Source organism: Ceratotherium simum, chromosome 26 (genome assembly GCF_057802395.1).
Source record: "Ceratotherium simum simum isolate JZ-2026a chromosome 26, ASM5780239v1, whole genome shotgun sequence".
Taxonomy (NCBI): Eukaryota; Metazoa; Chordata; class Mammalia; order Perissodactyla; family Rhinocerotidae; genus Ceratotherium; species Ceratotherium simum.
In genome coordinates this window covers 27,305,850-27,808,749 of record NC_141925.1, presented here as the reverse complement: position 1 = coordinate 27,808,749, position 502,900 = coordinate 27,305,850, and the positions used below count along the sequence as shown (strand labels likewise).

Below are 502,900 nucleotides of genomic sequence, written 5' to 3'. Positions count from 1 at the left end.
CCTGAGCCCATCGACCCACCTATGCAGCCCCCCTTCTATCCTCTAGACACTTTGTCAAGACCACAGGGTCCCTGATGGCCTTCCTCCACCTCTGATGGCATTTCTCTGGGATTCTGAATGTGGGAGGGGAGAGAGACATGGGCACTCAGTCTGCCTTCTTGAACTGGTAGTTGTGGTAAGGCGTCACTATTCACATTTTTGTGATTAATCATCAAGGTTCCTGTCTATGCAGGTAAAAACATAGATATAATGTTTATGAAAATAAAAACATATTGTACATTCTTTGAACGTGATTTTTACGTTATTTTATCGACATTTTTATGCATCAAATATTCTGCAATATCTTTAAGAGCTGCATTGTAATCCATTGTATAGATACTTCATAATTTATTTAATAAACTCGCTATTCAGACATAGAAACTGCTTCTAAATTTTTTATAGTAGGAATAATACTGTGATGAATATCCTTGTAACAAAAGTGAAATCGTTGGGTTAAAGGGAATATATAAATTTAAGGCCAATTGACAGCAAGCATTCTCTAGATGCACTATACCAATTTATGATCTCTTCAGCAATGCATGAGAGTGTTTCACGTTTCCCAAATCCTTGTCTCTGTAAAATATAGAATTTCTTCACCTCTGAATTTCTAAAATTGATGTGTAACATATATAAGAAAGTGTACAAACTTTTAGGGTACAGCTTGTTGAATTTTTACATACATTTACACCCATTTAACCACCAACCAAATCAAGAGGTAGCATATTTTCAACACCCTAGAGGGCTCTTTTTGCCCTCTCACTACCTGCCTCCCCCTTAGACATAACCACTATCCTGCTTCCATTTGTTCATGAACTTCAAAACAACGGAAGAATATACATGTACTCTTTTGTATATAACTATTTAAACTTATCATTACGTCTGTGAGAGTAACTCATGTAGTATTGTATTTTTTATTGAGGCGTCATTGATATGTAACATTATATTAGTTTCAGGTGTACAACATAAGGATTTGATATTTACATACATTGCAAAAAGGTCACCACCATAAGTCTGGTTAACATCACGTAGTATTAGTTATTTTCTTTCAGCTGCATAGTATTTCATTATACGAATATATTGCTATTTGTTCATTCTCCTGTCAGTGGACATTTGAGGTATTTCCAGTGTTTGACTATTATGAAGAAAGCATCTACGGACAATCTTGTAGTCTTTTGTTGGATGTGTGTACTTATTTATTTCTCTTGGGTATGTATCTAGAAATTGAATTGCTGGGTCAGAGTAGGTTCGTGTTTAGCTTTAACAGAGAGGGCCAAATAGTCTTCTGAAGAGGTCGTACCCATTTCCAGCCCACCAGAAAAGTTTAGCACTTTCTCATTTGCTTACTGGCCATTTGGGTTTTCTCATTTGTAGTGTCTATTTAGGTTTTTTAGCTACTGAATTTTTTGTCTTTTTCTTATTGGTTTGTAGAAGTTTGCCAAAATATATTCTGGTATTATAATTTACAGATATATGTATTGCAAATATATGTTACCAGTCTCTGACCATTTTACTATCTTAATTGTGGCTTTTGATGAGCAGGCATTTAAATTTTGACCAATTCCAATTTATTACTTTTTATTCTTATGGTTAGTACTTTTTGTGTGCCTTACTTAAGGAATTGCTACCTACTCCAAGGTCCTGAAGATATTTTCTCATGTTTTCTTACTGAAGCTTTATTATCTAACCTTCCACAGCTGAGACTATGATTCATTTGAAACTAATTTTTGTGTGTGTGTGTGAGGAAGATCAGCCCTGAGCTAACATCCATGCCAATCCTCCTCTTTTTGCTGAGGAAGACTGGCCCTAGGCTAACATCTATGCCTGTCTTCCTCCACTTTATGTGGGACGCCCCACAGCATGGCCTGACAAGCAGTGCATCGGTGCGCGCCTGGGATCCGAACACCACGGGGCCGCCCCTCAAATTAATATTTTTAATGGTATGAGGTAGGATTTCTTATACTTTTTTTCTTTTTAGTTTTTTAGTGAAATTTGGCAAGCACGCAAAAAGTTTATAAAACATAAATATACAGGTTACCTATTATTATCAAATATTCATTGTATGGTCTCTCACCCAGTTGGAGACAAAGAATATGACCAGCAGCCCAGGCATTGCCCAACCCAAGGTCACAAAGATTTACTTCTATGCTCTCTTCTGAGAATTTTGTAGTTTTAGATCTTATATTTAGGTCTGTGATGTATTTTGAGTTAATTTTTCTGAATGATGTGAAGTAGGGGTACAAATTTATTCTTCTGCATGTGTGCATCCAGTCGTTCCAGCACCACTGTTGGAAAGACTATTCTTTTTCCCAGTGAATTTTATTGGCATCCTTGTTGAAAATAAATTGACTACAAATGTAGAGTTGATTTCTGGACTCTCAATTCTATTCCATTGACATATATGTTCAGCATTTATCCCAGTATCACACTGTATTGTTCCTATAACTTAATAGCAAGTGTTGAAATTTGGATATGTGAATTGTCCAACTTTTTTCTTTTTCAAGATTGTATTGACTCTTTGGGGTCCCTTGTATTTCCATGGAAAATTTTGAGAACACATAGTGTTAGTTCTTCTTTAATATGTGGCAGAATTGACCAGTGAAACCATCTGGTCCTGGACTTTTCTTTATGGGAAGTTTTAAAATTATTAATTCAATCTTTTTACAATTGTATTCTGTATTCTTATCTTCTATTTCATCTGGAGTCTGTTTGGGTACTTTGCGTTTGTCATACAGTTACTCAGAGTATTCCTTTAGAGTCCTTTTTATTCCTGTAGGTCAGTAGTGGTAAGGTCTCTTATCTAAAGTGTAAGGTCTCTTCTTTCATTCCTGATTTTAGGTCTTTTGAGTTTTTTCCTTCCCCCACGCCCTCAATCTAAAGATGTGACCATTTTAGATGATCTTTACAAAGAACCAACTTTCAGTTTTACTGATTTCTCTATTGTTTGTCAATGTTTTTATTGAAATAAAATCCACATAACATAAAATTCACCACTTTAAAGTATATAATTCAGGGAGTTTTAGTATATTCACAATGATGTGCAACCATCACCACCACCTAATTCCAGAACATTTCCATCACCTAAAAAACAAACTCTGTACCTATTAGCAGTCACTCCCAATGCCCCCCTCCTACTATCCCCTGGAAATCACTACTCTGTTTTCTGTTTCTATGGATTTGCCCTTTCCGGATCTTTCATAAAAATAGAACCATACAATATGTGACTTTTTGTCACTTAGTGACGTCTTTCACTTAGAATAATGTTTTCGAAGTTCACCCATGTTGTAGCTTGTATCAGTACATCATTCATTTTTATGGCTAGACAATATTTTATCATATGTATACACCACATTTTGTTTATTCATTGATCAGTTGATAGACATTTATGTCATTTCTATTTCTTTTGGCTTTTATAAATAACACTGCTCTGAATATTATTGTGCAAATTTTTGTTTGAATATATGTTTTCAATTCTCTTGGATATATACCTAGAAGTAGAATTGCTGAGTCATATAATAACCCTATGTTTAATTCTTTGAGGAACTGCCAAACTGTTTTCCACAGCAGCTGTACCATTTTACATTCCAACTAGAATGTATGAGTGTTCCAATTTCTCCATATCCTCATCAATACTTGTCATTCTCCTTTTTTTTTTTTTAATTATAGCCATCCTAGTGTGTGTGAAATGATATTTCATTGTGGTTTTGATATGCATTTCCCTAATGACTAATGATGTTGAGCATCTTTTCATGTGCTTATTGACCATTTATGTATCTTCTTTGGAAAGTTATCTATTTAACTCCTTAGCCTATTTTTCAATTGAGTTATTCATCTTTTTCATGTGAAAGACATATTAGAATAGTAGTAATTCTTTATATATTCTGGATATTAGACCGTTATCAGATATATAATTTGTAAATATTTTCTCCCATTCTGTATATCGTCTTTTCATTTTCTTTATAGTGTTCTTTGATGCACAAAGTTTTTGTGCAATTATGAAGTCCAATTTATTTGTTTTTTCCAGTGTATGCTTGTGCTTTTGGTGTCATATCTAAGACAATGTTGCCTAATCCAAGGTCATAAAGGTTTAAATCTTTTTTTTTTTTGCTGAGGAAGATTTTCCCTGAGCTAACATCTGTGCCAATCTTCCTCTATTTTGTGTGTGGGTCTCCACCACAGCACAGCTGCCAATGAGTGGTGTAGGTAGGTGCCCAGGGAACCGAACCGGGGCCGCCAAAGTGGAGCACACTGAACTTAACCATTAGGCCATGGGGCCAGCCCTAACCTGTTTTTTCTTCTAAAAGTTTTATCCTTTTAGCCTTTACCTTTAGATCTTTTATTCATTTTGAGTAAATTGTTCTATATGATATGAGGGAGGAGACCAACTTCATTCTTTTGCATGTGGATATTCAGTTTTCCCAGCACCATTTATTGAAAAGACTGTTCTTTTCCCCATTGAATGATTGATGCCCTTGTCAAAAATCATTTGACCATAGGTGTGTGGATTTATTTATGGGCTCTCAATTCTGTTCCATTGATCTATATATCTATCTTTATGCCAGTACCACCCCATTTTGATTACTGTAAGTTTGTGGTAAGTTTTGCAAATGGGAAGTATGATTCTCTAACTTTGTTCTTTTTCAAGACTGTTTTGGTTACTCAGGATCCTTTGGATTTCCATGTGAATTTTAGGATCAGTTTGCCAACTTCTGAAAAAAGGCATTGGAATTTTGTTAGGGATTCCACTGAACCTGTACTGGGAAGTAATGTCATCTTAATAATATTAAATTTTCCAATACATGAACATAGGATGTCTTTTCATTTATTTAGATCACTTTAATATTTTTAAACAATGTTTTGTAATTTTTAGAGCACATGTCTTATGCTTCTTTAGTTAAATTTATTTTGAAGTATTTTCTTCTTTTGAGGTTACTGTAAATGGGATTGCTTTCTTAATTTCATATTTGTACTGTTCATTGCCAGTGTATATAAATAGAATTAATTTTTGTATATTAATATAGTATCTTGAAATTTTGCTGAACTTGTTTATTAGTTCTAATACTTTTTTGTGTGTGGGTTATTTAGATTTTCTACATTTAAGATGATTTCATCTGGAAATAGAGATAGGTTTACTTCTTCATTTATAATCTGAGATGCCTTTTATTCCCGTGCCCAATTTCCTTGGCTAAAACCTCCAGTACAACATTAAATAGAAGTGTCAAAGTGGACATCTTTGTTTTGTTCCTGATCTTAGAGGAAAAGCTTTCAGTTTTTCACCATTAAGTACATTATTAGCTGTGGGTTTTGTATAGATGCCTTTTATCAAGTTAAGATAGCTTCCTTTTTTCCCCAATTTTTTGAGTATTTCTTTTATCATGAAAGGGTGTTGGATTTTATCAAATGTTTTTCCTGAGTCTATTGAGATGATCATGAGGGTTTTGTCCTTTATTATATTGATATGGAGTGTTACATTAATTGATTTTTTTAATCATAAACCAGTCTTGTATTCCTAAGATAAATTTCACTTGGTCATGGTGTATGATCCTTTTTACATGCTACTGGATTTGATGCTAGTATTTTGTTGAGGATTTGTATGTCTATATTCAAAAGGGATATTGATCTGTAATTTTTTCCTGTGATATTTTTGTCTGGCTTTGGAATCAGGATAATATTGGTTTCATAAAATGCATTGTGAAGTGTTCTCTCCTTATCTATTTTTTGAAGATATTGAGAAGAATTGTGTTAATTCTTCTTTAAAAGTTTGGTGGAATTTACCAGTGAAACCATCTGGTCCAGTGCTTCTCTCTGTTGGGAGGTTTTTGATTACTTATGCAGTCTTTTTACTTGCCATAGGTATGTTCAAATTCAAAATATCAAATTCAAAAGAGATTTCTTTTTCTTCTTGAGTCAGTTTTGATAGTTTACGTATTTCTAGGAATTTGCTCACTTCATCCAGGTTATCTAAATTGTTAGCATGCAGTTGTTTATAGTATCCTGTTATAATCCTTTCTGTTTCTCAGAGGTAGGTAGCAATGTCCCCTTTTCATTCTTGATTTAGTAAACTGAATCTTCTCTATTTTTTCTTGTGGTAACTCTAGCTAAATGGTTGTCTACTTTATTGATCTTTTCAAAGCACTAACTTTTGGTTTTGTTCTTTATTCTTTTTCTCTTGTCTATTTACTTTATATATCCTCCACCTTTATTTTTCCTTTCTTCCTCTTGCTTTGAGTTTATTTTTCTTTACCTTGTTTCTTAGGGTGGATGGGTTGGTGATTGATTTGAGACCTTTCTCATTTTTTAATGTATGCATTCACAGCTATAAATTCCTCTCTCAACATTGCTTTCCCTGAATCCCATAAATTTTTCTATACTCTAATCTTAATTATTTCCTTCCTTCTTCTAGGTTTGGGTTTAGCTCACTTTCTTTTTTTTTTTTTTTTTTTTTTTTTAGTGCCTCAGTGTGTGAAGTTTGGTTATTGATTTGAGATCTTTCTTCCTTTTTAATGTATACATTTACAGCTATAAATTTCCTTTTTAGCGCTGCTTTTGCAGCATCCCGTAAGTTTTGGAAAGTTGTGTCTTCATTTTAATTTGGCTTAATGCATTTTCTCTCTCTTTTTTTTAATTGAGGTAACATTGATTTATAACATTGTATAAATTTCAGGAACATATCATTATATTTCGATTTGTGTAGACTACATCATGTTCACCACCAAAAGACTAATTACCATCTGTTACCATACACACATGCCTATTTACTCCTTTTGCCATCCCCCCACTTCCCCCCTGGTAACCACCAATCTAGTCTCTATGTCTGTGTGTTTATTTGTTGTTGTTGTTGTTGTTATCTTCCACTTATGTATGAAGTCATACGGTATTTGACTTTCTACATCTGATTTATTTTGCTTAGCATAATACCCTCAAGGTCCATCCATGTTATCACAAATGGCAAGATTTCATCTTTTTTATGGCTGAGTAGTATTACGTTGTATATATATACCACATCTTTACCCATCCATCCACTGATGGTCACTTAGGTTTTTTCCAAGTCTTGGCTATTGTGAATAAGGCTACAATGCACATGGGGGTGCAAATATCTTTTTGAATTACTGTTTTTGTGTTCCTTGGGTAAATACCCAGAAGTGGAATAGATGGATCATACAGAGTTCTATTCTTAATTTTTTGAGGAATCCCCATACTGTTTTCCATAGTGTCTGCACCAGTTTACATTCCCACCAGCAGTGTATGAGGGTTCCCTTTTCTCCACAACCTCTCCAAAACTTATTTCATCTTGTTAATTATAGCCATTCTGACTGGCATGAGGTGATATCTCATTGTAGTTTTGATTAGCATTTCCCTAATAATTAGTGATGTTGAACATCTGTTCATGTGCCTCTTGGCCATCTGTATATCTTCTTTGAAAAACTGTCTGTTCAGATCATTTGCCCATTTTTTAATTGGGTTGTTTGTCTTTTTGTTGTTGAGTTGTATGAGTTCTTTATATATTTTACATATTAACCCCTAATCAGATATACAATTTGCAAATATCTTCTTCCAGTTGGTAGGTTGTCTTTTTGTTTTGTTGATGATTTCATTTGCTGTGCAGAGGCTTTTTAGTTTAATGTATTCCCATTTGTTTACTTTTTCTTTTGTTTCCCTTGCCTGATGAGACATGGTATTCAAAAAGATACTGCTAAGACCGATGTCAAAGAGCATACTACCTATGTTTTTTTCTAGGATTTTTATGGTTTCAGGTCTTACATTCAAGTCTTTAATCCATTTTGATTAATTGTTGTGTATGGTGTAAGAAAATAGTATAATTGTGGCTGTCCAGTTTTCCCAACACCGTTTCTTGAAGAGACTTTCCTTTCTCCAGTGTATGTTCTTGGCTCCCTTGTCAAAACTGAGCTGTCCATAGATGTGTGGGTTTGTTTCTTGGCTCTTGATTCTGTTCCATTGATCCATGTGTCTGTTTTTGTGCCAGTACCATGCTGTTTTGTTTATTCTAGCTTTGTAGTATATTTTGAAATCAGGGAGTGTTACCTCCAGCTTTCTTCTTTTTTTCTCAGAATTTCTTTGGCTTTTGTTATTCCATATAAATTTTAGGATTCTTTGTTCTATTTCCATGAAAAATGTCATTGGGATTGCATTGAATCTGTAGATTGCTTTAGGAAGTATGGACATTTTAACTACGTTAATTCTTCCAATCGATGGGCATGGAATATCTTTCCAATTCTTTGTGTCTTCTTCAATTTCTTTCAACAATGTTTTATAGTTTGTGGTGTACAGGTCTTTTACCTCTTTGGTTAAATTTATTCCTAGGTATTTTATTCTTTTTGTTGCTAGTATAAATGGGATTATATTCTTAATTTTTATTTCTGCTATTTTGTTGTTAGTGTATAGAAATGCAACAGATTTTTGTATGTTGATTTTGTAGCCGGAAACTTTACTATGTTTGTTTATTATTTCTAATAGTTTTTTGGTGGATTCTTTAGGGTTTTCTAAATATAAAATCACGTCTTCTGCAAATAGTGACAGTTTTACTTCTTCCTTTCCAATTTGGATCCCTTTTATTTCTTTTTCATGCCTGATTGCTCTAGCTAGGACTTCCAATACTATGTTAAATAAGAGAGGTGAAAGTGGACACCATTGTCTTGTTCCTGTTCTTAGAGGGTCAGCTTTCAGTTTTTCACTGTTGAATATGATGTTAGCTGTGGGTTTGTCATACATGGCCTTTATTAAGTTGAGGTACTTTCCTTCTATACTCGTTTTATTCAGAGTTTTCGACATGAATGGATGCCGTATCTTGTTGAATGTTTTCTCTGCATCTATTGAGATGATCATGTGATTTTTATTCTTCATTTTGTTAATGTGGTGTGTCACATTGATTGATTTGTGGATGTTGAACCATCCTTGCATTCTTGGAATAAATCCCACTTGATCATGGTGTATGATCCTTTTAATGTATTGTTGTATTCAGTTTGCTGGTATTTTGTTGAAGTTTTTTGCATCTATGTTCATCAGTGATATTGGCCTATAATTTTCTTTGTTGGCCTTGTTCTTGTCTGGTATTGGTATCAGGGTAATGTTGGCCTCATAGAATGAGTTAGGAAGCATCCCCTCCTCTTCAATTTTTTGGAAGAGTTTGAAAAGAAAAAGTATTAAGTCTTCTTTGAATGTTTGGTAGAATTCACTGGGGAAGCTGTCTGGTCTTGAACTTTTGTGTTTTTTTGAGGTTTTTGATTACTGTTTTGATGTCCTTACTAGTGATCAGGCTCTCTTTTTCTTCTTGATTCAGTTTTGGAAGGCTGTATGATTCTAAGAATCTATCCATTTCTTCTAGATTATCTAATTTGTTGGCATATAGTTCTTCATACTATTCTCTTATAATCTTTTGTATTTCTGTGGTGTCCGTTGTAATTTCTCCTCTTTCATTTCTGATTTTATTTGAGCCTTCTCTCTTTTTCTCTTGGAGAGTCCAGCTAAAGGTTTGTCAATTTTGTTTATCTTTTCAAAGAACCAGCTCATAGTTTCATTGATTTCTTTCTATTGTTTTTTTAGTCTCTATTTCATTTATTTCCACTCTGATTTTTATTATGTCCTTCCTTCTACTGATTTGGGGCTTTGCTTGTTCTTTGTTTTCTAGTTCCTTTAGGTATATTGTTAGATTGTTTATTTGAGATTTCTCTTGTTTCCTTAGATAGGCTCGTATTGCTATAAACTTCCCTCTTAGTAGTGCTTTTGTTGTAGCCAATAAATTTTGGTATGTTGTATGTTCACTTTCATTTGTTTCCAGGTATTTTTTGATTTCTCCTTTGATTTCTTCATTGACCCAATAGTTGTTCAGTAGCATTTTGTTTAATCTCCACATATTTGTGGCTTTTCCAGTTTTCTTCTCATAGTTGACTTTTAGTTTCATACCATTATGGTCAGAAAAGATGCTTGGTATAATTTCAGTCTTCTTAAATTTCTTGATTCTTGTTTTGTGGTCTAATATGTGGTCTATCCTGGAGAATATTCCATGTGCATTCAAAAAGAATGTGTATTCTGCAGTTTTTTGGATGGAATGTTCTGTATATATCTACTAAGTCCATCTGGTCTAATGTGTCATTTAAGGCCAATGTTTCCCTATTGATCTTCTGTTTGGATGATCTATCCATTGATGTAAATCGAGTATTAAAGTCCCAAACTATTATTGTGTTACTGTCAATTTCTCCTTTTATATCTGTTAATAATTGCTTTATATATTTAGGTGCTCCTATGTTGGGTGCATAGATATTGAAGTGTTATGTCCTCTTATTGGATTGTTCCCTTTATCATTATGTAGTGCCCTTCTTTGTCTTTTGTTATAGTTTTTGTTTTGAAGTCTATTTTGTCTGATATAAGTATTGCTACCCCAGCTTTCTTTTCATTTCCATTTGCATGGAGTAACTTTTTCCATCCCTTCATTATCAGTGCATCAATGTCTTTAGGTCTGAAGTCTGTCTCTTATATGCAGCATATATATGGATCTAGTTTTTTATCCATTCAGCCACCCTATCTCTTTTGATTGAAGCATTTAGTCCATTGACATTTAAAGTACTTATAGATAAGTATGTACTTATTGCCATTTTGTTACTTTTTTTCTGGATGTTTTTGTAATTCTTCTGTTTCTTTCTTCTTCTCTTGCTGTCTTCCCTTGTGATTTGATGGCTTTCTTTAGTATTATTTTTACGTTCCTTTCTCTTTATATTTGTGCATTTATTATAGATTTTTTCATTTGTGATTACCATGAGGTACATATATAATAACCTATGTAGATAGCAACCTATATGAAGTTTATGGTCTGTTAAGCTTGACCTCTTACTAAAAACTCTACACAATTACTCCCCCACCCTACATTTTGTTTTTGATATCATATTTTACCTCCTTTTTTTGTGTTTGTATTCCTTAACCTCTTATCATGAAAATAGATATTTTTAGTACTTTTGTCTTTTGAGTTTCATAATAGCTTTATAGGTGGTTGATCCACTACCTTTACTGTATATCTGCCTTTACTAGTGATATTTTTTCTTTGACAATTTTCTTATTCCTCTTTGTGGTCTTTCCTTTCCCACATAAATAAGTCCCTTTAACATTTCTTGTAAGCCAGTTTAGTGGTGATAAACTCCTGTAATTTTTGCTTGTCTGGAGAAACTTTTTCTTTCTCCTTCCATTCTGAATGATAACCTTGCCTGGTAGAACATTCTTGGATGTAGGGCGTTTTCCTTTCAGCACTTTGAACATATCGTGCCATGCCCTTCTAGCCTGTAAAGTTCCTGCTGATAAGTCAGCTGATAGCCTTATTGGGTTTCCTTTGTATGTAACTTGTTGCATTTCCCTTGCAGCTTTTAGGATTCTCTCTTTATCTTTAATACTTGACATTTTAATTATAATGTGTCTTGATGTGGGCCTCTTTGGGTTCATCTTGTTTGGTGCTCTCTGTGCTTTCTGTACCTGGATGTCTATTTCCTTCCTCAGGTTAGGGAAGTTTTCAGCTGTTATTTCTTCAAATAGGTTCTCTGCCCCTTTGTCTCTCTCTTCTTCTGGGAAACCTATAATACAGATGTTAGTATGCTTGATGTTGTCGCAGAGGTCCCTTAGACTGTCCTCATTCTTTTTAATTCTTTTTTCTGTTCAGCTTGGGTGATTTCCTCTATTCTTTCATCCAGATAACTGATCCATTCTTCTGTGTCATCTACTCTACTATTGATTCCCTCTGGTGAATTTTTCATTTCCATTACTGTATTCTTCAGTTCTGATTGGTTCTTTTTTATATTTTCCAATTCTTCGTTGAAGTTCTCACTGTGTTCATCTATTCTTCTCCCAAGGTCAGTAAGCATCCTTATTACTATTAGTTTGTACTCTTTATCAGGTAGACTGTTTATCTCTGTTTCATTTAGTTCTTTTTCTGAGGATTTGTCCTATTTCCTTATTTGGAACATATTCTTTTGTCTCTTCATTTTGCCTAATTCTCTGTGCTTATATCTATGTATTAGGTAAGTCAGCTACATCTCTTGATGTTGGAAATGTGGCTTTACATAAGAGATGCGTTATGGGGCTCAGCAATATGCTCTCTTCTTGTCACCCATGCCAAATATCCCAGGAGTGTCCCATGTATGGGCTACACATGCCCTTCTGTTGGGACAGGGTTGCTCTTGCTGAGGGTGCAGGGGTAGGCTAGGCTGGCTTCCAGGTCAGTTGGTTGTAAGGCTCAGCTTTGTGTGGCTGCTATGGTTGCTTTATTGGGCAGGGCAAACCCTAACATGGCTGGCTGCAAGGTCTAATAGCACACGATTACTGCTGTTTTGCTGTTAAGCGAGTCAGGCCCCCAATGTGGCTGGTTGCTAGGCGCAAGGGCTCACAATTGTTGCAGGTCTCTGGTGTAGCTCTCTGCAGCGTGGTTGTCTGGTTTCTCAGGAGTGCAGATAGGTGGGATCAGCCCCAGGCATGGCAGCGCACTATTGTTTCAGGCATTGAAAAGCGGGGCAGATATCCTGTGTGGCTCTTTGAGAGGCCCAGTGGCACAAGTGTGCTGTGGCCAACATACCCCACTGCCCACATGCAGAGCCAACAGAGGCCCATACACATGCCCCACTGAGGCAGCCCCACTCGCCCTACCACAGAGGTCCCACTAACCCTGCCCATGCAGGCCCAGAAGTTCACTGCAGGCTTGCTGGTGGGTGGGGCCAGTTCCTGGGGTAGGCTGCCTGTCCTGGCTGTGCTCGATTGCCTCAGGTGCTCTAGTGGGCAGGGCAAACCTCTGTGCTAACAGGCTAGAAGGAATCCAATGGCAGCTGCCAGCATCTGTGTTAGCACAATTGAACTAGGTCACAATAATGGCTGCCACCAGTGTCTCAGTCCCTGGGGGCGGGGGGCAGCTGCCTCTGGCCTCTCTGAGATGCACTCCAGGCTTAGTAAGTGGTTCTCTTTTACCAATGGACTATGCACTTTTCTTTTTGGTGTTTTTGTGTTGGTTATTTGGAATGGGTGAATCTGTGTGTGCGCCTTTTAAGAGCACTTTTTTTTTTTTTTGCTGAGGAAGATTCTCCCTGAGCTAACATCAGTTACCAATCTTCCTCTTTTTGTATATGAGCTGCCACCACAGCATGACCACTGACGAGTGGTATAGGTTTGCAACTGGGAACTGAACCCAGGTTGCCAAAGCAGAGCATGCCAAACTTAACCACTAGGCCACCAAGGCCAGCCCAAGAGCAGGTTTTTCTTTCTCTGAAGTTTGATAGTTTTTCTCAGCACAAGGCCAGCAAAGCCAGGTATTGTGGGATTTTGTCTTGGTTGTGCTGAATCTAAGGGCTGGGATGCCTATTGTGGCATAGATCCCCCACTCAGATCCCCTGCTTCTCTGGGAAAAGCTCTGTACCTTTGAGATCACTCCTAGTCATGAAGTGCCACAGCTAGGATGTGGTTTTTTCCTCAGCAGAGCTGTATTTCTGCCTCTTGCAGTCCTGTCAGTATCATCCCTTGTTGTAGGGGTTCTTTTTATCCAGTTTCAAGATCTCACTTAGAGAAAATTGCTCCACAGGTAGTTGTAGATTTGTTGTGTCCGTGGGAGGAGGTGAGTTCAGAGTCTTCCTATACCACCATCTTCTAAACTCTCCCTAAACGAATTTTTTAATTTTCCTTGTGATTTCTTCCTTGAAATTGGTTGTTTAGGAGTGTGATGTCTAATTTACAAATAGTTGCGAGTATTCAAGTTTTTCTTCTCTTAGCCCATTGTTATTGGAAGAGATACTTTGTATGATTTCAATTTCTACAAATCTATTAAAGTTCGTTTTGTGTCTAAATATGATTTAACCTGAGTAATGTTCTATGTGCACTTGGGGAGAATGTGCATTCTGCTATGGTTGAGTGCAGTGATCTGTATTTGTCTGTTAGGTCTACTCAGTTTATAGTGTTGTTCAAATCCTCTATTTCCTTGTTGATCTTCTGTCTGATTATTCTATCACTTATTGAAAGTGGAGCACTGAAATCTCCAACTATTATTGTAGAAATGTCTATTTCTCCTTTCAATTCTGTCTTTTTCTTTTGCTTAATATATTTTGGAGCTCTGTTGTTAGCTCTGTATGTGTTTATACTTGTTATACTTTCTTGCAGTATTGAACATTTTATCAATATATAATGACCTTCTTTATCTCTAGTAACCATTTAAAATTTAAAGTCTATTTTTTCTGATATTAGTATAGACACCCAGCTCTCTTTTGGTTATTATTTTCAAAGAATATCTTTTTTCATCATTTTGCTTTCAGCCTTTTTATGTCCTTATCTCTAAAGTGAAACTCTTGTAGATAGCATATAGATGGATCCTGTTTTATTATCCAATCTGCCAATCCCTGCACTTTAATAGGAGGGTTTAATTCATTTACATTTAATGTGATAACCGATAAAGAAGGATTTACTTCTGCTATTTATCTATTTCCTTTATGTATAACTTATATGATTTTGTTTTTCAATTCCTCCATTACTGCCTTTTTCAGTTATTTAGTTCACTTTTTATAGTGTACTATTTTGATTCCCTTCTTTCATTGTCTGTATTTTTTTAGTCATTTTCTTAGTGGGTATTTTGAGGATTATAATTAACATCTTAAACTTTAATATCCTAGTTTGAATAATACCAAATTAGTTTCAATAGTATACAAACATTCTGTTTTTATATGTTTCCTTCCCTCTCCCTTTATGTTGTTATTGTCACAGATTATATCATTATATGTTGCATACCCATCAACATAAATTTATAATTATTATTTTATGCCTATTACTTATTGCCTACTAAATCATATAAAAAATAAAGTTTCAAACCATGCCAAAAGCACAATAATACTGGCTTTTATATTTACCTATGTAGTCACTATTATGTGTTCTTTACTTTTTCTTATGGCTTTAAGTTACTATCTAGTGTCCTTTCAGTTCAGCCTGAAGGACTCTCTTTAGTATTTCTTATATGGCAGGTCCACTGGTAATAAACTCCCTCAGCTTTTTTATTTGTGTGTGTGAGGAAGATTAGTCCTGAGCTAACATCCATTGTCAATCCTCCTCTTTTTGCTGAGGAAGATTGTCTCTGGGCTAACATGCATGCCCATCTTCCTCTACTTTATACGGGATGCTGCCACAGCATGGCTTGACAAGTGGTGTGTTGGTCTGTGCCCAAGATCCAAACCTGTGAACCCTGGGCCGCCAAAGTGGAGCATGTGAACTTAACTGTTATGCCACTGGTCCAGCCCCACCCTCTGCTATTGATTATCTGGAAATGTCTTAATTTCTCTTTCATTCTTGATACATAGTTTTGCTGAATACAGAATTCTTGGTGGACAGATTTTTTCTTCCAGGCCTTTAAATATGTCATTTGACTGGCTTCTGGCTTCCATGGTTTCTGAAGCGAAATTGGCTGTTAATCTTGTTGAGAATTCCTTGGATGTGATGAGTTGCTTCTCTCTTGCTGCTTTCAAAATTCTCTCATTATCTTTGGGTTTTGACAATTTGAGTATAATGTGTCTTGATGTGGATCTCTTTGTTTTTCTTCCTTAGAGTTGGTTTGGCTTCTTGAATGTGTATTTTCATGTTTTTCCTCAGATTTGGGAAGCTTTGGACCATTGTTTTTCTTCAGATATTTTTCCTGCCATCCCTTTAGCTCTCTCTCTTCTCTATCTGGGACTCCTACAATACATATGTTGGTTTGTTTGATGGAGTCCCATAATCTCAGGCTCTGTTTATTTATATTATTTGTTTTCATTATTTTTTCTTTCTGTTTCTTATCATATGTTAGCTTATCTTACCATGAAGATAAGAACATATCAATGTTCTTATCTTCAAGTTCACTGATCCTTTCATCTGCCTGTTCAAATCTGCTGTTGAACTCCTCTAGTGATTTTTTTTTTTTTTAATTTCAGTTATTGTACTTTTAAGTTTCAGAATTTGTTTGGTTCCTCCTTATCATTTCTCTTTATATTTTCAGTTTTTTCATACATTGTTTTCCTGATTTCTTTTAGTTTTTTTTTTTTTTTTTTTTGGTCCATGATATCCTTTAGCTTATTGAACGTGTTTAGGTCAGTTGATTTAACATCTTTGAGTAATATTTCTAATATCTGTGATTCCTCAGGGATTGTTCCCATCAGATTTTTTTTTCCCTGTGAATGGGACAAATTTTCCTGTTTCTTTGTATTTTTTGTAATTTTTTGATGAGAAGTGGACATTTCCAGTATTATATTGTTTTAATTCTGGAGATCTAATTCTCCCATTCCTCGGAAATTGCTGAACCTTGCTCATTGAGGGCTGTAGCCTTCCATTTGTGAGTTTTCCAAACTATTTTTGCCAAGTGTGTATTCCTTATTGTGTGTGGTCACTGGAGTTTCTGTTCCATTATCTCTATGGTCAGCTAGTGACTTGACAAAAATTTCCTTAAATGTCTGGCTCCAAAAGGGGGAAAAGCCCTACAAGTTCGATCTCTTTAAGTTCCCTGGAAACCATTTTAGCCCACGGGGTTTTAAACAATAGCCAGCCTCTGTGCTAGCCCCTCAGCTATCAAAAGCAACTATCAGAATTCAAAGCACACAACTCTGATATTTGGAGGACAATGTTCTTCTTGCCCACATTGGCTCTGGGAAGTCACACTGGGAACGCTGGTTGCTATTCCCACAGCTGCCTGCTGTGGGGCTGAGGGTTGGTAGCCACTATGCAAAAGGCCAAAATTTACTGGAATTTACCAAAACTTACCAGCTTCTTCATCAAGCTCTCTCCTGGACACTGCAAGTGTTCAACCAGACTCCAGAGCTTCAAATTAGTTACTTTGGACAGTTTCTGACAGCTCAATAGGTGTTCAGGTGGAGGAACAGATTCCTGGCTCTCCTTACTTCACCATCTTCTGTGACATTTTGCATGGAATAATTTTTTGAATTCTTTTACTTTCAACATATTTATAACTTTGAATCTAAAGCAATTCTCTTGTAGACAACACATAGTTGGATAATGATTTTATAAAATCCATTCTGCCAATCTCTGTCTTTTAATCAGAGAGCTTAATCCATCTACCTTTAATGTAATTACAAATAAGAAAGGACTTCTTCCATTTTACTACTTATTTCCTATTTGTCTTTTTTGTTCCTCAATCTTCCATTACCACCTTCTTTTTGTTAGTGATTTTCAACTATAGTTATTTTAACTCTCTTGTCATTTGTTTTATTATATTTTTTGTTATATTCTTAGTTGTTTCCCTGGGAATTGCAATTAACATCTTAATTTATTACAAATTAGTTCAGATTAATACCAAATTAATTTCAATAGTATAAAAAACTTTGCTCCTATATATCTCTGTTCCCCCATGCTATTATTCTAACAAATTATACCTTTATACATTGTGTGCCCCCAAACATAGATTTACAATTATTGCTTTATGCTGTTGTATTTTAAACCAGGTAGAAAAAAGCAGTTACAAACCAAAAGTACATTTATATTATCTTTAGTTTTTCTAGATATAAAATTCTTGATTGATAGTTGTTTTCTTTTTCTTTCAGCACTTTGAATATATCATCCTACCAGCTTTGGCCTTTATGGTGTCTGACGAGAATCAACTGTTAAGCCCTAGACTATGTTCCCCAGATGAGTTCAAGGAGAGAACAGTGAAGGATAGAGAGTTCCTGGGTCCCTGAAGTCACAGTCTTGGGGAGTAATGGAGAGACGTGGACCCTTATTATGTCACACAGGTAAGGCATAGCCTGTTCTACTTTTTTTTTTTTTTTTTTGAGGAAGATTTGCCTTGAGCTAACATCTGTTGCCAATCTTCTTCTTTTTTTGCTTGAGGAAGATTAGCCCTGAGCTAACATCTGTGCCAGTCTTCATCTATTTTGTATGTGGGTCACTGCCACAACATGGCTGATGAGTGGTGCAGGCCCGCACCCAGGAACCAAACCCGTGAGCCCGGGCCGCCAAAGCACAGTGCACCAAACTTAACCACTAGGCCATGGGGCTGGCCCCTAGCATGTTCTACTTTAAGCTGGCTACAGACTCCATACCACTTGTAGCTTGGCAGAGTTATTATGGCCTAGATGGTACAATGTGAATTGATCATCCATTACATTTCTTCATTCAGTCTCATTGGTTCTGTGGTTATTAGAATCTTCCCTCTCAACTCTTATCTTTGGTTTCCAGTGTTGTATTTTTCCCTCTACTTTTTACATCTTCGTGACTATTTTAATGGAAACTTGGGAGAGGGAAAATGAAGCATTATCTTTTAACAACGCTATAACTTCCTGAGTGGCTTTTACACTACAGCTAAGCAATGAAGTAAGGAAAAGCACGAAGAAAATTACCAAGATAAGAAAATAGATGATGGCTCCCCACCAATAGCTGTCTCTCTTTGCTTTGTAGAATGGCAGACAGGATGCTTTTCAGGAAGGACTAGGTACTAATCTCTATGGGTATATAAATCTCTGGTAGTTGAGCTAAAATATATTTGGAAACTAAGAAGCATCTACATAAAACCAGAAGTGATTTCAATAATCAAGTTGTGTGGTGAAGGTCTCATATTTCACATCAGTCTTACACTGAAGGTTTTTATCCTGACAAGTGAGGGTAAACTGATTCTCAGGGCCTTCAATGTGGTGACATGTGGTAATATGCTGTTGCAGTGAGGACACTTGGGAAATGCTCAGGACTCAGACACTCTCCTAAAAATTCTGAAGTCTCCAAACTTGCAGAGAGAAGGCAGGGGCAGTGGTCTTGCCAAAATGACTCCACCAAAGAAATTTTGCTTTTTTTTTAACCTCTGGGGAGCGAGTTCAAAGCACATTTTATTCTGAAAGCCAAGCAAAGAAAATTCACTCCAATGATATGGATATTTGATTTTGTACTTCTCAGGCAAGATAAACTATTCTTTGTGTGGGCTGATGCTAAGACTTCTAATTGCCAACATTCTATTTGGGTTTAACAGGATAGATTACCTTGGAGCTTCTTGGAGTCAAAACAAGCAACCAGCAGAGGTTACCAAAGACAGAGCTGCAAGATCTTCCAGAAATCACAGAGAAAACTCACGTTAAAGAGAAAAACCACATGAGTTCAACTTGATTTCAATCTCATATTTCCTGGAAATCATTTATGTGAACCAAGGTTTGGCAAGAAATCTGTTAAATAATTGAGCTAAGGTCAAGGTTAGCAATGTGTGGGGTGGGGGGAGTGGAGTTATGGCTGAGAGTGTGATTGACCGACTGCTTAGGTGTGCACATTGTAAAAGGGTTTAAACAAGTCTGTGCTGGGCCACTCATACAAGCTGAGCAGAGCAAGGCACTTAGGATGGTGTTCTGATCCCATAGCCACAACCTCTGCCTATCTAGACCCTGGGAAATCCCTACAGAGTCTCTCCTCGAATTTTTTGGGAAGTCAGTAGCTACAAAGGAAACAGTGACAAAGTCAGCAATCAGGATTTCTTGCAAGGCAGGCAGTGTAGGCGTCATGCTCAGTCTCCACGACACCAGCCTATTTACCTTCTCAGAGACGGCTTTGATTCTATTTCCACCTTCCAGCCTGCCACTGGCATGAAACTCCCTCATTTGCCCAGTTCTTGCAGAACCAGGCTGATGCTGGGTCTACATGATACCAAAGAACTGGAAGGAAAGTGAGCAGTTTACTTGAACACTGGGTACGTCCCAATGTTTGAACAGTGGCAACCCAAGACAGGATTCAGTTTTGTCTCCTGCTACAAGGTGGAGAAGGAAGGAAGAAATGGATGAGAACGGCGTGAAAACAGGCTTCTCTAGTTGGGTGACTTTTTCTCTAGCTTATAGAGGCACAGACAGACTGACCAACCACTTGTTTTTCGGCAGCAAACGCTATATAATCCTGATCTCTCTATCTGCTACTTGACATCACTTGGATACCCTAAGGGTATCTCAAATTAATCATGACTTAAGTTAAATTCAATGTCTTCCCCACCGCTTCTCAAACTAGAAACCTAAATGTTACCCTTTTGTCATCCCTCTCCATCAAGCCACATACCAAATCTATCACCAGGCTCTCCTTCCTCAATCTCTTTAAGTCCTACCCTCTTTTCTCCACCTTTACTGTCACTTACTGAGTTTAGGCCACCATCGTGTATCTCCTGGATTAATACAAAGTCTTCACAGCTGGTCTCTCAGCCAAGTGTCCCATGCCTCTGGGCCTTTGCACATGCTGATCCCTCTGCCTGGAATGCACTGCCTCCTCTGCCTGGCTAACTTCTTTGTCCTGCCCCTCCAAGAATCTCCCTACAAAAAATACGGATGGCAATGATCAATTTCAGGAAGGTGGTCACATCAGAAGAGGAGAGGAAGGAAGAATGATAGAATTGGGCTGGAGCATTAGCTACATCTCTAAGGTTCTATTTCTTGAGAGAGAGAGAGAGAGAGATCTCAGTCAAAAAGTTCACGTCTGTTAAACGTGGATTATAGATATCCTGTGTCTGTTATTGCATTTTTTGTGAGTTTGAAATATTTCATAGCTAAAAATAAAAAGTGTTTTTAAATGAGTGATGCTCCCTCCTTTGTATTGCTATAATTTTCTGTAGTGAATCCTCCCATAGGGCTTCTGACCCTGGGCTGTAATTGCAGGCTTACTTGTCTGTTATTTCTACTAGACTGTAAACTCCTAGTGTCTTGTTTATGTCTCCACCCACATCCTATCACACTTGGTAGACACTTGCTAGTTACTCAAATGAGTCTCTAAAGCCTCAGCCATCTAGTGAGGGCTAGGGCTATATGGTGGGAATGGCAGTCGGTAGGTGTTGACAGAGACCTGCAGAGTTAAGAGGAGGGAGTTGTGGAGAGCAGTTGGCAGAACTGCAGCCATCCCAGCCCAGGAGGGCACTGTGTTGAGGCTGTGAAGACCCTGAGATCCCAGCTTGGACCAAGCCAAGGGGACTGATGCCATGGCTTTCAGGGAGGGCAATGGGCTTGTCATCCAGCCAGAGGAGAGCCCAGCTCTGTGATACCAGAAGCCAGCTGGTATCACCCTCAAGTAGAAGCTGAATGGGCTGAACCTGGCTTATCAAAGAGGATAAGGAATTCCTGGACAGGCTGGAGGAACTAAAACAAAACAAATCAACATGTAAACACAGATGCACCTGACTTTGACAAAGGCATGGGAACCAGGGGCCCGAGGATGCGAGATGGAGGAATGTGGCAGAGAGAAGGGAGGGCACAGGACCCTGCGCCCTGGGAGAATTTGGATATCTGAGCAATGTGAGGTAATCTGGTTTGCTTGCTTGTTTATTTATTTAGCAAATGTTTATTGAGATTCTACTATGTGCTTGGCACAATGCTAGGTGCTGGTAATATAACAATGAGCAAAATCAGCTGTTGTGTGGCTAATGAAGCTTATTTTAGTCACATGGCTGAGGTCATTGGTCCATCCAGGGTCACACATAAACTGGAGTCTGTGCACATCCTGACCCCGAACCACACAGCGTGACCCCATTTCCTCCCCTACATGGTGTCACTACAGACACCTCCAGTGTCCCCATTCCCATGTTCTCTTTTCTAGACTGGACATGCCATCCTTAGAGGAGAAGGCTGGTGGAGGCTGGTACTGGGGTGACGCTGACCAAAAAGAAACCAGTTCACGTGGTTCCTGGACCACAGAGGCTCAAACTCATGGGGATCAGGCTGGGTCCTCTTCATTTCGAAAGGCTTGGGAGAGCTGAGGCTGAAGGAAGCCCCTAGCAGAGACCCTCACCAGCGGGGCGTGCCCGTGCCTGCTCCAGCAGAGCTTCTGAGATGCAGGACTTTCTGCCTGAGGCAACTAAGGAGCAGGACTCCGCTGGCTGCCCAAGATCACGACCTGAGGCTCCCCTACATACTGGAGATCAGAAACATCCCCAGGCCTCCACCTTCTTTTTCTTTTTCTCTTTCAAGGCTACTTTTGTGCTCATTTTTTATAACAGCTTTATTGAGATGTACTTCACACATCAGACAATTCACTCCTTCTGCGTGCTCAGTTCTACTCTGCTCTCATCCCGATTAATCTTAGGGAAAAGTGGAGGCAGTGTCATTCACTCTGCATACTCACTCCCACCCCTTGGCTTCCTAGGGACAGCCTGTCAGCCATGGCTTTGACATTGGAAAGGCAGGAGGGAAGACTGTTGAGAGCCTCCAGTTTGTAAGCCAGCAGCACATCCCTGGGAGGGAGAGCAGAGGTCTCTGCAGCCCCACACAGGTCTCTGTGGCTGTGCTTAAGGGATATGGGCTACAAGTGCCGGTGACAACCTGGAGATCACCCCCAGGAAATACCTCCTGAGACCTAGGAGCTAGGAGCATTATTGAGGGGCCACCCAAGGAGATGCCTTCTGATCCTGGCCCTGCTGCCTGAGGCTGCTGAGCTGACTCAAGTTCAGACCTCCCTTCTGAACATCCCCCGAGGCTTCCTCGAGTGACCTCCCACCCCAGCAATCCTTTCCCCAAAGCTTCTTATTCTATAGGTCTGAGGTGAGGCCCAGGCATCATTACATATATAAAGCACCCAGTGATTCTGATAATAATCGTAATTATGTTTGATTCTGATGTCCAGCACAATGAAAACCAGTGTTACTAAAACAGAGGTTTTCAAACTTGAGGGCTTGTTGCTGTGCTCCACCTCCAGAATCTCTGATTCCATAGGCTCGGGTGTAGCCTGAGAATTGCCCTTTCTAACAAGTTCCCAGGTTCTAGTTGAGGGACCACACTTTGAGAGCCATTTGATAAGAGGACAGGCCTGCTTCTACAGAAATCACCCAAATCTGAAAGAGTAGAAACTCACTGCCCTAGTTCTTAACCCTGATTACAATCACCTGGTGAGCGAAAAGCCCTGATGCCCTGGCTGCACCCGGAGGAATGGAATCAGAATATCTGGCCAGAGGCCAAGAAGTGGCATTTTCTCAAAGCTCCCCAGGCAATTCCATGTGCATCCAGGGTTGAGAAACTGCCCTGCAAGGTCTTTGAAGCTCAGCTAACTTAACGTTATCTTGAGAGCAGAGAAGAAAGATGAGGACAGAGTGACAGACAAAGGTTACAAGAGCCAGACTGGGGCAATGAGTCCCAAAGGGTCTGAGCCAGCATGTCATCTTAGCACAGCCAGGAAGCTCTTCTGCAAGGAGGTACCTGCATGTTTCTTCCTTGTCCTAGGAAATGCAGAAGCGAGGGCAGGTCTGGGCACTGCTGCAGGACTGATGGCTGAAGACCCCTCAAGCCAAAAGAGCCCTCTTGCCACACACTTGCTTACACTTGGAATTAGAACATGGACCCAGGTGCAACGTCCCAAGACCTGGGGGTGCTCACTGGTAGGCTAGAGCACAACTTCTTCCTCCCTCGGCCCATTGTCCAGTGATTGAAGCTCAGGTGTGCTGGGTTGAAATAAAACCAGGGAGTGTAAGACAGGCCTGGAAACATGGCCTCAGGTTCTCGCGTCAGCCCAGGCATCAATCCTTTGCCCCTCAAGGCCAAGCTACATGCTACAGGTAGACCTTCTAGAATTGGCAGGAGAAGCAATGGGCACAGCTTTCTATTTGTGTACATGGCTGGACCACAGACAAGCATTTACCCAAAAGAAAATCCTTTGAAATTTCCTTATCACCAGAATTATGGAAAAATCCCAACAGGATTCAGAGACAGGTTCACATCTTAAGGGAGAGCTTGGTATATTGGTTTGGGCCAGTGTTGGGCAGTGAGTCTTCAGGCTTCATTATCTCCGTGCTCAGGGTCAGAGACATTGAATTCTGAAGGCAGTCCCCTGGTAGGCCTTTGTCCCTCAGGACACTTCCTGCCAGGGTAAGTACTCCATGAGAATGAATATTCATGACTAAATGCTCCCTTATAATAAAAAAAAATCTTAAAACCTAGATCAGAGAGAATAAAATCCAAGTCATTATCTTACTGGAATTTGCCAGAGGCCCCCTTTAACAGAGAGAAAAACATGTGTTTATGCCTGGAACACTCTATTTTTAGAATTCTTAAACAATAACAAATGCTTAGAGATTTTCTCATAAGTTTCCCCTGAGAAGGTGTATAAAATGCAACACTTAAAATTGGGGACCCTGGGAGATCCTACCTACATGGATACTCTGATCTTTGGTTTAAGTACAAGACATTTGGGAAAATATGTGATAACATTTTTGAAAAGTGAAGAAAATATGAGATGCCCTCATGGTGCTTGGAGACAGGAAGCCAACATCCTTGTCCACATTGGGGCAAGATCTCAGCTGGTGCCCTTAATCAAGTCACTGAACTTTTTGGTGCCCTTTTTTCCCTTATTGATATAAGGGGATGGGTGTCTTTCTCGATGCCCAAGAAGCTCAGATAGCATTACAAATTCCAAAAGCTTAAGTGAAAGCTCTGTAATGCCTGAATGCTAATGTTGGGAAGACTTTGGCAAATGGAATCCCAAAAGGATGACACCATTAGCTTGGGTGTCTGCAGAGTTTCCTTGATTATCACGTCTGCTTCCCAGCCAGAAGATGTTTCATATTTCTCACCATATGCTCCACAGTCATTTCACTTCCCCTCATGTCAATTATTCCCCTCCAAAGCCCCACCCCGTGACCAGATCCCCGGCTGCTTTCTCGCCGGTTGCTTCTTGGGAAGAGGTGATGCTGGCCTGTCATCGAACAGATCTGGTTCCCTTCAGGGTCATAGCAATAAATTTAATGACCCATTGCAATCACACCACAGATAATAAACTCAATCTCTCATCAAAAGAAAAAAAAAGAACTTTTATTTTTTCTATTGCATAAATAATGGTAAATTAGACTCTTTTTTATACAGATTATATATTTACAGACAAGTTTGGTTAGAGAAAACATCTGGTAAATATGGCAGTCAGTTTTCCTTTATACACTAGAATAACATATTAATAATATATACTTCATTGGATCAGTAAGTGGCATGCCAAGTTAATTTATATTAATATTTACATTTTATATAAAGATTTTCTTTTGACTAGTCTGCTGACTCTCTCATCACTTAATAGCAGAAATCATGAACTAATACTAAATGAAAAAACAAAAATGGAATGTGAATGAGGTAAACGGGAAGATTGTGACCCAGGATTTCAGTCTTAGTGGCCCATTCTGGATATGAGAGCTGCTAAGCTCCAGCCATCCTGGTTCTAATAGTCCTCAGCTGTGCTCTGATTTGCATCCAGCCATTTACAACTGTGCTTTGAGAAAAAACGTCTCAAGTCTAATGACCCCTAAGATCACAGTGACCTCCCCCGCCCGCCACCTGCATGCAACAGATGACAGTTTGCCAACTCACTCTCCGACCAGACTTTTGGGTCTGATTTCCCTCCAAGGGTACTGTCTTTGGTTAGTCCTTGGAGACACAGTTTCTTCCTGGATTCAGATTTGGGGAAGAAAATCCACCTCCACTAAGAAGCCATTCAAGGACCCCTGAAACCTGATTTTCAGGTCAGAAAAAAAGAATATTCTTTGATTTTCCTTGGAGAGAGCTGAGAGACACTGACTTGTGTAAATTTCCACCAGGCACAAAGAGGGCCCTTTCCTGGCCAATCTAGGTCTTTCCGGGGAAGAACAGCAGGGCTTGCTATAAAAACAATGACTGGGACCTCAGTTTACTTCAGAAAGAGAGAAAAGGACAGAAACCTAGGATTTCATGTCATGGGGCAGAGGGCTGGAGAGTTTTGTGGATCCTGCAGCCGCTCTCTTCCTGCCTTCTGGCTCTCCGCGTGGTTGGATGGCATCTAGAGCAGGGACTTGTGCTCAGCACCACTCGTCAGCCCTCTAAAGGACCATCGCAGGCAGCTCATCTCCCCAGACTGTTAATCTAATTCCTGACAATCTCCAGAGATCATGACTCTTCCTTCCAGACCACCATCACACATACCGGAACTGCTGTTCCAGTGGCCAGAAAAAAAGGAAAGAAAGAAATGACCGGAAGTTGTGCTCTTTATTCAGTAGCTTCCAGTTAGGCTTTCTCAGATGGAGAAACAAGCGTCATTTCCCGGAATCTGACTTTGTTTCACCCTACTTACGCATGAATTCTGATTCACGTGACCTGTGGTAAGGTGATCAGAGCCCCTTAATTTTTACACTGGCTTAGACAGGACACAAAGCCCATCTTTGAAGCTCCTCTGAATCAGCAAGATCTTAGTGAGTAAACAAAACCTCTTGCCTGCAAGATACGACACATTTGACATAAGCCAATTTGCACTGTTTCATCTACAGACAATGGACACCAAAAGAGATACTTTATTACAACTGACTCTTGGGACTTGTGTAAAAAAAGAAACTGCCAGTCCCTAATGCAATTCATGGGGGATTTAGGGACCCTCTCAACTGTGGGCATTCATTTTGACTTGTTTCAGACAAACAGATTCACCACGAGAGCGCTCTTCCGGGTCATCTGGTTTACCTTTCCTCTTGCTTTAGAGATGAGAAACCGGAGGCTGGGAAGGGAAGTCACTCAAAATTATCTGGCTGGTGGATGGCAGAGGCACTGGGGTCCTGCCTCCTGTGCCCTTCCCAGCCGATAGTGCTGCCCACACTTCTGGTTCTAAGCTCTGCTCTCCTGGCCTCAGTTCAACAGGTCTGAGCCCAGACAGAGAGCCTGGGAGAGGCATTTGGGGCTCGGCAGATGTCAGCATACCCCAAGGAAAGGCAAGCTACCAGCCTCCTCTTGAAGTTCCCAGCGCACCTCCTTGGGATCAGGTTGATGGGCAGCAGGCCCGTGGCACTCAAGCCCCTGTGTGTTCCCAAAGTGGGCCAGATATACAGGGAAAGCGTTCAGAAACCAGCCTCTGCAGCCCTTTCAAAACTTTCCTTTTCTCTCTCAAGTCCAGGGATAGAGAGCAACATCACACTTGAATTTTGCATTCCCTGGAATATTCCTTCCTAATGATCCTGCTCTTCTACCTCACTGGAAAATCCCAGCTTCCACATCTCTTTCACCTGGACAATAACTTCTAACAATGTGAGAAGCACCAGTTTGAAAGCAAACCCATCATGCTCAAGGAAAAGAGGTGAATGAGGGCTATGCCCAGCATGGGAGGTGTGCTCAACTGATAAGCTACCCAAAGTAGGGGCAGGGGCAGGAGGCTGGGCAAGTCTTTTCCAGTTTCAGAGGACTGTATTTGTGGGCCTGGTAAAACCTGATTCTTTGTGGCCATATTTCAAGAAGTGAATCAAATTAATTTTACCTCGAAGACTTTTTCAGCATTGTTATCATGTCTCTTGAGACCATCTAAAGAGGGTCCCAAACCAATGTGAAGTAAAAACCACAGCTGTTAAAATGACCCTGTGCATTAGCAATGGGCATAGGATATCAAGGGAAAGGCTTGGCTGCTTCATGTTCTTGACCTTACTCCTCCAAACCAAGTGTCTATGGCAAGGCCACATAACTGAGGATAGTCCCCTGAGTGCCTTAGTCAAAGGAAGTATGAAGGGAGCTGAACAGTTCTGACATTTAAATTGTCATGGAGACAAGGGTGTAAGAGGCAGCTCAAATCCCTCCTCTATTCTGCTATCGCTTTAAATAATTCAAATTGAAAACCCTTGCTGCTGAATCCTGTTTCTTTTCTATTTCCGATGGATTTTTTTCCTTTCTGGAGGAGTTGAGCAATGAGGTGGTGTGGGAGGAAGGCTATGGCAAGACCTTTAGGTTACGGACTCTTAGCCCTGTGAGGGTCTCTAAAGAGGCCAACGAGAAAGTTCCCATTTGAGTTTATTTCAGACAGATGCTCTCCGGGGAAGGCAGGTCTACAGTCCTCCCGGTAATAGAACAAGGATGTGCCAAAGTCTACAAGCTTAAGCTTCAGTGCATCTGTATCATCACGGCGTTATAGAAAAAGGGGCCCCTCCTTTTTGCAGTGGGGTTCCAGACCTTCTCTGTACCTCAGTGGAACAGGGTGAATAACATTATCCCTATGTGCCTTTGGAGAAATAGTCAGTGCAGTCAAATAACCCAATATGGTTTGAGACCTCCAGCTTGGAGGAGCAGAGCTCAGTAGCTTCCGCAGGGATGGAGAGCAAGGGCAGAGCAGAACAGGCTTTCACGGCATGCAACCACACGGGGCAGGCCAGCCAACCCAAGGAGCTGTTCTTGGCGCTCACACTCTTAACTCTGTGGTCACGCCCTCATATGGTCCCAGGGAGGCTGCTAGCTGTGGGTTAAGAGCAAAACTCTCTTGGATTAATGACCTGAGTCTGGACTTAAGCCTAGAGAAGGCATTTGGAATAAAAGATAAATTTCTCTCTCCCAGTTCTTGATACATCATTTTATGATTCAGTGGATGGGAGGCTGGGAGTGGCATTATTGTCAAAACGGGCTTGCCATCTTTCATTAGGTTCTTTTGGCTAACCACAAGATAGTAGACCATTTGTCATGTGAAATATGAGACAGGAGCAGCTATCAAGAGAAAAGACTCGTAGTGCACATCTTGTTCTCCACAAATAAAACACCTAGAAACTTCTGAAACCACTGGGCTTGCCTAAGACCACATGTAAACCTCAGTTCACTTCAGTTCACATTTCTGGCTTGTGGGAGAGCTTCTCCACAGGCAAACAGATGCTTTTAAAGATTGAGGCTTAAAATATTTTTTGCCTTCCAGACGACATTTCTGCCTTTTTGCCCAGATTAAGAGGTCCTTGCTCTGGACCCTGGGAGGTTGGGGAGGAGGTGGGGTGGGGAGGATACCACCCGGCTCACAGGTAGCTCCTATTCTCCTGAGCAAATGGAAGGACAGGTTCAAACACCAGAGGAAAGGGCAGAGAAACCACCAGATTTTTTGAGGGTAATTTCCTCCACCAGTGGGATATGGATGCAGAGAGTTAGGTTGCAATCAGGCAGAACCCAAATGTTCTTTAAGAAAATGTTCCCTATTTTTGTGTGCCTTGGCAAACTCAGGGTGGAATGCAAGGGTTGCCATGGAAACAGCCTTTTTTTTTTTTTTTAACAGATTTGTCACATGGGACCCAGGCACATTCTGGAAGCCACTGCTAATAGTCTCCATGCTGGGTCCTGTTTTGGGGCCTCTGTCTGCTTCTGGAATGATGGGAGACAGCTTCTTTGGGGACCAAGGGGATCAGGGTTTGCATCCCTTATCTCCCAAGCAAAATGCCTCCCTGATTATCACTTGTGTGGTCTGCGGGCACCCATTCTTGCAGCAAGAATGAGCCAAGTTTGGTTTGTCAGTCACTGCTAAGTCTATTACCAGGAGGATAGAGTGAGAATTGGCTCCCCCCTCTCAGTTCCTGCGGAGGTCACCTCCAGCCAGGGCCACATGGCACGGGGGACCAGGACCTTCTAGAGTCTTCATCCATGAGCATCATAACCCCTGTGGCAAGGGTACTCACTGGCATGGGGCCCTGGAGTAGCATTGGTGTGGACAGCATCTTAAGCCTTACAAAGAGGCCCAACACCTTTGCCAGACCATCCAGACAAAGAAGCCAGGGTGCAAGTCGCAGGGACAAGCTCTCAGCTCCCAGAGTCTCAGGACCACCACTAGCTCTGAGATGTCTCCACACTGCAGGCCCTGGTGCCACGTGTGAGGTTACCATGGTTGGAGGTGCATTTCTAGCCCATCAAAGAGAATTCTGTGCTTCTTTCTTGCCCTCTCTCCCTAGCAACACCCACAGGGGGTGCATTCTCCTAGACTTTCTCCTGGGTAGGAGGGGCTTGCTTCCAGGTCCCCGGGAGAGAGGAAAAGGGTCCTCTTTAGGGAGAGGATGCTGAGGACTTTGTAGGGAACAGGCTGTTGGTGCTTTTCCAGAACTTCTTTTAATCTCCACCCCTGCACAGTGGCTAATTTCTTTCCCAATGAAGTCAACCCTTACATCCTTCAGGGTCCCTGTTCTCCAGTGGGAGGCAGAATTTGCACAAAAGCAGCCTCTGAAGATGTACTCATTTTTTGCCCTGAAGTCCAGCCTCACCTGCAGCACTGCAATCCCTCTCATGGGGTGGGGGTCCTTTAAGAATCATCCCTGGGGTCTCCATTCAGTCAACTTGGGGTCCTGCACCTCCCTCCCCAGAAGAACATGGTCTAGTGGTTCAGGGGGTCCCTCCCACCTCAGTCCAGTTGAGAGAGGGAGGGCAAACTGCTTTGGGCAGAAACTAATGACGAAGTTGTCCCATGTATTAGTATTCTGCATTTGCACCTGTTCTTGTTCAGGACTCCGATCCTGAGGGACTGTGGTGAGTCAGGCAAGGGGAGAGAGGAGAGGCAGATGTGCAGTGTGTACTGTGGCAGGGCAGGCAGGAGGGCCGGGGGGCTGCTGCCTCACTTGGCCTGGATGTGTGGGATCCCAGGCATTGTCACCGAGGGACTCTCGGCCCCCTGGGCTCTCGGGAGCTTACACCTGCTCCCTCCTCTGTCCTATGGCTCAAACCCTAGTTTTGCTTGTGCTCATCATGAATATTTGCAGTCTCCCACAGTGGGGAAGTTTCTACAGCTGCTTCAGGCTGTTGCCCGAAGTGCTTGCAGAGGTGAATTGGAAGAAGACCCTCAACTGAGACCTTGGATGCTCCAAGTCTGAAAAGGCAGTAGGGAGAAAGCTGAGAGGGAGGGGAGACTTGAGGAGGGGCCCAGTAACACACAACGAACCAAAAAACCTACTGGGCTGCAGCGAAAGAGGAAAGGTTCTAGTGCCTCGATACAGGAGGAAAGGGGAAAAGGGAGAAAGGAAAAGCATGTAGCTTTAGGATGCGATTGAAAGAAAGAGGAGCAAGACTATTCCATTACAGAAATAAAGACCTGAGCTTGGAAAAGTACAAAGGGAAACATTACATCAAAAGATTATTGGCTAATCACTCTACGCGAGCTTGAATTCCTAGTGGTGGCGGATATGGCATCTAGGAAAAGTCAGGAAATTACAGACTTGAAATGGTGTTGAAAATGGACCAGTGGATTCCGTTCCCTTCCCCAATAGAAGTATTCTGCAGGCAGGAGTAATTACCTGTCGTGTTGGCTAAGCTTATTAACATTTTTTTTTCTTCCTCGTGAAAATGAGTCAGTTGCAGAATCTGAATGCCAGATGTTACGTAAAATACAGTACATAGTTTGATCTTTCCATCTTTCCACTTTGGATTGTATTTCTCTTTTTCTCTGGGGAAGACTAACTAACACAGCAAACTTAAGATGAGAAAAAGGTAAGATGCACGAGGACCTTAACTTACAAAGGTCTTCCGGCATGGAGATGTGTTGGGGCTCCATTACTCTGGATGACTGGGGTGCGGGCTGTAATGCCTCCATACCACCAGTCTCAGTCCCTCCCTGTCCCCCACACTACCTCGCCTGCCCAAAAGAGGCAGGGACGCATGTCAGAGGACAAGCTTACAGCAGGAGTAAGCAGTTAGGGAAGAATGATGTCACACATGAAGAAGCCAAATATATACGTCTGTCTATGTGTCTATGTTTCAGAGATGCCCACGATTATGCTTCTTTTTTCTCTAATGGCAGCACAGGCGGCAAAGCTGGGAGGAAGGCTCTCTGCAGATTCCAAAATGCTGGTGCGCAATGGGCTCTAGGAACAGAAAGCCAAGTGCCGACGGAAACCGAGAGCTCCCCAACTCTGCCAACAAGAGTCCTGTAGAAAAGGCAGTAAGAACGGAAGCGAAGGGGGTACAACCTGCAAATGGCCAGGCGCTGCACCCCATTCAATGGCTTTCCCCTCACGCCTTGGGGGGGGGGGGGTGTGTGTTCCACTGGGTGGAGGAAGGAAGCCAGGGCGGGATGGAAGGGCCCCTCTTCTGTAACAACCCAAACTCAGCGTCTTGGGACTGAAGGTTGCCCTGGGGCAGGGGGTGTTCCAGTTGAGCCCTGGGTTGAAAGAACGGGGCATGGAGGTGACTGCGTGTTCACACCTCTCTCTTGCTCACTTACACCACCAACCTGGATGGCCACTGGAATTCCGAGATGAAAATGAAGTTTCTTCAGAGTTCCTGCAGGTGGTTGAAGCAATCATTCGGAACTCCTGGCTATTTATTGCATTAGGAAACAAAACCATTAAAGCATTTAAGACAGCCCTTTTGTGTCCCTGCCAAGAAGATGAAGTTGATTTGCAACACCGGTCGCACTGCAACCTTGGGTTCTTCACTGAACTGTGCCATGTTCTGCAACGTTCATATCTGCTTTTGCGGAGGAACAGAGTCTGCCCGCAGGGCATGCGCATGCGCAGTGAGCTGGGAACGCAGCGTGGTGGGGGGAGGCTGCTACTCCATGCCGCTCCGAAGGATCTGGTTGGCAGCGATCAGCATGACGCTTATGATGAAGGCCATGGCAAAGGCGCAGATGAGGCTCTTCCGGACGCAGGTCTGTCTGTTCTGTTTCTGGGAATGCACTGGGGGTGGGGCAGCAGAGGGCAAGGAGACGTGGAGGGAGGTGGGGGAAAGAGAAGAGAGAAATGACACAGTGAGACAGGGTGCACCTCTTCCTCAGCAAGCCCAGAGTGAGTCCTATAAGACAAAGACTGATCCAATCAAGTGGACAAGCATTTCTGGGACCGCTCGTGGAGGAGACTGAGCATCACGTCTTCCAGTAAATGGAATGAAATGGTAAAACTTCTATAACAAAAACGATGACAGATGTAAGGTTCAGAGTAAGGTATAAACTTCCAGATATAATAGAGTTACAATGGCTTTCTGAGTGAAAAACTATATAACATTCGAGTCAGTTTCATGAAAGGCATCACCCAGGTACTGCTGTGTCCATTTCTGCACAACGCCTGGCTCCCACGTCTGAGGCAACTGACACAGAGCGAGGTTCAGACACTACTCTACAGTCCGTGCTGGGCTGGAAGCAACTTACCTTTCCTGAAATTGTTCTTGGGTGGCTGCTGGTCAAAATGAGTCTAAGGGACTTCTGGCATTATTTCAGATATGCACACCAGCGGTTCTGGAATGGGGTCCCTGGGCAAGCAGCATTCGCATCACCAGGAGCTTACTGAAAATGCAGATTCTCAGGCTGGGCCCCACCCCACATCTACTGAATCAGAGACTCTCTCGGAGTGGGGCCAGTGATCTATGTTTAACTAGGTGATCCTGGTGTGTGCTGAAGTCTGAGAAGCGGGGACCACATGTGCTGTGCATAGGACCAGTGTGAAGTGGGGGGCCCAAAACCCTCTCAGACTTCCTGGAGGCAGGGTGCCCCCAGATCCTGCAGCTCCAAGAGTCTGACTTCGGGTCCTGGGGTTGCGTTCTCTTAATCCTTTTGTTGGGCCAGGTCTTGTGCTGCCATTTTTATAAGCCCCAGGAGAAACCATTAGTAGGTCTCAATAAAAAGGCATTAATTAGTGGGTTACTAATATGGGTCAGAAACAGGGAAATGGAAATAGCAAAAAAGAAAAACTTTGATAAAGTATGCTGAGGAAGAACAGGTCTCTTTTCCAGGCATTGCTTCCTAGGCCAGAATTTCTTTTCCTTCTCCTTCTTCTTTTTGTCTACACCACCTCCCCATCTGGCAGTGACTCTGCACACAGTTTACCCACCTAGTTTATGGGAGAAATCTGTGCTCTGGAGGCAGTCAGGAAGCTACCTACACCAGAGCCGCTCACTGGACCAGCAGCACCAGCACCATCTGGGAGTTTGATATAAATGGGAATTCTTGGGCCCCATTGCAGAATTACAGAATCAAAATCTCTCGGGTGGGGGAGAGGCCAGGACTTTGTGTTTTAATAAGCTCTCCAGGTGATTAGGGAATTGCTGGGTCCCAACCCCAGAGTTTTTGATTCAGTAGGTCTGGGTGGGGCCAAAAAATCTGAAAGAGTTTCAGTTGCTGGGAACAGGAGGGGTGTGTATGTGTGTGTGTGTGTGTGTGTGTGTGTGTGTGTGTGTGTTAGGGAGATCGGAGTAGGAGGATAAGGGAAGATGCTTCTTTAGATTTGAATGTTAAGAAACGCAATGCCAGGACAGAAGAACATTTTCCGATTACCTTCCATTTTGGAAACGGGTCCTTCTGCTGGACATTATAGTCTAGCTTTGCAAACAACCACCAGCTGAGGGAAAGTAGTTTTTCTTTAGGCCAGGTTAAGGAGAAAAAGACAAAAGAAAGAAATGCAATTTCCTTTCAAATTACCCTCAGTCTCTCTCTGCAAGAAAGAAGAGTGGCAAAAGAAAAAGGTCGGTAGGGTCCACATGCCTTTAAAGAACCTAAAAAATGTTCAGTTTCAAGTACTTCACCCCTTGACATTCAGCGGCTGCTCTAAATCCTCGGAAATAGCAAGGAGAAAGTAGGAAGCTGGTGATGTTTCCAAAGACAAATGGAGCTTTCCCTGCGAGAAGAGGTCTCAGGGGCTTGTCAAGGGGCCTCTAAAAATTACCTGGACCGGAAAGTCTCTCCGGCAAGCCACACTTTACAGAGATCCAGTGCCCCCTGCTGCAGCCCTTGGCTCCCTCATCAGTTCTTGTTGGTTATTTCTGCTATCATCTCTTAGGTCTTGTCTTGTTATCTTTAATCCTTCTGGATCCACTGGGCTTCTGCTTCCCTTGGGTGAATGAAAGTATTTTTGGTTCAGTTCTCTACTTGCTGATCATGTCTGGGTCTTAGAATCTTATAATTTCTTAGCTGGCAGAAGAAAATTTCCTTGGTGTGTAGATGCACCTCCCCCTGGTGTGGGCAAATGTAAAAAGACGCCAGCCCTCAGGAAGGAAAAAGGAGGTGGCGTCTGAGAAGGAAGGACCGAAGCAGAAAATAAGATGAGGATGTGGAAGTAGCGTATCTAACACTTTCTGAGGACTGGCTAATTTATTCCGGGCAGCTCCTCAAGCGTACAAATGCTTCTGAAGGCAGTCATTTACCTTTCCATCCTGAGGGCTGGCGAAGGCTTAACGAAAAGAAAAATCGTGTGATTGGGCTGAGGGGGAAATTTTTTGTTGAAGCCCTCCTTTATGCAGGAGACTCAGAAAACAAGGTCACAGGCTACAGGATTATCCCCAGGAGAGCGGCTGCACCTTTGATCTAAAAATCCTTCAAAGCAGTAGGAAGGAGAGATAAGGAAGAGGAAAGGCCTGGAGACCTAACAGTATTCTATGTGAGGCCATGCAAATCTGAATCCACACCAAAGTCCTGTGAGCAGAGTGCGGCTTCCAGCTCATGCCTCCGTAGCTCTGAAACTGATCATCGTTTGAGTCTGTAATTCAGACTCTGTGCCTTGATGAGAATCTTTTTACATCTAGTTCTGACTTCATGATAAGTTTGTGTGCAGACTAAAAATGTAATGACTTTGGAGCCAGACCCAAATCTGAATCATGATTATCCCCCATCTTAGCTGTGTGACCTTGGGCATGCTAATTTCCCTGGGCCTCCACTTCCTCATCTATAAAATGGGGGTAATAAGACCTACCTTGTTGTGAAGATTAAGGACATATGAAGGTACTGGAATATGGTTTGTGTCCAACGAATGCTAATTCCTTTTTGTAAACCCTTTTAAAAACTCCCCTTTACTTGTTGAACACCGGCCTCAGTGGGCTAGGTATGCCTAAGTTGCTTTATGTATGTCCTAGCAGAACTGCATGGAGACAGTCCTTTGTGAGCCGGGTGTGTGATCCTCATTTGATAGGTGAGGGACCTGAAGCTCCAGGAAGTGGAGTCCAAGGCCATTTGGCAAATGGTGGAGGCGGGGTTTGAGCCCAGGTCTGATTGTAATATCCCAGTTTCAAACATCTGCACAAACTCTCTCTTCTTGATCTTTTGCCTAGCAATAGAAAGATCCAAAGAAAATGCATTTCAGACACTTGGTGTGATTGACAGAGTATAACCCAGCACTAATTAATGTGTTTGTTGATAATAATGTAGGGGCTGTCTTTGGCTATCGTATATTGGCATTGCACTATATTTTTGCATATTTATTTATTCTCCGTGTCTACGCTTTGTTTCCCCAACAGGATTATAGGTCAGCGGAGGAGGAACTGTGAGTCCAGGATATGGCTTCTTCTCCTAACTGCCATGTAGGAGCAGCCCTGGGCAAGCGACTGAATTTCTCTGAGCCTCTCTTTCTCTCTCTGTAAAAGTAGCTAATGATAACTATTGTGCTAATCTCAAGAATTATTTCAAAGTTCAATGAGCTAATAAAAAAGTGAAAGCTAGGTCCCACCGTGAACTGCTAGAGAAATGCAGTTCCTTCGTGTACCCCCTGAGGGCTGGAGGAAAGGCCTGCTTGGTTTTCTCCTGTTCCCTACAGCCTCTAAGGCGGGGCTGAGCATATGCAGATGCTCCCAAACCTTTGCTTTGGTCCCTTCCTTCATTGATTTATGCCCAACTGCAGCTACACTTGCCTTCTTAAAGCAGTGCTGGGTAGGCATCACCACTCTCTGCAGCTTTCCTGCAAAGACCCCCGTTGCTGGGAGAAGCACAGTCCATCCAGCTCCTAACTCAGCGGGTAGGACCACAAATCACCTCCTATCCTTTCCCCACCTCTGTTCCTGGACCACTGGCCTCCCCTCCCCCAGCAACCTCTGCTTCAGCCAAGCAGTCTTCTCACCGCTCTCTACACAGACTCTGCGGCACTGTTCACACCGTTCCCTCTGCTGACCTTCCCTCTCATTTCTTCTGGGCCTAACCCAAACTCTACCTTCCTATGAGGCTTCTCTTGAACATCTTGCTCTCAAAGGGCATGATCTTTTAATTTTTTTTAATGATCTAGCTCTTAATATTTATTTATTTTTAATTGAGATAGAATTCACATACCACAAAATTCACCCTCTTAGAGGGCACAATTCAGTGGCATTTAGTACATTCACAAGGTTGTGAAACCATCACCACTACCTAATTCCAGAACATTTTCATCACTCTAAAAAGAAACACCATACACATGAGAAGGCGCTTCTCATCCTCTGCCTCCCCAGCCCCTGGCAATCACTAATCTATCTTCTGTCCCTATGGATTTATCTATTCCGGGCATTTCATATAAATGGAATCACACAATATGTAGTCTTTTGTGTCTGGCTTCTTTCACTTTGCATAATCTTTTCCAGGTTCATCCATGCTGTAGCATGGATGTAGCACTTCATTCCTTTTTGTAGTTGAATAATATTCCATTGAATGAATGTACCTCATGTTGTTTATCCATTCACCAGTTGATGGACATTTGGGTTGTTTCTAGTTTTTTGGCTGTTATGAATAATGCTGCTATGAACATTTGTGTACAGGTTTTTCTGTGCACATGTTTTCAGTTCTCTTGGGTACAAATCTAGGAGTCAAACTCTTAACTTTTTGAGGAAGCTGTTCCTTTTTTGGATCTTATAGAATACTGAAAATGGTGAGAACGCGTCATGCTGCTGGTAATCTTTTCTATGTCTACCTTCCCGATCAATCTTAAGCTCTTTCCGGCATAGTACTTGACACAGGAGGTGCCCAGGAAGTACATGGGGATGAAATGTGAGTTGGGGGAGGTTGACACAGGAGGACATAGAAGTGGGTTTCCTGTTGTCTTGAAAGCCTGTTAGCAAGTGGTGCACGGACCAGCCTCCCGGCTGCTGTAGCAGGACCTGGGTTTGTAAGCTCTAGTGACAGACTGCTCCTTCCCCTTATTTTAACAGAGAGTCACACTGCTCCACTTGGAAAATGACAGGCAGCGGCTCTTGGACTGTCTCCTGGAGGCAGGAATCTACATGGACCAGCTGGGGGATCCTGGATGTATTGGGTTCCTAATCCCTCTGGCTTGAGTCTCTTGGAAATGGGGCTGCGTCTCTTTGGAGGCACTGGCTCCCATATGAGGCAAATCAGAATCATAACAGTTCTGATTAATTGCCCCTACATAGACCAATGTAAGTGATATTTCTGGCAGGGAGTTTGGGGCTCAGGAATGTTAAAACAATCACCAGCATAGGTGATTCTCACAATAAGCCAGAGCTCCCAGGTCTGGGAGCTATTATTGCTCTGTGATCCTTCCAGGTCTAACACTTTATGATTCTATGAAACTAGATATTTCCATAGCCAAGCAGAACTAATTAAGAGCTTTTGAAAGATAATTTTCTATACATCAATGATATGAGAAATGCCCAGGCTCCTAAGGAAGACCTGAAGGCAGAGATGGAGGATGTGACCACTGGGGAACAGGAGTGAGGCTGGTATGTGTTATGATGCTTTTGTTAAGAGGAAGAGGGGCCACCTCTCCTTGTGGGGGTGGGAGCTGGTCCCTTCTCCACCACAAAATCATCTTGGGTTTCTAGCTGTCAGACAGCCATGTCTTGCTTTGAGGGTCCTACTATGGACCCTTGGTGTAGTGGCCAGGCATTGTTTTGGCCTTTCCAGGAGTCCTTCCCCTTCTTAGCTTCTGGTGGGGATCTGTACCTCTCCATCTAGAGGAACTCTGAATCCAGGGCTTCACTTTTCCCTCCGTAACAGACTGACCAGGGAGAGTATCCCAAGCTCTTGGCTTGGTCCAGGGGTAGGCACATGGGCCAAGCAGGTTTGATCAGAGCTCCTTCTTGGAATGGGGATGGATCTTGAGAGAGAGAATCCTGTCACCTCAGAGAGAGCCTGCCCGAGAATGAAGCCAACAGAAAGGAAAGAAGGACAGAGAGAGTGAGAATGAGAGAGCAGGCAGGGGCGGGGGGAGAATGTTGCTTGAGCTCTTTGGGTCCAGGTCATCCAGGTCATTCCGGTCATCACCACAGTTCATCCTTTTGACTTCCCCCATTATTTAAGCCAGTGCTTTTTAGTTTAAGGGGGTCTGAGTTGAGTTTCTGTTACCTGTAGCCAAAAGAGTCTTGACCAGTACTCTTGGTAACTCCAGTGTTGGCAATGACTTGACTTGAGGAGTGAATGTGTTAAGAGGAAGGTTCAAACACTGTAAATTTGGTCCCTGGCCTATCCTTCAAAGATGTGGAGTTCCAGTAGTCTGTACTCCACAATGTCTCCAGGAAGAAAATAACAATAAGAAGAGAACTGGGCTAGGGCCTGGCTAGTTCTGTCTTTTTTGTTTATTTGTTTTGAGTGCTTACTAATGTGTTAAGCATTGTACAAAATATTCTCATCTGTTACCTTATTTAATCCTCATAACAACCATATGAGGTAGGTCATTATATGATTCCCATTTCACAGATGAAGAAAATTAGGCTCTTAATATTTATTTCAGTGTCTTACTTAAGTGACCTAGTACATGGTGAGGAAGGATTTTAAGCGAGGCCTGTCTGGAGTGCAGAGCTGGAGTCCTTAACCATCATGTGTATTTATCAATAACAGCTCTGCAGATCTCTATCCTGTGTCTCAGAATTGCATCACTCCTCACTGCTGGCTCCAGAAAACTCTCCTACAGGTTTGCTGTGAAGGGTTCCCAAATAAAAGAAAAATCCTTTTTTGTCCGAAGCCTCAAATCTCTTTGAAGACTGTCTCCTATCTTACCACCTGCTATGGACCTCAGCTACACCTTAACCTCCTACATCCACCCTAAGAGAACAGGTTTATTTCAGGAAAGTCATAGCACCAGGTGAGCCGGGAGCAGATGGTGGAAATGACATATAATGCCCTTTTCATTTGGATGGGCCTGAAATACCCAACGTGCATGGCCAGGTGATAGGGCAAGTCTCCCCATCCGGGGAAGCACTTGACATCCCAACAGGAACATTGTGACATCAGCGGGGATGGCTGAACTGGAGACCTTGGATTTGGCCACAAATTCTTTCTGACCTTCTGCTGAGCCCAGAAATTGTTGAATCTAGATATGACCATTGTTATCCAATTTTTGCATTGGACAATGAAGAAAATAAGGCTCAGGGAGTTTTAAAATCACTTACCCAGGGTCACACAGCTAGTCTACACAGGGCTGGGAACAGAACCCACATGTCTGCATAGTGATGCTTCGGGGGCTACCTGGCCTGTGTCACCTCCCTTGACATTTGTTTCTTTTGTCCATCATACCGAGGTTCTGAATGGTGCAGAGCAGCTCTGCCATGCCTTTCACAGAAACTATTTATTCCTCAGTTGGTGATTTTGCTTTACTTCTCTCTGCCATGCATGTTGTCAGAATGTCTAGAAAAATCTGACAGCTGGTATTCCATTTAGGGACAACACTTGGGGGATGTGTCTTGAAAGGGCTCACACATAGATTTTGCTGCACTTCTACTCAACTTCCAAATATAATATGATTTCATTGGCAGCGAAATGGAAAATGAATAAGGATGATGAAGCACCATTCTGTAAGGAGCCTTTGAAACACCTGTGCCCAGGTATATGACCCAAGGCGACAAACGAAGAGGCCGGGGCAGGACTTTGTCAGGTAGCCCCGGGTTCAAATCTCACTATTTGACTTTGGACAAATTACTCCACCTTGCTGAGCCTCAGTTTCCTCATTTGTAAACATATTGGAAGCAGTAAGCCAAACTTAATATATAGTAAAATTTGTCAGAAGAACACTTAATAAGGATCCAGTGACAGGCAAATAAATGATTCAACCACAAGACTACTCAATTCCATATATGTCAGCCACTGGAACCAAATAATAAAATATGAATCTGTCTTTCAGTGTCACTGAGTTTGTGTTCTCCAAAAACAAAATGTCTGGTGACTACAAGTGGTCGAACTGAAGCAAAACATCTTAAAACTCTCTTATGCAGCATGGACGGTGAATGGGCATTGTGGGTTGTCACGTAGTCTTGTATCTAACCCATTTTGGTGGATGCTGACCTATTTATTTTTCCAAATAATTAGAACACAAATACTGATAACTAACACCTCAATACATTGAGCACAATTTATCTTAATAAGGGAATTCAAAAAGATCTGAGGGGTTGGGAGTGCCTGAAAGTCCTACTTTTAGCAATATTCTCATTGCACTGGGGACGTATAAGCTGTCGGCCAGTGGGTAATGCCCGAGAGTGCCTGGATTCAGTGGGGTTAAGTGACCTCATGCCCAAGCACGCAGCACAGTGAGTGGCATCTGGTCAAGTGCCTGACTCAATGTGAATGATTTCCCATCTGGAAGCCAGGTGTGAATGAAGGAAAGGTCCTCTTCTGAACCCTTGAGTTAGATTCTTCTGGTCTCTTCCCTGTCTTCCTAGGGGTTTCTGTAGATGACTTCTTTTGGTGCTCCAGGAAAATGGGTTCTACACATGACATGAGCCCCCAATTCAGGAAAGCTTTCCTTATATGTAGCTTGGAATTTCATGCTATTTCCTCTCCTTTCCTTGAGAGAAGATGGAAAAAAAGTAAGAAGATGCTTACTTATGATCACAGAGCCCTCCCTACCATAAAGATAAGCCAGATTAGAAGGTGTGAGGAGCTGCGTGTGTGCGTGTGTGTGTGTATTGTTTGTGTTGACTTAAAAATCAAACAAATAAAATTAAGCCAAAACGAAAACTAAAAGGAGGACAAAAAAACGAAACTTCTCCCCTCAAGGGTGCCACACCCCTTGGGCTCCTGGCCTATTTCTCTCTTCTTTATTCTTCCACTCATGTGGAAGGAATAATCGATATTTCCTGACTTAATCGACAGAATCTGAACACCTTTGTAAAAGTCTCAGACCCAAGAGTCATAAAAGTGAGACGCATAATCACTGACATAAATGATGCTGGTGCATTTGGAACTCTGCTTGTGAATTTCTAAGTGGCTCAGTGTCACACAGGTTGGCCGCAGCAACATTTTCAAACCTTTTCCACACTCCAGAGTCTCACTCTTGACCCCGACTTTGCTGAGCTCAAAGCCATCTGAGGTGTGCTTCTTTAAATTCCGACTCTGCCACAGAACATGTTTCATTGACCATCTCCTCCTTCCTTGCTCAGAGACAGATGGGCCCTTTCATCTTTTTAAGGCAAGACCTTCTGCACATTTAGGTTTTTCTTTCTCATTGATTCCTTCCTCTGACATGAACTAGGGCAGGGTTTCCACTCGCCATGGATCACCTGGTGTAAAGGTGAGCTAATCTGCATGGGTACATACTTGCTGCAGCAAAACCCCAATAAGAGGAGGAGGAAAGAGCTTCCCAGGAGGGAGCAGCAAGAGTGGAGGTGGCCTGAGTCTGGGCGACATGTCCTGCCTGGCTCCTTCCCTCTCGTTGGTCAGTTGGGGTTACGAAGAAGATTAGATTTGAAGAGAAAAGTATTCTGTTGCTTGAAAGAAAGAAAGGAAACCACCTTGCCCCTTCAGAGTTAGATGCTGGATTTACTAAGACTTGAGATGGTGGAAGCTGACTGGGTGGGTAGGGGATTCGAGATGTCAGCGAGGGTGTCCCTGAAGTGGCTAGACAGGGCATGCAGCCTGGGCTAAGGCAAGACAGAGAGGAAGGAGTTGACAGCTTGGGGGACAGAGAGGCTCCAAAGGGCTTGGGACTGAGAGGAGAGTGAGGAGATAGAGGAGGTACAGGCAGTGCAACTGTGCACTCAGACGGCGGGAGAAGAAGGGAGAGTTTCAACAAGCCAACAAAGCCTGTTTGTGGGCAGCAGGCATGACAGAAAGATGGAAGAGAGGAGGCCAAGGTTGGCCGCAGGGACTCAGATGGACTCTTTCAGTTCTACAGCACCAAGGGTGAACTCAGTGCCTGTGTGCCCATCTCTTCCTAGACCCCTTTGCCCAAAATACAATCAGGGACGCCCTTTCCCAAACATGGAGAGGGCTGTGGGCATTAACTTTATGCACCAGTGATTTTGATCATTTCAGAGATTGGAAAAATCTTAAACTCAAACACAAACCAATGAGCTTGCACTGGGGGCCAAAGCACTGACATAATATTAAACACAAAACTCTTTGACATGAAAATATGCAAAAGGGATTATGAAATCAAGGCCACAGAGGTCATTCAAGAAAGCAATGTGCTAATTACAAATAATTCTGTTAGTAAATAAGATAATGAATTTTAAAACATTTGGCATAGTGCCTGGCACTTATCAGTTACCCCCTCCCCCCCCGGAAACGGTAGCTGTTGCCAGTGTTATATGTACTGATCATTAAAGCAGGCCCAGTAAGACTTCTATTTGGAAACCCCTTTGTTAGTGACTTATTTTATTAATGTGTGAGCTTTTGAGTAATAAAAGACATTGCTTAGAGTTCGGGTTCACTTCCCAGTGCAGGCTGACCTTTCTCAAATTACTAAGACTTGTGACATTTCTCTGAACAAAACACTGATCCACAAACAAAGGCTCTTGTGGAAAACGAGATGCCTGGAAATACTCTCCCCACCTGTGTCAAGACTGGCCGCTGACAGTGGGGGGCTGGAGCCCCGCGTGCTTCCATTGTGTGAGCACAGAGGCTGTCAGCTAGGAATGAGGAGGAACTGGGAGTCCAGGCCTGCGGTCCTCCCAAGCTTTAGTCCAGTCCCTGCCCTCCTCACCCCTACTCACCCTCTCAATCCTCCCGCCTGTCCGGCTGGAAATGGCATTGGCTGTGATGGTCCGGCCCTGTGTGGTCTGTGTGGTTCCAACTCCAAATACAGTCATTGATGCCACAGCCCGGGTCACAAGAAGGGAGACCGTGGCAGCTTCTGGACTGCAACTGGGTTTTGTTTGCCGTACATAGCACTTTTGAAAATTTTAACTTTGAACACGTTTACAAGGGGCATTGATCCCAAGTTTAGCCCAGTCGCCACTACTCCCTATTTTCCTGGCTTGAGTTAATGTAGTTTGTCACCTCAGAGTGTAAGCCATCTCCCGTTTCCTCTTGTCGTGGCTGTTCATCTTCGCATGCTGATGCAGCAGGGCAGGCCCGGCAGGGCCAGGGAGCCCAGGTCTGAATGAACCTCTGTGGCCGTGTGGACTAGCTCAGCCAGAGCTGCCTCCCTGCTGTGTTCTTGGCCAGCTCTCACGTGGCAGCTCCAAGACCAGGGGACCAAATGCCATGCTGGCGTCTACATGACAGCTTACCAACTGTATACATTGACTTGTTCAAATGTTCAGGAAAAAAAAAAGAGAAAAAAATAGCTTGGCCTCTGTAAGAAATCTCAGCATTGAACAAGTTAAAAATTGTTGGTAGCCTGCTATTCTGTTTTAATGTAATTGAAAAAATTTTCTGTACATCAGTGCTGTGAAAGCAGCTCAGATTCTCAAAGTTGGAAAGAGAGATTAAGTTATTTAGCTTCCCTGGAACTTTCTACTGATTAGGGGATAAGGTAGGCTTTTTTTTTTTTTTTCTTGAGTTTTCTTTCATGAGCCCAAGAAAAATGGCCTCTCGTGGGTCTCTGTTTTTGGTCCCAGGAGAGCCTTCTTTCTTTTGTAACTGCTTGGTTCAGTTCATGCGAGTCCTGTCATGAACATGGCTCTTTTGACCAGCGCATTCACGGAGCATAGCATAGAGGTCATCCATTCCTAAGGATCCTGTGAGATAGGTGTAATTATCCTGATGTTTATAGATGAGGAAACACACTCAGAGAAGATACCCACCTTGACAAGGTCATACGATTAGCCGCTGGACTTGATCCAAGTTTACCGACAGCCTAACCAGGCTCTTTCCACCACCCCACGCAGCCCCCACTAAGTAAAGGCAAACACCACAGAGCCACGTCTAACCACAGACCTGTTGCTGGAGGAAGGACAGGGTTAACAGAGGTCCTGCAAGAATGCAGAGTTTGGGGGGAAAAATGGAAGAAAAGAAGCCTACTGCATTTTTGCAAAAGGGATCTTTTAACCTCAGTCCTGGATTCTTGGCTTCGGTACAAGGCCACTCCAGCCCAGGAGACTGGAAAGACATTTCTCATGCAGGATGTGGAGGCATTGGCCTATCCCAGACCAGGAAGGAAGCAGAAGCAGGGGTACCTACCGCCTTCAAACTCCGTTTGGCAGTTCCCCGAGGTCTCATTCAGGCTCTCTTCCTCATTGATGATGATGTTCTCAATGTCCTTCATTGTTAGGTGGTCCCGGAAGGCATGATAGAGGATGTGCTTCAGCTCTTCCAGAGTGATCCTTTGCATGTCGAACTGTGGAGATAAAGAGGAGTGAGAGGGTCTTGGGCACAAGAGGGTGAGAACTCAGCTTGGGCCACGACTGGCAAGCCCTAACGCCCTAAAGCTGCTCTCCGGAAACTTCTCTCAGCTTTTCAGGACATCACCTGAGCAGCTTTCCATCATGTGCAGCTCCAGGCATACTTGTGAATCTGCGGTGACTTACTGGGAATACAGTGAGTGCAACAGAAATGCCTCCTGCTAGTTTGGTTTCCTACTAACCCAACCATCTGCTGCCACCCTGCATACCGCGCGTGCTTCGGAGTGTGTCACACTTCAGACAATGCGTGCATCTCTAAAAATTTTTTCATCTCCCAAGAAGCCAGCAATTCCTGTCTTGCTTTAAGTATGTATCTTGTTCTAACAAGATAAAAGGCAAGTTCAAAGCCGTATTTATGAGGAAGAGCAGCTGAAGGAGGGGAGTGTAGCATTCCCAGTTACATTCCTCCCATCCTCGTGAGGGGATTAAACTTGCCTGCCCCATTTCTATCAGGTTTGGTCCGGTCAGTTTCTTAGCCAATGAAATGTGAGTAAAAGTCACATATGCCACATCCATTTAAAAGCTTTGAGATTCATCGTGTGGTTCTATCACTTGTTCTTTTCCCTCTGCCGTGAGCACAGCCTGCCCGACAGAGGGGCTGCTCCTCTGTCTGGGTTCCAGAATGAGGATAAAGTAGAGAAGATCTGTAGCTATCCCATAGAGGACAAGTAATATGAGTAAGAAGTGCCCTTTGTTGTTATTAGCCATAGAGATTTTGGGCTTGCTTGCTACCACAGCACAACTTGGTTTAAGTCAACAATACAGATATTAATACACAGAAGTGAGAGGCTACCCTAACAAACACTCTAAAATATGCTTTATTGGTTCCAGGGCTAGGCAGTGGGAAATAATAAAACTCTTATTGGAGGCTGGAAAGGCAATGACCCATGTTATGCAGTAGCAAAGCATTTGGTAAAATCGCTGCCTGTGATAACTTGGAGGACAAATTGAATGAGTTTGCAGCTTTAGGTAAAAACTTTGGGAAATAGCATGCTCTGGCTGCAACTGGTTGCATCTGATGGGGTACTATGAGAAAGAGATGAGCTCAGGAAAGAATTGGTTGGTTTGCAAGCCAGGAACAAAGACAATCAGAAATTCCTGGTCTTGCAGGGTTGAATGAAGCAGTTGTTTCTCATGTCTAACTAGGAAGAGATAAATGTGAGAAATGCTTTACATAATAATATAGGCCTATTAAAACAAATCAAAGTGTCCCTTGTTAAAACCCTTGAATACGTTAAGTGACTCTCCCAGGAAGCTGGTTATTAAGTTTAGAGAGAGGTATGTTTCAAAAACAATTGTGGTTTTGGCTATTAGCATAAACCAATTGGAATTGAATAGATAAAATAATGACTAAGTTTTTGAGAGAGCTGTATGGGCTAAGAGCCAAGAGCCTGGGATTATAAGTCTCTATGACCGTTCAACACTTAAAATGATTTTTGAGGTCCCAATCTTCCATGGGCACAAGCCACTATCAGGATAAGCTATACAAGCCCCAAGAAGGGCATATTTTCCAATACCCTCATCAGATGAGTACAAGGAGTAGAAAAGGCTAGATCTCCCAGAGAGTGAAGCTGGGAATCATGCTTGAAATCTCTGCAGCGAAATCAAGAGCAATATCCAGGAAGCAGAACTGGGGTCTAAACAATGAATATTCCTCACCCCAAGGTCTATCCAACAGGATTTCAGAACTGCTCTGAGCTTTCGATGGCCGTGTGTCTCCCAGGCTTTGCTTTCTGGATGGGGATGCTTTTGGTGGCTAACCTGACCCTATTCCAGCATTCTATGTTGAGTGTGTCTGAGAAGCGTAATTTGTCTTTTTAGTTCATATGTCTCCAGATCAAGAGGAGCCACGCTCAGATTTGATGTATACGATGAGATTCTAGATCTTGAATCTCCTGTTGTAATAGGATGGGACTTTTGAGTGTCTCCGTTGGGGAGGGGATGGGTATGTTTTGTGATTGAAGGGAGGGAAATAAATATTTATGGGCAAGAATGCGGGCTGTAACATGTTATATTTTTTCCAAGTATTTCTTTCCCTCCCTGTGAGAGAATTATATCTCCCTGCCCATTGACATCAGGCTTTGGTGAATTAAATGAGAGTGGAAGTGACATAGGAAAGTGATGAAAGTCCAGGGAAGAGTCTCACAGCCATCATGTACTCTGCCATTTCTCTTTTTCTTCTGCCACAAGAACACTTACACCAAACAGGGGCTGCTCCTTCATCCTGAGTCCTGGAATGAATTGAACTTGGGGTCAACCCATGAAGGGCATGGAATTGGAGTGAGAAATAAACCCTTGTTGTTAACCACTAAGACTTTGGGATTTCTACAGTATAACGTAGCCAAGAATGAAGACAGAAATAAATGTTTTAAGTTAGTCTGAACCAGGATGAAAGAAAGTTTTAGACATATTTCTTTCCCTGCTTTCTTTGTAAAGCAATTCCTTCCTTACTTTAAGTATTAAATTGAGTTACTGAAACTTGCTGGAATTCTAAAGGACTCAAGTTCAAAGACATTTATGTGAGTAAGAGCAACTGAAGGGGGGTGTGTACAGTGGATTTGTTTTCTGCATCACAGTTGCTTGCCTAGAAAAGTGAATTTTGAGATATAGTCAGGGTTGAGCTACCGTATAATCCCCCTTTCGATTTGAGAGGGGAACTTGTAGCAGCCTGGGTGCTGGGAGAAGGCTGACAAGATGCATGGTGAGGGTGGTGGACCTCACAGATGAGAAAATTGGGACCCCCTTCCCTGCCACGGTCAGAGATGAAGTGTGACGAAATCAAAGAGATTCTGAGAAAAGGAGTAACCATTTTCTAGAAGACCGATTGAAGGACTGGAGTGCTTGGAAAAATGAACCAGCTGAGAATTTGCTGAAATTAGGCGAAAAGAATTGGCCAGGGGCTGTGAGAAGGGAAGGAAAGATGCAGATTCCAGAAATCTATAGTGTTCCTTCTATTTGGCTATCTGGGTCATGTTGTAATATTAGGATACCGATATTTAAACAAAATTAGTTGAGTAGAATTCCAGATGTTTTCTATATTGTCAGAATAGATCTCTTTTACAAGTTTGAAAGAAATTACTATAAAACAATATGGACATAATGCCAGCAAGTATTTCTTCCATGCTTATCAATCCATTTAGCTTTTAATTTTCTTGAGTCAACTTTGCAATCTTGTATTTTTTCAGAAAACCAGCCAAAAGGTTTTCATTATTATTAGCATGTAACTATACACAGTAGTCCCACAATTTTAAAGTTCTCTCAATACATTTTATATCCCATTTTGTATTTATAATCCTATTAGTTTTTATTTCTTCTAGGTTTGATTTTTTGTTGTTTTATTCTGTTTCTAATGGATCCTGGTTAAAGAATGCAGCCTGTACAACTCCTATTTTTAGGAACCTAAGGAGTTTTCCAGCATAGTGGAATCTCTGTAGGGTCAATTATACAAATATATTTATCTTTATTCATTATATTATGTAGCCTTATAATTGTAATCTGTATGTTCTATAACCTTATTTTTTTGGACTATTTGATTTGTCAGGGACCTTGAGTAACATTAAAGTCTGTGAAGAGAATTCTATCTCCATAAATTTTTCTTATAGTCCTCATATTTCTTAAATGAGGATATTCTTTAGCGCCAAAAGAATGATTTCCTAAATCAACATATATTTATTGAGGCTGACTCCATGCCAAACACTGAGATGGAGCTACAAAGGTGAGCAAGACATAGATCCTGCTCTCAAAAGACAAGCAAATGGGCAATTTTAATTTGGTGTGATATGTGCTGTGACAAGGGAAGCACAGGACGGCTTAGAAACCCCTGGGAAAGGGGCAGGGGGTCCTAGAAGGCTTCCTGGAGAATAGGCATGTAACCTAACACCTGGGAAAAAGAGTTTTTCAGGTGAGTGGAGTGGGGTGGGAGGAGGGCGAGGAGAAGGGAAGGGAGAAGGGCATGTCGGCCAGAGGGAACACCATACCAAGGCCTAGGGTGGGAAAGCTCCACACCTTCACGGAATGGCCATATGTTGAATTCTTTGGAGGACTAGAGCAGGAGGAAAATGTGGTAGGGATGAGTGAGAGCTGTAAACGGGATGCCAATCAATAAAGGCCTCTATGCCATGGTGAGGAGCTTGGTTGTCTTTGCTTTTTGGTTTTTACTTTTTTTGTTGTGGTAAAATTCACCCCATTTTATCCATTTTTAAGCATACAGTTCAGTGTCATTAAGTACATTCATAGTGTTGTGCAACCATCACCACCATCTATCTCCAGAACTTTTTCATCTTCCCAAACTGAAACTCTGTATCCATTAAGCACTATATTCCCATTCCTTCCTCCCCAAACCCGGGCAACCACCATTCTACTTTCTATAGAAAGTCAAACAACACATAGCTGACATCATACACAACGGTGAAAAACTGAAAGTGATCCCTCTAAGAACAGCAATTCCTTTAAGAACAGGAACAAGAGAAGGATGCTCACTCTCATCACTCTTATTCAACATAGTATTGGAAGTCCTGGCCAGAGCAATTAGGCAAGAAAGAGAAATAAAAGAGATCCAAGTTGGAAAAGAAGTAAAACTGTCCCTATTTGTGGATGACATGATTTTATATATAGAAAGTCCTATAGAATCCACCAAAAAACTATTAGAAATAATTAACAAACACAATAAAGTTGCAGGCTACAAAATCAACATACTAAAATCAGTTGCATTTCTATAATGAACTAGCAGAAAGAGAAATCAAGAATATAATCCCATTTACAACTGCAATAATAAGAATACAATACCTAGAAATAAATTTAACCAAGGAGATGAGAAACACATACCCTGAAAACTATAAAACATTATTGAAAGAAATTGAAGAAGACATAAAGAATTGGAAAGATATTCTGTGCTCATGGATTGGAAGAATTAACATAGTTAAAATGTCCATAATATCTAAAGCAATTTACAGATTCAATGCAATCCCAATCAGAATCTCAATGACATTTTTCATGGAAATAGAACAAAGAATCCTAAAATTTATATGGAACAATAAAAGACCCCAAATAGCCAAAGCAATTCTGAGAAAACAGACAAAGATGGAGGTATCACACTCCCTGATTTCAAAATATACTACAAAGCTATAGTAATCAAAACAGCATGGTACTGGTACAAAAACAGACACACAGATCAATGGAATAGAATTGAGAGCCAAGAAATAAACCCACACATCTATGGACAGCTCATTGTTGACAAGGGAGCCAAGAACATACAATGGAGAAAGGAAAGTCTCTTTAACAATGGTGCTGGGAAAACTGGACAGCCACATGCAAAAGGATGAAAGTAGACCACTACCTTACACCATACACAAAAATTAACTCAAAATGGATTAAAGACTTGAATGTAAGATCTGAAACCATAAAACTCCTAGAAGAAAACATAGGCAGTATGCTCTTTGACATTGGTCTTAGCAGTATCTTTTTGGATATGTCTCCTCAGGCAAGGGAAACAAAAGAAAAAAAAAGAAAAACAAATGGGGCGTCATCAGACTAAAAAGCTTCTGCATAGCAAAAGAAACCACCACCAAGATGAAAGGAAAACTTACCAACTGGGAGAAGATATTTGCAAATCATATATCTGATTAGGGGTTAATATCCAAAATATATAAAGAACTCATATAATTCAACAGCAACAACAAAACAATCCAATCAAAAAATGGGCAGAGGATATGAACAGACATTTTTCCAAAGAAGATATACAGATGGCCAACAGGCATGTGAAAAAGATGTTCAACATCACCAATTACTAGCGAAATGCAAATCAAAACTACAATGAGATATCACCTCACACCTGTCAGAATGGCTATTATTAAAAAGACAAGAAATTAAAAAGTGTTGGAGAGGATGTGGAGAAAAGGGAACCCTCGTATACTGCTGGTGGGAACGTAAACTGGTGCAGACACTATGGAAAACAGTATGTAGATGCCCCCCCAAAATTAAAATAGAAATACCACATGATCCAGCTATTCCACTTCTGGATTTTATCCAAAACACAAGAAAACACTAATTCAAAAAGATATATGCACCCCTATGTTCATTGCAACATTATTCACAATAGCCAAGACTTGGAAGGAAGCTAAGTGCCCATCAATGGATGAATGGATAAAGAAGATGTGGTATATATACACAATGGAATACTACTCAGCCATAGAAAAGATGAAATCTTGTCATTTGCAACAACATGGATGGACTGTGAGGGTATTTTGCTAAGCAAAATGAGTTAGATGGAGAAAGCCAAATATCATATGATTTCACTCATAAGAGGAAGATAAACACATAGATACAGAGAACAAGTTACCAGGGGGGAAGGGAGAGGAGGGAAGGTGAAAGGGGTAAAGGGGCACATGGGTCTGGTGATGGATGGCAACTAGACTTTTGGTGGTGAATGTGATGCAGTCTATACAGATATCAAAATATAATGATGTACACCTGAAATTTATACAATGTTATAAACCCATGTGACCTCAATCAAAAATATTTTTTAAAAACCACAAAAAGATATATCAACCAAGGTTGTTAAAGTACATTAAAGCATTTGTCATGAGTAGATTATGCCATTTTCCCCACTTTTTTTCTATCATCTGTTCTATTAAGAATAAATAAAACTGGAGATTAAAAAAAGAGGGCCAGCCTGGTGGCAAGTGGTTAAGTTTGCACACTCTGCTTCAGCGGCCCAGGGTTCGCAGGTTCAGATCTTGGGCATGGACCTACACACTGCTCATCAAGCCATGCTGTCGCGGCGTCCCACATACAAAATAGAGGAAGATTGGTACAGATGTTAGCTCAGGGACAATCTTCCTCAAGCAAAAAGTGGCAGACTGGCAACAGATGTTAGCTCAGGGCCAGTCTTCCTCACCAAAAAAAATCAAAGGAAGTCAAACATGAATTTGAATACTCCAGGTACCTTTTGTAAGTGGAATCATACAGTATTTTCCCTTTTGTGACTGGCTAATTTCACTTCACATCATGTGTCTAAGGTTCATCCAAGGTATAGCAGGTGTAGCATGCTGTAGAATTTTATTCCTTTTTAAGGCTGAACAATATTCCATTGTATGTATATGCTACATTTGATCTATTTATCCATCCATGGACACTTGCATTGCTTCCACCTGGTGGCTATTGTGAATAATGCTGCTACGAATGTAGGTGTACAAATATCTGGTCATGTTCCTGCTTTTAGTTTTTTTGGTTATATACCCAGAAGTGAAATTGCTGAATCATACGGTAATTCTGTTTAATTTTTTGAGGAATGGAGCTCAGTTTTATCTTCTGCATAAAATGGGGTACCACTAAAGGATTTTCATCAGAGAAATTACCTCATCGTGTTTTAGCTTGAGATAAATTACCCTTTGCTGGTACCAGGGGCAGGACAACCAGACACCGTACTGAAAAAACAGGTTTAGAAACCGTGGTGGGTATGGGTACAGAGAGAATTCAAGAACCTTGTGGGAGAGGTTGACAAGACCTGATGATTCATTGTGTGTGGAGTGTGAAGGAGAATGAGCCAATTATGATGACACCCCGGCTTTATGTTGAGCTGAATGGTAACAGAGGAAGAACAGGCTTAGAGAGCAAGGAGACAGTTACATTTTGGATGTGTGCATTGGAGGTTCTGGAGGGACAGTCCTGTAGAACAGCCCAGGAGGCAGTAGGATGTCTAGATATGGGCTAATGATACAGATTTGGAAGTCATTTGCATAGAGATAATAATAAAAGTCATCAAAGGATGGGAACTTACAAGAAGTTTACTGAGTATGAAAAAGCCCAGGAAAGGCACTGGGAGGAAATTAGGATAAACAAGTGGGCAGCCTCCATTACAGAATTGTGATTTATAATAAATATATATTTTGGTCCTCTGTCCATGGTTCCTGGTGCCTGGATCATAGGTCCCAAACCTTTGGAATTTTCTCAGTGATAAGAGCACTGCGAGCATTTTTTGTTATAATATTTGGTCTCTTGTCCTCAGTTCCTGAAATTGCTTCAGAGCCATAAATGAGTGTCTTGTTATTCATAACAAGCCCCTTTCAACTACAACTGAATTTATGTTAATGAGGTGACTTTTGGAAATCCCCTAAAGATGGGGGGGCTTGGTTACCGGGGGAACAACCATGATTAGAGGGTTGGAACTTTCATTCTCACCCCCTGATTTTCAGGAAGGGGAGAAGGGCTGAAGGTTGAATCAAGCACCAATGGCCAATGATTTAATCAATCATGCCTATTTAATGATGTCTCCATAAAAACCCCAAAGGAGGGGGTTCAGAGAGCTCCTAGGTTAGTGGACCAGAACACTTCCACATGCCACCACGCCAGGCCCCAAACCCCACAAGGACAGAAGCTCCTTTGTTCGGGATCTCGCCCTATGTAGCTCTTCATCTGGCCCTTGATTTGTATCCTTTCATATCCTTTGTAATAAACTGGTAATCTAGTGAGTAAACTGTTTCCTGAGTTCTGTGAGCTGCTCTAGCAAATTAATCGAACCCAAGTAGGGGGTAGTGGGAACCTCTGATTTACAGCCAGTGAGTCGGAAGCACACGTAACACCTGAACTTGCCATTGGCAACTGAAGCGTGGGTGTGTGTGGGTGTGGGTTGCGGGGGTGGTTGGGGCAGTCTTGTGGGACTGAGCTCTTAATCTCTGGAATCTGACGTTATCTCCGAGTGGATATGTCAGAATTGAGTTGAATTGTAAGACATGCAGCTGGTGCTGGAGATTGCTTGATGGTGAGGGGAAAAACCCACACATGGAATTAGATGGAGAACTATAGTGTGCCTTTTATCAGTATACTCAATCAGTCATTAAAAAATATTTAAGTGCCTTCTGTTTGAAAAAATCTATTTGTTACATCAATGTGGCTATGCTTGTTTTCTTTTTGTGTAGATTTTTCTGCTAAATGTCTGTCTCCCCTTTGGTTTTTAAACTTTCTGTGTAATATTAAACACATGGCTCTTTAAAAAGGTATGTCTCTTATAAAGAGAATAGAGTTGGATTTTTAAAAAATTGAACTTGAGATGCTTTGTCTTCCAATGGTGGAGTCTAATTACATTTCCACATATTGTTATAAACATGTTTGGCTGTACTTCTGTTATTTAGTGTCCTGCTTTCTAGTTTTCAGTCTTCTTTATGTTTTCCTTGTCTTTTGTAAAAAAAAAAAAACAAAAAAACCCTATAGTCTTCCTAATTTTGATTATACTGGCGGATATTTTTCTATTTATCAAATGCAATACTTATGCCAGCATTTCTTGTATTATCCAATTCAAGAAATTAAATTGCGCTTTCTCACCTTTCCTTGCATATGATAAGAAAACTTACATATCTTGACTTTCCTCCCTCTTACCTGATACTTACAGTCTCTGTAAATTAAATTATAGATTTATTACGACACATTTTCTACTATTAGCGTCTTTTTCTAGAATAGTATTTGGCTTCTGCATTTAGTTTTGTAACAAAATTTATAACAGCTACTGCTATGTCATTATATTTAATTGATGTCAATGCTCACTTCTGTTTTTCTATGACTGTGATGCCCCTGAGTGTACCTGGTTTTTATCCGAATATCTGCCAGAGAACTTTTAAACATCATTTGATAATGAAGCATTTGTGAACATCACATTCTCTGAGTTTTTATAATCCAATAATATTTTTGTTCCCCCTTCTCCCATGACAGACAACTTAGTTTGGTATAAAATTCTAGAATTGCATAAATTTTCCCCTCAAAGCTCTGTTGAAACGTCTCCAGTTCCTTCTGTGGTTTAATGTGGGGGAGGAGCAATGAGGTTGGATGGTGGCCTGAGTTTCTCCTTTGAAGTTCATTTTTTTTTCTTCCTGGACACTAGTAGAAATATTTCATTATCCATGAAATTTTAAAAATGTTTTCCACGCTGTGTTAAGCTATATGTTTTTGCTTTCATCTTGGCTGGGGTTTCGTGAGGGGGCTTTAAATTTCTACACCACTGTCATTTTCTGCCTCGTGACTGGGCCCTGACAACTACTCTGATTCACGTCTTTCTCCTGTGCCATCCAAGAGGTTCCTTCCTCTAGAACACAAATTAGTCTTAACTAGATTTCTATTCTTTGTTTCCATATTTTTCGTCTTTTCTCTAATCATTTTCGTCTCTTTGTTTTGTATTTCATATTACTCTTTTTTTGTTTTTTGACTGTGTACTCTGCTCCTACTATCTCCAGTGAAGATTTTAATTCGGCAGTTCCATTTGGTTCCTTCCATACTCTTATTATTTTAGTTCATACCCCTTGTGCCTCAGACTGTTATGGTCACTGCTCTTTTTTTTTTTTTCAATAGATCCAAAATCTCTTGCATTGTTTTTAAAGATTAAAGTATTAAAGAAGATCAAACAGGCATCTTCTACAATGCTTACCTGATTCACTCTTCAGAGCTATGCTCCTCCTCTGTGTCCCTTAGCCTTAGGTACACTAAGCTGTAATTCACCCAGTGTTCTAGTTGCTGTTGTTTCTGTTTATATATATGTGAGTGAGAGATGGGCAGCTCAAATGCAGGACTTGCCACGTGAGAGAGTGGATGGGAGGTTCTTGGCCCCTTGTTGCCCGGTTAGCTGTGGGGACTTTTGTTGAGCATCAGGAGCTGTGTGCACCCGTGAGCTCAGTCTGCAGTTCCTGCAGCCACTCCCGAGGTGTCGCTTTGTGGATACAGATTCTCTCTTGCTTGGGAAGCATGGTTCTCTCAAGTTGGGAAGACTGCTATGCAACCTCAGTTAGTCTAGCACAGTGGTTCTCAAAGTGTGTTCCCTGGACCAGCAACACCTGGAAACTGGTTGGAAATGCAATTTCTCCAGCCCCACCTCAGACCTACTGAATCAGACACTCCGGCGGTGGGTCCTAGCAACCTGTATCTAACAAGTGCTCCAGGGGATTCTGATGCTCACCCATGTTTGTACAAAGGCACATGAAGGAAATGCTTCTCCCAGCACATGATGCTCCCTATGTGGCTGTCCACCATGGTGAAAAAACATCCTAGGCCTTCCTGCTCTGTTGTCTGCCTCACTGTATGCTGGGAATTATAGTCTCTAACTAGGTGCACAGACAGAGGAGTTGACGGGACTCAGAGGACGGGCAGCACTTGTGCTGACAGGCAGAGAAGATCATTCGTTCAGGATCCCTCTGTTTTTCTCATCTGGCAGCCACTGTATCTGGGAATTAGGTGTAAACAGTGAAGAATAGTCAAACGATGTGCCCTGCCTTTTTGGGGTCCTCTGTCCTGGTCGGACAGAGGCAGGAGCATGCAGTATTGACTGCACACTGGTCCCTCATTGTCCACCTCCTCCCACCAGTTCAGGGGGCCTTCATGAGGGTGGCATTGGTGCCTCTGGCTTCCCAGAACTCTTTGTCACTGCTCTTCCCATTGGGAGTTATTTTTGTCTGTTTATCGGCCTCTGCCAGGAGATGATGGGCCCTCTGAGGGCATGCACTGCATCTTACACAGTGTTTACCACCAGTCTGTCCCAGAGCCTGGCCCCAGCTGGATGCACAGCAGATGTTTGCTGATTGAGTAAACATGAATCCTCCATTTGCTCCATAGCACAATCTTTCCTATATGCTTTCCCTGCCCACTCAGTGCCCGCCCCATCCGTGAGAAGGCCAGGAAGAGCCCCCTGTGCACAGGACTTCCCATGTTCAGACTCTCTACTGTTTCAAGGTGAAAGAGCATAGTAATTGAATGTGTTTTCCTGCTGCGAGAGGAAGCTCAGGGCTGCTGAGTCTCCAGGCAAGTCCTGAATTCTTGATAAGATGAAATGCGGCTCCTGGAAGGACGGAGCTCTCTGCTCTCGGCCGGGTGCTCTGCTCAGTGAGGCCTTGTCCCTGCCTCATGTGGAGATCTGCGTGGCTGGGGGCCACATCTTCCCTCACCAGATTTTAGGTGAATCCAAACTCATTTCAGCTTTCACAGAAGGTGTGGAATTAATTTGATGACACAGTTCCTTCTCCTCTGCAGAGGAGAATATGCTCCGGAACCTTGTCCTCCTCTGTTCTTCTCTCTCCCCCTCGACCAAAGGCATCATCCTACTGAGAGTGCACTGCCTGGAAGATCAGTGGTCAGAGCTTCTCAACCAGGCAGTGGAATTGGTCACAGTTCCTACAGCCATGGTAGGAAGCCCTGTAGTCCGGGGCATCTGGACAAGATCTTGGGCAGCCAGAGTCGTACCCACATGGCTGAGCACTCTCATCCATTTATAAAATATGGGCATAAAAACATGGTTATTTTCTAAGTGTGCCCCAAGCACCAACATGGCAAGGCCACCCAAGGTCATTAGATCTACAGAATTTCCTGCCTGCACCTTCCCTTTTATGCGTGGCCCCCCTTCAGGGGCAATGCAGCCTCCCTGTCTAATAAGCAGACCCCCAAAGGGTGTGGCCTGCCATCAGCGTGCCAGTGGTGTCCAGATGAGAAGTACAGGAGACACCAGCATAACCAGAGAGACTTCCAGAGTCATTCCTGGCTCCAAGATTTCCTCCCATGAAGAATTACACAGTGAGATTGGAATGTGAGGCATTGTGAGACCCCTCCCCACCATGAGCAAAGAGGCAGACACACCTGGTGTCTTGGACCAGACGAGCAGGTTGGGCAAAGGAATGGGAGGTTGGTATAGGTACTGAAAAACAGCGGGTGCCAGGCTGTGACGGATCCATCTGGACTCGTGCAGGTTTCCCCCACTTGGTGTGGGGGACACGAGGACAGAGAGAGGGGAGCGTACTGTGTTCTTTAACCCTGTGAGGAATCAGTTCGGGTCAGCACAGGGATTGGGTCTTAACACATGGCTCAGCCTCTGCAAACTCCCCCTGGAATGCAGTGGTGACAGAAAAAGATGAAAACTCACAATCACACCAGAACTAAGATTGAGCACCTATTTACTGCCACAGTCTGGCAGAAATTTTCCACTAACTGCAACACCTGTGGAGCGGACACGGGGCTCAGAATCTGTGGCTGACACTGAGAAGCTTTGCCCCTGGGAAAGACCCACCATTCTGAATGCAAGCAAGGAGGCGCTTCGACCTAACCCGGCTAAACCCCGGGCAGGTGCCCCTCCCCAGTCTCTGCTCCTGAAGTAGCTCAGCCCCTGGACCGGGCCCTCCGGGCCAGCGATTCTCCCTCTGCCCCTCTTCAAAGGCGAGCGACAACAGGGCAGGTTGGAGGGGACGCCCGCCAAGCACTCAGTGAGGTGAGGCGGGCATTTGTCATCCATCTTTGCTCTTATGGCCCACGGGCTTCTCCACGTTTGGTGGCTCACCCCGCCGAGGGTGGCAGTGGTGAATACAAGCCACCAACATCAGTGACACTCAGATGAAGAACGGTCTCCACGCCCTGCAGGAAAAGCTGGCCCTGATGCACATACTGATGTGGCGCGGCCAGAGCCCAGGATTACTTTGACTCTACGTGGCTTTTGTCTCATCACAGAACCCAGGCTCCACGGAAGACATGAAGTTTCACTAGTATGGGAAAGAGGGGGTTACACTTCAGATGGCAGTGCCTTTCTAGATGAAGATCTGTAAATACAGAGAGCTCGCCTGGGAGCTGGGCCCAATGATGGGTCCTCTGGCTGCAGATCTGAGAGGGGCTGTCGACCAGGACCGAACTGTTCAGATGCCCAACGCCTAGTTTCCAGCCAGTCTGTCTGGTACCCAGTAGAAGAGGCTAGATGTAGGGGGAGCTTCCTGTGCCAGGCGGGGCCTCATTTGTCTTCCCCGAGTTACCGCACTGAGGAGGTGCAGGCTACTATGCCCATTTTACAGATGAAGATGTTGGAGCTCAGAGAGATTAAATAATGTAGCCAAAGACAAGGAGCAAGGGAGTGAGATAAAGGATTTCGGATTTAGCACAAATCATCTGGGTATATGCTTTCTGCTCCCTCTCTGCCGGGGCCACACGCTCTGCTGCTTTACTCTGAACTTGGATTCTGATGTGCGCCTTGCTCTCCCCAATGCTGCTGTTGAAACCCGCTGGCCACATTATCCTGCGACAAGCAGGGAGCCACAGGTCAACTCCAGACTCTACCTGTGGCTGGGATGTTTATTTTCTCAGTGTGCGTCTCTTTTACTTATTCAACAAACACAGATTGAGAACCTGTGAGTGCTGGGCGCTGTTCTAGGCACTGGGGATACATCAGAGACGGGACAGAGAAAACTCCCTGTCCTCATGGAGCTTACAGTGCCATTGGGAGAGACAGAAAGTATGCAAAGAAACCAGTGGAAGAGAATGTCAGTTCATGGATGAGCTGTGGGGCAAGGGGATGCAGGAAGGAGGCTGGGAGGTCTTGAGGGGACTGCAGTTTTAAATGAGCACGTCAGGGAACATCTCCCCAGGAAGAAGCCATTTGGGCAGAGACAAAGGTGAGGGTGGATGGTGTGGATGGTGGTGGTGGTGGTGGGGCACAACACATTCCAGGCACAGGGAATGCCGAGTGCCAAGGCCATGAGATGGGCAAGCACTTGGGCTTCCAGTTGGAGGGGCTGGAGGGCATTGAGCGAGGGCTGAGCTGGAGGGGAGCAGAGGGCACATTGTTCTACAAGGAGCGTATCTCACTGTAAGAATCAGGAACATGTTCCTCCTTTTAAAAAGGAGAGAATCGCTGCGAAGTGCATTCCCTGGGGGTAAAATTAAAGGTCTGGTTTTGAGTACAGGTCACAGGAGAGGCCCATTAGCAGCTCTCTGCTCCGGATTTCAACTGCCATTGTGATGGGAGCCTGTGACTGAAATAAGAATTCACTTGTGCTCTGCTCTTCCCACTGGATCTGTCCCACCGGAGTGTGAACCTCTGAGAACTCCAGGGAACAGAGTCATCTCTGCCCTCCTGGAAGGGGGTTTTGTGGTAGGCTGAATAATGCCCCAAGGATATCCCCGTCCTAATCCCGGGAACCTATAGACCTGATCCCTTACGTGATAAAAGGGACTTTGTAGATGTGACTAAGGTAAGGACCTTGAGAGGGGAGATCACCCTGGATTATCCGGGTGGGCCCTAAATGATATCATAAAGGTCTTTATAAGAGGGAGGCAGGGCGACATTTGGCTAAAGAGGAGAGGCAACATGGCGAAGGAAGCAGAGATGGGGGTGACGCACTTGAAAATGGAGGAAGGGGCCACAAGCTACGAAGGCAGGCAGTCATCAGAGGCTGGAAATGCTGAGGAAACAGCCCTCCCCTCAGAGCCTCCAGAAAGAACACAGCCCTGCCGACACCTTGATTTTAGCCCCCTGAGACTGATTTCAGACTTCTGATCTCCAGAACTCCAGGAGGCTAAAGTTGTGTATTCTAACCTGCAAAGTTTGTGGCAATTTGTTATAGCAGCAATAAGAATCTAATACAGGCTTAAGTTTGGTTTTTGTTGATAAAGTAAAGGCATTTTTGCCAAGAGCTCACTTAGGTCTGGGAAGAACTTATCTCATCTTTGAGAGTTTGGGCACAGGGTACGCTGTGGATGGCCGGGAGAGGGTGGTACAGCTCCTGGACCACCCAGTTTGGGGGCTGAGGGTATGCTATGAACTCTCCAAAAGAGCTGGTTCCTGTGAGACAGGCAGAGGGGCCCAACAGGGAGCCCACTCTCTTCAACCCCAGGGAGATGTTTGCAGAGTCTGTGGAGTCCGAATGATGAAATGAGAAAATGGGAAAAAAGCAGGAGGACATAGGAAAATATTCATGTCCTACAGAAACCCTGGAGAATAAAAAAACATACAAAATTCCCCTTTGCACATCTAAAAGGATGTGCTGATGGCCCCAAGTGGTTCATGTTGTTAATGTGAAAGAGTGTGTTAAGGCAAGCACATATGACAGATCTGACTGATGGTGAAGGCATAATGAAGAAGCCAGTGAACACAGTGTGTGCGCACGTGTGTGTGTGTGTGTGTGTGTGGTAGAGAATAAGTTCTTAGAAGGAATAAATTGAGAAAAGGTCCATGACCTTGGTTTCTGTTCAGACACTGTCACGTAGTGGCTGTGCGACCCAGTGAAAGTTAGTAAACTTCTCTGTTCCTTAGTTTTCCCCTATGGAATATAGAGATAATGTTATTATATCATCGGGTGGTTCTGTAGACAAAGCTCTGTTTATTCTAAAATGCACGGTCCCTTGTACTTCATACACTTTGCTTCCCTGACCCTTTGTGTCGTTGTGGCACACACATGAAAAATTGAGTGGGACCAAAGTCACTGGGTGAGTTATCACAGAGGGACGACTCAACCGACGCCCTGATTCCAAGTCCCGAGTCCTTTCCCCACACCTTAGCTGGCAACTGCAGCAGTTCCAGAAAATGAGATTAATCAGCTGAGTTCTCTGCACCCCCATGCAAATAAGTGCAGAAAGAGGTTCAGAGTATTTGAGTACGTAGTTGATGGAAACATCCTACGTGCAGGGACTAAGAGACTTATCATCTAGGACACGTTCTGCCACTAACTAGCCTAGTGTCCTTAGAGAGATCACTTAATAGCTCGGAATCTGTTTCCTCATCTATTTAATATATAACAGTAATAATAAAAATAATAGGAAGAACAGTAATAATGAGAATAATAACAATAATAGTAAGAAGAATACCTACCTTATCCACCTCATAGAGATTTTGTGAGTATCAAATAAAATAAGAAATGTTAAATTTTTTTAACGAAAAATGCAAAGTAATAGAAATACAAGACATAACTTTGACAGCCCTATTAATGTGATATCCAATTTCACCTCTGTATGGAGGCTCACAGTATCCATCCCGGCTCCAGGCTGCAGGCTGAAGGTGGCCAACATGTAATTCTGTCTGAGAACAGTGAGATTTAAGCTCTTCGTGGCTAGAGCACACCTGCTTTTTTCTCATTGAAAGAATGTCATTTAGGCTTTTAGGATTCTCTTGACATCTTCCATCTGGCATTCAGCAAAGAATTAGGATGAGATGTCATCGCATTACTTGTCTCATTCCGGAGCATACCTTTTACCACACCTACGACCCCAGACAAGTAATTCTTAGTGACTCTCTTCAGATAGAGAGGAAAGCCATTTCTGACAGATAAGGAAATGAGGATCTGCTCGGGCTGAACAAATGAATGAGGTTTAGATTACCTTGATTCTGTCTGCAAGGACTGTGACCTTTCTAGATATGGGCGCTTGTTCTGAAACAAGGTCCTGGAAGCCGACGTGACGTGCTGGAGACCCTTTAATGACTCCCTTCTCATCAGAGAGTCCAAGTTCTTCAACACAGCTTCCCAAGTGCTTCTATCATCTGGCCCTGCCATTTTGTCCTGCTTCATCCCAACCCCACACAGGCTGTGCATGTGCCGACCAGCATGAGCTTCTCAGAGGCTGCCATGGGTATCAGGTTTTCTTTCATCTCCGGGCTTTTGCCTATTCCCTCTGTCTGGACCACCATTCTCTGACCCATGTTCTCCTCCAGAACAATTCCTCCTTCAGGCTCAACTTCTCTGACATTCCTCTGGCAAGCTTTCTTGAGTTCCCTGAGGTTGAACGTGCTTCTCTTCACACGTGATCCATGTTATTTCATACCTAACTTTATCACAGCACTTACAACAGGGTATGAAAACTGCCTGCTGACGTTCCTGTTTTGTCCATTGGATCATAAGATCCTGGACAATAGAGACGTGTCCTGTTGACAGTTTGATCTCCACAGTACCTAGCAAAAGTTGGCCCTAGGTCAATACTTGTTGAATGAAAGAATGAGTGCATATTGTCTTGAGAAATGGGTAAACAACCAATGCACTGAGGAAAATTCCTATGCACAAAGAGAAATATGGCAAATGAAAGTACTCAAGCAAATGGGCCAGGAACACATATCAACGTGAAGCAAGAAGAGGAACTGAATAAAATCTAGTGACAATTATGAGACTTAAAGAATGGAAAATATGGGGTGTAAAATGAATGAAGAAAAGAAAAGATGACCAAAGAGAGGATAAAGAATCAGAAGCCCAAAATCAAACGGGTCTAGGCTGAATGGAGAGTAGAAAAGAAATGAATTTATAGAAGTGATAGGAAAGAATGGCAATGTAGGACTATGTGTCCCTTCCATGCTATAAAATAATAGCATCAATTGCTAAAAATTAAGAAAACAAAGATACTTTGTTCTGAGACTGAGAAGTGAAACTAAGGTGGTTATTTTCTTCTTAGAACCCAAAATGAGTTAGAATGTCCTTGACCTAGTTTTGGTTCCCAGAGGACACCCCATGCAGTTCAGAGACCTCCTTCTTCCAGCAAACAATCAGACAGGAGTCCAAGGTTAAGCTCATGGCCCTCTGTTCAAGAACTAGATCACAGGGCCGGCCCCGTGGCTTAGCGGTTAAGTGCGTGCGCTCCGCTGCCGGCGGCCCGGGTTCGGATCCCGGGTGCGCACCGAGGCACCACTCCTCCAGCCATGCTGAGGCCGCGTCCCACATACAGCAACTAGAAGGATGTGCAGCTATGACAGACAACTATGTACTGGGGCTTTGGGGGAAAAATAAATAAATAAAATCTTAAAAAAAAAAAAAAAAAAAGAACTAGATCACAAATGCAGACTGTGTTAAGCCATATGCCCTTTGTTTTAGTAATCTGAACCCAACTATGGTGTGTGGGAATGCGGTACAGCACTCTGTTTTAGTTCTCTTTTGGTAACCAGATCCCAAACGTGGCACTTGGTGAAGCCCCTGCCTTATGCTTTAGTAACAGATCACAAATACAACATATGGTTGAGCTGTATGGTCCCCTGTTTAGTAACTAGATCACTAGTATGGCGCTTGGCTAAGCCGTGCTTTCTCCGGTTTGCCTCACCCAATCACAAGTCAGGCACGTGGTCAGGAATTACAACTCTCTGTTTTAGTAACCAGATCACAAACATTGCACATGGGTAAGCGGTAGAACTTTCCAATTTAGGAACCAGATGACAAATTCAGACTGTGGTTAAGCCGTAGCCTCTCGTTTTTAATAAACAGATCACACAAATGGTAGGTGGCATTGCCTCTCAGATCACAAACTGAGCACATGGCTAAGCTATGCAATGCTGCCTTTATTGGATTCAATTATGTATCCCGGCCTCATCTTTTTAAATTTTATTTGTTGCCTATGAAATTTTAATTAGCTCAAGACAAACAAACATTTTATAGACACAAGACAACTGAGGCCATAAAATCACCAGCTCCATATAAACACTTAAAAAGGCAGTTTGAGATCATGTTGAGTAGCTTAGGGAATCCAAGTGAAGTATTCTAGAAGAAACACACCAACCCCACCAGATTTGGCAATGTGAGGGTATCAGAATAGGAATGGGATAGACCAAGGACATTCCATTAGAAGCTCTTTGCCACTGTGGATCATCACATTGGAGAAGAGCTGGGTATTATAATTTGAATTATTGCAAAGCAAGTATTTACTTCCCACCCTTCTACTGTGATTGGAGTATATTCCTGCCTCATTGGTGTTGGACTCGGCCATGTGACTTGCTTTGGGCAATGAGATGTTAGAGGATGTGGCATGAGCAGAGGCAGTTGGGCATGTCCTCTTGTACCAACGACAGCTCAATGAGAAAATGTTTCCCTGAGTTTCTGCTGCCTGGGCCCATAATGAACATGTGTAGAGTAGACCTGAACCCAACTTGCACTACAAGCAGAGGCTCCCAGCTGAGCCTCAGCTGACTTGCAGACCCACGAACATCAGTCTAAGTGCTTCTTGTTATATGTCATTGGGTTTTGGGGCAACGTGTTGTGCAGAATCATTGTGCAACATTAATTGATACACTTGGAATTTCCAAGGGTAAGAGTAAGCGCAAGATGGGAGCAGGAAGCAGCACAAAGAAAAAGTCCACACAGCTGGATGTGGCTCTGGAGTGGAGGTCAGGTCCAACTGAAAACAAAAGCTGACCCGGTTTCACTGGCTTCACCCCTCATGGAGAAGCGGCCCTGCAGAGACTAACTTCCCCTAATGGACTTGCCCACGCTCCTAGCTCTCTCCACGCTCAAGAGATGTTGCCGGCTCACTGAGACTCATACTAGTTTATGGCAAATTCTATTCCATTATTTATCTTTCTTTATGCAAAGGACATGGATACTGGAGGAAATGAACACGCAAAGTTTGCAATCTGTAAAAGGGATTCAAGATACAAAAATTGCAGGAGAATCAAGAACTTTGGAGACTGAAGAAAACATACTTTTGAAAAATACAGGAAACAAAAGTAAACTTTACACAGCAATTGCTTTGTCCTCCCCATAGTATTCACATATACTTATATTTGTTGATTAGATGAAAACTAGTTAATATATAACAAGTAATGTTTTAAAAATCTAATAATGCCATAGCAGAAATGACAACAGAAGCAGTAAAGAGCAAGGTTTATAGGAGAGAAAAGGGACTCAGTGATTCAGATAGAAAAATAAATATCATTAGCTCTGACAGGCAGAAAGAAGAATTCAGGGATGAAAAGCATGTGAGAAGAGATGATAAATAGGAAGGATATAGAATAGAGATAGACAGAAAATCATTATTTTAAAGAAGAGCCGAGAAGAAAAAGAACAGAAGCAATAACCAAAAAATATAATTAAAAAAACACTCCTAGAAAAGGGCACCCTCATACACTGCTGGTGGGAGTGCAAGCTGGTGCAGCCACTATGGAAAACAGTATGGACATTTCTCAAAAAATTAAAAATAGAAATACCATATGATCCAGCTATCCCACTACTGGATATTTATGCAAAGAACATGAAATCAATAATTTGAACAGATATACACACCCCTAGGTTCATCTCAGCTCTATTCATAATAGTCAAGATGTGGAAGCAACCCAAGCACCCATCAATGGACAATTAGATAAAGAAGATGTGCTATATGTAATGGAATACTACTCAGTCATGAAAAAGACAAAATCGTGCCATTTTCAACAACATGGATGGACCTTGAGGGTATTATGCTAATCGAAATAAGTCAGACAGAGAAACACAAATATCGTACGATTTCACTCATATGTGGAAGATATACAAATAAACACATGGATAAGCATAACAGATTAGTGGTTACCAGAGGGAAAGGGGATGGGGGGAGGGTGAAAGGGGTAAAGGGGCACATATGTATGGTGATGGATAAAAACTAGACTATTAGTGGTGAACATGATGCAGTGTATACAGAAACTGAAATATAATAATGTACACCTGAAATTTACACAATGTTATAAGCTGATATGACCTCAATAAAATAATTTAAAAAAAAGCACTCCTAAAAATTTAGTTCTCCAGCTCTTTAGGGCTTATTGTTAACTGGGTAACATAATTTGAAAGATGTCAACACTTAGACCTATCTTGATGATGTGTTTGAAAGGCAAGAATAAAGAAAAAATTCTGCAAACATGTTGTTATCAAAAGTAGGTTAACTAACAGGGCAAGAAAACCAGGCCTTCTTGGCCATGTCCTGTGCAACTGAGAACTCCAGGGGACAGTGGAGAGATACCACTGGGTTTTTAGGGGACAGGGCTTTTACTTAAGAATGGGACACTCGGCGAAGTTATGATTCATCTACAAAGGCAACAGAACATAAATCAGCTATGCAAGAGCTCAGAAAGGATAAAATTCATCACCCTTCTTAAATAAATTATTTAAAATGCACATCAGCCCACTGATGAATCAAAATAAGGAGTTCAAGAATGGGGGAAAACACGGTATAAAGGAACTATTTCTGAGAACTGAAAGCATCCAAATCTAAAATTTAATTCAAAATAAATCTTAACATGACTATAGAACAAAATTCAAATAAGGAGGCTATTTTTCTTTTCTTTTTTTTTTTTTTTTTTAGATTTGTTGGAGGAGAAGCTCTCTCTCTCTTTTTTTTTATTGCGGTAACATTGGTTTATAATATTGTATAAATTTCAAGTGTATGTCATTATACTTCTGTTTCTGCATAGATTACATCATGTTCTCATGCTCATCATCCAAATACTAATTACAATCCATCACCACGCACATGTGCCTAATTACTTCTTAAAAGGGAAGGCATAACATGAAAAACCAATAATTTAACCATAATAAATTGGATCTGTATCCCATATTGCATAAAAACAAAGATCAAAAAGTAGGAACAGGAGGAATAAGAAGGGGGGAAAAGTACTAATTTCTTTATTAAAATGGGGACAGAGTTCTTCTTTAGTTGTACTGGTTCGTAGATTAATGTTAAATGATAGTTGTGGTAACAGGCATAGTTATCATGTTTCTGATTTTAATGGAAAGGCCTTCAGAGGCCGTATATAATTGTGTTGTCTTTTCCAAATTTTGTTCCGTAGAAAATAGTTCCAGGAAGTGAAGTGCTCTTCAAACAAACAAACAAAAAAAACCAAAAAACTTTCATGGTAAATATGTTTGAGAAACATGGCATATGATTTCTCCTACTGGAAATGAAAAATATAATCAGTATAAATGTTTCTGAGCAGTCTTGTAGTTAAGAGATCAGTTTAATTTTTTTTTTTTTTTAGTCTAGTGTTTGCCAATAATTAAAGCAGGGAAATCTTTTCTCAGGTCATATTATCATAGACATAGAGGTTGTCTCCTAACATCTATCCTGTCCCAGCTGGGCATGTGACCCACTTTTGACCAAAGAGACAAGCTATGATGCCTGCTGAGGGTCCTGGGGAAGTATTTTGTCCCTGAGAGAGAGAGCCACAGAAAGAGATGGCCCCTTTTTAAGCTCTGGGTATTGTCATGTCTAGATGCGATGTCTGAAACAGCTACAGTCATCTTGTTACCAGGATGAGAATGACATTGTTCTGGTTATCACAGTTTGTCTACACTCTGCAATATCTGGGGCCTCATCTAGAAAGACTCAAATGCTGGGGGTGAGTTGACAGTTGGGGTTGCATCATCTGAAGACTCCTTCACTCACAAGTCTGGCGCCAGGGCTAGGAGGATTCCGAGACTAGGATTGCCAGCACAAGAGCCTACCCTTGGCCTCCTTATGTGGCTTAGCTTCCTCATGGCATAGTGGCCTCAGGGTGGCTGGGCTTCTTACAGGGCAACTCAGGGCTCCAAGTGCGAGTATTCCAGCACACAAAGCAGATGCTGCCTGGCCTCTTCTGAGCTAGCACTGGAGGGCACACAGCATCACTTCCGCTGCATTCTACTGGTCAAAATAAGGCACAAGCCAACCCAGATTCAAGGCATGGGTAGGTGGACCCACCTGTCTATGGGAAGACTGCCAAGGTCACATTGCTGAAGAACAGTAGTATTGTGGCCATATCTGGGAATACAATCTGTGTAAATGTCAACACTAAGGAGGAAGAACAGAGTCAAAGCTACTGACTCAACCAACCCTGAAGCTCCCCCAACTCTGGACTTCTGTTTGCTGAGATATTTCCTCACCCTTTTAGCCAGTTCAAATTGGTGTTTTTGCTACTTGCAGCAAAAGCATTCTAACAGAAATGAACAGCTATTAATATCCTGCAGAGCCAAGTGTGTGGAGAAAATTGTCCAGACAGTACTTGTGTCCTGGTAAAGAATGCAGACATTCAGGTAAGAGACACCTGTGATTTGACCACTGGGTCTTCTTGGGCATTTACAGAGCCTCTCAGAGCCAAGCCTCAGTGTCCTTATCTGTAAAATGGGAATACTACTACTACTAGGGTTGCTGTGAGGATGAAATGAACCAGCATTTGTGAAATGTTTATTGTTGTGTCTGGCACAGAGGAAACAATAAACGATAACTTTCCCTAGCACTGTTTTACCATTAAATATATAGTACCATTTTGGGGAAAAACAACCACATTTAGGATGTATCCTTTCTATATTTTACTAGGGTGTGTGTGAGTTTTAGGTCTTTACTCAAGTAGTCTTCCTTCCTTTTCTGAAAGAATGGCCTTTTACAAGTAAAAAATCATAGAAGCATCTGTCACAAATTGATAGCCGAGGGATCTTCAATGTCTTAGTGGAGAAATTTTGCAAAAAACAGAAATCCATTCAATCTGAGTTAAGCAACAACAGGGGCTGTTTTGGAAGGATGCAAGGCAGGAGGTGGGGGGGGACGGACACAGAACCGTAGGAGAGAAAGTGAAGGATAGGACAGTAATTCTCAGGACACAAGGGACACAAGGGCAGCTGTGCTCCATAGGACAACTGAAAGCAGAACATGGGACCCTCCAGGAAGGTGGCTGCTGCTCCCCCCTTAGAGTCCCTTTGCGACTCTAAGACCCTCAACTCTTTCTGCTCCTCTGTGCACGTGGTGGGAAGAGGCCCTGCATGACCATTCAGTTCATGCCAACAAAGAATGAATGGAATCACCAAAGGCCAATGCCAACAAGACCAACACGTCTCCCAGCCCATCCTGGTCAAAGGTCCACCCCAGACCCTGCGTTCTGGCTGTGGCAGACGGAGAGAGGCATGGCTCCTACCTCACTTAGAGAGACTGGGGTAGGCTGGGTACTTCAAGTCACGTATCTGCTTTGGAAGAACAGGATTCACCGGGTGTAACATTTGGAGAATCACAGCTTCAACATGGGAACCCGGATGACTCAAGAAAGAAGTGCCACACTGCTTGTGGCGCCCCCGAGGGAGTACACAAGTGGGGGCTCTGCGCTGTCCTACCAGCCGACTCTGATGCACTGGGTGTCGCTTCCAAATGTCTCCTCTGATGTTGACAGCTGCCATTTGTGTGAGTTCCCAGAGACCCAGAATCCATCTTCTGGGGACTCAACACTTGTTTCAGAAAATCGGGGGATGAGTCAGTCTTGGTATTTTGCCCCCGTGGCTTCGCTCATTTCTTCCCAGGATGCTGGCAGCATGGTTGGTGGCACAAGAGCAAGTCGTCCAAGTTTACAGTCAATTCTAAATTAAGAAAACCTCAGTGCAGCCTGGAGTCCAGCCAGAGACAGGCAGTGGTACATTAGCTTCTCTGCTTCCGTCTGCAGCCTTTACGGATGCCTGCAAGTTGTGCTTGTTATGGAGGGCTCTGCTAACACGCTAAGACACCTAGCGAGGGAAAAATCAATAATAGGGCCTCTTGGAGCTTTCCTGGCTTTGAACCCTATAACTATGAGTACTTCTGCAAGTAATTATCCCAAAGAGCCCACAGGTCCTTCCCTGCATCCCCAGCATTGTCTAACTGCGGAGTTACAGCTCCTTGGAATTACATTAAGATTGTAACATAACTACATTAGAATGTAACACTGCATTTTATAATCTAAATACTTTATCTGCTTTAGAACGTTTCTTTGAAAATCAGTGATGGAAAATCCTAAACAACCAGAATTCTAGGGTAATGAGAAGTTGTTTAATTTGTTCTCTGCTAGGCATTAATAATAAAGATAGAGATGTGAGGATGGGCCCTGGACATCCTCAAAGTAAGAAATGGGGGTAAAAAATATAATTTATAGTAATCTGATCCACCATAATTTCCACATCTTATTCTTCCTTATTCTCCCACACCCTTGATGAACAAGGAGAAACTCACCTTCCCCTCTCTAAACATTTCTTTTCCATGGTTGCTGAAGATCTCTTAGAAGATGGGGCAACTTATAGATACAGTAGACCATCATCCTGACTCACAAATACAGAAAATGGCTGCCATCCACACCAAGGCACCAATCACGAGTAAGAGTGAAAAATTAAAAAGAAAAAATTTAGTCATTTCTCCATTTAAAAATGAATGTTTTAGAAATACAGATTGCTCCATTTTGGTCTTTCATAGTTTGAACTGCAATGGGCTTTCCGAGTCCTAGAATGTTGGTCCAAGCCAGTAAGGATGCTGAAGCAGCCCATTGTTTCCAGAGCTCTCCTAACGGGCAGCAGAGACTTAGAAGTACTCTAAGTACACCCCCAGATGCTGGAGGTGATGACAACCTAGTTCTGGGCCAATAGGAATTTATAGCAGAGATTGCTTGTTGACTTACCAATATTTACTCTCCCCTTTGCTCTATATCGTTGGGGTGGCTAGCTGCCCAGTCTCCCTTACAAACATATGCAAAAGTAGTGGGTAGAGTTTGGGGGAAATCTCTTGAACAGGCAGTTACTAGTTTAGCAGGCACCCTTTTTCCTCCCTCCTTCCTACCTAGCCCTGATGGCTGGAACTGCAGCAGCCATCTTGAAACAATGAAGAAAAGAGCAAGTGAATTGCAGAGACCTCAACCCTGATACTCTCTCTCTCTCTCTTTTTTTTTTTTTTGTGAGGAAGATTGGCCCTGAGCTAACATCTGCCAATCCTCCTCTTTTTGCTGAGGAAGACTGGCCCTGGGCTAACATCCATGCCCATCTTCCTCTACTTTATATGGGACGCCGCCACAGCATGGCTTGACAAGCAGTGCGTCCATGTGCGCCCGGGATCCGCACCGGTGAATCCCGGACCGCCGCAGCGGAGCAAGTGCACTTAATCACTTGCGCCACTGGGCCGGCCCCCAACCCTGATACTCTTGAACTGCTGAACCAACAGCAAAAACTGCCCCCTCTGATCATCTCCTTCGGTGATAAAAATAGATTCTTATATGTTTATGTCATTGTAGTTAGTCCTCTTTACAGGCAGTCAAATGCAATTTCCATCTGACACACAATCTGTCTTCTTCCATAAGAGGCCAAAAAATAGGGTTGGATGAGTCCAGCCCCGGTTGTCATTTACTTAAGCAGGATGGAGTGGGCTTTCTGGTCTCACAGCCATGGTCTGGGAGTAAAACATCACCCTGTCAACCTCTATCTCTGTGTTTTTTTGCTGTTGTTGTCAGTGAGTGATGTTGACAGCTCTAGCTCCAGAAAAACTTGCGGGGGGAAGAAAAGAAAAATCTCAAACTGATTCTGATAAGGCTTTTCCAGAAGAGCCAAGAATTATCTCACTGTTGGAATCATTAGGGAATTGGCATCCCTAAATCCAAAGAGTCCTTATTAACTGACTTGTGTAAAGATTCAGAGAGAACTGGGGAGGGTGATAATCGCCGTTAACTCACATCTGATGAGAGGTTTGTTAACGGGGGTGCCAAGCCATCCTACCCATCTATATAAAGCCCACTTCTTGAGTGGCCAGGCCTTCCTGAATTTTCACTTTTCCTAGCTCTTAATTATTTGATGCAGCAGTAAGACATAAATGAGATATAGTTCTGGCTCCGTTACTTACTACTTCGTGAACATTCGTTCCAGTTAACAGTACAGTTTTGTAACTAGAAACACTACGGTATTGTTAAGCGGTTAAGAGTGCACTCTTGAGCCAGAATTCCTGGATTCAAATCTTAGCTTCTCTCTCACTAGCCCTGTGACTTAGGGCAAGTTACTCAAACTCCCTGCTCCTCAGTGTTCTCAGCTGTAAAGTGGGGATAATAATAATAATGCTGTAAGGTTGTTGTGAGGATTAAGTAAACAGTGCCTGACACAAACATGTAATACGCAATATAAGTACTGTATTATTTTTATTTATAATAGCAAGCTAAGCTAAGTTCCTCCCGGTGAAGCTAGGCCCCAGTTTCCTCTTTTGTAAAATGGGTTTTCAATGGAGCTAATCAATTACACCTCCTTCCTGGGCTGCTGTGGCAGGAGCTACAGTAAATGCCTGGCATGCTGCCTTGCACCAACGGGCCCTCCATGGATGTTCATTTCTCCCCTCTGCTTCCCCTTTCTTCTTGTGCAGCGACTGAAGCCTGCACAACAGATGGCCTGAGTGGTTTGCAACAGTGTGCTTTATTTTCTGGATTCATATTTAAGGGAGAGGAAATAGGGTAAGGAAGCAGATAAGATGCTAAAATGCAGGTTACTCAAGAATTGATCTCAGCTGCTTCGTAGATAACGGGATGCACGGGGCCTTCTGGCATTTGTAACGATGGACCCTGAAGGTGGGAGAGTCCATGTTTGCACGAGGAGCACATTGTGATGTGTCTTGTCTTTCTTTGTTGGGTGGGCTACAAAAAGAGGAGGGCTGATCTTCCTGGGGTGAAAAGCTGTATTTCTGAAGCCTCACATTGGGGTGGATTCCTTTCACGATGGGATCTACATCCTTCCCTGTCCATTGTCACTACCATCGCTACGGCTGAGACTTGCTCTTTCCCAGGGAAATGGTTTCAAGCAAGGCCCAGTTTCTTTTGATTTAGCCTTACCTGCCTCCTTTATACATGACACAACTCAGGTTCTAAGTTTATGGTGCACTCACCCTGGAAAAAGCCGGCTTATGGATAGCCAGCTTCTCGAGTGTAAATTTGGGATCAAGCATTAGAATATCCATAAGCAGATAAATTACAAATGGGGAAATAATTTAGTCATTTAAATTGGAACAAATTCCCAAAATATCTTCTTGTTATCACTTTGATGAATCAGACTTCAGGGTTCTTAGGGAATATATCAAAATAGCTAATTAAAGTTTTTAAGATGATGGAAAGAGATTAATATTAAATGGGCTGGAGCAACAGAGGAAACACAACACTTGACTGGAAAGGCAGGATAAAAAAGGAGGAAACCTGGGTAAACTAAGACATGTTTGTGAAATGGACTCATTGCCCGTTAGTGTGTCTGAAGCAGGGAGGAAATAGCATCGTATAGCAAACTCTGCCTTAACCTATGGATCTATGACTTATTGAAAGCATTACACGTTATAAACAGGAGACAACCCAATCCCATCTGAGCTCTGTAATGTGTCTTTTAGTTCAGCTTCACATAGCTCCTGTTTCCTGATAAAACAGGCTAAGTCCGAAAATTGACGTCAGTTCAGCATTTTATATCAGATACCTATATTGACAGAATCCATTGCTCTTTCCAATTTGGCACACACTCTAACTGCCAGAAAGAAGAGCCTGAGGAGGAGGCCTGGGCGGAGTTTCCTTCACATTTGTGTTTTTGTTTGGGTGTGGCCCGGCCCTGTGTGGTCCACCCCATCTACACTTTTAGAGGCTGGCATCCAATGAAAACAAGCTCTCGGCATCACGGCATTGTCCATGCCCACGTCCTGGTCCCTCTTCAACCTTGCCCTCTGCTGCTTGACTTTCGTACAAGGCTCCTGACTTCTGGCTTTATGATCTGATTCTAGCCCTTTCCCCCAGCTCTGCATCCTAATGCAGAGGTCCATCAACATCACTGGGGAACTTACTAGAAATGGGGAAACTCTGGCAGTGGGGGCCCAGCACGCAGAATCTGGGTGATTCAGACACATCACTTCTGGTGCTGCCCTAGGATTTCCTGCTGGGTTAAGATTGGCAAGCTCCTCCTGGATCCCACTGCTTCTGACCACTGTGAATAACAATACTGCACAGGAGGAGAGCTGGATCTCCAGCACCGACTGGGGCATGTAGGATATACCAACAAAGAACTGCCCTATGAGGCTAGATACACTTCTCATTGGGTATATATTTATGTCAAGGGCTAGGGAAGTTGAAATCCCTCAAATGGTGTAACTTTTGCAATTCTGATTCTCTTACTTCACAGAGATTAGATGACCCTTGGGAGATGCCAGGCTGAGGTTATGGCCAGAGCAAGGCGCTGTCCATGGTGATGAAACTAATGACACTGACCCTTCAGGAGGAAAGAAGGGCTTTCAGCTGTTTGCTGAGCAGGAAAGGGACCAAGCACTGCTCCTTGGCCAGTTGTATTAGTGAGGGTTCTCCAGAAAACAGAACCAATAGGAGACAGATAGATGGATGGATGGATGGATGGATGGATGGATGGATGGATGAATAGCTTTATTATAAGGAATCAGCTTTTGCAATTATGGAGGCTGACAAGACCCAAGATCTGCAGGATGATTCGGGAGCTGGAGACCCAGGAGAGCCAATGGTGTAAATTCCAGTCTGAGTCTGAGCACCTGAGAACCAGCAGAACTGATGGTGTAGTTCTAGCGCAAAGACTGACAGGCTCAAGACCCAGGAAGAGCCAATGTTTCAGTTCCCACATGAAGGCAGGAGAAAACGGATGTCCCAGTTAGAAGACAGTCAGGCAGGAGGAATTCTCTCTTACTCAGCCCTTTTGGTCTATTCAGGCCTTCAACTGATTAGATGAGGCCCACCCATATTAGGGAGGGCAATCTGCTTTACTCAGTCTATAAAGCAAAGATTCAATTGTCAATTTCATGCAAAAGCACTCTCAGAGACACACCCAGAATAATGTTAGACCCAATACCTGGGCATCCCATGGCCCAGTCAAGTTGACACGTGAACTTAAACATCACAGAAGTGAAGTCAGTTCCAAGTATGACAGTAAGAGTAAGCACCCTGGAAAGGGGTACTTTAAGAATTCCAGTTTCTCTACATTGTTTTAGTTAAGAAAGGACTTCAGACAGTGTCAGATTATCCAGAAATGAACCATACGCCCATAATCAGAAGAAAGAGTGACAGATTAGCCTCCTCAGAACTGCACCAAATTTATGCTACTAATCAAATTTGGTGCCAGCAGCCATATTTAAAGTGAATGGCTCCTTCAGTTTAAGAACTAATTCTGGGATTCTATTGATACCCACAAGGCCAAAGAGGAAGAGGAAGAAGACTCCATCCACTCTGTGCCCTGGAATCACTAAAGTAGGATAGATCTTTCCTCTTTGAAGGATAAACAGAAAAAAAAAAAAAAACAGAGAACATTGCAAAGAAATTTTTTGCATAATTATAGGAGAGGTACTCTTAGAAGTAGAGAAAGGTGTAGCACTCAAAAGGGTTTATTACAGAAAAATAGCTTACAAAGCATTTGTTTTGTGTCCTCAATGAAATACGTGCGCACACACACACACACGAAATATTATCTATGAAACAAGAACTATGATAATTGAAGACCGGGATAAGATTTTTTTTTGAAAGTTAAGAACAAAAGAGAATTCACCAAGAGAAGAAAAAAATTTAAGGATACTAAAAACATAATAGAAAAAGACAGCATTAGAGGTAATAAAGAGTGGGACCAACGATGCTGAAGCTCTAACTCCGGTTATAGCAAACAAACTTGTAAAACTCACCAGAAATGCCAAGGTAAAGAACACAGAGGAAAATCAAGAGGCACATAATCTCGCCGTGGATTATTTGTCAATAAATAGCCCTGCTGAAGAAGAAACCAGATGAGAAGCCATAATCAGAAGCATAAGAAAACACCTGTCAGCAGGTGACAGAGCTTACTATTGTTCATAGAAATTTTAATGAATAAGAAAGTGGTCTAAGATGGCCAGATACAGTGTCAACACATGAAGATCAATACTTTTCCTATCATCAATGATAGCTCATTAGTAAATGTAGTAGAGAAACAGATGCCATTTATTATAGAAAAAATTTCAAGGTACCTAGAAATAAACCTCAGAAGCAACTATTAAAATAGTTATGAAGATCACAAAAGTTTTTAATAAAGAGAAACAGTGTATTCATGGATGGAAAGACTTTAAATTTTAAATATATCCATTACAAAATTAATGAACAATTCAATCCCAATCAAAATCCTATCAGGATTTGTCACAGAAATATTAAATTGATCCTAAAATGTATATGACAAAGAAAATAAGCAGGAAGAGCCAAGATAAAAAAAAAAAAGAAGAATGGAGACTTGTGCTACCAGATATCAGGCTAAACTCGAAGTCTATGTGACACTGCACATAAATAGGATAGAGTCTAGATCAGTGGAATGAACTAGAAAGTTCAGAAGTACACCAACTGCGTATGGGAATTTAGCACAAAGGGGGCATTTCAAATCACTTGGGTTAAGGATTCAATAGAGTTGGGGCAACGGCCTACCTACTGGGGATGTAAAAAAGTTACATGCTTTCAATGTTAATAAAAATAAGTCAGAAGTAGATTAAACATATATAAAAACTCGAAAACACAAGCAAATATAATAGAATATATTTGTACCGTTGAGATAAACAACTTAAAGAAGACAACAATAGCCAGAAGGAAAAGATAAAGAGCTTTGACTAAATGAAAATTTAAAACCTCTGCATGATGAAAGCCACCATAAAAAATTAAAAGACAAGCTACTAACCAGAATAAAATGTTCGTAACATTCATAACAAACAGGAGATTAGCATCCAGAATATATAAATAGAGTATAAGTTAAAAAAGAAAAGGATGGACCACCCGAGAGTAAACTGAATAACTGACTGATGAAGAAATATGAGGGGCCAATAAATACATGAAAGATGTGTAATCTTATTAGTAATCAAAGAAGTGCAAATTAAAAATATAAGATGCTATTTTTAATCTATCAAGTTGGCAAAATTTTCACATTTGATGGTATTGAAGGTTGGAGAGAATGTGGTGAGAAAAAGTCTTCTATTTTGGTAGAGCAACTTTTAAAGGCAATTTAACAAAATCCATTAAAGCTGAAAATGTACATGGCCTACAACTTAGCAATTCTACTTCCTTGTATCTCCCCTAGAGAAACCCTCACGCGTATGTACATGGAGGCCAGAACAGGCACATTTCCTGCAGGATTTTTACAAAAGGAAAAACACTGGAACCCAGTGTCCATCAACAGAAAAATGGCTAAATATGTTATATCCTTAAGATGGAACCAATGCCATAGTTTAAGAGATATGATCGCTCAGTGTACTGACAAATGGTTGAGTGAAAGTAAAAGCAGGAATGCTAAATGAGTATGGCATTATTTATGGCAAAAGAAAAAAACACTCAACAAATAGTACTTTTTTTTTCTGGGATTATGCACAGAGAAGATTCTAGAAGGATCCATAACACTGGTTAGCTAGCTCTGGAGAGTCCCAGTGTTGGCAGGCAGGTAGTGGTAGCAAGGTGGATGGGCACACAACAGCACGGTAAATTCTTAAAAGCATAGATTAAAGGAACAGAATGAAATACATTTTGTCAATTTTGTCTACTGCTGTATTCCTGTGCCTAGAATAGTGCCTGGCATATAGTGGGTGCTCAATAAATATTTGATAAATGAATGAAAAAACCTAATACCATTTATGGCCATTAAAAGAACATGCACTCAAAACAGAAGTACAGACTTTGCCCTAACAGATGCACAATAAAATGGGATGGCGGTGGAAAAGCGGTGGGGAATTGGGGGGAAGGGAATAAATAAATTAAGTAAGGGGGGGCTTTGTATGGATCTAAGATGATGTTATGCTGTACACTAAGGAGTATAATTAACTCAACTCTCTGCACCTGATGCACAAAAACAAAGTCATCTCTGAACAGGCAGGAAAAAAAGGATTCTTCAGAGGGAGAATTCTAAGTGCAAGCAGGAATCCAGAGAATTAAGGAGAGCTCTGGGCTGGCTTTCCTCCTGGGAGGGTCTTCCCAAGCCTTATGACTGTAAGCCATGGTGTGGATGACCTTGCAGAGTGCCAAGGACAGAAGACAAAGCCTGCGGACCACACGAGATGGGGGTCTCCAAGAGGTTCTGCATAAAGGTGGAATCCTAAGGGGCAGACACAATGGTTGTGAGAGTCATCCATGCTGACGGTACAAGATCAGTTCATTCCATTTTATCACTGAATGGTATTTCATTGCATACATTTGCCACAGTTTTGTTTATCTCTTCTCTTGTTGATGGACATTTGGTGTGTTTCTAGTTTGCAGCTATGATGATCAAGGGTGTTATGAACAATCTTGTACATGTCATTTCATGGACTTACATTTTCCCTTCTTTTAGGAAAATACTTGGGAGAGGAATGCTTGGCTCATAGGGTAAGTGTATATTTAACTTTATAAGAAACCACCAAACAGCTTTCTAAAGTGGCTGTACCACTTCGCATCGCTACCAGCGATGCATGAGAATCCCATCTACTCCAGATCCTTGCCAACATTTGGTACTGTTAGTCTTTTAAACTATAGCCTTTATTGTGGGCAAGGATTGGGTAACTCATGGCTGTATTAATTTGCAATTTCTCTGAGACAAATGATGTAATGACATTTTTACATTTATTGGGCTTATTGGCCATTTATATATTTTCTTTTGTGAAGTGGATAAATATTGTACACATTCTTTATGGGGTTGTCTTTTTATTATTGAGTCGTAAGAGTTCATATATATACACACATATTCTGCATATGTCATTTCTCAGATACATATATTGAACACATTTTTTTCCTAACCTGTGACTTGCCTTTTCATATCCTTAGTGGTTCCTGTTAAAGAGTAGAAGTTTTACATTTTGATGAAGTTCAATGTATCAGCATTTTTCATAGTTAGTGATTTTTATGTTCTGTCCAGAAAACCTTTGCCTATCTCCAGGTTGTAAAGATAATCTCTTATTTTCTTCTAGACTCTTTATGGTTCTGGCCTTTTGGGTCTATGAATCACCCTAAACTGATTTTTTGTGTGTGTAGGTATGAGATAGGGGCCAAGCAGATGGTATAATTTTAAATTAAATTTGGATCCTTGATTTTTGTTTAAAAAAGATCTCCACAAAACATAGGCTAGAAGAACATCTCAAATTCATGGCAGGGGTTTCCCCTGAAAAGGCATAGAGGGGAAAGTGATTGAAAGGGCCTGTAAAAGGGATATCAATTATATTAGTAGTGTGTTGTTTATTTTAAGAAGAAGGAAAAGATCAGGAGCAATTATAGGAAGTTGGTGATGTTTGTTAATTTTCCATAGTGCCTACACGGTGTTTGTTGCAAAGGCTCTGCTCTTTTTCCTATTTAAAAAAATTCTCATAATAAAAAAGAGTACACTATGATATAGCAATAAAAAAGTTACTTTGAACAATGAAGGCTGGCAATTTCACGCTAGACAATACAATCTAATGCAGTAGAAATTGCCAAATCTCATAGATCACAGAAATCTTCAAACTTGGAGAAGCTAGGTGGCCTTTTCGTTCATTGTAAATGTTTATCGCTCAGGGAGTAATATGTGTCATAAGCTTCAGGCTCATTTTTCAAGAGAAACTATTTAATGTGAAGCTGAACATGATTCAGTTAAGCAAAGAAAAGAAACTATGGCTTCTCCTAAATATGAATAGCACAAAACCTCAGAATTCTTTGATACATCTCAACAGTATACTGTAATTGAAAACAATGCTAAAGCTGTCAGGACGAGAGCTATATACTGTAAAAAAGAACTGCTGACAGCCAAAAGTAGTTTAGAACATTCTTCATACCAAATGTGAAGACAGTTTAAACTCCAACTTTGTGCTAGTAAAGAAAGTGATATATAATTGCATGCACCAATGCCATGGTGTGTTAAAAACAAATATGTGCTCAGGTGTGGTGTTCAGAGTGTGGTCTGTGGCACAGCAGCAGCGGCATTACCAGAGCACTCACTACGAATGCAGATTCGCAGGTCTCACACCAGACCTGCTCAGTCTCAGGAGGAACAGCCCAGAAATCTATGCTTTATGAAGCTCTCCAGGGGATTCTTTTGCTAATGTTAGAGAATTACTGCTCTAGTGGGAATTTGACAATTTCTTTTTAGACACACAGTACCTATGATGGGTCATTTTATGTGTCATCTTGACTTGGCTAAGGGATGCCCAGATAGCTGGTACAACCTTATTTCTGGGTGTGTCTGTAAGGGTGTTTCTGGAAGAGATTAGCATTTGACTTGGTAGCTTGAGTAAAGAAGATCACCCTCACCAATGCAGGCAGGCATCATTGAATCTGCTAAGCAACTGAATAGAACAACAAGGCGGAGGAAGGGCAAATTGGTCCATGCTTGAGTTGGGACATCCATCTTCTGTCCCCAGACATCAGTGCTCCTGGTTCTTGGGCCTTTTGACTCAGACTGAATTATACCGCTAGCTTTCCTGGGTCTCCAGCTTGCAAATGGCAGATTGTGGGACTTCTTAGCCTCCATAATCACATCAGCCAATTCCTACAATAAATCTCTTAAATATGTGTATATATGTGCGTGTGTGTGTATATATATACATATATATACACATATATAAGAAATTTATTATATTATAGGAATATATATATCTTCTATTGGTTCTGTTTCTCTGGAGAACATTGACTAATACAACACCTAAACTTCCTTCCTGTGTTTGGAGAATTCTCTACCTTATGAGCATTGGGAAGTATTGCCCACCTTACCTGAGAAGCCCCAAAGACTGTAAATATCACACAACTAGAATTGGTCATGTGACCCAGGCTTAGCCAATTAGATGTACTATGCCAGACCTTCAATCTGGAGCCAGGGTTACAAAGGTCCCATCTGACTTTGGGCAGCAATGTCGTGGCGCTGAGCGGCACTCTGAGTCCAGGGGTGCCAGCAGAGGCCTCACTGGAGCAGTTGTGGGGTGCAGTTTGGACTCTGGTGCTGGCTACATTATCTCACTTATTTCCTATGCTTTCCCCAAGCCTGGCCCACCAGCCTTCCTATCAATTCTATGAGCTACTCAGCATCTTTATGATAAATTTCTCTGATTTAAATTAGCTTAAATCAGCCAGAGTTGATGTCTGTGGTTGGCATCAAGCATCCTGACTACACATGCATTTCATGGAGTGCTTATTGATTTCTTTTATTTTGTTTTTTTCTCCAAAGGCTCTTTTCACATTGATGAAATATTTCAGAGCCAAAGGCATTTTAGAATAAAAACAATAGTTATATATATGAACATACATACATCTATATGTGGAGGTAAAAAAAAATCTGGAAAAAATAGACTAGACTATTTACTCTGTTTTATTTTCTACTTTTCTGTATGTTTATGTTTGTTTTACCAAGAATATACATTAATGTCCAAATAAAAAATTATTTTTCTTTTCTTTTCTTTTTTTTATTCTTACCTTTGGACAGGATCATGGTACGTGTGTGACTGTGTGGTATGAACTCTAAACTTGTCAAGGCTTAAGTGTAGAAATGATGTTATTCAAATGGAACAGCCTTCTTTAAAAAAAGAACCAGAAATTCAAAGATTTATGTCAAAGATATCTGCTATAGTTTTTTAATTAGCACAAAGGAAATGAGTTAAATAATCTCACAAATAGGCAATAGCTAAATAAATTTTGGTATATCCATACTCTAGAATCTTATACGGCTATGAAATATTCGAATTTTGAAGAAATGTTTGTTACGCATCTTCACACTTCTGACACATCAAAGCAAAGGCCGTACTGCTCCGAGTTAAGAATTCCATATAAAGAACCCATAAGAAATGAGTTTTGTGAAATGAAAATTCAGTGTGTGAATCAAAGAGAGTTAAATTGAGGGGGCCGAAAGTGCTGACTGGTACTGCTGCTCATTCATTCTGGCTTAGAGCTGCTGCCTGGGGCATTTCAAAGGACTGGTCCCCTTGAAAATCATCAGGGCAGGTTTGCACCCATCCATTCCTTCATTCTCTCGCCAGCCAACTGGCTGTCTCACCAACTCCCTTCCCCTCCCCCGTCCTGCTCTCTCGCCAGCCGCCAGCCAGCGAGGTTGCCCACGCTCACTTAATCAGGGCAGCAGCTAAGGCTGTAGAGGTGGGGGCAGCTGATCGCTCCAGGCCAGGGCTCTGCTCTCCTTCATTAATTCTAATGTAAAGTAAATTGTTTAATTTACTCCTTCCACTGGAGAAGGGCCCAAGGACCAAGGTTTCTTTAACCAAGATGTTTGATGAAAATATAAAACAATAATTAGAAAAGGAAAGGGCAGAATGAGTAATAGCCGAGTTCCTCTTGGTTCAGAGGCTCCGAAGAGCACACAGTGTGAGTGGGAACATTGTTCTTTCTGTATTTCTATTACCAAGGAAGCAGGCCAAAGAGTTGCAGTGCCCTGGCATAAAAAATCAGGCAATGATGAAAATGTTACAGAAGATTTAAACTGAACAAGCTTCCCTGAGCTCAGAGTGGCAGGGTTCCTCTCCTTGGGAACATATTTTCCTTTGTCTATTTACCTTATGATGCCCAATCAGCCTCAGCCCACTCTCTGTGTGGCTACGTCTCTATCACTTGATGTGTCTTTGGAAGGAAGGTTGTGGGTTGTTCCAGTCAGAGGCTCCCACGAATTTTGATTTCTGCTTCAACCTCTGACTCTCAACTTACATCATGACTCTTGGCTATATGAATTTGAGACTAAGCATTGACTCCTGTATCTGGGTGTACCCCAGATTCATCTGATCTGGTTCCTTCTCTCATTCCAAGCTTGAAAGTTTCCACATCAGTGAGGAATATCAAGATAGAAACCAAATAAAAAATTGCCCTTCCTGGCCACCTGGCACTGCTCTATCCATACATTTGAATGAGCATAAGATGGAATAACCATTGGTGCTAGTTCACCCTAATTAAGCCCTTGGTGACACAGACCTGTAGTTAGGACATAATCCACAAAAAATGGCATGACATTGATCAGCAGGTCAACATTATGCTGCAAGCTTTTAAGGCCACTGACCACTGCCAGGAGAGGCAGCCAAAAGTGAAAGATGGGGAAAGCAGGGAGGAAGTCTTCAGAGCAATGGGTGTGCACAAAAGAAAACTTCCAGGGAGTCCTCCGTCAAGGGCACTTAATGCCTGAGCCATCTGCAGTGCTCTGATCATTGAAGCCACAGGGAGCATTTGCTGAGGTGACATTTACAGGCAGAGAAAGATTCCATGGAGAACTCCACGTGACCAGTATATCAATGGTGACAAAGGAAAATGTCTAGTTCAAGGTGGCCCACATTATTAGATTAACACATGATCCTGTGTGGGTCAGATACACAGAGACAGAACAAGGCGAGAAGAGCAGTCAGACAGAACAGACACTCCCTACCCATATCTCCAAAAGGGCTTCTCTAATTCCTAATGCATGGAGACACATGGTTAACATTGGACCTGGAACGCCACTTTGCATGTATGAAGCAAATTGGTGTGTGTGTGTGTGTGTGTGTGTGTGTGGTGTGTGTATGTGATGCTTATGCAAGTACAAATCAGTCAATATACATCTATGGTGTTTCTGCTTTCAGTGGGCACCAAACTGAGATTGCAAAAAAGAGAGACACCTTCTCTGCCTCCAAGGTGCCCGTGATTGCTCTGCCCATGATTTGGAATCAGCTCTTTTCATTTCATTTTCTTGTCCTTATAAAACCTCTTTTTGAATCTCTTCAGGTATTATTTACCAGTGTCAGACGAAAGTCAGATTTGGGCCCCACTCTCAGAGGGATTCTCTAGGCTTTCAAATCTGTGTTCAAGAGCAATGTCCAGAAATGGTGATGGGGTTTTGGGTCTTAGGGATTTCACTTTAACTTGATATGGACCTTTTCAGGTCCCTGATGGCACCTAGGGCAGTTTCCTTAGAGGCTCCCAGGGCTGCTGGTCTATTAGGTAGAAATCTTTGACCATCCAAGAGATCCTAACAAGCAGAAGCAGAGAATTGAGGGAGCCTCCCCTTGAAGCTGCTGGCATGTGAGATGTGCCTGGTTCCTCAAAGGATAGCACCAACTTTCTCTAAGACATGGTTATCTGTTTATATCCTCACCTTTTTGGGCTGGACAGAGATCCTGAGCCTAATTCTCAGGAGCAACCAGCCACTCATAATCAGCAAAGGAACCTGCTGTGAGTAGTTTAGGATCCAAGGCTTATTCCCCTTTGAACAATTGAGGGTGGGGCTGGAATGAGATTAGCACATGCTGGAGACTATTTTATGCTGTTAATGCCCAAGCATCTTGAGCTAGAATAGACACACAAATTTATTCCAGATTCTAGATCTGTAATTGCCAGAAAGACTCAGGGATCTTGACAAGCTCACATCTTTGCATACATTATCTTGACCAGGATCCAAATTCCGAGATTTTGCTCAGTGTTTCTTCTAAGTAAGGCACTGTGGTTACTTATGATTCCATTGGTTAAGCCTATCAGAGAACCTGACCATTCCAAGCACATCAGAGCTGCCCAAGATAAGAACCTACTAAAGAGCAGCAATTCAGGTAGGAGGTATGGTACCCTCCAGTTTGATCAAATAGACAGAATAACAAGCCCCATCCAATGACAAGAATTCAATGTGGATAGAACTTGCCTCAATAGAGGATCTATAAAGAAAAAAAAAGAGAACTAACTTGATGCCATAGAAAATATACTGCAAAACAATGGGGTCACTTCTGGGAAGACTCCAGGCAGGAGTCTGTGCAACTGATTACAGACTAAGAATTATAATTTAAGAAATCATGGCATCTAGCAATCCATTGGCCTATCTAGATCTCCCCCTAGCATTTTCATCTAGGTTAGATGACATTCCATCCCAGATGATGACTTTTCAATCTACATTTCCAGCTCTGATCTCTCCCTTGGGCTCCATGTATGCATATCTAACTGTGAACTCTCTGTTGGATGCCTAAATAGAAGAGGAATCTAAAATTTAGCATGTCCCAAGTTGAGCTTTACATTTCCACCTCCATGCTCTTCTTGATCTCAGAAAAAGTTACTATTCTCCTCCTAATTACTGAAGCCACACTTCTATTCCCTTCTCCACATAGCACCCAGTTAGCTTTGTTCTTTATAAATCGCCTATTGATGTTAGTTGTATCTAACGTTTAAATCAGATCTCTCACCCCATGATTATGATCATTCAAATAGTTTCTTATTGCAAACAGAAAAAAAACCTTTTCTTTCCACTTACCATAGGAGGTAGAATTCTAACATAATCCTCAATGATCCATACCCTTCTATAATTCCCTCTCCTTTAGTGAGGGATATCACCGGTGTGATTAGTTATCTAATCAGTTGGCTGTGAGTTAATCAAAGTCAATTACACTGAGAGGGCCTGACCTAATCAGAGGATCTTTTAAGAGAAGGTAAATTCAGAGAGATATGCTCCTGCTGGCCTGGGAGAAGGCAAACCTCCACACTGTGAAATGATTTTGTGGTCCACATGGCAAGGAACTGTGGAAAGCCTCTAGGAGCTGACAGCTGTGCCTGGCCCACAGCTAGTAACAAAATAGGGACATCAGTCCTGGAACCACAAGGAACTGAATTTTGACAACAAACTGGAATGAACCTGGATGAGCCTTAACTCCCAATGAGCACCACGTGCAGCTGACACCTTGTGAAGCCCTGAGCAGAGGATCCAGCTGAGCTGAGCCCAGACTCCTGACTAGCGGGAACTGGGAGATAATAAGTTTGTATTGTTTTAAGCCACTTAGTTTGTGGCAATCTGTTATGCAGCAATAGAAAACTAATACACTGTGGTTGTTCAAGTCCTGCCTTATCTGATTCTCCCCTGCCTCTCTGGCTTTATCTGCTATTACTCTTTCTCTTCACTCAACGTGCAGCCATTGAAACATAATTTTGTCACATGGTTAACCTGAGAGGGGGTGAGTGATTGGGAGGGGCACTTGGAGGGCTTCTGAAGCGTTGGTGATATTCCATTTCTTGATCTGGGTGCAGTTTGGTCAGGCATGCTTAGTTTATGAAAATTCTTTGAGCTATACATTAGGATTTGTGACTTCTATTTATGTATGTTAGATCCAATATAAAGCTTACTTAAAATTACTTTTGTAAAATAATATTAAATGACATGACAAAATATTTTAATATTTAAGAGAATAAGTCCAATGCAAAATTACCAATTTTGCAAAGAATAGCAAATAAAACTTAAAAGTATATTAATAGCAGCTTTCTGAGGAATGCAAAATATATTCAATATTAGGCAAATTTTAATTATTTATGACATATATATGTATTATTCAATACACATATTACATATGTATATATGTAATACATGTAATAACATATAGACATTTCTCCCTTTGGTTATTTATTTTAACTTATGTTTATTAACATAAACATGCTATAAGTTTAAAAAAATGCAGATAATTGATAGATGCTCGAAAGATTTGATATAATGCAATATTCAGTTCTGAGTTTTAAACTTTTTAGCAAAGCAATAATGAAATGAATAGAATCCTTAACACGATTGGTAATATCTTACCTGAAACCACTAGTCAACATCCTACTGGATGCTGAAGCCTAGATGATACAGTCAAAATCAGGGACAATACAAGATGCCTTTCAACTTTGAAATTTCAAACCAATATAGTGTAGTCATAAAGTAGGAAAAAAATAGATTTGTCATTTGAAGAAAAGATAAAAAACTACATTATTTGCAGATAATCTGTCTATTAGAAAATCTGAGAGCACTTACAGTAACAGTACTTGAACTAACAGAGTATGAACTGAAACAAAAACAAACATGCAAAATCAGTAGCTATCTTACACACCAGAAAGAGTCTATTAGAAAATATGAGGAAAAAAGATCCCATTTACAATAACACTAAAACTACAAAATACATCAAAATAGCCTTAGAAACATAAATGGCACTTAAGCCCACTAGAATTAGACCATATGTGGATTTGAATCTATTTGATGGTGGGTTATGGGAAAGATGGGAAACACTTTGTCTAGCCCTCCTTTTTTTCTTTTTGGCGCTCCTTTAAGCCATCAAATATCTACAGTCTTTGCGAACAGCCATGTCAGGGCTGTAAGAACAAACATAGCCATGCCAAAGGCAGGCTTACAGGTTTACAGGTAGCTGAACTATTCTCTGACTCAGCTCTTATTGATTTATGAGAACTATTTACACATTAAAAACCATATACTTCTGTTTTAACACATATAATAGACATTTCCCCTTTTTGCCATTTATCTTAGTTTATGGCATTTTTATGTATAAAAATTTTATTTTTGTTTTCAGATCTATTACCAATTTTTTTTTTTTATTTAGGCTTTCAAAAGATTTATGCTGGGAGGTTTCTAGGAAGTTGGTGAGTAGGAAGCACTGAGAATCTGTCTCCCTACCTAGACAACAATTGCATTCACAGAATCTCTCTGATGTAATATATTGGAACTCTGAAGTCTGTTGAAGGCTTGCAGCTTCTAGGGGAAGACTTGGATGGTAAATTGTGGTTAATTACAGTCAATTTCAGCTTTTAGCACAATAGCAGCTACCCATCCCTCATCCCCATCCCCATGGTAGGCAACTGTGCATGTATTTCTGGAGCAGCTTGCACACAGTTTGCCAGAGACAGGATGGGCAAAAAGGACCCTGTCCTCCAAATATTGGTGAATCTGTGCTCTGATCACTGATTGTTCTTCTGATCACAGAGGTGCAAAGAAAGAGTTAGGCAGCCATTGTTGTGGCACTTCCCCTCACTGCTGTAAGTCCCTCCCCCTCTGGCTGAAGTAACTTCCAGGGGATTTAAAGGGCTGGCACCCTTCTTTTCTCCCCTTCATTTTTCTCTTTTTTCCTTTGGGAACCAGACACTAATGACCAGAACATTTAAAAATAATTGCACACACAGAGAAAATTAGAATGTCACTGCACATGCCCAGGGAAAGGTACAGGCTCAGAAAAGACCTGAGAAGACCTTAAGTGTACATCTCAGGCTGACTTTGGCACAGAGACAGCCTATAATAATCAAAAAACAAAAAGAATAATAAAAAATCACACACCCTGGGGAAAGAAGAGAAACTGACTTCCAGAGTTTCTAATAACCTAATAATCTATATAATTAGACTTCCAGATAATCTAATAATTAGACTTCCAGAGTCTAATAATACGACATTATTAGATTCAAATGTCCAGTTTTGCAAAAAAAAAAAAAAAAAAAAAATCACAAGTCATACAAAGAAACAGCAAAGTATGGGCCAGGTGAAGGAAAAAAATAAATCAACAGAAACTATCCCTGAAAAAGATATAATGGCAGATATATTAGACAAAGACTTTAAAACAACTACCTTAAAGATGCACAAAGAACTAAAGGAAAAAGTGGAGAAAGTCAAGACAATGTATGAGCAAAATAAAAATATCAATAAAGAGACAGAACATCTAAAAACAAACCAAAAAGACATTCTGGAGCTAAAAAGTACAATAACTGCAATGAAAAATTTGCCAGAGGAATTCAAATGCAGATTTGAGCAGGCAGAAGGAAGAATCAATGAACTTGAAGAAAGGACAATGTAAACTATTGAGTCTGAGAATCAGAAAGAAAAAAGGTAGAAGAGAAATGAACAGAGCCTCGAGAACCTGTAAGACACCATCAAACAGACCAACACAAGCATTGTAGGAGTCCCAGAAAGAGAAGAGAAAGGGGCAGAAAGAAAATTTGAAGAAATAAAGCCTGAAAACTTCCCAAATTTGATGAAATATATGAATATAAATATCCAAGAAGCTCAACAAATTCCAAGTAAGATGAACTTAAAGAGACCCACACCAAGACACATTATAATCAACTTTTGAAAGCCAAAGACAAAGAGACTATCTTGAAAGCAGCAAGAGAGAAGCAAATCATCACATATAAGGGATCCTCAAGAAGATTACCAGCAGATTTCTCATCAGAAACTTTGGAGGCCAGAAGGCAGTGGGCAATGTATTTAAAGTGCTCAAAGAAGAAGACTGTCAACCAAGAATCATATATCTGGCAAAACTGTCCTTCAAAAGTAAGTGAGAAATTAAGACATTTCCATATACAGAAAAGTTGAAGGGGTTTGTTACCACTAGTCCTTGCAAGAAATGCTCAAGGGAGTCCTGCAAGGTGAAATGAAAGGTAACTAGACAGTGCCTCAAAGTCATATGGAGAAATAAAGATCTCAATAAAGGTAAATACATGGGCAATTGTAAAAGCTACGTTATTGTAACAAAGGTTTGTAACTGTACTTTTTGTTTTCCACATGATTTAAGAGACTAATACATTTAAAGAAAAAACAACTATGAGTCTAAAAGCTTGTATTATTGTAACTTTGGTTTGTAACTCCAAATCTTATTTTCTACATAATTTAAGAAACTAATGAATTTGAAAGGACTATTAGTTTACGTTTTTAGGTATTCGATGTATAAAGATGTGATTTTGTGACATCAACAACCAAAACGGATGGGGACAGAGCTGTAAAGGAGCAGAGTTTTTGTATGTTACTGAAGTTAAGCTGCTATAAATTCAAATTAGAATGTTACAACTTTAGGATGGTAAATATAATCTCCATGGTAACCACAAAGAAAATAGCTATAGAATATACACAAAAGAAAATGAGAAAGGAATTTAACCATTTCACTACAAAAAATCAACTAAACACAAAAGAAGACAGTAATGCAGCAAATGAGGAACAAAAAGCTATAAGGCATATAGAAAACAAATAACAAAATGACAAAAGTAAGTCCCTCCTAATCAGTAATTACTTTAAATGTAAATGGATTAAACTCTCTAATCAAAAGACAGAGATTGGCAGAATGGATAAAAAGCACATGATCCAATTATGTGCTGTCTATAAGAGACTCACTTTAGATCCAAAGACACAAATACATTCAAAGTGAAAGGATGGGAAAAAATATTCCATGGAAATAGTAACCAAAAGAGAACAGAGGTGCCATACTAATATCAGACAAAATAGACTTTAAATCAAAAAAGGTTACAAAGACAGAGAAGGACATTATATTATTATTATTACTTTTTTTAATACAACCATTTTTTTTTTTTTGCTGGGAAAGATTCACCCTGAGCTAATATCTGTTGCCAATCTTCCTCCTGTTTTTTTCCCTCCCCAAAGCACCAGTACACAGTTGTATATTCTAGTTGTAAATACTTCTAGTTCTTCTATGTGAGCTGCCACAATAGCATGGCTACTGACACATGAGTGGTGTGGTTCTGCACCTGGGAACTGAACCTGGACTGCAGAAGTGAAGCGCACTGAATTTTAACCACTAGGCTCAGGACATTATATATATTAATAAAAAGTTCAATACAGCAAGAAGATATAACAATTATAAACATTTACTCATTTAATGATAGGCCATCAAAATATATGAAGCAAAAACTGACAGTTTTGACAGCTATTATTCTACAATCATAGCTGAAGACTTCAATATCCCATCTGCAATAACGGATAGAACAAACAGACAGAAGATAAGTAAGAAAATAGAGGACATCACACAATAAACCAACTAGATCTAACAGATGTACACAGAACACTCCACCCAACAACAACTGCATACACATTCTTCTCAAGTGTACATGGGACATTTTCCAGGACAGACCATACTTTAGCCCACAAATTAAGTTTCAGTAGATTTAAAAAGATAGATAACATACAAAGTGTCTTCTCTGAGCACAATGGGATGAAGTTAGATATCAATAAGAAAAGGAAAACTGGAAAATTCACAAAATTGTGGAAATTAAACAACATACTTTTTTATTTATTTGTTTATTTTGCTGAGGAATATTGGCCCTGAGCTAACATCTGTGCCCATCTTCCTCTATTTTGTATGTGGGATGCTGCCACAGCATGGCTTGATGAGCGGTGCGTCGGTCTGCGCCCGGGATTTGAACATGCGAACCCTGGGCTGCCGAAGCAGAGTGTGTGAACTTAACCACTACGCCACTAGGCTGGCCCCTAAACAACATACTTTTAAACAACCAATGGATAAAAGGAGAAATCACAAGGGAAATAAGAATATACTTAGAGATGAATGAAAATGAAAACACAACATACCAAAACTTACGGGACACAGTGAAGGTGGTGCTGGGGGATATTTATAGCTATAAACACACATTAAAAAATAAGAAAGATTTCAAATAAACAATCTAACTTTACAAATAAAGGAACTAGAAAAAGAAGAATATAATAAACCCAAAGCTAGCAGAAGGAAGTAAACAGTAATGATTAGAGCAGAGATGAATGAAATAGAGAACAGAAAAACAATAAAGAAAAAGCAATAAAGCCAAAAGTTAGTTCTTTGAAAAGATCAACGAAATTGACAAACCTTGAGCCAGATGAGCTAAGAAAAAAAGAGAAAAGACTCAAATTACTTAAAGCAGAAATGAAAGTGGGACATTACTACCAATTCTACAGAAATAAAAAAGAATTATAAGAGAGTACTACGAACAACTGTATGCCAATAAATTGGCTAACCTACAGGAAGTGGTCAAATTCCTAGAAACACAAAACCTACCAAGACTAAATCATGAAGAAATACAAAATCTGAATAGATCTATAACTAGTAAGGAGATGGAATCAGTACTCGAAAATCTCCTGACAAAGAAAAGCCCTGGACCCAATGGCTTCACTGATAAATCTTACAAAACATTTAAAGAAGAACTAATCCTTCTAAAACTTTTCCAAAAAACTGAAGGGAAAAGAACACTTCTTAACTCATTCTAGGAGTCCAGCCTTGCCCTGATACCAAAGCCAGACAAAAACAATACAAGAAAAGAAAACTACAAACCAGTACCCTTTGTGAACATTGATGGAAAAATCCATCCAAAAAAGAATATATTAGCAAACTGAATTCATCAGCATATTGAAAGGATTATATACTATGATCAAGCGGGATTTATTCCTGGAATGCAAGGAAAATTGATCAATGTAATACACCACATTAACAGAATGCAGGAAAAAACCCACATAATCATCTCAATTAATGCAGAAAAAGTATTTGACAAAATTCAACACCCTTTCATGATAAAAACACTAAAAAAAACTAGGAATAAAAGGAAATTATCTCAACATAATAAAAACCATATATGAAAAACTCACAGGAAACATCATACTCAACGGTGAAAGACTCAAAGCTTTTCCTCTAAGATCAGGAAGAAGGCAAGGATGCCTGCTCTCACCATTTCTATTCAACATAGTACTGGAAGGTCTAGCCAGAGGAATTAGGCAAGAAAAAGAAATAAAAGGCATACAAATTAGAAAGGAATATATAAAATTACCTCTGCAGATGATATGATCTTATACAAAAAACACCCTAAAGATTCCACAAAAACACTGTCAGGGGGCTGGCCTGGTGGCATAGTGGTTAAGTCCACATACTCTGCTTTGGCAACCCAGGGCTCACAGGTTCGGATCCCGGGCATGGATCTACGCACCGCTTATCAAACCATGCTGTGGCAGGTGTCCCACATACAAAGTAGAGGAAGATGGGCACGGATGTTGGCCCAGGACCAACTGTCCTTGGCAAAAAGAGGAGGATTGGCAACAGATGTTAGCTCAAGGCTAATCTTCCTCATCAAAGAAAAAAAAACCTGTTAGAACTAATAAATGAATTCAGCAAAGTAGTAGGATACAAAGTCAACACACAAAAATCAGTTGCGTTTCTATACACAAACAATGAACAATCTAAAAAGGAAATAACTAAAACAATTCCATTTACAATAGCACCAAAAAGAATAAAATACTTAGGAATTAACTTAACCAAGGAGGTGAAAGACTTGTACAATGAAAACTACAAAACATTGTTAAAAGAAATTAAAGCAGACATAAATATATGGAAACACAACCTATGGAAGACAACACACTGGAAGACTTTCACTACTATTAAAATGTCAGTACTACCCAAAGCAATCTACAGATTCAGTGTAATCCCTACCAAAATCCCAAAGATATTTTTTGCAGAAATAGAAAAATCCATCCTAAAATTTATATGAAATCTCAAGGGACCCTTAGTACCAAAACAAACTTGAAAAACAACAAAACTCGAGGACTCACACTTCCTGATTTCAAAACTTATTACAAAGCTACAGTAACCAAAACAGTGTGGTACTGGCATAAAGACAGACATATAGACCAATGGAATAGAACAGAGATCCCAGAAATAAACCCTCACATATATGGTCAAATTATTTTTGACAAAGGTACCAAGAACATTCAATGAGGAAAGGACAGTTTTTCAACAAATGGTGCTGGGAAAACCAGATATCTACGTGCAAAAGAATAAAGTTGGAACTTTACCTAAAACCATATACAAAAATTAAGTCAAAAGGGATCAAAAACCTAAATGTAAGACCTAAAACAATAAAACTCTTAAAAGAAAACATAGGACAAAAGCTTCACAATGTTGGATTTGGAAATAATTTCTCGGATATGACACAAACGCACAGGTAACAAAAGGAAAAATAGACAAATTGGACTTTATAAAAATTTTAAAATTCTGTGCATCAAAAGACACTATAAACAAAGTAAAAAGACAACCCACAGGATGGGAGAAAATATTTGCAAATCTTATATCTGATGTATGATTAATATCCAGAATATACAGAGAACTCCTAAAACTCAACAACAAAAAAACAACCTGATTCAAAAATGGGCAAAGGACTTGAATGGACATTTCCTTAAAGAATATATACAAATAGCTAACAAGCACAAGAAAAGATGCTTGATATCACTAATCATTAGGGAAATGCAAATCAAAACTACAATGAGCTATCATGTCATACCCATTAGGATGGCTACTGTCAAAAACAAAACAAAACAAAACAAAAACCCAAAACCCAGAAAACAACAACAGCTGTCAATGATGTGGAGAAATTGGAACTTGTGCACTGTTGATGGGAATGTAACATGGTACAGCTGCTGTGGAAACCAGTATGGCAGTGTCTCACAAAATTAAAAATAGAATTACCATATGACTCAGCAATTCCATTTCCTGTTATATACATAAAAGAATTGAAAACAGAGTCTTCAAGAGATATTTGCATACCTATGTTCATAGCAGCATTATTCACAATAGCTAAAACGTGGAAGTAACCCAAGTGTCCACTGACAGATGAATGAATAAGCAAAATGTGATATATACATACAATGGAATGTTATTCAGCCTTAAAAAGGAAGGAAATTCTGATATATGCTACAACATGGAAGAACTTTGAGGACATTATGCTAAGTGAAATAAATCAGTCACAAAAAAGACAAATATTGTATGATTCTACTTATATGAGGTACCTAGAGCAGTCAAATTGTGGAGACAAGTAGAATGGTAGTTGCCAGAGGCTAAGGGGAGCGGGAATGGAGAGTTAGTGTTTAATGGCTATACAGTTCAGTTTTATAAGATAAAAAGAGTTATGGAGATGGATGGTAGTGATGGTTGCACAACATAATATATGTATTTAACACCACTGAACCGTACACTTAAAAATGGCTAAGATGACAAATTTTATGTTATGTACATTTTATCACAATAAAAAAAATTTTTTTAAAAGATAAAAAATATTTGTGTTTACCAAGTCTGCCCCATCCCAGAATCAAGTAATTGGCAGGAGGGAGAGGGAATCGTTTGCCCTATTAATATTAAAAGAAGACATAAAGTGATAATATTTCCATCAGTCTGTTTATGGCCTGAGAACAAATGCACCTATTGAAATATAAGCTTACTATAGAATGTAAGTGGCCAAAAATACAAATAGATAATTAATTAAAGAGGATATGCCCATAGCTTTTAAGCACCAGGAAAACAATTCCAGCTAATAATGAAATAAAAATGAGATACTTTTTCTTAAAACCTAGCCACTAGAATTGGCAGTTTCATTGTTTTAATATGAGAGTACCTAAGGCATACGTACAGAAACGCGTAGAAACAAATCTTTAAATTAGTTGAGTAAAACTGGAATTTTTTTCCTGGAGATTCCCCGCCCCCGCTTTGTGTGTTTTCATCACTGAGCCCCTTCCTCTTGCTTGGCCAGTGGGGAGGGGATGGTGGAGGCGCAATCTCCTTTCTCCTTTTGGAGGGATTGCAGCCCCACTCACAGAGCCAGCTAGTGCTTAGCTAGATTAGAAGAGGGTGTTGACTGTGCCAGGGTCAGGGTTTGGTTGGGAAAAGGTATGGCTGCCAGAGCTCACTCCTCAGAGGTTCTCATTTTGGGGAGTGGGACCCCAGGCTAGGCTTCCAATTCTGCCATTAGCCTGTCCCTTTTGGTCTTGATCATACTGTGTCACACATGAGACTGGCAGCGTCACAGCTCCTGTGGTCACCCTCAACTTCTCTTTCTCCCTTCCACCACGTCCCATAGATTCTTTGTCTTAAGTCATCAACATTCTTCCTTCTGCTCTGCCACACCTAGTCCCAAACATCCCTCTACCACTGATGCACAAGTTTTGTGCATCCAGACAATTGTTTGTTCATTTATTCATTAATTCACTTATTTAGTGTGTTTTTATCTAAAAGTGTCCCTCTGTGCCATTTTGCCAAGTTTCCAACAGCAGCCATTACCCAAGTTCAGTTAGTCTTCCTCTCTCTCCCTGTCTCCCTCTCTCCATTCCTTCTCTTCCTCCCTCCCTCACCCTCTCTTTCCCTCTCTCCCTCTTTCCCTCCCTCTTTCTCTTCTTTCCTTTTTCCATTCTTTCTTTTTTCAGTTGTATTGGAGTCCATCTTTTCTTTTAAACAGCTTTACCAAGGAATAATCAACATATACTAAGCAGCATATATTTAAAGTGTGCAATTTGTTAAGTGTTAACATGTGTATATACTCATGAAACCATGACCATATTCAATATAATGAACATATCAATCACCCCCAAAGCCTCCCTGTGTCCCTTGGTAACCCCTCCATACCCCCCCTTCCCTGCGTCTTCTCTCTCCCCAGGCAGTCCCTGATCTTCTTTCTATCAATATAAATTAGTTTGCATTTTCTAGAACCGTATATAAATAGAATCACATATTATGTTTAGCTTCTTATGTCTGGCTTCTTTCACTGAGCATAATTATTTTGAGATTCATCCATGTGTTGCATGTATCAATGGCTCTTTTTTCAAATGCTGTGTAGTATTCCACTGTATGGATATGCCACACTTTGCTTATCCATACACCTATTGATGGACATGTGAGTTGTTTCCAGTTTTTGGCTATTACCCATAAAGCTGCAATGAACATTCATATACAAGTCTTTGTACGGACATATGCTTTCATTTCTTTTGGGAAAATAACTAGGAGCAGAAGGGCTGGATCATATGATATGTATATAGTTCACATTCTTAAGAAACTGCCAAACTATTTTCCAAAACGGTCACACCATTTTACATTCCCACCTGCTGTGTATGAGAGTTCCAGGTCCTCCACATCCTCACCCACACTTGTTAATAACATTCTTTGTGATTGTAGCTATTCTAATAGCTGTGTAGTGGTATCTCGTGGTTTTAATTTGCATTTTTCTAAAAACTAATAATGTTGAACATCTTTTCAAGTGCTTATTTACCATCCATATTTCTTTTTTGATGAAATGTCTGTTCAAATCTTTTGCCCATTTTTATTATTTTTTTGTGAGGAGATCAGCCCTGTGCTAACATCTGCCAATCCTCCTCTTTTTTTTTTTTTTGCTGAGGAAGACTGGCCCTGGGCTAACATCCGTGCCCATCTTCCTCCACTTTATATGGGATGCCGCCACAGCATGGCTTGCCAAGCAGTGCATCGGTGCACGCCCAGGATCCCTACCGACGAACCCCAGGCCGCCGCAGCGGAGCGCACGCACTTAACCTCTTGTGCCACCCGGCCGGCCCCTCTTTCACCCATTTTTTAAACTGAATTGTTTGTTTTCTAGCTACTATTTTGAGAGTTCTTTACATATTTTGTATACAAGTCCTTGTTGAATACATGATATGCAAATATTTTCTCCAAGTCTGTAGCTTATCTTTTCATTCTCTTAACAATGTCTTTGGCAGAGCAAAACTTTTTTTTTTAATTGATTTTTTTTTTTGAGTAAGATTGGCCCTGTGCTAACACCTGTTGCCAATCTTCCGCTTTTTCTTTTTTTCTCCCCAAAGCCCCAGTACATAGTTGTGTATCATAGTTGTAGAGTTGTAGCTCTTCTATGCGGGATGCCGCCTCAGCATGGCTTGATGAGCAGTGAGTAGGTCCACGCCCAGGATCTGAACTGGCAAACCCTGGGCCGCTGAAGCGGAACGCAAGAACTTAACTGCTGCACCACCGGGCTGGCCCCAGAGCAAAACTTATTAATTTTAAAGAAATCCAATTCATCAAATTTTCATTTTTCTATTTTGGATCATGCATTTGGTATCATATCTAAGAAATCGTTGCCTAACTCCAGATCACAACAATTTTTTCTAGGAGTTTTATAGTTTTAGGTTTTACATTTAGGTATAATCCATTTTGAGTTGAATTTTTATATGGTACAAGGCGTAGATAAAAAGATCATTTTGGGGGAGGGTGCATATGGATATCTAATTATTCCAGTACCATTTGTTGAAAAGACTAACCTTTCTTCACAGAATTGCCTTTACACCTTTGTTGAAAATCACCTATTTGATGTTGCCATAGTCCAGTCAGACGCAACGTCACCACCCCCTCCCTTCATGCTGGCCATGACCATGGCTAAGAGGGCTGACTGCCATGTGAAGGGCAGATCCCAGTTTGGCAGGAACCATTTTCATGGACCCCGTGATAAACTTCCCAACATTATTAGGTTAGGTTGCCTATAACCCACTACATGACAGACAAAAACCAGCATCTGGCCCCCTCTCTTTCTGCATCTGCAGGGAGCTATGCAGCACTGGCGGGCAAGGAGACTAGGAGAGGCCAGCTCAGCTGACCAAACTCTCAGTCTGAATCCTTTCCTTTCAGCTTTGATAATCTCCTTTTCAAAGACAAGTGGGTGAGGTACCTATTTCCTCTTTTAACAACCTTGCTTGGAGTCAGCCTCGCAATGGAGAGAAGGGGAGAGTGCTTCTCCCTCTCTCCTAGAGAGGGAGAAATGAAACGCTCCCTGAAGGACCTAAACACTCCGTTCCTGGAGAGCTGTATCCCAGAGAGCTCATCAGACTTTTTTGAGACCTTGGAAAAATACTCCTTAAGTACTGGTGTGCGATCCACCTCTGGCCTTTGGTTCTAATACTGTTGTATTCGTCCTTTGGTATTTCATCATATAAAACATAACAGGCACTCAGTAGTTTTTGAATGTGAATTTGAAGTCAAGAGAGTCCAACTCAGACTACTTTACAACCATTTTAACCTGGGCATAATTTCATTCCGGTAATGTATTGCATATTTTTGAATATTGGTATGAGGCAGTCCACTTTGTACCCCAGCCTTTAGATTAAGTTATTTGAAGGAGAAAATGGACTCATAATACAGTTGGAAGATGCCATAGAAAGGTGAGTGAATGAGGCTGATGGCTGCTCCAAGATAGTGTCTTGGGGATGTCAGGGTGGGGGTCACCATCTCCACGGGCTGGGCCTCAGCTTTGCTGACCTGCCCCCTTAGGTTTCTTCACATTGCCAAAACTAGGATGCCAAACCCAGATGGCCATGGATTAGTGCGTTGTAGGCAATAGCCAAGGGCAGTAGTTACCTCTGGGGAGAGGAGGAGCAAGAAATGGACACAGGCTTTACCTGTATCCATATTTTCTCTAAAGCGAATACAGCAAATGTTAACATCTGTTAATCTGGGTTGTTTGTCAATTATTTTTTATACTTGTCTGTATGTTTGAAATGATTCATGATTTAAGATTAATTTTTTAAGAAAAAAAGGCTAAAAAGAAAGACAAAATATAACTAGTGGCTGTTTTTTCCCCCTCCTTCCTAATTTTGTATATTTTCCAAAATTTTATATTGCCTTTGTTACTTTTATAATTAGGAAAAACATTCCATTAAAAAAGTCATATAACAAAGCAACTGAGATAAATAGGAAGGTACTGAGAAGGAAAATGGATCAACGATGATGCCGATAAAGTGGCAAATGAAAAAGGCAAATGACAAGCATAATATGTGGTTAAATCCCATTAATTTGTACTTTACTTATTCTGAATTAATTAGGGGACAATTGGATTGGACCTTGCACAACTGGTGAAGAAAGACTGCGTATTAGTACCACATGGCTTTCTATTCTTAATTCTTATTATTTCCTATAGCCAAGCTACACATTTCCTCCAGGCAGGGGACATGTTTCCTACGTGTTTTATTCCACCTGCCATTCCAGAGATTTCAGAGCCCGTGACTGGCTGACAACCCATACCTGTTGAAGGAATGATTCAGCAAAAAAGGTAAGCAAAATTGCAGGGAGAGTCTCAATCCACTGAAGAGAATGGACTCTTTTAATAGCTGTTAGCTCATTAAGTGTTGAAATGTAAATATTGTAGCTAATTAAATACAGCTTTATTTATTCAGTTTAGCAAGATCCAGCTGAATATCAATTACAGAATAAAATTTTAATGAATAAAAGAGCTTTAGAAGAAACTATGTATTTGCTAACAGTGTCTGAGCTCTTTTTTACAATTAGTGTGAATTATCATCAAGCCTCATTTCCCCGGTAACTGTGACCTGTAGGACTTTCTCAAACAAAAATTGGGCGTATCCAACTCTCCAGCTACTCCAGGATTGCACCCACACAGCTTCAAGTGGCCAGAGAACAGCACCCTCCAGGTTGCCCGGTCTCACTGGAAATTCACCAGCCCCATCCTCAAGAGGGCCCAGGCTGCAGCCCAGCCAGCATAGCACGTTTCCCTGTCCATCCTCTCCTACTCCCCTGGACAAGGGATCCATACCTTGTCTTCTGCCCTCACTCCCTCCCTCCAACCTACTCCTCTATCCTTCCTCTCAACTGATGACTGGAGCTTTCTGTTTTACTGAAAAGCATTAAAGCAGGCAGAAGAGAACTTCCACATGATCCCACTGCCCTGCACCTGAGCCAATACACCCGGCCCTCCCCTCTGTGTCCCTGCAAGTAGGTAAGTGCAGAAGTAAGCAAACTCAGTGCACCACAGCTTGTGTGCCATAGCTCGGCCCCACTCATTTCTCCAGAAGTTTTCTCTCTGTCCTGCATCATCAATTTTCCTGTCTACTGGCTCTTTCCCATCAGCATACAAATGAGCTGTTATTTTTCTTATATTACAAGAACAGAAACTAAAACTAAAACCTGTCTTGACCCCATTTTCCTTCTAGCTACTACCCTATTTCTTGTATCAGCAAAACTCCTCCCAAGAGCTGACCATGTTGACTGTCTCCAAGGCCTCTTCCCCCGTTCTCTCATGAACCCATTCCACCACGCCACCCCAACACTCTTGTCAAGATCATCAATGACCTCCATAGTTGCTAAATCCAATGGTTCATATCTCACTTGAGCTATTAATAGGGTGACAATATATTATAATTTATTGTAATGTGAATGTTGGGAATGAAAAGGGGCACTATTTATAATTATGACAGGAGAACAAAAGCGGACTCTAGAACCACGTCCAGCAAATCAGGAAGGAGGTATGATTATCTGACCTGTCAAGATTTTTGACTCCTTGAAATCCTTTCTTCTTTTGTCTGCCAGGATACCACACTCCTGGTCCTCTCCTTCTCTGCCTCCTTTGCTGGTTCCTCCTTGCTGTTCAGACCTCATCATGTTCAAGTACCCAGGTGGGTGCTTACAACTCTTCTCAACCTACTCTTACTTGCTGGCTGATCTCACCCAGGCTCATGGCCAAGACACAGGTGATTATCAGAGATATATCTCTGGCCTGGACCTTTCCTCTAAACTTCAGGCTCATGTATCCCATTGTCTCCTCCACTTCTCCACTTTGATGTCTAATAGGCATTCCAATCTTAAATCGCCCTACATTGGACTTCTGATTGTTCTCACCAAATCTGCTTGTTTCACAGTCTTGCACATCTCAGTGAATGGCAAGTCAGTCCTGCCAGTTGCTCAGACCTAAATCTTTAACTCCAGTTGGCTCAGCTCTGACTCTTCTCCCTTACATCTTACATCCAGAAAATCCTCTTGTCTATACTTTCAAAATACATCTGACCATTTCTTTCCCAGCCCATTGCTACCATGCTGGTCCAAGTCACCATCATCTCTTATTGAGACTACTGTTAAAATCTCCTAACTGGTCCCTGCTTCAACCCTTGCCTTCTTTCCATCTATGTGCCACACAACAGTAGGATGACTCTCCATCCCTCTCCAAACAAGAAGGACATCCTCACTGTGGCAGGTAAGGTGGTACTCCCCTCCTTACTTCTCTGACTTCATCCCTTCCATTTCCTCACATGGGACTCCCTGTTGTTCCTGGACTATCCTAGACTTGGCTCCTCCTCAGGGCATTTGCACTTTCCGTTCCCTCTCCTAGAATGCTCTTCCTTCTGATTTCCTATGATTTACTCTCCTCTCTTTTATGTCTTGCCTCAAAAGTCACCTTCTTAGAGATATTCTCAGATCTATTGAAATGACAACTCCCCTGTTCTCAGCATGGCCTGTCATCCTGTCCTGCCTTACTTATCACTCTAGTATATTTCATCTTCTACATAGTCTAGATCAGAACTATCCATTAGAACTTTCTGTGATGATGGACATATCGATTCTATGCTGTCCCAGTATGGTAGCCACTAGCTATATGTGGCTATTGAGCACTTGAAAGTGGCTAGTGCAACTGAAAAACAGAAATTTTAATGGTATTTGATTTTAATTAATTTAAATTTAATTTCAGATAGCCATATGTGGCTTGTGGCTACTGTATTGGACATAGTGAGTCTATAATTTACTTATACTTTACTGTAATTTACTTATCATCCTGCTAGTTTGTTTAAAGCTTAGTTGCCTGTAAGTATAATCTTCCTGACAATAAAAGCCATAATTTACTTATCCCCTCCACTAGAATGTAGACTCCATGAGGGCAGATTTCTTCTGTGCCTGACACATAATAGGTGTTCAATAAACTTTTACTGAACAAACGACCTTTACTTCAAGTTTATCATTTTAAATGCCAAAGTTTTTTGTATTTTAAACATTTTTAGAAACTCTTCTAAGCTCTGAACAAGATGTCCTTTTCTTAATTTCGTACCAGAATATATTGTTTCCTTGCAATTTTGATGTCACTTTTCTGTACATAAATTGCTATGTCGCCATAAATTGTGTCCTCAGAGACTGTTAATGTCATCCTTTCATTAGCTGTACCAGATTGCTAGGTTTTTATAGTCTGTCTACTAACTGTTTATCATTAAGTTTTCCTTGCTGCTGTCTCTAATCTATGCCTTATTTATTTTTCAAGAGAAATAACAGGAAAATGCTTGAGAGGGTACTGCTATTCTCCCACAGAGTTAAATACATAAAATTTGTGACTTTTGCTGTGGATACACTCATAGCCCGTTCAGGGAGGTTGGTTGCCTGGAAATACAATCTTCATGAAATAATATCTATAATAGCAAAGAGGGCAGTTATTGCTATTCCCCTTTTATAGATTGGGAAATGAAAAGCAAAGGATTGAAACCTAAGGCCATTGAGCTAGAATTAAAACCCAAGTGTTTTCCTCTGAGTCCAGAGTTCTTCCATTTAATCCAGTTCTCTAAAAAGTGTGGTTCAAAACCATCCACTAAAAATCTCTTGCACGGAGCTCCCCACTAAACCTACTGGATCAGAATCTTGGGTGCTGAGGCCCAGAAATCTATAGATTTGATGCATAGCAGACTTTGAGACTGTGAAAATTAATGAAAGGAAACCTCCTTTAAATTAGAGTCAGGAGGCCAGAAGGGGGAGCCCTCCCGGCTACCACTCAATTATAGGAAATCAATTACAGGAAGGATTGTCAATTACAGACCTCAACAGGAAGAAATGTCCATTGTATCCCAACAGAAATCAACCACCTCAGCAACCCAGCCAATGAGAAACCAACACCACCCTGAACTCTTGCTTTTCTCCAGTGGACTTGCATTCAAAAAAACCCCTCCCAATTTCTTCCTTTTTCCCTACAAAATAACGTTCCTCTCCTCTGATTGTTGGACTTGCCTATGGCTTTCGTAATAGCTTGCTTGTCCCAAATTGCGATTCTTTTACTGTTCCTGAATACCCCCACTCTGCGAGTAAAATAACTGGCTGTTTTATTTTTTAGGTTAACAAGAGCCACTGTGCTAAGTTTACTTTCTGAATAGAAGTATAAGCTATCTTGAGTTTTTATTCTATAGGGGAAAGAACGATGCTATTTTTATTAGCTTGCTACTCAGAAACTTGTAACAACTACTCTGTTGCAAACCAAATAAGGATTTTAAGCACTGGTACATATGTTCAACTAATCTGACTGTACTATACTGTAAATAGGGATGTGATCAATAAGAAATGTGTTTCAGTGACAGATTCCAGGTCAAGAAATATTTCTAGCTTCTTTCAGTGCCTCCTGGGGAACAGAGAGATCCATTCGTCAAGTAAGAAGAGCTAAGAGGATATCATTGCCATCAAGACTAATAACAGGGGACTCTGAAAGGTGATTATTCCTTGAGGTAAACAAGGTCATTTGCCACAAGAGCAAATGCATGTGCACTGCTGCTATGCTCACATTCTCCAGCGTGAGTTCCAGAGCACGCAATGACTTCGTGATGGGAAGCCTCAGCTGATGTGTGGACTGGGACTGCCTTGAGTTCTGGTGCTGTTTCTGCACAGTTGCCAGTCATTGTAGCAACCATGTCTGGAGGAAAAGACAACAACTCTCTTTTTCTGGATTCCCCTGGGCCATTTCTAGCAAGAAGAGATCCTGCAAAGCTTTGGTTTTCGCTGTGATTTCTGAGGCTTTGAGTGGTAAAAGGCAGGTCTAGAGGACACCACGGTTCAGTGGGAAGTCCAAGTAGATAAAGGCTCAGAGTGGGGACACAGGAGCCAAATCAAGCAAGGTGGAGCGCACAGTCAGGAGAGCTGTGTGTTTTGGGGTGAGGTGAGTGGATTGGTAGTCTGGGATCCCTGATGGCTGGCAGTAGCAGCTGTGTTAGCAGATATGCAAGTGCAAGGAGTCTGGAGTTCCATGAGGACTGGGACAAACCATCCCAAAGCATGGGCCACGTCAAAGTCTGCCAGCAGGCCCCAGGGATCAGTTTACAGGGAAGCCTGGATCCCCAGGCAGTTACCACGGTCAACGAAGGCTCTAGGTGCAGAGCAGTAAATTATTTGGTGGTTTGGGGAGACAGAGTAGAAAGCCAACTGAGGGAGTGCTAAACTGTGGTAGAGTGAAGCCAGTTATTGAGGATCTGGGTGAAGGGTACAGTCTTCAATTTCAAGCCAAAGGTGGGAGGTCATGGCAGGAAGCCGAACACTGGGACCTTGATACCAGGAAGAGAAGTGGAATAGCATGCCCCAATCCTCTGCTCAGACACTGAATGAGCAACTGCCATCAGGGGCAGTCAGAGAATGGATCTGGAGGATGGGTCACTATGGAGCCACCCATCTCACCTTCAGAGGTGAGAAAGGGGTGGGCTAAGGGAGCCCAGGGTAGGTTCTCAGCCCACACACTGGACAGGCTCAAATTCTGGGAACCCTTGGGAGAGTCCATGGGGAGAATGTGGTCTGTTGGCACTTTCGTTATTTCCTGCTCAGTCCACTGTGGTGGGGAAAAGGTAGTGCCCATGGCCCATGGTGAGTAGGAAAGGTGTGCCTGACCACGAGCACAGGCTCAAGGCCAGCAGTCAAAAGAAAACTTCCATCCCCACCTGCATGGGAACCTATTTATCAGATGAGAGGTTTGGGGTGTTTGGCCAAGAAACCACACAAGTGACTCCTGCTTCACAGTAGCTTCATTTTTGGCAGTTAAAAAGGAAAAAGAAAAGCCTTTTTATTAAAAAAGATCCATAACTGAGAGTATAGAGCTAACTTTTTGGAAGTCCTTACAATTCATACTATAACAACCCTGTGAAGTAGATACAACGTTCTGTGTTTAGCAAGGGGGAAGAATGTGATTTAGAGAAGTGAAGCAAATAACCAAAATGAAGCCACATAAAATGCTGAGAAAAACACAGTCAAAATTCAATACATACTAGCCATTTTTATTACCCAAAGCTGCCCACTGTGCAACTAAGATCTGGACCCAGATCTGTCTGACATGGAAACTCAGGCTCTGACCCTCTACATGATTACTGTCCCCAGTTATTTTTTATTTGTAGTTTTGTTTAGTTGAGCTGGTCAAAGATTTTCAAAATAGCTCCAAGAGTCATGTGTGCCTGCATTTGTGTTGTAGCTTATCAGACTCACATTGTCTGCTCCCTCCCACCACCTCCTGCACTTAGCTCCAGAGAACTTATCCAAGTAAGCAATCAGAATCCCTGGTTTGAAAAAAAAGTAAAACCAACAAGACAGGAAAATTGATTGAGATAGTAACTTGTGTTTCATTGTTGCTGCGGAAGGACACTCAAAAGAATGAGAACAACACATTAAACAGAAAAAAACCATAAACATATCAATAGATGCCGAAAAGACATTTGATAAAAATCCACAGCCATTCCTAATAAATATCCTAATTAAAATAGGACTAGAAGGAAACCATTTAAATGTATTAAAGACCACAAACACCCAATAGTAAACATTATTCGAAATGTTGCAACAGTAAAGCTGTTTCAAATTAAATCAGGAACTAGACAGATGTAGTTGCTTTTGCTATTATTTTTTCAGCACTGCTTGCAGGTCCTAGTGAAGGCAGCGCAATGAAATAAAGAGTATATACACAGGAAAAAAAAGAAACATGATTATCTTTTTGTTGAAAATGTCACGGCTGAAAATTACACACTACTGGAATTAACTAGAGAATTTAATAAAGTGACTACTTTATGTATGTAAGATAAATATTTAGTTGTCTTCTAGTTTTCTCTCTATGCTAGAAATGAGAATCTAGAAATGGAAATGGGAAAAGTATTTAACCTGTTAAAATCAGAAACAGAGACCAACCTTGAAATTTCCCTGAGCGGACAGAACCAGTTTAGTCATGCAAACAAAGCTAAATGAAGCTTTCTTTGCAATTTATTATTATTTATTTATTATTATTTATTTAGCTTATTTTAACTTGCTTGTGCCTCTGGAAATGGAAATGATAAGCAAAACCTGAACTGTTTCCCAAGGTTAATATGAGGTAATTAGTGAAAATTCTAATAGTGTAAACAATCACTGTGAAAAATACACAATCACTGTTTTCTCACTATATGAGCCACTTTATAACAATATACCATTCAGCCTCATTCCATGTTTTGGTTTGAGTGCTCCCGGTTTGCAAACTGCTTTTTTGGTGTGTGCACAATAAACTTTTACTAATTACTATCTCAATGATTCACTGGTTTTACTTTGGTTATTTCTGAACCTGTGACAAACCCAATATGGCCATGCGCTGCGTAACGACGTTTCGGTCAATGCCAGACTGCATATATGCCGGTGGTCCCATAAGATTAGTACCATATAGCCTAGCTGTGTAGTAGGCTATCCCATCTAGGTTTCTGTCAGTACACTCTATGATGTTCACACAACAACGAAATTGCCTAACAACACATTTCTCAGAATGTATCCCCATTGTTAAGCAATGCATAATTGTATAGTGATCTCAAACTATAATTATTTATGAATAAATTTGACAAGGAAGTCAAGGGACCTTTATAAGAAAAGCAATAAAATCTAATTTATGACAAATGAAAAGACATTTTATATTCTCAAATGTAAACACTTAATGTCACAAAAATGCCAATTATCCCAACATTAATACATAATTTACTGCAATTTCCCACTGGAACCACAAGCTTTTTTTTTAATTGGACGAAATTATCTCAATGTTCGTTTGAAAGAACAAATGCTCAAGAAGAGCCAAGAAAGTCTGAAATAAAAGACTAATTAGGGGGAGTTTGCTTTATGAGACAGCGCAACATATAAACACATCCTAGAACACCATTTTAACACATCTTCAAAAAGCCTGCGTCGGAACTTGTTGGAGGGCTTGTTAAAGCACAGATTGCTGGGCCCTAGCCAGAGTTTCTGATCCAGTAGGTCTGGGGTGGAGCCCAATAATTTGCATTTGTAACCAGTTCCCAGGTTATGCTGCTGGGCTAAGGAATATTCTTTGAGAACCATTACTGTAACAAATCAACATACTACTGGCCAAAATAAATAAATAAATAAATAAATAAACCAGTGGAATAGACTAGAGAAGCCAGAAACTAGCCTCATATATTTGAATATTTAATAAATGAGAAAGGATATCCATGAGGTGTGACTAAGTAAGAAAAGTATGATGCATAAAATTTGTATAATGTCTCAAAGAAAATACAATACTCTGTGTGTGTGTGAAAATATATATATATATATATATATAGTATATATCTGGTTAACATGGGTTAAGGAAATGAAGATGAGAGAGAAGAGGAGGAGTAGGGGAATCTAGCCAAAGGGAAAAGAAAAAAGCAGCACTAAAAAATTACCAATGTATACGATATTATCACATTTATGCTTTTATGTAAAATTATACATGGCCATGATTAATGGTATGTTAAAATGGAGTTTGAGCTGAGATCCAAAGACAATAGAAACTACATTCCAAAGTGAGATGCCAGACACTCCCATTTATCATTCACTCCACAAATAAATATTAAATGGCTACTATGTATGAGGCTCTAGTCTAGACAGCAAACAAAATAAAGCCCTCTCTCTCATGTAGCTCACGTTCTAGGGATCTACATTATGAAGAATTTATCAAAAAGAAAGTAAGGAAAACTTGTTACTGGGCTCTTAATGTTCGCCCACATCACAGGGGTTGGCACCATTAAGGAGAGGATGTTCAGAGAGCGCCACCAGCAGGCTGAGAGCCCTCCTCACTGGAAAGGACGAGTGGGGAACACCTGTCCCTCCTCTCAAGCCTTGAGAAGGGTCTCCAGCGTGATTCCTGCAGCTCAGGCATAGAGTGGACTGTGGTCCACGTGGACTGTGGACTTCTGCCTGGGAAATCTAAAAGGCTTACTAGGTGGCAGAAGATGATAAAGGGCAGGTAAGGTGGTTGTTTTGGATATTCTCTACTCTCAAAGTTTCTGGACATAGGTAGAGTGACCACATAACTTTTTATCCAAAATAGGACACTTTTGAGTATGAAAGCATTATGCTGGGAAAACAGGTATAAACAGGATGGTCCTGGGCAAACTGGATGTTTTGTCGCTGTAGGCACAAGAAGAGTTTCTCATGGACCAGATGGGCCATATGAGACAGAGCTGGTCTGGAGTTGTCCAGAGGGCCACTGTACAATAACAAAAAATATTTAGATTGGTCTCTGCCCCTGGTTCCTGGCCCTGAGCTCCTAAATCCCTTGGAATTTCCTGGGTGTTCAAAGCATCTTTTGTTCTAATGAGGCAACTCTTGGTGGGATCCTGGTTGGGGGCTGGTAACCAGAAAGACCAAGCCATCAAAACCACAATGAGATATCACCTCACATCTGTTAGGATGTCTATTATCAAAAAGACAAGAAATAACAAGTCTCGGAGAGGATGTGGAGAAAAGGGAACCCTTGTGCACTGTTGGTAGGAATGTAAACTGGTACAGCCACTCTGGAAAACAGTATGGAGGTTCCTCAAGAGATTAAAAACAGAACTACCATATGATCCAGCAATCCCACTTCTGGGTACATATCTGAAGGAAAACAAAATTACTATCTCAAAGAAATATCTGTACTCTCACGTTCATTGCTGCATTATTCACAAAAGCCAAGATATAGAAACAACCCAAGCATCAACAGATAATGGATAAGGAAAATGAGGTATATACATATACAATGGAACATTATACAGCTTTTAAAAAGAAGGAAATCTTGTCATTTGCAACACCATGGATGAACCTGGAGGGTATTATGCTAAGTGAATTAAGTCAGAAACAGAAAGACAAATACTGCAATAGTATCACTTATACATGAAATCTAAAAAAAAAGTCAGACTCAGAAACAGAGGGTAGAATGGTGGTTTCCATGGGCTGGAGGGTGGGGGAAATGGAGAGAGGCTGGTAAAAAGGTATATACTTTCAGTTGTGAGATGAATAAGGTCTGAGGATCTAATGTGTATCATGGTGACTGTAGTTGCTAATACTGTATTATATAATTGAAATTTTCTAAGAGAGTAGAACTTAAGTGTTCTCACACATGCACATACCAAAGGTAAATATGTGAGGTGATGGATGTGTTAACACATGGTGAGAATCCTTTCACAATGTATACATATATCAAATCATCATGTTGTACACTTTAAATATATTACAATTTTATTTGTCAAATATAACTCAATAAAGCTGAAAAAAGAGAAAGTGATGGAGAAAATATTATTAATGCAAATTAAAAAAAAAAAGACTAAGCCATGATTAGAAGCTTGGAACTTTCAGCCCTACTCCCCATCCTCCAGGAAGGGAGAGGGGTTGGAAATTGAGTAAGTGATCGATCATGCCTACATGATGAAGCCTGCATAAAAATTCCAAAAGTACAGTGTTTGGGAGAGCTTCCAGGCTGGTGAACACATCCATATTGGAAGGGTGACACACCCCAACTCCATGGGAACAGAAGCGCCTGTGCTTGGGACCCTTCCAAACCTCACCCTATGAATCTCTTCATCTGGCTGTTTATCTGTATCCTGTAAAATATCTTTTGTAATAAATCAGCAATAGTAAGTAAACTGTTTTCCTGGGTTCTGTGAGCCGCTCTAGCAAATTGTAAAACCCGACGGGGGTCATGGGAACCCCAATTTATAGCTGCTCAATCAGATGTACCAGTGACAGACAACCCGAGACTTGCAAGTGGCATCTGAAGTTGGTGGGGGGGGGCAGTTGTGTGAGACGGAACCCTTAACCTGTGGGATCTGATGCTATTCCCAGGCATTTCATGTCAGAATTGCGTGGTGTGGAAAACCTAGACATCTGGTGTCAGAAGTGTGAGTGTGAGAGTAAAAGAGAAACAGAGAGTTTTTCCTAGATAGCCACCTGGAGGGAACAAGGGACCTCAATGCACAGAAGGTAGAGGCCGCACTGAATCTCTAGGGGCTGAGGAAGAGGCAAGTGACAAGCTGGGATGCAGATGGATTTGACTTGACCTGAGAACTGCAGGGCAGAGGTCCTGAGTAATGGAGGGCAGGGGGTGTCCTCAAAAACATGAAAATGCCCATGTGAAACAGAGAAGGCTTTAACCAGCTGCCAAGTCTGGAGAGCTGAGATGCAACACCACAGCAGTGCCAGTCAATAGGAGTGCCCTCTCTCCTTCCCTGCACCCCAGCCCCAGTCCCTGACAGCTCAGAAACCATAGCTATGAAGCCAGAGGAAGAGTGGGAGAACCAGGTGGGAAAGAGACATGTCAACCAAGCCCCTTCCCTAACTGTTGATTTCCCACCCACAACCTGGGGCAGGGCCAGAGGGGCCGGGAGAAACTGACTTTAGATGAAATTTACAGTTTTGGTCAGACACATTAATGACTGAATTGAGACTGTGTTATGTGACTTAAAGTGACCTTAGCACAGAATATTTTTATTGTTTCAGAGTGGCCAGAAAAATCTGCCCATGTTTTCCCCTGATGATGGAAGAAAAAAGTTAAGGGACATTAGGAGACAAAAACAGAGTTGCTTTATTTCAAGAGAGCATTTGTTCAATTTAAGAGTTACATAAAATCATAAAATATTTAAATGAATTGCAATCAAAAATTGAGATGCATTTTTCCTTCCCCATTAGAAGAACGTTGTCTCTGTGCTCTGAGTAGGGGACATCGTATATGGGGGGCCATTAATAGCTGTAGAGTTTCAGCACCAAAAATGGAACGGTCTCGCATCTAGAAGATAACCCCGTCTACATTCCCTTCTGATGATTTTGTGGGAGAGGTGAAGGCCTGTTTAGGGGAGGCGAGAGAAACTCTTATTAGGAATGGAAAGGCAGAAATGGTCTCCTGTGGGTAGAGGCTTCCCTTTCAGAGGCTGAGAAAGGGCAGGACTTGTGGGGGTCTCTGAAAGTTGTAGAGACCTGGCTCCTCTTGTAACTACTTCCCCAGATGGGGTGAAAGCAGGATAGCTGTAGGGCTGTCCAGTCTTTTCTCAGGCTTAGAGAGTAACAGCTGAATGGAAAGGACACTCTGAGGAGCACTTGGGCCCAAGAGATGGCAGAGAGGAAGCTTCTGAGCAACGTCCCACAGCAGAAGCGCAGGAGGGTAACTATGGCGACCTCCACAGAAGGGCTGCAGGGACCACTTGGTTCTCACATGCCTGTAGGGATGAGGAGGCATTTCTGAAACATGACTGAGATGGAACTTGCCACTCCAGTGAGGGAGGCTTAGAGCCAGATTAAATTGGATTGTGAAGTGAATTAATAGCCACTTGGGAACAAAACATATTTGGGCTACATCCATCTATGCTCTGAGCACATATTGTAAGCGAAAGCCACGAAAAGCAGAGGTTAGAGATTTTCACATTTTCCAACAATTGCTCAAGGTTGATTAGTTTGATGCTTAAATTGAGCTCATCAACCTAAGGTGAGGCTGGGAAAGAAATTAACCTGACACAGTGCTAATTCTACATTCTATCGCATTCTCCTAGGGGTGATTCTATTTCCTCTACCAGCTTGTATTCCGGCTCAGGAGGAATGTAATTACTTCATCATTACTGTTGAGTGCACTTTGCCCTGCCTTTCTGTGGCTGCATGGCTCAGGATGGCCTCTAAATTCGGGATGGGTCTCTAAATGGCCCAAGGCTCAATCCACCTCTGTTCGCCTCCTTTCCATCCTTTCTCTTCCCTTCCCTTCTCCTGTCAGGTTCTCTGTGGATGACTCTTGTTATTTATTTCCCTGGGCCAACCTCTCCCCTGATGAGTTGGAAAGACACAATCCTCCGGTGTGTCTCATTTACTCTCACACTACAACCACACTCGCAACACTTCTGACACCGAGTGTGTGGATTTTTTTCCCACACCAAGCAATTCTCTGTGACACCAGCTAGGTGTCCTACAATTCAATTCAATTCTGACACTAACTGGAGTTAGCACAGACCTCACAGCTTCAGGGCTCAGCCCCACAAGACTGCCCCCCACTTCAGATGCCAAGTAGTAGGTCCCCAGGTTACCCATAACTTCTGTCCGACTTGGTTACAAATCATAGGTTCCCATAACCCCCCTCCTTGGATACAATTATTTGCTAGAACAGCTCACAGAACTCAAGGAAACACCTACTTACATTTACCAGGGTATTATATAATAAAGGGAGTGATAAAGGATACAGAAGAACAGCCAAATAAAGAGACACATAGGTCCAGGTCTGTAAGGCTCTTAAGCACAGGAGCTTCTGAACCCATGGAGTTAGGGTACGCCACCCTCCTAGCATGTGGATGCATTAACCAACCCAGAAGCTCTCTGAACCCTGTACTTTTGGGATTTTTATGGAGGCTTCACTGAGCGTTAACTGATCAATGATTATACGGATCATTAACTTAATTTCCAGCCTCTCTCCCCCTCCCAGAGATTGGGGGTATGGCTGAAAGGTTCAAAATTCTAATCAAGGCTTGGTCTTTCTCATGACCAGACCCCATCCAGGAGCCCACCAAAAGTTGCCCCATTAGACCAAAAGCCATTGCTATCAACTGGGAAATTCCAAGGGATTTAGGGGCTCTGTGTCAGGAACCTAGGTCAAAGACCAAACACTAGAACAAAAGATGCTACTAGTGCTCTTATCACTTAGGAAATTGCAAGGGTTTTAGGAGCTCTGTGCCAGGAACCAGGGGCAGATATCAATATATGTATTTTCTATTATATCACATCTGAGTTCTAGACTTGTATGTTAAACTGCTTACTAAACATCTTCATTTGGGCATCTAACGACCATCTCAAACTTAAGTCCAAAAAATAATTCTTAAACCTTCCCATCCTCTAAAAATAGCAAAATAATAATAATAATAATAATAATAATAATAATAACAACCAACCAATACAACCCCTACACTCCTTCCTTCCCAGTCTTCTGTGTTTCGGTACTGGGAATTCTATTCCTCCAGTTGCTCCGGGTTATCCTCCCTACTTCTTTGCCTCGCATTCCTTCAGTCTAGTTCATTGGTAAGTCCCATTGTCTCTACCTTTAAAACATCCCAGATCTGACTCCTTTTCACCACCTCCCACACTACCCCATCACCACTTCTCTCTAACTGGTCTCCACACTTAAACTTCTCCCTCTCTGAGTCTGTCTCCCACCAGGGAGCCTAAATGACTATGTGAACACACAGACTGGTCATGGCTCTCCTTTGCTCAGAACATTCTCATGGTTTTGATTCACACTCAGATTAAAGTTCAATATCCTTTCCTACAAGGATACAAGACTCTACTAGGCTCTACATAATTTGACCCCTGTATTAATTTCTTATTGCTGTTGTAACAAATTACCCACAAACTCAGTGGGCTTAAACAACACAAATTTATTCTCTTACAATTTTGGAGGTTAGAAGTCTAAAATCAAGTGTCAGTAGGGCTATGTTCTTTCTGGAGGCTGTAAGGCAGAATCTGTTTCCTTCAACTTTTCCAGCTTCTCCAGGTGGCTTGCATTCCTTGGCTTGTGGCCCCTTCCTCCATCTTCAAAGCCAGAAGCACAGTATCTTCTGTCCTCTCTGATCTCTGCTTTGTCACATCTCTCCATCTATCTGACCCTCCTGCCTCCCTCTTATAAAGACCCTTGTGATGACACTGGGCTCACCTCGATAATCAAGGATAATCTCCCCATCTCAAGGTCTTAATTTAATAACATCTGCAAAGTGCTTTTACCATGTAAGGTAACGTAGTAACAGGTTCTAGGGATTAGGACATGGACATCTTTGAGGGACCATTAGTCAGCCTACCAGACCTGCTTAACTCCAACTTCATCTCCCAATTCCCACCTCAACACTTTGGCTTCAGTCACACTGGCCATCTTGCTAATCCTGGATAGATTATGCTTGTTCTAGATTGCTGCAAACCGCTTAGAGAGGTCTTCTCTTTCCATCCAATTCAGAATAGCACTCCCTCAATATTTTATTCCCTCATCCTACTCTATATTATAGCACTTATCAATGACCTATTATATATTTATTTAATCATTTTCTTTTTCCTCCACCACACTAAGTTTTATAAGAATAGTGGTACGCACCCACACCCACAATCACATTTTGTTTGTTTGCTCACTGTTGTGCCCCCAGTGTTTAGAAAAGTGTGTGGCACAAAATACATACTCAAAAGGGTTTGATGCTGTATGAATAAATGAACGAACCCCTGTTTATCTAACAATGCGTAATGACAAGGGGAATGAGAAGCTACCTTTAAGAGGCCTCAGAACTCAGGAGCATTTTAAGTCCCTAAGTTGCACATCTCTCTTTTTCCCTTCCTCCTCTTTCTTTCTTTCTTTTTTTTTTTTTGGTGAGGAAAATTAGCCCTGAGCTAACATCCGATGCCAATCCTCCTCTTTTTTGCTGAGGAAGACTGGCCCTGGGCTAACATCCGTGCCCATCTTCCTCTACTTTATATGGGACGCTGCCACAGCACGGCTTGACAGGTGGTGCATTGGTGCGCGCCCGGGATCCGAACCTGCGAACCCCGGGCCACCGAAGTGGAGTGCGCCAACTTAACTGCTATGCCACTGGGCCGGCCCCACCTCCTATTTCTTCTTAGGAAGATGATGAGCAAGAGGTGATGTAACCTAAGGAGCTTCCACACGTCAGGAGGTATGAGCTCCCTGCTTCCCTTCCCTCCATCAGGGCATTGGACAGGGCTGAAGCATTACCCTATCATTCCACAGAATGCCACAAAAATCAGTGGAATGGAAAAGTGGACAAAGGCCACAGAACCTGGGTTGGGGAAAGTGGGCACTGGGGCCATGAAGTCACCATACTGCTAACTTGGGCCAGGTCGGTCCCTTGGTGGTGGCAGTATATGTTGGGGACAGTCAATTTTAAAAAATAATATTTTCTTCCTCTTAGAAAGTGAGTTATCTCAGAGCAGAGTGAGCAAGCTCAGGGAAGTGTCGAGCTTAGCACATAAACTATAAACAAAACAAATAAACAAGAATGAGATGCACTGACCTGGAGCAAAGAGATTTGCCAAATGTTTTTGACTATTACAAACCCCTGGCTCTCTATCCCTATGATTCTATTCTCATCCTTTCCCCTCTTTGGGGAGAAGTTCACAGGAGCATTGCAAATGTTGCTGTACAGCCTGAAAATCAGGAAGGAACCACAGAAGTAACACATTCATTTCCATAGTAACAGGCTTGGAACCATCCCAGCTGCCAGTAGAATGAGTTGATTTGATTCATTCCGGCAAATATATCTACAATTTTAAAATGAGAATTGTACAAAGAAGTCAGTCTGAGGGTCCAGAGAAACAGCTAGCTCAGAGATCAGGGTGGGTTCCAAGGCCTAACGAACAACCCAACACAATTTTAACACAAACCTAAAAGAAAGTAACAAGTTTTCTCTGCTTGAAGGGAGTGATTCATCATCTCACGGTGACCTACAAAGCCCTCACCCCCTGAGGCAAATGTCCCCTTTGAAAATTTCATTATTAAATCCAGCTGGGTCCATATGACAACTCAAAGTCATAGCAGCCAAAGTAGAGTACGCTGGCCTGAAGTGCCCCAGAAGGGATTTGACAGAGCCAGCTCTTTCCTTTCAGTGTCCAACATTTCAACCACTCCTGCTTCCCGTGAGCAAGTCATGTCCCAGGTTGAAAGGAATTAAGATAAAGGTACATCTGTTCATTCATTCATTCGTGCAATTAATCAACAGACAGTTATTGCATGCCTTCTATCTCGTGGGTGTGGTCTTAGGCACTGAGGATCCTGGAGGACTCAGAAGGGGCACTTGTTCTTGCAGAATTCACAATCTGCTGGGGCACAGGGACGCGTGACAAACCACAGAAACGTGGACATGCCAAAATAGGACTAAGTACAAGGTGTTGTGGGAACTTAGGGAGAGAGCGGCTACCTCAATCTGGGGTGACTTTGAGCTGCATTTTAGAAGATGAGTGAGATTCTGCTACGGAGAAATTCTTAACAGAGGAAATTCCAAACAGCATTTCAAATATGTGAAGGTGTAAAAGGATGGCGTGCATGGGGAGCGTCAGGGATTTTGTGAGGTGGGGTGGGTGTGTAGAAAGAGAGCTATGTGAGATTGGCGAAACAGATAAGATTCTGCTCGTGCAGGACCTTGAACCTCTACTCAAGGGTTTGGAATTGATCTGTTATGTGACGTGCACTGGGCACACACTGATGTGATAATGCAAGGCCATGATTATGTCTGCAGTTAAAGAAGAGAGCCCTGGCAGCAAATCTAGAGGGAGGGAGACCAGATAGGGGTCTCTACAAGAGTCAAAGCAAGAAGTAATAAATGTGTGAACTAAGACAGCAGCAGTGCAGTTACGGAAGGGAGATGCAGATAAGACATGCTTGGGAACTTAGAATCATCAGAGCTTGGTGACAGGCTGGGGATGGAGGGTGAGGGAAAAGGTGGAGCACAGGATGACAAGGCTTACCTTGAGTGATAGAGTGAATGATGCTACCGGTAACGTGTGTGCAAAATGTGTTGCGTCCGAGGGAGAGCACCTCTGATGGCAGAACAGGTGAGTGGCTTGAGAGCTAAATGTCCTGCCCCGCACAGGACAGCCCCCACTACAAAGAATTATCTGGCCCAAAATATCCACAATGTGGAGGTTGAGAAACCTCATTTTAACCTGATGAGCACAATCTAGTTAAAATAAGATGTTTCTGGAAAGTCTGAGACTATGCTTGGAATGTCAAAAAGAAAATTCTATGAGATGAATCCTTAGGGTTCCCTCTGAGCCTCTTTCATTCTTCTCATTTTGGGATTTGAGCCTTTGTGGAAATGGAAGGGCAGACTAGAGGAGAGGCTGAAAAATAATATTGGGCCAAAGGTCATCTTTGAGGGATCTGTGAATGTTTCCCATACAAATCAGGTTTTGGTTGCCTCCCATGGAGCTGCCCAGATAGACAGTATGAAGTTGATAAACTCTCCCAAGATTGATAAAGCTTGGAATAATTGGCCTCATATTCCGTCAAGTTCTCCAGGATTGAAATCCCAAAGCTACTGAAAGCAACTCCTGGTACTTGATATCCTAACCAGAATCCTAAGTTCTACTTGTGGAATGTCCCTTACTGACAGATAGCGTCTCCTTAATCATAGCCTACGTTCTTATTTATACAGGGGTTTATTTCTACACTAACATATTGTTTTGCTGATTTCACTAATTTAAATACTATAGCTTTAAAATATGTTTTAATATCCTGTTGAATAAGTCTTATTATCCTTTCCAAGATCACTCAACTAAAAGTTTTTTCTTCTTCATATTCTCAAGTTTTTACTCTTCCGGATGGAATTAGAATACATCTGTTATGTCATTAAAAATTCCATTGGAATTTTGATTCAGATTGCATTAACCTATGCATTAACTTGAAAAAAAAAAACTCCATATCTTTATTTATGTTGCTTCCTGAGAGCATGATATGCATCTTCAGTTAATCAATGCTTATTTTAGTTCTTAGTAGTTTAGTTTAATCTATATCAATTCTGCATATTTCTTATTAAGGGTTTTCCTGTGTGCTTCATATTTTTGTTGTTATTAAGAATGAAATCTTTTTCCATATTCTGACTGGTTTTTGCTATATAAGAAAAAGTGACTTTGTAATACTTACATTGTATTTGGCTACCTTGCTGAATTCTAATTTTAATTCTAGTGATTCTTTTGATAATTTTATCTAATTTTACTTGTTCCTCTTGTTTTTATTTCATTGAATTGCCTAGAACTTTTAGAAGAATGCCAAGTAATTATGATGCTCCTGATTTTACATTCATTCGACTAACAACTTGTTTTGTTTCTGGTTTTGGTGGGAATGCTTCATGTGCATCATCTTTGGCTGGGTCAATTTTCCCCACTCCCTGGTGAAAATCTGATTTTCTCTCATGGGGACCGAATTCTGATGTAAATATTACACTCATGCCATGTGGCCACCAGAACTGTCTCTAACAGTTGTGGTACAATAACAAAATAATATGAAGGGAACAAAATGAGAAGAAGAATTAGATATTCCATAAATGCACCCACTGAGGCCAGGTTCGGTCCAGCCAGCCAATCATTAGAGTTCATGCTTGACTCCAGCTGAGAACAAAGCAATGCATAAATATTTCCACAACATCGTTAACTTAGATTCTAAACTAGTTGGAGGGATGCTACAAATTTCAATTGTTAATATGCTTGGAACCACATTGGCCACAAAAATATCTTAATATGTGTATTTCCTAAAAATAATCATCTCAGCAAGCTATCTAAAATAGGAGTAGGATGCCTATATAACGCCTGCTGTGTCTCAGAAGTCAATTGCATTCTACAAAGGGTACCAATTAATATGAAAATGACATACACAATATCTTTCAATTTCAATAATACATGTTTAACATTTTTTTAAAGAGTCCATTCATTTGGAATCTTCACCCAGATGTGAGAAAGGATGTGACTTGATTGGTAATGTCACATTTCTTTGCAGGACACTGAGCCTCACAGACAACATGAACACTTGAAAATCTGTGACTATATAAACTCGACAGTTGAGGGCTCATTTGTCACAAACTATCAGCTCTCTTAATTAATTCAGCATGTCCCTAGAGAATTTGTTTCTGTCTCACAAGCTCAGCACTTCCTAATGTTTAATAAAAGATTAGGTTTCCAAAAAATAGCTGAGCAGGTTAAAATAGAGTCAGCTTACAAGTCCTGATGCAACAGTTTCCAAATTTTCACTCAAATACTTGTGAAAGAACAAAAAACAATAAACACTGAAATTAGACCAGAATCTTGAAGGAATTCACAACTGAAGGCCTGTGGTGCTGGATTAACAAACATAACAGGAGGCCTTGTGTCGGTGCATTAAGCTTCCTCCTCTGGAATACGAAAGGAAGGAGGAAAAGGCTTTGGAAAACCCTCAGCACGTCCCTCAGGCCCTGAGAGTCACAGACTGAACCACAGAAAAGCTGGGTAGACACCTTTGTTTTGAGGCAGGAGATGGGGGTGTGGGGGGAGAGGGTGGGGGTCGTTAGCTCCTCCCCAACTTCACTCCACCTTTGCCCCTTCCCCTGTCCATGCAGAGCCTATAATTCCCAGACAACAGTCTGCTCCCAAGTGGAGGAGGACTGGTGAGCATCCTGGGAGGAGTGTTCTCACGCAGAGCAGGTGTGCCCAAGAGGAGAACAGAATGTGCTGGGGCAGAGGCTTTTCCCGTACTCTACCTTTTCCATGTTTCAGGGAACCAGGAAATAAGGCCACAAGAAGACCCCATCTCAGTCTAGCAGAACCTTATTGGATGAACATATGCTAAAACAAAACAAAACAAAAACAAAATCCTGGAAATCTGCAAGCAGCTCTGGAATTAAATGCATTCTCTAGACATGGATATATTGGGTGATTCTACCAGCACCCAAAGGGCCAGTGAGCAGAACCAAGGATTTGCCACATGGGCTGTCTGTCGATAAACACTAGTTCTGTATACATTTACTCCTGTTTGAGGACGAAAAAATAGAAAACAAAAATCCCATAGAAACCTATAGAAAATTACTCTAACACAAGGTAAATGGAACATAACTGTGAGTACTCAGAGTAAGTATATATATTTGAAATTTATTTCCTAAAGGAAACAGAAGGAAGTAAATTGAGCATTTACTCAATATCAACAGGATGCAAGAAGGCCTTGCTCTAGGAAAGAAGGAGAGGGGCTGGAGGAAGATAATATCATTCCAGGCCTCAAAATATTTCTATATGTAGTGTTCAAATCCAATGTCCAGCAAACAATCAAAAACAGTGCAGCACATGAAGAGATGACACACCACAAGCCAGAACCAGTAGAAACAACAGGGAACAGAAACAGACCTGGAGGGTCTTCCATATTGAGATTACAGCCTATAAAACAATGAGGCTTACAATGTTCATGGTGAAATAAACCAAGCTTGACAATTTTGGTAATGAATTGGAAACTATCAAAAATAACACAGACATAGCAAATTAAACAAAAAACAAAAAAAAAAAAAGAAAGAAAGAATAAAAGTGGAAAACAAAATAACCAAAAATTAAAAACTCAATGAATGGGTTTAACAACAGATTAGACACAGCTGATGAAAGGATTTGTAAACTGAAACACAGATCAGAAGAAATACTCTAGAATGAAACAGGTAGAATTAGGAGAGCATAATTGACATAAAGAATACAATGAGAAGAGCTGACATAAGGTTAATTCCTGAGTTCAAGAAGGAGAGGAGAGGGAGAATGGGGCAGAGGTGATATGTGCAGATGTGAAGGCTGAGACATGCAATCCATGGTTTAACGAAGCCCAGCAGAGTCCAAGGAAGATACATAAAAAGAAATCTACAACTAGACACGTCATAGTAAAATTGCAAAATGCAAAGACAAAGCAGCCAGAAAAAACCAAGATTATTCTCAAAGAAGCAATAGACTGATAGCTGACAGATTACCCGCAAAGAAATAATATTCAGAGAGTAGTCTTCTCAGCAAAAATAGAAGCAAGAAGATGACAAAATGATATTGTCACATTGAGGATGGGGAAGGAACTATTTGCTTAGAAATTTATTTCAGAAATAAGGGGCATAACTATCAGAAATTAAAAGACCAAATTATAATTATTGAACTCTATATAATCATATATCTATAAAATCTAAGGGACACTGATTCAATAGGATTAATGAAATTCAGTAAAACCCAGCAGCTTCTCTACAGCCAAAACAAAATACAGAGAAAAAAATTCCACTCACAACACACCCACAACTTCCCTCTCTTACTCTCCCTCCCAGAGCCCCTGCACACACACACATTTTATAAAATGTCAAGAAATAATGCTAACAAAAAATGTATGGAACTTTTATGGAAAAGAGTGAAAATCTCTACTGAAATTTATAAAGGAAAAATAAATATTTAGAGAGCCATTCCACACTCCTGAATGGCAAGAGCCTATATCTTAAAGGGTGTCAGTCCTTAATTTAATAAACATCCCAATGATATTTATTTTGGCATTAGGAAAAAAACATTCTAAAGTTCATATGAAAAATAAACAGGGAAGATTAATGTGGGAGGACTGGATCTCCAGACATGAAAGCATATGGTATAGTTCAGAATAACTGACGTGACGTGGTAACGGCGAAATAATCAACATGTGTATCGGAGGCACAGAATATGTCTGGACATATATAAGGTATGTCAGCGTATTTGAATCTCTGGGAAAAAAATCAAGTGAAATCTTCGTCATGTAAATGAAGGTAAATTCTAGAAAGATTGAAGAATTTAATGTTACTAAATCAAGCTGTAGACCTTAAAAATTAGAAGGATAGGTAATTTTTAAATTAATCACTAGATGGGGAAAGACTTTTTAATCATAAAAGCGATGGAGTAAATGACAACATAAAAATTTCTAGACGTGTCAGCTTTCAATTTTTTAAACTTTACCATGTCAAAAACACGAGAAACAAAACTAAAACACAAAGGGAAACTTGCCAAATATTTTCCACGATTGTGGCAGACAAACGATTAACATCCTGAGTATTGGAGTTTTTATAGACCAATAAGTAAAAAACAGTTGCTTTTATAGATCAATAAGTGAAACAGTTAAAGTCACCGTAAAGAAAATACAAACAGCTATGGTTAATCTTAAAAAAACGGCAAATTTAAATGAGAAATTTAAAAAAATTTATCAAATTGTCAAACCTTAAAAAAAAAAATCTAGTGTTTAATGCTGTGAAATGAACACTCTCAACAGCTGCTGGGGGCAGTGTTCTTGGTGCAACCTGTCTGGCATGTTCCGTTAATCATTGATGTAAATACTTCATGCTGTGGAGTTTGGCAGCAGGTAAGCATAACTTTCCATTTTCCAGGCTTTGGAAAGTGCAGTTCAGATGTAGACGATGTATTTCTGGGGCCAGGAGCCAGCAGGCAGTGAGGGGGGCGGCTCAGACACTGATCCAGAGACTTGGAATGTGTGGGGGGCTGTTTATGGGATTCAGAATTCAGGGAGGAATACAGGAGGTCCCTGGAGTTCGAACGCCCAGGCCAGCAGGCACAGGCCAAGGTTAGGTTAAGATCAATGGGCATAAAGTTTCGATTATTCAAGATGGATGAGCTCTAGAGATCCACCGCACAACATTGTACCCAGAGTCAACAATACTGTGTGTGTAAATTTGTTATGAAGGTAGATCTCACATTAAGTGTATTTACCACAATAAAAAAAAAAAAAATCTTGGTCTGGAGCCAGGAAGACAGCACATAATGATGGCAGGTAAGGCCTGCTTGCAGAGCTCATGAATTGACTCAACAAACAATACAGAACAGGAGCTCTAGGCCAGGAACCGTGTAAGTGCTGGGATACTATGGTGACAAGACTGACGTGGTCTACCACCAAGGAGCTGACGGCGTCATGGGGGAGACTGGGAAACAGGATAGAAAACAAACAAATGCGCGAATGCACAAAATAACGCAAGTTTTCACGAGCATGGTAAAGGAAATAAACACGGCATGGAGACAGAGTTAGGGTGTGGGCCCTAATTTGCAGAGTAAAGCAGAAAACAAGGACGTGAGACTGACAGCAGCCCAGGTGAGGGCTGGGTTGCTCAGGGGGTAAACAGGTGCGCGGTGCCTCTGTTTGCAGAAAGAAATGGCTGCACGTGCTTTTCAAGCCCACAGCTCTGCTCTGCGTCTGGCCTTCGCGCGTCCGCATGGGGAGGGGTCCAGCCCGGTTAGGGTGATGGAGGAGGAGGGCCAGCCTGATGCCGCCTCGCCTGTTTGCGGCGCGCTTCTTCCCTGGACCAGGCCCGGCTGACTGGAGGGTGCGAGGTTGGGGACGAGCTATGGGCGTGGTTTGCGTGCGTGCTTCCTCTGTCCTTTTCTGCTTAGGATAATTGAACATTAAAGCGATTGTTCCGCTTCATAAAGTATGGTCCAGAGAGGCACTGTGCAAATTGCTAAATCAATTTATTTTTAAACAGAAGTGAGGTTTAAAAAAAAAAACTTAATGAAGACGATGTGTTTCATTGCAAGGGTCTTCGGAATGCTGCACTTCTCTCCCTGTGAAGCCATTGCTACCCATTCTTATGTGGCAAACCAAAATGACAAATTGGGGGGAATTTGAACGGCAGCATTCTTTTTCTCGATTGCAAAGGTCAGTGATTTTCCATCTATAAACTATGATGAACACCACGCAGGGCTTCAACATCAGCAGAATAATGTGGTAGGTGAGAACCTGGTTTGGAGTCAGAAAAAGACTGGGACTCCAATTTCAGTTCTTCCACTGTGTGATTTTGGGGCCAATTACTAACTTCTGGGCCTCAGTTTCCTCGTGTCTAAAGAATGATTATACTTACTTTGCCAGGTCTTGCTGAGAATTAAATGGCTTCAAAATAACAGTACCAGCTCACCTGTATGAAGTACCTATTATGCGCCAGGCACAAGGCTTAGCACTCTATCTGTGAATTCTCAGATGTAAATATCCCTAGGAGGTGCAAACGAATTCCTGTTTTAGAGCTCGTATATGTAACGGGTAGAGCACACATTGCTGGTTCTTCTAGCAGTCTATAAGAGGACGTGTCATGCTCATATTTTGTATTCAAAAGTGTTGGATCTGATGAACTTCTGTCCCCAGAGAGAAAAGACTAACAAAACATGTGTGTGCGTGCAGACAATGTGAAAATTGCTCTTTTGAATCAGCAATGTTTCCTATAGCAGATTATTGTGGGTTTTAGGTCTATGCTTCGAATTATTGTCCTAATCATTTTTACTTGGTTCAGTGACCCTTCAGACACATGCTTTTTCTCGGCTTCTCGCTTCACATCTGCAGTTAGTTCAGATCAAATCCTGTTTTCTCTGTCTCACTTACTGATGCCCTTTACCCCTAACCTCCACCCAAGTTCTCTGATTTGGGGCCCCAGTCTCCCACAAATTTGAGCTTCAGGTGTTGCAAATCCGGACTTTTCTCCTATACTTATATCATTTAATTTTTTTAATCATGTTATTTTATTTTGCAATTATCTTTCTTCCAATTTAGACCCAAGCACAGAGCAGAGACTTTGGTCAAGAATAGCTACTTTCAATGCCAACCGGAGACAGAACCATAAATCAAAAAGTTAACGTCGAAAGGTTTCTGAGGATCCTGGAGAAAGACCAAACCTAAAGGTGACCTGGGAAGTTTGGCCGGGATTGGAAGACAAAAATTACTTTGTTTAGTTTTCAAAGTTCTCAGATTTAGGAGAAAAGCAGACAGGTTAAAAGGACACTGTGAAGTGAACTGAAAAATAAATATAATGATGCATAACTAGGCTGCTTTTTATGCAAAATCCTCTCTCCTGTGCCTGACCTGATATCTTACCACATCCTCAAGAAGTAGAGAAAGGCAAGCACAGAAATGTCCTCCTCATTCTGCATCCGGAAGGAAACCGAGCTAGGGGCCCCCACAGTGGTCAACCCAGACTGCTTGAGCTGAGGATGCCAAGTCATGAGTGTCTACCCCCCAGGGGGAATTGACTGAGTCTTCAAAGGAAATCAGGGGGTTTTAACTATATTTATATATATACATAACGTATATATAGCAATTGGGAACCCCCCTGATTTACCAATTACTTCATAATTCATTAATTCCATAATTAATAATTAATTAATTCAATTAGTTCATATATATATATCCTTTAAGGGATCCAGCAACTTCCAGTTGTGTACTTTTATGCTTCTTCAGATGTCATTTCTGCATATAATATCTTATGACTTCTATATGATATTTAATTTTGAGTTTCCCATTGCATCAAACTACCTTTACTTGTCAGACATAACTTCCTCAAGATAAAATCATGTACGTAGGGATAGGCATATGTTTCTTATATACACCCACCGCTGATTCCTCCTTTATACAAACACTCACTGGTTTAAAAAAACCAAGCTGGCTGCTAATGAAGGCATTTTGTGTCTGACATCCTAGGCACATTAGCTTTCTACCCAATAATAATTCTCTAAATTTGCACATCTCAGATTGATGACATGAAATCAAGGAGACACTCATCTGAACTGGATTGGGATAAAATGACAGGCTACCCCATCTTTTCATCATACTTAATGGTGCTTCAACTTGCAAGCCAGATTTCTCCCCAAGTTATGTGGTGGGACATTTGACATCACTGGGTGCCCTTTATATAAACACTCTGAAGGGCATTGTGTAAGTGGCTGCATTGGTTAGGAGAGTCTAGGTTATGCTGTTATAACAACCTCAAAGACTGTTGATGATGTGAGTCACCCTCAGAGATCCAGGTGACAGAGGTTCCATTAGCTTATGATGCTGCTGTATCAACATGAGGCCTGAAGGTCTGCCATGGTGGGGGAAAATGTGAAAAGTCACATAGGAGCTCTTAAATGCTTCCATTCCAGAAGAGACCCATGGCACTCTGCTCAAGTTTCATTAGCTAAATCAAGCCTCATGGCTATGTCTAACTTCCAGGGGATAGGAAAGATATTCCTCCTATGTGCTGGAATTTGCGGAGACCAGGAAATATTGGTGAACACTAATAATGTCTACATGCAGGACATTTGTTGGTTTTGGCTGTTCAGCATCCACACCTAATGGGCAGATAAGCCAAGCTGGGCCAACTCAACCTTCTCTCCAGGGTATCCATTCCACTGAACCCTTGTCCATTGTCCACAATCCATTGTCCTTGCTTGAGCTGGACAATCCCAAACAATGTTTATTTAGCCTGCAATACCAACGAACTAGCTGGGCCTGGAGACCAAGGTCTCTCCAAGGACCTCTCTCTTGAGTGGAGTTACAAAGGAACAGAAAAAAGGGCTCATTCATTCTAGCAGCCTCCCCCTGCTAATATTGTTAATTATTTTCTGCCCTCCAGTCCCCCTCCTACCCTGGCTTTCTGCCCTTGTTTTCTCAGCCTGTTTCTTTAACTTGCATATGAATTTTAAGGACTCCCAATACTCTCCGAATATATTCCTTTTCTGCTTAGTAAGAGGCCATTTTTGTTACTTGTACCCAAAATTTCCACAAATGGAAAACAAAAGCTGAAAACCAAATGCCCAGTTGATGTGATTTGCTGGGTTCTTTGAGATATACCGACGGGTCTGGACTTGCAGGGGGAGATGGAGAAAAATACCAGGCTTGAAGCCAGGAAAATCGGGTTCCAGTCTCAGCTGTGTCACTCATCTTGCTGTGTGAACTTGAGCAAACCCAAAAACTCATCTGTAAAATGAGGGTCTGGGACAAGTTGATCTTCAAAGTCCTTTCTGGCTCCCGTGGACCACGACCCTGTCATTTTGGGATTGCTGAGACAAGCACAAACCCTGACTGTTGGTCCCTGATTGAAACCAAAACCGGGCCCCACACTTTGATAAATAACTTGCCAACTCTACACATTTGCTTGGAATCACATTCGCCTAGAAAATCATGATTGCTTATATTTTACATTTCAAATGCACAGAGATCCTGGCATCTATCTGAGGACATGCCATCCACTCTGGGACTTCAGCAGGGAGAGGCAATCAATGCAAGGGATCATGCTTGGTACTCATTTGGTCCTGTTGATCCTCTACTATATCCTTTAGTTTTTTGACATTAGTTGGGGTCCTTCATTTATATGTCAGCTCAGTACCCAAGAGGCAGAAGAACCTGACATTTCCAGAACATTGTGATATATTAATATCAATAAAAGTAAGGATTACAAAAACTCTCAGCTCTCTGTCTCTGATTAGAAGAACCCCAGGAGCTGGGCAGAGAGAAAATCCTAAGTATTTCTCAGCAGGTGGGTACACGGATGAAAAATGAGATGACTTTCCCTGTGAATAAGTTTCACCTCTGATTAAAATTCTGCCTAGGATAAAAGGGTGATGTACTGAGATATGAATGACTCACTAAATCAGAAGGGCCTCTCTGTACACATTATTCTTCCTGCCTTTAGCCAAAGTAGACTCTCTCTCGCTCTTGTATTTATGAAAAAGGGATTGTTAGGATATCCTGCACTCGTGAAGTTAGGATGAAGACCAGGCTCTACAAGGGGAAATGGTGACATTTTGTCTTTCTCACACACGAAGGGGCTTCACCCAATCACAGAAGACCACGGTCAGGGGAACCCTGGGGCCTTTGGTTCCATAAACTGTGGTCAGAGGGCAACCTCTGGTTGCAGACTTTTTTTTTTCCTCTCTGCAAAAGTACCTGCATGGAAAGGGCTCCATCTAAGATCTTGGCCTCTTCACCCCAGGACTGAACACATACAACTTTTTTAAGTCACATTTTAAAGTGAATTTCAGTGCATGTTAGTGCTCTGGGTGAGGTGAGAAAAGAAAGGCTTGAGTAGCTGAGCAGAAGAGAGATCTGGTTGCCCAGAGATTCCAGAAGGTCCTCACAAGCAGGGCCCCTCATGTGAAATCGGAGATTTACTGCTGGGCACAAAGTCCTTATGGAATGCGCCCAGCAAATGCTCCTATTTACAGAACTCAGCTGAGGATAACAGAGGCTGTGCCCTGTCAAACCAAAACGCTGGGCAACTTGAGGGTATGGTTACTCTAGCACCCAGGTTCCCAAGTGTTTCAATAGCACTTTGCCTTTTTAATACAGTTGCAACTCTGATACTTGAAGCAACTTAAAAACCGAGAAGCCGCCCGTGCAAAATAGGTGCATGTTTGTGTTTGACATTGGAAATGTGGCTTGAAAAGTTTCCGTCTTTAATGCAAGGTAGGGAATTTTTAAAATTATTTACTTCTCCCCGGTTTTGGCTATTTCTCAGCTAGGACTCACCCAGCAGATTAACTGAGTTCCTGCTGACCTTGGCAGGAGAGGGAGAACCCAAGAATTTGGCAGAACTGAAGCAATGTCCGTGCAACCTGAGAAGCAAGGTGTCTGACTCAGGGCACAGCGGGTTTGGGGTTGGGAATTATCCTCTGGATCTGAGCAGGTAGTGTCAAATGATTCCGTTATGGCCTTAACTATGGATCTGGCAGCTCTGAGTTGTGTTTTTCAGTATTTGGTTCCAGGACATCACCTTGTAAAAACAATCTGCACATGCAATTCCTCCAGACTCAGCAGTTTCAGCTCAGACTGGCTTGACAGCTGAGCCAATGCTACGATGGAGCCAGAAGTCCTTGGAGTGAAGGCCTGGGGTGCTGAGCTGGGGGAGAGCCAGCCCCTATAAAGTGGCGGCTGGGAGCAGCATCCAGCACAAACACTTGCAGATGAGGAACTAAAGAGTATTTCCCATTAAAGGCTGAAGTTCAGACCAGATGTGCACAATCCCCAGGGCTACCTCACCCCGTGTGCTTGCTGCTGACAGCTTTCTACCAGGAAAGAGCAATGGAGGGCTTGCCAGGACGGGCGTGGAGGCTGGTTCCATCAGCTCCGAATTCCAGCGTTAAGTCACTTGACTGTGCTTTAGGGGAGCTCTCTGGACCTTACTAGGCAAAGCTCTACAGCTACTCCGAGGATTCTGCGTTCTAGCTTCTAAAGCTCCTCCAGTGGGGAATTATTCCAAAGATCGGAGGGTCAGTAACCCCTGGGGACAATGTTTTAGCCGAGGAGATAAACAGTGCCCACTGCATAGGCACTAATGACAGAATTCAGGGGCTGGCTTCTCTTTCTTACAAGAGAGAAGGACGATGGTGGCAGTCGCTTCCATCCCTCTCTACTACCCGAGTTTCAAAAGGTTTCAATGCACACTGTCCATTAGATGCTCATCGCAGGCCTGTGAGGGGGCGAAGCAGGAATCACTCTGGCTGGTTTACTGATGATCGAACTGAAGTGCTGAGGCGAAGTGCCTGGCCCAAGATAACAACTAGCAAGGGGCAGAATTGGAATTCTTTAATTTGCCACACCGTTTCTCCAAAAATAAAGTTTATAAAATGTCTCCAACTCTTCCTGAAGAATATGTACTCTACATACAGAGTGTGGTGGCGACAGGGCACCAGTACACCATCACTTCTGTGTGTTGTTTACGGTAAAATCATAAAGGGATTAGGGTCTCCACTGCCCTCGGTCTCTGTAGGACAACTTTCAAGAAGGCCTAAGTTTTCTTCTCTTCATAACCTTAATTCTCCATTATAGGCCTAAATCTCACCCTCTTACAGGTTCGAACTTCTCACAATGAGAAGCACAATGAGAGACGGAGCAAAGATTAACTCTAAGCAGCACTTGTACTTACTTCCTTAGAAACAAGGAAATAGATGAGGCCATGTCGATGGCACTTTCTTTTGAAGAGAGGGGAACCAATTACGTTTTTGACAGTCCCTATCTCCCTTTCACTTCTTCCTCTCAAAATAACCACATAAAGCTCCGAAACCAAATGTCTAGAAATAGGGACACAGCCTGGTGGATGTCAAGTAGCTACAAAAAAGTACTGGTAAGAAACACCAACCTGACCAAGAGGTGGAGCAGGGCCCGGAGGCCAAGTAGTAACTTTAGGAGACCATGCTTGGGATTCCCAGGGACATAGCCCTTTCCAGACCCCTCCTCCCAACCCCCGGAAGTAGGGGGCACCATTGTCACTGCACACCTGTAGCAACATGTGTCTAGTAGCTAAAAAGATATGACCCAGGTTCCACCAATTCTGGGGATGAATTAAAGTACTAGTGCAATAGCATTTTTCCTCCTCACCCTGTCCCCCTTCACCGCCACCCCCAGCCCAGCAGATCTCAAGACTGTCTCCATAATAAATTTCCCAGGAAATCAACACTAAACAAGGCTAATTTTCTTTTTAATTTTGGTGAGGAAGGCTGGCCCTGAGCTAACATCTGTGCCAATCTTTCTGTACTTTGTATATGGCATGCCACTACAGTATGGCTTGGTGAGGGGTGTGTAGGTCTGCGCCCGGGATCTGAACCCGTGAACCCTGGGGCCGCCAAAGCGGAGCACGTGAACTTAACCATTACGCCACTGGGCCGGCCCCTCTTTTCTTAAAATGAGATGTGACACCTGAGCCAAGATTGGAAGTAGGTTTCAGGAGCACAAAGTGTTGTGCTCATTAAGGCTGCCTAGGACAGCAGTATAAGAGAATCTTGAATCCATACTAGAGGTACAAATGTATCTGGTAGTCAGGTAAGCATTTTCAGGAGAGGAGAGATGACCTGGGAGGTAAAATGTAGATTCCTTCTCCAGAGGAGATGGTAATCACCTGCAGCCAAGCAGACAATAGGGTTGAAGCAAATGGGAATTTTTTTTTTTTTAATTTTTTGTTTATTGCAGTAACATTGGTTTATGACATTGTAAAAATTTCAGGTGTACATCATTGTACTTCTATTTCTGCATAGATTACATCATGTTCACCACCAAAATACTCATTACAACCCATCACCACACACATGTACCGAATTATCCCTTTCACCCTCCTCCCTCCCCCCTTCCCCTCTGGTAACCACCAATCCAATCTCTGTCCCTATGTGTTTGTTTATTGTTGTTATTATCTACTACTTAATGAAGGAAATCATATAGTATTTGACCTTCTCCCTCTGACTTATTTCACTTTGCATTATACCCTCAATGTCCATCCATGTTGTCACAAATGGCTGGATTTCATCGTTTCTTATGGCTGAGTAGTATGCCATTGTGTATATATACCACAGCTTCTTTATCCATTCGTCCCTTGCTGGGCACTTAGGTTGCTTCCAAGTCTTGGGTATTGTGAATAACGCTGCAATGAACACAGGGGTGCATGTACCTTTACAAATTGGTGTTTTCAAGTTCTTTGGATAAATCCCCAACAGTGGAATAGCTGGATCATATGGTAGTTCTATCCTTGATTTTTTGAGGAATCTCCCTACTGTTTTCCATAGTGGCTGCACCAGTTTGCACTCCCACCAGCAGTGTATGAGAGTTCCCTTCTCTCCACATCCTCTCCAACACATGTTGTGTCCTGTCTTGTTAATTATAGCTATTCTGACGGGCGTGAGGTGATATCTCATTGTAGTTTTGATTTGCATTTCCCTGATAGTTAGTGATTTTGAACATCTTTTCATGTGTCTGTTGGCCATCTGTATATCTTCTTTGGAGAAATGTCTGTTCAGGTCTTTTGCCCCAAATGGGAATTTTTTAAACATCAAGAGAGGGGCTAGACACAGAGCAGACAGAGGAGGAAAGCAAGGCTCAGGGGAGCCACTGAGGTTCTTTCCCTGGCAGCCTCTGAAGTGGTACAAACTTGGTGTCCGAGGACAGCTGGGTCCTTCTCTGACTGTGAGGGCCTCACCCAGGGAGGAAGGGACAAAAGTTTCCATTTCCCACCTTATACCCAGCAGAGGTGGCACAAACCAACACATGCACCCTAAACATAATGGACATCACACCTAAGAGAGAGAACTGAGCTTTCTCAGAAGGTCCTTCCCTGAGATTTGAAAACCTTGAGCCCAGAGCAGCAGGAGCAGAGTGCTGCATCTTTCCAGAGGTTTTACTGGAATTGTCTCATGACCCAGTGGTACAGTCGGGACTGGGATGGAGAGCTGGGGAACTTTAAGGATCTGAAAATCCAGACTTAGGAGCAAATGCATTTGGGGTTGATGGCACATGTTGCAAAATGATTCTCTCTGGTTCCTCATTTTGCTCCAGATTCCTCACCTATAAAATGTGGATAATAATCCCTGACTTATCTAGAAGATAGGGATAGTGTAAAGATCAAATTGAATAAAGCATAGACAAGTGCTTTGCAAAGTATGTATACAAACATATGTTCTTACCACCATCCTCACCAATATTAAAACACCAGAGGCACCCATATATGCTGCCCAGGTGAATTATTTTCACGAGGACCTGAGAAAAAAGTATTTTTTGCCATCTTTTTCCAGCTGAAGACGCTCAAAGGTTGTGAGATGGGATACTGAGGAAACTATTCTGTTTGAAATGATATATCTGTATGAATCAGGACTTCTCAAAATTGAGCTGATCCAAGACCGAAATTAAGCAAATATGTTAACATCTCTGAGCCTCAAGTTTCTTCATCTGTAAAATGGGAACAATAACTTGGCCCTTGTAGGGTTTACAATTTCCGAAGATTAAAGGAGGTGGTGTATGTAGGCTGATTTCCTTACCAGGAGAACTGAGGCGTGTCAAGGTTTTTGCTCCTTTGTTTGTTTTTGCATACAAGCTCTCGAATGGGAAAATCTGGAGCAATAGTTGGCCCTAGGCCTGAAATTCTTGAAGAAGGTATGGGGGACAAAGACCCCCCTCACCTTCCCAGGCAGAAAATGCATGTCCCAGAAAGAAGCCTGAACCAGCCTAGACCAAGGACATTGGCTGAGAGTCACCATGAAGGGCTCATTCTTGGGGTCCATGTGATGCTCAATCCAGCCCTCAGCCCCTTGGAATTCCACCCATCTCTTAAGGCCATCCTCCTTCCTTTGCGAGATATACCCAGACCTCCTCATTTAGAATTTCCATGGTTTCTCTAGTTATTCCACTTTTTCCTTGTCCCATATACAGTGGGACAAATTTTTTTTGACCATGAAAAGATTGTTTTATTCCCTGAAAATATTCTCAGCAGAGAACACTATCTTAAACAAATTTACCATTAAGAAGTCAACATGTGCACAAAATGAGTAACAATTACTGAAAAATTAAAGATTTCCTTTGGACAATTCACATGTTCAAAATTTAATAACAATTTAAACTGTGCAAGGACAAATGTCTTTCCCATTGTAATAACCCATATATGTACAGGTTCTATTATTACACATGAAAAAATTTGCATCCCATGGCAAGTTTATATTTATATAAACATATGGTTTGCCATAGTTTATTTTTTGTGTGCATCTTGGATCAATCTTGATCAATCTAAGAGACTTTGGAGAACAAGGAATATGGATTTTCATCTTTGTGTCTTTTACACTGCTCCATAATGATATCTGCTTTTTAAATGAAATACATTTCCAGCTCTTACCTCATCATTCATCAAAGGCCAATCCTATAAATAAGCAATGAGTGCTGTCTCTGCCATCACCATCTAATGCCTGGATGCTGTAACACTTCTTTTTTTTTTTTTTTTTTTTAAAGATTTTATTTATTTATTTTTTCCCCCAAAGCCCCAGTAGATAGTTGTATGTCATAGCTGCACATCCTTCTAGTTGCTGTATGTGGGACTCGGCCTCAGGATGGACGGAGAAGTGGTGCCTCGGTGCGCGCCCGGGATCCGAACCCGGGCCGCCAGCATCGGAGCGCGCGCACTTAACCACCAAGCCACGGGGCCGGCCCTGTAACACTTCTTAACAGACCTCTTGTCTTCAGATTGGCCTCCTCAATTCATCTTCTTTAAATGCCATTTTAAAATACTTTACTCAAATTTCCCACTCAGAATCTTTTAAAGGCTTCACACCATCTACATGATAAGGTAAAAACTTCAAAGCCTTGAAGGTAAGGCTCCAATACAGCTATTTAAACTCATTTAACCCACACATTCCCAAACCAGTGAGGCTGGTTGCCTCATTCATCAATTCATTCATTATTTCATTCATTCATCAAGCATGGGTTGAGTGCCTACTACGTGCCAGTCATTCTGTTAGGTGGTAGAAGTCTATATATAAAAAGACATCACCCCTGATCTCAATGCAGTTGCCATCCAGTGAGTTGGCAGAAAGTAAAGGGCCTATTACAATTCTAAGTGATAAGAAATACTGGGAGGGCAGGAGAGCCAGTGCCCAAGTTGACCTGAGGGAGAGTTGGTAGAAAAGGGACCGAGGCAGAGTGGTTTCCCAAGAAGATTCCATGCAATGGGGTAAAGAGAGGGCATTTGAGACAGAGAGGGCATTGAGACACTCATGCAGAAAAACCACAGAGATCATGAGAACACAGTATAAACTTACAAGTGGGGCAAGAAGACCTAGTTTGAGCTGAACTCAAACTAAAAGGGATCCCTGAGGTGAGTGAAGTGGTATTTATTATCTATGTCAGTATTTCTCAACTGTGTCCCTGAACCCAGTTCTGAGAGGCATCAAGCAGATAGCCATGAGGACAAAAATACTGTTCTGCGGTCAAAAGAGTTTGCCAGGTAAATACACGCTCTCCTGCACCTTGGAAAGTTACCATGTTTGTAAGCATATTAAAGGTTCTGTTTAGTCTTGCAATAGAACAAGCTGTTTAAAGTGTCCCAAATTTATTTATCCCAAGAAAATGACACCACCATGTATTTCCTGCAGAATGGGATCCAAGGATGACCTACAGTTTGGAAACACCGGTCTAAACTCCCACCCGGCTCATTAGGCACACCTGTACTGACCTGCAAATGAAAGCATGGACTTCGGGGACAAACACACTTGGTTCTGAATCTTGTCTCCATCACTTCCTTACTGTTTGCCTTTGGACAAGTTACTTAACATCTTTGAGGGATAGCTTCCTCATCTGTAAATTGGGCATCTCAACCACCAGACCACTATTTTGTCTTCAATTTTTTTTTTTTTTGGTGAGGAAGATTAGCCCTGAACTAACAACTGTGCCCACCTTCCTCTATTTTGTATGTGGGATGCCGTCACAGTATGGCCTGACGAGCAGTGCGTAGGTCCGCACCCGGGATCCGAACTTGCGAACACTGGGCTGCCGAAGTGGAGCATATAAACCTAACCACTATGCCACCGGGCTGGCCCCCAGACCACCATTTTTATATACATACATTTTTATTTATGATTTTTATATATATTTTGTTTGTTTTCTTTTGTTTTTGCCAGCACACCAAACAACTTTTTCCACTTAATTTCCAGGCCTAAGAACTGGGTAATTGTTGAGAGCCCTTTCTTGATTTTTGGCCCAGGCCTGGCTGCTGTTCTCAGAGGGTAACCAGTGGACTTCACACCACACGATGCAGAGAAGATGCTCTCTACGGTATCTGTTCTCTCTGACAGAGAAAGCCCACAGCCAACCTCAGAACAATTACTTCTGTGTTCTGTTGATACTTGGTTTTATTTGGCTCTTTGGTTCTCTCAGGCCTTATAAAAACACAAAGATAATCAATGGCATCAAACTAGAGCTAGCTTGAAGGAAGAATGCATTTTATTTGGGAAACGGTGGCTCCCCCTTGCTCTTGTGATTAGAAGAGAAAGAAAACATGTGCCATTCATCTAATTAACCTCAATGGTGTGTCCAAGCAAGGTCCAGACAGCAGACTCACTCCATTATTCCAAATCCTTCATTAAACCAATCCCATCTGCAGCTCACACTTCCCTCCCTTCCTTGTGATTTTGAGAGGCAGACAGTGTGATTACCTAATTTAAATAAAGAGCTAGCTCATTGTTTTTCCTGGGTGCCAAGAAGATTTAGAGCAATGACCTGGCTCAGGGATAATGTTCTCATATAATTTTCAGATTCTGTAAAAAATTAGAAAGTGCACATAAGGACATTCACATCCCTCCTGGAGAGAGCTAGACAGAGATGCACACATTTTTTTAGAGCTCATAAGAGACACTGCCCGCTCCCCCAGTGGCCATTTGATTTTTAAAAGTCACCAATGTTAGCACTGACTTTGACAAGTCTGTAACCAGAAGCACACAGCCTAAGACTAGGATTTCAGAGTTTTTTTGTAGGAATTGGTAGAACTCACCCCCCACCTCCAGCCACAGAATACATTTTCTTGGTGGGAGGTATGAAATTAAATAATCTTAAAATTTTCAATATATTATTCTTTTGTATAATATTTAATACATACAAAAGAATGTATGTATATTACTTGAGAAGCTATGAAGCATAATATAACAAACACCTGTGAGCCCATTATACATCTTAAGAATCAGAATGCAGCCAATATTCTTGACTTAATCTATGGGGCCTTCCCGGTCCCATCCTCTTGCTAACTCTCTCAGATAAAACAATATTTGAAGTTCATGTTTCTAATCCCTTGCTTTTAAATAGCTCTGCCTTATTTTGTTTTTCTCTGTCTGCCTTCACGATTTCTCTTTACCTTGGATTTTCAGCAGCTTGATTATGATGTATTTACTTTCAAATAATACAATGCTACGTTACACACAGCATAACAACCTGAAAACAGTATTCTCCCAATTCTTCCCTCCCATCTTTTATTCTATTGTTCTCATACATTTAGCTTTACATGTGCTACAAACACAATATCTTACAATTATTTTTGCTTTTAAAAGGTCAATTATTTTTTAGAGTGATTTAAAAATTAAATTTATATTCACGTGCACTTCAACTATTCCTGGAAATCTTCATTTCTTTATGTAGATCCAAATTTCTCTCATTATCTTATTTGTTCCCCTTTAAGAATGCCCTTTGCCATTTCTTATAGTACAGGTCTGCTGGTAATGAATTCTCAAAGTCATTTTTATCTGGAAGAGTCACTATTTTGTCTTTAATTTCAAAAATTTTTTTCACTGGGTTTAGAATTCTGGATTTACAGGGTTGTTTTCTGTGAACATTTTAAAGATATTACTTCATTGTTTTTTGATCTGTAGTTTCTGACAAAAAGCCTTTTGTGATTCTTACCTTTTGAATGATATACCTAGGGGGGTGTGTGTGTGTGCGTGTGTGTGTGTGTGTGTGTGTGTGAGATTTGGTGTTTTTCCTACTGGGGTTTGTGTCAGTTGCCCATTTATTGCCTCTCAGCTCTGAGTGCACCCTCCAATATGTGCTGTGTGATAAAGAATTCCTTTGAGCATTTCTCCTTTAAATTGATTAAAGCACAATGTTAAGCTTTCTGGGTAGACGGTGCTGAAGAGATAATGGAGGAGGAAGAGGCTCCCTGCAGTTTCTGGTGTGGGCCAGGAGGGGTCAGTGTGTTGCTGTGAGGCCATCTGGTAGAAACTGCCCTAGCCTCAGCTCAGAGTGAGGTCCCTCTGTGACCCTGCAGCCTTGGCTATAACCTTTCTGCATCCCTCTCAATGTGGAAGCTAAATCCCCATGTGCCTGCATGCAGCTGCCTGCCTGGACTCCCTTGGTAAGCCCCCGCACAGTTTGCAAATAGCTGCATGTGTCTCGGAGGGTCACACACCAGACACTCATCCTTTTGCAAGTTCTCCCATCCCCCGGGCATGCCCCATGAGCTCTGAGGGCCTTTTGTCCCTGCTGGAACCCAGCCTCCCACTGTATGCCTGTTCCCCAGCCTGCACTCTGGAAGGTTACCTATTGTTTTCCTCATACTCCAGACCAGCCCTGTCCTAGCCAAGGCAATGAACTTCTCTACTACCCAGGGCCTGGACCACACCTTCTCCAATGAGATCTAAACCCCTTCCACATTTGTACTTCTTTGGGTATTCTTTCTCAGCCCTAGGGTACCATATAGAGTTTCATTATCTTATAGTTACTCTTTTACTATAATTAATAATTCTTTATATTAAACTTCCCCTGTTTAACCTACTGTGTGGCTTCCATCTCCTAATTAGACCCATACTATTACAGGGTTCTCTGAGCTTCTTGGTTCTGTACTTCGAGGTCTTACCTTATTTTTAGAAAATGCTTGGCTTTATCTCTTCAAATAGTTCTTCTGTCCCTATCTCTCTTTCTAATCCTTCTTGTATTCTAATTATATACAATTTGGATTGTTTGATATTGGCCTATTGTGCTTCAATGCTCTGTTCTGTTCTTTTAAAATTATTTTTAGTCTTTTTTTTAGTTTGTGTTTCATTTTTGGGTAATTTCTATTGATCTTTCTTCAAGTTCACAAATTCTTTCCTTGGCTGTGTTAAGTCTACTGATAAGCCCATCAAAGTCATTCTTCATCTCTGTTACCATATCTTTTATTTCTAGCATTTTCATTAGACTCTTTCTTATAGCTTCCATCGCTCTGCTGAAATTCCCCATCTGTTCATGCATGTTGTCAATCTTTTCCACTAGAGCCTTTAACATATTAATCATAGTTATTTGTTTATTGAAGTATAATTGACATACAATAGCCTATTAGTTTCAGGTGTACATTATAGTGATTTGATACTTATATACATTATGAAATGATCACCACGATAAGTCTAGTTACCATGTGTCACCGTACAAATTTACTACAATATTATTGACTATATTCCCTATGCTGTACATTACATCCCCGTGACTTACTTATAACTGGAAGTTTGTACTTCTTAATCTCCTTCACCTATTTCACTCACCCCCCAACCCTTCCCTCCTGGTAACCACCAGTTTGTTTCCTGTATTTTTTGTTTGTTTATTTTTTGTTTGTTCATTTGTTTTTTAGATTGCACATATACGTGAAATCACATGGTATTTGTCTTTGTCTGACTTATTTTACTTAGCATCATACCCTCTAGGTCCATCCATGTTGTCGCAAATGGCAAGATTTCATTCTTTTTTATGGCTGAGAAATATTCCATTGTATATATGAAATATATAGCCTCTTAGGACGGGATATTGAGAAAACCTATTCAAGAGTTGAGCTGGGTTTGGTTTTTGTTGTTGCTGTGGTTACCTTCAGTGCACCATTGGTTTCAAATTCCTTTAGTGCTACCTTGTACTTTGGGTGTTGGCTGGGTTGCTGGAAAATTTTTCTAATATTTCTTCTTAAACCTTAGCTTTTGTCTTTCCCTATGTGTCTACGCCTCAAACAAAGTCTCTCTCCATACTGCTATTTCTTCTCACAGTGGTGACTGCTATTGTGACTTGGTGCTTACTAGTCTAACAGGAGGGGAGGGAGGATCTCTGCTTTCCTAGTCCAGCCTGGGTCTTCGGCAGGTCCTATATCTTGAGAATCAGGCTTTTCTGTAATTATGACCATCCTCCCTGTAGCAGCCACATTATACCTGAATCTTTAGCAGTTCTTGTGTGTGGGAGAGTTTCTTGCCCTTCCAGTAGTGGTAGGAGATCTTTAACGGCCTGGGTCCAACACTCAGGGGTGGAGGGGGTTTTTCTTTACCTACCTCTTAGCTGCAATGGTTTTCACCTATGCCCTGGTAGTGACAAGGAGTGCTACCCCCAACTCAGTACCTTAAGATTTTTGCTCCATAAGAACAGTCCTGGTGAGGATTTTCACTTTCCCACAGAGGTGGCCATTCATCTCTTCCAGTCCCTCAACACTGGGGAAGGCTCTTTCTCATCTCCTGCCAGTCCTCAATCTTTCTTGTGAGTGTATGTTGGAGGTTCCTGCAGCAGATCCTGTGAGTGGGTGCAAACCTGTATTCTCATGCTAGACCACATTCGGACTTGAGAAATTTGTTAGGAATTTTTGCTGAATTTTTCTTTACCACTTGTATGGCACTGGACATCTCTTCCTGCATGACCTCCCATAGGTGACTCAGGGTTTGTGTCCCATCTCTCCTTCACGAGGCCCGTCTTTCCATAGATTTGAGGCTACTTGGTTGCCCTGGGACTTGAGCTCTCTGATGAGTTAAAGAAAAATAGTGATTTTTGTAGTTTATCCAGATTTTTCTGGTTATTAAGGTGAGAACAAAGCTCTTTCCTGCTATCCCACTTCCTATGCAGAAGAGGAAGTTCAAAAATAACACAAAATATTTCATTCTCTCCCCTTAATCTGCTTCTAGTCTGTAGGTATATCCTCTAAATCTTTACCAATTTTTGTTTCTTAAACTATTAATAATTTAGATAGGTGTGTTAAAATTACCTACTGTAATTGACCAGTTACTGCTCAAATTTTATCAATATTTTGCTTTATATATTTTTTTATTTTGTGCTTTATTTTTATGTTCAAATTAATGACTTTATGATCTTTTTAACAATACATTACAAAAGTTCAAGCAATACAAAGAAAATAGCCATAACTCAACCAAATTCCCTATACCCAGAAATAACTAGTTTTTACATTCAGTGATCACTTTACACATCTTTCTATGCATATATACACTCGAATCTACTTATAAATTATATCTCAAATATGTCTACTTCTTTGCTTCTCTGTTTTTTATTATAGCTATTCTGATAAGTGTGTAGTTATACCTCATTTGGTTTAAATTTGCATCTCCCTGATGGTTAAGGATGTTGAACCTCTTTTCGCGTGTTTATTTGCTATCTGTATAACCTCTTCAGTGTATATCCTCTTTAGAAATCTCTGTTAATGTATTTTGTCCATTTTCTAACTGGATTTTTAAAAAATTTACCACTGCATTTTGGAATTTATTTATATATTCTAAATGTAAGTCCTTTTTTGATTATGTGGTTTGTAAATATTTTCTCCCAGTCAGTAACTTGTCTTTTCATCCTCTTCAGGTGGTCTTTTACAGAGTAAAAGTTTTAAGATTTATCGATTTAAGTTTTTAATTTTACCAATTTTTTAATGGATCATTCTTTAGGTGTCAAATCTAAGAATTCTTTGCCTAGTCCTAAATCTAGAAGAATTTCTCCTACAATTATTTCTAAAAGTTTTAGAGTTTTGTGTTTACATTTAAATCTGTGATCTATTTTGAGTTAGTTTTGGTGTAAGGGGTGAGGTTTGCTTTATATATTTTGAAGCTATGTTAATAGGTGCGTGAATTTTTTAAAATTCTCTTCTGCAGGTTAATTAAAGATTTTATGATCAAACAATGTCTCTCTTCATCCAAGTAATGCTTTTTTCTCTTAAAATCTAATTTATCTACTTTTTAATAGTATAGTTACCCCAGCTTTCTTTTGGTTAGTCTTCACATCTTATCTTTTTCTACGCTCTTATTTTCAATCTTTCTATATTCTTGTACTTTAGGTGTCATTTAAGTAGCATTTAACAGATCTATTTAAGCAAAAACAATCTGATAGGCTCTTTTGACACAACGATTACTGAAGGTTTTAGCACTAGCTTATTGTAATGTCATTAATATTTCTTTCACTGAGTACATTTCAGAAATTCAGACCCATAGCTCCACACTGAACTGTGTTATTATCTATGACTTCTCTACTTTTGAAATCTCTCATTAAAATAGCTCTCTGACCCTATTTTCTAACATCCTAATTTTCTCATGTGCTACTCTCAGTATATTGTCCTTTTGACCGCATCAAGATCTCTAGTCTCTTGGTTCTGCTATTTTCTCTTAATTTATTAAGCTCCCTCTGGCTTACTCACTCCCAGACAAGATGGCTAGAGTAGTCTCCTTTGTCTTCTCTTAACCTCCAATCTCTCCTCCTCTAACGCATCCTCCATACTGTTGCCAGAGGGATCTAAGATTCATATCTGATCAGGTCACTTCCTTGTCTAAAATCCCTCAATAAATTAAGATGACATTGACGAGCATACAGTGCCATGTGTTGTCTGGACACTACCTTTGTCTCTATTCTGGTGCTCCTCCACTGAACCTATTTTTCTCATCAGAAAACTCTTCCTATAGTTCCAGGAACTCATTCTCTTTTTTGGAACAGCTTCATTGAGATATAATACACATACTATAAAATTCACATATTTAAAGTATCCAATTCAATGATTTTTAGTATATTCACAGTTGTACAACTATTGCAATCAATTCTACAATCAATTTTAGAATATTTTCATTATCACAAAATGAAATGCTCCTCCTTTTAGCCATCACCCCTCAATCCCGCCAGCATCCTCCCTGTCCTAGGCAACCACTAATCTACTTTCTGATTCTATCAATTTGCGTGTTCTTTATGTTTCACATAAATGGCATTATACGATATGTGATCTTTTGTGTCTGGCTTCTTTCACTTAGCATAATGTTTTTGAGGTTCATCCACATTGCAGCATGTATCAGTATTTCATTTCTTTTCATTGCTAAATAATATTCCATTGTATGGATATACCACATTTTGTTTATCCATTCATCAGTTACTGGATATTTGTTTCCCCTTTTTGGTTACTATGAATAATAATGCTATTATGAACATTGTCAGGCATGTTTTTGTGTGAGCATATATTTTTATTCCTCTTGGGTATTACCGAGGAGTGGAATTGCTATATTTTATAGTAAGTCTATGTTTAACTGTTTGAGGAACTGCCAGAGTGTTTTCCAAATTGGCAGCAGAATTTGCATTATTAGCAGCTATATATGAGGATTCCAATTTCTCCATCTCCTTGCTAATACTTGTTATAATCTGTCTTTATTATTATTATTATTACTATTATTATAGCCCACCTAGGGATTGGTATTTCATTGTTGTTTTGATTTGCATTTCCCTAATGACATGATGTTGAACATCTTTACATATGATTACTGACCATTTGTATATCTTCTTTGGAAAACTGTCTTTTCAGATACTTTGCCCATTTTTTCATTGGGTTGTTTGTCTTTTTATTATTGATTTGAAAGAGTTCTTTATATATTCTAGATACAAGTTCTTCATAAGCTATGTGACATGAATATATTATTTTATTGTGTAAGTTGTCTTTTCACTTTCTTGATAATGTCTTTTCTTAGTCATTTTTAATGAAGTTTTTAATTTAATGAAGTCCAATTTATCTATTTTATCTTTTGTCACTTGTGCTTTTGATGTCATATCTAAGTAGGTTTTACCTAACTCAAAATTTAAAAATTCACTCCCATCTTTTCTTCTAAGAGATTTGTCATTTCGGCTTTTAAATTTAGGTCTACAATCCATTTCAAGTTAATTGTTATATTTGGTATAATGAAGAGGTCCAATTTCATTTTTTTGCATGTGTATATCTACTGTCTCAGCTCCATAAACTCTTTTGTGCTTCTCACATGCTGTTTCCTGTGTACCTAAACTCCTTCCCTTCCCTTCTCCATCGTTTAAATTCTTGTTTGCATTTCAGGTTAAGCATAACATAAGCAAAGTCTTCCCTGACTTCCTGGTCTAATTTAGATATTCCTTTTCAGTGCTTCTATAACAGTGTGCATTCTTCTAGATCAGGGGTCTGCAAACTTTTTAGTAAAGGGTCAGAAAGTAAATATTTTAAGCTTTGTGTGCCAAGATACAAAATCAAGGGTAGGTACTTAAATAACAAGAGAGAGAAAAAATTTCCAAAAAATTTTTATTGATGAAATTAAAAATAAAATAATAATGGAGTACTTTTTTTTTTTTTTGGTGAGGAAGATTAGCCCAGAGCTAACATCCATTGCCAATCCTCTTTTTGCGGAGGAAGATTGGCCCTGGGCTAACATCCGTGTCCATCTTCCTCTACTTTATATGTGGGACATCTGCCACAGCATGGCTTGATAAGCAGTGTGCAGGTTTGAGCCCAGGATCCGAACCTGCAAACTCTGGGCCACCAAAGTGGAGTGCACAAACTTAACCACTACGCCACCAGGCCAGCCCCTGGAGTACTTATTTTGTAGTACAGATCTAAGAATGAGAAAAATGGAATTCTTTTTTGAAAGGAGATAACGTTTTGCTTCATTGGGGTTCAAAGTCAGTGTTCTCGATCATGAAATTGATGGCACATGTTCATCTATGAAAATCACTCTTACTTTTGGGCCATACAGACACAGGTGGTGGGCCAGATTCAGCCAATGAGCTATAGTGTCCTGGCTTTGTTCCAGATCAGGAGTTTCAGCCCTGCTTCAGACCTAATATACCCGAGGGATGGAGTAGAATCCCAGCCATTATTGTGGATGGCTAGAAGGGTTCCTCTTTGAGGAGGGTGATGAGAGGAGGTTTACAGTGGCAGGTATTACAGGTCAGCTCTATCAACAGCCATTCCAATGCTCTTCTGGTATGTCTTCCCAGACTGTAGAGCCTGGAGAGCTAAAAACTCATTTCTCAGACTGCCTTGCAGCTGGGTTCTGCTAACCTAATGTACTTGCATGAACTATTAATTTGGAAGTGAGACAGAAGCATGAGGAGAGAAGCAGTGCATCAGGCATGCAACCTGCTGGTGTGGATTATGACACTGCTGGTATAATTCTGTGGTGGGAGCTTCCAGATTCAGCAAATGGCTTCTTGCACGGGCAGCTTCCTTGTCATGCCAGAGGTAGTCGGTTTCTTGGTGGCCCAGGTCTGTAGTGTGATACGAGGAGTGGTTCTTGGAATCTGAGCCTTTCCAACAATCCTGTGAGCTCTCTACGTCCCTTAATAAAACTTATAAAACTACATAAAGTAGAATCTTTTGTCTACAACCTGACCACAATAGGTACATACTAGACTCTAGGGAGGCCTGGAAACTTATTCTTATAAGCTTACCAGCATTTATAATCCCTACTTTTCATATTTCCAGATAGTGTACATATCCCCTTTTAAAGAAATGGTTGGTTTTCTTATGTGTTGTCTCCATTAGATTGCAAGCTTCTGTGGGCAGGTACTATGTCTTATTCAACTCTGAATCACTACTGCCTGGCAGTCAGTAAAAGCTCTATGAAATGTGTTAAATGAATGTACAGGTTGGCTGTATAGGCATTTCTAAGTTTTTATGTTCTCTAATTAATTCCTCTCTACAAACATTAACTTAATTCCCAATTAGAATGAAAGTTCCTTTATGCTGAGAGACTTTTTAAAGTAAAACACTCTAAGTCACAGTGCGAGGCTCACAGCTGTATTGATGATTATTGGCCTTGGAGGAGTCGAGGGGTGTCAACTGCAGGGCCAGGCTGGGATCATCAGTGGGTGAAATGGGGTGGGTGTGGAACAGTTGGGCGGCAGGGATGGAGGAAACTAGAAATGCATGCCTGTCTGAAGGTAGCAGCTATGTTCAGCCTCATCAGGGGTTGCCATGTGGGAATACAGGCTCGCTCTTTCCAGAACAGTTCATCTCCGTTTTTATAAGGAATTGCCCTATTTTAAAATGTTGTCCACCAATTCCAAAAATTTTAACTTGTGTTTGCCAGACACAATAGGGCTGCAGGCTGGATTTGGCTTGTGGGCCAGCAGTTTGCAACCTCTGTCTTAAATAGTTCTCATGACACCCCAAGAGAACTTGAATTATCAAAGGAAGATCACATTCAATGAGAACTGCTCTTTCTTACATCTAATATCTGAAAACCTTCTATTGACTGGACTAGATGGACAACCTGGGGAAGGTTGTTGGTACTTGTGAGATGCGTGAAGCCGAGATCAACAGTGTAGATGCTGTCGCCTCTGGGTCTGAGCTAGACGCAAAGGCTTGTGAGGCCCAAGACGAGGCACTGGTGGGGGACTTTACTGGACAACAACTAGACAGAGGGCCGCTAACATCTGTATCCATCCAGCAAAGGAGTTGTTTCAGCGATTGCTAGACCAGAGAGATTTGGAATGAAGAAAAGAGCTCGGGGGACAGAACAGAAATGATTTACAAGAGTAAAAGAAAGACAAGGTAGTCACAGCCCTCACGAGGAATGGAGAGGCCTCTCTGCTAGGAGCAAGGCTGTCTGGAGAATGAATCAGCAGCTGTCGAGGAATAAATGAAGATACACCACTCCGGTCAGAGCACAAGGGCACTACTTTTCCCTTCTCCCCGCTTTAGCTGTGAATGAAATGAAGATACTCATCTTCCCAGTGGTGATGGAGGTCTGGGGACACTCAGCCACAAAATGCAACCTACAGGTTAAATGTGCCTTCCATAGCTCCTGCTCTCCACAGAACCTGCTCCTACAACCTCATTTGACAATGCAGGTGAGTGGGGAGTGTGGACTTGTCAGTGTAGTAGAGACTCCCAGGTGTGCCGGGTGAAGTCGTACAGAGGATTGGGATGTTCTTAAAATAATACCCTGGAAGTGCTGCTCTACATGACTAGAAACCATGTCAGGCCTCTAATGGCATAGCCTGCTGAGTTAGAAAAAGGCTTCCAGAAACCACAGGTTTAATCTAACAATAAACAGTTTCCCAGGGCCTCTTCAGCATGGCTGCATAAATCTGACTGCTTAAAAATAGACGTGCACAGAGCTCTGCTTCACTCTGCTGGCACTGAACACCGAGCCAGAAGGGCCATTGTTACTCCTTGAACCATATCCTGGGTCTTCTGGGAGCTTTGGTGGGAGGTCAACATGGACTCTGGGCTCTGGGACATGAGACTCTCCACGTCAGATGTGGGACTGTGACAAAGGACACTCAGGTCTTGTCTGCTGAACTGCTTTTGTTTCCAAGGTGTTCTGCCCCTGTCCACTACCTTCCTGAAAGCAAGTCCCAATTTTGTATCCCAATCCCAGACTTCGCTAGGCAGCTCTTCAAATATTTGAAGGCTGTGTCCGTATTTTCTTCCTACCTGCTCTTTAAGAAAAAAAATCCAGGTCCCATCAACCACTAAAGTGAAATAGAGCCCACGCTTCTACCCATCTGGTTTTCCTTTTTCGGCATCACACTCATTTTACCCAGGTCTATATTTATTTATATATTTACAGATTTATGTAGTGGATTTATGTAGAGAGGTCCCTTGTTGGGGGGTCAGGGAAGATTTGATATTTTAGGGAACATCTGAATTGGGGCTTGTAGAATGAGAAAAAGTTCAGTAGACAAAGAATGGGTAATGTTCCCAGGAGATAAAATCGGGGAGCATCATAAGCATGGGTGTTGCATGCTTTCCTGGTGCCATGGGGCCAAACAGACTTCCTCGTTACCCTCCACCAAGAACGCTGGACCTTCATTCTATATCGACAATTTCCAGATGGAGATAAGGAGTTGTCCTTACACTGCCTAGAAGGAGCATGAGAAAGCTGTGGCACAAAGAGGACCAGGGTACTTGTCGCTTGTTCAGTGCTATATCCTCAGTGCCTGGAACACAGAAGGTGCTCAGTAAACATTTGGTAAATGAATGAAGTGAGGTCAAAGATAGACAGGAATGAGGGCAGGGTCATTTATGGGGGCCTGCAAGAGCTTCCCATTAGGGGGTATGTTAGCCCTAAAGTGTGTTTGTCAGGGGGAGGTGGACAGATGGACGAGAACTTGAGGGATGCGAGAGGAGCACTGTAAGGATGGAGCCGGCACACAGATCCACGGAGAACAGAGAGGCGTGCTAGGATCTCAGCAGGGTGGCACAAGGCTTGCAGGAGCAAGAGACAGCCAAATGTTTGCACTTAATCAACGCTTTCAGGATGAATGAATAAATGAATGATTGAATCTAAAGTGGAATGTTGGAAGGAAACAAAATAATACAAAAGAAGAAAAACAGATTTTCAGCAAAGTTCTAATAAAAGCGTAAGAGGACAGAGTAAAGGCAGGTATAAATGTTAAGCTTCTTGCTACACAAATGATAGACAAGGGCAAGTCAGGTCAAGAATGAATAGTATTAGGTACTATCTTCTGTGATACTATTATTTATTCTGTATTTACCATGTGCCAGATGCGGTGCTAGGTGTTAAGAATACAGCAGTGACCACAGTATTAATACACTTAGTGTTTATAGATGGTAGTTATGACAGTTATGATAATTCCCCCTATTTTATAGATATGAAAAATGAGGCAGGAGAAAGAAGTAACTTGCCCAAGTCACATTGCTTGGAAGTGGCAGAGCTGGGACCGGGATTTATACCTAGTCATCTGGCTCCGCTGTCCACAGTCTCACCCAGTGTTCTACATACCTCTAGAAAACAATACGCTGAGATCCACTGGTGGGATTCTGGCTGCTGCTAAGGTGGAAATCCAAAATGAGCTGCTGGCTTCCTTCTTGAACCTATCCTGGAGATTTCCCAGGAGTGAGGATTTAGTGGCTTCATACTTAAGTGCAACACTGGATTTAAATTATTAATTTACACATCCTTTGACCCAGCAAATCCACCTCTACCAATGTGTCCCTTAATTATCCGTGTACATATATAAATTACGAAAGCACAAGGTTAATTGCTTCAAAGAGCTGGTCATAGCAAAATCCTGGAAACCACTTTTATGTCCATCAGTAGAGGAATGGTAATGGGATAAAAGGCTTGTCATCTAGAGAAAAAATATTGAATCCACATCTCGCAGCATATGCTAGCAAAAATTCTAAATGGATACATATTTAAATGTAAAAAATACGTATAAATGTGCTAGAAAAACATGCAGTATGGATGGATTTTTTAACTATGACACAAAATCCAGAAGCCATGAAACAAAAATTTATAAATTTGATTACATAAACATTTCCAATAAAAACTTTTGCTATGTCTTTAAAAAGTCAAACGCGGGGGCCGGCCCCGTGGCTTAGCGGTTAAGCGCGCACTCCGCTGCTGGCAGCCCGGGTTCGGATCCCGGGCGTGCACCGACGCACTGCTTGTCCGGCCATGCTGAGGCCGCGTCCCACATACAGCAACTAGAAGGATGTGCAACTATGACATACAACTATCTACTGGGGCTTTGGGGAGAAAAAGGGGAAAAAAAAAGAGGAGGATTGGCAATAGATGTTAGCTCAGGGCCAGTCTTCCTCAGCAAAGAGGATGATTGGCATGGATGTTAGCTCAGGGCTGATCTTCCTCAAAAAAAAAAAAAAAAAAGTCAAACGCCAACTGACATACCAGGAAAGAAAGTTGCAACTTAATTTACACAAAAAGCACTAATTTACTTATTATATTAAAAGCTCCTACAAAGTCATAAGACCAACAATGAATAGAAAAATATAAACTCACAGTTCACAGAAAAATGAAATAACAACTGTCTTTTAAATATATGGATTCCATATAGTTTAATATGCCATATTTTCATTTTCATTCAGCTCAAAATATTTTTAATTCTATTGTGGCTTCTTTTTGACCCATGGCTTATTGAAAAGTACATTGGAGATTTTTAATTTCTCTTTTAGTTATTGTTTTCTAGCTTAATTCCATTGTGATCAGAGAATATACATTATTATTTCACTTTTGAAATTTACTGAGATTTGCTTTAAATTCCACCATATGGTCTACATTGGTAAATGTTCCATATGCACTTGAAAACAATGTATACTGCAGTTGTTGGGTGAATATTTTTTATATATCAATTGTCATATTTGTTATTCATGAAGCTCAAAGTTCCTATATCCTCACTGATTAATTGCCTGCTGTTTTACCAGTTACTGAAAAGTGTATTAAAGTTTAGAAACATAACTCTGGATTTGTCTGTTTTTCCTTTTAGTTGAGCCAATTTTTATTTTATGAATTTTGAAACTATGCTATTAGGTGCACATAAATTTAGGATTGCTACATCCTCCTGTTGACTTGACCCTTCTAGCTCTAGTAATGCTTCTTGTCTTAAAGACTACTTTGATATTGATATAATTACACCACTTTTCTTTTGGCTCATATTTGCTGGATATATATTTTTGCCTTTATACTTACAATGTTTCTGCATCTTTATATTTAACGTATGTCTCTTGTAAGCTGCATATTGTTGGATTTTGATTATTTTTGTCTGAAAATCTTTATCTTTTATTAGAAATATTTAGACCATTTAAAGCTAAGGTAATTACTGATATATTTAGGCTTAAATATTCCTTCTTAATTGCCTCCTGGAGTTATTACAGACGATCTTGAATTAGTACACTCAGTACTTCTGAGAAAATACAAAGACCTTATAATACTATAACCCAATCTACTTCCTTTTCTTTTTGTACTATTGTTACCATGTTTTAATTATGCATATTTGAAATCCTACAGTACATTATTTTATCATTTGTTTTAAACATTCAATATTCATTAGTTTTACCCACACATCTACCACATTTTTATCCTTTCTAGTTCTCTTCAGTCCTTCCTGAATCATCATATTTCCATCTGGGATCACTTTTCTCCTGCCTGAAGAACTCTCTTTAGTATTTCTTTTAGTTTAAATCTGCTAGCAACAAAATCTCTCAGTTTTTGTGTGTCTGAAAATGTCTTTATTTCACCTTCATTTCTGAAGGATATTTTTTGTGGGTATAGACTTTCACAATGGATTTTTTTTTTTCTTTCAGCACCTTAAAGATTCCATCCATTGTCTTCTTACTTTTATCATTTCTATTGAAAAGTCAGCTGCCAGTCATTGTCACTTCTTTGAAGATAATGTCTTTTTTCTCTGACTGCTTTTAAGATTTTTTTTTGTCTTTACTTTTTATCAGCTTTACTATATGTATGTAGGTGTGATTTTCTTTGTATTGATCATGATTAAGGTTCATACAATTTCACAAATCTGTGGCTTGATATTTTTCATCAATTTTGGAAATTTTTCAGTTAGTAGCTCTTCAGATATTGTTTCTGCCCAATTCTCTCTCAACTTTCCTTTGGATACTCCAATTACACACGTTATAGACTTTTTAATTATGTCTGTCTGTATTTTCCATCATTTTTCTTTTGCTTCAATCCAAATATTTCCTCTCACTTGTCTTCCAGTTCATTTATCCTCTTCTCTGCTGTGTTTGATTTGCTGTTAAACCCATTGAATTATCAGTTTCAGTGACTGTGTTTTTCATTTGTAGAATCTCAATTTGAATCTCTTAAAAAAAGCTTCCAGGCCCCTGGTAAATTTTTTTTTATCTTTTCACCTATTTCCTTGAACATATTAATCATAGTTATTTTAAACCATGTCACATAACTCAGATCTAGTTCACTTTTGGGTCTGTTTCCATTGTCTATATTTTCTATTGATTTTGGTCATTTGGCCCCATTTCTTGCCATGTCTAGTTATTTTTGATTCACAGAGGACTTAATTTTATTCTTTCAGGTAGTTACAGCATGGACTGATGTCTTAATCTGGCCAAGGATGAGTTTCATGCTTATCTCCAGTGTTCCCTCACTTCTAGGGCACATCCCTTAGGGTCTTATCTGGAAGCCTTGCATGTTCTGTCACCAGGGGCTCCTTCCTCTTTGCAGGCCCTGAACTCCTACTTTTGTCTCCCTAACACTGTGAAACTGACAAAATCTCTGATTGATTTTCTATCCTCTTAGACTCTAGAAACAAAGATACCTTGAATTTGTCTATTTTTGGGTTAGAAGTTAGCAAATGCCTTGACGTAAAATTTCACGCAGTCCTTTTTCCCGGGATAGTGGCCCTTCAAGTTCAGGCTGACTTAGCGGCCCCTTATACCCATCCCCGTGGGAATACCACAAGCTCAAAGCCATTGCTTTCTGTTCTACCTTTATACTTATTCTAGAAAGTTCCTTAGAGGTAAAAAGCTGTGGCAAATATCAGGCTTACTTCAATGCACTACGCTTCTCTCTGAGTTTTTGGACCCTCAAGTCTTAGTTGCCTTGGTTACTTTCCAATGCCTTTGAACATCTGATTTTTTGTTCTTTATCCAGCTTTTATAGTTCTTTGTGATAGAAGTTTAGACTTATACAAAATTACTCCATTATATCCAGAAGGCGATGTCCAGAGGAATTATTTTTAAAACAAGACTCCAAAGTTCAAATAATAAAAGCAAAAAAATAAGTAGACATAATTATATCAATATTTGGAATTTATTCAACAAAGGACACCACAGACAAAGTTAACTGATGAGTGGAAGACTGAGAGGCAATATCTGAAAACCTCTAAAACTGACAAACAGTACCTAAGACACAACAAGAAAGAAGACTCAGTATAAAAAATGGGCAAAAGTTATGAATAAGCAATTCACAGAAAAGTAAACCAAACTGCAAGTTTATGAAGAGATGTTCAATTTGATGAGTGATTAGAGAAATGCAAACAAAAACGACAACGGTATACCACTTTGCAATCATCAAATTGGTAAGAATCGGAAAGTCAGATAATGTTGATGAGAATTGGGGGAAGAAAGAACCTTTTACACTGCTGGTGGGACGGTTGGTATCAGCATTCCAGAAATCAAAATGAAAGTCAATCCTGTTCCAAATGATATATTCTAGGGAAATTCACACAGGTCTATAAGGGGACACGTATGAGGATGTTTATGTGAATAATGTTTGAGGATTAGGGATTGGGAGACATTTTAAGTATCCGTTGCTAAAATAAAAGAGTAAACTGGGATGGATGTATATGATGGAATGCTCTGTGGCAATCAATGAACTAGAGCTACTTTTAGCAGTAGTCTTTAGAAACAATGTAAAATGAAAAAAAAATAAGATATAGAAGATCTATAGCAGCATGATAATATTCAAATACAATTTTAAAACATAAACACACACAAAAAATACTATATTTTTAAATATATAGTAGATACAGCCCTGCATAGTGCTTAGAGCTCAGGCTCTCTACATAGGCTGCCTGGGTTCAGTCCTCGCTCCACCATGTAAATGGGTGATCCTGGGAAAGTTTTAACATATCTGTGGCTCAGTTTCTTCATCTGTTAAGTGGGAACAACGAAAGAACTGATCTCATTGTGTTGTTGGGAGGATTAAAAAAGATAAAATATGTATAAGTGCTTAAAGTACTTAGAACAGGGCCCTGGTAAATTCAATTAGTTATCAATAATTATTATTTTCAAAAACATTGATGAAAACTTTTAGAGTGGGTATACATAGTTAGGATGAAAATGAAGGAGTAAAGATGGAGATGAAAAAATAATAAAATAAATCAATGGGGGAGGGTCTTTCATGGGCTGATGGTAATGGTATGCCCTTAACTGAATAATAAGAATAATTAACTCAGCCTTCTGAGCCTGAGCTCCCCCAAACCTGAAAGAGCTAAATTCAAACCCCATTTCTGAGTAGGACACTGTTACCACCTTCTTCTGAGGAGCTCAGTGGTCTACACTAAAATCTCATTCATGTGACATATCTGTGGTGGTGAAGAAGCCTGCTGAATAAATTCATGTCATAATTTTCCTATTGTGTCTGATTAAGTTATTTTTTTTTAAAAACTAATTTCTGTTTAATTAGTTAATTACTTACTAATTATCAATTAGTCCATTACTTAATGAGTCCCAAGTCGAGGATCTGTCGTGTTTACAAACACTTGCTACTCTCCCTCTGATCTTTGCACTGTGTCCAGGAAGAAATTCGGTACCAATTTAGTTCCTGCCTCCCAGCATTCTTGGAAAAGAGTGGGAGAAAACACATTAATGGCTCCCTTTAAAGGTGATCACACTGAAATCTTGCGAAGTAAACAAGATATATAATGACACAGTTAAGTACCGAGACAAGGAAGAACACAGTGAGTTAAAACCAGTGGTATGAAGCAGAAGTGCTCCAAGAGTTCAGAGAAGGCAATGGGGTAAAGCCGTGAGCGACTTCCAAAGGATGTATCCACTAAATGGACTTCTGCTGAGGCGAGGCCCAGGGTAAAGGCCGCCTTGGGCATGGCCCCTGGCAGAAGCCTGAATGCCGGCTTTGTAGATCAGTGAGGCAGTTTGGGTTCCAAAAGAATTTTTGGAAATAGTAGACTCCAGGGAAATAGTAGACTCTGGGTTTATTTTCTTTTAATTAGCTGAAGAACATAACAAGAAAAAAGTCCCTCCAGAGGTGGGAAATCAGGGTATCTTCATAAATCTCTATTTTGGTCTGTTTCCAAAGACCTTGAGTAACAAAATCCAATTCATATAAAAATAGCAACAATGATAAAGGTAGCCTGAATTTATAAATTATCTTACATCCAGAGGGCTCCAAGAACTTTTTATCAAACACATAATTTTTCCATACCTATCTTAGTGAGGCAAGCATTGCAAGGCTTATTTTTTTTTTTTCCTGAGATGGAAAATGGGCTTTAAGGCGTCGCGTGACACCCGTCACAGACTGGAACCAGGCCTCCTGGTTTTGAATCCAGTGCAGTGGTTGCAGTTACAAATGACAACTGCCACCTACTGAGTGTCACCATTCACTAGCTCTTTGCTATTTTTATGTACATTATCTCAGTTAATGCAACCACACCGTGGACTAAGGCAATTTCACTGAGAAATCAGAAAGGTTAAGCAACTTTAAGTTACAATACAGTCACAATACTTACAATAAAAATTATACCAGGAATTTAAGCCAAAACTCTCTCACCACACAATTTACCTGTGCCATGGTCTGTTTTGGAATTTCTGAAAATATTTTTGGACTTAAAAATGAAAAAACAAATTGTACTGGAGCTAATTTTTCCCCTAAAGATCTCCACACAAATCAATCTGCCTTATAATACTGTTCCCATAATGCTGTTATGATTAGAAAAACTGTCAGATGTAAACGGCCCCTAACTACTCAAATTCACCTCTTTTGGTGACTTTTGGTATTACTAACCTTTTGCTGTTGAAATGTTGCTTATTCTAAGGACCACTATTTAGACAGACTAAGCTAGCATTTCCCAATGATTCTTGGCAGTTTCTAGAACCCCCTGCTGTAGCCGTATGGGTCTTATGCCCTCTCTATCTCCTCAATACCTCTGAATCTGTCCATCCACAGGTTTGGGCTAAAGTAACCCCTCTTCCAAGGAAACTTCCAGAATACCCATAGGATTCTCCCCTTCCTCTCTATTGAGGACTGGTTTAGAAGGAAGACAGAAAGAGGGAGATGCGTGGATGAGTTTGAGATATCTAGTCCCAAAGCAAGACACCTAGACTGATGAGAAGAAGGCGAAAGGAATCACGAACACTAGAGACAGAAGAAGCTTCATACAACAGCAAGCAAGCAGAGAGGCTGGGGATGTGTTTTCCTTTCTCCTTTCCAGGGAGGTAGGGATAAGGGTAGATCCAGTGAGAGCTGCTGCATTCACTGGGGGACTGACTCCCTAATTTTGTTCAGGGGATAACAACGTCTGCCAGACTCGCAAATGACACGGCAGTGGAGCATGACAGGAAGGGGGTCATCGAGTAAGCATCCCTCAGGGAGATGGTAGGCATTATGGTGACTCCACAGTGGGTCTAGGAAGGTGTGACTGTCTGCAGAGACAGGACTGTTGTCCCACAGGGACTCTGCTCTGAGTAGGGGGAAAGGGTGCCAGGGACCCTCCTCCCCTGGCCAGGTGGCAAAAATTCCTCTGTGGGGCACTGGCAAATGAGAGCTGACTTGACAGGGTCTTCAAAATGCTCAATTGCTATGTCACTCCTGTGATGCAAGAGAGCCGTGGCTACCCGAGAGGGAGTCCTCATACATGCTACTCTGGACTCCATTAGAATTTGTTTTCTATGCTACCAGTTTGTCGTTATTACAGTGTGGCCTGGCCTGAAGGAGTGGCCATAAATATGATGGACATTCAGAGGAAGGAAGCTGTTCTCTGATTGTCTGGAGAGGAAGCGCCTTATGGACAATTGCTCACGTTCAGGGATCCTGGATGTGACCTGCTCCAACTCCATCATTTTACAGATGAGGAAACCGAGGCAGTGGAGCCAGTCCAAGGTCACGCATGGATAGGTAGAAGGGTTGAGCATAGGATATAGATTTCCGACTCCCATGACCGTGCTTTTTGATATCACAGATTATTTCTTGCGAAAAACAAAAACAAAAACCTACTCCCTGCTCTCTCTCAGTCCCTCACACCCCTGATCCACACAGACGCCAGAGTCAGCCTTTGAAATCATGAATCCAATCAGGACACACCTGATCAAACTCATAGCTCTTCCCACCACAGGACGAATAAATCCAAACTCCTTGTGATGGCCTGTACACTTGCCCCCATCTGCCCTGCCCACCTCCCTGCCCCACTGTGCTCTAGCCAGATGGACCATCTTGCTGTTCTGGGCACATGCCAACTTGTTCCCACATTAGCACTTTGTATTTACTGTTCCTTCTGCACAGAATGCCATTCCTGCAGTTCATCAAGCCGGCTCCACCCTCTCATTCCTTTCCCAGCTATTTCACCTCCTCGGAGAAGCCCGCCTTAACCAGCCATTCCCAGTTAGCCCCCAGTCTCCATCCTATCATCCTGCTTTACTGTCACCATAGCATTTATCAGTAAATGGCATTTCCTTGTTTGTTTGTTTATCTGTCTCTCCCTCTGTTTCATTCAGTGCCTGAAACCCGCATGGCACACAGTAGGCTCTTAATACATATGGACTTAATTACTCCGTTAAAGGATGGCCACCATGGCAGCCCCGATGGCCCAGCACGCCTTTTTTGGATGGTATACTGGAATTTGATCAAAGAGCTCTAGCACTGGGTAGTTTCAGGAAAACACTGCACTTCCAGTGAAGTAAATAACAGAAACAAGGTTTCCAGCTCCCGAGACAACTCAGCGAGCACTTTGGTCTGTTACAGCGTCTCATAATATACCCTTTGGACTTGAAGGTGTCACATTCCAGACTAAGACCACACAGATAATAACCAGGAAAGCCAGCCGCTTTGGCGCAATGGTTCGTTCTGATCGGTTCACCCCTAGCCAGCAGCTGAAATCAAAGCTCTTGACTTTGAAATGCAGTCAAGTGACCTGAGCAATTGTGGATCCTCTTCCTTCTCGGGCTTTTTCTGTACTCTAGTTTGTCAAACTGCTGCAGCCTTTCCCCGACCCCCCCCCCCCCCGCCCCGAGGCAGACTCAACCCATCAATCACTTGCCCAAACTAACAGATGCAGCTGTTGATTGCAGAGTGAGAACCAGGGCAGGACCACCCCAGAACGGAGTCTGCTTTGTGGAGCATCTCAAAGGGAAGCAAGTGCTCGCCGGAGCATGAAAAATGAACAGCCCACCCATTCTAACAGCCTCCTCCTAGTGTCTCAATCGAGTCACTGATCTGCTGAATTGGATACGCTGACTGCAATGGCTAAATTGAAGAAATCAGAAGTAACTCGGTAGCACTTTCGTGAGCCATGAAATCCTCACGCTCAGTGCCCTTACCTTCTTGGCTCCACCTCCGATGCCTCAACATCCTCCTGGTGGCCTCCCACATGTCACCACAATCGTATCTTCCTCTGCGACCTCTGTGCTTTTCATCCACTGCCCTTCACCTACGTGAGACCCTCTCAGCCCTTACCTGGACTATTACAGGCGCATCCTTATTGATGCTCCAGGCCCTGGACTGGTCCATCTTGCACAACCTGCTAGATTATTCTTTCTGAAACCCAGTTCCCACCATGCTCTTGTCAGCTCAGCACTGTGGGTTCCCTGCATCCTTTTTTTTTTTTTTTTTGTGAGGAGATCAGCCCTGTGCTAACATCTGCCAATCCTCCTCTTTTTGCTGAGGAAGACTGGCCTTGGGCTAACATCCGTGCCCATCTTCCTCCACTTTATATGGGACGCCACCACAACATGGCTTGCCAAGCGGTGCGTCAGTGCGCGCCTGGGATCCGAACTGGCGAACCCCAGGCCACCGCAGCGGAGCGCCTACACTTAACCGCTTGCGCCAGGGGCTGGCCCCCTGCATCATTTTCACCTTCACATTCAAAGCCCATCAGGACCTTCACAGCTTCTACTCATCCCTCAAGTCATCTCCATAAAGCCTTTGATTCCTCTAGTGGTAGGAAGTGCTCACCCCTCTAAACTTTTGTAAACACCTCTGCACTTCTTTTGTGTCTCAGTCCTCCACACTTCCTACCTTGACTTGTCGGTCCCCGTGGCTTATCTCCTCCACCTTGCTGTTCATCTTTGTGTTTTCCACACAGCCTTGTACCCTGTGCTGCTTAAGTAGATGCTATCAACACACACTTGTGTTAAGAGTATATAGATTTATTATTTTAAAGAGGTTAAACGATCACTTTAGGCCAGTAGAGTGTCATTGTGTCTTTGGCAGGGGAAAGACACAGTTACCTCTCTTTCTCCTTTATAGCCATCAAGGCTTTTCTAAAAGATCTATGTTAATTTTTAACCTATATTCTTTTCATAGTGCTTTTAGCTTTCTAAGGTGTTTTCATATCAGTCATGGCATTTTATCTGCATCATAAGTCTTTCAAGATGTGGATAAAGTGTTTTGAATAATTGTAAATAAAATTTCCCGAGAAGTAACGATATACTGAGTGCCATTTACATGCTAGGCCTGGTGCGGGATACCAGGGGTCCAATGGTTAGCAGGGCTTGTGCGCTTATGACAGAGACTGACAAGTACAAGAGCAATTTCCATATCATGTGATAAGTGATCCAATGGTGGTGGGCATGTTTCTGGAGGGGCACACAAAAGGGACCCAGGGGAAGTGACAACTAGGAACGTCTTGAAAGAGAGGGAGGAACCAGCCAGGCAGTGCCAAAAAAAGACACAACCCAGGCCCAGAGGCAAAAGAGCACCTGGCTTATGGGAACAACGGCAATTAATTCATTATTGCCAGAGAATCAAGGGGGAGATGGGAATGGAGAGTGATTGCTATTATTTTTAGGGCAGTTATTATTACTCTCAGATTTACAGTGTGGAAAGTGAGACTCAAAGAAGGGAAGTAACTTACGAAAGTGACTTTAAAGAGCTAATAATGCACACCCCAAATCCCTTTGGGAAAGACTCCCATGAAATCCACAATTCTAATCACAATCCAAGTGCAAACCAAGCTCATACTGACACAACCAATCCATTCTCTCTCACTTTACATCAGACAGTTCTTGAATCTTCTGATTTCTGTCACTTATTCTTTCTTAAGAATTCTGAAAGACTGAGAGAGGGGTTCTTTATAGACATAAGTTTGACTTTGGTCATTAAACATTTCTTTAAAATGCTTTTAGTGGGTAGCTAGGATTCAATAAATGTGTGTGTAATCTTTTTTACCACTTTTCATTGGTCCCAGCTGAAAAAGAGTTCACACTAATGCAAAAACAACAGTGTTTCTGCATGGCGCTTCACACTTTACAAATAATAATAAGATAATAATAAATATAGGTATGGTGGTCTAGTGGTTAAGATTTGGCGCTCTCACCACCCAGGTCTGGCTTAGTATCCCAGTCAGGGAACCACACCACCTGTCTGTTGATTGTCATATTGTTGAGGTTGTATGTTGCTGTGATGCTGAGAGCTATTCCACCGGTATTTCAAATACCAGCAGGGTCACCCACGGTGGACAGGTTTCAGCAGAGCTTCCAGACTAAGACAGACTAGGAAGAAGGACCTGGCCACCCACTTCTGAAAAAATTGGCCATGAAAACCCTATGCAGAGCAGTGGAGAATTGTCTGATGTAGAAGGATGGTGCGAAAAGACTGGGCAGGGTTCTACTCTGCTGTACACACGGTCCGTAGGAGTCGGAATCGACTCGACAGCACTAACAACAAAAAGACAGGTAACGTTTATTAGTACAGCCAGGTACTGTTCTAAGTTCTTTACAGTTAACCACACTCCAACCCCAAGAGATGGGGTCTATTAGCACCTTGCTTCACACTTAAGGAAACAGAGGCATGGAGGAGTGAAATAACTCGCCCAAGGTTATCGGTTATACAACCAGAAGGCGTTGGCACCAGCATTCTCCCCCTCTCACTTTGCTGGATCTTTTGTGTAGACCAAGAACTGGCATATCTATTGTTTCTTCTGATCTCATCAACTCTGAGAGTCAAAGCAGAGGAGATATGAGAAATACCTGATTTTTGGCATATTTTGGAAATTAAGGTTCTGAAACACACTGCGGCTTGCCCATGCCACTCATCCGGTTCCCTGGCCTTCACGGCCCCCGCAGCAGCCTCAGCTGTCCTGTCTGATGGTATTCGAGGAGAGATGTGTGCTTCCTCTCCAGTTGTAAAAAGAAGAAAAGTGTTCCCACAGGCAGAGAATAGACGCAGAAACATCCTGGAATCTTCTTTATCAAGAACAATGATGATAGAAGTAACGCCTTACATGTGGGTAGCACTTTCAACTATTTCCAATGCATTTTTCTATATATTATCATGTCTACTCCTCACAATGTCCTTGAGTGATGGCTAGAAAACAGGCTTTTAGCCCATTTGGTTAGATGAGGAAACTGAGACATAGGTTTCGTGACTTGCTGAATGAGCTTATCTTTTAGTGAAGACAGACAGACAATAAATCGACAAAAAGCAATTACATTTTATGAAAGAATGTGAACAGTGCTATGGAGAAAATAAGTCAGGACATGGGGGATAAGGAAGGCCAGGAGAGGGGACGGGAGAAGGAGATGCTACTTTATACAGTGCAGTCAACAAAGACATCTTTAACTTGTGGGCAGAGACCTGAAAAGAAAAGGGAATGAGCCCTGAGGTGTTTGGGGGAAGAGTTGCCAGCCAGAGGGAATCACAAGTGCAAAGGCCCTGAGGCAGCTACCTTCTTGGTGTGTTTGAGGAGCAGCAAGGGAGCCAGTGTGGCTACAGCAGAGTGAGGGTGAGAGTAGATGGAAAGGGAGCAGAGGCACACCATGGAGGGTTTCGGCTTCTAAATGAGACTGAAAGGGGGAGCAAAAGGGTGACATGGCCTGTCTCACACTATAACCTAACTCTGGTTGTGTTGGTGAAGGGAGGCAGGCACGGGCAGAAGCAGGAAGATCAGCGAGGAGGCCACTGCCCTACTCCAGGGCAGAGACAGTGGTGGCTTGGACCAGGAGGAGAGGGGAGAGGTGGCCAGATTCTGGACTTGTTTCCACAGGACATGCTGGTGGATTGGATGTGGTGTGTGAGAGACAAAGTGGCGATATCCAAGGGAAGGTGTCATCGGAGTCTGGAGCTCAGGGGAAACGTCTGGACATATAAATTTGGGAGCCTTCAGGATACAGAGCTGTTTAAATCCATGGGCATGGGTGAGGTCTCCAAAGACATGAGTCCAAGAAGAGTCAGGGCCCTCCAGGGTTTAGCAGCGAGGGGTGAGGATGCTCAGCAAAGGAGATGGGGAAGGAGCTGACGGAGAACAGGAGCATGTGTCGTCCCAGAAGCCAAGGGAAGGGAGTGTTCCAAGGAGAGCAGCGTGGCCGACTTGGCCAGGGCTGCTGAGAGGCCAAGAAGCCATGGATTGAGAATTGACTGTCGGATTTAGCAACAGAGGTCATCGCAACCTTGACTAGAGCTGTTTACGGAGTGGTAGGAATGGAAATCTGGCCAGTTTGAGCAGATTCAGGAGTCAATGCGAGGAGAGAATCGGTGGTGGAGAGTGAGTATAGACTACTTTTTGGGGGGTTAGCCACAGAGGGGAGAAAGAAATGAGTGATAAGCTGGAGGGGGCCGGGGGGTGAACAGAATTTCGTTTGTTGTTTTTTAGGTTGAGAGCTGTCTTTTATGTTTGTGTCCTAATGGAATGATACAGTGGAGAGGGAGAACATTTTACATAGGTTCTTTTCCTTAAGCCTCAAAATGCTCAATGAGGTAGCCACGATTCCTACTTTATAAGAGAGGACTGTAAGTTGATGAATTTAGAGATTACATAGTACATGGCACACCTGGGGTTCAAATCCAGGTCTGTTGGACCCCAACAGGAGCACTTTCCCCACTGTTCTATGTGGGAAACGGAACATGCCACATCAGTTCCCTTAGATTCAAAAACTATCTAATCAGTATAGGGGCAGACCCTATACTTCAGATGGGATAGACCTAAGGGTTTGAGGGTGCCCAGGCTCAATGGGCCTGTGATGCTCTGGAACTCAGGAGAGCCACCTAGCCTGGGAGACAGATTCTAGCATGACCTGACTATGATGAACGTAAGGCCAAGTGGGTGGATGACCACCCGTGGGAGGAAGGTCAGAAATATAACATATTTCAGGAGGGTCTGGGGGCTCAAGACTGAAAGGCAACTGTGCAGTTTGGCACCGGGTGGTCCCAGGTGACCCCAGAGCAGGCAGTTTCACCGAAAGCCCCCAACCTAGCAAGTGTAGACCGAGCAGTCTACGTCTCTGGAATTTTAATAGCAGAAAAGAACCCCTTTTGTGATGGATGGGGTGATGGAGCACAGGCGTACGCTGTGGGGGAGGAGCTGCAGGCAGGCAGACTGCAGACAGACGCGGGTGTCTGAAAATTTTATGATTCTGTGTTATTCCAATTCAAAGTCGTGATTGAACTTGGCAATGCAGACACAAGGAACCAGGAGCATTTATATTTTATTTTTTGATAGTCGTTCTCTTCATCTGCCTTCATGAGAGCTTTATGAATTGGTAGAGAGTGGGGAAAGCTAAATGAGACACCAAGAGAGACTTTGAAATTAATCGTCTTGTTTTTTTCTCAGCAAAAGTCGTGGTCTGGACACCCAAATCATCTAGCAGCCACTCTCAGCTCTGATTGACAAGCCTCTTTGATTTTCAGTGAAAGAATTTTGATTTACTCTTTTTGGTAAGGTTGATAGGAGGAGGGTGGGACTGTGGCTCTTTGATTCATGGTTAAACCTAATACTTTTCTTGACTGCCAGAAATTTATCATTATTGATTCTGGAAAGGTGGAAAATATAAAGAAATCTGATATAGCAGCATGAAGAGTAAAACAAAAACGTTTGAAAAGTAAAACAAAGACAGTCTTTTGCAGTAGGAGACTCGGGAATAAAATATTTCACCTTCCAAAAACTCCAACCCCAAAAAGACACTGCTCCCCAGCTTGACATTCCCTCTACACTCACTGCAAGGCCCTCGGCCTACTGTCCCCTGTGCTGATCACAGCAAACCTAAGACACTTTCCTTAGCTTACAAATCACAAGCCTCCGATTAAGTAACCTCAGTTCTCAGACAGATAAATGCAATTTCCAGGGGGTGAGTTAGACAGAAATGAGCTTGTTGATACTCTGGATTTTTGTTGTTGTTCTTGTGGGTTTTTTGAACAATGGGAAAAAATAAAAGTCTTCTCATTTCAAGACCAGGAAATCTTTCTTTGAATCTAATATGGTAGAACTGGTGTTTGCCTGGGAAGTTTGCTGAGGTTGCATTGACTGCTGTTTGTCTCACTGCACCCTGCCCCTCGTCCAGTAGTTTATCTTTTTCATTGCTATATAATATTCCAGGGAATGAGTATTCCACAGTTTATTTCTTCATTCTTTTTGATAGATACCTGGGTTGTCTCCAGTTTGGAGTTGGAATAGCGCTGCTCTGAATACAGGCACTCAGGAGTCTTGGCGCTCTGTGTGTTCTCCTCTGTAACGTACACGGTGAGATGTGTTCTCAGGTACAGGTATGCACAGCATTAGCAGACAGCGCCAAAGAGTTTTCCCAAAAATGTATACCCCCACTTGCAGGAAATAAGAGTTCTGGCTGCTCTGTGTCCTTGCCAACATTTGGTATTGCCATCCTTTTTCAGTTTAACCATGCACAAAGTGTATAGTGGTATTTCTTTATGCTTTGTTTGATTCATCAATATTTTTATACAACTTTATTGAGGTATATTTTACATACAACAAAAATCACTGATTTTAAGTGTTCAATGGGTTTGATGAATGTATGTACCTGTGTGACTACCACCATATCAAGATAAATATACACACACATGCACAAACATATATATGATTCTAGGTTCTTTTTTCTTGGTGTTATGTACAATTCTATAGACCCGATAGATTCAGGCGACCATCACCACAATCAGGATACAGAACAGTTCCCTCAACCCCAAAAATATTTTTGTGTATTCCTTTGTAGTCAAGCCCTCCCCCAACCCCCAAACCCTGAACCACCCTGTTTGCATCCCTGTAGATTTATCTTTTCCAGAATATCATATAAATGGAATCATACAGTATATACCTTTTTGAGACAGGCTTCTTTCACTCAGCATAACGCCTTTGAGATTCATTCAAGTTCTTGCAGGTATCAATAGTTCATTTGTTTTTTATTGCTGGGTAGTATTCCACGGTGTGGAAGTATCACAGTTTATCTCTTTTCCCCTTGATAGACACGTAAGTCATTTCCAGTTTTTGGTAATTATAAAAGGAGCCGCTATAAACATTCACGTACAGGTCACGCCTTATGTGTGTGCACAGGTTTTTAATTCAACTAGGGTAAATACTGTGTGGGGTTGTTGTGTCATATGATAATCATGAGTTCAACTTTGTAAGAAACTGCCCAACTGTTTTCTAGAGTGGTTGTACCATCTTGCATTCCCACCAGCAAAGCGTAGCAGCTCCAGTGCTCTGTATCCTCATCCACATTCAGTATCACCAGGTTTCCTGTTTGTTTGGTTTAGGCAATCTAATAGGTGTATCTAACCATGGTTTTCTATTTCATTTCCCTAAGGATTAACGATGTTGAATATCTTCTCGTGGGCTTATTTGCCATCCAAGCGTCTTCTTTGGTGAAGTGTCTGTTGAAATCTTTTGCCCATTTTTGCACTGGGTTGTTTGTTTACTTACTGTTGAGTTTTTGAAAGTTCTTTATACATTCTGAATACAAACTCTTTTTAGATGTGTACTTTACAGATATTTTCTCTCTCTGTGTTTTGTCCTTTCATTCTTTTAACAGTATTTCTTTTTTTTTTTTTTTTTACAGAGCAAGAGCTTTTATTTTTGATGAGTCAATTTATCATTTTTTTTTTCCTCTATGGGTTGTGCCTTTTTTGTCATATCTAAGAACTCTTTGCCTAACTCAAGGTCAGGAAGGTCTTTGCCTAACACCAGGGCCACAGGTTCTGACCCATCCTCTGTGGGTCCAATATTGGTTCAGTTCACAAAGCCTTTGCAGTGCTATCTAGATCTGTTCTGTGTGTGTGCCACCCACTGACCAGTCTGGAACCTGGGTGATGGTCTACACTATGAATCAGTTCTCAAAGCCTTTGGTGTGCTATTCAGGGTCAGATCCAGGCCTGTGCAACTTGGGGATGAGCCTAGAAGTTCATAGGACTTCACGGAGTTGCTTTTCCAAGGTCCCTCCTCTGTGTGCACTCAGGGCCTTCTGGCTAGAAAGACGGAGCTTTAGCATCCACACTCCGCTATATACTTTCCACTACTGGCTCTGCCTGGGAGGGCAGAGAAGATGCAGAGAGGGGAGAAACGCAACAGGCTGCAGGAGAGAGAGGAAGCAGGAAAAAGAACAAGGATTCCTCCCATGGTCGTGGCGCAAAGGGTTAGGCACCACAACGCTGGTGGTGCTCTCACAGGCTCCCCTCCTGCAGGGCAAGGTTTGGGTGCCGGGACAGAAGATAGCGGAAAAGATACAAACAAAAAAGGGGGCATGTCCCATTCTGTCTGGTAGGGGCCTAGTTTCCCACTCTGCAGGCCAAAAAAAAAAAAGAGAGGTTCTCCAGACACCTCACTTTCCACACCTGGTGTGCACTTTGGGGTTTGGGATTGTCTTTGAGTCTGGGCCTAGGGGACATCAGAGAAAAGAATAAAAACAACCAGGCAAGTCATGGCCAGTTCACTGGTACACTGAATTCCCCCTTCTACTCCTAGCATTTACTTTTCTGAGTCCACAGATAGCTGCTCCATGCATCTAGTCCAGGATTTTTAGTTGCAATCTGTGAGAGCTTACTCCATCTTACCCAGAACTAGCACCTCTCTCACTGTGAATTTAATTTGCATTTACCCGATTACTGATGATCTTTCTGTAAGTTTGTTGGTCATTTGAATCTACTCTTTTGTGAAGTGCTCATTCAAGTCTTTGCCTGTTTTTCTATTGGGCCACCCTGATTTCTTGGTACTCTTTATATATTTTGGATGTGTTGTTTTATGTATGCATGTGTGTGTGTGTGTGTGTGTGTGTGTATGCATATATATGTAACTACGTTCTCCCAATCTGTGACTTGTCTTTTTACTTGCCTTAATGGTATCTTTGCAAGAACTGACATTTTTAATTTTAATGTAGTCCCAATTGTCAATCTTTTCTTTTATGGTTAGTGCTTTTTGTACCCTGTTTAAAAAATCTTGGCCTCCCCAAGGTCATAAAGATATCACCCATATTCTTTTCTAGAAGTTTTATTATTTTTATTTTTCACGTTGAGATGTATAATTTACCTGGAATTGATATTTGCTTATAATATAAGATAGGGGTCAAGATTCACACTTTTTGAGGCCAGCTCAGTGCCGTAGGGGTTAAGTTTGTGCACTCTGCTTCGGTGGCCCAGGGTTCTTGGGTTTGGATCCCAGGCACGGACCTACACACTGCTCATCAAGCCATGCTGTGGCGGCATCCCATATACAAAGTAGAGGAAGACTGGCACAGGGCCAGTGCCAGCTCAGGGCCAACCTTCCTCAAGCAAAAAGAGGAAGATGGGCAACAGATGTTAGCTCAGGGCCAATCTTCCTCACCACCTCAAAAAAAAAAATCACACTTTTCCATAAAGATAGCCAACTGACTACCTTTGAAAAGGCCATCTTTACTCCACTGCATTGCAGTTTCACCATGATCATAAATGAAGTAACCGTATACCTCATACGGGTCTGTTTCTGCGCCTTCTGTTCTGTGCCATATGGAACAAGCATGGCCATGAGGATGGAAGTATTGGAGAAACCACACCATACACAAGGGTCATTGACGGCATCTCCTCCCAGTTCCACTGTTGCTAAATCCCAATTTACTCCTTTGTGTGGCTCTACTGTCCCATTCATGGACACTCATTCACAAATACTCAGTCTTTGTGACTTGGGAAACACCCAGGTTAACACTTCTCCCCCGGGTAATAACCATCCTTTCTGTGCAGATGACACTTAAATCCCACTAGAACAGTGCAGCTTTTCATAGCAGGCCTTCCTCCAAGGCAGAGTTGCTTATTTTATAATCTGTGGTTTCTGATGTATGGCTCACTGGATTTGGGGCAAACTGTTCTCAGGGGCCATTGGCCAGTGGAGGGTAGTGGGGGAGAGGTCAGTCCTAGAAAGGAGTCCTACACCTCCTGATGGACATTAGCCGGCTGGGAGTTGGGCTTCTTGCCCTGCTCCCATCCTGGCCTATGTGAAATGATCCTATTGTTAGTTTGATCCAATCTCCTCTCAAGAGTATCTTGGCTCTTGGCTTCGTCCAGTTGCCTTTCCTCATTACAGAGACACGACAAACAACTCACTGAGGCCCCTGTGGATAGCCTTCCCATTTGTCAGGGGCCTTAGTGGCTGGTCCAGAGACACCTGGAACACCCAATTCTGGGGAGAAGGGGAGACCCTTTTACTTCTTCTCAGGAGGACTCGACTCTCTCACCAATCTTAGGAAAGTTCTCTGAATATATGAAAACAACAGAGTCTGGATTCTCCAATCTTATGTCTACGGTCCCCAAGAAAGGACGCAACACACTTTGGGACAACTTGCTCAGCCTATAGAACTGATCACAATGGCAATAGCCACATTATGCAGTTCTGTCCAATGGACTTCATGTTGGCTTGTCTGTAAGACCCAGCAGAAGGGCAGCTCTTTCCCCACCATGAGACCCGACCCATCATTGCCTACCTTGACTGACTGTATCTCCCATCCAGGCTCATAACAGACATTGCCCATAGCATTTTCCTGACTGAGAGATTAGACCCGCAGATCACTTCCCTACACATCACCTGACCTCTCAGATTGGCTTTCCTATAATGAGTGGCCTGGAGTGTCAAGTCTTCAGATGCTTCTACTTTGGGGTTCTTGTTAGTTATCACAGATGAGCACAGACTGCTCTATCTAAAGTAACCCTCTCTACTAGAAGCTGTGGCATTACCAGAGGTGAGGACAAACAGCAACCTGAATGGTTTTCCCCCCTCCTTTTTAATCAGATAGTAGCATCCTCAAAATGTCCACCAAAATGACTAAGAATCCTTTCCCAGAACATGGAGAACAGAGGCATACCAGTTTTACTGATGAGTTTTAATATTATATATGTGAAAGAAACTTGGAATTTAGGACATCTCTATATATTCCATACTTTTGACTTTTTATATTCCCAAAATATAAAAGTATTTCCTTTTTGGGGAGGGGGAGAGGTTTGTGCAGTGAACACTGTCAGCAAAGATAAGAGAGGATCGTCACCCCACCCCATCTCTATAAGCATAAGAGGACCGTAATCAAACTCCATGACTCATAGGACCGGAATCTATTTCCGGTCCTGGTTCCTTTCCATTCCTTGGCAAACTGAATGTGATGTGTCTTAGTTATATCCCTCTACCTTACCATCAAGGTTATATCCCTCTACCTTACCATCAAGGTACAAACACCTACATTGCTAACTGGTCCTGGTATTAAGATCATTTATTTTTAAATAATTTTATATAATCAGCAAAGTCACTATCATTGTCTCTGAACTGGATGCAGGTCCAATGACCTAGACATACCTAGACTATTTGAGGTGCACAAAGATCACTTCCCGTTCATTCCTTCACAATGCCAGGAGGCACTGTGCTAGACGCTGTATATACAATGGTGAAGAAGACAGATAAGGAATCAGAAGTGGAGCTTATATTCCCCGGGGACCTCTCTTCTAAAGACAGATATTTAAATCTTAATGGAAATTTGCCTACCAAGTGTATTTATAAATAGAGCCTAGTTGTGCTCAATGATAGCATATGAGATATATCGGAGGAAAGCGTTACCTATATTTCTACCTTGGGAGTAAGCCTCATAGACCAATAATTCCCAGTCTCTTTTCTGCCATAAAACACTTAGTAGATTATGTTCACATTTGTACCACTCTCCCATGGGTATTGTTAAATGAAATTCTCAAACTTCTTTCTCTCTTTGTTTAAAAAAAAAGAAGAAAGAAAAGAATATGGAAATGTATGCTGACAATTCTCCATTTGCCATCCTCCCAATGCACTCCCTGCACCTCTCTGTCCTGGGCCCGGGGAGGCTGATCCCTGTGGGGTGCGTCTCCTAGACAACCTTGCTACTGGCTTCTGGTTGGGTTAGGCCAATAGGGGACAAGGGCAGGGAATCTGAGGGCAACAGAAGAGAGAGGTAGGTGTATTTCTCCCCTGCCCACTTCCTGACAGGGCTGTGTTCCTCTGGCAGTGGCAGCTCCCCCTAGGTGGCACCTCTTCCAGCTCTAATGGGCTTCCAGTAACCCTTTTCCTTCAGCCCTGGGCGGGTGGTAACATCTTCTAGCTATGTTAGTCCCAGGGAGCCTCACAATCTCCTGTTTGTTCCTTTAACCTGCCTATGCTATGTAAACAGTCTCTTCATTAACACCTCCTCATTTGTATCTGGGTGCATTCTGTCTCCTCATGAAATTCTGATACAAAATGCAAGTGACGGAGAGAAAAACTGTCATGGGAATAACCTGAATCCACTCACATATGCACAAAAAATTAATGTCAGTAGAAGCAAATTACACGTAACAAACCTCACTACCAGTACCAGCTCCATGTTGGGGAACTGCTGACCAAGACCAAGTCATATTTGGTCTCTCTGCTTGCTACCAATGTTTGGATGGACATTCTGGGCTATAGAAAGTGTGACTATTTCTCCTCATTTTAACCCTTTATATTGGTGAGATCAGGGAGCTTGAAAGAGCGGGATTGACTAGGAAGATTTCAAATTCCACTAAAAACCTTTCATTATCCAATGATCTTTTAAAATTCCATTTTGGGTGCCTTGAGGAAAAGATTTCTCTTCTATATCTTATCTGCAAATTGCTGAAAATTTAAAACCAGTTTTATCTGTAGTATGTCACAGCAAATGTGGGTCTCTCTCTTCTAGTGCCTGATCTGTCAGAGATTTCCAGAGGTGGGGGAAAAAAAGACAAACCATGATGAGGTTAACAAAGGGACAAGGAAAAGTGAAATCAGAAATCAGTGGAGATCTCATCAATTCAACACTTAGGCAAATTTCTAAATAAATTTAGAAAAAATCTAAAAAAATAAGTAAACTAAATATCTTCTTGAAAGATTCGGGTACAATACATTCTTACATGAGGATCCAAGTTTGGCTTTCAAATACTATAATGAAGACAGGTCTAGACATAGGTATCCAAGATTTTAAAGTGGTAATGAAGTTTTGGAATCTCAGATGCCAGGGAAATCTGAAAAGTTTACTCTTCCCAGTGTCACAAATTAAGGTCACATGCCCCACACAGTAGCCTCTAAGTAACGTTCTTTTTTTCTCTCCTCCTTCTCTTCATCTCCAAAGCCCACTCCCTTTCCCTGACCCCCTTGGTCACCCACTCTAAAGTGCTTGATATGTATCTTCAAATACGCATATTCCTCTGTAATAATAGTTATAATAGATAACACTTATGGGGCACTTACTATATGTTTTAAATGCTTCACATACATCGCTTACGTTGCTTAACGACAGGGACAGTTTGAGAAATGCATCATTAGGTGATTTCATCATGCGAACATCATAGAGTGTGCTTACATAAACCTAGATGGTATAGCCTGCTAGGCTATATGGTACTAATTTTACGGGACCATCATCGTATATGTGGTCCATCATTGAAGGAAACGTCATTATGCGGCACATGACTATATATCAATTCATCTAATCTGGATGACAACACAATGAGGTATCACTATGTTACAAATGAGAAAACTAAGGCACAAAGAAATTAAGTAACTCACCTAAGATACGTGGTAAGTAGCAGAGCTGGGATTTGGACTCATGAGGTCTGGCTCCAGAATCTGTGTTCTTATCCCCTTTGATACCTTGCCTCAAAATATGTGTTGTTTTAAGTGTTCATGTGCTTTAAACTACATAAATGTATCATGCTATGAATCTCATTGTGCTCTTACTTTTCTGACTAAAGTCTCAATTTTTGAGATTTGTCTACATTGCTATATACGTACATCTGGATTGTTGCCAAGTATTCCATATTATACACATGTACTTACCCATTCCCCTAGAGATGGACACCTAGGATACCTCCAACTCAGTACCACAAACAGATCATGATCAGCATCCTCCTACATGCCCTTTTACAGTCCTGTGTGAGAATGTCTCTAGGAAGTATACCCAGCCTGGGATTTCTGGGTATATGCATACTTAATATCATTAAGTACTTACAGATTGCCCAAGCAACTTTTTAACTGGGTCCAGGAAATACTCAACCATCTATCTATTCATTCACTCATTCATTCATTCATTCATCCCCTACTGTGTGACAGGCACTGAGCTAGGAACTGAGGATATAAGCACAAACAAGAAAGATGTGGAGCCTAATTGCGCTGAGCTTAGGGTCCGCTCCTTGCCAACTTAAAGTTGTTTGCATCAACTCCATGGGTATGGCCCTATTTAGTTTTACCCTATAATCATTAGTATCATTTTCAAAAGGACAACTCTTTATTCCCCTCCAAAGCATAGACATATTTAACTTATTGAACATTTCATTCAAAGTGTATGCCTACTTTCCTCTCTATATAAATCACAAGTCTGGGCTTCTCAGACAATATTCTAAATGAGGTGGTCTTTAGGTACGGGTCTTCCAGTATGGACCAATGCAATATTCTATTACCCTATGGAGAAATCTGTAAGAAATAAGATGGTCTTGTTAATTTGGGTTGAACTCAAAATTAGTACCTTAAAAACAGCGCTAGAGTGTGAGTTGGTAGAGAGAGTTTTTGAGGATTCAGGAAAACATAGAAATGTCTTCTGGCTCAAATTTTTTGAAAAGTATGCCTTTAATTGCTTAGATACTACTTTTGCAAAAGCTCAATTCTTTGTGTGTGCCCTTTCCTCCAATCTTCTATAAAAGAAGACTAAAAACTTCCTCCCATTGGCAGACAACATGATTTTACCATCTTGAGTCAGGAGTAACTTTAACAGACATTGGATTCATTCTAGAAAGAAATACTTCAGACCTACTACTAAAAAACAATAACAAGAAACATTACATGCATTTAAATGGCTTATAACTGATTTCCTATGTAGAGAGTCACCTCATTCACTTCCTAGAGGCCCATTTTTCAATCATTATTTCCACAACCAAAAGCCACATTGCTCAAAGTTCAAAGCTGGGAATACAGTAATGACCACTTAAAAGATTTGCCAATTTAAAATTATTACAAGCATGTTCTACAACATAAAATGGAGCACCAGTATCACTCTATTGAGTTATGTCTTAATAATTTTGCAAAAATAACTTGATATTTACAAACCTAGAGGATCCTCCTTGGTCTTCTTTACGGGGAAAAGGAGGGTAGCCTTCTAGTCAAGACTGTGTGCTTCTTAGAGCTTTCAACTGTTAAAATATGGAGTTCTGCACGTAACCATCAACAACATACATCTGCTCTCCAGGTACTATCTAGGTACGTAACTGTGAATTCAATATACACAATACTCAATAGAAACCTAGTGGAGATAGTTTCTATTTTTGCAGGTTAACCTGAAGGATATGCAGTCCACCTATTCCTCTGTAAAGGGCCAGTTAACAAATATTCTAGGTTTTATGGGCCATATAGTGTCTGTCCTGACTACTCAACTCTACTGTTATAGTGAGAAAGCAGTCACAGACAATACAAATTAGCGCGGCTGTGTTGCAGTAAACTTTATTTACAAAACAGGTGACAGGCTGGACTTGGCCCGTGGGCATAGGTTCTGAACCCCTGCTCCAGATCAGTGGTTCTTAACATTTTAGGGGGCAAGTGGTGGTCACTATCTCCTCTGAAAGTCTGATGAAAATTATAGTTCTCTCATCAGAACAATTCAACCAGATGAATTCTGTGTGCAACTTTATAAGTTTATAACTTTAAAACCCCTAAGTCAAGAGGCTTTCTCTAGACACTCTATAATCTATCACTGAATTATGTGAGAACAACAGAGAGATATGCCCTTAGTTCAGCTTCCCCAGTAGAAGCTCTTTCTGGAATAATCTTTGACACGATGTCATTGGCTTTCATTAAGAACTGTTTAGGAAAGATATCTTTGAAAATCATTCACATATTTATTCCAATAATGCAATGGACAAACTGTTCAATTTGATACAATCCAAATATTCAACCTAAAATGATAAAACATATAGAAGAAAACATAGGAGGCCTTGAGTTAGGCAAAGATTTCTTAGATAGACGACATAAAACATGAATCATGACAGAAAATATGTCAAATTGGACTTCACAAAAATTGAAGTCTTCTTTTTCAAAGATATTGTTAAAACAATGAAAACACAAGCCATAATCTGGCATAAAATATTTGCAAAACAAATACCTGTTAAAAAATTTGTGTGCAGAATATATAAAGAACTCTCAAACTCAATAAGAAGAAAACAGTCAATACAGTAAAAAGTGGGCAAAAGATATGACCATACATATCACTAAAGAAAATTAAGCAAATGAAAATCACAGTGCGATATCACTATATACCTATTACAGTGACTAAAATTTAAAAGGAAAAAAAGCTGAAAATATCAAGGGCTGGCAAGGATGTAAAGCAGCTGGAACTCTCATACGTTGCCAGTGGGAATCAAAAATGGTACAGCTACGGGGCTGGCCCCATGGCCTAGTGGTTAAGTTTGGCGCTCTCTGCTTCGGCGGCCTGGGTTTGGTTCCCAGGCATGGACCTACACCACTCGTCGGTGGCCATGCTATGGTGGCGACCCACAGACAAAACAGAGGAAGACTGGCATAGATGTTAGCTCAGAGTGAATCTTCCTCAAGCAAAAAGAGGAAGATTAGCAACAGATCTTAGCTCAGGGCGAATCTTCCTCAGCAAAAAAAAAAAAAAAAAAAAAGGTACAGCCACTTTGGAAAATATTTTGGCAGGTTTTATAAAGTTAAACATATACTTACCATATGATCCAGCATTCCCACACGCAGGTATTTACTCAAGAGAAATGAAAACATATATCCACAGAAAGTCTTGTACATGAATGTTTATAGCAACTTGATTCACAATCACTCTGCAATGGACTGAACATTTGTGTCCCCCCAAATTCCTATGTTGAAATCCTAATCCCCGAGGTGATGGTGTTAGGAGGTGGGGCCTTTGAGAGGTGGTTAGGAGCCCTTGTGAATGGGATTAGTGCCCTTATAAAAGAGACCCCAGAGACCTCCATTGCTCCTTCTGCCATGTGAGGGCACTGAAAAGACAGCCATCTATGAACCAGGAATCAGGCCTCACCAGACACCAAATCTGCTGGCACCTTGATCTTGGACTTCCCAGCCTCCAGAACCATGAGCAATAAAATCCTGTTGTTCATAAGCCACCTGGTCTATGGTATTTTAGTTATAGCAGCCCAAGCAGACTAAGACCACACTCCAAACTGGAAATAACCCAAATGTCCACTAACTGGTGAAGAGATAACCAAACTGGATGGAAGCTATAGCAGGACGGTGGAGTGCTACTAAGCAATGAAAAGGAATAGACCCCAGATACACATAGCAACATGGATGAATCTCAAAAGAGTTATGCTCAAGGAATGAAGCCAGATGAGAAAGGAAAGATACTGAATGATTCTATTTATATGAGATTATATAAAAGGCAAAACTATGGGAAGTAAGATCAGATCAGTAATTACTAGGGGCTGGGGCTGGGGGAACTGACTCCAAAGGGGCATGAGGAACTTCCTGGGGTGAGGGGAGTATTTCCTCACTGTGGTGGTTCCATGAGTGCATAAGTTTATCAAAATTCATAGAACTGTACATCTAAAAGACATTTTGGAAATTATATTCAAAATACTCCATCCAGCATCCTTTGCACATGGAGCCATGGAAGAAATGTCTCAGTACCAGAAATGCTTACACTTCTCTTGAGTACTGGGGTTGTTTTCATCTTTTGAAGACTGTGAATCATACAACCGATAAGAGTTACCTCTTTGCTTGGGCCGTGAAAGCTGAGAGCTGGGTGTCTGACATGTATTTTGGGTATGAATCTTACCCTTGATATCATCTTATTTTTCCTACTTTTGTGTGCCTTTTGACCTGAGTTCTTCTTGACAGATTGGGTCTATGTACTTTTCAGATACTAAGTATTTTTTTAAATCAAGGTACAGTATACATAACCAAATAAATAAATCCATCATGGAATATGGAATAAATCATGGAAGTGTCTCCTCCCGACACACATTAACAAAAGTGCACGCCATAAAATCCTAATTCATTAAAGCATACTATCATGCAATACCTAACATGTTCTATTCACTTCTGGATGCTTCCCTTTATGAGGAATGAGGATCAAACATAGCATTATTGGGAAAAAGTAAACAGGATGGTATGTAAGAAACAGAGGACTAGGGAGTTTATCCTGGAGAAGAGAAAAGACAGGACAAATATGAAAGCTGTCTTCAAATGTTTTACAGGTTGTCAGGTAGCAGAGAGGTGAATTAATTCTGACTTGTCCTATTGGATTAGGAGTGGGACCAATGGGTGCAGGCTATCCCAGGACCGCTTGTGGCTTAGTATAAGGAATATATTTCTAATAGAGCACAGCAAAGATACAATGTATTGACTGAGGAAAGAGTTTCTGGCAGTGGATGTAACCAAACATAGGTTGGATAATCACTTGGCTGGGATCGCCTATAAAGATTCGTTTACATAAAGGGTTGTTTTGTTCTAATCCCAAGATTTAATAGTTATTTAATCCTATGAGAAAACAGTACCCTTCCAATATAAAGGAAACTTACTTTGACTAAGCCAACACCATTATTTTCTTACTTATCAATTTGTTTCATTATATTCAGTTGTATCATAATCTCAATATGTTAGAACAAGTAAAAAGGTGGTAGAAAACAGACATCCTTACAACTATTCCAGGATCAGGCCCTTAAAAAATGAAACACAAAATTGTAACTAGAATTTTAGCGACTCTGCAAAATACACCCTTTCTTGCACAGCCAGCTGCCATTTTTTGCCCGCTGGAAACAGGCAGGCAACACAGCACTCTCTGAATGGAAGTTCAAGTGATTTCCCACTTTGGCCTCCTGCTTTAACACTTAGGCAATAAAGCTCATGACAATTTCAATCAAAAACAGAGAAGGAGAAGTGCTCCTTATTCACAGAAGAGCTCAGCCAGCATCAGCCCGACATTTTCCCATTTGACAAAGCCGAGTCATGGCCAAACATTGAGACTGACAATTTAAAACTCAATTCCATCAGCACCAGGGACCTGAGGGTGATTGGTCCTGCAAAATGGAGAGCCAATTGCAGGCTGGCTTGAATGCCTAGGCTCCAAGGCTGTGTGGGTTCACCGAGCATTCTCAACCGATGCAAATAACTGCTGAGAAACGCCCTGTAGGCATTTTATGTCTGATAACCAAACTAGGAACTGAGCAAAGGAAAGACTAAAAGCAATAGCGTAGTATGACTGGGAATTACAGGTACGTAGCTACAAAAGAAGTCTGGTAAGTGGGAAAATAATGAGTGTGTTTACTGGAAGGCACCATATAAAAAGGCCAAAAACAAAGGATCTGAAAAGACATTTTTCCAAACAGGACACATACAAATGGCCAACAGTTACATGAAAAGGTGCTTAACCTCACTAATCATCAGGGAAATGCAAATCAAAACCACAATGAGATACCACCTCACACCTGTTACAATGGCTATTGTCAAGAAGACAAGAGATAAGTGTTGGCAAGGATGTGGAGAAAAGGGAACCCTTGTGCACTGTTGGTGGGAATGTAAATTGGTGCAGCCACTATGGAAAACAGTATGAAGCTCCTCAAAAAATTAAAAATTGAACTACCATTAAAAATAGCAATCCCACTTCTGAGTATATATCCAAAAGAAATGAAATCACTATCTCGAGGAGACATCTGCACGCCATGTTCATTGCAGCATTATTCACGATAACCAAGACATGGAAACAATCTAAGTGTCTATCAACAGATGAATGGATAAAGAAAACATAAATTTCTTTTTATGTAAACATAAACATTTTATGGCTAAATAATATTCCATTGTGTGTATATGTGTATGAAATGTTATTTTACATATATACATGGAAAGGAAATCCTGCCATTTACAACAACGTGGATGAAACTTGAGGGCATTATGCTAAGGGAAATAAGTCAGACAGAGAAAGACAAACACTGTATGATCTCACTTATATGTGGAATCTAAAAAAGCTGAAGTCATAGGAACAGAGTTAAACTATTGGTTTCCAGGGGCTGGGGGGTGGAGGAAACGGGTGATAATGGCCAAAGGGCACAAACTTCCAGATATAAGATGAATAAGTTCTGGGGATCTAATATACAGCCTGGTGACGAAGGTTACAACACTGTATTGTATACTTGAAAGTTGCTAAGAGAGTAGATCTTAAATGTTATGACAACAACAATAAAAAAATGGTAACTACGTGAAGTGATAGAGATGTTAACTAACCTTACTATGGTGATCATTTTGCAATATATACGTATATAAAATCATCACCTTGTACACCTTAAACTTACACAATGTTATATGTCAATTACATCTCAACAAAGCTGAGGAAAAAAAGTGGCCAAAAAGAGGAGACAATTGATGATGTCAGAATGCACCTAGCTACCTCACCAGATATTGACATCTTTCCCAAACCCCAAAGAAAAACCTCCATAGCAAAGATATTTTATGTCAGGAATTTCCTGGATCTTAAGTTAGAAAGTTCCATTGCTGTATCAGTATTTTAAGGGGGAAGTGGGAAGAACTTAAAACAACCAAAACATATTTATTGAGCACCTACTATGTGTTAAGTACCAAACTAGGTATTTCATGTACATGATTCATTTGATCCTCACAAGGACTGCAGGCAGCAGGGTCATATTATTATCCCCAATGCAGAGGAGAAGAAACCGAGGTTCTGAGTGTTTAAGCTCTCTGTCCAAGTTCAATCCAACTAAAAATTGGTGAATACAGATTTAATACCCACAAACGAATCTAACAAATGGACACACAGTCGCCTCCAGATGTCTGGACCCTAATATATTGTAGTTTTCATATCCCTCTGAAACCCTCAGCCTTACAGAGAACACAGGCCCAAAGCTTAACAATGACATTCACCTAATTCTGAACTTCCCATAGGATGTGTCAATAGGCGGTGTTTGCATTTTCCTTCACCGAAACTTGGGGAAAAGAAACTTAGTGTGTATCAGACTTCCAAGTTGTTTTGCCCAAAGGATTCAAGCTATGTGGCCTTTGTGGGGAAGCATTATATGGAAGTCTGATCTTTTTTTTTTTGTTTGATTTAGTTTATATTTGAAAGGAGAACATCTTTATCTTTTCTTCTATTTTTGTCTGCTAAGAGAAAGTTCTGTCACCTCCACACATACAGGAAAAATAGAGCCAAAGTGTGATCATTTGGCCAAAGGCGTGTCCACTTCTCTGTTAGTATTTTGTCACAAGTGATAAATGATGTCAGACAAAGCTGTCAGACGAGATTTAGACGGTGTGTGGGGAGGGAGCAATCAATTTCCAACTCAGGAAATTTAATGGATTTTAATGAGCTACTCCCCGCTGATTACCATACAGCTTTTGACTTGGAGCCTCACTGGCACACATCCTTGGCAGTGACTGATACTCGTCTTAACCTCCCTAATTTGATTCCTGTAAAACAATCAAGCGTTGGCTGTCCCAGCTGCAATCAGGAGAGGCTGGTTTGCAGACCTGCAAAGTACGTGGCCAGAGAGTGATCTTTTGTGATCTCTTGTCTGTTTCCCTGATTTTGAACAGTCATCTGATGCTAGCTCGTGAACAGATCGACAGCACTGCCAGCACTGAGCCCCAGGAGACACCCAGCAGGTCACATCCATGCTTGCCCTTTGCACCCCTCACACCATCCCCAAACTGAATGGTGTGTTGAGGACAGATGCTGATAGATTCCAGTTGGTGGTCTCATGGCACCCAGCACAAACATAATCCTGCACTACGTAAGAGATGCATTTCTGGAAAATTCAGTTCTGCTTCCAGTGTTCTCTGTTTCTGATGTTTGCACCACAGAAAAAAATGGATAAGCTAGTAGATATGGGTCTAGAAGCTAATATATAGCAGACTCAGTGTGTGCTTAGAGTAGAAATGTGTCCGCTTGCTCAAGATGTAGGCTTTTAAAACCAAAGATGCATTCATAAACTGTAAACTCTCGTTAAGAATTTTGAAGACTTGGCAAATTTAGAATTTATGATAATTTGATGTGAGTAGGGCCTAAGTCTTCCTCTTCATTATCTTGAAAAAGAGCTGCCTGGGCAAACAAATCGGGTAAACAAAATTACAGAGCTATATTTAAGTAACTGGAGAAAAAAGAAAACTGCTAAGGACTTGGGCAGTTTAATTGAGGGTATAGAAGGATGCTAATTATCAATGTGTCTCAGAGCTTCCGTTTAAAAACACTTTTTAAAAGTAGCAGTTAATTCCAATTACCTTAGACATAAAGAATGTGGGGAAATACTGATAGAACTCCATTTCTTGAAAATGCCTATGGAATGAGATATCTCTAACTAATTCAGGCTGACCTTCCTTACAGAGACTGAGTTGATGCAGTTCAACCAAATATGCAGTAAACAACATAACTGTCTTTATGAATTTGGATCATCCTTGCAGTAAAGGCAGAGCTCTCACTGCTGCTTGCTCGTCTCCCGGGAAGGAACGAATGGCCAGGTTCTCCCCGGCTTTTGAGCACTTGCTCCACTGATCTCTTGGAGTATTTTCTTCTGCTGCTGTACTAATTGATCATTCTGTTCTGAAAGGCTCTAGGACAGAATTTGGTGGACAACAGTTGACAACTGTGATACTCTGGGACCTGGATGAGTTGGCAAGAATAAGTGGGCAGATACTGGCAAGTTCTAAGGAACAAGCCATCAGCAGAGACAGCTGTGACTTGGAAAATGGAGGAGCAGATGTTCTTTCCCAGCCCTGCTGTCAGCTGGAAGGAACTTTATGAGCGCTGGAGGAGAAGAGCTGGTCACAACCTAGTCCTGGCTCTGCTCGCGGCTCTGTAGCCCCTGCCTGGAGTGCGCTACTTCTGCTCACGTTAGCAATTAGGCTGGAGGCCAGCACAGGCTCCATTTGGGCAACAGTTCTGGGAGCTGGGAGGAAGGCTCCTGAGATATGTTGCTCTCTGTTCTCATTAACCTCTGTCTGGGGGAAGAAGGTCCTGTCCTCCAGCCAGGAGCCCACAGCAGGGCTTCACACCAGCTGGGTCTTCCACTGAATACAATTAGTTGCTAGCTCAATTTCCTCTCGTTGGAAAGAAGGGTGCTGTGCATTTATAGATGTGCTGCTCTGGGCAGAGCCACCCCAAACAAGCAAGCCCAGAGAGAGGCACAGCAGTAGAGGCACACATTTAGGTGGGAATTTGAGCCACGGTCTAGCTTCTTTCCCTCTTGTGCTACCCATCTGACATTAGCTTCTCTGATCAGTGGCATCTGTGTTCTCAGTCACTTAAAAGAATGAAATTTAAACACTAACTTGAAGATATCTGCACCTCCATGTTCGCTGCAGCATTATTCACAATAGCCAAGACATGGAAGCAACCTAAGAGTCCATCAACAGATGATTGTGTAAAGGAAATGTGGTATGTGTGTGTATATATATATATATATATATATATATATATATATATACACACACACACACATACATAATGGAATATTATTTAGCTATAAAAAAGAAGGCAACCTTGCCATTTGAAACAACAAGGATGGACCTTGAGGGCATTATGTTAAGTGAAATAAGTCAGAGAAAGACAAATACCGTATGCTCTTACTTATATGTAGAATCTAAAAACAAACAAATATAAAACCCGAACTCATAGATACAGAGAACAGATTGGTGGTTGCCAGAGGCAGGGAGTGGAGGGTTGGGTGAAATGGGTGAAGGGGGTCAAAAGGTACAAATTTTCAGTTATAAAATAAATAAGTTATGGGGCTGTAATGTACAGCACGGTGACTATAGTTAATAACACTCTATTATATATTTGAAGTTGCTAAGAGAGTAGACCTTAAAAGTTCTCATTACAAGAAAAAAATCTGTAACTATGTGTGGTGATGGATGTTAACGTGACTTATTGTGGTGATCATTTTGCAGTATATACAAATATTGAACCATTATGTTGTAAACCTGAAATAATATTATATTTCAGCTATATCTCAATTAAAAAAATACACACATAAAAAAGAATGATGTTTAAGTCCAACGTCAGAATCAATATTTGTATTCCCTCTCCCTTCCAAAGCCCCTTGTCAACTTTCCTGACATGATCGATATTCAACATCTACCATGTGCTTTGTGGGAAATGCTTGTGCTCTTGAAGGCTCTGTGCCCCTTGGTCCCTCTTCTATGCACAAACTTTCACAATCTCTTGCTCCTTCATCCTGTCTGCAGGATGTCAGTTCCAGTATGAAAAACAGTATTATCAGCTATATTAAGGGGTTTCTATTTGAGATCTCCAGTATACTCCAATTATGCCAGACTTAGGGCTCCATGAGAGACCATTTCCAACTATATACAACTGATTTAGAGGATTCTCAAGATAATTTTTTTTTTTTTTTTTTTTTGGTATTTGGGCCTGAGTCAACCATTGACTTTCTTTGGACAATGATTTCAGTCAAGAACAAAAGAGCATCATAAGCTAAAGTGCTGTGAAACATATGAGGGCAAAGAACAAGGCTTCCCGCCTTGTCATGGTGATGACTGAAAGGTCATGGGCACCATAGTGTCCCCGAGCAGGGTTAACTGAAGAACCAGAAGAAAAGGCAAATTTGGCAGCTGGACATGATGTCCTAGGCAGCCCTTCCTTCAGAGAGGTAAGCGATGGGGATGGTCTGGGGCCACACGCTCCCAGGGCTGAGCTCTGCTCTTTCTCCGAGAGCTTCCTCCTCCCCAGATGCAGAAATATCAGGAGACTCGGTCCTTGAGCAACGGTTGCCTCTACAGATTCCTACGTGGAAGCTGGCCCAAGTTCACACCAGCTGGGAAAAGAGGGCCAGGCGGGGGAAGGGCTGAGGTGCTCCTGGAGACGGGAGGTGAACTAGGTCCTGCCCTTGACATTTTTTTTTTTTTAATATTTTTTTTTTTATTTATTTTTCCCCCAAAGCCCCAGTAGATAGTTGTATGTAATAGGTGCACATCCTTCTAGTTGCTGTATGTGGGACGTGGCCTCAGCATGGCCGGAGAAGCGGTGCGTCGGTGCGCGCCCGGGATCCGAACCCGGGCCGCCAGCAGCAGAGTGCACGCACTTAACCGCTAAGCCACGGGCCGGCCCCTGCCCTTGACATTTATCCTATTTGAAAACATGTGCACTGGATGAGGACTTACAACCAGCTAGAAGTTACCCGCTTCCTCTCACCAGATTTTACAGGCAAGGGGGCTGGTATACGGCACTCAGCCTGACAGGCCTGTCCTATGTGTGATGGACACCTGCAGGGGCTCACCTGACATGTATAGGTGCTGCGGTGCTTACAGAAAGCAATGCAAAGAAAACACAATCATCTGTACTCATGTCCATCAGCTCCTGAATCAAAGCAAAGCAGACTAATACGTACATTAGCTGCTACCAAAGATATGTGCCACAGCAAAGTACAGGTCAGGAGCTGAATTCCCTTTTTATGTCTGGAAAGTTCCCCGCCATAAGTATCTTGGGAACCTGAGCCCACTTCTCAGAATGAATCCTCAAAAAGTCAGCTCCTATGCTCAAGGCTCATCCAGCCAGATGTGCTCATCCAGGATCTTGAGTCTTGAGCCAGTGTTGCAAAAACTCAGGGACTCTTGAGCATCTTTATGGAGCTGGCAGAGGAGCAGCAGTGGCTCCACTACTAAGGGTGGAGGCAGCAAGAGTGGTGGTTCCAGGGCCAAGCTGCAGGGGTTGTGTGGTCCTCACGGGACCCGTGAGACAGGCCTTTGCCTGGTCCCACTGCTATCTTCCCATGGCACATAAAAAGAGACCAGATTCTCCCTCCATTCATTGTTGTTTACTCCCAGAGCCAGAGGCAGCTCTAAAGATCCACTCTTCATTTCTACGACTATTCTGCTTTTATTATACCACTATTATAATAAAACATTGATGCACATAATAGAACTGCAGGGAACACTATTGAGCAGCTGCCTGTAGGGAGACAATTCTCCCTGGTCTCCCACATTTCTGCAAGGCTTCCAGCACAGGCACTGTCTGCTTTTGCTCAGGACTGTCTTCTCAAGGATGTTTGTAGAGAGGATAGCCTTTGAAGATATAACATCTCCCTCCAAAGGGCAAGTTTGATTATGGTCCAGTATGGTAAAGATGGCGTGTCTCTCCAGGACAAAGGCAGGCTTACTGCCCATTATAAAAGATTTTGTTTTGGGCCTGCCCGGTGGTGCAAGCGGTTAAGAGCGCACCCTCCGCTGCGGCGGCCCGGGGTTCGCAGGTTCGGATCCTGGGTGCGCACCGACGCACTGCTTGTCAAGCCATGCTGTGGCGGTGTCCCATATAGAGTGGAGGAAGATGGGCATGGATGTTAGCCCAGGGCCAGTCTTCCTCAGCAAAAAAAGAAGAGGATTGGCAGATGTTAGCACAGGGCTGATCTCCTCAATAAATAAATAAATAAATAAATAAATAAATAAATAAATAAATAAATAAATAAATAAATAAATAAATAAATAAATAAATAAATAAATAAAAGATTTTGTTTCCTTAAGCTCAGGGGTCCTCTCCTATAATCTTATGCAGGTGATACCGGGCCCTCCTAGCATCACCTTGTGGAAATTGGGGCTCAGGGAACCAGCTAAAAAGATGATACTCTGGCTACTGCTATTGCTGTCAGCAATAGTCCTTGTCTCTGACCAGGAGCCTTGTGTCTTCTGCCAGCATCCATGAAACCGTGGCAGGCCCACTTGCTAGCTTGCAAGTAGCATAAAATCTCAGACCTGTCACAGGTCTTGACAGTACTTTATAAACTCAGCATAGTGCTCCTAATGGGGACATAGAATGAAAGAAGTAGTTCTTACCCTCGGGAAACTCAAAATCTAGCAGGAGTGTGCCAGTCCATTGGCACCAGAAGGGCATGCGTTGAGCACCACTCTCCACTCCACTCCAATATAAGAAAGGACAAGGAAAGAGAGTCCCATTAAAGAACACCACAATCCTTTCTATGGGTCAGAAACTAACCCAAATGGAAGGCAGAAAATTGCACTGAACCTGAGGGCCTGCTGGCTTCAGGTATAGAAACAGACAGAGGTAGCAGGGAGCTCCTCTTCTGCGGGGCAGAGGGCTAAAACTGCCCCACCTGAAATGAGGAACCGGGGCTCTGCTCACTGCTGGGACCAGGCTCTGAGACCCACCGGGCTTCCCTATCCAGGAGAGGAGGCCACGAAGTTCTAACCGTCCCCTGTGGCTGACACAGAGCTAACCCCATGGAGGCCAGAGAAAGCAGACAAACCTCACACCAGGACGCGGGCCGAGCTGCCCTGGCAGACACACTGCATTACGATAGCATCAGGGTCACCCAAATCCTAGACAACCGTCATCAAGGACATGAGAGCAGTGGTCACTCTCTTACTTATGAGAATCACAGAGATGCTGACTAATTTTGAACTTTGTAAAAAAATGTTAAAACATATATTTAAAATGTAAAATAAGAGAAATACAATTATACAATGTATAGCTTCCAAATCAAGACAGAAAAAGGTGGGGGGGTAAATCTATTCAACAGGTAAGAGCAGGCAATCTATCCAATGGAAAACAGAAAACACAAAATAAGGATAGGACGAAGGAGTCCAAAAGTCCTTTAATCTCTCTCTCAAACACACACACACACAAGCACGCACACACACAGAGGAAGTAGATTAAATTTATCTATTTAAAGACAAAGACTATCTGGTTGCATTTTTTAAAATCCAGCCATATGCTGCTTACAAAGACAAATACAAGAAAAAAATACACAGAAATGTTGAAAATAAATAGAATAGAACTAGTTAAAGAACAGACATTAATAAATTATAATCTAAAAAGTAGAGAGGATAATAAACCAAACCAAAAGATAATAGTTTGAAAAGATGAATAAAATAGATGGATCTCTAGCTAGTCTTCTCAAAAAGATTCTGTAAATTATTAAGTATAAACAATTAATCAAAGGAACTATGTCTTGCAAAGAGGTCAAGAAAAAAGACATGGCTACCTAGCCAACAAAGTTAGGAGATTCAGGTGAAACAGAATAGGTCAGCCAGGCCTTGTGTAAAGAGTCAGATCTTACTGGAGGGTGCAGGAGAGAGCAACGGAGAATAGGCAGAAGTGTGACCATATAAATGAGGAGGCTGAGAAAATAGGAGAAATCCAACCAAGTAGAATTAAATGCTTGATCCAGGCGGCAAGGTGTGTAATCCACTCTGGGTTGCCCTGGCATCAGGACCCACTCAGCCCATGAAATAAACAGTAATTTGAAGAGAGCTTTAGTGAGTCTCCCTTAAGAATCACGATATAATAATAGCAAGAATGATGTTTTGAAGGGGAATCATCTGAGTTATGCATTGAAGGATTAATTCGCCCCCAAGAACTCAGAAGAGCATCTGGGTAACGCTGATGGGTCCCAGTATCCAGTGATGCTGGCTAAGCCAGTGTTAGAAATAAACCACGGACTTGCAAATCCTGCAGTCACATAGCCATGCTATCTTGACTGTTTTACTCATTTCATCTAGCTTCTTCTGCTGGGGAAAGATGGAAGTTTTCTCTCTCCTGGTGATGTGGCAATTTGGCTTGAGTTTGTAGCAAACTTGGCTTAAATTATTCTTTCCACCTTTGCTATTACCCAGGAGCATTGAGTCACCCACAGGTAGGAACAGAACAATGAGTCAAACATATCCATAAGAGAAAGACGCAACACCAAATTGAAAACCTAGCAAAGAATATGGGCAGGCAAACCACAAAAGAGAAAGCCCAAATGGCCAATATACATAGGGGAAAATGGTCACCCTCTCCAGCGTTAAGGTGGAACAAACTAAAACAACTATGAAATACCATTTCACATTCTGCATCTTGGCAAAGATTAAGTTCCCAAGGATGCGGTTAAGTGGGAGCTCGCATAAAGTATCAGTGGGATATTAAATTGAAACAAGCTCTTTAGAACACAATTTGGCCATTCTTAATGGAGCTATAGATGTGCATCCCCACAACACAGCAATTCCACTTCCCTAGAGAAACTCAGGCACAGGTACTTAAGAAGGTTTTGATAGCAGCACTACTTATAAAACCAAAGACCTGGAAACATCTAAATGGCCAATGGTATGCGATTGAATTTCAATGATGGTACAATGAGAATACTTTACAGCATTTACAGTAATCTAGATCAACACACATCAGCACAGATAAATCTTAAAAAGCATCTTGAATGAAAATAAAAACCTAGCTACTTGCAGTATTATACCATTTAGATGAAATTTTAAGATGAGATCTTGTTCTATACGTACATAGTGTGTGGGAATCTGGCTGAGTGGAGATGAAAGTCTTGATCTTCAGGCTGCACCGTCGGGGTTTGAACTTCCAGTTCATACCTTTTATGTAAAGCTATAAAATGAATTGTTGTTTACAGAACGTACATTCGTAGTAAAAGTACAAAAATGTGGACAGAAAAGATAAAAACTTGAGCATAGTGGGAGAAAGGGAGGAACATGAGACCAGGTCTATAATATTTAATTTCTTAAGAAATTCTGAAGCAAATATTGTGTCATGTTACCATTTGTTCAATATGGGTGATTAGTTACATAAGACTGTTTGTTACATTGCTCCATACTTTTCCGTATGAATAAAATATTTAATTCTTAAAAGTCTTGCGAAGAAAACAAGTCACAGGCCCGCCAGGGTTTTCATCTAGGGGCAGAGTGACATGACTGTGACTGGATACGTCTTAAAGGGGCAATAGAGGACAAAAACAAAGTTGTGCTTTGATGATGTCATGGGTGGTGCTTATTCAGCATCCTGTTACCACAAGAAACCCCTGGTTTCAGGCTGGTGGTCCACATGCTGTTACATAAGTGGAGGCAGGACACTGTGAGGATAGGGGACCAGGGTCCCAGGGGTAGGGCAGGGGGTCTAGTTCCTCACTGAGGGCTGAATGATACACAGGCTGTACCACAGGGAGGGGAACAGTATGGTTCCCAGGTTTAGGGAGGAAGGCAGGAAGGGAGGGGCCTTCTGAGCAAAGGTGAGAGCCAGTGGGAAGGTGTGGAGGTGCGAGGAAGTGTGGTGTGGGGGGGACCATGGGTAAGGCTTGCAGGGTAGGCTTGTGAGGATGTTGTCAGGGCCACTGGGGCTGAAGAGGAAAGCATGGCAGATCATAAAGGGTTTTGGAATTTGGACTCTGTCCTGAGGGAGAAGTGAAATCTTTGAAAGATTTTAAGCAGAGGCATGACCTTGAAGGATCATTGAGTTCAGTTTCTTGCCTTTAGGCAGATAAATGTCTAAATCTTTCCGGATGGCGGGCTTGTCTCTTTTTCAGTGTCTCCAAGGACAGAGACTCTGCAGTCTCCATCCTTTATCTTTCATGGTGTTGGGCCAATATAGCTGGGAGTGGAGAAGCTGACTGCCGTAGGGCAAGACAGATGGGGAAGGGAATCAGACCCAAGTCCTGAGGTCCAACAGGCACAGGGGTGGGAGGAGGGGAAGGGAAGGATGGCAGGCTCAGCTGCAGCAATGGAAGGCTGCTTAAGGCAAGCAGAATGTAGCAGTGTGCAGCAGGAGGGTCTAATGACGAAGACGGTGATGGATGCCATCATCATCATCACCACCACCACCACCACCACAGCAGACACATACCACGCTTCCCATGTGTCAAGAAGTGTTCTAGGGGCTTTACACAGTTCAGTTAACTCTATGAGACAGGTATATCATTATCCCCATTTCAATGATGAGGAAAATCAAGCGAAGAGAAGGAAGAGTCTGACTGTGGTCCCACAGCTCCTAAGAGGCAGATCCAGAATTCACAAGCAGCCTATGATCCCAACCATGACACTCAGTTGCCTCTCAAAAAGGAACACTGGGGGGTGTGTCCTGCCAGGCAGAGAAAAGGTGGGAGGGGGCATCTCGGGAAGGATATTCAGCATCCCAAGCTCACAGTCCATGTAGAATGTGTCTCTAAATATGAAGCAGGCCGTGGCTATGAGAGTGTGGTCCAGGCACAGGCCAGATCTGGGCGATGAGAACAGAGCTGGGTGACAAAAAGTTCGACTGGATGCTTGCTGTCTCTGTGTAGAGCACCAGGCACAGGAGGGAGGACAATGAACACAGTGAGTGGGACAGTGTGCCAAGCACCTCAGATTGGTATCCCCCTTCATCCTCACAGCAACCTTGTCACATGGATATTCCTATTATAGCTGAGGAAGCAGGGGTATAGTAATGGGCTTACAGTCACACAGCACGGAAAAAGCAGAGCTGGAAGTAAGACTATTTTCCTCAAAAGCTGCACTTGTTCCTATTACTGCACACTGCCTCATTGGAAATTTCCCAAGTACCCACCAACGGGATGTGAGTGCTGGCCCACAGTCAAACTTGATTTCCTTGCTAATTTCCCCAAAGAATACACCCAGAAATAAATCAAACGGAAAGATAGTCAGGACCAACTGTGAACTGAAGATAAGAAGACCACAGGCCAAAATCTGGGAGGAATTCCCACTAATGGCCACGTTCCTAGGGATGAATGTAGAAAGAAACCATCAACTATCCCCTCTGAGCCACAAGAGGCAAAATACAGGCCCAGAGAAGTTGGGAAACCTTGCTAAATAACCTCTGTGCTCTGTGACAAATACCAGGACGTGGGGGCAATGTGGATTAGGAAAAAAAACAACGTTAATACAGCACTTTTGAAAAGATAATGAAGAACAAAGAAAAATAAACGTTACTCTGATTAGAGGGAAAAAGATAACTCTGAAAAATGACTGTTCACAAAAAATGATACTTTAAAATATCTTAGTTTGGAGTCTTCAAAATAGCCAAGAGGATTTGGTCACTATGGAACAGAAATAGGAAGCCATAGGAGGAGAAAAATGTCGAAATAAAGAAAGAGAAAAGGATTTAAATAAGAGAAAAGAGAATGTTAAGAAACTCAGAAGCCAAGAGCAACATTAAAATTACACTGAAGGTCATACACAGCAGAACATACACTCCAGAATCAGGATTAATATGCAGAGGACCAACGTTAGAATTTCTCAGAATTCAGATGGAAAAGAAATGAAACAGAAAGAGAGAAGTTGACAAATAAGAAGGAAGGGAACAGAAGTCCAATTTAAGAATTTTATCTTTTGCACAGGAAAAAAAAAAACAACAGTAAGAGCAGAAGTAATAATCAAAAAGAGAATAATAGAAAACTGTGCTGGGTGGAAGAAAGGCCTGAGTTGACATCAGAAGAGCTCTCTGAGATCCAGGCAGAGTAATAAAGACCCATTCTGGGCCAGCCCTGTGGCGTAGAGGTTAAGTGCGTGTGCTCCGCTGCTGGCGGCCTGGGGTTCGGATCCCGGGCGCGCACCGATGCACCGCTTGTCAAGCCATGCTGTGGCGGCGTCCCATATAAAGTGGAGGAAGATGGGCACAGATGTTAGCCCAGGGCCAGTCTTCCTCCGCAAAAAGAGGAGGATTGGCAGATGTTAGCTCAGGGCTGATCTTTCCCACAAAAAAAAAAAAAAAAGACCCATTCTGCCCAACATATGATTTTAAATAAATAGGAAAAAATTATAAGCCTTAGGCAGAACAAAACAGACTCTACAAGGAATATAATCAAACCATCCTCCAACTTCTTCTCTACAAAGTACAAGAAAACAATGGACGGATACCTAAAAGTATTTCCAAAGATGATTTCTGCCTACCGTTTACTTAGAGGAAGGCCGTGGCAAGCACCATTTGTGGCATACCCAGTGGCCACTTACCTTCCATCTTCCTTTCTTAAAGAAACCTGATTTGATTTGGGAGAACAATGAGTCCAGCCTTAAGGGTGGATCATAACAGATCTAAGCTAGACAAGCTGTTGCATTCCTCTTTGCCAGGTACCCATCGTCCCAGCCTTCCTTGCAGCTATGCATGTGATTCTGTTTTGACAGATGACATTTAAAGGGAAAACCTGCCAGAAGCCTTCTGAGAAAGTCTTTCCTTTACTTATAAGAAAGAGAACCATTATCAGAAAAGAGACCTTTGCTGCCACCTCCACCCTATTCCAAATACAGTTCTGGTGTCTAAAGCTATAGCAGCCGTCTTGCAGTCAGGAGGCAGCCTAGAAGAAGATGAGCTTTCAACAGGCTGAGGACGGCAGAATCGAAGACCAAGATGCAGGATGACATCACCAAGCCTCTGAATTGTCCCAATGGCCCACTCCAGACTTCTTATTAAGTTAGATCTATGTCTTTAATATTTAATCCATGGTTAGGTTTTTTTTTACTTATGACCGAAAGCATTGAGGATATGAATATTAATAGGAAAAGTGCAAACAGAGATTCCATTATCATCATTGCATCATTTGAGAAACAACAGGCTAAACAAAATTAAACAAGTTTCTCAAATGAAGGTTATCTCAGAGTTTTCATTATGCTAATGTACATTAGGAATCTCCAAGAGATGAACTGCATGAAGTATGAAGCATTTATATAATTTATTTGAACAAAGAACTTCAGTTTTCCCTCTAGAAGCATTTGGAAAAGTAGGGTTCTATGTAAAATACTATAAAAAACGTTGGATTATAGGACACTGAGGTTATCATTTTGTGACACAAGAACTCTATATTCAACCATAGTTTTATTTCACGAGCAAAGTTAGCAGAAGGGTAAGAACTTGAAAGACATATCTCTTAAGTAATCCCCCAATCCCCACTATGAAAAACTACAAAAAAAAAAAAAAAAACTCCAGTCAAATGAGAGATGAATTATAATTAACAATTCAAAAACATAAAATTTAGAGTAATGAATGACAGTGTAAATAAAAACTGTTTAGAGATAAGTAAAATTAACTGTTGTAAATGTGGATACAAAACTAAACACAAAGACCAAAAATATTCTTGAAAAAGAATATTCAGTATTAAAAATAGCTGTTTAATAATAATGGGACTTCTAGCTTGGACATGATCATGTAGACCTGTTTCTCCTGGCTTCTCCCTGCCAAGTACAACTATAAGCCATGGAAATAATGTAAGAGGTAGCCAAACGAGAACTCTCAGAGTTGGTTACAGGAAGGTGAACTAGTTCAGGACCCAGCACTGGAGGAACAACACAGCGGCAGGACATCTTCCATTCCCCCACCCAGTAGAAGGATACAACCCAGATTTGACGTTTCCTGTCCCTCAACCTAGCAACAGAAGGCAGCCCAGGTAGGCCCATTCCTCCCCAAGATGGAATGAGAGTCCCTCAGACAATAGGCAAGCTCACAGTTTGGGAGCCCCACCAACAATAAACAGCTTAGAGGAGTGTTCTCCTTCCCTGGCAGGCCTAAAATTCCCCTCCCCCATAGGGATATAACAGGGTAGCCCCAGCAAGAGGGACCTCCACCCAAACAAATGGCCCAGTCTAGGAAGCCTCTGTCCCTGTTGGCCTGAGAATCTCTACCCCTGCCCAGAGATTGAGGGCAACAGCAAAATGGACTTCACCACAATAAACAACTGGCCTGGGAAGCACTCTCTGTCTCCCACAGGCAGAAGCCCACCACAAGACCTGCCTGGCTCAGGAAGCCTCTTCATTCCTGCCTGAGGGTCTCCTCTTGCAAGGAGAGACACCTGTCATCCAGGCCTAAGGAAATTCCACCCCTCAAACAGCACAAGGAGGGATCAGTGGGAGCCCCCACAGCACCAGATAAACCAAGCAGACCAAAATATCACCACAAAGGCTCTGAAATGAAGCTGTCATTGGAATCATGGCCCACAAAAGTGAGCCACGACCTATGTGCTAAACTTGAATAGGGTGACTGCCTACTAAAATAAAAGATTTAAATAGTACCTAGAGTCCACTAATATATTAGGCAAAATGTCCAGGATACAAGAGAAAATCACTCATCATATCAAGAACCAAGGAAATCACAACTGGAATGAGAAAAGACACCTAATGGACATCAACACCGAGATGAATCAAATGTTAGAATGATCTGACAAGGATTTTAAAGAAGCCATCATAAAAATCCTTCAACAATCAATCACAAGTTCTCTTGAAACAAAAGAAAAGTGAGAATATCTCAATAAGGAAATAGAAGTTATAAAAAAGAACCAAATGGAAATTATATAACTGAAAAACACAATTGCATAAATAAAAAAGTTGCTGGATGGATGGTAGAGTAGAGATGACAGAGGTTAGAATCAGTGAGCTTGAGGATAAATCAGCAGAATTCACTCAATATAAACAACAGAAAGAATATAGACTAAAAAAACTAACTAATAGAGCCTCAGGGACCTATGAGTTAATAAAAAAGATCCAACACTTATCAGAGTCTCCAGAGAGGAAATACAAAGTGGTGCTGAAAGAGTATTCAAAGAAGTAATGGCCAAAAATTTCCAAATTTGGTGGAAAACATAAACCTACAAATTCAAGAAGTTGATCAAACCTCAAAGTGGATAACCCAAATAAATCTATTCCAAGACATATCATAATTAAATTTTGAGAAATTAAAAACTCAGAAAAATTTTGGAAAGCAGCCACAGAGAGCTGACACATTGCCTATAGTGGAAAAACAATTCAAATGATAACAGATTGCTCATTTGTAACCATGGAGGCCAGAAGGAAGTGGCACAACATTTTTCAAGTTCTGAAAAGCAAAGAACTATCATCTGTGGCACAGCCATCCTCTAGGAATGAGGTGAAATTGAGACATTCTCAGATAAAGAAAAACTAAAAGAATTTGTCACTATCAGAGTTATCTTTAAAGACTGCTTAAAGGAAGTTCTTCAACAGAAAGGAAATGATAAAAGAAAGAATCTGGAGCATCAAGAAGGAAGAGGGAATAACAGAAAGAGAAGAAATATGGGTACATACAATAGTCTATCCTTTTCCTCATGAGTTTTATAAACCATATTTAATGATTGAGACAAAAATTATAACACCATCTGATACTCAAGGCAATGATATTCAAAGGTGGGAAGGTAAAGGGACTTAAAGTGTTATTTTTACACTCAACTCAAAGAGGTAAAATGTTGATACTAGTAGATTGTGATGTCACATATGTCTATTGTAATACCCAGAGCAACCACTACAAAAGCTGTACAAAGAGATACACTCAAAAATACTATAAATACATCAAGTTGGGTCTCTAAAAAATGTTCAAGTAGGGCCGGCCCTGTGGCTTAGCGGGTAAGTGCGCGCGCTCTGCCGCTGGCGGCCCGGGTTCGGATCCTGGGCACGCACCAACGCACCGCTTCTCCAGCCATGCTGAGGCCGTGTCCCATATACAGCAACTAGAAGGATGTGCAGCTATGACATACAACTATCTACTGGGGCTTTGGGGGAAAAAATAAATAAATAAAATTATAAAAAAAAAAAAAAAATGTTCAAGTAACCCACAGGAAGACAGAGGAAGAACCAGAGGAAACAAACAGAAAATAAATAATAAAATGGTAGATTACATGCTTCAATAATTAACTTAAATGTAAATGGTCTAAGTACACCAATCACAAAATGGAAATCGGCAGAGCGGATAAAAAACACAACACAATTATATGCCATTTACAAGAAATTCACTTCAAATTCAACAACATAGGTAGGATGGAAAAAGATATGCCATGCAAATATTAATTGTAAGACGCAGGAGTAGCTATATTAATATCTAATAAAGTAGACCTCAGAGCAAAGAAAATTACTAAAGGCAAACAGGAACATTAAAAAACGGTTAAAGGATCAATCCACCAAAAGAATCAATAAGAGGACATATGATCTTAATTGTGGATGCACCAAAAAACAGAGCCTCAAACTACATGAAGCAAAAATGGATAGAGCTGAAAAGAGAAATAGACAAATTCACAATTATAGTTGGGGACTTCAATACTCACTCCCAGCAAATGACAGAACTACTAGAAAGAAAATCAGCAAGGATGTAGAGGATATAAACACCACAATCAACCAATCAACAATCAACCAGTAGGATCTAACTGACATATACAGAACACTCCACTGAACAATAGCAGAATATACATTTTTTAAAGTGTTCATGGAACATTCGCCAAAATAGACCATATCTGAGGTTATTAAACAAACCTCAAAGATTTAAATAACTGAAATCACAGAGTGTGTTCTCTGACCATAATGGAATCAAACCAGAAACCAGTAACAGGAAAACACTAGGAAAATCTCTAAATGCATAGAAATTTAACAATACACTTCTGAATAATCCATGGTTCAAAGGAGAAGACTCAAAGCAAATAAAAACATGGAGAACTAATGAAAGTGAAAATAGAACATCAATCAATAATCTAAGTTCTTACTTCAAGAAATGAGAAAAACAACAAAACCCAAAGCAGACAGAAAGAAGAAAATAACAAAGGTTAGAGCAGAAGTCAATGAAACTGGAAATAGGAAAACAATAGAGAAAAACTGATGAAACAAAAAAGCAGATTTTTTGAAAAAATGAGCAAAATTTGCAAATCTCTAGCAACAGTGACAAAAAATAGAAAGAGAAGACATGGATCACCAATATCAGGAATGAAATAGGGGGTATCACTCTAAATCCTGCAACCATTAAAAAAATAATAAGGGAATACTATGAACAACTTTACACTCATAAATTCAATAACTTAGAAGAATTGGACAGATTCCTCAAAAACCACAAACTACCAAATCTCAAACAGATGAAATAGACACCTGAATAGTATTATAAGAATTAAAGAAACTGAATTCATAATTTAAAAGCTCCTGAAAGAAGAAATCTCTAGGCCAAGATAGTTTCACTGGAGAATTCTACCAAATGATTAAATAAGAATTAACACCAATTTTACACAAACTCTTCCATAAAACAGAAGAAATGGAAACACTTCTCAATTCATGTTGTGAGGCCTGATACCAAAACCTGATAGACAGTATACAAAAAGAGGAAACTACAGACCAACATCTCTCATTAACTTAGATGTAAGAATCCTAACAAAATACTAGCAAACTGAATAGAATAATGTACCAAAAAAGAATTATACATCATGACGAAGTCAGATTCATTTCAGGTATTGCAAGGCTGATTCAATTGTCAAAAATCACACTATGAACAAAGTAGAGAAGTAAAATCATATAATCATATCAATTGATACAGATCACTCATGATAAAAACTTTCAACAAGTTAAGAATAGAGGGAGAATTAACTGAACTTCAAAAGAACAACTATAAAAATCCAACAGCAAACATCATACTTAACGTGATACTGAAAAGACTGAAAGCTTTCTGCATAAGATTGGGAACAAGCCAAGAATGCTTGCTCTCATCACTGCTACTCAGCGTAATAGTGTTATAGCCAGCTAAATAAGGTAAGAAAAGGAAATAAAAGGCATACATATTGGAAAGGAAGAAATAAAACAATCTCTATTTGCAGATCACAACATAATCCCTAGAAATCTACAAATAAAACTCCCCTACAACAAATAAGTGAGTTCAGCAAGGTCACATCTCTATTTACTAACCATGAACATGTTACATTTGCTCCAAAGACAATGAAATACTTAGGTATACACTTGTAAAGACAAGTACAGGATCTGTATGCTGAAAATTATAAAATGTGGATGAAAGAAATCAAAGAGACCTAAATAAATGGACAGATATATTGTGTTCATGGACTAGGAAACTCAACATAACAAAGATGTCAGTTCTTCCCAAATTCATTTAAAGGTGTAATGTAATTCATGTCAAAATCTTAGCAAAGTTTTAGTAGACATATACAAGCTTATTCTAGAATTTATATGGAAAAACACAGGTCCTAAAATAGCTAAAACAATCTTGACAGGAAAGAATAAAGGGGGAGGAATCACCTGATATTAAGACTTACTATGTAGTTACAGTAATCAAAACTGTGCGGTATTGGCAAAGGGATAGACGCATAGACAGTGGAACAGAACAGAGACCTAGAAATAGACCCACAAATATGCTCAACTGATTTTGGACAAAGTTGTCAAAGCAATTCAATGGAGAAACGAATGCCTTTTCAACAAATGGTCCTGGAGAGAGTGGACATCCATAGGCAAAAAACTGAACCATGACTTAAACCTCACACCTTACACAAAAACTTACTCAATATAAATCATGGACTTAAATGCAAAATATAAAACTATAAAACTTTTAGAAAAAAACAGGAGAAAAACCTTCGTGATCTAGGGCTAGGCAAAGAGTTCTTAGACTTGACACCAAAAGGACCATCCATAATGGGAAAAACTGATAAACTGGACCTCATGAAAATTAAGACTTTTTCTCTGCCAAAGCCCGTGTAAAGCTATTTACTGGGAGAAGGTATTTGCAACAACATATCTAACAAAGGAATAGTACCTAGAATATAGAAAGAATTCTCAAATCTCAACAGTAAAACAAAACAAAAACATCTATCCAATTGGAATATGGGCAAAAGACATGAACAGACATAAACAGAACAGGATATATAGATGGTAAACAAGCACTGGAAAAGATTAGCCATCAGGGAAACACAAATTAAACAATGAGGTCTCACTACGCACCTATCAGAATGGCTAAAATAAAAACAGTGGTAATACCAAAGGTGGTGAGGATATGGAGAAACTGGATCACTCACACATTGCTGGTAAGAATGTAAAATATTACTGTCACTCTGGAAAACAATTTGGCAATTTCTTATAAAACTAAACAGGCAATTACCTTACGACCCAGCAAAAGGCACTCAAGGTCGTTTATCCTAGAGAAATGAAAACATGTTTACACAAAAACCTGCACACAAATGTTAATAGTAGCTTTATTCAGAATAGTCAAAAAGTTGAAACATCCCAGATGTTTCACCTCACAGGTGAATGGTTAACTAAACTGTGGTACATCCATACTATGATATACTACTCAGAAATAGAAAGGAGCAAAACTATTGAAACACAACAACTTGAATGAATGTCAAGGATATTACGTTGAGTGGAAAAAAAGTCAATCTCAAAAGGTTACACACTGTATGATTCCATTTATATAAAATTTTTGAAATGACAATATTTTAGAACTGGAAAACAGATTAGTGGTTGGTAGGGATTAGGGATGGGGTGGGGGCTGATGGAACTGTTCACTATCTTGATGGTGGGGGTAGATACACAAAGCTCCACTTATGACAAACCTGTATAGCAGTAAACATGTACACACACAAATGTGAGTACAAGTAAAACTGGGGAAATCTGAAGAATATTTGTGGATTTTATCAATGTCAAAATCCCCTTTATGATATTGTACTATGGCTTTGCAAAATGTTACCATTGGGAGAAACTGGGTGGAATGTAAATGGGATATTTCTGAATTGTTTCCTAAAACTGCCTGTGACTCTATAACCATTTCAATAAAAATTTTAAAAACCAGAATATATAATGCCAGGTTAAATTAACCGAAATTTGGAAGTGAGAGAAGAAAACAAATATATGCCAAATTTTCTTTTAAGAAAAGCCAGAAGTTATTTATTCCTTTGACTTTAATATTCAGACAAATATCATTTTAATATGTATTTCATAAAGGAAAAAATCAGTAAAAGGATTATAAGAAGAAGAGCTAGCTTTATAGTTAATTTAGAAGATAAAGCATACAAAACAATCAATATAGCAAAAGACAGAAAACAAAGGACATAGCTTAAAACCAAAATGAATAATATAAGACAACTGAACTGTGAGCAAACACACATTATAAAAGGATTGCCAATGGATTAATCCACTCTATTAAAAGAAAAGTTCTCTCAGACTGGCTTATAAAAACAAATCTGACACCATAATTCTTATAAAGAGAGGGACAAGTAAAAAAGTAGAATTTTTTAAAGGAAAAGGATGGATAAGGCTACAGCCAGTAAAAACAACAAAAAATGAGATGAGGTTAGTATTAATATCAGAAAAGGAGCTCCAAGACAAAAATACTGCATGAGCCAAGAAGGCTATTTGTAGGTATAAATAGTAATAATGGATATGTAATGAAAATGTCACAATTTCATTTAGTGAATAGCTCTACCTCCAAAATAAAATCTGTCTCCTTCTCACTACTTTGGCTGCTCCCACTCTAGAGCAAGGCATCAGCATGTCTCTCTGACGCCTGAAATAATTTCCTAACTGAGTCTCCATTTCCATTCTTGCCCCCTACACAGCAACAGTGATGTTGTTCTCAATTCACTCTTTCTTAATAGCAACAAAATCCTCAGTTTTAAAATCTGGGAACATAGCTGTCCAGAGTAAAGATTACATTTCCCAACATCCCTTGCTGCTGGATGTGGCAACGTGACCAACTTCTGGCCAACCATGTGACTAACTTCTGGCCAATGGGACATAAGTAGGAGTGATGTGCACAACTTCTTCAAAGATTTATCTCCCCTTTTCTTTCCCTCTCTTTCTGATGGATGGAATGCAGATGTAGACGTAAGCCGTGTGGATAGAGAAACACCCTAGGATTTCAGAGCAACAAACCAGATGGAGCCCAAGGAGCACCACACTAGACCTGAGGGCTTTGCAGAACAAAGCTGAATGGCAGCAGAGACCTGGGTGGGAGTGAAATAAGATTCTATTCTGTTTGCACCACTGTTATATTGGTCTCAATCACATTTTGCTGAACCTATATCCCAACACAGGGCCTACGAATCCCACAAGATGCATGGTCTCTACCACCATTTTCAACCTCATCCCCTACCACCCTTCCCTTGCTCACCAAGTTCTAGTCAAGCTCGTCCCACTTCAGTACCCTAGAACTTGCTGTTGCCTCCCCCTGGTAAGCACATCCCCTAGAACTTGCACAGCTAGAGTTTTCTCATGACTTAGGGGTAAGTTCAAATGTTACCTCCTCAGAGAAGCCTTCTTTTCACAGTCTGTTTAAAGTTGTATAGTACCCACCCTGACTGCCCTCTATTGTATTATGCTGTTCTATGTACTTCATAGAACTAAATATTATCTGAGATTATCTTATTTATTATCCATTTATTTAATGTCTATCTCTCCCCTTCCTCTATACTAGAATATAAATTCCATAAGAGCAAGATACTTGTCTACTGTTCACCACTTTATCCACGCTGGCCCAACAAGAGGCTTTTAATAAACATTTGTTGAATGGGTTAATCAATCAAAGAATGAATGACAATATAAATACACACACACACACACATATATATGCATACACACAGAGACAAAATGATAGAAACAGAATTGAGATAGACTTAACACTATCAATCTAAGAGAGACGGAGTAGATACAAAATAAATGAGGACATTCAAGATTTTAAAGTAATTATTAATGGAAAAGGGGCATATATCAATAGTTTTATTTCCTATAAACTTAAAGTAGTGTATTCAATAACCATATTACATTTGCAAAAATTGAACACACCCTGAGACACATTAAATGGACACACAAATAGTATGAAGAGATTACATAAGTGATATTCTATGACTACAATGTAATAATAACATGAGAAATGAATAAAAAATAATTAAAGTATTCAGTAAGATTTTCCCAAATAACTATTGAGTGACTATGATAGTAAGTAACTACAATTATAGACCAGAGTTAATGACAACACTACATATCAAAATCTCAGGATGGTGATAAAGCTATACTAAGAGGAAAATTCATATCTAAATTTTTTCATTAATAAAAAAGAAAGAAACATAAATGAAATAATCATTTAACACAGAAGTTTATAAATAATAACAATAAGAAGAGAAAGCAGGAGAAAGAAAGTAAAGAAAAAAGATGAAAATACCAGTATAGGAAACAGAAAAAAAAATAAAGAATTGTTAATTAAATAGAAGAGTAGATTTTTCTCCAAAAAAATCAATAAAATAGACAACTTTCTGTCACAGATTAATTAAAAATGAGAAATCAAAAATTACAATTAAGAGAAGCTATAACAATGGTAAAAGAGTGCTTACAAAGAAAGTTTTAAACAATACTATGTACAAGTAAATGCTAATAAATTAAGTAATTTTGAGGACTTGGAAACTTCCTGAGGATAATATAACTTTTCAAAAGAGACTAAAGAACAATTAAAAGTTATTATCAAAGAAATACCTCAAAAAAACAAAAACAAGAACACCTTGCCACTAGATCAAGGCAGTTTTATGAACTAGCTTGCTAAAATTTAAGGTCATAAATAAACTCCATTCTGTATAGAATTTATTGTAGATCACAAAAAAATGAAAGGAAGTTGACAAATTAATTTTATCATGCTAGAATAACTATGTTTCAAAACCTAACAATGATACTTAGAGTTTTATATAAACTACAGGCTGCTTTTATTTATGAATGAAAAAATCAAAATCGGCAAATCAAACATAAATTACATTATAAATTCAAATTACATTAAGAAAATGACCTATCATGACCACTAATGTTAATCCTAGGAGTGTAAATTGTTTAATATTAGGAAATTTATTAATCAATACATCATGTCAACAGGCCAAAACAAGAATAATCATGTGATCCTATTCGTAGAGATTCAAAGGTCATTTGATAAAAACTATTGTATATTCATGATTTAAAAAACTATTGGTAAGTAAGATGTCAATTTCCTAATAGCAATATCAAATCTCATCTTTCTCATTTATTACTAATAAGCAGGTTTCAGTCAACGCACATGGAACTAAGACAGATACTGCCAGATAGGAGGAAACGAAATTGCTGCAATTTGTAGACAAAGTCACATACAGAACCTAAGAAAATCAGCTGAAAAACCCATGACCACTAATGAGAGAATTCAGCAAGGAAGCCAGGTAAAAGCCACAATTCCAAAACCGCTTTCCACTGTACTGTCAGAAAGTGGTTAGAAACATGCAATGAAAAATTAAAATTCTATTCATAATGGTAGAAACAGAAAAAAATACACAGTGGTACCTCAAGAAGCAAGCATGGGGCCTATAGCCCAGTGGCCTGGCTGAGAGAGGGCCAGGAGCTAGGTGAGAAGGGCTGTGTACCAGATGGGAGGGTTGATAAGGTCACTTCCCTCTGCCACCCTAGCTGGGCCTGTGAACCTCAGAAACTGTCTTGTGGCATCGAGATCATTGGATCCGTGGTCAGAGGTGTCTCTAGCAAATACGTATGATCTCACTCACATGTGGAATCTAAAATAGTCAAACTCATAGAAGCAGAGAGTAGAATGGTGGCTGCCAGGGGCTGGGAGTAGAGAGAAGTGGCTAGGTGATGGTCAAAGGGTACAAAGTTTCAGTTACACAAGATCAATAAGTTCTGGAGATCTACTCCACAGCATAATGCCTATAGCTAAAAACATGGTAAACTTAAAATTTGCCATGAGGGTAGTTCTTATGTTAAGTGTTCTTACCAGACACAAAAAAATCATAACAACAGTAATAATAATAATAATAATAATAATGATAATGGGGGGCAGGAGGAAACTTTAGGAGGAGATGGATATGTTTATGGCCTTGATGGTGGTGATGGTTTCATAGGTGTATACTTATCCTCGTGTAAACTCATCGTATGCATGAAATATGTATACCTTTTTACGTGTCAATCGTAACTCAATAAAACGGTTTAAAAAAAAAAAGAAAAGAAAATGTCTCTAGGACACTGTCCCTGAAGCACAGGGGACCCCTGTCCCCTTCAGAAGTCTGCCTTTTGGGTCCTGCTTGTTGTGGGTTTTAATGGATTTGTCTGCTTGGCCCCAAGAGGTCCTTGTCAGCTTTCACGCCTGTCTTGCTCTTTTCTTTGCTTCCTCTGAACTTTAATGCAAGATTCTACCCTTGACCGAATCAGTCCTAAGCATCTTTCCTTTTTCTCCTGTTCTCTTTATTTAGATAACTTGGAATGAAAATTCTATGCTTTCCTGAGAGTCTACGATGTACATATTACACACAGACCCTGTGTTAGACCCTTGAAGGTAAGTAGATTTAATAAAAGAAAACAACTTTACATAAAACTCGGGAAGATTCTATTGGATATAAGAATTAAGCCACTGGTACCAGGACTTTGCTGATATGGGACCAGTGACTCTCTCTTCTTCCCAGCTGAGGTCACCTGTCAGCCCATCCCAGGCACAGACTTCAAAAACCAGTCATGAATTTATTTAGAAGAGATTTTTAAAATTACTTTCAATTTATTTTTTTTTTCTGATTATGAAATCAATTCAGACATTCTCCTACAGTGTGAGTTTTCAGCACACTAATTGGATATAGGATGACTGATATGTTTGGGGGCTGCAGCCAGCCTTGGGCCTCCTGTGGCTTCCACAGCAGAGGGCCATGCAACATCTTTCGGTGGGCGGCTGCAACTCAGGGGCCTGGCATGTGTTCACTTCCTCCTGGCAGCTGGTGGCTGCAATTTTGATTATATGCTTTTATGCTCTCATATCAACTTTGTGCTTTGTTTACAATAACAATGGACACGTGTATTAGAAACTCTGATCACCTTTTTCGCCGTTGAAAACAGTTGTTTTATAATGTGAGTTTGAGATTTTGTTAACTTGATTGAATAACAGATCGTACAGCCTATCTGCAGAAATTTCAGAAAACACAAACAAGGCTAAAGAAAAAATTACATTCACCTTTATTCCAATCCATAATAATTAACTTCGTCAGAATTTATTACATTTTCTCCAGTTTTTGTCTGTCTATGAATATAAATGAAGATATAATAGATGTAGAACAGCAATGTAATTATACTGTAAATTAAATCTCTACAGACTGTAAAGTGAAAGTATTATCTTAAATAATTGTACAATATTCCATCTTTATAAGTGTATTTTTCTACATCTCTGACTAATTTCATATGACAGAATCTTAGACAGATTTTTATTTTTTTTTTGGTGAGGAAGACCAGCCCTGAGCTAACATCCAATGCCAATCCTCCTCTTTTTCTGCTGAGGAAGACTGGCCCTGGGCTAACATCCGTGCCCATCTTCCTCTACTTTATATGGGACGCCACCACAGCATGGCTTAACAAGCAGTGCGTCGGTGCGCGCCCGGGATCCGAACACGCGAACCCCGGCCCACTGCAGCGGAGCGCGCACACTTAACCACTTGCACCACCGGGCCCGGCCCCCAGAATTATTTTTAATTATAGGGTTTAAGGTTTGAAAAGTTGTAGCTAAGTACCACCAAATAGTGTTCAGAAAAGTTGTACAATTTACATTTCTACCAGTAGTGTATAAGTTTAACCATTTTTATCTTGCTCTTGACAGCACTGAGTAGTATCATACATTTTATTCTATTCCAATCTGATAGGTGAAAACTTATCCAATTACTATTTGAATTTACATTTCTTAGATTTCGAGTGAGGTTGGACAGTTTTAATATGTTTATTAAAAGCATCAATTGTCTGTTGTTCCTTATCCCATTTCTCTATTGTCATGTTGAGGTTTTCATACTGCTTTAGAAAAGCTCTTCACATATGCTTTATTCTATCAATTGCCATATTTTTTCCTATTTGTTAGTTTTTCAAATATTCTTTCAGTTTAAGAGGTTAATAGTTTTTATGATTCTTCCATTGCTTTAATGCTTAGAAAGGCATTTCCTACTTAGAAAATTAGTTACATATTGACACGTAATTTCTCCACCATTTAAAAAGAGTTAAAACTTAAAGTGTTATGTAGACTAAAGATCAGTTACCCTTATAAATATGGATAATTAAAAAAAAAACATTGAGCCAGCCTTGATGGCCTAGGGTTAAATTTCGGGGTGCTCCGCTTCGGTGGCCCAGGTTTCATTCCCGGGCGTGGAACCACACCACTCGTCTGTCAGCAGCTATGCCGTGGCAGCAGCTCACACAGAAGAACTAGAAGGACCCACAACTAGAATATACAACTGTGTACTGGGGCTTTGGAGAGGGGGAAAAAAAAGAGAGGAAGATTGGCAACAGATGTTAGCTCAGGGCGACTCTTTCCCAGCAAAACAAAACAAAACAAATTACCAAGGTCTGAGTCAGACCGGTAAGCCTGACCGGACACCTGCTCCACGTGCCAGGCTCCCTGAAATCTCTGTGGCTCAGTGGCTCTCAAACTTGATGGAGCAGCAGAGTCACCTGAAGGGCTTATTAAAACCCAGCCTGCTGGCTCCACCCTGGAGTTTGGGATTCAGGGTTCCTGGGGTGGGGCCCGGGCATTTGCATTTCTAACAAGTCCCAGGTGTGGCTGCTGCTGCTGGTTCAGGAACCACACTTGGAGACCACCGCTGACCCTAATGCTTTCCAGACTCCATTTTTCACTACAGTGAAATCGCTTTGGGGATTCAAGTGCTCGCTGTCAATCTAACAGGCCTCGTGATGGGCATCGCTGCTGAAAGCTATTTAGGTTCCATTAGGTGATTAAGAACTGAGGAGTAGCAACTTTGGATCGAAAACTCTGATAGAGTGGCACGTTGACAAAATATTGGGGGGAGAACAATCCTGTCGGTGCCAGATTTGACGTGAGAAGACTCTGCCTACTGGAATGCAAGTTACCCTTAAAATAAAAAAAGTGAAGGTCCTAGTGTCTTCTAGGTCTTGGCCCCATACAACAAACGCCTCACAGCAATGAATATGACTTCCTCTGTTTCATTTGCTTTCTCTGCAAGTTTTATCGACCGTCAACTCATGGGACAGGTAATCTCTGGTTTTACAGATGAAAAAATTGTAGATATTTAATAGATATTGACTAGCTGAGGAGTGTATTTTCTTTCCTTTAATTTCCTTTTTCTGATTATGGAAGTAATGCATGCCCATTGTCCAGATTTTGGAAAATACAGAAAGATATGATCACTCATCATCCCACCACACATGAAAAATCACTGTCAATGTTTTGATATACTTCTTTCCAGTCTTTTGATGCACCACAGATTTGGATCATACTGTACCTGTAGGTTCGTGTAGTATTTCTTCCACGTGTCATGAATGTGGAACAACAAGTGCTCTCAACTGCCCAGGAGCCAAGAATTTTAAGCGCAGCCCCCTGCCTATCTCAGCCAGGCCCTGAGGCCAGTACACAAATGTCCCAAGCAAAAGCCTGGACCTGGGCTGGGGAGGACTGGCCTTGGGATCAGAGCAGGGGACAGAGATCAAAAGTCCAGGACCAGAGCAGAAACGGGAAGCCAGGGAAGACATGAGACCAGAGCAAGGATTGGGGGTGGAGGGACAGAGGCCAAGCCTGGAGAGACTCCTGGGGAGCAGCTGCAGGTATTTTACTACACCTGCTGTGTATTATCCCACCAGATGGGGAGGAGTGGACAGCTGGAAAGGATGCAGAGTAGGCCTGTGGTTGGAGTCAGTGTGACAAAGAGCCTTGATCTGGACCAAATATGGAGATGAATGCCCCATGCACTTTTATGTTAGGCTCACTTACAGTGTCCTGCACATAGCCCACAGCTGTGAGATAAACTAGCTATGATAATGACCAGCTTGCATATGGGCAAGTGAAGGCTCAGGACATTTAGGCAATGCTCTGGAGAACATACAAAGACCAGGGAGCCCGATGAGTTTCTTGTTTCTTCACCTCCAGCCCCAGACACGTTCCCACACACCCAGCACCATCCAATGAACAGATCCATTTGCTTAAACATTAATGTGTTTTATTTCTTAAAACAGAAGCTCTAAATTAGGGAAGTCTTGATGAATGAGGTTTGATTGTGAATAAGATAAAAATGTGAGTGAAGGAGCCGAGGTGCTTTACCTGCACCTGCTGGTACCCATGGTAAGATACACAAGTGGCTCGGCTCTCCTAGCTAAGTGTGGGACTCATTTCTCTCTTTCTTCAGAGGGAGCAGAGTTTAATAGAAGTGTCGGCTGGACCCTCGGATCAGCAGAGCTGTTTGATCTCCCATAATCCTTGTCATTATCCTTGCCATTGTGTGCTATCTGCAAACTCACTGCAGAACACAGTGCAGCACAGCGCTGGAGGTCAAGGAGGAGAAGAGGTCAACGCTACTGTGGTGACTCAGGTAAACCTTGTGGTGCATTAGCAAGGCTCTGTCCTCTGCCACTTGGGGGCATCTACTGCATTAAAGACTCCCATTCTTGGGTACAAGTGGACTCATGGTGTGTGGTGTGAATGAATGGTGGAACAACAGCGACTTCCAGGACCCCACTTCTCTGCAGTTGCAATCAACCTGAAGCATTGAGCATGAAAGCCACCCCCCAATTCTGAGCCCCAGCCCCTTTCAGGCTTTCCCTCCCCCTTCTCCACCATTAACATACACCGACTCCTAAGGCTGACTTCAAACACAATTTCACATTTCCTTCCCAAATGTACCACTGCAGTAACAGCAAACACACAGAAACTTGATGAACAGTAAGAACACAATGAAAATTCCACAAATTCTTATTTGCTACATAAGAGAGAGGTTCTGAGCTGGTTGCCAAGAAATCTATAAGCTTCACACCCAGAAGGCTGAGTACCCCGGGAGGATGGAGACTCTAGGACATGGCCCTCAGACCATCCTCTTGGAAAAAAGGCTGTATTAGGAGCCAACTACATTCCACTTTCACTGATACCAATTCCCTGCAAACAGCCAGGGGCTCATAACTTTTGGGACTAGCACCAACTGACAAATAGCTATTTCTGTAGAATCCCATTTGATTTTATTTCACCCTTGGCACTGTGGGCTAGAGCCAGTGAGGAGGGGGCACTGGAAAACAGATTTAATTAGCAAGATGAGCCTAGTGCCTGGTAGGATGACTTCTCAGAACACAGAGAACAGCCATGGTCACAGGTTTCCTCTAAGGTAGGAAGAAATCGAAGACCAAGGAAAATGAAAGGCTGTGGCAGCAAGGTTGGATCAGAAGTTGAAGCCCAACTACAGGATCTTTACCCTTGTAGCCAGTCTCCAAGATGGCCCCCAATGACCCCTGCTTCCTGGTATTCACAGGAGGTAGTTTTCCCCCACACTGAATAGGGATGACCTGTGTAACCAATAGGACATTGCAGAAATGATGGAGTTTGACTTCCAAGGCTAGGTCATAAAAGACACCACAGCTTCTGCCTTGCACTCTCTTGGATCATTTGCTTTGAGGGAAGCCAGCTGCCATGTCATGAGGACACTTCAGCAGCACTATGGAGAGGTCCATGTGGCAAGGACCTGAGGCCTCCTGCCAATGGCCAGCATCACCATGCCAGCCACATGAGTGAGCCACCTTGAAGAACATCCTCCAGCCTTCAGATGATCACAGCTCCAGCCAGCATCTTGACTGCAACCTCATGAGGGACCCTGAGCCAGAACCACCCAACTAAGCTGCTTTCAAATTCCTGACCCAAAGAAACTGTGTGAGATAGTAAATATTTATTGTTGTCTTATGTCACCAGCTTTGGGTGTAATGTATTATGCAGCAAATAGATCACGAATGCACTCCACCAGGTGTATCATCATGTCTGTTTCCACAGGAAACTGATTTTGTCCCTGGTAGGAAGCCTTGTCAGAGTGTCTTAAATGGATGGTCTTCTCCTCTCTAGAATATCAGTACCTCCTGATATCAATATCCCATGCTGGATATCCAGAGGCAGAAAGATGCCTTTCTGCTGCTCTTCTTCTATAGCATCTTCACCCTCTGTGGTGAAGTAAACACACACATACACATGCATATACACACATGCACACACACACAGCTTTCTTTCAAACCTGAAAAATCACTCAAGTGCTAGGAATACGAACTTTTTTCCAGGAAGGACCAGATGCTCTGGATGTTTTAAGCAACATTTTTTCATGCTGTCTCTGCATGGACAGATGGCAGGGGGCAGGGTGGGGGGCACAGCTGACTACTGAGAATTGATAATGTGTCTGTTCTCCTTTGCTAGTCATAAAATTCTGAGCTGGGTGAACGCCAGCAGGAGAGGAAAGCCTCGGCCACAAGTCTGTGCATTCCCGCATTTGTTGAAATATTTCAGAGTGGAATTTTCTGCCTTTACTCTCTTTTCCCATCCTGTTTATCACCCTGGGTAAGGAGGAGGGGCTTTGTTAAGACAAAAACATGAGACTTTGTGAGCATAACAGCATGTCCGAATTACAGTAGAGGCAGTCAATATATTGTGAGAGAAATACTTCCTTGCCATGTAGAGGTTCTGCTATGAAGAACCTGGAAGATGTGAGGCCTCCACTTAAGGTGTAGATTAAGTAACGGCAGCTCCTTCCTCTCCAGGATGGGGGCCAGGCATTCTTCTAGGCTAGAGTGGGCCCTGAACGCAGAGGCAAAGGCAAAGCATTCATAATGGGAAATAAAGGAGGGAAGAGAAGGGAAACCAGGGAGAGAAGGACCTCTCGATGCTCATCCAGAGTGGATCTGTATGGGCTGGAAGATGGCCAGGTGGGAAACAATGTATCTCCATCTTCTTAACTATGTTTTTTATTTCTGCCAGAGGACTCTACCTGTCTGTCCTTCCAAGGGTCAAGTCATATTCAAAGAGTTACAGGAGCAGTGAGATAGTCTCATCACGTGGAGAGTACGGTCATAGAGGTCCTTCTCTAGGGAGAGTTGGAGCTGATTGTAACCATGGTTTGGTGTGTGTGGGGCAGGTGTTCTCCCAATGTGTATCAGCAATGTGGAAGTCATAAGCCCCATCTCACTCTCTCCTGCCCCTGGATCTCCTCCAGGACCGGGTCTTTTCTCTGCTCGTCTTCATTGAAGCAACTTCCCTTGGTGAGATCATTCTGGCCTATGATTTCAGCCGCCACTCTGATGCATCCCAAATCTGGGTTTCCAGCCCTGGCCTCTCACCCTGATCCACCTCTGATTTCAGCTGTGCATAGACTTTCCTCCTCTGGTTGTCTGACCCTCACCTTATACTCAACATGTCCAACTTGGAATTCAACTCCACAAAGACTTCTTTTCTCCATGATCTTATTCCTGTCAGTAACAGCCAGTTGGGAACCTTGGAGTCATCTCAACTCTTCTCTTTCTTCAGGCCCTAAATCCATTCTGTCAGCAGGTCCTGAGGTCTTTCTCTTTAAACTGTACCTTCGCTATGGTCAATGACTTCCTGTGCTCATTGTCTCTACCCTTTTCAAATTCTCATCATGACAAGCCTGGAATTCTCTTTTCTTTCTTTGCTCACTTAATGCCCCATTTTTCAAGGTTTGAAGCAAGTGTCCCCATTTCCTAAAGCCTTATCTGATCCCTCAAGACCACATTTTTATCCTTTCTTGAACTATTATTCATTCTATTCAAAAAAATAGTTACTAAGGGTCTGCTGTGGACCATGTACGAAGTGCTGGGTGCTTCAACAGCAAAGTCCCTGCTTCAAGGAGAGTACGGTCTAGCAACCATCACACCAATTAATCATTTCTTTGTTTTCTCTCTCTTAATTGTGTTTCCTCAACCAAATTCTTAAATAGCCAGGACTGTGTTCTAAATATCTTTTGTAAAACCTACAGTGACTATTAGACCACAGGGCACATAACATGTTCTTACTAAGTACATGTTGGTTAATGCAAGATGGGTAGCAGAATAAGACTAGAAACACATGTCAACTGCAATCCTCATCTAGGTTAGAGAAATATCTTTGGTTAAGGAAAAAACACATCAAGAAATGAAAGAAACCATGCTGCGTTTGAATGATGTTTTACATATCTAATCAATAATTAAATTTAACTTGACAAATTATTTGACTCAAATTTTTAAAATAATTGATAACCATTCCCCAAATTCCATAATCATAAAATAATAGTCACATTTTAAGACTAAAAAACTAATGTAAAAATGATTTCTAGCATTTTAATAATTCCAATGTAGATATTTGGAATTTCCTGAGAGATTTCACAAGATAGCAGCAGGAGCAAATTGAGAAGCATCAAATACAAATTCTTATTTTCTGTCATATTAAAGGCAAGAATATTCATAGGGTTGAAATACACAAGGCAACTGTGCCATCCTCTCAGCAAGGATCTCCTGGAACCAGGATAGAACTGGGCTCAGATAATACCCATGTGGCCTCTCTAAGTGTCCCCAGGAAAAAGACTTTTGTGAATCAGAAGTGAAGGAATGTCATTTCTCCAAAATGTACAAATGTTTTTGATATAAGGAAAAAATAGGGAGATATTTCACTCCTCCAAGTCTTAAATGAGTATAATTTTGATTTTTTGTTCAGAGGACCCAGTATGGACCTCAGCTTAGACAAGCAATTCAAAGAATGTATGTCACACCAGCCCCAAATAGATCTTCATGTGCTGAACAGAAGCTCAATCACTAAGAGTCAAAAGTTAGTCCCAGACACATGTTTACTGTCAAATTTAATCTTAAAAAAAATTCTTACTCACCTGCCAGAATATGCTATCTATTGTGTTTCCAAGAAAACCATCACGACCTTCTGAAGACACCAATTTGGGGCCAAGAATTGTCATGAATTCATCAAAATCCACCTGGCCATCCCCTGGAAGGAGAAGATATAAATATGAATCCAAAAGTAGATGAAATTGACCTACTGTACCCAATGAAATAAACTTCTCCATGCTTTTGTCCTTGGCATGATCTCAATCAATGAAGACTTGCTGGTAGCATTACTGAAAATTGTGCAATACTCTTAAAACACCAAAAGGACCACAAGAAACTGGCAATGATTAATACATCCAATACCACATATTCCTAATTATTTGGCAGTATTTCTATCTAAATGCCCAACTAGCACTTCCCACTTAAATGGCCACACCTCACACCTGCTCCACCTCCTCAAATTGCCCAACTGTACATGATAAAAATTGAAGCTTCATCCCCATCTCTTCCTTCATCCTTGTTACTCACACATCAATTTAGTTATCAAGTCTTATTTATTTCACATCTTAAATACCTGTGGCCACTGTATCTTCCTTGTTAATCCCATTGCTAGTCCCCTTTCCAAAGACCGTGGCAGGAAAATGCTTCCAAGAGTTAATTCCTAGTTATAATTATAGTGTTACTAGTAGAATGGCTTTCTGCCCTCACACTCACACCTCCATACTATCTTCCATACAGTTCTGAGTTTACTTCCCCAAAAGCATATCTGATCATGCTTTATAAACTTCAATGGCATCTTTGACTAAAAATAGGGAAACCACCTCAGAATAGCATTCAAGTCCCACTCTCTCTTTTGCCCCTTTTTGCCCCCAACTCTGCACAAAATGCAATCCTCTTTCAGAGCTCCATGCCTCTGTTACACACTGTTCCCTCCATCCAGAATGCCTTCCCCAACTTTTCTACCTGGTGAATGCCATCTCGTTCTCTAAAATGGAACTTAAATATCATGTTCTCTTTTTGTTTTTTTTCCTGACCCATCCTCATCTCACTAGACAGAGTTGGCCAAACTTTCTTCTGTCTGTCCTACTAACTTAATGTGCGTCTATTATAGAACTTAGCACCCTGTATCTCAGTCACTGCTTTGCATACCTGTTTTCCACCTGGATTGTGAGCTTTGCAAGGTCAGGGACCCAGTCTGAAACTACTTTGTATATTCAACACCACGGTAGGCACTCAGTATGTACTCGTAGAATAAATAACCAGGTCTCTTGCTTGTTTTTTCTTTGCTCAGTTCAGCAGCCATCGGATCTTTCATGCTAGAGCTGACACTGACCAAAAGGTGGACTTGAGCCAACTTAGACAAAAGCAGACCTTTGAGGCATTGCCTGAGCCTCACTGAGTCATCAATGTGGACTGAGTCATCAATGTGGCATTCTGCACCCTTAGGACTGCTCAAGAGGGCATCTCCACCAAGAGCTCACCACATCTTGGCTCCAGGCAGTGAAGACCACCCAGGTGTCTGCACACAAGTTTGCCAAAGTGCAGACACATCAATCCACTCCAAGAGTGCAACTGATACCGGCTCAACACAAGGCTGACATAAGGGAAGCCATATTGTAGAAAAGAAACCCTATTGTAACTTTGAATGACCTCTGACTAACTAACCCAGCTGGATGTGCACCCTCCAGGAGTTCTACGACCTCTGCTTGTGCATGTACCTCCCATCTGCAATAAGATGATAACTTTGTTCTTTTGAGTTCCTTAGGAACGTGATGACTCCTGGACAGAGAGTCTATCTGGTGTGGCACTCCCAGTCTGTAACACCAGAGGGTCAACATTCCTAACACCCGCCCCTATAACCCACTGGCCTATATAACTGCTTCAAGATTCTGTGCCTCCCTTAACATGATTCTTTAGGACAGTAGTCCCCCCATCTTCCAATTTGCTAGCTTATCACTTAATAAAATGCCCTTTCTCTGTCACCATCTTGCCTCTTGATGATTGGCTTTTGTCTCACGGCGAGCAGATAGTGCCCTTTGTATGGTGACACAAGTGCCTTCAAAGAGCCCCTGTTCAAAACCTATTTCAAAAAGCCAAGTAGATGTCATCATCAAGATGTCAATAATTCAGAAAAGATGTCCAGGAACAGGTCACAGTGTAGACAAAACTTCCTAGAGGATAAGGGGGACATGGCAAGTCAGTGGGAAAGGGAAAATTTAGCCACTGAATGGAGTGGGGCAGTCAGTGAACTACTGAGAGGAAAATGGTTTCTCTCTCATCATTCAACAAGATAAAGGGATCTAAAAGTTCACCCTCACTGGTCATCATAAGAATGCTAATTCAAGCAACAATGAGTTACCATCTTGTTTTTCAAATTAGCAAATACTTCTAAAAAGACTACTAGTCAATGCTGGCAAAGATATGGGGAAGAGATAGACTCTCTTATGCATTCCTGGTATATTCATTTGGGGTATTGACTGGTAGTACTTAAGATATTGTAACATGCTGGTTCCTTTTGACCTAATAGCTTCACTTTTTAAGAAAAAACAAAACAAGGAAATTATCTTAAATGCAGACCGAGTTGTATGCCCAAAGATAGTCATCTAGTATTTGTAAATGTGGAAAATTGGAAGCTGGAGGAAGAGGAGACCGGCCCAATCTTCCTGGCATTCATACTGAACTAGCTCCATGTGGCTCCAAGTCTCAGACAAGCACGCTTATTACACACATGCAGTAACCCTCTACTCACCCCAAATCACCCCACTAGTCCTAGCTGGGGCTGGATGGCCAAAAAGTCTCAGACTAAAATATGTATTCTCAATAGAGATAGTATCACCCCCAATGAGATGAAAAGTGATTCTTAGAGGACAAAAAAATCTTAGAGATTACCATGGTTTGTGGCCCTTCTAGGGACACAGTACATGAACGCACATGCAGTATATCTGTGCTATTAAAATTTCATGGGGGTAGGGCAACTAGGGAAACAAATATTTTAAAAGGCTCCTAGGGGAGGGGGATGGCTATTACCAAAAAAAAAAAAAAAAAAAAAACGAAGAAGAAGGTTAAGAAACACTAGACAATAAGATGTCCCACATACTGTGGTTTGTCTCCCCCAGGCCCTCCCTCTGGAATGTTGGTCTATTAGCAGTGGGCATCTTCCCAACTGTCTGTCACCCACGGTGAAGTCAAATGGTTCACAAAGGCTTAGAAGCTCAAGGGCATGGATCATCTTTTAACGAAGACCTCATGAGACCTTAACTAAAATATGTCCACTAGGCTGGGTCTCTCAAGCTCCTGGCCATGGTGTAGTGGGCACCACTCTCTCTCACTTGGGAGCCTAATAGGGAGGTGGTTCATAGGACGTGCCAAGACACACGCTTCTCGGTGCCAGGAGAACTGGGGCTGTCTTTGAACAGTCCAACTTTCAGGTAGTAAGAGAGAGACCACCCACCTCTCCGAAACCTCCCCCCAGGGTGATGGGCATGATGGGGTGATGGGAGTATGGCAGTGTGGCACTGGTGCATTTCAAGGGTCTACATGGAACTCTGCTCAAAGTCATCAGGGAGTGCTCACAGGTGGTGCCCTTGGCTGAGAACACCAACCCAAAACTGACAAGCAGAAATGATGCTTCAGAACTCCAACCTGGCCTCGGTGCACAGAGCAGCTCATTCACTACTCAAACCCCTGGCCAGAGGGGAAGCACTGGGGGAGGGGTGCTCAGGATCCTCTGGGCAATGACAACTGCGGTGCAGGGGTCCAGGTCTATCTAGTTGGAGGAGAGGTCTATCTGGCTCACAGGAGGATTTGCTTCCACTATTTAGCAGAGAACATTTGGAACCTCAGATTTTTTATTGGTCAAAATATGATTCCCCCCTCCCCCCACACTTTTTTTTTTTTTTTTTTTTTTAACTAACACTGAGCAAAGGGAGATTCCTGCAGGCCCACAGTTGGAGAAATAATTCGGGAGGGCCCTCACCTCTCTCTATCTCTCTTAGGATTTTCTCAGCTCTGGCTCCTGAGTATGTGTGTACATAGCACATCTTCTGCAGACCTTCAGTAAATGAAGACTCTTCCTAACACACAGCTCCATACCAGTCCTACCAGTAGTACTACATTCTACTTGGATTTAGACTGAGGAAAAGCTCTCTTCAGCAGATCCTACTCTAACAGACAAATAGAACCAGGAACACCCCACAAGCTATCAACACTGCTCTCAGAGGTCTAGCCCTCCCCCTCCCTCCATCCATCCCAGGAGAACTGAGACAAACAGAATCTCAGAGAGAGGTTTGTCACTATGTTCCTTATACAAAAACCATTCCCAGGCCGAGGCAAGGTCTGGGAAGTCTGATGATCAAAATATCTAACATTTACTGAGCACTCACAACAGGGTGGCCATTGTTTAAAGAAGTTTCCATACACTAGTTCATTTAAATCTTCCAGCATCCCATTTTACGGACAAGGAAACTGAGACCCAGAGAGGCTCAGTAGGTTATAGAAGCTCACACGGGGAGCAGAGCTGGGATTCCAAGTCTGCCTGTGCTTTTGCTGCCTCTCAGGAGGCCGGGTCAGGGATGGGCTCTGTCTGGAACATTCTTTCCCCTGATCCCAGCCTTCCCTGGCAGGGGAGTGCTATGGCTATCGGGTACAGAGAGGCAGACAGAAATCTAAAGTTTTCTCTCCGGTCTAGGTGTTGGGTCTCAGATCAGCCGCTAGTGGTCTTTCTTAATCATTTAAAAGAGTAATAATCAGTAATAGGAAATCTTTACGTAACACTTGCTAGATGCCAGGCACTGAGCTCAGGGCTTCACATTTACGACCTTGTCTGATTCTACCCCGACACTATGAATAGGTTCTCCCCTTCCACATCTTACCCATGAGAAGACTTGGGCAAGAAGGGGTTAAAAGCAGCTAGGTCAAGGCCACTCAGCTAGTACAATGTGCCAGCATGCGGACTCGGCTTGGAACCCGACATTAACCTTCACATTGCACCATCTCCCCTCTGCGTCAATGACCCAGCATAAGTCCTGGCAGAGGTTTGTATCTCTCCTCAAAGTGTGAGAGTATAATATGTTTCCTATCTGGACATTCAGGAAGGAATTTAGTGGGAAATTGGGAGAGAAGCCCTCAAGGGGCTTTAATGCAAACGACCATTGCCTGAAAGCCATTTGCTCCCTAAATGGCCATTTTTCCTACTGTCAGGGTCTCAGTAATTCTCCTTGCATGGTCAAATTCTCAGAGGACCCAGGTCTCTCACATGCAGCCCTCCAGGCATCTGAAATTTCTTTCACCAAAAAGAACTGGTCTGATGAATAAGGCCTGTCCAGGCCTGGCAGGGTAACACTACACTGCCATTATGGATTCACATGCCCCAAAGACAAAGGTGGGTATCTTCCAAGACCCGCCATCTTTCATGGAATGCAGTAGACTCTGAATGCAAAAACTTCATTTGGTTAAATTGTTTTACAAATCGTAAACAAGCAACTAACTGCAGAATGAAAGAATGGAATTCACTCCTACTAGGCCTCATGCTCCCTTCTCAAGCTTCCAAATATCATGATCCACGTAGCAAGAGGTGCAGGAAGCTAACCTGCTAAGGACTGTGTCTTGTTGCTTCCCACTGCTATGTAAGTCAAAGTAATGAACTTGAACTAGGGCAGGAAGCTGCGGCAGGGCCAGGGCTGGACAACATTCATTAAGACCAATCAGCTGAAATTTTCACGGAGAGATAAAATAATAATAAAAATCACTGCAAAATAAAAGGAAGGAAAAGAATATACAGGAAAAAAGGATGGACTCTGAAGTGTAACAAGGAGACAGGTTAGGAAGAATAAAAAATCCCGAGACTCCCTTCAAATCAATTAACTAAATTCCAAACACACACCTGCAAAGGAGCAGGTGAGTGGGTGACATACTGTGGGGCAACAGAGAGATGAACAGGGCACAGGCTCACCCTCTAGGAGCTTGCAATCTGTTACTCTGGACAGAATCAATGGGTGTGATGCTTGACCTCAAAGCATTGTGGTGAGGCAGGACCAAGGCAGAAGCAAAGGCTCCAATGAGGAAATGCTCAAAAGTTTGCAGTGAGCCCTTAAAGGAGGGAAGGGTTCTAACAAGCTGAAAAGGGAGATGAGGTGAGCAGCCTGAGCAATGCAGGGGACACCAGGAAGGATGGAAGATGGCTGGGAGCAGCGACAGCTCTCCCTTCGTGCTGGATCGAGGATGTCTGTGGGAAGAGAGCAGGACGAGATAAGCCCCCACTTGCCCTTGATGCAGAGTCAGTGGAAAGTGTCCACATCTGGAAGGGAGAGCATCAGCGTGTGGCTTACCAAAGATCAGCCTGGTGACAGTGCACAGGCTGGAAGGGAGGGGCAGAGCTGGCCTAAGACAATAGGAGAAGAAGGAGGTGGAGGTAGAGGAATAGAGGGGCGGGAGTGGAGAAGACTGGATTCGGGGAAAGGGCATTTCCAGTGGAATTGACAAGACTTGGCAACTGACTGGAAGGGCAGGAAGGAGGAAGAGGCAATGGTGACTCTGAGCTTTGCGACTGGGATACTGGATGGACTGTGGAGCTAATTAGGAACAATGGAGAAGTCAGGAGGAGCATGCATTGGGGAAGTGCTGGCTTTGAGGTATCGGCAGGATGGGGGTGGGGAGTGTCTAACAGCTGAAAATGTGCATCCAAAAGTCTTCAGGAACTATTGAAAGATCTCTAAGATCTTCAACATAGATTCTCCATTAAAAAAAAAAGCAAGGTGCAGAACTGTATTGTAGTATGCACCAATTTGGTTTAAAAAGAGGGTCAGGCAGAATATACATTTCTATTTGATTGGATAAATATTTTCATAAAAATGCTGGAAGTTTACCCTCCCAAAAGACTCATAATAGTTAGTGCTTTATTTATGGGTGTGTCTGGGCAAGTAGAGCATAGGAATGGGAGAGTCTTTTCACTATACATCTTTGTATAATTTTTGATTTTTGAACAATGTCCGGTATTTCCTGCTCAATAAACAATTAAATTTTAAAAGTTAAACAAAGAATCCAGTCTTTAGTATCCATCTGGATGAATTCATCAAGAGCAGAGGAAGAGGGAGGGATGGAGGGAAGAGAAGAGGACCGAGGAGGGCCTTGGGCACACCTGCAGAGCTGGTTTCTTGGATGGGCTAGACTCCACAGGGTACAGCAGAAACAGCTTTACTCTTTCTCACACTCCCTGTTCAAGCCCCTCTCTTGTGCTCTCTCCCAGCTCTGGGTGAAGCACTGGGCTGGTCCCATAGCTTTGTTATTGACTCTCAAGGAATCAAAAGTCCAGTCCAGGCTAGTGATCACATAACTCCAGACCTCCCTTGGTTAAAACATCTTCCCTCCTTCAACTTGGGCCTGACCCAGGCTAGTAACTTGGAGCAGGGAAGAGGTAGATCAGTTTCTTCACTCTTTCCTAGGTCCACCTCCTTCTCCATTCTCCAGCTGTGGTTTCTGGCCACACCTGGGTTGGAAAAGGCTGAGGAGGAGGCTACAGTTTCTCCAAATGGGCTAAGCCTCTCCCCCCCACTGGCTGCTTACAACCCCCACCCTGGAGGCTTCTGGGGGTCTATCCCTCCACCGGGGTGACATCAACCCTGTCTGAGGTAGTCCTCAAGACAACCCCAAACAAGCTTTTGCTTTGCCCCAAACTGGCTCCTCCTTTGCCCCCATCATGTCACTGAAAGGCAGCTCTTCCCACAGCAGCCCTGCCCCCTCTGCTTGGCTACCCAAAGAGGCAGCAGCTCCAGCTCCAGCCCAGGCCTTTAGATGTTTCATATGTGGTGCAAACACCAGCCCCTACATTCTTTAAACTCCAGCAAACACAGGTCAATCTCTATAAAAGGCTCTTTGGAACACATTTAGCTCAAACTGAATGAGAAACACCTCCTCCCTACTCCAAGAAGGTTAAGGAAACCTCGAAGCCCACCATCAACTCTCCCCCATGAAATTCTTTTGCCTAATGCTTCAACTTCAACCTCTTATAAAGTATTAGGGATTGAACTGTGTCCCCCACCAAATTCATATGTTGAAGACCTAATATGATCCCCCAATGTGACTGTATTTAGAAATAAGGCCTTTAAGGAGGTAATTAAGGTTAAAAGAAGTCATAAGGGTGAGTCCTGATCCAATACGAATGGTGTCCTTACAAGAAGAGGAAGAGACACCAGGAATGCATGCACAGAGAAAAGGTAGAGCATGCACAGTGAGAAGGTAGCCATCTGTAAGCCAAGGAGAGAGCTCCCAACAGAACCCAACTCTGCCAGGACCTTGATCTTGGACTTCTAGCCTCTAGAACTGAGAGAAATAAATTTCTGTTGTTTGAGCCACCTAGTCTATAGTATCTTGTTTCGGCAGCCTGAGTGACTAACACATAAAGGTAAGGAAGAACAATGGGCTCTTGGGAAACTCGATTATTGTATTGTTCCTGTGAGTTAGGGCCTAAAATTGAGACATAAGAGTGCCATGTTGATATCCTGCTATACTCTACGTCAGAGGCGGGAGAAGGGCATTGGAAAGGAAGAGTCTGAGAGGAAAACCAAGAAACAAAAAGGGGTGCCCTAGATGTCAAGGGAGGCCTTCAATAAGGGGCAGGTAGTTAGTCTCCAGTAATGTTAAATGCCACAGAGGGCCAAGTAGGATGAAGGCTGAGAAAGGGACATTCCATGGCTGATTACTAGACCTGGGGCTGATGGTGGCCAAAACCAGGTCCTTGCCCCAAGAGCAGCACCTGAATTTTAACACAGAAGGGGCTTAGGAGCAGCAACTTGGTTGGAAGGAGCCTGTAGCTTTCCAGGTTGGATTGTATTGGAGGGATCTCACCCTGAGTTGGCAGGCTATATATTGGAGAGATCTCACCCTGGGCTGGTGGGCTATGTGTTGGAGGGATCGCATCCTAGGTTGGTGGGCTGTGCGTTGGAGGGATCTCATCCTGGGTTGATGGGCCATGTATTAGAGGGATCTCACCCTGGGTTGGTGGACTATGTGTTGGAGGGATCTCACCCTGGGTTGGTGGGCTATGTGTTGGAGGGATCTCATCCTGGGTTGGTGGGCTATGTGTTACAGGAATCTCAAGACCTACTCCCAGGTTCAATGGTTCACTAAGAGACTCCCAGGACAGCATATAGTCCTACTCATGACTATGATTTATTACTGAAAAGAATATAAAACACAGTCATCAAAGGGGGAAGGTGCACAGGGCAAAGTCTGGAGGAAACCAGGCACAAGCTTCCATAATCCTCTCCCAGTGGAGTCAACAGGACATGCTTAATTCCTGTTGGGCTAGAAATCCTGTCTACCAGGAAAGCTCATTAGAGTCCCAGTGTCCAAGCTGTTTACTGGGGGCTGGTCATGTAGGCACCCTGTGCCCGGCATGTACTAAAATTCAAGACTCCTAGAAGCAAAGCAAATGTTTAGCACAAGCCATGTTGTATGCACAAACAGTTTAGGCACATTAAGCCACACTTATCAGTTCTAGGAATGATGGGAACTCTCCTTAAATCCAATTTCCCAGATGCCAGCCAAGAGCTAACCTAGCAAGCAGGCATTTCTAAGGGTAGCCTGCTGTGTTCACTCTTTTCTGCACACATCTCCACCTTCATTCCGAGTTCTTGAATCATCAAGCCAAGGCCCAGAAATTTATCGAAATCAACACTTCCACTTAAAACGGGAACAGATGCATGACTTCTCATGGTTCAGAGTCCCTAATATAGATCTTGCAGCCGCTGCTGACACAGGGTAGGGTCTTCCTAGATCTGAGATGCTTAACTCTGCGCAGCACCACGGCTCTGCCATTATTTTGGAAGGACTAGCACAGTCTCTTCATCCTGTACTCCTGTTCACGGAATTTTACATACATCAACGCTCCTAGGTCCTGAACAGCCCCATCCTCACCCTGTCGGTAAAAGCAGAACCGAGGCCCAGACAACCTAGAGCAGTGCGCCTGCCTCCAGCAACCCAGCACCCCAGGGACACACAATGTTCTTACACATACTATATAATACAGAACAATAAAAATAGAAAAGATGCTTTTATTTACATTTTACATTCAAATGGGAAATATCAATTAACTATAGCAGAATAAGAAAGCCAAGGGGTAGTGGGGTGAAGGAGGGGTCGGTGGATGCTGGTGGCAGCTCCTAGTGCTGCCAACTGCCCTCCCTCGCCTCTCTCCTCCAAAGAAGAGCAGGAGCTAATCAGACGGGCTTGGCCCTCAGGATGTGTTCGTGCTCACACTGGAGCCTACTCCCCGGCAGGGTTTCTCACCTGTGCGATAGGTTCATCTAGGCCTGGTCTCGTCAGAGTAAGCCCAGCCAGCCTACCCCCTCTCTTCTTTTCTGCATGGGGATACGGGCCATGAGCAAGGCTGAATATAAAGGGGCACTTTATTTCTCATTCCTCCTGCTCTTATGCACACGTCTCCCTCAGGGATCAATGTGGAAGAGAAATTGTCAAGACAAGACAGACCATGCATCGTACTAGCACCAAACTCACCTTCTACTCCAACAGTTGCAAGGTCATTTCTAACCTGCAGAGAATAGTTTTGGCTTAAACATTCTGATCTGAAATACGTTAAGGAGTGAGTTTTGAGACAATGGATGCAATGACTGCAGAATCATCTTGACTTCAGGATTAAGAAGAACGAAGAAGAATTTCTAATGTGTCTTTGCGCAACTTTCCATCAAAGATCCATGAAACTAGAAAAAGACAAAAACTCACAGAAGTTCTGTGATAGCCAGAAGCTGAAGATAACCATCAATCATTCGAAAAAAAACCTGGGGAAATGTTTACTAGCCACAGTTCCAGTGAGGCAGATGGAGAAATAAAACCGGTGGTCTGTGCAGGCTGCACTTGCAGAAAGGGCACTGCAGCACCTGCCAGGAAGTGGTAGGAAGAAGCATGAGCATCATCCATGGTCCGCCCCAAGCTCAGAGACCCAGACGCTGCAAAACCTAGAAACCCAGGCAACCAGCTCCTGACTGTGCATCCTTGGGTTGCTGGGAACTGTAGCGTCTTGTCCCCCTCTCTTGTCATCCCTTTCCTCTCCCTCCTGGTGGCCCCCATTCAGCCTCCATTTGTAAGGGCAATCCCAGCATATCACATGGGCATAAGCTCCAGCATCAGCCAGCACTGCACAGAGTGTGGGAGCTGCAGGCTCAGTCTCCCTCTCTGGAGTGCTTGAAGCAGGGGGGAGAGAGCAGGAACCCACAGTGCAATCAGCATTGGGAGTTGTTGTCACTTTTTATAGACTGCTTCTTGACCATGATTCTCTACCCATAAATTCTTCTCAGATTTAGAGAATTGGTGACTGGAAGCAGGAAAACAATCAAACTCTGTCCAGTATTCCTTTACCTAATACTTACTAGATACCAGAAACTAGGTACTGTGCACTTCCGCCCCACAACTGGAATATTCTGAACCCCACGTGGGTTTCACGTGGGAGTCAGGGACACCCACACATGCTGATGGGTGGCCAACGGTGGGACCCAGGTCTCCACGTTAAGAATTGAAAACTAAGGAAAAGCAAACAGGGATTAATCCAAAAGGAAGAGAAACATTATCCTGAATACCCAAAGAAAACATTTACTTCCGAAAATCATTCACTACTAGAAAGAGAAGAAAGTTTAAGGAACTCCTGCTTTGTATTCCCAGAATGATAGATGAAAACAGCCCTCCACAAACAAGAGTTTGTACAAACCTATGAGGATGTGGTGAGAGACAAGAGGCGGAGACACGAGGGGAAGGAAGAGGGATCGGGATTCAGTGAGGAGAAAATGCAAGGACACTAACAACGCACCAGCAAAGTCAAGGTCTACTTGGGATCCATTGGCAGAGAACCGCCACTTCTAACTCAAGTCAACCAGTATGTACCCAAACTCATTATGTGACAGCCACTGTGCTAGGCCTTGGGGATGTTGCAATGAATACACAGGACATCAACAGTGTCCTCTTGAAAATTAGAGTTCAGCTGGGAAGAGAGACAAAGAAGGAATCAAAAGTGTGTGTTTTCTGTAAAAGGGGAAGTACTGCAGAAGCAAAAATCAGAGAAATTCAACATGGTCTAGGACAGTGGTCTCCAAGGGGAGAGCAAGGCAAGGGATGCTCCAGAACATTCATTGTGGTGCCAGGAAAAATGTTACAAGCTCCATCCATATCTACTTGTAGTCATCCTTTTTAATTTCTATGTTTTGGGTATATGTTATAAGGTCCAAAACATATTAGCAGAGTAGTGCCTACACATAATATGATAAATAAACAGGGAGAGGAGGGCGCACGAGCTGGGAAGGGCAGAAAAGAGAGGTCGTCGGGTACTGAGAAAGCCGAAATGTGCACATTATGAACTTTCTTCTTGTACAGTTCTACTTAATATGCTCTTCTGTACATTACTTAGAAATAGTGTATTAGTACATTAATTTTATGTAGGCAAACATAAGTGCTATTTGTAAAATATAAGATCATATTATGTGGGGGAAAAAGGCAATTGCAGTAGCAGTAATAAGTAGCAGCAGCAGCAGAGACAATCATAAGAATAACCTACAGCCCTAACATACTCCAAATAAAGACAGAGGGAAATAAGAGAGAAATAAAATGATGAGACAGAAGATGATAGAGACAAAAGACAGAAATTAGAGACTCAAATTTCACAAGGAAGAAAAACATGAGAATCCTCAAAGGTACAACAACAAGACACTTTCCTGAGCTGAGAGAGATAAGACTTTGATGGAATATCCATTAATAGCAGACCAAGTAGGCAAAAATTAATCATGGCTGCCATTTATTACGACCAACTACAGGCTGGGCACATTGTTAAGGTCTTTTACTTGAGGGGCCTCATTTCCTTCTCAAGGCAACACTGAAAGGTAGAGGGTGATGTCCCCACTTTACTAAGGCATAAAGGAGGCCCAGATAATAGGTCACCTGTACAAGATCACCCCATTAATTATAACAAAACCCAGGTTTGAACCCCGGTTCATCCTGACTTCCCAACATCCGCTCTTTCCATTAGGCCATGTTGGCTTCCAAGATGATAATTTAAGCAATATAACTGCAATTACTAAATCATCAGCCACATACTGAATGCTGTGGCTACACTTCTCAAAACATTCATGAAATATTTATAAATATAGGACTATATGCAAGATTACAGAGAGAACAACTAATTCTCCAGAGCTGAAATTAGCAGGCCACAGTCTCCTACTCAAACCCAAAGAAACTAGGACTTAATAGTAAACATTTAAGCAGAAATCCCTAAACCTCCCTGCAACTGAAAAATACTCTCCTGATCAATGAAGAACACAAATGAGAGATAAATTTTAAAGAAAATGACAATAAAAACATTACACATCTCAAATATGCAAGTATTTATCAAAGCTGTTCTCAGAAGCAAATTCAAAGCATTCAAAAGAATTTCATTATTTTAAAAGATTGGGGGAAAAAGAAAAAAAAAATCCAAAGAAAAATTTAGAAAAGAATTGAGACATAAAGATAGTAGAGGTAAGATACAATAAAATTGGGGTAAGGGCAGAATTAATTAATTGGGAAATATACAAACAGATATTGTAACTATTGTATTAAAAAGAAAAAAGGAGGGGGCCGGCCCGTAGTGCAGTGGTTAAGTGCGCGTGCTCCGCTGCTGGCAGCCCTGGTTCGGATCCTGGGCACACACCGATGCACCACTTGTCAGGCCATGCTGTGGCGGCATCCCACGTAAAGTGGAGGAAGACGGGCACGGATGTTAGCTTGGGGCTAGTCTTCCTCAGCAAAAAGAGGAAGATTGGCATGGATGTTAGCTCAGGGCTGATCTTCTTCACAAACAAAAAAAAGGAGAAAAAGAAATTCTTTGAAAAACATTATAAAATATATAAATTACTGGCATATCAAATCTAGAAATATTCAAATAAAATTACAACTGAATAAAGTTGTGTAGCAACAAATACAGAAGAAATAAAAATTATTAAACACTTTGCATAACTGAAAGCTAACACACTTTTAAATTTTTTGATAAAACTAGTGCTTTTACTGAAAAAGGATAATTTACCAGTACTGATTTAAGAAAACGTTGAAAGTAATGGAATAAGATTTAAGAAATTGTGAAGTAATTGTATTAAATACCTAAAAAGCTTTTCAAATAGGAAAAATTACACTTGAGTTTTTTCACGTTGTTGAGAAATAGATACTCCTCATGTTATATAAACTCTTCCAGGATGAAGAAAAACAGGAAAACTCAATATAACTCTGATACCAAAATACACAAAGGAAAACGGACAAATCTCACTTATGGATAAATGCAAAACTCCTAAAGCTTGAACTGGAAAATCCAGTTTAAAATATACTGAATGGGGCCAGCCCGGTGGCCTAGCACTTAAGTTTGCATACTCCACTTCAGCAGCCTAGGGTTTGCAGGTTCAGATCCCGGGTGTAGACCTATGCACCACTCATCAAGCCATGATGTGGTGGTGGCCCACATATAAAATAGAGGAAGATTGGCACGGATGTTTGCAGGTTCAGATCCCAGGTGTAGACCTATGCACCACTCATCAAGCCATGATGTGGTGGTGGCCCGCATATAAAATAGAGGAAGATTGGCACGGATGTTAGCTCAGCAGCAATCTTCCTCAGCAAAAAGAGGAGGATTGGCAACAAATGTTAGTTCAGGGCTAATATTCCTCATACACAAAAAATATTGAAAGCATAAGCCACCACAGCTGAGTACAGATTATTCCATGCCTTGAGTACAATTGAATATTAGGAAAAATCAATTAATACGATAAACCAAATCAAGAGATACAATTTTCAAAAGTGGTGACCTCTATGGATATTGCAAAGGAGCTGAGTATAATATAATATCCCTTCAGGACTTTTAAATAAACTGGTTAAAGAATAATACTTCTTTAAGAAAGTAAGAGTGATCTGTCTCTAAGACAACAGCAGACATCCTCATACAGCGAGGACTCCCCATCCAGATAAGCCAGACCTCCAGCATGCTTGCTATCATTTTTATTCAATATTGTTCTCAATGTGACGGCCAATATTATGACATGAAATAGAAGTGAGAAATAGGGCCACAGGAATGGAGAAGACAAGATTATCACTGTTCAGATGGCAGTGTGATTGTCTGTCTAGAAAAAACAAATAATGCAACTGTAATTCTGGGGAATTTAGTAATAGCGGCTAGGTACAGACAAACATTTAAAAATCAATAGTTTTCTTGTGTGGCAGCAATAACCATTTAGCAAATTTAACAGAAAAGAAGAGCCAAGGGACTTTGGAGCAGGCAGCACCTGAGCTCATCACTTGCTCTCCCTCCCAGCCTCCTGGCAAGTCCCCTCTGCAGTGGGCACAGGCCTGGGCAGGCAGAACCCTAGAGAAGGTAGAAGGAAGGGAGAGAGAAGGTAGAGAGGGTCTGCACTTCCCTGAGGCCACAGAAAGGGGGCCTGCCTCACCTGGGAGGCTCCTGGGGAAAGGGCCTCACCTGTTCACAAGAGCCCGTTGGGAGGCGGTTCCTGACTCGACCTGGAGGAAATCTACTCTGCGGGCTGAGGTCTCCCTGCTCCAGGGTAGGGGAGCCCCCACAGAGAGGGCTTCCTCCTGCAGCCTCAGAGGAGGACAGCCTCTTGTTCCCTGCTCAGCCACAAGATTTCCGGAAACGGCAGGGCTTCCCTCTACCTGTAGCTTTTCCACTGCCCAAGAGCCCCTGACTTGGCGGAGAGGGACAGCAAAGCATAGACAGGCAGAGAAAAGGCAGCTCATTTCAGGGGGTGCGGTGACAAGAGGGGGTGCCCCAGACAACCTTTAGGGCACTGGGCTCCACCGGACTGCAATTGAGGAGGAAGAACTGACCAGAACTTGGAGAAAAAAGAAACCAGAAAGGAAGGAACTAAAAAGCTTGATTTCCAAAGACAAAAATTCAAGGACACGCTGAAACAGCAGGCTTAAGTGTGGAGAGCTGAGGCAGAGGCCGGGGCGGGAGGTAACAGGAGGTAAAGGCTGATGGCCCTGCAGTCTAGATCCCGTAGACTTCACCTGCAAAAGACAGGGGTTCCAAAGAAAGAACAAAAGAGCAGATGGGGGGAAATGCTACTCAGGATAGCTAGCTAACACCCACTGAGCATCTTCTATCTGCCAGGCGTGGTGCTTAGAATTACGTGAATTAACTCATTTAACCCTCACAGCACACTTAATGAGTTAGGTATTATTATTATTATCTCATGTCCTAAATCAGCAAGCAGGAATCAGGGGAGGTTCTACCTGATTCGCACTGGCCAGGCCTGGGGCTGGGTGGGGTCCAAATGCGGCCCTCTGACTCCAGCATCCACGATTTTAGCCACAAAGCCGGCAATGATTAATTAGTAGTGATTGAACAAATAATAGAGAAAATGACCCCCATCTAAAGATAAAAGTCTCTAATTTATAACCACAAAGGAGAGACAAAATAACCAGGGGGAAACTTGAAAAGGGTATTTAGGACCCATATGAAGAAACCTAAAAATATGAGATATTTAAAAAGCCTTTAAAGAAAATGGCAAATAATACCATGCTTTTTGATGGAAAGATTATTGTAAAGATGTTAATTCTTCCCAAATTAATTTACATGTTTAATGCAATTCCAATAAAAATTCCTATGGAATTTCTTTGAAGCTTTCCCAATGATTCTTAAGGTCATTTGGAAGAATGAGCAGGCAAGAAAAGCTTTAAAAATAATTAAGAACAGTAATGCTATATCAAATAATAAAATGTTTTACAAAACTACAGTAATGAAAAAAGTACTGATGTCAGAATGGGTTGGAGATAACACAGGACTGTTTAGAAATAAGCTACAGTAAATATAGATAATGAATAGAAATAATTAATAGAAAATAGGCTTATTTGACAAACGGTGTTGGGAAGATACGTTAAGAATTTGGAAGGAAAAATCAATTTTGTTCCTCACTTCGTATTTTACTCTAAAACACTAAAGATATAAATTAGAGGAATATATAGGTAAAAAGAGGACAAACTTTTCTAAGCTTAAAGTCAATGAAAGAAAAGCAGAAAAGTACAGATTCATAGACTTGATAACATAATCTGCATGTTATAAACATCAGAGACTAAATTGAATATTTAGCAATCAATAAGGAAAACTGTACGCAATGAATATGGCCAAGGGATCATGCTCTTCAAATACAAAGGAATTCATGAAGAGACATAAACGCTCAAGGATGAGAACAGATAATTCACAAAGGAAATATACGATTGCTAAACGTGGAAAATGTTCAACTTCAATAATATGGAAATAAATGCAAATTAAAGCAATAATGAGATGGCATTTCCCACATCCCCAGTACATGAAGATTTTATTTCTAAGTGAGAAGACTTAGTGTGCAGTTTGCTGAGACTTCTCATTCACATTGACGGGAACAGGCCTTGGCACAGCCTTTCTGGATATTAATTTGGCAATGCCATTGGATAAAACTTCCTTTTTAATGTTCCTTTCCTTTGATTTAGTAATTCCTTTTCTGGAATCTTTCCTAAGGAATTAATCAGAAATTTGGACAAATATCTCTGTATCATGTTGTTCATTGTAGCATTATTTATAATAGTGAAAAATGAAAAGGAATAAAGAATATAAATACAAAATTAAAAATCAACCCACCACCTAGAGACATTTGAGTACTTCCTTCTAAGCAAATAAAGTAATTGAAATAACATTTTTTTGTATTTCTACTTGACATTCTATTGTGAACATTTCCCATGTTATTAAAAATCTTTAAAACATAATTGGTTACATAACGCCTTACAGAGAGCCACAGTTTTCTCAATCAGTCCCCTATTTTTGGAAGGTCTGATTGTTTCTCTAACAGCATGTAATACGGTTGTAATAAAATAGTAAGTATTTTCTCTTTTTTAATGCTTTGAAGTGTCCATATGAAATAGTTCTTAAGGGGTAACGGTTCGCTGGACCAAGAATGCAGCTAAATCCTGAGGACTTCCCCTGTGGAATGTGTACCACAGCTTTCCAAGTTGCACAGAAGTAAGATGTTGCTTAGCACCAACCCATCTTATATAGAATGTTGTATAATCATCACCCAGATGATTTCATGCAAAATTAGAATTGTATAGAAAATTGCTCTTCTGGGGCCCCATCACCATACCATATATAAAAATTACAGCAGATTAAATATCTGTACACACTACACATCTCCTCCCAATGAGTCCCTGGATGATAATAAGTTCAATTGTTCTACCTCTAGAAATTGCTAGCTTGCTTGAGTACAAACTTGGAGTAAATACTATGCGGTGGCTGCTGGGGCTGACAAAGGCTGAAACCTCCTGGCACCTATAGAGCACACCCATGGGTGTTTCCATATCACTAAGTCCACACACTGGGGAGAAGATGAAGGGTCCAGGACTTTAGAAGATAGTGACTTCTGAACTGAAATAGTTGAAGAAAGTAACTTCACCAAATCCCCTGTGAAAAATATGCCTCTGCCCCATGTAGATCATAGGCACTGGGCACTCTGAGAGATGATATAACGCAAAGGGACAGTGATGTGCAAAAGAAGCTACGACATTCTGCACTGAACAAGCAAAAGTTGAAAATAACCAACTCCTGGAATTGTCTGGTTTTAAAACCTGGCTGTCAACAAGAGGAAGTATAATCATTTTGACATGTTTCCATTTCATTGAAGATTCAAGGTTTTAAATTTGGACTTAAACCTAAATGTTATGCTTCCTGGATTGTGAATATCCGATTTCATTTATATTTTGAAATGGAAACTTTAGAAGTGTATGAAACAGTTCAAAAAATTCTAGGATATAACAAGAGACATGCAGAATTTATTTCTTTTATATGGTCTCCTAAAAAAGTCTTTACCAAGGAAAATGAAGAACCCACTCTCAGGAATGTCATCCAATTTATGGTCTTCAGAGTCTTTTTCCATTTATTTCTGTCCAAGATCCAGACCTCCTGACCTAGGTCAGGAGGGATTACTTCCTTTTGACGCTACCCCTGTCTTTCCTTAGCAATGCTACTGCAGGGATGGTGCATAAGAGCAATGTCCAAGTGAGACTATTAGGGATGAAGATTTCTTTAATAACACATGCCAAGGAAACATGGACAGATTGAACCAAAAATCCTGACATTGCTAGTATTTGCAAAGCTCCCTAAGTATTCTTGCATTGCCAGAAGATTCTTGAAAGGAAAATCCAGTAAATTCAGTACTTGAAAGTAAATTTAAAAGAAACTATTTGGAAACTAGTTTGATTTGAAATCTTATCATAAGCACAATATTTCAAAAAAGAAATTGAATTGTAATAGATTTCATAGCCTAGCTATCAAGATTGAGAATGGTTGTCAATCACGGACCCAGATGTTCATAGTGTACCAACAATGAAAGACTCACAACAGCTGATAGCCCTATTTCTGGTGAGTCCTGTGGCATTCACTTAGTACTTTATAGACTCTGGATTCTCCACAACTCAAGTACAGTGACTTCATCTGTGACAGAACAATTAACCATGTAGGCTGAAGAAAACTTTTATGAAAATTTTCCAAGGGTTTCTGGTTATAGGCAGATGGAACATCATTCCATCCTGTCTCTTGCACCAAATGTAGCTATGAAGCCTGGACAGAATGCATGGACCAGCCACTTGAAGATTCTGAGAAGTAAAGAGTAGCAGCAGAACTAGGAAGAAGACCTGAATTTGAAGAATCACCATCCAAGCCAAGAGTTTACTATATGTTTTCCTCTGGCATTCCCAGGCTAGATGAAATACAGCGTGAAGCTTGGAAGTGGGCATTGGTGTGGACAGTGAGAGCTCCACGAAGCCCTCTAGTTCGGGCTTCAGGGGTGCAAAAGGGGTCTGCCAGTGCTCAGAGAGAGTGGGGTAAATGCTTAATGGTTTTTCTTTTCTCCATTCCCTCATGCCCCAACCCATGGTAACCTGTAGGAAGCTCTGAGGGAGGAAAACCTTCCCCTCTGAGCAGAGGAGCCATTGTCTCCAAGAGGGTAAAACTCCTGATACTTTTTTTTCTCTTTCTGTTCTCTCACTGTTTGGACCAAGAAGCTGGCACAGCCATGGAAAGTGTGCAGCAGAATGGGACAAATAAAGCCCCAGATTTCTGGCTGCAGGAATAGAAGATAAAAGAGCTGGAAAGTATCAGGGAGATCTGGGAGAGTGAAGAAATTAGCAGAGCTGCCCCATAATATTGTTTATGAAATCCTGGGCTCACCCACAAGCTGCTCATGCAGCTGACCCTACCCAGCATACCATCGACTTTGAGCTGGAAGACAGGTGCCAGAATGGCCAGTGGGTAGTACACAAGCAGAACCAATCGGAACAGCACTGCAAAGTCTTTGAAAACCAAACAGACACTGGAACCACAACTTAAAAAAAGCTGGTCAGTATTTCTGGCTTAAATCCAACTAAATCAATTGCTTAACAAAAATATCAAAATTCTTCATAGGATTTAAAGAAGGCCCAGAGTCTCATAACACAATATACAAAATGTCCAGAGCATAATGCAAAATTACTCAGCATAGGAAGAGCCAGAAAAATTTCAACCTGCAGAAGAAAACATAATCAACAGATGCCAGTAACACATGTGTTGGAATTACCTGAAAAAGACTTTAACAAAAATCATTATAGAAATACTGCAACAAATGAAGGCAAATGCCCATGAGAGGAACGGACAGATAGAAAGTCTCAACAGAGAAATAGATGATCTAAATATGAACCTAATGGATATTTTAGAACTGAAAAAAAATAACAAGAACAACAACAAAAAAACACCTCTATAGGTGAGTTCAATTACAAAATGGAGATGATAGAAGATAAGTTAATGAACTTGAAGGTGGATCAATAAAAATTATGGGTCCTTCTCATCTCCTTCTGTCATTAATTTTCATTCTATCAAAGTCACAAAAGGAGATGAGAAAGGATGCAGAGAAGAAAAAATATTTAAAGAAATAATGACTGAAAACTTCCCAAATGTGTTAATAGAAATAAATCAACAGATTCAAGAAACTCAGTGAATCCCAAACAGGATAAACCTAAGGAAATACATGCCTAATACATCATAATCAAATTGTTAAAGAATAAAGACAAAGAAAAAATCTAGAAAGCAGACAGAGAAAAATGATGCATTACCAATAGAGAAACAATGATTCAAATGACTACAGATTTCTCATCATAAAACATGGAGGCCAGAAGGAAGTGGAACAACATATTTAAAGTTCTGAGAGACGAGAAGTGCCAACCCAGAATTCTATACCCAGTGAAAATATCCTTCAGGAATAGAGGTAAAATAAAGAAATTTTCAGATGAAGAAAAGCATAGAGATTCACTGTCAGCAGACCTGCTCTAAAATAATTTTTAAAGGAAGTTCCTCAGAGAGAAAAAAAATGATACAAGAAGGGAACTTAGAACATCAGGAATGAAGAAATGGCAAGTATCTGGGTAAATATGATAGAGTATTCTTATTGCATTTTGTTCTTTAAAAAATGTTTGATGGTTGAAAACAAAAATTATAACGTGTCTGATGGAGTTTTCAATGTAGGCAGATATAATATATAAACTCCAAGCAAGAATGACAAAGGAAATGGACTGATTCTTTTGATAACACTAAACTCACCAAAGATGAAAGATGTAACAACATAGGCTGAATAGTCCTATTGAAAAAATTGCATTCATAATTAAAAACTTTCTATAAAGAAATCTTGAGGCCCAGATGGCTTCATTGGCAAATTCTATCAAACATTTAAAGAAGAAATAATACCAATTCTACACAGTCTCTTCCAGAAAATAAAAAAGGAAAGAACACTTCCTAGCTGATTTTATGAAGCTAACATTACACAGATACCAAAACCAGACAAAAACATTACAAGGGGGAAAAAAAACACCAAAAAACTAAAGCCCAAATCTCTCATGAATTTAGAAACAAAGGGAAATCATGAGGAGATTTTTTGGCATGATCAAGCTGTTCTGTATGTTGAATATGTTAGTGATTACATGAATCTACACGTGTTAAAATTCATAGAACTGTATACCCAAAAAAAGTCAATTGTACTGTACGTTAATTAAAAAACCTAACTTAAAAAAATGAAATCTTTTAGGGTTATAACTCTCAGACTGCATGAATTGGCAGGTTTCAACATCTGCAAAACCATGTAATAATCTTTCAAAATGGTACGATGAGATGCAATAGAAGGGAGGGAGTTGGAGGACTTCGGAAAAGTTTCCTCTCTCTTAAAAGGAGACACACCCTCCTTTGGATGTTGTCCTGAAGATATGATAGGTGGCAGCCATCTTGCAACCATGAGGGGAAGTCAAGAGAACTGCAGAGTGGCTGACTTAATATTCTTGAGTGGTTGAATTAACCAGCCAGGAAGGAAGCCTATCTCCAGACTTACCAGGAGAGTTAATAAACCCGTATCATTTCATGTACCAGCAGCTGAAAAAGTCTAACTTGGAAAGTATATCTGAATGGCTATTTGAACTACTTTGCATAACTTTTAGAGATGAATTGGATATATGCCTTCCTGTTAATAGCAAATAAGAAAAAGAAATGTTTTTCTCTATGAAAATTCTGTGAACCGTCAAGGTACAATTGAACCTTCTACTGACAAAACTATTCAAAGCCAATTAAGATAATTTAAAACTAATCATTTTTGGCAGTCACTTTTGTTTGCCAGATGGACAATTCTAAACAACTCTATTAGACTGGGTAACTTATCCAGTTAGGTGGGGAAGGGTTTTGGAGTCAGCTCATTCTCACAAGCTATGATGATGTAATCCCATTGAAAATTGTATATTTTGCAACAAATATATTATTTTAATGTAGAAAGGGGTGTTTGTAAATCCTGGTATCAAATCTTCCAACTCAAGGTCATCTTCTTCATGCTCCATGGTACAGGACTCCTAGCTGTCCAGTCAGTACTTGCTCAGGCATTCAACTGATCCCAAACTCATCTTTGAAAGAAAAAACCCCGGCCTTGCTTTTATGTGGTTCTGGGGCCACTACATTTGGGCAGGAACAGACATCAGGCTATTGCATTTTAATGATTTTTGTCACTTTCACATTTGGAATCTAGAAAGCATGAGCTACCTTTAAATCAACAACACAACATATCTTAAATCTTGGCCAGCAACCTCAACTCTTAACTACTAGTTCTAAGGTCCATGCCCACTGCATTCCAACCTTCTGTGGACTGCTGGAAGTGTGCGTAGTAATGACCTTCTTACTTTCCATCAGATTCTGCCTTCACAGCAGTGGCTTCCACCCACTGACCCTTGTTCTAGTCCTGAGCCCCCCCCCCCCCGAAACCATTTAATTCTTCTTCAGCATGACAGTCCTTCAAATATCAAGTGGCAACCTAAAAGATTTGAAGACAACTATCACATCTTCATGGAAGCTTCTCTATAAAGCAAGCATTCCCAATCCCGCCTATGATTCATTGGGGAGCATGATCTGGAGTCCAGTTGGGATCCCGGTTCTCTTCTCCACATGTGCTCTGTGGGATATTAAGGTCAGGAGACCAGAACTGAACCCCATACTTCATCTGTGGTCTAAACGGCAAGGACAGAGGGAGATAATTACTTCTCTTGTTGTGATACAATACCTCTAACCACACAGCCTAGGAGCACAATTCCCTCATCCCTCGGATCCACGTCAAACCTAGTGCCAAGCATTTGCACCTGTGCTGAAGGTTGTCCCTCTCTTGTCATGCTTTTCGCCTCCTATTCCCGTAGAGTTGGTTGTTTGGATGCAAGTGCAAGACCTTACATTTGTTTCTGCTAAATCTCAGTTTGTTGGATTCGGCCTAATTGTTCCAGCCTGTCAAGACCTTTTTGGATCCTAATTCCATCATGCACTGGCTTCAGCAAGTCACTGCTGAAATTTTTAAAGAAAATAAAGTTGGGGACAAAGCCCTGTGGCATGTTACTGGGAACCATCCCTTGAGCATAGTTATTCACCCAGTTATAAATCCACCTAATTGTAGTAGCATCCAGCCCATCCTTTTCTAGCTTGTCTGCTCATACTTTTACATACTGAAAGTAAATTGACCAAAGGTCTTGGTGAAACCCAGATAAACTCTGTCTAGGGCAGCCATTTTCCCTACTTTTCAGTTTATATATTTTTTTCAATAAAATCAAATGTTCCCAGGGACCAAGCATCCTTTTCTGCTTACTGCTATATGACCAAATACAACCATACATGACTTGATCTGCCTTCGGTGACAATCACTTGGCAAATTTTAACAAGGATTCAAATCTTTGACAGAAACAAGACTAAAATGATGATGGAATTCTGTGTGATTTGACTTCTGCAGAGGCCAGTGAAAGTGCCGGAAGTCGGTAAGGACCGAGCTTTCGGAACTCCCTGCTCTAGGACACTGGTTTGTCCTGGGGGTCTGATGACACATAGAAAGTTTTTTTTTGTATGAGGAAGATGAGCCCTGAGCTAACATCCGATGCCAATCCTCCTCTTTTTGCTGAGGAAGACTGGCCCTGGGCTAACATCCGTGCCCATCTTCCTCCACTTTATATGGGACGCCACCACAGCATGGCTTGACAAGCGGTGTGTCAGGACGCGCCCGGGATCTGAACCCGCGAACCCGGGCTGCCGAAGTGGAGCGCATGCACTTAACCGCACCGCCGCCAGGCCGGCCCCCCACAGAAACTTTTTAAGGAAGGTCAGTGTGGACACTGCACACCAGTAGTGGAATGGGGCGGGAGGTCTCAGTATCTGAGGAGTCAGGTTCAGAGTACTCCAGGTGCCTATTCCAGAAGAGGCTCCCCACCAGACAGAAAGAGTGAGGAAGCATGTCAGCATTAGATCTACACCTTTATCCATCTCTTTGACAACAGCTATGATAATATTAGCTTACACCTTCTGACCACTTATTATGCGGCAGGCACTATTCTAAGAAATTTAAGCACCCAATTCACTTAATCTTCACAACAACCCTATGAAGTAGGTACTATTTTTATCCCCTATTTCACAGATAAGAAAACAAGGCACAGAGCAGTTAAGAGCCCCTGAAGAGGGAACTACTTAAGTACTTACTCTCCCAAATAGAACTGGTTTGAAACAGAAGGAGAGACTACTTCTATGTTTTGGTCCAGAGATCGGGAGATGGGGAAAAACAGGCAGAAATTCAAGCTGAGCCTGACATCTACAGAGCCAAAATGGGTCCTTCACGCCTTTTCCATGGCTCTCCTGAGCCTCCAGAGCACTCTGAGAGCAGTATTTTGTAGAGAAAAATTAAAAACTGTATCAGATATCTCTCCAGGAAAAAAAAAAGTATAGAGGAATTGGTCAATAAAGAGCTTTGCTAAGGAAGAGTCAGTGTGGGCTGCCCAGTGATGTACTGAATGGCCTGCCTCTGCTGTGTGTCCATGGTGGCATGCTGTCTACGTGGGCCATGGTCCAGCCAGGGCTGACCTCAGGCCACCTTCTGCTGCCTCCCTCATCTGCATAAAGTGGCAGATGCAAAGTCAGGAGTCAAGGGCAAGGAAAGCCAAGGAGTCAAGGGCAAGGAAAGGTCTGATTCTATCACACCTCACAAACTTTGTAGAGCATCTTAATTTTTCAAAAGTGAATCCCTCCATCCCTCTCTGCTTCTATTTAGGTTGTATATTAGTCATTGTTTTCATGTCTGGCTCCCCTACTAGACAATGAGTTAAACTAGACTAATTTAGTAATCTCACTATCACCAACCAATTTGTGTCCACATGTTCATGCATAAATATCATCCTGAATCAAACCTCAAATCATCAGTTTTGGCTAAAAAGGACAATAATGGGGGACAGCAGCAATCTCCCTACTTTTTTAAAAGCATATATTTCCATCAATAAAAGATTTGAAAACATACATGACATTCATTTATTCATAAATTATACGCATATACTATTTACTTGTCAAATATTAACGAAGTTCAGCTTTCTTCTTAATTTTAGATTAAAAATAGATATAAGGAAGTTCTAGTATTTTCTTCCCACACCTTAATGGATTCTTTCCATACCCTCTAGACTGTAGATACACCACTTTGGATCCCAGTGGTATAGACCATGATGAAGTTGAAGGGATCCTGGATTACAATCACGGTTTTAACATTTAACTTATTGACCTGGGCCAAATCATTCCTCCTCTTTGTGCCTCATTTTCCATATTTTTCTATTGGACTAATAATACCTACTTAGCTACCTCACACAAGATGGTAAAAAAAAAAACTCCAAAAAGGTTAAACTATAATGTCAACGCAAAACAATGTTACTTTTATTATCATGATTATTGTATTGATGCTTGTGGAAAAGCTGGAGGGAAAAGACACACTGAGAACTCTCAGAAGCAGAAGTAGACTGGTTCCAAGTTGCAGTACAGTTCAAAACCATTTTCGAGGACAATGAAAATCACACTTTGGCTAGCCAACCAGAGCAGCAGACGTCAAAGCACGTGAGGAGTGCAGGTGACATCCATGTGTCACCCGTGTAAGCCATGTGTTAAATTACAGACTTCATGAGAACCAGCCCAACTGTCAGAACTTTCTGATCATGGACTGGGCTTCCATAGAAAGTACCAGGTTCAAGCAGGGGCTGCTCAGGCAGACATCCACCAAAGATGGGTGGGACATTTGCCTGTAATAGTGACACCTTCTATTAACTTCCTGTGGCTGCTGTAACAAATTATCACACACTTGGTCGCTTAGAACAACCAAAACTTATTCTGTCACAGTTCTGGAGGCCAGAAGCCTGAAATCAGTATCACCGGGTCAAAATCAAGAGCACTCCCCCCAGAGGCTCTTGGGGAGAATCCGTTCCTTGCCTCTTCCAGCTTCTGGTGTCTGCCTGCGTTCCTTGCTTTGTGTCTACATCACTCCAATCTCTGCCTCTGTCTTCACATGGCCTTCTCCTCTCTGTGTGTCAAATCTCCCTCTGCTTCCCTCTTGTAAGAATATATGTGATTGCATTTAGGACCCACCCTGATAATATAGGATAATCTCCCCAACTCAAGATCCTTAACTTAATCACACCTGCAAAGACCCTTTTTCCCAGATAAGGAAACACTTATAAGTTCCAACGGTTAGAACCTGATATCTTTGGGGGGCCACTTTGCAGCCTACCATACTCCTCTCCAGTTTCCTTGTACCCTGGGATCCCATGATCCTATAGTTAATGCATATGCAACAGCGCAAATAAAGTAAGGAATTATACAAATGGCATACTGAGTGCAAAAGCAGTCAGGGCTGGAGGGAGAGCCCAACCACAGCCTCCTGGGGATGTAGAGAGGCCCCCATAGGGAGTGTCCTTCCCATGAACACAGTGTCTGCCCCCAAATTCTGTGGGGCACAGAGGTGAGTCCCAGTGCCTGACAGTGTCCAGGCAACTCCCCCGGCCCTGGTCCACCCTATTCTCTTCTTCCTTCCACCTGATCTTTTCTAATTGCTTTAGGAAAAGCTCTTGTCACTACAGAGCAAACAGCCTCTCTGTCAAGACCAGTTTGGTCAGTCAACCACAACACCACCTCTGAAGAGAGAGGGCAGACGATGGTGACATGCTGCTGTCAGGAATGCAGAACAGTTATTATACTCTCATCTTTTCTTTTCCAAAAAGTTAGAAGAACACTCGCACTAGGTCATCATTTTTACGTCGCTTCCTCAAGATGCCAGGCCAGAATACGTGAGGTATGTTTTGGGACACAGAATTTGTCTGACTGCCTCAGGACCCATGAGGCTCTGCCTGGCCCAGCATCTGCTGTTCATGGAGGCCTCTGGGGCTCAGTCAGGTTCTCTTCCTCTCCTCTCCTCCCTGAGATGTATTCCACCTGCTCTGGAAAGCTGTTTGTAATTCATGAATCTGCTTGCACCCCTTTGGAATCCACTTATATCCCCTGCTTCTATCCTTTTCAAGGGGTAAGAGTTACCTGAGCTTATAATGGGTCTATGAAGTAGGACTTAACGTTTTTGTATCCAAAACTTCTCATTCAAAATCAAAGAGATCTCAAAGTATCAATTTCAAAATTTGATGTATAATCCTGGGTTAACTGTCTACAATTATAATATTATAGATTTTAATCTCGTCCCCTCTTAGCCTTTGCATCTTCATTCTTAGGGGACCAAACTTTGGTGTATGTTTTTGTAAGGCCTCCTCCCCTACCCATGGCTCCGTTTTTGAAGTCCTATTGGAGGTTTGGTTCATAGAACCTTGTGAAATAAAACAGAGCTTCTCATCCCAAGGCCTGACTGAGCTCACTGAGGAGGTCATAACAGAACTAGATGGAGAGCCCCCCATCAGTCCTGCTTTCTTTCTAGTTCCCTGCAGCTTTAAGAACCTACAATTCCAGACTCCAAGTGTGGCTGTTAAACCTTAGCCTGGAGGCGAGGGGTATCATAGGAGTGTTTCTCTAGCAACATAAGAAGTGGGATTAGGGATTAGCCTCTCTTTCAACAAATATTTGTCGAGTGCTTCCTATGTGCAAGGAGTCAGTTAAGAACCAAGGGAATCAAATCTCAATATGCCAGGTCCCTGCCCTAAGATGACCATCCTGAATGGATAAAAAAAATGTAGTGTGTATATATAAGTCACCATGGAATATTATTCAGCCATAAAAAAGAAGGAAATTTTGCCATTGCGACAACATGGAGGGCATTAGGCTAAGTGAAATAAGTCAGACAGAGAAAGATAAAAAGCATCTGATCTCACTTATATGTGGAATCCAAAAAAAAAACAAAAAAACAAAAACCGAACTCATAGATACAGAAAACAGCAGATTGGTGGTTGCCAGAGATAGAGGGTGGAGGGTGGGAGAAATGGGTGAAGGGGGTCAAAAGGTACAAACTTCCGGTTATAAGACAAATAAGTCCTGGGGATGTAATGTACAGCATGGTGACTATAATTAACAATATTATATTGTATATTTGAAAGTCGCTAAGATCTTACAAGTTCTTAAGAGTTCTTAAAAGATCTTAAAAGTTCTCATCACAGAAAAAAGAAAAAAATTTGTAACTACGTGTGGTGACAGATGTTAAAGTAAACTTATTGTAATAATCATTTTGCAATATATACATATATCAAATAATTATGTTGTACAACTAAAACTAATAAGATGTTATATGTCAATTATATCTCAATAAAAAAATAATGTGAAAAAAAAAAAGAAGAAGTTGACCATCCCACAGGGGGCATAAAACACAAGTACAACTACCACATCAGTCTTTCTGGATGAGACAGTCAAGATCAGCCTTTGGTTGGTTAATTGACAAGATGAACCAGAGAGGACATATCAAAAATCATGCTTTGGGTTCAAAGAAAAAGATCACATTTGGACTCACGACCAAAACCATTTCCAGAGAGAAGATACAGTCCAAGCTGGGTCTCAGAGGTGAGGCAATGCCCTTGTCGTAGGGGCAGGACCCCTCAGGGTCCACCCCAATGACTCTGTGTGGCCTGATCCCCCTCACTCCCTAGAAATGGATTAGCACAGCTGCCCATTTTACTGGAAACCTGGCATCAAGTTCCCTGAGAACCTGCTTGCCAAGTCCACAGACATTCATTTATTCCACTAATCAACAAAAATGTACAGAATATCTACCATGTGTAGAGCACTGTGCTAGGAGCCAGGGGGAGCCAAATGTAAACTGGGGTAGATCATACCTGGAAGAAGAAGAAGGTTATAGTCTCATGAGATAAGATCTACAAATAAACAGATGTAAAAGAGTTATCGATTAAATGCTATGAAAATTAAAGGAAGGAGACATTACTTCCAGCCAAGCAGGAAAGTATTAGAGAAGGCTTTGTGGAGGAAAAAAAGCATCTGAAGATCAGAGATGTGTACGATCAAAAATGCACTAACCCCTTTCCCAGGAGAGGAGGGACATCCCTGAATGATGTTTACTCTTCTCCTTGATATCTAATAACTTAAATACTATAATGGCAAATTAACAATACTTAAATACTATAATATAAAATCAATACATCTCATGTTACATGATAAGGGAAAAAGAGAGGGAAGACAACAAAGATATTTGAGATATATATATATATCTCAATATATACTCATGACAATTACAGTCCTTGTGTCTGTAACTGGTCACGTGGTCATAGCTGGTAACCATTTTCTACTGCTCATTCTGTATTCCCTTTGCCTTCAGCAAGCACCTCAGCTAGTCATGGTTCTTTACACGGTGGGATGACCCAAATCTTCATTCCTGAAGGTTTGGGGCCAATAGTAGTCCTGTCTGATTGGGTTGTTGTAGTTTTCCATTGACTTGAATCACAGGGCATGGTAATACTAAAAGAGCCCTCAGGGATCTCCTGTATTCCAAACATACTCTTCCTTATCTCCATCGTGGAGGAGTAGTCCAATTTCCCCTTGGTAATCGGGATCAAACACCTCCACCAGCACAGTGAATCCCTTCTTTGCCCGTTGATTAAGAGGTATCCAAAGGAGGAGTCCAAAGTGGCTGGGCTTCAGTCTTAACCTTCAGTTCAATGGAATCATTGTTGTGTCTCCTGGTGGACGCATTCCTCCCTTTGGAACTAAGACCTCCAGGCCAGCAGAGCACAAGGCCACAGGGTTACTAGGAGTAACAGTGAGTTGTACTACTCTCATTTCCATCCCTGGATTCCTGTACCCATGAATCCTGGCTATGAGAGAAACAGAACCAGACATTGTACACTGATTCAGAGCATATACTGCCATCTGGACAATCTTGCCCCAGCCCTGCAAGGTGTAGCCACCTAGCTGGTGCTGTAACCAAGTCTTCAAAAGGTCATTCCACTGTTCTATTAAACCAGCTGCTTCAGGATGGTGGGGAACATGGTAAGACCAGTGAGTTCCATGAGCATGAGCCCACAGCCGCACTTCATTTGCTGTGAGTTCTTTGATCAGAAACAATGTTGTGTGGAACACCGTGATGGCAGATAAGGCATTCTGTAAGTCCATGGATGGTGGTTTTGGCAGAAGCATTGCATGCAGGGAAGGCAAATCCATATCCAGAGTAAGTATCTATTCCAATAAGGACAAAACACTGCCACTTCCATGATGGAAGCAGTCCAGTATAATCAACCTGCCACCAGGTAGTTGGTTGATCACCCCAGGGAATAGTGCCATATTGGGGACTCAGTGTTGGTCTCTGCTATTGGCAGATTGAGCACTCAGCAGTGGCCATAGCCAGGTCAGCCTTGGTGAGTGGAAGTCCATGCATAACCTCCATTCCTGCCACCATGGCCATTTTGCTCATGAACTCATTGGGCAATGACAGGGGTGGCTGGGAAAAAAGATTGACTAGTATCCACAGAATGGGTCATCCTATTAACTTGATTATTAAATCCCTCCTCTGCTGAGGTCACTCTTGGTGAGCATTCACACGAGACACAAATATCTTCATGGGTTTTTTTTGTCCACTCAGAGAGGTCTATACACATACCTCTTCCCCAAATTTTCTTGTCACCAATTTTCCAATTGTGTTCCTTCCAAGTCCCTGACCATCTAGCCAAACCATTGGTCACAGCCCTTGAATTGGTAAATAATCACATGCCTGGTCATTTCTCTTTCCAAGCAAAGTGACCAACCAGGTGCATTCCCTGAAGTTGTGCCCAGCAGGAGAATTTCCCTTCACACTGTCCTTCAGGGGACATCCAGGGATGTCCCACAAAGGGGCTGTAGTGCTGCAGCTGTCCACTTTCAGGTGGTACCTGCATATACTGCAGAGCCATCTGTAAACTGAGTCTTCTCTTCCTCTGTCAACTGAGCATAGGGAATTCCCCACGAAGCCATAAATGCAGGCTAGGGGAGAGAAGCAGTGTCGCTGGAGTGGGGACCATGAGCATTTGGGCCACTTGTTCATGTAACTTACTTGTGTCTTCAGGGTCTGGTTGGGCCCAAATTTCCATCTGATGATGGAGTGCTGCTGTGTACTCCCAACTTTAATGACAGTGAGTCAGATAATACCCAGCTCATGATAGGCAGCTTAGGTCACGTGGTAACATGGTGGCCCATAGTTAAGCATTCAGTCTCTATTTTAAGGCCCAATAGCAGGCCAAGAGCTGTTTCTCAAAAGGAGAGTAATTATGTGGAGAAGATGGCAGAGCTTTGCTCCAAATCCTAAGGGCTATGCTGTGATTTACCTATGGGGCTGGCCAAAGGCTCCAAACAGAATCCCCATCTGCCACTGACACTTCAAGCACCCTTGGATCTGCTGGATCATATGGCCCAAGGATCAGAGCAGCTTACACAGCAGCCTGGACCTGTTGCAAAGCCCTCTCTTGTTCTGGGCCCCACTCAAAACTAGCAGCTTTTCAGATCACTTGTTAAATAGGCTGAACTAACACACCCAAATGAGGAATACATTGCCTCAAAATCCAGAGAGGCCCACTAGGCATTGTGCCTCTTTTTTTTGGTTGTAGGAGAGACCAGATGCAACAACTTATCTTTCACCTTAAAAGATGTATCTTGACATGTCCCACACCACTGAACCCCTAGAAATTTCAGTGAGGTAAAAAATCCCTGAACTTTTGTCAGATTGATATCCCACACTCTAATATGCAAATGTCTAATCAATAAGTCTAGAGTAGTAGCTACTTCCTGTTCACGAGGTCCAATCAGCATAACGTCATCAATGTAATGGATCAGTGTGATATCTTATGGAAGAGAAAGTCAATCAAGATCCCTGACAACTAAATTATGACACAGGGCTGGAGAGTTGATATACCTCCGAGGTAGAACAGTGAAGGTGTATTGTTGGCCTTGTCAGCTGAAAGCAAACTGCTTCTGGTGGGCCTTATAGACAGGGATGGAGAAGGAGGCATTTGCCAGATCAGTAACTACATACCAGATCCTGGGGGATGTGTTAATTTGCTCACATATTGAAACCACATCTGGTATAGTGGCTGCAATTGGAGTCACCACCTGGTTAAGCTTACAATAATCCTCTGTCATTCTCCAAGACCCCTCTGTCTTCTGCCCAGCCCGGACAGGAAAGTCGAATGGAGATGTGGTGGGTGGGAATCACCACCCCTGCATCTTTCAAGTCCTTGATGATGGCACTAATCTGTACCATCCCTCCAAGAATGTAGTATTGCTTTTGGTTTACTATCTTCCTAGGCAGAGGCAGTTCTAGTGGCTTCCACTTGGCCTTTTCCACCATAATAGCCCTCACTCCACAGGTCAAGAAAGGAATGTGAGGATTCTTCCAGCTTCTAAGTATATCTATTACAATTATGCATTCCAAAACTAGGGAAATAAACACAGGACAGGTTCAGAGATCCACTGGACCCACTGTGAAACAGACCAAAGCTAAAACTCCATCAATCATTTGACTTCCATAAGCCCCTACTCTAACTGGTGGACCACGGTAACATTTTGGATCTCTTGGAATCAGTGTCAGCTCAAAGCCAATGTCCAATAGTCTCCAAAATGTCTGACTATTTCCTTTTCCCCAATGTACAGTTACTCTGATAAAAAGCCTTAGGTCCCTTTGAGGAAGGCTGGGAGAATGCTTAACAGTATACATTTTTGGCAATATACTGGGGTCCTTCCTCAAGGGGACCTGGCCTCCCCTTCATTAAAGGGGTTCTGGGTCTGTAAACCAGCTCAAGTCTGGGAATTGACTGAGGGGCCATGACTCTCTGTTTTTATGATTCAGGCTTGACTTTCATCCACTTGATCTAGAACTTTTCTGCTTATACAGATCAAGAAGAATTTAGTAAGCTTCCTATCTATTTTACTTCTAGGAACATCAAGATCAACCGGCAATGCTACAGGTCTGCACAAGTCAGACTATTCTGATTGCTTCTTTGACTCTGCTGTCCATTACAGTAACCATGTAACTTGTAACCAAGTAACCTTGCCTTTGTCATTTGAGTGCCACCACTTTGCCTCTTCTCCCCTGGGATCCAATTACTCTCATTGTATTAGGTCTCCCAATTCGGTGACTACAGTTACCACTGTAAGGTCTGGCCTACAGAGAAGAGTGATCATAGAGCTCTTCAAAGATGCTGGGGATCCTCTCATAAATTTATTCCTCGCAGTATAGGTGGAAAGTATGTCTTCTGGACCCTCCCAGCGTGGTTGAGTAGGTCTCAAATAACAAATTCATTGGAGCATTCCAATCTCCCTAAGCCTTTAAATCCCTCCCTCTACATTAAACCAAGGGAGGCCCAGCATTTCCAACTCACTCACTATGGGCCACCATCTGGTCCATACTTTAGTCAGCCAACCAAGCAAACAGAGTCCTTTCTAACTCCCTGAGCTGCAATATTAAATGCAGAATCTCTTCTTAGTGAGCCTCATCCAATTTTATGTTTCTTCTACCATTATCCCATACCCTTAATTTCCATTCCCATACACGTTCACCGAATTTCTGTCTATAAATTAGAAAACTCATGTAGTTCTTTTGGAGTAGCACACCTCCTCATGGGTCATACTTTGTACCTCACCTTTAAGGTCCCGCTGGGATTGGAGTCTAATTATAGGTATAGAAGCAAAGAGGGGTGGTGGGGGTGGTTCCTGAGGAGAATAAGCATTGTCTTGCATGATAACTGCATCAGAGGAGGCTGTTACAGCTTTCTCAGACAATGCAGGGTTAACCCCCTGAGAGGTGGGGAGGGTGCTCCCACTGGGGATAGGAAAGCCACTTCTACTGGCAAAGAAGACTCAACAGAATTTTGAGGCTCAATGTCCCCAGCTTTATCAGGGTTCTCCCACACATCCCCATCCCAACTTTCAGGTTCCAGTTCTAACTCTATGAGGCTAGAAGTTCAACTTGAATTGAAATTCAGCCAATTGCAGGATGAACCTCTGGGACTGATATTCAGCAATCTCAGCCCTGTGGCGACAAGAGATAAGTGTCTCTCCAGGGCACACATAGAAGCTTTCAGATCATTTATGTGGCACTTGAGCTGGGAATTTGAATCCCTGAGCTCATCCTTTTCTTTCCCTACTTTTTCGAGCAACATTAGGAGCAAACAGCCAATCTCATTATGTTCATTAGTTTGCCAAAAATGATCAAAAGTTCCACATACACAGTCACCCAGATCCTTGCTTCTTATAAGCAGTTGATTAGGAGTCTCCAATGGTGATATTTTGTCTATCTCTATTGTCAGATCACCCCATGGACTATTAGTGCTCTCTTTACTACTGGAAATAGTCACTAGCATCTTTAATTCTAATTAGATTAGAGAACCAATTCCAGAAACACCTGAACCAAATTAGAAAATTTATCCATAAAATTCTGTTCCTCTAGAACCACTCTCAGTATCTGTATAGTCAGCATTTTCCAGAAAAACAGAAGCAATAGAACAGCTATATAGATAATATATTATTTATTTTATAAGGAATTGGCTCATGAGATTATGGAGACTGAGAAGTCCCAAGATCTACAGCTGACCAACTGGAGACCCAAGAGAACTGATGGGGTGATTTCTGTCTGAGTCCAAAGGCCTGAGAACCAGGAGAACCAATCGTGTAGTTCCTGACTGAAAGCTGGCAGGCTCAAGACCCAAGAAGAGCTGATATTTCAGTTCAACTGTGAAGATTAGGAACAGACTGATGCTCCAGCTTCAGCAGTCAGGCAGGAGGAATTCCCCCTTACAGGAGAGAGGGTCAGCTTTTTTAGTCTATTCAGGCCTTCAACTGATTGGATGAGACCCACCAACATAAGGGAGGGCAATTGGCTTTACCCAGTCTACTCATTCAAATGTTAATCTCATCCGGAAACAGCCTATGTTTCCGGTCGAACAAATAACGTTAGACCAAGCATCTGGGCACCCTATGGCCCAGTCAAGTTGACACATACAATTAACCATCATAAGTGGGAATAAAGGCAAGCAGGCTGGAAGGTAAAAAACATGCACCAGAAAAATTCCACATTTTAGTTCAGCTAAAGCAAAGTTTCCTTATCTTTACAGAATTTTGGAGCTTTACTATTTTATTAGAGTTTTCTGTCTACCTGTCAAGCCTGTGGCTTATCAGTCTCAAGCCTACCTTGAAGGGTGACAGCTATAGAGAGAGAGCTCAGTAAACACCCGGGTGGGGAATTCGCGCCCCTCCCCCTGACAGCTCATCCCTGCCTTTCCTGGGGGACCTCGCCCAGGCTCATCCCCAGCCCCAGCCCAGCTCTGTGTCTGCACCGATTCATTCAGACTCCCTGGGACACTGGTAGAGTTTCACCTGTCGAGCCTGCTTCTCCATCAGATAGTTTCATCCAGTCCTACATCCCGGGTGCCCCTGCCATGTCCCTGAAGGCCCCTGAGCCAGCACTGATGCTTCAAGCCATCAGAGGTGAGATTTCAACAGACAGAGATATCTGGGTGCAGGGGGAAGCTAAGTTCAGCAGAGAACAAATGTGAGGAGGTGGAAGACGGAAGTGCTCAAGAATCAGAGGGCAGAGGTCTCTCCAGAGCACAGGGCATAAGCACCGATGGCCAAAAGAGGCTAGCATGCAGGGGTGGGGTGTCAGGAGGAGAGGAAAGAAAAGCCCTGTGTGGATAAGGCCAATTCATTCGTTCCATAAATTCTTCTTGAGCACCTACGAAACTCCGAGCTCTGTTCTAGGCTAACATATAATCAGCTCAGAGAAAATCTCCAGGGATAGAAAGCTTAAGGTGGCTAATGACCTCTCTTCAAAATGCAAAACTGCAGTAGCATTGGCATCTGACTAAAGCAAATGTCTGAGCTGTGTCTGTCCAGCTGTCACCCACTTCTCCAGGATCACCAGGAACACAGCAACAGGTAGCTGCCCCTTGGAGGCTGTTGGCTATCCCTCCGAAAGTTCTCACTTGCAGAGCTGGAAGCACTTCCAGATTGGGTAAAAGAGGCTTCGAGGCCACTGGATTGGGCCAGGACCCTGGATCAGCCAGAGGCAGGGAAAAGTTTAGACCACACCTCTAAGTGTCTCCGGCCCCCTCTCCCCTTTTCACTCTCTCCCTACTCCCAAGCTCTTTTCCCCAAAAGGAGTCTTGCCTTTTCTAGAAAAATTCTGTAGGGATGTGTGTTTGTACCAGGATCTCACACAGATAGGCATGTGTCCAAGGGGAAAATGAGACCAGAGAAATAAGAGCCACCCATTGTGCCTTCATTTGACTAGCCTGCACCCAGGGACAGGTGGGCAGCGAATCAGAGTCATAGTTTTGCAGACTGTTTTCCAGCAAAATGCTGTCCTTCCTATGTCCACTTACAGACCGTTGGTAATTGTCACTCATAGACAATTGGAAAACTCTAGGCTCCTGCATTCTAAAATTCTCCCCACCTGTCCGTCAAGCGCTGGGAAACTAGTACAAGGCTTCCAGACAGTCTCCAAAATGAAGTTGTGCTGGGCCCACAGGTCTGTCTGGAAGACACAGTTGCCATGGCAATCCCAGCTAATGAATAGGCATGTAAATGAGGGAAGAAGCTATTCATCCTCTGCCAGTGGTGCTAAGCGCTTGCCCTTTCTGAGGCTTGGGGGAGTGAGGCGGGGGGGGGGGGGGGGGGGGGGGGGGTGTTTAGAAAAGCATGTTTAGTCAAGTTTTGGTTAAATGTTTGTTTTCAGAGTTCACCACCAGAAATGATTATTTTTGCTGGTATCCTCATAAAGTGATTGTATCGGCAGCTACCCTGACAAGGGAACCGGGATGAAACAAAGACACGTGGAGCAGGCCACCTGCACTCTGTCCCTCAGAGAAAACTGCAGCCGACATTTATATCACAAGCAGCGAGTCCAAATTTTGCTCCACGTGGGCAGTTTGTGTCATAAGAAGGCATCAGAGACTCCCAAGCTGTCCTGGCAGCAGACCAGCAGCGTCTGACTTACCCTCCCCTGATTCCTAATTAAAACGCCCTGAAAGTCCACAAACAGACTAAACCTGCCAACAACAACGTGTACTGAGGACAAGCGAAAACCCAGATCCGCAGACAGTGCAGCAACCGTGCTGCCCAGAGATGGATCCTTTGGGAAAGGACACTTCCACCTCTACTGGCTGGGAAGGAAACGGCCCTCCTGCACTGCAGACTAATTCTGTTCCCGCAGGAACTGTCGTCCATATAATTTTTGGGAGACCTTGGGCAATTTACTTAACTTCTCTCTGCTTCCATTTCCCATCTGGAAAAGGAGAACAATAAAAGAACCTACTTCATAAGGTTGTCGCGAGGATTAAATGAGTTTTTTCCCGCTAGGAAGTAAGCCCCACACAGGCAGGGATTTGGTTAGTTGGTTCGTGCCATTCAGAGATCTGTGCCAAGTGCCTAGAACAGTCCGGGGCACGTGGAGGGTACTCAATAAATGTTTGTGGAATGAATGAATTGGCTGTTAGCTCTGAATGTGGGGTGTAGAGGGGGTGAGGAGGTTAATAGGGAGAGTCACTGGTGTACTGGGCCCTGGGGCATCTGGCACAGGAGGAGAGATGTCAGCAGAGGGGTGAGGAAGTGCCTGCTGACCGGGGCATGCTGAAGGTACGCTGGAGCAAGCAGGCCTCATGCACACTGTTTGCTCTGATTGGGACAGAGAACAGGGCAGGGGTCTCTGGAACAGGAAAATGCCCACTCGAACCCACAAGCCACTCTGGATGCTTTCTGGCTAGTTCAGGGATAAGAGGAGGGCCGTGCTTAGTAGATCTGAGACAATACGAGTGTGGGCTAAGGGCAGTCCACGTACCCTCTCTTTTGGCAAATGATCAGGTCGGGCCTAGTCATTCATTTCTCATTTGAGGACCAATTTATGGCTGTGGTAGTGTTACATCTGTAGGATGTAAGAGAAGATTTTGCTATAGAAAAAACAATCTTCAAGAACAGTATACTCTTGAAACAAATGTTACTACAGAAACCACAAGAAATGTTTACCAAGGATCTACTTCATATTCTCAGAAACTTCTAGAAACCACGGGCTGTGAAAGGGAAGCAAAAAGGAAATAGAGGAACTGCACTTTGGTTGGAATGTAGAAAGTCACAAGAGACTATCCTTCCCACCTAATAATGAAAGCAAGTGGGATAAGTCACAAAATCATAGTTTCTTTCTTTCCTTTTTGTTTTTGTAATCCATCAGAGAGCTGAGGAATAAAAGAAATCTAAATGAACTAAATTCCAGAAAGTGACGAGCCCTTCCTTGGAGACAAGAAACTCACAGCTGCTTTCATTCGTGATAGATTGGGGGTGAAGGTCCTAACTTTTAACAAACTTGTAATGGCTGCATGTGGGCTGCTGGGACAGATTCGAATCCCAAGGAGCCCGGCAGCAGAGCACTCTGTCCCCACCACTGCTCTGTCCCACAGACCTTAACCGAGTGACTGCAGTAAGTAGAGTGAGGGTGGGGGTAGGGCAGAAGAGCTGAGAGAAATCCCTCTGTGGCCCTCCAGGCATCACGGAGCGTCTGCGCCTGCTCTCCAAGGACCAGGAACAGATGGCAGAATGGAGAGAGAGCTCCTGAAAACTCAGAAAACCAGGGTGGAACTGGAGAGCAAAGACAACTCCCCAGTGACCCAAAAGCTGGCCTGCTTCCGAAAGCTTGGCGGCTCAGCTAACAAGCATAAAGAGATCTGCAGGATCTCATCAGCGCTCAGATCACAGGCTCTGCTGAATAGCAAGTCCTCGCACCTCCCTCAAACCTTTGGTCACTGTGAACCAAATCTAACTAAAGCTAGAACAAAGCCACTGTCCAGCTCAACTAGGAGTTAGATTCACTAAGACCTTGACACCAGCTTCTGACAGAAGGAGGGTCCTGCCATGCTCTGGAGGTAAATTTTGTTTATTTCAGTCTTACAAGTTTTTTTACACACTATATCTGGCATTCAAAAAAAATTATGAGAGAAAACAAGCAAGTGTGACTGATGGTCCAGATAGGAAAATTCAGCAGAAGCAGACCTAAGAGATGGCCCAGGTGTTTTAACAATCAGACTTTAAAATAACTATGATAAATATGTTAAAGGATTTAGTGGTAAAGAGAAAAAAATATGTGAACAAATGGGGAATTTCAGCAGAGACATAGGAATTATAAAAACGAAACAAATGGAAATGCTAGAAATAAAGAGATAAAATACAGAAATAAAGAACTCATTAGATGGATTTAAAAGCAAACTTGACACAGCAAATAAAAGGATCAATAAAAAGTATCGATTGAAACACAAAAAAGAAAAAGAGAGTGAAAAAAAATAAACAGAACACAGCATTGACGATCTAAGGAACAATATCAAATGGCCTAACAAGTGTGGAATTGGAGTGGCAGAAGAAGAAAAGAAAGGGAATAAGGAAAAATAAATATTCCAAGAGATAATGGCTGTAGATTTACCAAAATTAATGGAAGAGATCAATCCACAGATCCAAGAAGCTTGACACACATCAAGCATAATGAATGCAAAGAAAACCACCAACCTAGGCATAGCACAGTCAAACTGCCAAATACTTGCAAAAAAATCTTAAAAACACTCAATGGAGAAGACACACTAGACAATAAAAGGCAGCAACATTAAAAATAATTGTGGGTGTCTCATCAGAAACAATGGAGGCCAGAAGATAGTAAAATGACATCTTCAAAGTACCAGAAGAAAAAAGTTAACCTAGAATCATCCACCTTTTACATATTGTTCAAATATGAAGACAAAATAAAGATGTTTTCTTCAAACAGATACTTATATGCTAATATTCATTCCAGCATATTCACAATAGACAAAAGATAGAAACAACCCAAGTGTCTGTCAACAGACAAATGGATGAACAAAATGTGCTATAGACATACAATGGAATATTATTGAGCCATAAAAAGGAATGAAGTTCTGATATATGCTACAACATGGATGAACCTTGAAAACATTAAGCTAAATCAAATAAGCCAACCACAAAAGGACAAATATTGTATGATTCCACATATATGAAATATCTAGAATAGGCAAATTCATAGAGTCAGTATATTAGAGGTTACCAGGGGTTGGGGTATATGAGGAGTTATTGCTTAATGGTTACAAAGTTTCTGTTTGGGATGACGGAAAAGTTCTGGAAATAGACAGTGGGGATGGTTGCACAACATTGTGAATATACTTAATGCCACTGAATTGTACACTTAACAATTCTTAAAATGGCAAATTTTATGTTATATATGTTTTATCACGATAAAACTCTCAGAAAGAAAAGACATTTTCTGTCACTTAAAAGCTGAGAGTATTCCACTCCAGCAGAAGTGCAGTAAAAGAAATACTGAAAGAAGACATTGAAAGGAAATGAAACCAGATGAAAGCTCAGATATACAAGAAGGAATAAAGAGCACCAGAAAAGGTAATATGGTGATAAATGCAAAATAGTACATGGAGAAGTAAAATACATGACAACATACATTTATATGTTGTAAGATTCTTAGACTGTTCACAAAGTAGCATGGTTTGGTTTCCTCATCTGTAAAATGGGTATATGCTTCTTTCCTTACAACATGGAGAAAGTCTTCAGTGTTAGTTTGCCTCATCTCTTTTCTCTATTCAAACCGTGCCCAATTCTCTGAACACGTAATAAAATTTACTATAATTTTTAAAAAAGGATTTATAAAATGTGGCTAAAGCTTATATTAGAAAAGAGAGGTCTAAAATCAATGATCTAAGCTTCCACTTTAGCAATTTAAAAAAAGGAGAGCAAATTAAACCAAAGTAACTTGAAAGAAAAGAAATAATTTAAAAGTAAAAGCAGAAATCAATGAAATAAAAAACAATAGAGAAAATTATCAAAGTCAGTTTTTTAAAGTGATTAAGAAAATTGAAAATCATCTAACAAGGCTGATAAAGAAAAAATGGAGTAAAAACAATTAACAATATTAAGAAAGAAAGATCCTATAGACATTAATATTATAAAATGACAAAAAATTTGTCAATAAATTTGAAAATTTATTAAAATGAAAAAAATTCTTGAAACACAACAGTAACAAAAACTGATGCAAAAAGAAATAGAAAATCTAAATAGCTGTATGATTTTAAAGAAAGTACTTTAAAGAAAGTGCTTTATAATCAAAAAGCTTCCTACATAGATGAATAGATGTATGATAAAGCAAATGTAGCATTGTAAAATCAATTTGATGAGTTATAGGTGTTCACTGTACAATTCATTCAATTTTTCTGAACTAGAAATTTTTATAATATAATGCTAGAGAAAAATCTCCTTCTGACAAAGAAAATTCCATGTCTAGATGTCTTCAAATAAACATTTAAGAAAAATGCCAATCTTAGGCAAATTGTTTCAGAATATAGAGGATAAAAAAAAACACTTCCCAACTCATTTCATGAGGCCAGCATAAACCTGATACTAAAACTTGACAAGGAAATTACAAGAAAATTATAGACCAATAGGCCTCATAAACATGGATGCAAAAATCCTTATAAAATACTAGCAAATCAAATCCAGCAATTTCTGAAAAGGAAAATATATGATGACTAACTATGGTGTATTCTAGGAATACAAGGTTGGTTTAACACGTGAAAAAAATATCAATGTAATTCACTACATTGACAGAATACAAGAGAAAAATCATATGATCATCTTAATGGATGCAGAAATAGTATGTGAAAAAATTCAACACCTATTCAAGATAAAAACTCTCCACAATCTGTAATAGAGGGAACTTATTCAACCTGATTAAAGCATTAACAAAAAGCTAACTTCATGCTTAATGGTGAAAGATTTTCTCTAAGATGAAGAAAGAAATAAAAATTTTTCCTCTTATCACTTTAATCAATCCTAGCTGGTACGATAAGGCAAGAAAAGAAATGCAAAAGACACAAAAATTAGAAGGGACAAATTAAAACTGTTAGTCACAGATAACATCTTTGAGTATGTAGAAAATTCTATAGAAGCTATTAAAAACTACTAGAACTAGCAAGATAGCAGAATACAAAATTAATTTTAAAAGCAATTGTATTTCTATATAATAGTAACAAACAATCTAAAAGTGAAATTTAAAAACAATACAATTTACAATTGGATCAAAAAATCATCAAGTACCTAGGAATGAATCTAACGAAAGATGTGCAAGTCATCCACTATGAAACATACAAAATATTGTTGAGAGAAGTTCAATAAGAGCTAAAGAAATGGAGAAACACACCCTTTTTATAGATTGGAAGACTTCCTGTTATTGGTATGTCCATTCTATTAAAACTTACTTGTAGATTTAATGCAATTGGGATCCGAACCCCAGATAGTTTTGTTGACAAAATTGACAAGCTGATTTTAAAAGCTGTGTGGAAATGCAAAGGATCTAGAATAACCACAACAACTGTGAAAAAGATGAACAGTTTCAGGACCTACACTTCCTGATTTCAAGACTTAGCGTAAAACTACAGGAATCAGGACATTATGGTGTTAACTGTACAAAATAGAGCAAGTAGATCAATAGAATAGAACAGAGAATCCAGAAGCAGAGTGTCACATTTATGGTCAATCGATATCCAATCAAGGTTCCAAGTCAACTCAATGAGGAAAGAAAAGTCTTTTCAACAAATTGTCTTAGAATAACTGAAAACTTACACACGGCAAACCAAATCTTAACTTCTACCACACTTCATACACAAAAACTATTTTCACATGGATCATAGACCTAAATGTAAAAGCTAAAACCATGAATCTTCTAGAAGAAAATGCAGTAAAATATTTTTATAACATTGATGCAGGCAAATATTTTTTTAGACAGGAATCAAAAAATACTGAACATGAAAAAAAGTGAGACATTGCCTTTAATCAAAACGTAAAATGTCTGCTAATCAAAAGACATTATTAAGAAATGAATATATAATGCACAGAGTGGGAAAAATTATTTGTCAAGGAACTATATCGGGTAATAGAAATGTTCTATATTTTATATTGGGCTATGAGTTACATTGTTAATTGTCAAAACTCATCAAACTGAATACTCAAGAAGCGTGCATTTTATAGGATTTGAATTATGAATCAATTAAAAAATAAAAATCAGTTGGTACAGGCTGAGATGAAAAGGAAGCTGGGAAAAATAAGAAAAGAATACAACAAAACTAAAAATCTACTAGCAGAATTAAAATCCACAATGTAAACTTTCCCTCCAAAAACTGAACAAACACCACTGATAATCAAGACAGTGATATAGTTCTCTGAGAAAAAAAATATATTTATAAGGAAAATCATCTGGTAGTCAAATTTAAAAAATAAGAAAATAAGTATATATAAAATTAGAAATCACAAAGATGATGTATTTACAGAATTAAAGGACATTAAAATATGAATAACAAGTATACATTTATGTTAATACATTTGAAATCCAAAAGAAATGGGTAATTTCTGAGAATAATCAAATTCACTAAAGAAAATGATCATTTGAATAGATTAGTAAACATGATATAAACTAAACACTGTTAAAGAGCCACCCCAAACTGTTTTATGTTTACATGATTTCACAGGAATATGTGTTCAAGTATTCAGAAATGATTATTTTATAATCTCTTCCAGTGCACAAAAAGATGGGAAAGTCCCAAATACCTTTATAAGTTCAGCAAAACCCTGATACAAAAACCTGCCAAATGGAAAGAAAAAGCAATGGATCGATTATTTTTTATGGATATATATGCAAAAACCTAAATAAAAAATAAAATAATAGCTAGTCAAATGCAACAGGATATTGCGAGAGAAACTCATCCAGACTAAGGAGGAATAATCCCTGAACTGTAGGAGTTTTTTAATTTTAGTAAATTCAGTTAAATACATATCATCAACAGGTAAAATAATAAAAACTGTATGACTATCTCAGTAGACGCCAAAAAGTTACTCAATAGCCATTATTGATTTAAAAGAAAAAAAGGTAAAGCACGAATAGGATATTACCTTACCATAATAACTAATATCCATCGCAAACAGCAATCAATGCTGTTTGCAAGTTTAAGCTCAAACTCTGGGGACATTTCCATTAAAATCAGAAACAAGAAAAAAAATGTCTGAAATTACCATTATTATTTTATCTAAAAGTTCTACCCGCTAAAATAAAGCAGAAATGAAAAATAAGAGGGATCCCACATGGCACAGATCTAGAAACTACAGGGAGCATCTTTTACGGGATCCTAGGCATACTGGGACTGTAAGAGGCACTTAATGCAGCTTCCTTTACAATCTTCCTAGGTTGCTGAATAATTACCTGCTCATAATTCCTTCACACCACCCCTGTTCTTTGAGTGGCACTGGAAGGAGATTTGGCGGCTGTCCTGCATCTATCTTGGCTGGATCCTGCTCTGACTTGACCCCGAGTAAGAGTCAGGCAAGTGAATCTGCCTCTACTGGGAAAATCAAGAGACCTGTGAATGAATGGATGTTGTGGTTCAAAAGTCACCACCAAAAGTCTCAGAACTAGGCAACTGCCTCGTTCTCAAACAGATTTACCAAAGAATGTTTGAAAAGTATCCAGTTTATGTCCATAACAACACCAAGAAGATGTCACATCAACCAAATTAGAAAAGTGACAAGAAAAAATTGCACAGAGATGAGAAAGCATTGTTATTGAAATTCAAATCCAGTAATCAGTAGACTGTTCACTGGAAAATCTCAAAGTAGTGAAGAAAATATATGTATAAGAAATGCAGAAGACTGAAGAAAAAGATGGAGAAAGGACAGCTATGAGGGAAAGATGTGGGGACCACAGCCCAGGATCTAACTTGCTAGAAAGGCTAGAAACAGAGCCTGAAAACAAAAACATTGAAGAAACGTTTTCTAGGAAAAAAACTCAGTCTAAAAATTGAGAGTGTGAATCATATGGCAAGGAACCCTAACATCAGCGACAGCCACAGCACCAACCACCGTGAACAAGCACAACACAGACAGGGAAACAGACTGGTGAGACGTTCACACTTCACAGATGATGAGTACATCCTAAAAACAATTACGTTGTTCACAGGAATAAACAGTAGGTTGGTCACGAGCTTCTTGACAATATTAAAAACCAAAATTAATGGAGTAGAAATCATAGAATTTTTAAAGCAAAAGGCTGTAACCCAAGAATTCTATACCTAATCAAGTTGCCATTTGTGTGTGCATGTGGAAAGATATGATCAGATTTACAACACTCAGAAGATTTAGGGTTGAGGTAAACTTCCTGAAAACAAAAAAAACAATGAAATTTTGGAAGGTTTATGCCAAAACAAATGTATATTAATTAAAATAAGAAGGAAATATATATGAATTAAAATAATAAGCAGAAAATGAGAAACGATTGAGTATAGGCAATGAAGCCAGTTAAATGTACAGGCAAAATAAGTATTTCAAATATGGTTCTAAAACTGATAATATTCTTTAAAATTGAAAATACTAAAAATATTTAAAAAAAGAGGAGAAGGAAATATATTTATAACAACCATATATTGAACTTAACAAAGAATAGAAAAGAGAAATGGGGAAACGTTTAATTTCTCATTTTCCATAAAAGAGAGTATTATTAATTTGTAACTGATGTTAGGAGTTAGAGATAAGTCCACAAAAACTAGAAAAAGTGAAAGTAAGAGACCTAACCTCCAAACAACTGAGAAGGTAATATATTTTTTTTAAAAAACCCACTGTAGTCAAAAAAGAAGACAAATCTAAAAGTAAATATACATGGAAACCAGCATAAAACAAAATGACAGAATTAAGATCCAAGCTAAAAGTTCCAAAATAAATAAGTTAAGCTTACCAATAAAAAGGCTCTCAGAATAATTAAAAATGAAATCATAATGGTGCATAGTGTGTAAAAGTCTCACACCTAAAAAACTCGCATAGAAAGGGCAGGAGTGCAGTGCACTGTGTTCCTGGAAGAAGCAGCTGAATGATGGTGCATGTTCCCCAATGACCACACATAACAATAAATGTTATGCAAACAGAGGCAAAAAGGTTATGTGGCAAAAATCAACAGAAAGCAAAAGCATAACTCAAAAGTGTTTAAAGAACATTTATATTGAGAAAAGGTAAAATCCACTATAAGGGCAGATAGAACATTGAAAATTAAAACAAAAACTGTTGGAAGTAAACCAAGGAAGCAACGGAACAGTAGTGGGCGACTTCAATACATCACAATAATTTATCTCGGATAAAATAACCAAAAATACAGGTGGAGGGGAAATAGGTAATATGAAGATAACTTCTATGCTTATATAAAAGCCTTATACCATACCATAAAGACAATACTTTTATAAAAGTTCATCTTATTCTTGGTTACGAAGAAAATCCTAGCAAACAATAGATCATATTTACTTTCCACGATGCAACAAAAATAGAAAATTTAAATGTAAACTAGAAATTTTAAATACCAACGACTTGGAATTATAAAATACTTTCCTAAAAAATTTGTAGAGTAGCAGAGGGAATTAAAAATTATGATAAAATACTGTAAAGAAAACAATGAGGGCCGGCCCCGTGGCTTAGTGGTTGGGTGAGCGCGCTCCGCTGCTGGCGACCCGGGTTCGGGTCCCGGGCTCGCACCGACGCGCTGCTTCTCTGGCCATGCTGGGGCCGCGTCCCACATACAGCAACTGGAGGGATGTGCAGCTATGACATGCGACTATCTACTGGGGCTTTGAGGGGAAAAAATAAATAAATAAAATCTTTAAAAAAAAAGAAAACAATGAAACAATTAAAACTATCAAAGTTTGGGAGCTATTACTAAAGCTCTTCTCAGTGGCAAATTTTTTGTCCTAGTTGCCTTAAGTATTAAATAATGAAGAATTAAAATAAATAATCTACTGAAGTTGCTAGAAATGACAACAGAAAAGCAAAATGGAAACAAAAACAGGAAAACAAAGCAAACACAAAAACACCCTACAATTAAAACTAAGGGAATTGAAGAACGAATTGCCACAACAGTAGAAGATCCCCTCATCACTCACTGGTCCATTTAGGCAGAGTCACAAACTCCAAAGCCCATAGGACCAAGCCAGTCCATCAAAAGGGAAGCAGGCAGGCGTAAGACAATAAAGAATGGTGGAGACTGTGGCATTTGCCCCACCTTGAGGGGATAGCTACTCAACTCCACCAAATTATTGTAATGAAGTACTGTAGGTCTAGACTTGCCAAATTTTCCAATATTTTAAGAGGAGAGAAAAGTGTATATTTTTAATATGAGATTTTCTGCTTTATAAAATGATATGTGAGCCAAGTAAAACATGGCTATGGGCTGTATTTGGCTGGCAGGCTGCAAGCATGCAACTTCCCATTTAGACTACTTACTTCAGCTTGAATCAATTTCGATAACTTATATTTTTCCAGAAAAATCTCCATTTCATGTAGATGTTCAAATCTATTCACATAAAATTGTATCAAGTATTCTTTTTCAAAATCTCCCATATTTTTTCATTTCTAGTTTATTTTAGTGATAACTCTCTTTAGTTCTTAATTAAATATGCTATATTTGTCAATTTATTGCATTTTTTTTTTCAAATAATCAGCTCTTGGATCTGTTCATTAAATTAAAAGGTTTTTGATTTTTAAATTTCCAAGTAGGTGGGATTCTTACTCAAACTTTTGTTACTAATTTCTGGTTTATTGTATTGTAGTCAAAAAATGTGCCTGTAACATTTGTCCTTTGGAATTTAATTAAGTTGTCTTTGTGGCCTAATACATAGCCATGTTTTGATAATGTTCCAGAATCACTTAAAAAGAAGGGTATTACTCTTTTTAAGGATACAAAATTTGTATTACACAGACACACATGCACATACTCACACATATTCAATATCATTAAAATTCTGTTACTTAGTTTTATCTCTTGATCAATCTGAGGAGTGTGTAAAATCTCCTATAACAATCATTTTTGTCCCTATTCATAGTATTTCTGAAAGTTTTTCCTAAGATAAAATTTCTGCAATGAATGTGACATTCTAATAAAAAAAGAAAAAGCCTAAAATCCTTAAGTCATCATTAGTGTTGTTCATCAAATAGTTCATTCCCTTCTGGGCGTGGAGTCAGATTCTACTTCCCAACACCCCTTGATAGGAGGCACAACCATGTGACTTGTTTTAGGCAATGAGATATGAACAGAAGTGACAGAAACTTCAAGAATCGCTATGTGATTCACTCGGCCTCTTTCCCTTGCCATGGCACTCATGGAAACACAGAAACGGAAGGCTCCCTCTGCCAGGACTCCTGAGGGAGGATGCCAAAGAGGAAACACCCAGCCAACCCACAATGGACATACAGCATGAGTGAGAACTTTTATTTTGTGGTACTAAGCCACTGATATTTGGGGGAATTATTTATTACTGAAGCATAACTTAGCCTATGCTTACTGAAACAGATCCAAAAAAAAAAAAGACACTACACACACACACACACACACAAAATAGATAACTAATCAACATATGAAAACTACTTCATCTCTCTTATAAGTTAAAACAAAATAAGTCCCCACTCTTCACCAATTCTATTAGTAATGATTTGTTAAATAATACTCAATACTGGTCAGGGTGTTCTGAGATGGGCACTTTCCTTTTGGTAAACCTTGCCTGAGAGAAATGTTATTTATGCATAAAGAATTTTAGCAGGTTCTTATCTTTCACATGATACTCTCACTTTGGAATCCAGCATGGTTTCTGTTTTCAAGATGATACAGTATGTGGTACCAGGAGGAAAGAGACTTCCTAAGTGGGATTCTGAGATTGGTTTGCTTATCTCTGATCTCAAATGAAGTACTGACCTTCTTGCTATGAAAAATGGGATGCCAGTATCTATGGCATGCACCACATCATAATTAATTAAATGTCATCTGTGGTTTCTTGGGATAAAATAATTATTGAAAGCAAGGCTTTGGAAGACCCATGTAGTTCCTTTGTCTGACCTTTACAGTAGCAATGACGACTACCAGGACTGTGGGGGAGATGACTACTCCTGAATGCCCTTGAAAGAAAAAACAAGCTAAGGCCTTGAAACTCTCAGCTTGGGTCACAGTCAGAGAACTAGAGTGCTCCTTGGGTGACCCAAAAATAATCACTTACTTCTTACAACTGCCAGGAAGACTCAAATTTAATTGTGTGGTCTCTAGAATTGTAAATTGAAGTCACAGACTCCTCAAGTCTCTGATGTGAAATTTAGAGCACTGATTGGAAAGGAGTGGAACCAGAGACTTGGAACGGGGACCTCTGGGTGGATTCAGAAAACTGAATGCCCAAGTCTCTCTGACGTCCTCCCTAACAAGGAAACATGGTTGGGTTTGCTTCCCGTTTCTCAAGGTGTGTCCTAGACTCGCGCCTCTCAAACTTTACTGTGTATATGAATCACCTGGGGCTCTGGTTAAAATGCAGGCTCTGAATCAGCAGACCAGGGGTGGCCCTGAGAGTCAGCATTTTAAGCTCCGAGGTGACCTCGATTCTGCAGGTCCCTGGACCACAGCTGGAGAAGCAAGGAAGCCGAGCACGGGGAGTGCCTCCTGCTTTCAGGCAGAGCTGACCAACTACTAAGCACAGACTCCGCTTCCTTCATCAAATTCCCAAAGGAAAAGCTCCTTATCTGCCTTTCAGGCAGTTCCCTCCTACTCAGACCTTCTTGCTCATACAAATATTCACAGGCCTGAAGATTTCCCCTTAGCTTTAGATTTTTCTTTTAACCAAAGGTCCCCCAGTTTTGTGAATGGACACACTGCTGTCTACAACCTACTGGGATTGTTAAAGGATGCAGGCTCCTGGGCCCCACCCTGGGGATTCTGATTCTCCCAGACTGTTTAGAATGTTCCCCCAGCTGTTTTCCTACGTGCACTCAGGTTCCGGAACCTCTGCTTTAGGCTCAAAAGCCCTGACTGCTCCCACCTCCCACCAGGCGGTTCCACGTCGTGCAGTCTGTGGGTGAGCGTCTCCCCTCACACATAGGAAAGAAGTGTGCGTTCTGGCTCACAAAACAGACCTACGCCAGTCCCAGAGCATCCACATCAGTACGCTGATGAGTTTGAATGTGAAGAGGAAGTGAGCGCTACTTGGAATTAAGCTTGTACTTTTCTGTCTTCTAGAAGATCACAAATGAAAACAGAAAGGTCATAATCATATGACTAATCAGAAAAGGCTTAATGCTTGTAATGAACAGGTAGCTGAGAGAGGGAAGGTATGGACACACAGATTAACAACGGGGACACTGCTCACTCTTTCACGTGACTCTGGCCGTAATTTAGTGCTTCATAGCTCAGTGGTTTGTCTCAAAACGAACCAAAAGCTAATCTTGCCAACCGTAAAAACAAGCAAGTTCACACATAACGGACACCAGATAAATCCTCTTTAAATTGAACTAGACTGAATCAAATTCACCATCCAGGTAGTTTGAACCTGAAAAAACTACAATCCTGTCGAGAGATAAGAATTCATTTCAAAACCCCAATTTCTTGGAATTTCACGAGATTCTGCATCCTTGAGGAGCAGAAGGAAAATCAAGGAGGCAGGGGACAAGGTCTGCATTTGTTTCAAAGAGAGACTTTGTTCTCTAAGTGCAGGAGAGGAGAGGGCAGCTTACAATAGCAGAGGATCGCATGAGGAAATGTGCGCAGGCGATGCAAAGGCCGTGGGCTGCTGAGAACGACTCCTGGTTTGATTGCTTCAGGAAACTATTTGCAAAGCTAGCTGGATTCACTCCAAATGGCCATAGTGGTGTGGATGATAAAATCATTGCAATGTAGAAAGCAGTCAAAAATATCCCTTGGGTCTTGAAGATACCAAGCCTTTATTCCCCAGTGAATGATGCAGGAAGCTCTGTGGGTTCCCAGGAGCTGCTGTAGGGACCACAGAGCTGAGGGGAGATAGAGTGTGGCACAGTCTGCAGTCACTTTCAAGCAGCCTTTCTCAGCCTGCTTCTATAGAATATGTAAGCTTTGGAGATGTTGGGTGACTCTTTTATCAGTTCTTCCAAGGTTGGTGCATAGCTAGTACCGTGATGCATTGGAGAGAAGTTGATTCCCAACATGCAAGGAGTGCCTTAGGGCACCGGGCTTAAATGTCCCCAGGAGCCTGACTGAGAGGGTATAGGCTTCCAGAATCTGGGCTCATGGAGAGATCCTGGTGAAAAGCATCCAGGAAAGGTGAATCCTGGTCCCCAACTGGTGTTAGGGCAAAAGTCCCCTCAGCTACAGAGGCTGATAAAAGAGAAGTGGGACACTGAACATCAGGGAGTGTGGAATTGAGTTAAAGTTCCAAGAAAGAGCCTTCGCAGTAACAGGCCAAAGAGGAAGCCCTGGGCATTAGCAAGAAGTTTTGGTTTTCTATTTAGTTAACTCTGAGTAGTTCAGCCCATGCTGTGCACACACACACGCAGAGGCAGTCCCAGCACTGAAGGCAAATTGGCCACGGGCCAGGAAAGCAATCTCAGACCCCACTGCCTGTCTCCCATTCTGTCCCCTGGAAAACCAGCTCCACACACAGACTGGAACTGTCTGGCTGCTGCAGGCTCCCTCTCCAGGAAATCCTGCTGAGCTCCCTAATCCAGGGAGGTTCCTATTACATGCATAGCCAGCAAGGCACCTACTCCCAAGGAACCACCTAATGAAAGTCTCATGTGTCGACTTAGGTTGCACAGACACACTGAGGCTAAACGCAGCTGGGCATCGTGCCCAAGCTGTGACCTCACCGTCAGGCAAACCAGCAGGGACCCCAGAAAGAGAAGATCGGTGTGTGGGCCAGACCTGCTCCTAATCATGGCCAGCTGGGATGGATGGAGGCACCGCCACCTCTCCTGTCACCTCTGGATATCAGGGTCTGTGGGCCAGGAGGAACAGTCATCTTACAGCCAAGAATCCTAAGTTCCAGCCCAAACACTCCTTTTATTTCCTTTTTTTGGCATCATCCCCATAAAAATCTCTGCCATTCCACAAGTTTCACGCCAAAGAGAAGCTTAATTAGGTAGAGCCGAATCTCTGTGGAGGATCCCCAGTTACAGAAGCTGAGAAGGAAGGATATAATGACAACTTGACTTTTTTTTTTTAACAGAACAGCTCAAAAGGCCTCATTATGCGAAGGACACTGAAAAACAGTCAGTCCATCCATATCCAGAACCCAATACCCTGGAAGTTTCACTTAACAGCATCATTTACGAAGCACTTCAAGACAAGCATTTCAGCCTCAGACTGGACATTTTTCACATAGCTCTTTTCACACTTGGGCATTTAATAAATTGTGTAGGCAATTTCTTTTGCCCACACTGCTGCATTGTTTTCATATGTTCTGTATTAAATCTTTTGTAGGCAACAAAATTCTAGGGAGCAGCACTTCAAAAGTAAATAAATGTGTGTTCACCTGATGGGGTCACCGTGAAACAGCTGATGACTTGGGCTTTTGTTAAAGGAACTAAGAGAAATTCTCTACAAGATTTGCATATAAGCTCTGCCTTCAGCATTGGTAGCTGAGTGTGATAAGTTGCAAATAAATTGGTGAAACTTGAAGTCTCTTAAACTGCACCGCAGATGGAGCTTTTGCCTGAGTCCTGATGAGCCCCCTGAATAACAGCAAGGTCCCGTGGGACACCAAGTCATGAGATCAGGGAGGATTTGCAATAATGTGAAAATTCCCCATGAGCCGGGGTGCAATGAGTGAATATACAAAGAACAAGGATGGACTTTGATGAAGACCCTTAAATCTCATCAACTCTCCCAAAACAGCCCCAGCTCATTTTTGGTAAATGTTGCTAAGTCCATTTGCTTTAGTCCACTTGACTAGGTTTTACGATAGGAGTTGTGGGAGGAGAGTCAAAAGCACAAAACCTTCTTAGTTCCATAAACAGAGGTATAGATTAAGATTTCTATTACATTAAGGAGGAAACTTTTTTTTCTGGAAATATATCTCCGAAATGATGATGGGAGTCAATGGAAGAGAGATTTTGCTATACAATGTGTACTTTGCTCTAGCTTTTCAGAAATACCTCTAAAATACAGGGCAAGGTCAAATCTGGCCTGCAAAGACAGGATGAGTCACAATCAATCAGACTTGTAAGGACAAGGCTGGGACTGCTCAAACTGAACATCCCTGATAAAACATCTCTGCCCTGAACCAGAAAATGAATGTCCACAGCTGCACTTGGTACTTGGCACTGGGTTCATTCACCATATGGTCATCCTTATTATCATCCTTCCAACAAGCCCAGCAAGATAACAGGAGAGAGCTGTGTTCTTCCAATCAGCCCGCAGGCCAAGCAAACATCTCCCTTCCATGGCCTTGGTCTATTCATCTGCAAGACTTCCTGCTTCTTCCTCTGTTTCCTTTTTCTTCGTCTGTACTTCATGCTCTACCCGAGAGTCCTCAAAGCCCGTGACTCTAGACCCCTTTTCCTTATGCCTGGAATCAAGCTGCTTTTCAGAGTGGGAGAACATGTGTTGAAAAAAAAAAAATAAGAAGGCTCCTTCCTGGACCTTCAGCCAAGGCAGGATCTAAATGTCAGGTAGGTCACAGCTGGTTTGGGATAGATCCTTAGGATTTTAGAGCAGGAAAGAAACTTAAAGATCTAACATGTCATTTTTTAGAACTTTGTAAATACAGTGAAACCCTTTTCCCCAATGGGATTGTATGGAGAAACCCAGTATGTATAACAGACAGAAAAGAAGCTGTTATATCCATGCAATTAAATATGATCTGGCTATAAAAAGGAACCAAGCACTAATACATGCTACAGGATGAACCCTGCCAACACTATGCTAAGAAGCCAGTCACAAAGCTATGCATATTGTATGATTCCATTTATATGAAACGCCCAGAAGAGGCAACTTCATAGGGACAGAAAGGAGGTTAGTGGTTGCCTAGAGCTTGGGGGGAGGGAGGGATTGGGAGGTGATGGCTAAGAGGTGCAGGGTTTCTTTCTGGAGTGTTGAAAATGTTCTAAAATTGACTATGGCATTGGCTGCACAAATCTGTGAATACACTAAAGGCCATTGGATTGTACCGGTTAAATGGGTGAATTTTATGGTGTGTGAATTCTATCTCAATAAAGCTGTCTTTAAAAAAAAAAAAACAAAACTACAGCAGACTGGCCGCCTTCTTCACCCTGCTCCCTCTAGCGGCCCCAGAACCACCTCTGCAGGCCCCTACAGCTCTATGGAATGCTGTTTGAAAAACCTTGATCTAGTCCACGTTTCCACTCCTCAAATGTTAACCAAGACATGAACCCAAGTCTTTTGAGTCCAAGTGCAAGGCCCTTTGAAACCCAAGGTCTTGCTGACAAGTCGGGGCTCGCTCAGGGGAGCCGCTGCCGGCCTGGGGCTCACCGTCCATGTCCAGGCGCTGCATGATGATGGCCAGCTCCACCTCACTCGGCATGTACCCCAAAGAGCGCATGGCCATTCCCAGCTCCTGCTTGGAGATGAAGCCATTCCCATCTCGGTCCAGAACCCGAAAGGCCTCTCGGATTTCTACAAGGGGAAAGCAAAGAAAGTCCAATGGTCACATGGCTTGGTCTATTGCATTGAAATTAATTGGTGACTGTCTACTGAAGGCTCCTAATGCTTTACAAATACTCATAAGCCAAAACCCTTTAATCCAATAAATGAGCGGCCAAAAGAGAAACAAAAGAAGGAAGGAAAAAAAAAAAAGAAAAGAAGAGAGAGAAGGGGAGGAGAGAAGAGGAGTTAAAAAAGGAAAAACAGCTTTGGAAGGAAGAGGAAACTGGCCGTGAGCATCCTAAAACCCTATGGGAGGCACACAATTAGACGGTGGTCCCAGCAGAGAATCGTGTTAACCAAGGACACCTCCTGGGCAAGAATGAGGATTAGGTTTCAGCTGTGAGAAGAAAGCTGCCGCTTAACTTGGCTGTTAGGAGGACAGGAGAATGAGATTCCCCTTTGCAGATGTGTATTTCAGCTTCCTGCCTCTGCAGGAGCTGTGCGGAAAGCTTTCTCAACCTCATAGGAGGACCAGAGTTAAGTATCCTGCTGTTTTTATTTCATTCCTCTAATTTACAGTCGCTTTATGGCTATAAACAACCTCAGATCAATAAGAGTGTCATCAAAGCCTACCAGGATGTTTAATCACACCCTCTCGGGACCGGCACAGACTCGGACTCGGCTATCAATGAGGCCGCTTCACCCACAGGTGAGCTCCCAGCCTCCTAACCACAGGAGTTCTGCCTTCCACCCGAGTCCCTCCCTCCACAGCCCCTGCCCTTTAGTCCTGGGCTGGCTGAGCCTTTCCTAACACATCACACTGCTGCGAAGCACGACACGGGGAATTCGTGATGACAGTCTGAAGATGACAGGTTCGTCAATCGTATCTGAGCACCAGGCTTGTGGCCTGCTTTGACTTTTCATCAATAAACCCGGTGCAAACCCAGGTGTGGCAGCCGCCAACATTCATCATGCCATTCCACAAGTTTTGGCTGCCTATACCTGAGGAGCATGGGAGTTAGGACACAGAGATAGAACAGCCATCCACTGGGCATCGTGGTTCTCCTCCAGAGCCCTAGACTTCAGTCGGGAAGGCGAGATCCAGACAGAAACTTGCAGGAACTCTTCAAACTAATACCAGACACTGCCCTAACCCAGTTACTTACCACTTCTCTAAATATCTGAATATGCTCCCAGCAATTACCTTGAACCGCACTATTTCCCTTTCCTATTTATATTAATTTCCTGTGGCTGCTGTAACAAATCACCACAAACATGGTGGCTTAAAACAACAGAAATTTATTCTCTCATAGTCTAGAGGCCAGAAGTCCGAATTCAGTATCACCAAACCAAAATCAAGGCTCTAGGGGAGAATCTATCTCTTGCCTCTTCCAGCTTCTGGTGGCTGCCGGCATTCCTTGGCTTGAGGCCGCATCACTCCAATCTCTGCCTGTGTGGTCACATTGCCTTCTCCTCTTCTGTCTGTGATCTCCCTTTGCTTCCCTCTTATAAGGAGACTTGTGATTGCATTTAGGGTCCGCCCAATAATCCAAGATAACCTCCCCATCTCAAGATCCTTAACTTAATGACATCTGTAATAACTCTTTTTCCAAGGTAACATTTACGGGTTCCAGGGATGAGAAGCTGATACCTTTGGGGGCTGTTTTTCAGACTACTACACTATCCCATCTAGTACTTCCACCTGAAACACCTTGCCTTCCTCTACCTGCCCAAATCATCTCAGGCCTTCAAGGCCAAGTCAGGTGCTGTGTATTCCACAAAAACAGCTTTGCTCACCATAGCCAAATTTACCTCACTTTCTGCTGACTGTTCAGCAGGTCATTCATTCCTTTTACATGACATCTAGCACGTCCCATCTAGAAATACAATGATTGGTGCAGAAATCGTGGCTTCTCCTCTGAGCTGTAAGCTCCTCACTCTTCATTCATTGTGTACGTTCCCACCCACACTCTGAAGGAGGCGCTAGACAGACAGCTGTTCAATGGATGATGGGTCTGAATACATAAGGATCATATATTAGTAGCAAATTCATTGTCAATACTAATTGAGCATGCTGAATGCTTTCTGTGAATAAATGTGGGCTCCAGCAGACAGAAGACCAGCCTGTGAGCAGGGACCCTAGGCTCCCAGCCAGGAGTATTAGCTAATTAGGTCTGCAGCCAAACCCGGAAGCTTCAGTTCGTTCATGTGTAAAATGAGCTGGTTTGGCCACAAGGATCCCTAAGGTCCTGCCAACCCCTTTCTGTGGATCCGTGGACATCGTTAAAATGTTTAAGAACAGGAAGCCTGTGTTCTCTTTCATACCCTATTAATCTGCCGTTCAAACACCCTTCTTTTTTCCGTTGATGATATAGAAAAAATTTTAGTCCAGTCCAAATTCTGAAGCAAGGAGTTTGTCTGCATTTTGAGGCTTTTCTCATCAACGAAACATGCCCAAGCATGCCATATGTTTTTCCTACCAAGTCCCGGGTGGCCGAAAAGAGCTTAAAGCCACTGCTCAGCTTGAGGTCGTGTCACAGAGCCCTCAAGGACGCTGGGGCAGAGATCACAGCCTCACACGGCCCGAGCCCAGATGCCGAGGGCAGGCGGCTGTAGAGGCAGGGTCTCCTGAGGTGGGAGTTAGCCCACAGGGAAGTCAGTCTGGCTCTACTCTGGACCGGGGCAGGCTCCTCCCTCAGCCATCTGAAAAATGCATTGGGTTGGTCTCCTTCCAGCCTCTATAGTAGAGTTTTACATTGGGGGTGGCACATACCATGCAACAGTAGAGGATGTCAGATGATGGCAGGGTCCCAGAAGGTCAGGGTCCCAAGTGGGCCAGCCGAATGGCCAGCTGCAGGCTGCACCCCACCCCTTGTTCTCTGGACCATTCTTTTCCTGAGGCACCATCTATACTTCTCATCCCTCTGACTCAATCCTGAACTCTCTGGGCTGCTGCCATCACTCTGAGAGGGAGGTCCCCTCCTGTTGAGAGGGCCTGGCCTCATTCGTGTGGTCCCTCTGCATGCCCTAGATCTTACTGATGAATGAGCCTGTATTCTTACACTGGACACCCCTGGGGGGCCTAGTTGGGGTGTTTGAGAACCTGGCCTGGAAATAAAGGCGTTGGTGGGTGTGCCTACCGACGCCCAGCCAGCTGCCTGGGCTACTCCCAGAGTTGCCGCACCCTTGGGCTACTGGATTTGGGAAGTCAGACCTCAGACAGGGGTGACTCCAGAACTGCCCTGCTGTGAACGGACATGTGCCCTCGAGGCCTTGAAGCCCCACAGTCTGCCCTGTCTGCAGCACCTATTCAGGCCTGCCCTGCTCCAGCTGGGACAGGACAGGGCAGGTACATATCAGCTCAGAGTTCTGTCTTCTGTGGCCTCCAGGTAAGTGGGACAAAGCTGTCCTTCTCTGTTTGCATAGAATATCTGCTCCTGGCTCCCAGGTAGAGAGGTGTGTGTGTGTGCGCGGGCAGAGGCAGACAAAGCTCACTAACTTCATTTTCTTTCAAAACAGCAGAGAGGAAAAGAAAAGTACAAAACTAGAAATCCATAATAGGAGCCTCTGGAGATTTCATCTTTCCAGGGTAGGGAAAGCCCAGGCAAACAAGGAGCTTATTAGAAGGAAATGGGTCTTGCAGTCTGAGACATGTGATGTAAGCCTCATTTTATTTATAATAGCAGAACAGGGTGTGAGAAATATGCCCATAAAACCAGTGGAGACATGGAGGCCGGCCGGATCCCTCTGCCTCTGGCTACAGGCGGCCTGCTCGCAGCACGAAGGGGCTCTGGCCACTTGCCACATCCTTGGGAAGTGGGGACCACAGACCAAGCTTTCAGGTACAAGCCAGTTATGCGGTATGCTTTTCAGTGGAATTTAGCCCCTCTTTGGGCTCAAGTCCCTTGTGCTTCAGAGTTACATAAGCATGCTGAGCTTTTGGTCTTTAATTCAATTTCAGTCTCACAGAACACACGCACAGCAGGCAGCGGCATGACGATTCCACCACCTCCCAGATGCCTTTGCGGGTCACAGAACGGGCGTCTGCAACGCTGATAGGAGCCTGTCCAACTGTCATTGTGTAGAGTAGGAAAGGAAACACAGTAAAAGTCATATCTTCTGTAAAAACGAATCCACTCTCTGCATATGGAATCTTCCAGAACCAAAGTCTGCATTCCCACAGGGATCTGTGCCTCTCCTTCCTGGAGTGATGCTGATGTTCTGGAGCCAAGCAAGGCCTGGGCTAGAAATGATCCTGCTCTAGGGCCCAAGAGATTTACTGCTTGTTGGGCCAGCAAGTCTATTTTCTTTAACATATCCACGACCGCAACAAGTTCCATCTGCATCCCAACCCAGCACCCTCTGAGAAGCAGGCCTCAGGTCCATGATGCTCCCTAGGGACAGAGCCAACTGGGGCAGGAACAATGGCAAAGGCATGGCTATCGCACAGAGCAGACTTACCAATAGGGCCGCCCAAACAGAGTGCATCAGATGAAATTCGGACACCAGCCAGAGTCAATATTCATTGGCTAATGTTCCGGCTTTGAAGCGTCAGCTGAAATTCACAGTGCTAATTTGCAAACTCAAATTAGTAATGAAGAACAACAATTTTTTCCTATCTCAATCCCTGTTAGATGCAAAATCTGTTTATTCTCTCCAGAAATGTATCTTGAGGAAGAATGTGGGTTTTAACCAGAACAAGTGATGGCTCTATTAATGAGCAAGATGCCTTCTGCTGATACACGTCATTGAGAAATTGCAAAACTGGAGACAGATGCAGTTCAGCAAGGCGAGGCCTGGCGATTACCAAACACCAACACGAACGCACCAGAATATATGATACAAACCTGGAGGTGTTTATTCAGAAGAAATAACAGGACAGGGACTGAGCCAACAACAAAACAGATTTAGAAGGGTTTCCACCTTCTCTATGAAAGATAACAAATGAATATTTAGATGATTAATGCAGCCATTCATTCAATGAAAAGTTGCTGTTTACTTGTTATATGCCAGATGCCGCGCTAGGATAGATAGGTAGCCAAAGAAACTTTCCAGGCTTGAGAAGTTTATCCTCTAGTTGGAGAAATAGAGAGGTGACAAGATCCTCATAACACAGAAGGACAAGGGCAATAATAAAGTCTACACAAAATCCCATGCAAGTCCTCCTGCATGGCAGAGAGACGACTCTGTCAAAGGGTCACACTTGAATCTTGAATCTTAAGGCTATGGAGAGAAGGGAAAGGAGGCAGAGTGGGGAGAATGTGCCAGGATGGGCATGTCTAACATACTGGCTGCACAAGGGGTACAGAAGCATTGAGAGATGAGTGTGGAGAAGTGCACCAGGGCAAGATTGCAAAGGGCCTTGGGAGCCATCTGAGCTTTACCCTGCAGGCCAGGGGTTGGCAAATGGCCTGTGGCCAGATCTGGCCCACTACCTTTTTTGTAAATAATGTTTTATTGGAATGCAACCATGCTCATTCATTTACGTACTGTCTGTTTATTGTCTACCGCTTTTGTACTACACAAATAGAATTGAGTACTTATGACAGGGATGATTTGGCCCACAAAGCCTAAAATATTTACACTTTGGCCTTTCATAGTTAAAGTTTGTGAACCCCTGCTGTAGGCCACAAGGAGCCCTCAGTGGTTTTAAATTTAAAAAAAAAAGGGTCAGATTGATTTTTAAGCCAAGGCTCTGGCATCAGGGTGGCTAAGACTAGAGTGACAAGAGATGAGAAGCAGAGCCTTCACCTGGAGGCTGTCACAGAGTCTAGGGGAGATGATGAGCCTGGAGCTAAGCAACATGGAGTTGCTGGGAGGGGTCCCAGAGACTTTCTGAGTGGTCAGTGCTCAGGGAAGTCTCAGGTGTCCGGTGCCTGGGATTTAGGAGAGAGGGGTTGGAGGATGCTTCTGGAGTTTCGTTTGCCTGATGGAGTGAGTAGTGTCAGGATGTAGTGTCAGTAATGTCATCCTCTCTCAGGGTGACATTACCTGAGAGAGAATTCACGAGGAAGCACGGGCTTTCAGGGAGGGAAGAGAAGTGGCATTTTGGCCACACAGAGTATAGGTCCCTGAGAGATACCCAGGCAGTCAGGTCTGGGGAGGGTTTGGAAATATGCGGCTAGCATTTGGAGACTATGATACTGAAAATACGATGAGAATGGAAAACGGGAATAGAATGACCATAATTGCACATAAAATGCTGGTTCAATCCCAGTGCGGGTGTTCGTGTGAACAAGTTCCAATTTAATTATAATCAATCAGTCCGCAAATACAACTAATTGGTTTCAGCAGTTAGGGAACACAGGTGAGAGCTTAGGCAGCAAGGGGGACAGGGCCCTCCAGGAGGAGAAAAACGTGCTGGGAGGAGGTGGGGATGCAACAGGAACTCAGAAGTGTTCTCACAGTTAATAATGCTGACTGCGACAGGCCACATAGATGGGGCAGGCTGGGGGTTATGGTGCTGTTTTGTATAATTTGTTTTTTTAACCCGGCTTTGTTTTTCTCAGATTTTAAAAGAGTTAGACGACCTTCACTCCTAGGTTATCTGCTATTTGAGGTGTGACTGCATCCATTTCAATAAATGCTCATTTCTTGTGCTTTTTCCACAGGCTCAGATTGTGAGGAATGCTCCAGTGGGACACCCAAGAGCCACATCAGAGGGGTCCCAGCCCAGGAGGCACTTCCTGTATTCGTTTGTTTATTTATTTAAATGGAGTCGTGTTTCACAAAGGATTTTAGGAGGCTTAAAGGACTCGAAATTTATCTGAGAAAAAAGAGAATGCACAGGAGTTAGGGGAGAGAAGATGAATAGAAAACACCGGAAATAAACAGGCAGGAGGTGAAACTCCAGAGAGCCTGGAATTGTTACTGAAGCAAAGCGGGTTCACTTCCTAGCGAGGGAAAATCAGACTCTCCACCAGAAGTAGTTATCACACAAAGTAGAATTTATTTGCAGCAAATAGGAGACCACGAGGAATCATTTCCAAAGTCGTGGCTCTCCGAACAAAGGGAAGCAGGTGTCTGTTATCTTGGGTGGGGAACGAATATTTAAAAGGGAAGTTTTGTTATCACATGTAGGGACGGAGGCACAATCTGAAAGCATGCTCTCACATACATCGCATGTTATGCTAATAAGGCTAGGCTCCTCCTCAGGCAGAGATTTTAGTATTAAAATGAAGTAAAGGGTATCTTTTGGTCATCTCCAGGCTGTCTGCACAAGCGCTGCCCTAGCAGTGGGGCTCAATCTCGTTCAGGCCGGTTGACACTGGTATTTCTTCCCAACATAGCTCTGAAGAACAACGTTGAGGAAGTGTTAAGCACCTTTAAACATCCTTCAAGCTGCTTAGGGCATACGCCAGTGACAGAAGGAGGCTGAGAACTGGAGTCAATGCAACAGAGAGGACTTCCAGCAGAGGACACGACACGGGTGAGAGGAGGAAGGGGCTGCACTCACCCCTCCCGGCCCTTGGAGGTGAGGGCCCCTGTCGGGAGGCACCTGCAGAAGGACACGAAGGACATGGCTAGCAACAGTGACAGTCCCTCCCTGAGAGCGTTAACTGCATCTGTGATCTGAGGTTAGAATCTAGGTTGAGCAGGGCTCCTGTAAGTTCCCGGGCCCCAGACTCACTGTGAGTCACTGTTAACCTGGGTGCAGGTAAGAGGCAGCGCTGAAAACACGCTTCAAAGGCCCAGTGCTCAAGGCTGGTGGGTGAGTGATGCAATGCTCATGCTGTGTATGTCAGGTGTCCCCAAACCCCGGGCCTGTTTCACTACCTCCTGGCCCAAATGACACCTGGAATTAAAAAAATCAAGCCATCTCCTTCCCTAGCTAGCATTTGGAAAGAAAAGCATTTCAGGAACTTATTAGGTGGGAAATTTTACAAAGACTAAATATCCCAGGTCATGAAAAATAACCATTTCTTTCCTAAGCTAGGGGCATTTCTAAGGGTTTAGGAGCTAGAACAGAGTTTACGTGTCCCCAGATTTTACCCCTCCACAGATTAAGCTGAATTGATTTTAGCATGCCAGGTTGGTTAAAGCTAATGGAAAATTCCCCAACAGTAAAAGAACAAAGCAAATTAGAACAGAAACTAACAAAGAAAGCTCATTGGAGCAAAGGCACCCTGTGAGGGATGGAATGCTCCTGGCAGGGCTGAAAGGAGAACCATTAAATTAGATTTGAATGTGTGTGAGAGTAAGAATGGCTTAAGGGTCTCATGAGAGAAAAGAGGGCATGGAGCCAGGTGGCAGTTCTTGTCTGGAGGGGTTCTGGACTTGACCTCTGGGATAGGGACAGCCCCCTTGAAAGACCAGAGAGAAACTGCAGGAATGCCACATTTTTCAGTTACACATTAATTTACGCTTCTTATGAAAAATGTCCCCCAAAATGTATAAAGAAAAACAATAATCCATAAGTCATCAGTCAGCAATAACCATTGTTAACATATTAGGGCATTTTATTCTAAACTTTTTTACACACAAATATTCCTAATTAAATTGGGATCATGCACTCTCTATAGCTTTATATTGATTTTTTTTCATTTAACATGCTATTATTTCAATCTTCCGTATTGTTTACTAGCCTTTAAAACATCATTTTTGATGGCTACATAGGATTCGGTAAAATGGCTATATTCAAATTGATTTCACTAAACTTCTAGTATGGGACATTTAGATCATTTCCAATTTTAAATAATTTTGCAATGGAAATCTTTGTACACAAATTTTCATGTACTTTGATGACCATTTCCTTAAGATGATATCCTAGGAATGGAACTACTGGGTCAAAGGGCAGGAACATTTTTAAGGCACTTAATACATATTGCCAATTCCCTCTATGATCCATTTCTACTCACAACACTTCTGACACCAAATGTGTGGAGTTTTTCTCCCATACCAACTAATTCTCCAACTCTCTGGATACCAATTGGGTGTCCAGTGATGTTATTCAGTTCTGACACTAACTACTCAGAGTTAGTGCAGACTCTAGGTTAAGATTCACAAAACTGTGCTCACTTTAGACATCAGTTGCAAGTCTAGGCCACCTGTACTTTTGATCGACCAGCTATTAAGCCAGGGGTTCCCATAACCCCTCCTCGGATTCAAAAATTCACTAGAACAGCTTACAGAGCTCAGGAAAGCTCTTCACTTCCATTTACTGGTCTATTATAAAGGATACAACTCAGGAACAGCCAAATGGAAGAGACACAAAGGGCAAGATATGGGAGGTGGAGAGTTCGAGGAGCTTCCATGCCCTTTCTGGGCACACCATCCTCCCAGCACCTCGATGTGTTCACCAACCCGGAAGCTCTCCAAACTCTGTCATTTAGGGTTTTTATGGAGGTTCCATTATGTAAGCGCGGTTGATTAAATCATTGGCCATTGGTAATTGTGTTACCGAGCAAGGGCTTGCCACTCGATGAGCGTAAAAAAAGCCAATTATGACGGCATCAGCTTTTGGGAAAAGAAAACAGCCTTACTGCTAGATTGATCTGCAAGGAGACAGGGAGCATATGCCCTCAGACCTGTCTCCCTGATCCAAGGCTTCCGGAAATATTTATGGGATGAAGGGCAGGGCAGTCTGAAGTGTGGAGATAGATGGTTGGAGGTGAGGAGAAGTGAGATAATTGATGATGTGCGCAAGCGTAGTCAAGCTTCACGGCTCTTCATAGGACATATGTTCACAAAGTGGTGGTCCCAGCATGACCTGAGGGTGGAGTTTTCAGCTCCTTGACATCAAAAGGGTCACTTATTTTGGGGCCGGCCCAGTGGCGCAAGCGGTTAAGTGCGCGCGCTCCGCTGCGGTGGCCCGGGGTTCGCTGGTTCGGATCCCGGGCACGCACCGACGCACTGCTTGGCAAGCCATGCTGTGGCGGCGTCCCATATAAAGTGGAGGAAGATGGGCACAGATGTTAGCCCATGGCCAGTCTTCCTCAGCAAAAAAAAAAAAAAAAAAAAGAGGAGGATTGGCGGATGTTAGCTCAGGGCTGATCTCCTCACAAAAAAAAAAAAAAAAAAAAAAGGGTCACTTATTTAGCATTTGCACAGGCCCAATTGATGGGTTGGTGGTCTCAATCGGCTTGAACTGGGCAAGAGAGGACTCTCAGTTCCTGAAACGCAACTCTTAATTACTCTGTTGATAAGATGGGGTCAGTTGAACTGGTCCTAGAGGGCCTGTGGTTATAAGTGAACTCAATCTCCAGCCCCTCTCCCATCCCTTGAGGTCATGGGATGGGGCTAAAAGTTCCAAAACACTAATCAAGACTTGGTCTTTCTAGCAACCAGCCCCTATCCTGAGCTATCTAGGATATCCAGCCATCTCATTAGCATACAAAAGACACTCTTGTCACTCCAGAGGTTCCAAGGGTTTTAGGAGCTTTGGGCCAGGAACCAGAAGACCAAATATATATTTCTAATTATATCATAATATCACACTCTCCAAAAAGGCAGTATCAATTATCACCGTCCTCCATTTCACGTCATTTTTATGCACAGAAACCCAAAATCCTACGAGATATGCCTTTCATCCAGCTATCACATAGGTTTTAGTTCCTGAAGTTCAAGATCCAGATGATTATAAAGGGAGGCTTCAAGGAAAGGTAGACAATTCAGATATTGTCTGAAAAAGACTTACAGGGTAATCAAAGGACCGTGAGTGGACCCCATACTCAGCACGGGGCCTGGCCCGAAGGCGCCCAGGAAATGTCCACACAATGGCTGAGATGAGGGAGCTGAGGCTCAGAGAGGGAAGGAAGGCTCCCCAGACAAGGGAGAAGGAGGGGTGAGTGGGGAGAGAGCCGCTCTCCTGACCCGAGACTGGGACTGCTTACAGGGCAGGATGCTGGGTAGTCTGTCCTAGGAGGAGGTGGGCCATCTCCCACGGTCCAGCAGACTGGACAGCATCATGGGGACAAGCCTGGTGCTTCTCCACAAAAGGAGCCATTTCTCACATGGCAACAAGCTCCTTCTCAGGGAAATAGCCCAGGCAGAAAATAGGAATCATATCATTTGGCACATGAGACAATATTGGATGTATCTGCAAGCAGCAAATTGAGTGGAAATTATCTGTGAACAATATGGTAATAACCAATACAATTAATTTTTCATTAAGTTGCACTGTTCCTAAGCTGTAAACGTTAATATCCTGAGATCACAGAATAATCTATATCTGAGAAAACAAAATCGTTTTATGGATTTAGCACCAATGTGGAGGCCAGAAGAACAAGATCCAAGTTCCAGAAATAAACCAGAGGCAAACTGAATGGAGAGAAGGGAGAGGGTCTCTCAGGCATGGCCCGCACCCCCTCCCCTCCCCAGGGTCTTGGGAATCCTCTGGAGGGACTAAATTTCTCTTTGGATTAATCAGTTCAACTCAATCCAACAAATATTTCGTGGGCACCTATGGTGTGTCAGGCACCATTCTAGGTACTGGGACCAGGTCCCAGGAGACCAAGGTATACTAGCAAATTTAGGACACCCGCTTGGGTAGGGTGGCCCACGCTGAGCCGCAGTGGGAAGGGACAGTGGAGGACAGCTTAGTGGCTGGAACTCAGATTCTTTCTCTGGCCCTCACAGGACATTATTCTAGAAACCACATCTTTTCCCTGACCTCTGGAATCTCTCCTAGGCTGGAAACAGAAAAGAACTTTATAACAGAAGACCAACAACTAAGTCCAAGAAAACACAGGAGGATTTTTTTTGTTTTTGTTCTTTAATGAGGAAAAATTATTTTGAAGGGCAATACAGCTTTGTTTTGATTCTATCAGTCCATGCTAACGGAGAAGACCCAGGGCAGCCCAGCACCCAGGGCTCGAGAAGAGCCAGGAAGGAGGCCTGGGGTCAATCACCAGGTGGGCTCGGGTCCTACTGTGTGACCCTGATGGTTCTGTTTACCACTCAGTAAGGGGCACCCAGCCACACTTAAATGACGTGCAGGAGAAGGTTAAACAAAGACAGCAAAAGAGCAGGGCATGGGCCCCTTTGGAGCAAAAGCCCTATGGAAATATCACACTCGGTCATTGCAATCGATGCCTCATATCCACTCCCTGGCCAGGGAAAGCCAGGATGGCACGCAGCCTTTTTCATTCCAACCCACAGTGAGAAATGCATTGCACGTCACAGCAGATGCATAATGTAGTTATAATATACATGGGGGGTGTATGTATATATTAGGTTGAACCACATAAAATTGCTTTTCTTTAGGTTAAAAAAAAATGGTCAAATAGCAGCAATTTCTTCTGGCTTCAACTACCATGTAACAGCTAACATCTATTGTGTGCTTACTAGAAACCAGGCACTGCTGTCAGCGCTCTTGGTAGAGTTTTAGCTCATTTACTCCTCACAACAACCCACGAGGTCGGTTCTGTCATTACTCTTCACCGGAGGCCATGTGGTTCTAAGTGTCAGGGTAGTGATTTGAACCCAGGCCTTCTGGCGCCAGAGTCTGCTCTCCTAAACCTCACAGTCTACCTCTTCAAACACATGCTTCCTGAAACAGTACGCACCCTTTCCACATGAGAGACACTCTGATATTTTCTATTCTAGTTCTCTCTTCTTCTTTTTTTTTATGTACACCCCAATCCACTAAATTGATCTCACTATGCACAAATGGTTCAGGATCCACTATTTGTGAAGCCCTGGCTTCACCCATGTCTTGGCTTCCCCAGGACAGCCTCTGTATCACTGTTACTTTCTGGCACACGCCCTTCTCGTTACCACTTCGGTCTCTCCCCAGCAGCCTCCTGAGCTTCTCCAGAACGCCGCAAGCATCTCTCTGTCCCCTGAATCAATCCTTCCTCCGTCGCTGCTGCTGGAGTGGAACCATCTCCTTTCCTACTTCTGCATGGAGCAATTAGCTCCCATGCACTGCCTGCAAATCAGCACTTGCTACCCACCTCCATACCACCATCTACTTAACAACCACCTTTCTTGAGCCCCAGAGCGATGTTACATTGTGGAAGGATAGAGAAAGGTCTTTGTTTTTGTAACCCACCCAAGACCCACCAATCTTAAGACTTAACACCTGCTGAGTGATAGATTTAGTCCTTGTAGGTCTAAAACCTCCCAGCTCTGGGCATCTCCAGCCCAAAGCCACTGCCTGCCCCTGCCCTCTGCCCCGTCTGTAACAACCTCAGCCACAGATTAGGGAGGGGCCCGAAGCAGACAGATTCTTCCTGCCCAGGCATTTACAGTTTTACAGACTGACCCCAACAGACCAAGAGGGCAGCGATGGTCACACACGTTTAGCTTGACTCTCCACTCCTAATTCATCCGTTCAGCAGTGTCTTAGACCAAAGCATCTCCGGTGCCTAAAACTGGGCACAAAGACTGCTGGCTGCCCATGGCGGGCAGAGAACTTTGCTTGGGCAGCTCAGTTCATGAAACAAAAATTCTCATAAAGTCATCTTCCGGATAATTCACAGCACTGAGACTCAGGGCAAAATGACAAACGGTGAGAAGTGCAGGAATTGGCTCAACTCCAGAAAAGAATTCCCCTTCTGTTGTGTAATTTTGCCGTTTTAACTCGTATCAAACCTTCCTTTGCTCACATGCCAGGATACACAGAAACATGGCCCAAGCCTTGCTTCTAACGGCCTCGCAAACAGAAGCACCCCAGAGTTGCTGTGTATGGAAAGGGAGCCAGATGAAACATAAGACAATGTGAGCCCTAGCCCCTTGGCGGAACGTGGAAAGGAAAAGGCGCGAGTTTGCAGAGACTCAGCCCCTCAGGGGAAGCCAACAGAGCGACGTCCCCCTTGAGCTCACCAAATTCCTGCACACCAGCCCTCCATCTGCTCCTGGCCGTGTTACTTCCTACTCCGTATTGCCTTCCTGATAATTGATAAAGGGCCTAGAAATGAAAGAAATTGTTCTTCACCGCAGGCTGCATAAATAGCCCATTATCAATCGGAAGCAATTTATTTGCTTAAAATTGCCAACTCTCTCATTTTGTTTTAACCTGCTGGTTCTCTATCAAAATAAGTCTGCACTTTTGAAAAGGCTATTTTCAAAGCCTCACACTGGCTCCAGCTTGAGAAATAAAATTGAAATTAGCTGAAATAGACTGACCCCATCCCAACCCTCTAATATTAAAAGGGCAGCTCAGAAACGGGGAGAAATTGCTTTAGGAATTCTACCAAGAAACTTAATCCTAAGTGAATCACAAAAGAGTAAGACAACTATTTCAGAACACAAAAATGCACGGGCGCGCGCGCGCGCACACACACACACACACACACACACACACACACACACACACAGGAATCATTCCAGATTTCTCCTAAAGAAAAGGTGAGCTGGCTGGGAGTAGAGGAGGAAGCTGAGGGACCAGGCACATCCATATGGATTTTCAGATCATGAAGGTGAACCATGTGATAAAGGCAACATTTCAATCCCTGGAGGAAAAGAAGGATTACTTAATATATGGGGCTGCAATAATCAGTTAAGAACTTAGAAAATATTAAGTTCCAACTGTACATCACACCATATACCCAACCCTACTTTTAAAAAATTAAAAAGTAGAAAGAATTAAGACAATAATAATTAGACAACAAAAGAAAAAGTTCTTTATGAAGAATTTCATAAAGAAGACAAATTGATACATAAAAAAAACAATTAAGACAAAGAAACAGCCTGGGAAAAAAACAAGATGAATTGACATATGGCAGACAAAGAGATAATCTTTAAAATGTAAAAGGTTTTACTGGAATGCCCCCAGAGAAAAATGGAAAAAGACACAAACAGACTTTCCCCAAAAGGAAAAATACAGATAGCCAAAAATCATACAAAGTAGAATTCCATCTCACTATTAATTGTTTCACTCGTGATGCTTTTTACTATTAATTTTCTAGTGCAAATGAATAGAACCATAATATACCATGTCTTGTCTATGAGATTTATTCTCCATCAATAAATATTTGTTGGTGTCTACTATGTGCCAGGCACTGTTCTAAGAGCTAGGATGTGACAGAGAGCACAACAAAGATCCCTGACCCTGTGTGCCTGCACTCCATGTGTGCTTGAGACAGACAGTGAACAACAGGCCCATAGAAAGGAAATAACACAGCATGTAGGAAGGTGATAAGTGCTAAGGAAGAGGCAAACTAGAGGAGCAGAGTAGACAGCATTGCAGAACTGTGGGGAGGCGAGGAGCAGGTTCCGGTGTAAACACAGAGGTTAGGGCAACTGAGCTGCAGTAAGAAGACGTTTGAGCAAAGACTTGAAGGTAAGCGTGGCAGCCATAGGCTATCTGGGGAAGAGTGTTTCAGACAGTGCCAAATCCCTAGGTGGGCATGTGCCCGGCGTGCTGGAGGAACAGCAAGGATGCTGAGCGACAGGGGTGGGGTGGAGTGAGTGAGGGGAGAGAGAAGTAGGTGGGAATATTGGAGAGATAAGGGTCGGAAGGCAGATCATGTAAGGCCTTGTAGGCCATTGTCAGCTCTTTGGATTTTACTTTGAATGAGGTGGGAGCCATGGCAGGTTGCTGAGCAGAGGAGTGATGTGGTCTCCTTTGTGTGTTAAAAGGATGTCTCTGTCCAATGAAAACAGACAGGTGGCCAACAGGTATATGAAAAGGTGTTCAACATCACTAATCACCAGGGAAAGGCAAATCAAATCACAATGAGATATCACCTCACACCTGTTAGAATGACTATTATCGAAAAGACAAGAAATAACAAGTGTTGGTGAGGATGTAGAGAAAAGGGAACCCTTGTGAACTGTTGGTGGGAATGAAAATTGGTGCAGCCACTATGGAAAACAGTATGGAAGTTCCTCAGAAAAAGAAAAATAGAACTCAGTATGATCCAGCAGTCCCACTTCTGGGTATATATCTGAAGAAAACGAAAACACTAACTCAAAAAGATATCTGTACACTCATGTTCATTGCAGCATTATTCACAATAGCCAAAATATGAAAACAACCTAAGTGTCTAGCAAGGGATGAATGGAAAAAGAAAATTTGGTACATACACACAATGGAATATCATTCAGCCATAGAAAAAGGACAGCTTGCCATTTGTGACAACATGCATGGCCCCTGAGGGCATTATGCTAAGTGAAATTAGTCAGACAGAAAAAGACAAACATCGTATGATTTCACTTATATCTTGAATCTAAAAACAAAAAACAAACAAAAAATACACCAAGCTCAGATACAGAGAACAGACTGGTAGTTGGTTGCCAATTGGCTGCAGGGATGGGTGAAGGAATTAAAAGGTACAAACTACCAGTTATAAAATAAATAAGTCATGGGGATGTACTGTACAGCATGGTGACTATAGTTAATAACACAGTCACGCACCGCATGATGACGTCGTTTCGCTCAACGACAGAGCACATATACAACAGTGGTCCCAGAAGATCAGTACCATATAGCCTGGGAGTGTAGTAGGCTATACCATCTATGTTTGTGTAAGTACATGCTATGATAGTCACACAATGACTAAATCACCTAACAAAGCATTTCTCAGAATGTATTCCCATTGTCAAACAATGCATGACTGTACTGTATTGCATATCCGAAAGTTGCTGAGAGTAGATCTTGAAAGTGCTCATCACAAGAAAAAAAATTTTCTAATCATGTATGGTGATAGATGTTAACTAGACTTACTGTAGTGATCATTTCACAATACATACGAATAACAAATCATTATGTTGTACACCTGAAACTAATATAATGTTATATGTCAATTATACCTCAGAATAAAAAAGGATTCCTCTGCTGTGTTGATAACAGACTGTAGGGATAACAGTCTGGGGAGCAGAGAGAGGCTGCTGCAGTGGTCCAGGTGAGAGAGGATGAGAGCAACAGAAGAGGGAGAAGTGGTCCAGTTCTGGATGGATTTGAAGGTAGAGCCAGCAGGATGTCCTGAAAGATGGGGTATGGGATGTGAGAGGAGGGGAGATAGCAGGGCTCCAAGGTTTCTGCTACTGCAACTGGAAGATCAGCACAGCCTGTCTGATGACGTGCCCAGAATTGTCAAGAATACAGAGTTAAAGCAACTCTGCACACTGCTGGTAGGAGCGTAAACTGGCACTCTGTCTGCAGGGCAATCAAGCAGTAAGTATCAAAAGCCTTAAAAATATGGACCTTGTTTCCATCCTGATTAGAGCAAATCTTAAATGGACATTTTTGAGAAAATCATAATAGAGAAATAAGTTGATTAAAGTTAGAGAGTTATACTGATGTGATTATGGATCAAATGATATGAGGTCTGGGCTTTGCTTTAAAATATTCCAGGAAAAGATGCTAGGGGCAGGGGTGATAGATGAAATATGATCGCTAAAATGTTGAAAATCATTGAAGCTCAGTGGTGGTCACTCAAGGGATTGTACCATCCTCTCTGTTTTTCAGTATCTTTGACAATTTCCATAATAAAAATATTTTTAGGTGCATACTCTTAGACTCAACAATTCCATTTGTAGGAGTTTATCCTAAAAAGTAAGAGGTATGTACAAAGATCTATTTACAAAGATACTTATCACAGCCTTATTTTTAATAATAAAAATGGGAAACCACAAACAATAGGTTTGATTAGCTAAATAAATGAAAATAAGCCATTCAGCTGAAAACAGTAGAAACATCAGAAATTGGTCTGGATACATATAGAAATTTCGTATATGACAAGAGTGACATTTCAAATAATGGGAAAAGATGGGTTCAATATATGATGTCAGGACAACTAAGTAGATATCTGGAAAAAATTAAGAATGAAACTATGCTCCACACTTTATACCAAAATAAATTCTAGAAGAATTAAATATTAAATATATAAAATAAAGTCATAATTGTAATACAAAAAAAACCACCAGGAAATTTTTTTTATAATCTCAGGATGTATAACGTTGTACTTAGTAGAGAACAAACAACAAAAGCCATAAAATAAAAGACTGATAAATTCTAAGCAAAAATTTAAAACCTTCTCACGGCAAAAATCATGGCAAGCTAAGTCAAAAATCAGAAACAAAGTAAAAACGTTTGCAACTTATATTACAAATGGGGAGCTAATTTCCCTCATATGTAAAAATCTCCTTTATATCAATAAGAAAGAGGTCAACAAACCAAAAGAAAAATGTTCAAATAATATGAGCAGACGGTTTCCAGGAAAGGAATTACAAATGGCTCTTAAAATATGAAACAATGTTCAACCTAACTCACTATAAGAGAAATGCAAATTAAAATGACATGTGTATAAGATATTTCACCTGGGAGGCAGGTAAAGATCAAGAAGTTAGATAACGCACTGTGTGGAGAAGGCTGAGAGGAACCAGTCCCTCTCAGATTGCAGTGGTAGAAGCGTAAATTAGTATAATCTTTGAAGTGCAATTTGGCAGTTTCCATTCTATTGCAAATGCACATTTTAACTCAATGATTCCGCCTCTAGAAATGTATCCTCCTGGTATACTCACACACATGTGGAATGAAGTATGAACCAGGCTACTGGGTACAGCATTGTTTATATATATATTTTAAAAGATCAGAATTAATGATATTAAAGAATTATTGTTAAGTGTAATATTGGTATTTTTTTAAATCATTTGTTTTGGATGTATACTAAAATAATTACAGGTGAAATGATATAAAGTCTGGGATTTGCTTTAAAATAACATAGGGAGGAAGAGGGTTGGCAGATGGAGTGTAGGTAAAACAAACTTAGTCACAAGGGAAAGCTGGGTGCTGGGCCCATGAGTGTTCGTTACACTTGAATTTTCCATAAAAAAACTTTAAAAATTTAAAAGATCAGAGTCAACTCAAATACCCACAACAGAAAACTGTAAATAAATTATAGTATACCCACACAACGGAAGAGTATGCAGCTGTAAAAAGAATAAGAATGTTCTTTATATCCTGATGTGGAATGACCTGCAAGATGTATGTTAAATGAAAAAAGCAAGATGCAGAAAGGTGGGCACCAAATGCCTCCATTTGCGTAAAAAGAAGAAGAAAAAGACTATATAAACTTGCTTGTAAATGTACAGAGTATGTCTGGATGAATACACAGGGAGCACGTAATCCTGGTTCCCCTGAGGACGGGAACTAGGTGGGGTGGAGGCACTGGAATAGAGGACACTCTCACTATCTACACTTCTCTGCCTTTTGAAGTTTGTACCATTAATGCACGATCTATTCAAATAAATAAATAAAATCTCTGACTGTAAAGATTTACACTAAATCATCAATAGTGTTTATTGCTGAAGGGTAGGGTTATGGGTGATTGTTATTATTTCCCAAATATTCTGCAAAGAATATGTATCTCTTAAGCAATTTGGGGGAGAGAGAGAGAGATTATATTTGAAAGTGCAAAACCCAGGAAATGACTTAATCAAAGAGCTTGTCTCAACCATGACACTGCCACAGCCCTCTTCCTTCCTGCACCACACCTTCCAGTGCGCTGAGCACCCATGGGTCATCAGAGACCTGGCTAGGGTGAGGACATGATGCTGGATGAGATCTGGCCCCGCCCTTCGAGCACTCATGATGGGGCAGGTGGGGAGAAAGACAGAAATGCAAACAGGCCATTATAGCACTAGGTGATAAGTGCTATAATTCCCACAGCTTAGGAAAGCTGGGAAGGGAGGTCATGGGAGGAAACTGATTTTTCAGTGGGAAAACGCATAAGATCCTTAAGATAGACGGTGATTGGGATTCAAGATTATATGGTGATGATTCAGTTTAGTGTCAACGATAAAATGGCTGACCCCATTTGCTAATTGGCATCCCTTGGTGACTCAGCACTAAAACAGTCCCTAATCATCTTCATTGGTCCTCCAGTGCAGAGCTGAGCTAAATTTACTTATCGTTCCTCTGCATGCTTTTAAACTTTGACCGTGTATCAGAACAACAGTCTTGCTCCATTCCCAGACTCCTGCTACTAAGTGACTTCAACATCCTTAACCACTGTACGTCTAACAGCTTTTACCTCCACTCCATTCAAGAAACCCCACACATGGCCACATGCTGGTCCTTGTCCTGACCCAACATTGCTCCAACTCTGAAATCTTAAGCTCTAAAATTTCGCTCTCATATCACGCATGACCTCCTATTTTTCCAACAGTTACTCCCACCGGCTGCTCTTAATCTTCCCAGACCTTAACTCCTCAGCACTTCTGCAGACCGTCATCCCCCATAGTGTTCCTTTCCTATTCAACCCAACCAGACAAATTACCCGGAGCCCAATTCAATTCAACCACTCTCTTTCCCGTTCCCTTACCAGCTTCCTGCTAGGCCTGATCTCTGCATCCCAAGCAGCCTCTCCATTTCTGCAGCAAGACACAATCCTTTCCCCATGGTTGCTATTCAAGATCTTCATGATTGTCCACAAACTCCCAACTCCACTTCCCAAGTCCATCTCCAAACTTTCAGGGAATAATGTAATCCTCCAATGGCTCTTCAGAAAAGAAAGAGGTTATCAGTCCAGAATGGTTTAATTTTTCACCCCTTCTCCCCTGCAAACATACCTACTGCAAAATTCATTCTCATTTCCTTTCTCCTTTTAGACAAAAGAGGGATCCCATTCCATTTGTATCAGACTCATTTAATGAGACTCCACAGATTCTCTCAACCTTGTCCATCTCCCATACCCTTGGCCACTTGCTTTGCTGTAGCTGTTGCCAGCACAGGGACTCAAATCAGGCTCCTTTAGGGCCACACGACTCCAAGGCCTAAGGCCATTGCCAGGGTCTCTAGCTCCCTCATTGTTTCTAAACTTGGATGAAGCACCACGCTGTGTATGCAATCTGACTTCCCCAGTGGCGGCCAGAAGGGCTAGATGTCACACTCCAGAAGCACAAGGGTATCAACTTCCTAAAAATTCATTGTTAACTCATCAGAAAAAGAAGAAAGAAGAGAGCTAGGAAATATCCTCTCCATGCCTCTCTCCAATGGTTTGCCCCCAGGGCTTCTCTACAACTTATCTGGAGACATCCTGCATAGCCAAGACTTCATAAAACATTAGCCAACCTAGCAACGCCTCACTTGGTGTTTGATTTCCATCCTTTCCTCTCTCACTTCTCTTTTCCCTCATTCTTGCTGCCCTGGGTTCGCACCTCCCCAAAGACATTAGCACTTAAGCCTTGCCTCAGGCTCTGCTTTCCAGAGCTAAATATACTATGCATGCTATGAATTCCATTACTTCCTTCCCGTCCAGAGACTTTGAACCTTAGTTATTCTCTCACTTCTATAGCATATCTTTTTTGTAAATGCAAAAAAGCCTTGAGAATGATATAAGTGAACCCCTGTAAACCCACAACCAAACTACATCAAATCTTAACATTTTGCCATTTTGGTTTAATTTTTTAGAAAAAAGAAAAGAAATTAGACATCACAAATACAAGTGAAGCTCCCTGTATCCCCCTGATCCCATTTCTCTCACTCTCCAGATACAATCAGTATCTTGAATTTGGTGTTGATCATTCCCATTCATGTTTTTAAAAATCTTTACTTCTTATCATGAAATATTTCAAATATAAGAGTCTAGAAAAGGGCCTAATGTAATAAACATGTGTTTTACCTAACCCAGCCTTACCAAGTCTATACATTATACCATATTTACTTACAATCTTTTTTTAAAGTGGCTTTATGGAAGTATAATGTACATACAATAGTTTGAAGCTCCTTATAGATCACTTCCCTATTTTATTCCTCTCCTTCCATCTCAGTAGTAACTACTACCATGATTTCAGTACTCATTGCTTCCTTGGACTTTTTCATCTTTATTCTGAATACATATTCATTCATGTATGTGTGTGTATGTGTAGTGGGCCTGTATATGTAATATAATGGATACACACATATACATAGTGATCCATATAACTCTAATTTGTTCTAACTACTATATAATATTCCATCTCTAGTTGATTGATATAAAGGTTACTGACAATTTTTTATATGAAAGGAATCCTCACAAGGAATATTCTTGAATCCTGTGTAGACAATGCCTCTCTCTAGCAGCTGCACAGCCAGTTACCAGCTGGGGGCCAGGGAAAAAACATACCTAACTATGTTGGACTTGCTCCTGCTTTGTGTGCTGTTTCTGATAACATTCTGTGTCCCTAGCTAATGAAATGAGGGCCTTAGCATGTGAGAGGGGTCTCTCCCAGACCATCTTGGCCATCAGGAAACCTGAAGTTCATTTGATGGACACTGTACAATTACTAGAAATAATGGTGGAGAGTCTTAATGACACAGAAAATGTTCACTATTTAGTGTTGAGTGGAAAAATAAATTTCTAAACATTATGTGTTGTGTGATCATCATTTTGAATGATGAGATTATACCAAAAAGATCCAGAAACCAGCCTGAAGGGGCTACTCCTAACATCAAAATAAACACTGACAGGAAGAGATTATGATCTATTAAATAAAATGGGAATTGATGAGTCAATACTGATGTAAATGAATGAATGAATGAATGAATGAATGAATGAAAGTGGACAAGAAAAGGCCCTTGCTTCCAGCATAATGCCAATAAACGTAGAAGGAATGATGGGCTTAGAAAAACCATCATTTGATAACCACCATAGTAATAACTGATTCAGGCAAGAATCACTCACGGATACTAAAAGCAGTGGGCAAAAGTTTGATGAGGCTCAGATATTTATATAGTTTCAAAGTATTTCCCCACAAAATACTTATTAATTATAAAGGAGAAAGAGTCACTTTACAGGGAGAAGGCTGGCAGACTATCTTAACTCAGTGATCAAAGTTAATATCACCAGTAATGAGACAAATCATCATTATGTGTCATCTGATCGGATGCCATGAGAAGGACACATTATCATCACTTCTGTGACATTTCTGCCAAAGCTGCATAAGTTAAATCTAACCACAAGGAAACATCAGACAAACCCACCCTGAGGGACATGTTACAAAATACGTGGCCTACAAATGCAAAAGTGTCCAGGTGGTGAAAGTAGAACACAAAACCTAAGAAACCTTTCGACACTGCAGGAAACTGGAGCATTTATCACAGATAAATGCTAAATACGACCCTGGATCAGATGGTTTAGCTATAAGGATCAGTACTGGGATAACCGGAGAAATTTGAAGGGAGACTATGGATTAGGTGGTGGTATTGTACAATACTAGTTTTCTGTCTGATAGATAGATAGATATAGACATATAGATATATTTGGGAGGGAGAGAGAACAATAAAGCAAATGTGGCCAAATGTCAACAATCAGAGAATCTGAGTGAGGGATGTATAGGAGTTCGTTGTACTATTTTTGAAACTTTTCTCTATATTTGAAATTATTTAAAATAAAATAGTAAAAACAAAAAAGACTCTGTGATGTCAATTTAACTACATCCCTATGGTGGAATACAACCCACAATCAAAAATCACATCTACTCAATGACATGAGAAAATCTATTTTCTTTAAAAATCAGGATAAAGGGGCCAGCCTGCTGGTATAGCAGTTAAGTTAGAGCGTTCCGCTTCGGCAGCCCGGGGTTTGCCAATTAGGATCCTGGGCACGGACCTACTCATTGCTCATCGGGCCATGCTGAGGCGTCATCCCACATAGAAGAACTACAACTCTACAACTGTGATACACAACTATGATACACAACTATGTACTGGGGCTTTGGGAAGAAAAAAGAAAAAGAGGAAGATTAGCGCCAGATGTTAGCACAGGGCCAATCTTCCTCAAAAAAAAAAAAAATCAGGATAAAAAATTATATAAGCAATATGATTTTGACTGTAAAAACATGGGCCTAAGAAAACAAAAAAGGAAGGAAATACAACCAAATGTTAAGGTGAATTATCAGAGAATGGTGATATTCCAGATGATTGCAGGCAGTAGGTGGTGGTCGCTATACTTTTCTTAATTTACAAATGTGTCCGTGGATCTAATTTTGATAAGAACCAAATGTTTTTTTGTTTTGTTTTGTTTCATGAGGAAGATTGTCACTGAGCTAACATCTGTGCCAATCTTCCTCTATTTTTTGTATGTGGGACACCACCACAGCATGACTTGATGAGTGGTGTGTAGGTCCACGTCTGGGATCCAAACCTGCAAACCCTGGGCCATTGAAGTGGAGCACGTGAACTTAACCACTACGCGACCAGGCCGGCCCAGCCAAATGTTATTTTTAAAAAGAAAACCAAAGCAATGAATGAACTGAAGACTTGACTACAACTGCTCTCTCTATTCTGGGATCCATTTTTCTAAGACCATCCAAAGTCTCAGAGTGGAAATCTTCTTTCACAAAACTCGAGACATCTGTTCTTATACCCGATTCCTTTGGAAACTCTTTTCTCAACTCATATTAATCAGTTGAGCCGTGAGGAGCAAACCAGTCCCAGATGCTGCCCTTAGATGGGCTTATAAGGTGCGTACATCAGCACAGGCAGAGAACCGAGTTAGCGAATCTTCAAAGAGGGTGCCTGCCATCCCATTCAACAACGTAAAAAGCAATTTGTCTAGGGGGAGAAAAGCCATTTCAACACGAAAATTGGTTCACGACAATATGCCTGATAAAAACAGCGCGTAAAGGAACTGCTGGCAGACCCATCTCCCTGCCTGCGCCCTGCCCCTCTCACTCATTACCCTCTCTCGGGCGTGTCACTCGAATGGAAAATGAGGTTCTCTCAATGGAAAAACAAGTTGGGACATTTTTTTTTTTTTTTAACTCTGGAGCAGTGAACCAGGACTGTTCACACATTCTATGAAAAAAAAAAAAAGCACCACAAAACATTTCGTCATTCTGCTCTTTCTACCTGAACACATTCCAAAGGTTTGAATGTCATCACCTATGGCTCAACTTCAAAAATTCACCCTTGACCCTTTCACCTTCTTGGTGACTGTACTTCCACCATCCAGAGCTGCAGGCCTAAAACAGCACATCTAACCACGCTTCGCTTCAGCACCTAATTCCTCACTGGCTCCCATACACTCACATTAACTCAGCAAGCATTTATTGGGCCGCTGTTCAATGCCAGGCCAGAGCCCAGTGCCATGGGTCAGAGTCAGAGCCCTTCTTTGGTGTGCCAGGCTCTTCCCAAACTGGGCCACACCCATCTTCTTCACAGATCTTGGCATCCCCCACCCCCCACCCCCACCTACACACTGGACACCAGCATTTTGCTGAATTAGGAGCAGACCTTCTCTTTCAAGACTACGGCTTGTTTTGCTACTCAGAATACCCTCTTCCCTTTGTCTTCTGCAAAGGACACCTATTTATTCTTTAAGATTCACAGCCAAAGTCAGGTTTCCTACTGAGCTCTCCTTGGGAAGGGAGAGGAGAGCTTACTCTCTCCTCTGGAATCCTGTCGGATATCCCCCCAGACAGGGGAGGAGCAGCTAGGGAAGTGTGCTCAGAAGTGCCCCACACCACAGTCCCCCCTCACCTCTGAGGTTCCTGCCAGAACAGCCCAAATGCTTTTGGCACATGCAGCAATACTGGGAGGCTCCCTCTGGGGAAATCTTGGTGAGGGCAATTCTTTCTCCCATTTGCCAAAGGAGGGTGGACAAAGGAAGAAGCCCCCTCGGGGACTATACCCCAGCCCTGCAGGTGGGATGTGGTCAGTCTGGGGCTGAGGGCACCGAACGTCAAGCATCTCTGCCAGGTGGTACATCACTCTATGACACATGTCCCAGTGAAATATTGTCTCTAATAACCACTCCTGTAGCTACTGGTCCACCATCTGTCTCCCCCACACAGTGGTGCTCAGTAACTGTTTGTTGAATGATAGAATAAATGAATGAACCGAGACAGCACTGAGTAGATCTTGAGTGGTGTGAGCTGGCCCTGCACAGATAGTGGGGTTGGCCTCAGCAGGGCCCCAGAAACTACATGGGGTGTCCCAGGTGGCAACCTGTTAGCGCTCATCAACTTACAGGACAGGCTCTCCACACAGACTTGGCTGCCTCAACAACTTGGGCGAAGGGGAGACTGGGCCAGGGCTGTGCACGGCTGCCCTTCCCCAGGCACTGGGGCCTGCAATGTAGCCCCATGGCAGCCCTGTGGTCTCCAGCTGGGGGTAGACAGGTAGCACCATCCTCAATCTCCCTATAAGGGAAGGTAGAGGACACCCACCTCCCAATGCGGACCATGGCAAACTCTGGCTAGAGCAGCCTCACCAACTGAGCCTGGCCTGCACTGCATTGCTTGACTGACCCAAGGCCAGGGTCACAGGCTCCAGGCTATCTGCCTCCTGGGGATGGTGGCAACAATCCTTCAACGGGGAAGGCAATTTCCCCCTGCCACTCCCTTCCACTTACAGACCTATTTGGGGGGTGGGGGGGTGCGGATAGTGGGAGGCCCAGTGTTAAAGCTTCCTCCAGTTCCAAGGTACTGCAGAAGGGTTAGAAGGACAAAGAGTAGCTGCCTTTTGTTTAGCAGAAGATCTTCACAAATCTGTTGCATATGCAAGATGGAGCCCAAGCTCCAATTAGATGGGGAGGGCCCAAATTACTTGAATAATTAAGTGAACCGAGCTATTAAACACTTTTTCTGCTTTAGGAATGGACCTAGTTTCTGGGACAGAGGATTGATTTGTTACGGCAGACAAGGTCTCTGTTCTCATAAAACTTACATTCTAGTGGGTTAAGACAGATGACTCACAAGTAAGCAGAAGGCAAGGGCTTCAGATCCTGGCAAGGGCTGTAAAAGAAAATAAAACATGCAGTGTGCTGAGATGACTGGGAGGGTGAAAGGCTCTCCTTGAAGACGAAGCATCAGGGCTGAGACTCAAATAGAAACAGAAAGGAGCAGGTCATGCAGAAATCTAGTGGGAAAGCCACCTGGGCAGGGAGCAGCCAACACAAAGATCCTCAGAGGGTGAGGCCGACACTGAAGGAAGCGAGGGAACGTGTGTGGACCGGAGGATGGTGAGTGGGGCTGAGAGTGGCTGCATTCAGGCCTCTCCACCTATCGGCCGTATGCTCTTGGGCAAGTTACTTCCTTCTCTGTGCCTCAATTTCTTCATTTGTAAAATGAGAATAATACTAACATCGACCTTGTAGGTTGTAAGGACTCAATGACACAAGACATGTAAAGTATATATGTCAGGCACACAGTAGATACTCAATTAACATTAGCTGTGATGAGGAGGAGGAGGAGGAGGAGGAGGAAGACAGTGATGATGTTGACAATGATGATGATGATGATGTCATGGGCCTGCATTGTGAGGCTGGCATTTCCAACGCCAGAAACATTAGGCACCATCTATTGAGCAGACCCTACTATTACCCTTGGCCCATACTGCCTTCTGATCCTTGACATCCTCCTAGTTGGATTCTCACAAGCTCGCCACTGCCTGTAAGTACCTGTATCCTTTCGCTAGGGCTGCCGTAACAGAGTATCACAAACAGGGTAGATTAAACAACAGAAGTTTATTGTTCTGGAGGCTAGAATTCTGAGATCAAAGTGCTGATTCCTTCTAAGAATCAACAGGGAGGGTTGGTTCCTTCTGAGGGCTGGGGGGGTAGGCAAGGCTGGTCCTTGCCTCTCCCCTAGCTTCCGGTGGTGTACTAGCAATGTTGGTCTGCCTTCATCTTCAGATGGTGTTCCTTGTGTGTGTGTCTGTCTCCAAATTTCCCCTTTTTATAAGGACACCAGTCGTATTGGGTTAGGGCCCACCTGGATAACCTGATTTTAACTTGATTACCTCTGTAAAGACCCTATCTCCAAATAAGATCCAATTCTGAGGTACTGGGGAGTCGGGACACCAACAAATCTTTTTAGGGGGACACAATTCACCCACAACAGACACACACCTCACATTTGGGATTCTGCCATCAGCATTGCCTCACATGCACAGGTCCCCTGTCCAATGCCATCCCCACTCCCACATCCTGTTCTCAGACACATGTTTCAGACCAGCCAGAGAATATTCTGAGTGTGACCGAAAGACCAACCAGGTACCTGGACCCATGTTCCCGCCCAGCAGATACACATTCTTTCCAAACCTAAAGCTGTGATGGGAATGCATTAGTCTCTCTGCCTCCCCTAGGGGGAGCCCAGTGTTCCCTGTGAAGAAAAACAGGATGCTCTGCCAGATGACGGTGGCTTCAAGGCAGTCACCATCACATTTGCAGCCCATTTGTTTAGATGTCTGATTTCCTATGGGAGCCCCACTCAACCAGTCTTCTCAAAGCTGGACCTTGCATGGTCCAAGAGAGCAATGAAGGAGAGAGAACCCTTCAGGGGCTCTTCCATCCATCCAATGCCCCATCAACATCCAGTGGCCAATGACAGGTTTGACACAACCTATCTACCCGCCGGAAACACTCAGGAACTTCAAATCACAGCAGTCCAAGAGGCCAGCCATAGGGACAACTCTGAGAAATCCAACATTATGTTCCCAGAAGCAGAAATGTGAGGTGCTACCAAGGCGAGCAACTAGCCAAGGGAGAAGGACCCAATCAGGCCTGAGTCTTCGCTAGTTTTTCTTAGGGTTCTGAAGGTGATGGAAGCTTTCCCCAGCCTATAGACAAGTTCCCCTAGGCTATATGTAAGCTGATTCAGGTCTTCCCAAGCTGGGAAAGGTTATCGGACATCACCTTGTGGGAGACAGGTATAGAAAGAATAAACAATTCCAAATAAGGCATTGTTTGTCCCCAAACTGTCCCTGGCTACTTGGACAAATAAACCCAAACACACAGCTGTTTTCTCAGTGCCTGAAGCTATGTCCCTTCGTAGCTGAGTATAAAACCGGACACCCACCAGAGCAGGATAAAAACTCACTGCTTACACTGCGCTCCCCAGGCTGGCAGAATCGAGTCCCTTTCCGTATAGATCAGTCTCAAATGGTGAATGTGAAGACCGATACTTCTTGCTTGCAGATCTAAATTCTGTTCCAAGAAGTATATTTAAGGATCTGCCTCTAACACCTCTGGGCTGCTGTGGTCTCACCCGCCAGTGTGACATTATTGCAGGGCCACCACATCTAAGGGTGGACTCCTCCACCAGGAAATATGCCCATGGTTCCAACAGGGGAAGCCCTGTCTGCACTCTGCCCTTTGGGAACCTCGGGGGCGAGGGTGGAGGTGGCTGGATCTCGGTCAGGAATTGTCTGCCTGCTGCCAGCGCTGGATTTCCAGAAAGTTGTCAGATAAGAGGCCTTCTCAGGGGAGGAGGTTTCTGCAGCCCCCAGGCCTGTGGCTTCCATCACGGGATATCAACTCAGCAGATCCTGCTGCTTTAGAGCGCTCCGCCCGCTGTCAGTCTGGGAGCTGGTCCTGGCTGACCCCGGCTTTGGTGTCTAGAATCCACTTCCACAGTGTCGGCTCTCCTGTGATGAGGCTTTCATTTTTTCCAGGTAACCTGAACCACTAACAGTCCACATCCAAGCACAGTGGAGTGGACTTGGTCAGAAGTAACTTTTTCATGAATTAGACACTAGGATGGAGGTCGCTAGGACTGGGTCCCGTGATGAGGTGCCCCTGGAATGGTGTTGGAAATGTCCTTTGAACAGTATAGCATCAGGCTGGATCAGAGAAGGCTGGGATAGGGAGCTATAAAATGGTTTTAACTCCTAGAAAGATGAAATCCTGGCTAGGGATCAGACAAACTGCTGCCCTTCCTAAGGCAGGCAGTGGAAAAAAAAAAAGAGAGAGAGACAGAGAGAGAGGCATACTACCAGATTGTTGCTACCTTATCCAGCATGACGAGAAATGCCTTGACCAAACAAAACTTCACCCAAGAACTCCATTGTCTAACTCCCAATGCTCTTAGTATACACTTCTGATGACTGGCCCATGGGGTCACACACGCCATCACTGAAGGACTGCCCAGATGAGCTCAGTGACAAACCCTCAAATGCCCCAAATTAGTCTGTGAAGCTCTGGATGACAGAAGCACAAGGTAAGCTCACATGGGGATCGGCCTGAAGACACTGTCATGCTGACACCCAGACCACACACTGAGAGCACTGAGCTCCCAGGATGTATACGGTCTGAGGAACATTTGTCTCTTCTGCACAGAGATAACTGCAGAAGGTCTGTGTTACAGACTGAACCGTGTCCCCCACAAAATCACATGTTGAAGCCCTAACCCCCAATGTAACTGTATTTGGAGACAGGGCCTTTAAGGAGGTAATTAAAGTTAAACGAGATCACAAGGGTAGGGCCCTAATCTGACAGGACTGGTGTGCTTATAAGAAGAGGAAAAGACAGCAGAGTGTGCTCTCTCCCTCTGTGCACCCACAGAGAAAAGGCCGTATGAGGACACAGTGAGAAGGTAGCCATCTGCAAGTCAGGAAGAGAGCCATCACCAGAAACCTACTCTGCTGGCACCTTGACCTGGGTCTTCCAGCCTCCAGAACTGTAGGAAAATAAATTTCTGTTCTTCAAGCCACCCAGTCTGTGTACTTTGTTATGACAGCCCAGGCTGACTAATATGGCCTCACTTTGGGTTCAGAAAATGAATGCTCCCATTTGGCCAGACACAAACCCTTTGTGCCAGGGCCAGCTGCAACACCAAGGTAAGGGCAATATATTAGTCCCCTACTTCTGCTGTAACAAACTACCACAAACATAGTGGCTTAAAGCAACACAAATTTATTCTCCTACAGTTCTGGAGGTCAGAGGTTTGAAATGAGTCTTATGGGGCTGAAATCAAGGCGTTGGCAGGGATGGTTCCCTTTGAAGACTTCAAGAGAGAATCCTTGCCTTTTCCAGCTTCTAGATGCTACTCATGGCCCCTTCCTGCATCTTCAAAGTCAGCTGTGGCTTTGAAGCATCTTCTCTTGTCTCTGAGCAAATGCATCCCTCCTATAAGGACCCTTGTGATTACACCGAGCCCACTCAGATAATCCAGGAGAATGTCTTACTCACATCTGCAAAGTCCCTTTTGCCGTATAAGGTAACATATTCACAGTTTCCAGGGTTAGGATGTGAACACTTTTAGGTGGTCATTATACAGCCTACCACAGGCAAAAGTTGGTCGACAAGAACTTTCTAGGATTCTCCAGGAGAGGCCAAAGCCCAGGGGAGCAGAGGCCTGTGAAGCCATCAGGGCCCAGCAATGGGCCTCTGTGGTTATGGGCAGGGCAGGGCACAGGTTGACCAGGCAACGGCAGATCATTTCCCAGGGAAACCAGGAGCAGGGGCACTGTAGGCAAAACAGTGTGGATAGAACTGGACTGGCCGCTCAGAGAGGAACCCCACACACAGGACGCAGGGAAGAGCCCCCTGCATCGTCAGGCCACACCGCAGGAGGCGCTCTTCAACAGCCTCATGGGCAGTTGGACCCACAGCACCAGGACCAGGCCATAAAGCTTGGCTAACACACAACACTGATAGGCCTGGAGGCACTGGCTCTGTAACTGGAAACCAGCAGAGAGCCAGCTTGTAGGAACAGGCCCAACTGGTTCCGTTTTTACCACAGAGGCAACCTTCTGGAAAAGGGTTTGGTGCAGCTCAAGCCTGGTATCCCAATACATCAGGACATGCCCACCATCACACAGACACAGGTGCCCTACCAGGACGAGTGTTCTCCTGTGTCACAACTGCCTCACTCTGAGGGACGGACCACCCCTGGTAGTGTCAGCCAGGTAGCAGAGGCTCAGAAGCCACCAATTCCTACAAGGTGCCTCAGGGTGATGAAGCTAAACCTCACAACGCCATCTGGCATTCTGGCCCTGTCCCTGACTTCCAGGGCCTCAAAGCCTCCAAGACATGGACTTTAAATCACAAAGCATTTGATGAACCCCTAGGTCTGTGTGAAGCACTGTGCAGGCCCTTGAGAGGATACCAGGATTAGCAAGACACAGCCTCTGCCCAGAAAGAGGTGATTATCATGGATGGATTACCATTTTGGATAGTCACGGAATGCTGATGGGAAGTATAAAATAATGGCCTAATTTGTTAAAAAGCACCGGCAGAATGAACAAACAAATGAACTGAGCCCACCTGTCCCAGGGGAAGATCTTGACTGATGATATGGGAACGAGTGGTCATAGCCAATCCATTCATTCATTTACCCATTTGGCAAATATTTGTCGAATGCATTGCATGCCAAGTACTGCACTCAACAAAGACATACAGAGATGAATCAGGCATGGCTCTTGTCCTCAAGAAACTCCTGATCTAGGAAGATAAACAAGTACATAAAAAACGTCACTGCAGGGGGATAAAAACAGCAATAAATACATGTAAAAATGTAGTAGATACACAGAAAAGAGAGTGACTGGTTTTGGGGGTGTCTACATTTTCAATTATTCAATCAGTCAGTTATTCAGCAAATATTTCTTGAGTGCTAACCATACACCAGGCCCTTTGCTGAGCACTGGGCATACAGTGGTGACCGACCAAGACAATCTCTGACCATAGGGTTTAAGTTTCATTCTGTGAAATATCCAGAATCAGCCCATCCATAGCAACAGAAAGTAGATGAGTCATTGCCTAGGGTTGGGGGGATTGGGAGGAAAGGGGGAGTAACTGCTAACAGGTATGGGTATTTTGTTGGGGGGAAGGGGAGTGATGGAAATATTCTAAAAATGATTGTGGTGATTGTTGTACAACTCTATGAATATATTAGAAACAATTAAATTGTAAACTTTAAATAGGTAAATGTATGGAATGTGAATTATATCTCAATAAAGCTGATTTAAAAAAAAAATCATGGTGGTAAAGAAAGAATTAAGCTGTCACAATAGCATGTGACGACTTAGATGGAAAAGTCCGGGGTGCTATGGGAGGTACTCAGGGGCTTCCAACAATGTCTAGTGAGAGAAATGTCTGGAAGATTTCCCAGAAAAGGTGACATTTAAACTGAAATTCACTTCTAGAGATGGACTTAGTCAGGCAAAGTGAGAAGCTAAAACAACTCTAGGCGGACAGAGGGAAGCATGTGGAGGGAAGAAAACACGTGGTATATTTGAAAAATTGCAGAAAGTTCCAGAAAGCTGGAGAAGAGCAGAGGAGTAGGGAGGAGTGGAGAGAGGCGGAAATGTAGGCACAGGTCATCTCACAAAGGGGCTTATAAACAATTTCCAGAAGATGTGACTTCGTCTGAGGGGCAAAGGGAAACCACTTTAAGGTTTTAAGAGGGAACTGACAGAATCAAGTTTGCATTTCGTTCATTCGGCCAGGCAATGAGTACCTGTCATGTAAGAGGCCTGTTCTAGCGGACAAACAGAAAAGGTCTTTTCCCTCATGCAGTTTACATATTATCAGTGATATTAACAATAAACAAGCAAGCAAATAAACTAACCAGATAACTACATATTTTGGAAAGACCCCTCTGGCAGCAGGAACGTGGAGAGAATGGACGGAAGGGTTGGAAGACTCTAGTCTCACAGGGAGGAAGAGTAGGAGGCTCAGGCCATAGTCCAGGTGAGAGATGAGTGTGAATGCAGCAGACCCTATTGAATGCCTCCCCAAAGTAACATTCCCCCCCTCTACACCCCCATCCCAACCTTCCTCCTGGCCAGCAGAACCTGCCTTCCACTATACCAGGCGAACATGCCAGAAACCTGCTTTTCCAGCCTTCTTTAGCTAGACCATGGACAAGTGACCTAATCATGACCACTGGGCCTGAGAGTAAGGCTGCAGAGGGACGTCTTAGGAAGGTTTTCCTTGCTCATAAAAAGTGACACACAGCAGGACATGCCCCTCCTCTTTGCTTGATGTGGTTGTGTCTGTAAGTGATGCTGAGGACTGTTGCAGCCACCTTGTGCCCCCAAGAGGGTAACAGCGCTGACACGTTAAGGGTAGTGGAGTGGGAAGTTTGAAAGCACCTGAGTCTCGACAACATTTGTAACTCACTAAATTGGCCCTGGAACTGTCCTCTTACTTCTTACTATGTGAGATTTACAGAGAAACAAACAAAAAGCCTCTTATAGATCAAGCCGCTTTTGGTCGGGTATTCTATTTATGAAACCAAAAACAGCTTCAGTGACTTGATATGCAATGCTAGGATGTTGGCAGTGGAAGTTTAAAGAAGGAGGTAGGCACAAAACATATTTAGAAGGAAGAAACGACAGGGCTTGGTGGTTAATTGCCAGTGGAGAAACAGATATCTCTGAAGTTTGTGACTTCAACAGCTTGACAGGTGGACCACTATTGGCTGTGTCAGGGAACACAGGAAGAGGAGCAGAGGTGGACAATTTGGAGGTTCCTTTGAGATGTCTAAGTGAAGACTGGATGAGGATGGACAGAAAGGCATGGGCTGGTCTGGGCAACTGACCCAAACTAATCCAACTGGCATTCTCCTACCCCGTCAGTCTGCAATATAAATTACGCAATGACACAGGAACAGAAGAACCTGGTTCTTCTCCTCAGCAAGAGATGAGGCCACTATCAAATTATCAGCTCCCCTCTGAGTTCTCATGATGGACACAAGGAAGAGGAGGCATCAGTCAAAATCACCAGCATTAAAAAATGCTTTATTTCTATGCAACGCTATGGGTAGCCTCTACTGCTTAGTAGTTACCAAATATGGACATTTTTGGATCCATCCCCACCCTGATCAATAATAGAGTAAATCTATGGATATAAAGCACTGTTACAATAAGGGGATATGTCTCACTTCCCTATAGCCTGAGATCCTGAGGCCTGACAGGCGCATGATGTGGATGGCAAATCTCTGAGTGGAGAAAGGAAGCAGCATGTCCACTGCGGCAGCACTGGTGCTAGGCTGACCCCACACCCATTCCCACATCCTCCTCCCATACCCCTTCCCCATAGAGCCAGAAGAAGCAGGACATTCACTTCCCCAGCCTACTCTCCAGGTAGAGGTGACCATGGAACCCAGTGGTGGGGAATGAAACTTAAGCAGACATTGGCAAAGGGCTTCTGAGATAGCTTTTGCTTTCCTGACAAAAACACAGACAAACGGCCACTTTCCATTTTCCTCCTCCCTTCCCTCTACAGTCAGGTCACCATGCCTGAAGCTTCAATAGCTCATCTTGTCACCATGAGGACACAAGCAATAAAATGAAAGGATGACATAAGGGGGTGGTGGAGAAGGCCAGAGACAGGCCTGAATGGTGTCGTGAATCAGTTGAACCCAAGTTAGTGACTTTCTGTCTCCAGGTTTCCCATATGAGAAAAAATCCATCTATCTGTTTAAGGCACTGGTTTTTGGTTACTTACAGCTAAACATATCCTAAATTATCCAGAATTTGGTACTTGAAATGGTGGCTGCAGTTAACAGACCTTAAAATGTGGAATTGGCAGAATGAAGAGGTACACTGCTAGGCAGAGAAGACTTAACTATTCTAGATTTAAAAGGTGGTGATCCTTGTAATGTGGTGGACACAAATCTAGGAGCTGAGCCTATGTTGACTGATATATATCACTATATACTGATATAACAGTGTGTATATATATGTGTATATATATGTATAGTGTGTATATGTATATATATATGTATCGTGTGTATATGTGTGTGTGTATATATATGTATAGTGTGCATCTGATCAATAATAGAGTAAATCCATGGATCTAAAGCACTGTTTAGACACACACACACACACACACATACACACTATATATATATATATATATATATATATATATATATATATATATATAACACCGTTTAGACACACACTATACATATATAAACATATAGACAAACCTAGATGCTGAACCTATGTTGACCGATATAGAGAGAGAGAGTGAAGGACTTAGGCAAAGTGCGAAGCTAAAACAGTTTTAGGCTAATGCTAAAAGAATCAATTCATCAAGAAGTCACAACAATCCTAAGATAAATGCATAAATGCATATTGGAGTTTCATAATAATAATGGAGTTTCAAATAATATGCATATAATATGCATAATAATGGAGTTTCAAAATACATGAAGCAAGAATTAACAGAATTAAAGGAAGGAACAGACAGGGCCAGCCCCGTGGCTTAGTGGTTAAGTGCGCGCGCTCCGCGAGTGCAGCCTGGGTTCGGATCCCGGGGTGGACTGACGCACCGCTTCTCCGGCCATGCTGAGGCCATGTCCCACATACAGCAACTAGAAGGATGTGCAGCTATGACATACAACTATCTACTGGGGCTTTGGGGAAAGAAAAAATAAATAAATAAATAAAAATAAAAATAAAAAATAAAGGAAGGAACAGACAAACCCACAATCACTGTGGGAGATCTTAACACTCCTCTTTCAGGAATCAATATGGAAGGAAAGGAAAGGAAGGAACAAAAAGACAAAGAGGAAGAGAAAAAAAATCAACTCAGCGTCATTAGCCATCATGGTAACGTAAATTAAAATCAGAATAAGATATCAGTACACACCCACTAGATTGGCTAAAATTAAAAAGACAGACAACACCAAATGCTGATGAGGATACAGAACAACTAGATCTTTTATAATAGTTGGTGAGGATGTAAAATGGTACAATAACTTTGGAGAATTGTTTGACAGGTTTTTTAATAAAATCAACCACATATCTATCCAGCATTTCTACCCCAGAATATTTACCCAAGAAAAAAAAGAATATATATCCACAAAAAAATCAAAAAACTTCTACAAAAATGACCAAAAAAGTTTTCTTCATAAGAGCCCCAAACAGAAAACAACCTAACTGTCCATCATCAGGAGAGAGGATAAACAAACTGAAGTATTCATCCAATGGAATACTAATCATCAATTAAAAAAAGATGTATACAACATAGGAGCACCTAAATATACAAAACAAATATTAACAGATCTGAAGGGAGTTATAGAAAGCAACACAATAATAGTAGAGGACTTCAGTACTCCACATTCAACAATGAACATATCACCCAGACAGAAAATCAATATGGAAACACTGGACTTAAACTACACATTAGACCAAATGGATCTACCAGATATATATAGAACATTCCATCCAACAGCAGCAGAATATACATTTTTCTCAAGGGCGCATGGTACATTCTCCAAGATAGATCACATGTTAGGTCACAAAACAAGTCTTAACAAATTTAAAAAGACTGAAATCATATCAGGCAACTTTTCCAACCACAATGGTATGCAACTAGAAATCAACATCATGAAGAACACTGGAAAATGCACAAGTATGTGGAGATTAAAGAACACACTCCTGAACAACCAATGATTCAAAGAAGAAATCAAAAGGGAAGTTAATAAACATCTTGAGACAAGTGAAAATGGAAACACGATACACCAAAACTTATGGGATGCAGCAAAAGCAGTAGTAGGAGGGAAGATTATAGTGATAAACACCTACATTAAGAAAAAAGAAAAATCTCATATAAACAACCTAACTTTATACCTCATGGAACGAGTAAAAGAAAAAAAGATCAAGCCCAAAGTTAGTAGTAGGGAAATAACAAAGATCACAGCAGAAATAAATGAAATAGACTAGAAAGATAGAAAAGATCAACAAAACTAAGAGCTTGTGATTTGAAAGGAAAACAAAATTGATAAAACTTTAGCCAGACTAACTAAATAAAAAAAGAGAGAAGACTCAAATAAATAAAATCAGAAATGAAAGAGGAGACATTACAACTGATACCAGAGAAATACAAAGGATCATAAGAGACTACTATGAACAATTATACACCAACAAATTGGATGACCTACAAGAAATGGATAAATTCCTAGACACGTACCATCTAGCAAGATTGAATTATGAAGAAATAGAAAATCTGAACAAACGAATCACTAGTAGTAGATTGAAACAGTAATCAAAAACCTCCCAAAAAACAAAGTCCAGGACCAGATGGCTTCTCTGGTAAATTCCATCAAACATTCAAAGAATATTTAAGACCTATCCTTCTCAAACTCTTCCAAAAATTGAAGAGGATGGATGCTTCCTAACTCATTTTACGAGGCCAGTATTACCCTGACACCAAAACCAGGCGAGGACAACACAAAAAAAGAAAATTACAGGCCAATATTGCTGATGAACATAGATGCAAAAATTCTCAACAAAATATTAGCAAACCAAATACAGTAATACATTAAAAGGATCATACACCATGATCAAGTGGGATTTATTTCAGGGATGAAAGGATGGTTCAACATCTGCAAATCAATCGTGATACACCACGTTAACAAATTAAAATATAAAAATCATATGATCATCTCAATAGATGCAGAAAAAGCATTTGACAAGATCCAACGTCCATTTATGACAAAAACTCTTAATAAAATGGGTATAGAGGAAAAGTACCTCAACATAATAAAGGCCATATATGACAAACCCACAGCTAGCATCATACTCAATAGTGAAAAACTAAAAGCTTTTCCTCTAAGATGAGGAACAAGACAAGGATGCCCATTCTCATCATTTTTTTTCAGGAGCTCAAAAGTGTATTGCATGAATGAACCAGTCTGGGCTCCTATAAAGAAAACCTTATTAATGTTAAATTGTTGTGGAATCATTGCACTTGGATCAAGGGCTTTCCTGGCTGCACATCAGAGGTGATTAATCCTGGAGCTTTTTAGAAATACAGATGCTTGAGCTCCATCCCCCAAAGGGTCACATTAGGTAGATCTGGACAACTACAATTTCTAGAAGCTCCACATGTGCTTCTGATATCCTGCCAAAAATGAAAACACTGGTCTACACCATCCTTCCAAGAGGAAATTGGGAACACACAGCCTGGAATAGCGGAAAAGGGCCCCGGGTTTTGGAACCACGTAGATGTGGACTCTGACCCTGACATACCACTTACTGTGGAATTGTGTAAACTTGAGCAAGTCTCTTTCACACATGCTGCGACCACCTATGACGGGAGGTGTTCGCTACCTCTCTCCTCTCATTGTCTTCCTCTACAAAATCTGTGACTGAACCTATCAGAACTTTTTCTCATGACGGTCTGAAAAACTGCCCACCATCTCCTGAGACCACTTCATTGACTTAATGACTTAAATAAGTCAATGTTCTTCATTGACTCATTTACCACCTAGTTGGTCTCAGTGGTAACAAGAGAACGCCTCTTACAAGCATCCCAGTTAGGTGGGAAGTTCCACATCCTATTTTGTTCCTGCCCAACTTAAAGTAGGAGCCGTTGGACTCCAAACAAAGTCAGTTCTAATGAGTCCCACATGTAACTGGCTGTTACATAGATTATAGTTTGGTTGATTACTATTTTCCAATACACTGTATTATTTCCACATTGGTGAATAGCAGCTTAATTACAGAACTTTGTCTCTCTGCAAGACAATGTTTGGGAGAGGGTCCCTAGTAACCTCTGTTGGTGCATCTGTCATTATGTTTAATATACCACTCTCACCACTTTTATTCAACATAGTACTGGAAGTCCTAGCCAGAGAAATTAGGCAAGAAAAAGAAATAAAAGGCATCCAAATTAGAAAGGAAGAAGTAAAGTTGTCACTATGTATGGATGACATGATTTTACATATAGAAAACCCTAAAGACTCCACCAAAAAACTACTAGAAATAGTAAATAAATATACTAAAGTTGCAGGGTACAAAATCAGTATACAAAAATCTATTGCATTTCTATACACTAACAACAAACTATCAGAAAGAGAAATTAAGAAAACAATCCCATTTACAACTGCAACAATAAGAATAAAATACCAAAGAATAAATTTAACCAAGGAGGTGAAAGACCTGTGCACTGAAAATTATAAGATGTTACTGAAAGAAAATGAAGACGACACAAAGAAATGGGAAGTGTTCTGTACTCATGGATTGGAAAAATTAACATTGTTAAAATGTCTGTATTACCTAAAGAAATCTACAGATTCAATGAAATCCCAATCAGAACCCCAATGACACTTTTCATGGAAATAGAACAAGGAATTCTCAAGTTTATATGGAACCACAAAGGACTCCATACAGCCAGAGCAATCCTGAGAAAAAAGAACAAAGCCAGAGGTATCACACTCCATGATTTCAAACTATACTACAAGCTATAGTCACCAAAACAGTATGGTATTGGCAGAAAAACAGACACACAGATCAATGGAACAGAATTGAGAGCCCAGAAATAAACCCACACATATATGGACAACTAATTTACAACAAAGGAGCCAAGAACATACAATGGAGAAAGGAAAGTCTCTTCAATAAATAGTGTTGGGAAAACCAGACAGCCACATGCAAAAGAATCAAATTAGACCAGTTTCTTACACTATACACAAAAATTAACTCAAAATGGATTAAAGACTTAAATGTAAAACCTAAAATCATAAAACTAGAAGAAAACCTAGGCAGACGCTCTTTGACATCGGGCTTAGCACTATCTTTTTGAATATGTCTCCTCAGGCAAGGGACACAAAAGCAAAAATAAACAAATGGGACTACATCAAAATAAAAAGCTTCTGCACAGCAAAGGAAACCATCAATAAAATGAAAAGACATCTGAATCAAAGAAGATATTTGCAAATCATATCTGATAAGGGATTAATATCCAAAATATATAAAGAACTCAGGCAACTCAACAACGACAAAAAAAAACCCAACCCAATTAAAAAATGGGCAGAGGATTTGAATATATTTTTCCAAAGAAGACATATAGATGGCCAACACGCACATGAAAACATGTTGAACATCACTAGTTATTAGGGAAATGCAAATCAAAACCACAATGAGATATCACATCATATCAGTTAGAATGGCTATTATCATAAAGAAAAGAAATAACAAGTGTTGGAGAAGATGTGGAGAAAAGGAAACCCTAATACACTGTAGGAATGTAAATTGGTACAGCCTTTATGGAAAACAGTACGGAGATTTCTCAAAAAATTAAGAATAGAACTACCATATGATCCAGTTATTCCACTTCTGGGTATATCTGAAGAATACAAAAATACTAATTTGAAAAGATATACGCACCCCTATGTTCACTGCAGCATTATTTACAATAGCCAAGATATGGAAAAAACCTGTGTCTATTAATAGATTAATGGATAAAGAAGATGCAGTATATATATATATATATATAAAATGGAATACTACTCGGCCGTAAAAAAAAAAGAAAGATGACATCTTGCCATTTGTGACAACATGGATGGACCTCGAGGGTATTATGCAAGTGAAATAAGTCAGATGGAGAGAGACAAATATTGTATGATTTCACTCATCTATGGAATATAAAAAACAAAACAAAACAAAAACTCATAGAAACAGACAACAGATTGGTGGTTACCAGAGGGGAAAGGCAGTGGGGGGAGGGAGAAATGGGCAAAGGAGGTCAATTACATGTTGACGGATAGAAACTACACTTTTGGTGGTGAGCACACTGTAGTATATACAGATGCCAAATTATAATGTTCTACATCTGAAACCTATACAATGTTATAAACCAGTTACCTCAATAAAAAAAATAATAATAAAATTTTGAAAATTAAAAAAAAAAGAAAATCTGAACAGAACAATAATGTGTAAGGAGATTGAATCATTAATCAAAAATCTCCCCCAAAAGAAAAGTCCAGGATCAGATGGCTTCACTGGTGAATTTTACCAAACACTTAAAGGAGAATTAATATCAATCCGTCCCAAACTCTTCCAAAAAAATTGAAGAGGAGGGAACACTTCCAAACTCATTTTACAAGGCCAGCATTACCCTGATACCAAAGACCAATATCCCTGATGAACATAGATTCAAAAATTCTCAATAAAATATTAGCAAACTGAATTCAAAACTACATTAAAAGGATAATACACCATGATCAAGTGGGATTTTAGATGCAAGAATAGTTCAACATACATAAATCAATAAATGTGACACACATTAGTAGAATAAAAGATAAAAATCATATGTCAAACAGCATTTGACAAAATTCAACAGCTTTCATGATTAAACAAAACACTCTCAACAAAGTATAGAAGAAATATACCTCAACATAACAAAGGCCACATATGACAAGCCCACAGCCAACATTACGCTCAATGGTGAAAAGCTAAAATCTTCCCCTCTAAGATCATGAATGAGACAAGGGTGCCCACACACCACTTCTATTCAACGTAGTACTGGAAGTCCTACGCAGAGCAATTAGGCAAGAAAAAGAAATAAAAGACATCCAAATTGGAAAGGAAGAAATAAAATTGACTCTGCAGATAACAGGACCTTATATATAGACAACCCTAAAGATTCCATCAAAAAAAACTATTAGAACTGATAAGCGAATTCAGTAAAATTGCAGGATACAAAAATCAATATAAAAACATCCAGTCATGTTTCTATACATTAACAATGAACTATCCAAAAAAGAAATTAAAAAACAATCCAATTTAGAATAACTTAAAAAAAATAAACTACTTAGGAATAAATTTAACCAAGGAGGTGAAAGATCTGTGCACTGAAAATTATAAGACACTGATGAAAGAAATTGAAGAAGACACAAATAAATGGAAAGATATCTGATGTTCATGGATTGGAATAATTAACATTGTTAAAATGTCCATACTACCCAAAGCAATCTGCAGATTCAATGAAATCCCTATCAAATTCCCACTGGCATTTTTCCAGGAAATAGAAAAAACAATTCTAAAATTTGTATGCAATCACAAAAGACCCCAAATAGCTAAAGCTGTCTTGAGCAAGAAGGGCAAAGCTGAAGAAAAGCTGGAAATCACATTTCCTGATTTCAACTACATTACAAAGGTATAGTTATCAAAACAGGATGGTATTGGCATAAAAACATACATAAGTTAATACAACAGAATATAGAGCCCAGAAATAAACCCACACATATACAGTCAACTAATTTTTGACAAAGGTGCCAAGAACACACAATGGAGAAAGGATAGTCTCTTCAACAAATGGTGTTGGAAAAACTGTATATCCACATGCAAACAAATGAAATTGGACCTTTATCTTACACCATACACAAAAATCAACTCAAAATGGATTAAAGACTTAAATGTGAGACCCGAAACCATATAAAGCTCCCTGAAGAAGACATAGGCAAAAAGTTTCTCAGCATTGGTCCTGGCAATGATGTTTTGCATTTGGCACCAAAAGCATCAGCAACAAAAGCAAAAATAAACAAGTGGGACTACATCAACTAAAAAGTTTCTACACAGCAAATGGAACAATGAACAAAATGAAAAAGTAACCTACGAATGGGAGAAAATATTTGCAAACCATATACCAGATAAAGAGTTAATATCCAAAATACATAAGGAACTCTTACAACTCAATAGCAAAAAAAAAAAAAAAAAACCCAAAAAACAAATAAGTCAATTAAAAAACAGGCAAAGGACTTGAATAAACATTTTTCAAAAGAAGACATACAAATGGCCAACAGATACATGAGATGCTCAACATCACTAATTATCAGGGAAATGCAAATCAAAACCATAACGAGATATTACCTCACACATGTTAATGGCACAAGGGAACGCTTGTACATTGTTGGTGAGAATGTAAATTGGTAAAGGTATTATAGAAAACAGTATGGAGCTTCCTCAAAAAATTAAAAATAGAACTACCATGTGATCCAGCAATCCCACTCCTGGGTATACATTCGAAGGCAATGAAACCACTATCTTGAAGAGATATCTGCACTCCCATCTTCACTGTGTATACACAATAGAATATTATTCTGCCATGAAAAGAAAATCCCGCCGTTTGTGACAGTACGAATGAAGCTGGAAGGCATTACGCTAAGTGAAATAAGCCAGACAGAGAAGGAGAAATTCTGTATGATCTCACTTATATGTGGAATACAAAAAAGCTGAATTCATACAAACAGAGAGTAGAATGGCTGTTGCCAGGGGCTGGGGGTGGGGGAAATAGGGAGATGTTAGTCAAAAGGTACAAACTTGCAGTTATAAGATGATTAAGTTCTGAAGATCTAATGTACAGCATGGTGACTATAGCTAATAATACTGTATTGTATACTTGAAATTTGCTGAGAGTAGATCTTAAGCATTCTCACCAAAAAAGAAAAAAAATGTAACTATGTGAGGTGATGGATGTGTTAATTAACTTGATTGTAGTAATCATTTCACAAGGTATGTGTATATCAAATAATCATGTTGTACACTTCCGATATGTTACAATTTTACTTGTCAAGTATACCTCAGTGAAGCTGGAAAAAAAAAGAATACAATTCTGCTACACATAACAACATGGGAGGATCTCAGATACATTGTGCGAATGAAGACAGACACAAAAGAGCACATACTGTATGATTCCATCTACATGAAGTCCAAATACAGGCAGAACTAATCTTCAGTGACAGAAAGTCATAAAATGTTTGCCTATGGGAGGTGAGGATTGGATAGGAACGGTGACTGATGGAACTTTCTGGGGTGATGGAAATGTTTTAACACAAGAGTCAGCAAAATATGGCCCATTGGCCAAGTCCAGACCAGCTCCTATTTGTGTAAATAAAGTTTTATTGTAACACAGTCATGCTCACTTGTTTACATATGGTCTATGACTCCTTTTGCACTACAAAGGCAGAGTAGAGTAGGTGTAATGGAGACTATGGCCCACAAACCATGAACTATTTACTATCTGGTCCTTTGCAGAAGAAAATTTGTTGACCTGTGTTCCAATATGTAACATATGACATGGGGTAACATAGTTACACAGGTGTATACATTTACACAGAGTTATGGGTTGAATTATGGGCCCCTCCCCCAAAATATATATTGAAGTCTTAATGCCAACTACTTCAGAATGTGACCCCATTTGGAAATAGGGTCACTGCCAATATGGCTGGTGCCCTTAAAAGAAGACAGTCATGTGAAGACAGAGACACACAGGGAGAAGACCATGTGATGATGAATGCAGAGACTGGAATTATGCAGCTGCAGGCCAAAGAATACCAAAGATTGCAGGAAACCACCAGAAACTAGGAAGAGGCAAGGAAAGATTCTCTCCTACAGGCTTCAGAGAGAGCATGGCCCTGCTGACACCTTGATTTCAAACTTCCAGCCTCCAGAACTGTGAGACAATAAATTTCTGTTGTTTTCAGCCACCCAGTGTGTGGTACTTCGTTACAGCAGCCCTAAGAAACTAATACATGTGGTTACATGGGCATATACATTTACAAGATTACATGGACGTGCACATTTACCAAAACTCATCAAACTGTGCACTGAAGCATTGTGCATTTCACTGTTTCTAAATTGATAGTAAAAAGGAAAAAAAAAAAAACCCATAAGAAAAGTATAAGCAAGAATCTGAGACCTTACCAAGATATAAGATTGGAGACCCTGGTAGCAAAGAACAGATTCAGCATGGTATCTATCTACCCACCAGAACATATTGTTTCAAGTTTCTTCAAGGCCCATAAACTTAGGTCTAAGAAGGTAGAACCCAGAAAGTTCTAGAAACAGATAGGAATCGTCAGATTTTTTAAATGATATCTAAAAAAGATCTTTAGCTATCGTACTCACATTTAAAATTTCCTGGAAATAAACAGAACTCCAGCCATGGGAGTTGTCTCCTTGTAGAAAGTTGAGTGCATTCCAGGCAAAATACAGGGGGAAGGGGCATGCGTTGTGTCAGGCAGCCACCTATGACAGACCTTTTAGCTGGCTGACCTAGCAGCCATCCCTAGCCTCCTTCTCCTTCACCGTTCTGTACTACAGAGGCTGAAAAGCTAAATATTCACTTTTCCAACCTCACTTGCAGTTAGGGTTGGCCAGCTCTTAGAGTTCTGGCCGGTAAAAACATTAGTAGAAAGCTTCTACTTTCAGAGAGAGTCTCAGGAAGTGAAGATGTTTTGCCCTTGTCTTTTCCATGATGCTTCAGATGCCTGTGGAATGCCTAGACCTAGGCAGCCATCTTGAGACCATGAAGCACCAAACAGGAGGACAACAAGCCAACGGCTATTTGTGATAGGGTAGAAGGCTGGAAAAAGCCTGAAGGTCATCGATACGTTGCTGTGCCTGCCATAACCTGTCCACCTTTAGGTTTCTTATTAAGTAGATAATACTTATCTTTGTGACTTAAGCTACTGTTCATCAAGATTTCTGTTACTTGCTGTCAAATGCATTCCTAACTGATAAAACTAACAACTTTCTCTCTCCTACTTAAGAGTTCTGGCAAACAAGAGAGAAAGATGAGCAACAGACAGGGTGGCAAATGAATTGTAAATATGCCAAGCATTCTTCAAAGGCTATAAAGATCTAAGTCTACTTGTTGGCAACCTCCAGCATGAAAATATCAAAATAAAACTAAAGCGGTTAATAATCAAAGAAAGACGAAGAGAAGAAAAATAAGAATTGCTAACATTTATTGAGGGCTTACTATGTTCTAAGCGATTTATATGCATTGCGTTATCAATTCAGATGGGAACTCCTGTACCATGATAAAGTCAAGAGACAGTACCAGTTAGTATGTTAGAACCAACCAAGTATCTGGCGCTGCTGCCAAAATTGCATAATAGAGAAAAGAGTACTAGACTAAGAATGGGTAGTGAGCATTCTAGTTGGACACTACTACTTCTGTGCTCTGTGAATGTGCAGAATTACTTAATCTCTCTGGGATAGTTTTTCTTCCCTTAAAGGCAAATGTTGGAGAAAATTATCCACAGGGTCCACTTGAGATCTCACTTTCTAATTTCCAACCTATTTAGTCTGGCTCAAGTAATTTGCCTAGATCTGTAAGAATTCATGAAATATTTATGAAACATCATGGTCGTGTCAAGGGAGCTATAGCAATTGATTATCCTAAGCTCCAAACGCTTGGCACAAATGGTCAGGGCAGGAAATAGAGGATAGGATTCTGTCAATAAAGATAATAACTTCCTAAGCGCTCTCAACATGCTAATACAACAGCTGTGAATTTAAGAACGGAATTATTGTCCAGTAAGATGTGAGTTTGTTGTCATATCTATACAATCTGTGTTAATGGCTAGAAACCATTTCTCTTTGATTTGGGGATACAGTGAATTTTTTTTTCTAGACAGCAAAATTATTTCTCCCCTGAAGTTAACATTAAAAGTGGTTGACAGGGGCCGGCGTGGTGGCATAGCAGTTAAGTTCGCGCCTTCCGCTTTGGCGGCCCGGGATTCACCGGTTCGGATCCTGAGCACAGACCTACTCATCAAGCTATGCTGCAGCAGCAGCATCCCACATAGAAGAGCTACATCTCTACAACTATGATACACAACTATATACTGGGGCCTTGGGGAGTAAAAAGGAAAAAAAAGAGGAAGATTGGCAACGGATGTTAGTGCAGGGCCAATCTTCCTCAAACAAAAAAAAAAGTAGTTGACATTTTCTCAACACATACTTTCTTTTTGCCAAAAAGACAGAAAACAAAGAATGACTTGGATCATGAATTGAGAAGAGGGCCTGAGATGAAATATTCACATAGACAATCCACAAAGTCAATAATCTTCAGGACAGAGAAGCAAAAGTTGATTATTTGTGAAGTAGACTGTGAATAAATTGAAAAAAAAAAGTTATTCAAGCTGTAGAAAATTACATGGATATGTATTTATGTTTAGCATCAGTAGTAAAATTACATTTTCTAGTGAATCTACAGCTCAGGGCTTTAAAATATAGAACTTTTACAATGCACCAAGCAAAATTCCAAGGATTACAAGAAATGTTTTATTTATAACTAGACATTGTGCCCATCTGTCTCTTCCAATATATTTTCAAAACCAGATTTATGTACTAGAAAAGAAAAAGGGATAGTGTTCTGACTCCTTCCCAGTCTAATTCAGTCTGTTACCATATTTTCCTTTGTTATAAACTTGCCAGTACAACTTACCATAGCACCCTTCACCTGCCGGTTTCATAGTGGTATGTTTCGTGTCCTTTTGTGATAAATTCTTCAAGGATGCAGACAGTGATATCTACATCTTCCTTATTACCCTCTCCTCTACCTTTCCACATACTCGATGTGGTGGGAGAGAAATAATTATTGAATGCAGGACCAGAACTCTCATTACATTGCATCTCCTTCTTATAAAAAGGACTTGAAGGAGAAAAGTGCTCCAGAAAAAGTGAATGTCACTCTCCATGGCCCCTACTAGCCTCTTGTTTATACCCTCACTCTCCCTCCAACTTGTGCTTTCGCTGCCATTTAGTTCTACTCTCTTGTCTATTTACAGCCTTAATGGCTCTGAAGCTAGTTAAGAACGCATCTCATATTGTTCTAGCATTCATCATTCAGTCTTTGGTCACAGAGGTCCACTCTAAGCCAATTAGATGAGCAGCAGCTGCAACCACTTGAAGAACAATCTTTAAAAGGATAAAAAAAAGTTCATGAGCATTTTTCAGTGACAGTGCAAGTCTCAGGAATGTCAGGCTGGATGTCAGGCCCAGTGGCATCGTCCCTGTCATTTACCCCCAGAGAACAGAAAACATCAGGCACAAGGAAGAGCCCCAGAGTCTAAGCTCCAAGATGGGGTCCCTGAGTAATGCTCAGCTGACTTTTAGTCATCTGTCACTGCCATGTGTTGACCAAGGATTCAAAACAACTAAGAAATCTAGATAGACCCAAATTCTTTGAACGGTTCAGAGAAAGGAGAAGAGCTATTTATTATATTTTACCATCGATCTGAGATGAACTGTATAATTAATTGAGCTAAGAATAAACACTGGTAACTCATAGCTGTGGGAACTTTTAGATAGAATGATGAACACCGAATAGGACTTCACATAGTCAAGATTAGGTATTGGCTGGTTTAACCCTGTCAACCCAACCCCTAAAAGACAAGCTTGCTTCCCAGCAAATGCAACTGCAGAGCCATTAACTAGAGCTGTAGACCTCCAAATAATTGCAAGTCTCCTAAAATACATTCCTAAATGCATGGTGATGGATATAGAGACAATTTGTAATAAATGGCTGGTTGAATGAACAGATAAATTAATAAATGAAAAATATATGAAAGCGTATATTATTTAGCATTATATGTTCTTAGTACATATTTGTTGACCTGCAAAAAAGATGCCCACAACCGGATCTAAAAAGTCAAGTATGAAAGGAGAAGAGAGAAAGAATTTTTCTGAGGATCTACTGTGTACTAGGCACTGTTACCTCATTTTAGTTTCAAAATAACACTGGGATCATTCTCATTTTACACATTATTATATTTATTTTACATATGAGTAAACTAAGGTTCAGAGAGTTTAAATACTGAAGTGGTAAGAAAGGTTACTATTTATACACACACAGACCCTTACACACATACATTACCTTTGATTTTTACAACCTTACCAGGAATGTGTCATTATCCTATTTGCAAGACAAAGAAACTGAGATCCAGAAAGATCAAGAAACTTGTCACAGGTCACATAGCTATGAAATAGCACAGCCAGAACCAGAATGAGAGCAGAAGACATCCCAGCAGTGTCCCTGGCTGCAGGCCCTTGTTTACTGCCACCACTCTTCAACAGTCACAAACAGAATCATCAGCAAAAGGGCAATCTACAGGGGAGCAGACCCACAGAGCCCAGCCTGACTGTGACCAGGCAGAGAGCAGGGAACCAGTGGAAAGGCTGAACCGAAGAGTCTGAGCTTTTAACAGCCACCGTTCAAAGACGTGCTGCTTTTCTCTTAGCTTTCCAAGACTTTCCTGAGTAAAAATGGGGTCACCCTGTCCTGCAAAGGATGCCATAAAGATATCTGAGATGTCTACCAGGAAAGTGCTTTGATACCTTTTCAGTCACATTCAGACCATTTGTCTCTTCTTCCTAGTAAACATTGACAGAGAACACTCAGAGGAGGAAGATGCCCACCATCCAGACATGCACAGCCCTGGTACTTTATGTTCATGCATGAACTAGAACAAATACAGACAAAGTAATTACAGGAAAAGAAGACTATAGTAAAAAAGTTACTACTCTAATGAACAAAGATACAAAAATCTTTAACACAATCTTAGCAAATTAAACCAGTGATGTACAGAAATATATAAAAAGGATAATACATCATAACTAAGTAGGGCTTATCCTGGGAATATAAGGCTGGTTTAACATTCAAAGATAAAGGGGGGCCAGCCCCGTGGCTTAGCAGTTAAGTGCGCGCGCTCCACTGCTGGCGACCCCGGTTCGGATCCCGGGCGCGCACCGACACACCGCTTCTCTGGCCATGCTGAGGCCGCGTCCTGCATACAGCAACTAGAAGGATGTGCAGCTATGACATACAACTATCTACTGGGGCTTTGGGGGAAACAAATAAATAAATAAAATCTTTAAAAAAAAAAAAAAACAAGATAAAGGGAATTTACCATTTCAACAGAATAAAGTAGAAAACCCATATATCATTTCAAAAGATGTAGGAAAAGTACTTGACAAAATTAAAAAACGATTCATGATAAAACCTCAAAGCAAACTAGGAATAATGGGTAATTTCCTCAATGTGATAAAACCTATAGCTAACATCGTACTTGATGGTGAAAGACTGAATGCCTTCCTCACTAAAATTGGGAACAAAGCAAAGATGCCCATTCTCACTACCTCTAATCACAATTGTACTATAAGTATTAGCCATTGCAACAAGGCAAGAAATAAAAATGGATACCTGAAAAGAAGAAATAAAACTGTTCCTTTTTGTAGATGATATGACTGTTTATATAGAAAATGACAAGCTATCTACAAAACAACTTCTAGAACTAATAAATGAATTTGACAAGGTCACAGCATAGGAAGTTCATATAAAAATCAATTGTATGTCTATATAGCAGCAGAAAAAATGGAAAATGAAATTATAAAAACAAATTCCATTTACAGTAGTGCTAAAAAAAAAAGTAAAGTATGTAGGAATAAATCTAACCAAAATATATGCAATACCTCTAAAGTGAAAGCTAGAATTTAAGATTATTTAGGTTCTAAAGAAAACCTAGATAAATAGAGATATATACCACCTTTACAGATTGGAATACTCAGTATTGTTAAGGTTAATTCTCCCCAAATTGATCTACAGATTCAATGTAATTCCTATCAAAATTCCATCAGGCTTTTATATAGAAATTAACCATTTGGATTCCAAAATGAACATGAGAATGCTAAAGATCTAGAAAAAGCCAAAGCAATTTTTAAAAAAAGAACAAACTCAGAGGATTTATCCTAGCTGATTTGAAGATTTATTTTAAAGCCACAGTAATCAAAAAGGATAGAATTACAGACCATGGGAACAGAATAAAGAGTCAAGAAATAGACCTACATATATATGTGGTCAATTGATATTTTACAAAGGTGCTAAGGTAATTCAGTGGCAAAAGAAAAGTTTAGGGGTTTTTTTGGTTTTTGGTTTTTGTTTTAATAAATGTTGGTGGAACATCTGGATATTCACATGGAAAAAAAAAATGAACATCCACCATTACCTTATATCATAAATAAAAATTAACTCAAAATTGCATAGTCCTAAATATAAAAGCAAAACACTACAAAAAAATAGTACAAACCTTTGTGACTTTGGCATAGACAAAGATTCATTAGATAGGAGACAAAAAGCATGAACCCTAACAGAAAATAATAATACCTTTCATTTATAAAAAATAAAACGTTAGCTCTTGGAAGGCCACTGTTGAGAAAATGAGAAGGCAAGCCACCACAGGGGAGAAAATATTTGCAACATGGATATCAGATAAAGGACTTATATCTAGAATATATAAAGAACTCTTATACTTAGATAATAAGAAAACAAATCTAACAGAAAATTTGAACAGTGGGCCAGCCCCAGTGGCCTACTGGCTAAGTTTGGCGCACTCTGCTTTGCGGCATGGGTTGGGTTCCCAGGTGCTGACCTATGCCACTTGTCTGTCAGTGGCCACACTGACCACTGCGTATGTGGCAGTGGCTCACATACAAAAAGAGGAATATTGGCAGTGGATGTTAGCTCAGGGCGAATCTTCCTCAGGAAAAAAAAATTTGAACAGAGCCTTCACGAATGAAGAAACACAAATAGTCAATAAACACGTGCAAAGATGTATGCCATTAGTCACCAGGGAAATGGAAATAAAAACAACAATTATATACCACTATACCCCCAGGAGAAGGGTATAAAATTAAATATCTTAAAATTAAGAAGACTGTCAATATCAGTGTTGGCAAGGATGGGGAGCGCCTCATTCACTGATGGAAAAGAAATCTCATACACAGATGGTGGGAACATAAAAGGGTAGAACCACTTTGAAACACAGTTTGGCAATTTCTGAAAAAGTTATATACCTACCCACCATATAACACACCTGCCTTAGGCCATTTGGGCTGCTATAACAAAAATACCATAAACCGGGTAGCATATAAATAACAGAAGCTTATTTCTCACAGTTAAGGAGGCTGGAAGTCCAAGATCAAGGCACCCAGTAGATTCAGTGGCTGGTGAGGGCCTGCTTCCTACTTCATAGGCAGCCATCTTCTCGCTGTGTCCTCACATGGCAGAAGGGGCAAGGGAGCTCTCTGTGTTCTTTTATAAGGGCACTAATCTTATTCATGAAGACTCCACCCTCATCTCCAAATACCATCACATTGGGGACTAGGTTTCAACATATGAATTTTGAGGGGACACATTCAGTCTACAGCATCACCTATTCCATTTTTAGGTGTTTACCCAAGAGAAATGAAAACACATGTCTTACAAAGAGATTTGTACAAGAATGCTTTATTTAGAGAAGTCAAAAACTGGCCAAAAAAAATGTCCATCAACAGGTGAATGGATAAATAAGTTGTGGAATATCCATAAAATATGATACTACTCAATGACAAAAAGAAATAAAATGATACCTAACAACAGGGATGAATCTTAAAATAATTATGCTAAGAGAAAGAAGCCAGACACCAGAGTATATACTGTATGATTCTATTTATATAAAATTCTAGAAAATGAAAACCAATCTGTAGTGACAGAAGGTAGATCAGTTGGGGACAGGGAGAAGGGAGCATGGAGGGTGGGACGGACTGCCAAAGGAATAAGGAAGTTTTGGGGTGTGGTGGAAATCTTTGATATCTTGATTAGAGTGGTAGTTTCATAGGTGTACAGTTTGTCAAAACTCATCGAATTGCACACTTTGTATCTCAATACTTTTTTAAAAAATAAGAGTAAACAAGAGCAAATTTAGAATAGAGTGAGGGGGCCAGGAAGCATTCCATCTGAGAAACAAGTGAAGACCCTTGGGGGACATCATCACTGCCACCAAGTGTCTGGTGGGTCATCACATGCAAGAGTCTGATTCTGCAGTCTCATTGCAAGGACCAGGATAAACTAGTGGAATCTGAAGACAGGAAACTTCATCTGCAAATAAAGAACAATTTCCTAACCAAAAAGAATAATTTAAAAACAAAACTGGCTGCCATGCTGAAGAGGGAGTTTCTTGGCACTGGAGATATTCATGGAGAAGTAGGGCAGGCTAGGACTTTGTAGAAACATCTTTGGAAAGGTAGAAATAAGCTTTAAGGTCTCTTCCAACCTGAAGATTCTAGAATTCTGCAGGACTAGAAGTTCCCTGTTGTTTGTTGGCATAGAAATGCCCAAAGTTACGTCATCTTGCTTGAGCAGATGATTTTCCCCAAAGATAATTAAAATGTCAGGATGGAATTGAGGAGGGATTTTCCTCCCTCTCTATTTAGTGTCTGACCCCGTCCTGCTTTTGGCCCAGGAACCCTTTCATTGAAGATAGATGATTTTTGTTTTTGCTCCTTTCCAAAAGTTCATATTGTCATGAATAACTTGTCTGAGGTTAGCACAAACACTGGTGGCTGAGTGGACACACCTATTATAATTTGTGGTGGCTGACTCTCAAAGTCATCCTCATGTGTCATCTAACTCATCCCTTTGTCTCCTGTTGAAACAGCGTTGGAGAAATGCATGGGTGTAATCCTTAAGCATCAGGACAAAACTACAAGAACTCATTCATTCATTCATTCATTCATTCATTCATTCAATGAACTTGTGAGCACTCTGAGGTTGCAGGACACTTTCCTCCCTGCTTTGACTGTGTGGGCTCTTCTCATTGTTATTTCAAGCAACTAACCAGACTTAGGGAGCAGGGGTACTCATAGGAAGAGATTCATTTAAGGAAAGTAAAGAGAAATAAGACTTCCCAAGCTGCCACGAGACTCTCATGTAGGCCTGGCCAGAGGGTCAATGTTAGACTGATAAGCTCAGGGTTTCTGCTGTTAATTTCTGATTACACTCAACAAGTTTGGGGTTCACAATCTCTAAGCCAAACTTTATATTAAAATGGAACATTTTCTGGAGATATGACCCTACTGCAGGAAGAAGAGTCATTTCCCAGGACTCCGGCCACCGCAGCAGCCAAGCTATTTGCTCTTTCTCGTCCTCGCTCTGGCTCTCTCTTTTGTGGACAGGCCAGTGTTCATTAGCACCTTCACCAGATGCTGAGCAAGGACATAAAAAGGAGTCGCTCTGATCCAACCACTTGTTTTCCAGCCAACTGCTCTCGCTCGCAGAGGAAAGGTGGCAGCTCATTTGGTCAGTAGCTCAATCTGAGGATTTTTAATTTCATTGATCTCACTGGCCCCAATTTCAAAGGATAATACAGAGGTGTGTTTGCATTTAGGTCTTCCAGATAACATCCTGAAAGTGCAATGGAAAAATCCGTAAGCTATTCGGAGGGAGAATAAGGTCTAGCAAGTACTGGGCTAAGGAATGTGAATCCTTGATGAATAAACAAAGGATCAGAAACTAAGGCAGGGTCAGGCAAAGGAAGAAAGACCCCTTTCCAGCAAATCCAGATCAGGCCCCAGTCAGCACTGAGAATTATTTTAGCTCTATATTCAAGGTAAATGCTGATAAAGAAAAGGCAATGGGAAGTGTGACCACTGCCAAGGACTGCACTTAATCTTTGTGCAAGAGATCAAATCAAGTCATGTCCAACACATGAGCACTGTGATTACTAATTTGAAAATGGGTTCTTTGACATATTCTCATTTTATTTTTAACATGGTTAGTATCTTTTAAGTATATCATAGATGTCTATTTCAATTAGGGACTGCAAAACTCATTTTTTCAAGTTTAGAGTTCATTAAAAAAAGAACAGTAAACTCTGAAATGCTTTTATCTTGTATTTATACCAAATTTGGTTGATAAAATCTGAAATCCAAGCTTTCCATGTTTTAATGTTTTTTTTGTCTTTAGGCACCATGGTTTACTTTAAAAGACTGACTCCAAAAGAGTCTATGGTTCTTTTGCAACAAACAAGATGCTAGATGAAAACTGGTGACTTTTTTAGACTAAAAGTAACAAACAGTAAAACTGAGATATTTTCTCAAGCGCAAGTAAGTTCTTGGTTGGACTCAGACGTCAGTTGGACTATTAGGGTTAAAAGTTGATCTGAATTAAAGATTCTCTAAAATAAATTCCTCGTTATGACTTTCAAGGGCATTCAATAACAAAAAGAAGTAGAGAAGAAAAATATTCTATTTATATGTCTAACTAGGACAGCTCTGAAGACTAAATAAATTTCATGGGTAATTAATATCATTTGCATGAAGACTAATATGCCCAAGATTAAAAGTTCTTTTTTAAAGGACAGACAATTTTCCTGAATGTCCCTACTCCGACTCAGAGTAATGGCTGGCCCAGGTGAAGACATCTGCCCCAGAACAGATTTAGGCGATCCTATTAAACACTCCAGGGCAGCCCCTGGTTTCCATCAACCGAAACTGGCAAGTTTTATCTAACAGAGAGTCTTGTCTCTTTGTACACTTATGGATGATTTAACTTACCACCATGAAATTAAAACTGAAGTGGAAAATGAATATCATACACATATAGATGTATAATTGTATATGTATACACGGTTTTCACACATGCTGAAAAATTACAGAGATAATAAAATGAATCCCTGCATAACCATAATCCAGATTCAATAATTTTCAAAACTTTGCCACATTTGCTTCATCTGTTCTCTTTTCCCCGTTTATTGCTGAAATATTTTAAAGCACATCTCAGACATCATGTTATTTCACCCCTACGTACTTCAGTGCACATCTATAAAAACACAAACTTTTGCTTAAATAACCATATACTGTTATTACACCAACAAAATAAACAGTAATTCCTCAGTATCATCTAACACTCATCCATAATCCCATCTCCCTGTTTGTCTCACAAGGTTATTTAATGTGATTGCATCAGGATACAAACAAAACAGAAGGCTCACACATAACCTGTCTTCATCTAGAACCAACCACCCTCTTCCCTGCCTCATACTCTTTTCAAGCCATTAACTTGTTACAGACACTAGGTCACCTGTCCCGTAGAGTCCTGCTGTGAAATCATAAGAAATACATATATTGGTCTCTGATCCTAGTTCCTACTAATATTTGGTCTTTGACTCCATTCCTGACTCAGAGCTCCTAAATCTCTTGGAATTTCCTGGGTGATAGGAGCATCTTTTGTTCTAATGAAGCAACTCTTGGCGGGATCCTGGATGGAGGTTAGTCACCAGAAAGACCAAGGCATGATTAGAAGCTTGGAACTTTCAGCCCAGCCCCCATTCTCCAGAGAGGGGAAAGGGGCTGGAAATTGGTCATGCCTATATGATGAAGCCTCCATACAAATCCCAAAACTACAGGGTTTGGAAACCTTCCGGGTGGGTGAACACATCCACATGCCCGGAGGGTGGCACCCCCCAACTCCATAGGGACAGACGCTCCTGTTCTCGGGACCCTTCTGGAGCTCACCCTATGTATCTCTTCATCTGGCTGTTCATCTGTATCCTTACCATATCCTTTATTGTACAATAACCTGGTAAAGGTAAGTGTTTCCCTGAGTTCTGTGAGCTATTCTAGCAAAGTATTGAACCCAAGGAGGGGGTCGTGGTAACCCTGATTTATAGCTGGTTGGTCAGAAGTACTAGGGACAATCTGGGACTTGCTATTGGTGTCTGAAGTGGGGACAGTCTTGTGGGACTGAGCCCTTACCTTGTGGAATCTGATGCTAACTCCAGGTAGATAGTGTCAGAACTGAACTGAATTGTAGGACACCCAGCTGGTGCCGGAGAATTGCTGGATGTGGGAATAAACCCACACATCTGGTGTCAGAAGTGCTGTGAACGTGGTAGTAGTGCAACAGGCAAGGAAAACAGGGAGTTTTTCCTAGACACCCACATTCTAGAAGCCTTTGTGATGTCATTCAGCTTGTTCCTCTGTCGCTCAGATTTCCTATAAATGGAAGTTGGCTGTAGAGGCTTTATTAGATTCATATTCAGTTTTTTGGGAAGACAACTTCATATTTGGTGCTGTGAGCTTCATGTTGCCTCATATCAGGACCCCAAAATATCTGGATCTCCCAATTATAGTGATGATCAGCAGGTTCACGTGGTGATGGCCTGAAATTTCCATTGTCAAGTTCCCCATTAACCTTTCATCTAATGGTTTCTTCCATGGATGACTCTTGCTTGATGCAAGTATTTCATATATATATGTGTGCGTGTGTTTTTATATATTTATATACATAAATATACATATATGGGTAGAAACATATTGATATATATCTATATATATATATATATGTACGTTCTTCTTTTCAGTGTATTTCTACCAATTGTATTTATTATTCCTTTTGATGCTTACATTACCCCCTTTTGGGCAGCAAAGCTGCTTTTTGTGGCTCCTAGTCCTTATGACGACCCATTAGTCTTGAACTTAGCACACCACCTCGCTCATAGTAAGGAACTGTATAACTTTCGTCTACGATTATATGAAAGCTAAACTTACTCCCACATACAAATGATCAATAAGAACACAAGTTTTCAGCTTATTCAATATATCTATATCATGAGACTTTATTGGATCCCTACTCTGCACCAGGCACCACCGTGTAGGTGGCTGGATTACAAAGAGAGATAAAGCACCTTCCCTGTTCTTCAAGGCCTCACAGATTAGAGCTGCTGTTTGTGAACACAGCCTCGTAGCACACCAGCACATCAGGATCAGGTGGGAAGTTTGTCATAAACCATGTATTGCTTACCATAGATAAGAATAGAGATGTTTGCAAATGACTTGCTTTTTAAAAAAATTAATGAGAACAGGTTCAGTGTTAGCCCTACAATTCTGCTAGTCTCAGTGCATCTCAATATGTGGAGGACCAGGGAGGGGACACAGCTGGAGCACTGGGCGTTGCACATGACAGTGGGTCCCCTACATATGCATCATTGATCAAGTGTGTCATGGTCTAAAAAAATGCTGGTGTAGTAAGAGAAATGTGTCATCAGATAAATATAATACACTGTGATATGTTCTGACAGTGTTATAAGAACATAGATGAGTGTATGATTAAAAAATCTCAGTGAGAAGGTAAATATGAGTTTGGCTTTGAACAATGACTGAAAACCAGTGTTGATGAAAAGGAGGAAAGGGCATTCGAGGCATGGAGATCAGCTTCTGCAAAGGCAGAAGGCTTCTGCCTTTGCAGAAGCCATAGAGATGTGACAACTGTATGGCCAACAGCTCTAGGTCTTGTGTGGCCAGAAGACAGGACGTGTTTGCAAAGTAGCAGAGAAAGCTTGGGTGGGGCCAGGAGGTGAAGGCATTGAATGCACGACAAGGAGTCTGGACGTCATCATTAGGGCATAGGGAACCATCAAGCTTGTTAAGCAAGAGTATAGAGCCAGATCTATGTTCTAAAAGGATAACTCAAGGGACGCAAGGAGGAGAAGGGGGTAGATGAATAAAAAGGGAGAGAAAATACAGAAAAAAGATGAGTTGGAAGCCTACTATAGCCCTGATGAAAAATTATGAGGCTTAGAAGTATTGCTGAATTTGCCAGGGAGAGAAAAGGAGGCAGAAATTGAATCAAGAAGCTTTTCTTGGTTCCTGAGGAAATGTGGGAAGTCAGGGAGAAGGAGACTGGAGGATGACTCTGAGCGTAAACAGGAAGCAGTTGAAATGCAATTACATTTACTAACTAGCCAAATCAGAGTACACGTTGATTAAGAATTAATATTGAGTATATTTGCAAATAGGCAAGTTGCAAAAAACATCTCAGAGAAACAAACTCATCAGGATTTCGATTTTGAAAATACACGCAGGGCAACTAACATTGATAGCCTCTCCATTTTTAAATTTTAATGCTCCATTCGTAGTAAATTATGAATGTCCAGTGTGCCAGGATGCCATCCCTAGAGGCGAAGAAGATGCCCAAATTTGAGGTATGGGTTGCCTAGCAACCAGAGTCCCCTTGAGCAGAGAAAAACTGACATTTTTTTTCCAGTAAAGTCTTTCACAGATCTAAAATAGGAGCAGGGGGAAATGATCATTAAAAATTGACCTTATGACTTCAGTTCAGTTACAGAAAATTGAATCTGCTCAACCAGCAGGGGGCATCCCACCTTCTCCAAGAACCTTTCTAAAATCCTCAGTACGTGTCAGTGCCCATTTCCATCCTTGACTAATCCCAGCACATGCTAATCTCTTCTCACTGGTACAACCCCAGAGGCACAGCCTTGCACAGCGGGTAACTCCTCAGTTGTTTTCCCCAAACAGATTGACAAGTAGGGGCCATAATCTTACACAGGCTCTGGACCCTGCCTTCGAATCCTGGCTCTGGCCCTTCCTAGCTGTATGGCCTTGAGCAATTCTTTAATGTCTCTGTGCCTCGGTTTCCTCATCTGTAAAATGGAGATAGCAATAGTACCCTCGCTCATAGTGTTGTGAGCATTAAATAAATTAATATATTTAAAGTGCTTGACACAGTTCTGGCACACAGTAAGCACTCAATAACCCTTGGTTATAATTAGTGTTGCTTATTACATATGTCCTCTGCCACATACAAATAATGTATGATTGTCTGGTTCTTTCCTCACAGCTCCCTACCCCTCTGTTCTACTTTGTACTAAAACATTCCAGTGTCCCTCAGAGCTCCAAAGGGACCTCAGGAATTGTCAGAATTCTACAGGTACACAGAATAATAAAGCAGTCAGGAGGAACCACCCAAGGCATCTCTTAATGGGTGTAAGGAATCTGCAGCCTGTGGGCAATGGGCCTGAAGACCTTTCTCTGGATCAGCCAGCTCACCCAAAGAGTCCAAGCATAGACTGTCCTCTCTGGTACAATGTATACCAACACATAAAAGGAAGGAGCATTTCCTGGAAATGCTAAAGATGGCGTGGGGGATCAGAATTGGCCACCTCAAAATATGTCTCTTTACCTTGATTATTTTCAAGAACAAAAGACTTAGAAAGAAACTTTGACCTCCCCTCAACTAACTGCCTAAAAGAATTTAAGATAGAAGCCCTGTCCCCAAGACAGGCCATCACCATAGATAACTCAGGGTATGGATAGACTGGGAGGGTCCTTGCTAAGCCCATTCTGATCAAAGCTCTGAAAACCAAGTAAAAGTAGAAGTTACCGTTTGTAAGAGACATTTACATTTGTAAGGGAAATATCCGTTTGTAAAGGTATCTCCCTCTCTGTACCGGGAAGAAGGGGAGATGACTTTATCTCTAGAAACTCTTACCAATGCAGAAGGAGAGGACTTAAATCTGCCTATTCTTGTTTACCAATAGCTGACTCCCCCACCCCCAACATCGTCCTTTGCCTTTACCTGAATATGCTATTTAAGACAAGAACCTCTGACATTTTGTTGAGTTACCCAGTTTTTCAGGTCTCTCCCATGCATGCATGTTATAAAGCTTGTTTGATTTTCTCCTGCTATTCGGTCTCATGTCAATGTAATTTGTAGCCCAGCCAGAAAGGACTCAGAGTGGGTAGAGGATAGTCTTCCTCCCCTTCAACTGCCTTAAATAGGAAAGAAAAGAAAAAAGGAGATGAGCCTGTGACAAATGGGCAGGTGGGGAAAAATCAGAGATTTTTCAGGATTTTTCAGGAATTTTTCCTGGAAAAGCCCCAAGATGAGCAGAGGAGGGCACAGAACTCACCCTCTCAAGGCTGGCAAACCAGGTTGCGGTAGTTAGAAAAGTGGCACTCCAAAGATGTCTGTGTCCCATGAATACGTCACCTTTCACGGAAAAAGGGACTCGGCAGATGTGATTAAGGATCTTGAGATGGAGAGATTCTCCCGGATTATCTATTCTATCCCAGATCCAATGTAATCATAAGAATCCTTACTAAGAGGCAGGCAGGAGGGTCAGAGAAGGAGATGTGAGGACAGAGGCAGAGCCAGAGTGATGCAGGGCCATGAGCCGAGGAATGCAGGTGGCCTGTAGAAGCTGGAAAAGGCAAGGAAATGGATTCTCCACTAGACTTTGAGAAGAAACACAGCCCTGCTGACCCATTCTAGAATTGAAACTTTCAGAACTAGAAGATAATAAATTTGTGGGGTTTTTTTTTTTTTTGGTGAAGAAGATCAGCCCTGAGCTAACATCCATGCTAATCCTCCTCTTTTTGCTGAGGAAGACCAGCTCTGAGCTAACATCTATTGCCAATCCTCCTCCTTTTTCTCCCCAAAGCCCCAGTAGATAGTTGTATGTCATAGTTGCACATCCTTCTAGTTGCTGTATGTGGGACGCAGCCTCAGCATGGCCGGAGAAGCGGTGCGTCGGTGCGCGCCCGGGATCCGAACCCAGGCCGCCAGTAGCAGAGCATGCGCACTTAACCGCTAAGCCATGGGGCCGGTCCCCCATGTTGTTTTAAACCACCAAGTTTGTAATAATTGCTACAGCAGCAATAGGAACCACATACACAAGAGGAAAAGGGGAAGGGACTAGGAGCAAAGTCCACGTGTGCTCCCTGAATATGCGAGGAGAAGCGGCAAGAGCAGAAGATGCAAAGCAAGAAATTCGAGTACCATCATCTAAAAAGTGACGAGGTAGATAGAGTGCCCAGAAGATGAAAGTGGAACCAATTTGAGCCTGATGGAATTTGGCAAAAGAATGTTACTGCTTTAGCCAATTAGGAGTTGCAAGAGGGTATTATTATTATTATTGTTGTTATTGTTGTTGTTATTATTATTGTTATTATTACTGTTTTGCTTTTTGTGGGGGGAAATTGTGAGACTTTGAAATGGATGACAAAGATTCCTGGGTGTCTTGTCTAACATACTTTTCCAGGTTCTCTCAGCCTTTCATCAACTTTGAGCTATTATACAACTGTAAGTTGTAGAAAACTAAGAATAATGCAAGTGATTCTTGTCTGTAGAGATCAGATTAGTAGCGTCCAGTGGAATGCGATCATTGCCCAGTGGACAGACCCATTGTGCATCCATCTGTAAATCCACTTCAGCGTTCTTTATTTGCCTTTATACGTGCAGTTTGGGGACTTTTCCTTGGAACAAGTTGTATCATCTTACTGGCTCCCTCAATTGATGACTTAAATAAAATCTTTGACGCTTGTTCATTTTATATCTGTATGAGAGTAAGGACTTCATGTTTTCAAAATTTTATCCTGTAATATTTTATTAGGATAGACCTGTAACGTAGCTAATAAAGCCCAAAGGCGTGTGGGTCTGTCTCCACTCCACCTTTCCAGGAGCTGACTTTGTCACTTCCAGTAGTGCCGCTGGACCAGGCACCACAAGGAGCAAAACCATGGTAATCTCCAAAGGCTGAGGTTGACACTGGGCTCTCCCCGGGCCGGGGACTTTGCACAGCAGGGCAACGGCTGCTTCCCGGACTATAACTGACCAAACGCTTTATAGAAGAACTGGGTGGGTAAGCAGTGAGGGCCGGAAGTGGGGAGCATCACTCCACAAGTCCCTTCATCTTTGCCCCCCCACCACACACAGACAATGTTCTCCCATCCTGGTCTAGGAGGGGCAACTAAGCCTTCTTCCCACCAAGACTCTCCCTGCCTTAGGGCTGTGGGTCCTGCAGTGAGAAAAAAAAAAGGGAGAGACTAAGACAGGAGTCAGGAAGAACAAATGAGTGGTCCTTAGCTGCTATTATATATGATCAGGGCTAAAAGTAAGAAATTTTTAAGCCCCCAAAAATGTTCAGGGTTGAAAACATACATTACCTTCAGAAATGGTGTGAACATAGTCACGGATGAGAATCATCATGGATTATCATTACAGGAAATTAGCGTGCCTATTAATATCCCAACCTTTGGAGTTGATGTCAAAGAGCCAATTAGTTATATCATTTCTGCTGTGTGCCTGAATCTCCAAAATAATGTTCATAATACTATGGGGATGATGGACATTTTTGTCTTACCCCTAGCTTTATGGAAAAAGATTTTGTTTCTCTCTCAGCTAAACCTGGTTTCAAATAGGATTTTATTATATTAGAATTATAGAGCTTTAGTTGGGAAGAAATACTGGACTTTATGTTAAACCATTCCAATATGTATTGAGATCATTTTTTCTCTTTCTTAAACTATTAATGAGACATACAATGTTAATGAATTACTTTATGCTGAGTATTCCAGCATTCCTAAAACAACCTTCCCCATCTTGGGATGTAATACTTTGAATGCACACAGCCGAATTCTGTCCACTCGTAAATTCTTTTGGACTTTTGTGCCTATATCAGCATTCTCTAAACTGTTCAGCAAGATGTTATTAAATGTGCAATGATTTTTAAAAAGGGCTTATTCTCCAGCTTGAGAAACAGTGGGTTAAAATGTTAGCAGGTCTCTACTGCATGGATATTCAGAGGCTTTAACAGGCCAGCACGCTCTGTGAATCTCAAGAAGGAGAGAGTATGCTGCATTCCTCTCACTCGTTTGACTGTGGAACTTTTTTCCAGCACATCTATTTACATTTCCCAGAACAGTGTTCTACAGAACAACAGTTTTCAAAATGCTGGTTAATTAAAGAGCAAGACTTGTTTATTTTGTTTGTTTGTTTGTTTCTGAAATACTTTTGTTGAGGTTTGTATTCAGGATCATGTTTTCCTAACAGAATAAAGTTAGGAAATTTGTCCATGTTTCAGGCTTTTTCAATATAGGTGTCATCTACACCCTGAAAATTTGAAAGAATTCACTGTGATTCCACCAGATGTCTCATGGGAAAGGGCAGCACTTTGATAAATTTTGTAAACTCTTTCTTAGCCTTTACTTACCCTGCCCTAGTCAGATATCCTACTTTCATAAATTTAAATTTTTTTCAGTTAAAAAATATGTTCCTTTATTGAAAGATTAAAACCTGATTAGCATTCAATGGTACGTTCTCATGTTTAAATATACTTCACAGCTATTGTCATACACACATTCTCATTTCTAGTTTTGTTATATCTTTTGCATTCATTCATTGAACAAAGAACTTGAAGTGACTATTGTAGAGTAGGAACCAGACATGAAAAAAGGCTAAGACACAGTTATCGCTTTTGGGAAACTCATAGTCTAGAGAGAGACACATAAACAAATAATTACAATTCTCTGTAATAAGGAATGTAATAAAGGCATGCAAACAGGCTGTAAAGACAACAATAACGTGATTAACAGCCTGGAGGAACTGGTGCTGTCTTCAGACTTCAGGTCCTAAAAGACCAATAGAGAACTACACAGCAGTTTAGGAGAAGGCTACAGATCATACAAGAGAAGAGAGAAGAATGGCCTGTGAATAAAGAAAGGAAGGACGGAGTTTAGAGAACATGCAGCAGAGGAGGGCAGGAGACGAGGCTCATAAAGGAAGTTTGAGCCTGTATCTCCTATTTCTGCTGTTACAAATTACCACAAATTTAGCGGCTTAAAACAGCATACATTCATTGTCTTAGAGTTCTGGAGGTCAAAAGTCTGAAATGGGTTTCACTGGGCAGAAATCAAAGTGTCAGCGGGGCTGCACTCCCTCCAGAGGCTCTAGTGGAGAATCTGTTTCCCTGTCTTTTCCAGCTTTGCGAGGCCACCTGCATTTCCTGGCTTGTGGCCTCTTCCTCCATATTTAAAGCCAGCAGTGTACCATCTTCTCTCCTCTCTGACCTCTGACCCTCTGCTTCCATCATCACATTTCCTTCTCTCACTCTGACCCTCCCGCCTCCCCCTTATAAGAAGCACTGTGATTACATTGTAAAGTAACACAGTCACAGGTTCTGAGGATTAGGATATGGAAATATTTTGAGGAGGAGGGCATTATTCTCTCAACTACAAGGCCCTCGTGTGCCCTACCTAGAGACTGGGTTTTATACAGCAGGCATTAAGAGGCCATGGGAGATTTTTAAGCAGGAAAGTGACATGGTCAGATCATGATAAAGAACTCTGGTGGCAATATGTAGGACAGCCTGGAGCAGGGGCAGACTGGAGGTACTAAGACTGCTAAGATACAATCCTGAGGCAAAGCAATAACACTGGGCATAGTAAGCGGTGTCTAATTACTCAAACAAGCAGAACTAACAAGACTTGACGATTGACTGGATGAGGAGGGCTATGCCATTAACCAAGGTCAAAACTCTCCCAGGAGGAGCAGCTTTGGGTCTCTTACCTCTGTTCCTCTCCCTATTCTATGCTCCACAATTCTCCCTCACCACGGTCCCACGTAGGTTAGGTTAAAATCAACTCCTCCTCAGTCTAACATACAAGACACTTCTTCAGCCAAGTCAAATCACTTTATAGTTCCTGTTATCCAGTATGGCATGTTGTGAGGTGCCTTCATGCATCAGCTCTTACTGCCACCATTACCTGGATTGTCTATCCCAACTGTGACTGTGTACATGTACATGTGCTCATCTTTTGAGCCTTTGCTCCTCTGTACTTTCCTTCATGTCCCTCCCAAGTAGAATGACCACTGCCTTCTCCATATCAGCCAACTATGTATGGGCTTCCATTATTTAAACACAGGCATATACTTAGATCCATAATTCTCCCTCTGGTGGAAAACAAGCATTCTAAAATCAAGAACAATACCTTACTCATCACCGCATTATTGGTGGCTAACATAGCACCTAACACTTTATATCCTCTAAACAAATGTTTGGCAAATGAATAAATCAATCAATGGAGAAAGATGAACAATAAAATGAAGCCATTATAAGTCACAAGATGTCATATTTAGTCCATCAACTGATGAATGGATAACCAAAATATGGTATATCCATGCAATGAAATATTGCTCAACTATGAAAAGGAATGAAGCACTGATACATGCTACAACATGGATGAACCCTGAAAACATTATGCTAAGTAAAAGATTCCAGTCACAAAGACCACATATTGTATGATTCCATTCATATAAAATGTCCATAACAGGCAAATCCATAGAGACAAAAAGTAGATTACTTGCTCAGGGCTGAGGGCAGGGGCTGTTAGGAGTTGTGCGGGGCGGAGGTGAAGGGTAAGGGGTATAGGGTTCCTTTATAGGGTAACAGAAGTTCTAAAATTGATCATGCTGATAAACACACAACTATGTGAATATACTAAAAGCCACTGAACTGTACACTTTAAATGGGTGAGTTGTATGGTATGTGAATTATACCTCAATAAATCTGTTACCAAAAAAAAGGTGTCATATTTAGAATCAAATATAATTTATTAATGAGAAAAAAGAAAGGATCAGAGAGGCAATGGCAGATAAACCCAAACGATGGTGGATAGTCATCCAGGCAGGCAGGTTGGAATGGGAAAGTGAATAAGCGTTAACATTTATTAAATTCTTATACTATGTGCTCTTCATTACACTAGGCACCTTATTTTCTCTTTTAATTCCCATTAGTTAGATATTTTTATTCCTATTTAGAGATGAAAAAACTGGGGCACAGACAATTCCAGTCATTTGCCCAACAGCACACAGTTAGTATAGGGTGAAAGCCAGGATCTAAATCCAAGCAGATGAGCTCCAAAATCCATGCTCTTAACCACTTCGCTTTGTTTATGGACTTGGTGGGTATGTAAGGGAGGACAGTCTTTTAAAATTCTTTAATGGAAAGAATTGTTTATTTTCTTTAAAAATGGAAGTACTTAAATCTATGAAATTACCTCTGTGCAATTTTTGAGTGAACTCCGGCCCTATGTCATTTGGACTGACCTCATTTTTTATTGTCTAAATAATTCATTTTTCTATATTTGATTTCCTTTTGTTAGTTTTTCATTATCAAATGGTACCTTTGCTTCTTCAGATTTGTACTACATTATGGCCAGAGAATGTGGCCTGCACAGTTTCTGCATCGAGGGATTTAATACACGGTCTTTGTGATCTAACGTATTACCAAGTTTTGTAAAAACCCCAAGGACTCCAGGAATGAAGGCTCATTCCCTCTTTACAGAGGAGGTGCCTGATGCTCCCCTGATATACCAAATATATTTTATTGTGTAATGACTTTCAAAAAAGGAAATTCCAATTTCTTCTTAAATTATTTTAAAAATAGCAATGGCCTTCTCAATAATACATTCTTAATGCAAGCAACACACTTAGAAGTTAAAAGAGGAAGAATATGCCCCAGTAATTCAAAAGGCCAGGAATAACCCAGCCATTTGTAATCAGATATTTCAACACTTGCAAGGCTTTTCACTTTGGCATGATGAATGGCCATAAAAAGATATAAAACTTCTTGTAAAAGACTTGGCTTCCTCTGCCTTCTACATAATCAATTTGACATTCGAATTTTGGCAAAGGATCGCAGGTACCTAGCTTTATTTATTACCTGAGATTAGATAAAAAACATCACTGTTATCAAACCATACCAGGCTTTTTTCTAAAATAATCTGCAATTTTTCAAGCAAGGATCACTTTGTCCCCGACATCAAAGTCTACAGAACAGGATTTCCAGGATTTCTTCTATACATAGAAACCATTCTCCTCCCACCCTCCTACCCTCTCCTCTCTCTTCCCTGCCTGCTACACACCCCTCCCCTTAAAATAACCCACTCCCACCAATTCTGCCTTCCACCAACTGCTACATTTATAGCACGGCACCAACCTAAAAAAGAACAAGGAAGTACCAAAAAGAATCATCAAAATTGTGCCAGAGAAGAGCAGAAGGGTCCTCAGGCACCAAATTTGTCATTCAACACACTGTACCATCAATACTGAAAGGCAGATCGGTGCCCTATGACCTCATGCTTGCTTTTGTTCAGGCTGGGGCAGATTTTTATCACTGGGGACAGTGTAAGAGGTGCTGAGACCAGAGAAGGGCGTCCAAGTCATCAAGCCCTCACCAATCCCTATGGTGACCTTCATGCTCTCAAAGGCACCCCATGGAAGGATCTTTCCAGAACCATCTGAAGAATAAGGAGTAGAGGCTTAAATGGTACATCTAATGCACACTCTCCCAGCTTCCCATGAAAGGCCAAAACTCAAAAGGACGGGAACTCAGCTCACCTTCAAAAACTAAGCCAATGGTCAAACTACAGCCCAAGTTTAGACACAATCTCCCCACCCCATCCCTAACTATAAGGCTGGTTTGACAAAAACTTCCCAGGTCTGGCTTCAGACAGCCAGCTGGGAAGTCAGCAGGATGCTTCAGCTGACCTCTACTTACTACCCGCCTCAGTCTTCACATAACAGAAAACTGGGCTGCCAAGAAAAGAATGTGGAGGATCCAGGGTACTCTGTACCCCAATTTCCCCCTTCCCTCCCACCCTCCTGTATCTCATTGTCTTTCTTCATGCATTCTGATGTTCAGATACATCAACTCAAAAAGAACCAAACGAATTTGAAATGTGGGGAGTGAGAGGGAGCGGCAGTGACGAGGGACACATTTTTGAGGCAGTATGCATGGGGACATAATGGTGAAGAGCCCAGGTTCTGAAGCCAGTTGCCTGGGGTGAATCCTGGCATTACCACCTACTAGCTGGGCAACCACGGGCAAGTACCTTAACTTCTCAGGTCTTCATTCCCATCTGTGAACTGGGAATATTAATAGTGCCTACCTCATATTTTACAGCACAGCAAGTACTCAGAATAGTGTTTGGCCATAGTAAGCACTGGTTTCAAACACTTTACAAAGAGTATCTCATATTATCTCATTTAATCATCACAAAAATGCTGAGTTTCATTGTATAGATGAACAAACCGAGGCTCAGAGAAGCTAAGTAACTAGCCCAAGGTAATGGAGGTAGTACAGGCAGAGCTGGGACTTGAATTGAGATCTGACATCAAAAATAGGGGCTCTTCATCAACACACCATGCTACCTCCCTGAGAGGTGTGGTCTCCGTGGGTAAAGGACGACACACGACACACAGGGACAAAGAAAACAGCAACCCGGGCTGCAGTATATGGTGATGGTGGTTGTTTTTCAAGTGCTCTGTTGGTTTAAAATAGGAGAGAACAAGACAGTGGGGAAAGGACGACACGTCACCACGTCAAAGCAATAGCTGTATTAGGTGAAAGCTGACTAGAACTCGAGACCTAGAGCATCGTACGTCACACTGAACCACAGCTTTAGAAGCAGACCCGACCGCCCATCACGCAAGCGGACAGAAGGTACAGCCCGGAGCAATCTATATACCCTGTCTGTTGGCAAGAACTCCATCTGGACAGACCCTGCTTTGAAATAAAGGGGGAAAAAAACTGACAAGGAGGTCTGTAAAACTATTTCAGAACCATATCCCAGAGAACCCCGGGGAAGAGCGTGCCTCAAAAAAAGTCACGGACACGTGAACTTCAAGAAACAGGAGCAAAAATCTATAGTGAGAGAACAGCCTGAGAGAAAAAGAAAACACGAGGAGATAAAAAGGGATACGAGTAACACAAGAATTGTAAGAAATCTAAATGCATTTAAATATCCCCATGCAGGTGAGACAAGATGGATACGGCAGAAAAATCAAATCTGTAATGTTAAGAATACACTTGAGAAGTTCTCCAAGAATGCAGAGGAAAAGGATAAAGAAATTAAAGTAATGAGAATGATAGATATGTGAAAACCAATTTAAAAACTCCAATATAAAGATAATTGATTTTTCGGAAGAATAGAACAGAACAAAAACAACAAACTAATGAAAAAAAGGAATAGGAAACATTTTTTCTTGACCTTTAGAAAAATCATATTCTATGAAAAGAGATCCTCACATGGACATATCCTGACAAAATAGTTATTAAAATATCGGAAAAATTAAAACTATTCAAAGATCTGAGGAAAAAAATACTTAGAAAGGAAGAAAAATCAGACTGACCCTAGCTTCTCTGCAATAAAAAGTTCTAGAAAACATTAGAACACTATCTAACAGTTGAGGGGAAGGATCAGAGGCCCAAGGAGTGACCCAACATTTTGAAAACACACTTTTGGAGTCTGACACCTGTGAAGACAACATCCTTGGCTATTCCTGCTTTGAGAATATATACCATCAATTACCATCTTTTTAAAAAAGTCACTTTAAATTCACGCCAAAAAATGAGTATGTCATGCTATAAATGAAACTGTGGGTTTTCCTTAGTCCCCAGACTGCAGCACCCAGGTGGGTTAAGGATGGTCAGGATGCTTCTGGGGCCCCTGGGACAAGCATCTTGTGATACTTCCCTAAGGCGCTCCCCTTCTCTGCTCACTTCCAGGACCAGGAGCACATCCTGTATCTACAGTTCACATCAAGTTTACAACCACTTCAAGCCTAAAGGGCACTTCTCTGCTCCATTCTAATCAACAAAGGCTGTTTACACTGCTGCACACCGTCTAAGAACTACTACAAAGAGTTTTATTTCTCCTTCCCCAAAACAGGGCAACATAATCTACAAGGCGTTTTCATCGCCAAGCAACCTGAGCTCTGATTTTCTGTTTCTTTTTCACTTAATAACATTTTTTCTAAATGCAGAAGCAATACATGTGCAATGTGAAAATACAGAAAAGTACCATGGGAGAAGTCAGCACCCATCCTCCCAACGCCCAAACAGAAAGGTACCAAATTTCATATTGTTCATACAGCACTTCCCATGCATAGCCTTCTTGTACGAGTAGAATTATTCATATTAATGTATTTAACTATACACAGTTTGTAGTTGACAAAGTATCATACGATTTTTTAAATTCCCATATCAAAAAATGTTATTTTGAGTGGCTCTACAGCCTTCCATCCCATGAATAACTGACTCACCCAATCCTTGGGAATTGGACCTTTTGGACATTATAGAAATTATACTATACATTATACATTATTCTTTGCAATGAGGTAACTAAAAGTTTAGGTCCGGAAGCAAAATTTCTTGAGATCAAATACCTCTTCCACCATTTATTAGCCAAGCAATGTTAGGCAAATTAATTAAACAATCTGTGCTGTTTACCCATAAGCATAACAGAGATTATAACAGTACTTAACTCAGAGTGGTGTGGATTAAAGGAATTAACACAAGCCAAGGCTTTAGAACGCTCCCTGCAACATGGGACACAGGACTTATTTAGGTGGTTCTTGGTCCAGTTCTGTGCTACAGTGTGGAATGAGCATCTTTATCTTTTTTTTAACTTATACAATTATTTTTAAGATAAAATTCTTAGAAATGGAATTGCTGGGTCCAGAGGCAATTTTTTCTTTTTTTTTTTTTTCTTTGTGGGGAACATCAGCCCTGAGCTAACATCCACGCTAATCCTCCTCTTTTTGCTGAGGAAGACCGGCTCTGAGCTAACATCTGGCAATTTACATTTTTAAACTCACGTACCTTTTGTCTAATTTCATACCAAAAAGTTGTACAATTTTATAATCCCACCAACAAAGAATGAAAATGCCTATTTTCACACAGCCTCGCCAACACTGGATATCCACTTTTTCTCCCACAACTTTGCTAAGATAGTGGATGAAACTGACATTGTGTTGCCTTATTTTGCATTTTTATTACCAATAAAGCTGACCAGTTTTTCTAAAGGCTTATTGATCATCTTGATTTTTTTTTCCTCTTTTGCAAAACCTGCTCATGTTCTTTGCTCAGTGTTTGTCAGGAATATTTTTCTACTGATTGCCAAGAAACTTTATGTATTAGGGATAAACATTTACACTATATATTGGAAATACTTTACCTCAGTTTGTCATTAGCATTAGTTATTACAGACAGATTTCTTTATAATTTTTGATTTTTTTTAAAATGCTGTAAATTTTACAACATCAAATCTACCAAATTTTTCCTTTATAATTTAGGACTTCGGGGCTATAGTTCAAAAAGCATTCCCAAACCCAAGTATATATGTATTTCACCTACACTGCCATCTCTGACAGTTCTTTGTGATCTCATATTTTATACCAAACGCTTTAATCCAAATCCAATTTATTTTGTGCATTACCATAAGAAAAGAAACTAACAATTTTCTTCCCAAATATTAACAAATTTTCCCAACTATATTTACTGAACCATTTTTTCACTGATTTCAGATTTTGGCCATCTACTGACCATATCAGCTGGCTTCTTTACTCTGTTTTATTGCTCTCCTTATTCTGACACTAGCACCATTTTTCATTATTATGGTTTTAAGTGAATTCTAATATCTGTAAGAGCAAGTACCCACCCACCGTTTTGTTTTTGTTTTTTTTTTTAATGACTTAATTGGCTCTTTTCAGCAAGATTCTTCAGATGAACTTTAGAATTCTGTCACATTCCCAAAAAAGCCTGGTGGGAATTTTGTTGTTGTCGTTGTTATATTTGAAACACACCAGCTGTTATTCTATTTGTTTCGGATTCTTCTTCAAAATCATAAATTATCCATCCGTTGGATCTTCTGCCTGCCCTCTTTATTCATAACCTCATGAATAACTTTTTGTTTCTTGTCCTCGTCCTCTACATTCTAGGGTTTTTCTCAAATCCGTCTTCCTTATCACCAAATAAATACACTCTAATATTAATTCTTCTCTTTCCTGCTTCTAATACTACATACAGCCTTGCCTTCAATGATGTGCTTCCTTATATTCTCTTCTAAATTTTGCCAAATTCATTTTCACCTTAGTCTATTCCCTTATCGTACAAGCTTTTTTTTCTTATATTTTGTCTCTTGATTTAGAGTCTATCGTTTCTTAAGTCTCCTTACTACTAAAACAGATGCTGACTAAAAATTTGTTTTTGAAGAAAAATCTTTTTTTAAATATGCCCTTTCTTTACTTCTTGCAAGACGTGTTTATCTCCTTTCATGTCGCAGATTTGTTTATACGTCCCATATTGAGGGTTCTGTTATTCTGGCTTCTTCAGCCTTCAGTGGGAATAGATTTATCCCTTGATGATATTTTCTCACCTGGCCACCTGGAAGCTGGGAATTACGTTGAATGACCGAAGTCCCTATATTTTTATAAGAAATAAAGACTAGTAATCTACCCAAATGCAGACACTATCTGTCATTAAGCCCCTCTTTAGATCATTGTCTGTTCAAAAGTTGTTGAAACAGTTCCTATATCATCTCTATCTAATATCAATGTATATGATAAAATATCAAATATTAAAGTATGACAAAAAGAAAAAGACTCTAAGGGACCACTCAAAATGTTGATAAGATCTGAACTTTGTACCATGGCTGCAAGGACGTACATGATCTGGCCCATCTCCATTTTCTTCTCCCCCATCCACTATGCTCCAGCCACCCTCACCTTCTGTCTCTTAGTCTAGCACAAACTTACTCCCACCTTTGAGTTTGGAGTTGAAAGGAATGCTTTGCCCTTGGATATTCCCATGGCAGACAATTTCTTGTTTTTCAGGTCTCCCTTCAAATATCCCTCCCTTGACCATCTTAATTGCCTCCCTCCTATGTTATTCCTATCTCACCAGCCTGTTTTATTTTCTTTTGTGTGTGTGTGTGTGTGTGTGTGTATGTGAGGAAGATAAGCCCTGAGCTAACATCCATGCTAATCCTCCTCTTTTTGCTGAGGAAGACAGGCTTTGAGCTAAGATCTATTGCCAATCCTCCTCCTCCCCGCCCCCCCCCACCAAAGCCCCAGTAGATAGTTGTATGTCATAGTCACACATCCTTCTAGTTGCTGTATGTGAGACGCGGCCTCAGCATGGCCAGAGAAGCAGTGCGTCGGTGCGCGCCCGGGAACTGAACCTGGGCCGCCAGCAGCGGAGCGTGCGCACTTAACCGCCAAGCCACCGGGCTGGCCCTGTTTTATTTTCTTGATAGCATTTGCCAGTAGCTAAAATCACCTTGTTTATTTGTTATCTTATATGCATGCTTCCCCTGTCAAATAAACAAGCCTGTGAGAGCAAGGACTTTGTCTGTCTTTTCATCACTGTAACTTCAGAATCTAGAATAGTTTTTTTTTTTCCCCCAAAGCCCCAGCAGATAGTTGTATGTCATAGTTGCACATCCTTCTAGTTGCTGTATGTGGGACGCGGCCTCAGCATGGCCGGAGAAGCGGTGCGTCGGTGCGCGCCCGGGATCCAAACCCGGGCCAGCAGCGGAGTGCACGCACTTAACCACTAAGCCACCGGGCCGGCCCTAGAATAGTTTTATATAAACAGCAGACAAGCAATAAATATTTATTAAGTGAATAATGGTTATATATGATATTTGGGACGCTGGGTGATTTTTATTTTTCTCTTCTTATTTTTTATTTTTCATATTTTATAATGAATATATATTACTTTTATGGTTAAAAAGTATATTTTAAAACAAAAAGTCTATGCAATTTTGTAGGTACAATTGATTTTCAAAGTTTTTAGCACCAAATCCTTTTTACAAAACCTTTGTGGATTTTTCCAACATATAAAAGAGATAAAAGCAGTATTTTATTATTTTCAATGTACTTTTAAGCTCAGATCATAACATTTGTTTCTTATAAAATCAACCCATAAAACAATGATGCTTTTTTAATGAAAAGAAATTTTAAATTAAGGAGTATGGATAAAAGTTTCTGTCTAATGACAGCCTCAGATAACTTGCACTTATTTTAATTTAGCTTTTAGTATTGGGAAAAATCCTGATTCACATAGATGGGTAGTTGCTAATGGTAACAGTTTTTAGTAAATCACCTGTTCTTATGATATTCTTAAATTAAACAGAGATTATAGAAAAAAGTTATTCTTAAGCTTATACAATCACAAATTAACCAAGCTACACAATTTTCACACTGGTAGTTTCTAATAAATTCGGCTTATAATGCATTTGATTCTTTTTTTTTTCTTATAGCTCTAAATAGACTGGAATACATTTAAAATACTATATGTGAATAAAATACTTAACCAACCACTGAAGCACATCCATGAAAGATATTTTGAAAACCATGGGGATATACCACCTACTGGCAACTGTATAAAAGTTAATACGCAAAATAAAAAGAGTTGGAAAAAACCAATGTTAACCATGGTTCTCTCTGGGTGGTGGAATATTTGGAGATCTTTACGCCTTCTTTTTGCTTTTCTGTATTTTCTAGAGGTTTTTTGATGTATATGTAGTAATTTGCAATGGGGAAAAACTATTCTTAAAAAAGCCAAGGGGCATGTGCAATATGGACGAATCACAAAAACATAATGTTGAGCTAAAGAAGCCAGACACAATAGACCATTTGGTTCCTTCTCCATGAAGGCAAAACCAGGAGAAGCAAATAAAGTGTTAGACGTGAGGGAAGTGGCCAGGGAGCTGGGAGGCATGACTACGGGGGCTCTGAAATTCTGATCATGCTCTCCTCCTCCCTCTCTCCCCGCTCTCCTTCCTTTTTTCTACTTGTCCATGGTTTTTAGTGTATTCACAGTTATGTGCATACCCAGTCATCATCACAGGCAACTTGAGAACATTTCCATCACCTCAAACAGAAACCTCATACTCTTTAGCTCTCACTCTCCCCTCCCCCAGCCCTAAGCATCCACTAAGCTGTCTCCTGTCTTCATAGGTTTGTCTATTCTGGACTTTTCATATAAATGGAATCATTTATGTCTAGAGTCTCTCATTTAGCATAATGTTTTCAAGGCTCACGTTCTTTCTCCTGAACTAGGTGCTGGTCATCCCACTTTGTGAAAATTCTCTGAGCTGTACATTACGTTTCATGTACTTTTCTGTGTGTATGGAATACTTCCACCAAAAATTCCAAAGAATAAAACTGAAAACAAAGTCCAAAGAAGGTGTTCCAGCAGTGTCCACCTGAGGCTCTTGTTTCTTAGGTGCTTGTCCTCCCCCCACATCCCTATCCACCTTGGGGGGCCCCTTTCCAGCCCGCTCACCACCCAACCCCCTTCGTCCCACTGAGAAGGACAATCACAGGCACTGAAGTTTGCTCACACTCACCCTCTTCCCTCTTCCCTCTTCCCTGTTGGCCAGACCATCCCCGTCCTGCCATGCTGACAGGGTTCTCTGAGAAGGCCCTCAGTGAAGCCGGCAGTTCGGTTTTTCCTGGTCTCTACCCGCGCCTCAGGAAGACTTCTCTTGTGCGTATTCTATCCCCTGGGATTCTTGCTGAATGTGAAGAATAAATTATTTTATGTTAAGATATTTTGTCCTGTACTAAAATGAAAATTTGATGTTACACCTCTAATTAAACATTTCCAAAGGCTCTCCGTTGCCAACAAAATTAACTCAGGCTCCCTGTAGCCTAACCCTCAAGGCTGTCCCTGACCTGACCTTTCCAGACCTCAGTCTTTCCACCTCTTTTCCTGCCCTATCCATGCTCTAGACTGTTCCCCAAATCTATGCTCTGGAAAAGGGGAGCCTTGTATGGTTCCCCAAATCAGTATGCTGTTTCACACATCCTCGCTTTTGCTGAAGCTGTTCCTTCTACCTAAAATGCCCTTTTCTTCCATTCCTTTCCCCGTTTGCCTGGTAAACAAACACCTACTAATCTTTTGTGGTTCAGCTAAGACACCTCCTCCTGACTGTGGCGGTGCTGACCAGCTCGCTGTGTGTGCCCCACAGAGCTCCAATTCGCCTACTCCATCACCGATGAAAGACCCTGTGGAATAGTGTGCCTCCTGTCTCCTGACTTTGGGCGAGTTGGCCTAACCCCCTGAACCTCAGGGTGCCCATCATTAAAATGGTGATAATAACAGAAACAACTCAATAGGTCCTTTCAAGAATTAAATTAGATAACATACCTAAAGCATGAAAACCAGTGCCTGGCACATCACAAATGTTCAATGAATGCTAGTTATTACTATAAAACCTCACGAGATGTGCTTGTTCGTGTTTCTGTTCCATGCTTCTAAAAGTGAGCCCCTGAGCGTCGTCTTATTCATCTAAGTTGCCAGCTGAGGGTGCAATGGTCTGCAATGGGGTCAGGCCTGGGTTTGAATTAATATTCTGCCAGCCATTAGCTGGGCCAGTTTCCACATCTCTAAAATGGATATACGATAGTGTTGTTAAGAGGATTAAAGAAGATAATGAGAGCAAGCACTTGGCACATTTTCTGGCCCACATTAAAGGCACAATCAATGGCTTTATATATAACTTAAGACCTGATTCATAATGGTGCTTGACAAATAACCTTTTTTATGGTGCCCAGACATCGGATTGGTTTATACTTCAGAACCATTTGCTTTTCCTTAAATACCATAGAGGGGCTGAAGCTGCCCAACGTGAAAGTGACCTGGGAAGGCCTAAGGGTTTGATTGAGGAGTGCCCTGACCCCCACCACAGCTATTCCATAATAGCTTCCTCATCTTCAGTGATGCACTGGGGTTAAGATGTTGAAGCCTAACTTCATATGAACATATTTCGAAAGAGGGTAGCACATACACCTGTAAATAGTTATGGTGCAAAACACCTTAACACAAAACCCTTTGTGGATCACCCTTAACATAGAGAAAATTCTTGAGAGGAGCTTTTGATTGGGAAGCCAAAAAAAATAAAAAGAGCTGACAGGACCACTGCAGAAAGCCCCACCCTCAGGGCCCTCCTTGCTACCAAGCCTCATTTCATAGAGAATGTGATCAGATGATGAATTTCTTAGGGGTTTTTTTGGTGAGGAAGATTGGCCCTGAGCTAATATCCATTGTCAATCCTCCTCTTTTTGCTGAGGAAGATCGGCCCTGAGCTAACATCTGTGCCCATCTTCCTCTATTTTGTATGTGGGACACTGCCACAGCATGACTTGATGAGTGGTGCATAGGTCCGTGCCTGGGATCCGAACCTGAGAACCCTGGACTGCCGAAGCGGAACGGACGAACTTAACCACTATACCACAGGGCTGGCCCCATGAATTTCTGATCAGAATGAAAATCACTCTCAGCAAATGGGGCTATTTCAGCGGAAACCTTTCTAGCCCTAGGACGTGTTCTATCCTGCCTTGCTATTATAACCATTAATGCAGCTCATGTCCTAATTAAAACTAGCTAAAATCTGTTAACACGTCCTTGTTCTCCACTCCTAGCAAGTTGCCCAGGATGGTCATTCTTGCCCCAGAGTCAGAGGAGGCCAAGTGGTAATTCTTCAAGACGAAGGAATTTTCTGGATCATTTGCTTTGTGTCTTAACCTGAGTTCCCTAAACAACAGAGCCTGAGGCAAAAGCTTATGGGCCAGAAAAGGCAAATCTAGAGAAGCAGAAAGCAGATTAGTGGTTGCCCGGGGCTGGGAGGGAACAGAGAATGACTGTAGATGGCCTGAGGAGTGTATTTGGGGTGATGGAAATGTTCTAAAATTGGATTGGTGACGGCTGCGCAATGCCGTAAATTTTATGGTATATAAATTATACTTCAGTAAAGCTGTTCAAAAAATAAAAGCTTAAAGGCTAACACTTTATTGGGGGAACGGCATCCCAGGGAAGCAGGAGAGAAGGGAAAGAGGAATGAGGCAGGGAAGGGAGTAGAGCAACTCTGAAAGACTGCGTCTCTTCACGTGACACCTTGGTGAAGGTGCTCTGTCCCAGACCTGTGTGTCCAGGCAGGGAGCCCCCTCTGCACTACTGGGTTGCACACAAGCCCAGAGAGGGTCCAGAAGCTTATTACACCTCAGGGGTGACAGAGACTGAGGTGAGAAACTAGGGGTGCTTGGTAAAGGCCCTGCTTGGACATGTGCTCACCCAGCTGAGGGTCTAGGAGCAGCGGCCACAGGGAGCCCGCAGTCTGGAGCAGCAGGGGAGGGAGAGGTGACTGCCTTACAACCACAGGAGAAGCACAGGCATTATTAGGGTGGCCTGATCTCAGACAGCAAGGCGCAAGTGCACGGATCTGTGCAGTGCATAAGCTGAATCTCGTCCACGAGGCAATGCCTACCTTTACAGAAGTCTGGTCCAGACAGAAACGGCAAACTCTGCGCAGCACCTCTCTCAAACATTAAAGTCAGGAGAAAGAAAAGGCATGAAGCCCCAACGTGAATCACTGTTGTCTCATAATACTTCGAAAGACCTAAAACCAGAGACAATTCCAAAAGCAGCTACTGTACTGCCTTTGCATGGCAGCCATGGGTACACCACCAGGATCTCCCTTCAAGAAAGAACCTGCCATTGCCAAAGCCTTCAGGGGACCCTCAGCTCTGGAGCCACGGCTGCTCTCCCTGGGCAGCCCCAGCCAATGGTGTTTGGGCCTGGCCATTTCTACCCAACATGGGACTCCTTACTGGGCAATCTTTGCTGCAGAATTGCCCACTGGTCTGGCCAAGGCTTTGTCAGATCTTCATCTCAGGCTCCCCCTGCCCAGTCCTGCTTCCGGCCCTTTATGCTTCACAGCCAGTATTGCCTCCCCCCTCCCAAATAAACCTAGCACACTCCATCTCAGCATCTGCTTCCAGAAAGACCCAAATGACACACTTGGTGACCATAAAAGTCACTGTGATGCCCCCTTTCTATGCACATCCTCAACCCAAACCTACAATTGGTTGTACTCTCACTTCTGAGGCAAGGGATCTTGCCCTGGAGTTCATGAACCCCAAGGAGATACAGTCCATGGGGAAGTCTTGTAGTGGCAGGCCAAATCTTTTGAGAGGGCCTAGGAGTATGTATCAGTTTCCTATGGCTGCTGTAATAAATTGCTACAAACTTGGGAGCTTAAAACAACACAAAAAATGTACCATCCTATAGTTTTGGAGGTCAGAAGTCTGAAATGGGTCCCACTGAGCTAAAAATCAGTGTTGGCAGGGCTAAGCTCCTTCTGGAGACTCTAGGGGAGAGTCTGTTTCCTTGACTTTTCCAGCTGCTAGAGGCTGCCTATATTTCTTGGCTCCAGGTCCCCTTCTATCTTCAAAGCCAACCACAGCTGGTTGAGTCTTTCTCTTTCTGCATTACATTGATCCTGACTCTCCTGCCTCCCTCTTTCACTTCTAAGGACCTTCGATTATGTTGGGCTCATATGGATAACTCAGGATAATCTTCTTTTCTTGAGGTCAGTTGACTAGCAACCTTAATTCCATCTGCAATCTTTTTTATTTTTTTTTATGAGGAAGATCAGCCCTGAGCTAACATCCATGCCAATCCTCCTCTTTTTGCTGAGGAAGACCGGCCCTGAGTTAACATCTATTGCAATCCTCCTCCTTTTTTTCCCTTTTTCTCCCCAAGGCCCCAGTAGATAGTTGTATGTCATAGTTGCACATCCTTCTAGTTGCTGTATGTGGGACACGGCCTCAGCATGGCCAGAGAAGCGGTGCGTCAGTGCGCGCCCAGGATCCAAACCCGGGCTGCCAGGAGTGGAGCGCGGGCACTTAATCGCTAAGCCACGGGGCTGGCCCCCCATCTGCAATCTTAATTCTCCCTTGCCGTGTATAATATATTCACAGGTTCTGGGGATTAGCATGTGGGCATCTTTGGAGAAGCCATTATTCTGCCTGTCACAGAGCAGAGTGAAGAGGTGAAGAGGGCCTCGACCCTTGGGAGGTGGAGAGGATCCATACGGAGCCCCCAAGAAAGGAAGCCTGGTGTGAACAGCTCTAACCTTCACATCACTTTCCTTTCCCCTCACCTGTCTTCTTGATCCTGAGGTCTGACATAAACTGGGGCTGAGGACATCCTTTTTCTGGTGGGCACTGGGCACAAAAGTCAGGCCAAGGTGCCCCTCTGATCCCTGAATAAAGCAAGGAAGAGTGTAGCTGAGTGGTTCCTCCCCCAAGCTCTTTCTCCAAAAGAGGCACATTTTCAGCATTTTTAAAGCAATGTGTAATGTGACAAGATGTTAGAGGAAATAATGAGAAGGCTAGAAAGGACTCAGAGAGGTGGCAATACAAGCCTTTCTGGGGTGCTTGCTTCCCCACTGATGAAGGTGCAGGCCTGTCCCACCTCCAGGCTCCCTCTCAGGCTGCCTCCACTCCATTGTAGGATGTGGCTAAATGGACAAGAGAGTTCCAGGAGAGCTCGCGAGGCACAGGCTGCTTCCCAGGGTAGGAGAGCAGAGCACCTCAGTGAATAGCAGAACTTAGGAGCCTCAGGGTGGCGGCAGGCCTGGACCGGGCATCCTGCCACTTGTAGTATGACTAACACCAGCCCCAAACATTATTGCTGAAAACAACTCCATAAAGCACTTGTCTCCCTGGCCCTGACATCACTGTTTCTATGGCAACTGATGCACTTAAAAGAGCAAAATGTGGGAGACTGAAAAACAAAATCAAAACTGAAGGCGCTAAGTCATGCCAAATGAGTGAATTGGCCAGAAAGCCACATAAAAGTTCAGAGGTCATCGTCAAGGAAGGTCTGGGGGAAGGAGAGATGTAAGAAGCATCTCCAGATCCAAACCAGAGTGTCCTGAGGCAACCGCAAAGTGTTCGGCACAGCAGTTTGTTGTTGTGATTTGTTGGTCTTCTGTTCTGTGGGGTGGGGGATTGGATGGGAGTCTCTACCCTGCTCATGTAGAGAACAGCATGTTCGATGAAGAAGTTTCCAAAAACTAAACATCATTTTGCTTTAGTACACAAGGTCTAAATAAACATAATTGTCCTTCAAAGAAGTGAAAGGTCTTAACCCACTCAAGGAGACACTGGGAAGAGTGGGTACAACGTGGTCATTAAGTCCGTCTTAGAGACATTAGTGGATATGACCCTACAAAACAATAACTGTGAGGCACTGTCTTAGTCTGCTCAGGCTGCAATAACAAAATACCACAGACTGGGTGGCTTAACCAATAGACATTTATTTCTAACAGTTCTGGAGGTTGGAAGTCCAGGATTAATGTGGCAGATTCAGTTTCTGGTGAGGGCTCTCTTTCTGGCTTGCAGACAGCCACCTTCTCACTGTGTCCTGATATGGCAGAGAGAGGAAGCTCTGGTGTCTCTTCTTCCTCTTTTAAGGGCACTATCCCATCATGGGGACTCCACCCTCATGACCTCATCTAAACCTAATCACCTCCCAAATACCCCACCTCCTAATACTATCATATTGGGGGGTTAAGGCTTCAACATATGAATTCTGGGAGGACAAAAACATTCAGTCCTTAACAGACCCTGTGTCTATCATTTGATTTTCCTCTGTAGGAGCAGTATGCCTCATTCAATGGTACTTTGGCTAAATTCACCGAATCTGTTCTAGCCCGAAGGTGAAAAGTCATAGGGGAGAGGATAGATGCAGATGTTGCTGTTCCAAAAGCAGCTGGATGCAGGGAATTGCAGATGCCACGGGCAGCACACAATTGAAATAGGAAAATGCCCCCACCTGGATTTCCCCATCCTGACTCTGAGTCTAACGACATGCACTTTTCTCGAATACGCATTCATTAAATAAGCTCTCAGCCATTCTATTTCTTAATCACCTTTAATCACTCTAAGATCTGACCGTGAGCACAGAACATGCAAAATTCCTCTCTAGTGGCAGCCGCGCAGCCATCTGTGTTTGAGTCAAATGCCCTTCACTGAAGAGTCAACTGAACTTCTGAGTCAACATGGAAAGTAGAGGTGTAACACGTAGTACACACTGACCCAACTTCCCACTAAAATCCATGAAGAGACACACACACGCACACACACGCACACACATGCACGCACGCACTCAAATATACATATATACACATGCACACATACATGCACATATACACACATGCACACACACACAGGCACTAGAATAGGAAACTACATATAAGAGAATGTCCCTGTGTAAAAGGGAGAAATTTCCCTTTTTGGCTGAAATGTCAATAGGGCCAGTTTGAGAAACAAAACCCTGGAACAGGCAGGATAGATATCAACGAGTGCAGGAAAATACTTTGAGTAACCCCACATAGAAAAAAAAAATTCAACCTTGCCAGTAATCAAAGTAAAACAAAAATACAATATGATGTAAAACTACCAAATTTGCAACAATTTTTAAAATTATAGACACAATGTTGGTGAGTGTGTTGAAGTGGGAATTTTCACACACAGCTGGTGGGAGTGGAAATTGAGATGACTTTTCAGGGTAGCAATTTGGCAATACATAATAAGAGCCCTCAAAAACGTTTATATGCATTGACCCAGCGTCTTCGCTTGAACAAGCCCGGATTCAAAAAACAATCACAAATACAGGCAAAGAGTTCTCCCGCAGTAGCTCATCACAGCATCACTTATGATCAGGGAGCAGTGGAAATACAGCTGAATGGCTGACAACAGGGAGAGGACGAAATAAATGAAGGTAAAGACATCTCTCCATTAGCTGGTGTTTTCCCGGTGAGCAACCCCCATTCAGACCTGCCGTTAACCTGTGCCTTCCCCGCAGGCACAGTCTGACCCGGTCAGCTCTGCGCCTCCTGCTCAGGGCTGCAGTGAGTCTAACCAAGACGAGGAGTTCATTTTCTGAATGTGAGATGAATTATGTCACCTGGAGCAAAATATCCAAGGGGAAAATGAACAGAAGAGGGAAGATGAGGAGGTAGGATATTGAACTGGCCAATAAATCTTATTTATTTAGGATTTCTACACTTACGTTCTTCCCAAAGGCTAGAAAGGCTTGATTTCCCTGTGAAACTAAACCCACAAAAAAGGAGAAAAATTACAAATAAGAACAGAAGAGGGGAAAAGGGATAAAAGGGGCAGAAAAATAGTTGTCACCAGACACCAGGGAGTGGTTAATTATTGCAATTGGGTACTGAATTTAGCACTGAGATTCCTGACAGCTTCAGCAGAACAGGAAACACTCTGGGTAATAGATAATAGAGTTCTTATTGTCTGATTTAAAAAAAAAAAAAAAAAAGACTGGTTCTGTTGCAGAGATTCATTATTATCATGTACCGAAATAAGATAGCGATCTTCACGCTTCCTTCGTATATAGCTTTATATAAGCGAGGCTGAGGATTGTCATGGGCAAAGCTCCCTCTGGCCTCCTGCGACATGAGCACTCACACCTTCCCCTTCTCAGTTGTCCTGCGTCTCCTCCACTAGACAGTAGGGCCTCAGAGAGCAGGAAGGGACTTAGTTCACTCGGATCCCCATGCCTTCTCATTTATACACTATGTCTCCTTCCTAGAAGCCTAGAGGCAGGGATGCAGGCATGTACTAGGCACTCAATCAATGAAAGTTGGTTGCAGATTTACAAGGCATCTGGCTGCTGCCTCTGAGACAGCATCTCTCTACTTCCCACTAGGTGTCAATGCAGAAACAAAGTCCAAAATTCTAACAAAGAAGCATTTCTACACCCTACAAGTCAGATAGACGTAGATTAGAAGGTAGAACTGGTGGCCCCCTTGCGCCAGCCACGGGGAACGACAGACAGAGCCCCAGCTAAGGTTGACCCCACCAAACTCTCCCTAATGCCCCGGCCCAGCCCAGCCCACCCCCACCACAGGTGAGAAATGTTAGCGCCTACCCACCAAAATGCCAGCAGGCCTTTCTAAAAAACAATGCTTCACGACCAGGGTGCAAAGTGGAACAGTCATGGAAGGATTCTTGTTTGGTTGGTTTGTTGTCTGTATTGGCTTTATGCCAATTCCCGTGCCCAAGCTTCATCAGAGACTCTCTGTGTCAGAATCTGGGGCATGCCGCCAGGCCCACATATTAGCAACTGCTCCCCAGGTAATTCTGGGGTGCTGGCCCTTAAGAACCTCAGCTCCACCATGTGAGTGGTGGAGGAGCCAGCACGGATTTCTCACCCACCCCTGGGGACCTTCTTTACACCACGTTGTGAAGAAGGGACTAGGTGGCCCACCAGCCGCTGCCCAGAGTGAGCTACAGGCTCCCAAGAAGGCAGTGGGGGCTGGGACAGAGGCAGCAAAAGAGAGGGAGAATGGTGGGTTTCCTTGTTGCCATGTATTTGGTGGGCTGTGGTCAGGCAGAGGGGAGAAGCGATCCCATTCTCGGGGACAGCAGAGCTGCACTTGATCTGAAAATGAGGCTTGAGCTGGGGGCACCCTAAAACTACTAGGAGAACTAAATCCGGAGGAATGACTTCTAAAGCCCCAGAGGAGGTGAACGCAAGGGAAACATGGTCTTTACACGGAAAACGGAGGAATGAGCCCACACAGAGAAACTGCTCCTTCGGCCCACAAGTAGTGAGGAAGGTGATGGATTTTTTGACAGACGTTATGGGCGAAAAAAGGAAGCAACCGGTTTCTCCCACTGCTGCTGCGCATGCTTAGAAATAAAACCCAGTGAACTAAAGGAAGACTCAGTTCTGCTTCTTAAAAAGAGCATGCCCAGCGCTTTCCCTGAGCTCAGTCCTTCACAGACCCTCTGGGAAGCCATGCAGGCCCCCACTGAAGGAACTCAGACGTCTCCTTCTCATCCCCGGAAGGTTCCTTCACTGGGCACCAGGGTTTCTATCGGGGCCAGCCGGGCAACCTCGGACACAGGCCGTCCTGTGGTGTGTCCCTGCTTCCTCTCGCCCAGCGCCTCTGGTCTTCCTCCAACTGACTTCATCCTTAAGCCCCATTTCCGGTCACTGGGATGGGGGCGGGAAATGACACCCCAAAAGCGCCCTTTTCCAAGAAGTGAACAGGGGATTTCAGCCGTGTTTATCAATCTTCAAGGAGCAGCCAGACAGTGAAAGGAGTCATTTTCAGTTTTCTGTGCCAAAGACCAGCGGCTCACAGGGAGATCACACAGCGCTCAGTCTCTGAAGGCAGATAATTCAGTGTGTATTCTATTTTAAAGCCAAGCCCTCGGTGCTACCTTGCTGATTTTGTAGAATTTACACTGAAAGGGCATAAAATGTCACACCATCTTGTGTGTTCCCCACTTCCATGTGCTCTTTGCAAGAAAATCAGACTCGGCTGCTTCTGAACTCTTAGCAAGCACCCACAATGTCTAAGGCACGCAATTTAAACTGTACACATTTTCTGCGAGGCGAAAGGGTATAGGGAAAGAAATAGCAGTGGAAAACTGTTCATGAAGCCGGATTCTTCTCTGAGCCGTGATTTCTCATCTGCAAAATGAGGATGATAACACTTACCTCTCGGGGGTGACATAATGGCATAATGCACAGAAGCACCTGGAACAGAGTCTAGCACATTTTATAGGTCCTTTCCCTTCCCCTTTTGGGCCTCAGTTTCCTCACCTATAAAATTGCGAGGAAGGGTTGAGAAGGGAGACAGCTATACTAGATGACTCAGCTTCAAGCCTCTACATTATTAGGATTCCCCCTCAGACATGTCATCCAAGATCAAACTCCGTCATCCAAGTGTTTTCAAGGCTTACAAGGACAGGATGAAAGTTATCATCACCAACTGCATCTTCCACAGACACAAGAAAGAGGGCAGGAAACCTCTGGACCATTAAGAAGATGAGACATGGAGGTACCAGGAGCTGGGGTAGCTTCTCCTACCTAACATCTTGAGCATCAGGCTAAAGGTCTTCATCGGCCTGGCAAGTACTCTGTCCCAGGACCCAGCCATGCCCTTTCCCGAGGGACTTTGTTCTCCATGACCCCTGGTCTCATCTCTGCTGATCCCCTCCATTGTCAGATTTCAGGTTCACAGCAAACCAGACCAGTTCAGATCAGGCTTTGGAATAGTGAACTCCCACAGGGAGTGCCTATCCACACGGCTCTGCCTTCCCTTGTTGTGGGAACTGCTGTCAATGCAGCAGCTGACTCAGGGTTGGGCTCACGTCACTGAGATGTCTATGGTCCCAATGGTGATTTTTCTCATCTAATTAGATTGGCCAAAGAGGCAAAGTAGTGTTTCCAGGGACTAGAAAGCTTTCCCTCCCCCACGTTCCTGCCCTCCGTGCTCTATAATATAAATAAGCAACTTCCTGAGCTTAGCACATCACATAATAATTAATTTAAATGTCTCACTTCCCCTCTAGACTGAGATCTTCTCTGGAGATATTTTGGGGGTGACAGATATGTTCTAAAACTGGATTGTGGTGATGTATGCACAACTCTGTAAATTTATGACAAACCATTGAATGTATCTAACAGTATGAAAATTATACCTCAATCAAGCTATTTTTTAAAAACTCCACCATACATTAGTGCGTGGCCTTGGGCAAATTACCTCTCTGGGCCTCAGTTTCCTCATCTGTAACCTGAGACAATAACAACTGATGTTATACAATACTTGTGAGGTTTAAATGAGGTTATGCATGGAAAGTGCTTAGCACAGTGCAAGCACTCCACACATGTTGGCTGCTATTTTGATTGTTTTTTTATTATTATTATATGTCCAGCACAAAAGACACAATTGGAAAGAAGGAAAAAAATGCCGTGGAAGAAAGCCTGGGTGCTGTCATAGCCAGAAAAACACCTCCCCAAAGACGTTCATATCTTAATCCCCAGAAACTGTGACTATGTTACCTTACATGGCAAAGGGACTGTTGCACGTGTGATTAAGTTAGGGAGCTTGAGATGGGGAGATTATCCTGGATTATCCGAGTGGCTTCTTAAAAGATGGAAGAAGGAGGTAGGAGAGTCAGAGAGAGAAAGATTGGAAGATGCTACGCTGATGGATTTGAAGACGGAGGAAGGGGCCATGAGCCAACAGAATGTGAGCAGCCTCTAGCAGCTGGAAAAGGCAGGGACACAGATTCTCTCCCAGCATCCCCAGAAGGAATACAGCCCTATCGATACCTTCATTTTCGCCCAGTAAAACCCATTTGGAAGTTCTGATTTCCAGAACTGTAAGATAATAGTATTATTTTAGGCCGCTAAGTTTGTGGTAATCGGTTACAGCAGGGATAAGAAACTAATACAGGTACCATGGGGCAGAAAGCTTTGACAGCCAGAGTAAGAGTAGATTTAAGGGGAAGAGTGCTAAATGGGAGCTACATTTTTGTGAGATTAACTTTTTGGCAGTGTGTGAGATGCACTGGAATAGCAGGAGGGAAGCAGCAGGGTGGCCAGGCAGGACGCTGTTCCTGTGGAACAGGGCGGTGAACTGGGGAGGAGCCGGGCTGGTGGGGAAGGGCATGGAGGACCTAATGTGTGTTGGGACAGTGGGTGGATAAACCATATGTGATTTGGCAATCACCTGAGGGGTGGGGCCAAAGAAGAAGACTCAAAGAGGACAATAAGTGTGGCTCACGGGAACACGGTGATACCAGCCATGAGGGCTAGGAAAGCTGGTTGCAGCAGGAAGGGCAGGGATGCTGAGAGAAGGTGGGGACATGGATAAGCTAGTGGAGGCACCAAAACCCAGAGTTTAAAACTTGGGTCAAAAGCCTAGGAGTGCAGTTGAGGGTAAAGATACCATTTTGGGACACTTCAGTGCAGAGGTGAAAGCCAAAAGTGGCTGAGGTCCCAGAAGAAACCACCGGCACAGGAGGGAAAAGTGTGGAGGAGACAGCTTGAGTGATGGACACATTTAGGGGTTAGAAAAGGAGAAGAAGCCAGAGTAGAAGCCAGCAGAGAAGACGGTTTTGAGGAGGTCACCTGTGACCCTCCAGGGGCTAATTCAACATCATGGTAACGGCATGAGTCAGATCACAGAGGGAGAGCTGGAATAGGAGAGCGAAGAAAGAAGAGACACATTTTAAGAAGTGAGATGGAGAGAAGGATAGGGATTACAGGGGAGCTTGGTCCAAGAGCACAGTGGAAGAAAAGCATCTCTTACAGTCAAGGACTCCTGGATACACTCTCAACTTGGAGAGAACAGGGTGGTGAAGGATAGATTAGGATGGGGGGCTGGGATGGGGAGTTAAGGGTTTGAGGGAGAGAAGGGGATGTGGTGTTAACAAAGAGAGAGACATTTCCTTTCAAGAGATGGAAGTGAAGAGAGACAGCATGATGATAAAAAGGGATACAGCCATAGTTACAGGGAAAAACTAGAGAAGAGCTCATCTTGGACAGCCTCCATCTTTTACGGCAAATAGAGAGAGGCCGTTAGAACCTTACAGAGAGCAGAGAATAGCTGAGAGCTCTGCTTTGAATGTCAATAAGAGAATAAACGAAACTTTCCTGAGAGCTCAGCCAAAATTAGACCCTCCCTAGGTGCCTCCAGCGAACCAATCTTCCCCAAAGCCAGTAGGTTCCCCAAAGTCTAACACTCCTGAGGCCAGTCTATCCAGGTGGCCTTGTCATAAATCCTGAACCATTGTTTCCATTGTTATTTAAAGTCTGCTTGTCTAATCTTCCCAACTTCTTGAGGACAGAGACCATCTCTATTTTAAGCTTGCATGTACTCCAGATCCTGGATCTCAGTCGATGCCCAACAAGAACTCCACGACAGTGGAGAGGATTGGAGAAGCAGCACTTCAGGGTTTCCCAACATATTAGTTAAAACTTGCTTTAAATAAACACAATAGATAAAAACTTATAAATCAAACAAATTAGAGTGTGATCATGCATGATAGGATTTCTTTAAATACTGAGCTCTTTTAGTGCATTTTTAAAAGAATTTGCTTTATAGAAATCCATTTTGGAGGCAACTCTTAAAGAAATATCTCCATGGTGTAAAAATTATTTAACACCACACTGACAGGCTTGCAAATGAAACCCTTCACAGGCCCACCAGAAAGAGTCCCTCCCACAGTGTGTGGAGCAGAGAAGGACGCTAAAGCAGCTCTCATTGACTAGACTGGAAAAATGCTCGGGTCTCCACTCAGGGGACCTGGCACATTTCTAAATGTGTGGAAAGCTCTCCAGTTCCCCCTAACCCTGGACTCTGCCACGACATCTCTCATCCTGTTGTCTTATGTTGTTATTAAATGTGTCAGTCAAATCTATGCCATCTCCCCAACTTGGCCAGGTAATCCTGGAAGGTCAAGTTATAACCACCTCTCCCTTTAAGCCTTGCCCTCCTCTGCCCAATACTCACACACCTGTACTCACACACCACCTGCAAGATGAATAACAGGCATCAAGGTAGGAGTGTGTCCGGACTAAGACCAAGCCCTGGAGACCAAAAGACCTGATTTCACATCCTGGCTTGACCCCTTACTAGCTGCAAAAATCTCAGAAAAGTCACCTATTCTTTTATAAGGGACTGTGATCATACCAATCATGAAGGGTTATTATGCAAACGATGCCCATCACATATAGCAAGGGCTCATTAAGATTCAGCCTTACTATTAAGTGCTTAATGAATATCTGATTGGCTTATAGGGTCAAAAGGGAACATAATTAAATAGTGTCAGATTTACTCATCTAGCTCATCCACCATCCAGGTCAACCAGAGAAAAAAACCAACAAAATGGATTGGTCTTTCCTTAGGGAAGTTCTACTGAGGGCACACAATACAGAGGTTCAAATATTTTGAATAAAGCAGGAAAGCAGTAAGAAAAACCTGCCCATGAAGACAGTAGCAAAGACAGAACGAGAACCCCAGGTCCTGTTATACATCTGCGTGCTCTGAAAGTTTAGGGTTGCAGATTTTTTTCCTTTTGCATAATGGTGGATAATGCCAGCCTCTCCCCCAAATCAGACCTTCTCTCCAAGCAGATTATCTAAACCAAATGTGCCAGAGCTAACTGTGCTATGGGGGAGGGAGGCGGGGAATGGGGGGTCAACTTAAATGATATAATACAGGTACTTGCAAGTATCCATCACATGGAAAAGGCACAATAAATGTCAGTTATTATTATCTCATATGTAGTGTTCACGGTCTATGTCAAAGGAACAAGTTTACGTCCTACCACTTTGCCAGTACCTGGGGTTCCGCACAATTTAGCTGATGTGCAGAGGAGATGAGGTTTGACTAGTTGGGGAGTTCTTACTATGCTGATGAGAAGAAACAGAATGGATTTGAGGCATCGTGAAGTGCAGTCTCACGAACATCTTGCAAATATCTGCTGGTCTGAATCCTACACCCCTGGCCAGGAGCTGAAGTCGGAGGTCCTTATTCTGGATAAGGGAGATGGGGCCAGAGAAGCAGCCTGCACCTGCCACTGAGCAGAGGACTAGAGAGAGCAGCAGAGCAGGAGGGGAGAGGCAGGAACTGAGATCACAGGGAGACCAGCAGGCAGCCCAGAGAGATGAGACGCCAGAGTAGGTGGAGCATCAGAGTGGGGCCGGAGAACCGCCTGTAGGCAGCCAGGCATTTGAGATGGACTTTTCAGGTGCTTGGGGCTGACTTGCGGGTGGTCTGGCTTCACTTTAAGAGCCATCAGGCCCTTAGCTGGAAACTCCATCTCCTATGAGTTCACCAAAATGCCTAACATAGAGGCAAAAAGGAGAGGGACCCTTCTCTAGTCCCTTCGCAAACCAAGTTCCTTTGGCCACTCGCATGGAAATCTAAAAGGTGAGATTGCAGACATCAGGGGAATGGAAACCAACATGAAAAAGAGAAGAGCCTGCCATGTCACAGTCCTCTCTGCCTGGCATTGTTGGCAACAAATGCGTCAAGAACAAGATTTTTGCCTGGATGATACACGTGCATAATCAAGCATCCTGAAGCACTCCAAGAGCAGAGGTGGCTTCCAGAAGCTTATGAAGGAAATGACCCACAAAAGAAGGAAGCCCTATGAAAGACGGGTGGGCTCGCCAAAGCTCCGGTGAGGGCTGGTTTGGGATCTGTGTGTGTTGGCCTTGGGAAACATTAAAATTGCTGCTCAGGAATAATTTATGTTGGTTACAGGGCACATTGAAATTGAGTTTCAATATGTCAACTTTTTTTCTTTGTCTTTTAAATTTTAACTAGAGTCTGTTCCACTCAGAGAAATCAAGTTCTCTGAGAACAAGTAGCAAGGAGCCTGAGCTGCTGGCACCTATTCCAAGGAGTATGTTATAAGCAGTGTAATAGAAAAAAGATGGTAACGAGACAGAAATCCATCATGGTAAGACACCCCCCCACTGAAGCAGACAAGGCAATGGAGCAAGTGTGAGGGGCCTCAGACCCCGGACCCACGCTGACAGCTAACAATCACTGATTTAGCTACACCGATCTTTGCCTTTACCTCCTTATCTGTCAAGTAAGATGTGACATGCCATGATTTCCAAAGTACCTCCTGGTGCTTCCTGTTCGAATGTTCTATGGTACTCTACTGTCTCAGCTCCTGAGCACACACAAGTGCAAAGATAATATTCCTTTACTTCTGCTGTATCCTGCATTTAGTAATCCCGCACAGTAGTAATATCAACATATAATTAACTTTAGTGCACTATATTTTATATGAAAACAGCAAAATCTTTCTAAAATCTCTGAGTATGTATTACTTTTCTAAGGTGTTAATTTTCTAAATCCCCAAGGTAAGTGGTCTTGTAGGTCAGTTGGCTCAGTAAGCCCACACCACCCTACAGAAAAACCAAAAACGTGAATTCTCTAATGATTCAGCACACCCAGCCCCTGCCAGCTAGCTTCTAAATGTGCCCTCAATGCCAGTGGGGTTTGGAGAAAAGAGTGTGGACAGCTTAGAACAACACGCTTCCCTTTATTAAAACCAACAGAACACCCCTCAAAGTGCCTCTCCTACCGAAAGTAGGCTAGCCTTGGAAACTGCCAACCAGGAAGGTAAGGAAATAGAAATTCAAGCCAAGGGTGGCAGGACTTGGTGGTTTCTACTCCAAGTCTGAGTTCTGCTTGAGTCTCATGATGGCATTAAAATCAGTTTCAAGTTTAAATGTGAGTGACACTCTCTCACAACCAGCTCATTTGGTTGCAAAAATAACTAAACAATTTCAGAGAGGACCCTCCCCTAAAGTTCTAACTGTAATGACATGAGGCTGATGTTTTTAACAGACTCTTCAGAGAACCTCACAGGATCTACTCCTGCCATCATTGCTCAGAACAGTTGGAGGAATCTTCTTCTGAATGTCCTTCAAAGCCAGTGTCCAAGTAATACACATAACCTGGTCACTCTGTATCACACAAGCAGTATTGCCAACTTGGTCAGTCAGCTGGTCCACTTGATTTCACTCTAAACAGCCATTAGCTGATGCTAAAACTACACTCACCCTCCAAAGGGAGATTTGTCACCAGTGAGTATATTCCTGAGGATGTCTCAAGGGCCTGTAGTCAGTTCCCAAAAAAGAGAGTAAGGGTAGTTTTCTTGGAGAAAGATAACTAATTTGTAGGGTCCTTCACTCCCACTGGGCTGACCTGTTTCAGAGTGACCTGTGCACATCAGAGCACATCATGCTTCTAGTCTTCGCCCCTGTGTTCCCTCCGCCTCGGACGCCCTTTTCTTTGCCTGTCTACGCTGGACAAACACCTGGTCCTTTAAACCCCAGCTCACTCGTAAGACCCTGCAAGAAACCTTCCCTGAACATTCCCCTGTGGCCTCCTCTGAAAGAATTAATCTCCCTCCTCTGGCCTTGTCCATACATATTTCTGCTGCATGGACCACACTTTATAATCTATTACCATGTATTGTCATCAGTGTCTACAGTTGCCTCTCTCAATGGACTGAAATGGAGTTAAACTATTTTTTAACCCCTTCAACTCAGACCTAGCATTAACTACACTCTCTGGCACACAGTAGATCCTCAGTTAATATTTGCTGAATGGGAATGTTTTAGTTCAAACAGGTTTGCTTGGGAACCACTCACATTACTTTATAGTCAGCCTCGCATGATGGATAGGATCCACTCATTCAACAGGCTTTTACTGGGCACCAGATTCATGCCAGGCATGAGCCTACGAAAGTAGTAGCAACATTTTTTTTGACTTGTCCATTGCAGTTTTTTGGTGTTTCTGTTTAGTTCTGTTTTTAATAATTTTAGAAAGTCAAGAAAGGTAAGAGTACCATTCTGTTTTTCCCGCACACCCATAAACAAGGAAGGTTCAAATACATCCAACACAACGCACTCTCATGTCTAAAACGACAGAGAGTGTAACTCAGCCAAGGCTCTGTCTACAAACACAGGCAACACAGGCTATCTGAAAAGCACAGGCCACCAGGATGAAAGATTGTGGAGTTAATAGTATTTCACTTAGCATAATGTCTTCAAGGTTTATCCATGTTGGAGTATGTGTCAGAATTTCCCTCCTTTTTAAGGCTTAATAATATTCCATTGCATGTATATACCACATTTTCTTTATCCATTCATATGTTAATGGACATTTGGGTTGTTTCCACTTTTTGTCTATTGTGAATAATGCTGCCATGAACATGAGTGTACAAATATCTGTTTGAGTCTCTGCTTTCAGTCCTTTTGGGTTTATACCCAGAAGTGGAATGCTGGATCATATGCTAAATCTATGTTTGAGTTTAAAAATTTAAATGTATTTTTAACTTTTGGGAGTAAGAGGAGCAAATTCATAATTTTTTACACACTGTTGAGAAAATAAAATCCACTAGTGGAAATGTCAGGTTTCACTTATTCGTAAATGATTCAAAGAAATTAAATGATCATACATTCAGAGACTTCTAGAAGTATTGGCTAAATATGTTTGAAATTAAAAAACTATCTGGCTCTCGATTATTGCCAGAAAAATTATACAAAAGTTAGCAAGGACATTTGAAATCCACAGATATTTCCAAAACCCAGTTTTATTCAACTCTCTGAACCTAACCAGTAATCCAGATTAAGAGAAGTAAACTTGATTTTCTTCCTACTCCCAACTGACTGATGTCCATCTGTTTTTTAAATCACTTGCTCCTTCAGCACTCGGCACTGACCTGAGGCAGACCTCAGCCACACCCAGGGAGCTAGAAGGCGCAGGAAAGATGCAGCGTGAAGGAGACTCAAAGAAGTAGCCCTGTCACAGGAAGGAAGAAGGAGCCCATGACCGCCTGCCCCAACTCACTGTCGGGACTCTGTGGTTCTCCTGGCTGGAGTGAGTGACCTTGAACAAGGTTCTCTGAGCCCTCTGAACCCGTAGAACTGCTGGACTGATCTCACGAGATCCTGTATATGGACAGCACAGGTGGCCACAGAGCCAAGTGTCCTGACGGGCCCACAGGAAAGAAGTCATTCCACACAATGGATTTTCTACCTAACCAAGGTCCAGAGACAATTTCTATTTAATAAGGTTGAACGGAAATATTTCTAGAATATACTACATACTTCTATTCCTTCTTTTTAACCTTCATTTGCTGGCCCAAGGTCACCGTGAGTGCCCATTGTTCCATCTCACGTACCATACAATGATCTTCTCAGGAGCTACTGAAGAGTCTACACCTGGAATTCCATCTTAGTGAATTGAACCAGGCCATTCTGAAGGGTAAAGCTCCTTGCTCAGGACTATAGACATAGAAGGTGCAAGAGACAGGCTGAAATTTCATGGAACGCCAGAAGAGAACCTAAATTCTTTTTTTGAAGAAATCTCTGATTTTAGTCACAGAGACCTTGACTTTTTCATCACTGTATTCCCAGTGCCTAGCACGTAGTAGACACTCAGTAAGTCTTTACTGGATTCTAATCCAGTATGAAATGTAAATGTAGGGTAAAGATCCTTTAAAGGCTGATTATTTCAGCCTTTTGTAATTGGTTTCAATTACCTCAATTCAAAGTGATTCAACAAGTCCACCAATATTTATTAAGTCCCTACAACGTGCGAGGCTCTGTTGTAAATACTACAAGGGATTCAAAAATAAATGTGTTCCTGCCCTCCAGGGTATAATCTAGTAGAGGAACTAAGACACACAAAAGAAAAAAAACGCTCTACACTTTATTTTTGTGATATAAATGAGGAATAAGCCAAGGTGGAGCACAAACAATGAATTTCGTCTTGCTGGGGGCGGGTTTTAGAGGTTTCATTGAAGAGATGGCAATAGAAAATGGCAGTGGGGTAAGATCCAAGTACGTAAAGAATGGGCAGAAAGGGCTGTGCAGACAGGAAACATAGTCATAAGCAGCTTGGTGATAGAAAAATGTGGTTTTTCTGTACTATCGATTGACAGAGAGAATGATCATTGCCTTTATCAACTCTGTATCTAGCTATAATTCATATAATCTAGCAGTTACTTTGAAGACAGAAAAAACTCAAATTCCAATTAATTAAATTGTATCAAACCATCTGACCCTCTGCCTTTCATTCCAACACTTCACCAGCCTCCTGCTTCTCACATGACGGAAATAAAACACGACATTATTTGGCATCATTTTCACCTTTCTCCATCCCAAAACATCATCTGCGACGAGTTCTTTTGGAGGAAAGTGCTCAGATGAGGTGAGGCAGACAAACCAATGCCTCCAGAGGTGCTATAGGGGGCTGTGTCCCCATTCCCTCCGATCTGTCCAAGTTGCCCTGCGTTCCCAGTGTCAGGCAACCAGGGCCAATCATGGAAAGAACAATCATCATCCTAGCCACCAATTATGGGACACCAGCTATGTGCAGGCTTCACCTACAACTCTATGTGGTGTACTGTGACGTGGCCCATTTTAAAGTTGAGTAAACCAAGATCAGAGAGCTGAAGTAATTTGCCAGACGTCACACAGTCAGCTAGAGGCAAGGCTGGGATTCCCACCCAGGTATCCATGATATAAAGCCCAGGTCTTTGCCATGATGGTGCCTCACAAATCTCAAAGGCTCAGTTCTTCTCCCAACAGGAAGTGCGCACAAGTGTTCTGCTAGTCATCGTCTCTGCATTTTTTTCTGTTCCATCAGCAACAAACTGCAAAGAAATGTAGCTGCCCACGAAGTCTCCCCGTCCTTGCAGCAACGCTTGTATCATTATGCCTCCTCCACATTTTTAATTGAAAAAATGCCACTATAAAACACAACTCAGACATAAGATGTGCCCAGACTCTCATGTCTTTCCTCCCCTCAGGTCCCTTCTCCCATCCGCAATCCCACAGTTTCCTGTAATCTGACAAAAGTAATTCCAGAATCTCCTTATTAAGGTGAGTCCTCCTGAGTCCACTCCTGTTGGGTTCTAGGATGAAGTGAGCATCTCCTTATGCAATGGACTTCTGGACCATAGAAGCCCCACCTCAAAAAGACCGCCCTCCCTCTCTCAGATATACCTGAAGCTCCCATCTTTGGTAGAGGGCATAAATTCTCATTTCAAAATTAGGAACTGGCCTGAAAATGCCGACAACATCAAGAAGGGTGAGGTCTGCTGGAAACCGCTCTGGACTGACTCCCAAGTGTAGAGACTTGGGGTCTGGGGGTAACTAACAAACGGTGTGGTGTGGTCGAGTCACGCCCCTTAGCGAGTGCTGCGCCCACTGAACAGATAGAGGAGTTGGCCTCCAGTGCTCTCAAGGTCACTTCCCAGGCTAAGAGTCAGTGAACCTGCAATTCCATAGCCATGGAATTCCCAAGTTCATATAAGGGGTACATTACTATTATCAGATTCTCTCCTGTGAGCATGTTCTGATAGGAGACCAATGAAAAAAGGATATGAAATGCCTGAAAGTGACCAGAAGATAAAAGACACAGAATAGGGATGTGGTCCTTTGGTCACCTTACTGTTCCACCCTGGACTATCTGATTCCCCCTCCCCACTGTCAGGCCACCTGTCCCCATTCCTACCAAAACAAATTCCATATAATCCTACACAGCCCAGTGTACACCCACTGGCCATCTTCCTCCACTTCCCCTCCCCAACGCAGACAGTCGGAGCTGAGGCTACATGGTGTTTTATGAACATACAAGCATGAATCATGAGTCCTAGAACTGCAGGGGTTTCAATAGAATATTTTCCTATGAAAGATAAATTATGATTATCATGCCCCCTTTATAGACGTAGCAACTTAGTCCTCCAGTAGATGTCTGTATTAGTTTCCTATTGCTGCTGTAACAAATTACCACAAACACAAATTTATTCTTGTACAGTTCTGGAGGTAAGAAGTCCTAAAGTCAAGAGGTGGGGAGGGCCGCATTCCTTCCGGAGGCTCTACGGGAGAATCTATTTCTTTGCCTTTTCTAGCTTCTAGAGGCTGCCTGCATTCCTCGGTTTGTGGCCCCTTCCTCCATCTTCAAAGCCAGCAGTGTAGCATCTTCCAATCTTCATCTCTCTCTCTGCTTCCATCTTCACATCACTTTCTGACTCTGACCCTCCTGCCTCCATCTTATAAGGATCCTTATGATTACATTATTCCCATCCGGATAATCCAGAATAATCTCCTCATCTCAAAATCCTTGATGTAATCACATCTGCAACGTACCCTTTGCCATGTAAAGTAACATATTCACAGGTCCCAGGAATTGGGACATGGACATATTTGGGGGGACATTACTCAGCCTATGACAACATCCATTAAATTTCAATCTGAATTTTTTTTCCAAAAATATAATCTCAATCACATTTTGAGAATCAGGATAGCCTACAACAGATTACATTTTTGTGGCTGTGGAAGGCATTTTCAAAAGAATGTTTTAAGTTTTAGGATGTTCTAAGAGATACGAGAAAGGTAAAAATAAAAATTTTAATCAAGAAGATAAAAGGAAAGCTAGGCAAAATAATGAAAAAGTCACATAAGCTGTGGTAGATCACAGATTCTCTCATTAAAGAAATATTGAAAAACCACATGAATTCTGCTAAAAACAACTAGAAATCCTATAGTTCCAACTGACCTGATTAGACATGGACACGCAGATTCAACATTGGGCCCTGTTCCCCCCGCCGGGTGAGGACAGTCTCAGGCCACCGCTGTCTGGCTCAGTTTCACTGCTGCTGAAAATCCAACGGGGGCCGGCTCCGTGGCTTAGCGGTTAAGTGCACGCGCTCTGATGCTGGCGGCCCGGGTTCGGATCCCGGGAGCGCCCCGAGGCACCACTTCTCCGTCCAACGTGAGGCCGAGTCCCACGTACAGCAACTAGAAGGATGTGAACCTATGACATACAACTATCTACTGGGGCTTTGGGGGGAAAAAACTGAATAAATAAAATCTTTAAAAAAAGAAAATCCAACGGACTCGCCAGCCCTGTGATGCCAGCTGCGAGCCACAGAGGTGCCATCTTCCCATGCAAAGTACCAGACACTTGCCCTTGCACATCCCATGAGACCATCATCCCAACACTGTGGAGAGGCCACTCAAGCACTTCCACCTCCTGTGTCAGGTCAAGTAGTCAAGAGCCTTACCCAAAGTCACACGCTTAATTACGGGTAGAGGCTGAACCTGCCCAAAATATACACTTTCCCCCAGGAGCCTTCAAACACATTCACATTCACAGGATCTTCAACAATAAACAAACCTTCAATGAACCTTGCTGGTCCTGCTAAGATCCTTCCTGTAACTCTGACAGACTCTTCTCCACAATTCCCTACAGTTCTCATTCCAAATCTTTCCTATCCCTCTCCAGCTCCTTCCCACTTTCTCTCAAATTTAACTTAAAAATTCTATCTGAAGGCACTCAGTTTTCTTCTTCTCTATCCACTGACTCCTCCTCCTTAAAAAATAAGCCTATCACCTGACTAAGATGATTATGAGAGTCTGAGCCATTAAAGGTTAAAACCGGAGGCTTGGGAGTCAGACGGCCTGGGTCTTCAAGCTGGCTTCTCCTCACTAGCTGTGTGACCTTGGGGCAGTGACTTAACCTCTCTGCGCCTCAGTGTCCTCATCTGGAAATGAGAATCATAACAGCAAGGGCCTGGCAGAGCAGTCGTGAGAACTGAATGAGAGGGATGCAGGGCGCACAGTGGGGCTCCTGAGCCTGCACTCTTAACAACTCAACATGTCAAATGGAGTAATCCTTGGGGCGTCCCTTTCCTTCCTCTCTCTTGTCAAGGGCCTCACTTCCCTTTAGGCCTGGCTGTTGGGCAGGCCCTCTCTGGTCCCCTCAGTGTTCCCTCTGCTCCAGCACACCCTGACATAGGGACCAGACCAACCTTCCTGGAGCTTAGGCTGCATCACTTTCAAACTCAGCTCCTCCAACTTCCTGCCCACTAAAGTCCCACCTCTTGGCCTGGCCCCCTTGGCCCTGACCTAACCAACCCTTCAACCCTGCCTTCTGACGTGCCCACCTCTCACCCTCCACACTGGTCAAGCCAAACAGCCTCCAAGGCCCAGCACACACCAAACTTCCACATCCCAGGATTCTTTCCAGTCTGCCCTTTCGTCATAGACCACAATCTTTCCCATCCTTCAAGGTCCAACTCAAGCGCCTCCCACTGTGGAAGCCTTCTCTGACCAGCACACCACCCCCCTCCAGGACATTATTGCTCCTTCCTCTGAACTCCTGTAGTTTCTTTTATGTAGTGTTTTTGGCATTTAATAAATTAAATTCATATAGATTAATTGTGGTGATGGAGATTTTCTATACATTGACAATATCAGTGTCAATATCCTGGTTGTGATATTGTCTACAGGTTTGTAAGATGTTACCCTTGGGGGAAACTGGGTAAAGGGTATAGGGGAACTTTCTATAGCATTTCTTACAATTGCATGTGAATTTCACAATAAGAAGTTTAATTTTAAAAATTACTATGGGGGCCGGCCCGGTGGCACAGGCGGTTAAGTGCGCGCGCTCCGCTGCGGCGGCCCGGGGTTCGCTGGTTCGGATCCCCGGGGCGCACCCGACGCACCGCTTGGCAAGCCATGTTGTGGCGGCGTCCCATATAAAGTGGAGGAAGATGGGCACGGATGTTAGCCCAGGGCCAGTCTTCCTCAGCAAAAAAAGAGGAGGATTGGCAGATGTTAGCACAGGGCTGATCGCCTCACCAAAAAAAAAAAATTACTACGGATTAAAAATTTATTCAGCACCCACCTTTACCACACACTGTACGAGACATCTTACCTAACTACATAAGCCCCAGTCCTTCCCTGAACTCCAGATGTGATTATCCAACGGCTGAATCTCCACCTGGATCTCAGAGGTAATACACCCAATACTGAGCTCCTGGGTTTTCCCTCCTCTAAATAAATCTCCTCTCCATCCTTCTGGTTGATTAGGCCAAAAATCTTGAGGTCATCTCTGACTCCTCTCTTTCTCTTATGCTCCACACCCACCCCGTCAGCAAACCTTGATAAATCCACCTTCAAAAGAGATCCAGAATCAGACTACTCCTCCCCACCTCCACGGCTACCACCCTGGTCCCCCGCCCCCATCATCTCTCATCTAGATTAATACAGTAGCCTCCACCCCACCTCTGACACTCCCAACCCCCTTATCCTGTTTCTTTTACGCGCTACACGTCACCACTAAGTAACATAATACGTCTCCTGCCACAAGGGCAAAGCTCCACGAGGGCTGGGATTCTTCTGCTTGGTTCACTGCTGCATCCTGGAGCTTAGAACAGTGTCGAAACACGACAGGCACTCAGTAAATATTTGTTGAACGAATGATATTATGCCTTTGATATTAAAAAAAACTCTGAGGTCAATATTACTGTCTCATTTTTACAAGTGGGGAAAATGAAGTTCAGAGAAGGTCAACGAGCTTTGCAAAGCCTGAGGGCCAGAGGTCCCCTATTCTGAGAGCCACGTTCCATCCACCCTGCTCTACCTGGAATTAGTCTCTTGGGTGGGCCCTTAAGGGTAGGATCCGTGTCTGACGGATCATTTTGATTTTCATCATTTGGACTTAGTGCCTGGATATGGCATGGATACAACGAATACCTCAGAGTGAATGCAACTTTTCATTTATTTATTGAAATGTAATTAATAACTTCAGTTACTATTTCTCATGTATGCATTAGCTCTATGTAACTGGTACCTAAGTTCTCACAACTTTCTTCTGTGAGGCAAAGTGTGACTCCGAGATAATGATCCCCATTTTGCTGGGAGACAAACTGAGGCTCAGCTCCTCTTTGAGGGTCCGCCCACTGTGCTGCACTGCCTGACAGCAAACTAGACCAACCAAAGCCCAGAATTCACAGGAAGCTTCTCAGCCTTCTCAGTGACATGCTGTCTTTCCCGCCCAGTGCACTGCAGAATCTCACTATGAGGTTTTCCTTATGGGTTTCTTAGCCTGGCAATGGACAATTTTATAGCTGCCTTCTCTACAAATACTCTGTGGGGGTTTTTTTTGTTTGTTTTGGGGGTGTTTTTTTTGCTTAGAATTGGCTCAGGACTGGATCACATGTGGGAAGAATGCAAAGACATGATTGTGAGAGGGTACTTGATTTGTCTCTGCCTGGTAATCTGTTAAGGCCATGAAGGTACAATGCGATATATGAGTCCCCTGCCCTGGGTCTATTGTCTACCGTCCCCACTCATCAACCTCTCAAGTGACCTGTAGCCATCTCGAGCACACACACACTGAGTCACTTTCTCTATGAAGACAAATGCGTTTTGCCATGAGTGGGCAATGCTTTAGAACCAAAAAACATATTGTAATCAAAAACTATCATCAGAGGCTCAGAGGAAAACACTTTCCTTCCACAGGTTTTTTTGCAGAGGGGACAGAGTCTATTTCTGAGCTCACAGTGATGACATGTGCCACAAGTCAAGCTGAAGCCATTAGCACCTACTTTGACATCTTATCTCACTTAATAAATATTCTTTAAAGAGAGATATACCGAACAGACGGGTAAATTTCAAGATTTAACAACCTGTGGGGACATTACTAGTGTAGTATTAAACAGCAGGCTTTATCGCCTCTATACTTCAAGAAAGACACTCTATCTTGAAGAATTCTTGCCTTAATCATTGGCAAATCTGGCCCTGGTCACCCCTAGAAGATGAGGAAATATACCGTAGGCCCTTTAAACCTAGATATTACCCTTCTCCCTAGGATCCCCATCTGTGCAACCTCTCTCCTGCAGCAGAACCAGCGTTTCTTTCTGAGATTCAAAGAAAGGGAAGGAGAACACCAGAGTGGGATAAGGGAGGAGAGCAACTCTGTGGGGTGACTATGATGATGATGATTATGAATGACAGTGAAACAGCCTAGTATATGTACCTGGCACAAAATAAATACTCAACAACTATGGACCCCTCTCCCTTGATATCCCCACATGCTCAGCCCAAAAACATCAGCAAAATGTTGTTGAACTGTAAGTTCATCCAACCATGATGGCATGTCAGGGGTGGAAGGGTCCCTGTGGTCTGAGCAGTTCCAGAGGTTCTATGGAGGAGGCTCAGGGACAAGCCTGGAATCAGGGCTCTCAGCATCCCTGACCCCTACACACACACACACACACACACACACACACACACACACACACAACCTTGAAAAGATGACCAAATTCCATATTCACAAATAAGACTTAGTTTTGTTCTTTTACTTTAAAGCATTCTTCACACTTTCTAGTTTGATTCAATCAAATCCTTTTTAATCGGCCAGGCAGGAGAAAGAGAAAAGAAATTCAGAATTTCCCTCCACTCTTACTCCTTCCCCCTGGCCTGCCAAGCAATAAAACTAACACTTAGCCCCTGCAGAGCACTTTGCCATGTGCCGGGCATCATGCTACATGCTTTTCCCATGAGGTGGGTACTAATATTACTCCATTTTATAGATGAGGACACTGAGATGTGTGAGTGTTTAAAACTTGCCCAAGGGCGCAGAGATGATAAACGACAGACCCAGGATTTGAATCAAGTTCAGTCTAACTCCAGAATCCCTGGAATTCATCACTGCAGGCCAGAACTCAGGCTCCTTATCCTTGGCCTGGCAGTTGCCTGGGGCAGTCTTAATTATAGGCAGGTGACCTCTGATGTAACACAGTCTCCTTGTAGGTCTATTTAGCAGGGAAAACTACAGTGTATTTCTATGATACCCTGAAAAAGAGATTTGTGTGGCCAAGATCCAGAGTGAACTTTGAAAATCTAAGACAGCTAATGGGTGCAGGCAAGTTTCTGACTCAAACTAACAGTTTGAAAGAGAGGGGCACTGTCAATCAAAAAAGCAAATTAATTGAGCACAAATAGGTGACCTCTTGTGTTAACTCAAAGAGTTCTTCCTTCTGATAGAGGATTTTGGCTTTGAGAACATGAAGGATATCTAGGAGACTACACATGGCAACTGTATAGCACAGTTAAAGGATATGAAGAGGCTTAGCTGGAGAAGTGGTGCCTCTCAATCCCCCATCACCAACAACCACCTGTGATCAAAGGAACGAGCGGCCGCTGGGCCTCCGGGTTGGGTCTTTGGCCCTCTTTCCTTTACCCATCACTCCAACATAACGAAGATTCCAAAATCTCTATCTCCCAGCTAAATACTTGGAGCCTCAAAATTTGATATTCAAGGGCCCACTGGCCACCTCCAGTGGGATGATCTTGCATTCTCATCATCTTCTTCCCACCCTGTTCGACTCCTGTGTCCCTGGTCTCAGTGACTGGCAGCACCTGCACCTAACTAGTTACCTAGTGAGTAGCCGTGCACCTAACTCCTCTTCCTCCTCACTCATGCCACATGCACACATCATGACTTGTTACGGTGGAGACAGTACAACATGGTAGTTAATGAAGGGCCTAGGCTTTGGTGTCAGAGAAAGCTGTGTATGAATCTGAGTCCAGCAATTATTAGTAGTGCACCTTGGGCAAGTAACGTAATCACTTTCACACTAATTTCCCTCATCTGTATAATAGAGACATCAGTGCTGCCCAGAGTTACTGTAAGCATTAAATTGGATAACATAAACACAGCCAAGTGTCCATATTTATAACTTCCCCAGCCCACTTCTCTCCAAGTCACTGCCACTTGCTAAGTTTAGGCCCTCACCATTTCTCCCCTGACTATGGGACTTGGCTCCTGGTTGTGCCCCGGCCTCCAGACCCACTCCCCTCAAATCCATTCTCCACACCACATCCAGTGCAATCTTTGTAAAGACAATAGGACCTCACCAGCATGTATCAATACACCTTGTCCAGTCTTCGCACAGAAAGTAAAACAAAACAAAAACCTTTATATAGTGATGGGTGTAAGAAAGGTCCAGTTCACAAGGTGTAGGTGAGCAATTAGTATTACCCTTTTGTTGAACCCCTTTAAGAATATAACAAAAGTTGTAGATCTTCTCCCCAGAAGAAAAGCACTACTCATAAGCACACAAAATATTCAGAAGCTCCAGGAGGTACACAGACCCCAGGTTCAAAGCTTCTGACTTAGAACATTCTTTGGCCTGGCCTTTAGCAACCTCATAGCTCTTCATCAACCTGTCCTCTAGGCTGAGTAGCCTCACTCACTGAGGATTCAAAATTTGAAACAACACATTGCTTAATTTCCAAATTCAGGGTCCCCAAATTCTGGCAAGACAATTCAACAGTGAGCTCAAGGCACTTTTCCCAGAAATATATGGCATCTCTGAAGGGTTCTTAAAGAGGGTAGCGTAAAATCACGATCAAACAGGCACTTGACACTCGCAGAAGTTTTTTGGGCCCCAACAGGTGCTGGCTAAGAAATTGCACATAGCTTTCTGAGGAGAGGCAGCATGGAGGTGTAGGAGATCTGAGTTCTCAGGTTTGTCCCCATGACTCCCCTTCCCCCCCTGCCCCCACCTGAGCACCAGACGGCAGAGAGACTAAGCTCTCTCAAGTCTCCTACAAATTGCTTAGGGGCACCAGATCAAGAATTTTAGCACCTATCCTCCCTACGATGCTTCTAGGCAGAGATGCCAAATCGCCACCCAGACGGTTGAGTGAGCTACACATCCTGAGACTCATTTCACTGGACACCAGCAGAGGAATAACCAGCAAAGCACAGCCAATTGGCACCAGCCTAAGAACTGTTCCTGCCCCTGAACACGCGAATGGTGGCATACTCCCTAGGTCAGCATTACTTCAGGTCCTGTGGCCATTTATTTTAGCAGCTTTACAGAAAAACAAAAACAAAAACAAACTTCTCTTCTCTTTTCTCACTATCTCCATAAAACTTGAGTGCAACAAACAAACCATGCATACTGAAGTTGATGTAAAACAGGGAGTGAGAAGGGGCTGGGAAAGGGAACACAGCAGGAAACAGGGATGCTGTCGTTCACAGAAGCTACACCCAGCAAAACTGATGGCTGGACTCTTCCACTTCCAGAAACCACCCCTATTCCAATGCAACTTCCCACTTCAGAGAAGAAGGAATGGAAATCCTTTTTACAGTGTGTTGAACTCAAAGAGCCGACAATGTCTCCTTCCAAAGGAGAGTGAGTTCTAGTCACCCGGCCATGATTCAGCCTCCCCATCTCCCATCACCACCTCTGCTCCAACCCATGGAATAAGTACTGTGGGATACCTCAGTTTTTTTACAAGGAGATTTATGGTCTTGTTCACTCCTGATCCTTGGAAGCATCACAGTGAGGACTTGGAAGGCCTGAATTTTCAGCCATCCACAGATGTTTCCCACGTCAAAGCCCAGGTCTTACAGGATCCCGGTTCTATCTCTCAGGACAACCCAAGGTTTGGAAGTCAGTGTCATTGGGTCCTCTGTCCTCTCCTTTGACAATTTAGACTCTGACCTCCATACCAATGAGGACAGGGTCTTTGAAAGATAAAGCGCTGGGGCTGGGCCGGGGGAAGTAGGAAAAGTGTCCTTATGGGCTTAGAGCTAAGACATAGCGAATCATGACAGGGTATCCAGACACTTCCATATTGATAGGCCTTTCCAACTAGGGGCATTCACATCATGAAGTGAGCCTGTCTGGACAAGACAACTGCATAGGATACTGGCTAGTGTTTTGCTTTTTCCTCTAAACAGCCAACTTGCCCCAACGTGGGAGTGATAATCCTTTGTCTGATGTGTCTTGTAGTCGTCGTCATCATCATCATCATCATCACAATAGCAAAAATTACTATTACTACTACTGTTACTATTTATCGGGCACTTACTACGTGCCAAATATGCAATAGTAACTCACTCTGCATATATTACCTCATATTATTCCTATGAAGTATATATTATTATCCACATTGTACAGGTGAGAAAACCAGAACTCATGGAGCGTTGAAGTAAGTCACCTGACTCCTTAGAGTCCATGCTTCTGTGCCATATAAATCATCCCAATTCCACTCTCATTACAGAATGAATAATCGGGAACAATGAGCTCCCTTCAACACGCTTCTTTCATCAGAGGACCTGGCTTTCATTTATTCAACAAGTATTTCTGAGCAGTCACTATGTGCCTGTAGTTTCCCTATGTTTGCTCACAGGATGAACATGAAGTACACGGGCCCTGCCCTCAAGGACGAGACAAACCCGCCAAAAGTTAATGTCCTCCGGAGGCCACCAGGGTCTCTGCCATCCAGCCTTACCTGCTGGCTCCACCCCTTTCACCTTGCTGAACATTTCAACAGAGGTCATATTTCAACAGACAAATTTGAAATATAGTCAATGTATATATGAGAAAAAGGACAAACCTCCAATGCTTCGAAATTAGAGAGCCATCATTTCTAATCTTCCACAACAACACTTCCTCCTCAAAAACAGTAAGCAAGAGATTCTTAAAAGTAGTATTATATGTAAGACACTAATTTAAAAATTGGTAAATAGGTTTAGAGGTTGGGTTACTTGTCTGTGATGACATGGCGGCCAATTCAGTGGGTTTAGGTTCAGCTGTGAGAGGCAAAAACACTAGAAGCTGGTCTCTCTCTGCTCCACTATCCACATTCTCCTTCCATTCTCCTTCCCTTTTCCTTCCAGCTCACCACTCTGTCATCCAAGGGTGAGACTCTTTGCCTTCATGGTGTCAGATGATGACATTCCCATTCCAGTAATAAGGTGGAAATGATAAAGAAGAGGCAAAGAACACCAAAGTGGCCTGATGTCACTTCTGCTTACATCCCATTGGCCAGAATTTACTAATATGGCCACACCCAGCTCTTAAGTAGACTGGGAAATGTAGTCTTAGTATCCATTTATCCAGACAAAATTTCTACTACTAAGGAAGAAATGATATTGGGGAGGAGCTAACCATCTCTGTTGCAGCTGCTAAGTGGTACAACTAGGAGAGGAACCCAGGTTTGAGGGACTGCAGAGACTCTACTCCATCAAGACTAGGTAGGGTTTAATTCCTATTTTTATAGCAATGCCCACTGGTACCTCTTCTTCACTGCATAAAGAAACTGCTGGGTATGATTTTAGAACTTTCTATAACATTTGTTTAGCTTTCGATGCAATAGCTAGAAACCATCCCCAAACTAATTTATATGGTCTTTGGTGGTTTTAAAATATACTTACTAATTCTTTGATACTCCTCCCTTCAAAAGATGGAGACTAATTCCACTTACCTTAAGTATGGGCTGTAAAAGTGACTCACTTTTAATGCATATATGTGGCAGAAGAGACAATATGTGACATCTGAGACAAGGTCATAAAATGATCATTCATTGTAGGGAAAGCCAAATCCCATGTCATGGAGTCATTCAAGCAGTCCTATGGAGAGGCCCTCATGGAAGGAATTGAGGTCTCCAGCCAACAGCCATGTGAGTGAGCTTGGAATTGGATTCCCCAGCCCCAGTCAAGCCTTCAGATGACTGCAGTCCCAGCAAATGTCTTGACTACAATCTTTTGAAAGACACTGGGCCAAACCAGCCATCTATGCTCTTGAATTCTGATCCACAGAAACTGTGAGATCAAAATGTTTTTTTGGGCCGGCCCGCTGGCATAGCCGTTAAATGCGCGCGCTCCACTGTGGCGGCCCAGGGTTCACAGGTCCAGATCCCGGGCACACACCGACACACTGCTTGTCAAGCCATGCTGTGATGGCGTCTCATATAAAGTAGAGGAAGATGGGCACGGATGTTAGCCCAGGGCCAATCTTCCTTGCCAAAAAAGAGGAGGATTGGCAACAAATGTTAGCTCAGGGCTAATCTTCCTTACAAAAAAAAAAAAATGTTTTTTTGTTTTAAACCAGTAAGTTTTGGAGTAATTTGTTACACAGCAAGATAGCAATACAGGTCTCAATGTAAATTCAGTGCTCTTCCAGCCTGAGAACTAGAGAAAGCAGAAATGACCATCTTGATAGAGAACATTTGTATTTTAAATGGCTGTGTCCCAGCTCATCATCTGCTTTTAAATGAGTTGGAGCAGTGTTTAGATAAGATGCCCTGGATGCCACTGTGAAGAGGAAAGACCAGTGAGCCATCCCTGCTAGAACATATTGCTAATATCACATCCCTGAGTAGTCCCAGGAAACAGCTGAACCTACTGTTGGCCAATTACCGCCAGGAGAAACAGCTTAGCATCCATGAAGCCAACATCAAAATGATGAGTTTTGGCAAACTCTCTTCAGCAGCCGGAAGGATAATGCTAAACAATTCTACTCAACAGGTTAACTTATTTAGTTACCTGGGAAAGCACTGTGGGGCTTAATTACATTAGTAGATCTATTAGGATACATTTAAGTTGAAAGTGGAATGTTCCACAGGAACAACATCAAGGTTATTTTATGATAAGAGATGAATGGTTGGTAGCTCCTGTTCCTCAAATATCCCAAGTCAAGGTCATTCTTTATGAGGCAAGTTCTTGAACTCTTATACCAAGATATCACTTCTGCCTACTATCTCAAGCAGGGTTCTTAGCCATAAGAACCAGAGAAACATGTTCTATATGGGGTACTTAGAATCATCTAGTGGGGGAGCTTTTTAAACTACAATCTGCCCTCATCTCTCTGCATCTGGAGAATCTAAGATTAGTACCTCCTCCTTCTGAGAATCACCACCATCGTAAGCCACTAGTACCACTAAAAATAGGTAAAAAAATTACAAATAAAATCCTTAGAAATGTGAGGGTGAGAAAAAGTTGAAAAGCCACCAAAATCTCAGAAATAACAACATAAAATACTTCCATATTGGTTTTTTTATTATGGGCCAAAGGGCTTCTATTTAAAATACAGATGAGAAAACTGTTCTTCCAATGGGACACTTTAAGGCTGTCATTGGACAGCCTTTTTCCCCCAACCAACTGGAATCTTGGAGCTAAATTTCACACTCATTCACAGTAAATGTCTTCGTTTTAGGGGCTGTCATATTTTTTTCTTCCTCTTTACTTGTGGATTTTTATTTTCTATTTCTATTCTGACAGCCTTTGCAGTTTATATTTCTTCCTTTATCAGATGATGTCTCGATCACTTTTGGAAGCAGGCAGAATATAAATTACAAATGAATAAAATGAAAGGGGCAGGGACAGTACTCAGGTTTCCTTCTTGGCCACAGCTATCAAAATGCATTTTCAGAACAAGATGCAGGAAACTACGAGAAGACTTAGGGAAATGTCCCTTTAAGTAGTGGGCCCTTGGAAGCAGCTACCATCAGAGAAATCCCTCCTTGGCTCTGCTAACAAAGCTTCAAAACTCTCCACAAAAGAGTTCCCTCTCAAGGCTCAAAGGCAGGTCAGGCCTCCAGGAGGAAGGTACCCAGGTAGATGAAAGGCCCAGTTTGTAAGGCTAATTCCCAGCTCGGGAGCAGAACTGTGTATCTGGCACTCCCACTCCTGTTGGATGATGTGGTTCATTGTGTAGGTTTTATCGCCTCCTCTGGAGGAGAGAACTTTGAGCCATCAGCCTTCTCAGATAAGAGTTGTGAGCTTCTCTTCTTGTGACAGTAATGTTTCTGCCTCCTTAAAACCCCTCTTGAAAAGCCTGTAGAGGGAAGCGTCTCAAAAAACGCAAGTAGGGTGTGCCTCTGGGATTTTTAAATCAACCAGCAAAAGTAGGGGAGAAAAAAAGGGGGTGGGGGAGGGCTTCTTTACAAGAAAATATATGATGAACCAGATGGCTGGGGGTGAGGAGGGTCTCCTCAGAGCTCCCGGCACAGGAGCCAGCCCCCTTCTGGCACGAACTCACGCCCATCACCAGCCTTTCCCGGACTGCACTGCACCTCTGCTCCCGGGGAGGAGCACGCTGGGCTCACGCAGAGCTTTAAAAATATCTCTCCACCCACTGAAAGTTTGATTAATCAGCCAAGTTCTCACCCATGTGTCACAGAGGTGGCAGTGACATATATGATAGTGACATGAGGGTGCAAGGAAGGCACAAAGGGTCTTATCTAGCAGGGAGGAGAATTCAGAGCATAAAACTTAAAAAGCATGAGCTCTGAAGCCAGGTGCCAGTGTGCTTCCCTGTTCCAACACATGCTCATTACACGACCTTGAACAAGGGTATTTATCGTCTCCATTTTCCACAACTGCAAAAACGGGGTTAATAATAGCACCTGCACCATGGGATGATTGAAAGGATTAAAAGAGTTAATTCATATAACGCACTTTGAACAGTTCCTAGCCCACAGTAAGCACTCAATAAACTTCTGTGATGACAACGACAACAATGACAATGTTGAAAATTAAAAGATGGATAGGTGTTTCCCAGGTAGACAGAACATTCCTGAAACAAGCTGCTAGAACAAAGGCAGAGAAGCAGGAAAGATCTTGAGGCAGCAGGGAACCATCTGGAAGGCAAGTAGGAAGTGAAAGCAAACAAAAAGGTAGGGTCCAGGCCACACAGGACTTCATATGCCGCGTTACAGTGTTTAGGTGTAGCTAACACAGCTGCAGGCTGTGGAGAGCCATTTAAGAATTATAAGCAGAAGTGAAGTATTAAAGGATAAAGTGCTATGAAGGTTGAAAATTAGTTTTAACTGATTCAGGTAAAAAAAATAAAATAAAATTATTAATAACAGACTTCTGCTGTAACGAAGTAACTGGTACAAGAATAACCCTCCCACCAGGTACAACCATGAAACTGAACAAAATATGTAAAGCTACTGTTTTCAGACAGTAGACAACAAGCACAGGATGGCCATTGCAGGCGGAGAAGGGAAATGCACGTGGGGCTTCTCCGCCTGCAATTGCCCCTCTCTGCCTGAGGACATTCTCCCAACCACAGTTCATACTCTGGGGTAGCTGAAGGGGCTAGAATCTGTGGGGCATGGCAACAGAGAGAAGAAAATTATGCAGAGAGGGGGCCCCAGAAGCTTGCGTGTGTGTTCCCTATGAATACTTGGTTGAAGGCTGGGCTACCCATGTGCAAGTTGAGATTAAACCAGACTTACCAGGAAGCAGCTGCTGTGAGGCTGAGAGTGGAAAAGAGATACTAGAATTTAAGTATCTGTTAAGTAGGGACGTCTGAAAAACCTCATTAATACCCCAGGCATCCAGCTGAGACACTCGAAAGACCACATCTTAAGAGTAAGGAACACATTCTAAAGACCTACTTTGAACAAACCCTAAAACCAAGCCCTGACAAGATCCACAAGGAAGACAGAGTTTGGAGGCTGAGTCCCTGCCAAGTTAGAGGGGCTTGGGGAAAAACTTGGGATTTCCACAGATCTACCCTAACAAAGCATAAAACCAAATCTACACAAGTTTAAGGTGGTCAGCTAGTAATTGAACTACTACTAGAGTAAAAATCAGCTCTCTTCAGAGAAAGATAATAGAACAGAGTCTCTAAACACAACATTCACAATGTTCAGTGTGGAGTCAAATAGTAACAGGCACGCAAAGAAACAAGACAATTGGACCATAATCTTAAAAAAAGACAATAGAAACCAACCCCCAGATGGCCTAGATGTTGGATTTAGCACATAAAAACTTTCAAGACCTATTATAAATATAGGAAAATATGTCCAAAGAATTAAAGAAAAAGTATTGTTTTAATGAGTAAACAGATAAGAGTATTTCAGCAGAGAAATGGAAACTATAAAAAAGAACCAAATGAAAATTCTAGAACTCAAAAAATTATTTGTGTGTGTGTGTGTCGGGAGAAAGGGAGAGATAGAAAAAGCAAATGCTGTGATATTATTAACAATTAAATGAAGGGTATACAGGTATTCACTGTACTTGCCAAAACCTCTGTAGCTTTGAAAATTTTTTTTAAAAACTAAGAAAATATTAAATATATATATTTATATAGTTGTAGGACAAGAGGAAAAAAAGTTATAAGCAGAGGGACAACCTAATCAAGTGTGTATTTGAGAAGCTTCCCTCCAAAGAAATGGAACTGTGCTGATACAGGGGAATATCATGGACCAGGCACAAGGACACGAACTCCTGGAGACTACAGTCATCTAAGAGGTGGGCACCTGGCCCAAGACAACAGCAATGAGGTCAAAGAGGGGAGAATAGTTACGAGATAAGGTGAGAGGTCAAGAGCTGCAGGACTTTGCCAATTACATGTGGAGGGTAAGAGAAAAAGAGGAATCGAAGACGACTCTCAAATTACCACTGTAGCTGACTGGGTATAAAGTGATATAATTTCCTGAGAAAAATTCCAGATGAGGGGCAGTTTTGGAGAAAAAAGAAAATCCATTCAGCTTTGGATCTTTAGAGTTTAATCACCTTGTGGGACATCTACACAGGACTATAGGTAGCAGGTCTAAAATTCAGGAGGGAGGCAGGGATTGAAGATATATATCTTAAGGCAATCGGCACAAAGATGCCCTTGGGGACAACAATAAAAACCAACCCCAAGAGACAACAGTGCGTAAGGAGTGGGCAGAAGATGAGGGGCACGCAGGAACAGTGCAAATGACAAAGAGGTGGAAAAGAGGTGGGAGGAGAGCCAGCTAGTGGCATGGATGCCAAAGCAGTGACAAACTTCAAAACCGAGGATGTGAGCAACACTGCCAGATGCTGCAGAAAGTCCAGAATAAATACTGAGAGTCCACTGGATTAGGCAAACAGGGGTCCTTGAGGCAGTGACTCTAGAACAGTCTAAATGAAGTCAGCCAACTACTAAAACAGGGCTTTGTGACAGAAAGGTGGCGGATTGATACAGGCACTCCCAAACTCAAATTAAAATACCCCCAAAAATGTATGTACAAACACATCACCAGAAATATTAATTTTGAGACATGTACACATGTCAGAGGCTGAGGAGAATTTTCGCTAATTGCAACACCAATGAAACTGGAGAAACACAATTTCCACCCACCCTGGGAACTACAGTGGCACATATGGAAGGAAGACACTGACACACCACCATTGCCCCTGCCAGGGACCCAGAGGCTACACTGACCAGCAAATCAAGCAGTTGTTCCCTATTTCATAGCAGCTGTTTTCCATGGTGATCTATGCCCCAGCCCAAACCCACCTCAGCAGCACCCCTTTTCTAAGCTCATTTAGGGAACACAACTCTCAAAGAGTGATTGGAGCCATGGGTTGGTGTGTCTCATCCACGATTTGAGGCGGGGGAGATGAGAACCAGAATGTACCTGGGATCGCTGAATGCTGGATACTAGTTTGGAAACAGGAAGGAGAGCTGGAGAGGGAAAGCACAAAGGAGTTATACCAATCTGTGGCCCAGGAAGTGAACCCAACAGTAGGGGCAATCAAGATCCTACCTCTGCCCCTAGCAGCCGTGCTCTAGATGAATGTCTTCTAGAAACTGGACTCTCCAGCTGGGGCTGAAAAGAGGACAATTATCCCAGGGCTGGGATAAAGTGAAGATAGAACAAAGAAGGCTAAAGACTCTCTATAAACCTTGTTTGCTGACAAATATGGGGCCTACAAAGAACTTTAATTGTTGAATCACAAAGCAGAACAGAAAAAAGCAAAAAGGATCATATAAAAACATCTTCTAATGCAAAATAAAGGTAGCATCAGCTGGAAGACTTGGAGAAAAAGGCTTTTATATTTATAATTATATATAAATATCATTGTTATATAAAATATATATATTATATATATAATTTATGACAGGAAACAGAAGGGATTTTCATAAACAATACAAGTTGTTCTCAATAAGACAAAGAGTTGGAAGAGAATAAAAAAATATGGCCCCAGTAAAACAGCAAGAGAGAACCACGAGGAGAGTGCATCCTAAGACCACAGCAGCAAAAGGAGGATGGTTAGATTATGTCCTAACAGCTGCAAACTGGAAACAACTCGAACACCCATCCAGAATAACAGATAAATAAATTGAGGCTTATTTATATAAAATGGAACACACATATTAATGAAAATGAATGAACTTCAGCTAGTCTCAAAAACATGGTTGAGTCTCACAAATATAATATTCAGGACAAGAGGCTGGATGCAAAAGAAGAGATGGCCTGACCCCTCTGAGATGAAGGGAAAACACAACACAACCCAACGATGACAGTAAGCAGGGCAGTGGTTGTCTCTGAGGAAGAGATATGGGGAAGCCCCTCGGGGGACCTCAGGGTGCTGGAAACACCTTATTCCTTGACCCAGGTAGTTGCATGTTTCACGTTCCATAAGAATTGAACTGTACATTAGCACTTTTCTGCATTATCCTGTATTTTATTATACTGTATTATATTCTATATTCTGTATTATACTTTGACCAAAAAGTTAAAAAAAAAAAGGGAAGGAGAGCTACTGAAATAAAATCAGGCTACAAATAAACTGAAACTTTCATCCATAATGAAAATAGGCTCTCAAGGCAATAACAAAAAAGTTTTTTAAATGACTGCAGACAATTGAATCAGTGATGTGGAATACAAACTCAAGAATGAGTGCAGCAACGCAAAAAGAGAAAAATGATATGAGAAGAGACGTGTAATGTGAGAAACAAAGAATGAAGATCTAGCATTAGATGGAAGGTGTTCCTGAAGAAAAAAACAGAAATAACAGCCATCGAAGATGTGACAACAAATTAACCTAAGCTAAAAGGAAGACCCAAGACAGCAATCTGAGGAGCTGACACTGTTACTGGCAAAAATAATGTGAAATACTCACACTTAGACATTTCACAACGGCCCAAGGGAGCCGTGAGGAGAGCATGCCCTAACCTCACAGCCGCACCAGAAGGGGGATGGTGGCATTAGATCCGAATAGCCCCAAACTGGAAACAACCCAAATATCCACCTGAATAGAATGGGTATAGAAACTGAGGTATATTTATATACAATGGAACACCATATATCAATGAAAATGAATGAACTTCAGATAGAGGCAAATTTAATCTGAGATTAGGACAGCATAACAAGATTATTCAATAAATAGCACTGAGAAAATTGTTTTTAAAAAATTATAATTCATATGTGTAATAAAATTCCACATGACACGCTCTAAAAGTGCAAGGGACTGCTAATAAATTTTGTATATAAACTCCCTGGGTAGATTGCAGAGTCCTCGGGGACAGGCAGTAAATATTATACTTATTTGATTTCCTCCTCCACCCAGAAAGCATTTGGGCAAACAGTCCTGTAATGAATAAATGAATGGATATGAATGAATGAATGAATGTCTCAACCAATTCCTTGTTGCTGAGTTTGTTGGGTGATTTCCAACTCCAGTCTGGCCAAATTGATGCAGCTTTGTGTTATTTCCTCCTGAGCTTTGTTTAAAGAGAAGAAATAGAAACTTCCCAGAGTGAATGGCAGCTGGAGATGGTCTGCATGGCGAGTGGCTCTTTTCATGCCTGGTCTCAGAGGGTAACCACTCAGGGATTGGGCGCCTTTGACCCTTACACTGAAGGAAAGAGGCATTCGTCCCTCTAAATACTAACCAGGTGGGGGATCCTGTCCCCGACGATGCATAAACAGGAGGCTGCAGCCGCTGCAGGGTGGGGAGCAGGGAGGGAGGACAGTACTAACATCTGTGCCTGAGGTAGCTGGACCACAAAGGATCCTTCAACGTCCATCAGTGTCCACTATGTCAACTCCCTATGCAACACCACGTGTCCTCTGAGGATAAATGAGTGGCCCCGAGCAGCAGGACTTTAGGGCTCGGCTTGACATGAGGCAGGCCCAAGAGAACAGCAAATAGGCAAAGGCTTAGCAAGTTCAGCTTCCCCAAGAACCAACCTGCAAGTCATCTGAACTGATTCACGCCAGTTGGTTTTCAGACCCTGCCGCCTGCTCTAAACTCAGCACACATCTGCACAGCCCTGCCCAGAGCCCCGGGATGCTCGTAATAAAGCATGAGCAGTCATAACTCAGGGTTCACCTTGGCAAAAGATAGATAAATAAGTAGAAGAAATCTTCTGTCAGAAAATAAATGGCCCTTCTCCAGGCTGAGAGCCTGGATGACCCTCCTGAAGGACAAACACTGCATCTTCACCAGCCGGCCTCAGGCCATAAAGTCTGGCTTCACTCAATCAGGGACCCCCACCAGGGCTTCCACTGCTAAGTCTGCCCACCTGGGCTGGAGGACTGTTAGCATCACTCCCTGCTCATCTCACCTGCCGAGAAGGTGTGGTTCAGCCCTGCTCAGCTGCCTGGGCCTGGGTGAAGCAAGCTCCTGAGCTCTGCTGCTTGCCCAGGAGCACAGAGGGCCTTTCCGCCAGGCACCCCAGGGGAGGCGAGGGGCCAAAATCCAGCCAGCGGTCCTCCTGAAAAGCTGTGCGCCGCAGAGGTGGCCCAGATTTCACAGAGAAAAAAGCCTTCGAGAAATCATCTCTTGATTATTCATGGCAAAGTGGGGAGGGAGGAGGAAGGGAGATGGAAAGCCAGGATGTGTGAAAGCCACAGATGATTTTCCAACTTCATTTGGTTAGTAATCTCAGCCTCTTTAAGAGTTGCCAGTTCTCAGGGCCTCTGCTCAGCAGAGCCCCATGCATGAGGCTCCCCGTCCCTCCTGCTAACTGATGACTTGATGACTAAACCCAGGGGACCCACTCAAACACAGCGAAAACCCACCCAAATCAGGGCATCACCTGCCCTAATCCCCACTCCTGGGGGTGCAGGAAAGCTGGGGCCTCGCCTTCCCTGCCAAACGCAGCCAGTCCAGCCTCGCTCAGCCTTCTTTATGGTCACCAGGACGGACTCACTTCAGAGGTGGTCAGGGCTCTATTGCCTGCCTCTATTGCCCTGCATCCAGATGTCCGTTGGCCAACTGAAGGCCAGGAGATCCGAGGGTCCCGCTCTCCTCTTTGGCCACCAGTCTCTGTCCAGACGGCAGTGAGCAGCTGCTGGTCCTCAGGAGCCAGCTCCTCCCGCATCACTCCCACCTCCTCTAACATCCCAGCCTCTCCTCAGACGCAGCCCTCCAGCGTTCACGTAAATAAGCGTGGGTCTAGAGAAGCAAGCAAACCAAATAGACAAAGGCAGGAAAAACCATCCCACGACCCTGACCTTTGCTTCCCTCATCTCCTGCCAATGGTGAAGCGAGTCTGGCCTCTCTGGCCCAGAGCTGAATCTCCCACCATCCCCTTGTGAGAAACGTGCATGGAGAAAGCACACTGGTTTGGACCATTACACATACAGAGCAAAGATGTGGGCCATCTGGGGTAATTTTGACTTCTCTGTTTTAGAAAGTAAATTTAAACTTCATGTTTTAAAATGGTGTTACACGGGAACACAGCATTCCAAAACACTAGGGAAAACCGATTCTGGTTTGGCCTCCGCAGATGTAGCACCTAGATGCAGCATCTGGCTGAGTCAACCTAATTCTCTATTCTAGAAAAAAATTCCTCTCCCTCTTTTTAATTTCTTCTAATCAGGGGGTTAGTTTACCCATGGGGATACAGTGGGGCCCTGTCCCAGGATGAATGTCGTCATCGTGTTCCCAGGCTTGTTCTCATCCCTAACCCTGCCTTGAGTACCCAGAGCTGTACTGTGTTGCAAAGGAACAGCAGCAATTAAAATAATTGCTGTCCATTCCCACCTCAACACCGCTTCCCGATGATTCTAATCTGGGCAGGGTTCAAGCACCATGGCCACAAGTCAAGAGACAGCCGTTAGCAGGGCTTAAACCTCCCCTGCACCTGGGCCCCATCATAAATGACAATATGAAAACACGACAACACCACTGGTGACAAAGATTCCATAACCTGGAAAACACACTTCGGGAGTTGAAGGCTATCTCCTCAGTCAGTATCCAAGAAATCAAAACATTCACCATAGATTTTTCAGGCTATAAGGTCTGTCCCACACAAAGAAGTCACTTAGGCAGAATTTATCTCTAACTCTTTGCCGTTGTACCCGAGTTAGACTTGGCCACAACTGGTGGCCAGAGCCTGGTGCTTTCACCTTAGATGCACAATAACCACAAATGCCTCCCTTGGGTGGTAACCTCCCAAACAGGGTGGGCTCCTTACCATCTAGCTCCTCCACGGAGATGTTAGCAAGCTGCTCGCTGTCGCTGCCAGCAGAGAGAGAGCGGTTGAGGTAATTCCCCTTGTACAACAGGCCAGCGGTCACATGGTGGAAAGGCATCTTCTCCCTGTTCACAGGAGAAGGGGGGGCGGGGAGAGAGAGACATCATCATTCATTCCTCCTTTCCTTCCTTAAAGGACCACCCCAGTTTTCAGATGGCCAGTGTTACTTTTAAAATAACATTTCTAGAGGGAAAGTCGGAACATTCCAGGGTCCCCGGGGCCTGTACAATCCCAAATGATCTCAAGTTCTATCCCTTCCTTCATGCTACGTCTTACTTCATTTTCCCCGTTTAATTACGAATTGGAACCATGTTGTCCTTGCAGACTGTGGGACACCATGGCATCATAAAACCGTCTCTCCATGCAAACAAGAGTACTCCCTGCTCCTTCTCTTGGCCTGATAAACTCTTTCTCGATCCTCATAAGAAAGGACCCTGCATCCCAGAAACACTGGGCTGCTCAGGGACGGGACATCTTGGCTGTGGCCATGGGGAGATCCAAGCACTTCACTGTTCCCAGGTAAGCACGTGTTCCCCTAACACAGCACTCACAGAGGGAGCAGATGCCCAGGCTCGAAGTGAACACGTACAGCAGTCTGCACCTCTGAGAAGCAGCCCCCACACCGGCCTGCTTGCGTGAGTGGCTTGTGAGCACACCCCTCTGAGACACCACTCACGCCTGCCCTGCGGTAAAGGTGAGTGACGCCTCAGGGTGCCCCAGAACAAAGCAGCTTCTAGCACCCTCACAGGAAACTAAAGCCTCCCCTTAGACCAGACTAACAAACCCTCCAGTCAAAGCTCCTCTGCCTAGGCGGTCACCACAGGGGCTTAGAAGTTCCCACTGGCGCAAGGCAGGCCAGAGGCTCCAGGCTAAAGGGGAGGGAAGAGAGGTGTAAGGAGAATGAAAGAGCAGGCCCAGAAGAGAAGGAGGAAGGGCAGTTACAAAGGCGGGCACGGCTGTTACAGTGAGTGAGCCACCGAGCGCATCAGGTTCTGCTTCCCCATCTGGAAAGGGGGGCTCGGAGGACTGATAAGCCTCTGAGCAGAATTAGGGAATAGGTAAGAAGTATGGGGAGTCAATTATAGGGCGAGGGTTAAAACACTTTCTTAACAGAGCTCCAGGAAGGTGACCTGGGCAGCACTGGAAGGAGTAATCTTCCCGCCACTGGGGGCATTCAAGTAGAGGCTGAGCGCCTCCGTGCCAGGAGTTCTGTGGGAGAGAAATGACCTCTGAGCTTTCTCCCCACACACCTATCACTCTCATGTAAGTCATTTCAGAGTCTCCTCAGCACTAAAGTTTTCATCAGTGGCCAGAGTGGCCCCTCTGGGCACTGCTGAGTAACAAAGTGTAAATTACAGGAAAAGACAGCCAACAGAAGGCTAGTCTCTGAGGATGACTGTTCAGGGCACCCAAAGCTCGCCATCCCTCCAACCACACTCATGACAGCAACCGTCGCTGATCGCGGGATGCGGGAGCTGGCAGGCGCTAGGGAGCAAGGACTCCTGTCTTCTCTTCCCTGAGACGGCCTTGAGTGACAGGCCAGGTGGGACGCCCCCTCCTCTCTCTCCTTCCAGTCTGGAGCACACACCAGCATGGTTTGGGCTGTGAGCAGCTGACTTAGAGATCAAACAACGAGACTCCTCAAAGTTACAGAGCTTGACCAAGAGCACAAAGCAGGTTAGAGCAAGAATCAATTCTAGAACACAAGCTTCCTTAGTCCTCTTTCGACTAAGCAGCCTCAGCTGAGCACCAGACATTTCTACCCGGATGTCCAACTCTCATTTCAAACTCAAGATGTCTAAAAATGAATTAATTTTCTTCCTAAAAAAAAATAGGCCACACTTCCTGATTCCTCTATTTCTATCAAAGGTACTTTTCACTCATCATAACAACTGGGACGACTCTCACAAATGTTCTGGGCCCCGACAAGTAAAACAGACACATGGCTGAGCCAAGAGCCAGCCGTCAGCCTCCCAGCCACCCTTAACTCTTTCCACCACTAACAAAATGTGCCTCGCCAGGCTGATCACAAACAGCAGGATGCTAGGTACAAAGTGCACACGCATTTGCCAGTTATAATGGGTACATCTTTAGCTAATTATAAGTCAGACCTCCCCCCCGGCCAAACCTATCCTTACACATAAAGAGAATTCAAGAATCTTTCTCTGGAAGAACGCTTCAATTAACATCTCCTCTTGTCTCTAAGTTAAATTTCAGACCAAACAGGTTTAAAAGTGAGAATCAGCCATATGAGTTAGGCCAATCCTGATTTGGGGGGCTATGTGCTGTAGTCTTTTCAGTGTGGACAGGCTCCCACGGTCTGGAGATGAGAAGTAACATTGGTTAATGCTACCCGTGTGGTTTCAGCTTCCCTCTCAGCCATGGCCCCACGACCCAGCAGCCTCACCAGCTGTTATTTCAACCATCTTTTAAGTCCTCTGTAAACACGGGAAGACACTCACACTGATCTTATCTAATTTTGCTACCTGGAGAGAGCCCCACTCAGGTCCGTATAGGCGCTGACAGCTTTCCTTCCGGTTTCACCACTCATCACTCTAGTTCCCCAGCACTTTGTAAATATCTTTCCATTATCGGCTTTATCTGGCTGTTGGAAGCTTTGGATCCACCACACGCATTTTTACAGCTTCAATTACAAAGTTATACCGAAACGAACATATCCAAGCCACTCCCCAGTTCAGCCACGGAATAAATGTTGAGTACTTTGCAGAGAAAACTGGTCACAACTGAATCCCACTTGGTATATCAACATAACTTGCTTCTGGAAAAAGCAGCTTACAAAATTAGGTACGGATTCAGTTCATTCAGTCCCTGCAGCCAAAACACTCAAAGTCTAGTGGGAAGGGAAACGTGCAATTGAACTATCCATATAGATAAATAAAGTCATGTTCAGGAAAGGGAAGAACATTATCCCAAGTAAGCTAAAAACAGCTGCTGCAATTAAGCACTAAATTTCACTCCAAGCCGCCTGGGGAAACCCAAGCTTTAAGATCCTCTCTTTGGCTAAGGGAGGGAAACATACAAGTTCATGGGCAAAGATCAACGTGGTCCTGAACTAAAACTTAAAGATGGATCCTTACATGGAGGTCAATGAACAAAAATATTTTCAATAGCAGTTTTACTCATTGAGAAATATTAAAGTGACTGGTTATCATGTGAATAATTTCTCTGTATTTTTGGTAGGGCAGTATGGTTTCATGGTTAAGAATCAGAACTTTCTGGTCAAAAACAGTGTTAGATTTAAATCCTAGCTCTGCCCTTACTAGCCATGTAGGTAAGTTATTTACCCTCTGTAAGCCTCAGTCTCCTTCTTTGTAAAACTGGGGTTCTGATACATACTGAACAGTATTTTTGTAACTATGAAATAAGGTATGGAAAGCACTGGACTTAGCCCCAGGCACATCTCAGTAAATATCATCAGTAATTATTTGCTAAGGATTCTATGCAGCAGGATGCAGGGCAAAAGGAGGTCATGGATGTATTGGGTTGAAGCTAAAAATGCTGGGTTATGAGGGAGGGTTATAAGGACCCAGCAGAGGGTGAGCTTCAGAGAGAAGCTGGCTGGCATTGGGCACCACGGTGCTGAGGGATCTGGTGTGTGAGCAGCGGAGCACCGGGGGGCCCGGCGCTGAGTGGTGTCGGCAAGCAGTGGCTGTATCAGGAGGAAGAGGCTATTTGAAAGGAAAGCACCAAAGCTGAAGAAGAGTCTATTTCCTGGGCCCCAGGGAGGCTGACTCTTGTGGTCACATAATGGACAAGGTATCAGGAGGTTAAAAACAAAAGGGGGTAGTTCCTGTTTCTAGGGTCAAGGAACTGGTACATTTGTTGGCAGAATAATAAACCAAAGAGCCCCATTCACATTGACTTGAGATGATGCCCTTCAGTGACGGTTAATTTTATGTGTCAACTTGACTGGGCCATGGGGTGCCCAGATATTTGGTTAAACATTATTGTAGGTGTGTCTGTGAGGATGTTTCTGAAGGGCATCAATATTTGAATCGGTAGACTGAGTAAAGCAGGTTGTCCTCCCTAATATGGGTGGGCCTCATCCAGTCTGTTGGAGGCCTGAATGGAATAAAAAGGCAGAGTAAGGGAGAATTCATTCTCTCTGCCTGACTGTCAAGCGGGAACATGGGTCTTCTCCTGCCCTTGGACTCAGACTCAGACTCAGAATAGAGCTTATACCATCAGCTCCCCTCGGTCTCCAGCTCACCAACTGCAGATTATGGGACTTCTCAGCCTCCATAACCATGTGAGCCAATTCCTTATACTAAATTTCTTTCTCTCTATATATATCCTATTGGTTATGTTTCTCTGGAGAACCCAGACTCATACACCGTCTGTTTTTTTCACTACGGTACTTAAGATCCAGGCACACTGCTGTAGGCTGATATTATTATTCTGGACAAAGAGTGTACCAAACATAATTCTGCAGGGCCTCTGAAGCAGTGAGACTCAAAGTGTGGTCTGTGGACCACTGCCAGTCAAACAGTTTGTTGCTGGTCTGAACGAGATAAGGACAGGAATTGAGAGAATGCAGTGAAATTTTTATAGCAATTTATAGCATTGTTCCAACTTGTAAGCATGTGACCAATTGACTTGATTTTTGTATATCGTTGCTTTTTTATTTTAGTTTTCCAGTAATTCATTCTTACTGTATTTTATAAAAGTATCAGTCTGCCAAGGACTGGAACTTTAAAAAAAACAAACTGGTCCTTCCCCACTAATAGTTTGAGACGCACTGCTCTAACGTATTTGAGTTGCATCGCTTTCCGGTAATGGACCACAGAGAGAAAAAAGATATCTAGAGAAATGCATTTTAACTTGTCTCTGAAACTTTTTCAAAGAACTTAAGAATTTTTTGAAGTCTTGGATGGACTTTGGAAAGGAGGTGCAAGACCTCAGCTGAAGTTTGGGCTCTCTGGAGAGTGTCTGCAGTGTGCGTGGAATCTACTGCACTCTTGACAGCAGTTCCTGTCCTTTAATTACCAGACATACAAGTGGCAATATTGACCTTGCATTCTAAAGTTAAAGAGCCTAGCCAACCTCGATAGGGCCTTTGCCAAATTCTCCTAAAAATACCCATGAAGGCACACGAAACTAATGATACTCCTGACAGCACCAATGCCAGCGTGTGGAAGAAGCTTCCATTAAGTCAGCACAATTAGGATTACAATGACAACCAGTGGCATACCGACACTCTGAATTCAGAGACTAAATAATAGAGTCAGATAGTAAGGGGATAAGAAGAGATTTTTATCTACCCAAATTCTCTTCTATTTCAGAGACTCAGGAATGACAAAGCACAACATCAGACAATCACCCTTCCGTCTATGTTGGAATTGCTTTTTAAAAGCACCCAGCGTCAAATCCCCACTGTCCTCAGCACCACCGTGAAGCAGCAACCTCCTTCCTCTAGCTACTCAGGGATCGTGCCTCCCATATACATCATGGCTAGGAATGGAAGGATCTGAGGTGTGGGCCCTACACGTGAAATATGAAATTTGCTACATGCACGGGTGTTTGTGAGAAGGACCCTAGGAGCGATGACCTATGGGGATTATGGTTTTTCATGTATTGCTTTTGACTAAAGAAGTACTGCAGAAGACCTGAGATACCCCAGAAATGTATGTCTCCTCCTCAGAGTCCAAGAGTTAAGTTATGGGAACAAGAAGATCCCATCTTACTCCAGCAAAGACGCACTAGAGGAAAGCCAGCTAGACCCTGGGCATTTGCCAAGCACTTATAAAACAATTGTGTTCCCTTGTTGAGATCCTGCAGGGGCAAGCCAGTTGGCAAACAGGGTTTGGACAAAGCTCAAATCAGACAGCAATGAGTAAGCAGAAAACACCAAGGTGGAGGTCTGTATAGAAGTTCTGCATCATTAGAGGAGGAAGCACTTGCAAGCAGATGTAGAGCAAGAAACATATTGTTGACAATGATATGATACGAGAAAGAAGATAATTTTACAAAGTTTCTAGTTATGTCCTTAAAAACAAGTAAGAAAGTAGGGTGTCCACGAAATAAGAATGCAAATGCATAAGAAAATATCAGAGTAAGTGAGGAGATATCAAGTCAAAAGGAAAAGACAAAATAGGCTGAAAGGCAAGATGATTTGGAATAGGTGTAGACCTTTGCAAAGCAAAGAAGAAATCTAAAAACCATAGCATGGAAATCTACTTTAATGGCAATAAAGGGGTCGGCCCCGTGGCTTAGCGGTTAAGTGCGTGCGCTCCGATGCAGGCGGCCCGGGGTTTGGATCCTGGGTGCGCACAGACGCACTGCTTCTCCGGCCATGCTGAGGCCACGTCCCACATACAGCAACTAGAAGAATGTGCAACTATGACATACAACTATCTCCTGGGGCTTCGGGGGAAAAATAAATAAATAAAATTAAAAATTAATGGCAATAAAGATTATTTCAAACAAACAGAAAATTCAGAAAATAACATAATGCTCCCATGGACTCACCCCCCACATTGAACACAGGCTAATATTTTGCTTTATTTGCTTTAGATTTTTTTAAAGCATTAATGTATTACATTGAAGCCCTGCCCACCTATTCTATCCCCCCACCTCCCTCCACAAAGACACCTCTATTCTGGAGGTGGAATATATCCTTCCCCTCCATGTTTTTAAATTTTTCTGCATTTAAATGTAACCATATAGAATATATTATAGTATTACTGTATATATCTTTAAATTTACATAAATAATGTCACACCATACATATGCTGTTGCAACTTGCACATTTCACTCTATATTAGATTTTAGGGATTTATCCAAATCCATATACATACATTTAGTTAATCCATTTTTAACTGCTCCACAGTTTTTCCACTGTATAAATATGTTGCAATTTATTTACCCATTTATTCAATGACAGAAAATTATGATGCAATGAATATCCTCACATGTATCTCTTTGTATATATTTGCAGGAACTTCTCTATCCCACATACATAGGTAAAATATTTCTGGATCTTGCCAAATTGCTCTCCAAACTGGCTGAGTCAGTGATCTATTGCCACAGAACAAACTACCCCTGAACTTAGTGGCTTAAAACAATAAATATTATCTCACAGGTTCTGTGGGTCAGGAATCAAGAATTGCTTAGCTGGGTGGTTCTGGCTCAGGAGCTCTCCTAAGGTTGCAGTCAAGACATTAACCAGGGGTACCAACATCACAGGATGTGATTAGAGACGAGGATCCACTTCTAAGATGGTTCACTCACTCCGCTGTTCACAACAGGTCTCACTTCCTTGTGGGCCCCTCCATAGGGCTGCTCAAGTGTTGTTAATGACTTGGCAGCTGGCTTCCCACGGACAAGTGATCCAAGAGACAGAAGGAGGGAGCTTTTACGACTTGGTCTTGGAAATCACACACCATCACTTTTGCCACTTTCTGTTCATTAGAAGCCAGTCGTTAAGTATAGCCCACACTCATGGAGTGGGGAATTAGGCTCCCACTTTTGAAAGACGGAGTATCAAAGGATTTGTGGACATATTTTTAAACCATCGTAGTGGTTGTGGCAATTTACAGACCCACCATTAGTCTAACAGTGTGTCTATATCCCCAGTAGTCTTGCCAGCACGTGGTGTTATCAGACTGTTCCATTTTCCTTAATTGGATTTCCTTGATTGCTAATTTAGGCATCTTTTTATATGGTTTTTGGCCATTTTGGTTTCCTCTTCTATAAATTTGCCTTTCATCTTTATCTGTTGGGTTGTTTATCATCTTTGGATTGCTTTGCTATTCCATGTTATTGTTGTCCAATATTTCAGTTCAACTTTACTTTTAAATCCCCCAAAATTAGTCATTATTGTTGTTGTTGCCCTTGTTGCATTTACAACCAGTGCTTATCTAGACTTTTTCACAAGTTTACCACTTTCTCTGTTGTTGCTTCTTGCAGAGCACTCTCTCCTTCTGGGTTCAATTCCCTTCTTAAGGAGGAGGATTTAATAATTCTTTCATTGAGGAACAGTAAATGGAAAGCTTTTTAAGTCTTTGTCTTAAGAAAGCCTGTATCTCAATTTCACTTAAATTATAGTTCAACTTGGTAGAGAATTATAAGTTAATTATTTCCTTGGTACTCTGAAGATAATTTGTCGCTGATGAGAAGTCTACTTGTTGTTCACCTGTTAACACTCACTCTGGACAATTCTAAATCCGTATTTTCAGATATAGGCTCTCTCCCAATCTCTATATTCTCTCTTTTGTAAACTCTTATTAGATGTATTTTGGACTTCTTCATTCAAGCTCAATACTCTTGATTGGCTCATCCAATATCCATTCATACTCCATTGAAAAAGTTGAAAAACTAAAAGATGTATTTTCCAGATTTTCTTGTTACTAGAGTTCTGGAGGAAAATTAGTTCCTATATTCAAAAGCACTTGCACAAGTTTGGAATGTAGAAGTGAGGTGAAAGCAATGGCATACTGGTAAATGTTTACCAACTGGGTCTCAAAAAAGAGTCTTAAGGGGCCGGCCAGGTGATGTAGTGGTTATGTTCACGTGCTCTGCTTCTGCGGCCCGGGGTTTGCAGGTTAGGATCCCGGGCATGGACCTACACATAGTTTGTCAAGCCATGCTGTGGCAGGCATCCCACATATAAAGTAGAGGAAAATGGGCATGGATGTTAGCCCAGGGCCAATCTTCCTCAGCAAAAAGGGGAGGATTGGCAACAGATATTAGCTCAGGGCTAATCTTCCTCACAAAAAAAAAAAAGTCTTGATGTGCAGCATTTTCCCATTTCCATGGTGTAAATACTCCCACAATGGCCAATTCCAAGCTACCAACATGATGTCATTGAACACGGAATTGGGAAGAGATGTGCAGTGGTATACTAGTACACCATTATTCAGTATTTCCACCATACAGATGGTATAGATTAAATTGACTACAAAATCATAGATAATAATAAAATGTAGTCAAATAATTAGGAAGTGATGAGTTTTTAGTATTTTTTACCTTTGATTTTTATAATTTATTTAATTGTAAGTTTATAGTTCATTTGAGAATATGTTTGTATTTCATTTATCATTAGAGTGGCTGTGTTTAATAACAAGCTCATAAAATTACTGAAAATATAACAACCGGCTTTCACAAACTGGTATGAGCTGGCTCCAGCATGCCACTGAATGCAGGCCTTTTTCCTGACCACTTCTGTTTCTGTTTCTACAGGAAAGAAAAGTCATGGAATCATGACATTTTCCTGCAGCAAGGTTCCACCGTCCACTCTCCAGCTACCTGGCTGTGAAGAAGCAGTCATGGTGATGGCAGCAAGAGTAGCAATAGCTTCCGAATCCTTGGATCACAGCTTCGAAGGTCCATTCTCCAGCTTTTTGGGGGTCAAGAGAAAGCTTCAGGAACAGCAAGCATATTCCAGTAGCAGTCTCAATTGTAATAACTCTCCTGGAGAGTCAATTCTGAATTATTCTGGGAGTCAATCTAGAGATCCACCTAAAACCCACTCCTTCAGCCCTTCAACAATTTTGTAAGCACCAAAGTCCCTGTATTAAATCCCTTCCTGTTTACAATACCCAGAGTGGTTACTGGTTCTTGAACTAAACCTTAACTGATACACTATTGTATCTTCCAAGTTTCTTAAACTCTTTTACAGTTTTTTTCATATTTTTATCTTTCTGTGTATCTTATAAGTAATTTCCCCTAAATTATTTTCAAAAGCACAAACTCTTTTTTCAGTTGTAACGTAACGTGTGGTTTAAACTGTCTGTTGAGTTTTTCATCTAAATGACTATATTTTCCATTTCTAGCAGTTTAATTTGCTTTTTTTATAGATCTACCTCTCATTTTTCACTGAGTATGAATCTTTCATTATAATTTTTATTCGTTTACCTTTTCAGATTTTCTTTCAGAATATCATTCCATGACCTCAATTTCTTAAGGCACTAATCCTCTTTTTTTGTGTTCCTCTGACTTTTCCCGGGGGGTAAAGAGCTTCCCAGTTGAGGACCAGTGTGTACATTCACTCTTGGCTTGGAATGCCTACACCACATGGGTAGTGTAAATTTGGACTGCACATTCCTGAGGCACAGGTTTGGAGTTCTGTCACTGGGGACTTTTTCTTTCACAGCCATTGCTCTGGGCAGAAATAAGCATCTCTGCCACCCTGCTGGCAGTGGGCAGACTGAGTCTAGTCCCCACTTATAGCAGGGGCAGCCACACCAGGGTCTCAGTTCCTCCTTCCTGCTGTTGTGGGTCCAAGACCACACGTTTCCTCCCTGCATGGACATTCGAACTCCCAAAGACCAGAGCCTTTCTGGGTTTTCCTACTCCGCAGCAGAATCCACTCCTATGCTTTCCTCTCTGGGCTCTGAGTTTCCTCTTCCTTTCTTTCACACTAAGTTATTTTACCAGTCAGAGCATAGTCAGGAAAACAGAGCCCATGTTGGGTAATTCAGTAAAAAAACTTAAAACAGTGAGCTATCTGCTAAGTGGTTAGAAGGGCTAAAAAGTGCAACAGAGCATGGTTAGCAGAGATTAGCAATAGCAGAAAGTTGTTCCCACCCCTAGTCTGGAGAAACATATGGAGAAGGTGGCATTACCAGAACCTCAAAGTCAGGGTTCCCAGAAGGAGCTAGAACCATGGTAGAGGCTGCCCAACAGGAACTGGGACCATGGAAGGAGAACCATGCCAAGATCGAGGGCAGGAGCCACTGAAAAGACAGGCACTGCTGGAGACATTTGTCAAAGGCAGACAGAGGGGGGAGAAACGCCCCAGCCTCTCTCTCTAGCCCCACCTTCTCATCCCCAGCTGGTGCCTCCCTTTGGCCAGAGAATCTGGAAATGTAGTCTGCAGGGATTAGTCCCTACAATGCAGAGTGAAGCAGAGGGAAGGAGGATAAATCTATAAGCAAGCAGGCAAACGACTTGCAGAGCTACATATTTAGATTTTTGTTATATGTTATCCAGCATTTCTGCGTTTATAGCAGGAAAAGAATCCACATTAGCTTAGTGACCACGTTGACAGAACTAGATATCCTGGTGACATTTTTGAATTTCAAAGAGGAGGAAAACTCTGCGCATCCAGTAGAAAATACGGGTTACCCACAAAGGAACAAAAGGAGACCCAGCTTCCTTCAGAACAGCAAGCAAGCACAATAAGGGCACAAACTCCACCCGCTGCTGCCGTGAGAAGGTCCCTTAAAGTAAAATGAGGAGAGAAGTTTACAAAGTAAATTATGGGAAACGATTTTAAGACAAATGTAAAAGAAAAGAAAGTTCTAACATCAAAACAATTCAAAACAAAAAGCATTGAAAGTACAATGAAGATCATTTATGTTTAAAAAGGATAAAATCCAAAATAATAATATATTCATCACAGACCTCTATGTATCATATATCATATCCCTATACAATAAAAATAATTTTTTTTCCCCCCCAAAGCCCCAGTAGATAGTTGTATGTCATAGCTGCACATCCCTCTAGTTGCTGTATGTGGGACTCGGCATTGGTGAAGACTTTAAAGTCATCCTCTAAGCCTTTGACAAATTACTTGGACAAAAAATAAAAACAAAGGGGATATGAATAATGTAGACATTTTTTATGAAGGCTGATTTATTGTGTGTCTGTGTGCACGTGTGTCTATACCCCCTAGAGATCACTTTTCAGATGTCTGTGGAACATTTACAAAATTTATCAAAGACCACAAAGCAAACTCAGTAAAAGGTATTCCAAAGCACGTCTAGCACAGTTGAATATAAGTAGCAACCATAATAAAAGTCAATATTTTAAAAGGTAAAATTGAAATTTTTTCCAGCTTTATTAAGGTATTCTTGACATATAACATTGTGTATGTTTAAGGTGTACAAAGTGTTGATTTGATACATCTGTATATTGCAACATGATTACCCCCATAGCGTTAGCTAACACCTCCATCATGTCACATAATTACCATTTCTTTTTTGTGGTGAGAACGTTTAAGATCTACTCTCTTGGCAACTTTCAAGTATATGATACAGTATTATTAACTATAATCACCATGCTATACATTAGATCTCCAGAACTTATCCATTAAAACTGATATACTCCCTTAAATACTTCCTAGATCAAAGTTTAAATTAAAATTAAAATTATAGGTTATCTTTAAAATAACAAAAATGGAAATAATTCTTATAAAAAAGCATATGAGGGGTAGCAAAGTAGTATTCAGATAAAATGTGAGGTAGTTAAGTGCTCTCATTATTTGCAAGAGAAAAACTAAATACTTAATAAGTCTTCAATGCTAACTTCTTTGAAAAATAACAACAAAATAAATTAAGAAAACAGAAAAAAGGAAATAATGGAAGAGATGAATTAGGAAACAAATTAAAAGAGCTGGTTCTCTGAAACAAAAGCAATAAACTAGACAAACCTCTGACAAGTTTATTAAAACAAATAGAGAAAGCACAAATAGACAACATTCTGAAATATGGGAATTTTGTGTGCAATTCTAGACAATAAATTTAAAACTGCTTAAATGAATGATTTTTCTCTCAAAATATAGAAACTGGATTTTTTATTGGAAGCAATGCAATTTATTTTGTTTTTTGGTTTTTGGGTTTTTTTTGTGAGTAAGATCAGCCCTGAGCTAACATCTGTTGCCAATCCTCCTCCTTTTTTTCCCCAAAGCCCCAGTAGATAGTTGCATGTCATAGTTGCATATCCTTCTAGTTGCTGTATGTGGGACGCCGCCTCAGCATGGCCAGAGAAACGGTGCATCGGTGCACGCCCAGGATCCGAACTCCGGCCACCAGTAGCGGAGCACACGCACTTAACTGCTAAGCCATGGGCTGGCCCCAGTGCAATTTAATATTATTCATGCTTACTGAAAATCTTGATGTAACACTTGGTTATACAGTGATTTGAAGATCTGGTGTTAGGTTGGGTGTATTTCCATACTTGATTTTGACATCTGCCATAACCAAAAATACACCTCAGAGAGAGACACAGATCCAAATGGAAAAAAAATGTCATTGGCAGTATTTACTAAATCACAGTATTCATTCTTCCATGCCATCCCTCAAGTGTGCCAAGATTTTTGCTGATATTTGGCTGGTAAAGTTTCATCTTCCTTAACGTCGATGGATGATTTTGCAAACTGATTGAAAGCGGTTGCATTTTCATATTTTTAACAAATAGGTCTAAAAAACACTTGATCTCTTCATTTGGAAGATTCTGAAACAGTTGACAAAATTCTGTTTCCAGATTTTTTAACTTCACAGACTTGGGTTTGTAGACAGCATACTCACATCATTTTTTTTAGCCACAAAATCACGTAATGGTTGAAACATTTCCAAAAACATCCATTTTCAAAAGTGCTCTTTCCATAGCATGAGTTTACTTTGAAAAGCAGTTATTTCCTTAATCTTGGTTAAAATGCCATCTTTAAGAGTGTGTTGCAGACAACATCCTGCCATCTCAGAAAAGATCAGCAATTGTGAACCATTTGCCTGTTTATGACAGAAAGTGTGTGTCTCTTCTTTGTGTTTGACAACTCTTTTAAGAACTTTGCCCTGAAATAAGCCACACACACTTTTTTGTGATATAAAAGCCATCTGCAGTCATTTTCCATCTCGTTTCAAAGATTTAGGCCAGGTTTCACTATTCATGAAAGTGAATATAGATTGACATTTAAACAGTCTTTTGAAGTTTTTAAATTGTTTTGGCCAACTTTTGTCCAATTTGGTGGGCTAGTCAGTGTTTTAATCCACAATGTAGCTGATGAAGTTCTCCTTTGGGGACCATAGGAAATACCAGCTTGGCTACTGTCTTGAGGTCCACTTGGGCCTACATGATCAACATGATCCAAAAGCTGGGGCTTCTTGGCAGACATCTTGCCCATTTTCTGAGTGTTAGTCTAGTTAAAACTAATTAATACAATCTGTAAATCCCCCTAACCAGGCACGTGTGTCACAAGTCACTGGAAACAAGTGCATGAGGAAGGTCTTATGGTCAATGCCCCCACGAGTGGGATGCCTACCTTCCCTGAACACATCACACCCATGACATCGGACCGGCAGGCATTATGGGCAATTAAGGGTGTCAATCTCACTCTCTACAGTGAATGTTAGTAAAGCGTAATTTCTTCCTTTTTCTCTTTTTTTCCTACACCCCAAAGGAACACCTTACACATGCCACTTGGAATATCACTGCAGAGATATTGCCATGAAGGTGAGGAAAAATACAAGATGTCCATTACCTCTACTATTAAGTAACACTATTGTAGAAATTCTATTTAATGCAGTAAGACAAGAACAAAACTAAGAGACTATTTAAAAGGAGTAGACCAAGAAAACAAATCAAGTAACCAAAACCTAGAGCGACATATATGTAAATATTTAACTTATCTTTCACAGTTAAAGGACATTCAAAGTTGAAGTATAGCTAAAGAAATTATAAAAGAAAAGACTGAGAGCCTTGCTGGCATAAAAATATAAACTTCTGAACATTATAAATAGCAAAAATAAAAGTAAGAGGCGAACGGAGTACAAAAAGGACAAGAATAGACAATTCACAAAACTGGAAAAAGACAAACAACTAAGAAAATATGTGGAAACAATAGTTGATTTCACAAGTAACCAAAGAAAATAATCTTTACTCTATCTGCTTTTTCAATGTGGGAGTGTTTTGTTTGTTTTTGTTTTTAGCATGCTGGTGAGAATGTAATGGGACTGGTACTTTGTAGCAGTTGAAACAACAGCTTAGAGAAAACTATTTAGCAATTATGTATCAAGAATCTAAAAAATGGTTCTCACCCTTTGACTCAATAACTCTATTGCTTGAAATCTATCCTGAGATATGGTCAAAGATTTGTGCACCAAAAAATTGCATTGTATTGTATTTAAAATGGAAAAACAAAGATAAGGAAAGAAAGGAGAAAACAAGAAAAAAATCTAAAAATATAGAAATCAATAAGCAAAGTACATTCACATCGAGTATGTTGTGTATCGATGATATTTACTAAAAATTTAACGACATCAGAAATCTTTATAACATACTGTTAACCCTATTAAGTATTTCAAGTAGGGAAACTGAACATACTTCTCTCTTCTAAAATCCCTTTAAAATCATGGTAGAGAGGAATAAAATGGAATAAAATCATAAAAGCATCGAATACGGAGGAGAGGGGACCATCAGTCCAAAAGAATTGGCAAATCTCTGGAAGGCAGAATTATTTTGCTCATCATGATGGACAAGGTTGAGCAGAGAGAGGCCAGGCTGAAAGCATGACAAGGGGAAGGCCACGGTGGAGAGAGGAGCCATCGAACACCAAAGAGCACCCTGAGTTGACAGGTACTAAGAGCTGGCATGGAGACAGGGTGGACCTGGAGGTAACATTAAAGCCTTTTACTTGGAACAGCCGGGCGGGTCTCCCACCCAAGGAAAAGTTCCTCTTAAAGGAGTCATCTGCCTGAGGGTTGGGTGAGTGCCCCGGATAAGGCCCTCCTCCTCTGGCATTTGCACGGGGCCAACCTGTTTACCCCCTTCCCAGTCTTGAGCCCTAAATGAATCCTGTTCATCAGGATGCCCTACTCCTGCAAAGGTGTGCAGCATTCCTCTCATTCAGGGCGGAAAGCTGGCATTGCGAGGAAACCTGCCTCTTATGGGCACATTCCATGCAGAAATATCAGAAATGCCAACAGCCAAACAAGGATTACCAGAAATTTGCAGAAAATCAGCATCATCAAAGAGCAGGACAGAAAAGGTGACCTCAGAGACAACAAGAATGATCCTGGAAAAAGAAGACATACTTGGAAGACATTCTTGGAAGAATTTTAACATAACACTTCGGGGAGATCTGAGAGGCTGCTAGGGAAAATGAGCAGTCTGAGATCAAGAATTCAGGGACATTAAAATTCTAATTGGAAAAAAATCAGTAGAAAAACCAGATGGAAAAGTCATGGAGATTACACAGAACATAGAAAAATAGAAATAGAAAATTTAATTAATAAACAGTAAGGATTAATGTGGAAGGGCCACATCCACCTAATAAGCATTTCAGAACAAGAGACGAGAGAACATGGAGGAGAGGAAATAGGAGAAGAAAAATTTCCAGAGCTGATGACGTGAACCTTCACATTGAAAAGGCTTGTCAAATAGCCAAAACCTCATAAATAGCCCAAAATCTCATAACGTTTCAGAACACAAGGATAGAAAAAGCACTCTGAAGTTTCCAGAGGAAAGAAAAGACTACTTTCTAATGAATAAGGATCATACTGGCTTCAGACACTCACCATCATCACATACTAGGTGACAATGGAGCAAGTCGTTTTAGCCTCCAGGAAAAATTAATTTATACCCAGTCAAATTCCAATCAAGATAGGGGCTGAGAACGTTTACGATCCATAGACACTTCCTAACAGAATCACTCAATGAATTATTTCAGCAGAACACAAAGGAATCCAAGAAATGGGGATCCAACTCAAGGGTAAAATCTAACAACAGACGTACGCTCCCAGAGGACCACGGTGGGAGCAGATACCATCCAAAGTGCTGAGGCACGGAGAGGACCGAGTGCCAGCAGCAAACAGTGTGCTGAAGCTCGAACACCAGCCGAGAAGGAGAAGCCATATGTCAATATCAAATGTCAAATACAAGTAGGGTGGGCTTCCCCCTCCCTAATTCACTCTCCCTTCCAATTCATGGGGTTTTTTTTAATGTTTCTCCTACAAATGGCACAGGATTAATGATACAATATTTGTTTCTGCAGGGAATAATATTTACATAATCATAGTATAATAAACACTAATTATTTTGCTTTTGAATCTGAAATTGATAGACAAATCATGGAAATTTTAATTCTAGATAGAGATCAGAGTGTAAGAGCTGGACACCAAGACAGTCTGGTGATAAAACTGGTTGAGAAGAAGGGAGTGTGGGGTGCAGGGTCCCTCATCTCTCAAAGTGGGAGGTCCAAAGGTACTGTTTAGGTTAATAAAGAAATAAAGATTTAAGTATGAGCTAAAGCAATAAAGCCCTTCAATTCAAAGATTTCAAAATAAAAATGTGACTGGCAGAGATTGGAAGGTTAACGGAGAGGACGGCTGCAAGGCAGTGGGGATCTCCTTGTTCATAAGAGAGGTTGGAGAGGGGCTGGCTGGTGGCGTAGCGGTTAAGTGCGCGTGCTCCGCTGCTGGCGGCGCGGGTTCGTATGCCGGGCGCGCACCCGACACACTGCTTGTCAGGCCATGCTGAGGCAGCATACCATATAAAGTGGAGGAAGATGGGCACGGATCTTAGCTCAGGGCCAGCCTTCCTCAGCAAAAAGAGGAGGATTGGCATGGATGTTAGCTCAGGGCTGATCTTCCTCACACACACACACACTAAACAAATGAATAAAACAAATACTTCAAAAAAAAAGAGAGAAGATGGAGAGATTCTATGGAAAGTAGAGAAGCAAAAACACAGAGGCATCTGGTATGGAGTGATTTCATCCACCAAAGCCACCAACAATTGCAAATGGTTACAAGTCGTTGCCTCTGACATGTGAGTTTGGCTGGTGGGGACTCTTACTTTTTATGTGTACCCACTTATATTGTTTTTTATTATGCTTTTCCTGTATTACTTGTATAACGTCAAGCCATAAAATTATATGGAGAGAATAATCACAACTATTTAAATATAATTACCTAGTCACATATCTATTCATATGCATATTCATACATATTTATATGTATATTCATGCATATATATATGTATGCATATATATATTCATAGAAAAAGTTACTGGAAGGAAATAAACCAAAATGTAAATACTAGTTATTGCTGAGTGATGGATTTACTGTAATTGTATTCTTATTTGTTTGAACTTTCCACACTTAGTACCATGGGTCTATTTCATTTTTATAGCTAGAAAGAAACTAACATGATTTTACAACCTAAAGAGCCTGCCTGGAATTTCCTCAACGTGGGAGTAGGGCCCCAGGGGAGCCTGAAGGTAGGACCAAGGCTACTTCAAGGCCAAAGCTCAAGGGACCCATAGCCATCACGTGTGAGCACACATTGTGTCTGCAGCACAGGCCTCGGAAGAGAGACTCTTGGCCGAAGAACGTTAAGGGCTAGTGTTAACAACCACTGTGTCAACAAGAACAGATGTGCATCTCTTACACCAATTTTTTGTGTGTGTGTGAGGAAGATCGGCCCTGAGCTAACGTCTGCCAATCCTCCTCCTTTTGCGGAGGAAGACTGGCCCTGGGCTAACGTCCATGCCCATATTCCTCCACTTTATATGGGACTCCGCCACAGCATGGCTTGACAAGTGGTGCATCAGTGCGCACCCAGGATCTGAACCGGCGAACCCCGGACCGCCGCAGCGGAGCGTGCCCACTTAACCACTTGCACCACCAGGCCGGCCCCTCTTACACCAATTTTGATTTTGAGTGGAACTGTCTCCCCAAGAATTTCCAAGGATTGCAACCCGCAGGTAACTAGATGAATGCACCCGCTGGAAGCAATTCTACACCCAGTGTCATAGGAATGCTGAAGCTCGCCTGCCAACAGAGACGCTTTTGGCAGATGATTTTGAGTTGTTCATTCTGAAAGTAATTAGACAAAAAGTTCAGCTGCTTTTCAAGGCCCCTCCTTAAGACTATTACAATCTTTTTTAATTAATAGATTGAATATGAAAGGACTTAATTTTAATAAATTTCTATGTATCTTCTTTTGAAATCCTCATGTAAGGTTGTCCTGCTAACTCTTCCAGACATTTCCGGCTGCTCAGGCGTCTGTATCTACACACCTTTCGGCAAAGGTGGGGGATTCTGTTGTCTGAGTCAAGAGCCCTCTCCCCAAAACAGTGGGAAGCAAGAGATTGTTAGATCCATGGAAAACAGCTGCACACAGTACCCACCACTGATTGTGGAGAGTTCCCCCGAACGGCGCTTTCAATTCTTTACCAGCTGTCTGAGTCTGCTCAGACTGCCATAACCAAGTATCATAGACTGGGTGGCTTAAACAACAAGAATTTATTTTTGGAACAGTTATGGCAGCTAGAAGGCCAAGGTGAAAAGTGCCAGCAAGGTTGGTTTCTGGTGAGAGCTCTCTTTCTGGTGTTCTCACATGGTGGGAAGACAGAGTGCAAGTAAGCTCTTAGTATCTCTTCCTTTAAGGGCACTAATCCCATCATGAACGCCCCCACTCTCAGGACCTCAGGTAAACCTAACTATCTTCTGAAGGCCCCACCTCCAAATACCATCACACTGGGGCTTAGGGCTTCATCATGTGGATTTTGGAAGGAACAGAATTCAGTCTACAACACTAGCCAAGTGGAGAGCAAATATGGTTGAAGATGGACAAAATCAAGCAGGACCCTAAAAGTTTGTTGCTGTTTGTTATTTTTTTTAAACTTGAATTAGCCCTATCTTACCAGGAAGACGCTATGAGAGATCCATAGAGAAAGGCACAGGACCCCTGGAGATTTAGTCTCATTTTGGCCAATTTACATAAGATGAAAAGCGTGTAAATTAGATTCATTCAATCCATCATTCAGATGGAAAGTGGTATAAAATTTACCCATTACTATGGAGTTGACAGCATAAGAATATTTGGAAATAAGACTATAGACCTGAGGACAAGGACTTCATTTTTTTCTGAGATTTCTTCTCATTGTGCCATAAAATTGAGGGTATGCCCAGGGAAGGCTGAAGCCGATCTAGCCACAAGGGAGGTCAGATCATTAGGGCAGTTGTTTGGGTGGTAGGGACTTAAAGCATCTAGCACGCCACGATCCACGATGGTATTACAGTAGAAGTCACAGCCCACGTCCTCAAAAAGTTACAAACTAGTGGGATAAGAGTCCCAGAGACTAAGAAACATCTGAGCCATGCAACTGCCTGAGAACTATACACACTCAGGCAGAAGCAAGCAGCCTGGCTGAGCCTCCGGTCCAGGTGGCCTGAGGAGGCTGACACGGGGCACACACCTCTTACCTGCAGGCTAGACATCGGTGCCCTGCAGAATGCCCCACCCAAGACAGTGGGCGGCATCAGGAATGTCACAAACCGGACACAAGGTCATACCGACAGCCGGGCAGAAGGCAGTGAATACGGAATGGCAGTCGCCTTGGAGACATCTGCTGGCAAGAGGAGGGTCCCAGCTGACAGAAGAAGCAAAAGGCAGAGATCAAAAATAAGCACAAGCTAAGATGATGAGTTCACCAGGAGGACACGCCGTGAGGCCTCTCCGTCACCATCTAACCTTCACAAAGACACTGTGATGGAGAGGAATCTGCTGAAAGAAATGAGAAGCTCTTCTATGCTCAAGAGACATAAAAACAAAACATCAACAACAAAAGTCCACCAAGTACAACCAGGGCATGAGCTCCCTGGACACGATGCTCTCCCAGCATCGACCTGCATCAGGCATACAAGGAGTACTCAGAAATGTTTGCTGAATGCATGCAGGTGTGAATCAATGAATGAATGATATGAAGGAGCTTGTCCTTCTGGGAACCACCATGACAGAGAGGAAATAAGATGACCTACGCCCTGGAGCCAGAGTGAACCTTCCACAGTAAACCTGGAGTGAACACATCCCCGGGGCCAGTGGGGGCAGGGAAGTAAAACTCGGGAGCAAGAGGTCTCATGGAATCATAATGATGCTGGAAGTTTCTCCGGGGACCAAGCCCATCTGGCATAAAAATACCCAAGGAAAATTCCTGAGAATAGGTCACGCATGAAAATAGTGAACATTTTTAGAGAGCTGACTATGTGGCAGGCAATTCTAAGCAATGTTAAGTAACATCTCAGTTTTAGCTTGCGAGGTAGGAATAATATTATCCCCATTTTGCAGATGAGGGAAATGAAGCACAGGCAAATTAGATAACTGGTCCAAAACCAGCAGAGCCAGTAAATGGTAGAGTGAGAAGTCAAACCCAAGCGCCTTGGCTCCAGAGGCAACACCTGAGACAACCTCTAGAGGATGTGCCTGGGATGGACAGAGAGCAACAACTAAAGGCGTTCATTCATCCTAGAAATATGCAGGCTGCTGGCCCTGTTCACCTTTCTAAAGCCATAACATGAGGCAGGGCCTCTGCTCTTGAAACATACACACTGGTCTGTCTGCAAATAAATAGACCGGAGGCCGGCGTGAGGCTCAAAGGGGTCCAGGGAACTCAGGAATGGAGCCCTCTCCTCTGACAAAGCAGAAGGTCCAGGACAAGGTACTGAGGAGTGTAAAAGGCACTACAGAAAAGAATGCGGGAGAGGAGCATTCATAGTCACGCAAACAGGGACTCAAGGAATGCAGGGGTGGCGCCATGACTGAGGACAGGAAGTCACCTTCAAGAACCCTTGGCTGAGGGCATCAGAGGGAAGATGATGGATCAGAAGCGGCAGGCGGGGAAGGGCACCAAGAGGTAAAACAAACCCCAGTGCAAGGTCCCCCACTGTTTGCTGTCTTCTTCTGTCCCACAGCCAGCCAGGAAAAGCAACACTGGATCGCTTCCCACACTCCACTCCAAGCCAAAGAGGTACAAAAGCCAACCTAATTTAGTCATCTTCTCTCCACTCTCTCCTGAAATGACCTTACACTCCAGGTCCAGGGAGATGTTCCGAGTTTGAATGAGGAGCTTTGCCTGTGCTTCCCGCTTCAACACTGCCCCAGGAGCAGAGGGGTTTCAGACTGGAGTGTGAGGAAAGAATCAGACTCCAGTCAAGGTGCTGATGCTTCCAAAGGGGCACCTGTCAGCCCTCTCCCACCTGAGTGCTCTGCTGGCATCTCCCAGTCAAGCCCCACACACCACCCCTTCATGTCATCATTCCCTGACTGCTAATGGTGGCCTGTCTCAATGTCCAGCTCAAGGACTCACTCAGGGAAGAGGCCTTTCCCGACTCTTAGGCCTCTAAATATACAAAGAGAAGCAGCATAGCGGGTTGGTGTTCAAGCCAAACAGACCCCTGGACCAGTCCGGGCTCTGCCACCTTCTTGCTGTAAAACCCTAGATAATGCAACCTTTCTAACTCTTAGTTTGCCCAATGATAAAATGGGAGTCATAAGGTATCTACCTCTTGAAGCAGCCATGAGCATTAACTGAAATTATCCAGAAAATACTTAGCATAGAACCTGGCACACTGTAAGCAATGCACCCAGCTCTTGGCACTAAGGATACCGCCAAATACCCACAGCAACGGCCTCCACAAGGCAGTGCTCACTCACATCAGTGGATAAGGACAGTCCAGGCAGGGAAGGGAGGGAAGAACGAGAAGAATGTGACCTCAGTGGCTGTAATGTTGATATTACACCGGTGCCCCCTTAGACAATACCTTGGGTAGTTTCCAGACCTCAATCATGAACTGGGATGGCGGTGGGGCACTTTGATGCCTCTGAAGACATCAGCATTGAAACACACCAGCAGGAGGGTGAAGTTTTGGAAAATGACAATGGTCTACGAAAGGAGTCAAAAATGTGGAATATATATATTAAGAGGACTACGCTGATCTGTGAAGGTTTGGATGCCATAGCAAGGCCCAGACTTTAAAGAAAAATAGTGATAATCCAAGGAAATAGGGAAGATCCAAGAGATGTGCATAGGAGAGCGGTGAGAAAACAGGGAAGGAGCAAACTAAAGATGACAGAAGCCACCTGCCACAAGGCAGCCATTTCCAGCCAGGTAAGAGCCACTCGCACCTGGGACATACAGTTGACTTCTCTCGGCAATGCTGAGGGCCACCTGCCCCAGACTACAAGGAGAATTCTGGTTGCAATGAGTCACTCCTCTATGTTGTTGTGTTTTTTGCTTTTTGACTCAGCTTGGACCCACAAGCTGTGTTCCCCATAACAGACAGTACTGTGCCACTTTGAAGCTGAGGGGCAGTAAACTGGGTTACAGGTGAGCCACACACACCAAAAGATCCCCGTTCCAGGGGATTTTTTTTTTTTTGGCGATATAACTTTTTTGAAATATAACTTTGGAAAAGTCCCTCAGGTGTAGAAAATTCAAGAAGGACAAGTAAGTCAAAGAAAAAAATGACAACTGCATCATTAAGAAAATGGTTTTGCAAGTTGAAAGCTCTGGGTCATCTGGATAAGTAGTGACCATAAAGTTCGTAATTATTTTCCCACTGGTAATTTAAAAATATAAGAAAGAAAAGGGAAAATATGCCCTATCACAGATTTTTAAAGTTACTATAATTAAGCCAGGAAACAGAGTAGATGGAACAATGGAGCAGAACCAACAGATTAGAAGCCAGCCCAAATGAGTATGGTAATTTGGGAGATAATAAAACCGGTACTTCTAAATTATTCAATTTAGAATTCAATAAATTCTTCAATTCAATATTGGAAAAACTGAAAACAATTTGGAAAAAAATAATAATAAAGTTAGATCCCTATATCATACCCCAGCCAAAATTAATATCAGAGGGATTAAAAATTTTAATGATAAAAATATATATTAGACTTCTGGTAAAAACTGGCAAATCAATTTCACTCATTTATCGCCTCTCCTTCCCAAAACACTGCTCAAATAGGAACGAAGGACGGGAGGCAGGGAGATCTTTCCCTGGAAGCCACAAGGACAGAAAGAAGTGGAAGGAAAGGTTCAGAGGAGATGGGGTAGCCAGAAAGCAGGTGGAGTGGTGCGCGCCTTAGCAGACTGAGGGGTAGGACAAATTCTGTGCCTGCCATGGGTCTATACTAGGAAGGAGCCAGCCAGTTGGAGCCAGAACCCTGAAAGGCACACACTGGCAGTGTTGGTGCCACAGGGGGCCCGGGTCAGGGGCAGACAGACAGAGCTCCATCCCTAGCCTGGAGCCAGCACAGTGTTCCTGTGCCCTGTGTCCCAGGAGCCAGCAGGTCAGCCTTGGCAGAAATAACGAGAGGGCACACCAGGCCCAGAGCACGGCTGGGGTGAGGTGCCTGCTGCACAACCAAGGTCCGTAGGGGCCAATCTGTGCACAGAACCGGGGGGTCCTCAGCCCCCATCCCTGGCCTGATGACAGAATTCCTGCACCCAAGCTCCTTGGATCCTTGACCCACAGCACACCACCCCAGGATGGCAAGAGACTGTCACTTGGTGTTAGAAGCTGTTTAATACAATTCAACTTTTAAGCTATGGGCAATACACTACATTAATAAAAAAATTTTTTTTTTAATTTAGAAGAAAAATTTTAAATCTATAGGTAAATATTTATGTAATCTTGGGGATGAGGAAGCATTTTCTAAGCATGACTCCAAAACTTAAATATTTAAAAGGGAAGAATAAAACATTTGATTAAATATTTTTTAAAAACAGTATGTTAAAAAATAACGGGTCCTCTCCTTTCTTCTGGAGTTCTTGCAATTCATTTTTTAAAAAAGAACACCTCAATAGAACAATAGACATAAAACATCAATACACAATTCACAAAAGGAAAAAATCAAATGGTCAATAAGTACACGAAAAAAAATGTGCGTGCGTGCTTACAATCTCAGAAATCCAGGATAAAACAACAATGCAAAACCATTTTGGCTATCAAAAAACGGAATGGGAAAAATCTTGAGGAAAGGAACCCAAATTCTTGATCTGATCAGTCCATTCCTAAGAATTTATCCTTAGAAAAATACTTATGGATGTGCAATATTTTTCAATAGTAAAGTCAAAAATAACACATAGCACACCCATTTGTGGAATAGAATGCATTCATTAAAATGATGAGGTAGGAGCAAATGTAACAACAGGAGAGACATCCACAATATATTCAGTTTAAAAGCAGGTCACGCAAGAGTATTCACATCACAACCCCTTCTAATAAATAGAGGAATACTGCGTAAATGCACGCAACACCCACCGGTGGGTACACACAAACACAAACTCTGCGAGATTTTATCCCCAAACTGTGAGCCATGGTTTTCTCTGGGTTCGTGGGATTAAGAGTAAATTTTATTTTCTTCTATTTGCTTATTTTTAAAAGTTTGACCACAAATCTTTACTTTTGTGCTTAACATTTACACGCGAGGAAGCAATGACCAGATGGCAGCAGATTTCTCCTCCAGAAAGCCCTGTGCGTCAGGGAGTCTGAACACCCAGCATCCCACAGGGGAGTTTATCCCCAACAGTTCTAAATGAAGGCTCACTGGATCTACAACTGTTCCAGCAACTCTGTTCACTCTGCCTGGCTGGCTCCCCCAGAGGTCTGATGAGAGCCAGCATCTGGCAGAATGGGATGGCCAGGTGGTAAGCCCAGGGACACAGCTGTGACCACAAGAGGGGCCTTTGTGGCACACAGACAGGCCTGGTCTAGAGAGTGTCCACCTCCACAGACACAACAAGAAGCCCTGAGCCAGAGGAAAGGAAGAAAGAGGGAGGCATTACTTCCAGCCCCTCCAGGGTAAAGGGCTTAATGCTCCCTCCAGGAGGCACCAGCTGCTTGCCAGTCGTGGTAAATGCAGGATCCAAAGAGCTTCCTGGAGAAGAGGGAAACGTGAAGGTTCGTGCATGCATTGGAAAGGCAGGAAAAAGAATGTTAAACCACCACATCCTTTCAGGAAAACATTTTACTTTGTGCAGTAGATCAAACTCTCCTTCCCAGTGATTTGCATCATAATATCTGATCTGCTCGCTGTTATTTCTGATTGTGCTTTTTATTGCTGGTCACACAGTTGATTTTCTCTGCTCTCACCTCCCTCTGCCAATTACCTAATGATCTGGAAACTTCACTCAGATTCATGAGGGGAGTTCCTATTTAAGAGGACCCTACAGTGAATCATTTGATTTCACTGCAAACAATTACTCCCTTATTTGTCTGTTCAGATTTACCTAACGGGTCCCTTTAAGAAACACCTTGATATTAGTCAGTTTCCTTTCCTGCTTCTTCTCCAAAAAATTCAAGGTACTGTAAGAAGTAGTTCATTTAACTCAACTTCCATTCCTCCCCTACCTGCCACCTCCCCGGTGGGAGAAGTGTCTGAACTATGATCTCCATTTTGCACTAGAGTGAGTAATCACAGAGCAAGTGATGGAAGGCAAAGACGACTGCAGAGACAACCACCTTGCAAACCAACACAGGCTTGTCCTTCCCACACTGATGTACAACTCTTAAGATCACTGAGGGCCAAAGGCACAGCTAGTTCCCCACAGTACTGTCCTCCAATTAAACTTCAGAAACATCTTTAAACATGTCTTAAGGCAAAGCACTGTGTCAAGAGCTGTAGAGAAAACACACACACACATACACACACACACGCACGCCACCAAGCCCCTTAAAAGAGCTTATAATTTAGAAGAGGAAGAAGAGACCCAATTGCAAGTTAGCTCGTGGAAGGTCTATTTCCTCATTGGAAGGGATGCCTTCTAAAATCCCTTTCATTTTACTTTTCCAGGAGGACTCTGTAATTCTAAATGCGATACCTAGCACGAGCCAATAAGAATTAGAGCACATGTATAGGTAAGTATTATACAAACAGAGGAAGGAGAAATTAGATTCAACTCTGGGGATCAAGGAACACTTCACAGGCAAGGTCAGATTTAACCTTGCCTTTGAATGACAAGGAGCTTCTAAGCTGCAGAAGCAGCACGAGCAAAGACACAGAGGTCTGTCACCTGGAGGAACTTGAAGATGGCAGAGGTGGCAGTGGTCAAGGCCCAAAGAAGCGAAAGGAAAGTCACTAAGCAGTCAAAATTTTAATCTCAGAGAGATGCAACTGGAAGTTTCTGGAAGACCAGAATGGCATTACTCACCTTATTTTTTCAGCGGGTGGGGAGCTGGCTCAAGTCCAGGCCAGAACAGCAGCAGTGGCAATGGGGCCAGAATGTTGGTGCCAAACAACGGAACTGACACACTGATCAACCACATGTGGGTGGGGAGAGAGGGCCAGAAATGACAACAAGCTTCTTATTCTGAGTGTCTGTGGGGCTGGGGGTTTCAGGCCAGGTGGGAGAACACACTGTGTATTGGGGAGGAAATGGTCCATTCTGTTGGGCCACCGTGAGTTTGCAGTGCCTGTGGGACAGTTTACACTTAACGCCTGATAAGATTTGATGTTACAAGAGATAAAGCATGGAGGGAAAGAAGATTGTTCAAAGAGAGAAACTAGAAAGAACACAAAAAGAAAGAAGCCAAGGCATGGACTTTGGGAACATCTACCTTTGAGGCGTGCTAAAGGGAAATGGAGATAGAAACGTGTTATGGATGAATTGTGTCTCCCCCAAAGTTCATATGTTGAAGTTCTAACCTCAGAATGTGACCATATTTGGAGATATGCCTTAAAGAGGTGATTAGGTTAAAACGAGGTCATTCAGATGGGCCCTAATCCAGTGTGACTGATGTCCTTATAAGAAGAAGAAATTTGGACACAGACACACACAAAGGAAAACCATGTGAAGACACAGAGAAGATGGCCCTCTACAAGCCAAGAAAAGAGACCTGGAATAGATCCTTCCCTCACGGCCCTCAGCCTTCTGACCCATCCTGCTGACACCTAGATCTTGGACTTCCAGCCTCAGGAGCTGAGAGAAAATAAATTTCTATTGTTTAATCTACCCAGTCTGTGGTGTTTTGTTACAGTGAGCCTAGCAACTAATACAAAAAGCTAAGAGGTCAGAAAAAAGCCAGGAGGGTTGATTCGGGGGAGTTACCTGAGGAACGGGGTGCTCAACAATGTTAAATGTTGCCGAGCGTGAGAAATGAGTCGACATCCTTAGATTTTAAAATGAGGATGTCAGTGATCTTTAAAAAAGCAAGTTCACAATATACAAAGCATATAAGACAATATAATAGGAGACCAACAGTAGGGCTGGCCAACAGCAAAGGGTTCATGTACAAGACAAGAATAAGTGAAAAAGTGAGAGCGACAGGGGCAGACCCTCCTTTTCAGAAGCTTTGCAATAAAGAGAGGGAGTGAAATAGGATGGCAGCCTGGGGAGGCAGCGAGGTCAAGCAAAGTTTTGGGGAATGAGCAAACAATGCAAACAAAGCAATGTTTATGAGCTAAAGGAAGGAGATTTGAGCTGAGGAGAAATCAAAACTGATGAGATTAATGGAATAGCCAAGTTTTCCTTGTGAAAGAGTAAGGATACTTCTTCCTTTGAAACAGAAAGAAAGGAGAAATTTCGAAGGAAGAAGGATGGAGAATGTTGAGGTCAAGAAAAGAGAGATGATGGAATTCGTGCCCTCAGTCTCTCAAAGTAGGAGGGAAGGTCATCTGCTGAGAATGAATGTGGGGGAGAGGAGTAAGAAATTAAGAATTGTAGAAGAGATCCAGGAATACAGCCATAGTGAACCAGACAAGAAATCAGCCAAGAGTTCAACAGAAGGATTAGTAAAAAGAATTTGGGACCCAGCTGTCATTGAACAACATAAATTCTTAATGAAATCAATTTAGCTGACAGAACTTGAAAAAGTGAATGGTTGATTTTATTCAAGGTTAAGGTTGCAAAGTGAATCCAGCAATAGGTCAGGCAGGTCAATGAGTACAAGGTTCTAGGGAATTCAGAATAGAAATCGTAGTCCAGGGTTCTAGACTAGGCATGCTGATGACCTCTAAAGAGACACTGTCATTGCAGGATGGAAGTCAGAAAGAGGCAGTGAATAGAACACCTGTGTTTGCAGGTGTCAGCAAACTACAGGCCATGGGCCAAAATCTGGTCCACGCTTTTTGTTTTTGTTTTTGTTTTTTGCTGAGGAAGATTCGCCCTGAGCTAACATCCATCACCAATCTTCCTCTATTTTGTATGTGAGCCCCCACCACAGTATGGCCATGGACAGAGGAGTGGTGTAGGTCCACACCCGGGAACCAAACCTGGGCCGCCAAAGCAGAACGTGCCGAACTTAACCACTAGGCCACCAAGGCCAGGTCCACCTTTTGTTTTTGTAAATAAAGTTTTATTGCAACACAGCCACACTCATTCATTTACATCTTGTCCCTGGTTGCTTTCCAGCCACAACAGCAGAGTTGAGTAATTGCAGCAGGAACCACATGACCTGCAAAGCCTGAAATATCTACTAACTGCCCCTTTACAGAAAAAGTTTGCCAATTCCTAAAGGAACAGACTGTAGAGTGAAAATCAGGCAGCAACACCAGGCAAGTAGGAAGAGAGGGAAAGCCAAGTGGGCCAAGCTGATGACCAAGGCAGCGGGCATGGGCTGGGGGAAATGAACCATCAGGCAGCCCCAGCCCATGACCAAGGGCAAAGAAATCATGGCACAATTCAGGCAAGGACCAGACCCAGGAAATCCAGTCCAGAGAGCCAAGCCTGAAGTGAGGGAGAACTCAAGGGGTTCTCTCTGTCCACCAGGTGCAGAACCCCAACTAAAGGCTCATATTGGGGGAATATGATCAATCAATATGAACAATCCGGCAAGAATGAGGCAGAGACCACCAGGCTCAAAGCACAGCAGAGCCACAGTCCTGGGAGCCTAGGACAACACAGGTCAATGGGTAGCCACTGAAGGAGGATGAAGGTCAAAATGAGTCCAGTGCATGGCCAACATGGGAAGGTGGTGAAGTCTGTAAATGCAATACAGAGACCTGGGCCTTACTGTACACAGAGTTGCCCCAACTGACATTCCAACCCTACCAGTTGGCTATGGATTCTCTTCTGTGTTTATGACCTAGGGTTTGCCCACATGTGGGCCCATCAGTGGACACATCTACAGAGAGCTAGAAAAGCAAAGACTCGGGGCAATAGGACACGGCCAGCATCAGCAGGACCAACTCCAGTGGTGTGAGGGAGGAAGCATCCACGCAGAGGTAAAAGGGTTCTCCAAGAGAGGAACGTCAGAGTCGGAGTCTGTGTGAAAACATTCTGTGGAAGTTCTCTGCAGCTCCTGGCACATCCTAGGCAATCAAAATTACAGAGGCCGTACAGCCAAGTGGCTTAAGAGCATGGCTTCTAGAGTCACCAGTCAAGCTTCACTACTCATTAGCTGTGTGACTTGGAGCTTAACTTCTCTGTGGTTTGGTATCCTCATCAATAATGGAATCTACCTCAAGGGGTTGTTGAAAGGATTGAAAGAGTTAACATACGTGAGGTACTTAGAAAGGAGTACTTATATAACCATTAGCTATAATTATACTGCCGCAATCTTTATGCTAACGTTCCTGTGCCCCTAATTCGTCTCATTATCAGTTTAAAGATTTGATCTTCTAGGGCAAAGTACCCTGAGAAAGCAACGTCCATTTCAGTCCGAGTCTCACACCCATTGTCTTCCTGTCAAGTCAGCTTACAAAGCATAAAGAAATAGGTGGGAAACCGTCCGTGTCAACACTGATATGCTGAAACAGGTGCCTTGGGTTGAAAAAGCAGAAAAAAAGGATCCAACAAAATATAATTTATTAGTCATCACACGCTGAACACATCACGGCTGGGTGATAAATGCCAGGAACATCAATTATGAACTATTCTTACAACAGGTTTAACATATTCACCACGACATCAAGAAACCTATATGTCGAGAATGTTCTTTATTTGTTCCGGCGACAGGAGGAAAATATTTGGGGTGAAAATGCTAGATGTAATTTTGCATGAAGTAGGGCAGCCTGCATCAGCATCCCACCTGGGAACGGGCTGTTGAACATCTGTCAAGGTGTCAACTCCAACCGCAGAAGCGAAGAACTTTGTCAAGCTTCTGCGTAGTTAACTAAAGTTGGTGGGGTGGCTGGAGGGAGGGATGGAAAATCACAGGTATAATTAACAGTAACGTCTCTCAATTCACAGGTGCCTTTAACGTGACTAAATCTGCAGTCTTTCTGGATGTCTGTCTCGTGATTCCTCTGCACTGGGAGCAGCATGGGGGGTGCCTCCCCGCCAGGCCTCATCCTGCCATGTCCTTCCTCCTGGTCTCCAGTCCACAGCAGCTCTGGCCTGATGATCTGTGACTCTGGCCAGATCCCTCTGGGTCTCAGTTTCCTCCTCTCCAAAGATGAGTGGTTTAGACTAGAGAATTCCTAAGGTCCCTTCCAGCTCTCTGAGCCTCTGATCCTGACTCTATAAATGCTGACCAGGCACAGGAGAATGCACTGGATCCATGGTTAAAAGTGATTTGCAATCATGACACCAACTTTTGGGTTCTAAACTAGAGCAATAATGTTTAAATGTTCCGAGATGAACTTTTAATGAATAGTTAATTGCTCTACTCTTTATAAGAATGTAAAGGGGGGTAGGGGGTCCAGGCTCCCTGTTTTCCAACCTTACACTGAATGAACCAAAGATGCCTTAATTTCATAAAAAGGCAATGGTTCCAGAAGCCCCCCATGGGACGCTAAGTCAGGAACACAATTCTCCAAACTAGGCCTTGCCCTCCCTGTGCAGCCCTCCTGAAGCAGCAGTAGCTTGCTAGAAATGCAGGCTCTAGCACTGCTCCAGACCCAGGCATCAGGATTTTGCATTTGAACAAGATCCCCAGGTGATGTGCAGGCACCCAGTTTGAGAAAAGCTGTCCTAGAGCCCTGGTTCTCAACGTTGGCTGCACAGGGGAATCACCTAGGGGGCTGGGTCACACCCCCCGACTAAGATCCAAACATCACTGGTCTGGGATGTGACGGGGCACTGGGACTTTTTTAAGGCTCCCTAATGTGCAGCAAAGTTGGAGAAACACTGAACTAAATTCGCCACTTCAGGTTCTAAAAGGCAAATCCAGGGCTGGCTGGATGACCTCTGGACAGGTCTGTATCACCTTTCCCAAGACCACAGCAAGGTCACCCGCCCGCTGGAGTTCTAGCTGATGGTGGGTTGGTACCTGCCTCTCGCGTTTACCGTTGTCTGAGCCTCCAAGCTCCTGCAGGAGGTGGCCACTCCCAGCAAAGCTACCTGTCAGCACTGGCTCACTCTCTCTCTTTCATGGCAACTGCAGCGTTCCAAATCAGAAGCCAGAACTTTCTTCCACAGCAACACCTTTCATGCAGGGATCTCCAAGCACATGGACTCCCTGCGCCAGAAGCTAAAACTGAGGGAGCCCGAAGAGTCCATGGCAAACGCTCCTTGGCTTCGGTCCCTTCTGGTGTGCAAGATTCTGAGTGAGCGTGCATCGTAACTAATGATTTAAGGCTAACTAAGATCTCTGACTGAGGACCACTGACAGTATCTACCTGCATTGATTTTCCCCTCCTTTTTAATTATGTGATTCTTTCCTGATGCCTACTGCCTGTTGAGGGATCCACAGATTCTGCGCTTCTGGATTTTTGAGAGACGAGTTTATCTCTTTGGGTGTGAGAAGTTGAGAACTTTGGTATTTGTTAGGATAACTTATTAGCCAAGCTGGAAGACCGCAGTACCTAAACCTACCAGGGCTCAGAAGCAGGTTAGTGTCCATGCAAGTAGCCTGAGGGTTGGGTCTTGGAGTGAAAAGAGAACCACCAGCCTCAGCTGAGGGCAGATGATCTGTCCTCGACCTGCTACCACCAAGTGACTCAAGAAGGGAGTGGACTGGGGCAAGCCACAAAACAGACTTGAAAACGCCATCCCCACAGGGAACCCTGCACAGCTCTACATCCGTGAGTTTGCCCAAACAAAAAGTGATTTAACTAGTTAAATGGATCTCACAAAGCCAGATTCCAATCTTTCTTGCAGAAAGTTTGCTTGCCTTTGAGAGGCAAGGGAAGGTGGAGGTTTTAGCTGGTGAGTCACACGCCTCTGGATTGAGAGGATGGTGGTGGTGATGCCCATCCACCACGGACTAACCTGGGACCTGGGCAAGTTACCAAATCTCTCTGCATCTTCATTGCTTCATCCGTAAAATGGGGGAAATACTAATAAGCAGAGAGTTGATGACACATAGTAAGTACTATGCAAGTTTGCTATTATTACTTGTCACTTCCTGCTGGTTTTGGAATGTGTGTTTCCGTGTCTGTGTATAAAACAAATCATCAACCATAGACCAGATGAAATAACGGAGCAACTGGTTTTAAGAACAAGCAGTAGGAATGCTGGAGGCTGAGACGCTACATCAATGTGCAGTACAGATGTTTGAGGGTTCCTTACCAGGCGATAAAAATGTTTACACAGTAATTAGGCCTGTTATCAGTACACAAGCAGATTACACTTTACAGAATGAATGAACAGCTCAAAAACCCTCCCATTTTTCATCAGGTTCAGAATGCTTTCCTAATTCTTGGGTTTACCAAAATAAATTCATTTTCTCACAACACAGCCACTGCTGAGTGTAGGGAAGAGGCGCTGGGGCGGGGAAATCGACTCTGTTTGACAGAGTGCATGCCTGTTACTCTCTCTGGTCCTCATTTTTCCCCATCTCTAAGATGAGATAACCAAGTTCCCTGCCCCCTCTTCAACTCCACGGCTCTGTGTTACTTTACAATCATTCCCTTCTAAGCACACATTTGCTCTTCTCTTCACCAAGAAAGGATGTGTTTAGTTAAAGCAATGATGAGAAAGGTCGTAATTCTGCTGAATCACATAATGAAACTCCAATGCGACACTGTTCAGTGACATTAACACTGAGTCTGCGGCCCTTCATTCCTGACACTTCAGCCCCCAACCCAGTCTGCACGGTGAGACCACGTGGGTGACAGCTCTTCCCAGACACATCAGGGGCTCCATGTAACACTTCATTGAATGTTTTTCTTCTCCAATTTTCAAAGGATAATATTCTGTTGTAATAACTATGTCACCAAAATAATTAGCTAAGCTCCTTGATTTGCACTTCTAAGTTTTCATAGGGGCTAACTTTTGTTAATGAAACAGTGTAAGTGATTTATAATCATGATACCAACTTTTGGGCTCCAATACTGGAGCAATAATGTTTAATGCTCGGAGATGAACTTTTAATGAATATTTAATTGCTTTATTCTTTATAAGTATAAAGGATGCTTTCAGTGAACACTCTGAATACTAAAAAGGCAAGATGCAGTTTCTCCTAGCTAAGTTATGTGTTCAAGTTTCCTAATGATTTTGTTTCAAGGAGGAAAGATGTCATCTAGGTTTCAAGTTCTAGAGGAACGACTTTTGGAGAGTAATTGAGAGCGGGTAACTTGTTATGGCAATATTCCAAAGTCCTTCAACATAATATAGATGTATATATTTGAAATGCATAGGAAAAAAATCTAATACATGTACTGAGATGTTAATGGTCTAAGGAATGAGAGTGTACAAAGGTACTTTCATTTTTTATCTAACATTTCTATATTGCTTTAATTTCTTTTTAAAAAAAAGAATGTTTGTTTTCATAACTAAAAATATTTTTTAAGCATAAAACAAAGAGCCATCCATTAGACAGCTGGTGCAAAATAAGCATCCCGTCTTCTGTCCCAATCAGGACCATGGGTTTTTGACATTAAAATTTCCAGAAATAAAATGGCAGGAAAAAAAGTGGTCAATAGATATAGTCTCACAATACCTCATTCAAGACGTTTGTGGTCATCAGTGTCTACATTTTAAAATGATCTTTTTCTGATTATAAAAGAAATGTGTGCTCATTTTCAAAAAAATGAAAATCATCCATAACACCAACACCTTTGGACGAGCAGTGTTAACATCTTTAGTCCACGTCATTCCATCATTCTTCTATAACGTATTTTTAAATAAAACTGAAATCATACTAGAAATGCAGTTTTGTCCATACTCACATTTAATTGGTACATTAGAGAGCACTAAATTAAAGTCACCAAAGCATTTTCTCTCCATCTGTTACTCTTAAACACTACATTTCAGTTTACACTCTAATGGATAAAGACTCACTTTTTTATACCAACGTAGTGTGTACCAAATGCACAGCTGCCAGGGTGATCTTTTGAAAACATAAATTAAATCATGTCACTCTCCCATTTAAAACTCTCCAGTGGCTCCCATCGAACTCAGTATCAAACCCAAATGCCACAGGACGACCCCCAAGCCCCCGCATCAACTAGCCCCTGTTTCTCTAAACTCATCTCCTGCCACAACAGCCTCCTTCCTGTTCCTCTAATGCACCCCACTTGTTCCTACCTCAGGACCTTTGCACTGGCTGCTGCCTGGAAGTTCTTCTCCAGCTCTGGCCCCAACTTACCCAACTTAAATATGGCTCCTTAATGAGAACTTTCTTAACCACCCAATCTGAAGGAGCCCCTGCATCTGTCTCAATTATATCACCTAATTTTATTTTCTATTTTAATTTTTTTTATTATGTCTTATGCCACTAGAATATGAGAGTACCACCTCTATCTGTCTAATTCCCCATCTTCCCCACCTAAACCAGAGATGCTCAATACATACTGGTTTGCATGAATGAAATGTTTTCAAAGTACCCAGATTTGTGGGGCATGAGATAAAGTAACCTACTTAAACAGACTTTCTTCACAGCAGCACAGCCCCTTAATGAGACTTTTTAAAATAGGTTGTCACCTTCTCCTGCAGCCTGGTCACGGAGAGCTGCCCACAGCCCTGCCAGTGGGAAAACGAGCGAGTTATTCAGTCTTGGCCAGACTTTCATTTTGCTCATCCACCCTGTTACCTAAACCAGAAACCCAGTGGTCACACTACACCCTTCCCTGTCTCCCACTCCTCATTCAATTCATCAATAAGTCCAGCCAACTTTCCCTCCTATAGACGACATGCCCAATATCTATGTCACGGTTTGAGCAAGATCATTCCAGTTTCCTTTCAGAAAACTACCTCTCCCCATTCTGATAACTTTTCAGAAAATTACTCCTAGACACGAAGACCCAGGGCTATGCTAATTGGACATTTCCTCTGAGCACTTTGAATGTAGCAGAATAATACAATAACGATGATGCTGATGCTGATGCTGGAAAAGGTTGGGGATCATTTACTTCCATAGCATCACCTGAGAGAAAGAGTAAGGCAATTCCTGCGACCAAGATCCCCTCGACTGCCTAATTTCTCTCTGCTCTAGGCCTGGCTCTCAGCTCTGTGAGTTCCCATCTATACTTCTAATACATTCCCTTTATTTGCTTTTCTTGTTAGCCAGAGTTGGTTTCTGTTGCCTGCATTCTCCTAAATGTTTGCCGAATCCACCCCTTCTCCTCTATCCTCCCCACCATGGCTTCAGCGCTAGCTGCCTCACTGGTATCCACGCCTCTGGTCATCTCACTGCCAAATCCATTCCCCACAGAGTCCCCAAAAAGACTTACCTAAAACTCAAATCTGACCATGCCGCCCAGCCCCTAACAGAGAAATGCTGAGCCCCTGGTCCCAATCAAGAGGCCTCCATCCATCATTCCAGCCTCTTCTCTTGTTACTCCCTGACTTAACATTTAAGCTCTAGGAACTCCAAACTACCAGCTGCTTCCTCCTATTTTCCAGGTGTTTTTTTTAATCTCTCACCCTGTGCTCATCTTATTTCCTCTGCATTGGAAATACCCATTTAAGGCTGACCACTTCATAATAATCTTTTAAACTCAGCTCAGACACCACTTCCATCCTAGGCTAGCTACCTTCCGTCTCTGCTCACAAAAGTGTAGCCCTAACACGTGGTCTGCCTTCCCCACTAATCTGTGAATTTTTTGATGACAGGCTCTGTGTCATATTCATCTCTATATCTGTACCACATTAACAGGCACTGAATACATTTTTGTTAGATGTTAAACGATTAAAAACATAATTCACTTTGAAAACCCCAGATTGGATGCAACAACTGTGTTTTCATTTTCCTCCTTTCTAAACACATTCAGAATTACCCTCAAATTGAGCAACCGAAAGATCAGCTAATGCTCTGTCCATCTTAAAGGATGGTTTCATTGCTTGAGAGGCAGGACACACACTGTTTTAACAAGCATCAGAGACTATTGCTGGTTGCACCGCCTAATGGTTCTCCATCTTGAAAGGACATTTCAGACACTCTGACTACATCAGTTTAAGCCTCAAGTGAAGGGCAAAGATACCACCCACCCCATATGAATGTGGCACAGATAGGGAACGTGCAAAGCAGCAGCAGCCAATAATCAAACCAATCTCATGGCTCAGCCCTCGCATGGCTCCATGTGGGCACACATGGGGGTCAGGGCACCCTCCCCTGACCCACCACACAAGGCACAGCTCCTCCTGTGCCCGTTTCCTAATCAGGAATGAGCAATGAGACGCTGACCTAGATTTACTCAGCCCACATAGACGGGGCACCCACTAGGGTCTGACTCTAAACAAAGCACTGAAGGTCAAAGGTTACTAAAACACTCTTCAGATCCTAAGCAGCAGTGTGGAAAGAGCCCTGAACTCAGCATCAGGAACCCCGACCTTTAGAATCAAACCATAACCCTGCCTCTTCCCCACAAGATATGCAGCCTCAGGAAAGTTACTTAACCTCCCTTAGCATCGGTTTCCAAATACGAAAAACGAGAATTACATGAGCTCAAATGTGTGAAAGTGTCTGGCACCAAGCAGGGTCTCAGAAATCTGAATTAAGAGAGTCTCCAAAGACCTTAAAAGTCTAATGTCTATCAGAGCCAGAATTCCTCCCAGTATAAGAACTAGGGCCCCATCCTGCCACCCAATGAGCGCTGCACGTGCTCGAGTCCTGGGGCGGGCTGCAAAGCCAGGACTGCAGACACAGTGACCGGCTCAAGTGCCAGCGCACAGACACCTCTCCCCGGGGCTGGTGACCCAGGAGCACACTGTCCTTCCCAAGGCCACTTGCTACAGAAAAGAAATTTCTAGAGTGGAGCCCTACCCTGCCCAATACTTAAGCACTGATCAGAGGACTCGCACAGATCAATGTTAAACTCAACAAAGCAGCTGTCACACACGCACCCCCATCTCACCCCAATCTCCACCCCCACCCCTTAGAGAGGAAAGGGAGTCATGTGTCTCCATCAAGTCTTGCCCGTCAGTTTCTCAACTGAAGCAGCTGACTTAAATTATTTTCTTTCTAAAAGGCCGGTATTCTGCACGCTCACTGAAGGCCTGATTACTGGCACTAGTTACATTCAGAGTTCAGAGAAAGGTGATCTTGGTGAACAATTCTAAGAGGATTTAACGCTCCTCCAATAAAATATCCAAAGGATTGGGTTTCTAGAGAGTTTTGTTTTCATTACTCCACTTGGCTACATCCAGTAACCAACTTCAGTATCGCAGACCAGTTTCTCAGTAAACATAGCCCTTCTTCAGGCCGCTAGTGCCATGAAAAACCCACACGCCTGCAGTGAACTCAGAAAGGGGGGGCCACTGTGCTGGGCTTCCCCCGGAGCAGGCTGGGGAAATGCAGCCGAGGGGCATCCACGGGGCATTCATGGGGGCCACCAACACTGCCTAAGGACCTGGCAAAGCTATGCAGCTTCTAGAGAGGGGAATGAATCCTAAGCTGGGTTCACAGCAGGGCTGCAAGCACAGGGCAGGTCTAAGTTGCCATGTACCTTTCAGTCAAAGCCTCATATAAACAGGTAGCAAATAAAGTCTGCACCCCACCAACAGTTCCTTCTTCTCCCCCCAACACTTCCTCCCATCCCACAAAAATGAAATAAACACCACCACCAAGCCAAGCAGGAGAGCTGGAGTCAGGCTTCGATAAAAAACACGGCTTGCTGTAGCCTCAAGAAAATTTCACACCAAGTGGCTTTAAAACCCTTTCCAAAGCTCCGATGCCTGAATTGAAGAAGAGTTTATCTTTTCGACTGAAAGTCAGCAGTTCAAGAAGCAGAACACGGAAATCCTAAGAGTTATGAGTTTTCATATTTGCGCAAGTGCTGTGTGTGTCTGGACATACAGAGGGCAGAAATCTACCCATTCCTCCTAGGGAAGGTCATCTCAACTGTGTCACCGAGGCTGCTCTTATTCACTCTAGAACGTAGTTATTATTCGCACTTCAGACTTAGGGGACTCGACCCAACACAGCCACACACAGTCAGCACTGAGCTGCTCTTCTCTGAGCCCAGAAAGTCTCCTTTTCTGCCAAAAAAAAAACCGGCTCAGGGCCTGGGGAGGGCGCCCCAGTCTTGGCACCCAAGGAACTGCAGGCATTTCACCGGGGTTAAGGGCCTCGCAACACCTAAGGCAAGGAAGGGGCTTTCCTCACACACACCTCAAAAAAAAAAACAGCGGTGGGAAACGATGCTGGGGGTGGGGGCGGAGGGCGCACGTGGCTGGCGCCTAGGAGGCAAAACGTAGCCCTCCATCCAGGCTCAGCACCACCATCCCGTGGGTGTGAGGCGTCCTCCGCTCGCCCTAGCCCCGAGGCCGGCCCAGAACTACCTGCTGCTGCCTAGGCGCCCTCAGGCCAAGTCTGAGGAAGTTCACTCCCCGTCGCGCCAGTCCGGGGAGGCTGGGGCACCCGTGTGAACCCAGACTGCCCGGGAGAGCGGGAGCCCGCCCCTGCCCTCGCGCCGGACCATCTTGCTGCTTGGGGCCCCCGGGCCAGCTGAGCAGCAGCCGGGTCCCAGGCTGGCTGCCGGAGGCCTCCCCGCTTATCCCGCGCTCCCCACGGCCCGCGGACCCCGGCGGGTGGCGGCCAGGAGCGTGCGCCCCGGAGGGCTGGAGGTGGAGGGAATCCTGCCTCCCGCCTCTCCGGATCGCCATGACTCTCGGCTTCCCGAAGACCTGGAAGCCGCCCTGCCTTCCCACCTGGGCTGCGGTGCGGCTCCCACTCCCCTCCCCTCCCTTCCACCGCCCGGGCGCCCGCGGCCACCAGCGCCGGGGACTCGGCGAGCGGCTCCCAGCCGGCAGCCCGCACAGTTCCGGGACATCCGAGTGGGACACCCGCGGCCCTTCCCCAGCCCCACGCCCCCGGGCGGGCAGCCAGGATCCACCCTAAGGGAGGGCAAGGTGGCTCGGGGGGCCCCCAGCCCGCCGGGTGACCTCTGCCAGTGCCAACAGGTACGGGAGGCGTTGTCGGCCGGCCGCCCGCCCACTCCGGAGACAGGGGCCCCAGACAGCCCCGGGGTTTGGGCGCCGTGGAGTGGGGCGAGGACGGAGGGAGGAGGCGAGGAGAGGGAGCGAGCGGGCGGCGGCACTCACCTCTCGCTGGGCCGGGGCCGGCCGCGCGGGCCCGCTGCCCCGAAGCCCGGGTTCCAAGGCGCCTCCGCGCGGCGCGGGGGGCTTCCTCCGAGGCCGGCAGGGAGGGGGCGGCGCGGATGGTGGCGCCGGCGGGCAGCGCTCAGCCTCACGCTCACACCCCCAGCCGGCAGCCGCGTCCCCGCGCCGGCATCCTCGCTGCCGCCGGCTCCCACGGCGCCCCGGGGCCGCTCCCCAAGCGCGCGCCGGGGCCGGCGCGAGCCCCTCGTCGGCTCGGAGCGCGATCTGGGCGCGTTCCTCCCTGTCCTTGTCCTCTGCTCCCGTCTGGGGACGTGTGCCCAGCACCCCCGGCACGGCGCGCTCCTCTACCCCTCCCGCTCCCGCTGGCCGTGCAGAGCCCCGGCGCGCGGGCTCAGCCCATGTGCGCGGCTGCCTCGCTGCGCCCCGGAGCCCAGTGGCCGAGGCCCCGCCGGAGTTGCGCGCCCTAGAAACTCCATGCAGCTCCGGCCTCCTCCCCAGCTCCTCCCCGGCGGGCCCCCCGGGGCCTTGAGGCCGCCCGCGGCGCCGTCCCCGCTCCGCCTTCGCCCGCGTCAGGAGCCGAGGTTCAGGGCTCGCCACGGCCGCCCGCACCCCGGCTGCTCCGAGGGTCTGGGAGACCCCACCCCCACCCCTTCGCCTCTCCAATGGCTCCCTCGGTTTCCAGGCAGCGCAACCTGAGGAACGCCTCGGCGCGCGCGCACTCACACTCGCATACACACGCACTGCACACACAGGCACACGCGGGGGGCGAGCTGGAGCTTGGCAGACGGTCCTCCTTCCTTCCCTTCCCAAAGAAGCTGCCCACGTTAACTCCGGCAAACTGCTGTTCCTCCGTATTGGACAACTCACCCAAGCGCCCCCCACCTTAACTACTTCATCTCCAGTGCCCACACCCTTGGGCCACAACCACACCTGCGTCCGCGCCCAGGGAGAGGGCGGCGCGCGGAGTTGAGGGTCCGGCGCCGGAAACTAGAGGAGGAGGAAGCTTCGGCGCGCCCACCTTTAGCACCATCTAGGGAGGCACGTCTCTGGTCATAGCCCGCCAACCTCTGATCCCGCTCCCCTGGGGCCTGAGAACACGTGGTTTGGCTCCCACTTCTCTTTCCAAGGTCATAGAAAGGATTTGATGAGAGGGAGAGGGTGCTTGGACACAGGTGTGAGCTAGAAATCTCGAAGACTATCTGCAACCTGCCCAGGCACTGCCCTCTGCCACGTCCGTACCCAGACCCCTTTCCTCCTCTGCCCTATGCCCCAAGGGCAACACGTTAGCTTAGAGCCTCCAGTCCCCTTTCCTGGTCCCCACCTGTCTACTTCTCGTGTGCCCAGAAGCTGACAGGTTACACAGTGCGATGGAGGTTTATGTTGTCAAGAAAAAAAAAATCAAAACACCAAGGTGGGTCTCAGACTGTCCCACAGACGGAGTCAGACACCTGCCAGTCCCTTCCTGCTCCTCCCAAGGGTGTGCCAAGGGAGAAGGAACAACCCACCTGGCTGGAGTAGGCTAGTCTTTCCTTACAGCACCCTCCTTTCCACGGTCCCCAGTTTCTTGCCCCCCCTAGGTAGCAGAAAGACTGCTCACCAGCTCAGATGCTTCCAATTCCCAGAATCAAAGAAAAGATACATATAAAAATTCTCACACTGATCAGGAACAAAACAACTAATACCGCCATAAGCCTCTGGTCCAAACAGCTCAGCAATCACCTCTCTGCTGGCTGGCGCCGCTGCCAAGGGAATGTGGGCATTGGCGCTGCCAGCCAGCAGCACAAGTTACTCAGGGGCCCCTCCTCGCCTCACCTCCTGGCTTGCAGCCTGGGTGTGGCTCCTCTGAGTCCTTGTAGCACTCGTTGTGGTATCACTCCTTTGGCATTTAGCATTTGCTACTCTGTATTATCACTATCTTTCCTTGTACCAGCCCTACTTCCCAAATTATCTTCTTGATCCAGCCCAGTTCAGAGATGTGATGGAAGGCATTTCCAGGAGTTTCCATGAAGGGTCATGGGAAGAGGAACTAATAGAGTTGATGGGGTCTCAGTATGCTCTTTCCCTCTGATCTCTCCATTTGGATGAAAGCTGCATCTTCTAACAATACATTTCTGTATACAGTGGTTTTGCCACTTTCTGGATAGCAACCAGGTCACCAAAGCCCTTTCGCAAGCCTATATACACACATGGAGTTCCTGGTAGAATGTAGGGGTCACTATTTAACCAGAGTGGGACACATCCGGCAGAAGTTCTCTGCCCGCACTTACTGCCTGTGTGAATTAGGGCAAGCTGTTTATTCTCTCTAAATCTCACCGTCCTCATCTGTAAAATGGGGATAATTACAGTATCTACTCCATAAGGTTGCTGTGAAGATGAAATGCGATGACATGAAATAGCAGTTTGCTCGGTTAACTCAGTTCCAGGTGTAAAGTAACTTCCGGCAAAGATTGGCTGTTGTCATTATTAGTGAGTAGTTAACACATATCCAAGACATTACCTTGGGAAAAAAGTCAAGGATCTTTTGCCCCAGGATACTAAGCTCAACAAACCTCAAGAACTAGAGAAGCCAGTGGCAGATTTTGATGAGCACGCCAAATGCAGTTTCCTGGTCTTCACCAGCTAGGACCCTTTTGAGACTTCCAGATTAAGGGGTTGCTGGTTCACAGGCCCTGATACCCTTGCTCCAACTTTTATTCATTTGTTCAATATATATTCATTTAGAGTCAAAATGTGCCAGCTCCTTCTTCTTATTAAAATGCCAAAGAAAATCTTGTACCAATTATCAGAATGGAAGCTAAAACCAACACAGAACAAAATGAGTGGGAAGGTCTTGTCTTTATCATACATTTGTAGCTGGATTTGTCATAAGTAGTCTCTCCAACCCAGAATTCAGCCCTCCAGGAAACAGCTAGGAGTGAGGATTGACCCTATTCTACCCCCTACCTCTAGCTTTGGGACTCAGAGTTACACAAACCAGACATCTGGACAATCACTGCCTTATCACGTGGTAGTCGTTTTCTAACATGGCCAAAGTCTTTCCTGCGTCTACCTCTTCCCTTCCCCTGTCCTTCCTTCTTTCGTTTTACCTTCAATAAATACATCTACTTCCAGTGCCTGAGACAGCCAAGGGTAGAGTATGATGAAGGGATCTGTTGCATTCTGAACAGAAATAGACAGAAAAAGAAAAAGCATTCAGGTAAGTATATGCTGGAGGGTAAACTTTTTCATGTATTACACCAAAATACAGACTATAGAATGCATTGGATTCTTTACGACGCACACTCTCTATTTTGTGGCAAGAGGTTTTAGAGTGGTTTGTTAGGCAGCAACAGATAACCAGAACAAAATTTGGTATCTGGAAGTAGAGTGCCACTGTAACAAAAACTTCAAACATTCGCTTTAGGATTGAACAATGGGCGAAAGATAGAAGTGCCTTAGCAAAAGCTTCAAGGACCTCAGGGAGCTTGAAGAGGACTTGAAGGACACCAAGAAAACTGTTATTAGAAGCTGGAGAAGAGAGCACCTGAGTCATGTGCTGGTAGGACAATTAGCAAAACTGTTGCCTGTAATAACGTGACCAATGGGACGGCTACCAATGAACTCATGGATCTGACTAGGGAGATTTCCAAGTAGAACGTAGAAAATGCCAACTGAGTTTTTCTAGATGCCTCTGATAAAGGACAAGCAGAGATGAGTTAAAAAGAAACTATTTCATTTTTTGAATAGAATTTAGAGGAAATAGAGAGAACCAGGACTTGCTGTGTTAGAAAGGATAACTCTTTCTCATTCTGATATATCCAGGCAAAACTTTCAAATCCAGAGCAGTAAAATGTTGTCTCTGGATAAAGATTAAGTTAAGGATGGGATTGTAGGATCCTTTGTTAAGACCTTGCCCATATTTAAGGGCATACCTAAAAGAGCTTCTAAGAATCTTAGAGACATGGTCCTCCAGTAGCCTCACTGGGGGTTGAAGATAGAGGAGGGTGTATTCTTAAAGAGATTCGTAAGTGTGACTTTTGTCTAATGGATGGATTATAGTTTGAATCACAGGAAGCCCTCAATGTCTTTAAAGAAAGTATACTGGCTTGGGACTGAAAGGGACAGAGACGGGACAAAATGAAAGGAGGACTTTGGATCCCCAATCCTCTGGGGACAATAAACAGGCAGCAAACACAGACCATTTCTAAAGATTTTATTTATTTATTTTTTCCCCCCAAAGCCCCAGTAGATAGTTGTATGTCATACCTGCACATCCTTCTAGTTGCTGTATGTGGGACGCGGCCTCAGCATGGCTGGAGAAGCGGTGCATCGGTGCGCGCCTGGGATCCGAACCTGGGCCACCAGCAGCGGAGCACGTGCACTTAACCACTAAGCCACAGGGCCGGCCCAAACACAGACCATTTCTTATGGGAGAGGGAGAATGACTCAGAGAGTGGAACCAAGAGCCCAAAAGGGTGAAGCCAAGAGCCACAGACAATCATTCCCAAGAAGTAGGACGAGGCCCTAATTAAGGAACTGATGCTATGTTCCCAACTGGATTTCAGAATTGCTATGGACCAGGGACTGCTACAGGAGCTACCTCCCATGTCCTCCCATATTGAATGGGGTGTCTACTGCAGTTATTATATCTCTGCTTCACGGGTGTATGGTGGGTGTTTAGGGGAGAGGAAGGAGAAGGTAATTTGTCTCTTTAGTTCGCAGATCTTCATATTGAGAAGAACTTCACCCAGGGAGACCCATCCACATCTGAACCTGCTTTAGATGAACAGATCCAGGACCTCAAGCCTGAGCCTGGTGCCACAAGGAGATGAAACTTTTTGAGGCTCTTGGATATTTCTGGGTATTTTTCATGTTGGAAGAATGTAAATAATTTTTGAACAAAGATGAATTTTTAACTATGATGAGTTAAATATAGCTGCAAATTTTCTCTCTTTAAGAGTTGGGATCTACATCTCCCTAGCCTTAAATCTAGACAGGATCTGTTACTGCTTTAATAGAATAAAGAAGTTATTTTGTGCCAGTTTCCAGGCCTAGGACTTAAGAAACTGGAAATTTTCGTTTCCTGTCCCTTGGAATACAAGAGCCCTGAGTCACCATATAAGAAGTCTAATTACCCTGAAGCCACCATGCTGTGAAGCAGCCCCAGCTAGCTGTGTGGCAAGGCTGTGTGAAGGGAGAGAGGCAGGAAGGAAGGCAGAGAGAGACAGAGAGAGGGAAATGTCTGGCCAGTCCCATTATTCTAGCCCCTGCTGTAAGAGTCTTCCCAGGTAGAGTCTCAGATATTGTAGGACAGAGACAAGCCATCCCTACAGTTCCCTGTCTGAATTCCTGACCCACAGACTAGAAGAGGTGTAGTAAATTGGTGTTTTAAGCCATTTACTTTTGGGGTAATTTGTTATGCAGCAATAAATAACTAGAAAAATTTGCTAACTTGGAAAGATGTCCAAACTATATTATAAAGTGGAAAAAGCAAATTGCAAAATAACATGTGTGATACCATTTTTGAAGAAGAAAACTTTATTTGTGGTATCCATATATACAAACTATAACAGAAGAGAATGTAATTGGAATGCTATCTGTTACCTGACTAACTCTGGAAAATCAGTATTAGGGGAACTTCTACTTTTTAGATATATATTATATGAATGTTGTACAACAAATATTTTTAATATTGGCTTAATACTTTACAACATGAGAAAAATGTCCTGTATTTACTTTATTTCAAAGCAATAAATATATAGAGTATAGCTACAAAAAGAATAACATGCTGCCTTAAAAAAAATAAAGGATTTACTTTGTTACAGAGTTATTAATGAAAAGAGATTTGATTGACACATATGCTGATAATTCTTTTAATTTTTAGGATAAAAAAATTTCAAGTTATCAACAGAGAAAAAACAAATGAAGGTTGGCTTCAGGAGTGTATGTAACACTAGATCACAGAAGAAAAATGAACCAATAAACTGAGAGGATAAAATGGTTTCATCAAGGGCTTGTACATTCAGTTAGGTTGTTAATATGTATGAAAGTAAAAGAAAAATATTTTCCTAATGAAATAGGTGAAAAAAATAAATGGATTTTTTACTTTTTCTAAAAAAGATACTCCAAGACTTGTATTAGCTAATTTAAAAAAAAAATGGAATCAAAGTTAAGAACTCAAGAATAGTGCCAAGAACCCAGAAAGAAGAGAAAGGCATTGATGCAAACCTGAAATTCTATGCTGCCTTTCTTTTTGAAACATTAGCTGATTTCCAAGTGGCATTGGACCAAAAGGCCAAAAAGAAAGTAATATCTCAGAGATTTTGGGAGTATCACAGGCATAGAGAGAAAATAATCAGGTTTCAGTGCTACCAAGACAGCCAGGACCTGAGGGACTAAAATCTAAAGGAAAGGAAACCTCATAATTCTGCTTCATTTTCCTCCTAAAGGCATTTGCCTCATTTGAAGCTCCACAGGGTGAAAGGCAAAGAAAAGAAACCAAGCAGCAGCTAAGTGACTATGCAGTGAAGGAGAATACTCAGGAATCTCATCATGCCAGCAGAATGAAAACTAGAGTTTAGAACCTACCAAGGAAAACAGGCACTGATAAACACTCTGGGTTTCAGTTGAAGCTCTTGACAGACTATATGCATTAAGACTAAGGGCAAACCAAAAGCCTTCAGAGAATCAAATTCATCTTCAAATTACCTCAATTATTTATTAGCAAAAGGTGATGTACATCTGTACTAACTGCCTGTCAGATGAAAATTAAAATCTCTCTGAGGGGCGAGAATAACATATAGAGCTACAATTTTTCAGATATAATATCTGGCATTTAATCAAAAATTGCCAAACATGCCAAGTGACAGGGCCAAATTAAGAAAAATCAAGAGAAAAAACAGACAATAAAAACATAGATGATCCAGTATTGGAATTATATAAAACAAACATTGAAACACTTATGATAAATGTTCAAGAAAATGAATGACTAGAGAGAAATTCATCAGGGAAGAACTAGAATTTATTTTAAAAACAGAATAAAATATTAATTCTGGAACCAAACTAAAAATGAAATGCACTTGATAGATGTGCTTAAAGCAGATTAGACACAGCAAAAGAAATTAGTGAACTGTTAATTAGGTTAGTAGAAAATATCCTACTCAAGTATGAAGAGAAGAAAGAATGAAAAATAGAGAAAAGAGCTTGAGAGATACACAGAACATGGTGAAGAGTCAAACATGTAATTGAAGTCTGAAAAGGAAAGGAGATAAAGAATGGGGTGGATATAATATTGGCTGAGAATTTTCCAAAACTGATAAAGACATTTAGCCACAGATTCAGGAAGTCCTAGAAACTCCAAGTAGGTTATGTACAAAGAAAGCCACACATAGGCAATCATAATTCCATTTCTAAAAACCAAAGACAAAATATTAAAAGAAGCCAGTTCCCCTCTCCTTCACACACACACACACACACATTATTTTCAGAGGAAAAACAGATGACTTCTCAAAAGAAATGATAAAAGTTACAACCATTGGTATAATCTTTGATATGCTAAAAGAAAATAACTGTCTACCTAAAATTCTGAATGCAATGAAAAAATACTCATTAAAAAGAAAGCTGAGGAATTTTCGCTTCTGAGTTAAGACCAGACTTGCACCCCTGCTGTTTAGCAAATAGAAAACCAGACAAAATATATGAATTAACTGTTTTCAATAACTGGACAACGGCCAGTGCAGGACTGTGATCCACGTGAGAAGAGAAACAAATGAGGTGAGCCCTACAATTGCCCAGCTTTCTGCCTGGAGGCATTTTCTGTACCACTGTAAAGGAAAAAGACACCAAAGCAGAGCACAGTCATCTCACTGAGTTGAGGAGACAGAGATCAGAGCTCAGTGAGGCTTAGGTAGCTGGAATTTGTCAGGCAGAGAACTGAAAAGAGAAAACTATGTAGATAAAGAGCTGAGAACATCTTTATAGGGATTTCATTGAGTTACTGATTGATAACTAAGATGTGCATACATAAGATAAAATTCCATGTGGCCAGGCAAAGAACAGTTCGTGGAGAGCTATAAGTTGAACAGTTTTTAGAGGTAAGAAAGCACTGGGAGGTACTCAAGTTCTGATAAGCCTGAGTGGAGAGAACACCTGGGACTATGGTAGAAACCCCAGGTAGATTGCACCTTAGTAGTAGGACTGAACTAGCATTAGAATAGAGGCCATTCTACTGTCCTCACAAAGCTTTAAAAATCATCAAATGGGCGGCCAGCCCGGTGGCATGGTGCTTAAGTGCATGCGCTCCACTGCGGTGGCCCAGGGTTCGGATCCCAGGCGTGCACCGACACACCGCTTGTCAAGCCATGCTGTGGCAGCATCCCATATAAAGTAGAGGAAGATGGGCATGGATGTTAGCCCAGGGCCAGTCTTCCTCAAGAAAAAAGGGGAGGATGGGCAGCGGATGTTAGCTCCAGGCTAGTCCTCCTCACACACACACACAAAAAAATCATCAAATGGATAAAGCTAATTCTCGATTTATCTGCCTAACAAACAAACTTCAACACTCTTAAAGGACAACAATAAAATCCAGAAGTTCTACAATGTAACATTCACAGTGTCCATAGAAACAGAAGCAGAAATAATAAGAATGATGTAATTAGGAGACAGAGTCTTTCATATAGCTATTATAAGTATGCTTAAGAACTTAAAGGAAAATATGAACACAATAAGGAAAGGAAGGAAAACTATTTAAAAAACCAAATGAAATTCTAGAGCTGAAAAATATATATTTAATATCAAAAAGTTGCTTGATGGGCTTAACACAAGATTAGGTACTATAGAAAAAAGAAAAGTGAATTTGAAAACATAGCAATAGAAACTGAAGCACAGAAAGAAAAATGACTAAAACAAATAGAGCTCAGTGACCTCTAAGATAATATCAAGCAATCCTACATATGCTCGATTTTAATACCTGAGTGTGTGTGTGTGGTGAGCAAGCTAGGCAGAAAAATAATTTGAATAAGTAATGGCTAAAATTTTCCAAATTTAATAAAAGCTATAAATACATAGATCCAAGTGGCTCATTGTACCCCAAGCAAGATAAAAACAAGGAAAACAACACCAAGGTACATGATAATCAAATTACTGAAAACCAGTGACAAAGAGAAAATCTTAAAGCATCCAGAGGAAAGGGACACATTACATCAGAAGAACAAAGATAAGAATTGAGTAACTTCTTTTCGGTAATAATGCAAGTCAGAAGACATGGAACAGCATCCTAAATGTGCTTTAATAAAAACAAAAAACAAAAACACCTAGAATTCACTAGCCAGCAAAAAATATTCTTCAAATATGAGGTGAAATAACGAGTTTTTCAGAGAAACAAAAAGTGAAAGAATTTATAGCTATCAGGTTGAAGTAAAATGATAACAGAAACTCAGGAATAAGCAGAACTGGAAATGGTGAGTAAACATAAACAATTTTTTTCTCATTTTTAAGTTTCTTTAAAAGATAGATGAGTGTTTAAAGCAAACATAAAACCAATGGATCATGGAATTTATACTATTTGTATAAGTAAAATGTATATGACAACAACAGCACAAAGGATGGGAAGGAGGAAATGGAAATGTACTGTTATACTATACAATTTTAATATACATTATCTATGAAGTGGTATAATGCTATTTGACATTAGACTGCTGTATGTTGAAGATGTATATATTGTAAATCCTAGAGCACAAAGAGATATGGCAAATAATCTCCAACATAGGAGATAAAATGGCATATTTGAAAAATAATTAATACCAAAGAAGGCATGAAAAGAGGAAAAAATAAACAAAGAACAGATGGGATAAATAGAAAAGCAACAGCGAGATAGTAGATTTAAATCTAAGTATGTTGTGAATTACATTTAATTTAAAGAGTCTAAGGCTACAGTTAAAAAGCAGAGACCTGTCAGTCTGGATAAAAATACAGTAAGACCCAACTATAGACTGTTTACAAGAAACACTCTTTAAATATACAAACACAGATAGGTTAAAAGTACAAGGATGGAAAAATACGTACCATAAAAATATTAATCACAAGAAAGCTGGAACAGCTATGTTAATATCAGAGAAGAAATAGTGCCAGAGATAAGTAGAGTTAATTCATAATGATAAAGGGTCAATTCGTTAAGAAAATGTAACAATCCAAAATGTACCCGTAACAAAGCTTTAAAAGACGTGAAGCACAATACATGAAGAAAACAACAAATCCACAAGCATAGTGGGAGACTTTCACACCACGCCCTCAGTAAAGCATAAAACATGTAAAGATATAGAAGACTTGTCAAACACCAGCAAATAACTTGACCAAATTGAATTTATAGAGCACTGCATTAACAACTGCAAGATACATGATCTTTTCAAGTACACATGGAATGTTCATAAAAGATAGACCATGTGTTGGGCCACAGAACAATTGTCAATAAATTTAAAAGTATTGAGATCATACAGAAAATATGCTCTGACCACAATAGAAATAAATTAGAAATCAATAACAATAAGATCCCTGGAAAATTCTCAAATATTTTATAAGCAAAATACAGTTTTATATAATAAATGAGTCAAAGAATAAATCACAAAAGAAGTTTAAAAATATTTTGAACCAAATGAAATGAAAACACAATGTGTTAAAATTTGTGGAATACAGCTAGAACGGCGCTTAGAGGGAAAATTATACCTTAAAAATGCTTAGTTTAGAAAAAAGATAAAAGGTTTAAACCAATGATCTAAGATTCCACCTTAAGAAGCTAGAAAAAGAAGAGTATATTAAACCCAAAGAAAATAGAAGAAAGAAATAAAGATAAGAGCAAAAATCAATGAAATACAAAATGGACAAATGGAGAAAAATCAATGAACATGTCAATAAAATTGATAAATATCTATCTAAACTGATCAAAAAATATGGAGAAAACACAAATTACCACGATTAGGCATGGTGGGAGGGGCTTCACTACAGATCCTAAAGACATTAAAAATAACAAACGAATATTATAAACAACTTTATTCCAAAAATTTGACAACTTAGATAAAATAGAAAAATTCCTTGGAAAATACAAATTAGCAAAACAAATCCAAGAAGAGATAGAAAATCTGAATAGTCCTATATCTTTTGAAGAAATTTAATTCATAATTAATAACCTCCTCCCTCCAGAAATAAAAACAAATTCCATTGTGACCAGATGACTTCTCTGGTGAATCCTAACAAACATTTGATGAAGAACAAACACCAATCTTATAAAAATCTTTCACAAAATAGAGGATGACTTGTCTCAAGTCATTTTATGAGGCCGGTGTTACCCTGTTACCAAAATCAGATAAAGACCTTACGAGAAAGAAAATGAATATAAAGGCAAAAGCCTTGAGAATATATTAGTAAACTGAACCCAGCAATGTATAAAAACGATAATACATCTTGACAAAGTGGAATTTTTCCCAGACATAGAAAGGTGGTTTAAATTTTTAAAAATTAATCAGTGTAATTTATATTCAGAGAAGAAAAAATTGTAATTATCCTAATGCATGCATAAAAAGCATTTGACAAAATTCAACACCCATTCATGACAAAAACTCTCAGAAAAGTAGGAATAGAAGGGAACTTCCTCAACTTGATAAACGGTGTCTACAAAAAAGTTACAGCTACCATCATACCAAATGGTCAAAGACTGAATGCTGTCTCTGTAAAACCAGGAACAAGGCTTCTGCTGAAGACTGGTTGGAGGCTCCAGCCAGTGAAACTAAACACATACAGATTGGTAAGAAAAAAGTAAAACTGTTTTTATTCAAAGTCGATACGATTGTATACATAGGAAATCTTAGGGAATTTGCAAACAAAGCTATTAGAACTAATAAGTTTCTTTAGCAAGGTCACAGAATACAAGATCAATACCACAAATAAGCAACTGGAAAATGAAATTTGAAAAAAACAGTACCATTCACAATAGTATCAAAAACATGAAATATTAGGGATAAGTTTAACAAAATAAGTGCAAGATCTGTATACTAAAAACTACAAAATACTGCTGAGAGAAATTAAAGAGTAAAAATAAACGGAAAGATATAATATGTTCATGAATTGGAATTTTGATAGTTTTAAGATGTTAATTCTCCCAGAATGATCTCTAGATTCAACATAATCCAAATCAAAATGCCAGAAAGCTTTTTCTGCAGAATTTGACAAGCTGGTTCTAAAATTTATACATAAATACAAGGACATACAATACCCAAAACAATTTTTAAAAAGAAGAAAGTTGGAAAAGACTACCTGATTTCAAGACTTACTATAAAGCTAATCAAGAGAGTGTGGTTTTGGCAAAAGAATAGTTATAAAGATCCAAGAAACGTAATAGATCTACATGTATGTGATCAATTGATTTTTGACAAAAGTGCCAAGTTCATTCAATGGAGGAAAGGGGAATCTTTTCATCAGATTGTGCTGGACAACTGGATATTCATGTGGAAATAAGTGAACTTTGATACTTAGTTTATCCTGTACACAAAAATTAACTCAAAATAGATGATAGATCTAAATGTAAAAGCTAAAGCCACAAAGCTTTTAAAAGAAAACACAGGAGAAAATTTGCAACCTTGAATAAGCAGAAATTTCTTAAATAGGACACAAAAAGCACAAATAATAAAAGGAAAATATTGATAACTTTACTTCATCAAAATTAAAACTGTTTGTTTTTCAGAAGACACCTTTGAAAAAATGAAAAAGACAAGCCATATACAGGGAAAAATTCTATATGTGTGTTTGTGTGTATGTACATATATTTCCATATATATATCCGGTAAAGAACTTGTATCAAGAATATATCAGGAAATCTTGCAACTTTAAAATGAAAATAAACTCAATTTTTTAAATGAGCAAATGATTAGAATAACACTTCATGAGATATATGAATGGCCAATATCACATTAAAAAATGCTCAACATCATTAGTCATCAGGGAATGTAAATTAAAACCACAATGGAATACTACTACACAACCAGTAGAATGGATAAAATTAAAACACCTGATGGTACCAAGTGTTGGCAAAATGTGGAGCAATTGGAACTGTCATACAATGTTTTTGGGAATGTAAATAGTTCAATAAATATGAAAAACTGTTTGGCAGTTTCTTCTAAAGTTAAACACACAACTATACTTTGAGTCAGTAACTTCAGTCCTAGGTATTTTTCTTAGAGAAATAAAGTCTACAATGTGACTTTTACATGAATGTTCATAGCAGCTTTATTCACAATAGCCCAAAACTGGAAACAATCCAAATGTTCATCAATAGGTGAATAGATAAACAAATTATGGCGTATGTATACAATGAGATATTACTCAGCACTTAAAAGGAACAAACTAGATACCTACAATGACATGGTTGAATCTCAAAAACATTATTCTGAGTCAAAGAAGCCAGATACAAAAGAGTACACACTGCATTATTTCATTCTTATGAAATTCTAGAACAGGCAAAACAAATCTATAGTGGCAGAAAGGAAATGAATAGATGCCTGGAGTAGAGATGGGGAGGGGAATTGACTGCAAAGGGGAACAAAGAAATTTTTTGGCTTCATGGAAATGCTTATGTCTTGATTATGGTGAAAGTTACAAAGGTTTATACCTTTGTCAAAACTCATCAAACTGTACACTTAAAATGAGTGCATATAAATTGTCTTCAATAAAGTTGATTTTAAAAGAAAAATAAAGAAAAAAATGAAACCTTAAAAAAACTATGAAAGTTTTCTAAGGTGAATTTTTTTAAATCCATTTTTAGATGTACAGATAGAGAATGTGTCACCAACACCCATCCTAAAAGAAATATTATAGTGAGTTGTTCAAGTAGAAGAAATGTGATTCCAGATGGAGAATTGGAGGCAAGAAGAAAAAATAGCACTGGAAATGGTCAATATGTGGTAAATCTAAATAACAATTATTATATTTTAATCTAATAATAATAATATATCTTAGTAATAATGTTTGGTAGGTTTTTAAATATATGAAGAAATAAAATACACAATAATTGCACAAAAGGTGGGAGTGGAGTAAATGGAGTTAGTTCTCAGGTCCTTGCATCATGTTAAAGTGATAAATGTACTAATTTAGGGTATATACCAGTGGGGCAAGGATATACATTGCAATCTCTAGGGCAATCACTAAAAGAATAGTAAAAATGTAAAACTAATAAGGGGAAAATGGAATAATAAAAACACTTGATTAATTCCCCCAAAAGAAGAAAAGAGTAAAAGAGGAACACATAAAAGATGAGATGAATAGAAGGTAAATAGTAAGATTGTAGATTGGAATCCAAATAAATCAAAGTAATTGCATTCAATATTACCAGACTAAATACACTCTAACCTCAAGACAAAGATTTTTAGATTCAAATGTAAAAATGCCCAAGTAGATTTTGCTTACAATAGATACACACTAAATATGGGGCCCCAGGATTGTCAAACATGAAGGATGGTACATGCAAACACTAGCTGAAAGAAAGCTGGTACAGGTGTACTAACAGCAAACAAAGCAAATTTTAAGGTAAAGAGGTTTTACTAAAGATAAAGAATGACATTTCATAATGATAAAAGTGTCAGTCTCCCAGGAAGATATAATATTTCCAAAATTGGATACACCTAATAACATATGCTCAAAATACATAAAGCAAAATTGTTAGAATTAGAAACATAGCCTAGTCCAATCTGACTGATATAGTAAATAATCAAAGATCTAAAAACAGAACATAAATCAAAATGTAAAAGAATCAAAATATATTATATACAATCTATAAATTAAGGAAAAAGTCTGAGCATATTATTTATTCTGTGCATGTTGAAACAGATCTGTTTAAACACAGTTGCCTCAGGGCAGGTGAGAAAGCCTGGGGCAAGAAACTGTTGCTTTTCAACATAAACCTTTCTGAGCTTTTTTCTTTTTTTAATTCAAGGACGAAAGGAGGGACTTCCAGGAAATATGGCAGGGTAAGTAGACATTTTTAAAGCCTCCTCCCCGATACCTACAAAAATCAACAAAGGGACTAATAATTAAAATGAAAACTCAGCTGAAACTTTGGACAACCTTAATCTTTTCCTGCAAATGCCAAAGGATGGTTGCCAGACATAGCACAACTTGAACCAAAGTGAAATGGGATGCTGGGGGTTGACCACATTTCACGAGCTTAAGAACCAGCACAGTGCTGCAGGCCAAAGAGCCTCCCTCATAGCATGCCCCACCCCAGGCTAGAGCAGAGATCTGGAGGTGTGGGTGGGCCCCAGGAAGAGCAAGTTTCCTCCTTCACCTCAGCTCAGCCACAGCCAGAGGCTGGGGAGGGACCCATTTTACTGTGTCCTAGCTTTTTGATTGGGAAGGGGAGGGATTAGATTTGAAATGAAGCGAATTTCTAATCAAAGCAGAAAATCAAAGATAGAGCAAAGCATTTGCTGACACCACACCATCCTACCTCCAATAAAATGTCAGAGCTTTCTCAATCTTGGCTGTATAACATGATTGTCAGGAATGAGATTTTCGAGTGTTTCTAAATGCACAAACGAGACTCCTGCCAAACCAACTGAATCCGAACCCACAAAAGTGAGGCCCAGGAACGGTAGTTGAAAAATATCTCCATAATGAAATAACATTTTTAGCCCAATCAATAGGTAAAAATTAAAAATACTCATACCCCATTACTGGCAGAAGTGTGGAGAAATACACATGTTTATAGGAATACAGAGGGAAAAGTTAAGTGCTAAGAAACCTCCTTTTCTTGGATTACATGTTTCCACCTGGAGCAATATCAATTAGTGTAACACTCTGCTTCCTCACACACTTCTCTAACTGGGAAATTTGGAGGAAGAAAAAGGACTGTAGCTCACCCTCTTCTGCTCTCTCTTATGCACTATCCCTGCCTGCAAAGAGCGCTGTTGGCCTTCAGCTTGCCTGCATCCATCACCTCCAGTGACTGGCCAGGTAGTTAATTACCTAATTCTGGGTGCGGTATAATGAAGCTGATGTTTTATCCTCATCTGCCTGACCCCAGCTTTTTAAAAAATTTCAACTGGAGAGAGAAAAGAAGTGCAATTAGTGGATTCCTCTCAATTTGTCATCAGCAGGAAAATCAACAGATATGTGTAAAAATAACGTTTACTGCTCCCTACCATACAAACCTGCCACCTTCATGGCACGCAACCTACATCCTGTCTTCCTTCTTCACTGAAAGGCCCTATGTCTCTTCCTGCCTTGGGCGAATGCCTCTGCTGTGCTTCGGATCGCATTCCTCCCCATGTCCCAGCAACTCTGCACTAGAGCTGATACCTTTCTTTGTGGCTTTTAGTCCAATAATTGGCATAACCCTTTGTTTTGGAAGCCAGACCACTTTGGATTCATTCTTGGCACCTTCCTCTTCCCTGACCCTGTTCACAATCCGTCTCTAAGTCCCCTCACATGGTTCAAAATTCCAAAGGAAAAAACAACATTCAGTAAAATATCTCCTTCCCACCTCCGTCTTCCCCTTACTCTATTCTCTTCCTGGTGAGCAAGCACTATTATTACTTTCTTGTGTGTCCTCGTAGAGATATTGCACAGATACATGCTGCTTCTTTATACAAATGGTACCACACCGTTCATATTGTTTTGCATCTTTCTTTCTCACTTAATAGGATAATGTTTTTAGGTAAAATTTACATATAATGTGGTGCCTGGATCTTATATGTACCAATTTGATGACTTTTGATAAGTGATACACTTATGTGACCACCTCCCAATCAAGATAAAGAATATCACCATCACCCAGAGTCACCTTAGTTTCATATTGTATACATTTCTCAGTTCGTTGTCCTCTCTCCATAGCCAAGAGCACTCTATCCAAGTCGCCATCCTCTCTCTACCAGCTTCTCTGATGCCCTACTGATGGGTCTCCTGGCATTCTACTCCGGCAGAGTTGTTCTCTCAAAGGCTCATCTGGTCTGGGCACCATTCCATCTATAAAATACACTTCCTTGACTTCCCTTTGCTCTCTGGATGAAGATCGAAATTCTTCCATCGACTATGACTCCCCTCTGGGCTGGTTCAATGACCTGTCTGTGCTCTTCTGACACTATTTTTTACTGCATGTTCTTTCCCCCTTTCCACACTGCTGGCTGTCATTTATGTCTACCTGTGTTCCCAGCTCCCACCGATTTCCAGGGTGTTCCTCTGTCCTCAGGACTGTGCTCTCGCAGCCCCATCTTCATGGAAGTAATGGTACTTATCCTCGGATCTCAGCCTGGTCATCACCTCCTCAGGGCAGTATCTGTTTCCTGCTGACTGCCCTGACCAGCTCATATCCCCCCGTTATATGCTCCCCTTTATAGAACTAATTACAGCTGAAAGTTTACACTCATTTATGTGATCCTTTGATTAATGCCTGCTTCCCTCACTAGCAGGTAAGTTCCGTGGGGACAGGGACTATGTCTATTTATGTTCAACATTGCATCCCCAGTGACTAGCACAGTTGGCACTCTACAAATTCTAGTTGAATAATAAATTAACACATCCAGCACTTTTTTTTTAAAGATTTTATTTATTTTATTTTTTCCCCCCAAAGCCCCAGTGGATAGTTGTGTGTCGTAGCTGCACATCCTTCTAGTTGCTGCACGTGGGACTCGGCCTCAGGATGAACGGAGAAGTGGTGCCTCGATGCGCACCCGGGATCCGAACCCGGGCCACCAGCATCGCAGTGCGCGCACTTAACCACCAAGCCACAGGGCCGGCCCAATCCAGCACTTTTTTGATGTTGTTAAAAAATGGAAACAGATCCATAACTCCATACTGATTGCAAAAACATTTTACAAAAGGAAAGAAAGGAAGGACAGTTCTTTTTGCAGAGGAATGGCAACTAGTAAATGTAGAAGGAATAATAGAAATTTAAAAGTCACCACTTCACAACCGCTAAAGTAATGATTGATAAAGGCAAGAATTGTCAACCTACTTGTTTATGTACAGCTTTCCAGCTAAGAATGGTTTTCACATTTTTAGATGGTTGGAAAAGAAAAAGGAATACGTGACGGAGACCTCATGCAGCCTACAAAACCTAAAATATGTACTATCTGGCCTTTTACAGAAAAAGTTTGCCTACCTCTGCATTTGGGGAAAGACAGTTGGAGAACAGGATATGGAGTAATCTGACAGGTGTCCCTTTAACTAATAATTAAACTTAGCGTAACAAAAACTAGTGGGGCATCCTGGCATCTCCTGCCTCCTCATGTGATACACTGAGAAGATAACATCTCATATGTAGTATTCCTGCCAAAAATGCATACCTGATTCCATACACAAGCAAACATCATACAAACTCAAACTGGAGGAATTTCTGCAAGACAATTGACCTGGACTCTGCAAAAATGCCAGTGCCATAGAACGCATAAAAAGAGGCTAGGAAACTGTTTTGGATTAAAGAGCTGACAACTACATGTAATGCGCAACTGTGATTGGATCTCGGATTTAAAACAAACAAGCAACTATAAAGGAAGTTATGGCAATTATGGCAGCAATCAGGGAAATTTTATTTTGGTCTGTATTTACTGTATCAGCGTTAAATTTCTTGGGTATGATAATTATATTGTGGTCATGTAGAAGAATGTAATTGTTCTTGGGAAATATGTGCTTAATATTTAGGGCTGAAGTCTGTCATGATGTCTTCAATTTATTCTCACCAAATTTTCAAATGATTCAGGAGAGAGAGAAAAAGAAAGAAAACGTGAAGGGTATAGGGGTGTTTTTTGTATTATTTTTGCAATTTTTCTTTAGGTTTGAAATTTTCTGAATAAAAACATCATACATGCTTTTACAAGCATAGAAAAAAATTGGGTCTAATAAAAACCAAACTGGTAACATAGGTTGCCAGTCACCTCTGAGGAGGGGGTGAGGGAGGAATGGATAGAGAAATAAATACTATAACATTCCTTATTCTATTTAGTTCTGCCTTGTTGGCATTTGCTACAATGAGAATGTATTCTTTTTTATTTTTGTATAAAAAAAGCTTACTTTTCATAGTTAACAAAAAATCTCCATAGAGTTATTCACGTACAAATCGGGATTAAGCATTAAGTCTTGGGCCGGCCCTGTGGCTTAGTGGTTAAGTGCGCGCGCTCCGCTGCTGGTGGCCCGGGTTCGGATCCCGGGCACGCACCAACACACTGCTTCTCCAGCCATGCTGAGGCCGCGTCCCACATACAGCAACTAGAAGGAAGTGCAACTATGACATACAACTACCTACTGGGGCTTTGGGGGAAAAAATAAAAACAAAATAAAAAATAAAAATTATTAAAAAAAAAAAAAAAGCATTAATTCTCTCCAAGTACTCGAAATGCTCCTCACCCACCCCTGAAGCCCCTGGATTTCCCAGATCCAACAACTAGGGCTCAGCAAGATGCCTCTAGAACTCTGGTCCCTAGGGCTGGATGCTAAGTATTTTAAATATCACTTCCCGTAAAATCCATTGATATGTAGAATGGATGTTAAAATGATTTCACCTATAAATCCAGAGGTTAATTTGTACATGTAAATGTTTTTAAAAAGTTTTCCATAATATCATACACTGGGCTAAATGATACCACATTTACATGATGGCATAGTTTATCAAAAGTTTACCTGGTTACCATATACTAGACTCAGAAAGAGTCAACTGAGGAGGAAGAGGAAGAGGAGGAGAATGAAGAGGAAGAGTTGAAAGGAAATAATCTGTTTCCTTATCTTTCAGAGGGAAGGTTCAAATAGAACCTGTTTCATTTCACATTGTTTAATCGGAAAATATGTTTAAGCATCTAAATTGAAGTTATAAATTAGTGGAACTAAATAGCCATATAATATATATTTCAAATCACCAAACAGAAAAAAGGTTTTTAAGTTATGTGACACATTATTTTTAAAAAGACAAATGCACATAAAACTCACCTTTTAAAAGAAAAAAATGAGTCGGGCTAGGTTTTGTATTTAACAGACGCAAAAAATTTGAAAGTAAAAGAATTGATAGCAGGCATTCATTGGTGGGAATACACATGAGTTAAATATTTTTAAGGGGCTATTTGCAACATATGGTAAAAGATAAAATGCATGTATCTTTTCATCAATACGTTTCTTTTATAGGAATTAATCTTATGTGTGTATTTGAACGAGTGCACTAAGATGTTCATGGAAACATTGTGATAATTCCCAAAAGAAGGAAAAAAAACCTAGAAACCACCCTAATTCCCACTAAAGGGTTTTTTTGTTTGTTTTGGTTTTTAGAAAATAAGCAGTCGTGAATTTAATACAACAGTTTAAAATTATGAGGTCAAGGTTGGTTTCTATGTAGTCATATGAAGAGAGTCCAAATAAATTATTAACTAAATTATTAACTATAAAATAAATAAATAAATTTATTTTTAAATAAATAATTAATTATAAAATAAATTATTAAATAAAAAAAGCAAGTTGCAAAAGAGTATGTTAAATGTAGTGACATTTGCATAAAAGCAATTTTATTTGCATAGTGATATGTGCACAGAAAACAACTCTGGAAAAACATTCACTCAACTTTAGCAGTGGCTATCTCTGCATTGGGGGATTACGGGTAACTTTTGTATTCTATATTAATATTTTCTGTGTTGTTAAATTTTTACATAAGCATCATATAATAAGGAATTTGTCTGGTCTTTGTCCCCAGTTCCCGGCACAGATAATCTAATACTCTTGGAATTTCCCAAGTAATAGGAGTGTCTTTGCAGTTCATCAGCCCCTGGATTTATGAACCTGAGTTTATGCTAACGGGGTGGCTCATGGTGGGGCCTGAGATAGCTTCAGGACTGGGGCTGGTCACCAAAAGGAACAACCTTATGATTAGAGGGTTGGGACTTTGAGCCAGCCTGACCTCCAAAGAGGGAAGGAAGCTGGAGATTGAGTTCAATCACGTGACCAAGAATTTAATCAATCATGCCTATGGAAAGAAACTCCAATAAAAACTCTGGACACCTATGCTTGGTGCAGCTCCTGGTTGGTGAACACGTAAATGTGCCCAGGGAGCGTGATGCGCCCAGATTCTACGGGGAGAGGGCATGGAAGCTCTGCATTCAGAAACCCTCCCAGATCTTGTCCTTCGCATCTCTTTATTTGGCTGTTCCTGAATTGTATTGTTTGCCATCATAAGTATAGTGCTTTCCTGAGTTCTGTGAGTCATTCTAGCGAATTACTAAACCTGAGGGGATCCTAAGAACCCCCAAATTTGTAGTTAGTTGGTCAGAAGTATGTGGCCTGGGAACCCCATGAACTTGAAGCTGGTGTCTGAAGTGGGGGCAGTCTTGTGGATGACTGAACCCTTCGCTTGTAGAGTCTGTGCTCACTCCAGGTGGTTAGTGCCAGAATTAAATTGCAGTAACCAGTTGGGGTTGAAACAGAATAGTTGGTGTCTGAATAGCAAGCATATATTTCTCTTGTAATAAAAAAAAAAAGTGAAAGTGTGAGTAATGTAGGCCAATTCAAAAAAGAAAATGAAGCTCACAGCTTAAATATCAGACAAAATTGAATTCAAGATGAAAATGGTTCAACAGGACAAAGAGAGTCACTTAGTAATGATAAAGAATACAACCCACAGTGAAAATATTTGTAATGTACCATTATGGAACAAATAACTTAAGAACAAATCAATTGAAAAACTATAAGTAACAATATGGGAATTCACGTTAAGTGGGAGGTTATAAAGATATACACCAAAATCTACAGCTTTATTATATACAACAATAACAAGGTATGAAACACGATGAAAGCAAAGTAAAATTCCATTCAAATAGCAACCAAAAAAATACTCTATATGGAGAAAAATTTTAAATTCTACTAAAAGACATAGAAGGACACTTGAATAAAAGGAAACTTGAACAGAGTAGCGTTTAATTTATTATTAGATAAGAAGAAACTGTTATCAAGATTTCAAATCTCCCTAAACTAATTTCAAAATTCCAGGCAATCACAATCAAAAACCCAATAGGATTTATATTGAAATTTTATCAAATGATTCTAAAGTTCATCTGTAAGATTCAATGTTTACAAAGAGGCAAAATAATTAATGTGGAAGAACTAGCTCTACCGATATTAAAATGTACCATAAATCTATGGTAATTAAAACCTCATCACACTAATTCAGGAGATGAAATAAAAATAATGTTCATGGTTTATTATCTGTCTTTATATCTCTCTCTGAAAAGTAAGCTCCGTGAGGAGAGGAGTTTTGTCTCTTTTTTTACTGATATAGCTCCAGCGCTTAGAAAGTGTCTGGCACACAAGTATTTGTGGGCTAAATGGATGAATAAAGCAATAGAATTGAATTCTCAGTACAGAAATAGACACACATATATAAGGATAATGATAAAGTGATATTTCAAATTAGAGTGGAAGCAATTGATTAAAGTATTGGATCAACTCGCTAGTGGTTTGGAAAGGAATTAAACTAAACACTTCATTCCATATAGTTGAAGAGATTCCAGGTAGATCAAAGATGTAAATTTAAAAAATAAAACCATAATACACTACAAGAAAAAAAAGGTTACTATTATGATCTTAAAGTGTGAGGAGGCTTTTAAAGTACGAAACCACAGCCAGACGCCATAAAGGAAGAGATTTATAAAGTGGATTTCATTAAAGAAAAAGCAAAAAATAGTAACAAAAACAACAAAAATGTGTGCAAAACAACAGCAACCACAACACATACAACCAAATTAAAAGGTAAACAAAAACCTGGAATAATTATTTGCAACATAGATAAAAGTCAAAGAATTATTTTCCTCAACATATAAAGAACTCCTATAAATCAATTAGAAAAAGATAACAATAGAATAATTAGCAAAGAACTTAAAATGAGAAATACATTTATAAAAAGATGTTTAAATTCACTAATAAAGAAATATAACAATGCAAAGAAGTGAAATTATTCTTCTCCTATCCGACTGACAAGAGTTAAAAATATAGAGAAAACCCAGTCTGAGTGAGGGTACAGGAATATGTCAATGTTGGTGAGATTGTAAATTGTACCTCATTTCAAGAAGGAAATTGGACAATGTGTATCAAAATTTAAACACACATGGGCATACCCTTGGATGCAGCAATTCTAGTTCTAAGAATTTATCCTAAAATGATAATCAGTCAATTGAACAAAGACATGTTTATAAGTATATGGAATATAGCACTGTTCATATTAGTGAAAAATTGGAAGTAAAGTAAATGCCCATCAATAAACAACTAAATGATTAAAGTATGGTGCACTCGCATAATAAATACTATTAATTGACATGGAAAGATGCTATGACTTATTGTTTAGTGATTAAAGCAAGTTACAAAATAATTTGTCTAGTATGATACCATTTATTCAAAGTTATATATATCTGAATTGCATGTATATGACCCAGTAATTTCTCTCTGGGGTATATAACCAATAAATAAGACATTCATATGCTCACAAAAGACATGCACTAGAGTATTTATAGCAGCACTATTCATAATAGCCCCAAACTGGAAACCACTCAAATGCTCATCAACAATAAAATGGATAAACAAATTATGATATATTCACACAATGGGGAGAGAATATATCTCAACGATAGTGAACGAACTACAACCCCTTACAACCATATGGATGAACCTCATAAATATAATGTTGAGTGAAAGAAGACAGATAAGCAGAATACATGCTTCATAATTACATTTAAATAGTATTTAAAATCAGGGAAATGTAATCTCTGTCATTAGAAGTCAAGACAGTTTTCCTTGGGTTGGTGAGGAGGGGGTTGTGACTGGGAGTGGATGCAAAGACGGCTTCCTGGATGCTGGCAATGTTTTGTTAACTGATTGAGTACTGGTTACATGGGTATGTTTAGTTTGTGGTAAGCTGTACACTTATGATTTGTGCACTTCCCTGTGTACACATACACACACACACAGAGGGTATACATCACAGAGAGATGTCAGGAAGGATGTTGGTAGGAATTTTAATAGTTTATCTGGAGAGGGAGTTCAGTATGACTTTGGATTCCTTCTGTGTATTTGTCTGTATTGATAAGTTTATATACAGAAAAACACATTTTAGAAAAGGAATGAAAATAAATTTACTGAACATTCAACTCAAAAAGTCAGAAAAATAAACATTCAAAAATGGAAAAATAAGATGAATGTAATAATAAAAGTAAAGAGCTAGAAAACAAATCAGATAATATGGAGGTAGACCAAAAGTGATTGATACACTTCCTCCCAAATGACCATTACTGAACTTAATGAATTTACACAAAAAGGCAAAGTGGAAAATAACACTTTAACCATAAGCCAAAGAACTAGGGGAATTTCTGCTGATTTCCCATCACAGAGAATGATTTGAAAACTCATTTTAGGGGCTGGCCCAGTGGTGCAGCAGTTGAGTTCACCGTTTGTCGGCCGCCGTTTGGCTGCCCAGGGTTCGCAGATTTGGATCCTGGGCGCAGATCTACTCACCGCTTGTCAGGCCGTGCTGAGGTGGTGTCCCACATAGAAGAGCTACAACTCTACAACTATGATATACAACTATATACTGGGGCTTTGGGGAGAAAAAGGAAAAAAAGAGGAAGATTGGCAGCAGATGTTAGAGCAGGGCCAATCTTCCTCAAAAAAAAAAAAAAGAAGAAAAACATTGGTCATAACCTTTAAAAAAAAACCCATTTTAAAACAGGCTTATTGAGGTATAATTGACATACAATAAACTGCATATAAAGTATACAGTTTGATAAGTTTTTAATATAATTTGATAAGTTTTACCTGTGAAACGATCACCACAATCAAGATGATAAATAAATCCATTGCCCCAAAAAGTGTCTTCATATTTTTCTTTGTAATCCCTCCCTTCCATTTCCCTCATCCTCTCCCCTCGACCATAGGAATCATTATAGTTTCCATTTTCTAGAATTTTATAGAAATAGAGTTGTACTGTACACAATTTTATTGTCTGGCTTCTTTATCCCAGCATAGTTATTTTGAAATTCATCCATGAATTTGAATGTAACAGTTTGCTGAGTAGTATTCCATTGTATGGATATACCATAATTTGTTAATTTACTAACCTATTGGACATTTAAGCTGCTTCCAGTTTTTGACTATTACAAATAAAGTCACAATGAGCAGTCACTTTTGAGTCTTTGTACGAACGTATGCTTTCATTTATATTGGTTAAATACCTAGAAGTAGAATGGAAGGTCATAGGACAAATGTATGTTTAATTGTTAAAAAAACTGCCAAATTGTTATGCAAAGTAACAATTTGTGTCATAAATAAAGTGGTACAACACTTTACATTCCCACCAGCTGTGTTTGAGCATTCCAGTGGCTCTGCTTTCTCACCATCACTTGGTACAGTTAGTCATTTTAATTTTAGACATTTTAATAGGTGTGTGATGGCATCTCATTGTATTTTTTGTGTGTGTGTGAGGAGATCAGCCCTGTGCTAACATCTGCCAATTCTCCTCTTTTTTTTTTTTTTTTTTTTTTGCTGAGGAAGACTGGCCCTGGGCTAACATCTGTGCCCATCTTCCTCCACTTTATATGGGACGCCGCCACAGCATGGCTTGCCGAGCAGTGCGTCAGTGTGCGCCTGGGATCCGAACCGGCGAACCCCAGGCCACCGCAGCGGAGCACGCGCACTTAACCGCTTACGCCACCAGGCCGGCCACCGTCTCATTGTATTTTTGATTTGCATTTCCCTAATGATTGACGATGTTGAATATTTTCTCAGGTGCTTATTTGCCATCTGCATATCTTCTTTGGTGAATTATCTGTTCACACTTTTTACCCATTTTTAAATTGTGTTGTTTTCTTACTGAATTTGGAGAGCTCTTTATATTTTTGGATTCAAGTCCTTTATAAGATATGTGATTTACAAGTATTTTCACTCAGTCTCTGGCTTATCTTTTCATTCTTTTAACAGTGTCCTTCAAAGGGAAAGTTCTTCATTTTGTGAAGTCTATTTTATTAATTTGTTTTTTTATGAATCATACTTCTGGAGTTATATTTTGTAAATATTTGCCTAACCCAAAGTCACAAAGGTTTTCTCCTATGTTTTCTGCTAGAAGGTTTATAATTTTATGCTTTACATTTAGGTCTATGATTCATTATGAGTTAACGTTTTGTATATGGTGAGATGTATGGATTGAAGCATGTATGTACCTATGTATGTATGTATTACATATGGATATTCAGATGTTTCAACAAGTTTTGTTGACAAAACTATGCTTTCTCCGTTGAATTGCTTTTGCACTTTTGTCAAAAAATCAATTGACCAGGCTTCTGCTTCTGGGTAAGATGAAGTAAGCATACTGCACACTATAGCTCCCGCTGAATACAGTCTAAAATCAGGGCAGAATGCATGGAGCAGCAATTCAAGGACTGTGAAAGTAAATACCAACAGGCAGGTGGGAGAAGAACATGAGAATTCAAAGGATCGCCAACTAGTGGTGAGTTTATCATTTCTTTCTTCTTGTATTTCTCGGCGTGAATTCAATGCAGCCTGAAGCTTGAAAGTGAGCACTAGCCCAGCAGAGAAGGGTCCAGGAGATGTCTAAAGTTCTGAGTTGATGAATGACAGAGTATGGAAATTCCCATCATTCTTTCTTTTTCTTTTCTCTATTCCCTTGTACCTCAGCCCCTGAACAATCCTCGGAAGCAGAAGCAGTAGTGGCAATGAGGGCCAGTAAAAGCCTAAAACTTGGAGGAAGAAGAATCTTTCTCTCTGATCAGACGATACATGGTCCCAAAAGGGTGAGAAGGATCTCCACTGCTTCTTGTCTCTCCTTGTCTTCCCCTTTGCTTATTCCTGACACAAGTGCAGTTGCACAAAGGGTGTAGTAGTTTGGGGTAGCTAAAGTTGCAGCTTTCTAGTTGGGGGACCAAAGTGGAGAATACCAGGGAAATGAAAAGTGCTGATGAGATCATGAACAAGGAAAAGTTTGCTAAAGTGACTACTTCGAGTTGTTTATGAGCTTCGGGGCTCAACCTCACAGGAGGAGATTGATCTGACCCCCATGAGCACACATAGACTTTGAGAACTGAACAATGGATTAGACAATAGCCCAAGTGCCAAACTAGCCACTGGTGTCACACGCATGGGACAGATCTGAATAGCAATGCAAAGGCTTTGAAAATTTAACTGAAATTGGAACAGCGGCCAACATAAAATCAGTCAGAACTTGAAGCCTGAACCCAAACAGGTTGATTTCCTGCTAACACACACACAAAAATCAACATTGTCCATAGTGTGTAAACAAGACCGTGAATCATATAATAAAATATTCTAAATATCCAGGATACAATCTTAAATTCTCAAAATACAAAGAACCTGGAAAATCTAAACTTTCTTGGAAAAAGATAACCACACATGCCAACGCCAAGAAGACATGGACATTGGAATTATCTAACAAAAACTTTAAAGCAGCTGTCATAAAATGTTCCAAGTAAGGAGGAACACTTTTGAAAAGAATGGAAAGATAGAAAGTCTCAGCAAAGAAATAGAAAATACAAAGAATAACCAAATGGAAATTTGAGAACTTAAAAATACAGTAACAAAAATGAAAACACACTTGATTAGCTCCACATGAGATAGTAAAGGGAAGAGCCAGAGAACTTGCAGATAGAGCCATAAAAATCATTTAATCTGAACAATACAGATAAAAGAATTTGAAAAAAATGAACAGAGCCTAAGAGACCTGTGGGCCAATACTAAAAGGTATAATACTATTCATGTTATCAGAGTCCCAAGGAAGAAGAAAAAAATGTGGTGCAGAAAAAGTATTTAAAAACGTGATGGTTGTGGGCTGGCCCCGTGGCTTAGCGGGTAAGTGCACGTGCTCCGCTGCTGGCGGCCCGGGTTCGGATCCCGGGCGTGCACCGACGCACCGCTTCTCCAGCCATGCTGAGGCCGGGTCCCACATACAGCAACTAGAAGGCTGTGCACCTTTGACATACAACTATCTACTGGGGCTTTGGGGGGAAAATAAATAAATAAATAAAATATTTAAAAAAAATAAAAAATAAAATAAAAACATGATGGTTGAAAACTTCCCAAATCTGACAAGGATATGAACCTACAGATACAAGAAGCTTGGAGAATTGCACAGAATAAATCTAAAGAAATTAATGCCAAGACACATCATAAACTGATGAGAACTAAGATGAAGTAAAAAGTCTTGAAATCAAACAGAGGAAAATCATGCATTGCTTGTAGGAGAACAATGTGAATCACGTAACAGTGGATTTTTCCTGAGAAATCATGAAGGCTAGAAGGAAGCAAAACAATACTTTTAAAATGCTGATGGACAAAAACTGTTAACCAAGAATTTTATATATAGTGAAAATATCCTTCAGTAATAAAGGTGAAATAAAGATATTCTCAGATGCAGGAAAACAAAGAATTTCTTGCCAGCAGACCTCTGGTTGAGCTTCAGGCTCTATGCAAGCAGAAAGTGAAGACTAAGGCAGAATCAATGATCTCCCCACTCAGTGTTGAAGATGTGCCCCAACACACACACAGAGTCCCTCTGCTATGATTGGGAGATGTTTTGGTTCCAAGAGTTTAAGGAAATCTCCATACAATCATTTGATGACTACAAAGTTAACAGAATAGAGGCTTCAGTGGCCACACGTGACAAGGAATACAGACTTTACAAAATTAGTTCAGAGAAGTCACTAAACAAACAAACAACAACATCTAAAACAAGCAGCAACAACAAATCCTGGGGAGAGAAAGGGGATCTAAATTTCAGAATTACTCCATTTACAAATGGAATAGACAAAATGTCCAGTTTGCAACAAAAAAATTACAGAATATGCAAAGAAACAATAAAGTATGGCCCATATGGTCCACAGAGGAAAAAAAATCAAAAGAAACTATCCTTGAACAAGCCCAGATGTTGAACTTACTAGACAAAGACTTTAAATGAGCTATTTTTAAAATGTTTAAACTATATCTAAAGGACAATATTCTCCAAATTGACCTACAGATTCAATGAAATTTCCATCAAAATTTCAACTGCCTTTTTGCAAAAATGGATAAGCTTATCCTAAAATTCATATGGAAATTCAAGGGACCCTGAATAGCCAAATAATCTGGAAATAGAGAACAAAGTTGGAGGACTCACACTTCCTGATTTCAAAACTTACTACAAAGTTATCAAAACAATGTGGTACTGACATAAGGATAGAAATATATATCAAAGGAATAGAACTGAGATTTCACAAATAAAACCCATATTTGTGGCCAATTGATTTTTGACAAGAGTGCCAAGGCCATTCATTGTGGAAAGAATAGTCTTTTCAACAAATGCTGCTGGAACAACTGGATATTCATAACACAAAACAACATATTTGGACACCTACCTCATTCTACATATAAAAATTAACTTAAAATGTATCAAAGACCCAAATGTAGAGCTCAAACTATAAAACTCTTAGAAGAAAACTAGATGTAAATCTTCATGACCTTGGGTTAGGCAACAGTTTCTTAAATATGACACAGAGAGCATAAAACAACAAAAGAATAGAGAGATGAATTGGACTTCATCAAAATTAAGAACATTTGTGAATCAAAGGACACTGTCAAGAAAGTGAAAAGACAACCCATTGAATGGGAGAAAATATTGGCAGAGCATGTATTTGATAATGGTCTAACATCTAGAATATAAAGAACTTTTTCAACTCAATAACAAAAAGACAAATAACCCATTTAAAAATGGGCAAAGAATTTAAATAGCTATTTCTCCAAAGAAGATATACAAATGGTCAACAAGCATGTGAAAAGATGCTCAATGTCATTAGTCATTAGAGAAATGCAAATCAAAACCACAATGAGATCAAAACCCACTAGGATGGTAATGATAATAATAATAATAATAATGAAATTAATAAGTTTTGAGTAGGATATGGAGACATTGTAACTCTTGTGCATTGCTGGGGGGGATGTAAAATGAGATGGTCACTTTGGAAAACAGTTTGGCAATTCCTCAAAAATTTAAACGTAGAGTTACCATTCAACCTAGCAATTTTATTCCTAGAACATACAAAAAGAATTGAAAACATATGTTCACACAAAAAGTAGTACATGAATGTTCATAGCAGCATTATTAATAATAGCTAAAAATTGGAAACAACCCAAATGTCCATCAACTGATGAATGGATAGACAAAATATAGTATACTCATACAATAAAATATTATTTAGCCAAATAAAGGAATGAAGTACTGGTATATGCTACCACATGGCTGAACTTGAAAACACTATGCTAAGTGAAAGAAATCAGACACAAAAGGCCACATGTGGTGTGATCCCATTTATAAGAAATGTCCACAATAGGCAAACCACAGAGACAAAATGTAGATTAGTGGTTGCCAGGGGATGGGGAGAAGAGGGAAATGGGAGTTATGGAATTTCTGCTTGGGATGATGGAAATGTTCTGGAATTAGATAGTTGTGATGGTTGTACAACATTGTGATTATACTATCAACCACTGAATTATATACTTTAAAATGGTAAATTTTATGCTATGTGACTTTTATGTCAATAAAACAAATTTTTAATAAATTTTTAAAAATATGGATTCTAATCAAATTGTTAAAAGGTAAGTATGTAGGGTCCGGTCTGGTGGCGTAGTGGTTAAGTTTGCATGCTCCATTTCAGTGACCCAGAGTTCACAGGTTCAGATCTTGGGCTTGGACCTATGCACCGCTTATCAAGCCATGCTGTGGCAGGCATCCCACATATAAAGTAGAGGAAAATGGACATGGATGTTAGTCCAGGGTCAATCTTCCTCAGCAAAAAGAGGAGGATTGCCAACAGATATTAGCTCAGGGCTAATCTTCCTCACCAAATAAATAAATAAATGAAATAAAGTTGCCTTCTTTAAAAAAAAAAAAAGGTAAGTAGGTATATTATAATTCCTGGAGCAAAAGTAGAAATATTATACAAAGAGATATAGTAAAAAACAATAGATAAATTAAAATGAAATACTAAAAGAGGGTTCAAATAACCCAAAAGAAGGAAGGAGAGGGGAACAGAGGAATGAAAATCAGAGGATATAAACAGATAAGAAACAATAAAATTATAGACATAAATCCAAATATATTAATAATTACATTAAATGTAAATGGTCTAAGCATAATTAAAAAACAGAGATTGCCAGAATGGATAAAGATGATGACCTAACTATACGCTGTCTACAAGAAACTCACTTCAAATATAATGATATAAATAGGTTAAAACTAAAAGGATAGAAAAAAGATATACAATGCAAATATTAATCAAGAGAAAAAGTAGAGTTGCTATATTAATATCAGACAAAGTAGACTTCTGAAGAAAAAAAATTACCAGGCAAAAGAGGTAAATTATATACTGATGAATGGACAAATTTACCAAGAAGTATAATTTTCTTAATGTGTGTTCACATAACAATAGAGGTTCGAAATACACAAAGCAAAACCTGGTGAAACTGAAAAAGAGAAATATTATAATTAGAGACTTCAACTCTCCTTTCTCAGTTATCAATAGGACAAGTAAGCAGAAAATCAGCAAAAATGTAGACCTGAATAACACCATCAAACAATTGGATCTAATTTACACTTATAGAGCTCTAAACCCAAGAACAGAATATATATTCTTTTCAAGTAGACACGGAACAGTCACCCAGCTATACTATATCCTGGGTCGTAAAACAAACCTTAATAAAGTTAAACTAATTGAAATAATACAGGGTATGATCTAGAATCGTAATGGAATTAGACTAAAAATCAATAACAAAACATTATGGGAAATCTCTAAATGGGTTAGAAATTATATACCACCCTTCCAAATAATCCATGAAAAAAAGAGAAAGTCTCAATGTCAATTAGGAAATAGTTTGAGTTAAACAAAATTTAAAACGCGTTTGTGGGATGGGGCTGTGCTTACAGGAAAACTCATAACACTAAATGCTTACATTGGAATAGAAGAACAGTCTCAAACCAATAATCTGAGCTTCCACCTTAAGACTCAAGAAAAAGAAAAAGCAAAATAAATAAAAAGCAAGCAGAATAAAGAAAAGAATAAAGAGCAGAAATCGATGAAATTGAAAACAGAAAAACAATAGAAAAAAAGTCAATGAAACCAAAAACTACTTGTTTGAAGATGATAAAATTGACAACCCCCTAGTAAGATTGAAAAAGAAAAGAGCAGAGAGGTCACAAAGTACATGTATCAGGAATGTAAGAATAGTGTCACTTCAGATCTAGTAGACATTAAAAAAGATAATAAGGAACACTACAGGCAACTCTTTTTACATAAATTTGATAGCATAGATTAAAAGTACCAAGAAACTACCCAAATAACCCAAGATGAAATAGATAACCTGAATAGTCCTATAACTATTAGAAAAATTGAATTTGTAATTAAAAACCTTCTAAAAAGACATCTCATCTCCAGGTCCAGATGGTTCCACTATTACATTCTACCAAACCTTTAAAGAAACAAATACACCGATTCCACACAATTTATGCCAGAATATAGAAGAGGAGGGAAGATCATCCAACTCATTTTAGGAGGCCAGCCTTACCCTGATAACAAAACTAGACAAAGAAAGTATCATAAAAGAAAACTACAGACAAATATTCCTCATGAACATAGATGCAAAATTCCTTCAAAAAGTTAGCAAATTAAATCCGGCAAAATAGAAAAGGACAATGCAACGTAACCAAGTGCTGTTTATTTCAGGAATGGAGGGCTGATTTAATATTCAAAAACCAACCCATATAATCCACCATATTAAAAGCCCAAAGGAAAAAACACATGATCTCATAAATAGGTGCAGAAAAACATGTGACAAAATTCAACCTCCATCCATAATAAAAACTCTCACAAGACTAGGAATACAAGAAAACTTCCTCACCTGATAAAGAGTATCTACAAAAAAGCTACAACTAACACCATACTTAGTGGTGAAAGACTCGAGTCTTTCCCCCTAAGATCAGGAATAAGGCAAGAATGTCCACTTTCATCATCACTATTCATCATTATAATGGAAGTTCTAGAAACTGTACTAAGATGAGAAGAAGAAATAAAAGGCATTTAGTTTGAAAAGGATGAAGTAAAACGGTCTCTATTCACAGATGACATGTTTGTCTGTGTAGAAAATCCCAGAGTCCATAAAGAAACTCCTAAAACTAAAGCATTAGTTTACTAAGGTCAGAGGAGATAGCATTAAAACGCAAAAAGAAACCACATTTCTATATATTAGCAATGAACATTTGGAAATCAGTTTTTTAGAAGAAAATCCTATTGACATAATTACAAAAAAATAAAATACTTAGTTATAAACCTAACAAAACATTTACAGGATCTCTGTGCTGAATACTAAAAAAAAAAAAAAAAGATGAAAGAAATTAAAGAAGACCTACATAAACAGAGAGACACACCATGTTCATGGATTTGGAGACTATATAGTACAGATACCAATTATCTCCAAATTGATGTATAATTTAATGTGATTCCAATAAAAATCCCAGAAGGTATTTTTGTAGATACAGACAAGGCAGTTCTAAATTTCATATGTAAAGACAAATGAACTAGAATACACAACAATTTTGAAAAAGAAGAATAAAATCAGAGGAATGACACTCTCCAATTTTAAGACTTATTGTAGAGCTACTCTAATCAAGACAGTGAGGTATTGGCAAAGAGATAGATGGGTGATAGGTATAGCTACAAGAGATTAGCTAGAGGAGGTTTCTTTGGGTGATAGATATTCTGTTTCCTGATTGTGATGATGGTTACACAAATCTATGCATATGTTAAACTTTATAGAACTGAACCCAAAAAGTCACATTTACTAAGTCACATACACTAATTTAAAAACTAATTTAAAAAATTTAAAAAGGTACACAATTTACCATGTATGTATGTAATTTGTGTGTTTTGCCATCCCACAGAGTTGGCTAGAATTTATACCTCTCTGAAAAATACAGGAATAATTTACATGAAATTGATTTTGAAGTCTTGTTCAAAATATTTAAATACTAGGATTTCCTACTTTTTGATCTGTGGAAGAACCTATTAGGATTCATGATCTATCTATGAGCTCCTTTATATTTCCCATCCTCTCTTGCAGTTGAATTGGTGCCAGGTGACTAGTTCTGGCCAATGAAATGTGTGCTGAAGTGATATACACCACTCCCAGATCAAAGCAATTAAAAGCTGGTGTGTTTCCTCTTTCTCCTCCCCTGCAATATGGCCCTGGAGGTCTGTGCTCCCCATGGCATAGCTCCCAGATGGGGAAGTATGTCTCCATCTGTATCAGACTTCATGGGAGTGGCACATACACTTTATTTATTAAGCCACTAAAGTATTAAGCTACTATGACAAAGTCTACCCTAATAAATATAGTTTATTCTTATATTCTCTGATAATCAGACAGTTTTTAAAGGATATATTAAAGTGTTTAACCTTAGATAAAGTACATTCAATTAATGACCCTGGTACTAGCTAACTGTTATGGGGTGCATACCACGTGCCAGACACTGGGCTTAACGCTCTCTATGAATTATATCATTTAATATGAGAGTTATACTAGGAAAATTACTCAACCCCTGTAAATAGCACTACACCATTCATTACCTTGTTTCAGAATTCTGACTGACCAAGACTGCCAACTCTAGGTAACTATCAGCTTTTCTCTTGTTACAGTGTTAGTGACGCAGACCAAGTTTCACCTTGCAACCTGTGCAAACACATTCACAAAAACGTCCAACAGAAATAGGACACCACCAATGAGGAATTTCTTCGCACTATTTGAAGGTGCTTCTTATTTCAGTGATAGCAGGACCAATTGATACTGTACCAGTTACACAAGGTGTTGTGTGTAGAAATTCAAGTTCACTGCCATCATATTTCTTGTTTATTTCAGTAACGTTTTAGCACTCCATAGAGACATAAATGATGATAGATAGATAGATAGATAGATAGATAGATAGATAGGTAGGTAGGTAGATAGAGAGAGAGAGAGAGCAATAGAGACATAGTTCTATATCTACATATCTACAACTATATGTACGTACCTATCTATCTATCTATCTATCTATCTATCTATCTATCTATCTATGTGAACCCTAAACAGCTGTCCAGCTGTATGTCCTTTAATATGACTCTGACGCCAGAACATGGAGGCTGCAGGGACCTGAAAACTAGGTGGCCCCTCCTCAGGTGCATGAGAATATTTTCTGAGGCTGCCAGCATCACGTGCAACTCTCTTCCCCATTCATTCAGCTCCTCTTTCTGCTTCAATTCACTACAAGTCTTATTACCCAAGAAACCAAGTATGCCTCCTGGTATATGCACTATAAGGAAAATTATTGTAAATAGGATATTAATTATTGAAATATAATACATGAAAAGCATTGTAGATGTAAAGAGAGTTGGAAGCAACACATGTTGTTTTTATTTATTTCATGAATTCTCCAACAGAGTCAGGAAATCCAATGATCAGAAAAATGGAAGATCCCACACAGGTCGCACAGCTCCAGGCCAAATGGGTACCAGTCAGACTCCACAAATTGGCAAATGCTGAGCTTCAATAAGAATAAAAAAGCCAAATATGAGGCCTATGAGATGACGTCACAACATGTAGGAAGGGACACATTGTTCTAAAGGCTCAAGGAAAGAGCCTATTCTTGAAGATGACATCTTAAGAAACAGAAGTAAATTTTAGAAACCATGTCCTTGGGGTCATCATAAAGGATACAGGAAGGCACAGACTTTGTGAGACTGGGGCAGGGAGAGAACAAATCAAGGTGAAGGCAGAGTTACAAATGGGGAAATGAGGAGAAAGGAAAGAAACATCTGACAGCAGAATAAAAGTGCACATCAGAGGCAATACAGAGTAGATGTTTCATTGAAAAGTAAATCAAAGCTTTGATATGGGAGAAAAATTACAAGAGCCCTCCCAGAATGCAGAAGGAAAGGACAAAGATATAAACATGTAGAAAGATAAATGTACTAGGTATGTAGGGCAAAGAAATGGAGATGCACCCTGAGAATTATAGATGTTCCCAAGAAATAAACCAAAACTACAGAGAAGAGATAATACTAAAAAAAAATAAGAAAACTTTTGGAACTGATTAAAGAAAGAGCACGAAGATCAACGTGGATCACACTTTTCTGGAAAAATTAATAAGAGACTCATATGTGGATATGTGCTGGTAAAATTTTCAAAATTCAGAGATGGGGGAGAAATCACTGGAATGGACAGGCAAAACACAACACAAACCAAAAAAAAAAAAACCCCAAGCCTCTTGGAAGGACTCTAAGATGAATCAAAACTGTAAGTGTTGGTGTTAAGCCCTGCAGCTGATTGGAGTCTGTGGGCATTGTCCAGCTGTGTCCCAGCACTGGCCACATCCACGAGAATCAGCAATAGAGACTTTCCTGTCAGGCATCAGAGGGTCACAGGAGAAGAGGCATCACCTTGATGATGCAAGATGATGAAAGGAGAAAAATGGCAACCATCAAGCGAGAGTCAAGAGAACCCAGGGGACACAGACGTGCGAGAAACATGTGGGAATCTTAAGTTCCCACAGAGTGAGTGGCAGGCAGCCAGGAAAATGCTGCTTGGTGACTGTTCTTATAACTGCGTTTTTAACTCCAGTTTATTTTCAGTTAGAATGTGAGCCCTGCAGAGCAGGACCTATGTGATACTGTCTTCGCCTTTGCCCCCAGCAGCTGGCACAGAAGGTCCTTGTGGAACTTAAGTACACGACTTCATTCACACCTCCCAGGTGTGTTGTTCTGGGAAGGAGTAGGGGTGAGTCTTTCTACTGAAGAGGAGAAAAACCTTGTCTAAAAATTGGCTCTTGCCCTGTATAGAGCAAAAGCAATGATTTCATAGCTTATTTCCAATCCATACTGTAGCTAAGGGTGGGGATGTAGACCAGTTGGCCCTGTTGTCACATTATCATCACAATACCCATTTCTTGTGCATAACTGCATCCCTGAGTATGACTTAGAGAAAGAAGGAGGCAAAATGCATTCTCCACCATGGGCAGAGAACATCTTGCAGATTAAATTGCCTTTAATTAAATAGGTTTCTTCTTTTATATGAACTTACACTGAACTATCTCTGGGAATTATTGTTTGTCCCTGAGAGTGAGTGACTGTTTGCAAATGCGTGCAGGCATGCATATTCTCTCCCATATCCACTCCTAGGAGACCAGAAGACCACAGGGAGAATGAAAGCATATGTTGATTTCAACAAATGGTGCTGGAACAAATGGACATCCATATGCAAAAAAATGAACCTAGACACAGGACTTATACCTTTTATAAAAATTAATTCAAAATGGATCATAGACCTAAATGTAAAATGCAAAACTATGAAATTTCTAGAAGAGAATATAGGAGAAAATCTAGATGATCTTGTATTTCATAATGAGCTTTCAGATAAAACACCAAAAGCATGATCCATGAAAGAAAAATTTGATAAGGTGGATTTTATTAAGATTAAAATCTTCTGCTCTGCAAAAGATACTGTTAAGAGAATGAAAACTACAGATTGGGAGAAAATATTTGAAAAACACATATGATAAAGGACTTATAGCAAAAATATATAAATAAATCTTGAAACTCAACAATAAGAAAACAAACAACCTAATGAAAAAAAATGGGGAAAAGATTTGAACAGACACCTCACCAAAGAAAATATACAGATGGCAAACAAGCATATGAGAAGATGCTCCACATCATACATCATCAGGAAATGCAAATTAAAACAGCAACGAGATACCACTACACACCTATTAGAATGGCTAAAATCCAAAAACAAAAATGGCAATCCCAATTGCTAGTGAAAATGTGAAGCAACAGGAACTTTCTTTGCTGGTGGAATGCAAAAATGGTACAGCCACCTTGGAAGACAGTTTGGAAGTTTCTTACAAGGCTAAACATAGTCTTATCAGACTATCCAGCAATCATGTTCCTAGATATTTACCCAACTAATTTGAAACCTTATGTCCACACAAAAATCTACATGCAGATTTACAGCATTATATTTATTTATAAATATAAAAATATATAGATTTATAGCAGCTTTATTCACAATCACCAAAACCCAGATGTAACAACAAACTGTGGTGCATCTATAAAATGGAATATTATTCAGCAATAAAAATAAATGAGGTATCAAGCCACAAAAAGGCATAGATGGATCTTAAAATGGATATATGTAAATGAAAGGAGGCAGTCTGAAAAGGCTACATACTCTATAGTTCCTATTATATGACATTCGGAAAAGGCAAAACTATAGAGACATAAAAAGATCGGTGGTTGCCAGAAGTTCAGGGATAAAGGAGGAAGGTTGAATGGGTGAAGCACAGAGTATTTTTCAGGGCAGTGAAACTACATATGATACTGTAATCAAGGATACGTGACGGTATGCATTTGTCAAAATACATCGAACTTCAGCAGAAAGAGTGAATCTTAATGTATGCAAATCTTTAAAAATCATTTAGGAGGTCAGTACACTCCCAGGATGAGATGCAGAATGTGAGAGATCAATCTGTATTACAAATGTATGAAACAACCTCACCGAAGGGAGTGCTGATGTAAGTAGCTTTGGAAATGAGTGGAGTCTGCAAAACGAAAGGCAAAGGAACTATACATATGCATTTTAGTTGATAAAGTTGTTTCCCACAGGTGTGTGTGTTAACAATCCGGATACTACTATACGTGTATACCGCAATTGGACAATTAAGTCAATGGATGGTGGATGGTGGGAGCTAGATTTCTCTCAGTTGGAGTGGGAGTTCACAGGTAAGTAAGAGGAAGATGCTAGAGTGATCCATGTGGTAGTGGACCGGAATTGGAGACGTCAACATAAACCCATGTTTAGCTTTATATGGATACAGATGGTTACATATAGAAATATGTATAGACATGTGTATGTACATAGGTTACAACACATATACATATATTTCCTTGCTCTGTCAGCTGAGAGGGCCTAGAAGCAACAATACCTCAGCAGCAACAAACACAGCCAGGGCTCAGATCTTGGTTTCTAATACCATTCTCTAATAAAAGAAACCTGTCTGGGAAGCTGGGTTAGGAAATACACAAGATGAGCCTGGAGTATCTTGTAGTGCCAGAAAGTAAGGAAGTGCTCAAAACACAGGAACCAAGAGCTCCCAATGGCTGCAACCATCTGACAAAATAATAATAATAATAATAATAATAATAATAAAGTGGTATTGGATTATTACCCAAGATATAAAATAAATATCCATGAGTCCATACATATGTAAATACATGATTGAATGAATGAATAATAAATAAGGAAGAAGAGACAAAATCTCCTGTACAGAACAATTCCAAATAATTTATGTAGATACTCTGCCCTCATGGAGATGGAACATGACTCCTCACTTCTTTTTTTTTTTTTTTTTTTTAAAGATTTTATTTATTTATTTTTTCCCCCCAAAGCCCCAGTAGATAGTTGTGTGTCATAGCTGCACATCCTTCTAGCTGCTGTATGTGGGACGCGGCCTCAGCATGGCCAGAGAAGCAGCGCGTCGGTGCGAGCCCGGGATCCGAACCCGGGTCGCCAGCAGTGGAGCGCGCTCACTTAACCACCAAGCCACGGGGCCGGCCCACTCCTCACTTCTTAAGTGTAGTCTATACACAGTAACTTACTTCCAAAGAATATAGTATGGAAAGAGGAAAAAATTAGTAACTTTACAGTAGAAAATCCTGAGAAACAGATCTCAGCCAGGCGATCAAGGTCAACATCAACAGCGGTAAGTCATGTTTATAGTATGTACCCCTGATATGATGTGACGAAATGGCTCTTCACCTCTGTGGTCTTCCTTCCCAAAACCTGTAACCCCAGTCTAATCACTAGAAAAACAAATCCCAGACAAATCCCAATTGAGGAACATTCTACAAAATGTCTGACTTGTACTCCTCAAACCTGTCAAGGTCATCAGAAACAAGAAAAGTCTGAGAAACTGTCACAGCCAAGAGGAGCCTAAAGAGATATGACAACTAAATGTAATGTCATACCCTCGATGAGATCCTGGAACAGAAAAAGGATGTTAGATAAAACCTGAGGAAATCTAAATAAAGTGCGGACCTTAGTTAATAATAATATATCAATATTGATTCATTAATTGTAACACATGTACCATACTCATGCGAAATGCTAATACGGGAAACCGAGGGTTGGGTATATATGGGAACTCTCCATATTAGCTTCTCAAGTTTTCTGTAAATCTAAAAATGTTCCAGAAAAATAAAGTTTATTTTTAAAAATGTTTAGTCTCTCATATTGTCTCCCCAGGTGACGTGTCTTGTCACACGGTCACAGGTGTTCTGCTGAACTCCAAACTTGAGGTTTAGAACTGGCAAATTGGGGCTCCTTCTTCTAGTTTGTGCAACTCTTTTAGGAGTCCTGGTATCTGCCCTAACTATTTGGCTCTTCTCAGCTCTATGTGGCTGCACATCCCTGGGGCTCTGTTTTGTCCTCCATCCAGGTCTGGCCCGGGAGTCTACACCCATCCTCTGTCTGGGGACACCGTGGCATGCTGCAGACTAGCCAGCTCTTCATTCAGTGTCTCTGCCCAGTGACTGAGACTCGGTGGAGCGACCTTGTTTGTTCCACTCTCCACACATTTAACTAGACCAGAGGCAGCATCCAGGGGCAGGTGCCCTGTCTGGTAGTCTTCCAAAGTCCCCACAAAGGGTGAGGCAGGAGCCTCTGTCCCCTGTATGCCAACAGAGACAGGTAGAAGCAGAACATCCTTCTAGTTCTCAAACCTCCTCGACATTTGTCCGTCTTCTCCCTCCAAACTGTGACCCGAAAACGGAGAGAAGTTTACTTCTCTTGTGTCATATGCTCCTTCTTCCTGCCTCCAGCCTCACCACTAAGCCTAAAAAGTGGTCAGAGGTATCTTCTTTACACTAGCAGACGAATTCAAAGGCCTGAGTCTTCCCTGTGAGCCTTTAATCTTGCAAGTTTTCTCTGCCCACAAAACTTGGCTCTGAAGTCCAGTGTCTCCCTAAGAAGTCAAATACCTGCTGTCCTGCCCTGGGGTAAGAAGTCTCTTGACCTGGGCTCAGCCTTAATATAAACATGCATCAGTGTAATATTTGCCAAAGATTATTCCTTTTACCTACAGCCAGGGTGTATTGAGTTTTACGGGTTGTCCCTGCGGGAGATGAAGTCAGAGGGAGATCCGTCCTGTAGAAGAGGATCTGGTTTCCTAAAGAAAGATGGAGATCTGCCCCGGGGAAGGCCTCAAGAAAGAAGCGCTGGCTCTGAGAAATGAGAGGGCAGGGCTCCCCCTGAGGCCAGGAAACACGGCTAAGAAATGCACCAGACAGGGGTCCTGAGGGGCTCTCACCCTTGGGGACCAGAGGATAGAATTCCAGCGGTCCATGAATTTGGGTGGAAAGAATATACCTTTATTTTCATTAACCTCTAAATGGAATCTCGCGTTTTCTGCAATAATGAACGCAAGCCACAAGGTGCAGTGGAATTAGCAGTACTGTGACTTTGCCACTAATATTTTCCTATCAGGTTACAGTTGTCACAATTATTTCACCACGTTGTTTACACTTACCACCACAGTACTTCAAAATTATGATAGTTATTACACCCACTGCTAGATCTTATTATTTAATGCGTCAACAAAGAAACACATGTATTATTATATCGCACATTTGTTTTGTTTAATATTTTGATACTGTACTTAAATATAATTGGTTTTCTTTGTTGCTACCTCAATAATTCTAGTTCATGAATTTAAACACCTAATTCATAGCCTTCACCAAACTGCCAAAGGGATCTGTGCATGCAAAGTCCCCTTAAAAATATTTTTACTTTTTCTGACTCTAGGAAGATTTCTTTGCATATTATAATTTTTTCTACGTTGAAATTCCATGGTTATTCCCAAGTCTTCAGTAAAATCTGTGATTTATATCCATTTGTTGTGTGTTAGTGGAGCCGTGGGGAAATGAGACAGGGTGCAGCAATGGAAATCGCTCCCTCCCTCCAGCACCAGCCCCCTAGAGGCTGGTGACTTGGTAGCTATTGAGAGAAGATGGTGGTCCCAGCATCCCAGAGATGAACCGGAAGTGAGGCTGCAGAGGGCTGAGATAGTGCTAAGCCCATAGATGGGAGCAGGTAACAAGAATCAGCTGTCTGGTGAACGGACTAGGGCCAGACTTGAGGCCCACGTGTTTCCCCAAATGTAATGTGAGAAGATGACCCTGGAAGGGGTATGCGGCAGATATTTGACTAAGAGCAGCACAGTGGAACCAGTTACTGCTTTTTCTTAAATAAGTCCCATCAAAGACCTGTGTGACCAGGGCCCGATAAATTACACTCTCTAAGCGCCCCCTAGAGTTGTGGAGTGTATCACTGCATAATGATATGCCACGGCCTGGCCACTGTCTCTCCTGGAACGTGCCTTCTTATCACTTTTCCTGAAAACCTGTCCTGGTTGCTGTCTCTGCCCATATGGCTAAAGTTCCTATATGTACCAGCGTAGGTTTTTCCTCCCTGTCCTTCCTCCTCCTGGACTCTGGCACACACCAGATCAGGATAACTTAAAGAGACAAACACTTTTCTAACAAAATATTGTTCCAAGAGTTATCCATAGGATTCTCAGATCACTGGGAAGGCCCGTTATCTTGACTCCCCCCAACATACTATTCTTCCAGGTCACTCAGCAGGAAACCAGAAGATGCTGAAATAGGAACATCACCGGGAGCAGGGGGTGGAAGGATCCAGAATCCACGAAGGAAAGGGTGGTAGTTTTATAATCTGGTCCCCAAATTCTTTGAACCTTCCTCCTACTGATATGTGTTGTCTATGCTCCCACCCAATGAATCTAGGAGGACTCGGACTGTTTTGACCACTAAAATATGCTAGAAGTGATGCTTACAAGGCAAAGTCATAAAAAGCCAACCAGATCCCAGCTGGTCCTCCTGGAAGGCTCATCCCTGGATGCTCATCTCAGAACCCAGATGCCATACTGTGAGAAGCACCAGCCACATGGAGAAGTCATATGTAGATGCTCCCGGCTGAGTTGGTCCTTCAGCCATCCCAGCCCAGGCACCAAATTTTTAAGTGATCAAATGATTCCAGCCCCCAGCCTTCTAAGTCTTTCCAACAGAGGCACCAGACATTGTGGAGCAGAGATAAGCCATTGCCACTGAATTCCTGACCCAGAGGCTCCGTGAGCATAAGTGTTTGTTGGTTTACGCCGTTAAGTTTTGGGTGGTTTATTACAAAGCAATAGTATCTGGACTAAGCAGAGACAAGAGGTCCAGGAGGAAGAGGCTCCTGCGATGGCCACATGTGGACCATGGGCAGAGAGCTGGACACGGCTCCAGTGGGAGAGACTGGGGTGGGGTGGACCTGGTGAGGCAGGCCTGAGGGGCCGCTATGCCTCTCCAGTTCCCTTTGGACTCTGCGATGGGCAGGACTGACTTGAACCTGAGGTAAAGTGCTGTTTTATACCATCTTCTGCTAACAGCAAGTCTATTAAAGCATGGACTCCACTGTCTCTCCCCTCCCCCTGCCCCACTTTCTCAATAGGAGCAAAATGCTCAAATTAAACTTTGATACCAACACCAGGAATGTGCTAGATGAATATGGGCTGTCCCAATGATTCTAAATTTTTCCATAAAAGGGCTTCTTATGATAGAGAATTATGGGGTCATAGCCCCGAACAGCCCCCTGTAAGCAAGAAACCACTTTCGAAGTCCAACATTTTTGTCTTAAAAACTAGCATTCCACACCATAACATATCAAGCTTTATTTTCCTATTAAATTGTCTTAGATTCCCTGCCATGAGGTGAAATGGACATGGCATGACCGTGTGCCCTGTTTATCCTATGATGTCAGATGTGCTCTGGCCCATCACTGCATCCCCCATGCAAGTGCCAGAAGGACAGGCATATGGAATCCTGATGCCCAAAGCCCTTCCAAAGAAATCAGGTTCCTGGGGGCCAGTTGGGTTACCGACTAGGGAGCGCTTTTAGAGGAATACTTATTAATATCGATGTTAATCCTCAACTTGGGGCATGTTTTATTAGAAGAATCACACAGGAAGTAAAAGGATCCTGGATGAAAAGAGGATTTCCAAGAGATTGGGTCAGAGAATCTCCAAGGGAGTGAAAGAGCAATCAAAATTTCTGAGCTGAGATCATTTGTAATATTTTTCCATGCAGTCTAGAATTTACACTTTTGCTGTGCGTATAGAATTTTTTCTTCATAGAGACTGTGTTCTTGATCCTATGCCCCCTCACTTCCTAGGGGACACTACTCCATTAATTATCACCTTCAAGTGCTTCTCCTCTGTTGCCTTCTTCCCCTCCACTCCACTGTCCCCTGTCCTCAGAAACCCTTCCCTTAGGTAAATTGTTACAATAATTCTGGAGAGTAATTTGGCAAATCTAGCAAAAGAAAAAGGGTGTGTACTTTCTGACCCAGAAATTTCACTTCTAGAAAATTTATAATTAGATATGCTTGCACCAGTTCATACGGATAAATATACAAGGATGCTCATTGCAGCCCTGCTTGTGAAAGAAAAACAGAGCAACCTGAACAGCCATCAATAGGGGACAGGTTACATAAATCATAGTACAACAGAAAAGGATGCTGTAATAAATTGTTGAACGAAAAAAACCTTGCAGAGCAATGTGATCACATTAATAACAACAAACCATGCCTATTTGGATGGATATATGTTTACTTATTCTTTGTATATTGCACAACTTCAAGGGGCGCATTTACATTGTATTCTTGTTTTGTAAGTGAACAGTGTACCCTGGAGCTGTACAGCTGCCTCTGTGTGTGTGTGTGTGTGTGTGTGTCCCGTGACATGCTCCTAGGCGCCCCCTGTGCATGATTTTATCCTAACACGTAAACTCTGTGATAAGGACTAGTCCATCTTCCCCATGAGCCTAGGAATTTCACAAGGAAAGAGATGATTCCTCTCTTTATCCCCAACACCCAGCACAGAGCCTGGCACACCAATTAATGGTGTTTGAATGAATATGGGTGTAACAATTCATTGGGCCCAGAAGAAGTCAGTTACTTCTCATTTGCATTGATCTCAGAACTAGGTGTGTCCTAGGAAGAGGAAATAAACACTCAGTATGTGGTTTCTAGGCTTTTACACACACAAACACACACACACACATATTCACTCACACCCAACTGTGTTTGCAAAAGCTGAGTTAAACAAAATAAACCATTTTCCTTGCTGAAGGGCATCTCTAAGATTTTAACATGCATTGATATTCTCCAAGAAGTAGTTATAGTCTGGAGCATCATCTGAATTTTACTGACCATGAAGCACTTCCAGAAGCATATTTCCTTACATTGATGTTCTGAGGATCATCGATTTGTAACACGTTGCATTAGAAGAATCACAAAGGAAGTAAATAGGTCCTGGTGAAAGGAAGATTTCCAAGAGATAGGGTCAGACAATTTCCAGGAGTGTGAAAGAGTGACTAAAAGTTTCTTAGCTAAGATCATTCGAAATTCCAATGGGATGGCTGGAATTGCTAGGGAAAGGGAAAGGGAAAAGAGCTGGGCAATGTAACAAGACTGAGCAAAGCACACTGCTGATGTGGCATTGTGTTAGCAGACACCCTCTCAACTCGGATTTCTGGGGACCTGGCAGGGCTGTCAGTGAAGGTCCCAGGGAGACGGGAATTGGGGGCAGCAGAGTTTCAGGTCCTAATTGAAAAGCTTCTGATTTAGTAGGGAGAGCTGACCAACATATATAGATTTTGTAAACTCTCCAGATAAATTTTGATGATGAGCTGAATTTTGAACTGGCCCCCTCCTTGGCATTGCTTCCTCTGCTTTAACATTGTCCGTTGTTCCAGCCAGAACATGACCAATGGACTGAGGGGGGCAGAAGCCAGATCACAGTGAGTGAGGAGGGAGAAGTAAATAAAAGGCAGAGAAAAAGAACAAGCGTAGGCAAGTTTTTCAAGAAGTTTGAAGAAAATTATACCATATCAGCTTTTTTTGTTTTAAAGATGAGTGACATCAGAACAAATGTTTATGCTTAGGGGAAGAAGAAAGAGGCTGAAGAAGAACAGAGAAGGTACAGTTGATGGAATAAGGTCCCTGAAGAGAGGGTGGCAGGGAATAGATGTCTCAGCACATGTGGCAGGTGGTCCTTGGATTGGTAGCGGGACCCCTCCTCCACTATGATGGGCAGGGAGAGGGACATGAATGAAGAAAGTGTGATAGAGGAGTGGGCAGAAAGTTGAAGAAGTTTCTTCCTGGGATCTTTGTTTTATTGAGAATGAGGAAGTGACATCATTCTTAGAAGAATGGGTAGAGGTTGAAACAGTCATGATGGAGAATGGGGAGGAGACCTGACCACTAGAAGAACCACTGAGCCACACTCAGGACCCTTTGGGGTTGAAAGTTATGAGTATGTAGCGCCACCTATCCATGTCCCATATCCGTGTAGGATTTTCTCTCGGCGTGTTCCACATCCTGAAATAGGACTAGCAATGGTAAACAGCTGCAGAGGAAGCTGTCAAAGAGAGGAATATTGCAGTGTGAGCTCTCAGAGGTGGGGAGTTCTAGAGGATGACAAGGTCACAGTTGAGGCCATGGGAGTGAAAGTCATAAGGAAGGAGTCACCAGAGTTGAAGTTGAGGCAACGTGAGATGAAAATGTTGCCTTATCATCCACACGGTCATTTTATCTTCCTCTTATGACATCAGGACTCAGGGCAGACATAAGACTGAACAAGCTGCTAAGGATTCAAGGACTGTGGGGGATGATCAGAAGGAAAGCAGGTGACAGCAACAAGGAGAGATCGGAGGTGAGATTTTTACACAGCTCTTAAGGAACCATGATGTGAAGGTCTTCCAACAGCTCCTTCAAGTGAAGCATCTTGCTGTTCCTCTCAGGGGTCCTGGAGGACCTCTCCAGCTTCCCAAATACACACACACACACCTTGCTCCAACCAGAACGGGTCCTCTCTTTTCTGTTTTAAGAACTGGGATTCCCCAGGGCCGGCCCCGTGGCTTGGTGGTTAAGTGCGCGCGCTGCAATGCTGGTGGCCCGGGTTCGGATCCCGGGTGCGCATCGAGGCGCCACTTCTCCGTCCATCCTGGGGCCGAGTCCCACATACAGCAACTAGAAGGATGTGCAGCTATGACATACAACTATCTGCTGGGGCTTTGGGGGGAAAAAATAAAATAAATAAAATCTTTAAAAAAAAAAAAAAAAAAAAGAACTGGGATTCCCCATAAGACTTATTTTAGAAAGGTTTTTGTGAGTAAAAAAAACTGAACACCACTGATGAGGCCCAACCCTTCCATTCAACCCCAAGAATGAGCCTGAGACCACCCAACGAGTTGATGGAGGTGCCCACTGCTGCATCCCACTACAGTACCATATGGTGTGCACTCTCCCCTAAGAAATTCCCCTAAAGCTAATGCTCGGTAATGAAACACCCTTGTTAGGGTTGATGGTTGAGTGCTGCTGAGGTCCAGCAGAGCTGAGCACTGGGGGGAGGGAGGAGAGTGGCCAAAGTGGGGCTATGGAATTCCCTGGACACCTGTTAAGGACAGGGCAGTGAGACATGAGGAGGAGAAATGAGGATGGGCAGGCCATGGGACTCTGGTCAATGATTCCAGTCTAGCTAGAGAGGCCAGCTTAGTAACCAGGCAATAAATGTTGGGTTCCTTCTGCCTCTCTCTGTGCAGGACCTTAAATCATGGAGGAGTTTATGGGTCTTGTTTATGTAGAGACTCTTTATAAGCTATTCAGAACAGGGGTGGGAGGGAGAAATAGGGAGAGAAAAATTCCCTTTGAATTTCCATTGCTTTTAGAGTCAGCAATTTAATGAGTCATGCATTCTAAATCCTTGCTTTGTCTACACGTTTTCATTTCAAAATACTAAAAAACACTTTGTTTGGAACATGGGCTATTTTTATCTCATATATCAATAGTGCACATCCATTTCTCCCCATATTAGAAAAGCTTCCCTTCAGATTGGGTTGGAGCAGCACCATAGTAGTAGGGTTGTTTACTTAGCTGTATTTTGTTGAAGCCACCTAGGCATCTCTCTATTCCCTGGGGACTCTCTTCTAGCTGGCCTCGTGAGCCTACTGACCGCCCATGAGTCAGCTCCGGACCTGGCCCAAAGAGCCCCAGATCCCATAGTCTGGACAAAAGGGTAAGAGCATCCTTTCAGCCCTCCAGACTGAGGAGTCAGCACCTTGGCAGGCTAGAGACAAGTCAGGTCTTCATTGCTGTGTGCCCTTGCAAGACTCTTGAGTGAGAGAAGTAGAAGAGAAGGAAGTCCCCGTCTACAGGTTATCCCCTCCAGATACATCAAGAGAAAGCCTGGCCACACATTGGCAAAGACACAGGAATAGACAGTCTGGGGAATTCTGCAGTCCTCCAGGCTGAGAAACAGGAAGAGAACAGGCTGGGAGGAAGGCTGGAAGTGGGTCCTACCTCTCCAGTCCCTGCCCTCTGCGTAAGGTCTCTCTCCAAATTCCAGGGCAGTGCCCCTAACCAACTTTGTCTCTCCCGCTTCTTTTGTTCCACCAGTGATAATACACTCCTCTGGGTCTCGTGGGGACCACCTTCTTTTAAAGGCTCCAACTTAGAGCATTAATTGCAAGCACCTCACCAGCACCAAATAGATAGCCAACCTGAAACGGAGAACTAAGGAGTTAAAAAGTCTTCCCTAGAGCAAAAACTTTAAGATAAGCTTTGCTAACTGCAGCTGTGCGTATTCAACATAATCAACTGTTGTTCAAAACTAACCAGGTCTTTCTGTCCCTCCTTAGTACATGAGTATATGAATATCTGTCTTTCTCAGATATTCAAGGTCCAGACGTCAAGATTCGGTCTTCAAGCCCAAACGCAGGCTGATGGGAAGGCGCCAACCAGCAAGGCCACGTGCTCCTCCTCCCCTACCTAAAACCCCAGATAAAAATCCTTACCTTTTACCCTTTGGGGAAGTGGATCTGAGTTCTAACTCCCATCTCCTCCTCTGGCTGCCTTTCGATAATAGTAAATCTCTTTCCTTGCCACAAGCCTGACATTTCAGTTATTGGCCCTACTGTGTGGTGGGCAAATGAACCTGTGTTTGTGTTCAGTAAGAAACCAACTTCAAAAATGGGATACAAAACCATTGTGTCCAGTAACAAACCAACTTAAAAAATGGGATACAAAACCCAGGGTGAGGAGGTGCCCTGCTTCTCTGGTAACTGCCTTGTGTCCTCTTTCATCCATGTGTTTGTAGTGGAAGCAGCCATGTTCATACCCTCTGACCCTCCTCCCCTGGACATTGTTGATTTAATCAGGAGTGGGCAGCAGTGAACCTGTTCCTGGGGAATTTGGAATCAAGATCATACCGATTCCCAGTTGTGGCTGGCTGCTAGATTGGCAGCTACTTGATAGAGATAATTTTCATATGGACAGAGAAACCAGAGAGATGTAGACAGGCAGAGAGAAAGCAGCTTTCTTGGGTTTTCTATATTTCTCTATGCTCTCATTCCAGCCACCCCTGAGGCCTTGGATTCTATGAGATACTTCCCCCTGACCCCAGCCTGAAGTCTTCCTAACATGCTTCTCTTTTTACTTAGGAAAGCTCTACTGGACTTCTGTTACTTGCAACCAAAATGGTACCAGGAGGTGTGAAAGTGATCTGGGGCCAGAAGACGGGACATGTCAAGGAGACTCCTCCCTAACTTATAATTTTGCCTACCCTGCCCACACCAATTATAACCACCTGGCCACTGCCCAGAGTGCTGTGGGGTCTGAGGAGGCCCCTGATGCTCTGTAGGCTAGTCCCAATACCCAGGCTGTGCTTTACCTGAAGGAGGTTCCCAGCCAAGGTGCTGAAGGACAGGGAGGCAATGTACTCAGAGAGACCTCGCTGCTGGAAAGCGATGTGAGAACATGTTCCAGGTGGGCTGTGTTCCCTTCCCCTCCGTGTCCAACCTCTGGTGCTGAGATTGTGACAATAGAACTCTCTCCTATGGTCCCATCTCATCTCTTCTTTTTAGGTGCCTCTCTCTGCCCATTGCACAAAGAAATCTTTGAGAAATGGTGGGTATGTCCTCAAGGAAGGAGTAAGCAAAAATGTTATGTGTTGTGTGTGAGGGTTTGTGAACGGGTGATGAGAACAAGCCAGAGCCTCAGCCTGAGGTCCAAAAAGAGTTGTTGCTCACCCCCAATGAGAAGCTGATGGCTTGGGAGAAGGGGATTCATTCCACTTGGGCTATTCCTGCCCCCAGAGATAGGTGAAAGTAGACTGCCTAATTCATGCCTGTCACAGCTCTGGCCCCAAAATTCTAAATCCCAAAGTCACAGGAACAAACAGGGGAATACTTTTTAATGTGGGAGTATGTTGAGCAAAAAGGGTCTTTCTGCCTCCATCAGACTTCTTTGTCTGATTGCTGTGTGATACCTTCATATCCAATAAGGTAGACAACCATCCTTTCCTCTGTAGCGTCAGCCACAGTTTTCATTTGCCACAGCCCCCATAGGACACGTAGAAACATTCTCTGCCCTAGTCCTTCCTTCCCTCCCTTAACAAGCACTCCCTCTCCCAGGGCAAGTGCCCAGGACTCTATCTCTTATCCCAACTCTTGGACTGAACTTCCTGCTGGGGCTCCTCTCCTGAAAGCGATGAGCTGGGGTGGGGAGGCCCAGCCCAGGTTGTCCTCTGACCATCGGCAAACCTCTCTGAGCAGAACGTAGTTCTGAGCCTGCCCTTCAGCATACGTCACCTCCGCCTTCACGTTGCCCTCTTCTAGACCTTTCCTCAGAGTTGATGAGAGAAGCTCATCCTGCAGGTCAGCATGCCCTTGGCCAGGGGTCTTGTCAGCTCCCAACTTTGATTTCCCAAACAATGAGTAGTGTTGGAGAAGGTTCTGGATAGGGTCTTAGAGCATCCCGTGCTGGGCCCTGTAGTCCAGCCCCTAGCTCCCAGGAGAAACTGCTGAAAATCAGGAGCTATAGTCATCAGAAATATTTCTATTTCCTTTTTCCCCCTGTAAGGCTAACTCTAAACTCACGGCCCCCACCATAAACACGTTCGACCACCCCTGGGAGCTGGTGGCAGAGACAGCAGGAGATCCCACTCCGCACAGCCTTAGGGAGAACATTTCAGAACATACTCATTTATAGGACTCACCACGGACCAACTCCTCGATGCCAGCATCACACAGATCAAAATTTCCTTCCATACAAACCCCCCAGAGCTGAAATTCCTCCTGAGTTTTTACAGCTACGAATGTCTCCAAGGAAAAGGAACAGAGTAGGATCAAACCCAGGCGAGCCTGTGGCTTGGAACCCATAAAACCCTGCCCTGAACTGACCGCCTCACCTACAAGCAGCGAAGGCAGGGTATCCCAGTGGTTAGAATGTAAGTTTGGGATTCAGAGAGATGTGGGTAGGAGTCCTGGGTTTCCCTTTGCCTGTGGGATCTGGAGCAAGTTGTTTAATGTCTGTCTTACTTTTCTACTATAAAAATTGGGTTAATAACATCCGTGTGGGGTTATTGTGAGGATTAATTGAAATGATCTGTGCAAAGCTCCCACTTCCACGCTGCCACACAGTACGAACTCTGTAAGTGATATCTGTTGCTGTTTTTCCTAACGACAAGCACCCCCCCACACACACTTCATCAGTTCCTGATAGAGTCAGCTTTCAAACCCATCCCCTCCTCCCGTCCACACATCTCAGATATAATCAATGGAAACCTGTCAGGCTCAAGACATACAGTAAAAGGACATGCATCCTCTCGGGACCCCTCCCAGGTGTCCTGTCCATAGAGTCTCCTCTCCCCCCCGACGCTCAGCAGCAAAGGCTCCCATCCCCCTCACTACCCCCTACCTGAGGGCTGAAAACAATCAAGTGCTGAGCAAACACTCGAGAAAGCTCGTTTCTCCAGGGGATTTGGGGGGAGAAGACTTGCCAAGTGGGGAAGTCGGGGGCCTGGCTCCTCGGCGGCTCCTCTCCCCCTCCAGGGGCTCCTCTGCCCCCCTTTTCCTCATTCTCAGGCTTCCCCTCTCCGGGTTGCTCGGGCAGCCGCATCGGGGGTCCAGGGCGATGTTCTCAGAGAGATTTGTGAGCACATCAAGGGAACGTCAGCGGAGACACTGAGACTCTGCAAGGAGTTGACAGAAACTTACTGCCTGAACAGCACTGGTTGATTATTTACCCCAAGTCAGTTGCCTAAATAATTCACACCCTCCCTTCTGTGTTTAAACAGGACAATGGCAGAAACACAATCCTGGCACAAGAAATATAATTACAGTTGTGACAGATGTTTAGTTATTAATAAGGCCTCAATGTCACCAGAGGGTATTATACAACAAACCAATAATGTGCCTGTGGAACCAACCTTAATATTTACAGGTACTTTTCCATTCCCCTCCCGTGGGCTTTGCTGTAGAGTAAGCTATGTGGCGAGAGCTATAGCAGCCAACGTGATTGAAACTTGCAAGAAAGCCCAGCACCTTGCCAGCATAATTTGTTTCCTTGCCGTTGACATTAACAGATCCACAGAAACAAAGTGGGGGGCAGAGTGAGAAATCACCGCCTTATGGAGGGGACTCTTGAAAACCTTCTAAGCTTGTGATGCCGCTCATGATTCCAGGGCAATGTCGTCCCTAATTCCCTTAGACACAGCTAAGAGCATTCAAGACTGGTGTCCCTTTGCTAGGTCCAGTCCAGACTTGTTTCCCATATGTACAGAGCCTCTGGGTTCACTTGATGTCACCTTCTCTCTCCTTCTGCCCGACATCTGGTTAACCCCTACTTGTCCTGTACGACTCGGCTCGGGTTAAGGTACCCGCCCAGGTTAGGGCACCCCTCGTCTGTGCCTAGTTCTGTCGATGTCATCCAGAGTCTCTGTCTCTCTCTCCTTCTAACCCTGCATTGAGACAAGCTTCAGGCCAGGAGTGATTCAGATGCACGTTGTGTCATCTGGGCCCAGGCAAGGACAACTTTAAAATAATTGGTGTTCAATAACTATTATTGGACTAACATTTAATCAATATTGGTTCTCTTTGGTTCCACATTGAAGTTAAAAATAATAAAAAGAATCTGAAGAGATGTGAGATTTAACTGGAGAGAGATTTAACTGGAAGAATCTCAGTGATGAAACGTACGAGCCCTGGTCACCGTGGACGGAGTCCTTGCCTGGGGAAGCTGGCCAGTGTGGATGTCTGCACACTGCCCCAGGTGGCAGCCTCTCCCAGCGACAGGCAGATGCGTCTCCACCGCTCACAGCTCGGCCTCTGCACATCCATCGCATCCTGGAAATAGGCTCCCTGTTCTACCTGCAGCCTCTTGATTCTTTTTTTTTTTTTTTTTTTTTAATTTTATTTCTTCCCCCCAAAGCCCCAGTGGATAGTTGTGTGTCGTAGCTGCACATCCTTCTAGTTGCTGTATGTGGGACTCGGCCTCAGGATGAATGGAGAAGTGGTGCCTTGATGCGCACCCGGGATCCAAACCCGGGCCACCAGCATCGCAGCCCGCGCACTTAACCACCAAGCCACAGGGCCGGCCCAGCCTCTTGATTCTGATGAGAGGTACATTTCCGCGCCTGGGAAGCGTTCTTCTTTGGAAGCCAGCCCATAAGAGACGAGGTTCAGAAAACGACTTTAGGAAGCGTGAAGGCATGAAGAGGTGTGTGCAAATGTTATTGTTGTAAATTATGGTTGTAAATCTGTACACACGGTGGGCACTGCATGTCAGCCCCATCACAGGTCAAACAAGACAGGCTCAGCCTTATGCATAATGCATGTCAGTTACTAAAATGAATGAATGACAGATGCAAACTGGCTGTGTGCTTTGTAACCTCCACCTTGACCAGAAACACCCATAATCCAGGTCAGGGCTGGGCCAGATGGTATCTGGGTACTCCTGATCTGTAAGATCTCTGGTTCTCTGAGGGTTGTGGCGTGGAGTTGGGCCCTCCCTCAGAAGAAGGGCTCTATCTCCTGTGATTGGGCTGGAACCTCCCAAAGGTTGGGACCACAGGGCCACCTTATAGACAGAAAGCTTCCCAAAGCCAGAAGCCTTGTCTCACCAAACCACACAGGTATAACACATCCTTGCAACAGCACTTGTCTTCAGACACACAAACACACCCCACCCTCATGTTCACACACACTACAGCCCCCGCTTATCCACACGTGCTGCACACACACCTCTACTGTTTCAGTCATTTCTGGTTATCATGTTAAGTTAAAAAGGAAAAACAAGTTTCCTGCGTCATTACAGTAGAAATGCAAAAGAAAGTGACATTTTATTTTCAGATATGCTTTTAGTTGCCATGACAGTCCCAGCACCAGGAAAGCTGTGATTGGAGGCAAACACAGATTTCAAAAGAGTAATTAGCTGCCCATATACAAGAACTTCCAAATATGTTGAGTCCCCTCCCTCATCAGTCCCCTCCAGGCAGAGTGGACACCAGGGCAGGGGCACCCCCAATGCGATCTGGCTGCCAAGACAGGGATGGGACCTGCCAGGAGCTCTCGGCAAGAATGTCCAAGCCAATGGTCACAGTGGCTTCAGAACCCAATCCACTTAATTACTTGGAACCTGCTCATAGCTCAACAGGAGCGTGGCACGGGAGGTGGCAGCACCCTCTAAAGAACAATGGCTTCTGTGCTCAGCTGGCCTCTGGTGCCCCTCACTGCGGCACTCATGATGTGCCAGAGAAACACAAAGCGAGGGGTTTGGCCCTCAGCCAAAAAGGGAGTTGGCTCCTCCAGCCAAAAGCCATCTCACCAGGATGCTCCTCTCCAGGTCGTGGCTGGCCTGACACACCAGGGGGGAAGCCAGGCTGCCCTCCCAATCTGAGACTGACAGTCCATGGGCAACTAATGAGGCACCCTAAGTTGGCATCTGGATAGAAGATGGACCTGCATCTCCCCATTTCACTAGGAGCTTCTCCAAGTCAGCAGCCATAGTGCATGAACCTCCCAAGTCCCCAGTGGCTTTATGTACCGTGGGGCCCACCGTAAATGCCTACTGAAAATAACTCTTTGTCCCCAAATTAACTGGTTACCTCATTTCCTGATGAGACTCTTAAAGGCAATTAATTTCCAGATTTCTCCTTTAAGTCTATTTGCCAGTTGCTTTTGTTGTCATTATCTGAAAGGTCAGCCAGGAAGTGGTTTTTGAGCTCAAGTCTTGCAGTTAGAGCTTTGGGCTAATTCCTGGACCCACATGAGTGTCCTCTTCAGTTTTTCATTTCAGAAAATGACCCAACCACTTCCTTCCGCATCTAAAATGTTCCTTGAGTACCGGCCACCCAGTGTGAGGCACTCTGGGCAACCCCAAAAGTGATGCTACCTTGGTTCTGCCCTCAAGTGCTCCATCAGTTCCATCACTACAAAAGTGATGCTGCCTTTGTTCAGCCCTCAAGTGCTCCATCAGCTCCATCACTCTTCCCAACCCATAATATGCAGAGATTGGGGGAGTGACGTGGTTAAGAACACAGCTAATTGAATCAGACCATGCACTTCCAATCCTGGCTCTGCCACTCATAAGTGTGACCTTGGCTGTGTGACCTTGGGCAAGTTACTTAACCTCTCTGTGCTTCAGTTCCCCCATCTGCAAAATAAGCCTGATAATAATAGCAACTAATTTTTAGGATTATTATAAAGTGCTTGGCAAAGAATAATACTATGTGTGCTAGCTATCATTATTTATTCCTTCCCTCTGCATCTAACAGGCAGTGGCTAAGCACCCACTTTGCTTAGATGAGTGCTGGGCTGAACCCGTAGTGGGATGGGAGGGAGGTGCAGAAGTGAATCCACCACAGATATAGCCCCACAGAGCTCAGAATCAAGCTGGGGACACAGACACAGACACACAGACCACAGAGGAGGCTGCTCCTTCAGTTCAAAGAGTCAGTTTGTGCCTGAGGTTATTCGAGGGGGGAGGTTTGGATTCTTCCCTTCAGTCCCACCAAGAATGTTCTTAAATGGATCCCTCTGCCTTCCTGTAAGGAAGCGAGACCTATGGATACAGTCTGGGTGAACTGGTCAACCTCGTCATTCCAGCATCTGTGGCTCTGAGCATCCAGTTGAGTTCACAGGGCACAGGGAAACTCAGTCCTTCATGGATTTTGGTCCCTTTGGGACTGTCTAAAATTACAGTCACTGTGGGAGTAGGGTGTGGCTGCAAATCTAATGTTTATGAACAGAGTGTACAGGCCTGCATTGTTTATCGGCATGAATAATTCATAAATATGATGTAGACGGTTCTATTTAGTTTCTGGGAACCCCAAGGAACAGTGCTTCCTGACTGATACTCTGAGATCCAGTTCAAATGTTCACCAAGAAATGCTCCCAACATTCTGATCTCATTGGGCATCCGGTTAGAGTCTTTTGCTACATTTTACGGTTGTTGATGGCCGTGTTATAATCACGACTATATCCTCTGTAATGCTTGACAAGGGTTTTGCATGTGGGTCTTTTCTCTCAAAGCCCTCCACATGAGTGTTATCAAATTTGACCCACAAGTAAAATTTATTTTTGTTACAACTGAATATAATTCTGGTTTTTGTTCATCACTTTTTTTACTTACTATTTTTTAGCATATTTTAAGTGTACAATATATTATTATAAACTATAGTCATCATGCTGTGCATTAGGTCTCCAGAATTTATTCATCTTATAACTGAAAGTTTGTACCCTTTGACCAACACCTCCCCTTTCCCCCACCCCTTAGCCCCTCGTAACCATCATTCTACTCTCTGTTACTATGAGTTTGACTTCTTTTTTAGATTCCACATATAAAGTAAGATCATGCAATATTTGTCTTTCTGTGTCTGGCTCATTTCACTTAGCATAATGTCCTTCTGCTTCATCCATGTTGTCGCAAATGGCAAGATTTCCTTCTTTTTTATGGCTGATTAATATTCCATTGTATGTATGTACCATATTTTCTTTATCCATCCATCTGTCAATGGACACTTAGATTATTTCCATATCTTGGCTACTGTGAATAATGCTGCAACAAACACAGGGGTGCAGATATCTCTTCAAGATACTGATTTTATTTCCTTTGGATACACACCCAGAAGTGGGATTGCTGATCATATGGTATTTCTATTTTTAACTTTTTGAGGAACATCTATACTGTTTTCCACAGTGGCTATACCAATTTACATTCCAACAAATAGTGCACAGGGGTTCCCTTTAATACAATTTTTTTTTAGTTTTATTTAACAATGTTAATGTTTACAATCTACCTGAAATCCCTGTAGCTAATTAAACTTACAAGGATAAACTTATGCAAACAAAATTTTGAAGACCACTAATTTTGAAAAACATCTTTCAAATGTTTTGACCACAACTCACATAAGAAATACATTTTGCAATGTGACTCAGGATAGGCATTGTATTATTTACAATTGAATAAAAGATTCATGAAACAATCTGCACTTTGTATTATGTCATTTTTTTTAATGCCAGTAGTGACACACTAAATTAATCTGACAACCTCAGCAATTTGAAAAACCCTGGTGCAGCATTGTTTTCAAATGGCAGTGGTCTCAAGATTCAACTCTGGGCAGCACCTATACTTTTTTTATTGAGGTCACATTGGTTTATAACATATATAAATTTCAGGTGTACATCATTATATTTCAAATTCTATATACACTGCATCATGTTCACCACCAAAAGTATAGTTGCCATCCATGACCATACATATGTACCTTTTACCCCTTTCGCCCTCCTCCCGCCCCCATCCCCTCTGGTAAACACAATATGTTCTCAGTATCTATGTGTTTTCTTGTTTCACTCCCACATATGAGTGAAGTCATATAGTAATTGGCTTTCTCCATATGACTTATTTTGCTTAGCATAATAACCTCAGGTCCATCCATTTTGTCACAAATGGCACAATTTCATCTTTTTTACGGCTGAGTAGTATTCCGTTGTATGTATATACCACATCTTCTTTATCCATTCATCCATTTTGGGCACTTAGGTTGCTTCCACATCTTGGCTATTGTGAATAAAGCTGCAATGAACATAGGGGTGCATATATCTTTTCCAATTAGTGTTTTCATGTTCTTTGGATAAATATCCAGAAGTGGAATAACTGGATCACATGGTATTTCTATTTTTAACTTTTTGAGGAATCTCCATACTGTTATCCATAGTGGCTGCACCAATTTACATTCCCACCAGCAGTGTATGAGGGTTGCTTTTTCTCCACTTCCGCTCCAACATTTGTTATTTTTTCTCTTGCTAATTATAACCACTCTGACAGGTGTGAGGTGATATCTCGTAGTTTTGATTTGCATTTCCATAATAATTAGTGATGTTGAACATCTTTTCATGTGCCTGTTGGCCATCTGTATATCTTCTTTGGGAAAATGTCTATTCATATCCTCTGCCCATTTTTTGATCTGGTTGTTTGTTTTTTTGTTGTTGAGATGTATGAGTTCTTTATATATTTCGGATATTAACCCCTTATTGGATATACGAATTGGAAACATCTTTTCCCAGTTGGTAGGTTGTCTTTTTGTTTTGTTGATGGTTTCCTTTGCTGTGCAGAAGCTTTTTAGTTTGATGTAGTCCCATTTGTTTATTTTTTCTTTTGTTTCCCTTGCCTGAGGAGACAATATTCAAAAAGATACTGCTAAGGTTGATGTCAGAGTGCATACTGCCTATGTTTTCTTCTAGGAGTTTTATGGTTTCAGGTCTTACATGTAAATCTTTAATCCATTTTGAGTTAACTTTTGTGTATGGTGTAAGATGATGGTCTACTTTCATTCTTTTGCATTTGGCTGTTGAGATTTCCCAACACTTTGAAGATGCTTTCCTTTCTCCATTGTATGCTCTTGGCTCCTTTGTCAAAAATTAGCTGTCCATAAACGTTTGAGTTTATTTCTGGGATCTCAATTCTGTCCCATTGATCTGTGTGGCTGTTTTTCTGCCAATACTATGCTGTTTTGATTAATATAGCTTTGTAGTATATTTTGAAATCTGGGACAGTGATATCTCAGCTTCGTCGTTTTTTCTCAAGATTCCTTTGGCTATTCGGAGTCTTTTGTTGTTCCGTATAAATTTTAGGGCTCTTTGTTCTATTTCCATGAAAAATGTCATTAGAATTCTCAGTGGAATTGCACTGAACTGTAATATGGACATTTTAACTATGTTCATTCTTCCAATCCATAAGCACAGAATATCTTTTCATTTCTTTATGTTGTCTTCAATTTCTTTCAGTAATGTCTTATAGTTTTCAGTATACAGGTCTTTCGCTTCTTTGGTTAATTTATTCCTAGGTATTTTATTCTTTTTGTTGTGATTGTATTCTTGATTTCTGTCTCCGCTAGTTCATTGTTAGTGTATAGAAATGTGACTGATTTTTGTATGTTGATTTTGTACCCTGCAACTTTACTGTATTGTTAATCCTTTCTAATAGTTTCTTGATGGATTCTTTAGGGTTTTCCACATATAGAATCATGTCATCTGCAAATAGTGACAGTTTTACTTCTTCTTTTCCAATTTGGATACTTTTTATTTCTTTTTCTTGCCTAATTGCTCTGGCTAGGACTTCCAATACTATGTTGAATAAGAGTGGTGAGAGTGGGCATCCTTGTCTGGTTCCTATTCTTAGAGGAATAGCTTTCAGTTTTTCACCATTGAGTATGATGTTGGCTGTGGGTTTGTCATATGTGGCCTTTATTATGTTGAGGTACTTTCCTTCTATACCCATTTTATTGAGAGTTTTTATCATACGTGGATGTTGCATCTTTTCAAATGCTTTCTCTGCATCTATTGAGACGATCATGTGATTTTTATTCTTCATTGTGTTAATTTGGCATTAACCATTGATTGATTTGTGGATGTTGAAACATCCCTGCATCCCTGGAATAAATCCCACTTGATCATGGTGTATGAGCCTTTTAATGTATTGTTGTATTTGATTTTCTAAGATTTTGCATCTATATTCATCAGCGATATTGGCCTGTAATTTTACTTTTTCATGTTGTCCTTGTCTGGTTTTGGTATCAGGGTAATGCTGGCCTTGTAAAGTGAGTTAGGAAGCATGCCATCCTCTTCAATTTTTTGGAAGAGTTTGAGAAGGATAGCTATTAAATCTTCTTTGAATGTTTGGTAGAACTCACCATAGAAACTATATGGTCTGGGACTTTTGTTTTTTGGGATGTTTTTGATTATTGTTTCAATCTTTTTACTTGTGATTGGTCTATTCAGATTTTCTATTTCTTTTTGATTTAGTTTTGGAAGGTTGTATGATTCTAGGAATTTATCCATTTCTTCTAGGTTATCCAATTTGTTGGCATATAGTTTTTCATAGTATTCTCTTATAATCCTTCACGTTTCTGTGGTATCCATTGTAATTTCTTCTCTTTCACTTCTAATTTTATTTATTTGAGCCTTCTCTTTTTTTCTTAATGAGTCTAGCTAAGGGTTTGTCCATTTTGTTTATCTTTTCAAAAGAATTGTTTCTTAGTTTCATTGATCCTTTCTGTTGTCATTTTAGTCTCTATTTCATTTATTTCCTCTCTGATTTTTATTATTTCCTTTCTTCTACTGACTTCAGGCTTCATTTGTTCTTCTTTTTCTCATTCTTTAAGGTATAGTGTTAGATTATTTATTTGAGATTTTTCTTGTTTGTGGAAGTAGGATCCTATTGCCATATATAGGGAAGTATACTTCCCTCTTAGTACCACTTTTGCTGCATCCCATAAGTTTTTATATGTTGTGTTTTCATTTTCTTTTTTCTCCAGGTATATTTTTCATTTCCCCTTTTATTTCTTCATTGATCCAATAGTTGTTCAGTGGCATGTTGTTTAGTCTCCACATATTTGTGACTTTTCCAGCTTTCTTCTTGTAGTTGATTTTTAGCTTTATGCCATTGTGGTCAGAAAAGATGCTTGATATGATTTCAATCTTCTTAAATTTATTAAGGCTTCTTTTGTTTCCTAACATATGGTTTATCTTTGAGAATGTTCCATGTGCACTTGAGAATAATGTGTATTCCACTGGTTTTGGATGGAATGTTCTATATGTATCTATTAAGTCCATCTGGTGTAGTGTTTCATTTAAGGCCACTGTTTCCTTGTTGACTTTCTGTCTGGATGATCTATCCATTGATGTAAGTGGGGTGTTAAAATTTCCTACTATTTTTGTGTTGTTGTCAATTTGTCCATTTAGGTTTGTTAATAATTGCTTTGTATACTTTGGTGCTCCTATGTTAGGTGCATGTGTATTAATAAGTGTTATGTCTTCTTGGTGGAATACCCCTTTTATCATTAAACAATGTCCATCTTTGTCTCTTGTCTTCTTTTTTGGTTTGAAGTCTATTTTGTCTGCTGTAAATATTGCTACACCCACTTTCTTTCGGTTGCTATTTTCTTGGAGTATCTACTTCCATCCCTTCACTCTGAGCCTATTTTGTCTTTAGAGCTGAGATGGGTCTCCTGGAGGCAGCATATTGTTGGGTCTTGTTTTTTAATCCATCCAGTCACTCCAGATCTTTTGATTGGTGGATTCAATCTATTTACATTTGGAGTGTTATTGATATACGAGGGCTTAATACTGACATTTTTTAAAATTTTATTTTATTTCTTGTGTATGTGAGGAAGATTAGCCCTGAGCTAACATCTGTGTCCATCTTCCTCTACTTTATATGGGACACCACCACAGCATGGCTTGAAGAGCAGTGTGTCAGTGCATGCCGGGGATCCAAACCTGGGAACCCCGGGCTGCCGCAGCAGAGTGTGCGCTTAACCACTATGCCACTGGGCCGGCCCCCAATACTGACGTTTTATCTTTTGTTTTCTGATTGTTCTTGTTTCCATTGTTTCTTTTTCCTTGTATTTCTGACTGCCATTTCAGTTTGGTGGTTTTCTGTGTGGTGTTTCTCAGTTTCCTCTTTTTTTATGTTTTGTGACTCTGCTCTGATTTTTTGTTTTGTGGTTACCATAATGTTTGCATAAAAGATCTCATAGATGAGATAGTCCATTTTCTGTTGATAGCATCTTAACTTGATTAGTCTATTCAGGTTCCATCCTTTTCTTCTTCCCTTTATATGTTTTTGTTGTCACAAATTATCTTTTTTTGTATTGTGAGTTTATTACCAAATTGAATTGGTTATAGTTATTCCACCACTGGCTCTCCATGGGATCTGCACAAGCTTGGGTGCTGATGCCATGTGCACCACCTGCATTACCGCTTCATGGTTATCTGGGGGTGCTGGCAGCACTGCTGCCAGGGGTGCTCGGTTCATGGGCATCACTGCTGCTGCCAGGGGCCTCAGGTCTTGTATTCAGCCCTTGCTGGTGGTAGGGCTGGTGTCAGGGGTGCTGCCACTGGGGTTGGGTCACGGGACTGTTGTGGCTCCTGAAGCCTCAGCTTGCACATGACCCCCGCCACTGCTAGCGGAGGGGTAGGGGCCGAGCTCTGAGTGCCATGTCTGCTCCCGCAGCCTCTGGTCTCCAGGGCTAGTGCACTTTTTGAAACCTGAGGTCAGAGTGCCATCGCCACTGCTGGGAGTATCCTTTTTTTGGATGTAGCCCTTGCTGCTGGGAGGGCCAGTGTTGGAGTTACCATCACTGGGGGAGCAGAAAAGGGCTGCTCCCCTAGTTCCACTGCCTCCCACAGGTCCAGTCCACCCCCCTTCAGTATAGATGCATGGATCTCTCAAACGTTTTGGTGTGCTGTGCAGGGAGCCCTTTGTTGGTCGATGGATGCCCTACTGGTTGTAACTAGAGCAGAGAGACAAAGAATAACTCACTCCACCATGAAGGTGACATCACCCCTCAATATAATTCTGTTTTGACGATACCTTTTGGACAAAATGTTGACTGAAGTGGGTCATGCCACATGGCGTTTGGTGGGGTACAGCTTTCTGAGAGCAAGAAGTCAGAGGTATAGTGTGAGGTTCAGCCAGCCCCAAAGCTCAGTCCTGCATTTACTGGGACATGTGAGCACTGGAGCTCCTCCTACAGAAGAGAGGTTGTCAAAAACATAAACACCCTGCTCAAAGTGCTGATGAGCAACAAAGTCTGACCACTACACTTGTGTTTACTGACTCAGACACTGTCATCCTGCAGAGGTGATTGTTCACTGCCATTTTAAATATTTTAATACTAAAGAGTATTCAAAAGCACAAATAAAAGGGAAAAAATAAACTGCTGGTCTAACACATAGGAAATATCCATTGAGCCTCTGAAAAATGCAGCAGCACATGCTAAATGTTCCATTAAATGTGACATAAAAATGAAAGTTCATTTTTTCCTTATTTCTGTCCAAAACCAATTTGATATCATGAAAATAAAATGTATACCCAGGCAAAGCCAAGATTCTAAGCCCAAGTCTGAAAATTGCAACTAGTTCCTCGAAAGCACCTGCAATATAATTCTTCTTTGAGTGCTACCTCTCAGGAGCCCTAATGTCCCTTCATGTCCTGGCTCTGATTCACATAAGCAAAATGTCCTAAACCCTCATTCCTCAAAATGAAAACTAAAAACTATAAACGGCTCACAGCAATTAAAGTTGAAAACCACAATAAAATAGGAAATAATGGATATTTCCTTAACATAAATACACACACATCTACATAAGCTCAAAAGCCAGCATCCAGCACTTACTTTTGAGGAAACACTGGAGACTTAATTGCTAAAATCAAGAAAAAGTCACTGCCACCACTGTTATTCACTGTATTTTTCACTGCTTCCACTACTATGAACACTGTATAGTAGGCATTAACCCATGTGATTAGACAGCATAAGAATGGAAAGGAAGAAACAGAATAAAACTATCTCTTCTTGAAGATGATATGATTGTATATCTGGAAAACCCAAAAGAATCCATGAAAAACCTATTACAAATAATAAGAGAATTTAGTAAATTTACAGGATATAACATTAACATACAGAACTTATTAGACTACATATATAGAAAAAATATTGAGTTAGAAGAAATAATGTATGAGCAGATCCTATTTACAACAGAAAAATAATTAAATAAATCAGAAGTTTTACACATTTAAAAATTATATCAAAAGAAAAAGTAAAAACAATTCCTAAAAAGAGAAAATAAACTAAAATATGCAAACATGATTGTATTTCAGGTTGATGTCTTAACTGCAGAGAGAAGAATCTTTTTCAAATTACTTTGAAACATAATATTTTGACTGTACATTTCAAGTGAGACATATCCTAAGGACAAAAAGAACCACAGAGAAATCATAAATAAGTTAATGTCATTAGGTACCAAGATTTTCTGTATTAGAGAAAAGAGATAGAAATATAAATTTTTAAAGTGAAATAAAAACCCTGAAATATAATTTGAATAAGAATATTAGTATGAATTCAAGATTAATTTTTCTCTTTCAAAAAATATATGCGTTCTAGTTCTGTCACTGAAAAGGTTTCAAAGTAATAAAACTCGGTAGCAACGTGCACCGCTAGCACTCAAACGTGGTCTCTAAATACCATTTCCAGCTGCAAACAGTCAGCTCCAGGGGCAGAAACATGAAAGTCAGCCTGGGACTTCTTGTCAGGCCAGAATGCAGGTGAGCACCCAATGACGTCAAGTGACATAGGAAGCAACTTGAAGAAATGTCCCAACGACCAGATAAGAGACAATTCTTCATTCTGAAAATTGATATGAATGTAACTGCCAACTCACCAACTAATTATTATTTTTTAAAGATGATAAATGAAAGGAAAGAATCAAGCAATTACCCTGCCTTTTCTATACAAACTATGTTACAGGAGAACCAAATAGTTGATGAGATCAAGTTCTTCAGAGAGGAATCACAACTGATAAATTAAGAATGGATGATAGAATTAGAACTTCACCATTTTGCCAACTCTAATGAAATAATAGATCTAGGTAATGACCATCAATGGCTACTAAAATCATTAGGTGTAAGATAGACAAGGAACTTGATCATGGATGAATCAGGCTAATGGAAACTCAACCTTAAAATCAATAAAGGGACAACCAGATATTTGTGCCTTCTGATGTGTGGCAACAAGAAGCACACAGCATAATCTAAAAATGTTCTTTATATAAAGAATTGAATATGAATCTAATCAAGCCCTCGGATATAAATATAGGGTCGTAAGAGCATAGAGAAATATGGTAAACAACAGATGAAAACAAAGTAATCCAAAATCAGAATGTGGCAACAAGTCCACAGGACAAATTACACCATTTCTAAAACAAATAAATGGCATGGAAATAAAAAGAGGGCAACTGTTATAGATTAAAAGATACTTAAAAGAACTATCAACCAATTGTGATATGTGGATCTTATTTGATTCCTAATTTGAATAAACTACATAATTGAGGCAACAGGGAAAATAGAACACAGAGATGATATTGAGGAATTATTGCTAATTCTGTTGGGAGTGATAATGGCATTTTAGTTATATTAAATAAAAGCATCTTTATCTGTTAGAGATACGTAATGAAGTATTTACAGGTGAAATTATAAGTTATATGAGGAAAAAGAAAACAAGATTGGAAGAATATCAATAATTATTGGAGCTCATGTGTGGATACATCTAGTTTCAATATACTGGTCTCTCAACTTTTCAGTATATTTGAAAATTTCCACAATGAGAAGTTTTTTAAATGGTTCGAAACAGGACTTGGTGAGTCTGGATCTTGGCATGGTATCTTATGTGTAAATTAAGGGAAAAGAAACACACTCAGGACACATATGGTCAGTTTTGCACTCAAGTGGGTCTGACACTCAATAGAGTTTGCTAAGATGAACAGCTATGGAGATGGGGAAGACAGGTTAGAAACCAGGGCACAAGACAGGGGTCTTCTCTTAGCTTTCCTGAGCTGAGTAAGACAGCGTATGAGGGTTTCTGCCACCCTTACTATGATCATTGACATAGTAGCTAGGACTGTCCCTACAAATATGCTCAGGGCCTGGCATGAGTTCATTGAATGAATATCAGATGTTATTAAGTCAACTATCTACAGGATGTGCTGTGATGTGTTCCAAACAATCTGCTTCTGCTCAAAATTTTCCCTCTCACACAAGCCCATCACAATGGCTAGAATTTCCACAATTGCAGACAGTCCTTTGGTCCATGGCATTGTTACAGCAATTGTTCTCAAACATGGTGTCTCTATGCAGTGATGTGTCACCTTGGTTGTAAGTGGCAAGTAAGCTGTTACTAACAATAGTAAATAAATTTAAGAGAAGTGTAGCATTAGTCTTACTTCATAGTACAAGGAAAGTCACTAACCAGAGTCTTTCACAGAATAGCAAGAAAGGAGGAGACATCTGCTGCTGTGCCTTGGTCTTCAAAGGCTCAGCCCTGCTCAAGGTTCCAGTGCAGCAGCCCGACTGCCTCCTTCTCACCGGCTGGCAGGCCCAGCAGGACTTGGTGATCAGTAGTTCTATCAGCCCCAGGCTTCAGGGCCCAGTTAGCCCTTCTGGAACCCCATGCTGCCCCCACCACCTTAATCTCACCCAGTCCGTCACCTTGGCCGCACATCCATCCTCTGACCCGAGGATACCGGACATGAAGAGCCTGAAATTCAGATCATGTCCTCCTTGCTGTGTTGGCACAGACCACAGCATCTGGCTTCCCTTTAGGCAAAGCCCCTTTGTTCTGATCCCCTTGTAATCAACATCAAATAATTACCATACTTAATTACCTCCAAGACTCTAATTATTTTCATGTTTTAACATCTCTGAAATCAGAGGGCCTTTTGCAATTGTTGACATCTTAAATTGAGTGAAATATCTAGTAATAGTTGACACAAATTAAATATTCCATGCCAGGCATACTTCTAGGTACTTTACATGAATTTATTCATTTAATCCTCATAATAACCCAATGAGGCAGGTACTAATATTAATATTAACCCCATTTTAGAGATGAAGAGACTGAGGCACGAGGCACAGAGCTGGTGAGGGCAGAACTAGGAACTAGCAAGGTGTGTTCCCAAACACCACTCCTCCCCTGAGCTCCCCACCAGGGCCCACTAAGTTTCTCCAAATACGCTACAGGTGTGCCAGGCTAGTGCCCCTCCCCCCAGCCCGCAGAGGCCACCAGAGCATCCTGGCAGGGTCCCTCTGGCCACCAGCAGCCTCTCTCTTTACCTGTGTGCTGTACAAATGCTGTCACTTCCCATGTGTGCCGTGGCCCGAACGTGGTTGGCAAACATGGCCCTCTACTGCCTTTCGCAAGCACATCAGGAACTTTGGGGGCCGGGAGCACTCTCTCTGCTTCCGGGCACCCAGTATTCTGTCATGAGCCCTGTGTGGGCCCTGGTCCCCTGCCTCCTCCACCACGTTCCCCTCACCGGGGTGAGGCACTGCCCTCAGGGCTCCCAGGCTCCCGGCTGGAATCAGGTCACATTGGAGCTCTTCCACAGACAATGAGAGGTCCTCAGATGACTCCCAAAGACAGACTCAGAATGCTGACTGCCACCTGGACCCCACCCTGGCCCAGGCAGACCCCAGCTGTCATCGGCTGCACAGCTGAGCCCACATGCCCCTTGGTTTCCGGGCCCACCCAGGGCCAGCCGCTGGATGAGTTGACTCCCAGCCCCTATCCCCAACCCCTACCCCACTGAAACTGTTTTGGAAAAAACAAACTGGGACATCAAAAATACCCTACATTCCAAATCAAGCCCCAGGCCTTGGTCAAAGTCCTCTGTCCCCAGCCCCGAGAAAAGTTTCCAGGACCAGTCAACCATAGGACAGAGAAATCCCCAGGGCCCCCAGCTCTCCCTGGAGGATCCCTCTCCTCACCCCAAAAAGAAGCTTCCAGATCATGGAGGCCACAGCTGGTCCTGCTCCTGCCAGCTCTCTGAGAGCATTCCCTGACGGTCACGCAGACTGGCATCTGGAACCCACCTGAAGCAAATGAGTCCCACCTTCAGACCTGGGGCTGCCTCATGCAGGGGCGGATCTCAACATCTGCTTTTTCACTGCGGGGCATTCTGGCAGAGGTCGTTGAGGCACATTCTGCTGCACACACACACACACACACACACACGCGCACGTGCACACACACACTTCCCCTTCCTTCTGCTTCCAGATGTCTCCGCTGTCTCCAAGGCTTTCTGTTTTTAAGAGTCCCCTATTAAAAATAAAATACTCCTGAGAGCAATTAAGCTTTAGCAGCTAATAACTTAATTATCAGCTAATACCATGTCTTCTCCTCGCCCTTACCAGTCGGGGAGCAGCGGGGCAGGAGGCTGATTCACATGCTAGAATCAGACTGTGGAAGGATCTGGGATCAGGGAGTTCAGCAGGAGGCCCAGGACTCCCAACCCTAACTCCTAACCCAGCAGCAGGAGCCCGTGATGGGACCGGGTTAGATCACTCATTTTGTGTGTCCACACAGGGCTGGGTCCTTACCTAGGACCTAGGCTTAAAATTATGTGCCAAGAGCAACCTGCGAAAGAGACCAACTCAGTCACTCCCCAGTTCACAACTGGGGAGACTGAAACTCAGAGAGGATGAGAAACTTCCAAAGATGCCACAGCTTCTCTCTCAGGCCAGAGGCCTTCCTGATGCAAGACCAGGGGCTCTAGTGATGGGGGCGTGGAAGGACCCTCACACCACCCTCCCTGACCCCACCACTGCTCTCACCTTCACCCTAGCATAGGAGCACAGGACTTTCCAGATATATTACAGAGTAGCAGAGTTTGGAAATCTCCAGTGTAAACTGCCAACATGGATAGTTGAAGCAAATGTGTGAGGGAGGATGTCCTGAATTTTCCATAAATCGTATCTCTCCCAGGACTGCTGAGAGGCTGGAGCTGTGGACCAGGGAATGCGTGCTCGGTGCCCTCAGTCTTCTCAGTTGCTGAGTCCATCCCTTTGCAAGCATTTCTTTCCGTTTTGTGACATGCCTGGATTCCCATTTCCCACGGCTGTCCTCTTGCCTCCAAATATACATCCTGAATTCCAGGTAGGCTCTGGACTAAATTGTGTCTCCCAAAATTCATATGTTGAAGCCCTAACCTCTAACATGACTATATCTGGAGATAGGGTCTTTAGGTGGTAATTAAGGTTAAATGAGGTCATAGGGTGGGGCCCTAATCCAATAGGACTGTGGCCTTATAAGAAGAGGAAGTGATCCCTGTCTCTCTCTCATTCTGCCACATAGTGGCATAGAGGACATAGTGAGAAAGTGGCTGTCTACAAGTCAGAAAGAGAGCTCTCCCCAGAATGTGGCCACACTGGCACCCTGATCTCGAACTTCTAGCCTCCAGAACTGTGAGAAAATACATGTGTGTTGTTTAAACCACCCAGTCAATGGTATTTTGTTATGCAGCCTGAGCTGACTAATACAAGGTTAGCATCCTTCTCTCACTAGGGGGCTAGAGTCTAATTCACATTAGTGTGTGATCCACTGATGGTACATCTGTGTTATCTCCTTCTTATTTTAAAACAAAGCATGATGACTCAAATGCCTACAGGGATTGGGCAGTAATGTAAGGAGGCAGAGCAGCCGAATCTGAAGCAAGAGAGGTGGCGGGAGACCACGGTGGATGGTTCAGCTTGCCCAAGGGGGCAGCCACGGCTTGTCACCTACTGACTGTGGCTGTGAGGGAGAATGGCCCAGCACGGCTGGATGTGATGTTCCAGAGAAGCTGGAAATCCAGACTGTTAAAATAACAAATCAGCTGATTTCAAATGCTGGCAACTACTTCAAAGTTTTAAAACACTTTATGAGAAAACAACAACACAACAAAGATGAGCAAACAACAACGGCAACCTGTTTGTGGGCTGGCTCTGCTTGTGAGCCACCAGTTCCCAATCCCATCTTAGTAGAACTTCCTGGGACAAAAAACCAGGGCAGTGACTAGAACGGCTGGATGCCAGGCAGTGGGAAGAGGCCTGTGAGAGTGGCTATGGGCATAGAACAGGCCCACTGGCCTCAGCGTGGGGACCAGGTTGGGAGGTGCAATCAGGATCTCTCACCTGTGCCTTCCCTCACGTGCAATCACCCAGGTGCCTGTCTCTGTTTTATTCCCTGGGTCCAGGACCCCCCACCTAGATGCAGCACAAAAACAAACAAACATATATACACAGTGGAATACTACTCAGCCATAAAAAAGACAAAATAGTGCCATTTGCGACAACGTGAATAGACCTTGACAGTATTATGCTAAGTGAAATAAGTCAGAGAAAGACAAATACTGTATGATTTCATTCATATGTGGAAGACAAACACATGGACAAAGAGAAGAGATTAGTGGTTACCAGAGGGGAAGGGGTTGGGGGGAGGGGGAAGGGGTAAAGGGACACATACGTATGGTGACAGATAAAAACTGGACTGTTGGTGGTGAACACCATGCAGTCTATACAGAAACTGAAATATAATAATGTACACCTGAAATTGTTATAATACAATGTTATAAGCCAATAAGACCTCAATAAAATAAAATAAAATAAAACAGACAAACAGCCTCAGCCCCAGACTCCATTTGCTTTCACACTGCAGTGCTTCTCTTCCAGGAGCTGACTGCTGATGCCTGCACGGCCCCTTCACCTACCCTCGGCACTTTCCAATTCCACCTGCGACATCACACCCAGCTGAGGGCTGCGCTGGGCTGGTCCAGGAGGCAGAGAAGTGAGGGCAGCAGGAAGAAGCCTCAGGGAGCTGAGGCCTTGGTCCAGTGCGTGCTTAGCCAAAACATGCTCCAAGTGCCAGGTCTGCTGCCAGACGAGGCTCTGCCTCTCAGGGATTCCCAGCAGAGGCCTGATTCTTACTCCAAGCTGGAGACTGGGAGAAGTGCTCAGTAAGCACAGCTGAGGCTGGGATCTGGAGGCTGGGTTTGGGAAGCACCAGTGCTGTTTGGTGCCCTCCACCCACTCCCTTCTTAAGGAAGACGTGGGCGAGGCCTCCCACGCAATGGAATCAGCAAGGCCCCTCACTCAGTGGACTCCAGGGCTGGCCAGGCTGCCCAGAGGGTTGAGGACCGTGGTCACCAGCACAACGAAAACATTCTGCAACCCCTACTCCACCTCTCCAACCCAAACGAGACAAAGGTCCAACCCCAGACAACAAAATCAGGTGCAGAACCACCACTAGTCTGTGTGGACGAGCCTGCAACAGGGTGGGAGGCAGAAGATTAGGACCTAAACCAAAAGTGACAAGGAAATCAATTACAGGTTCCTCCAATATCCGAAAGTTCACTGAGCCACTCGCTTTTACAAATGATCTACATTAGTACCTGTTTTCAATAACTGAAAGAAATCCGAAGATTTTTGCTCTTACGAAAAAAGGCAAAAAGCTAAAATAGGGTCCAGTTTTGTTTTTGAGCGAGCTGTTATAGAGGGTGAACAGTCAAGCATACCGTCGTATTTCAAGCCTTCCACATCAGTCACATCAGCCACAGCAGATCATGAACCTCGACCTTCAATACGGAGGCAGGCGGAAGTAGAAGAAGGCGTAGACATTAGTGACCTGCCTGCCCTCATGGATTCAGATGATGATGAGATGTTCATAGATGACCCTCTCCCTCTCTCTCCTCCACCCCAGTCTCCTCTACCTCCCACCACCCCAAACTCCCACAACTCAGCCTAACACCCCATCTTCACCACCACCACCTCTCAGCCTGCCAGTGTGCTCACTGTCTCCCTGATTCTGATAAGTGAAACTACACTGTACGTACATTATTTCTACCTTATATGGGCTGTGTATTCATCATATCATTCCTGCTTTTACTATATGTTAGTGTTAATTTAGGTTTTATGTGTTATTCGGTATGATTTGGTAGGTTATTTTTGGGGACTCTGGGAACGCTCAAATTTTTTTCCTGTACAAATTAATGGTAATTCCTTCTTCACTTTACACCATTTTGGCTCAAGAAGGGTTTCATAGGAACACTCTATTTTTGGAAAGCAGGGGAAACCTATACAGGCCTTGGTGGGGATGGGTGGCTTCTGCTCCCACCGTGCTGCAGGTCAGGCCCTCGTTGCCTGACTCCACTAGCCGCCAGCATCCTCTGCCAGCGCTGATTCCTAAGTGACTATTCCATCAGGCATTGTGTGTTTGAATGTATTCATTATATTTTAATATGATTATGTTCAATCCAGTAGACTGAAACAGATTTGTCCAGATGTATAATTAGTTTCTAAATGCTTATTATTCTTTGTGGCAGTGTTGGCAGAGGCGTTGAGAATGGAGAGGAGTCCATTAGCCCCTTCATGTACGTTAGTCGTGGTTGTGGGGGCCTCTTCACTGGGTCTGGGTAACACTTGCTGCCCTGGGACACACGGGCCTCAGACTCCATCACAGTGACCTCGTACTCTGTGCCCCACCCAGAGATCACTGGGTCCCCAAGTTCCACCTGGAGCTCCCCCCTGCCTGCCTGTTATTCCCCATTCCTCATCTTTGGCAGGGGGCTGTGCCCCCCACTCCAGTCTCTAGAGGATGACAGTCCCCACATTCACTACAGTGTCCCCAGTGCCTGGCACAAGGCCCGCCTGTAGCCATATATTCACCACTGCTGGCACTTCCCGGCAATGGTCTCCCACAGCCTCTCTCCCAGCTCACCTAGGGCTCCTCCAGCTTGAGTGACCTTTCCACTGGGATTACAATTCTTTTGGTCAACCTTATCTGGACGGACCTCCAGTTCTTTATATCTCAAGCTCTTTATATCCCAAATGATAACTTTGCTTAGTGGTTTGGCAGACTCCAACCCACTGAGAAGCCTGGAAGAAAGGAGATCCCAGGAACGCTTGGTCTTCCCTCACTGGTGCCCAGGGGTACCTCCAGGCAGGGCGGTTACTGGTCATCTTTAACTCAGGGTTCATGTCTGGGTCTTCTCGGGTGATCTTCAGAGGCTAGATTTGGGCAGCACTGGTTGCTTCTCTTAGTCCTGACTGTGGGAATACTGGTGTCCCAGAGACCCCACTCTCCCCAGCTGGCCTTGGAGTCATCCCAGAGAGCTGCCCTATGTTCGGAGCATTCCCAGGGTGGGTGAGCAGATCAGGTGCTCACTATAACCCTAACCCTCAGCCTAACCTTAGGGTTGTATGAAGACATAACCAGAAAGTAGCTTGGGAAAATATGGCAAGATGTGGCCAGACACGAAGTTTCAGATGTGACCTTACACTCTCGGCAGGCTTTGCTCCCACCCAGGATGAATAACTACCTGCTCTCACTCTACGCCCCACAGGCAACACGGCCTCCTGCAACCCCAAACAGGTGCCGCTTTGTGCTTTTCACTGGGTAGATGCTACCTGATGGGCTTCATGCCTTGCAGTTGGAGACCTGAATTTCAGGGTTCCTTTACTCCTAACTGCCATGGGGTGGTGGAGCAGGGGTGCAGAGAGGGGGAGAAGCTGGCACTCACCTGAGCACCTGGTCCCCGGGATAAGGGACTTCCCTGTTAATCAACACCCTGCAAAGGCAACAGAGGCCTGCTGGGCTGATCTATTTTGGGGGATCGCTGGGCATAGAAACCCAGGCAGGACAGGTCCTCGCTGTGCTTTCCTTTCTGCCCAGCACCTTTGCAGAGCGGCTGCTAGTTTGGGGGCCCAGACTCATGAGCAACCACGCTGCCCTGGTCTCTTTGTGTAAAGAGCCCCGTGGTCACAGGAGGCTGAGAAGCTGTGGGGCCCAGGCTGCCTTGGTTCCTCTCCTGAAGGTCACCACCCTTTCAAGAGGGGCCCTAGAGCTCCTCGAACCAACTCGTTAAAACCCGCCCCCTCTCCTCTGCCCCTGACAGGCTCCCTCTCTTCAGGGGACTGTCAGCCCCAAGGGACTCTTGCTTTCGGCACCAGGCGCCTGGCATGATGCTTTCAGTTGACTTCTTAAAATATTCCCTCCCAGTGAGATTCGATTTCAATACACATTTATCATTCACATCTTTAATTCTTACTCTTAATCCTTCACGTAAATGTCCACCTTTTCATCTTGTTTTTCTCTTTTTTCACCTTTCTGGTTTTTTCTTTTTTTTATGAGGAAGATTAGGCCTGAGCTAACATCTGTGCCCATCTTCCTCTGTTTTGTATATGAGATGCTGCCACAGCATGGCTGATGAGTGGTGTAGGTCCATGCCCAGGATCCGAACTCTCGAACCCAGGCTGCAGAAGCAGAGCACGCTGAACCCAACCACTATGCCGCCAGACTGGCCCCAACCTTTCTGTTTGTAACTTCTTATCTTGTTGGCTTTATCTCTGACACTAATCTCATCGATTTGATTTTATTAGTATCACCTGATCTTTATTTTTACTGTGTGTTTAGTTATTCAGAATTTGCATTTCTATTTTATTCCCTTTTCTCCTTATTCCTTCTTACTTTTCTTTCTCAAGTTTCCATTTTCCTTCTTTCTACCATTCCTACATCATTGTACACATGTGGTCCCTTTATGTCCTGTCATCTCTCTTTCTTTTTGTTGTTTTTCTGAGGAACCAGCAGGAAGCCTCGCCCCAGGGCAGGGAGTGTCAGGCCACACACAGGCAGGGTAGGAGGCATCCTGCCTTCTCTCCAGTCCTGGGCTGGCTCTCCAGATAACCTCAACCCCACGAGACCCCTGAGACACTGCCCCTGGGACAGGGCAGCAATTACCTCCCTACGGGGGACATACATGCCCTGCAGAAAGGGCCTTGCATCTTGATGCCCCACACCACCGAGGCATACTAGAAGGAGGCCTCACATCTCACAATCCAGCTGCTCTGGAAAATACATGCGTCCAAATTTGTGCCCTCCTGCCAGCCAGCGGGAGGGGCCCAGCTTCCTTCTCCTGAGCAGGAGCCCCCAAGACCAGCCAACCTCCCAGGGAGGGCAGCAGAGGGAGACCAGCACTGTGTGAAATTCCTGGTTTTGTGGGATTTTAAGAATATACATCTGCGGGGCAGCTCCTCCAGGCTTCCTTTCCCCCATATGCAAGTGCACAGAGGCGGACCCGTTACCCCCACCGGCTCCTAAAGCAGAGGCCTGGCTCACTGGTAACATCTGCGGCTTTCACATTTTTTAAGTATTTTAAAAGTTTAAAATTTCTGGAATTGAGGGCTAAAATATTTAGTGCCCTAACCTGATGGTACTTTTAAAGTGTGAAGATGAATTTTGGACAAGCACTTCAGAACCATCTCACCTCCAAACCATGGACCCCACAAAAATATGAATGTGATGGAAAGCAGGATTTTTTTTCCCCATCCTTCTTATTTTCTGCCTTTATGACTTGAGGCCCATCCTGGATGAACCGGTTCTCAGTTCAAAGTGCTCAGGATTCAGGCAGGGCTGAGGCTGGGCCCACCTCCGAGGATTCTCTCTTGGGAATAAGCCTGCTGCGCATGATTTAATCAATCATCAGGCTCCAGGCCTCACTGGCATGATCCCTCCTTTAGCACCTACATTCCTGCAGGACCTCAGAGAGGGAGCTGGGTATCTCATCTGTGACACCTGCACAGTGTCACTGAGGGCTCCTCCCATCCAGCTTCTATCAGGGCCCGTGACCCTCTAGTGGCAGGTGCCCATGATGGCGCTCCTCATCGGTCATGAGTTCTAGCACAGCTCCAGGCACCTCTGGTCTGCATGACACTGCGAATGCATTCTCGTCCCAGTAGGTCGGCCATCCTTAATGATGAAAAGTAATATGTATCCTCATTATCACTGCAGCTAACATTGATTGAGCCCTTCCTACTGCCGAGTCCTGTCGAGCACTGTGCTGACCATTGTCTCATTTAGTGTCTCCTCTGACCCTCACAGCCACCCCATGAAGCAGGCAGTGTTCCTATGCCCGCTCACGGATGAGAGAATGGTGGTTAGGAAGGTTGCAGAATGTGGCTGATGATGGATGCTCAGAAAGTGACAGAGCCAGATGTGAATCTGGCCTGTCTGCACACAGAGGCCAAAGCCCGAGCTACCCCCTTCCCCTCTCAGCCCAGGGAGACGGCTATCTGTCGGATTTGGGGAAGAGGTTCCTGCAATCGTAATCTTCCTCCCTTCAGGGTACCCTCTGAGGGAGCCAAACACGTCAAGTACTCCAGCTGAGAGGGAGCAAAATGCCTCAGACTGAAGGGGAGCTGCTGCCCCACTTGGGGGCTTCTCTATTGGGCTGTGCTGACACCCCAGCTTAGGCTGGGAAACCAGGAAGGATTTTCTACATGATACGAGGTCCAGACTTGAGTCCACCTATCCCGGGACTGAATGGAAGAGCCTTGCCTGGCAGAAGGATCAGGAGCAGGTGCAGGCTGGCCCAGCCCAGCCTGACAAGGCCGTTGGCCCATCTAGTGCCTGCTGGTTCTCCACTTGAAAAACTGTGAGCCGAACTTCCCAGGCCATGCTCACAGGAGGAAGGCAGGGCTGGGCAGTGGCTGTGACCTCTGGGCTGAATGAATCACCCTAGGAGTGCTCTCGTGGGAGCCACTTCTGTCAGCCTCACTAGGCCTTTGTCCTGGGGACAGTGACCAGCTGTGCTCAGCACTGACCCCTGGTGTGTGCTCCTCATCCGGACTCTCCACTGCTGGGACCCGTTGCCCACAGTGGGTGGGGCCTGTTGTGGGCTGTCACTCTTGCCCAAGCCTCTGTCCTCCCCGACCCAGATGACCACGGAGGCCTGCTTCCATTGCTGCCTGTTCTTCACAGAGCTGGAGCCATCTTTTGAAAGCATAAAATAGACCACATTATGCCTTGCTTAAAATCCCCCCGTGATTTCTCCTCATATGTAGAATAAAACGCCAATGCTCTACCACGGTCTGCAAGCCCTGTGGGATCTACGGATCTGTGCTCATGCCCCGATCCATGAACTTCTCCTTATCATTCAGATCTCAGCTCAGTGTCACCCCCTAAGAGAGGCCCTCCTCAACCACTCCAGTGAAGGACCCCTCTACACACACACTCCAGACACTCTCTGTCCTATTTTTTTCTATCATAGCATTTATCACTATCTGAAATGATCTTATCTGTCTGTCTATTTATTTATTTGCTAAATTTGGGAGTTCTACTATGATTGCAGAGTAGCTCATATGAGACCAACTCTCCTACAATAACGATAATAAATTCTTGGCAATATCTAAAAGACAATGCTCATAAGGCACCAAGAGTGACCAAAAGCAGGAAGAAAGTGAAGGGGAGTTGATGTTTGGAAGAGGAAAAGGCACCAGGTGATTTCTCATTTTTGTGGTTTTTGCCTGAGGGCAGCCCCCCGTCAGCGCCCTGTGAGGCTGGAAACTGAAGTCTTCCTGTTGAGGAACCGGAAGACAGAGCTCCAGGCATCGCCAGCAGCTAGAAAGTATGAGGGATGAACCAGAAAGGAGAGAATCACAGGGGGGAGACCCAAATAGCATGAGTGACTCTGCCAGACCTCTGGTCAACCCCCAAACTCTACGCCTGGGCAGACTCGAGCAGCCCAGCTAAGCCTCAGAGAACTTAGTGGACGTTTCATCTGCTGTGCAGCCAAGCTAACTTCCTGCTAGAACAGACAAACTGACAAACAAGTCAATACTCCTCAGATGCTCGTAATAGAACCCAGAGCCTCCACCACATATCGTTCACCAAGTCCAGGACACGTGCAAACAAACAGGAAAGTATGGCCTGTACTCAAGAGAAAAGGTAATCGAGGGACACCAACCTCAAATTGGTTCAGATACTGGGTAGCTCAAAGTCATAAAGGAAAATATTTGCTAAATTTTGGGGGGAGGGGAGGGTGAATATTGGCCCTGCACTAACATCTATTGCCAATTTTCGTTTTTCTCTTTTCTCCCCAAAGCCCGAGTACCTAGTTGTGTATCATAGTCGTAGAGTTGTAGCTCTTCTATGTGGGATGCCGCCTCAGCATGGCTTGATGAGCGGTGAGTAGCTCTGCACCCAGGATCCAAACCGGGGAACCCAGGGCCGCTGAAGCAGAACGCGCAAACTTAACCGCTCCGCCACCAGGCCGGCCCCAATAGTTGCTAAATTTTTATTTTTTTCACGTGTTTTCACCTGGAATACGAGCTCTGTAGGAGCAGGAACCTAATCAGGGCTGTTCCTGGTTCTTTCCCCAGCTCCTAGAACAGCAAATGGTGCATAGAAGGCACCCCAAAATAAGAACATGGTGTAAAATAGGATTGTACTTTTCCTCCTTATTTTCTATCTTTATAACTTGAGGCCCCTCCTAGACCAACTGAACACTGACAGAGAACAGAATGATCATTATTCTCTTTTGAACAGAGGGCATGCTTTATGGTCATGAATTAGTAGTGGCGGCTATAGACAGTGGCTTTGACGTCTAATTACTGCCAAAAAGAAAGCGCGTAAATCAGCTATTCTGAAACCCAATGTCATCATTTTTCAGAAAACATTCTTCATCATTTAACTGCCTTAGAGTCAAAAATATGTATATAAAGTTAGCTCATTCCAGCACCTAGGTGTTTAAATTGTGGCCCAGTTAATATCAGAGGAAATTACGATGTCTAAGGTTAAACAAAATGGGTTTTTATGGGGAGGTTAATTACTGAGGTAAATGTTTAAATTTTTTCTGGATTAAAAGTTTTTCTGTCACGGTCAGAGTTTGGGGAGTTATTAGACCCTTGGTCTGGACTCTACAAGGAACCCGAAATTCTCCTCAAGGAGTTTCTCAGCCCTGCTACAGGCAGGGTAATACTCAAAATGTGTAACAGCCCATAGGGCGCAGACACTGACCAATCAAAATGGAGGCTATGGAGCACCAACCAATCAGAAGGGACACCAGCTCTAATGAGCTAGTCTGGCAGTACCGGTATCCTGAATAGCTGGTCTGTTCTGGAAGGGGTCCTGGTCACCTCCTCAGTTTCCATAAGAGGATTCCAGTGCCACCTCCAGCTCCACCAACTGTTGAAGCATATGGGGTTGTACCCAACCAGCAGCCCAGGGCAGCTGCCCTCCAAGCACTTGTCAAGGAGAATTACCTCAAAATTCATTGCCCAGTGCTCACACCGTTGGGAGAACAACCACCCATCAAATTAAGTCAATCCGTTTTTCTCAATTATGGTTTTTAAAGCTATTGTTAGTTATGGGGGACCCCTTTCTTCAAGTAAATCTTGTAAGGGAGCTCACTACGAAAAATGATAGGAAAAAAGCTGAAGGTTTGGGGTATACAAACCCCCAGTGTGCCCCCATCCGTTACTATCCCCTTCACACACACACACACACACACACACACACACACACACAAACACAAACACACTGTGGCAGCCTCTGGCCCCACACCATGGAATCACTCACCATGGAGAACGACTTGAAGGAAAGGCAGCCTATTGTAGATAATCCAAATGCTCACTAAGATTGAGTCAGACCCTCAGAGAGTGTTTGGGGGCAGCCCTCTCTCCCTAACCATCCCCCCTACCTTGAGGAATGTTACAAGAGCCAGTCCTATTAAACTCCTTGCCATAGGGACTATAAGGCAGTTCGGGACACCGCTTGGTGCATTACACCATGTCCTGTCTTTGAGGACCCATGGAGAATATTTCTCTCTGCCTCCAGTAACAGGAATAGCTGTGCTTCTCCTGAGCAGTTGGTTTGATGCTGGGTCTGCAATAAATGGCTGTTTCCCTCTCTGTGTTGGCCGAGAGAAAGCTCAGAGCTGCCCCAGAGTTCCACCTCTAGCAAATATACAGGCTCTGATGTCATGAATTTTGTGTCCTAACCTCATTCCTGGCTCCCTTCTTGCTTCCCCCGTCTTGTTTTCCTTTCGTCTTATTTTCTTTGCCCATTTATTTTTCATTTAATTATGTCTTACAATTGGATACGCATCTTTGCAAACTGCCTTGCATTCTTTCCAAACAAGGTGGAGAATATATAAATGGATCCTAAACGTGGGGTGTCTGCAGTGCACCATGGCTCTCCTAAATTGGCCACTTTATGATCTACTTCAGCAGGCACTAGCTTGCACATCAGCAATTTCACTGTCTTTTAAAACTAGAAAATCATTCTGCCTGGCCAAAGA

General features: G+C 41.9%; 1 protein-coding gene across 4 annotated transcripts; it reads right to left on the bottom strand.

The window, feature by feature from the left end:
• Positions 1–24,754: 24,754 nt before the first annotated feature.
• On the bottom strand, positions 24,755–423,930 carry CALN1 (calneuron 1). 4 transcript variants are annotated; one of them, XM_087417410.1, is made up of 6 exons: positions 423,879–423,930; positions 383,039–383,163; positions 264,612–264,755; positions 209,517–209,629; positions 44,698–44,854; positions 24,755–32,356 (listed from the first exon to the last, which is right to left on the bottom strand). In XM_087417410.1, the coding sequence occupies exons 2-6, from the start codon at positions 383,154–383,156 to the stop codon at positions 32,229–32,231; spliced, it is 660 nt and encodes a 219-aa protein (XP_087273536.1). In that variant the 5' UTR covers positions 383,157–383,163; positions 423,879–423,930; the 3' UTR covers positions 24,755–32,228. The 4 variants fall into 4 exon arrangements, with proteins under 4 accessions (XP_087273536.1, XP_087273535.1, XP_087273538.1 ...); XM_087417409.1 differs by lacking the exon at positions 423,879–423,930 and adding an exon at positions 423,672–423,721; XM_087417412.1 differs by lacking the exon at positions 423,879–423,930 and adding an exon at positions 422,931–423,268.
• Positions 423,931–502,900: the final 78,970 nt, after the last annotated feature.

What these genes read in the sequence shown, in the direction of transcription:
- CALN1 (XM_087417409.1), bottom strand. An exon ending in CTCCGTGGAGGAGCTAGATG is followed by an intron (nt 264,756 to 383,038) that starts GTAAGGAGCCCA and finishes TTCCCCTTGTAG; the next exon opens with AAATCCGAGAGGCCTTTCGG. An exon ending in TAGATAGCATATTCTGGCAG is followed by an intron (nt 44,855 to 209,516) that starts GTGAGTAAGAAT and finishes TTATCTCCACAG; the next exon opens with TTCGACATGCAAAGGATCAC.